This window comes from Aquarana catesbeiana, linkage group LG02, assembly GCF_042186555.1.
Source record: "Aquarana catesbeiana isolate 2022-GZ linkage group LG02, ASM4218655v1, whole genome shotgun sequence".
Taxonomy (NCBI): domain Eukaryota; kingdom Metazoa; phylum Chordata; class Amphibia; order Anura; family Ranidae; genus Aquarana; species Aquarana catesbeiana.
This window is the reverse complement of record NC_133325.1, coordinates 546002837-546579552: the sequence shown is the minus strand read 5'-3', so window position 1 is coordinate 546579552 and position 576716 is coordinate 546002837. Positions and strand designations below refer to the sequence as shown.

Here is a 576716-nt window from a genome sequence, read left to right as displayed (position 1 = left end):
CCCGCTAACCCTTGACCTGCTTACCCCTGTTCTCTGTCTTATTGATCCATATACACTGCTTTTCATACCGCTGACCTCTGTACTCTTCTTTTCATCCTATTGACCTCTGTGCACTTTCCTACATACTACTGACCTCTGTACACCGCCCTACATCCTACTGACCTCTGTACATTGCCCTATATCCTACTGACCTCTATATACTGCCCTACATATTACTGACCTCTGTACAGTTCCCTACATACTGTGACATACTGTGACTGACAATCTGCAGTTCTCTGCTCACGAAGCTCTGAAAACCGAGCGATCAACAGTGTTTGATTGCTCGGTTCTCAATGTAGAGTCGCAGGGGGACAGATGCAGCATCAGACTGATGCTGCATCCACCTAGGTCAGTATTAATCAGTCAGTATTTTGGGGATATTTATTATAGCAAAAAGTAAAAAAATATTGCTTTTTCTTCAAAATTGTCGCTCTTTTTTTGTTTATTTTTTATAAAAACTGCAGAGGTGATCAAATACCACCAAAAGAAAGCTTTTTTTTGTGGGGAAAAAAGGACATCAATTTTGTTTGAAAGCCACATTGCACGATCGCGCAATTGTCAGTTAAAGCGATGCAGTGTGGTATCGCAAAAAGTGCTCTGGTCTTTGGCCAGCCAAATGGTCCGGGGCTGAAGTGGTTAATGGGATAATAATGAAGCTGCTTTGCTGGTTATACTGATGGAGTTCTGGCAAACATGTTTTCAAAGGCTTTTTTTTTCTAGTGATATCAAGAATAATATTATTATGCTTGTTATTTTTTTTGTGCAAGTTACCACAACACTATTATCCCGTAGTTTTTAAGATCAAAGATACAACTATGTTGGTTTTCCTTGTTAATTTTACATTGTATTTTTTTAAATGTAACTGCCTACTCCCAAACTGCCATTTGAAGTAAAACACATAGCCAAGTATTATTCTACACATTTTTTTTTATTGTGCATTAAAAAAAAGCAAAAAATTAAATTAGAGATGCTATCTGTTATACACATATAATGAACTTAACCAAAAAGTACATTCTATGTGTACAAAAATATAGAAAATATAACAAATAAAATCATTATTCCAAAACAAAAAAAAAGGAAATTAATAATTGGCGAAGGGCTGAAAATCCCCAGTCCAGCGGCCTTGTTGGGGGTCTTGTGGGTGGTATTGCCACTGTCTGCCATGCTGCTGTGGTGGGTGGGGTGGCTGTGGAGGTGGTGGATGTGGGACAACAAAATTACACAGGTGTGTGTTTTCTTGAATTTGGCCCCTCACCCCCTTGTTGAGGACCTGCAGGATGAGTTCCTCACACCTTTTCTCACCATCCATCTGCCTTAATTTATTGGAAGTCACCACGGCAAATCCCTCAGCCTCATCTGGGTCTGTCCTCATGGCAGTAGTGGCCCGGCTGAGAAAGGCAGCTGTGGCCTCGTCCAGATTCCTGCTCTTCCTGGCCCTTTTAGCAGGAGGGCATAGGGAAAGGGTCTGGGACTCTGTCTGGCTGCTGGCCACGGGCTCCTCCTGACTGACACTTTCCTGTGTATGAAAATGGGACATAATTAGAATCTTTTTTTAGGGTTTGGTCATCAATCACACACAATTTTGATCTCCTCACTGTTGCAAATTGAATGTGGACATATAGAAAAGACTATCATTCTGACCCCAGCATTTTTTATTCTTGTACAAATCATTTTTGATCATTACTGTCTATTGATATGGAAACCACTTTGTTAAGGCAGAAATATTTTTAACAATAACGTCTAGTTATCATCATTGTATTTTTGGATACAAATATGTTCAACAATGCTATACCTGGGTCAAGCTGGGCTCCTCCACATCTTCATCCTGTGCAGCAGGACCTGGGTGGACTTCTGGAGCTGTGGCCTCAGCAGACGTCGAAGGCAGTGTAGACAGAAATGGCCTGGGTTCTGTCTGGTCAGACAAAAACCGCAGGCTATGGTAATACCACAGCCTGGGGACATATATGTCATCTGCTGATGCTCCAGATCTCTGTGGGTCCATCACCTTGTTAAGCTCCCTTTTAAAAGTACTCCTCAGGTTTGAGATTTTTGTCTTGACATAGGTGATGTCTGCCCTGGGGTACACTGGCTTCACCAACTCTAGCAGTTTCTCCAACGCTGCCTTCCTCAAGATTTTATTTGAGTAGTCTTGACTCTAGTCCTTCCAGAGACAGGGCAGCTCCCAGTACAGGTCAATGAATTGGGGCAAAAAATCAGGCGCAGTAAATGTATCCGTCATGATAAATGATATGATGCCTGCAAGACAGAACACAAGACAAAACATAATGTCTGGCTTAACTCATAAAGCTGCTCCAAATCTAGGCCTCAATCTAAGCAGTATAGGCCACTGACCACCTATGCCTAAATTTCCAATTGTCCCTTTGTTTTCTGGCTCCTTTTGTGTGTTGGTGATGGCGATCATTCGTCCTCCACTACAAGATCGTTCCTACGACCGTTCCATTGACCGTGCGTTATAGCTTTATATACACTGCGCATGCGTGAAACTCCGCTTTCAGTGCGTCATGACGCTGGGGCGTGACCATCTCTCTTCTGCATGCGACACACATGGCAGAACATTTGGGAGGGACAACATGGCGGATTCCAGGCAGCCCCGCAGTGGTGTAGCTCATAGGAGGCACAAAGCAACCCCCATGAGCAAGGATTAGATGGTGAAAATGGTGCTCATCCTCGAGAAGCAGGACTACGACTGTAAGCTGTGCAATTACGAAAGGCCCAACAGCCAAAAGGACAGCATTTTGGAGAAGGTCATCACCGTTTTGCAGGGCGATTTTTCGGTGCAACAAACAGAGGACCAAATCATAAAACGATGGTCTGATCTCAAACACTCTGATCAAGACCAGATGGAGTCCATACATAAGATCATCAAAAAAAGTAAGCAATATTTGTATCTAACCAATATGGATATGTGTAAATTAGCTGTTTGTATATGTGCTTTCTCCAAGTAGCTTGAGAGAATTATATATAATGTTTTCTATAATCTTTGTCTGAATTGTTATTTTAAAGATGAAGTAAAATAGAAAGCAGATATGAACATTCTTATTTGGTTCTGTTTTTGAACATCTCTTTAATGTTGTACCTAATTTTTTTCTCTTCTTTCAACAGGGAGGCACCAAAAAATGAGGCTCCAGCCAAGCCACCAGAAGTGGCGAAGGGAGGCTACCCTCGCTCGGGCCCCAACAGGGGAAGCAACAAGGCCATCTTCCCACCAAAAATGTGACAACTTCAAACACTCATTTAGCCACCGACAGGGGTGATTCTAGGTGGGCCAAAGGCCATGGGCTTAGGGCAGAACTTAAGGGGCAACGAACACTTTCTGGTTGCTGCCTGGCTCATCAGTGCCCATTATTGCAGCCTTGCCAGTGTAGACATTGCTAGAGGAGAGGCTCCGAGAATCACAGAGTCATGCCTGCTAGAATGATCATCATATAGCCTCTATCCGGGGGCGTGGCCAGTGCGGCAGGTGAGCAGATGCTTCTTCACAGAGCTCCCGGCTTTATCCTGAACTGATCCAGTTTCCGGCACTCTACAACACCCAATTGTCGCTGTCTTGCCCTGGGAACGTCTTTTCCACACCTTGCAGATATCCCTTGTCGTACAGAGGTTATGATGACCCGTGGACAGCGAGAAGACAGGCACGCGGCTGGATCAACAAAATGGCATCACACAAAAGGCGCGCGGCGCGGAGAACGCAAGGGAGGGGTGAGTAAACAGCTGAAATAGCCCAGAGATGGCTCCAGTGACCACCCCAAAGATATGAGATATGCCCAAAAAATTACTGAGAAATCGGGCCTGGCAGGGGCACAGCCCCTGGATGATTGTGCTGCACCCAGTGATACTGATATGGCGGAGGGGGAGAGAGAGCAGGCGCCATGATGGATCAAGCTGAGGACTGTAATGACATAACGGAGGAGCCTGGGGAACCCGATGAGGAGGGGGGTGAACAACCTACACTAACTGCCATTCTGAAAGCAGTAAATAAATGCACAGCCTCTGTGAATAGCCTGCAAGCACGCTTTGGCGGCCTGAAAGAGAAGGTCAGCCTGATCAGGCAGGATATACAAAAAATACGGGAATGGACTACTGCAGCAGGAAGCAGAAAAAGTGAAATGGAAGACAAACTCCCCATGATGATTAGAGGATCTCAGTCCACCACACGCCTAGCTAGGGCCACTGACATGCATGCTGAGGAATTCGAGAATCGTCTCAGGCGCAATAACGTGCGCATAGTGGGGCTGCTGGAGAAGGTGGAGGGTCGTGACCCCACGCAATTTGTAGAACAGTGGATGGCTGAGGTCTTTGGCAAGGAGGCTTTTACCCACCTGTATGCAGTAGAGAGGGCCCACAGAGTACCAACAAGGCCTCTCTCACCAGGAAACCCCCCTCACCCGATGCTGGCCTGCCTTCTGAATTGCGGAGACAGAGAAATTATCCTACGGCTGGCCAGGGAAAAGAGGAACATCCAGTACCATGGCACGCAGGTCTCATTTTACCCTGACTTCTCGGCCGCAGTTCAGAAGAGTCGCTCGTGCTTCTCTGAGATTAAAAAACGCCTGCAGAAGTTGAAGGCCTCATATGCAATGCTATACCCTGCGAAACTCAGAGTCACCCTGCGGGGCCAGGCCCACTTTTTTGAACACCCAGCCGAGGCCTCAGACTGGCTGGATGCCAACGAAAACGTGCTCCGCCAAGCTCGGAGACCCGAGGTGGATGAAAACTGACACGTCTAACGCAAGTCAAGTGCTCTGCCTTATTTCCCCCTCAGCTGAGGGCAACGCCAGAAATATACAATGATCTCTTTGACACGATGCGAGTTTGGAACTGAGTTTGCTCCTGGTAATGTACTCCTCAAGGATTACCGGTGAATGTGTTACCGCTGTTAATGGCCCTTCTGACGGATCTGCTGTCCCATGAAGTTTTGATGTTCCCACCGACACATCCCAGTGTCCGGGATTACAAAGAGCTTGTGTTCTTATGTGTGTCAAGCCCATACAGGCAGATGGCTTGCACCAGATGGGACATGCATATTTGTTTACCGCAACGTTGTGCGTTCTAGGTTGTTCATTTGCACAAGTTTGTTCCAGAGCGAATAGAGTACACTACCAGAAAAGTGGAGTTACAGCTTTTTTTCCTCACCATTTGGCTAAAACAACAATTGACAGTGATTTACAAGTATGACAGAATGACAGAAAAGTCCCTTCCCCCTGCCCGCTTGGGGGTATGTGGGGCAAGAAGTGGTTTCCCCCTGTAAGACTTCTACTTGACACTCATTGATGACGGCAGTGACAGTGCTGTCTTGGAACATTAGGGGGTTGCAAGACCCTCTAAAGCAAACCATGGTATCGTCCTTGACAAGGAAACGTTTGTTTACTCTTAAATACATTCTCGCCTTTGTGTACGTACCCCCCCATATAACAACCAGGTCTTAAGAGCTTTGGTTGAATACCAAGTGAGGTACCCGGAGGTGCTGTTGTATGCCTTTGGGGATTTCAATGGTTATACGGATCAGTTATTAGACAAACATCCACCAGTGGTGGGAGGAAGGGGGATGAACTGTACAGCCCTTCGTAAATTTATAGAGGAAGTGGGGTGGATGGACCTCTGGAGGGCTAAAAACTGGGTGTGAAACAACTTTCCTGCTTCTCCGGGAGTTATTCTTCACTGTCAAGGATAGATTTATATCTGTGTTTATATGCGGCTGAACAATACATTTCTGAGGTGGCTTACACTCTCAGGAGTGTGTCGGATCACTCCCTGCTGATTGTGACCTTGGTGGTGCGCCCTCCTTCCACGGTGGCCAAGGCTCTGTGGAAAATGAATGCGTTTTAGCTGAAACTCTTGCCTTCCCATGAACAGCTAGAATCTCACATTCTAGACTTTTGGCGTATCCACGCCGCCGATGAGTCTGTGGCCATGACCTGGGAGGCCTTCAAGGCTGTTCTGAGGGGCCTCTTCATTAATGAAATGCAAGCTATTAAGAGAAAGACAAATATATCCTCTATCCCATAGGAGACAAGAGGGGTGGGGGGCAACTGCAGGACTTTTTCAATGTTGGCACTTGTCCAGTATTTGCCCTCTGTAAAATGACATCACCTTCCCTTTTCTATGCATTTTTCACTGTAAAAAAAAACACAGTGCAGCATGGTGGAGTCCACTAGTCAGGAGCAAACATTGTCACCAGACCAAGTGCAAGGTTGGTCAACTAATGTAGCAAAATTGATGCTAGAAACAGATGGCACTATGGGTGGTTTAATAATTGGTGTATTGTTTATTTTTAGAGGAAATTGAGTGTGGTCATCTCACCCAGAATGTTGGTTTGGGGGCATGGGATCTGACTCCTGGCCCCAGCACAGACCTGCTTGTTGTGGATGTCAAATCCCCTGACGCAAGTCACACTGAGGGCCAAAGCGACCCCGAAGAGGAAAGAAAGTATTTGGGAGCCTCTTGTTTGCGCAAGTAAGTATTCTTGGAATCTGGCTTCAAATGTGTCTACATTTAGAGTGTTTAGCTGAACAAACAAACCACCCACTCCACACTTTTGCAAAGTGTGTAGTGCCTTAACATTAGCATGGAGAAGGCAGAGGTGGAAGGAGCTGTCATTTTTTGCTAGGTACCTGAGTTTTGGAGACCCAGGCACCAGGGCCAAGATTACTGAGTAGTTGCAGTGGGTACATTCCTAGTAGTGTAGGTATCTGAAGGGCAAGCAGGTTGCAAGCAACAATAAACTGGGCAGGTAAGTATTTCCTGATTTTGAATAGTAACTTGACCATAACTCACTATGTAGGGCCTCAGCCACTTGACCATCGTTCCCTTAATCCTTTTTTGTCTTCTTATGCCCCGTACACACGGTCGGATTTTCCGATGGACAGTGTCCGATCGGAGCGTGTTGTCGGAAATTCCGACCGTGTGTGGGCGCCATCGAACATTTTCCATCGGATTTTCCGACACACAAAGTTGGACAGCAGGAGATAAAATTTTCCGACAACAAAATCCGATCGCGTCAATTCCGACCGTGTGTGGCCTGTTCCGACGCACAAAGTGCCACGCATGCTCAGAAGAAATTCCGACACGGGACAGCTCGTTTTGGTAAACGTAGCGTTCGGAATGGATACAGCACTTTCGTCACGCTGCAATGTTCAAAATGGTTTAATACAGCGCACTCTCTTCTTTATAATGTGACAAGAATTAAGTAGTTTTGCTGCTCATATTCACACACACTTCTCACAAACTTATTTCGTTACTATTTATCGGGATTGCCTCAATATATTTTGATTTCTCACATCTGACAACAAAATTTTTTTTTTTTTTGGACTTTAATGTAGATTCTTTTTTTGTGTTTCTCTTTTTTATTTTTTTTTTTTTTTTTTTTGGTGATTTTGATTTGTATTCCCGAAAATGTTTGTGTGTTTTTTGTGACAAGTTCCCACAACACCACTAATATGTTGTTCTATTTAATCTGTAGGAGATTGTTTGGTGTTGTTGTCACTTGTTAATTTCACATTGTACTTTAGAAATGTACCTGAATCGTCACCTACAAACTGTCCTTTTTGGATGAAAACACACACAGGAGAGTAGAATTTACCCAAAAAAATGTTATTAAGGGCTCACAACTAAACAAAGAGGGAGGCAACGCTGGAGAAACTGCAGAAGTGGGCGAAGCCTTGGCCCCCCGGGGCAGACATCAACTATTTAAAAGCAAAATTGGTGGCCTGAGGAGTCCATATCATAAGGGAGGGCAGTCTGGTCCAGAAGTCCCAGAGATCCGGAAAGCAGCAGATGACATCTGTGTCCCCAGGCTGTGGTCATACGAGAGACTGCAGCTTCTGTCAGACCAGACTGAACCCAGGGCAATCACTCTCAGGTCTTCTTTCCACGCTTCCTTCCAGCCTTTGGCTGTGGTGGTGTAGTTGTGGCAGCAGGAGGAGGAGGAGGATCGTCGATCTCAATGACATCCGTCTTGTGTGTCAGTTCCCCACTCTCCCCCTTACGAAGGACTTTATAAATCAGGTCCTCAGAGATCTTGCGTTGACCCTCCTGCATGCCCTGCAATTTTGTGGCAGCTATGCAGGCAAAGGCCTCTTCAGGACTGGGGAAGGCTCGGAGGGACGCCGAAGCCTCCTGGATCAGCCTGTACGCTGAATCCTGCACGGGACTCGGAGTGGCCTTCCTGGCTCATTTATATGGCAGGCGGAGGGGAGGGACCTGAGACTCAGTCAGGCTGCGACTTGTCCCTGGCTTCTCTTGGCTGACACTTAGCCCCGCCTCCTCCTGGCTGCCACTAATCCCTGCCTCCTCCTGACTGCCACATTCCACAACCTCCTCCTGGCTGAGGTCTTCCTGTGTATGAAAAAGGGACATAGTTTTAGTTTTTTATTCATCAATCACACACAATTTTCACCTCCTGACTGCTGCAAATTGAATGTTAACAAATATAACAGACTATCCTTCTGAGCCCAGCAATTTTCATTCTTTTCCCAATTTTGGGTGCCCACTACTGTCTATTGATATGTAAAGCACTTTTTTTAATCAGCAATTAGTGATCAATAATAACATCTAATAAACATCATTTATTTATTGCCCAGAAATCTGTAGAAGAATGCTATACCTGACTCCAGCTGGGCTCCTCCACTTCTTCCTGGCTGGAAGGCCCAGGTTGGACATCGGAAGCCTCAGCTGGGGTGGAAGGAAGCGTGGAAGGAAGAGTGGAGAGGGATTCCCTGACTTCAGTGTGGTCTGACAGAAATCGCAGTCTCTCGTAGTACCACAGCCTGGGGACATAAACGTCATCTGCTGCAGCTCCGGACCTCTGGGAATCTGTGACCTTCTTGTGCTCCCTAAGATAAGTGCTCCTCAGGCCACCAATTTTAGCTTTCAAATAAGGGATGGTTGCTGTGGGGACCACCGGCTTCACCAACTCCAGCAGTTTCTCCAGCGCTGCCTGCCTCTTCTGTTTGTGATTATAGTGGGGGTGTCTCACTTGCCACAGACAGGGCAGCTCCCTGTACTTGTCTATGAACAGGGGCAGGAAATTGTGGTCGTTGAACCCATCCATTTTCTCTGTAAGACACAACACAAGACAAAGCCTAATGTCAGGCCAAACTCCCCTAATCTTGTTACAATATAGGCTTCCATTTCGAAGCAGTATAGGCCCAAGTTTAGATCCTACCTTCGTTAGCACGATCGGCGTCTCCGATGCTCCTTCCTCCGCTCACAGATCATACGTAAGACGCGCGTGTTACGATTTATACACACTGCGCATGCGTATAACTCCGCCCGCCCCTGACGTTCTTTCTAGTCTATTCCCCGCCCCTTTTCGTTCGGCGCAGTGGGGGAAGAGCACATGGTGGATAGACAGCAGGATCATGCTAATTGTAGCAACGAGGAGGAGGAGGAGGAGGAAAGGCCAGAGCCTGAAACGTCCCGATCCAGAAGGAGATTAAAGGACTCAAATATGTCCTTTGGGGAGATGTTGGAGATGGTGGACATCCTGAAGAAGGCCGACTATGATGGAAAGTATGGGCCTTACCCCAACCCCAATGTCCGAAAGGCCAAGATCATGGCGAAAGTGGTCAGGAGTCTGCACCGGAAATTCGGGGTACGACGATCGAAAGATCAGCTCAGGAAGCGGTGGTCAGACCTGAAATTACGAGAACATGAGCAGTACAGAAAGATCCGGAGAGTGCTGCAAAAAAGTAAGTAGTTGTGCTGTGTTCCTATTCTTTATGTTTATTACGTTCGTGCTGCTCCATGTGCTTTTAGGAACTGTTGTACAGTTTAAAATGGCAACTTTCATGTTCATGGGCACATTATTCGTTCGGATCACACATTGTTATTTCGGACGATAAAATACCATTGTTTAGGCCATATGCATTTGGCCACCATTTTGACGCCCTATACTTGTCTTCAAAGAATTGGGTTGTGTAGATGGCTTTGTTACTAGAATGAAATGCAAACTAGATTGTGTGTAAGGAGAGGACACTCAGCAGCTGTTTTCACATCTGGACACTGGAGCACTATAGTGTGGGACACAAGAACACCATTTTTATTAGGGGGCCACACAGGTGCTCCAGTGTATACTATAGGGGGGGCTACATCTGTGAAGCTTGTACTAAACAGGTAAAGTATTGCAGCTTGACAAAGGACACTAAAAAAGCTACATCTTGGAACTCTGCTAAAATAGACAATTGTACCCCACTTCCAAGCAATGTTTCATCTTTATAGTTCTGCCATCAAATATCTGTGTGCTAATTATACCATTTTTGTTTTACATAGGGGAGAAAAGACTCGGAAGACACCCCTCATCCGAGGAGACCAGAGCCCCCCCCCCCTCTGGAAGATGAGCAGGAGGATGAAGACGTGGTGGAAGTAGTTACCACAACAGGTGAGTGTCTGCGACCACAGGCTCCGATAAGAGATGGATTGCGGCATTTTTTTTAAACCTAATTTATTTTGGGGTTCCTCTCTTTTTAGGTGATCGTGAGGTTGTGGATCCAGATCCTTTCACATCCAAAAGTGCCCAGATCCTGATTGGGGAGATCATGGGGTGTAATTTACAATTGGAAAACATCAAGCAAAACATCAATGATGTTATTCCAAAATATAAAAACATCATTGATGTTTTGGGGCGAGTGTAAAGCCCCTCCAAATCACTTTCTTCTTTTGTGTGCTACAATGTGCGAAATGTTTTTGTGATTTTTCCCAAAGCCAAATTTGGAAGATGCACACAGTGTGTCAACATGTGCTATCTGCCATCACGGGAGATCAATGGACGCGTTTTGGGGGTGCAACCCCTTCCTCAATAATAAAGTAGCGGTGAGGAAGGGCTTTCTCCCCCAAAATACATCCCTTGTTCCCCCGTGATGGCAGCTAGCACATGTTGACATTGGGAAATTTGTGTGCATCTTCCAAATTTGGCTTTTCCAGGGGTGATTTCCCCCCATCTGAACGCTATATCAAACACAGTTCCTAAATACTCATGTCTGATATTGCCTTCCAGTTCTACCAAATGTGAACTTTGTAAGATCAAGATTTGTGTCTTTCTTGTGGGTTTTACACAGGCCTGTTTTCTATAAAATGCACATTTTGATTTTGGATAATGACACCACAAAAATTGGTATACAACAAACATGTTGGTTTGTCAGAAAAACCTTTGGTAAATGCACATGTGATTGTGCAGGTATTAAAAAGATTGTTCATCAAGAATGTGTGGATTATTGTCTCACGCTACAACACTTTTGGGGTGATGTAATTGTTGTTTTATGAGAAAATGGGGGTTATTTCCTAAGGGGAAATCCACTTTGCACTACAAGTGCAGTTTCAGTGCAGTTGCAAGTGCACTTGTAGTGAAAAGTGTCTTTGCATTTAGTAAATAACAGCCAACAGTGCTTTGTATAAGGTTACACAATCACGATATTTTCTGCACTCCACAAATTTCTGTCAGGGTCAGCTCAAACAAACACAAGCAGTAAATGTCCACAAAGAAGAGCCTGGGGGGAGATGCCTGTCGAGAACTTGAGGTCCTGCAGGCTTCTCCCTGTGGCCAAATACCGCAAGGTAGCGACCAACCCCTGCTCCGGAGTGATGTCTTGCCTCATGCAGGTATCCTGCCTGCTAATATAAGGGGTCAGCAAAGCCAACAAACGGTGAAACACGGGGTCCGTCATCCTGAGAAAGTTCCTGAAATCATCAGGATTATTCTCACGGATCTCACGGAGCAAAAGCATATGAGAGAACTGGTGACGCTGAAGCAACCAATTCTTGGTCCATGAACTCCTCCCCACCCTGTTCATGGACTGGACTTGTGTCAAGGTCAGGACCCCAACACCAAGCCCCCGCACAGCACGAACTCTACGAGGAGTACGCATACGAAACATGGCTAGAAAACGGTCGGCTGCTCAGAACGAAGTAACAGAACGCACTGAAGAACAGCAAGGCCTGTGAAGAGCGACCTGAAAAACAGCAACGAGCAGGCAAGATCACACAGAAAACTCTGATACGAACTGACTGCACGCACTGAAGAGCAGATACAAACCCACAAGCACAAACTGAACAGCAGAAAACGATCTGAAAGCCACAGGTCTGAAAAAGCGCAAATCGTCTCTCACCAAACTTTTACTAACACGAGATTAGCAAAAGGAGCCCATAGGGTGCCGCGCTTGGTTCTGAACCGGCCTTTTCTAGTCTCGTCGTACGTGGTGTACGTGACCGTGTGGTTGTCGATCGGAAATTCCGACAACTTTGTGCGACCGTGTGTAAGCAAAACAAGTTTGAGCCAACATCCGTCGGAAAAAATCCTAGGATTTTGTTGTCGGAATGTCCAAACAAAGTCCGACCGTGTGTACGGGGCATTACTAGGTAATGATCTTCCAAGATGCACAATTGGCCGAATTAGTGCAGATATGTTGCATTGTTTGAAGAATCGGGAGCAAATAAAGGAGGCTACCACTGCTTTAGAGCAAAGAATCAGAGATTTTGTAGACATGCTTGCAAAATTCTAATTTCCTCTTGCTTGTTCGGAAGTTTCTTGTTCCACTTGTTGGCTCCTCTTTGCACTTTTAATATTTACCATGTTTTTCGGACTTTTAAAGGAGAAAGTTTAGTGTCCCAAATCAGTGTTTCTCCACTCCACTTCTCTAGGTGCACCGCTAGATCCTGTTTTCTGTATTTTCCTCAGTCTAAAAACAACTGTGTGAATTACTAACATTGAAAATGATAACATCACCTGTGCCAAATTTAAAAAATATAGAAAACATGACCTGCATTTGCATCTTGAGAAGGAGAGTTGGGAAACACTGCCCTAAGTAATGTGGATTGTAATCTTTCTGTGTTTTGAAGAATAGCAAAGTCAAAATTTGAAGATGCACACAAATTGTGCCTAAACATTCTTATTTCCCTCATGATCCCATGCCTAAAATGTGTGTATTTCCATACATATAATTTTCCAAAAGCCACAAAACACATAGTGTGTCAACATGTGCTATCTACCATCACTGGGTATCAATGGATGAGTTTTGGGGGTGCAAATCCTTCCTCATAACTATAGAAGCTCAGAGGAAGGAGTTGCATCCCCCGAAACACATCCATTGATACCATGTGATGGGAGCTAGCACATGTTGACACACTGTGTGTTTTGTGGGTTTAGTAAAAAAATTGTTTGTAACTACACACATTTGTGGCATGGGATCATAAGGGTAATTTAATTGTTATGCCTCTCCGTGTATGTGGCTTCAAATTTTGGCTTTTAAAGGGGTGAGATCACCCCATATGAGGAAGACAACATCCACACAGTCTTGGGATACTAATGTCTCATTTGGCCTTCACTTTACCCAAATCTAACTTTGTAAGTTCCTGAGTTTGGGATGTGTATCTAATGTTTTGGAACATGCCTGTTTAGCCCCAAAAAAGGGGAAATAATGCAACACATACATGTTATACACCAAGATGTTGGTTTGTTTTAAAACCTTAAAACGCACATGTGAATGTGCTTGGACTAATTTTTTTTACTAAACAATGTGTGGCTTATTATTTCAAAGCTCAATACCAGTGTATTTGTTAAGTTGTTGTAGTTACAGTGACAATGTGCTCTAAAATGTGGCCAACTCTTGCAATTTTTAGTTCTCCCAAAAATTATAAGAGTTGAAAAGCCATAATGTTTTTGAACTTCATGCATTAGGTCCATTAAGAACAAAAACATTGTGTGGGTGTAGCAGGCCCACAGCACACCATAATAGTTAGCTGAAGAAGATATTGTCACCTCATGTAGCAAATAAGGTACATTTGCACTATTGGAGCAAGTGGCCAAAATAAAGCCCATTTGTGAACATATTAGATAAGAAACACAGACAACAGTAGTTAAAATAAAATATGAGTTTATGATCTCAAAATTATATTAGGCATAATCAGCTACAATTTGCTGCCAAGCGACTGCTCCTCTACCCACAAAATAATCTAGGTATTTCTGCCGTACATCTCTGGCAATTTGTGAGGGCAATCCAGCACAGGCATTTTCAAGAGCCGTCAGCACGCCCACAGATGGCCGAGTTGCAGTCTCTTCAGCTGGGCCTGCCACTGCGGGGTCTACGTCACTTGTCAGTGAGGCAAGGTAGCTAATCGCATTCCTCCTTAAAAAATTATGTAAAATACAACAGCACAGGACCACATGGTTGATCTTGTAGAGTGGCAGGTTGATTGGAGTCAAAAACAGCCTGAAACGACTCGATAGGATGCCAAAGGCATTTTAAACCCCCCTTCTGGCACGAGAGAGCCTGTAATTGAAGATTCTCTGCTCTGGGGTGAGGTTCCTCATAGGAAACGGCTTCATCAGATGTTCCCCAGAGCAAAAGGCCTCATCTGCAACAAAAAAAAGATGGAGGCCCTCAACATTCTCCTCAGAAGGTGGCAAGTTTAAGGTGCCATTCTGGAGCTGCTTGTAGAACTCTGTGTGTATAATCACTCCTCCATCAGAGTTGCGGCCGTTCTTCCCAACATCCAGATACTGGATATCTGATTCATCTCCCCCTCTGGTGGCCCATTAGCAAAATTTTAGCATGGGGGTAGGAAATGGGTAGATGTTTTGGACAGTTAACCCTCTCCACTTCCATGAGAGCTGTTTGCACAAATAATCGGGGATACTTTAGCCAGCCCCTCCTTACTTACACTATTGGCATCCCAGTAGACAGAAGTGTCATAATCTAAAAATATGGATCCACACTGTCCAAATTGCAGCACATTTTGACATTCTGAAAATACCTATCAATATAATAGGAGACAAAAACTGTCTAAGTTACCATTTGTAGGTAATCAGGCAGGCCCTTGCACTACATGGTTGGGTGAATTTAGACAGAAATTTAAACACAAAAGGGGGATAGTGTGTATGGGTTTGGCAAAGTCAGCATATAGAGTATTTATATCTGTTGACTTTGAATTTTTTCTGGGGGGGGAGGGTTTCAAATGAGTTTTGACTTCTCCCCATCGCCAAGTAATGCAAGGTGGCTATGAGCCTTTTTTTCTGGTGTGATGGCAAGCCTCATGCATGTGTCCTGGTCATACTATAGGGGGTCACCAATGCCAAGAGTTGGTGAAAGCAGGGGCCGGGGTCATCTGGAGATAATTCCGAAAATCACCCCGATTATTCTCCTTGAGCTCCCGCAGCAAAGGCATGTGACATAATTGGTCACGATTAAGCAACCAATTTTTGGTCCAAGAACTCCTGTTCCTGGACTGGACATGGGTCAAAGCAATAACTCCAAGGCCTATAATAGCATGTTCTCTCCCCTGATTCCGCAACACGGCTGGTTGACTAACAGCCATTCAGAAACTAACCGAAAAGCGCGAATCAACACTCGCCAAACTTCTACTAACACAAAATTAGCAGAAGGAGCCCAAAGGGTGGTGCATGACAATTGAATTTCCTCTTTATCTGCTCGTAGTATGTCTAGTACGTCACTACTTTCGCGTTTGTTGGCCGACAATTGTGTACTGTTTGTATGCAAGACAAGTTCACGGCACACGCCCTGCGGGCAAAAGTCTGGCGCTTTGTTGGCCAACATTCCGATCATGTGTACGAGGCTTAAGTCTCATCTAGAACCTCAGTAGCGGTATTAAATCCAAAACCCAAAAATGTAATATATTGCAGCTTACAAATCAGATGTGGTGGCTGCATCAGTTTTATTTTTGTAGGCTTTTTTTCCCCTCTGTTTTTCCCTGGTGATCTGGCCAGTAGCACACTCCCTGTATTAGAGTGCTCTCATTCTTTTGTCAGTCTTGGGGAGAGGAGTGTTATATATACTAGCAGATTTAAACATTGTAACAAATTGAAGCTGAACTGCAGCTAATACTTTATAATCAGTTACAGCAAACAGTTTTTCCTTTTGGAATAACAGTTTTACATAAATAAAAGCTGGTTATTTTACTGTCTCATCCCTGCAACTGCAAGAGAGCTTTTCTGTATAGCCATCAAATCTAAGAATTGGTAAGCTGCAATATAACACGTTTGTTTATGGGTTTAATAGTGCTTTAAGAAAGAAGTGCAGTATTTTATTTTGATTGACACAAATATCACACTTTACAAGTGACCCAAATATTTTATAGAACCCCAAAAGACAAAGAATGATAGTATGCTGATATAACAAGGAACGCAACTGAGAAAAGCAAGGTTACCGGAAACTTCCATCCTACTTTTATAAATCCACCAGCTGTAACCAGTGATGTATTTTGGTTTTGTGCTGTCCTAGGGAAAACTTAAATCGGGCGCCCCCCTAATGTAAATTTGCCCCACCCCTTCATGTTTAAGATCCACCCCTTCATCTTTAAAAGCCACCCCTTCTTATTTAGGCCCCACCTCTTCCTATTAGAGCGCCACCTCTTCCTCTCTGTACATTAAAAGCGGATGAGTGCTTATATTTTGTTCTTTTGGGTGGTTCTTTTTTGGGTCTCTGGTGGACTGTTTTTAGTCTCCGGTGGTGGCTATGTGGGGTCTCTGTTGGGCTGTGTGAACTCTCAAGTGGCTATGTGAGGTCTCTGGTGGGCTGTGTGGGGTCTCTGGTGGACTGTGTGGGGTCTCTGGTTGGCTGTGTGGACTCTCAAGTGGCTGTGTGGCGTCTCTGGTGGCTATGTGGTCCAAGCATGCCTGGATCCTGGGCTCTGAGATCTAAGAGGTCACATTCTTAGATCTCAGGAGTTAATGCTTGGACTTGTAGTCCTTCAATTCTGGAGGGAGTCACATCCTTCGATCTCATGGGTTCATGCTGGGACCTGTAGTACTTCATTAGTTGGGAGGTGTCACATCCTCAGCTCAGGGGCTCATGCTGGGACCTGTGGTCCTTCAATTTTGGGGGATGTGACTACAAGTTCCAGCATGAACTCCTTAAATTTAAATCTAAGGATGTGACTCCCTCCAAAATTGAAGGACTACAAGTCCCAGCATAAACCCCTGATATTTTAGGATGTAACACCTTAGATCTCACGAGGTCATGCTGAGACCTGTAGTTCTTCACTAGCTTGCGGGGGGTCACATCCTTAGCTCTGAGGGGCTCATGCTGGGACCTGTAGGCTTTCACTTTTGGGAGTCACACATCCCCCAAAAGTGAAGGACTACAAGTCCCAGCATGATCCCCTCCTCTTTGTATGGGTATCTGGCTCTGCAGTGACTGTGCCCAGCTCCCTCATGATGACACTGTCTGCACACACTGTTCCACACCTCAGATTTTAGTTTCCTTCCCTCAGAGCATGCCGGAGGCCCAGAGAAGATCATAGAGGAGGTGGGAGGACCGTGGAGAGCACTAGGCACAGAGGAGGAGGAAGTTAAATCCTCCTCCGCTTTGAATGCTGGGGCTGCCTCAGCTTCCCTCTGCTTTAGGGCAGGGAGTCAGGGACATAACATAACTGGTTGCTAGATGCCTGGCGGCCTTAGCAACTAGTGGCCAGTAGAGCCCTCAGCCAGGGGTGGAGGTGGAGCCAGTGCTACGGGTTCCTAAACTAAAGCGGCACTATCTCAGTACAGTCTATCTCAGCCTCTGCGGTGGCCTATTTTCATGGCTTGACAGACTGCTCACTAGTGTCCCTTCTGCCAGTGGAAGGGGGGACGCGTTACCCCCTAAAAAAAACACCGGAGGCAAACGCCCTGTTTGCCTTGTGGTAGATATGTCCCTGTCTGTAATTATTACTATTATTATTGTGATTACAACAGGTATTTATATAGTGCTGTCAATTAAGTCAGGCCTTTACATATATTGTACATTCAAATCAGTCCCTGCCCTCAAGGACCTTACAACCTAAAGTTATTACCTCACTTACATACATATACTAGGGCCAAATAAGACAGTAACCTATTAACCTAGCATGTATTTTGGAGTGTGGGAAGAAACCAGAGTACCTAGAGGAGACCCATGCAAGCACAAGGAGAACATGCAAACTCCATGCAGGTAGTATCCTGATTGGGGTACGTACTGAGGACCCCAGCACTGCAAAGCAAGAAATGCTTCACAAACAGAAATGCAGCCCCTGGATAGAAGCCAGCTTCCTGCAGTTGCAAGATAGGCCCCTTTCATCCTTTTTTTATCCATCCATCAACGGAAGACAAACGGACGACAATGCATTCCTTTGGACTAGGGATGAGCCGAACACCCCCCTGTTCGGTTCGCACTAGAACATGCGAACAGGAAAAAAGTTTGTTCGAACACGCGAACACCGTTAAAGTCTATGGGACACGAACATGAATAATAAAAAAGTGCTAATTTTAAAGGATTATATGCAAGTTATTGTCATAAAAAGTGTTTGGGGACCTGGGTCCTGCCCCAGGGGACATGGATCAATGCAAAAAAAAACTTTTAAAAACAGCCATTTTTTTTCAGGAGCAGTGATTTTAATAATGCTTAAAGTCAAACAATAAAAGTGTAATATCCCTTTAAATTTCGTAGCTGGGGGGTGTCTATAGTATGCCTGTAAAGGGGCGCATGTTTCCTGTGTTTAGAACAGTCTGACAGCAAAATGACATTTCAAAGGAAAAAAGTCATTTAAAACTACTCGCGGCTATTGCATTGCCTGTCCGACAATACACATAGAAGTTCATTGATAAAAACGGCATGGGAATTCCCCACAGGGGAACCCCGAACCAAAATTTAAAAGAAAAAATTACGTGGTGGTCCCCCTAAATTCCATACCAGGCCCTTCAGGTCTGGTATGGATATTAAGGGGAACCCCGGACAAAATTTTTTAAAAAAACGGCGTGGGGTCCCCCCAAAATTCCATACCAGACCCTTATCCGAGCATGCAACCTGGCAGGCTGCAGGAAAAGAGGGGGGGACAAGAGAGCGCCCCCCCTCCTGAACCGTACCAGGCCACATGCCCTCAACATTGGGAGGGTGCTTTGGGGTAGCCCCCCAAAACACCTTGTCCCCATGTTGATGAGGACAAGGGCCTCATCCCCACAACCCTGGCCGGTGGTTGTGGGGGTCTGCGGGCGGGGAGCTTATCAGAATCTGGAAGCCCCCTTTAACAAGGGGACCCCCAGATCCCGGCCCCCCCCCCTATGTGAAATGGTAAGGGGGTATACCATTTCACTAAAAAACTGTCAAAAATGTTAAAAATGACAAGAGACAGTTTTTGACAATTCCTTTATTTAAATGCTTCTTCTTTCTTCTATCTTCCTTCATCTTCTTCTTCTTCTTCTGGTTCTTCTGGCTCTTCTGATTCTTCCTCCAGCATTCTCGTCCAGCATCTCCTCCGTGGCGTCTTCTATCTTCTTCTCCTCGGGCCGCTCCGCACCCATAGGAAAAAATACGGGGTTGCGCTAATACCTGTGTACCTTAATATAAAATCTACAGTGAGAAGATATTTATATAATGGCTATAGTTAAACCAAAGATAATGTGCAAATATTAAATGGTGAAAAAAGTCCCATCAAGTGAAACATCAAATATAATAACTAAGTGAGTCCAAATCACCAACAGAAACCAAAAAAAGTCCAAGTGATGATTGGTATTAATCCGTGACAGCAAGGGAGGGTCCACCACCAGAAAATGGAAGGGGTTGCTCCTTACCAGATGGCCATGACCCCCCACCACAGAGGATCACAGCCAGCAGAAATCTTTAAAAACCAGAATTTAGGAACTGCCAACGATGTCCACCAGAGGTCCTCTCATCATCAGCCATACCAACGAACCCATGGCAAAGATACCATAAAACATAGAGGAAGCTCACATAGTGTAAAACTGATAAATTTATTTTGAATAAAAACAAGTAACAAAAATGCACACTTACAAAGCGTGATGTAGTAAACAGCCTTAAGTCCGGCTCCGTGGCCACCGGAGCTCGGACAAACCCGTCCTGCTGGAATGCGGTTTGCTTGGGGGTGACGTCAGCGCGTCGTCTGGCTCCGCCCTACGCGTTTCGTGACATCATCACGTCTTCCGGGGGCACAGGCGGCGCGCTGCGTCACCTTCCTCCAGCATTCTCGTCCAGCATCTCCTCCGTGGCGTCTTCTATCTTCTTCTCCTCGGGCCGCTCCGCACCCATGGCATGGGGGGAGGCTCCCGCTCTTCTCTTCATCTTCTTCTCTTCTTCATCTTCTTCCCCGGGCCGCTCCGCATCCATGCTGGCATGGAGGGAGGCTGCCGCTGTGTGACGGCGTCTCCTCTTCTGACGGTTCTTAAATAACAGGGGCAGGGCCACCCGTTGACCCGCCCCCCTCTGACGCACGTGACTTGACGAGACTTCCCTGTGACGTCACAGCAGGGCTGTTCCAGGAGCCTGCGGCTGCCCACTCAGCCTCTTTGCAGCCGCCCATTCAGTTCACGGCATGGCTGGGGGGCAGAAACTAGAGGTCAGCTGACTGGTGAGCAATGTGAAGTGGGAGATCCCCAGGCACTATATACTTTGAACAGCAGTATATATACTATACCTGCCCTATATACTCTGCAGAAAATTGGGCCTTAGGTGTTGGTGGTACAAGAACACTGTAAGCCCTCACAGTTACTCTTGATGGGCGCAGGACTGGGCCCTGCTGTGAAGTCTTATATCAAGAATTGCAATAACATGCCACTGTTAAACAGGGGCAGAAAAATTGGGCCTTGGGTGGTGGTTCCACAACACTGTAACTCCTCACAGATACTCTTGTTGGACGCAGGAATGGGCCCTGGCAAAAAGTGAAGAGAGGACGGCCGCACTCCCGTATAATGCCTTTATTTACAAAAACTTAGTCCATACACCAGAGACACAGGTACAGATGAATGCTGACGCGTTTCGCACCGTTACTGGCACTTAATCATAGCTGTAGGACCACCGACCCCAATTTTTCTTTTATACACATAAAAAACAAATAGACACCTGACTGATTGTATCTAATCCAGATTGCGATCAGCTGTGGTCCTACAAAAGCTTTCACACATGTGAGGGAGGAATGGTTACAGAGCCGATCAAGGTAAGCAATATGTTAAATAGTTTTAACCCATGGAGAGAAAAAAGAAAGTGAATGATAAGTACAAATTCAAATTGCTTCATAGCTTCACAGTCAAATAGGTAAGCTGGAACAGATCGCTCTCCCGTACACTCCATACATACAATGTACTTGTATATCAATGTGTGTCTACCAAATACCCGATTAAAAACATTAAGTGAGGCATATACATCGATAAGTGCACAAGAACAAAACATGCAACATTAAAATATGTGAAAGGATTCTAAAAATGTGTGTATACACATCGTTATGTGTGTGTGGTTAAATGTCGCCGAGCGGGCCCTGCTGTAAAATATTAGATCAAAAATTGTAATTACATGCCCCTGTTAAAAGGGGCATGCAATTACATGCCCCTTCTGTGAAAAGAAATGGCATTTTGGAACCTGTCACTGAGGTACAGCACATTTCACAAATTCACGAAAGGGAGCAGAGTCTACCAACTGAAAAGGCAGTAGTTGCAGTGCAAGTAATTTGGCCAAGCTAGCATTTAGATGCTGAGCATGTGGATGGCTGGGACCGAATTTCTTTTTACGGTTCAGCAACTGGGGTAGGGAAATTTGCTTGCTAAAATTAATTGGTCGTGTACTGCTAGCAGATTGGCTGCAAGTGCTTGGGACACCTATTGCTATACCTTCATTCCTCTCAGTGCAGGTTTTTGAGAGGACTGGAGGTATAGTAGGGTTGGAGATCCCAGATGAGGTGCAAGGAGAAGTCCGCCTTTTTCTTTGATGTGGGTCTTTCAAGTGCTGTTGCCAACGGACTGCATGGCAGGTTGTCATATGTCTGGTCAAGCATGTGGTGCCCAAGCATGTGGTGCTGCTGTTCTGGCCACTCTTGATCCACTTCAGACATAGGTTGCAAACAGCAACTGTGCGATCTGCACACATGTCGAAAAAAGCCCACACCAAGGAACTTTTAAAAGTCAGCGGGGAGTCAGCAGCACCCTGCACCTGCGGAGCTCTGCAGTGTGATGCTATAGGGCGGCTGCCCTTAAGCTGTACCTAGAGCACATCCTGCCACGGAGTTGTGCTGCCTCCTCCTCCTCTCTTCTCTCAGGCACCCAAAGTACAGTCAGTGACCTCATCATCCCCTCCCTCCTCGTCACTGGAGCAAACTTGGCAGTATGCTGCAGCTGGGGGAACATTACTGCCAGTTTCTTGTGCTTCTGTGGCACCCCCTCTCTCTAGGCTCATGTTATTCCCTTCCTCAACCTGGGAACCAACATCTGAAACCTTCAAATCGCTGCACATCCTCCAGCAGCATGTACCCGACACTGTGGTTGAATAATTCTGGGGACTCCTCCATGCATGATGGTGGGGCTACGGAAGAAGTGACTGTGGATGAGGAGCCGGTGGAATAGGCCGCTTTGGCAGCTGCGTTGGAGGGCAAACTACTCTGAGCCTGTGTGATGGAGGAGGAGGACGGCTTTGTTATCCACTCCACCAACTCTTCTGCATGTTGTGGCTCAATAACACGGCCAGCAGCAGAAAAAAGGACAAGCGTGCCCTACGGCCACCTGCAGAGGATGCACCATGTCCACGACCACCACTGTTGACTGTAGACACAGAGTCTGCTTGCCCTCTTTTAGTGGCCTGTAAGCGTCTGCCTCTCCTTGGTGGCCTTCCGGACATGATTTATTTTTTGTTTGGCAACACCAAACTACACTGTATTAGATACTGTGTACACTGCCTGAAGTGTATTAGAAACTGTACACACTGTATTAGCTACTGTGTACACCACCATAAATGTAGTAGAAACTGTACACACTGTATTAGATACTGTGTATTACCCTTTTTATCAGGATTTGAAACTGAGTTTTTTCAGTAAAAACCTGAGTTTTTGTAAAGTTTGCATAGTTTATGCATTGTTAAAGCTTTGATAAATAAAAAGAAAAAAAAAACTAAAGCCAAAAAACCTTTAATTTGCATAACATTTGTGCATTTTGTATAGACGTTGTTCTGGTCTGGTCTGTTCAGGTATTGTTTTTCTGTTCCAGGCAGAGGCTGATCAGACGGTAAGTTGATTTGTCTTACTTGCAGTCTTCTACTCATTACAGACTCCCAGAACACTCTGAAATCAGAACTGCTGCCATATGACCCTATATCCACAGCTATAAATGTATAATTGCTATCACAGATAGCCATGAGAACCAATGAGAAAAATTTCATGAACTTATAAAATCTTGACCTGGAACCAGGAGGCATTTTGTATATGGATATGCTTCCCACCAAGGGCTCCTATGCAGTTTGTAAAGTTTGCACGATTCCAAAATCCATCAGCTATTCTTCTCCACATTTCCATCTGGTAATGGCATCACTGATGGACACAGCCCTTCCCATATGGCTAGGCAGGTATCATGCGCTATCTCTGAAATAGTTGTAATTGCCTGTAAAAAAATATGTTTTAAGGAGGTATAGGACTGGCCATTTGCAAGAAACCTAGAAAAAATTGAACATCTTTTTTTTAGCTTCTTTCTGCAGCAGCACTCAAAGGTAAAATACCATTCTTCTAAACATAAGATGTATACAATATTTATAATATATACATATATACTGTATATACAGTATCTCACAAAAATGAGTACACCTCTCACATTTTTGTAAATATTTTATTATATATTTTTTTGTGACAACACTGAAGAAATTACACTTTGCTACAATGTAAAGTAGTGAGTGTACAGCTTGTATAACAGTGTAAATTTGCTGTCCCCTCAAAATTACCCAACACACAGCCATTAATGTCTAAACCGCTGGCGACAAAAGTGAGTACATCCCTAAGTGAAAATTTCCAAATTGGGCCCAATTAGCCATTTTCCCTCCCAGTGTCATGTGACTCGTTAGTGTAACAAGGTCTCAGGTGTTAATGAGGAGCAGGTGTGTTAAATTTGGTTTTATCGCTCCTACTCTCTCATACTGGTCACTTGAAGTTCAACATGGCACCTCATGGCAAAGAACTCTCTGAGGATCTGAAAAAAAGAATTGTTGCTCTACATAAAGGTGGCCTAGGCTATAAGAAGATTGCCAAGTCCCTAAAACTGAGCTGCAGCACAGTGACCAAGACCATACAGTGGTTTAACAGGACAGGTTCCACTCAGAACAGGCTTCAGCATGGTCTACTGAAGAAGTTGAGTGGATGTGCTCAGTGTCCTATACAGAGGCTGTCTTTGAGAAATAGACGTAAGATGCTGCCAGCATTGCTGCAGAGGTTGAAGGGGTGGGGGGTCAGCCTGTCAGTGCTCAGACCATACACCGAACACTGCATCAAATTGGTCTGCATGGCTGTCGTCCCAGAAGAAAGCCTGTTCTAAAGATGATGCACAAGAAAGTCCACAAACAGTTTGGTGAAGACAAGCAGACTAAGGACATGGATTACTGGAACCATGTCCTGAGTTCTGATGAAACCAAGATAAACTTTTTTGGTTTAGATGGTGTCAAGCGTGTGTGGAGGCAACCAGGTGAGGAGTACAAAGACAAGTGTGGGGCTGCATGAGTGCTGCCGGCACTGGGCAGCTACAGTTCATTGAGGGAACCATGAATGCCAACATGTATTGTGACATAATGAAGCAGAGCATGAACCCCTCCCTTTGGAAACTGGGCCGCAGGGCAGTATTCCAACATTATAATGACCTCAAACACATCTCCAAGATGACTACTGCCTTGCTAAAAAAGCTGAGGGTAAAGGTGATGGACTGGCCAAGCATGTCTCGAGACCTAAACCCTATTGATAATCAGTGGGGCATCCTCAAACGGAAGGCAGGGGAGCGCAAGGTCTCTAACATCCACCAGCTCCGTGACGTCGTCATGGAGAAGTGGAAGAGGACTCCAGTGGCAACCTGTGAAGCTCCGGTGAACTCCATGCCCAAAAGGGTTAAGGCAGTGCTGTAAAATAATGGTGGCCATACAAAATATTGACACTTTTTCAATGTGGTTTAACCCGACGATGCCCATGTGAAAAGGGGCATATGGTCAATACTCACTACCAAAGCAAAGCGAACATCAAAGGAATGAACGGAAGAATTGTTTTAAAAAGTCCATTTGAACTGAACATGAACTAAGGTAATATAATTCTGGTGAGTCTGCACATGAGCACAGGTATTGAGCACAATTATCAGCTTGAGGTGTGGGAAGATTAAAGGAAATAGGGAAGATGCAAAGTTACATCTTATGTCTGAAAGACTTTGATACAATCTTTGAAGTTATAATTGAATTCACTTGCATTGAGAAGGATGGCACATTTACTTTATGCTTGAGGGATTTTATTTTGTATAATTCTGTGGTGTTACATTTGCATTCACTTGTGTTATGAAATATTGCACATTCATTTTATAATTTAGAATTAGTTACCAGGCTGGAAATTATATAGTTGGTAATGAGTGGGATTACACTTTCAAAGAGCTGCATTAAAACCCAACTCTGGGCAGGAAGAATAAAAAAAACTGCAGTGGGGACGACTCTAGTGAGTGGGTTAAATCATCTTCAGGGGAGGTTGTATCATCTACCTTACCCTCCAGTTTCGGTGCTTTCCTCCTCTCCCTCCAGAGCTCTAGACTGTGAGCAGTCCTTCAGCATCATCGCGTACAATGCACCTTTATTAACTGCACTATATGTGGAGGAGGAAAAAGCAGACATCTCAAGTCTCCAGCGACTCACAGGATACTCCCGCATTTGACGGCAGGCTCACTGACACCCTAGAGTGCAGCACAATCTCCTGGCTGAGCCTGCACTGCCATTCAGCCTGGAGCAGGGCCGGACTGGCCTACCGGGATACCAAGAAATTTCCAGGTAGGCCGCTTGCCCTGAGGCCGCTTTGAGCTGCGGCTGCAGTGGTGCCCATGGCTGATCCAAATGCAGAGTCCTCCTCTCCCTCCCTCCATTTGTGTAATCACAAACAGCGGGTGTCTCCTGCTGTGTCATGCAGCTTCAGTCTTAACTGTTAAGCGGCCGTCCACTGTAACAAAGCCCCGCCTCCTCATCCATGATAGACAGAACACTGATTCAATTTCCCAGATTGTATCAGTGTTCAGTTGACTGTCTATCATGGACAGTGAGGCTGCAGATGGGCACAGTGAGGCTGCAGATGAGGAACAGTGAGGCTGCAGATGGGCACTGATGAGGATACAGATGGGCACAATGAGGCTACATTGTTGGCACAGTGAGGCTGCATTGTTGACACTGAGGCCGCAGATGGGCACAGTGAGGCTGCATTGATGGCTCAGTGAAGCTGCATTGATGGGCACTGACAAGGCTGTATTGTTGGCACAGTGAGACTGCAGATGGGCACTGACGGGGCTGCATTGTTGGCACTGATAAGGCTGCAGATGGGCACAGTGAGGCTGCATTGATGGCTCAGTGAGGCTGCATTGATGGGCACAGTAAGGCTGCATTGAAGGACACTGATGATGCTGCAGATGGGCACAGTGAGGGTGCAGATTGGCACAGTGAGGGTGCATTGTTGGCACTGATGAGGCTGCAAATGGGCACAGTGAGGGTGCATTGTTGGCACTGATGAGGCTGCAAATGGGCACAGTGAGGGTGCATTGTTGGTGAGTGTGACACAACATTATCTTTTAAAGTATTATTTTATTGTGGCATTATATTAGTAATTATCTTTAAAGTATTTTCTTTATCGTACATCATGGGACACAGAGCAGCCATAGTAATTACTATGTGGGTTTTACGCCACCTATAGGTGAATGGACACTGGCACACCCAAAGACAGGAAGTCCCCCTCTATATAACCCCTCCCATACAGGAAGTACCTCATTTTTTTCGCCAGTGTCTTCAAGGTGATGGTCATGGATTACATGTGCTCTTGGAGCATACTTAGAAGTCTGGGGGATTCTATTAGGAATCATGGACTTCAATCGGATCCATTTAAAAAAGCTGTCAGCCAAAAATGGATGGTACCCGAGCTGCATGGAAAAGAATATTCCTTGAAGTTTTGCCTGTGATGCAGCCTTGCGGCGCTGGACCCTGCATAATGGAACCCTGTGTAGTGTTCTGACCAAGGTGCTTTCCTGCAGGGTGCTATACAGGTCCAGAGGAGTGGACCCCACATTAAGGGGGACCCAGTCTCTGAAGGTCTTTATGACAGAGCTCACCGTGATGGGTAAAGTTTGGGCCTTGCTGTGTTTTCTCCAGCAAACACTCCAGCGGGAATGGTAAGTTTAAAAAAAACACAGTGAAGAAAAAACCTGGGAAAGGAACACATTTGGTTCACTTTAAAGGATTTCTTCTGAGTAGCGAATGCCTTGCCTGTTTTTCACCGTTAGAAGGTGTAATGTAACATACCTGCTTGTCACGCTTGTTTTTTTCTGTGTACAGCGCGCCTTTGGACACAGCATTACCTCTCATCCTGGTTGTCAGTTCCCTGGGACCTCCCACCTTCTACCCACAGGCACGCAGCTCTCCCCCAGAGGCTGGTTCTGACAGGGGGGATCAGGGCGGCGCGCATCTCCCCACAATACACAGCCCCTGGGCTATCCCGATAGACAGGACCGCCTCGTCCACGCGCGCGAAGGTCAGATGGAAATAGGCCGTCGCAGGGCGTAGGGGGCGTGGCTTAGGTGCGGCCGGCATGTAGGTGGGGAGCAAGCATGCACGGAGCAGGCCATAAAGTTTGTGACTCTGTGATGAGTCTGGTGGCTGACATGGGAACACAGACTATACTGGGGCAAGTAAGCGCTGTATAGGTGTGGATACATGCATTTAAAGGCACGTCTACGGGCCATTAGAGTTATAGCGGCATTTTTTTGCTGGACTACAGCTCCAACGTTTCAGCCTCTGCATATGTCACCAAGGACAATTTGGCTTCAGCATTAGCTGGGTTGGAAGAAAAATGGCCAACATGGTCACGCCTGTCTCCCAGTCTGGGAAAAAACGCAAAAGGTCCCCTTCTCCCCCTCTTGACCTTCCTGTTTTGGAACAGGAATGGGCGTATGACATTGAGGTGCCATTGGGTGACCGGGAAGAGGGGCAGGCAGATGACTCCTCTTCTGAGAGTTCAATCTCAGAGAAGCCCTTTCCAGCCTCGTAATCCCAAAAGCTGCTGGTCCAATCCCTTACAGAATTGGTCCAATCGGCATATAAATTGCCCCCTGTGGCTGAGGCCCCCTATTCTTCTTTGGGTTCTTTGAAACCTTCACAGGGCCCACATGCTTTCCCTTTACACCCAATGCCTATCTGGGATCACCCAGATAGGCATTTTCTCCCTCCTGTGAGATTTTCTATTTACTAAAAAATGGAGTTTGCCAGGAGTGGATGCTGCTATTTCCTCTGTAAATAGGAGCCTAAATTGTCCAGTAGACAATGTCCAGGTTTTCAAAGATCCAGCCGACAAGCTTTACTTTCTAAGATCAAATGTTCCCAGAGACCCATTAAAATGTTCCAACAGAGGAGCAGGGTATGGGGTTTTATTCAAATCTCTTTACGGTGCCAAAACCAAATGGAAATGTCAGACCCATTCTAGATCTCAAAGATCTAAATTAATTCCTAACCATCCGCTCTTTTCGCATGGGGTCAATCCGGTCAGTCGCTTCCTCTCTGAGAGGAGGAGAATTTCTAGCATCAATAGACATCAAAGATGCATATCTGCATGTGCCAAGCTACCCCGCTCACCAGAAATTTCTCGATTCGAGAAACAACAACGTAATTTTCAGTTTGTGGCTTTGCCCTTCGGGTTAGCCACCGCTCCCCGGGTGTTCACAAACATTTTGGCCCCCCGATATTGGCATGGTTAAGGGTCCAGGGTATATCAGTAATGGCAGATCTAGACGACCTGCTGCTTATAGATCAGTCGGTTACACGACTAGACTGCAGTGTGTCCAGCACGGTCAGATATATGGAGCATCTGGGTTGGATTCTCAACCTAGAGAAGTCAGCCTTACGGCTAGTAAGAGACTAGAATACTTGGGTCTTTTCATAGACACAGTCCAAGAGAGAATCTTTTTGCGTCAGATGAAGGTCAGGGCTATAAGAGATCTGGTCCGTATGGTCAAGGGAAAAAAAGGATCCCTCCATTCTCCTTTGCATAAGGTTGCCAGGGAAAATGGTGGCTTCATTCGAAGCTATTCCCTATGCCCAATTTCATTCTAGATACTGTTGCAAAACAGTATTCTATCTGCTTGGAACAACAAGCTTTGGACTACCTAACGTATCTGTCCCCAAAGGTACACCAGAGTCTCAATTGGTGGTTAATAGCCAGAAATTAGCAGAAGGGGAAATCCTTCATGCCGGTAACCTAGAAGATAGTAACAACAGATGCCAGCCTCTTGGACTGGGGAGCAGTTCTGGAGGAGGCCACTGTCCAGGGGAAGTGGTCAAAGACTGAAAAAGCCTTGCCCATCAACATTCTAGAGATTCGGGTGGCGCGTCTGGCTCTAATATCTTGGACTTTAAGGTTGCAGGGTTGTCCTGTCAGGATACAATAGGACAATGCCACAGCTGTAATACTGGTAGCCCCGGCATGGCCCAGAAGAGCCTGGTTTGCGGAGATCATAAGGTTGGCAGTAGGGAAACCGTGGGCTCTTCCATTTCGTCCAGACTTGCTTTCGCGAGGTACATTCACTAAATTTAATGGTTTGGCTATTGAAATCCAAATTTTAAAGGATCGGGGGCTCTCGGGCTCAGTGGTGACTACCCTGATTAATGCAAGGAAGCCGGCCCCTAGGGCCATTTATTATAGGATCTGGAGGTCCTATGTTTCCTGGTGTGAAGCCAAGAGATGGCTTCCTCGAAAATATGTTATAGGGAGAATTCTTGCCTTCCTACAATTGGGAGTAGAAATGAAGTTAGCCTTGAGTACCATCAAGGGTCAGATCTCGGCCTTGGCAGTACTTTTTTAAAGACCGCTTGCATCACATTCTTTGATTCAGACATTTATACAAGGGGTAACTCGTATAACTCCATTGTGCCCATGGGATTTTAATTTAGTTTTATCGGTCTTGTAAAGACAACCCTTTGAGCCTTTGCGCCATATTCCCTTGATCCTTTTGACAAGGAAGTTGATTTTCTTGGTTGCAGTAACTTCGGCAAGGAGAGTGTCAGAATTGGCAGCTTTTTCCTTTAAAGAGCCATACTTAATTATTCATAATGACAAGGTGGTGTTGTGTCCTCATCCAACCTTTTTGCCCAAGGTAGTGTCCAGTTTTCATTTGAACCAAGATGTCTCCTTGCCTTCATTTTTTCCCAGAACCTCACCCAGAACCTGTTGTATTCTCTCAAGGTGGTGAGAGCTGTCGGTGTCTATCTGAAGGTGACAGCTCAGATAAGAAAGACTGATGCTTTATTTGTGCTGCCAGATGGGCCCAAAAAAGGATAGGCGGTGTCAAAATGGACACTTTACCAGTGGATTTGTCAGGTTATAATTCAGGCTTATGGATTGAAAAGCAGGGTCCCACCTTTTCAAATTAGAGCGCACTCTACCAGGGAAGTAAGTGCTTCATAGGCAGTGCGTCATCAGGCCTCTATGGCTCAGATTTGCAAGGCTGTGACTTGGTTGTCAGTACATACATTTACTACATTTTACCAGATGGATGTAAGGTGGCAGGCGGATGCCGCCTTTGGCCGCAGTGTACTGCAGGCAGCAGTATAGGTCCTCACGTCTGATGGCGGCCTCCTTTGATATGTGTCTCCTCCCCTCAAGGGCATTGCTTTGGGTCATCCCACATAGTAATTACTATGGCTGCTCTGTGTCCCGTGAGGTACCATAAAGAAAATAGGATTCTTAATACAGCTTACCTGTAAAATATTTTTCTTGGAGTACATCACGGGACACAGAGGTTCCTCCCCTCTTGCTGGGATATACATTGCTTTGCTACAAAACTGAGGTACTTCCTGTATAGGTCTTTGGGTGTGCCAGTGTATATTCACCTATATGTGGCGTATAACCCACATAGTAATTACTATGGCTGCTCTGTGTCCCGTGATGTACTCCAAGAAAATTATTTTATAGGTAAGCTGTATTAAAAATCCTATTATTTTATTATAGTATTTTATTACAAATGGGGGGAGGGGTTGTCGACACAGGGCATGACCTCCCTGAAATGAGCTTGCCACCTCCCTGAAATTAGTTTTTGCAGGTTGGGATGTCTGAAAAAGTGTGGCTGTGGACAGGAGAACCTTAGAAAGGAGGCTTTGCGGGACCAATTGTATCGCTGGAGGGACCTTGCTGGATCAAGTGATAATATATTACACCCCTTACATTTCTTTACCCATAAAAAAGAAGCCTGCTTTTTTCTTGTGCCCAGGATTGGGCTTTAACTGATTGTGTGTCACTGTAGCATAAGTGATAGCGCAGTTTTGTATTTTTATCAAAGCCCTTGCCTTTTTTACTGCTGTCTACAGACACAGAAAAGGCCTTTGATCAGATTGACTGGTTGTTTATGTAACAGATACTGCAGAATATAGGTCTATGTGAGAAGATGCTGAAATGGTTCAACTCTTTATATTCTATCCCTTTAGCACAATTAAAATTAATGAACATTTATCTGGATTATTTTCACATTAGGATGGGACCTGATCGGATTTCCCCTTTTCATATGTGGAATTAGATCAAACCCAGATGTCAAAGGATTCAAACATGAGTCTCTGAATACAAAGTACCCGCTTTCATTGATGAACTCATATTCCTCTTATTAGTCTGGAAACCTCTAATTTGTATCCTCAAATTTGCAGTATATTGGAACTCAAAGCATATTGCAAGCTATTAAATTTCAACATGAACTGTTCACATTCTGAAGCCCTTAACATAATTCTCCCCCATGCCTAACAACAACATTTTTAAAATAGCTTCTTGTTTAACTGTTTCAACAAATCATCATTTTTTTTAAGGTAATCAGATCCCCACAGATATATCCTAAGAATATGTTTTAAACAGGAAACATCATCAGCTTGGTTCCATCCAGTGGAATGATCTGGTATAGTGTATGAGCCAATACAAAAATTAGAAAGTTTTCTATTTTTTTCAAATGCCCATATGCTATACTCTGATCAGGGAAATGCAGAAGCATTTACATTGCACAGGCTCAGATGCCTTTTTCAGATTTTAGTTCTAAAGTGTAGTTTCTTGTCATGACTACAGAAGAAGGTGCACACAGCAATCACTACAAGAGATCCCTCTTAGTTTGACCTTTTAATGTATATTCCCACATACTACAAACATGGCATGGCAAAAGAAGCTGAACCTCCAGGGGATCAGTAAGCATGTTTTTCCCCTGCTGGAGCAAATTGGACCATGCTTCATAGGGCGTTTTGCCTTTTTCTGGATCAACTGTGGGTTTAGGATTGTGTATATGGAGGTTTTCAATTTTTTTTTCTGTTGGTTGAACTATATGAAATTGTGTCTTTTTTAAACCTGACTAACTATGTAACTATGAATTATATTACATTCCTATTCACTATTGAACTTGCGGTTACCCAGGACCTGCAACAATATACTTTTTACACTCATTTTGAGTAGTTATAATGGTTTAAGTAAATATTTAACTATACAGTTGTAACCTGGACTGTAGCTGATACCTGCTGTAGAACTTCTTCCTTGCTTCCCTACAGTGTGGACAGGGTTGAACTAAATATTCATTAGTGCAGAAGTGTTGCAGCCATTTTTAAGGAAACCACTTTGCAATTCTCATCTACGGAGTGTCTCTAATACACTAGTTTCTAGTGCAGGGGGCAGCCATATTGGCTTGATCTAATTCAGTCTTAAGCCTCGTACTATCAGGAACCATGAATCAGACCGAGACAGAAGTATAGTTAAATCACACTTGTTTTATAATAATAATAAAAAGGTAAACAGAGTAAGCGTGGTCAAAACAAGCCAGAGTTCAGTAACCGGATCGGGTAGTCAGCCAAGCCAATGTCAGAGAGCCAGAGGTAAATGTAGTAGTACAGCAAGCAGGATCAGAGGCCAGAAGGGACGTCAGCCGAGCAAGTCTTCAATAGGAAAGCAGGAGAAAGTCTCTGTGATGTTGAAAAAGGCGAAAGCAGAGATCAAATGAGCTGGACGGCTTTAAGTAGGCAGGACTGACGAGCAGAATCAACAACACCTGGGTAACTGTGGAGAGAGATGGGAGCTGGCAATTGGCCGACAGCTGAGCGGCCAGCTCAGAGAAGGAAGGGCTGAGCCCAGCCCTGACAGTACCCCCTCCTCAACAACCCCTCCCCCTCGGAGGACCACCAGGCTTGAGGATAAAACGTCTATGGAAATCACGGAGGAGGACAGGGGCATGTACGTCCGAAGGATGAGACCCAAGAGCGTTCCTCCGGACCGTACCCTTTCCAATGCACCAGGTACTGTATGCGCCCACAGAACCTACGGGAGTCAACAATGAACTGTACTTCATACTCCTCATGGTTCTCAACCTGTACAGGGTGAGGACGTGGCACCAAGGTGGTAAAACAGTTGCAGACCAAAGGTTTTAATAAGGAGACATGAAATACATTCGAAATTTGCATATTAGAAGGAAGGTCTAATGCGTAAGCCACTGGGTTAATCCTGCAAAGAATACAGAAGGGCCCAATAAACCAAGGTGCGAACTTCAGTGAAGGAACACGAAGTCGTAGGTTGTGAGATGACAGCCAGACCCTGTCCCCAACCTGGTAGGAAGGCGCAGGCATTTGCGGTCAGAATGGAGTATGTACCTATCATTAGCATGACGCAAAGCCTCCTGGACTTGTGCCCAAGTGGAACGAAGACCACGGAGATGCTCCTCTAACGCAGGAATACTCTGTGGAACAAACGAGTCAGGCAACATGGAGGGTTGGAAACTATAATTCGCCATAAACGGGGACAATCGGGAAGCAGAATTCAAGGCACTGTTGTGAGCAAACTCTGCCCACGGTAATAGGTCTGACCAGTTGTTATGATGGTCAGAAATATAGCAACGTAGGAATTGCTCCGAGGACTGATTGGCTCGTTCTGCGGCCCCATTAGACTGCGGGTGATACGCAGAGGAGAAAGCATGCTGAATTCTCAACTGTGCACAAAAGGCTCGCCAGAACTGGGAGACAAACTGACTACCCCTGTCCGAGACAATTACCTTGGGTAGCCCATGTAAGCGAAAGATCTCCCGAGCAAAAATGGAAGCCAGTTCCTTAGAAGTGGGCAACTTCTTAAGTGAAATACAATGACACATCTTTGAGAACCGGTTAACCACCATAAGGATAACAGTGTTGCATTGGGAGTTGATTAACTCCACAATGAAATCCATAGACAGGGCCTCTCTCCATTGGGTATGGGTTGTAGGAGGCCTACTGGAAGGTGTCGTGGAGTCTTACTCTGAGCACACATGGAACAGGCAGCTACGAAGGCAATTACATCAGCCCATAGACTAGGCCACCAGAATTGTTGGGAAATGGCCCAAGCGAGTTCATTCTTCCCAGGGTGGCCAGCTGCCTTGGGAGAATGGTAAGTCTGGAGCACGGCAGTACGGAGACTCTCCGGGACAAAGCAGCGGTCACAAGGTTTCTCAGGAGGAGCATGGACCTGAGCAGCAAGAATTTTGTCACCCAAAGGAGAAGTAAGCCTGGTGCGAACCGTAGCCAGAATATGATCAGGAGAAATCATAGGAACCGAAATTGGAAGTGGGGGAAAATTGTCGTGACAAGACGTCAGCCCTTACATTCTTAGTACCAGGTAAGAATGAGACAATGTAGTTGAAACTTGACAAGAAAAGAGCCCATCATGCCCTTCTGGGAGAGAGGCGTTCAGCCTCAGACAAGAATGTGAGATTCTTATGATCAGTAAGAATGAGAACTGGTACAATGGTACCTTCGAGGAGATGTCTCCATTCTTTCTAAAATGGGCTAAAATGATCGCCAACAGCTCTCTGTCACCAATCTCGTAATTGCACTCCGCAGGTGACAATTTCTTGGAAAAGTAGCCACAAGAATGCATAACGCTCTCAGAGGTAGGATGTTGAGACAGAAGGGCGACAACACCAGTCTTAGAAGCATCAACCTCAAGGATAAAAGGCAACGTAGGATCAGGATGTGCCAATACAGGAGCAGAAACAAAGGCAGCTTTGAGACTCTCAAAGGCCTTAATGGACTCCGGAGACCAACTCTGTGGGTTACCGTCCTTTCTGGTCATATCAGTCTGGGGCTTGACCAGAGGCGAGAAGTTACAAATAAACTTCCGATAATAGTTGGCAAAGCCCAGGAAACGCTGCAGAGGATGTAAACCCACGGGTCGGGGCCACTGTAGGACTGCCGAAAGTTTCTCTGGGTCCATCGAAAAACCAGCAGTGGAAATGACATAGCTCAGGAATTTAACCTGTTCACGATGGAACTCGCATTTCTCCAGTTTACAATAGAGATTGTTCTCTCTTAGTTTCTGAAGCACACGACAGACATCTGTGTGGTGGCTCTCCAGGGACTTGGAAAATATGAGGATATCATTGAGATAAACCACCACATATACAGTGGGGAAAAAAAGTATTTAGTCAGCCACCAATTGTGCAAGTTCTCCCACTTAAAAAGATGAGAGGCCAGTAATTGTCATCATAGGTATGCCTCAACTATGAGAGATAAAATGTGGAAACAACTTTAGACAATCACATTGTCTGATTTTTTAAAGAGTTTATTTGCAAATTATGGTGGAAAATAAGCATTTTGTCAATATCAAAAGTTCATCTCAATACTTTGTTATATATCCTTTGTAGGAAATGACAGAGGTCGAACGTTTTCTGTAAGTCCTCGCAAGGTTGTCACACACTGTTGCTGGTATGTTGGCCCATTCCTCCATGCAGATCTCCTCTAGAGCAGTGATGTTTTGGGGCTGTAGCTGGGAAACATGGACTTTCAACTCCCTCCAAAGGTTTTCTATGGGGTTGAGATCTGGAGACTGGCTACTCCAGGACGTTGAAATGCTTCTTACGAATCCACTCCTTCGTTGCTCGGGCGGTGTGTTTGGGATCATTTTCATGCTTAAAGACCCAGCCCCGTTTCATCTTCAATGCCCTTGCTGACGAGAGGAGGTTTGCACTCAAAATCTCACGATACATGGCCCCATTCATTCTTTCATGTACATGGATCAGTCATCCTGTTCCCTTTGCAGAGAAACAGCCCCAAAGCATCATGTTGCCACCCCCATGCTTAGCAGTAGGTATGGTGTTCTTTGGTTGCAACTCAGCATTCTCTCTCCTCCAAACTTGACGAGTTGTGTTTCTACCAAACAGTTCTACTTTGGTTTCATCTGACCATATGACATTCTCCCAATCCTCTTCAGGATCATCCAAATGCTCTCTAGTAAACCTCAGATGGGCCCGGACATGTACTGGCTTAATCAGGGGGAAACGTCTGGCACTGCAGGATCTGAGTCCCTGGTGGCGTAGTGTGTTAGCCTTTGTTACATTGGTCCCAGCTCTCTGCAGGTCATTCACTAGGTCCCCCCCGTGTGGATCTGGAATTTTTGCTCACCGTTCTTGTGATCATTTTGACCCCACGAGCTGAGTTCTTGCGTGGAGCCCCAGATCGAGGGAGATTATCAGTGGTCCTGTATGTCTTCCATCTTCTAATTATTGCTCCCACAGTTGATTTCTTCACACCAAGCTGCTTGCCTATTGCAGATTCAGCCTGGTGCAGGTCTACAATTTTGTTTCTGGTGTCCTTCGAAAGCTCTTTGGTCTTCACCATAGCGGAGTTTGGAGTGTGACTGTTTGAGGTTGTGGACAGGTGTCTTTTATATTGATAACAAGTTCAAACAGGTGCCATTAATACAGGTAATGAGTGGAGGACAGAAGAGCCTCTTAAAGAAGAAGATACAGGTCTGTGAAAGCCAGAAATCTTGCTTGTTTGTAGGTGACCAAATACTTATTTTCCACCATAATTTGCAAATAAATTCTTTCAAAAATCAGACAATGTGATGGTCTAGATTGGTTTCCACATTTTGTCTCTCATTATTGAGGTATACCTATGATGACAATTGCAGGCCTCTCTCATCTTTTTAAGTGGGAGAACTTGCACAATTGGTGGCTGACTAAATACTTTTTTGCCCCACTGTAACTGCAACAACTCTCGGAGGGCATTGTTAATGAATTCCTGGAAAACTGCCGGGGTGTTACAAAGGCCAAAAGGCATTACGAGGTATTCATAATTGCCTGTTCTGGTAATTAAACGCAGTTTTTCACTCGTGGCCCTCCTTAATCTGCACGAGATTGTATGCCCCTCTCAAATCAAGCTACGTAAAAACCGTTGCTCCCTTGAGGCGGTCAAATAACTCTGAAATCAACGGAATTGGGTAGGCATTCTTAATCGTGAAACGATTGAGACCCCTATAATCAATACAAGGTCTCAGTTCACCACTCTTCTTCACAAAGAAGATGCCAGCACCAGCAGGAGACGAGGATTTGTGGATGAAACCTCGAGAAAGTGCGTCTGCAACATACTCCTCCATGGCCTTATCCTTCAAAACCGACAAAGGGTAAACCCGGCCACGAGGAGGTATGGCACCAGGTTGAAGGTCAATTGCACAATCATAAGGCTGGTGTGGAGGGAAACTACCGGCTTGAACTTTGTCAAAGACATTGCTAAAATCGCTGTACTCCTACGGCAAGGAGGAGAGTGAAGAGGTGCACAGGACCTTGACTACCTTCTGGAAGCATGTCTCACTGCATTGAGGTGATCAAGAGAGAACCTCAGCATGGAACCAATCAAAAGAGGGGTTGAGCCTTTGTAACCAAAGATAACCAATAACCAGCAGAGACCTAGGTGAGGAAATAACTTGGAATTGGATTATCTCATGGTGAAAAGCCCCTACAGCCATGGACACCGGAACCGTCTCATGAGTCACATGAGCAGGCTGTAGAGGTCTCCCGTCAAGAGCCTCGATGGCAAGTGGAGTGTCACGTAGCTGCAGCGGAATCGAGTGCTGCGATACAAAGACAGCATCAAAGTATATCTCAACTGGTTGAGAAACCCTCTGCATTGAACTGGATCGCCCCCAAATCGCTGGGGAAGGGGAGCGGAACCAGACATACCTCTTATAGGGGTAATACTCGAGGCGGGTGCCTGCACAGAGACTGGCACAGCAGCAGGGGCAGCCTGAAACACAGGTTGTACTGGAGTAGCCACAGTGGGAGATTCCAGGTGAGCCGTGTGACTCAGGAGCGTTTGTAACGCTATGGCAAACTGATCCATGCGGTGATCTTGCTCATCCAATCTGGAAAAAATATTACCAACAAGTGGATTGACTGTATCTTCTGAATTCATGGCCTTCGCCTACTATCAGGAACCATGAATCAGACCGAGACAGAAGTATAGTTAAATCACACTTGCTTAATAATAATAATAATAATAATAATAATAAAAAGGTAAACAGAGCAAGCGTGGTCAAAACAAGCCAGAGTTCAGTAACTGGATCGGATAGTCAGCCAAGCCAATGTCAGAGAGCCAGAGGTAAACGTAGTAGTACAGCAAGCAGGATCAGGAGCCAGAAGGGACGTCAGCCGAGCAAGTCTTCAATAGGAACACAGAAGAAAGTCTCTGTGATGTTGACAAAGGCGAAGGCAGAGATCAAGTGAGCTGGACGGCTTTAAGTAGGCAGTACTGATGAGCAGAATCAACAACAGCTGGGTAACTGTGGAGAGAGAGATGGGAGCTGGCAATTAGCCGACAGCTAAGCGGCCAGCTCAGAGAAGGAAGGGCTGAGCTCAGCCCTGACATGTACACACGATCGTCAACATGTTCACCAACAAAACTGTGGAATTTTGTCCGAAGGGCGTTGGCCGAAACTTGTCTTGCATACACAGAGCCACACAATTGTTGGCCAACAATTACGAATGTAGTGACGTACTAGACCTACTACAAGCCGATAAAAAGGAAGTTCAATAGTCATGTGCCAGCCTTTGGGCTCCTTCTGCTAATCTCGTGTTCAGGGGCGTTTCTAGGTGGCAAAAAGACCAGGGGCTTCAGCCCAAAGTCCAAGGCCGGCATGGGGGGGGCACTGTGGTGGCACGGGGTTTTATGGCTGGGTGGTGGGGTTGTGTGGTGGGGGTAAGCTCACTTGCTGGTTGCTGCCTGGCTTACCGGTGCCCATCAATGCTGACCACTAAACTCACCTGCCTGCCACACTGACCTAACTACCTGACACACACTGACCTACCTACCTGACACGCGCTGACCTACCTGACGTACACTGACATACACACACTGACCTACCTACCTTACATGTACTGACCTAACTGACATACATACACTGACCTACCTAACATACACTGACATACCTGACATACATACACTGACCTACCTACTTGACATACGCTGACCTGCCTAACATAAACTGACCTACCTACCTGACATACATACAATGACCTACCTGACATACACTGACCTACCTAACATACACTGACCTACCTACCTGACATACACTGACGGTAGTGACACACACTGACCTATCTGACAGGAGACTTCATGTGTTCTGCAGCAGCAGCTCAGCCGTGGTGTCCGGTGTGCACCCATCTTCACAGCAGGCAGCCGGAGGAGGACAGCTGAGGAGGGATCTCACGCGACGGCTGCATTGTAATTCCCGCCTTCTGGAGCCTGCAGCGCCTATGATGGATGTCACATGTCCCGTGGTCCCACCATTGGACCAGTGGGACGTCCATCAGCTCTGCAGGCTCCAGAAAGCGGGACCTGCTATGTGACTCGGCCGCACTCGGCGGCATTCAGGATAAGATCGGTCCCCGCTCAGTGGCACTCGGGGCTATAAATAGAACTGTGCCCACTCGAGACTTGGGGCTTTTGGGGACCCAATCGGGGCTTCAGCCACGGTGAGCCCCCCCTGCTGACGCCACTGCTCGTGTTAGTAGAAGTTTGGTGAGTGTCGATTCGAGCTTTTCAGCTCGTGCTTGTCAGTTCGTTTCTGTTTTTGGGGTCGTACTTGTCAGTTCGTTTCTTTTTTTCTCCAGGGTCTGAAGTTCACAACTGGGATCTCCCCTCAGGCTCTGGGACGCATTATTCCAGAGACCTGTTTTGCCATTATCCAAGTCCTGCAGAAGGACTATATTCGGGTAAGTTTTAGCCTTTAACATCACATATGTATTTAATGTTTGTATTAATTTCTTCATTCCATAATTACCATTATTGTAATATGCTGTGAATGTCCTCTTTGTCCTCATGCATGCTGTAAGCTTTTAAAGTTCCTTTTTTGTCCTTCATGCATATTTGCCTTCACTAACCTCCCCAGCATGCTATCCTGGGCCCATACACACCTAGCCTAGTAACTTAACAATGTATTTTGTCAGCTTCATTTTTGTGCTTACCCTAAAGACCCCCTAAAATGTGTACAAATGTTCTTGTTGTCCTCAAATTCAGGCGGAGCGCAGGAGGCCATTTTTTGGAGCACAAACTCATGTGGAACCCCCCCCCAAAATGCTAAGTTAATCTATACCAGTACTCTATCTGCTGACTTTGCAAAACCCATACACACTATACGTCTTTTGTGGTCATATTTCTGGATGAATTCACCAAAGCATGTGGTGCAAGGGCCTGCCTGAATACTTTCAAATTGTACTGTTGAAAATGTTTGTCTCCTCTTATCTTGATAGGTAATTTATGAATGTAAAAATGTGCTTCAATTTGGACAGTGTGTATCCATATTTTTGGATTATGACACTTACCTGTCCAGTGGGCTGCAAATAGTGTAAGTAAGGAGGGGCTGGCCAAAGTATCACGCATTATTTATGCATTCAGCCCTCATGAAAGTGGAGAGGGTTACCTGTCCAAAACAGCTACCTATTCCCCTTGACCATAACATTTTTAGAATGGGCCACCAGAGAGGGTGAGAAATCTGATAAGTTGACCTTATACTTTTATTTTTAAATACTCATGTAAATACATGTTATACTTGTGTATGTATGTTATGTTGGCCAAGAATGTTTTGTGTCAAATCTGCTTGCAATGTTATGTGCAAAAGTAGTAATTTTTTTTTCTTGTTTGACTTCACAGTTTCCTTCCAACCCACAGCAATGGCAGGCTGTTGCAGCCCAATTTCACCATCAGTGGGATTTTCCCAACTGTGGTGGGGCGATTGATGGGAAGCATGTCCGTATTGTCCCACCACCCAACTTGGGCTCTTATTATTATAACTATAAGGTCTTTTGCAGCATAGTCATGCTAGTGGTAGTATCTGCAAATTATGAGTTCCTGTACCTGGAAGTTGGGAAGAACGGCCGCAACTTGGACAGAGGAGTGATTGCACAGACCGAATTCTATCGTCGGCTACAGAATGGCAACTTACATTTGCTACATTTGCTACCTCCTGAGGGGAATGTCGAGGGCCTCAATTTTGTCTTTGTGGCGGATGAGGCCTTTGCTCTGGGGGAACATCTTATGAGGCCCTTTCCTATAAGGAACCTCACCCCAGATCAGAGGATCTACAACTACAGGCTCTCTCATGCCCAAAGGGTTGTGGAAAACGGCTTTGACATACTATCCAGTCTGTTCAGGCTGTTTCTAACATCAAATAACCTGGCCGAATACAAGATAAACCATGTCTTATTGTGCTGCTGTATACTGCACAATTACTTACTTAGAAATGCAAGCAGCTACCTTGCCTCACTTCAAAGTGAGGTTGACTTTTCAGTGTCAGGCCCAGCTGATCCTGGTGTGATGATGGCTCTAGAAAGTGGTCATGCTGGGTTGCCCTCCCAAACTGCCTGAGATGTCCAGCAACGATATATGGACTACTTTGTGGGTAGAGAGGTATTGGTTTTGCAGCAAAATGTTGCTGATCAGGAATAAATCTTTGATTTGATACTAAACTCATATTTCATTTGAATTACTGTTTGTGTTTCTTATCTGTCTCCTAGGTTCTCAAATGGACTTAATTTTGGCCATTTTTCTACAATAGTGCAAACATAACTTATTTGCTTCATGAGGTGACAATCTCTTCTTCAGCTAACTATTATGTTGTGCTGTGGGTCTGCTACACACACACACACAATGTTATTGTTGTTAATGTATGCAATGCATTAATGTTAAAAATATTCAGCCTTTTCAACTCCTTTAATTTCTTTGAGGCCCTAAAATTGCCTGAGTTTCCAACATTTTAGAATACATTGTCACTGTAACTACACCAACTTAACAAACACACTGGTAACAAGCACTGAAATAAGAAGCCACATGTTGTTTAATATAAAATATGTTACTACAAGCACATTTACATGTGCATTTTAAAAGGTTTTTGAACAAACCAACATCTTGGTGTATAACATGTATGTTTGCCATTATTTTGCCCTTTTTGGGGGCCAAACAAGCATGTTTAAAAACATAAGATACACATCCCCAACTCAGGAACTTACAAAGTTCGACTTTGCTAAAGTGAAGGCCATATGAGACATTAGCATGCCTTCCAACTTTTTGAGATGGGAATGAGGGACACCTATCAGCAAAAGTATACAGGCATAGGACACACCCCTTGCCATGCCCCCTTAAAGGAGAATTGTACAAAAAACAAGATTGATTAAACCCACAACTGCTTTTTTTACCACTACTATTATTTTATATTGGCTTTTGGAATTTACAAATGCAGCAATTTAGAAATCTGATCAAAGGTTTAGCACTGGAAAACACTTTTTGATATATAAAAAGTGCATTGTATATACATCTATATAGATCAGACCAAAATGATGGACAAATGAGGAGGAATGAGGGACAGAGTGACATTGCTCCAAATCAGGGACAGTCCCTCGAAATCAGGGACAGTTGGGAGCTATGCATTAGTATCCCAAAACTGTTGATGTTGCCTTCCTCAGATGGGGTGATCTCACCCCTCTAAAAGACAAAATTTGAAGCCACGTACACGTAAAGGCATACCTGTTAAATATCCCTTGTGCCCCCCTGACTAAAATGTGTGTAGGTACAAACAGGTTAGTTTCTAAAGCCCCAAAACACACAGTGTGTCAACATGTGCTAGCTCCCATCATGGATTATCAATAGAAGTGTTTCAGGTTTCCTCTCACCTACTTTAGTATGGAGGAAGGGGTTGCACCCCCAAAACGTGTATATTGATATCCCGTGATGGCACATGTTGACACACTGTGTGTTTTGGGGCTTTAGCAAACTAGATGTAGGGAAAGATACACATTTTAGGCATGGGATGGCATGGGGGAGGCATGAGGGAAATAAGAATATTTTGGCACCATTTGTGGGCATCTTCAAATTTTGGCTTTGCGATTCTTAAAAACACATAAAGATTACAATTAACATTACTTAGGGCAGTGTTTCCCAACTCTTCTTCTCCGGATGCATTCCCAGGTCATGTTTTCTATAATTTTTGATTTTGGCACAGATGATGATGCTATTTTCCAGGTTAGTAATTCACACAGTCGTTTTTCTACTGAGGAAAATACAGAAAACAGGACCTGGTGATGCACCTAGAGAAGTGGAGTGGAGAAACACTGACCTTGGACACTAAAGCCTAGGTTCACATTGGAGCGATTTGCCATGCAATTTGAGAGATAAAATCGCATGACAAGTTGCAGCCTATTGGAGGCAATGGCACTGTTCCAATTGGTGCGACACAGAATTAGTGGTGCCGCACCAATTTGCAAAAGTAGTTCCTACACTACTTTTGGTGATTTTAGGTGCGACTTCAATAGACATCTGGGCATGAAGCCACACAAATGTAATCAAATTAAAACTGTACAAACACATGTACAGCATAACGAAAACAAAAAAACATGTTTGGTTTTTAAATTTTAGCTAAAATATTGATGATGTTGATAACTCTGTTTTGTAGATCAAGCATGTTTTCTTTCATGTTCTCCTATTCCCTATTGCAAACCAAGAGCTCACTGATAAGTATTTGTGCACTTGCACTGCTGAAGTGATTTTGGTCTTCCACAACATTCACATCACCTAAAAAATAAAAAAACACACCATGTTTTAGAAATATGCAGGCATCCATCTATTACTTGAAGCTGTGGTCTCAGACACTGACCTGTGGTCGACACAGTTTTGAGAACTTCACACAGTACTTCCTGCACATCAGCATCAACATCTTCTTCAGGGTGTCTGGTGAGTTGACTTTCTGTATCTTCAGGAGGTGCTAGGTTACTAGTGTCAACACACAGCTCAGATGTCCCTCTTCTTTTCTCCCCTATGTGAATCCAAAAAAGGTATACTTAGCTGATATATGAAACATTGTTTGGAAGTGTCTTCCAATTGTCTGTTTCGGCAGAGTTCCAAGCTGAATACATGATTTTTCCCTTTCCAAAGCAGGAATACTTATCTTTTTTGTGCAAGTTTCACACATGGAGATACCCCTAGTATCCACTGGAGCACCTGTGTGGGACACCATAACAAGAGTGTTATGGTGTCCCACTCTAGTGCTCTTGCGTCCAGATGCGTAAACAGCTGTTGAGTGTCCTCTACTGACACTGAATAAAGTTGGCATTTCATTATAGTTACAAACACATCTAGACAACATTCCAATTAACCTATTTTCATCAAAATAGGCCATAACAAATGCATTTAATGTGCATCTCCTAAAAGCAAAGTATTAGTGGTCGATCAAACAATGTTTAATGTCCTGCGAAAGATTCCTGTGTCCACGAAAATAAAACTTGTCATTTTAAACTGTAGAACAGTAAAGAAAAGAACATGGACCAGCACCAAAGTAATAATAATAGGAACACAGGACAAATACTTTTTTGCAGCACTTTCCTGATCTTTCCATACTGATCTTCCTATCTCAATTTAAAGTCTGACCAGCGTTTTCTCAACTGATCCTTGTTTCGTCGTACCCCAAAATTCCTGTGCAGACTTTTCACAACTTTAGCCATGATCTTGGCCTTTCTGGCATTTGGGTTTCTGTAATGTCCATGCTTCCCATCATAGTCTGCCCTCACTAAGATGTCCACCATCTCCACCATTTCTCAGTGGCTTTCTCCGGGTTTTCCTCATTGCTGCTCTCACCACACACCTGCTGTCTCGTCGTCATTTGCTCTCCCACTGCCCCGAAAGAGAAGAGGCGGGGAATACACTAGAAAGGACAGGAGTGGAGTTTCATGCATGCGCAGTGTATATAAAGCCATAACGCGTGGTCGATGTAACTGCCATAGGAACGATCTGGGAGTGGAGGATGAATGATCGACATCGTCAAAAGGAAACATAAAACAAAGGTATAATTCTAAGTTGGGGCATCAGTGATTAGTGGCCTATACTGCTTATAGATTGAGGCCTAGATTGGGACCAGATTATTTATGAGTTTAGCCTGACATTAGGGTTTGTCTTGTGTTCTGTCTTGCAGGCATCTGCTAATTCCTTTCGTTCACAATGGTGGATAAATTCAGCAGTATCGGGAGCTGCCGTGTCTATGGCAAGTCAAAAGTAGGGATTACTCAAATAAAATCAAGAGGAACTCAGCGATGGAGAAACTGTTGGAATTGGTGAAGCCTCTGTATCCCACGGCAGACATCAATTATTTGAAGGCCAAAATTGGTAGCCTGCGTAATACATATGATAGGGAGGGCAAGAAGGTCATGGAATCCCAGAGATTGGGAGCATCAGCAGATGACATATATGTCATCTGTTGGTGCTATAACAGCCTGCATTTTTTTGTCCGACCAAACCGAAACACGCCCATCACTCTCAACGCTTCCTTCCACATCGGCTGAGGCCACAGCTCCTGAGGTCCACCCTGGTCCTTCTACACAGGAAGAAGATGGAGGACCAACGTAGTATGTGTGAGGAGCTGACCCTGAAGCTTCTCAAAAAGGGGAGGATGGGCCAAATTACACCTAAAATCCACATCTGTGATTTAGATGACAATCCTCCACCACCACCACCACAGCCACCCCACCCACCACAGCAGCATGGCGGACCATTTCAAATACAACCCCAACAAGCCCGCTGGGCTGGGGATTTTCACCCCTACAATTTCTAATTTTCTTTTTTGTTTATTTTTTAAATTATGATTTGAGTTGTTCTACTTTATTTATTTTTTGTGCAGAGAATGCATTTTTTATTTAATTTGGTTTATTTGATTTGTTAAAGAATGCCTCAGCTGATGTGGAAGGAAGTGTTGAGAGCGATGACCTGGGTTCGATCTGGTCTGGCAAAAAACGCAGGCTATTTTAAGACCTCAGAGGCCTGGGGACATATATGTCATCTGCTGCTGCTCCCGATCTCTCGGAGTTCACGACTGTATTGTGCACCCTATTAAATGGACTCCTCAGGTTCCCAATTTTGCACTTCACATAATTGATGTCTGCCCTGGGGTACAAAGGCTTCACCAATTCCAAGTGTTTCTCCATCGCTGCCTTCCTCTTGATTTTTATATGACCTTGTGCTCCCTATTAAATAATAAATATTTAGTTTGAAAAATACAGTACTTGGCTATGTGTTTTACTTATAAAAGGACAGTTTGTTTGTGACTAGGCAGGTACATTTCAAAAATACAATGTAAAATTTAACAAGGGACACCAACATAGTGGTATCTTTGAGTTACTACTTACAAGATAATAATGGTGTTGTAACTTGATCCAAAAAAATAGAAAAATATTATTCTGGATATCATTAGAACAAAAAAGCCATTTGAAATTCATTTGGCAGAACTCTGTCAATATCACCAGCAAAGCAGCTGCATTATTATTCTATTATAAAGAAGAAGAGAATGTGCGCTGCATTGAGAGATTTCATAATTTGCTGCGTCGCAAATGTAATATCTCCATAACGAACGCTGGTTTTACAAGACCGACCGCTTCCGGCTCGTCCTTGCTTGCATTTACGTTTGTACTTTGGGCTTTTGTCCGACAGACTTGTGTACACATGGAAAATCAGACAACACACATTTGTCCGCGGAAAATTTTAAAACCTGTTAGCCAACCTGTTGGCATGCAATGCCAAGCTGCTGCTAATAAAGCAAACAGAATATTGGCATGCATTAAAAGGGGGATCAACTCCAGAGATAAAACGATAATTCTCCCGCTCTACAAGACTCTGGTCCGGCCGCACCTGGAGTATGCTGTCCAGTTCTGGGCACCAGTCCTCAGGAAGGTTGTACTGGAAATGGAGCGAGTACAAAGAAGGGCAACAAAGCTAATAAAGGGTCTGGAGGATCTTAGTTATGAGGAAAGGTTGCGAGCACTGAACTTATTCTCTCTGGAGAAGAGACGCTTGAGAGGGGATATGATTTCAATTTACAAATACTGTACTGGTGACCACACAATAGGGATAAAACTTTTTCGCAGAAGAGAGTTTAATAAGACTCGTGGCCACTCATTACAATTAGAAGAAAAGAGGTTTAACCTTAAACTACGTAGAGGGTTCTTTACTGTAAGAGCGGCAAGGATGTGGAATTCCCTTCCACAGGCGGTGGTCTCAGCGGGGAGCATTGATAGCTTCAAGAAACTATTAGATAATCACCTGAATGACCGCAACATACAGGGATATACAATGTAATACTGACACATAATCACACACATAGGTTGGACTTGATGGACTTGTGTCTTTTTTCAACCTCACCTACTATGTAACTATGTAACATTCGTCCGTGGAAAATCCGACAACAATTGTCCAATGGAGCATACACGTGGTCAGATTTTCTGCCAACAGCCTGTCATCACACATTTCCCGTCGGAAAATCCGATCGTGTGTACGCGGCTTTAGAGAAGGATGATTGGCTGATGCAACAAAGCAAGGGGAGGGAGTCTGCGCCTGAGAGAGATAACTACAAGGTTGCAGTGAAGGGGAAAAAGTGGTGTGTGGCCAGAGTTTTTGCTGGAACTATCTGCTGCTGTGAGGCCCAGGAGAAGAGTGCTGATCAGAATACCTGGTGAGATCAGAATATACTAGAGATCACTCCCGCCACTTGTAAGGAAGGAAAAGAAGACTGGCTCAGCAGGATTGAAAGAGAAAGAAAATCAGCAAATTCTAACCCTGTCTAACTTGAACTGGACTTTTACTAAATCATAGCATGTACCCGGAAACCAAGAAGAGGGTGCCCTGGGACTGGTAAGAAACTAACATCATACAAGTTAATCTATAGTCTGCTGGGAACTGTTGTACTTTAATCAAGTACCCCAACTTTGTCATCCAATTTTTTTTTTCCATCAATTGCTGGCCAGTGGGATAAAACTGGTACTGTTATAGAAAGTTAGGACTGTCTTTTTATATTGTTGCTAGGTAAAAGCAATTCGGACCTCAAGGTGTGTCACTAAGTGTTGGGTGAGCGAGGTGTGTCATCCTCAGGTGTGCAGAGAAATAACAAAACAATTCAGCTTTTCTTCTGGATGTAGGGCTACACAGTAAATAAGCACTGCCTAACTTTTAGGCCTCATGCACAGTGGACATTTTTATAGCTGCTCCTAGGGGCGTCTGGCTTGTTTTTCCCTGCCTCTAAACTCCCCTCCATGTTAGCCAATGTGTCCATGCACACATAGGCTTATAGCAGTGTTTAGTGACAGGAGAGTTTAGAGGCAGGAAAAACCCCCTGCCAGTACATCCAGGAGCAGCAGAGTTTTGGCAGAAAAAATGCTTGATGCTGCTAAATGCACCATAATGGTAAGCACGTTTAGCACTTCAGCGTTTATTCATTTCATTTGAAATTAATAAATTCCTAAACACCAAACATGCTAAACTCTGCTAAACTGGTTTGAAAAAAATGCAGCTTCAGTAAATTTTCAATGCTGATTTTCTCCTGTCAGGAAAAACAGTGTTTTACAATAAACCAGTGTGCATGAGGTAATAGTGTGTTTTTATTAAAACTCGATACGTGAACTACTTGCCCACCGCGCTATAGCAGATATACAGCTACAGTGCAGCTCTTCAGTTCTGGGAGGGCATCCCTGGACGTACTGCAGAGAACACACTTTCCACACATCACCTGGGGCATGCATCAGGAAGTGTCTGTGATCACAGATCTGTGTAAAGGACCAATGACAGCGGGCCTTTACTGTGTGATCAGCTCTGTCCATTCATAGTTCACACACATGTAACTGACTTTCCAGTTATCGGCTCTCCTTTTCTCACACACAGACAGGGTGCGAGGAAAGGAGAGTCGATCTGTTAGGCACACTGAGTACAATATTTACACTGATCATCAATGCAGCCCCATTAATGTCCAACAATGGAGCTTATCAATGTAGCTTTATCATTGCCTCCTCAACAGTGCAGCCCCATTAATGTCCAACAGTGCAGCTTATCAGTGCCGCCTCATCAGTGCAGCTGTGTCATTGCCTTCTCATTAGAGGCTCTAATTAGCTTCAAAAAAGGCTGGTTTGGGGCGCAGAGCATTGTGCCCCGAGCCCACCCACTTGTGTGACAATAGCAAATTAACCGCTTCAGATCCGGGCCATTGCCAAATGACGGCAACAGCGCGGATCTAAATTGCCGGGACGACGTCTATTGACGTCGTCCCGTGCACGAGCGGCCTGCGCGCCCCCTGCAGGGCGCGCGCGGCGTGCTCGGTGATCAGCAAGTCTATGAGACTCGCCTGATCACAGATCAGAGTAAGGGGTCGGTCCCGACCCCTTACCACATGATCAGCTGTCAGCCAATGACAGCTGATCATGTGATGTAAACAGAGCCGGTAATCGGCTATTTTTCCTCCTCGTGCTGACAGCGTGAGGAGGAAAAAAGAAACCCGATCACCGGCGGCCGTGATCGGGACATCAGTCCCGATCACGGCGCTCTTCTGATACAGAGCAATAGGCAGCAGTGCCACCTACCAGTGCCCACCAGCGTCACCCATCAGTGCCCACAGTGCCATCTATCAGTGCCCACAGTGCCACCCATCAGCGCCCACAGTGCCACCCATCAGCACCCACATCAGTGCCACCCATCAGCACCCACATCAGTGCAACCTATCAGTGCCCATCAGTGTCACCTACCAATGCCCATAAGTGCCCATCAGTACTGCCCATCAGTGCCGCCCATCACTGCTCATCAGTGCCACCCATCAGTGCCCCCCATCAGTGCCGCCCACCAGTGCCCCCCATCAGTGGTACCTATCAGTGCCCATCTGTGCCACCTATCCGTGCCACCCATCAGCGGCCATCAGTGGCCATCAGTGCCGCCTTATCTGTGCCCATCAGTACCGCTTTAACTGTGCCTATCAGTGCGGCCTTAACTGTGCCTATCAGTGCCGCCTTAACTATGCCTATCAGTGCCGCCTTAACTGTGCCTATCCATGCCCATCAGTGCAGCCTATCAGTGCCCACCAGTGCCGCCTCATCAGCGCATATCAATGAAGGAGAAAAATTACCTGTTTGCAAAATTTTATAACAAACTATTAAACATGATTTTTTTTTTTTTTCAAAAATTTCCATCTTTTTTTGTTTGTTTAGTAAAAAATAAAAACCCCAGCTGTGATTAAATACCACCAAAAGAAAGCTCTATTTGTGGGAAAAAAATTATAAAAATTTCATTAGGGTGCATTGTAGCATGACCGCGCAATTGTCATTCAAAGTGCGACAGCGCTGAAAGCTGAAAATTGGTCTGGGCAGGAGGGGGGTTTAAGTGCCCAGTAAGCAAGTGGTTAATATCCGCTATTGTCCTCCTGCTCCTTCTCCTCCCAGCCAATTCTTCTGGCACCAAATGTGGCACGTTTATTTCTTTTTGGAATTATCAATGTCCACTATACACAGCACATCTCATTTCATAGAAATTATTGGAATTACCCATTCATTCTCAACCCTTAAATTATAAATGCTGGTGTTACATTATCATTTATATAAAAAAAAAATTATAAGTTTGTCAAGTTTGACCATTGATTGCTAAATCCTAGAGCTCCAAGAGAAAATAAGATTCCTTGTACTCACTTTAAGTCTGCATTAACACCTGAGCGTTTTCAGCTCATAGAACGTCCGAAAAAACGCCTGAAATACGCCCAACAAGCAAAATCCCATTCATTTCAATGGCACCTGTTCACATCTGAACGTTTTGTTACCTGAAGCAAAATGCCTGAAAAATGGTCTAAGCCTAAAAAAAACCCACAAGATTCTTTGAGGCAGATTACAGGCATTTTTCTGCCTTTTACATTGGTGACCTGAACAAAATCGCGGCAAAAACGACTTTGAAACGCTCAGGTGTGAATGCAGCCTAAGTGCTTGCCGACCAGCCACCGTCATTAAACTGCGGCGGGTTGGCACGGCTGCACGAATTGCCATAGGTGTATGTCGCCCACTTTAAGAGCTATAGGGGGCGTGCTGCCGTAGTCGATTTGCGTGGCCGCCGGCCGCGATGATGGCCGACGACCCGCGATCACTGCTTAGAGAGCCAGGACGGGGATCTGTCATTGTAAACAGACAGATCCCCGTTCTGTCAGGGAAGTAGAGAGAGATCTGCTGTTCCTAGTGATCAGGAACTGCGATTTCTCTCCTCCTCTAGTCAGCACACTGCCCCCACAGCTAGAAACATCTCCCTAGGGAACACTTAACCCCTTGATCGCCCCCTAGTGCTAACCCCTTCCTTGCCAGTGACATTTATACAGTAATCAGTGGCTATTTTTAGCTCTAATCGCTGTATAAAGGTCCCAAAAAAGTGTCAAAACTGTCTGATCTGCCCACCGCAATGTCGCAGTCCTGCTAAAAATTGCTGATCACCACCATAGCTAGTAAAAAAATATTTATAATAAAAATGCCATAAATATATTCCCTATTTTGTAGACGCTATAACTTTTGCGCAAACCAATAAATATACGCTTATTGCGATTTTTTTTTTTTTTTTTTTTTACCAAAAATATCTAGAAGAATACATAATGGCCTAAACTGATGAAGAAATTCTTTTTTTTTTTGGATATTTATTATAGCAAAAAGTAAAAAATATTGTCGCTCTTTTTTTGTTTATAGTGCAAAAAATAAAAGCCGCAGAGGTGATCAAATACCTATTTGATCACCTCTGCTCTATTTGTGGGAAAAAAGGACATCAATTTCGTTTGGGTACAACATCGAACGACCGCGCAATTGTCAGTTAAAGCGACGCAGTGCCGTATCGCAAAAAATAGCCTGGTCAGGAAGTGGGTAAATCCTTCCGGGGCTGAAGTGGTTAAAATCCTTTTCTCCCGTAGTTTATCAGGGGCGTATAGGGGTAGGACTGTTGCCTCTAGATCTAGAAGGTTGAACACTAGGCAAAACAAAAGTCCACAACCCCATCTAGTGGCTATGTCCCTGCATGTGCAGTACAAGCTCAGGAGTACCATGTAGTGAGCAAACAATTTAGATGAAAGGCATCCTTTCAGAGAACTTCTTAAAGTGTATCTATATATTTTTTTTTTGTTTGGGATAGAGGATGAAAGATCTCTCAGGTGTTTACTAGCTACAGTATCTCACAAAAGTGAGTACACCCCTCACATTTTTGTAAATATTTTATTATATATTTTCATGTGACAACACTGGAGAAATGACACTTTTTTACAATGTAAATTAGTGAGTGTACAGCTTGTATAACAGTGTCAATTTGCTGTCCCCTCAAAATAACGCAACATACAGCCATTAATGTCTAAACCACTGGCAACAAAAGTGAGTACACCCCTAAGTGAAAATATCCAAATTGGGCCCAATTAGCCATTTTCCCTCCCCGGTGTCATGTTACTCATTAGCGTTACAAGGTCTCAGGTGTGAATGGGGAGCAGGTGGGTTAAATTTGGTGTTATCGCTCTCTCTCTATCTCTCTCTCATACTGGTCACTGTAAGTTCAATATGGCACCTCCTCATGGCAAAGAACTCTCTGAAGGATCTGAAAAAAAGAATTGTTGCTCTACATAAAGATGTCAAGAAGATTGCCAAGACCCTGAAACTGAGCTGCAGCACGGTGGCCAAGACCATACAGCGGTTAAACAGGACAGGTTCCAATCAGAACAGGCCTCACCTTGGTCAACCAAAGAAGTTGAGTGCATGTTCTCAGCATCATATCCAGAGTTTGTCTTTGGGAAATAGACGTATAAGCGCTGCCAGCATTGCTGCAGAGGTGGGGGGGGTCAGCCTGTCAGTGCTCAGATCATACGCTGCTCACTGCATCAAATTGGTCTGCATTGTCCAGAAGGAAGCCTCTTCTAAAGATGATGCACAAGTAGGCCCGCAAACAGTTTGCTCTAGACAAGCAGACTAATTACATGGATTACTGGAACAAAATCCTGTGGTGTAATTAAATGGTGTTAAGCGTATGTGTGGCGACAACCAGGTGAGGAGTACAAAGACAAGTATGTCTTGCCTACAGTGAAGCATGGTGGTGGGAGTGCCATGGTCTGGGGCTGCATGAGTGCTGCCGGAACTGGGGAGCAACAGTTCGTTGTGGGAACCATGAATGCCAACATGTACTGTGACATACTGAAGCAGAGCATGATCCCCTCCCTTCGGAGACTGGGCCGCAGGGCAGTATTCCAACATGATAACGACCCCAAACACACCTCCAAGATGACCACCACTGCCTTGATAAAATGCTGGGGGGAAAGCTGATGGACTGGCCAAGCATGTCTCCAGACCTAAACCCTATGGAGCATCTGTGGGGCATACTCAAACAGAACGTGGAGGAGCGCAAGATCTCTAACATCCACCAGCTCCATGATATCTTCATGGAGGAATGGAAGAGGACTCCAGTGGCAACCTGTGAAGCTCTGGTGAACTCCATGCCCAAGAGGGTTAAGGCAGTGCTGAAAAATAATGGTGGCCACACAAAATATCGACACTTTGGGCCCAATTTGGAGATTTTCACTTAGGGGTGTACTCAAATTTGTTGCCAGTGGTTTAGACATTAATCGCTGTGTGTTGGGTTATTTTGAGAGGACAGAAAATTTACACTGTTATACAAGCTGTACAATCACTACTTTACATTGTAGCAAAGTGTAATTTCTTCAGTGTTGTCACATAAAAAGATGTAATAAAATATTTACAAAAATGTGAGGGGTGTACTCACTTTTGTGACATACTGTATGTTCCCGCAGGGAAGATTTACCCTCTAGAGGAAAAATCTTCCAGTGGAGACAGCTGTTCTAGTACAGATTTATCAAACTTTGGAGCTAGTTCCTCTCACATCCTTTTGTGCCTCAAGACAGGAAGTAAAGGAAAACTTCCCAATGGAGGACACGCATACCCTATCTATGTAACTTATTTTTAACCCGGAACCTTTTTTTGCACACATGTTAACATGCACACTTTAAACCTAAAGATTACTTATAACCCCGAAAACATTATATGTTTTCCGTAAGCAGGAACCCCACAGAATATTTTACAGTAAAAAATCCACAAATTAATTTTCTTGCACACAAACACAACATAATACCTAATTTTTGGTATGATATTAATGATGAGGCTGCATGTTCAGTAAATAGATATGTTAAGTTTTAAAACTGCACACGCCTGAGAAACGGTGAAAATCTACAGTACACAAAATTTTGCATAGGCAACAATTTAACAATTTATCAATTTAGAGTCAACAATGAATGATGGCCCTAGAATTTTTGCTTACACTCTGAGTTGCACAGTGATACTTAATATGTATGACATAATAATTATTTTCATACGCATAAGCACCTGACACAAGCAGTGTATGTACATGGTGCTTTAAACATTTATTTCATTAAACCCTAATTTTTAAATTTTTCTTTTTTCTCTTTTTTTTTACAGGAAGGATCAATGATTAGATGTTCACTGAACCTGCCACTCTTCATCCAGGTATAACAAGTATACAGTTTCCTGAGTGTTGCAAACTATGATGCTCTAAAGCACATATGTCAAAACACAAGGACCTGTGTCATGTGGCCCTTGCACCCAGTTTTTCAGCTGGAATATGATGCAACTATCACGTACTTGTTAACAGAGCCTGATACGATGAGGAAGGCCTCTATTACACCTCAGGGCCCCTGATAGACAGGAGGCGCAGGAGTACAGAGTGGCATGAGTGCCTGTAATTCTCGCTAGCAGCAGGGCAGGTGTCCATGCTGGGCAGGAGAAGTCATCAGACGTCTCCAGTAAGCAGGTAGACAGCTGGTACTAGCGCCAGCAGGCAGAGTCAGGCAGGCCAGGTCAACAACAGACATATAGGCGTGCGCAGGGGATGTGCTGGATGTGCCTGGACACACCATAATCTAGGGGGGTGCTTGGGCTTACCCCCCATCTCTGCGACCATCTCTGTCACCGGGTCGGCAAAGTCTGCCATTGACTTTCTACCTTGGCTGCAGTGTTCCTCTGGATACCCACACATAGCTTACTGAGGCTTGCAATTGGCGGGGGACTCTTAGCTGTGCAGTATCTTCCCCGGCTGAGTGGGAGGTGGTGTGCAGGGCGGTGGTGTGGCCGAACTCTCTCTCTTACACACTAATATGTGACTGCTCTGGCTGATCGAGCAGCTGAAACTGGGAAGGAGGTGAAGCACAGATGGCAGCCTGGGAGTCTTCTACTTCCAATAATGAGGTAAGGGTCTGAAGGGGAGGGTCTACCTTTATCACTGCAGGAATTCCCACCATGCCCCATCTGTGCTACTTTTAGCCCCTACACAGCACACAAAGAACTGGAGAACGTCTCTCAGCCTTCCCGCTACATACCGCCCACTGACTGAATTTATCTATACTAGTGGGTAAAATTTAACAAGTGATGGTGCCAAACATATAAATCCAAGTGAAGTCAAGAAAAAGCTGCCCCTTTTTCAAGTGAACAAATCACCCAGAAATAAATACAAAAAACAAAATATAAAAGGACGGCCCTAATTCATAAATATATAATTAAACAATTGCATCACAAATGAGTAATTATATGGATATATAATTACTGATAGAAAAGTCCACACACCAAAAAAAAAAAAATGTGTGGTAATAAGTCCATGCTCCATCAACACTCATATGGGAGAAAAAAAAAACAAACTCACCAGATGCTAGATCATAAAAAACTTGTGCGGAAATCAGAGCCTTAGAAGTATAGGTAACATAAAGGATGGATGATCTCTTAGTTTAATAGCATCAACTGGTATATCTTTGGATTCATATGAAGGCAGCAGCTCAAAAGGAAACAAAATTCATCACATAGCACAATATAGCCTGTGCAAACTTGAAATAAACAGCCAGATTGTGCACTTACATTCGTCGGTACTATAGGCTAGCACTAGCATATACAGCCAAACAGAGGGATACACACTTTTCTCTCAGGAATTGTATTGTTAAGATATACACATGTAGCACCAGCATTTTTGCTTGTTAATATTATGTAATGTTGGTTTATGAACAGTATTATAATTTAGTATGTGGCACCACCTAGTGGCCAAATTGTGGAATGGACTCTATTTTATTTTCCTATTTCAAAGAACGTGAGAAAGTATGACAGGAAGTTACTGTTTATTTACTTTTCACAATAACCTACCTACCCAGAATGCCGAGTGATTTACCCAGCAACTATGGAGTACTGAATTGCATGCTGGGTAGGCTATAAAAAGGCTCCACATGACCATCTTAGGGCTCTTCTGCACGCATGGCCTGCCTGTGAGTATCTGTGCGGAGGTGTTCCAGAGAGCGTGGCCTACACCTACTGGGAACAGCACGACCAGCGACTTTGCTTTGTACCAGCGGGCTGGAAAGACGGTGTAGCAAAACTGGGAAGGATCCAGAGATGCCTGTCGGAGCCACCAGGAAGCAAAACCTAGTGCACCGGAGAGGAGCTATTCTACTACACAGAACTGGATGGGTGAGAGGGCTGCTGCCCAAAGTTTTCCTAACTCACTTTTACACACCTGAATCCGTAACACAGTGTGCTGGGACCAGTAGTTCTACACAAGGGAACTTAAGGAATTAAAGACTGAGTTCAAATAGGCCTCAAGCCTACCCTTTTTTATACTACTAGCACTGTGTTACCTAAAGTTAATTGCATCGGAGACAGTTGCAGGTTACTACACTACAAGAATAATCTTCAACATCCACTTTACCTAACCCTGGTTTATTTAACCGTTGGATTACAATTTATAATTCATAAATAGCTAGCAGAAGACAGAAGACAAAGAAAAGACTGCCTCTTTCATTGCAAGGCTTTGCATCTTATCTTTGGTTAATAGAGAGTCTACACTCTAGAGCAGGGGGAGCTCCTTAGGGATTGCATTTGTGCTTTATCTACTAACATTGTCTTCTTGTGTTACAAAGGCGCACTGGAAGTGGGAAGGTGCCCAGAATCGAGGTACTTCCCATTCTGGCACTAGTCCCACTTGGAGACGCACTTCCAGAGACCAGTTAATATAACTTTATATGTACAAATTGTTGTGAATACTTGTTGGACTGTTGCGCTACGTTTGTGTGACAGTACCACTATTGTAATTATTATCTTTATACTAATTCCAGTAAAATTACGTTCCTGGTTAAGTACAAATTGTGTGGAGTGTTGTTCCTTTTAAAGCAGGTGGAACATCGGATACCCAGGTAATAACAAAGGTATTTTATTGTTACATTGTACATTGTGGGGTTATCCTTTACTATTAGCTTCACACTAACATTGCACCACAGGTGTGTCAAGGGGATTGAGTCAAGTCATTGGGGGTGTATAAAGCAGAGTACAGGCCCAGTAAAATATCAGTAATACAAGTAAAGGCGCAAAAATCTGTAGAACAAGGATAAAACCACCATAGGAACACCACTAGAATATGGAGGATATAATATATTAACAATAATGTGTATGGGGAGACGGAGGGGGGATGGGAAAGTCCATGTTCAATAGGAGTCCATATTAAACCGAAAAATGGGGGGGAGGGGAAGGGGGGGTGATGGTGGAGGATCCACAGACAGGGCTGCCTTCAGCGGAGAACTGAAACCAAGTTCACAGAAAACCTAAAAAAGAGCACAAGGGGAGAGGCGCCTCTGGGTGTAGAAATTTAAAATACAGGTTTATTAAAACATATGATAGGCAACTCACAAGTGTGAAGTCATCAAAGGCATGTAGTATCCATCATGGGGATAATCATCAGATCAGTCATGTGCGTCCTCCTGCTTGCCGTGCGTGAGGCTGTATATGCTCCGGACACCGCTGAGATGTTGAAGCTGGCCGCGGTGGAGACAAACTCAAAACGAGGCCTGGAACGCAGATGGATGGCAGGAGAGGGGGAATAACGTCACTGCTGGTAAGCAACGCGCTTCCCGAGCGTACGGGCTGCAATGACATGGCAGCGGCGCTCTGTCATCAAGCTGTGGATGGATAGGATGCCGAACATTAAAAATCTAACGGGGGGGAGTGGCCACCTGGGGAATACTGTGATTGGTTAAAAACATATCTGAAAGCCTATAGAGGGCACTGGGATAAAAACAATTTGTATAACATTATTTAATTATAAAAATTGTGATGGTGCACAGAAAAGATAACAACAGGAGACACATTGTAAGCAATATTAGATGATGCACAATTCTTAGTGTCAGAGGACAATATAAAGAGATGTGAACTAAGATGTATATGTAAATGTATATGAAAACAATCCGCATGATCCTAATGTCAAATGGAAGGACATAGTCGGATGGAAGGACAAAAACAGAGAGGAAGTAGGTACTGATATCTTTAAGATATACAAACACTGGGAACAGTATGAAAAATATATGTACAGAAAAATATATAATAAAAAGAATAAAATTATATATATAACAATAAAAATGGGAATAAAAAATGCGTAGAATTATTCTTTTTTGTGTATCCAAAAAAAAAAAAAAAAAAACTATTTCATATACACAAAAATATATACAAATGTATTAGAAAGAATGAAAATGGAATGTTGTGGGAATATTGGTGTTAATGTATAGTATGTAACGTACTGTATATGCGAGAAATACAATGAAAAATGAATAAATAAATAATAATGAATAATGAAAAAACGCAAAACCGGAAAGCTGTAGAAACATTATATATAACCTCTAACGGGATTTTTAAGGCAATGAAGATTTTTAAATTTACTTAAAATCAATTTTATTATAATAGATCAAGAAAAATTATGACTGTTTACACAAAAAAATAATCAAATAAGTAAAGAAAATGTATGTACAAAAAATCCGTTTTGCTAATATTACATAGCTATAAAAACAGTTTCGGAAAGAAGTGATACAGCACACCACCCAATACAATCACCACAGATGAAAACCGTGGCGTCGAGTGGTGGATTCCAACGCGTTTCAACCTGTATATTTTTATGAAAAGTCTTCTTCAGGGAAATACATCACATTCTAGAAAATCAGAAAATCGTCATGTTACAATTTATAAATTTTTTTCAATTTTTATCAATGTATCATAGTTCCTGCAATGTGCAGTTGTTCTATTACTCACATCCTCCCAGGACATCTCATGGATAAACATAGGCTCCCAACTGCGGTGGATGGTACCAAGTCTCCAAAGATTAAAACTCCTATAACTCCTACAAGACGGCTGGAAATATGCATTAAATCCAAATATTTGGCGTTTTCAGCATCAAGTAGTGATAGCTGTTTAAAAAGAGGGGGGCATAATTAGAGAGAGGCCACAATAATGGAGGGGAAGGGAGGGGAAAAGATGGGAAAGGGGGGGGCCGGCTGGGCCCGGGAGGGGGAGAGGGGGAGGGCAAGGGGACGCCTTAGTAGGACCCTCCACTCACACACCCCATCCCCCATCCCATGTACACCCGCACGGACCCCCCATCCCCATCCGAATCCCCAAGCCTCCTCCAAAAAGCAGAGAAAAAAAAAACACACGAGGCTCCCTCCCCACGTTAGGGAAAGGAAACAGGAAAGATCAGGGAGCTATTCCCAAGACTCAACAAACACAACCTGACAGTTTTTTTAGACAAGAACAACGCACCGCTACTCAATCCGGTGCCCCCCACACAACTAACTATGATCCCCACGACTCCCCTAACCCAAAAGGGGAATTAAATGTTATTAATCTTTCCTCCCACGTATTAACCACAGCTGAGCAAAGAGTATTATCCCTGGGCCTCTCCTTTTGCCCCAATCGAAGCATGGATAATTTTGAGGTCACCAAAGATATTCACCTCTTTGCTAGGAAGTTGTTGCTAAAAAGCTTATACACTAAACAACAGAAAACTACAAAACCAGAAATAGCACCAAACCGGAAACGGCTGACTTCAAAGCCCTAAGAGATCTAAACTTATTACTACAAGAGAACAATGCTTTGGAAGATGGATGGGAGGAAGAATTAGGAAGTGGGGGGAGTGATGATGAGCAGTCAGAAGAAGAGGATGTGAGACCGTATAAAAATACAGATACAAAATTTAAAAAGAAATCACATAAATTCCCACCTCTCAACCTCAACCCAGCGATAGCATTATTTGTCAAGCAGACAACCAGAGAAATTGAGAAACTGGAGAGACATACAACTAAAAACAACCTTAGTCTAGAACTTCAACACGCACTTAATACCCTCAAGAACGATATGAACATTACAATTAAGGCATCGGACAAAGGGGGAAACATCGTCCTGATGGACAATGACAATTATGAAAGGATGTGCCTTAACATACTTAACAACACTAAATGTTACAAGAAAGTCTCCCTGGCAACGGTGGAAAGATTCAACCAGGAATTCCTATACCTGGTTGATGAGGCCCTGAATGAGGGGATCATCGACCGGGAAATGTGGGAATTCATACGAATAAAGCACCCCCGTATGCCTACATTTTATGCCTTACCCAAGGTGCATAAAAAATTAAAAGATCCACCCGGTAGGCCCATTATTTCGGGCAATGGCTCCATCACAGAAGGCATCAGCCAGATTATAGATCACCATCTCAGACCACATGTCATGGACTTACCCTCCTATACCAAAGACACTATCCATTTATTGCAAATCTTGGATAACTTGGTCATCCCAGACTCGGCCCTCCTAGTTACCATCGATGTGGAATCGTTATACAATAGTATCCCACATGATGTTGGAGTAGCAGCCATCGAACGCGTCTTGAGGCAACGAGCGACTACTGACTGGAAGTTCAATACCTTTATACTTCAGATGCTTGAATTCATCTTAAAACATAACACCTTTTTGTTCAGGGGCTCCCACTACCTCCAGGTGCAGGGAGTGGCTATGGGGATGTGCTGTGCACCCTCATATGCCAACCTGTACCTGGGGGAGTGGGAGAAAGATTTCCTGCTGGGAGAGGGGTCGTCTACGTACTCTGACCACATCTGCATGTGGCAGAGATACATAGACGACATTTTCATCATCTGGGATGGCTCAGAAGATGCACTTAGAAACTGCCTGAACTCCATGAATCTAAACAGCTTTAACCTTTTTTTCACCATGTCCTATGACTCCAAGGAAGTCAACTTTTTGGACATTACCATCTTTAAAAACCAAATTGGAGGACTCTCAAGTAAGCTGTATAGAAAAGAGACAGCTGGTAACACACTGTTACATGCAGATAGCTTCCATCCAGAGCCACTGAAAAATTCCATCCCATTCAGTCAATTCCTAAGACTAAAAAGGAATTGTAGTACACAGGAGGACTTCCAACGAGAATCCAATGAACTAACCTCCAGGCTGATGGAGAGAGGATATACCAAGACAGCTCTCAAGAAAGCATTTAATCGTGTGAAAAATATAGAGAGACGGGACATAATCTTCAAAAAGAAAAAGGTTTCAAAAAATGCAGACACCACGACTAGAATCATCTTGAAATTTTCGAATGAACACAAACAAATAAGGAAAATAATCTCCAAACATTGGTCAATCCTTATGGAGGATCCAATTCTGGGCAGCCTAGTAACATCTAGACCTCTAATCACCTACAAGAAATCTGGCTCCATAGGCAATACACTCACACAGAGTGAATATAAAGAAAGTGCGAGAAGAGATCCCTGTAAAACTTGGGGTACATACCCATGTGGATCGTGCGCACAATGTGGAGTCATAGGAAAAAGAACCAAGATAACCCTACCTAATAGGGAGATTTTCCAGTTGCGACACTTCGCCAACTGTAGAACACAGGGGGTAGTCTACTTAATGCAATGCCACTGTGGGGCCTTTTATGTCGGCAAGACCCGACAGGAATTTGCCAAAAGAGTGGAAAAACACATACACAGCATGGGCATAGGCAATCTTTATCTACCTTTGGGCAGGCATGTAGCAAAACAACACAATTATAGGATGCCCAAGGTAAATTTTACAGTTCTGGATAGACTCCATATACCAGCCAGGGGGGGTGATTGGAACAAGATCCTGCTCCAGCGCGAGATGCGCTGGATCAGGCATCTTAGGGCCACCCCCCCCGGTCTGAATGAAACGGAGAGTTTCAGGACCTTTTTGGAGGGCTTTGGATCGGGTAAAACCGATTAAGATGCCCCCCCACTCTCCGTTCCAGCGGTCACTCATTTCTCTAGACGGGCCATGCTCTCATCCCTCTAGATCCTTCTTTATGTGGGGTACTCTCCATGAGTCACCCGGATGTATGTATAGGCATTAGATAGAGATTTTCTCCTAGGGGAGGTTTTTGGAATTTTAATCATTAGATGGAATGAATTTAAATAATAATCTGAATACATCCTATACCCTACCCGGCACAGGGGGGCCCCCGTACTAGACATACACGGGGGCCTTCCAATTTCTCCCTGCTTGGGGTTCTCCCCAGATAGGGAGTCTCTCATGTCGGTGGTTATTAGTCCCAGTCTCCCTCCCGCCTTTTTACACTCTTAGCGCGCGTGGGGACCTATGTGGTTTTCGTGTATATAATTTTACATATTTTCCATACATCTGATCGAGCCTAGTATTTACCATATCTCCCCCCTTTTTCTTTCCTTTCTCCCCCCCCCTTTCCCCCTTCCCCCCCTTCCGCATACAGCGGATTAACCAATCGGATCTTTGCATCTGGGTGGGTGGACATTTTATTAGTATGGTTTATTGTTTCTGTACAGGGGGTACACACAGGGGGTCTTTGAGAGTGATCCTGTCACTATGTCTACTCCTCTATGGGGACAATCTTTTTGCTTGGGAGGACCTGACGCTAGAATGGGCATAGCCCTTCCTTAACATGGCAGCGGGCTGGCCGCTTGACGCTGCGGGATGCGTGTGGGATCTAATGCAGGCTCCCGCGGCACGCATGTACTACCCTGCAGCGTCATCCGTCTCCATGGTGACGCTCCGCGTCACCACGGGGCGGCTAAGTTACCTGACGCACACGGTAGTGGTGCGCATGCGTGGCCTTGCGGCGTCACTGGTTTCCATGGTGACGCTCCGTGGTGACGCTCAGATGGGGATGGGGGGTCTGTGCGGGTGTACATGGGATGGGGTGTGTGAGTGGAGGGTCCTACTAAGGCGTCCCCTCGCCCTCCCCCTCTCCCCCTCCCGGGCCCCGCTGGCCCCCCTTTTCCCGTCTTTTCCCCTCCCTCCACCTCCATTATTGTGGCCTCTCTCTAATTATGCCCCCCTCTTTTTAAACAGCTATCACTACTGAAAACGCCAAATATTTGGATTTAATGCATATTTCCAGCCGTCTTGTAGGAGTTATAGGAGTTTTAATCTTTGGAGACTTGGTACCATCCACCGTGGTTGGGAGCCTATGTTTATCCATGAGATGTCCTGGGAGGATGTGAGTAATAGAACAACTGCACATTGCAGGAACTATGATACATTGATAAAAATTGAAAAAATTTATAAATTGTAATATGATGATTTTCTGATTTTCTAGAATGTGATGCATTTCCCTGAAGAAGACTTTTCATAAAAATATACAGGTTGAAACGCGTTGGAATCCACCACTCGATGCCACGGTTTTCATCTGTGGTGATTGTATTGGGTGGTGTGCTATATCACTTCTTCTGTTTTTTCTTCTTTCTGTTTTTATAGCTATGTAATATTAGCAAAACGGATTTTTTGTACATAAATTTTCTTTACCTATTTGATTATTTTTTTGTGTAAACAGTCATAATTTTTCTTGATCTATTATAATAAAATTGATTTTAAGTAAATTTAAAAATCTTCATTGCGGTAAGTGACTGTAGGACGGGAGGGAATTAGCAGTTTAAGATGAGGGTCTTGCTGTAAGATGACCCAGTGTTTGCATAGTATCCTCTCCATACTTTTGTGTTTATTATGAAAGGTGGTGACAAACCTGCTGGAACCATCCTGCACAGGGTGGTTTGTTGTTGTGGGTTTCCCATGAAGATAATATTTGTAAGCTTCTTCGACTAGAGGTTCTGGGTACTTTTTGTCAAGAAACTTGCTTTTTAGGGTTGTACTGAGTTCGACATAATCTGAGTCTTTTGTACAATTCTGTCGGAGACGACAGAATTGTCTTTTGGGGATATTGGAGATCCACTTGGGAAAGTGGCAACTTTCAAAGTGTAGGTAGGAATTTCCTGCCGTAGGCTTTGTGTAATTTTTGGAGGTGATTAATTGATCTACATGTCCCAGTTCCAAATCCAAAAATGCTATGGTATCTGGGGCAGTAACTGATATAAATGATAACCCATAGGGGTTATCGTTACAGTGTTGGACAAAAGGGGTAATGAAATCAGTAGTACCATTCGAAATGATGATTAGATCATCAATATATCTCCCGAAAAAAATTATGTTGGCTGCAAAGGGGTTGTTTTTGTAGATATAGTTGGTTTCCCATAGATCCATAGCTAAATTGGTGTATGAGGGGGCAAAATTGGCCCCCATTGCTGTGCCCTGTATTTGTTGGTAATATTCATCATTGAACATGAAATAATTATGCATCAGGCAGAAATTTGTGGCTACCAATCAAATATCAGCAGCTCCTTCGGGGGTCAGTGCTACACACATAATTACTCATTTGTGATGCAATTAATGTTTACCTATATATTGATGAATTAGAGTCGTCCTTTTATATTTTGGTTTTTGTATTACTCTACATTATGTTCAAAATAAATGTTTATTATAGAAAATAAAGAAAAATAAACTTTTATTAAAGAAAGTGCAACAATAGTACATTTCCAAAATTAAGGTTTTCATAAATTAACACAATATAACAGGTGAAAAAAATGTCTTCTAAGCTGAACAGTTTAATAAAAAATATACAAAAAATAAAAAACTCTGACCAGCATGTTACAAAAATAAAGCCCTAGAATTGCTTTCACTCTGACATTTCCTACAATACCATACATGTGTGGCACCATTATTGTTTTACATACATGTGCTTGTCCTACAGAACACTTTTTATATAGAACGTGTGTTATATAGAATGGGGGTCATGGGTGTGCTTTACATTTTCAAAAAAAAGTTTTATTTATTTTATATAATTCTCACTGACCACCAATGTAAGGGGCATTCCTCCCATCGACCTCCATTGTAAGGGGCATTCTTCCTACAGGCCACCAATGTAAGGAGCATTTTCTTCACTGATCAACAAGATAATGAACATTCTTTCCACTGACCACCAATGTAAGAAGCGTTTTTCCCACTGATCATCAATTTAAGGGGCTTCTTCTCATCAACCACTAATATAAGGTGCATCCTTCCACTAACCACCAATGTAGGAGCCATTCTTCTCACTGACCACCAATGTAAGAAATGTTCTTCCCACTGACCACCAATGTAAGGAGTATTCTTCCCACCTGCAACCAATGTAAGGGGAATTTTTTCCAATTATCACCAAAGTAAGGGGCATCCATCCTATAAATGACCAATGTAAGAGGCATTCTTGCCATCAACCACTAATATAAAGGGGCATTCTTCCCAATTTTTCTTTATTAAAAGTCTTGCAATCAATAAGCATAAAAAACAAGATATATATATATATACATAAAAATGAAAATAAATATAGCAAATCTGCTCTCAAACAAAGACTTTGCAGCAAAAGCAAAAAATCACAAATAATCATGTCATTACTGGGGAAGATAAATCTTACTTACAACTCACACCACTACACCAGACAAACCTGCGAGGTCAAGAAACAAACCCGCACCCATTATGCATGCAGCCATTCTTCAAAAAGAAGATACTGAAGATACTAACCAACAAAAGCTAAGGGAGTGAAACAGAAAAAGAAAAGAGCTCCTTACCCAGAGATAAGCAGTTCACCAAAGGCAGGTCTGATATTCCTCCACGCCCTTTTCCAGACCGCCAGAGGCTTCCTGCCCTTCTCAAGACCCCGAATTTTCCCAACCTCGCCCAGAATATGATGCACCACCACCTCAGCAGAGAGGACTTTCTTCCGCAGGGAAATCTGGCACTGTGCATTCCATGTGAAGTAACGGAAACTATACTAACTAGGAAAAGTGTATCGAAATCATAATCCCAGCGAGTCGGGAATGCCCCGTACACCCACTCCGCATAACTCATGCGATAGAAAAAGGGGATGCCTAGACCCCTCCCCACCCTTTCATACACCTCTATGTTAAAGGGACACTGCAGCAAAAAGTGGTCCATAGACTCCACTTTACCAACACACTCCACTCTAGGACAATCCCGATCATCCACAGGGCGATGCTTCAAGTTCCCTCTCACATAGAGCCTTCCATGGAACGCGAGCCAGGCTTGATCCCTAAACTTCAAAGGGATTCTTTCTAAATTGATTAAACGCAACCCCACCCTCATTACAGCGCCTGGGCAATTCCTTAAGGCCAGTGACACACTGAAAGCAGAGCTCAAAATCCTCTTCTCCAGAAGCTTCCTGGGGAGGGACTTGTCACCTGCCACTGCCAAAGTATTTTCAGACATGGAGCAACATAAGCTGGGAGCTTGCCATGTCGAACTCACAGACTTTTCACTGGCCCGCCATCTTCCCAGCACCGCAGAAAAGGCCTAAAACATGACTGATAAATACCCACCCATCCAGGCGGGTTCTCTGCTAGCATGTTACCAAGATTACTTTAGTACTTTAAAAAGAGCAGAGAAAAGAAAACTATTGGGTTGACCATTCTAGGCCACCCTCTCCCGCCTAGACAGGTAAGTTACATTGCGTTTGATCAGGTTCAGCCTATTTCTCCATAACAGTTGAAAAAACAGTTGTACACCCTTGCATAGAGAGATGCTGGCAAGATACAGACGAAGCTGACATATAAAAAGATTGGGACCAGGTACGTTTTGATGAAGTCAACCCTCTCCCTCAAGGAAAGCTTCCATTTCTTCCAGCTTGCTACTTTGGCATTGGCACACAGCAACCTGCTTTCCCAATTTCGATGACCATAGTCACCAGGACCAAATTTGATGCCCAACACTTTAACTTCCTGCTGGGGCTCTGGGAAGGCATCCGGGAGTTCGAAGCTTTCACCCTCCCCACCCATCCGGAAAACTTCACTCTTTTCATGGTCGACTTCAGGACCAGAAGCCTCCGTGTTCTTCTTTATCATAGAGACCGTCCCAGAGACAATAACAGACACATCATCGGCATAGGCCATGACCTTCAAAGGCAGCACACTAGCAATGCCCAAAGGCACCCCGCACAAAGATCCACTCTCTAGCCATCTTATGAAGGGGTCGATTGCGAATACATATAACAGGGGGCTCTGAGGACATCCCTGGCGTACACCAGAGCCAACCTCAAAAGGCCGTCCAACCCAACCATTAACCAATGGGAAGCTCTCAGCCCCACTATATAATGTCTTCAGCCAATCTACAAACCTCCCCTGCAGGTCGTATCTACCAAGTAGCAAATACAGGTACTCATGATTGACTCTATCAAAAGCCTTTGCCTGAAACAATGCCAGCAAGTACTTTCTCCATCCAGCAGCCCTGCATCATTCCATAGCCTCCCGGACAGCTAAAACCACTAAAAAGGTACTTCTACCTTGGACTGAGCAGTGCTGATGACTGGACAACAAATTGCTTGCCACTGACGACAGGTGCCAAAAAAGAATCTTCGTCAACATCTTTCTGTCAACATTGAGAATACTGATGGGGCGCCAGTTCTCAATCATTGAGGGGTCTTTACCTCTTGACAGAAGAATCACAGCGGATTGCCTCATGGAGGGAGGGAGCGAACCTTCTTCTAGACAGCTGTTAAAAACCTCTGCTAAAAAGGGAGCCAGAATGGACTTAAAACACTTGTAGAATTCAGCTGTCAACCCATCTGGCCCAGGCGATTTTTTGGTAGCCAGCTTCTCTATAGCATGACCTACCTCTTCCACTGAAATTGGTTCTGTCAAATCCATCAAAGGCAACGTACCATTTCCCAATCCTGGAGTAGAATCCAGAAAGCTTTCCATCTTGTTCCGACAAAGGTCCTTTCTTCCTAGAAGGTCTGCGTAATATGATCTAAAAATCTCCAGGATCCCTGATCTGGACTTCACCAGGGAACCCGTACTATCTCTCAGGCCTATGACCGTCTTAACTGCTATGCCTTGCTTACAGTTCTGGTAAGGATCAGGCAAGTGATATTTTTCATAATCCCTCTCTAGAACCAAGGAGGCATGCCGGTCGTATTGACACTTCCTAAGAAGAAACTTCACCTCAGAGATCTCCCCTGGATCTCCTCTAAACGAGACAAGACGATCAAGCTTCCTCCGCAAATGTTGGTAGGCAACGTACATACCAAGCTGCTTCTTCTTACTTATGGCCTTGAAAAGTCCAATTGCCCTTTGTTTCACAAGTTCCCACCACTCTGACTTACTGCTGCAAAAGTCCAGAATAGAAACCTGTGCCTGAAAAAAATCCTCAAAGGATTGTCTTCCCTCTGCATCTTCCAGGAGAGCCGGATTCAGTTTCCAGGAACCCCTTCCCCAGGTTGGAGTGTCTGAGGCATTCAGAGTCACAGACAGCATACAGTGGTCAGAGAACTCCACCTCCCTCAACTAAGGAACAGGGAAAGCAGAGTTCTCCTTTAAAAAAACCTATCTATCCTACTCTGACTATTCTGAAATGTGAATACCGTGCTGCTAGGGCAGTGCTTAATATGCACATCACCACACCAGGCCTGCTTGTCTCACCATATCTCTAAGAAAAATGCTATCATAACCCAGCCTGTCTATGGAGCCTCTCCTGTCTTCAGGCCTAATTATGGTGTTAGTCACCTCCAAAGACAACCTGCTGGGACATAAAAAGGAAGGGCTTGATCTCTGTGAGGAGGCATTTCCTGCCCCATTTTGACCACGGTCCATAGATATTGATCAGGCGCAGGTCCTGCCCCCTAACAGAGACGTCCAAGACCATACATCTCCCCATTTCTTACCATATCAGTTTTAAAAAGGACCGCAACTCTGCTGCAGGGCTCAGCTGAAAGAAACCAAAAGGAGGGACCGCATCTCCACTCCCTTTTTGCTAGATGGACATCGGCCAAAGTATTGAGCCATGTCTCTTGCAAAAATAAAATCTCGGCATCAAACTCGCTGAGCAAAAATAAGGCAATATCACAAGCTCTTGCAGATTTAATGCTGGCGACATTAATGGTCACCACCTTTATCGGAGTGGGAACTGCCATCAGGATGATAGGGGTAGTAGTTTCTTAACCTTTACCACACTCTCATCACCAGAAACAGCTCTCTTTAGACTATGTGATTCCCCCTCATCCATGGATGATAAAGAGAAAGATATATCAGACATCTCATCACCCAACAAAACTGAAAAAGTGTTGCCAAGAGGAACCCCTCCTGGGTCTGACTCTGAGGAAGAAATTACCACTTTACTTGTCTTCCTCTTCTTCTTTTTCTTCCTCCTAAACTTCTCCCATCCTTCATCATCCAAATACCCCTCAACAGAGGGTGAGACATGGGATATGGACACCCTTCCATCAGCCCATCCAACATCCAGCACCCCCACATTCCCCTGACCACATTTGCGCTGCTGAGGGACAGGGACTGGGGGCTGAGTGGGAAGATCCGCTAAACTTGGAGGTGGTAGTCCCTAATCCGAAAACAACCGATGTAACCGAAACAACAGATGTAACAGACACAGGAGGGACAACAGTTTCCGTGACCTCATCCTCCTTATCAAGCCTCTGCAACTCAGCGTCCAGTCCTGCCAAGTTATGTAATGCCTCCGGGCACTGACTATAAGGATGACCAAGCTTTTGGCACAAATTGCACCAAATTTCGGTACAATCCTTAGCCAAATGGTCCAGATCCTGGCATAATGAGCACTTCTTACGGGTAGATGCAAAATGGCCTTTTTCACCACATTTATTACAGACTTTAGGCTGACTCTGGTAAAAAATGGTCAGCCTATCCCTCCCCAAAAAATCTGAACAGGGCAAGTGTTGAACTACATTGCCCAGCACCCCCAATTTTAGTGACACTGTTCAGTCCCCTGTCCATATTCCATGCTGATAATGGACCTTCCGCAGTGGAGTGAGGACCTCACCATATCGGCGTAGCCATACTATCAAATCAGCCTCCGGTATGGATTTGTTACGCACCAGGATCGTCACAGATTTTATCAGAGGCTGCCTCGAAATCACCTTTGGCACCAAACCACTCCACTGCGGAAGACCCATGCACCTCCTATACCTCTCCAAAAATAAATCCAGACCCTCAGGTTTTACAAAGGACAAATCAAATTCATAACTCCGCACTGGGCAAATGAAAGCAAATATATCCAAGGCTTTAAACCCCATTTCCAAAACCAGCTCAGCCACCCTCCCCCTTACTGGTGGGGTCCCCTCCCATTTCAACTGAACCACATTTCTCCTTCTGTACCTACCAACCATCCCACCACCAAACCTTCCCAAATCATGACCACTAACATTTACAGCATTTACAAAATTCCTTCCACCCTCCTTGGTGTGACTCCCCAAAACTGACACGTAACCCCCCACATTCCTCCCAGCAGAAAAAAACATTTGTGTGTTTTGAACCCTCTGACACATTTCTAGCAGATATCGATTGTACAGATTTGGTCTGCACAATCGATGAGTCTTTCTTCTGCTGAGCAAGGGGGAGGAATGTCATTTTTATTTTTCCCAGCAGTATTAACCCCTTCACCACCACCCTCCACATTCATTGTTTTATCATTATTGTCATTCTTAAAACTTGCTGGCATATTCACAGTTCCTGCAGTCTTCCCAACAGTGTAAGTTCCCACTGCTGTGCTGGTGGAATCTTCAACTGGCCTGTTCTCTTCCATCAGGACAGGACTTTCAGCAGGGGATAGTGCATGCTGGTCTGACAATTCAACAGGTGAAAAATCCATGCTTCCACTGCATATGCTGATCCCCTCCCCCACCAGCATCAATCGGCTCTGCTGGAACACGGGGAGGCTCAGGTGAAGAAATCTCTTTGCAAGCAGCTGGCATGGTCTCAGCAGAAACATGATCAGAAAAAAACATGTCCGGGGTGCTTGCTGCAGGTTCATCAGCATTCCTTTGAAGGTCCAAAGGCATCTCTGTCAGGGCTTTTCCTTCCATGTCTGCAGAGGGATCTTTCACAGCAGAAACTCCAGGCAGCTTTTTGCACAGGGCCTTCTCTTTCTGCTCCTCAGCCAGGACACCATCCACCCCAGCAGGTGGGGAAGACATGTTGGAAGTGGAAGGCAGAGCGGTGTACTGGGATTTCTTCACCTGTACTGGCTTTGCTGGTTTGTATTTCCCCTGCTCATCTTCAGGGACTTCTGATGGATCATCAGAAAAAGCAAGTTTTATCTGCTCTCAGGGGTGACTCCATCTGCTGGATGAAGGTCAGGGTGCCATGCTTACTCTGAGCCCCCTGCCTGGTTGCCGCTGGTGATTCCAAGTCCTGACATGGGGGGAGAGGTGCAGAGGCAGATGGACCTGGGTCATCCATTACCTGAGGCTGCTGATCCATGGAACTTGCTGATGTGTGGCTGGCAAATCTTATCTATCAAACTTTTCTTTAAACGCTCCACTTCTGTCTTTCAGCTTTTCCAATAATAAAGGTTGTTTCTTTACCTTTTCTTCCAATTCCTGCAACACAGGCTTCATGGCCAAACGATTTTTACTCCAGGCCTGGCAGTATTTGGCTCTGAAGGATTTTCTTCAGCACTTCCAATTGCCCTAAAACGATTGATAATCTTCTGACTGAAGACATTAGCATCCACACCAGGGCCTGGACCCAGAGTCAGGTCCTCCACCTCTTCCTCACTAGGCCCCGTGTCATCAGGGGGATCCCTCCCAGGGCTACCCCCAAAGGCTGGTTCTCAGAGAGATCTCCTTGGGTGTGTCCTCCTCCTCCTTCCCACTGACCACCAATGTAAGGAGCATTCTTCTCATTGACCACCAATGTAAGAGACATTCTTCTCACTGACCAACAATGTAAGAAACATTCTATTCACTGACCAATGTAAGAGACATTCTTCTCACTGACCACCAATGTAAGAGACATTCTATTCACTGACCAATGTAAGAGACAGTCTTCTCACTGACCACCAATGTAAGAGACATGCTTCTCACTGACCACCAATGTAAGAGAAATTCCTCTCACTGACCACTAATGTAAGGGATATTCTTCTCACTGACTCACTCCTCCTCCACCTGGCAGACGGAAAGAGCAACACTGCTCCATCTTAAACACAAGATTACATGGCTACTCCAGCCTGCTGGTAGACTGCTGTATTAATGTATGGCCAGTGATGTCTTGGACGCTTATATTTAGACATAGACTCTATTTGATATCAACTTGATCTGTCTCTGGAGGACAAATACCATTTGTCCTGTCTAAAACTTCTGTGAATACATACCACAGTCAAATACACAGGCTTGTAGCACTCTTTTTGGGTGTCCATTTTGCCTTACGTGGATCCCTGGCTGCCGTCGATCTCCTGGCCTGATGCTCATGCGTTGCTCTGACGGACCAATCTCTTTCTCCATTTGTTGAGTTATGACTTTCTGCTATTTGAGTGGAGCATTAACACTTGAGATTTAGGCCACAGTTTTGGAAGTTCCAAGCCCTTTTATCCCCGAAGATCTGCACTGTGTTTTTTCAAAACGCATTGGATCTCTGTCTGTTAACCGTTCTGGGCTTCTCTCTCAGCTATTTCCATCTCTGCCCTCAACATATATGTTTGTTTTTATTTCCATTTGAATGTTGTTCATTGTTATACATGTCAACAAATTTGTACTTTTTTACAATTACTGTTTGTGGTCCGTTTAAAATCCCGTTTTGAGGAACTTGTTTTTTACTATATGTACCAGGGATGTGGTCCGCAAACAGTACAGCCAACTAGCTGTGGCAAACTCCTTTTCTACCATTCTTCTCACTGACCATCAATGTAAGGAACATTCTTCTCATTGACCACTAATGTAAGGGATATTCTTTTCAATGACCATCAATGTTAGGAACATTCTTCTCACTGACCACCAATGTAAGGGACATTCTTCTCACTGACCATCAATGTAAGGAGACATTCTTCTCACTGATCACCAATGCAAGAGACATTCTATTCACTGACCACCAATGTAAGATACATTTTTCTCACTGACCACCAATGCAAGAGACATTCTATTCACTGACCACCAATGTAAGAGACATTCCTCTCACTAACCACCAATGTAGGACATTCTTCTCACTGACTACCAATGTAGGACATTCTTCTCGCTGACCCCCAATGTAAGAGACATTCTGCTCACTGACCACCAATATAAGAGACATTCCTCTCACTGACCACCAATGTAAGGGACATTCTTCTCACTGACCACCAATGTAAGGAACATTCTTATCGCAGACCACTAGTGTAAGGGACATTCCTCCTACAGGCCACCAATGTAAGGGTTGTTCTTCCTGCCAAAGTGTACAGATATCAGTGTTAGGGAAAAGCACTCTGTACAGATATGAGTTTATAACATTGATATCTGTACACTGAGTGCTATTCCCTATAAATAACACTGATATCTTTAGACTGAGTGGCACTCAGTGTACAGATGTCAGTGATATATATAGAGAATAGCACACGGTGTACAGACATCAGTGATATATACAGAGAATATCACCCAGATATCAGTGTTATATGTAGGGAATAACACTCAGTGTAAAGTTATCAGTGTAATGCCGCGTACACACGATCGCACATTCCAACAACAAAATCCATGTTTTGTTTCCGACGGATGTTGGCTCAAACTTGTCTTGCATACACACGGTCACACAAATGATCGCGGTGACGTACAACACGTATGATGGCACTATAAAAGGGATGTTCAATACCAAGTGCGCCACCCTTTGGGCTCCTTCTGCTAATCTCATATTTATCTCGTGTTAGTAGAAGTTTGGTAAGAGATGATTCATGCTTTTCAGCCTTGCGCTTTTCAGATTGTTACTGCTCTTCAGTTTGTGCTTGTGGGTTCGTATCTGGTTTTCAGTGCGTGTAGTCAGTTCGTATTTGTTTTTCAGTGCGTATTCTATAGTACATATTTGATTGTCAGTGCGTTCTTGTCCGCTTGTTTCTGATTTTCAGCTCACTCTTCTCAGGCCTTTCTGTTTTTCAGTGCTTTCTGTTAGTTCGTTCTGACCAGCCGACCGTTTTGAAGCCATGAGGACCCTCACCCCGGACCAGAGGGTTTTTCACTACCGGCTGGCCAGAGCCAGAAGAGTGGTGGAGAACGCTTTCGGGATAATAGCCAGCCGGGTCTGCCTATTCCTTGCGGCAATCAACATGGCGGAATATAAACTTAACCATATAATCCTTGCATGCTGCATTCTCCACAACTATTTAAGGAGAAATTCAATTAACTATGTGGCCTCAGTTGGGCCTGAGGCCGGACTTCAAGAACCAACCCTGACGACGCTTGAAGCTGGCCATCCTGGCTTGCACCACCAAAGCGCTCGCGAAGTAAAACAGAAATATGTCAAGTACTTTGTGGGTAGGGGGGCCATTGATATGCCAGAAAATGTTTAAGAAACATTTTAAAAATAAATATTTTAGTTAAACTGAAATAAGATTTCCTATGATTTACTGCTTGTGTTTCTTTTAGCTGTCTCCTAGGTATCCAATGGGCTTTTCTTTTTGGCCATTTTCTTCAATAGTGCAAATATAATTTATTTGATACATGAGGTGACGAGCTCTTCTTCAGCGAACTATTATGCTGTGGGTCTGCTACACACACACCTTGTTTTTGTTATTAATGTATGTAATGCATTACTAATAAAAATATTCATAATTTTCAGCACCATGAATTCATTTTTGGTAGTCACGAAAATGGCCTGATTGTTGCAAATTATAAAACACTGTGGGAGTTATTTACTAAAGGAAAATCCACTTTGCACTCCAAGTGCACTGCAAAAGTGCACTTGAAACTGCACTGAAAGTGCACTTGTAGTGCAGAGTGGATTTGCCTTTAGTAAATAACCCCCATTGTCACTGTAAACACCAACTTAGTCCAAAAACTGCTATTGAACATTGAAATAAGAAGCCACACATTGTTGAGTAGAAAACTTTTTACTCTGTGCACATTCACATGTGCGTTAGAAAAGGGTTTTTGAACAGACCAACATATTTTCGTAATAACATTTTTGGTTTTGACAGTACAAATAGCCTTTTTTTGTGTTAAACAGGCATGTTTAAAACCATAAAACAATACACAACTCAGGAACTTACAAAGTTCAACTTTGATAAATTGAAGGCAATATCAGACATTAGTATGTCCAAACTGTGTTGATATTGCCTTCATCAGATGGGGTGATGTCACCCCTGTGAAAACCAAATTTTGAAGATGCACACAAATTGAGAGTCAAAATGGGAATTTCCCGCCTGATCCTATGCCTAATGTCAACATGTGCTAGCTCCCATCATGGGGGATCAATGGACATGTTTCGGGGGGTGCAACCCCTTCTTCTCAACTACTTGAGTTGCGAAGAAGAGGTTGCACCCACAAAATGTGTACATTGATATCCCGTGATGGCAGATAGCACATGTTGACACACTGTGTGCATCTTCGAAATTTGGCTTTCAATATACTTCAAAAAAGATTTTAAAAATTTTAAAATATAAACAAATGGAAGAATTTAGGTGTGTTTTAGATTCTGCCTAAAACATCAATGATGTTTTTGAGTCTTTTTTAACATCATTGATGTCTTGCTTGATCTTCTGTAAATCCCGATTGCACACCATGATCTCCCCGATGAGGATGTGTGCACTTGCAAATGAGTTTCTTCTTCCACAACATCCACATCACCTAAAATAAAAAAACACACCATGTATTATAAATATGCAGGCATACATCTATTACCTGAAGCTGTGGTCTCAGATACTTACCTGTTGTGGTCACTATTTCGCCTACTTCATAAACCTCTCCTTCCTCCAAATCCTCTGGTTGTGGTGTTTGTATTTCCCCTTCTTTAGGAGGTTGGGGGTCCCTGGTGTCCTCTGATGTCTTGAGTCTTTTCTCCCCATGTGAATAAAAAAAAGGTATATTTAGCACACAGATATTTGAGGGCAGAAATAGGAATCTGAAACATTGCTTGGAAGTGTCGTACAATTGTCTTTTTGGGCAGAGTTCCAAGCTGAAGACATTTTTTTTCCATTTCTAAAGCTGGAATACTTACCTTTTTTGTACAATTTTCACACATGGAGACACCCCTAGTATCTGGAGCACCTGTGTGGGACACCCTAAAAAGTTGGTTCTGGTGTCCCACACTAGTGCTCCTGCATCCAGATGTGTAAACAGCTGCTGAGTGTCCTCTCCTTACACTGAATCAAGTTTACATTTTCATTCTAGTTACAAACCCTTCTAGACAACAACGTACTAAACTTCTTTTAATACAAATAGGCCTGAACAAATGTAGTTAACCTGTATTTGCCAAAAACATTGTATTAGTGGGCGAATGAACGATGTTTACTATGAACAATTACTGTGCCCACAAACCTGAAAGTTGCCATTTTAAACTGTACAACAGTAAAGAAAAACACATGGAGCAGCACGAACGTAATAACAATAATAGATACACAGGACAAATACTTACTTTTTAGAAGCAGTTTCTCGATCTTTCTGTACTGATCCTGCTCCCTCAATTTCAGGTCTGACCATCATTTCCTCAGTTGATCCTTGGATCTCCGTACCCCAAAATTCTTCTGCAGACTTTTCACAACTTTAGCCATGATCTTGGCCTTTCTCACATTTGGGTTTAGGTAAGGTCCATGCTTCCCAGAGGAGGAAGGAGTATCGGAAGCACCGATCTTTAGAACGAAGGTACAATTTTAACTTGGTGCATCAGTGGCCTATACTGCTTATAGATTGAGGCCTATATTGGGACAAGATTAGGAAAGTTTAGCCTGACATTAGGGTTTGTCTTGTGTTGTGTCTTGCAGAAAAAATGAATCTATTCAATGATGAGGACTTTATCCCCATATTCATTGATATGTACAGGGAGCTGCCCTGTCTGTGGCAGGTAAACCACCCCTTTTATAACAATAAAACAAAGTGGAAGGCAGCACTGGATCAATTGCTGGAATTTGTGAAGCCGGTGATTCCCACGGCAGACATCCCCTATTTGAAGGCCCTAATTGGTGGCATGAGGAACACTTATAATAGGGAGCGCAAGAAGGTCCAGGAATGCCAGAGATCAGGAGCTGCAGCAGATGACATTTACGTACCCAGGCTGTGGTACTATGACAGACTGCATTTTCTGGCAGGCCAGACTGAACCCAGGCCAGCACTCTCCAGTCTTCCTTCAATGCTTCCTTCCACCTCAGCTTAGGCTTCCGATGTCCAACCTGGGCCTTCCAGCCAGGAAGCAGTGGAGGAGCCCAGCTTGAGCCAGGTATAGCATTGTTCAACATATTTCTAGTCAAATAATTAATGCTGTTAACTAGATGTTATTATTGATCAGTAATTTCTGATTTTACAAAGTGTTTTACATATCAATATACAGTAGTGGCCACAAATGATTGGGACAAGAATGACAAATGCTGGGGGCAGAATGATAGTCTTTTATATTTATTAACATTCAATTCGCAACAGTCATGAGCTGAAAACTGTGTGTAATTGATGAACCAAAAACTAAAACTATGTCCCTTTTTCATACACACGAAAGTCTCAGCCAGGAGGAGGCTGTGGAAAGTGGCAGCCAGGAGGTGGCAGGGGGTAAGTGGCAGCCAGGAGGTGGCCAGGCCCAGTAGCCTTCCCGAATCCCAGGTCCCTCCTCTCCGCCTTCCAAAAAAAAGTCCCAGGAAGAGGAGTAACCTGGAGGAGGCTGCACTTGGCCTATTTCGGAAGGCTACTACAGGCCCTTAGAACCCCCCCAATAATCAAGACGACTATGCCTACATGGCAGCCTGCAAAATGCAGGAAATGGAGGAGGACCAACGCCTCTTATGTGAGGAAGTTATGTTACAAGCCCTAAATAAGGGCTTGAGGGGCGAACTCACAAGCCAAAGCCACGTTTGTGAGTTCAACCATGGTCCTCCTCCACCTCCTGCCACAACTACAATACCAGAGCCACAGCCTGGAAGCAAGCGTGGAAGGAAGCGTGAAAAGAAGACAAGAAAGTGATGGCCTGGGTTCAGTCTGGTCTGCCAAAAGACGCAGGCTGTGGTAAGACCACAGCCTGGGGACAGATATGTCATCTGTTGCTGTTCCTAATCTCTTGTAGTCCTGGAACGGATTGTGCTCATTATTATAAGGACTCCTCAGGCCACCAATTTTGACTGTAAAATAATTGATGTCTGCCCTGGGGTACAAAGGCTTCGCAAATTTCACCAGTTTCTCCATTGTTACCTTCCTCTTTATTTTGTTATGACCCATAATAAATGGCTATTTATTTTTCACAAATACTTGCCTATGTGCCTATGTTTGTTTGTGAGTAGGCAGGTACATTTCATAAATACAATGTCAAATTAACAAGGGACACCAACACCAACCTCCTTGAGGTTAAAAAATACAAGATAATAATGGTGTTGTGGTAACTTGACACAAAACGAAAGAAAAAAATAAAATAGGAGATCTGGATAAAAAAAAAAAAAAAAACACTATAAACAAAAATTCTAAACATTATTATGGAGATCTGATGGAAAAAAAAAAATTATTCATAAGATCACGAGAAATAATAAAGAAATCAGGTTGTCAGAACTCTGTGTGAATATCAGCAGCAAAACAACTTCATTAATCTAGCATTATAAAGAAGAAGGGAATGCGCTGCATTAAAAGATTTTAAAATTTGCAGCGTGACGAATGTGCTATCTCCATTACAAACGCTAGTTTTACCAGAACCAGTGCTTCCGACTCGTACTTGATTCAGAGCATGCGTGGAACTTTGTGCATTGGAATTGTGTACACACGCTCGGAATTTACGACAACGGATTTTGTTGTCGGAAAATTTGAGATCCAGATCTCAAATTTTGTTTGTCAGAAATTCCAAAGGAAAATGTCCAATGGAGCCTACACACAGTCGGAATTTCCGACAATAAGCTCTCATCAAACATTTCTTGTCGGAAATTCCGACCGTGTGTACGCAGCAGAAGTGTAACGTATAGGGAATATCACTTACTGAGTGCTATTCTCTCTATATAACACTGATCTCTGTAAACTGATTGCTAATACCTATAACACTGATATCTGTACTACACTGAGTGCTATTCCCTATATATAACACTGATATCTGTACACTGAGTGCAGTGTACAGATATCAGTGTGCACTCAGTGTACTAGGGAAGAGAACCTGGTAGATGGGCATTGGACACTGGGCAAGAACTGGGCAGTCAGCCTGGCTTATAATTATAGACTCACACTAAACTCTGTAATTACACACTGACTTGTTGCTGCACACAAGGCAGGTCAGGTGGCTAGCTCTGAGATTACTCTGCTCTGTCTGCAGTGCACTCTGAAGCCTCCGGCTTTCTCACCGGCTGTCCCCATGGCAGGGATGTATACTGTAGCCCTGCTTCTCCGCTGAATTCCCCAATGGGAGAGGTGGCCAGAGCGCCTGTTGCTGCCATCATCCCCATGGCACCATGATCGCTCTCTGATCCCGGCCAGCACCTGAGTCCTCTCATATAGCCACATCAACCGCTGATAGGGATAAGCTGTGGATACCTCCAGGGGCAGAATGAGCCTCTCATGGGATGGTGCCTGAGTGCCCGAATGGTCAGTCTGCCCCTGGGTCAGGGCTCATGGCAGTCCTGCGGGGAGATCAGTGCTTATCAAAGTGCTGGAAGGGGGTCAGTGCTCTTCTCAGTGCTGGAGGGTCAGTGCACATCACAGTGCTGAAGGAGGGTTGGTACTTATACCAGTGCTGGAAGGGGGTCAGTGCTTTTCACGGTTTTGATGGCATGTCAGTGCCCATTAGGGTTGGATGAGCAGTTCAGAATCCAGCATGAGTTCAGGCCAAATATTTGCTTATTCAGTTCTTCGCCAAACACCCAAACTTTCAGGGTGCTCGCCAGATGTTCACCCTGCCAAACACCCTGCAATGCACTATGCGCTGCACAGTGCATTTTGCGCCCTGATTGGGCAAAGCTTTGTGTAAGCTGGTTGTTAAGGACCGGGGCCGGGAAGCCGGCTGCAGCATCCTTAATGACTAATGAGTCATCAGCTGTCAATAGGTTTCCCTGCTGACAGCTGAAAAAAAAAAGGCCAACATTAAAAAATAAAAACAGTGTAGGGTCCCCCCAAGGTTCTTACCAGACCCTTATCCGACATGCAGCCTGGCAGGTCAGGAAAGGAGGGGGATGAACGGGCGCCCCCTCTACTCCTGAACCATACCAGGCCATGTGCCCTCAACATGGAGGGGTGCTTTGGGGCAGGGGAGATCTGCCCCCCCACCCAAAACACCTTGTCCCCATGTTTATGGGGTCAAGGGTTTCTTCCAGACAACCCTGGGCTGTGTTTGTTGGGGTCTGCAGGCGGGGGGGCTTATCGTAATCTGGAAACCCCCTTTAACAAGGAGGCCCCCAGATCCCGCCCCCCCCATGTGAATGGATATGGGGTACATACCCCTACCCATTCACCAAAAAAGTGTACAAAAAAAATTAAAACAGGAGACAAGTTTTTGACAAATCCTTTATTAAAAACTAAAAAAAAAAAATGTCCCTTGATGTAAATCCATTGTTAATAATGCCGCCTGCCGACCTGGAAAAACAAAACAAAAATGCTCCGCCTTCTGGGATGGCTGCCTGCCGAATGCCTCTTTTGCGCTTTGACTTTTCTTATATAGGTAAGGGCGGGGCCACCTGGCAAAGTCACCTGGTGGCCCCTACCCCCCTTGTAAAGTCACAGACAGGTGCATGCTGGAGAGGGGATGTCATGAGTGGGCGGGGCCACCAGTTGACGTTACTAGGTGCCCCCCCCCCATTGTATATAAGAACTGTTAAAGCGTGGAGGAGTGATTTGGTGGGCGGCCATCCCAGAAGACGGAGATTTTTTTGTTGTTTTTTTTCAGTGCTGCGTGATTGACAATGGATTTCCATTGAGGGTTTTTTTTTATTTTTAATAAAGGAATTGTCTTCTGTCTTTATTTTTTATTTTTTTGTACACTTTTTTGGTGAATGGGTAGGGGTACCTATTCATATGGGGGGTGAGATCTGGGGGCCCCCTTGTTGAAGGGGGCTTCCAGATTCCGATAAGCCCCCCACCCGCAGACTTTGAAAACCACAGCCCAGGGTTGTCAGGAAGAGAGCAACATGGGGACAAGGTGCTTTGGGGTGGGGGTAGAGCCCCCCTGCCCCAAAGTACCCTCCCAAATGTTGAGGGCATGTGGCCTGGTATGGTTCAGAAGGGAGGGCGCTCGTGCTCTCTCACCCCCCCTGATCTAGGCTGCATGCCCAGATAAGGGTCTGGTATTGATTTTAGGGGGGACCCCACGATGCTTTTTTCTTTTATAATTTTAATAGCCAGGTGGCGGCAATTGCAACAGCGAGTCATTTAACCACTTCAGCCCCGGACCATTTGGCTGCCAAATGACCAGGTCACTTTTTGCGATTCGGCACTGCGCCAATTTAAAGGACAATTGCGCGGTCGTGCGACGTGGCTCCCAAACAAAATTGACTTCCTTTTTTTTCCACAAATAGAGCTTTCTTTTGGTGGTATCTGATCACCTCTGCGGTTTTTACTTTTTGTACTATAAACAAAAAAAAGCAAAATCTTGTACTTTTTGCTATAATAAATATCCCCAATTTTTTTTTTTAAAAAAGAAAATTTTTTCTCAGTTTAGGCCGATACATATTCTTCTACATATTTTTGGTAAAAAAAAATCGCAATAAGCGTATATTGATTGGTTTGCGCAAAAGTTATAGCGTCTACAAAATAGGACCTCTGCCGGGTTAGCCCCTCCATATCAACATTTTTGGAAAAATCTTATGTAGTTTGTTAGATCTTTGTTAGATCAGGTTAGATCAACCGTTATAGCCTCTACAAAATAGGGGGTAGTTTTATGGCATTTTTATTATTTTATTATTTTTTTTACTAGTTATGGCGGTGATCTGCGATTTTTATCGTGACTGCAACATTATGGCGGACACATTGGACATATTTGACACTATTTTGGGACCATTGTCATTTATACAGCGATCGATGCTATAAAAATGCATTGATTACTGTGTAAATGACACTGGCAGTGAAGGGGTTAACCACTAGGGGGCGGGGAAAAGGTTAAGTGTGTCCTAGGTAGTGATTCTAACTGTTAGGGGGCGTGGCTTACTGTGACATGTCACTGATTGCTGCTCCCGATGAGTGGGAGCAGACAATCAGTGTTGTGTCACTAGGCAGAATAGGAAGATGCCTTGTTTACAAAGGCATCCCCCCGTTCTGCCGTTCTGAGACCCGATCGCGGGGCACCGGCGGACATCGAGTCTGCGGGTCCCGCGGGCAGGGTCACAGAGACCCCGGCGGGCGTGCGCACGCCCGCTAGGGGGCAGGTTCAAAGCAACGTATATATACGTTGCTTTGCCTGCCCTTGCCATTCTGCCGACGTAAATGTGCGTGAGGCAGTCGGCAAGCGGTTAAAATGTGATTTGACTCATTTTTTTTTAGAAATGTCATTTTTGACATGTTCTGTATATGCTATAGATGCGCCACTTTACAGGCAGACTAAGGGACCCCCCAGGCACTATATTTAACCTGTGTAGCTAGCACATGTTGACACACTGTGTGCATCTTCAAAATTTGGCTTTGCGATTCTTAAAAAACTGTAAAAACACGTACAACCAGGGGCGGACTGACCATTGAGCGACTCGGGCACTGCCCGAGGGCCCTGAGCCACTAGGGGGCCCCATCAGGGTTGCCAGCCTCAGTACAACCAGGGACAGTATGTATAAATCTTTGTTTTTTTTACATCTGTCTGTGTATACTGTGTGTACATGTATGTGTATACTGTGTGATTGTATACTGTGTGTGTGTATACTGTGTAGCCCCATAATCTCTGACTGCTTGGGGGCCCCATAATCTCCTATTGTCCGGGGGCCCCGTGAGTTATCAGTCCTCCCCTGCGTACAACATAACAACTATAAAATGTAATTTGGGTTTAGATTTTCCCTAAAATATTGATGATGTTGCTCAGTCTTTTTTTGAACATCATGGATGTTTTTTTTTCATTTCTTCCAAATCACAATTATAAACCATGATCTCCCTGATCAGGATTTTTGCACTTGCACTGCTGAAGTGAGTTTCTTCTTCCAACATCCACATCACCTAGAAATTAAAAAAAACACACCATGTATTAAAAATATGCAGGCATCCATCCATTGCCTGAAGCTGTGGTCTCAGACACTGACCTGTTGTCGACACCATTTCTACCACTTCACCCAGCACTTCCTGAACATCTGCATCCACATCTGCATCCACATCTTCAGGGTGTGTGGTGAGTTGCCTTTCTTCATTCGGTATGGGGTTACTGGTGTCCTTAGATGTCCCTATTCTTTTCTCCCCTATGTGAATACAAAAAGGGTATAGTCCAGATGTGTAAACAGCAGCTGAGTGTCCTCTCCTGACACAGAATAAAGTTGTCATTTCATTATAGTTTCAAACACATCTAGACAGCAATGTAATAAACTTATTTAATCATAATAGGCCTGAACAAATGTAGTTAAGCTGCATCTGCCAAAAACGACATATTAGTGATCGAACGAACAATGTTTAATACGAACGATTCCTGTGTCCACGAACCTCAAACTTAGCATTTTAAACTATACAACAGTAAAGAAAAGCACATGGACCAGCACAAAAGTAATAGTAATAGGAACAAACAACAAAATACTTACTTTTTTGCAGCACTTTCCTGATCTTTCTATACTGATCTTGCTCCCTCAATTTCAGGTCTGACCCGTGTTTCCTCTATTGATCCTTGGATCACCGTACCCCAAAATTCCTGTGCAGACTTCTGACAACTTAGGCCAAGATCATGGCTATTCTCACATTAGCGTTTCTGTATGGCCCATGATTCCCATCATAGTCTGTCCTCTATAAGATGTCCACCATCCCTTCAAAGGACATATATGAGGCCTTATATATCCTCCTGGATTGAGGACTGCCTTGCTCCGGGCTTTCGTCGTTACGGCTCTCTCCATGCACCTGCTGTCTCTCCGCAATTTGCTCTTCCACTGGCTCGAAAGAGAAGAGGCGGGGAATACACTAGAAAGAAGGACATGGGTGGAGTTTGACGCATGTGCAGTGTATATAAAGCATAACGAGCGCTCGCTGTAACAGACTTACGTACAATCTGTGAGTGGAGGATGGAGGATCGTTATCACGGATCGTTTAAACGAAGGTACAATTGTAAATTGGGGCATCAGTGGTTAGTGGTCCATACTACTTATAGATTGAGGCCTATATTGGGACAAGATTAGAAGAGTTTAGGGACATTAGGGTTTGTTTTGTGTTGTGTCTTGCAGATAAAATGGTTGATAAATTTACAGCCCCAGATTTACTGCCAGACTTTATTGAAAAATACAAGGAGCTGCCATGTCTCCGGCAAGTAAAATGCAAGGACTATTCTAACAGGATAAAAGGAAGGCAGTGATGGAGAAACAGTTGGAATTAGTGAAGCCTGTGTATACCACAGCAGACATCAACTATTTGAAGGTCATAATTGGTAGCCTGAGGAGCACATATAATAGGGAGCACAAGAAAGTCCAGGATTCCCTGAGATCCGGAGCAGCAGCAGATGACGTATATGTCCCCAGGCTGTGGTACTACACAGCCTGCATTTTTTGTCCGACCAGACAGAACCCAGGCCATCACTCTCAACACTTCCTTAAACATCAGCTGAGGCTCCTGAGGTCGAACCTGGGCCTTCCACCCAGGAAGAAGATGTGGAGGAGCCCAGCTTGACCCAGATATAGCATTGTTAAACATATTTCTTGTCAAAAATTGAATGATGTTAACTAGATATTATTGATCACAAATTTCTGATTTAACAAAGTGGTTTACATATCAATAGACAGTAGTAGCCAAAAATGATTGGGACAAGAATGAAAAATGCTGGGGTCAGAATGATAGTCTTTTCTATTTGTTAACATTCAATTTGCAACAGTCATGAGCTCAAAACTGTGTGTGATTGATGACCAAAAAACTAAAACTATGTACCATTTTCATACACGGGAAAGTCTCAGCCAGGAGGAGGCCGTGGCAAGCAGCCTGACCGAATTGCGGGTTCCTCCCCTCCGCCCTCCAAACAAAAGGGCCAGGAAGTCAAGGAACCTGGAGGAGTCCACGGCTGCTTTTCTTCGTCATGCTACAGTGGCTATCAGAACAGCCCCTGATGGCCAGGAGGCATTTGGATGCCTGACAGGCAATAAATTAAAACAGATGGAGGAAGACCAGCATACTATCTGTGAGGAAATAATTCTCCAGGCCCTAAACAAGGGGACGAGGGGCGAACTCACCCGTCAAACACACCTCTGTGAGTTGGACCATGCTCCTCCACCACCTCCACCAACACAGCCACCCCACCCACCACAGCAGCATGGAAGGAAGTCTGGAAGGAAGTGTTGAGAGTGATGGCCTGGGTTCGGTGTGGTCTGGCAAAAAAAACACAGGCTGTTGTAAGACCACAGCCTCGGGACATATATGTCATCTGCTGTTGCTCCTGATCTCTCAGAGTCCTGGACCGTGTTGTGCTCCCTATTAAATGGACTCCTCAGGTTTCCAATTTTGACAGTCAAATAATTGATGTCTGCCCTGGGGTACAAAGGCTTCACCAATTCCAACTGTTTCTCCATCGTTGCCTTCCTCTTTATTTTGATATGACCTTGTGCTCCCTATTCAATTAAAAAATTTTGTTTTGACAAATACTTGGCTATGTGTTTTACTTCAGAAAGGACAGTTTGCTTCTGAGTAGGCAGGTAAATTTCAAAAATACAACGTCAAATTAACAAGGGACACCAACATAATAAAAAACATATTATTCTAGAGCTCACTAGAAAAAAAAATATTATTCTGGAGATCACTAGGAAAATATATATATATATATTATTCAGGAGATCACTAGAATAAAAAACACAAAAAAAATATTATTCTGGAGATCACTAGAAAAAAAAAATACGTGTGTCAGAACTCTGTGAATATCAGCAGCAAAGCAACTTCATTATTATACCATTAAAAAGAAGAAGAGAATGCGTTGCATTGAGAGATTTCATAATTTGCCACGTCACATATGTGATATCTCCATTATGAACGCTAGTTTTACAAGACAGAGCGCTTCTGGCTCGTCCTTGATTCCGCGCATGCGTGTTTGTACTTTGGACTTTTGTCCGACGGACTTGTGTACACACGATCGGAAAGTCCGACAACACACATTTGTTGGTGGAAAATTTGAGAGCATGCTAGCCAACATTTGTTGGCGGAAAGTCCGACAACAAATGTCAGATGAAGCATACACACGGTTGGACTTACCGCCAACAGGCTCACATCTAACATTTCCCATCGGAAAATCTGATCGTGTGTACACGGTATAAGTAATAACACTCTTAAATTTGTCTAAACAAGGGTCTAGTAGACATCCCCGGTATGAGAAAGTTTGAAACACAAAATCATAATTTATAATATAATAAATAACTATAAATAATTCTAAAAAATAATAATAATAATAATAATAATAAAATTAATTTCCCCACGATTCACTATCACTCAATTCTACAAGTGTTCTAATTTACTATCGTTTTCTAGCTGGTCTAAAACCGCTTTTGACATAAAAGGACACTTTTTGGTTGCCATGGACAATCTCAAGTTTCCAGGCAGAAAGAACAGTATGTAATAAAAAAAAGTGCAGACAGGGCACTGGACAAAGCACTAGGGACAAAAGGGATGTGAAATGATTTGATGCAGTAATGTAATCTGTAAGATTACAGTGTACTGTGTTATGTTTTTTGTAATTTTTTAATTTGCTGCAGGGCTCCGCCCCCATGCGTCGCATTGCTCACAGGGAACGGAGCCTGGCACACAGAGCATTGGGCTGATAATCCGGCGGAGGACACAGCGGGAGGACATTGCAGGATCCTGGTGACAAGGTAAGTAACCTGGACCAGGATTCTGCAATGCAATCCCGAGTGTGGCTCTGGGTTACCGCTAATGGTACTGAAATTTAACCCCGAGCCACACTCGGGAATACTGACAGGAAGGTTAAAGGAATTTTTCATTTTTATTGTTGCACTTCAAGCATCATTAAAATCACTACTCCTAAAAAAAACAATTGTTTTTAAAAAATGTTTTGCATTGATACATGTCCCCCAGGGAAGTACCCAGACCCCTATACCATTTGTATACCCAATTACTTGCATATAAGCCTTCAAAATGGGCACTTTTGATCTTTTCTGTTCAGCTCCCAAAGACTTCAATGGGGTTTGCTGTTTTGGGTTAGAACAGGGGGGTGTTTGGCCCATCTCTAGTGCTCATCATAGTATTGGAGTATCTGGGATGTATGGGCAGGGCCATCAACAGCACTGTACAACTTTGTTACTTCCTTTCTCTGTATATGTGTTCAGTATTTTACTTGTTTCCTGTTACTATCAGTGTTTTGTTGTTGTTTTTGTTTAGTTTTGTTTTTCTTTAGGCTGATAACTCCATCTCTCTAAAGATGGCCATAGATGAATCGAAATTGGACCAGTTCAGCAGGGACTGGCTGAATTTCGATCAATCTGTGGGTGAGCTGGTTGTACAGAAGTTGATTTCTCAATCGACTTCTGTATGACCAACCTGTTGGAAAACTTTTGCTCGATCAGTGCCGCTGGCTATCGCCGGAAATGATCAGTGTATTCTGAAGCCTCCGCAGGAGGGATTCCCCCATCCACAGACTCGAATTAATTCATAGTCCTTCATTCGACCCACTGGTTGAACAAAAGAATATTAATTATGTATAGCTTGTCTAAGGGCTTGTTCATACATATGGCAGACCTTGCCGCCCCTTTGAAAAGTGGACTATCTCTTGCAGTGGCAGCCCGCCCATAGGGGGTGCAGGGGCACACTCTGCTCCTGGACACACATGTTGGAGCATGCCCGCTATTCTTTTGCTGTGAGGTCCACCGCGGTGCGCTCCCTCAGCATATGGGAATGGCTGCTGTTGCCGGAGAATAAACGTAACCGGGCAGAGAAGGGAGGAGGAGAGCGGCTCTCCCCCCGTGTTTGAATTCATCGGTGGCGGCTTCCCCCCTCCGTCTCCTTTGTGTCTCGGCCTCCGTGTCACCCCTCCATCTTCTCCTCTTCGTCTTAATTTGCTAATGTCGCACACTGTGCCCGGAGCCCACCCTTTTTTGAAGGCAATTAGAGTGTCAGGCTCTAATTGCTTCTAAAAAAAAAAATTGAAATCCATGCGTCTGGCGCCCTGCATGTAGATTAGGGGCCGAACGCATGGATGGGGGGGAGGGGGCGTGCCCGTGCGTCCCCTATGGATGGGCTGCCACTGCCGGATGAGCTTATTTTATTCCCACAGTCTCTTCAAACTGATGACCTTTAGTGGCTTTTAAAGCGTAGCCTATGGAAAATCTAGGGTCCCATCTTACAGGCGCAAACAATTTAATGTTTGACATGTTGGGTATTTATTTACTCAGTACAACCTTGATATTTTACAAAAAAAGGGTAATGTATTGCGTTTGTGTGCCCTAAATTAACTTTAAATGATTTTTTACTGAAGGTTTGCACTTGCTATACCGTTACATTAATAATGTGTGACATACAAAAACGTAACTACCACTATTTTATTCTTTAGTGTCTTTTCTTTCAGAAAATATATAATGTTTTGGGAGTTTTAAAGTATACCCACTTTTTTAATTTTTACATACAGGTAAGCCTATAATAAGGCTTACCTGTAGGCAAAATGAATATCTCCTAAATATCTCCTGTATGGTTTAGGAGATATTCACTTTGCATGCAGCCACTGACGTCAGCGGCACATGCGCTGTTATTGCCCGGCTGAAGGTCCGGCAGACGCTGCTGGACCTTTCCGGGAAGAATACTCCCACGCGCATGCGCAGGAGTGACGTCATCGCGGCTCCGGCAACTCACAGCACCGGAGCCGCGAACCTGGAAGACACGCCGAGGGCAAAATGTCAGCTCCTTCGCCGTGGACTGGCCTGCGATACGGGGACCTCGTTCTAAGGTAAGTATTTCATAGTTAGCTAGTATGCGTTGCATACTAGCTCATTATGCCTTTGCCTTACAGGGGTTTTTTTTCTGAGGGCATACAACTCCTAAAATTATTTCTTAAATGTGTGCAAAAAAATAAAAGGTTCTGGCGGCAAATTGGTTAAAGTGGAAAATGTTTTTTACCTGTAGTTTCACCAATACCGGGTCTAGGGTCCCCGTTGAGCTTGTTATCAGACAATATAGGCAACAGTCACTTTAGTACTTTTCCAATGCTTTAATGGGAGATAACTGGAAGAAGTAGCAGGAAAGAGGTAGAAGAAGAGTTGCAGGGAAGTTCAAATACCTTTTCTTGGTGTAGCACTAAGGAATTGAAATCTCAAAGATGAATGTATCTTCAGTTCAGGATTAAATCTTTGCCCGCCCGGATAAGTTTCTCTTACTAACCTAAAAGCCGGAACGCAGCACGAGCAAAAAGTCTCTGCCACAGACTTGGGTGAAACAAAACTGTACGATCCTCTGCCACAGGATGTAGTCGTTTTCGGTGAACAGCAAAAACACAGTACCAGAACCTTTAAGCCGACCCGGCAGTACTTGTGAGGTAAATTAGTTTAAGATGCGTCCTCCAATCGAGTCACCAGGCCCTTCTTAAGACCAGCCTTGCATGGTCCCTTCCAAGATGGGTCCTCCCCTGGATCTTCCCGATTGTCTGGCTTTTTCCCGCAGGACAGACAGCACAGAACCAACCCAGTGATAGCAGACCCCAGACAGGCTTCTGGGTCTACCTGCACAGCTGCAGCAACGCAACCCTCCAGCCCGGAGGGCCGCAAGGTAGAACTCACTAACACATACCTCTAGGCCAGAAGGGCCACGAGGCAAAAGACCTCTAGAAACATGGCGTCTGTCCCATAAATACCCCCTCCCGGAATGCAACTCGGAGGACCACCTCTGCCGAGTTATCTCTGGGACAGAAGAGCACTCATACGCTTCAGCCTATTGCTTTCCAACACTGACCTATGGTGACAACGACACCCACAGGCACAATGTGGAACTGCGTGCAACACAGCCAAACTGGAACAGAGGCTAATCCAACACCAGATTGAGTCTGAACTATGTACAGGACAGATGACCCACCAAATTTACATATAAGCGGTAGATTGGAAAATCTACCAGAGCTACACTTGTTAATATATAATTCCATACCTGGCCAATGCCCCTGGAAGCTGGAAATCACTAAAGTAGACAGTTATTCCAATGATCTTTACTTGCTTCCAGTTTCCGCAGTGGTAAAGTTGCCATTCAGAGAATTCTTTGCATTTCCTGAATGAATGCAAAAGGTTCTCTGACTAGACAAGGTAGATGGAGAGGGCAGTGATATCACACTCTCCACCTTGTCCAATCAGAGACCACTTGGCATTCATTGAGAAAGTGCAAAGCATTCCCTGAATGACTCCTGTGCTGAGCAGCAGACCTCTTGTGTTCAGAATGCAACAGGGCAGCAGCTCAATGCGGGACCCAGAAGCAAATTGAGATCATTGTTGTAGTGTTATGGAAATGATTAAGAGCTCCAATCGAGCCCAAGGTTATCTGCTGCTGTCTCTAATTGGAAAGTGTGGCTATGCATGCATATAAAAGTAAACACTCTGAGACACGCTCAGCACCGTTTCTTTTTACACTTCTAATTTATTCAAGGCAGTGCTAATGTTTTATACACAAAAATACGTCATTGCTATGTTAGTCTAATAGGTACATCTCATTGGTTAAGATAGAAAAGAAGATGAAGAATCTTCATAACGAGGTTTGGCTGTCCTTGGTTTTATCTTCAGTTCCGCGTTCTTCTGATGTGTGGGATGTAGGGGGTACCCGCCATCTTGAGAAAATATAGGAACAGAGCTCATCTGTATACTTATATAATGAGTAAGGAGACAAATATGTAAACACATAAGAAAATAAACATTTTCAGATTATTATTATTATTATCTACATCATATTCCTTCACAGTCCCCCCTAAAATGGCTATTTTCTCTTTCCTGTCCCTAATACTAAAGGTCTTACTTTGGCCTGGCCCTTCTCCTCAGCAACTCTTTTAAGCTGTATATAGAATTGGGCAGCAACTGTTCACTTCCCTCCTCGATACAGCTGGAGAGGTGCAGTCAGGCGCTATCTATCCCTAAAACCCTATAGGATTGTGAGATTATGGACAGGAGTGACTGTAGAGGAGTGAAGGGTTTGTCATCTTCCATCATAAGGGGGTCCTCTTCTTCTTGGTAGAGAAATGTAGGTGTGCTATTGTCTACAGCCTTGCTCATTAACTTTTTACGAAAGGTAGAATACAGCATACAATCAGGGCTAAAAGAACCAGGATTATTAATACCGTTACCCGTATCTGGGCGAGCACCTTCTGCCACCCACTCATCCAGCTAAAGTATTGATCTCATGGGTCTGTGATACCTGAGTTCTTCTTCAACTCCAATGACAGATCTTCTAATTTCTTTATAGCTAAAGTAACCTTACCATTTGGGCCAGTATTATCAGGAATGTATGTACAACAGGTTCCCGTTTTTTCCTATGATTTTACAAAACACCTCCTTTCCCAGCAGCACCATGTCTAAGGCCATCCGGTCCTGGAATGTCATGTAGGAAGTGGGGGCTAACTGGTCAGCAATTCCCTGGAGGGCATCTTTAGTGTAATTTACAAATCTCTGTTGGTTATAATATGTGTAGTGTCAGGTCACCTAGAGGCTGGGTGACAGATGCACACCGTTGGGATCAGGAGTGCACCACAAGGTAGTGGACCCTACGGCTGACTGCTGCGGATTGAACCCTGAGAGGTTTAGGAAGCAGGTCTACTGGATAACTGACACAGATCCCACTGGGAGCTAGAGCATAGATTCCCCAGGGCGCGGAGTCTAAGCCAGCAGGTGTTCACCAGAGCCTTTAATGGTAAGGATGGACTGCGCTGCAGTCTGGCTCCAGGTCACGGCCCCCAGGGTCTCACAGCTCACGCTCACGGTAGACTACAGGAGAAGAGGAAGGAGGCAGCAGGCTGGAACAACAAGGAAAGTAAGGGACAAGCCAAGGTCGGGGCCACAAGCAGACAAGGACAACAGAGTACACGCCAAGGTTCAGGGTCACAGGCAAACAGGGAGGAATCAGATGTAGGAAACACAGCAAGTACACACAGAGGCTAACACACAATGGTTGATCAGCACTGCTGGCTTGCAGTGCACAGGTTAATATAGGGTTCCCTGATAGGGCCTGGGGTGGGGCCATGCTTAGAGGAGAGGTTACAAAAGCAGTCAGGTGAGGGTCAGCTGGTCTCTAGAGATGAACACATGGAGACAGGTATGCTGATCGACAAACTCTATTGCATAACCATGACATGTAGTTAATCCAATCTACATTCTTGTTGACAGTTGTTATGGGGATCAAAGACTCAAAACCAGCTTTTACCTGATCCCTGGCTTTAAATTCATCAGGGACCCCCTTGTAACCCCTATGACATCTATGTACACATGAGGGTCAAAGCTTCCGGAGAGAGCTACTCGCTTCCTCCTCTGACTGTGTGCTGGGTCAGTGTATGTATCAGGGGTATCTTCGGTTAGGAGATGGGGCTTTCTATTTTCATCTTTTTTGTCTAATGCACTCTGTGGTCGCCCAGTCTGGCCCTGTGTTCCAATCCACTGGCCCCCCCTGGAACCACAACTCTGTCCCCAGTAACTGTCTGTGCGGCATACATATGTCCTTACCGTCAGGGATGTCACTGTACCAATGGCATTGCCATGAAGGGTCAAACGGACAAGGTACTATGTCACAGTAATCTAAGGTAAAGGTGGTCACATGTGTACCTGAAGAGTTATACCAAAACATAATTATGTTTTTATTTTTGTGATGGCCACCTCCTGGGCCCCTCCCCGCTAGATCAAACAGAAAAAGGATATGCAGCACCCGAAAACACGCTCTCCTGCAGTGATAAGCGTGCATTCAGGTGTTCTTCCTGGCCAACTTGACTGAGGTGGCTGTGGTCAGCAAAACTTGGAATGGACCATCATAACTTGGCTCAAGTATCTCCAGACAGTAGTTGGTGTGTTCCTGTATCTAATTCAGGATCTGGAATGGAAGAAAACATCTGGACATGCATTCAGGTTAATTCTCGTGATAAAGTGGTTACATAATTAGTCAACACATCAGACTGCAACTGTAACTGTTGTGGAAAGTAACAACCAAGTCTGGGAGCTGAACTAAACAAAATTTCATTAGGGGATAGGGCATGTTTCCCCCGGGGGTGTGTCTGACACTGAACAGGGCAATGGGCTAACTGTCTGGCCAACTCATGTTAGTCTCTTGGGCCATCTTTAAAGCGGGGTTCCACCCAAATTTTGAACAATATCTGTATGTATTCTCTTCCTTGCCTAGATGCTGACATGCCGTTTAAAAAAATTTAAATCGCCGTAATTACCTTTTATTTTTCTATTCTTCTTTGCACTTCCTGGTTCTCCTCCCGTGGGAGTAGGCGTGTTTCTAGCCTCTCCCAGACTCCTGGGAGCTAGTCTCAGGCTTCCCAGGATGCCACTGAGCATGTGTGGGAACGAGCGGTGAATGCTGGGAGCACAGCATTCACCACATCCAGGAAATAAATACTTGTGGGCTTCAAATGCCCACAATGAAGATGGAAACCGCCTGCAGTGAATAATATAAGTTATTCTTTCCGACGAAATCTGACACAGGCGGACATATTACACATATTACACACAATATGTGAGTATGTAATGCTGAGAAGAAAAGTTTGTGAATGAACTCAAAAAAAAAAAAAAAAGATAGATAGGTGGACCCCCGCTTTAACATCCTGTTTTTTTAGTGTCCCATTCATCCTTTCTACCTTCCCGCTACTTTGAGGGTGGTATGGGGTGTGTAGTGCCAACTGAACCCCCAGTGCTGCCCAAATCTCTTTAGTAAGGGTTGCTGTTAATGCTGGGCCCTGATCTCTGAATATCACCTCTGGGACCCCAAATCTACATACTATCTCACTTAGTAGTTTCTTAGCTGTGGTCCTGGCAGTCATGACCACTTCCACTAGAGTGTATTCGAATCTGCCAATTCTTGGCACTTGAGAATGATCAATTTGCATCCTCTGGAATGGGGTATAGGGCTTTTGCCAGGTGCTTCTTCTGTGTTTTTTCTGTGCGTCCTGGGTTACATTTGGTGCAGATAATGCATTATCTGCAGAAGTTGTCAGTCAGTGGAGTAACTCTTGGTGCAACACTTGTTGATAAGAGAGTTCATAAAAGTCTTTGTCAAGTGGGCAGCTCCATGTGCCCATTGCACCACGGCTGGGTACATACTCCTGGGTAGACAATCTTCTTGTTGCACTTGAATAGTCCATTTCTGAGAGTTGCTCCTCTCCGTTTCCAGCTTTCCGTCTTATCCGGACTTGCTGTTTCCTGTAGTTCTTTTAGATAAACTCTGTCCACTGGGAGAGTCTGTAAGGTAAGCACAGGGTGGTCTTCTTCTACCACCCTGCTGTCCACTTCCCGTGGACCACCAGCTGTCTGTTTGGCAGCTGAATTGGCCAAATGATTGCCTCGAGCTTCCTTTGAGTTCAGTTTGTCGTGTGCTTTTACTCATAATAGTCACTTGGTTTGGGAGAAGCAAGGCATCCATCAAGTTTTCACAGGTGTTCCTGCAGCCGTCAGGAATCCTCTGTCCTAGATAACACCATAATCATGGGCAATGCTGAAAGCATATCTTGAGTCCATATAATTGTTGGCTCTTTTTCCCTCTGCACATTTACATGCTGTAGTGAGTGCTTACAGCTCTGCCTCCTGTGCAGACATCACCGGTGGTAAGGCTTCAGTTTGTAGAACAGTGTTTTCAGTGGTGACCGCGTGTCCTGTGTGGTCATGGGGTGACAAGTCAAGACTCTACTCCTCCTCCTCCTTTCCCCCCTAGAGAAGTGGAAGAAGGGTGGTAGGGTTCAGTGTTTGACAACTTAATAGAATAATGCTGTCCAGTAGGAGGGAACACAGGAGTCTCAAGTGTCTGGTAGTGGACAAATGTTTCGGCTGGATCTTGGTTGAATATGGCAACAACGTCATGGGGAGCAAGCAGAACGAGGCAGTGTCCGAGGACCAAGTTCAAATTTTTGTTAAGCAAGGCTTGTGTAGCAAAGCCAGCTCGCAGACACAATAGGCCTCCTCTTGCTACCGCATCCAGCCAACAGGAATAATATCCTACGGGGCGTAGGCTGATGCCGTGTGATTGGGTGAGTACACCTGCAGCATGTCCCAGACGTTCGGATACAAAGAGCTTGAGCGTTTTGTCGTAGTCTGGGAGCCCTAGCGCCCGAGATGGTGCACTTAAGGGCCTCAAACTTTAGATATTTATTCAGGAGACATCTGGAAGGGGTCTGATTGCAGAGCATCAGTAGGAAGGCTTCTGGAATCCATGCTCCGCACTAGGAAATTAGTCCAAGGAAGGCATGAAGGGATTTCTGGCCTTGTGGCAGTGGGATATCAGAGATTACTTGCACCCTGTCTTTAGTGGGGTGTCTTGTCCCATGAGACAAACAGTGTCCAAGGAAAATGACAGGTGTTGAGCACCACTGCAATTTGGGCTTTGGGGCTTTGCACCCCTGGTTGGCAAGATAGCACAACAGACTTTTTTGAGGTGACTTCAACAGGGGGTAAGTCAGCTGCCCAAAGGAGAAGGTCATCAACATGTTGGAAGAGAATCACTTCCGGGTGTTCCTCTTGTCATGTGTCAAGGATGATAGCCATAGCTTTTGCAAACTGGCTTGGAAAGTTCTGTGCCCCTTGTGGCACAACTGTTTAGGTATGTTGCCTTTCTTTCCGTGGATGAATGCAAAAAGGTGCCAGCAGGAGGGGTGAGGGTGGACACTGAAGAAAGCGTTTGGAAGGTCCACCTCTGTGAGGTACTTTGCAGTCAAAGGCATCCACCGCAGGTACCTGGTTCTCCTTTAGGGGTTCTCTTCTTGGGGTTATTGTGGTTTCCGGGGCAATGATGCGCCCTCTTTTAGCTTGACTGAAACTGGTGGCACCTTTAAGTGACCGTTGTCTTCCGGTCCTGTGGACCATAGGCACGCAGGGATTCTGTCAAGTACCTCCTGCAGTATTGAACTTGAAGTTATTGCTTCATGAAGTGTCATCAGGAGAGGCAGAAAACACAAAGCAGATGAGTCTTCTAAAGATAGGGGAGTATGTAACTTCATCCCCCCTTCAGGCGTGTCCTGATTGAGGCCTGTAGTCTGGACAACACATCAGCTCCTAGTAGATTCAAGGGACATGTAGAGGACACCACAAATCTGGCAAGCAAATCAGGAAATGTCCCCCTTGGGGTGGCTCAACAAATGCACTGAAGCGGGGCACCCCATCCACTCCCACACAGGAAACGTGTGTGTCTCTTTTCATAGTGGGAGAAACTCAGATCATCGAAGGCCTGTACGAGTCTAGCGTGATACTTCTTCAGACTCCCCTTTATCTTGAGTAATATCTTGGATTGTGGTGGTCTGATCCTTCAACTTCTCCTTTGCCCAGTCGTGGAGTTGTGCACACGCCTGAGGTGTAGGAAGTGGCACTTGTGAGGCAGGCATCATTGAAGGCCGTCTGCATGACTGGCCAAAAGACATGTCCTGCTTTGATTTGGCATAGGCTGATCAAGTCTCTCCAGGCAGCTGAGTAAGTTTCTCGTATCTGCACTATCCTGTGGTAGAAGGGAATTGACTGCTTCTCTGGGTCAGGCAGACTTGTCACTAAGGCCGCTGCTTGTGATGGAGTAAAAGCGACATACATCACTGGTGCCCCTTCTGGTAACCGAGACTGTTGTTGGGGTGGGGGCTGGCAAGAGGCACTGTTCCTTACGGTTGCCAGCTTGTGTTTGAGATCCTCTCAGAACTGTGAGTCCGGAGCCGGATTGGGGGTTAAATCAGTGCAGTGCCTTGCTGCCTGCTGTTGGGCTTCCCACTCAGATGCTTCTTCATCATTAACATATCCGGCCTGGGAATGTGATGCTCCCGTATTGGGGAAGACAGGTGTGTGGTATGAACCATCCTGGAGGGCTGGGTACAGGCTGTTTAAGCTTACTGGGTGTACCAAGATGGCCGCCGGCAGGAAGTGCACTGGGCTGGGTAGAAAGTGAAGGCATGGGTGCACTAAGATGGCCGCCGGGCTGATTTGTCATAGTGGGTTGTGCTTGGGTGGTGAGAAAGGAGTGGTTGTTAGATGGAGGGCAGTGCTGTCCCTCCCCTCCTTTTGTTTCAAATTCCAACATAGCGTGGTCATTTCACATACTGTATCATCAACTCTGTGATGCACATACATAATACAATCGCCATCTTTCTTAACTTCCTTTATCCAATTTTCTTTATCACACAGGATTTGTCTCCCTGTTTCTTTAGCAACATAACTTTCGCCACTTCGTTCAACTTTGTTAACTATTTCAACATCTTCTCTCCTCTTCACAATATCACATTCTTCACAATATCACATTCTTTTCTCTCTCTGTTTCTCGGCTAACGGCTTGAGAGGAGAATACGTACAACTAATGGGTTAATATTCTTCTCACTGCTCCTTATCAACAAATTCCTTGGGTGGGGGCACATAAGGCTGCGCTCCTAGCTGCTACTGTCTGCTATAACCCTGTAATGTACGGTTAATCTCAGAACAAGAACAAACACATCAGGGGTATTGGGGAGCAACGGCCCGCGACCCAACAGATCCCCCCGGGCAGCCCCCCCTCCGACCTTAACCAGTCCCCACCCCAACTCCTCTCGTGTATAGCAAACAGTAAACCACAAATACACTCACAACAGGACATTACACCTGCCACTCTTCGAACTGCAAAATTTCAGCAGGCTAAGGTAACCTCAGGGGCAGACAACTCCCCTTAAACCCAGTTTATAGTCGTCATTACAGTTACTCCCAGAGGCCGACAGCTCATCTGGGGGTGAGACTTCTGTAACATTTTCAGACTGCAAAGCCAGCAGCTGAGTACCCTCGTAGGTCCTGCAAACCCCGAGACCCGACTATAACCGTCTGCTACAAGGAAAAACCTCATCCCAGAGGCCGACAGCTCATCTGGGGATGAGAACACACATACACTCATGTAGCACTTTTAGACTGCTGAGTTTCGTAGCCCAAAGAATGGCAGACAGTGAACAAATACAGACAGCAGAAACCCATCGGCAGGTTCGTTAAAACAGCCTCAGGCGAGGAAATACCTGCCTCTAAAACAGTCTCAGCATACCGACAGAATCCAGCGGTCAACCAAAAGATAAGAAAGTCGTACAGTGGTAAGAATATAAATCAACTTACCGTACTGTTAGGGCTGCGCAAACCCCCTCTTATCAATCAATTAACGCTTGAATCCTTATCGCGGTATGGCTTCGACTGTAGCCTGAAGCTCCCGGGTTTCGGCACCAGCTGTTATGGAAATGATTAAGAGCTCCAATCGAGCCCAAGGTTATCTGCTGCTGTCTCTAATTGGAAAGTGTGGCTATGCATGTATATAAAAGTAAACACTCTGAGACACGCTCAGCACTGTTACTTTTTACACTTCTAATTTATTCAAGGCGGTGCTAATGTTTTATACACAAAAATACGTCATTGCTATGTTAGTCTAATAGGTACATCTCATTGGTTAAGATAGAAAAGAAGATGAAGAATCTTCATAATGAGGTTTGGCTGTCCTTGGTTTTATCTTCAGTTCCGCATTCTTCTGATGTGTGGGATGTAGGGGGTACCCGCCATCTTGAGAAAATATAGGAACAGAGCTAATCTGTATACTTATATAATGAGTAAGGAGAAAAATATGTATACACATAAAAAAATAGACATTTTCAGATTATTATTATTATTATCTACATCACATTCCTTCACAGTAGCGGTGTCTTCTTCAGTGATTTCCAGCTGCCGGGGGCATTGGCCAGGTAGGGTATATCCCCTTAGCGCCGACTGTATGCACATATGCGGCCTCGGCTTTAAGGGGTTATACCGGGATTATGCATGCAGCTGCATGCTGCCCGGCTGTTATCCCGGAGGAGCGGGAGGGGACGTCCCCACCTCCTGCCGCCTTTCCGCTGCATTTCCCGGGCCTCCCGTCCCACTGGGAAACCCGAGCCAGCTAGAGTGAGACTGGAAGGAAGCAGGAGACGGTATACAAATCACACATGTGAGGTATCACCGAGAACGTCAGAACGAGAGCAATAATTCTAGCACTAGACCTCATCTGTAACTGGTAACCGTTATTGTTTTTTAAAGCGCCGCCTATGGAGATATTTAGGTACCATAGTTTGTCGCCATTCCGTGAGTGTGCGCAATTTCAAAGCATGACATGTTAGGTATCTATTTACTTGGCGTAACATCATCTCTCTCATTGTAGAAATTGGGCTGACTTTACTGTGTAGTTTTTTTTTAATTCATGAGAGTGTCTTTTTTCTTATAAAATTGCGTTTGAAAGACAGCTGCATAAATACAGTGTGACATAAAGTATTGCAACGATCACCATTTTATTTTCTAGATTCTCTGCTAAAAAATATATATATATAATGTTTGGGAGTTCTAAGTAACTTTCTAGCCAAAAATTCGGATTTTAACTTGTAAGCAACAAATGTCAGAAACAGGCTTAGGCATGAAAGGGATGTACATAATTCCATTGGTCCAAGCTGAATGACTATGTAAAATACAGTATAACATGCCTGGAATTCCTCTTTAAAGCCCACTTCAGTGATCAGCCCCCTTCCACCCCCAAAGGGCCCCAGGTTTGTATATTTTGCTATTTTTTTTTAAACATACGTTTTGACACGGAACGTCCCACACTCCGCTTGAGTGCTTCCTTCAGTATACCACTTCCTCCCAGTCTGGATATAGATATCAGATATTCCAACCGCTCATAAGCACAAAACAAGACGAGACTTGTTTCACTGCTAACAAGGACTGTTTTTATTAGAACCAAAATTACAAGTCTTTATATACTGTTAGAGGAGGTTCCCCCCTTCTGCTCATATTACTCTAACAATACAACTGTAACCTAATTAACAGGAGCTAATTTACTAAATCATTTACCCAGACTAGGTGACTCAGAGACATGACCTTTGGGTTTAAGACTTTACGTCTCCTAGCTCATTGACTATTCAATACACATTACCATAAACATCAACACAGGGTTAATTAGAACAAACAACAATGTGTGGAATACCCTTAGAAGCTGTGGTAAGCCAGACTAGACTCATTTACATTAAACACATTATAGCAGACATCAGACAGGTGAGTGGAGTTGATGACATTAGCATCTCCTCACAGTATGAGTCCCAACAGTATGACTCAGTCACTATTGCTAATATGGCAAATACAGGGTCCCCAGAGTCTGTGTGTCCTGGGGGACAAGGACCCGAAGCCAAAGTAACAACACCTCAAGGGTACCCCAAATGCCAGGGCCCATAATCTGTAGGCAAGAGGCTGACATTCAGTCCCCTCCAAAAGCCAGACTCCCGGGTGAGTCTGTCACACCTTTCTCATTCATTCATTGGCAGACACAGCCTTCTTTATTCAGAATGGTAAGGTTATACCATTTCTGCAGGAGTAGGACTAGGCAGAACAAAAAAACAACCCCTGGCTATGCCCATGGGCTGTCCTCTGTCAGTATATAACCCCCTCCCTGCTCTAGAGTGCATTTGTGTTTTCTAAAAAAAAAAGAAAAAACACTTGGGAATTTCCCTGCCTTTGCTGCATTGCCGGACCTATGGTCTAGGCACTGCAGTATGTCAGCTATGCCTCTTGGCCATAGTTCCCCTGGTTGCTGAGCTTCTAAGGTCTCCTCAGTGGTGCTTAGACAGGTATTTTGGGGGTTACCCTTGATGTTGATACTTCCAATGAGCGTCTACTGCTGGACCGCTTGCTGTTCTACGTGGGGGGGATGTGCAAGCTCCATTGCTGCAGAGTGTGTGTCAGGTCACCTGTATCCAGGTGACAGATGCACCCCCTTGGCGTCAGGAGTGCACTGCTATGATAGTGGACCCTAAGGCTGACTGCTGCGGATGGAACTCGGGGTGGTTCAGGAAGGCAGGTCCCCTGGAGCACCAACACTAGGGATGAGCTTCGAGTTCGAGTCGAACTCATGTTCGACTCGAACATTGGCTGTTCGCAAGTTCACCGAACAGCGAACAATTTGGGGTGTTCGCGGCAAATTCGAATGCCGCGGAACACCCTTTAAAAGTCTATGGGAGAAATCAAAAGTGCTAATTTTAAAGGCTAATATGCAAGCTATTGTCATAAAAAGTGTTTGGGGACCTGGGTCCTGCCCCAGGGGACATGGATCAATGCAAAAAAAAGTTTTAAAAACGGCCGTTTTTTCAGGAGCAGTGATTTTAATAATACTTAAAGTCAATCAATAAAAGTGTAATATCCCTTTAAATTTCGTACCTGGGGGGTGTCTATAGTGTGCCTGTAAAGGGGCGCATGTTTCCTGTGTTTAGAACAGTCTGACAGCAAAATGACATTTTGAAGGAAAAAACTCATTTAAAACTACCCGCGGCTATTGCATTGCCGACAATACACATAGAAGTTCATTGATAAAAACGGCATGGGAATTCCCCAAAGGGGAACCCCGAACCAAAATTAAAAAAAAAAAATGACGTGGGGGTCCCCCTAAATTCCATACCAGGCCCTTCAGGTCTGGTATGGATATTAAGGGGAACCCCGGCCAAAATTAAAAAAAAAAAAATGACGTGGGGTTCCCCCTAAATTCCATACCAGACCCTTCAGGTCTGGTATGGATTTTAAGGGGAACCCCGCGCCAAAAAAAAAAAAAAAAACGGCGTGGGGTCCCCCCAAAAATCCATACCAGACCCTTATCCGAGCACGCAACCTGGCAGGCCGCAGGAAAAGAGGGGGGGACAAGAGTGCGGCCCCCCCTCCCTCCTGAACCGTACCAGGCCACATGCCCTCAACATTGGGAGGGTGCTTTGGGGTAGCCCCCCAAAACACCTTGTCCCCATGTTGATGAGGACAAGGGCCTCATCCCCACAACCCTGGCCGGTGGTTGTGGGGGTCTGCGGGCGGGGGGCTTATCGGAATCTGGAAGCCCCCTTTAACAAGGTGACCCCCAGATCCCGGCCCCCCCCCTGTGTGAAATGGTAAGGGGGTACATAAGTACCCCTACCATTTCACGAAAAAAGTGTCAAAAATGTTAAAAATGACAAGAGACAGTTTTTGACAATTCCTTTATTTAAATGCTTCTTCTTTCTTCTATCTTCCTTCATCTTCTGGTTCTTCTGGCTCTTCTGGTTCTTCTGGTTCTTCCTCCGGCGTTCTCGTCCAGCATCTCCTCCGCGGCGTCTTCTGTCTTCTTCTCCTCGGGCCGCTCCGCACCCATGGCATGGGGGGGAGGCTCCCGCTCTTCTCTTCTTCTCTTCTTCTTTTCTTCTTTTCTTCTTTTCTTCTCTTCTTCTCTTCTTCTTCATTTTCTTCTCCGGGCCGCTCCGCAATCCATGCTGGCATGGAGGGAGGCTCCCGCTGTGTGACGGCGCTCCTCGTCTGACAGTTCTTAAATAACGGGGGGGCGGGGCCACCCGGTGACCCCGCCCCCCTCTGACGCACGGTGACTTGACGGGACTTCCCTGTGGCATTCCCCGTGACATCACAGGGAAGTCCCGTCAAGTCACCGTGCGTCAGAGGGGGGCGGGGTCACCGGGTGGCCCCCCCCCCGTTATTTAAGAACTGTCAGACGAGGAGCGCCGTCACACAGCGGGAGCCTCCCTCCATGCCAGCATGGATTGCGGAGCGGCCCGGAGAAGAAAATGAAGAAGAAGAGAAGAAGAGAAGAAAAGAAGAAAAGAAGAAGAGAAGAGCGGGAGCCTCCCCCCCATGCCATGGGTGCGGAGCGGCCCGAGGAGAAGAAGACAGAAGACGCCGCGGAGGAGATGCTGGACGAGAACGCCGGAGGAAGAACCAGAAGAACCAGAAGAGCCAGAAGAACCAGAAGATGAAGGAAGAAAGAAGAAGCATTTAAATAAAGGAATTGTCAAAAACTGTCTCTTGTCATTTTTAACATTTTTGACACTTTTTTCGTGAAATGGTAGGGGTACTTATGTACCCCCTTACCATTTCACACAGGGGGGGGGCCGGGATCTGGGGGTCACCTTGTTAAAGGGGGCTTCCAGATTCCGATAAGCCCCCCGCCCGCAGACCCCCACAACCACCGGCCAGGGTTGTGGGGATGAGGCCCTTGTCCTCATCAACATGGGGACAAGGTGTTTTGGGGGGCTACCCCAAAGCACCCTCCCAATGTTGAGGGCATGTGGCCTGGTACGGTTCAGGAGGGAGGGGGGGCCGCACTCTCGTCCCCCCCTCTTTTCCTGCGGCCTGCCAGGTTGCGTGCTCGGATAAGGGTCTGGTATGGATTTTTGGGGGGACCCCACGCCGTTTTTTTGTTTTTTTTTTGGCGCGGGGTTCCCCTTAAAATCCATACCAGACCTGAAGGGTCTGGTATGGAATTTAGGGGGAACCCCACGTCATTTTTTTTTTAAAATTTTGGCCGGGGTTCCCCTTAATATCCATACCAGACCTGAAGGGCCTGGTATGGAATTTAGGGGGACCCCCACGTCATTTTTTTTTTTTAAATTTTGGTTCGGGGTTCCCCTTTGGGGAATTCCCATGCCGTTTTTATCAATGAACTTCTATGTGTATTGTCGGCAATGCAATAGCCGCGGGTAGTTTTAAATGAGTTTTTTCCTTCAAAATGTCATTTTGCTGTCAGACTGTTCTAAACACAGGAAACATGCGCCCCTTTACAGGCACACTATAGACACCCCCCAGGTACGAAATTTAAAGGGATATTACACTTTTATTGTTTGACTTTAAGCATTATTAAAATCACTGCTCCTGAAAAAACGGACGTTTTTAAAACTTTTTTTTGCATTGATCCATGTCCCCTGGGGCAGGACCCAGGTCCCCAAACACTTTTTATGACAATAACTTGCATATAAGCCTTGAAAATTAGCACTTTTGATTATTCATGTTCGTGTCCCATAGACTTTAACGGTGTTCGCATGTTCGAACGAACTTTTTTCCTGTTCGCATGTTCTGGTGCGAACCGAACAGGGGGGTGTTCGGCTCATCCCTAACCAACACGGATCCCACAGTGAGTTAGAGCATAGATTCCCCAGGGCGCGGGGTCTAAGAGCCAGCAGGTGTTCACCAGAGCCTCTAGTGGTGAGGATGGACTGGGCTGCAACTGGCTCCAGGTCACGGCCCCCAGGGTCTCCCAGCCATGCTCATTGTAGGCTACAGGAGGATGGAGAAAAAACAGCAGCCCAGGACAGCAAGGGATAGTAAGGAGGTAGCCAAATGTCAGGGCGACTAGCAGACAAGGATAACAGAGAACACGCCAAAAGTCAGGGTCACACGCAAACAGGGATAGTCGAGAATGCACCAAAGGTCAGGGTCACAAGCAGACAGGAATAGTCGGGAACACGCCAAGATCGATAACAGAGACAGAGACAAACTTAGAGCACACGGCAAACAGGAAGCCAAACACACAATATTGCATGGCAAGGCAGGCTTGGAGAATACGGTGTTAAATAGTGATTCCTGTTGAGGCTAGGGTGGAGCCACACAGAGGGAAGATTACTTAAGCATGCAGGTGTGAGAGTACAAGCCTCAAGGCTGATACACAGACCAAGTAAGAGACAGACAGGTCATGAATGTATTACTGCAAGGTCATGACAGTACCCCCCTCTTACAAGGCCTCCCCCTCCCCCGCTTTGGACCAGGCTTGGAGGGAAACTTCAAATGGAACTTCCTCAGAAGACGAGGTGCGAAGACTTCAGATGCAGAAATCCAAGATCTCTCCTCAGGACCGAAACCTTTCCAATCCACGAGATATTGAAGGACACCTTTATAGAAGCAAGAATCCAAAATTTGACTAACCTCGTACTCCTGATCATCTTCAGAGACTGGAGCCAAGGTAGGGAGAGGTCGAGAGAACTTATTGAAAACTAAAGGTTTCAGAAGGGATACATGAAAGGAGTTTGAGATCCTAAGGCTTTTAGGGATCTGGAGTTTAAAACAAACAGGATTCAGCTTAGAAATTGTATTGTAAGGACCAATGAATCTTGGGGCAAACTTCAGAGAAGGAACCCGGAGTCTGATGTTCCTGGTAGAAAGCCAGACTTTGTCTCCTGGCTGTAGAGAAGGCGTCTTACGCCTGCGACGGTCAGCAAAACTTTTGAACTTGTTGGCAGCTTTCTGTAGGAAATCATGAACGTCAACCCACAAGGAATTGAATGATTCCTGAACAGTAGCCAAAGATGGAATGTCAGAAGAACAGGTCATAGGAAGAGGGAGCTGAGGATGTCTTCCATAAACAGTGGCAAAGGGTGTCTTCTGAGAACTGACGTTGACATGATTGTTGTGGGAGAACTCTGCCCACGGGAGTAATGATGCCCAATCATCGTGATGAGCCGAGACCAAGGTACGGAGAAAGACCTCCAACTCCTGATTAACCCTTTCAGTCTGGCCATTGGATTGGGCCAATTTAATCTCAAGAAGTTCCCGATCACAAATAGCGTAATTCTTCTCCGCCTGAGAAAATTTTCTGGAGAAAAACGCACATGGTAGACGTTTTTTCCCAAAGGATTGAAGAAGCACAGCTCCCACCCCAGTTGAGGAAGCGTCCACTTCAATAAAAAATGGATCCCGTGGGTCAGGTCGCCTCAACAAAGGTCCAGAAATGAAGGCCTGTTAAAAATCATGAAAGGCAGAGACAGCTTCAGGGGACCACCCCTTGGCATTAGCACCCTTCTTGGTCAAGGCGATAATTGGCGCAGCAATAGAGGAGTAATTCCTAATGAAATGCCTGTAATAATTAGTGAACCCAAGAAAGCGCTGCGTGGCCTTGAGGTCGGCAGGAAGAGGCCAGTTGGTAATGGCCGAGACCTTCCCAGGATCCATACGAAGACCGAAGTTAGAGACGAAGCATCCCAGAAACAGGACTTCAGAACATTCAAAAGAACATTTCTCCAGCTTGGCGTACAGATTATTTTCTCGAAGGCGCTGAAGTACAATCCGGACATGGTCTCTGTGAACCGACAGACTATCCGAAAAGATGAGAATGTCATCCAGGTAGATGACAACAAATTGGTAAAGCAGATCCCTGAAGATTTTGTTAACAAAGTTTTGGAACACTGCTGGGGCGCTACACAAACCAAAGGGCATGACCAAGTACTCGTAATGCCCATCTCTAGTGTTAAACACAGTTTTCCATTCATCCCCTTACCGTATTCAGATCAAATTGTATGCACCCCTGAGATCCAACTTGGTAAAAATGGAGGCACCTTTCAACCTGTCAAATAGTTCCGATATTAGGGGTAGGGGGTATCGATTTATGATCGTTACTGCGTTTAGGCCTCGGTAGTCAATGCAGGGTCTTAGGGTACCATCCTTTTTGGCAACAAAAAAGAACCCTGCTCCTGCAGGCGATGAGGATTTCCGGATGAATCCTTTTTCTAGATTTTCTGCAACATACTCAGACATGGCCTGGGTCTCTGGGATGGACAGAGGGTAGGTACGACCCCTGGGTAGAGCTGCTCTGGGAACAAGGTCAATGGCACAGCCAAAGGACCTGTGAGTAGGAAGTACCTCAGCTGACTTTTTACAGAACACATACCGGAAATCGCTATATGCAGCGGGAAGGGCAGAGGATACTGAGGTGGTAGCCACGGGAAGTCTCCCCTTAGGGGCAACCTTGAGTAGGCAGGAAGAGAAACAGGAGGGACTCCAAGCCAGGATCTGCCCAGAAGTCCAGTCAATGTGTGGAGAGTGGAGCTGCAACCAAGGAAGCCCCAATACGATAGGGGTTGCGACCTTAGGAAGGATAAGAAAGGATATCCACTCCTGGTGGAGTATCCCTACCGACATTTTAACAGGAGGGGTCTGGAAGCGGATAGGCCCCCCTGGAAGAACAGTGCCATCAATCGCCGAGACCACCAATGGAGTGGTGAGGGGTAAAAGGGTAAGGTTCATGGAAGATGCAGTTCTCCAGTCCATAAGGTTTGGCAGCGGCTCCCGAATCCATATAAGCCAAGTCCGAGTGGGAGGAAACGTCAACATGAACAAACACCGAAAGAAGGAGACGAGAAGATGACTTTTCTGGATCCAATACTCTACCCTCCGGATTTATTACCCGGGCTTTTCCTGGACGAAATGAGCATGTGTCACGAAAATGACCTTTGCCCCCACAGAAGAGACACAGGCCCAGAGTTCTGCGCCTAGCACGTTCCTCGGGGGATAGCCTGGTCTGGCCCAGCTGCATGGGTTCCTTAGTTGGCAGGAGATGCTCCACTGGACGAAAAGAGGGGAGCTCGGGCTGACTAAGGACCAAGGAGTGCTGGCGTCGCTTTTCTAGGGTACCTTCCTGAAAACAAATATCAATCTGGTTACACAGGGAGATAACTTCGTCCAGATCAGTGGGGATGGTTCTTCCTGCTAATTCGTCCTTCACTCTATCAGAAAGGCCATGCAGAAAGGTTGCGACTAAGGCCTCATTGTTCCAGCTCAGCTCAGCCGTCAGTATGCGGAAACGAAGAGCATACTGTCCCATAGAAGCAGACTCTTGGCGGAGATGCAAGAGGGCGCTGGCCGCTGAAGAGACACGACCTGGTTCCTCAAAGATATTCCGGAAGAGTTTCAGAAAATTAGAGAGGCTGGAAACCACTGGGTCTTTCCTCTCCCACATAGGGGCAGCCCAAGCTAAAGCCTCGCCGGACAGGAGAGAAATAATATAGGCTACCTTTGCCTGATCAGACTGGAAGTTTTGGGGTTGGAGTTCGAAATGAATGGTACACTGGCTAAGGAACCCTCTGCAGGCCTTGGAATCCCCAAAGTAACGGGACGGAGCTGGTAAGTGCAAAGGGTTAGCGAGTGCGACTGTAGGTGGAGCTGATATTGCAGCCGATTGCGGTTGTGGAATCGGGGAGCCTAAGGAGGCTTGAAGTTGTTCAAAGCGGGAAGCCAAATCCTGAAGGAATCGCATCACCTGGGTCTGATTAGATTCCTGGGCCTTGAGTCTGTGGACTATGCCCTGCAGCTGAACATCGGCAGGTAGCAGCACATCAGACGGGTCCAGGGCCGTGCAAACTGTCAGGTCATCTGTATCCAGGTAACAGATGTACCCCGATGGGGTCAGGAGTGCACCGCTATGATAGTGGACCCTAAGGCTGACTGCTGCGGATGGAACTCGGGGTGGTTCAGGAAGGCAGGTCCCCTGGAGCACCAACACGGATCCCACAGTGAGTTAGAGCATAGATTCCCCAGGGCGCGGAGTCTAAGAGCCAGCAGGTGTTCACCAGAGCCTATAGTGGTGGGGATGGACTGGGCTGCAACTGGCTCCAGGTCGCGGCCCCCAGGGTCTCCCAGCTCACGCTCACGGTAGGCTACAGGAGGATGGAGAAGAAACAGCAGCCCAGGACAGCAAGGGATAGTAAGGAGGTAGCCAAATGTCAGGGCGACTAGCAGACAAGGATAACAGAGAACACACCAAAAGTCAGGGTCACAGGCAAACAGGAATAGTCGGGAACACGCCAAGATCAGTAACAGAGACAGAGACAAACTTAGAGCACACGGCAAACAGGAAGCCAAACACACAATATTGGCAGGCAGGCTTGGAGAATGCGGTGTTAAATAGTGGTTCCTGTTGAGGCTAGGGTGGAGCCACACAGAGGGAAGATTACTTATGCATGCAGGTGTGAGAGTACAAGCCTCAAGGCTGATACACAGACCAGGTAAGAGACAGACAGGTCATGAATGTATTACTGCAAGGTCGTCATGACAGTGTGGTTGTCACGGTTCCCGTGTCGTGAACAGTTTAAGGCCCTGACCTGCCTTGTGTGGGTACAGAAGGTCAGGATGGAGTCCGTTAGCACGGAGGTAGCACCCCTTCATCATGGGGACCTTCTGGTTTCTATTGACATCACGAATGCTTGTTTACACTTTCCATTATGTGCCCGACTCCAGCACTTCCTCCGTTTTGCTGTGGGTGCGGCGCATGATCAGCGCATAGTCTGGCCACCACTCTTCCGGTATTCGTGTGGTGTTGGCCTCGGATCGGGCGTGGTTGCATCTGTGGGGGTTTGTAGTCCTGGCTGCGTGGATGATCTTCTTCTGCCACTCCTCGCCTACTCCGAGGGGCAATGTAGTTTCTATACAGACCTTGACTGATTTCAGTAAGCATCTGTACTATCTGAAGTCTGCTTGGGCCCTTCCAGAACGTCGGGTTATCTAAGCCCGAGCTTCAGCTCCGGCCAGTGTGTTTTCTTTTCTTGGACAACTTCCAGAAGTTGCATGCTGCTTGTTTTATTTTTCTGTCCCTCTACAGACCTGCGTGTGGGTGTTGGGTCTGAGAGTTTCTACCTTTTTGAAATGATTCTATTTGCGCAGTTCGATACAAGCTCTCACTTCGGGGAGATCCTGGCATGAGACAAATGCCCGGGGTCTCGGGACAATCGGATTCGACTGCGTTAGGAAATCAGGGTTCCCTGGTCTGGTGGCTCGATCTCTGCTTCGTTGGCGGAATAAATCTTTTCTCCCCTTGTATTAAACAGGGTGACCATCAATGCCAGTCGGTCCGGGTAGGATGTCCTGGGACTGAGCTCTGCTGAGGGTCATTGTACGCTGGTGGAATCTGTACTACCTGGTAATATCCTGGAACTTCGAGCGATCAGGCTAAGTCTGGATCATGGACGGATGGACTTCGGGGGCTCCCGGTACGGTTCTAGTCAGACAAGGCAACCACGATGGCTTATGCCCTTCGCCAGGGCAGGTCAAACAGGCTGTGGCGGCCCTTGTTGTTGCCAGTATTCCCCGGTGGGCAGAACGTTTTGTCCGGCCTTTTTCCGTTGTATGCATTCCAGGGGTGGAATGCTGTCAGGCGGATACCTCAGTTGGCGAGGGTTGGACCACAGATGGGCCCTTCACTGGGCCGTGTTTCTTCAAGTTTGTTCCCGCTGGGACACTCATGAGGTAGTTCTCTTGGTGTCCTGGTTCAACTGGACGGTACCAAGGTTTCTGGTAAGGTCAAGGGTTGCTCTGGCAGTTCTGATGGCCCATGGGGCCAGTGAAGTTTCCCTATGCCTTTCCTCCTCTCCAGCTTCTGTTGTGGCTTTTATGCAGGATCTCGGCTGCGGGGGTTTATTCTATTATCCCTGGATGGGTCTAGTCGGTCTGGGTATGCCGACCAGGTGCGCCTGGTCGCCAGCGTTCCTTGTCGACTGCCTTTCAGGAAGGATCTATGGTCCCAGGGCCATTCTTCCATCCTGCCTTAAAGTCACTGGTTTTAACGGCCTGGCTGTGTTGAGCCAGGTGCGGCAGTTCCGACACTGTTGATGGCTAGGGAGTCCATCTTTTAGGAGGTTTTAACCTCCGTATGTGGAGAGCGCATATATCCTGGTGTGAAGCACCGGGCATTCATCCTTGTTCTTTCTAGGTGGCTCCAATTCCGACCCCCATTTACGGGGGGTTTAGCAGGAATGCGCTTCGAGTACCATCGAGGGCCAGGTGTCAGCCTGGGTGGTCATCTTCAGCATCCCCTGGTCTCGCGCTCCCTGGTGCGTACCTTTATTCAAAGGGTTAGACGTCTTTTTCCTCCGGTGCGTTTTTTTTTTTTTTCTACCGCCGTGGGATCTGAACTTGGTGTTTTCGGTTCTCCAGGAGCCGCTCTCTCTCTCCCTCTCTCAAAATATCGGGAGATTCCACTGCTTACTCTGTCTCGGAAGGTGGCCTCTTGGTAGCTTTCACCTCTGCTCACAGGGTGTCGAAAAGGGTGGCGTTATCTTTTCGTTCAGCTTACCCAGGTTTAGACAATGCTTCGCCCTTTTCTATAGTTCCATCCCTGGGTTTCCATTTGAACAAGGACATTGTGTTTCCTTTCTTGTGTCCCTGGCAACACATCCCAAGGAATTTGCCTTATCTGCCTGGGATGTGGTTTGGGGGATTCTTTTAGAGGTCAGGCTCTCTGTACTCACGGACAGGCCAAGAAAGGGGCTGTCTGCTTCTTCTGCAACCTTCTTCTGGATGGATCAGACAGATGATGACTCTGGGCTATTCTGTCAGGAATCGGGTTCCTCCTTTCCCTGTTACGGCGCATTCTTCTCTGGCGCCTAGTGCGTCTTGGGCCTTCTGTCTTCAGGCATTCGTGGCGCATTTTTCACAAGTTCTACGAAGTGGATGGGTTGGCATCTGCGGGTGCCTTTTTTGAGCCGCAAGCTTTTTGCTGGCTGCTGTTAAGAGGGTCTAATCCCTCTTAAAGGGGTATCGTTCAGGTTGGGTTCCAGCTTTTCCTGTATGAAGCTCCTGTTACCTGGTTGGCTTTTGTGTTAGCCTTGGGATTTTTCGCTGTCCCACCCCTCATGTTCAGCACTGCTTTGGGACGTCCCTACCGTTCTGAATAAAGAAGGCTGTGTCTATGAACAAATGAGAAAATAGGATTTTTTACTTACCATAAAATCAGTTTCTCTGAGTTCATTGACAGACAGAGCACCGACCCCTCTATGGAGTTTTTTGATACTTCTATTACAGCTTGCTACTAAACGGAATGCCTAGAGCAGGGAGGGGGTTATATACTGACAGAGGACAGCCCATGGGCATAGCCAGGGGTTGTTTTTTGGTTCTGCCTAGTCCTACTCCTGCGGAGATGATGTAACCCTACCGTTCTGAATAAAGAAGACTGTGTCTGTCAATGAACTCAGAGAAACATATTTTACGGTAAGTAAAAAATCCTATTTTTTCTGATGTCTTCAGGCCGGCACATAATGCACTTGGTCTTCTTCTCTTCTCTTCTCTTCTCTTCTCTTCTCTTCTCTTCTCTTCTCTTCTCTTCTCTTCTCTTCTCTTCTCTTCTCTTCTCTTCTCCTCTGGCCCAGGAGGAATTATGAATGAAGGATGTCATGACAATGCTACCTCAGGGGGCCTGGGCGATGACACCCATTCCTTCATAGTATATTCTCAGAGGTTGAATGATGCCCCGTGAGGATTGTCCTAAAAACATTTTATGACAAAAAAGAAGTATTAGTGCCAGTTCACACAGGGACAGCTTCAAAGTCGCCTGACTCTGAAGCCGCCCCGTACAGCATGACTTCAGCGAGGCTTGAAAAATGACTTCTGTATAGAAGTTAATGCAAGCCGTTCTGAAGTTGCCCCAAAGTAGTACAGGAACCTTTTTCTAAGTTAGAGCAACTTGAGTCGCTCCAATTAGAACAGTTTCATTGTACAGAATGGAGCTAAGTCTAAGTCACCTGACAGGTTGCCCCTGTGTGAACCGGTCTTAGTAACCTGTTATTTTAAAAAAAGTACCCGGAGTTGGACTTTAAGTCATAATAATCAAACCTGAATTTTGTAAACAGCCTTGTCAGAGTTAAATGATGTGATATAATCTTTGTAAAATTTTGCTGTACAGCTTGACTGTTTGGGTTCATTCACACCTTTGTGGTGCATTAATGCATGTCTTTTCTCACAGCTTTGAGTGCGCTAATGTGCTTTATGTTAAGACAGCCTATTGAAATTATTAAACTGGCAATGCACCACAACAACAATAAATGAATATGCACCATTTTTGGCAAAGCAGCACACCACAACGCATGTGTGTTGTAGCTATGTTGTCTTGGGGAGCCATTCAAAACTAAATAACATACGTTAACATGTGTTGCAGTAATTAGCGCAATGCAGTACACTGCAAAGGTGTAAATGGGCCCTTAAAGAGAAGAAAAGTTATGGAACTACTAGCAGGATCAACAAGTAATTGGTAGTGAAATGAAGGCACACACACTTAGGTTGAACTGGCTAGTACTGTGTCTTTACTGAACCTTACCAACTATGTACAGTAACTACAGTATGTTATAAAAGTATGTTACAAGGGGTCGCTGTGTACATTCTATTTACAAACTGCATGGGAATGTAGGCTGTACTTAAATTGAAAATACAAATAAGAAATAATACAAACCAGAAGAACTTATTTTGATAATTTATTTAATATTCATTATTCATTTTTATTTGGTAATAAAAATGGCCGCAGCACCTTTTATTGGTATAAATAATTAAATAAAATTCATTAAAATATTCCAAAATTTTTTTATTTTTTCTTTCTAAAATAATCAATCAAATATCTCGCTCAGTCATAGAACTCGAGCGAGTACCTTAAATAAAACATTCAAAAGTCCCCCCTTGATCCAAGGGTGACAAACCACATAAAAGTGCTGCGACAGGGTGGGAGGGGAGCTCACCAAATCACTCTGGGTCACACTTCTGACAGGAGCTTTATTGCGGGGGTCTTATATAGCCCTATTCACATGTCTTATTTTCAAAAACACGTGTTTTTCCCGCCCAAGGTCACGTTGTTCCCGCCCGCAAAACCCGTGTCCTGTCAGGCCTACCTTAAAGGGACAGTAACACAAAAATTTTTTTTTTTTTTTTTTTATATTAATTTTCAAAAACCGCCACAATCCCATGCTGTGGGCATCTAATAAAATGGGCACTTTTTCATGGGAATGTAGGCTGTACTTAAATTGAAAATACAAATAAGAAATAATACAAACCAGAACAACTTATTTTGATAATTTAACATTCATTAATACAATAAATAATATTTTTTTTATTTTTTTTTTATTTGGTAATAAAAATGGCCGCGGCACCTTTATTGGTATAAATAATTAAATAAAATTCATTAAAATTTTCCAAAATTTTTTTATTTTTTCTTTCTAAAATAATCAATCAAATATCTCGCTCAGTCATAGAACTCGAGCGAGTACCTTAAATAAAACAATCAAAAGTCCCCACCAGCCGGTTTTTGTTAAAAAACCCCAAAACCGCGGCCATTTCAATCATAGTTTGCAGACCCAGGTTAAAAATGTCTAGGCCAACATCAGACAAATGAACTCCATCTTGTCTATAAAGGCCAGAAAAACCACCTTCTAAATCTACATGGCGAAACGAAAATCCGTTCAAAAGAGGCATGAATTTTTCAATTGAATGATTCATACGTTTTCTAACTTTTTCTAGAGGTTTACTCTCTGAGGAAGATAGCCAAATCAGACGTGGAACTATTTCTGAAAAAACTATACGAGTTTCCGGAAAAGAAAACTTAAAGAACTGTAAATCATTCTTAATCATAAAAAGTAAATCCAATGTTTTAAATTTACCTACATCATTACCACCTACATGGATAATTAAAACTGCAAGAGTAGGCCACAACTGAGCCAATTTTGAAAGATGAAGATTAAGATTCATCCATTGAAGCCCACGAATGCCCTTCCAAAGAACTTTGAAAGAATCAGGAGATAAAGAAAGTTTGGAAGAGTAACAACGTCTACATGCTCTCTTATGGGCCCAATGAACAAACGAGTGTCCAATTATCCACACGAAAAACTTGGAACCTAAAATTTAAAGAGATAAATTAGGACGAACATATATATTGAAACGATTGGATTCCCACCTCCCCAACCGCATAATAGCTGAATCATTAAGACCCAGTCTAGCTGCTTCTGTGGCAGCTCCAATACGGAATGAATGGGTAGAAAATCTTAGATGAGAAAGGTTTAAATGCAACAAACATCGCTTAAAAATGATTGAAAATTGATATTTTGTGAGGGGGGAAAAATCTAGATGAACTAACAAATTTCCCGAACAAGAAGGTCTGCAAGAAAGATACTTAGCAAGTATCACATAAGGGCAGATAACAGGATCCCCACATGCCTGCAATGTCAACCAAATCCCTTTACCAAACATATCAGTTTTGGATCTACTGATAAAAACCTTTACAGCACCTGGGGAAATTGAAACCTCTTCTAATTTTAAGCCCGAATTACCCCTTTTATTATTCGGAACTAATTCGGAAATACGAAGTGCCGCAAAGAAAATTATAACAAAAGCTGCATGAAATAACAACGCTTCATATTCCGAATTACATACCAAAGGTGTCGTTAAACAAAACCTTCTCAACAGATCCACAGAAATCGGCCTACGTACATCAGGTGTAAAAGTCTTTTTTCTATATCCTTTCAATGCTTGAGGAACAGAGAAAAAACTTTTACAAACTGGCAAATTATAAAATTTTAAGAAAAAAGAAATTTCTGCTAAACTCTTATTTATATGGTGAAAAGAGAGCTGTTGTTGCATTAAAGAACAAAGAAAAGTCAAGACCGATTGTTCTGTAGGATCATAAGCACAAAAACCCATATCATTGTTAAACAAAAGCCACCTATTCCATGCAATCGAATACTCGATCCATGTTTTTGGCGCTACAGAATTTTTAATAGCTGAGAAAACTGTGGCTAGATGATTCGGGCAAGACTGACCGACTCGATCCGCTTCCGGAAAAAAACTGTCTGAAACGGGCCATCTGAAAATGAGATAATGCATCAGCTACTATATTTCGTTTACCAGGAACATGTTTCGCCTTAACCCAGATATTGAATCATAAGCATAATAATACAAAATAACGCAAAAGTTTTATTACACCGATCGATTTTGAAGAGAGGCAATTCAATGCAAAAAGCACTCCCTTATTATCTGAGTGAACTAAAATCCTTTTGTTAGCAAAAAATTCACCCCATAACTCAAAAGCGACCACAATGGGAAACAATTCCAACAAAACAATATTCTTTGTTGTCTTGTTTGAAACCCAAACAGGAGGCCAAGAGCCACAACACCAGTGAGCACGCCAAATAGCTGCAAAACCATGCGATCCTGCAGCATCTGTGTACAAATCCATATCTGCTGAAAAAACAAATTCTTCCTGAAAAAATGTTCTCCCATTGTAATCCATAAGAAACTGTGACCAAACCAACAGATCATCTTTGAGTTCCGTAGTAAGGCGAATATGCGAAAACGGAGACTTAAAACCTGACATTGCTAATGCTAATCTTCTAGAAAAAATTCGACCGACGGGCATAATGCGAGACGCAAAAGCTAATAAACCTAAAAAAGATTGCAGTTCTTTCAATAAAACTTTCTTCCGACGCAGAAAACGGCAAATAAATTCTTGAAGCCGAGAAACTTTCAATAAAGGAAGTTGATACTGGAATAGATTAGTATCAATATTTATACCTAAAAATTCCATGACAGGAGCAGGAAGAAAAGTTTTTTCCAAAGCAATAGGAATACCAAAAAATTCTGAAATAGCCAAAAATAACTTTAACAACAAAGCGCAAACTGGTGAATCCGGAGGACCTATAAAAAGAAAATCATCTAAATAATGGATAATGCCCTCATATCCAGACTCGTGTATAATAACCCACTGTAAAAAGGTGGTAAAAGTCTCAAAATACCTGCAAGACAATGAGCATCCCATAGGTAAACACATGTCATAGAAAAAGGCACCCTCAAAACAAAAACCCAATGAATTAAAAGATTCTGGTGCAATCGGTAATAATCGGAAAGCAGATTGAATGTCAGACTTTGCTAATAAAGCTCCAAATCCAAACTGTCTTATAATTGCAATCGCATCATCAAATGTAGCATAAGTTACAGATGATAATGCATTATCAATTTCATCATTTAGGGAATTGCCTTTCGGAAATGTAAGATGGTGTATCAAGCGATATGAATTAGGTTCTTTCTTTGGAACCAAACCCAAAGGTGATACACAAAAATTATTGAAAGGAGGGGATAAGAAAGGACCCACCATTCTACCAGCTGAAATTTCTTTAATCAATTTATCCCTAATCACTTGACTATGAAAAATAAAAGATTACTGCGCTTCCCTACACCCCCAAGCTGCAGTTCTAATTCTCAGGTAGAAGAATCAAATAAGTAAAGCAATTTAAAAGAACCGCGCTAAAAATTTGTATAAAGTGGATTCTCAAATATCTCAAATGATGTGATAAAATCAACGTAATATATTAAATTCTGAATCCAAATGTCAACACAATATATATGTGATAAATTGAATAATCAAAAACATATATAAAAACTTAATACAAGTGTATTATGGTATATAAAGGTGCCCCTTCCCTCAGAGGGAGAGTGGCCCCCAACATCCTCGATCCTCCCCAATCAAGAGGGGTTTTTTTGAGTACATGACGGGTTTCTACCAATGTAAGAAATGCAGAATATGTTCCCTGAGTGGATGAATGCATAGGAGAACACATAAGTTTACTTCTACCAGTACTTCGGTCGAATTTGAAATTAAATCATTTATTACGTGTTCTACTGAGCGCGTGGTATATCTATTGCAATGTCCTTGCGGATTGCAATACGTAGGGAGGACAAAACGCCCTCTCTCTGTAAGGCTCAATGAGCATGTAACTAATATCTTGACAGGTTTCCCTAAGCATCCGGTCTCTAGACACTATCTCGAGACACACAATTGAGACCCTAGAAAGACTATCTTTCTGGGGATTGATAGATATACCACACCCTGGAGAGGGGGTTCCCTCCTAAGGGGGATTTCTAGGCTCGAGATGGCCTGGATATACAAACTCAGGTGTTACACCCCGTTTGGGCTCAACGTTGAGGTAGACCTTAATGCCTTTCTAGACAATTCATGAATTTACATTTTTCATAATACATTTATTGAGATGTGAGGGCTATATACTTGTAAAGAACAATTCTAATTATTTATGATTATTGACCTATAACTGTTTTTTTATTTTACTGCTTTGGTGTGAACCCGCTCTGATCCTCTGGTGGCCTTGCTTTAATGGTAATTAGTTATTGGCAAATGGCCATTAGTGGTTTTGTCCTCCCTTTTGTTATGTACTTCTATTGGCTCTAACATCTGGGGCCAATATTGGTTATTATGGCCTTAGGGTGTCCACACCCCTATGATGGAGGCACACATGTTTTGAGTCCCGGACTGTTAAAAGTTTTTTTAGTAACTCTTTAGTATTTATATTTTTTATTAATGAATTTTGAGTTTTTTGGGCCTACTTGTCAACTATTACTCGTTAGGATACATGCGTAGGTCTATCAATTATTTGGTATGCTTTACTCTCGGTTAAGGCTTTATTGTCTTCCTTATTATAATTTCATAACTTTATAATAGTTGGTTGGCTAGTTATGTGGAGGCCTACCTATCCTATGAGGCTTTCTTAAAAGTTTATAATTTTCATGTTTTTTATGTCTATATAATAACATTTTTTTATATTTTTTATGTTTTTAATGTGCTAACAGGGGAATGATATGATTTGGACTCCATCGCAGAGTGTTATATGACTCTGGGAATGTCACAATAAAAAATCCTTTTCATTAACACTCAAGCAAACTATGTATGCCATTTAGGGACACGTACAATTAAACATTCCCCACTAGATGGCATCTCTCTAACTGTTTATGGATATATTCTGAAAGGATGATTCCAAATTAGTTACCCTAATAGGTGGTTATTTTCTAAATAACATTATCCTGTGAAGTTTAGTTAGTGTGTTCATGATTTATACTGTCAAGGGATATATGCATGTTGTTTTGGCCCCTCTAGCGACCGAGAAATTTTCACTGTTCAAGTGCTGAAGTGAATGTTCGTTCTGTGCATATTAGTCTCTTGTTCGCTATAAGATAGGGTTGACCAGCGTCATTTTCCTGATACCAAAGTGAGGCTTGGTTTCATCTTAAGTACTTCCTGTTTTTATGTCAGGATGTGGCCACCAGAGCGTCAGAACGAGGTGTGGTTCCATGATTGTATTTAAGGAGCGATGAGTCAGTGCGTCGCCCGTTCCTATGACAACGTCCAATAGGACGAAACGTACGTCGGAAGGCAGACGCGCTGACGTCATCGTTTCTATCCCACTGTGAACGGATGCATGCAGGCCGGCCGGCTGATTTATATTACATGCTGTTTTATTCGTCATTTCTAGTAAGTGCGCTACTTTTACTTTTTTCAATAAATTGTCTAAGCGGATTTACACTATGGAGGATGTGTTTTTTATTTCCCTGGGTTCCCATTGCTGAGTCATTTGGCCTTTTTGTCGGTGAGTTCCGGGCGATCCTCCCTCTATGCTGAGACCGATGGTGGTGTCCCCACAGAGTGGATTTCTGGCATAAGTTTCATTAAAGCTTACCTCTGGTAAACATATATCTACATAGGTGGTGGATCCTTTTCACGAGATGTTTCTACTCACTAAAGTTTTCAATCACTATTGGTGGAATTATTTACAATAAGGACTGTTGGTATCTGAAGTCACTCTTAAAGTCACGGACTTTATCTTTTTTGTCACTTTTTATATTTTATTTGTATTAAGTTTTTATATATGTTTTTGATAATTCAATTTATCACATATATATTGTGTTGACATTTGGATTCAGAATTTAATATATTACGTTGATTTTATCACATCATTTGAGATATTTGAGAATCCACTTTATACAAATTTTTAGCGCGGTTCTTTTAAATTGCTTTACTCACTTGACTATGAGCCTGAACAGATTTAAGATTATCTACCACATGGCAACCTAAACCAGAAAAAACTAATAGCCTAAAACCTAAAGAAAAACATTCAATTAAAATTTCGGCTTTCGCCTTGTCTGGGTATAGCAGAAGCCAAGGGTACATTCTTTCCAACTTCACTGGCGTGAACGCTTTTGGAATTGTCCCTGCTTTGGGTATGCGCAAAGGTCCTTTTAAAACATTTCGATAAGGGGTGAGACCCAAAACAAAAAGAACACTCGTGTCTATAACGACACGACGTAGACCATTTGCACTGGGACTCATTAAAAGCGAAACACAAGCCCCTCTTATAATTTGTAGAAACATTTGGAGTATTAGCTGGCTGTTTATTGAAAACCGATTTTTGTGGAAGGATAAGATTCAACCATAACCCAACATCTTTCATACCCCATTTAAGCGTCGGATAAATAGCCAGTTTTTGACGAAATGACTCATCATAACTATACCAGCCAAAACCCCCAAAATTCCTATAAGCTTCCAAAATATGTTCAAGGTGTTGAAACAAACCACTACATTTTTCTGGGAACCTCTCACCCATTATAGCTGCAAAAATACAAAAGGCTTGTAACCAATTGTAAAATGATTTTGGCGCTATTCTACGCCGATCTTCAAAATCCTCTGATCTTCTGTCATTTTTAAATATTATATCTTTATTATTAGGAAGCAATGTCAATAAATCAATAAATTCACCTTTCTAAATCTTTTCTTTGATATTGGATGCTAAATGAAAACCTAAAGGTGACATATTACACGGCAGGACCTCCTTGTTACATGTTTCAGGAATATGAGATGACACAGGTGAAACACTAATACTTTCTGGAATATTGCTAATAATGGTATCACCCACAGCAACAATTTTGTTCACAGGCAAAGTATTGCTTACCATATCAGACCACACAGCAGCAGGAGAAGAATCAGTTGCTGGCAACTAAGGGTTATTTAAAGACTCAGTAAATTTTGCAATTGAATTAAGTAGTTGTTTAAACAAATACTGTTGTGAAAACTCACCAGTCTTAATGGAATCACTAGAAGAATGCTCACTGAGTGTACTACTGCTCTGCTTCTGTGCGCTGGCTGCAGCAGCAGTAATTCCTGACGTCTGAGGAGCCCTTGCAATGTCTGGCTGAGACAGCCCAGACACCTGCGATGCTGTAGTCTTGTTCATCGATGCTGAATCCGAAGTAACCTGTAAAGAGAAAGGAAAACTATGCTCTGTAGGCGGAGACTGCCGCGCACGCTCCCTCCCTTCTCGTACTCGAACAGGAGAAGGAGAGAAAACCCTCTTCTTTCTTCTGGCGCGCTGCCCACTGCGCAGCTGCGCTGAAACGACATCTGCTACAGCGTCACCAATGCGAGAATCTTCCTGTTCGCGCGAGGCACCAGGAGAACTCAGACGCTCCTGAGGTAAGCTTCGCTGTATCTTCCGAGGTTGAGAGGATTGGTTGGGAGGGAGGAGCATAGGCGGCGTTGTGCCTGGCTCACTATCCATCCTGGCATCAGAAGGACCTGCCGATGGATCTTCCGCTCCGGTAACCGGCGCCGCTTCTGCTTCGGCCAGACATTTTCTCATCCATTCTTCTCCTCCTTCAGCCGTTGCTCTCTCCATGACCTGAGGCGATAAGGCAAGCCCCGTATTATAGCTAGCCCGTGGAGCTCACCAAATCACTCTGGGTCACACTTCTGACAGGAGCTTTATTGCGGGGGTCTTATATAGCCCTATTCACATGTCTTATTTTCAAAAAACGTGTTTTTCCCGCCCAAGGTCACATTGTTCCCGCCCGCAAAACCCGTGTCCTGTCAGGCCTACCTTAAAGGGACAGTAACACAAATTTTTTTTTTTTTTTATTAATTTCCAAAAACTGCCACAATCCCATGCTGTGGGCATCTAATAAAATGCCCACTTTTTCATTCTATATGTAATTTTTTATTTTGCCCATAGTTTCAATTTAAAGTGTGCTACCCCAAATGTTTATTTTTTTCTATGTGTGCGTTCACATATGTGTTAATCAGTCTGTCATTTTCATGTAGTTCTTCCATCTGAAGTACCTGGTTGATCCTGCCAGTCACCTTTCTTCCTTGTTCTAAATTGACCACACAAAGCCCAGAAGCTGAGCTGTGCTTGTGTGGTCAGTTTTCATCCTTTTGCTGGCCATTCAGAGGTACAGGACACTGTGCAGACACACAGCATGCCTGTGTTCTGACAAAATGTCGAACCTGGCAGAATGAACAACCCGCGTCACTTTCGTTTTCTTTAAACCATCATGAATTGCAGATTTTGACATATTGCTGTTTATTTTCACAAATTGCTGTATTGGACACAACACTGGCAACCAAATAGAGTCCGGTGCACGATATTATGAGCGGAGATTGTTACTCCACTCCGAAACTAAGAAAATGTCCACCTCCGAGGCGGCGACAACTTTGTCCTCGTTACCCGCTGTGCTGTGAAATCTTCCTGTACCAGACTGTATTCGGTAGCTGGTGTTGTGTCCAAACATCAGTTCATTCAAATCAGCAATTACTGATGGTTTAAAGAAAGCGGAAGTGACGTGGTTCGATTTTCTGCCAAGTTGCCTATTTTGTCAGGACATAGACACATACTGCCCACACACACACTATCAGGAAGAAGAGATCACATGACAACTTTTTTCACCCATTAAAAAGGTAAGAAAGATAATTTCTAAAACTAAGCAAAAGCAGTTATGGTGCCCGCATAGTTATAACTGTATTAGAAAGTGTCTAGAACATTGTGGCCCCATGCACACTGGGTGTTAAAAATGGATCATTTGCCATTTTTTTTTTGCCTCTAAACGCCACTCAATGTTAGCCTATTTGTCCATGCACACATAAGCGTTTACAGGCATTTCAAGGTAGGGACGCTTAGGCTGGGTTCACACTATTACGAATTTGATGTGGGTTTTGGCAGAAAAAAACGCTTAATGCACCTAAACACATGTAAAGGTGTGAGTGTCAATTCATTTAAATGGGAAGAATAAAGTATTATTCTGGCCAAATAAACAAAATTAACAACCAAGTGCTTGGGGTGCCTAAAATGTGGCTAAACACGTCTAAACACATTTACAAAAACGCAGCTTTAGGCGTATTTTTGATGCTGCTTTTCTTCTGCCAGGGGCAAGGTGTTCAGGGGAGCTGCCAGTGTGCATGAGGCCTGTATGTTCACAACTGCTTTAAATAGGATTCTAGGATTCAGACTGGTGGTGGAGTCAAGGCTTACATACATTTATTATTCCTTTTTGTTATGTGATGTTGTGGTGGCAGAATTTTGGAGTTTGTTGCATAGACTTTCTTTTAAGCACTAATATTTAGGCAGTGCAAATAGCAACAATGTGTGAAGTGCAGAAAGCCCTCAAAGCAACTGGATTTTTATTTACTACTGTTGTATCTGAAAAAATATCTCTTGTTGCTTTGGGTTTCTGCATTTTGTTCATTGCTTTTAACCTCAGGAAGCCATTTTACTGGAGGTGGGGGCTTCACCAAAGTAACATCTGCATGGCGTTCTGCTCCTATAATTTCTTGTCTTGGTCTGCATTTAACCCATACATCATTCTTCGCTATCATATTGTAGCAAGCTCTTAAACCACTGTTTAGCAACATCAGTTTACCTTCGCTATTAATCTCTGCGTATTTTCCCTCACACAGCTGCCTGTTTGTAAATCTTCAAGTCACACAGTTGTATCATCTGTCCTTGTCTCTTGTTTTGCATCCTGCTGCCAAGCAACTGTGCTTTTATTTTTGACTTGGTGTCCTACCGCCATACAGCAGCTTCAATCTGTCTTGGTGTCTTTGTTTTGCTATCACTAAAGAATATCTGGTCTTTCATTTATTTTACATGCTCATGATGGAGATAAAAACCCGCTGGTTTCGTTCTACTGGTGAATGGTTTGATATCCTGCTGAAAGCCATATTCTTGTAGGCATCCCTATGGCTGTTTGTATAATTGTATGTAAACACCACTGTCACAGAACTGTCGATGACCAATCTATCCATGTACTACCGCCTGTCACTCAAGGACCTTTGTTATTGCTCCAATTTTTAACGGATATATTTTTGGGTCCTTGTGTCATAGCAACCTGGTCATGTGATACTTTGAATATTCATGAGCTCCTCTCTTTCTCAGAAGCAAGGGACTCTGGGAGAGTGCTCACTGGGGAGACACCAAACCTATTAACTGTCATTATCATAATTTATTTAGGAGAATAGCAGTCTTTTCACAATGTATGTACATAAAGTAATACACCAAACAACTGAAAGGGCTTTTGGATACCTTGCAGGCACCTTCAAATAAAGTGTTTTAAACTGTGCTTCAATGCACACTTAACAGTAAGCTCTCCACTTTATGTTGTATACTCATAGTAATTGTTCACATTACACTCTGCAAGATAAAATCCCTTCTCTCCATGCCTAAAGTAGATGTAAACGCTTTTGTTTGCTATAGCATATTATCATGTCATAATGTTTTTAAAGAAAACACTTTTTTGTATCATATTTATATCCTTTGTTGCATCTCAGCACTGCTGATCTCCTACAGTCTCTTTGCTAGCCCTTTTCTGTGTGCATGCATGCACTCAAGCTAGGACAGCATGAAAATCCTCTGGGAGAGTTTCCTGATGGTGAAAACAGTGGACAATGTGTCCTGAAACAGCCACGTGAAGTCTTTATGTGAAGCCAATGCAACATGGTGACAATACGGGAGCACAACAGGGAGACCAGGGTAGCATGTTGTCACCCTCTAACAAGAAGTGCATGAGCCTGGTGGGATTGCCATAGGGAGGCGGAATTCCATCTGTATAGTGTCTATAGTGACACCCAAAAATTCTAAACAATGCGTAGGAAGTACCAATTTTCCCGGTGCCAATGGAACACCAAAGCTTTCGCAAATAATCTTAAACTCAGTAAACAAATATAAACACTCATCCATGGTATCCTTACCAATAAAAAAAAAACATCATCTAAATAATGCAATAAGTTTTCAGAATTAGATTGTAAACTGACAACCCATTCCAAAAAAGTTGAAAATAATTCAAAATATCTGCAGGACAAGGAACAGCCCATGGGCAGGCACTTATCAAAATAGAACTGTCCTTGAAAATAAATACCCAAATAATTAAAGGCCAATGGATGAATCAGCAATTATGGAAAGGCTGAATTTACATCAGCTTTAGCCAAAAGAGGCGAACCTCCCACTCTTCTAATAATTTCCAGTGCATCATCAAACGAAGAATGGGACACTGAACAAAATTCTCATAATTTAATGAAAGACCAACAGGATAGGACAAATGATTAATTAGTCTAAAAGAATTCACCTCTTTCTTAGGACTAATTCCTAAAGGTGAAACACGAAAATTAATGGTGGTTCCAAAAAAGGACCCGCCATGCGCCCCACAGAAACCTCTTTACTGAGTTTATCATTAACCACATCCATATAAAAAATAACAAACAATACATTTTTATAAACAGAGCAACCAGATAGAGAAAATGCAGGTAAAGGAAAACCTTCCAAAAAACCTTCAGCTAGGAATGCCACTGAGGTTCGATTTGGGTAACGTATAAGGCTGAACGGCTGCATGTTTTTTAGCATCGCGGGAGTCACTGCTTTTAAGAAAGGACTCCTTCGAAGGAGTATTATCACCAACAGACAGTTTTTTAAAACATATAGCTGCAGGGTGTGCACGTGAACAATATGCACATTCATGCTTATATCTACAAGTGGCCGGCCACTTACACTGACTATCATTACAATTAAAGCACAAGCCTTTGCGAAATCCAACAGAGTTTGTAACAATCGGTTTAGAAAACTGTGGTTTTTGAGATAATAGTAGGTTTAACCAGAGACCCACATCTTTCATTCCCCATTTTAGAGAATGATGCACCGCCAACTTTTGTCTAAACGATTCATCATAATAAAACCAAGCTTGCCCATGAAAATTTTTATAGGCCTCCAAAATAATCTCAACATGTCGGAAAAGCCCACTACAGCGTTCAGGATATTTTTCACCCAGAACACTTGCAAAGATACTAAAAGATTGTAACCAATTATTAAATGATCGGGGAACTGATTTATTTCTATCGACATCAAACTTGTTTCTTATTAAAATGATGTTCTGTAGACAAAGGTAATAAAGAAAAAAGGGCAATATAATCACCTCTCCAGATTTTTTTCTTTACAAGCAGCACTAAGATGAAAACCCAAAGGTGAAATCTCGCAAGACAATGCTTCTTTCAAACAACCTTCAGGTACTAGCGTAGAAGGAACAACTGATGACATAGACACAGAAGGATTAACACAAATAGAATTTAGAACATTAGATTCCTTAGACTAAGTCAGCGTGGAATTGGATGAATCAACTTGCCTCACAGACGCAACATTACTAACATTAACAACAGCAGGATATTGCAATTTATCTATAATTGCAGAATTTTTTTTTTGCTAAATTATACAACATAGCAATATCAGAAGACTCACTGGACGCACCTGCACCAGTAGAAGGGACCACCTGCATCGCATGGTCAACGCCACTGCACGAACATGCCACTGCACGAATTTCCATGGCAACGGCAGCATAATTAGTAACATCATGTACATTCAAGTCATGCAATTGTTCAGTCAATACAGGAGGCTCCACAGGTGTAATAGCAATTTCCCTCCCAGGAGCTACACTGACAGCTGAACTAGTCTTTTTCTTCCTAATTAAATTGTGTCTCACAGGAGCGGAACTCCTAGGCATCTTCACCTTCTTATTTGCCTTCGTTATTATTCTTGGAGGTGACCGGGATTCAAACCTACAAGGTCTCTTAGCGGAACGTCTAGTTCTAGTTCTCCAATGCGAATGCGCCCGATTCCATCCTCGGAGATAGATGCCGACTCCGACCTGAAGCCTCTTGATTGACAGGCGCCTAAGGAAGAGGCGGGTGCATATCTCGAGCTGACAAGGCTGCTTGACCCGGAGGAGGAAGAAGCCCGGGGGGGGGGGCGGAAGACACCAGCGGAACATTCCCCGTCTCTGGCGGAACAGCTGGCATCGCATCGGTGGCAGGAATGGAAGCCTGTGAGCCCGATGGCAACGACAAACACCGACGTATCCAATCTTTGCCGCCCTCCGATCCAGCCCACTACATTAACTGTTGCAGCATAGACTTCATCGTTATCCTGGACGACCTACTTCTTTCATCCAGCACCGTCTGTCGTTTTATGACGCAGTCTTCCTGCTTTTATACCCTACAGCATGAGCTGCGTACCGTTATATTCAAACAATAACTTTAAATATGACCAATCAAATGTTTTTTAATTTGACCTATTAAATTCCAACTTTTTTGCCTGTCATGGTCCCATAGGTGGTCGTGGGGGACAGTTTTTTGCCCCACTTCCCACCTTTCATTACAACTGTTTTTCCTTAGGTTTTTAAAATGATTAAGATCTGCTGATTCTTTAGTCCTATGCACCTAGTAAAGAAAATGTAAAAAAAGGCAGATGCAGCAATACATAACATGAACAGTGCACTGTATGTCAGTGCTCTGCAACCTCTCAGGCTGTGTCCTACAGGACCTACAATCGTCAACATGGTAAACATTCTGTAAAGAAGAACTTTGAACAAATAGTAAAAGTAAAGGGCACATATCAGGAATGATGTGTGTTTCACCTCTGAAATGCAGCCTTCATGAGACTTTACTTGATGTTAGAGAAAATGGTGCTTCCCTGATTCTGTCTATAGTAGGGATCACAGCTGTAGTGGTCAGCACAGCTAGTGTCAATTGAACAAGTGACTGGTCTCCTAACAGCTCCTTCAGTAATGACTTGCGTCACACTAGCCCAGTTTTTGTAGGCATCCCTACAGCACACAGTGGAATTGCCAGTATGAACAGCAAGTGTGGGCAATGACCTGGAAATAACATTGGCACAGCAAGAAATACTCTCCCAAAGACCAGCGCAATTCAATTATTTAGGTATCATATGGCTGCAGATACAGGGAACAAAAGTGTGATCTTCATTTAGTTTTCTTTTTCCTTTAAAGAATTGCAAATCTGAGAGATATGCTGGAGTGGAAGCCAAATTGGCCTGGAGTTTATATTTAAGAAACGTTTTACACTGGGGGTAAAAGAATGCCCAACAGCATGTTAATTAGAGAAAACTCAAAGTTATGTGATATAAAGAAACAAGGGACAATGAGAGGTAAAGCACCAAAATATATGTACATTTACTGTACAATATGCACTGAAATCGGCAATAACTTTTCTAGCTCTGCCTCAATTACCTTACAGTACTTAGCCCACTACATTGGGACTAAAGATTCAATTTAATTAAGGTGTCAGGGTGTCACAGAGACATTCAGAGAACAGGCTGGACAAATTAATTCATTCAAATCTAATACTGTCACCCTTACTCTATTGTGTAATTCCCTGTCGCTCATACCTAAAAGTCCAAACCTGGCAGAGTAACTCAATCAAATGTAATTAAATTATTGTCTCCCACCAGTCTTTATACTTTCCTGCCACATAGAAAACCAAAGTGCCAGACGAGACAAAAGAAACACATCAAACAGGTTAAAGCAACACTGTAACATGTTTGTGTACCCCTCCCCCATACTCACTAGACAGAGGGAAAGGGGGGCAGCAATCTGGGAAAGGTTTTAAAATGCCCAACTAGAATCCAGGACACTGAAGCTGGTCATATGGAGTGAAAATATACCAATAACCCTGTTTCGGGAGGAGTTGATCTTTAGAACGACCATGCATGGATCAAAATTTGACTGGTTCATGCTGAACAAACCAAATTTTGATCCATGTATGGCCGGCTTAGGACTTTATTTAAACTACATCCCTACAGTAGATCTGGGTTACAGTCAGATCTGATCGGGTTAATGGTTAATACCCCACTGGGGAACATCGCCTGTTCACTCATTCAGCGAACACCCGAATTTGCAGGGCGCTTGGCAGGATGCATAGCTGGTTATTAAGGAGCGGGCTGGGAAGCTGGCCGCTGCGTCCTTAACGACAGAAGAGTCAGGATGCTATATTGTTCATCAACACAGGACCGGAAAAGGGGGGGGGAACAAGCGAGCGCCCCCCCCAACCAAATACCAGGCCACATGCCCTCAACGTGGGGGGTGCTTTGGGGCAGGGGGGCCTTGATCACCCCCCCCACTCCAAAGCACCTTCTTCCCATGTTGATGGGGACAAGGGCCTCTTCCCAACAACCCTGGGCGGTGGTTGTGAGGGTCTGTGAACAGGGGGCTTATCGGAATCTGAAAGCCCTCTTTAACAAGGGGGCCCCAGATCCCTGCCCCCCCCCCCCCCCATGTGAATGAGTGTCAAAAAAGCGTCAAAAGTAAATAAAGACAGGAGGTAATTTTTGACAATTCCTTTATTAAAAAAATAAAAAAACAATGTCACTCGATGTAGATCCATTGTCAATCACGATGCCCGCAGCAAGGGCCACATTATCTATTGATTGTAATACAATGATGATACTTTTTATAATGTGGTACCTATACGGGAATAGATATGCTAGCAACTTTTTGCATGTAATAATGTTGCTTGAATAAAAATCCCGTTTTTATTTCAGGCTGTGTGTCTGGATCTCGGCTTGCCTCGGCATGCACGCTGCATCAGTGTATGTGCGGTGGCGCTGAGTGTGGGAACATAGTCTGTCTGGGTCCACACCTCGTCTCTCTGGAGATCAATCTCCGGACTGACTTTACAATGTTGTGTGACACCACAGGTTAATTTACCTGGTGTCTAGCTTCAGTATATAAGTCGGACAGTCAAGTTGTGAAGCCACGCCCTCAGATGATGTCCCTTCATGATGAAATGCGTCAGCCATGGCTTAAATGACGTTCAGGAAGCAACACTGCTCAGAGACACGGAGCCTGCTACAGCTGGAAAAAGACATCTGACTGTGGTAGGAGACGCCATGCTATCCATGCTGCGTTCTGCAAACGGGGCTTGGTGTTGATATTATGCGTGTTTATATGTGATTTTCTGTAAGTGCAATTCCTAAAGGGGGTGTATTGTGGATTTTAATTAATACATTTTTTTACTGGTTTACACTATGGAGGATATCTTTTTCTTTTCCATGTGGTTTGAAATGAGCCTACCATAGTGATTCCCACCCCTTCTGATGCAGTTCAAATTGGGAGATTCATCATAAAGAGATACCTAATTTCTGCCCATATTTATCTTTGATCCGGTAAGAGTTTAATACTAAGGGGGATGCGAGTGCCCCCCTTCTTTGTCACGAGTGGTGGTGTTGGTGACGGATTATCATCAGGCAAGCAGGACTTGATCTTACCTTGGATGATTTTCACGAATAATTTACTGCAATAGACTATGGACTGTTTTCTGCACTGCTTTTATCACTGTGGATTATTAGTGTTATTTTGATATTTTAATATACATAGCGCTGCCAATATTTTCATATATTTTTACCTCTTTGTGTGACCTATTTTAGGTTTATGGTAGCAGCTTGAGCCTTCATTAGGCTATGGGAGACCTGCAATAAAGAGCATTTTTATTTGTTTTTTCACCCAATCCACAAGCACTTGTGTAAGAGAAATTAGGCGTTTTTCCTACTTATTTGTGTATAGTCTATTCTTTACCTGTCCGCTTCTCTACTGCCTTTTGGACAGAATCTGTCTAGGCTTCTTCCTTCCCTTTTATCTAAATATTGGTTGTGAAATCCCTGCTTGCCCCTTTCTTTACCATCAAAGATGATTTCTGCTTACTGAACTGGGGCTGTGTCTATGGCTAAATACAGAAGAGATAGTAAGTGTGCTATGGCTCCTCCTACAAGATGTGGATATTGAGGTTAATTTGCTAAAGGCAAATAGGAAATAGGCTATTCCCTTTGCAAAGAATACCCAATTACATGCAAGCAAAATAAAAAATAAATAATTTTTTTTGCTTGCACATGATTGGATAATGAAAGTCGGCAGATCTTCACCTCATTCGCAAACTAAGGGAAAATTCCCTTGCAAAGTAAATAGCCTGTTTGCCTTGGGTAACCCCATTGACTCATAAGTACTGGTTGACCTGCTTGAAATTGTACTGTTTTTGTTGGGATGTTTCCGTGTTTGGATTGCTGACTAGGCTGGCATTTGAATAAATATTTAGCATGAAGCCTATTATGTTGGTTGTGCTCCTTAGTTCGGTTCTCCATCAAGAAGGGTGCAATTTTTATTTATTTTTTTACTAAGTTTTCTCCTATCACCTTCTAAGACTGCACACCTGAGAGATGAGGGCTCCACCCCACAGGAAACACAATCAATTGACAGCTTGTTATAAGTCCCCACCCTTCCCCTTGATCCCCAGTATTGATTGTGTTTTTCCCAAACACAGCAACATGCTTGTTTTGTTTGAGACCAAATGACCGGGGGGTCGGGGGGGGGGGGGGTCGGATGGTCTCCTGTTGAGATGGGTTCTAGGGAAGCCAAGAAGGGCTGAACTAACCTGCAGGCTTGTCCTTCTTGCAGGTCGCCCTCAAGGCTATGCCAGTACACTGACCCCACAGAGTGCATACCATCGCTGTAAGTTTAAAATAACGCTGCTGCCAGCTGCTCTCTTCCTCATAAAATTCCTGGGAAAAGGCCTCGCTCTGGATAAGGTCACGGCCTCTCTCTGGATAAGGTCACGGCCGCCTCACAGGAAGTGGGCGGTGCCGGAGGAGCAGCGCAACCCGGAGGAGCAGCGCAACCCGGAAGTACTACTAAAATGCTGGGAGAACAGCGTGGAGAACGCCGTGGGGAAGGAGAGACAAAGTAAGTCGATGAGCAGTGGTCAGCTCGCTGTACTAAGCCCTCAGCGGTACCAGCAGCCCTGGACCGGGCCAAACTCCTCATGGAACAGGAGGAAGGGATAGCGACTACAACTGCGGGGGGATCCCGATTGGGGCTTGGTGAGTAAAATCCCTCCTGCCGCAACAGGGCATAGCTCCTCAAAAAATGTGGGTACTGTAAGGATAAGCTTCCAAAATCCCAATCCAAGCCCTTCTGCTATAAATGTATTAATAAATTAGCAGGAAAAGAGGCTTCAACCTTAATGAAATAGTTTCATTCATCTATGCAGACGGAAATGCTGGCAACAGTCAAATCTTTCAGTTAAGTCGCCGGGCAATCAACAGCCCAGGGCCCTAACCCAGAGGAGCTTGACCCTAGAGAAGGCCCATCCTCCCAGGAAAGTCTCTCCGAAGGGTGACCTAGTGCTCTCCTCCTGCCCTCAAAGTCACTACCTCTAGCTCAGGGAGAAGTTGAGGAGGAGGATGGAGGAGAAATGGAAAGCCAGGTCAAATCGGACCACAGCTCAGATCGGGAGGTGGATCCAGACCAACTAAGTGAGACACAGGAGGATGTCAGGCTAAAGAGACACCTCTTCACCCTGGAGGATCTGGATGGGCTCCTACAGGTAATATATGCCACAGAGGAGATTCCAGAGACCGCCAGAGTGACCCCTGCACAGGACAAAGGTATATAGGGGCTGAGCAAGGCTCAATCCAGGGTGTTCCCGCTCCACCAGTCCCTAAAGGATCTGATACTACAGGAATGGAGGGAACCTGAAAGGAGAATTGTCAGACAAAAAACCTGGAAAAGGAGATTATCCTTTAAAGAGGGTGACAAGGAGACATTTTTAAGCTCCCAAAATTGAATGCCACTCTGTCTCAAGTCACCAAGCAGTCTGACCTCTCCTTTGAGGATGCAGGCAGTATTAAGGATCTGATGGACCGTAGATCAGAATCCCTCCTTAAAAAGGCTTGGGGTGCAAATACATCAGCCATGGGTTCAGCCTTAGTGGGAGCCTGTGTACCAAGGAATGCAGACTTCTGGGTGGAGAAGCTGACCTAACATCTGTCACAGGAATCTGAATCGGATGACATCCTTGACTCCCTATCAGTGATAGGAAAAGCCGTTGCATACCTTGCAGATGCCGCAGTTGAGTCTGCAAGAGCCTCGGCTAAGATGGCCGCATTAATTAACTCAGCTAGAAGAGCTGTCTGGATTAAGGCCTGGGAAGGAGATTTCACATCAAAGGGTAAACTATGCGGCCTTCCCTTTCAGGGCTCATTGCTGTTTGGCCAGGGCCTAGACGACATCCTGTCTAGGTCCTCAGAAAAGGGTAAGAAGTTCCCAGTAAAGCCCAAGAAGGAAAAATTTAAGAAAGATTTTCGTGTCCCCCCCAGGGAAACCACAGCATAGAGCCAAAAAAGAGCCAAACAGGAGGCAAGGCAGTGGTAGGGGAAGGCAAAAAAAGCAATTTACTGTTTTCCTCCCCCAGAGTTGGCGCCAAAGAAACTAAGTGACGCCAAGATCAGGGCGGGGGACTGGCTTTCTCACTTTGTCTCCAGTAAGAGAAGATATCAGACAGCGCGTACATCTGCCAGATCCTGCAAGAAGGTTGTGGCCTGGAATTTTCAGGAAACCCCCCCTCTATGATCACCCTAATGCCCCGTACACACAATCGGACATTGATCGGACATTCCGACAACAAAATCTATGGATTTTTTCCGACGGATGTTGGCTCAAACTTGTTTTGCGTACACACAGTCGCACAAAGTTGACGGAATTTCCGCTCGCCAAGAACGCGTACACCACGTACGACGAGACTGCTGTTCAGTTTGTGCTTGTGGGTTTGTATCTGCTCTTCAGTGCGTGCAGCAAGCTACGCGTGACTCTGTCATTGTGTTCTTGTTCGTTCGTTACTGTTTTTCAGGTCGCTCTTCACAGGCCTTGCTGTTCTTCAATGCGTTCTGTTACTGCGTTCTGAGCAGCCGACCGTTTTCTAGCCATGTTGCGTATATGTACTCCTCATAGAGTTTGTGCTGTGCAGGGGCTTGGTGTTGGGGTCCTTACCTTGACACAAGTCCAGTCCATGAACAGGGTGGGAAGGAGTTCATGGACCAAGAATTGGTTGCTCCAGCGTGACCAGTTTTGTAACATGCCTTTGCTCCGTGAGATCTGTAAGAATAATCCTGATGATTTCAGGAACTTTCTCCGGGTGACGGACCCCGTATTTCACCGTTTGTTGGCTTTGCTGACCCCTTATATCAGCAGGCAGGATACCTGCATGAGGCAAGCCATCACTGGAGCAGAAGCTAGTCGCCACCCTGCGGTACTTGGCGACAGGGAGAAGCCTGCAGGACTTGAAGTTCTCGACAGGCATCTCCCCCCAGGCTCTGGGGATCATTATCCCAGAGACCTGTTCTGCCATCATCCAGGTCCTGCAGAAGGAGTATATGAAGGTAAGATTTGTATCCTTTAACATCACATTTTATTGTATATAATGTTTGATAATATATTGTATTTCTTTCCACATTCCCTAATTACCATGATTGTAATATGCTGTGAATGTCCCCTTTGTCCTCATGCATGCTAGATTTTTATGTAATTATTTTTTTTGTCCTTCATACATATTTGCCTTCACTTACCTCCCCAGCATGGTCTGCTGGCCCTATATTCACCTCACGTATTCACTTAACAATGTATTTTATCAGCTCCATAGTAGTGCTTTACCCTAAATACCCCCTAAAATGTTTATAAATGTGATGTGTGCTTTAAATTCAGGCAGAGTGCCAGAGGCTTTGGGTGTCCCCAAATCATTTTTAATCCTCCCTCCCCCCAACTGCTAAGTCAGCTGATACCAATTCTCTATCTATCCTCAATCATCTATCCGCTGACTTTGGCAAACCCATACACACTATAACCACCTCTTTTGTGGTCAGATTTATGGATGAATTCCCCAAAGCATGTAGTGCAAGGGCCTGCCTGAATACTTTCAAATGGTACTGTTTAAAGTTTTTGGATCCTATTATTATCTTGATAGGTAATAGCAGAATGTCCAAATGTGCTCAAATGTGTACAATGTGTATTTATATCTTTGTATTATGACACTTCTTACCTGTCCAGTGGGCTGCCAATAGTGTAACTAAGGAGGGGCTGTTCAAAGCAATACCCATTATTTAGGCATTCATCTCTCAATGAAGTGGAGAGGGTTACCTGTCCAAGAGCTCCCCCCCCCTATAATGTTAGAAATGGCCCATGAGAGATGGGGGGGGAGGGGGGATCTGATAGGTGTACCTTATACTTTGGTCTTTAAAAACTCCCTCAAATGTTATCTTGATGTTGGCCAAGAATGTTTGTGTCTAATCTGCTTTCCCTGTTTATGTGCAAAATGAATAATTGTTTTTTTTTGGTTTGACTCCACAGTTTCCTTCCACGCCACAGGAATGGCAGACTGCGGCCTCCCACTTTGCTCAGCGGTGGGACTTTCCTAACTACGGAGGGGCAATTGATGGGAAACACGTCCACATCGTCCCACCACCCAATTCGGGGTCATACTATTATAATTATAAGGGGTTCAATAGTATTGTGATGTTGGCAGTGGTGTCGGCTACTTATGAGTTCCTGTATGTGGATGTGGGGAAGAATGGCCAGATGTCCAATGGTGGAGTCATCTCCCAGACGGAGTTCTACAGGCATCTCCAGAATGGCAGCTTGGACTTGCCACCTCCAGAAGACAATGTGGAAGGACTCCCATTCCTCTTCATTGCGGATGAAGCACTTGCGCTGGGGGACCATCTTATGCGGCCATTCCCGATGAGGAACCTCACCCCGGACCAGAGGGTTTTTAATTACCAGCTGGCCAGAGCCAGAAGAGTGGTGAACACGTTTGGAATCATGGCCAGCCAGTTCCGCCTATTTCTTACACCCATACACATGGCGGAGTACAAACTGAATCATATTATCCTGGCGTGCTGTGTTCTACACAACTTTTTACGGCAACATTCTGCCAACTATGCTGGCTCATTTGGGCCTGAGGCTGGAATTCCAAATGAACCAACCCTGACGGCGCTTGAAAGTGGCCGTCCTGGCTTGCCCCCCCTGAGTGCCTGTAATGTCCGGCTAAGATACCTTGAATTCTTTGCGGGTAGGGGGGCTATCAATATGCCAGACAATGTGTAAAACCTTTTTCAAATAAAAAAAACTACTCAAATCTTTGGTGACATTTACTGCTTGTGTTTGTTTTAGCCGGCCCTGACAGAAATGTGGTGAGTCCTGAAAATGGCGTGATTGTGTAACCTTACAAAGCACTGTTGGGTGTTATTTACTAAAGGCAAAGACACTTTGCACTACAAGTGCACTTGAAACTGCACTTGTAGTGCAAAGTGGATTTGCCCTTAGGAAATAACACCCATTGTCACAGAAAACACCAATTAGAGCACCACAAAAGTGTTGTAGCGTTGAGACAATAATCCACACATTCTTGATTAACAATCTTTTTAATACCAGCACAATCACATGTGCATTTAGAAAAGGTTTTTAAAACAAAACAACATGTTTGTTGTATAACAATTTTTGGGGTCACATTAGAAAAAGTAGAAATGTCCATTTAAGATAAAACCGGCATGTTTAAAACCAACAAGAAAGACACAAATCTTGAACTTACAAAGTTCATATTTGGTAGAACTTGAAGGCAATATCAGACATGAGTATTTACAAACTGTGTTTGATATTGCGTTCAGATGGGGTGAAGTCACCCCAGGAAAAGCCAAACTTTGAAGATGCACACAAATTTACGAATGTCAACATGTGCTACCTGCCATCACGGGGGATCAAGGGACGTGTTTGGGGGGTGCAACCCCTTCCTCACAGCTACTTTATTATTGAGGAAGGGGTTGCACCCCCAAAACGCATCCATTGATCTCCCGTGATGGCAGATAGCACATGTTGACACACTGTGTGCATCTTCAAAATTTGTCTTTTCTCAAATTTGTCAAAAAATGTCAAAAATTTGTAGCACACAAAAAACAAAGGGATTTGGAGGGGTTTTAAACTCTCCCTAAAACATCAATGATGTTCTTCATTTTTTGAAGAACATCATTGATGTTTTTCTCGATGTTTTCCAAGTCCCTATTACACCCCATGATCTCCCCGATCAGGATCTGTGCACTTTCCGAGGTGAAAGGATCTGGATCCACAACATCACGATCACCTAAAAAGATAGAAACCAAAAAACACCATGTATTATAAATATGCCGGCAGCCATCTCTTAGCTGAGCCTGTGGTCGCAGACACTCACCTGTTGTGGTGCCAATTTCCACCACATCTTCCTCCTCCTGCTCTGCTTGTCTAGGGGGGAATTCCACTTCTTCCAGAGGTGGGGGGGTCTGTGGTCTCCTCAGATGAGGGGTGTCCTCCGAGTCTTTTCTCCCCTATGTAAAAAAAAAATTGGTATACTTAGCACACAGATATTTGATGGCAGAACTATAAATATGAAACATTGCTTGGAAGTGGGGTACAATTGTCTATTTTGGCAGAGTTCCAAGATGTAGAATTTTTAGTGTCCTTTGTCAAGCTTCAATACTTTACCTGTTTTGTACAAGCTTCACAGATGGAGACACCCCTATAGTATACACTGGAGCACCTGTGTGGGCCCCCTAATAAAAAGGGTGTTCTTGTGTCCCACACTAGTGCTCCAGCGTCCAGATGTGTAACCAGCTGCTGAGTGTCCTCTCCTTACACAGAATCTAGTTTGCATTTCATTCTAGTAACAAACACATCTACACAATCAAATTAGTTTCAGACAAGTAGGCCCTAAAAAATGTGGGCAAATACATATGGCCAAAACAATGGTGTTTTCTAGGCCGAACGAACAATGTTTTATACAAACGAATAATGTGCCCATGGACATGAAAGTTGCCTTTTGAAACTGGATAACGGTTAAGAAAAGCACATGGAGCAGCACGAACGTAATAAACATAAAGAATAGGAACACAGGACAACTACTTACTTTTTTGCAGCACTCTCCGGATCTTTCGGTACTGCTCATGCTCTCTTAATTTCAGGTCCGACCACCACTTCTTGAGCTGATCTTTCGATCGTCGTACCACGAAATTCCGGTGCAGACTCTTGACCACTTTCGCCATGATCTTGGCCTTTCTGACATTGGGGTTGGGGTAAGGTCCATACTTCCCATCATAGTCGGCCTTCTTCAGGATGTCGACCATCTCTAACAGCTCCCCAAAGGACATATTCGATGCCTTAAATCTTCTCCATCTGGATCCAGAGGTTTCAGGCTCCGGGCTTTCCTCCTCCTCGTTGCTGTAATTAGCACACACCTGTTGTGTCTCCGCCATGTGCTCTTCCCCCACTGTGCCGAACGAAAAGGGGCGGGGAATAGACTAGAAAGAATGTCAGGGGCGGGCGGAGTGACACGCATTCGCAGTGTGTATAAAGCGTAACATGCGTGCGTAGTACGTACGATCTGTGAGTGGAGGAAGGAGTATCGGGAGGCACCGATCGTGATAACGACGGTAAGATCTAAACTTGGGCCTATACTGCTTCTAGATTGAGGCCTATATTGTAACAAGATTAGGAGAGTTTTGCCTGACATTAGGGTTTGTCTCGTGTTGTATCTTGCAGATAAAATGGATGGCTTCAATGACCACAACTTCCTCCCCCTGTTCATAGACAAGTACAGGGAGCTGCCCTGTCTGTGGCAGGTGAAACATCCACATTATAATCATAAACAAAAGAGGCAGACAGCGCTGGAGAAACTGCTGGAGTTGGTGAAGCCGGTGGTCCCCACAGCAACCATCCCCTATTTAAAAGCCAAAACTGGTGGCCTGAGGAGCACTTATCTTTGGGAGCGCAAGAAGGTCACGGATTCCCAGAGATCCGGAGCTGCAGCAGATGACATTTATGTCCCCAGGCTGTGGTACTAAGAGAGACTGCGATTTCTGTCAGACCAGACTGGAGTCAGGGAATCCCTCTCAACCCTTCCTTCCGCTCTTCCTTCCACCCCAGCTGAGGCTTCCGATGTCCAACCTGGGACTTCCAGCCAGGAAGAAGTGGAGGAGCCCAGCTTGAGCCAGGTATAGCATTGTTCTACAGATTTCTGGTCAATAAATAAATGATCTTTACTAGATGTTATTATTGATCACTAATTGCTGATTTAATACAGTTTTTTACATATCAAAAGAGAGTAGTGGGCAAAAATAATTGGGACAAGAATGAAAAATGCTGGGCTCAGAAGGATAGTCTGTTATATTTGTTAACATTCAATTTGCAACAGTCATAAGGTGAAAATTGTGTGTGATTGCTGAAGAAAAAACTAAAACTATGTCCCTTTTTCATACACAGGAAGACCTCAGCCAGGACGAGGCTCTGGAATGTAGCACACAGGAGGAGGCTGTGGAATGTGGCAGCCTGGAGGAGGCGGGGGTTAGTGGCAGCCAGGAGGAGGTGGGGCTAAGTGGCAGCCAGGAGAAGCCTGGGCCCAGTAGGAGCCTGACCGAATCGCAGGTTCCTCCCCTCCGCCTTCCAAACAAAAGACCCAGGAAGGGGAGTCACGTGCAGGATTCAGCACTCAGGCTCATTCAGGAGGCTTCTGCATCCCTCAGAGCCTTACCCACTCTTGAAGAGGCCTTTGCCTGCATGGCTGCCACCAAACTGAAGGGCATGCAGGAGGGTCAACGCCTCATGTGTGAGAAACTTTTTATAAAGTCCTAACTAAGGGGTTGAGTGGCAAAATCACACCCAACAACTACACCACCAGAGCCACAGCATGGAAGGAAGCATGGAAGGAAGACCAGAGAGTGATGGCCCTGGGTTCAGTCTGGTGTGACAAAAGATGCAGTCTCTTGTATGACCACAGCCTGGGGACACAGATGTCATCTGCTGCTTTCAGGATCTCTGGGACTTCTGGACCAAACTGTACTCCCTTATATATGGACTCCTCAGGCCACCAATTTTGCTGGAAAAGAATTGATGTGTGCTCTAGGGGTCAAAGGCTTCTCCAATTTCTGCTGTTTCTCCAGCGTTGCCTCCCTCTTGTTTGGTTCTGAGCCCTTAATAAAGGAATTTTTGTTTCAATTATACTCGCCTATGTGTGTTTTCCTTCAAAAAGGACAGTTTGTTTGTGAGGAGGCAGGTACATTTCAAAAATACAATGTGAAATTAACAAGAGACACCAACACCAAGCAACCTCCTTGAGATTAAATAATACAAGATAATAATGGTGTTGTGGTAACTTGAAACACAAAACACACACAAAAATATTATGGAGTAAAACCCCCAAAAAATAAAAAAATACATCAGCCTGGAAAAAAATACAAACACACAAAAAAAAATAATCAGCTTTGAAAAAAATACAAAACAAAAATAAAACAACCAAAAAGAAATTTGGTCAGATGTGACAAATCAAAATATATTGAGGGAATCACGATAAATAATAAGGAAAGACGTTTGTGAGAAGTCTGTGTGAATATGAGCAGCAAAACGACTTCATTCTTCTCACATTATAAAGAAGAAGAAAGTGCGCTGTATTAAACAATTTAAAACATTGCAGCGTGACGAAAGTGCTGTATCCATTCCGAATGCTAATTTTACCAGACCGAGCTGTTCCGTCTCAGAATTTCTTCTGAGTATGCGTGCCACTTTGTGCGTCGGAATTGGCCACACACGGTCGGAATTGACGCGATCGGATTTTGTTGTCGGAGAATTTTATAGCCTGCTCTCAAACTTTGTGTGTCGGAAAATCCGATGGAAAATGTCCGATGGAGCCCACACACGGTCGGAATTTCCGACTACACGCTCTGATCGCACATTTTCCGTCAGAAATCCAACCGTGTGTACGGGGCATAACACATCCCCCCAGGGATGCCCTGAAAAGATCAGCACTTCTGGATGGTATCAAGGAATTGGTAGAACAGCAGGTGGTGGTACCCGTACCAAAAGAACAACAATACCAAGGATTCTACTCCATGTATTCGTTGTTCACAAGCCGTCTTGAAAGTATCGGCTTATAGTAAAATTAAGAAATCGGAACAAGTTTTTGGAATCCAAAAAATTTACGATGGAGAGTATCTATTCCGTAGGCAAAAACCTAATGAAGGAGGCCTTCATGGCAACACTGGACTTCAAGGATGCCTACCTGCATGTTCCAATTCACTTGGATCATCAGGCATTCTTGAGGTTCGCAGTAGTCGTCGGAGGGGAGATTTTTCACTGGCCGTTCAGAGCTGATCGCTGATGCCATGCAAGTCTCCTGCATACTGTCAGTGTATCTGCTTGCCCGTACATCCCGCATGGGCAAGCCGATACTCGCTGACAGGAAGACTCAATGAACTAACACAGCACTCCACAGCCCCGTGGTAGTTCTTTGAGAACTGCAAGCTGATAGCTGCTAAAGATGTTGGGGCTTGTAGTTCATTCAGACACACAGAGCTGTGTGTCTGAATGATGTGGCCATGTGGGCAGGGCCCTGCACGGCTGCACTGTTTTCAAACAGTGACAGCTAGTACGGGGAACTTCTTCCCGTACTGCGGCCAGAGGGAGGGGGGGGCAACAGGCTGCATCTGCAGCACTTGGAACATGCTCCATCCTAAAATTGGGTGGAACATGTAACATGATAAACTTATTCTGTAAAGTACATATAAAGGCTCAACTATGGCAATCTAAACAAGTACCAAATCCAGTTACTATGGTACGCACAAGACTGATAAAGTAAACAAAAACTTCCTTTACCTCCCCAAATGAGCCAAAGCCTCCTTTGTGTCTCACATGCTCCCCCATCCAGACACTGCAGCTCACAGTGGGAAGGTGTCCGCAACAGAGGCCGTGCTGTCAATTCAGAAAGAAACAAAACTAAAGCCTTGTACACACAATCAGGTTTTCAGATGTCCGTTTGTCTGTTTTTTGTTGCATGCCGAAGTGAAGAGGTTACTCGCCATATGAAAATTCTCATACGACAAAATTCAACTTCAGAAGTGACGTAATGTGTTGAATCGTTTTGTATGTATTCTTTCGTTTCTAAGCAGTCTTGCTCTTACGATTTTTTTTCAGACGAAAACCATACTAATTAAATGAAAATCAGACTTTGAGTTCACGTATGAAAAAAATTTATAGTCTGCATATCCAGCTTTTGTCGGACGAAAAACCAGAATTGGCGGTCGAAAGCACCATACTAATAATCCGAAAATCGGCAGATCGTTCGTCGGATGAAATTTTACTTCCTTTAATGTGGCCAAGTGTTGATTGACAAGCTACAGGCTTGTAAAATAACAGTGACAAGCTATTAACCACGACCCTTGCAACATCTTCTATTTTGACAGCTGGCAGCTCCGGCTATAAAAATACAATAGCCACAGTGGAAGATTCCTCCATCCCTTCTGTGTTGCGTAGCTGGAGGAATCTGGCCAACTTTATTGTTCTGCTATGTTTGTCACAATACAGTATCTAATTATTGCAGATGCTGCTTAAAGATGGCCATACACCCATAGTTCAATTTTGTTCAGCTGAGCAAAAGAAATTTAACAGATTCCTCTATCCTGGCTAAACAGCACAGATGGACAAATCCCTAGCTGTGACTATTGTATTGTATTTGACCGCCGGCTTGCAAAAAACCCAAATAGTGCCTGCATCTGATTAGTCAGATTTTCACCCAGCTTCTTTGATTTTACAATTGAAGGATGTCAGGTAGGGTGGTGCCGACAGGGCCATCCACTGACTGGTTCCATTACGGCCAACTAAAAGTGTATTTCAATATTTGCAGCCAAATTGGGATAAAACCTACTTTATATTTGTTACGTGTCTCTATTTACATTTACATTTATACAGCCTATCTTAACCATTTCAGCCCCGGAAGGATTAACTCCCTTAATAACCAGGCCATTTTTTGCGATACGGCTCTGTGAGGCTTTAACGGACAATTGTGCAGTCGTGTGACGCTGTACCCAAACAAAAATGATGTCCTTTTTTTCCCACAAATAGAGCATTCATTTGGTGGTATTTGATCACCTCTGTGGTTTTTATTTTTTGCGCAAAAAAAAAAGACTGACAATTTTGAAAAAAATATATATTTTTTACTTTCTGCTATAATACATATCCCAAAAAAATATATAAAAAATTATTTATTTGTCAGTTTTGGCCAATATGTATTCTGGTACATATTTTTGGTAAAGAAAAATCGCAATAAGCGTTTATTGATTGTTTTGCGAAAAAGTTATAGCGTCAACAAAATAGGGGATAGATTTAGGGACTTTTATATTTATTTATTTATTTTTTTACTAGTAATGGCGGCGATCTGCGATTTTTAGCAAGACTGCGACATTACAGCGGACAAATCTAACCCCAAGTATGTGACACTATTTGGGGACCAGTGACATTATTACAGTGATCCGTGCTAAAAAATTAGGGGCTTGTTGGGACAACACAGAGATCGCTGTTCCTGATCACTAGGAACAGCAGATGTCTGAGTTGTCCCCTGTCAAAACTGGGATCCGCCTTGTTTACATAGGCAGATCCCAGTCTGCCTCTCTCCACCGTGATCCCACATGTGGGCCCACAATACCACATGCATGGACCGATGTACAGGTACGTCCGTTTGCGCAGCCGAGCCGCCTTGTCGCAGTATATATGTGGAAGGCGGTCAGCAAGTGGTTAAAAAAACTTGCAGTTTAGAATTTTTTTAGTTGCTCTGCTCTGGACCCCGCAGAAATTAAAATCTTAGGTAGTTCTCTTTGTTTATGAGGGGGCTGGGCAGCTGTGTTTGAGATACTTAATCTTGTCTGTGCAGGCAGATCTTCATTAAAAATTGTAACTTGATTCAAAAACTGTCTGCTCTAACAAAGGGTTAATGGTGTAGAGCAGGGATATGCAATTAGTGGACCTCCAGCTGTTGCAGAACTACAATTCCCATGAGGCATAGGAAGACACTGGCTGCCACAAGCATGACACCCAGAGGCAGAGGCATGATGGGACTTGTAGTTTTGCAACAGCTGGAGGTCCGCTAATTGCATATCCCTGGTGTAGAGTCTAGCTGACTTGGGACAGGCTCACTTGAACATTGATCAAGAACCCTTGCAGTCAGCCATGACAACACCTCTTGAGAAACATCTAAAAGAGAAGAAATATTTTTAAAAAACATTTTTATGCATACTGCATGAATGGATACACATAACAAACTTATGGTGGGGTTTTCAAAACTGCAAAAGTGGATATACTCTTTAAATCTGTGTTGCTCTGTGTAAAATATCAGACATAACAGAAATGTAAATAACCAAGTTATTGTACTTATATGTATATTTTATTGATCCATTTCTAAAAAAAAACACACCTTGCTATTATAAATGAAAAATAATTGCTTGCTACTGATAAGAGAAGCTTACTTTATCTGACCATGTCAAAATTAATTAAGCTTATCGAAAAGTGTAAACTGAATTTATTGTTTTTGATCAGTAAACATGTAAGCAGTTTATCCCTTATCTTCATACTATTTCAGAATACTCACTGGATTTGAACTGCATGAATATCAACACAAAACTAGAAAAATGATGGTGTTCCAAAACATAAAGGTTTCTTAAACGGTTGTCTTTTGTTGCTGGACTTTGCAGATCTTTTTATTTTGTACCATTTTTCCTAATTAGCCAAAAAGTGTATCTACTACATCAAATCACAGGATTTATTTTAATGTTCAAATGTTACAAATTAAGAATGGGCCATTTTAATGTTGCTAATGCAAGAGGGAGAAGAGAATTGGACTGTGACATCTTCCTGGTAGGGCTGTGTCTTAGCTGAGTAACTATAGGACCCTGTGCCTGTCAGCTTCCTCACTGCAATGCTGTGCATTAGATTGTTAGGGGCTGAGCTGCTTCTCTGGTCTCCTGCTCCCTGGATGTAGCTGTAGCTCTTGCAGACAGGTATGTGAAAAAACAAGTGGTTTTCACAAATACCTCTAAAAATCCTGACAATGAAAGTCATTTTTAAATATAAGCAGATATGCTATGGTTTGCAACAGCGCTATATGCAGGTGTATGCTGAAAAGGGTGGTAGGACTTGCAGGTGCTATATGGGGGGAGGTGTTATGAGAATCTAGACTGTGATGGGTAAAGGTTTATGGAAAATTATGATTATTTTATAGCTTGCTTTAAAGAAATCTGTGATAATCATATGTATATATGTAACCTAGCTAACACCCCCCCACACAAACACACACACATATATATATATATATATATATATATATATATATATATATATATATATATATATATATTTATGTGTGCCTGTCTGTCTCACGCAAACATACACGTCATGCTTTTATATGTATAGTTATATAGTGAGAGAGGTTGATTCTAGAACAAGCTTGCATACAGAATCTGCATTGTATATATGCTTACAATTCTACGTTGGTTATTTTTATTACTGGAAAATCATTCATCCAGCAAAATGGAATTAACCATTCGTACTTCTCCATGCAGGTCATATACACTTGCAGAATGCCAGGGAGGAGTCTGTTTGGATTTAAAGAAAACATCTCTCTAAATGAAGATACTACAATCAGAGACTCCTTACAGAGCAAACCCTAAGTTCAACCAGCCTTTCTCATTTCTGCATACACATGTTCTTCATGAAGAATGCATGCATTCCAAGAAAACGTAATTAAATGAAGTGGCTACTCAGTACTGGTTTATCATCAAGTGTTAACCTGCATTATAACAGTGGAGACATACGATGGTATACAATTTAGTAAGGAGTAATAATCTGCTGTGGGGATTACAAAACTCATAACATTGGATTATTATATGACAGGCAGACCACCAAGCCCAGATAAAGAAGAAGAATTTGCAGAAGTTCCAGCAATGCATCTATTTCCACAGTAATGATTGCTTACGCATTTAAATACAAGAATGGATGAAACTGTACTGGCACAGGAAGCAGCTGTATGTGACACATATCTACCTGAAATGTGACAACATTTGAGCAGATCCCTTTATCCCCTTCTTCCCTTGCCCTAATCTAACCTTCAACCCCCTCTTCCCTTTTTCCTTCTATTCCTTCATTTTGTTTATGTTAATCTTTTTTTCTCCACTGTAACCTTTGTTTCTGCATTTTTTGAATGCTTCTTTGCTTTACTAGCCCTCCCCCCCTTTGTGATCCTTATATACTTTCCACTTTTCTCTTGTCCCCATTCATTGTTGATTCTCTCAGGTCCCACCTCGCTTCTTGAGGGATGATGGGTGATGGTCTTGTGAGCAAGTGGGTGATGGTGACCTTTTGCCCAAATCATTCTCATGGATACCGCCCTTCCCTCTCTCACATGGAACTTTTCTTTCAATACTTCAGGGAGACATATTACAACAAATCCGCATTATGGCGCTCTCTTCATCATGCTTCTCATGGACCTAGTGGCAGTAGCCGGGAATGTTGCTGTTATGGGGGTCATCATGAGGACTCCATCCCTCAGGAAGTTTGTTCTGGTCTTCCACTTGTGTGTGGTGGATCTCTTGGCTGCACTTACACTTATGCCCTTGGCAATGTTGTCAGGAAGTGGAGGTACTTCCCTGTATGAAGGCCAGGGACTTGGGCAAATGGCCTGCCGTGCCTACCTCTTCTTGACTGTTTGTCTAACCAGCACAGGCATTTTGTCAATCTCAGCCATCAATATTGAGAGATATTATTATGTGGTTCATCCCATGAGGTATCAGGTCAAAATGACAATGGGACTAGTTAGTTGGGTACTGGCTGGAGTGTGGATTAAGGCATTGCTAACATCCCTAATCCCAGTACTAGGATGGAATCCTACTGTTCCTGGACATTGTAGTCTACAAGGAGGTGGCAACAGTGTCTTCCGTGCAGGGTTTCTTCTCTTTTACTCCTCCTTTTACTTCTTGTTGCCTTTGACCATCATAATTGTTGTCTACTGCAGCATGTTTAGGGTGGCACGCGTGGCTGCTCTTCATCAAGGGCCCCTCCCAACATGGATGGATACATCACTTCAGCACAGACGCTCAGAATCTCTCAGCAGTCAATCCACCATGGTGACAGGTTCTGGAGTTACACGTGGAACTCCTCAGCAGCGAGTGTCTGCTGGTGGCTCAGGAAGTGGTGGGAAAGCTGCAGCTGTATTGGCAGCAGTAGGGGGTCAATTCCTTTTGTGTTGGCTACCTTATTTTGGTTTCCATCTATATGCTGCACTGTGTTCTCTCCCTCCACTGCCTGGATCACGCTTAGAATGGGCAGTAACATGGATGGGATTTCTGTGCTTTGCTTCTAATCCAATTTTCTATGGTTGCCTGAATCGTCAAATCCGTGAAGAGCTAGGGAGATGGGTTGGTTGTTTTTTTAAGAGGAGTGGATCAAGGGAGGATGAGCTTCGACTACCTAGCAGGGAAGGGTCCATTGAAGAAAATTTCCTTCAATTTTTACAGGGAACAGGTTGTCCACCAGACACGCGGGCAGCAGTTCACATTTCCCCTAAAGGGGAACACCCCACAGTAGACTTTCGGATTCCTGGGCAGATTGTAGAGGAAACTTCAGAATTCTTAGAACAACCATGGGATTTGACAACAGTGGGCAGAGACTATACTAATACTTGCCCATCTTCAAAAACATGACCCTCATAATTTGTGTCCTGCTCTTGACAATCTACTTAACAAAAGTGTGATATAATGCAGAACTCTTTATAAGCATTTACTGTACTTAATTTAGAATATTTTCTAATTTCAGTTTACCTGGAATTGAATACTCTCCTCAGGAGTCATACTACAGTGAGTCCTCATCTCTCTAGACTTTCTACCAGCTGGCAAAGGTGTGGGTAACTTGCACTTTCCTTAGGCTCTCTTAATATGGATACCTACTTTTGAATTTCCATGAATTAGGTACATTTTAATACATATTCATATAAATGATTTAATTATAAAAAGGGACTTTACGCATAGAAATTAATATTGCATTTATTTAGCAAATTCAGCAATTCTCTCTAACCCTCAAACTAAGCATTAATCTAAATGATGGTTTCTATATTAATAAGGTTAAAAATCTTAAAGTGGTTGTAAAGGCAGAAGGCTTTTTTATCTTAATGCATTCTATGCATTAAGATAAAAAACCTTCTGTGTGCAGTAACCAACCGCCCCCCACCCCCGCCCCCCTGCTTTCCTAATACTTAAATGAGCCCCATCTCTATCCAGAGATGTGCATGAGTGCCTCAACTGTCTCCCTCCTGATTAGCTGAGACACAGCAGCGGCGCCATTGGCTCCCGCTGCTGTCAGTTAGCCAATCAAGAGAGAGTGGGGCGGGGGGGGGGCGAACCGTGGCTTTGTGTCTGAATGGACACATGAGCTGCGGCTCAGCTCGGGTGTACCCATAGCAAGCTGCTTGCTTTAGGGGCACTCGACGGGAGGAAGAGGCCAGGAGCGCCATCAAGGGACCTGAGAGGAGGAGGATCCAGGCTGCTCTGCGCAAAATCATTTCACAGAGCAGGTGAGTATAACATGTTTATTATTTTTAAAGTAAACTAGAGTATCACTTTATTAAATCAAACCCTTAATGATCTACAGTTTACCATTCTATGATATGTCCACAGTAAGTGAATCTGATGTCTGCCTACACTTACATCCCCAACAACAATGCACAAATGAGTAAACATTCTAAACACGTTTGCAAACAGGCAGGCAAAAATGATTTATTGAAGAAGAGATATATGTGTTTGCAATTCATTTTCCACTTTAAAGTTCCACTTTAACTTGTAGTTTAGTCCCCTTGCAAAGTCTCATAAATATCTATAGATCCTGCCAGCAAAGTCCACCTCATGCATCTTCATCTGATGGGGTTACAAGGCTGCTGCACTACACCTCAATTCAGAGCATCAATGTCAAACTCGTATTGGCTTTGTCCAATTGCACTACAGTGGAATGAGCTGCAGGTTGCAGCTATTACTATTGTGATTGCTGATTCACAAGCCCGTAACTTGTCAACAAGTGGCTGGCCACCCTGAGTCCTGCCCACTGTTTTCTAGATTGCCTCTGTTGCTAAAACCCTCCCACAGTGACCTGCAGTGTCCCTGAAGGGGGCAGGGGCATGTGAGGCAGGAATTTTTTAATTTGCTTAGTAGGTAGCCCTTTCAGCCCCCTCCTGCCTAACACCTTTTGATTGAAAAATGAAGGAGCTGGTGGAAAACTGTCAGCCAAAGAGGGGCTGTGTCCAATCAGATGGAGCTGCTGTTCAGGTATTCTGACAGCTGCTGGTGTCAGCTGTCAGAATACAGTAACAGCAGTGGGAGATTCATCCATCTGTATAGTGTGGATTCTATGTGTTCAGCCTGAAGGCATTCAGATGTACTTTAGTTTGCCCCATATTTTTACAGTTTAATATGTTAGTTCCAACTCCAACATTAAATAAAGTATGACAATTGTAAATTTCCAAATAGATTTTATAGCAAAGTTACATTGTCCCAGCTTGGACCAAGGCAAATATGCATATACCATACCCATGGCATCGCTGTGGAAGCAGAGAATACATGTAATTGTCACTACTACAGTGATCACCAATCCCATACCGAGCGGCTATCCACAGGGAGTTCACTCAGCATGGGCACATTTCAAAGAACACCTTGCATGTTCTCAATTAATGTAAGCCATTCTCTGATTGGTCGAGGTAGAGAGGCAGGGCAGTATCGTCACAATCTCCACCTTGTACACTGACAGAATGACTTGGATTCATTGACAAATATTCAAGACATGAATAGCCTCTGTTGAGTGGGCTCCCCCCTGTGGTTACTATGCAGCAGGGAACGTACTTAGCACAGGATGCGGAAGACAGTGGTGATCACTGTAGTATCAAAGGCTACTAATGATTCTCTGCTTCCACATCAATCTCACAAGTATTGCATAATTGCATTGGTCCAAGCTGGAACAATGTAACTGCAATATAATCTATACCAGGAAGTCAGCTTTAACTATCACAATGTTAAAGCATCTGTTCATGAAGATGTAACTGTTGCTTCTGATCCCATATTGCCAAAAAAATTATACAAAGGTCAAGCTCCAGCCAATTATTTTTTTTTCCTGAATATATTTGGCTAGGGTTCCAATTTCTGGCAGCATTTATATTCACTGTCTATACAGCAACGAGACAGCAATAAATATCTGACAGAGGTTCTAGTTCTCTCCCACTCTATCCAAGGCAAAAACAAAGCCCAAGTGATACATTTGTCAACTATTAGGACATGAGTTGGAGGTTAAATTAGATATATGTAGTGGCTGCGCTTAGGACAATGATTAGGTATGCCACCCCCCGAAATGGAGCTCCCCTAGGGGTTCTCCAAAAGATTACAGACAAAGATAAATAATGGGGTGATGGCGCTCCCTACATGTAGAGTTGTATTGGGCATGGGCAGGTGTATTATGGGGGAGAAAGGAGAGATGGGGAGCCGACATGCTGACCCAACAGTGAGGATGCCCCACCTCGATACAGATTGTATGTGTAAATATATACTACTACATATATAATCCCCCTCCGATAATGTAGTGTAGAGTAAGGTCCCAACTTAATTAGACTCTGTATGTGTTAAAGTGTGCCATAAGTAATATACACATAAGATGTGCCATAAAGTACCTCTCAAAAGTGTTAAATAAACAGTGTGAAAAAGTGTGCAATAACCAAAGTAACTATGGTGATACTCCTAGTGATTAGCTAGTGGTATACCTTCATATACTAGAGATAAACCAAAGATTGCAACCACCAATAATAATAATGTCCAAAGGTGTACATAGATCAACCTTTATAACTAGCCTAAGTAAGCCGTTTGATAGACCATACTCTGCAGCCAGATCAGAAAGTCCATGGGCATTATAGGCAAACAAAAATCATATAGTGTTCATATAACAATCTATGAATAGTGCATTAAGTTTTCTTCAAAAATTGTGAAAAAGAATTTTTCAAAGAGGTGACTTGAGTGCTCTCAGCATCCTTGGTGACTTTGTGCTCCCCCTCAAGGGTCCCCACTCACCAGATCCAGTCACCCCAAAGGGGTAATGCGCATGTAGATATAGCCTCTGTGGTCTCCTCACCAATGTGATCGATAGAGCTCCAAGGATGGTCCTCAGCTTTCATAAAAGTAGTTTTAGCCTGATCATGGTAGGTCCCTCATATAGGAAAAAAGGAATGGTAGGCTCCCATGGTGTAGTATGTTAAATTTATTAAAAGCGTTAAAAAACTTTCTGATTAAAAACAGAACCAACATGTCCAGCAGCAAGATAACAAGTGTGTATTCAAATCCTGAGTGTAGCTGGATGGAATAAGCTACACCCAGAGATCGAGCAAAAAGGATAGCCGGCAATCCTCACCAGTATTTGACTACTAGGGTGGGGGTGCTCAGGTGTTTATATTGGGTGCTCATCCATGTAGTACACACATATACTCACGTTCACCATCGTGGGATTATGGGTAATTCGTTTCCATCCATGCAATAGTGTATCATGGTTTATGTATCATTAGAATTAGGATCTTTATTAACAGTTGTATTGCATATATTTTATATTTCTATTAATCGTAGATATTTTTACTACTTACCATTTTCTGAATTGCAATGGGTCTATACTGTGCATAAAATAAGTCTATGTGCCCCCAATCCTTACATGATGAGGGTCTGGTACATTACGGCTGTGGAGAACAGGAGGTGCCCAGAGGGGGAGCTTATATATTAGTTGTACAGACTTATTAGTATTAATTAAGGTGCTTAGAGGGGGAACCTATATATGTGATGCATAGACGAATTAGTAATTATTGAGGAATACCTCTACATCAGCAACACTGTAATATATATATATATGTATAATTCCTGTATCGTAATAGGAAATCAGCCATGACGTCTAAGAAAACATCATAATTATTACAAGGCACCCCATCCTAGAACACCGCGGGAGGGGCAGGAGTTGTTGCTCCACCTCTACCTAATTACGAAAGGCGCTTTCTCCTTTGAGGGGTGGGACAGACATGGCTGCTTCCCTACAAAGTGACGTGGTGCGTGGCGTGCTGGCACCGTCGCTGAGGACGTCTATGATGAAACGCGTATGACGGCGCCACGCACGCTACGTCACTTCCGGATTACGGGCTGGTGGAACGCAGGTGGAGCGCAGACACTCGTTACTGTCTCCATCTAGCGTCTTAGATTGCTGGCTATCCTTTATGCTCGATCTCTGGGTGTAGCTTATTCCATTCAGCTACACTCAGGATTTGAATACACACTTGTTGTTATCTTGCTGCTGGACTTGTTGGTTCTGTTTTTAATCAGAAAGTTTTTTAATGCTTTTAATAAATTTAACATACTACACCATGGGAGCCTACCATTCCTTTTTTCCTATATGAGGGACCTACCATGATCAGGCTAAAACTATTTTTATGAAAGCTGAGGACCATCCTTGGAGCTCTATCGATCATGTTGGTGAGGAGACCGCAGAGGCTATATCTACATGCGCATTGCCCCTTTGGGGTGACTGGATCTCGTGAGTGGGGACCCTTGAGGGGGAGCACAAAGTCACCAAGGATACTGAGAGCACTCAAGTCACCTCTTTGAAAAATTCTTTTTCACAATTTTTGAAGAAAACTTAATGCACTATTCATGGATTGTTAAATGAACACTATATGATTTTTGTTTGCCTATAATGCCCATGAACATTCTGATCTGGCTGCAGAGTATGGTCTATCAAACGGCTTACTTAAGCTAGTTATAAATGTTGATCTATGTACACCTATGGACATTATTATTATTGGTGGTTGCAATCTTTGGTTTATCTCTAGTATATGAAGGTATACCACTAGCTAATCACTAGGAGTATCACCATAGTTACTTTGGTTATTGCACACTTTTTCACACTGTTTATTTAACATTTTGAGAGGTACTTTATGGCACATCTTATGTGTATATTACTTATGGCACACTTTAACACATACAGAGTCTAATTAAGTTGGGACTTTACTTTACACTACACATTTTTTAGCTTTTTATACACAGGTACTTGTATTAGTGGTAATCATTATCGGAGGGGGATTATATATGTAGTAGTATATATTTACACATACAATCTGTATCGAGGTGGGGCATCCTCACTGTTGGGTCAGCACGTCGGCTCCCCATCTCTCCTTTCTCCCCCATAATACACCTGCCCATGCCCAATACAACTCTACATATAGGGAGCGCCATCACCCCATTATTTATCTTTGTCTGTAATGAGTTGGAGGTTAGTTCAGACTTTACTACTCCCATAAGAGGCAGGAACACTTGGAAGAGGAAAATAAGTTGCAGGCTTTGCAGTTTGGCATTACATTAAATGGGCCATTTAATTGACGCATTTCTTAAACACTGAGTGAGGACCACTAGACAGGTAGAAAAAAATTGCACTAGCATTGGCTATTTGTAAATAAAAATGTTAGGTCTAGTGCTCATTGTATTAAAAATAATGGCCAATGCATTGTAATCAAATAATTCAAGTGTTATAAAAGATATTATTTTATGAGAGTACAGAGAAGAAGATTTCCCTTAAATGCAACCACCATAGAGTATCTCTATGGAGAACACTTTGTTAACACTGATTTTAGAGACAACCAATTGCAACAAAAATATTTGTATTTGGGATGTGTAAAATTTAAGGATGAAATGCTAATGAACATTGCATATGCAACAGTTTTCTCATTTATCAACAGTTAAAGTGGAACTATTGGTAAATTAAAACAAGAACTTATATGATGCAGTCTGTCAGTATCAATAACACATTAGGCCAAACTATAAAAAAAAGGCGGTTTTAGGGGTTGGATGAAACCTTATAACATGTGCATTATAGCCAGCTTTTATTCATATGGCTTTAAAGCTCAATCTACCCATTACCCAAGTGAGCTAAATACATTCCAGGGGCAGAAAAACAAACATGTTCAAAGGCTTACAGATCGCTTTCTTTTGAAAGCAGCCATAGCCTGAGTAGAAAAGCCTGTCCCCTGCCAGCATGCTGCAGATAAGAACCTTTGCTCTCTGTGTGAAAACAGGGATCTCTCTGCAGAGGTTTGACATACTGCATGCTGAGTCAGACCTATAGCTTTGCTCATGGCCCCTTAATTGGAAAGCTCTAGCTCTGGCTCACAGAGGATGTATTGGACCTCTGCGGGGAAACCATTATAGCAGGGGTTTTGAATGAAAATCCGTGGAAGTCCAGTCAGTAAAATGTTATTTCTGTAGAGGTCCGAATAGCATGTTTGATTACTAATAGCACCTCCGTGCATCGGCAAACATGGCGTGTTTTTGCGAGTGCCAGCGTGGCACAATTTAAAATAGGGTCAGGGACTTCTTTTTCTGCATTTCTGCATGCAAGGCAGCCCACTGAATTGAAGGTTGCAATAATCTAAATATAACCTCAGATCCTTCATCCTTCGCATCACAATTCTATTAATACATCAGTATTCTCAGTCCCTCCTGCACATCACCCCCCCCCCTTCATATGACCCTCTCCCCTCCACATTCCTGTCCTCAGCCCCCCTTTATATCACCCCCTCCTCCTTCACATTCCTGTCCTGGCTCCCCTTCATATCACCCTTGTAATCCTTTCACAATTCTGTCTTTATCCCCCCCCCTTCATATCACCCCCCACCACTCCCTTACATTCCTGTCCTCCTCCCCTTTTATATTGCCAGCCTCCTCCTTCGGCCTCCTGTCCTCGGCCCCCCCCCCTCCTTATATCACTCCCGGCTTCCTATCCATCCTTCACAGCAGTGTCATAGCCCTCTCCCCTGTCTTACCTTACACAGGGCTGAGCGTGACAGACACAGCAGGTCTAGAGCTGACGTCAGGAGGCAGGACAGTTCTGAAGGGAGCACCGGAGCTGCACAACTATTCCTGTTACTCAGCTGGTGATTGGTTGCTAGGGCCGCCTAGCAACCAATCACCCGCTGCTTAACTTGAATAGTTAAAGAGGAAGTAAACCCTGATGGGTTTTACTTCCTCTTTATTTCCCTGCAAAGGTAAAGCATAATGGAGTAGCCCATTATGTGTCACTTACCTGAAAACGAAGCCTGCAATATCACCGCTGTCCCCACTAGCACCGAGCGTCCATCTTCACCCCTCTACCTTCCGGGGCCGCAAACTCCGGCTCTGTGACTGGCCGGAGTTGCGTGACGTCACTCCCGCACATGCCAGTCACGACATGACCCCCTTTAGAAACGGCACAATCTACCCTTTCTAAAGTGTGCATGCGCCGTAGACATCGGCGTAAGGCTTTATTGTAAATATCTCCTAAACCGTGGAGGTTTAGGAGATATTTCCAGCACCCACAGGTAAGCCTATATTAATACAGGGTGTACAACCACTTTAACGTTGCAGCCCAGCCCTCGTCCAGAACAGTTTTGCCCCCGATGCAAGCCTGTGGGGATGTCAGCGGTGGTGACGGCTGAGGGGGAGAACCGGCTCCTAAAGGAGCAGGACTGTGGCGGTCCGGGCAGGACAGTGGCTCAGTCTGGACGTTCGCCATTTAGTGACGTCTGCACTATAGCATACTGGCAGGGAATAGGTTTTTTTGCTTAAAGTGGTTGTTAACCCAGTACAATAAAAAACTCCCATCCCCTCTGTAACATAACGTTATGTGTCCCTGTGCCTGTTTTATATAAAAAAAAGCTGCCGATCTGTACCTATATCAGAGCATCTCCCAGCCCTCACGTGACTCCTCGGCTCTCTCCTCTTCCTGGCTGACAGCTATAACAGGCAGGGCCAAACACTTCCGCTGACAACAGCCGGGGAGGAGAGCAAGCCAAGGAGTCACGTGAGTGCCGGGAGACGCTCTGATATAGGTACAGATCGGCAGCTTTTTTATATAACACAGGCACAGGGACACATAATGTTACAGAGGGGATGGGAGATTTTTTTTGTAGTTATGATAGCAGCAGGAGGGGAGGGGGTGGACACTGACACAGAACAGACAGGCGGGGGGGGGGGGGGGGCAGAGCAGGACGGAGGCACATAAACTGACCACGGTGTCAGGGCTCAGCAGCGATGATAAACCTTGGTCATTTTACAGGGGGGAGGGCAGAACCAGGCAGGATCAGCCATGTATTTCAGATGATACAGGGGGCCTAATTACACAGCACAAGCACTGGTGCTGTATAACATGTATGACATTAAAGGAAAAGGATACTTACTTTTTTTACAGATCTTAGGTACAATGCCAGGATCCTGTGGACTCTCAGCACACTGCTTGCCCTACCTCCAATACAGACAGGCAGTTACTGAATGGCAGCAAGAATCAATGGGTATAGCCAGGCAGGATCAGCCAGGTTTTTTAGGTAATAGATTTTAGGGAACAGGATCTGTTTAGTGAACAGGATCTGTTTTTTTTTTTTTTTTTTTTTTTTTTTTTTTAGGGTAACAAACACTTTAACACTGTAGCTGCTTTCTAAACAAAATTAACCATAAGACTTTTGTTTTGATGCACATAACATTTATTTAGCTGATTTAAACTGAAAGTTCAATTAAGCCTTCCTCCTTTCCCCAAAAGAAAAAAGTCACTGTAACTGCTCAAAAGTGAAAGAGGAAGTTGGGCTTGTGACAAATGATGGTCTCTTACCTAAAGTCTGTTTAACCCTACATATCAATCCAAGACTACCCTGTCCCACAGGGTGACAGTGCTACTGTTTGCTGCATAATGATCAACTTTGTCACCCTGTTAAAGTTGCTGGAAAAACATCAGATTTACTTGCAGAACCAACAGGTAATAGAACTATATTATGGGAGGACTCTGAAAAATGTATGTTTTATAGCTAGTGAGACTGCATCCAGTGCTGGGAAAAGGTCATCTAGAGCCCAGGCGAACATGCCAAACTGCGCCCCCCCCCCCCCCCCAGGATGTATTGAAAATTATGTGTCAGCAAAAATCCCACAACAAAAACACTAAGCACTAATCTGTAGGCTTACCCCTAAATCCCCCCTCTCAGCACAAATCCCCCCCCAACAAAAAAATTCACCCCTCCTAGCACACATCCTCTACCCCTACAATTTCCCCTCCTATTACACATCATCTCCTCCCCACACTTCAAATCCCCCTTTTAGCACAAATCTTCTTCCCCCACCTTCCCTCCCAATCCCTCTAAATGAACCCCCCGTTTCCCTCTCTAGAACAATACTTACCCCCTTCAAATATAAATCCCCCCCAATCTACTTGTGGTGCCCCCCCCCCCACCTCACATGATAGCACAGTGCCCAGGGCAGCCTCCTCTCCTGCCCACCCCTTGCCCTGGCCCTGGCTGCATCATATATGTCAATTTTTTATTTTGCCCGTAGTTACACTTTAAAACCTACATATTCATACAAAGTGGTCAGGGGCATGTTTTATAGTGAGACAGAGGGGAGAGTTTATAAAGTAAGCTGCAACCTATAATATTGTATCATTGCTCCTGTTTTGCAAACCCCTTGTGTGGCAAAGTTGATAAAACCAATGATGTAAAAAATAGTACAAAATGGTTGCATTTAGATAGAAATTGTCAGTTCTGTTCTTCACAGGCAAACAAAGAAATTAAGGCAGGCTGAGCAGCAATTAATGTGGAACTAAGGACAAAGCCAAAAATATTTGATGCAATGTCAATATAATTGAAACATTTTTTCATGAATCTTCCCCTCCAACATCATTTTAACACCAGTTGATCCTACCAGTAGAACCATTATTTTTCCACTTCCTATAACAGGCCAAGTGTCAAGCAGAAGTGGCAGTTGGAGGCATTGGGAGATTGTTTTGTGGTCTGTTTACACAACATGTCTATCTCAGACTACCCTGCCAACATGGCGACATTCCAACTATGTGGCTTCACTTCAAAATGAAAGTGTTGTGATGTTTTTAGATGAAGTGGAAAAATGGCAGACCTACTGGCAGGATCAACAAGTAATAACTGTTACAGAGGGACATACAAGGGAAAAAAAACTGCTGTTAACGCTAGTGACGGACTGCATTATTTGTGAATTTTTATTTTGTCTATAGATTCACATTAGCTATTCAGTTTGCATTATCTGCAAGCGACAGATGATAGCAGTTTGCTGGGTTTCTAACTACTCTGGCATAACAACAAAAAATTGTAACAGCAAATGCAAAATGACATAAAAGCTAGCAATGAATTTAATCACCCCCTGGCTTCTTATAGATATATATAAAAAATCCACCTAAATAAAATTGAGCAAAATTTAACATGTAGAATGTTTATGTGTGTACATTAAATACATTTTATGTTGAAAGAAGTTATTTTTCTTTAGTCCTAAAAAAATCCCTCTAAATACACTCTTACAGGATGCAAAATCAATTTCATGTGGAATTGACTGTAACTGTTTGTATTTATGCGCATGTGAAAGGTAATATTTTATTAAGCTGTCAAAACCTGACTTTGCCAAAAAACTTGATGGTTGCTGAAACTGAACACAGTGTTTATGTTTGTGCCAATAAATAATTATGTATTTTGCATTCGTAATCTCCAATTGTCCTAATCCCTATTTGAAATCCGAATCTGAAATGTAACAAAGAAAATCCTGTCACTTACAATCATAAAGTTGGAACAATGACTATTCATAGTCATTCACATTACATTCACATAACCATATTTGCTACTTAAAAGGATAGTTCACCTTTACAAAAAAACTGCCTATGCAGGTAAGGGATGTTTATAGATTAAAACAAATTGTGCAGCTCTGACTAAAGATGAATAAAACCCTTGCTATAGGTATAGGCCATTTACATACCTTATGAAGCCTGACCGGAATACTCCCAGGATGTTGCTAAGTACTCCCAGGACATTGCTAAGTGAAGCCTAGTCATCACTGCTCACCTCCACCATCACAGGAGTGAGCTATTTCTCTAAATAAAATCCTCTCACATACTCTTTCTCTCCCCAGATGCAGCAGCTTTGAGATCAGCATTTAAGAGCACACTCTAGTGATGGTGAAGCTAAGCAGAGATGACTAGGCCTCACTTAGCAACTTCCTGGAAGTACTTAGCAACGTCTTGGGAGTATTCCAGTCAGAGCTGCACAGTTTGTTTTTATCTACAGATGCACCTTACCTGCATAAGCAGTTTTGTGGTAAAGGTGAACTATCCCTTTAAAGTACCACTATTCAAGTATGTATTCTTAACTCAGGAAAGTACCTTCTATTGTTGTCCTCCAAATTTTTTTTTCTGCTTCTGTGATCCAACTTCCTGTTAGTGTGTGGCTACATTGATTCTCGCGATCCCACTGTATGTTGGAACTTAGATTTGAGATTTGAACCGTTAATGGGCAGAATGCACCAAGTTGATTGATCGATCAACTTATGTACAACCAGCTTGCCGGATTCTCTTGTTATTATTGCAGGTCCCCTGTCAGCACTGTCTGTGTTGATAGGGGAATTGTGCAAATTTCTTTCCTGCAACCACGGAAAGAAATGTGCACCCTGTATTGCCTGCCTTAGCCACCCTCTCTTGCTCGCTGCTGAGATAAACTAAGCACTTTAGGGTGTGTAGTGCACATTGACATTGTTCTTTCCAAACTAATGGAAGTGAAGGGGAAAAGAAGAGGTTTGAGATTTCACAGAGGATGTTATAAGGAGGCAGAAAATTACAGGGCCATTGAGTAGTGGATGTAAAGGGATTTTTTTGGAGAATAAGGATATTAGTGTCACCGTCAGTATTCTTGTTTACTCTAAGAAAATATTTCACAACATATTGTTTTACTGTTTTTCATAGACATGACAGTTGACAGTAGGGAGTTTACAGTTGTTATACTAAATACATTGTATATTAGTAAATTGGGTATATTAGTAATGTATTTCCTCTTCCGCTCTTCTTTCTTTTTTACTGTCGGTGCTACTTTTTCATCACTGTGTTTTTGTTGTCCTTCTGCTGACTGTGTTTTAGTTCTGAAATCCCCTTCCTCTTTCTTTGTTTACCCTTCCCCTTTCAGCTATCTTTATATGCTTTTTCTTTTAGTCTTATTTCCCCACCTAAACCGCTCATACATGGATCGAAATTTGGCCAGCTCAGCAGGGACTGAACGAATTTGGATCCATGTATTTGCAGGCTGTACAGAAGTTGATCTCCTAAATGACTTCTGTACAACCAGCATGTTAGGTTTTTCTTGATCAATCAGTGCCACCAGCACTGATCTGTGTTTTCTGACACCAGGGAAGTCTCCTCACTGTCAGCATGCAACAAAGATTACCCCATCCACATTGAGTGTGTGGATGGGGGACTCTGGTCACTTTTTTTTTTCAATCAACCCACTGGTTGAATTAAAAAAATAGTAATGAAGGGGCTTCCTTAGGATGGCCATAGATGGCTGGTTGAATAAAAAAAAACTGACCTGATTCTCCTGCATCCACACATTCGATGTGGATGCAGGAATCCTTCTCGCTATGTCTTTGTATTCTGACAGCAAGTAGACTTTCCTGCCATCAGTATACACTGAACAGCACTGAAGCATATAGCCTGCGGAGCTGATTGAGCAGACATTTTCCAGCAAGGTGGTCGAGCAGAAGCCAATCAATTGATCAACTTCTGTTCATCCACAGCGACCACACATAGATTGAAATTTGGCCGGTCCCTGCTGAACTGGATGAATTTTGATACATGTATTGCCTGTTTGGTGCCTTCAAAACAAGATTTTGGTCTCTTGGTAACACAGATCTTGAATGGCATGCCATTCCAGACATAGGCATACACTACTGTGCAAAAGTCTTGTGTGAAAAAATGCTGTAAAATAAGAATGCTCTCAGAAATAGAAGTGTTAATAGTTCATTTTTATCAATTAACAAAATGGAAAGTAAATGAACAGAAGAGAAATCCAAATCAAATCAATATTTGGTGTGAGCGTACTTTGCCTTCAAAACAGCATCAATTCTTCTAGGTACACTTGCACACAGGTTTTGAAGGAACTAGGCAGGTAAGTTGTTACAAACAATGTGGAGAACTAACCACAGACCTTATGTGTATGTAGGCTTCCTTAAATCCTTTCTGTCTCTTCATGTAATCCCAGACAGACTCAATAATGTTATAATTAAGCTCTGTGGGGGCCAAACTATCACTTTCAGGATTCCATGTTCTTCTTTATGCTGAAGATAGTTCTTAAATATTATTACATGTACTTATATACTGCCATCTTTATGCAGCGCTTTACATATACAGTATCTCACAAAAGTGAGTACACCCCTCACATTTTTGTAAATATTTTATTATATCTTTTCATGTGACAACACTGAAGAAATGACACTTTGCTAAGTAGTGAGTGTACAGCTTGTATAACAGAGTAAATTTGCTGTCCCCTCAAAATAACTCAACACATAGCCATTATTGTCTAAACCGCTGGCACCAAAAGTGCATACACCCCTAAGTGAAAATGTCCAAATTGGGCCCATTTAGCCATTTTCCCTCCCCGGTGTCACGTGACTCGTTAGTGTTACAAGGTCTCAGGTGTAAATGGAGAGCAGGTGTGTTAAAATTGGCACCTCATGGCAAAGAACTCTCTGAGGATCTTAAAACAAGAATTTTTGCCCTACATAAAGATGGCCTAGGCTATAACAAGACTGCTAAGACCCTGAAACTGAGCTGCAGCACGGTGGCCAAGACCATACAGCGGTTTAACAGGACAGGTTCCACTCAGAACAGGCCTTGCCATGGTCGACCAAAGAAGTTGAGTGCACGTGCTCAGCGTCATATCCAGAGGTTGTCTTTGGGAAATAGACATATGAGTGCTGCCAGCATTGCTGCAAAGTTTGAGGTTGTGGGGGGGTCAGCCTGTCAGTGCTCAGACCATACGCCGCACACTGCATCAAATTGGTCTGTATGGCTGTCATCCCAGAAGGAAGCCTTCTTCTAAAGACGATGCACAAGAAAGCCCACAATCAATTTGCTGAAGACAAGCAGACTAAGGACTAGGATTACTGGAACCATGTATCGTGGTCTGATGAGACCAAGATCAACTTCTTTGGTTCAGATGTGTCAAGCGTGTGTAGCGGCAACCATGTGAGGAGTACAAAGACAAGTGTGTCTTGCCTACAGTCAAGCATGGTGGTGAGAGTATCATGGTCTGGGGCTGCATGAGTGCTGCCAGCACTGGGGAGCTACAATTCATTGAGGGAACCATGAATGCCAACATGTACTGTGACATACTGAAGCAGAGCATGATCCCCTCCCTTTGGAGACTGGGCCGCAGGGCAGTATTCCAATATGATAACAACCCCAAACACACCTCCGAGACAACCACTGCCTTGCTAAAGAAGCTGAGGGTAAAGGTGATGGACTGGACAAACATGTCTCCAGATCTAAACCTTATTGAGCATCTGGGCGGCATCCTCAAATGGAAAGTTGAAGAGCACAAGGTCTCAAACATCCACCAGTTCCATGATGTCATCATGGAGGAGTGGAAGAGTACTCCACTGGCAACCCGTGAAGCTCTGGTGAACTCAATGCCTAAGGGGGTTAACCCCCCTGGCAGTATTCCCGAGTCTGGCTCGGGGTGGATTTTTAATACCAAAAGCGGTATCCCTGAGCCAGACTCGGGATCGCATCACAGGATCCAGGAAGAGTTTACTTACCTTGTCCCCTGGTTCCTGGGATGTATCCCCGCTGTGATCGGCGAGCCGCCGTGTCTCGCTCGATTCACAGTGCCGAGCTCCGTTCCCTGCGAGCGTTGCAACGCACGGGGACGGAGTTCGGCAGCAAATTCAAAAAGTGAAACACACAGTATAGACACTGTAATCTTAAAGATTACAGTACTGTATCAAATAATTACACATCCCCTTTGTCCCTAGTGGTCTGCCCAGTGTCCTGCATGCAGTTTTATATTATAAATACTGTTCTTTCTGCCTGGAAACTGGAGATTGTCCATAGCAACCAAAACTGTCCTTTTACATCAAAAGTGGCTTTAGACCAGCTAGAAAACAGCAATAATAAATTAGAATCACTCGCAGAATTGAGCGATAGTGATTTGTGGGGAAATCCGTCACCAAACACTAAAAGTAACCAAAGCGACAATTCTGCAGCTGAGCAAATTTCAGTGTTTTTGATTTGATTACATTATTGAATAATTTTTATTATTATTATATTATTATTTGTTATAATTATTTATAGTTATTTATTATATTATAATTTTTTATTTAGTTTTTCAAACTTTATCATACCCGGGATGTCTACTAGACTCTGGTTTGGACAGATTTAAGTGAATTATTCCTAAGAATTACAGGCCTACAATAAAAAACGCCAAATTTCTGTGCAAAATAATGGTACCGCTTTCAGCACCTAAAATCTGAAAAAGGGAGGTTAAGGCAGTGCTATTAAATAATGGTGGCCGTACAAAATATTGACACTTTGGGCCCAATTTGGACATTTTTGCTTAGGAATGTACTCACTTTTGTTGCCAGTGGTTTAGACATTAATGGCTGTGTGTAGAATTATTTTGAGGGGACAGCAAATTTACACTGTTATACAAGCTGCACACTCACTACTTTACATTGTAGCAAAGCGTAATTTCTTCAGTGTTGTCACATGAAAAGATATAATAAAATATTTACAAAAATATGAGGGGTGTAGTCACTTTTGTGAGATACTGTATATATTGTACGACGTTGGCTGTATGTTTGGGGTCATTGCCCTGCTGCAGAATACATTTGGTGCCAATCACACACTGCACTGCTGTGATATACCAATGTGTACAATGAAAAATACTATAATTACATCAAAGAAGTGAATAGAAATAAACTTTCTAAATAAAGTACAGTACTAATAAAATAATCCAATAATATCCAGTGATTCTTAAAGTGATTGTAAAGTCTTGTTTTTTTTATAGTTAAAAATGAACATGTTATACTTACCTACCCTGTGCAGTTGGTTTTGTACAGAGCAGCCCGGATCCTCCTCTTCTCGGGTCCCTCCTTGATACTCCTGGCCCCTCCCTCCTGTTGAGTGCCCCCACAGCCAGCAGCTTGCTATGGGGGCACCCAAGCCGAGTCACAGCTTCCTGTGTCCATTCAGACACAGAGCTGTGGCCCAGCCCCCTTTTTCTTCACATTGGCTGACTGACTTTGACAGCAGTAGAATCCAATGGCGCCCCCCTGCTGTCTCAGCCAATGAGGAGGGGAGTCCTGGGCAGTTGACACTTCATTAGGGGACCTCATCACCCTTGATAAAGTCACGTAGTTAGTGATAACACGCATGGGAGGAGTGAGGTGATGTCACGGATGAGCTACGAGGAGTAACAGCAAGTCTTTAATCAGTGTGTACAGGATCCTACATCGGAATGCTTTTTTACAAGTGTTTTTATTGTGTAATACATACTTTTAAGAACATCTTTGGTAGTTTTACATACTACACTATACATGGGCATCCACAGAACTTTTTTCAGGGGGGGGGGGGGGGGGGGCATCATTTTAAGGTCACTCATGCCCTGCCCCTTTTCAACGATGTAATGAATGGGAGGGGCTTAGTCATTATCACAAAAAGCGCAGGCATGCAAAGGTTTGAGAAACCTGATGCAAAAGCTTCATAGAAGGGTCAAGCTGCCATTGTCTGATTAAGTGTTTCTAATTTGCACTGGAAACATATGTGTTATATAAGAGATAATTCATCTTCACTTTGTATTGGAAGTTACTCAGGCATACCATGCCCATATAAATAGCCTAAAGAATGTAGATCTTTTTATATGGCAATACATGTTATGGGTGCCCATATTTTGATCTTGATGAAAACATCTATACTGTATGAGTATTGGAGCCAGTGTACTGTATAAACCCATGGAGAATCAAGCTCATAACCTAGAAACCTGGCTGGTGAAGGGTTAAGGGAATCCCTGTGTCCTGGAGCAAACAGTGGCTGACCTTATGCAAAGCTTAAATGAGCTGAGATAACAAGTGGATAGAGTTGCAGAATCTGGAAATGCATACACAGTCACTCCATTTAGAATCTGTGTAAACACTAGATGCGCCTAATGCCCTGTACACATGACCGGTTTTCCCATTGGAATAAACTCTGAAGGTTTTTCCAACGGAGTTCCGATGGAATTCCGCTCAAGCTGTCTTGCATACACATGGTCACACCAAATACCGACCGTCCAGAACGTGGTGACGTACAACACGTACGATGGGACTAGAAAACGGAAGTTCAATAGCCAGTAGCCAAATAGTTTCCGTCTCGTACCTGCTTCAGAGCATGCATAGTTTTTGGTACGTCAGAACAGCATACAGACGAGCGGTTTTCCCAATAGGAATTGGTTCCGTCTGAAAAATTTAGAACATGTTCTCTTTGTAGGTTCGTCAGAATTTTCAAGGTAAAAAGTCAGATGGGGCATACACACGATCGGAATATACGATGAAAAGCTCCCGTCTGACTTTTTCTGTCGGACATTTCGCTCGCGTGTGTACACGGCATTAGAGGTCATCTCCAGCTCACCAGACCCGCTCCTTGTTCTTCTTCTTCGTGGTACATGGCCACTTCCCATTTCCTCTCCATGTTTACATTCTGCTTCTCCCGTACACTTACTCTCCTGATGCCGCCCAGTTTCAAAAAGACATCATCCAGAGGCAGGAGACGTGGCCGCGGCTGATCCTTGAAGGCTGGCCACACCCCCTTCCCTTATTCCTGCCTTTCAGCTCACAGAAGGTGCCGTTAAATAGCAATAGAGTGCCCAATAGTTAAGCTGCGGGGTGGAGGGAGGGATCTGTGCTGTGCCCACATGATTGATGTTTTTACAGACAATGATCTTGCCCAGCCAAGCAGCCTAATTTAGAGGGGGACATACGGTGGGGCAAGGGATAACCTGAGCATCACTACTCCACTTCTGGGCGGCGCCGGCTGGATCTACATCTTCTTGACTCTATCTACACAGTGGGGTAGGGACTGGAGGCGGAGCCGAGCGGCCGAGCGAGTGAGTCTGTCAGATCATGTCAGAGAGCAGCAGCAGAGCAGCAGCAGTCAGCAGACTCAGAAAAAAGTCTGCGGCGGACTGCTCAGCTCACAGACACCCACTTGTCTTGTGTGGACACCTTGCTGATTCCTGGGGGGGCACTTGACCCCCCTTGCCCCCTGCTGCGGACACCCATGACACTATAGTAGTTTCTCTGTGATTAGGAGCATTGTCTAGAGATTATCACGGGGATACCTATGAGACTAACTGGATAAGGAGAGAGGAGATACTGAATTGCATCTGAGCAGTGGCCATCCCTAAGGTAGTCTACACATCTGACTACCCCTGACATTGGGGAACAGGCCTTTTTTAACCCTTTAACATAGGTCTAGGTAACAGGCACGGGGCCACTCTCATATTTTCAGTAGCTGGTGGAGCACTGGAGAAGCACTTACAGCACTGGGATTTGGGTTATAAACACCAGTAAAACATTTTATGTATAATATCACAGGTGAAGGCTATACCTAATGGTGGAATTCACACTCAAAAAGGAGACGCCATGAGTGAAATATTTCACAGATTGAACACTTTTAATACACTATTACCAAATAGTGTTGTTTGGACTTTGTAGCACTGGACATTTATTGTGTTAATTAAGGATCACTGGATATTATTGGATTATTTTATTAGTACTTTATTTAGAAAGTTTATTTCTATTCATGTCTTTGATGTAGTTATAGTAGTTTTCATTGTACATATTGGTATATCACAGCAGTGCAGCACTTTTTAACTATGGTATATATTTGCTATTATATGAGAGGAACACGCATTCAGTGATTACAGCAGCTGTCAGATTACCCCCAGGTTAACACTTTAATTTTATCATATTTTATTGGCAGTAAACAGTTTTTTTCTTTATTTCTACTATGATGGATAAGTATCTACCTGTATTTCTCAGCATTTTAGACACCATTTATCCTGACCAAATCTCCAACTCCATTTACAGAAATGCAGCCCCAGACTTGCAAGGAACCTGCACAATGCTTCACTATTGCCTGCAGACACTTATTATTTTACCACTCACCAGCTCTTTGGTGAACAAGCTGCCTCCTGCTACAGCCAAGTTTTTTTAATTTTGACTCATCAGTCTAGAGCACCTGCTGCTTCATTTTTCTGCACCCCAGTTTCTTTGTTTTTGTGCATAGTTGAGTCACTTAGGCTGGCCATAGACAGTTCGAATCTTGGCCAGTTCAGCAGGGACCAACCGAGATTCGAACCATGTATGGGCAGGCTTGGGTTACAACCAGCCTGTCAGATTTTCCATGCGATTATTTCCAGCGCCCCCCCCCCCCACACACACACCGAGCCAACACAAAGATTCTGCGGGAGGGATTCCCCCATCAACACTGTGTTGGTAGGGGAAACAAATGATTTTATTTCCCGTGGTGGCAGGAAAAAGAACAGCACCATCTATGGCCAGCTTTAGCCTTGTTTCCACGTCGGAGTTATGGCTTTTTGACTGAAATTCTTCCATGATCACTTCTGGCAAGACTTCTCTGGACAGTAGATGGGTATACCTGGGTCCAACTGGTTTCTGCCAGTTCTGAGCTAATGGCACTGATGGACATCTTCCGATGTCAAAGGGAAGTAAGCATTATGTTTCTTTAACCTGCTGCAATAGGTTTTCTTGGCTGACCACTGCAAGAATCATTGCCCATTTCTTTGTGCTTCTTAAAAAGACCTTAAGCAGCACATCTTGAAACTCCAGTCTGCTTTAAAAATCTTTGCCTGGGAAAGACCTTGCTGATGCAGTATAACTACCATGTGTCTTGTTGCTGTGCTCAGTCTTGCTATGGTGTATGACCTATGACAAAAAAACTGTCTTCCACAACCTCACCTTAGTAGCATAGTTTGGCTGTTCCTCACCCAGTGTTACGATCAGGGGTCAAGCTTAGAGACAAGTAGCTATAGCAGTAGGGGGACTCCCACCAACCAGCAGGATAGGTATAGAAGCAGGCCACTCTGGTGAATGACGTGGGCTCACCTAAGGTGTGGAGTCAAAGTACTAACTGGTGTTCACCAGAGTTCCTGATGGTGGAGAGGGGTTTTGCTAGTACCAGGTTGCGGTCCTTGGGATCACCCCACCAGAAGGTGAGCAAGCCGGGGTACATTAGTGGATATAGTAGGTAAGGATCAGACAGAAGTGTAGTCAGGAAACAAGCCAAGGGTCAGTAACAAGTGGTTACAGGTTGGGATCAGGCAGAAGCATAGTCAAGAAACTAGCCAAAGATTGGTAACGAGTGTAGCAAAATTATGGACGGCAGCAGGAAAGACCATTGCGAGATATTGGCTGGAGAGAGCACAATAATCTGGAAAACAGGAAGTGCAGAAACATGGCTTAAACCAGCAAGTACAAGGTTTAGCAGAAGTCAAGGCACAAGGCAGGTTTGTCCAATGGATCAGACAGGGTGCTGTCCAGCATTAAACGTAGCTCAGTGAGAAGAGTCATTGCCAGACACAGCAGAGGTCCCACAATCAAGTCAAGGCCCTGACACCCAGTTTTAAGCCTCCTACACAGCTGTTTCTGTTCCACGTAACGGTTGTGTTTCAACCTATATATGAAATTGATGATCATTAGCACCTGCTTGATATAGTTGGTTATTCTTACACCTGACTGATCATATAAAATGCCTGACATGGTGTAAGTGTACAAAGTATGCAAGTCTAAGATTTGATGCTAGTTTGAAGCCAAAGGGTAGTCACGCCAAATATTGGTTTGATTTAGATTTTTGTTCTGTTTGCTCACTTTGCATTTTGTAAATTGATAAAAATAAGCAATTAAAAAAATATATTTTTGAAAGCATTCTTACTTTACATTATTTCTTCACACCTGCCTAAAACATTTGAACAGATCTGCAAATTCCCTATGCTTCTCCTAATTGAATGGGCAAACATAAAGGTCTATAGGAGCTAAATAGAAATGGGAGGGATATGCCCCAAAATGTTCAGTAGGCTTCACCCTCCAACATTCCCCCTTAAAGTGCTAATCTCTTCCTTCAGCATCCTCCCTGCACTGCTGCTCTTCTGCTCCAGTTATCTCTCTATCCTGCTATTCTTCCCCCATTCCCCCATTGTCCCTCCTGCAGTGCACCTCTCTTCCTCTCCAGCACCTTGCTTGAACTGCTCATGTTCTTCAACATCCACCTACTCTGTGCTTCTGCTCCACCCCTGTCTTTGATCCTGTACTTTCCCCTTTCCTGTACTATTCCCCTTCTTCCCTTCCAGTGTTCCTTCTCTTTAGTATGCATCTACAACTGTTTAGTTTTCCCACATCCTGCACTTCTCCTCCAGGATACCCACCCTCTGTACTGCTCATCTCCTCATACCCCTAAGTTCTTCTAGTTTCCTGTACCTCACTCTTCAGTCTCCACAATGCAGAGTCTACCCCCTGTATCCACTTACATCTCTTCTCCGCACCCTGGCCTGTCTCTAGTGTAAAAACAAAAAAGCTTTCCTGGTTACTAGTGACTACAGAGGAGTGGACTTGAGAGAACCCCAATCCAGCAAAATATTCACCTAATACCTCAGCTCTTTGTTTTCGAGGATGCCCTGAAATAGGCACATATTTACACATATGGTGGACGTGCCCAGTAATCCAAACCTTCTGGAAGGAAGTCTTCGTGATTGCATCTAAAATATTTAAAAAAATAATACAACCAGATCCATATTTAACTTTACTTAATCTAAAACCAGAATGGTTAACACTCTCTCAATTCAAACTTATGATCCAACTAATAACGGCTGCAAAACAAACAGTGGCCAAGGCATGGAAATCTCCTACATTGGTACTAGCAGAAACAATTCACAGAATGAATAATACAATGTCCCATGCTAAGATGGTAGCCATCGATCAAAATCAAATTCCAAAATTTGAAAAACTTTGGCATCCTTGGATAAAACAACAGTTCCTGTCAAACTTCAATGACTTTGTCCTGTTGCCATGGTAACAGATTAAATGACTTACAGAGACACCCATTCTAAGGCTTCAAAGAGAACTAAAAAGAATAATAAACTGACGAGCGGGACAACCTTGTGGACCATACCTCTACCTTTCAACCCTTTTTCTTCTTTCTCTTTCCTTTTCTCCACCTTACGATTAAAGCTCATTATCAGAATTTATTTGACCTATATACACTCTACTTGTAAACAATATGTATAGTAGGTATAAATCATTTAAATACCTACAAAAGTAAATAAGGAAATGATATATATCTTTAATTTAGGTTTACGTGAACCCAATGTTTAATATTTGAAATTTCATGATATTTACCTATATAAACCCTACTGTAAAACAATGAGCTTACTTTATAGATCCTTGTAAACTTACTTTATGTATCCTTATAACATTGTATACTCAATAAACTTCTTTTGACAAGGAGAGAACCCCAATCCAATGTGGATCACTCAAGCAAGCCCAATGTGGATAATGGCCAACATTTTACTTAATGGTGACATTTGGTAGGCTTCTAGGTGCTGAGTTGCATGCGCAGACACTTTTCTGCATGTCCACTCTTTCCCAGTGTGGTCAGACATAACGTTCATATAGAAAGCATTACACATGACGGCAGTCACATTTTGCACAGTGCTCATTTGCTCTTAAGGAACCCATATAAACAAAATAAGTGGTAAACTAGCCATTTTCAGGATCTAGTAGCAATCCAACTGCATGGCAACTTCCAACAGAACAATATTACTTCGAAAAAATCAGTTATTTCAAATTGCGCATGTAACTGATCAAACTGGACACTTCAGACTTCCAAAGTGAACTAGCTTATTAGTAAAATGTTAGAACAGAAGAAACAGCATATTATGGGAAAAAAAAGAAACAGCGTGGCTGCAAGTTAAAGTACATGTTTTTACAATCATGCAAGCCATTGTTAAAGCATATCCTGATAAGTTGATGAATTTTCACATTCATTAAGGTATTATGGATTATTTATTTATTTATTTCAGGTACTTATATAGCGCCGTCAATTTACGCAGCACTTTACATATACATTGTACATTCACATCAGTCCCTACCCTCAAGGAGCTTACAATCTAAGGTCCCTAACTCACATTCATACATACTAGGGACAATTTAGACAGGATCCAATTAACCTACTAGCATGTCTTTGGAGTGTGGGAGGAAACCGGAGTACCCGGATGAAACCCACGAAGGCACAGGGAGAACATGCAAACTCCAGGCAGGTAGTGTCGTGGTTGGGATTCGAACCAGTGACCCTTCTTACTGCTAGGCGAGAGTGCTATCCACTACACCACTGTGCCGCCCGGATGGATGCCTTATTTGGTGTCTTTTTCTGTGGTTTTTCTGTGGTCAAGTGTCCACTATAGGCTAGTTTCTGTACCTTTAGGCCCAGGGCTGTGGGTATGGGGAAGACGCATCTTATGATTACTGCCTGTTACCTCACTACACATTGAAGGACATCTACAGAACTGTGAATAGCGAGATCTCAAGGTAAGGCAAGAAACGTGTGCAATATCCATGCTGTAATAAATATATACAGTGGGTATAGAAAAGAATCCCCTCCCCTTTTAACCACTTAAGGACCGGAAGGATTTGCCCCCTTAATGACCAGGCCATTTTTTGGAATACGGCACTTCGACATTTTAACTGACAATTGCGCGGTCATGCGACGCTGTACACAAACTTTCTTTTGGTGGTATTTGACCACCTTTGCGGTATAAACAAAAAAAGACCGAAAATTTTGAAAAAAAGCAATATTTTTTACTTTTTGCTATAATAAATATCCCCCAAAAATATATAAAAAAAACGAATTTCTTCCTCAGTTTAGGCCGATTTATATATTTTTCTACATATTTTTGGTAAAAAAAATCGCAATAAGCGTATATTGATTGGTTTGCGCAAAAGTTATAGTGTCTACAAAATAGAGAATAGATTTATGGCATTTTTTCTTTTTTTACTAATAATGGCAGTGATCTGCAATTTTTAGCGGGACTGCGACATTGCGGTGGACAGATCCAACACTTTTGACACTTTTTTGGAACCATTGACATTTATACCGGGATCAGAGCTAAAAATAGCCACTGATTACTGTATAAATATCACTGGCAGGGAAGGGGTTAACACTAGGGGGCGATCAAGTGGTTAAGTGTGTTACCTAGGGAGTGTTTCTAACTGGGGGGGTGGGGCTGCCTGGGGGAGGATACTGATCGCTTTTCCTAAACAGTATGAACAGGAGATCTGTCATTCCTCCCCTGACAGAACAGAGATCTGTCTATTTACATTGACAGATCTCCATTCTGTCTCTGTCAGAAGCGATCGCGGGTGGCCGGCTGACCACGCGCACCTGCACACGCGCGCCCCCTACAGCTCTTAAAGCGGCCGACGTACAGTTATGGCGATTTGCCCAGGGGAGCCAACCTGCAGCAGTATAACTGCGGCGGCTGGTCCTTAAGTGGTTAAAATAATCACATTTTGTTGCGTTGAAATCTGAAATGAAGACAGACACTTTTTTGTTTTATCCAGCTGTATTTTCTAGTGCAACTTATAACATCCAAATTAAAGATATAACACCAACATGTTAAAAAAATAATAATTATCTTTCACTTGGATGTTATAAGTTGCACTAGTAAATACAGTTGGATAAAACAAAAACTGTGTCTGTCTTCATTTCAGGCTGCAAAGCAACAAAATCCGATTTTTTTAAAGTCGGTTGATTCTTTTCTATACCCACTGTATATAACTTTTATCCCCACAGGGACTGCTGTTTCCTTCAGGTCCACTGTTCTCTGTGCCTACAACTCTGAAAGAAACACCACATACCCCAACACACCTGTGGCTTTAAATGGGCTTTATTGAACAGGCATAAGCCAATGGAGCAACCAACAATGATAATACCATTCAATACAGCACCTAAACCACTACTCATTTGTAACGAGAGACACTATACAAATCTTTTTTTTTTTTAAATTCAATCATCTTTATTTGATTCATCATTGTATACAATTTTTCAAATATCAAATCTTTTTTAAAGAGAAATACCACGTTTATAAAAAGCATACAAAATAGAAGTATGAACTAAAGGGGGGAGTTTAAAACAGGGAACCAATACAAATATACAAAAAAGAAGTACCATATATACCACCCTTCTCTAATATCTATTTTCCTCTCTTTTCTCTTACCCCCCCTATTTCCCTCCCGCCCCCACCCCCACCCCCTCTTCATCCCACCTATCTTACCCTATATTTAACTTCTGTGATCGTAAAGTCGCTGCCCTCCATATTCCTTACATTGGGTATCCCATTTCCTCTAACCAAGGTCTCCAAAGTTTTTTAAATTCCTTCAGGTTCCCTCTCTTTGTGTATACTACCTTTTCCTTCCACATTGTTTCAGTAACAGTTTTGATCCACTCATCCTTTAGGGGAGGGGTTCTTGCCTGCCATCTCTGTGCAATTAGCTTCCTAGCTTGGAAAAGACATCTCTGAACTATTTTAATTTTAGAGTTTCCTTTACCTAAGCCCTCACCTATTCCCAGAATACACAGTTTCGGATCCATTTTGAGTTCTAAGGAAAAGATCTTATTTAGAGTCTCTAATATCTCAGACCAATACCGGAATAGTTTAGGACACTTCCATATCATATGCAACAGGTCTCCCACATCCTGGCATCTGGGGCATTTAGCATCTATCCTCCGTCCAAATTCAAATAACCTTTTAGGGGTATAATATGTCCTGTGGAGTAACATTAGATGTGAGATTTTCTGGGCAGGTGAAACCGACACCTGGTGTCCTCCCGCCAGTATCTCCCTCCACTGTCCATCTGAAAATAAGCCCAAGTCCCTTTCCCATTTACTTCTGCTTTTAAGTTTTTCCGGGGTCTCGATACTACTTTTACATATGTGTGGGTAGATTTCAGCTATAGTCCCACTATGGCCTCCCCGGTCCCCCAGTTTTTGAAGTATGGGGGAGCTATTCCATGATGGTCCCTGACCCCCAAACTGTGTATTTAGGGCATGTTTGATCTGTATATATTTATATACAGACCAATCCGGTATATCAAATTCCTCCTTCAGTGATAGGAATAATTTTAAGGAATTTTGGCTATATAACTGGGCTAGTTTATTTATTCCTTTACTTTCCCACACTTTTATTTTCTCTATTGCTTGTAGTTCTTGTAAATTCTTATTATCCCACAGGGGGGCGCACTTAATCAAACCACCCATTCCCTTCATGGCTTTAATAGAGCTCCAAACTTTTATTATTAATTTAACCGTGGGTGTTCTATGCACAAAAGAGTTTGCCTCCAGTACCTCTATCACAGTCCTATGGGGGGCACCCATGATCATCAATCCTTCACTATTAGATCCCTTAAGGACCGAACTTCTCCCCAAATGCTGTAATTGGGCTGCTAAAAAATTACTTCGCGAGTGAGGTACTGCTAAGCCCCCTTCTCGCGAGGGGAGTTGTAGGGTTTGTAAACTTATCCTAGAAGACCCCCCTTCCATATGAGGTCTCTTAATATTATGTCTATTTTATTAAACCATTTCCTACTTATCCATATTGGCGAGTTCTGCATCACATATAATAGTTGGGGGAGCCACAGCATTTTAATCAGATTACACCTCCCCGCTATCGATAATGGCAGGCCCTTCCATATTTCAGTCTTACTTTTAAATTTCTTCAACAAGGGGACTAAGTTATTATTTAAATAATTCTCTGGGTCCTTTGTTATTTTAATACCCAAATATTTAGTTGTCTCTGCTATTTCCATCTGGATGTTATTTAAGGGGGTACCCTCTCTAACAGGATCCAATAGTAATAGTACTGATTTTTCCCAATTTATGGACAACCCCGAGATTTTTCCAAACCTCGAGAAGATATCCATCACTTGTCTCAGGGATCCCGCTGTATCAACCAAAAATATGAGGACGTCGTCCGCATATAATGCGATCCTCTCCTCTCCATCCTTCCTCCGGAACCCTTCCATTATTCTATTTTGTCTTACTGTTATAGCTAGTGGCTCCATAGCTAAGGCAAAAATCATGGGAGACAAAGGGCATCCCTGCCTTGAGCCTCTTTCCAACTTAAACCCGGTCGAGTAATCATTATTAATTCTTACTTTTGCATATGGTTCATTATATAATACTTTAACCCAATTAATGAAAGAAGGGCCGAAACCAAACTCCTTTAATACCCGCCAGATATATTCCCATTCTATGCTGTCAAATGCTTTAACCACATCCAACAGCATAACTGCCCTGGAGCCCATATTCTCTGTGGGTATCTGTAAGTTCAGAAGGACTCTCCTAATGTTCATACTAGTTGTTCTATGAGGTATGAATCCCGTCTGGTCTGGGTGAACTACTTTATGGATTACTTTCTTTATTCTAGCAGCTAGGACTTTCGCTAAGATCTTTACATCTGAACAGAGTAACGATATGGGCCTGTTAAGACCCAGGTTCTAGGGGGTCCTTCCCCTCTTTGTGTAACACAATAATTGTGGCTTCCGTCATTGATGTAGGTAATCTCCCTTTTTCTTTCGCCCAGTTAAATACCTTAAGGAGTTCCTGAAGTAGTACTTCCCAATACTGTTTATAAATCTCGACTGGGAGACCGTCGGGGCCGGGGGACTTATGATTGGCCATTTCTATTACCGCCATTTTGATTTCCTCAATTGTAATCGGTCTCTCTAACTCCTCTTTATCTGTCCCCTCTAATACCGGGATGTCAATATTATTAAAGAAGTTATCCATTTCCTCTCCTCCCATGATCCCACGGGACTTGTACAAACCTTTATAATATTCTTTAAACGTCTCAGTAATTACCTCTATCTGAGATGAAATCTCACCTCTCGAAGTCCTGATAGCTGGGACCATGGATGGGGGGGAGCTGGTCTTAACAATGTGAGCCAGTATCTTCCCTACTTTTTCCCCTTCCCCGTACATAATTTGTTTCTGGAACAACTTTTTATTTTCTACCTTCCTAATTATTATATCTTTATACCTTTGTTGTTTATTCTCCCACACTCTCTGTTTTTCAGGGGAAGGTTCTTTCGTATACTCCCTTTCTGCTTCAACCAGCTCCAACCTAAACCGCTCTTCCCACTCCCGTGATGTTTTTTTAATTTTTGACACTTTCTGTAGGACGGGCAATGCGGCTGCTGATTGGTCAGCGCTGCCCATTTGATGTCGCTGACCAATTAGAATGCTCCAAAGCGTTCCTTCTGACGAGGGACGTTTTGGACTTCAGCTCAGGGGATTTCTAAGCCCCAGACTCCTGGCGCGGCTTAGAACAGGAGACTGCCATGGTCCAGGTCAGTGGGACCAGAAGGGGGGGGCGAGGAGGGGGACCTGTGTACGTTCACCTTTCAGAGTTTTCTGTAAAGGTGAACTTACCCTTTAAAGTGAATACCTCAACACCAAGTTCACTATATGGATCACTTATGTATTTATACATGTTGATCATATCCCCCCCCTTAACCGCTTGCCGACCAACCACTGTCATTATACTGCAGCAGGTCGGCACGTTCCCGTGAGCCATCGTAGCTATACGTCGGCTTTTATAAGCGTGATAGCACAGGCACAAGCGCGTGCCACCGCACCACAGGAGTGCCGATGCTCATGGCTGACGGTCGCGATGACTGCCGGCCACGGCCGATCGCAGGCTCGAGCAGCACAACAGGGATGCGTGTGTGTAAACACACAAATCCCTGTTTTGTTCTGTAAAGGGGGGGAAAGATTGTGAGTTCCTAATAGCTAGGAACCACGATCTGTCATCTCCTATAGTCAGTCCCCTCCCCCTACAGTTAGAACACACAGTGAGGGAACACAGTTAATCCCTTGATCGCCCCCTAGTATTAACCCCTTCCCTGCCAGTGACATTTATACAGTAATCAGTGCATTTTTGTAGAACTGATCGCTGTATAATTGTCAATTGTACCAAAAATGGGTCAAAAGTGTCGCAGTCACAATAAAAATCGCAGATCGCCGCCATTACTATTAAAAAAATATTTATTAATAAAAGTACCATAAATCTATCCCCTATTTTGACCCTTATCTAATATTCTAGCCAAAAATCATTCAGGCTAATAGATATTCATTAGATCTGGTTAGATCTCACATCATTTTAGAGATATTCCACATAAAATTAGAGATATTAGGTGGTACATAAGGACGGTTTGCCACCCCCCCCCCCATGCAATTTTCTGGCCAAAAATCATCTAGACTAATAGATATTCATTAGATCCGGTAAGATCAAGTGGTTTTAACCTTTAATCTCACATAATTTCAGAGATATTCCACATAAAAATAGAGATATTAGGTGGTACATAAGGACGGGTTGCCCCCCCCCCCCCCCCCATGCAATCTTTTGGCCAAAAATCATTCAGGCTAATAGATATTTGTTAGATCCGGTGAGATAAAGTTGTTTTAACGTTAGATCTCACATACTTTCTGAGCTATTCCTCATAAAAATAGAGATATTAGGTGGTGTTACATAAGGATGAGATTAGAGCTCACATAATTAGAGACTTCTTAAGTGATTAATGAGGGGAGCTGGCCCCCTCTTATCAAATTTTCTGGCCAAAGATCACCCCGGCTAATTGAAATTCGTTAGATCCGGTAAGATCAAGTGGTTTTATTGTTTGATTATCCATAATTACAGGGATATTATGGATATTTGATAGCGATGCACGGTGTCATAAATCAGATGTGACCAGAACTGTGTGACTGCAACAGAGTGAACTAGACATAAATAGGTGAAAGTAAGTAAGTTTATTAAAGTAAAAGCATATAAATGTGAACACACCACCAATACAAACAAAGTGAACAAACTGAACAACTAAACAGTGATAATAAATCAACCAGCATATATAGCAAAAGGGAGTACCAGAATCATAGTCAAGCCAGGCCAGGGTCATAAACAGGAGATCAGCAGATGGGGGGCCAGGAGTAAACAGACAGGGAAACAAGATGGAAGGAATCAGCCTGCAGGGCAAGGATCTAGGGATATAGGAACAGATACAAACAGGTTCAGGATACAGGAATCAGGGTTCAGGATCAGGCTAACAGATAAACAGGCTGCAGGTCAGGGCACAAGGACAATACCAGGGCAAGGTGTGTGTGCACTTGCCGGGTATTTATACACATCTCAATCAGAGACTCAGGTGATGCCTGATTGCAAGAGGTAATGTTGGCCCCACACTGCCAGGAACCACCCGCTGGTAGACACCAGTACTGCGGCCCAAAGATCACATAATACCACCAGGGAAAGGCTCTCCTGACAGTTCCAAACTGCCAGGAGACACCTGCTGGTGGACCTCAGTGCTGCATTTAAATGATAGATATTACCAGCGGAGGGAACCTTTCCTGACAGTACCCCCCTCTAAGGAGCGACCCCCAGACGCTTCAACTAGCCATTGCTGGGGAAAGTCCATGACGTCAAGCCGGGCAGCGGGCAAAGTCACAGGTTGGGCAATAAGTACGTCAAGCTGGGTAGCAGACACAGGAACCTCAAGCTGAGTAGCAGGCACATCGAGCTGGGCAGCAGGCACATCAAAATGGGCAACAGGCACAACGAAATGGGCAGCTGGCACAGGCACATCAAGCTGGGCAGCCGGCACAAGCACATCAAGCAGGGCATCAGGCACGTGCACATCAAGCTGGGCAGCAGGCACGGGTACATCAGGCTGGGCAGCAGGCACGGGAAAATCAAGCTGGGCAGCAGGCACTTCAAGTTGGGCAGCAGGCACGGGCACTTCAAGCTGGGCAGCAGGCATAGGAACATCAAGCGGGGCAGCAGGCACAGGAACATCAAGCGGGGCAGCAGGCACAGGCACATCAAGCGGGGCAGCAGGCACAGGCACATCAAGTGGGTTAAGCTGGGCAGCAGGCACAGGCACATCAAGCTGGGCAGCAGGCATGGGTACATCAGGCTAGACAGCAGGCACGGGCACTTCAAGCTGGGCAGCAGGCACGGGCACATCAAGCTGTGCAGCAGGCATTTCAAGCTGGGCAGCAGGCACAGGCACATCAAGCGGGGCAGCAGGCACATCAAGCGGGGCAGCAGGCACAGGCACATCAAGCTGGGCAGCAGGCACATCAGGCTGGGCAGCAGGCACGGGCACATCAAGCTTGGCAGCAGGCATGGGCACATCAGGCTGAGCAGCAGGCATGGGCATATTAGGCTGGGCAGCAGGCACTTTAAGCTGGGCAGCAGGCACGGGTACTTCAAGCTGGGCAGCAGACAGTGGCACATCAGGCTGAGCAGCAGACAGTGCCACATCAGGCTGGGCAGCAGACAGAGGCTCATCAGGCTGGGCAGCAGATAGGGACACATCAGGCTGGGCAGCAGACAGAGGCTCATCAGACTGGGCAGCAGACAGGAACACATCAGGCTGGGCAGCAGACAGGAACACATCAGGCTGGGCAGCAGGCTCCGCAGGCCGGGAAACGGGCAACACGTCCTCAGACCGGGAAACAGACACCGGGACTTCAGGCTGGAACGCTGGCTCTGGTTCTTGGGGCTGGAACACTGTCTCTGGCTCTTCGGGCTGGAACGCTGGCTCTGGCTCTTCGGGCTGGAACGCTGGCTCTGGCTCTTCACGTTGGAACGCTGGCTCATCGGGTTGGAATGCTGGCTCTGGCTCTTCAGGCTGGAACACTGGCACCTCCGGCTGGAATTTTGGCACCTCAGGATGGAACTCTGGCACCTCGGGCTGGGATACTGGCACTGGAACTTCAAGCTGGGACAGATCGGTGGGTGTGAAGGCAGGTTGGGTTAATGGCAGGATTGTTTTGGTTGGGAAAAACTTTAGTTTTTGTCTTTGGCTTAGCCACTGAAGCTCTGTAGGTGACTGCAGGACTGTAGGTAAGGGGTGCAGCAGACTGGAAAGGAGGACTGGGATATGTCAGAGAAGAGGTCACAGTAGCTGGGGGAAGATCTTGTGGGTTTGTAGGCAGCGGAGAAGAGGCAGGTTGGTTGAATGCAGGATAGGTAAAGGGAGCAGAGACGGATATAAGTATTTGGTTGGGAGCAGCGTATACTGGGCTGTAACTAAAGTTGACATGGCTGATGGGGAAACATACATTTGGGTAGGCAGGTGTCTGATGGCAGAGGTGGTTTGTTTGGCTGGGGCTGATTGCACCATGTCAGACCATGCCAAAAGTATAGGTTGTACAAACTGTAGTTTTAAATCTCCCTGTCTAACAAAAGACTCAGCAAACACAATGCACTCAGCAATCACCTGTGGGGAACAGGCTGAGTAGTGCTCAAAAAATCGGGGGGGGGGGGGGGGGGGGTCATCTTCAAAAAGCCACATTAGGGATACAAACTGATTCACATTAAAAGGAGGAGTGAAATCATCATGGCCCTCTGGAATACATGGCAGGGCCAGCTCAGTACAAATCTTGATCAAAGGATGCACCTCCCCAAACAATATATAACCCTGATCGACCAGGGAGTGAGCCAAACGGATAGTTGCAAGCAACTGGTCACTAGACCATCCTTTCAAAGGTTGGCGGCAATAATCACCACTTTCAGAGGCCAGCAGAGAAAAATAAATAACCTCATCGGCATTCATGTTTGCAACCAAATTGAATCAAAATGGTTCCCGTGCAGCCACTTCTGGTCAGGGATGGCCCTGGTATTCTGTCATAAATCAGATGTGACCAGAACTGTGTGACTGCAACAGAGTGAACCAGACATAAATAGGTGAAAGTAAGTAGGTTTATTAAAGTAAAAGCATATAAATGTGAACACACCACCAATACAAACAGAGTGAACAAACTGAACAACCAAACAGTGATAATAAACCAACCAGCATATATAGCAAAACGGAGTACCAGAATCATAATCAAGCCAGGCCAGGGTCACAAACAGGAGATCAGCAGATGGGGGCCCGGGCCCAGGAAGAAACAGACAGGGAAACAAGATGGAAGGAATCAGGCTGCAGGGCAAGGATCCAGGGATACAGGAACAAATACAAACAGGTTCAGGATACAGGAATCAGGATTCAGGTTCAGGATCAGGCTCAGGCTAACAGATAAACAGGCTGCAGGTTAGGGCACAAGGACAATACCAGGGCAAGGTGTGTGTGCACGTGCCGGGTATTTATACACATCTCAATCAGAGACTCAGGTGATGCCTGATTGCAAGAGGTAATGTTGGCCCCACACTGCCAGGAACCACCTTCTGGTGGACGCCAGTACTGCGGCCCAAAGATCACATAATATCACCAGGGAAAGGCTCTCCTGACAGTTCCAAACTGCCAGGAGACACCTGCTGGTGGACCTCAGTATTGCACGCCAAAATGATAGATATTACCAGCGGAGGGAACCTTTCCTGACACACGGATATCCATAAAAAATTGGAAAAGACTCCACGCTTAGGATCAGGCAAGGTGTGCAGCCTCCCCTAATAGACCCCCTAAGGGGCTAGTTAATGTGAGTAAGTGAAGAGGGGTGGATGGCGCTCCCTATATGTGGGGAAAAAAAACCTATTCCCTAGTTTTCAAACAAATATGTGCACACTAACACACTAAAGTGCTCAAATGGTTAAATGGTAGTGCTACAATCATAGATATCAACATATGATCTATAAATACTAATGCAACCAAACGAAATCATAAATAACAAATATATAATAAGTGACCAAAATTAATTACTCCTGTGTATAAAAAAAATATGAATACCAGAAAATGATTCCCAAATTCAACAAAAAAGTTCATCAAAAAATTAATGTGTATCATCAAACAGTCCAAATAATAAAAAGTCCAAAAACAGTGTGAAATTGGTGAAGCTCCAAAATGACCAAGTGTTCAAACGATCAAGTGACTTGTGCTCAACAGATCAGGTGACTCATGTGCTCCCCCTTGTGGGTCCCCACTCACCAGATCCTGATACCCCTGCAGGGGTGGTAGGCATATATGGATAACCCTGGGTTGTCTCCCTTGGTGGCTTCTCCAGTGGTCTGCCCGTAGCCTGTTATGACATTCCTCACTAGCTTCTCCAGCTATTCCACTGGACCAGGGTGCCCAAACCGGTCTTCTGCTCAGCACTTCACTGATCGCCGTATCCAAAGAACTGGTCAGTAGCTTCCCAAAATTAGATCCCCGTAGGAAGAGATAAGGCTCCCATAGTGTAGTAGTAAAAAATGCTTTTATTTAAAAAAATTAGAACTAAAAACAAGAAACTTCCCATCAATGGGAAAGAGCTTAAAAAACTACTAGAGCATATGGTCAGAATAGTGTGTAGGAGAAGCCGAGTCGCAGCATGCGCTTCAACTGCGTTCCAGGCTCCCTACTTCCATACCAGAAATGACGTAAGGGCGTGGCTCTTACTTACTCATTTCGTTATAGACATTTTCAAAGATGGCGCCATCTTACTACACCTCACGGTTTATAAAGCGAGCGGCCATGCAGGGTCCTCCCCCTTATTCTAATAACTATCAGTGTGGACTCCCACAGGTGGAAAGAACACTCCCCCATCTAAGAACTCTCAAACAGGCTAAGGGGAGGTTATGAAATAGAGAAATACCACACACCTACTGGTGGCATACCCTACAAAGGCCAAGTCAAACCAGTGCATCTTTGCTCGCCCTTACGATCATAAAAGCAGACATATTTAATAAATAATGAATAATATTACACATCTTAAATTAATACCAAACACATACAGGTAATCTCTAATAGTAATTAATATGCCCCATGCATGTGAACGGGTATGAGCCTGCCTACCACCACTGGTATTAACGATTATTTAAATAAGCCCCTGTGGTGACATAAAGGTACTACACCTACAAAAACAAAAACAAAAAAGATGTTTTAGATAGGCAAAGCCAGATATTACCCTGTGAATCAAAAGACCCTCAGGCGTATAATGCTGTGTATAAAAGGAGGCATTAAATCTAATACTGCTCCCTAAGGGCAAACCTAAGGGGATAAGCTTAAAAACTACACATCCAAACCATATTGATGTGGAACCCAGTACTCAGCTAGGTGCCAGAAGCTTATATGCCGTCCCACATGCATTATACACTAAAAATACATAGACATTCCCTAGTGGACAAGCATCACTTAGCGTACCCCTTCAAGGGCTAAGGTATTAACAGTAATGAAAAAAAAAAAAAAAATATATATATATATATATATATATATATATAGTAAAAATAAATAGTAAAAATAATCAAAAATAGTGAAAAATATACATAAAGTGCACTCGCTACCACACCAGACCCATAGAAGAACCATAGAAGAACCCGTAAATGGGTGTGTGTTAAGAGTGTATCTAACCATCCATCCTAAGTCATATGGTAAGGACCCTAACGATAAATATACATGCCCCATGGTAGTGGTATTGTTGATAAATATACCTGCAGTCTGGTAAAGGGTACGCTCAAAAAGGAGCCGATGGGGCGGTGAAATTATCAAAACCGTACCATACCCTTATACCGACCTCACAGGCTAACCCTATAGCTGACAGGCAGAAAACCTACCATAAGGGTAAAGGGAATTAATATAAGTACCCCATATTAAATAGAAATAAACCACTAGCTAAACCACGAAAGGTGGTATAGCCCCACAGAGCCACAGGGGCTATCAATGCCCCTTTATGAGGGCTAGTATAACTTGCAAGCCCAGATATTACCCTGTAAACCTTGAGCCCACCAACAATTTATTATGCATTGAATTGTATTACCTGTGATAAACCTCAAATGGGTGCACTCGCTACCACACCAGACCCATAGAAGAACCCGTAAATGGGTGTGTGTTAAGAGTGTATCTAACCGTCCATCCTAAGTCATATGGTAAGGACCCTAACAATAAATGTACATGCCCCAATGGGTAATGGTATTGTTGATAAATAAACCTGCAGTCTGGTAAAGGGTACGCTCAAAAAGAAGCAGATGGGACGGTAAAATTATCCAAACCGTACCATACCTTTATACCGACCTCGCAGGCTAACCCTATAGCTGACAGGCAGAAAACCTCCCATAAGGATAAGGGTAACGGGAATTAATATAAGTACCCCATATTAAATAGAAATGAACCACTAGCTAAACCAGGAAAGGTGTTATAGCCCCACAGAACCACAGGGGCTATCAGTGCCCCTTTATGAGGGCTAGTCCCTATCAAGGGGGATCCCTTGATTATAAATATAAAAAGAGAGATGTCAATATGAGTAATACCTACATAACTCTATGGATTAGCTATGAAACAGTTTACGTCTATATCTAATCTATATCTATCGAAATATCTAGCCTGTTTTATTCCGGGAGATGAGGGTTTGTTTGTTCCCCCCTCTCCAATGATCCTTAACATGATCAATGCCATAAAAGATAAGTCCAGTAGGGTCCCTTTGATGCACTTCAGCAAAGTGCCACAATAGATTATGCTTAGGGAACCCTTTTCTAATGTTATTAATATGTTCCCGTACCTTACAAATAGGGGACGAGTGGTTCATCCCACGTACTGAAGATGGCAAGGACATTCGATGATATAAGTAACATGAGTGCTCTGACAAGTTATTAGTTGTTTTATCTGGTATTTCTTCTGATCAACTGTGGATTTAACCACTTCCCACCCGCCCTATTACCAAATGACGGCGGCAAAGTGGTTTGATATTCCTGACCGGACGTCATATGAGGTGATCAGGATATCGAGTCGCTGCGCGCCCCCGGGGGGGGCCTGACACCCTGCAACACCGATCTAGGTAAAGAGTCTCTGACGGAGACTCTTTACCACGTGATCAGCCGTGTCCAATCACGGCTGATCATGATGTAAATAGGAAGAGCCAGTGATCGGCTTTTCCTCACTCGTTTCTTTAACAAAAAATAAAAACCGCAGAGGTGATCAAATACCACCAAAAGAAAGTTCTATTTGTGGGAACAAAATGATAAAAATTTAGTTTGGGTACAGTGTAGCATGACCGCGCAATTGTCATTCAAACTGCAACAGTGCTGAAAGCTGAAAATTGGTCTGGGCAGGAAGGTGTATAAGTACCCTGTATTTAAGTGGTTAAATACTTTTTTCTCGGTTGTTGTTTGCTAACCCTACACGGCAAACATCTTTGGCATCTATAAAAACCTTTCATATCAGAGAAAATTTTGATTGGTTTAGTGGTTTAGGGGGATCAATAACATTATGTACAAGTTGATTGCGAAGGGTAAGAGCTTTTCTGTACACAAATTTCGGTTTCCCAGGGAGGATTTTGGATAGAACCCGATCCTCTTTCAAGATGGGCCAATATTTCTTAATGATGGGTTTGACATCCTTATATTGGTTGTTAAAAACCTGCTACGCTATTTCCATTTGTTTATCCTTCAACATGATTTTTTTGTTAAGTAGAGTGTTTTGAGGATTCCATTTCCCCGTAAACATAATCCCGTACCTGTTTATGTTCAAATCTTCAAGGAATCTTTTAAAAGTATCAGGTGTGCCATCCCATAATATGATCAAATCATCAGTGTATCTCCTATACAATTTAATTTGGGGGATGTTCTTACTGTAGATATACTCCTCCTCCCACATGTTCATAAACAAGTGCACTATGCTAGGAGCGTAGCGAGCCCCCATAGCAACACCTTTTGTTTGCACAAAGTACTCCTTATTATACCAGAAATAGTTACACTCCATGGCTAGTTTTAAGCCTTCAAAGATATAGCTAATCTGCTGTTGTTTCATCCCTGTATTGTCATATAACGCTTTTTCTACTCTAAGTAGTCCATCTTTTTGTACAATGCTTGTGTACAATGAATTAACATATATTGTTGCTATTAACCAATTGTCAGCACCCTTTATTTCCTGGAGTTCTTGGATAAGCTGTAAGCTATCACGTAAGTACGACTTTCCCTGCTGCACCAGTGCTTTGAGGGATGATGCCTGCAGCTGCGGGCATCATCACGGTACCGTTGTTTAGAGACGGCAATCTGCTATCCAAGTATAACAACTGATGCGGCTAAAAGCCGCTCGGCTGTTATACCGGAGCAGCGGGAGGGGACATCCCCCCCTCCCGCCGCCTCCTGCCGCTCATACCTGGCCTCCCATTCGATCGGGAGGCCCGGTGGCCAATCGGCTGCCTCTGGCGGCTGGGGGCGGGCTGGAACGAAGCTGTGGGCAGCTTCGTTCCAGCCTTCTAATTGTAAACGCGGAAGCGACGTCATGACGTCACTTCCCGTTTACTCGGCTGCCAATGGTGCCGATTTAAAAAAAATACACAGTATTCAGAATCGCCGTTTTCGGCGATCTGAATACTTTGAAGTGCAAAGGAGAGATCGGGGGTCTTTTAGACCCCCGATCCCTCCATAAAGAGTACCTGTCACCACCTATTACTGTCACAAGGGATGTTTACATTCCTTGTGACAGCAATAAATGACATCTTTTTTTTTGTTTTAACACAATTTATTAATATATAATTAAATAAAATAAATAATAATTTGCTCGCGCAGCAAAGAAAACGCATACGGAAGTCACGCCCGCATATGTAAACGGTGTTCAAATCACAGATGTGAGGTATCGCCGCGATCGTCAGAGCGAGAGCAATAATTCTAGCACTAGACCTCCTCTGTAACGCTAACCTGGTAACCGTAAAAAAAATTTCAAGCGTCGCCTATGGAAATTCTTAGGTACCTTAGTTTGGTATCTATTTACTCAGCATAACATCATCTTTCACATTATACAAAAAATTGGGGTAACTTTACTGTTTGGATTTTTTAAAATTCATGAAAGTGTCCCTTTTCCCAAAAATTTGCGTTTAAAACACCGCTGCACAAATACCGTGTGATATAAAATATTGAAACAATCTCCATTTTCTTCTCTAGATTCTCTACTAAAAAATATATATATAATGTTTGAGGGTTCTAAGTAATTTTCTAGCAAAAAATACGGATTTTAACTTGTAAACACCAAATTTCAAAAATAGGCTTAGTAATGAAAGGGTTAAACTGTCTCCTTTAATAATGCTTTGGAGCAACTCTCCTTCACACTTATTGAAGAATTAATACCATTCCCCCATAAGCTCAGTATCATTAATGTTATTGGGGTGTACATTCCACCTTAACCTTCTCGGGGTCATCTTTTCACTGATGTACATTTCTAAGGTGGCAATGTCCCACCAGACCCTTAACTGTTTCTCCATAGTGTGCCTGAGTTGCTTGATTAAACTCTGCATATCCTGGGAATTGGTGGCTAAAAATACCGCCTAGGTCTATATTCCTATTAGTCATATATCTGAAGATATCCATAGCTGCAGAGGAAAGTCACACCCTAAGGTGATCATGTTATAAAAAATTGGAAAAGACTCTGCGCTTAGGATCAGGCAAGGTGTGCAGCCTCCCCTAATTGACCCCCTAAGGGGCTAGTTAATGTGAGTAAGTGAAGTGGGGTGGATGGCGCTCCCTATATGTGGGGAAAAAACCTATTCCCTAGTTTTCAAACAAATATGTGTACACTAACACACTAAAGCACTCAAATGGTTAAATGATAGTGCTACAATTATAGATATCAAAATCAGTGATCTACAAATACTAATGCAACCAAACAAAATCATAAATAACAAATATATAATAAGTTACCAAAATTAATTACTCCTGTGTATAACAAAAATTATGAATACCAGAAAATGATTCCCAAATTCATCAAAAAAGTTCATCAAAAAATTAATATGTGTATCATCAAACAGTCCAAATAATAAAAAGTCCAAAAACAGTGTGAAATTGGTGAAGCTCCAAAATGACCAAGTGTTCAAATGATCAAGTGACTCTTGTGCTCAACAGATCAGGTGACTCATGTGCTCCCCCTTGTGGGTCCCCACTCACCAGCTCCTGATACCCCTGCAGGGGTGGTAGGCATATACAGTGGGGATCGAAAGTTTGGGCACCCCAGGTAAAAATGTGTATTAATGTGCATAACGAAGCCAAGGAAAGATGGAAAAATCTCCAAATGGCATCAAATTACAGATTAGGCATTCTTATAATATGTCAAAAAAAGTTAGATTTTATTTCCATCATTTACACTTTCAAAATTACAGAAAACAAAAAAATGTCGTCTGCAAAAGTTTGGACACCCTGCAGAATTTATAGCATGCACTGCCCCCTTTGCAAAGCTGAGACCTGCCAGTGTCATTGATTGTTCTCAATCATCTTCTGGGAAGACCAGTTGATGTCAATCTCAAAGGTTTTAAATGGCCAGACTCATCTGACCTTGTCCCAACAATCAGCACCATGGATTCTTCGAAGCAGTTATCTAGAAAACTGAAACTGAAAATAGTTGACGCTCACAAAGCTCGAGAAGGCTATAAGAAGATAGCAAAGCGTTTTCAGATGTCAATATCCTCTGTTTGGAATGTAATTAAGAAATGGTAGTCATCAGGAACAGTGGAAGTTAAAGCAAGATCTGGAAGACCAAGAAAAATATCACAGAACAGCTCGCAGGATTGTGAGAAAAGCAATTCAAAACCCACGTTTGACTGCACGATCCCTCCAGAAAGATCTGGCAGACACTGGAGTTTGAGAGTTCTTAGATGGGGGAGTGTTCTTTCCACCTGTGGGAATCCATACTGATAGTTATTAGAATAAGGGGGGAGGACCCTGCATGGCCGCTCGCTTTATAAACCGTGAGGTGTAGTAAGATGGCGCCGCCTTTGAAAATGTCTATGACGAAACGCGTAAGTAAGAGCCACGCACATTTCCGGTACGGAAGTAGGGAGCCTGGAACGCAGTTGAAGCGCATGCTGCGAACCGGCTTCCCCTACACACTATTCTGACCATATGCTCTAGTAGTTTTTTAAGCTCTTTCCCATTGATGGGAAGTTTCTTGTTTTTAGTTCTAATTTTTTACTACTACACTATGGGAGCCTTATCTCTTCCTACGAGGATCTAATTTTGGGAAGCTACTGACCAGTTCTTTGGATACGGCGATCGGTGAAGTGCTGAGCAGGAGACCGGTTTGGGCACCTTGGTCCAGTGGAATAGCTGGAGAAGCTAGTGAGGAATGTCATAACAGGCTACAGGCAGACCACTGGAGAAGCCACCAAGGGAGACAACCCACGGTTATCCATATATGCCTACCACCCCTGCAGGGGTATCAGGATCTGGTGAGTGGGGACCCACAAGATGGAGCACATGAGTCACCTGATCTGTTAAGCACAAGAGTCACTTGATCGTTTGAACACTTGGTCATTTTGGAGCTTCACCAATTTCACACTGTTTTTGGACTTTTTATCATTTGGAATGTTTGATGATACACATATTAATTTTTTGATAAACTTTTTTGATGAATTTGGGAATAATTTTCTGGTATTCATAATTTTTACACAGGAGTAATTCATTTTGGTCACTTATTATATATTTGTTATTTATGATTTTCTTTGGTTGCATTAGTATTTGTAGATCACATGTTGATATCTATGATTGTAGCACTACCATTTAACCATTTGAGGACTTTAGTGTGTTAGTGTGCACATCCTTGTTTGAAAACTAGGGAATAGGTTCTTTCCCCACATATAGGGAGTGCCATCCACCCAACTTCACTTACTGACATGGATATCCATACTAGTGTCTATATCGGAGCTGATATTGAGCATTTTCACGTGTACCAGTGAGGAGTGCCATTGAGCATACTGAGGTATGCTGAAATTATGTGGGATATTAATCGACAGGTGTGTCCAAGCCTAGTGAAGCTTGAAGCACAGTGCCAGAAGCCAGAGGGCCTTGGTAAAGGAGCCAACCAGGTGCCTATCTATGGTAGCTGGCTCCAAAACTAATGACGCGAAGAGACAGCAGCGGAAGTCCAAACCCTTGCAGAGGGCCCCCCATTGTTGCTTCCAAGCAACCCAGTGTCCCGTTTCCTTTGACACATGCTGCCCGGCATTGGAGAGTCAGTGCACACCAGACTCCCAGAACTTGGCGTAGACTTAAGCCCAATCAGAATCTCCACAAGAGGGGAGCACGGATACAAACCACCGAACAGGCCAGGGCCACCACTTCCTCCATGCTCCCCGACAAGCTGGTGGGATCCTCTCCTGTTTTTCCCATAAAAGTAAAGGGAGCCTACACCAAGGCCCTTCTGGATACTGGAGCTTAAGTGACCCTTCTTTACAGAGACTTCTATGACAGGCACCTTAAGCACCTGCCATTGCAGAAGTTGGAAGAGCTGGAGATATGGGACATTGTGACTCAGAACTTCCCCTATGATGGCTATCTACCAGTCAAGCTGACCTTCGATCCCTCCATGGCTGGGAAAGCCGAGACTTTTACACTCTGGCAGTGGTCTGTCCTCGCCCATCAGGGGCCAGTAATAGTTCTCTCATCATAGGGACCAATACTGATCTTGTCAGAAGGCTGTTGACACCTCTTGTTCTGGAGCTGGGCACTTCAACTAAAAGTGTGCACCCCATGCTGAGACAAGTTTGCCAGCGCCTGGTACAAAAACAGAAGGCCCCTGCTGAAAGAGTGGGAAAGATCTGGCGCTTGGACCGGAGTGAGAAGATGTTACAGCCTGGTAAAGTGGCCTGTTTACAAGCATCTGTCAAGCTAAATTGGAAGCAACCAGGCCCTTTCATTGTCCTTGAAGTGAACAGGCAGAGAGAAGACATGGGAGTGGAGATAATTCCCGAAGTGGTTGCAACTAAAGGGTTGCAAAGAATTCACAGGAAGATCTTGGTTAGTGACAGCAACATAACAGCCTCACCAGTGAAGATGTCGGCTCAGATGTTGCTGGGACAAGTCAATCCAGCCACCCCAGTCCCACCGTCTGATTTGCTGGGGGAAGCAAAGGATGGGCTCTCTGTGGAGGAGTTCTATCTGAAAAATACTCCTCTTTTGGAAAGAAAGGGCCAAGACTCAGCTCCTGAGATGGCAGGCTACATTCTCCAAGAGTGAATTTGATGTGGGGTGTGCAAAAAGTGCCCAATACCGGATCCATTTCTTCGAGTGCATAAGTCGTTCAGGGAAAGAGTTTGATGGATTCCATTAGGACTTGGAGGATCTGCGTGAACAACTGGCAGAGTTGAAGAGGGCAGGTATCATCCGAGAGTCCCAGAGTCTATACACTTCCCCAATAGTGGTGGTACGGAAGAAGAGTGGGTCACTGAGGCTGTGTATTGACTACCGGACACTGAACCGAAGGACCATTCCCAATATACCATCCCAAGAATAGAAGATGCCTTGCAGAGCCTGTCAGGAGGGAAGTGGTTCAGCATGCTGGATTTGAAGAGTGGGAATTACCAAATCCTCATGCGCCCTAAGGATCGAGAGAAGACAATTTTTATTACCCCAGAGGGGATCTTTGAATTTGACTGTATGCATCAAGGCCTGTCTGGTGCCCCAGCCACCTTCCAAAGGCTAATGGAGAAGTCCGTGGGTGACATGAAACTAATTAAGGTGTTGGTGTACTTAGATGACATCATCGTTTTCGACAAGACCCTGGAAGAGCACGAAGAGCGTCTGGAGAAGGTCCTGAAGAGACTCCATGATGAGGGGGTTGAAGCTGTGTCTGGAAAAGTGCCAGTGTTATCAACTCTCAGTCAACTACCTTGGCCACATTGTGTTTGCCGTCGAAGTGGCCACCAACCCCAGAAGCTGGAAGCTTTCACCTCCTGGCCCGAGGCCTATCAACGTGACGGTGCTTAGGTCATTTCTGGGATTCTGCTCTTATTACAGGTTTGTCAAGGGATTCGCTAAGACGCTGACCCTGATCTGGCGAAGCCTGTCAGACCAGCTGGCCCAGAAAACCCAGAGAGTACATTCAGGAACAATGGGCTCCGAAGTGTGAAGAGATTTTAGGCAGCTGAAGTGAAGCCTAACAACCGCTCCAGTCCTGGCCTATGCAGATCCAACCAAGCCATACAAGCTACCCTCAGTCAAGATGGGTTAGGTGGGGTGCTATATCAAGTGCATGACAGCCACCTACGGCCCGTTGCCTACGTGAGTCAGAACTTGGCCCTTGCCGAGAAGAACTACCCCATGCACAAACTTGAGTTCCTGGCCTTGAAGTGGGCAGTGGTTGATAAGCTGAGGGATTACCTGTATAGAGCGGAGTTTGTGATCAAGAGCTACAACAATCCTCTTACCTACATCCTCACTACCGCCAAGTTGGATGCCACAGGTCACAGATGGTTGGCTGCTATCAGGGTTTATTTTTAGCCTGAAGTATCGGGGTCAGGAAAAACAACGCAGATTCTTTGTCAAGAAGGCCCCATTATTCCAGAGACCCTCCAGAAGAATAGTCCCAGCTGACACCTGAAGGTCAAGGAGCAGAACATCAAGTTGGAGGAGGATCCAGGGCCAAAGACGTTGGAGTGTCAGCCGCTGGTGTCCCCGGATGTTATTGCAATGTCACCCAAGTCAGAGATAAAGGTCTGCCCAAGCTGTCAAAGAAAGACCTGCGGAGGGACCAGTTGGAGGATCCTCCCTGTAGCTTGGCATTTAAGGCCTTGGAGAGCCAACGCCCTGACTTGCTCCTCACTGACTCCCCGAAGGAAACCCATCTGCTGCACCGAGAGTGGGATCAGTTTTAGGTACACCAAGGGTTGGTCTACTGAAGGGGCCTCTCTGACGATTCTGAAGAAAAATGGCAGCTATTCCTACATGAAAAACATAGTGAGACAGTATTAACTGCCCTACACGACAACCATTTCCACCTAGAGCCGAAGAGGACTTTTCACCTGGTGAGGGACCGGTTCTACTGGCTCTGCATGCGGGCTGAAGTTGAGGACTATTGCCACTCCTGCATCAGATGTATCCAAAGGAAGACTTTGTCTCACCGAGCTGCCCCAATGGGCCATCTTTAGAGTCAGGGACCCATGGAGCTAGTGAGCATTGACATTCTGCGCTTGGAGCCTGATCTGAGCCAGGAGGGAAATTTCCTGGTAGTGACTGACCATTTCACTCGGTATGCCCAGGCGTTTTCCACGAGGGACCAACAAGCATCCACAGTGGCCAAGATCTTCGTGGAGAAATTTGTGCACTATGGTCTGTCCACTCTGATCAAGGGAGAGATTTCGGGAGTAGTCTCATCAAGAAACTTTTAGACCTTTTGGGCATCAGGAAGTCTAAAACCACCCCGTATCATCCTCAAAGAGATCCTCAACCAGAGAGATTCAACCGAACCCTCCTGGATATGCTCTGAACTCTAAATTCAGAAGAAATACCGCACTGGAACAAGCATATAGTGGCTATTGTGCATGCTTATAACAGCACTGCCAATGATGCCACAGGTTACTCTCCCTATAGTTTGATGTTCAGACAGTAGGCCTGGCTGCCAGTAGACTTGGCCTTCGGCACATCCCTTGCCCATACCTCAGCAACTTCCCACAGAGGGTATGTAGATCGCCTGCAGAGACGTCTGAAGATCGCTTATGATAAGGCTCAAGGTGCCTCATAGGCCCGAGGACAGAGAAACAAAATAACCTCAGGGTATGAGTGCAGGACCTACAGCCCGGATGACAAGGTATTGCTGAGAAACCTGGATGTCCCTGGAAAACACAACTTATATAGTTACATAGTAGATGAGGTTGAAAAAAGACACAGGTCCATCAAGTCCAACCTATGTGTGATTATATGTCAGTATTACATTGTATATCCCTGTATGTTGCGGTCATTCAGGTGCTTATCTAATAGTTTCTTGAAACTATCAATGCCCCCCGCTGAGACCACCGCCTGTGGAAGGGAATTCCACATCCTTGCCGCTCTTACAGTAAAGAACCCTCTATGTAGTTTAAGGTTAAAACCCTTTTCTTCTAATTTTAATGAGTGGCCACGAGTTTTGTTAAACTCTCTTCTGCGAAAAAGTTTTATTCCTATTGTGGGGTCACCAGTATGGTATTTGTATATTGAAATCATATCCCCTCTCAAGCGTCTCTTCTCCAGAGAGAATATGTTCAGTGCTCACAACCTTTCCTCATAACTAATATCCTCCAGACCCCTTATTAGCTTTGTTGCCCTTCTTTGTACTCGCTCCATTTCCAGTACATCCTTCTTGAGAACTGGACAGCATACTCTAGGTGCGGTCGGACCAGAGTCTTGTAGAGCAGGAGAATTATTGTTTTAGTTGATCCCCTTTTTAATGCATGTCAATATTCTGTTTGCTTTGTTAGCAGCAGCTTGGCATTGCATGCCATTGCATGCCATTGCTGAGCCTATCATCTACTAGGACCCCCAGGTCCTTTTCCATCCTAGCTTCCCCCAGATGTTCTCCCCCCAGTGTATAGATTTGCATTCATATTTTTGCCACCCAAATGCATTATTTTACATTTTTCTACATTGAACCTCATTTGCCATGTAGTTGCCCACCCTATTCATTTGTTCAGATCTTTTTGCAAGGTTTCCACATCCTGTGGAGAAGTTATTGCCTTGCTTAGCTTAGTATCGTTCGCAAATACAGAGATTGAACTGTTTACCCCATCCTCCAGGTCGTTTATGAACAAATTAAATAGGACTGGTCTCAGCACAGAACCCTGGGGGACCCCACTACCCACCCCTGACCATTTCAATACTCCCCATTTATCACCACCCTCTGAACTCACCCTTGTAGCCAGTTTTCAATCCATGTACTCACCCTATGGTCCATGCCAACGGACCTTATTTTGTACAGTAAAGGTTTGTGGGGAACTGTGTCAAATGCTTTTGCAAAATCCAGATACACCACGTCTACGGGCCTTCCTTTATCTAGCTGGCAACTCACCTCCTCATAGAAGGTTAGTAGATTGGTTTGGCAAGAACGATTCTTCATGAATCCATGCTGATTACTGCTAATGATACCATTCTCATTACTAAAATCTTGTATATAGTCCCTTATCATCACATCCAAGATTTTACATACTATTGATGTTAGGCTAACTGGTCTGTAATTCCCAGGGATGTATTTTGGGCCCTTTTTAAATATTGGTGCTATATTGGCTTTTCTCCAATCAGCTGGTACCATTCCAGTCAGTAGACTGTCAGTAAAAATTAGGAACAATGGTCTGGCAATTACTTTACTGAGTTCCCTAAGTACCCTCGGGTGCAAGCCATCTGGTCCTGGTGATTTATTAATGTTAAGTTTCTCAGTTAAGCTGACTGCTGGAAGTCGCAGCCCTATGTTGTTTGCAAGCATCTGCCAGGATTCCCAGTATATCAAATCCGGCCAGAGGGAAGCACAGGCCCACTGAAGACTCAGCATCGCAATCATCTATTGTCTCTGTCAGAAGCAGTTCATGTGCCACCACAGCCAGATTTACAGTCCACACCCACGGCCTCTCAAAAATCCCGGCCAGTGACTAGATCTCAGTCTGTACCCCTTGCTGAAGATGAAAACAGCGAGGATGAAGAGAAAGATTGTCTTTGGCCGTCTCAAATGCCAGGGCCTGCCCCCCCCCCACAGTTTTTCTTCTCCTCCCAAGGTGACTGAGGTGACTCTCAGGCCAGTGGCTCCTGAGTTTGTACCTCAAAGTCCACCTTTTGAAGAATTGGAAGACCCTGAATCTGCCCTGCTGACATCAGACCCCAAAGACTTTCCATCCTTCATTGAGGAGGAAGCTAAAGCTGATATGCAGGAAGAAGAAGAGACTAGTGTGCCTGTAACCCCAGAACCTAAAGAACAGCCAGAGCGTAGGGTTACTCACCCGCCCAAAAGACTAACATATGATACTTTGGGTGAAAGCTCTGAGGAGGTCGTTCTCATTGCAAAAAGGACTCTTGAAGCAACTGACCCTTCCACCGCAGATTTGGTGGTGGACAATCCCAACTCACCCCCTGGCACATCTAGCTGGGGCATTCCAGTTAAGGTGGCCTGTAGGCAGGACAACCTCCCCTCCTATGCTAATTGGTGGGACGTTCCCCTGCCAGGGTTTTATGCAGATGTAAATTGTATGGTTTCCTGTGCATACTAACCTGTTTTTTTTCCGTGTGTATATCAAAAAAATGTAACAGGTCATAGACTCTTTACCTCCTTTGGCGGACCAAAGGTTCTTTGTTGGGGGGAGTGTGTAGCGGGGGCTGTTGTGTCACCCATGCTTCCGCACCTCCCTCCAGCGACTGCCGGACTGAATAGACACAGACACAGGCACTCACTGAGGGAGAGCACACCTGTCAGTTCCTGTGGGGGATTTCTCCCCCTCCCTCTCCTCTTCCTTGAGTGACGAGCGGCGCTCACTCACAGGCATCCGCCCACTCTGCTCTCTTCTCTGTGTCCCTATTGGCAGGGAGAGGGAGCCAATCAAGCAACAGTAGAGGACCACGGGACTTGAAGTCTCATCACAAAACGGCCCCATTGATTTGTACAGGGGGCGGAACTACCAAGCCCAGCCTGCTTTGCAAGAAGGGGGGCCTTGCTAAAGACTTAAGCTTGTTGGTCTGAGGAGAGATCGCCATGAGGCAGGGAAGTGAATGGAGGTGTGAGGAGAGACTACAGGCACGAGCTGAAGAACCATCCAAAGGCGGTTCCAGAGACCAACTGGAGTCGGTTGAAGATGGATGTACCTTCTGTACCACCTAATATCTCTATTCTTATGTGAAATATCTCTGAAATTATGTGAGATCTAATGTTAAAACCACTTGATCTTACTGGATCTAACAAATACCTATTAGCCTGAATGATTTTGGTCAGAAAATTGCATGTGGGGCGCTATCCTGTCCTTATGTACCACCTAATATATCTATTGTTATGTGGAATATCTCTGAAATTATGTGAGATCTAACGATAAAACCACTTGATCTTACCGGATCTAACGAATATTTATTAGCCTGAATGATTTTTGGCCAGAAAATTTGATTTGATAGCCCCCCAGCCCCCCCTCATTAATCACTTAATAAGTATCTAATCATGTGAGATCTAACGTTAAAACCACTTGATCTTACCAGATCCAACAAATAGCTTCCAAAATAGCTAACTGTTTGGTCAATTTTTTGATAAGGGGGGGCTGATGACAGGTTAGCCCCCCCAGCAAACTGTTAATATTGCTTGTTCTGTGTGAGATCTAACGCAAACAACCGTTGATCTAACCTGATCTAACAAAGATCTAACAAACTACATAAGATTTTTTCAAAAATTTTGATATGGAGGAGCTAACCCGGCAGAGGTCCTATTTTGTAGACGCTATGACTTTTGCACAAACCAATCAATATACGCTTCTTGCGATTTTTATTACCAAAAATATGTAGAAGAATACATATCGACCTAAACTGAAAAAAAATTAGCTTTTTTTAAAAAAAAATTAGCTTTTTTTAAAAAAAAAAAATAGCTTTTTTCTTTAAAAAAATTGGGGATATTTATTATAGCAAAAAGTACAAAAAGTGTTTTTTTTTCAAAATTGTCGTTCTTTTTTTGTTTATAGTGCAGAAAATAAAACCCGTAGAGATGATCAAATACCACCAAAAGAAAGCTCTATTTGTGGGAAAAAAGGAACGTCAATTTTGTTTGGGTACAGCATCGCATGACCGCGCAATTGTCAGTTAAAGCGGCACAGTGCTGTATCGCAAAAAAAGTTCTGGTCATTGACCAGCCAAATCTTCTGGGGCTGAAGTGGTTAATCTTCCCTTTTCAAGAGAGAATAATTTCAGTTTCTATAATCTTTCCTCATAGCTGAGCTATGTATTGTAGTTAAATGACTCTAAAGCCTCGTACACACGACTGGATTTTCCGCAGACAGTGTTGGACTTTTGTCCAAAGGGCGTTGGCCAGAAACTTGTCTTGCATACAAATGGCAAGGAATTGTCGGCCAACAAACATGAACGTAGTGACGTATTAGACGTACTACGAGACTACAAAGAGGAAGTTCAATTGTCATGGAACAGGAGGAGGAGGATTTCTTGGACCAAAAATTGGTTGCTTTATTAATCGTGACCAAGTATGTCTTATGCCTTTGCTGCGGCAGCTCCGGGACAATAATCCAGATGATTTTCGGAATTATCTCCGGATGACGGACCCCTTCTTTCATCAACTCTTGGCATTGTTGACCCCCTATATTAAGAAGCAGGACACATGCATGAGACTTTTATTTTATTTTTTGGTTGAATAATGATATTTTCTATAATTTTGGATGCATAGAATGCATTTTTTAGTTAATTTCTATTGGCAGATAGCATGTCTAATTTTATTTGTTTTCTTTTTTTAATGCACAATAAAAAATAGTGTAGAATACTTGGCTATGTGTTTTACTTTAAATGACAGTTTGGGAGCAGGGAGTTACATTTTAAAAAATACAATGTCAAATTAACAAGGGACACCAACATAGTTGTACCTTTGATTTTAAAAACTACAGGATAATGGTATTGTGGTAACTTGCCAAAAAAAAACAAAAAAACAAGCATAATAATATCACTAGAAAAAAAAAGTCTTTGAAACTACATTTGGCAGAACTCCATCAGTATGACCAGCAAAGGAGCTTCATTATTATCCCATTAAAGAAGAAGAGAATGTGCGCTACATTTCTAGATTTCATAATTTGCCACGTCACGAATGTTAATTCTCCATTACGAACGCTAGATTACAAGACCGACTACTTCTGGCTCGTCCTTGCTTCCGAGCATGCGTGCTTGTACTTTGGACTTCTGTCCGAAGGACTTGAGTACACACATTCGGAAAATCCGACAACAGACATTTGTCCGCGGAAAATTTATAAACCTGCCATCCAACATTTGTCCATGGAAAGTTGGCCAACAATTGTCTGATGGAGCGTACAAACGGTCGGATTTTCTGCCAACAGCCTGTCATCACACAATTCCCGTCGGAAAATCCGATCGTATGTATGAGGCTTTTAGGGCATATAACGAAATTGTGAAAAACATACAGTTAAAAATCTGCATTTTATTGTACAAAAGGTAAAATATAAAAACATATACATATGTTAGTTGAAACAGTTCACATGAAAGCTCATGTGAACTGTATGTTTTTCTGTGTTATCACAATGTCTATATATGCCCTTTAAAGTCCTTTTGTTACAAAAACAGCAAACTATGTGATCTGAAAGAGAGGTAAGAAAAAGTAAACTAATCTAAACCACTGGCCAGTGGGTCTAAGTAAAGTTGGCCTTCCTTGGGGCCCTGGATCTCTTGTTGGGGTGCTCACTATTTCTCACAAGAGTATTTATAATCCAATGGGGAAAAAAAGTAAAGGGTGCAAGGTTAACTCTCCATAGGTAGCAACTTTAAATAACAATAACAGCAGCAGGGTCAGTACTAAACAAGTGGCTAAAGGGCCTCTTACTACTCCCAACGATCCTGATGCAACCTTTTGAGACACCTGCATGCGGCAAGCCATCACTCCCGAGCAGAGGCTAGTCACCACTTTGGTGGGGAGAAGTCTACAGGACCTCAAGTTCTCTACAGGCATCTCCCCCAGGCTCTGGGGATCATTATTCCAGAGACCTTTTCTGCCATCATTCAGGTCCTGCAGAAGGACTATATTAGGGTAAGTTTTCTTCTTTAACATCACATTCTATGTATTTAATGTTTGCTAATGTATTGTATTTCTTTCATCATTCCCTAATTACCATGATTGTAATATGCTGTGAATGTCCCCTTTGTACCCATGCATGCTGTAAGCTTTTAATGCTCCTTTTTGTCCTTCATGCATATTTGCCTTCACTGACCTCCCCAGCATGCTATCCTGGGCCCATATACACCTAGCCTAGTCATTTAACAATGTATTTTGTCAGCTCCATTGTAGTGCTTTACCCTAAACACCCCCTAAAATGTGTACAAATGTTATTTGTGTCCTTAAATTCAGGCAGAGTGCCAGAGGCTTTATTTTGGCTCTCAAACTCATTTAGAACCCCCCCCCCTAAAATTTTTACAATGGGCCATCAGAGGGGGTTAGGAATCTGATAAGTGGACCTTATACTTTTGTCTTTAAATACGCCTTAAAATAAATGTTATACTGATGTTCACCAAGAATGTTTGTGTCTAATCTGCTTGCAATGTTATGTGCAAAAGTACTATTTTTTTTTTTTTTATGTTTTGACTCCACAGTTTCCTTCAACGCCACAGGAATGGCAGACTGTGGCATCCCAGTTTGCCAAGCGGTGGGACTTTCCTAACTGCGGAGGGGCAATCGATAGGAAACACGTCCACATCATCCCACCACCCCACTCGGGGTCATACTATTTTAATTATATTATTTCATAGTATTGTGTTAATGGCAGTGGTGTTGGCGACATATGAATTTTTATATGTGGACGTAGGGAAGAATGGCCGGATGTCGGATGGTGGAGTCTTTGCCCAGACCGAGTTCTAGCAACATCTCCAGAGTGGTGGCTTGGGATTGCCACCTGCGTAAGAGAACATCGAAGGACTCCCATTTGTTTTTATCGCTGATGAAGCATTTGGTCTGGGTGATCACCTGATGAGGCCATAACCCCCAGAGGACCCTCACCCCAGAGAAGAGGGTTTTTAATTCTTAGCTGGCCAGAGCCAGAAGAGTCGTGAAGAATACCTTTGAGATAATGGCCAGCCGGTTCTGCCTATTTCTAACGGCAATAAATATGGTGAAGTACATACTTAACTACATCGTTTTATCATGCTGCATACTGCACAACTTTTTAAAGTGAAATGCAAATTATGTTATCAGTTGGGCCTGAGGCTGAACTTCATGAAACGACAATGACGGCCCTGGAAGCTGGCCGTCCTGGCTTGCCCCCCCAAAGCACCCTTGAAGTGGGTAAAAAATATGTGGATTATTTTACGGGTAGGGGGGCCATTGCTACGCTAGCAAATTTGTAAATATTTTCGATATTAAAAAAAAAATGTATCTGATAAAATCTTGATTTTGATTTACTGCTTGTATTTCTTTTAGCTGTCTCCTAGGTTTCCATTATTTAAATAACACCCATTGTCATTAAAAACACAAACTTAATACAAAAACTGGTATTGAGCACTGAAAGAAGAAGCCACACATTGTTGAGTAGAAAACCTTTTACTCCGTGCACATTCACATGTACGTTATAAAACTTTTTTTTTTTAAATAAAAATCTTGTTTTTTTTAAAGTTTTACCTTGAAATTTATACCAAAGTACATAAACAGGCATGTTTCCAAACATAACATACACAACTCTGGAACTTACAAAGTTCAACATTGAAAAAATGAAGGCAATATCAGACTTTATAGTGTCAAAACTGTGTTGATATTGCCTTCATCAGATGGGGTGATGTCACCCCTGTAAAAGCCAAATTTAGAAGATGCACACAAATCGTGAGTCAAAATGGGGATTTCCTTTCTGATCCCATGCCTAATGTCAACGTGTGCTATCTCCCATCATGGGGGATCAATGGACGTGTTTTTGGGGTGCAACCCCTTCCTCTCACCTACTAGAGTTGCGAGGAAAGGGTTGCACCCACAAAACGCATACATTGATATCCTCTGATGGCAGATAGCACATGTTGACACACTGTGTGCATCTTCCAGATTTGGTACCATTTTCAGGCTAGCTAGGATTTAAACAATATATTCCTAGCAAAAAGGCCAAATACGGAGTAAAATTTTACAAGCTCTGTGAGAGAGTCACAGGATATCTTTATGCGTTCCGCATATATGAAGGAATATATGAAGGAAGAGATTCCCAGCTCCAGCCCCCTGAGTACCCGGCCTACATGGGCACAAATGGAAAAATCGTATGGGACCTGGCTTACCCACTTCTGAAAAAGGATATCATATATACCTTGACAACTTCTATACCATTCACGATGACACTACAGTTGTAGTTCAGCGAAGACGAGATCTCATTGAAAAGCCGACATGTGTCCAAGATTATAATCTCTACATGGGGGGGGGTGGATTTCAATGATCAAATGATTCAGCCCTATTTGTCACTAAGGAGGTCCCGATTCTGGTACAAGAAGGTAGCAATTTATCTCATCCATTTGGCCATTTATAATTCCTACATAGTCTACACCAAATCCACAGAAAGCCCCGCCTTCTTCCTAAAATTCATAGAAGAAGTAGTCACGTCCCTCATCTATCAACAAAGACCCCCCAGAAGACCTTCGCTCTGATGCTGTTAGCCGACTTCATGAACGCCACTTCCCGTACAACATTCCACCATCTGAAGCAGGCCGAAGATGGCAAAAAAGATGTTGCGTGTGCAGCAGAAGAGGATTTCAAAAAGATACCAGCTACCATTGTCCCCAGTGTCCCTCCCAACCTGGCCTTTGCATTGATGAATGCTTCCAACTTTATCATACATTCCTAAAATATTACCCCATATTTTCCCCATTTTCGTCATCTGTGCTGACCATTTTCCATGCTTCCCCAAATAACCATGCCACTGCCTTCCTTGTGAACTGACCCTGGCCTGCTTTTTGACTATGCCTCTGCCTACCGTTTGGACTGCTTTGACGTGAACTGACCCTGGCCTGTTTTGTGACTATGCCTCTGCCTACCGTTTGGACTGCTTCCACGTGAACTGACCCTGGCCTGTTTTGTGACTATGCTTCTGCCTACCGCTTGGACTGCTTGCACGTGACCTGACCCTGGCCTGTTTTATGGACTATGCTTTTGCCTACCGCTTGGACTGATCTGTTGCCCTGCTACTGTAGTACACAGGGGTCTCACATATGTGAGGGGCTCCAGAATTGTTTTTCTGGATGGAGAAAACATTTTTTTTGTTTTCTCCAGGTTTCGTAATTTCCGGACTAGGGTCTGGAGTCTGGAGGCTTCATAGAGATTTGTGTGGGTCGAAGCCTCTACCCCTGTGCCCCTGTGCACAGGTCTTACCTGATTGCGGCCCTCAGCCTGTTGCTGACTTACTGCCATCATACCTTTGCCTGCCGCATGAACGGACCACACCTCTGCCTGCTACCTGGACTAGGCAAATAATTAGTTGTAGCAAGAGGCAGTATGTTTATGAAGGGCTGGAGAGCAGTAAAATAATGAGTGTCTGCAGGTAACAGTGTACCAGGACCAATATTATGGCTGTGCTGGCTGTCTCTGCCTGGACAATTTCTATGGACAAATGCTTTGGCTGTGCTGATAATATCCTTGTGCTGACCATAAACAATATTGCTGCCTGGATAATCACTATTGCTGTCGCTAAGCACATCCCTGACTGCTGCCTAGACCAGTGCTCTCTTCTGTGGACACTACTAAAAGCACAGGTAATACTTTTTTTTTACCCTTTCCGCAATAGAATTTATTTTGGATTGTAATTCTTGGTATGTACATGCTATGTGTTAGAAATATGAAGGGCCTTCAGAAATGATAGGTTGCCAGGAAATTATCTATGTAATGTATACTCCTAGAACGCCTGATGGTGCTACTTGGATGTTGGGCCTCTGTATATGGCCAAGCTGTGTAAAAGTCTCACACATGTGGTATCCCCATACTCAGGAGGAGTAGCAGAATGTATTTTGTGGTGTCATCTTTGCTATGTGTTGGAAATATCTTATAAATGGACAACTTTGTGTAAAAAAAAATGCGTTTTCATTTTTTTTCCACATTTTCCAAAAATTTCTGGAAAAAAATAACCGTTCAAAAGACTCATTATGCCTCATAGATTATACGTTGGGGTGTTTGCTTTCCAAAATGGGGTCATTTTGTGGGCAATTCCATTGTCCTGGTGCTCCAGGGCCTTCAAAAATGTAATAGGTGGTTGAGAAATGAGATGTGCAATTTATGCTCGTAGATCACCTGATGGTGCTACTTCAATGTTGTGCCTTTGTATGTGGCCAGGCTGTGTAAAAGTCCCACACATGTGGTATCGCCATACTCAGGAGGAGTAGCAGAATGTATTTTGGGGCGTCATTTTTGCTATGTATTTGCTATGTGTTGGAAATATCTTATAAATGGACAACTTTGTGTAAAAAAAAAAATGCGTTTTCATTTTTTTCCCACATTTTCCAAAAACTTCTGGAAAAAAAATAACCGTTCAAAAGACTCATTATGCATCATAGATTATACGTTTGGGTGTTTGCTTTCCAAAATGTGGTCATTTTGTGGGCAATTCCATTGTCCTGGTGCTCCAGGGCCTTCAAAAATGTAATAGGTGGTTGAGAAATGAGATGTGCAATTTATGCTCGTAAATCACCTGATGGTGCTACTTCAATGTTGTGCCTTTGTATGTGGCCAGGCTGTGTAAAAGTCCCACACATGTTGTATCGCCATACTCAGGAGGAGTAGCAGAATGTATTTTGGGGAGTCATTTTTGCTATGTATTTGCTATGTGTTGGAAATATCTTATAAATGGACAACTTTGTTTAAAAAAAAAATGCGTTTTCTTTTTTTTCCACATTTTCCAAAAACTTCTGGAAAAAAAATAACCGTTCAAAAGAGTCGTTATGCCTCATAGATTATATGTTGGGATGTTTGCTTTCCAAAATGGGGTCATTTTGTGGGCAATTCCATTGTCCTGGTGCTCCAGGGCCTTCAAAAATGTAATAGGTGGTTGAGAAATGAGATGTGCAATTTATGCTCGTAGATCGCCTGAAGGTGCTACTTCAATGTTGGGCCTTTGTATGTGGCCAGGCTGTGTAAAAGTCTCACACATATGGTATCCCCATACTCAGGAGGAGTATCAGAATGTATTTTGGGGTGTAATTTGTTGTATGCATATGCTCTGTGTGAGAAATAACCAGTTAATATGACAATTTTGTAAAAAAAAAAAAAAATAAATCTTCATTTTGCAAAGAATTGTGGGAAAAAATTACAACTTAAAAAAACTCAGCATGCTACTTACTTAATACCTTGGAATGTCTACTTTCTAAAAAGGGGTCATTTGGGGGTATTTGTACCTTTCTGACTTGTTAGTACCTCAAGAAATGAGATTCACCTCATGTACTACTGAAGGCCTGATCAGATGTTTTCAATTTTCAGTGATTGACACCATAGTTTGTAGACTCTATAACTTTCACAAAGACCAAATAATATAAACTAATTTCAGTTATTTTTACCAAAGATATATAGCAGTATAAATTTTGGCCAAAATTTATGAAGAAAAATTACTAATTTGCTAAATTTTATGACAGAAACAAAGAAAAAGGCAATTTTTCACAAAATTTACGGTCTTCTTTTATTTATAGCACAAAAAATAAAAAACCCATTAGTGATTAAATACCACTAAAAGAAAGCTCTGTTTGTGTGAAAAAATGACACAAATTTCATTTGGGTGCAGTGTTGCATGACTGAGTAATTGTCATTCAAAGTGTGAGAGCACCGAAAACTGAAAATTGGTCTGGGCAGGAAGGCGGTTTAAGTGTCCTGTATTGAGGTGGTTAAACTATAAAAAAAATGTGTAATATTTTTTGGATTTAGGTTCTCCCTAATACATCAATCATGTTCTTCATTCTTTGTTCAATCTCCTTGGTTTTTTCCTTTATGATTTTTAAATCCAGACTACAAAACATTATGTCCTGGATTAGCCTTTGTGCACTGTCACTGGTGAAATGAGTAGATTGTTCTTCCACAACATGCACATCAGCTAAAATAAAAAAACACACCATGTATTATAAATATGCAGGCATACATCTATTACCTGAATCTGTGGTGTCAGACACTGACCTGTTGTGGTGACAATTTCAACCACTTCTTCTATCTCTCCTCCCTCCACATCCTGAGGTTGTGGTGTCCTCTGCTCCCGTTCTTCCTGAGATGGGGGGTTCCTGTTGTCCTCAAACGTCCCGAGTCTTTTCTCCCCTATGAGAATGAAACAAAAGGTATACTTAGCACACAGATATTTGTGGCCAGAAATATGAATGTGAAACATTGCTTGGAAGTGGGGTACAATTGTCTGTTTGGGCAGCATTCCAAGTTGAAGACATGATCTATTCCCTTAACAAAGCTGGAATATTTACCTTTTTTGGACAACTTTCACACATGTAGACACCCTTAGTATCCACTGGAGCACCTGTGTGGGACACCCTAAAAGTATCTTCTGGTGTCTCACACTAGTGCTCCTGAGTCCAGATGTGTAAACAGCTGCTGAGTGTCCTCTCCTTACACCGAATCAAGTTTGCAATTCATTCTAGTTACAAACACATCTAGACAACAATGTCCTAAACTTCTTTAAATACAAATTATCATGACCAAATGTAGTTAACCCTGTATCTGCCAAAAACATTGTATTTAGTTGGCAAACGAATGCTGTGTACTGCAACTGATTACCGTGCCCACAAACATGAAAGTAGCCTTTTTTAACTGTACAACAGTAGAGAAAAGCACATGGAGCAACATGCAAATAATAATAATAATAATAGGAACACACAACAAATACTTACTTTTTAATAGCACTCTCTTGATTCTTCTGTACTGATCCTGCTCCCTCAATTTCAGGTCTGGCCAGCGTTTCCTCAATTGCTCCTTGGATCGTCGTACCCCAAAATTCCTGTGCAGACTCTTCACAACTTTAGTCATGATCTTGGCCTTTCTCACATTTGGGTTTAGGTAAAGTCCATACTTGCCATCATAATCGGCCCTCTTCAAGATGTCCTCCATCTCTACAAAGGACATATTTGAGGCATTATATCTTCTCCTCCAGGATCGGGAGGAGAACGTTTCTGGCTTCGGGCTTTCCTCCTCATTACTGCTATTATCACGCACCTGCTGTGTCTCCACCATGTGCTCTCCCACTGCACCGAAAGAGAAGGGGCGGGGAATATTCTATAAAGAACATCAGGGGCGGGCGAAGCGGGCGGAGTTTCATGCATGCGCAGTGTATATAAAGCTAACACGCGTGTGTCGTATGTACGATCTGTGTGCGGAGGAAGGAGGACCGGAAGCGTTGAACGTTATAACAAAGGTAACATTTTAACTTGGGACATCAGTGGCCTATACTGATTCTAGATTGAGGCCTATATTGGGATAAGATTAGGAGAGTTTAGCCTGGTTCTAGTGTTTTGGTCTTGTGTTTTGACTTTCAGCAAATATGAAACAATTCAAAGACCCTGAATTCATGGGCCAGTTCATTGACAGATACAGGGATATGAGAAATTTGTGGGAGGTTAAAAACCCCTTATATCGAAATAAACCAGCTAGGAAGGCATCGCTGGAGAAACTGTTACAATTTGTGAAGACGCAGGTCCTCGACGCAGACATCGAGTTTGTGGAGAAGAAAATTGGTAGCTTGAGAAGCACGCATAGGAAGGAGCTTAATAAGGTGCAGGCTTCCATGAGATCAGGAGCAGCAGCAGAGGATGTGTATGTACCCAGTCTGAATCACTTTCTACACTTCCCTCAACCCCTCCCTCAACCCCAGCTGAGGCTTCTGAGGACCAACCTGGGCCTTCCATCCTGGAAGAAGTTGAGGAGCCCAGCTGGAGCCAGGTATAGTATATTTTAACATATTTTTTGTCCAAAAATTAGTGTTGTTAACTAGATGTTATTATTGATAACAAATGAATGATTTAACAAAAAGTGTTTTACATATCAATAGACAGTAGGTGCCAAAAGTGATTGTGACAAGAATGAAAAATGCTGTGCTCAGAATGACAGTCTTTTCTATGTAATAATATTCAATTTGCAACAGTCATGAGCTGAAAATTGTGTGTGATTGATGAACCAAAAACTAAAACTATGTCCCTTTTTCAAACACAGGAAGACCTAAGCCAGGACGAGGCCCTGGAATGTGGCAGACGGGAGGAGGGGGGGGTAAGTGTCAGCCAGGAGGTGGCCAGGCCCAGTAGCCTCAGCCAATCCCAGGTGCCTCCCCTCCGACTTACAACAAAAAAGGCCAGGAAGGGGAGTAACGCGGAGGAGGCAGCACTGGGCCTCATTAAGGACGCTAATGCGGCCCTGAAAACACCCCCCCGGCGCTGAAGAGGCCTATGGCTGCTATGTAGCTGCAAAATTGCAGCAAATGGAGGAGGGCCAACACTTCATGTGTGAGAATCTAATTTTTCAGGCCCTTCAGAAGGGGTTGAGGGGCCGAATTAGTGAGAACATGCACTTATGTGCGCTCGCCCATCCTCCTCCTCCTGCCACAAGTCCACCTCCAGAGCCACAGCCTCCAAAGAAGGCTGCAGGGAAAGCTGCAGGGAAGCGTGGAGGGAAGGCTGCAAGGAAGACATGAAAGTGATGGCCTGGGTTCAGTCTGGTCTGACAGAAGATGCAGGTTGTTGTAGTACCACAGCCTGGGGACATACATATCATCTGCTGCTGTTCCTAATCTCTGGGAGTCCTGGACCAGATTGTGCTCCCTATAGTATAGATTTCTCAGGCTACCAATTTTTATTTACAAAGAGTTGATGTGTTCCCTGGGGTACAAAGGCTTCGCAAATTCAAGCAGTTTCTCCAGAGTTGCCTTCCTCTTTATTTTGTTATGAGCCAGAATAAATGGAGATTTTTTAATATGAAAATACTTGCCTATATGTTTTTTTTCAAAAAGGACAGTTTGTGAGTATGCAGGTACATTTCAAAAATAAAATTTCAAATTAACAAGGGACATCAACTAACCTCCTTGAGCCTTAAAAAATACAAGATAATAATGTTGTTGTGGAAACTTGACACACAAAAAAAACAAAAAATTATGGAGATCACTAGAAAATAATTAAAAAATAATCCAAAAAACAGGAGATCTTGATTAAAAAAAAAAAGACTCTAAAAATAATTCTAAACATTATTATGGAGATCTGGCTTTAAAAACAAAAAAGATTATTCAGGAGATCACGAGAAATAATAAAGAAATAAGTTTGTCATAACTCTGTGTGAATATCAGCAGCAAAACAAATTCATTCTTCTGGCATTATAAAGAACAAAAGAATGCACTGCATTAAAAGATCCAATAATTTGCAGTGTGATGAATGTGCTATCTCCATTACAAACGCTAGTTTTACCACACCAAGCGCTTCCGTCTCGTACTTGATTCTGAGCATGTGTGATTTTTTGCGTGTCCGAATTGCATACGGACGATGGCATTTTCAGATAGGAACTTTTTCTGACCGAAAAACCTGCTCTCAATCTTTTGCTGGCTAGAATTCCGCCAGCAAAAGTCCGATGGAGCATACACACAGTCGCATTTTCTGACCAAAATCTCACATCGGTCTTTTGCTGGCGGCATTTCGGATCGTGTGTACACAGCATAACACTCGGACAATCCCAAAACACATGTAAAAATGTGGCAGGGTCTTCCGGACAGTACCAGCATTTAGATGAGTGAAAGGGAAAGATCTTATGTAACCTTTGAAGAGTAAGGTAGACTCTATAGAGAATTATAAATTGTATTGACCTTTTCCTGGCAGAGACCAAGTGTTGCATGGGATATTCCCAGATGTCCTTCCATTTCTCTGAATTCAGCTCCGGGACCTTCGCACATCAGCAGGACGAAACCTTGTCAAGACCATCATGTATAGTGGGCTGGAGGGCCTTATAAATTGTATAGAGAAGTGTTGCTAGGGTTTCCTCTCGCAACAGGGATTCAATCCCTGATATTGAAGGCCAAGGAACACACCAGATAGGTCAGGGATAAAGTTGTGGAGAAGTTTAAAGCAGTATTAGGTTATAAAAAATATTCCAAGCTTTGAACATCTCATGGAGCACTGTTCAATCCATCAAAATGGAAAGAATATGGCACAACTGGAAACCTACCAAGACATTGCCCTCCACCTAAACTGACAGGCCGGGCAAGGAGAGCATTAATCAGAGAAGCAGCCAAAAGGCCCATGGTAACTCTGGAGGAGCTGCAGAAATCCACAGCTCAGGTAGGAGAATCTGTCCACAGGACAATTATTAGTCGTGCACGCCACAAATCTGGCCTTTATGGAAGAGTGGCAAAAAGAAAGCCATTGTTAAAAGAAAGCCATAAGAAGTCCCGTTTGCAGTTTGCAAGAAGCCTTGTGTGGGACACAGTAAACATGCTCTGGTCAGATGAGACCAAAATTGAACTTTTTGGCCTAAAAAGCAAAACTCTATGTTTGGCAGATAACTAATTTTGCACATCACCCTGAACAGACCATTTCCACCATGAAACATGGTGGTGGCAGCATCATGTTGTGGGGATTGGGGATGAGCCGAACACCCCCCGGTTCGGTTCGCACCAGAACCTGGGAACGGACCGAAAAATTTGCGCAAACTTTAGAACCCCATTGAAGTCTATGGGACTCGAATGTTCGAAATCAAAAGTGCTAATTTTAAAGGCTAACTTGCATGGTATTGTCCTAAAAAGGGTTTGTGGACCCGGGTCCTGCCCCAGGGGACATGTATCAATGCAAAAAAAAGTTTTAAAACTGGCTTTTTTTCTGGAGCAGTGATTTTAATGATGCTTAAAGTGAAAAAAAAAGTGAAATATTGCTTTAAATATCGTACCTGGGGGGTGTCTATAGTATGCCTGTAAAGTGGCGCGTGTTTCCCGTGCTTAGAACAGTCCCTGCACAAAATGACATTTTTAAAGGAATAACAGTCATTTAAAACTGCTTGCGGCTTTAATGTAATGTCGGGTCCCGGCAATATGGATGAAAATCAGTGAGACAAACGGCATGGGTACCCCCCCTCAGTCCATTACCAGCCCCCTTGAGTCTTGTATGGATATTAAGGGGAACCCCGCACCCAAATTAAAAAAAGGAAAGGCGTGGGGCCCCCAGGCCCTATATACTCTGAACAGCAGTATACAGGCGGTGCAAGCAAGACAGGAACTGTAGGTTTGTTGTTCAGTAGAATCTGTTTGTAATTTTGAACTGGTACATTTTTAAAGTGTAGTTCCAGCCAAAAAATCTATTTTAAGCTTTTTGGAAAACATAGGGAAGGGTTATCACCTCTGTGACATTTGTTTTACTGTCTGTGCACCTCTTCAGAAGATTTCACCTCACTTTCTGTCCCAATGACAAATGTTTTTTGACAATTTGGGATTTTTAGTGAAACAAGGATTGTTGATAAAGCATCAGTGGAGAGGAGACACATTTTTTTCCCATATTAACTCTTACAGGAGAGAATTTCCCTTCCTAGGGGTAGATTTCATCTCACTTCCTGTTGTCTCCTTCCGTTTGCAAGTAGGAGTCGTTTGTAAGTTGGATGTTTGAAAGTAGGGGCCTGCCCTATATACTCTGCAAAAATTGGGGCCTTAGGTGTTGTCAAAACACTGTAAGCCCTCACAGTTATTCTTGGTGGGCGCAGGAACGGGCCCTGCTGTGAAATATTAGATCAAGAATTGTAATTACATGCCCCTGTTTAACAGGGTCAGAAAAATTGGGCTTTTGGTGGTGGTGGTGGTGGTGCCACAAGACTGTAAGTCCTCACAGGTGCTCTTGGTGGGTGCAGAAACGGGCCCTGCTGTGAAATATTAGATCAAGAATTGTAATTACATGTCCCTGTGGGGCTAAAAAATTGGGCTTTAGGCACTGGTGCCACAACACTACAACCCCTCACAGATACTCTAGTTGGAGCGCAGGAATGAACCCTCCTGCAAAATATTGCATCAAAAATTGTAATTACACACCCCTGTTAAACAGGGGCTGAAAAATTAGGCCTTAGGCGCTGGTGCCACAACACTGCAACCCCTCAAAGATACTCTAGTTGGAGTGCAGGAACAAGCCCTGCTGCAAAGTATTGCATCAAAAATTGTAATTACACGCCCTTTTTAAACAGGGGCTGAAAAATTGGGCCTTAGGCACTGGTGCTGGTGCCACAACACTGCAACCCCTCACAAATACTCTAGTTGAGTGCAGCAACACACCCTCCTTGCAAAATATTGCATCAAAAATTGTAATTACACGCCTGATCATTGAGGAGGAAGAGGATAGTCACTCAGCATCAGCAAAGGCAGTCTTGAAGGGATCTGACATTTCAAAAAAATTATTCGGTTACATCAGCATCAGTTGCTTGGTAGCTGGTGGTGGTCCAAGACTGATTCATTTTTTGAAGGTCAGTCGATCGACCGAGTCGGTGGACAGGCGCACCCTGTGATCGGTTACAAAGACTCCAGCTGCACTGAATGTGCGTTCCGAAAGAACGCTGGATGCAGGACAGGCCAGTAGCTCAATTGCATACTGTGTAAGCTCTGGCCAGTGATCCATCCTCAAGACCCAGTAACCCAGAGGATTTTGGGTGGGAAAGGTGACCAAGTCAGATCTTGCCCCTAGGTATTCCTGCACCATGTAAAACAGACGCTGGCGATGGTTGCTGGAACCGATCATACCTTGGGGCTGCGGACTAAAAAATTGTCTGAACGCATCGGTCAGACGGCCACCTTCTCCACCGCACCTTCTTTGACTGGCTGAAGCCTCAGCAACACGTTGTCCAGGAACAGGAGTTTGTAACCTCCCAGTCTCTGGGAATGCATTGCACAGACCTTTCTGTAAGGCCTCCCGAAGATTTTTCATCCTCTGCTCCCTCTGCGACGGCAAGATAAGGTCCGCAAACCTTATCCTTGTAACAGTGGCGGAAGTATAGGGGTCGCTGAGATCGCCATGGCGACTGGGCCCCATGCTGCAGGGGGCCCCTGAGGGCCCCCCTGTTTATCTTGTTAGGAGGAGCGGCTGAGATCGATCTCCCCGATCGTCAGCCGAACTGTAATCGGCACTGTGCAGGGAGCTTGTCACACTGATCTAAAGTGAAAGCACAGTGTGTGCTGTGCTCTTTGTCTCCCCCTACAGTGCAGTACCCGGCAGGAAGAGGTAAGGTAAAGCACTGCCGTTTTTGAAAAGGCTTTCTGTATGTGTGTATGTGTGTTCTTATATGTGTGTTTATATGTGTGTTCATGTATGTGTTTGCATGTGTTTATGTGTGTATTTATATATGTATATGTGTTTGTGTGTGTATATACAGTATATGTGTGTGTGTATTATGTGTGTGTTTACCTATGTACTTGTGTGTGTGTGTTTAGATGCAGTGGTGGCCCATGCATTAAGGGCGCACGGGCACCACCCCCTCTCTCCAGCCACCCCTCTATCACCAATATATAGATTCATGCATTGCATGAATCTATCTATGGCCACCGCTGCCACCCCCTATTCAGGCGCCCAGCCCCTTTTTGGACGCAGGGAACCTGAATTACAGTGGCGGGGGGGTGTTTTTGAAGCACCGGATTAGAGCCATAGGCTCTAATAGGCATCAAAAAAGGTAACCTCACAGGTCACTCAGCTGTGTTAGAAAAGCGAATGACTATCGCTTTCCTAACACTAAACTGCCTCTCCGTCACCTGATTGGCTGAAACGACAGGCGCCGCCATTGGAAGCCTATCAGGAGGAGATAGGAGGACAGCAGGAGAAGCATGGAGGACCCCACTCGTCGCAATCACCCGCTGCCCCACCAAGACAGGGTCGGGGGGTCACACTGGGGGCATTCAAGGGCACACTGGCAGCATTTAATGGGCACACGGGCAGCATTTGATGGGCACACTGGCAGCATTTGATGGGCACACTGGCTGCGTTTGATGGGCACACTGGCAGCATTTGATGGGCACACTGGCAGCATTTGATGGGCACACTGGCTGTGTTTGATGGGCACACTGGCTGCGTTTGATGGGCACAGTGGCAGCGTTTGGCACAGTGGCAGCAATTGATGGCACAGTGGCTGCATTTGATGGCACACTGGCAGCATTTAAGTGGCACAGTGGCAGCATTTGATGGACACAGTGGCAGCAATTGATGGCACAGTGGTTGCATTTGATGGCACACTGGCAGCATTTAAGTGGCACAGTGACAGCGTTTGATGGGCACACTGGCAGCATTTTAAGGGCACACTGGCAGCGTTTGATGGGCACAGTGGCTGCGTTTGATGGGCATAGTGGCAGCGTTTGATGGGCATAGTGGCAGTGTTTGGCACAGTGGCTGCAATTGATGGCACAGTGGCTGCGTTTGATGGCACACTGGCAGCATTTAAGTGGCACAGTGGCAGCGTTTGATTGGCACAGTGGCTGCGTTTGATGGCACACTGGTAGCATTTAAGTGGCACAGTGGCAGCGTTTGATGGGCACAGTGGCAGCATTTGATGGGCACAGTGGCAGCGTTTGATGGGCACAGTGGCTGCAATTGATGGCACAGTGGCAGCGTTTGATGGGCAGTGGCAGCGTTTGATGGGCACAGTGGTTGCATTTGATGATTTTTTTTCAAAAAATGTTTGCGCCCCCCCAAAAATTTTGAGCACCAGCCGCTACTGTTTAGATGTATGTATGCACATTTTATGTATGCATGTTTAATCCTGACACCCTATATGTGTACAATCAGGACTGATTTTTTTTTTCTTGCTCGTTCAAAGTACCAGCAACAAAATGCTGTTCCTCTGAAAAGCGATCCATGCTCAGATCACTTTTCAGAGGCATTTGACAGCCAGTAAAGAGGCAATATGTTGCCTCCTGACTACGTGTTTTAAGCCCTTAAAGTGATTGTAAAGGTTTTTTTTTTAAATAACAAACATGTCATACCTTCATTGTGCAGTTAGTTTTGCACAGAGTGGCCCCGAACACCGACTTCTGGGGTCTCTCGGCGGCTCTCACGGCTCCTCCTCTTATCAGACATCCCCCTAGGAAAAGCGCTGTCCAGGGGTCAGGGGGGCCCTTCATGATTTCTTGCATTGGGGCCCTGAAAGTTTTAGTTACGCCACTGCCTTGTAACGTGGATCAAGGAGGGTTGCCAGACAGTAATGATCCCTCTCCTTGATACCACGAATACGAGGATCCTTCCGCAGGCTTTGCAGGATCAGGGAGGCCATGCAGTGTAGGTTTGTTGAGGCATTCGGTCCAGAGTTCTCTGGGTCACTAAGGACGGCATGATCTGCAGCCACCTGATCCTACAAGTCCATGGGTTTCTTGGGACTGTAAATGATCCATTGAAGGCTGCTGCTGATGCTGAGTGCCAGGCTCCACCTCCATACTGACACAATCCTCCTCCTCCTCCTCTTCCTGTGTGATCGGCAGGCATGCAGGAACACTGTCTGGATAAAGGGGGCCTTGAAAGGTAAGGAAGTCCTCCTCTTCCTGCCTCTGTTCTGTCTCAAGTGCCCTGTCCATTATTCCATGCAGCGTGTGCTGGACAAGGGGGACAGTGTCACTGATGCATGCACTGTCACCGCTCACCATCCTCGTTGCCTCCTCAAATGGTGACAGGACAGTGCATGCATCCCTGATCATGGCCCACTGGCGTGGGGAAAAAACAAGCTCCCCTGACCCTGTCCTGGTGCCATAGTCACACAGGTACTCATTGATGGCCCTCTGCTGCATGTGCAGCCGCTGCAGCATGGCCAACGTTGAGTTCCGCCTGGTGGACATGTCACAGATTAGGCGGTTCTTGGGCAGATTAAATTCCTTTTGGAGGTCAGCCAGCCGAGCAATGGCATTATATGACCGGCGGAAATGCACACAGACTTTCCTGGCCTGCCTCAGGACATCCTGTAAGCCCGGGTACCTGCCCAAGAACTGCTGCACCACCAAGTTAAGGGCGTGAGCCAAGCAGGGCACATGGGTCAGTTGTCCCTGTCGGAGGGTGGAGAGGAGGTTGGTGCCATTGTCGCAAACCACCATTCCTGGCTGAAGCTGGTGTGGCGTCAACCACCTCTGAGCCTGCCCCTGCAGAGCTGACAGAATCTCTGCCCCAGTGTGGCTCCTGTCCCCCAAGCACACTAGCTCAAGCACCGCATGGCATCTTTTGGCCTGCGTACTTGCGTAACCCCTGGAACGCCTAAGGAGCACCGCTGGTTCCAAGGATAAAGCACAGGAAGAGGCCATGGAGGAAGAAGAAGAGGAGGGAGTGGAGGAGAGAGGTGTGTCAGAATCACCAGTAGTAGCATTTTGGAGGCGTGGTGACGGAACAACCTCCAACACTACTGCACCTTGTCCTGCATCCTTCCCAGCTGCCAGAAGAGTCACCCAATGCGCCGTGAAAGATAGGTAACGTCCCTGTCCATGCCTGCTGGACCATGAGCCAGCGGTAATATGCACCTTACCGCTGACCGCCCTGTCCAGCGAGGCCAAGACATTGCCTTCCACATGCCGGTAGAGAGCCTGAATCGCCTTCCATGAGAAAAAGTGGCGTTTGGGAACCTGCCACTGAGGGACCGCACATACCACAAACTCACGGAAGGGGGCAGAGTCTACCAACTGAAAAGGCAGCAGTTGAAATGCTATCAATTTAGCCAAGCTAGCATTCAACCGCTGGGCATGTGGATGGCTGGGAGCGAACTTCTTTCGGCAGGGCAGCAGCTGGGGCAGGGAAATTTGCCTGGTACAATCTGACATCGGTGTACCGATAGCAGATTGTCCGCAAGTACTTGGCTGTGACAAACCTAATTCTACACCTTCATTCCTCTCAGTGCAGGTCTCAGAGAGGACTGAAGGTATAGTGGGGTTGGAGATCCCAGCTGATGAGGAGCAAGGAGAGGTCCTCTTTGTTCTTTGGTGTGGGTCTTTTAGGTACGCTGGCCAACGAACTGCATGGCAGGTCAACATATGTCTGGCCAAGCATGTGGTGCCCAAGCGGGTGATGTTTTGGCCACGTGAGATATGCTTGAGACGTATGTTGCAAATAGCAGCGGTGTGATCTGATGCACTCGTCTCAAAAAAGGCCCACACCAAAGAACTTTTTGATTAACGTGCAGAGACAGCAGCGCCCTGCACATGCGGAGCTCTGCGGTGTGATGCAGTCGGTGTGCTGCCCTTAACCACTTGCCTACAGGGCACTTTCACCCCCTTCCTGCCCAGACCAATTTTCAGCTTTTAGCGCTCTCACACTTTGAATGACAATTACTCAGTCATGCAACACTGTACCTAAATGAAATTTGCATCCTTTATTTCACACAAATAGAGCTTTCTTTTGGTGGTATTTAATCACTAGTGGGTTTCTTATTTTTTGTGCTATAAATAAAAAAAATACCTAACATTTAGTGAAAAAATGCCTTTTTCTTTGTTTCTGTCATAAAATTTTGCAAATTAGTAATATTTCTTCATAAAATTTGGCCAAAATTTATACGGCTACATATCTTTGGTAAAAATAACCCTAATTAGTGTATATTATTTGTTTTTTGTGAAAGTTATAGAGTCTAGAAGTTATGGTGCAAATCATTGAAAATTGATCACAACTTATCACACCTGATAAACTGAAGACCTATCTCATTTCTTGAGACATTAACAAGCCAGGAAAGTACAAATACCCACAAAATGACCCCATTTTGTAAAGCAGATACCCCAACGTATAATCATCATATACATCACATACAGAGGCATGCCAGGGAAGTAGCACCTTCAGGCGTTCTACAAGCATAAATTACACATCTCATTTCTCAACCACCTATTACAGTTTTGAAGGCCCTGGAGCCCCAGGACAATGGAAACATCCACAAAATGACCCCATTTTGGAAAGCAGACACACCAACTTATAATCTATGAGGCATAATGAGTCTTTTTAACGGTTCATTTTTTTCCAGAAGTTTTTGGAAAATGTGGAAAAAAAATGAAAACGCATTTTTTTTTTACACAAAGTTGTCCATTTTTAAGATATTTCCAACACATAGCATGTACATAGCAAAAATGACACCCCAAAATACATTCTGCTACTCCTCCTGAGTATGGCTATACCACATGTGTGAGACTTTTACACAGTCTGGCCACATACAGAGGCCCGCCAGGGAAGTAGCACCTTCAGGCGTTCTACAAGCATAAATTACACATCTCATTTCTCAACCACCTATTACAGTTTTGAAGGCCCTGGAGCCCCAGGACAATGGAAATGCCAACAAAATTACCCCATTTTGGAAAACAGACACCCCAATGTGTAATCTATGAGGTATAATGAGTCTTTTGAACTGTTCATTTTTTTCCAGAAGTTTTTGGAAAATGTGGAAAAAAAATGAAAACGTATTTTTTCCCCACAAAGTTGTGCATTTTTAAGATATTTCCAACACATAGCATGTACATAGCAAAAATGGAACCCCAAAATACATTCTGCTACTCCTCCTGAGTATGGTGATACCACATGTATGAGACTTTTACACAACCTGGCCACATACAGAGGCCCACCAGTGGAGTAGCACCATCAGGCGCTCTACAAGCATAAATTACACATCTCATTTCTCAACCACCTATTACAATTTTGAAGGCCCTGGAGCACCAGGACAATGGAAACGCCCTCAAAATGACCCCATTACACATCTCATTTCCCGACAACCTATTATTTTTGAAGGCCCTTATATTTCTAACACATAGCATTTATATACCAAAAATTACACTCCAAAATAAATTCTATTGAGGAAAGGGTAAAAAAAAATTATTACCTGTGGTTTTAGTAGTGTCCCCAGAGGAGAGAATTGGTGCAGGCAGCAGGCAGGAGGCAGGGATGTACTTAGCAACAATAGCAATTATCCAGGCAGCAGGCAGGAATATTGTCTATAGTCAGCACAAGGATATCGTCAGCACAGCCAAAGCATTTGTCCATAGAAATTGTTCAGGCAAAGACAGCCAGCACAGCCATAATATTGGTCCTGGCACACCGTTACCTCCCTGCACTCATTATTGTACCACTCTCCAGCCCTTTGTAAACATACTGCCTCTTGCTACAGCTAATTATTTCCATAGTCCAGGTAGCAGGCAGAGGTGTGGTCAGTTTATGCTGCAGGCAGGTGGATGGCAGCAGTAAGTCAACAGCAGGCTGAGGGCCACAATCAGGTAAGACCTGTGCACAGGGGCACAGGGGTAGAGGCTTCGACCCACCCAAATCTCTATGAAGCCTCCGGACTCCAGACCCTAATCCGGAAATTAGGAAACCCGGAGACAACAAAAAAAATTGTTTTCTCCATCCAGAAAAACATTTCTGGAGCCCCTCACATGTGAGACCCCTGTGTCCTACAGTAGCAGGGCAACAGATCAGTCCAAGCAGTAGGCAAAAGCATAGTCCATAAAACAGGCCAGGGTCAGATGACATGCAAGCAGTCCAAGTGGTGGGCAGAAGCGTAATTGATAAAACAGGCCATGGTCAGTTCACATGTAAGCAGTCCAAACAGTAGGCAGAAGCGTAGTTGGTAAAACAGGCCAGGGTCAGTTCACATGTAAGCAGTCCAAACGGTTGGCAGAGGGATAGTCAAAAAACAGGCCAGGGTCAGTTCACGTAGAAGGCAGTGGCATGGTTATTTGAGGAAGCATGGGAAATGGTTAAGAATATGGGCTAATATTTTAGAGATGTGTGATATAGTCTGAAGCATTCACCAATGAAAAGAAGAGAAAGGAAGGCGCACCGACCTAGTGCATTACCACTGGTAAAGCTTTATTAAAGCATAAAACAGCAAAGTTTATACTCACAAACGAGCATAGGTAACAGGCATTGGCAATATAATACTATAATAATGCCTATTACCTATGCTCGTTTGTGAGTATAAACTTTGCTGTTTTATGCTTTAATAAAGCTTTCCCAGTGGTAATGCACTAGGTCGGTGCGCCTTCCTTTCTCTTCTTTTCTTTAGCTTATGAATGCCCATTGTTCTGAGGAGGGCTGCAAGACGGCAGATACTACTGTATGAAGTTGGTCACACCACGTACTAAGGAACTAGACACCTGAGCGCAGGAGAGATTCTATTGTGCATTCACCAATGCAAAGGCCGGGTTCAAGGGGACACTGGGGACAATGGTAGCTGGTATCTCTTCGAAATCCTTTACTGCTGCATACTCAACATCTTTCTTGGCATCTTCAGCCTGCTTCAGATGGTGGAACGTTGTCCGGGAAGTGGCGATCATGAAGTCCGCTAACAGCATCAGAGCGAAGGTTTTCTGGGGGGGTCTTTGATGGTAGATGAGGGACGTGACATCTTTTTCAATGATTTTTAGGAAGTGGGCAGGGCTTTCGGTGGATTTGGTGTAAATTATGTAGGCATTATAAATGGCCAAATGAATTAAATAGAGTGCTACTTTCTTGTACCAGAAACGGGACCTCCTTATTGCTAAATAGGGCTGAAGCATTTGGTCGTTGAAATCCATCCCCCCCATGTACAGATTGTAATCTTGTACACATTTTGGTTTTACAATGGGACCGCGTCTTCTCTGAACTTCAACTGTAGTGTCGTCATGGATGGTGGACATAATGTACACATTCCTGGTATCCTTCCACCTCAAGGCCAGCACTTCGTTGCATCTCAAAGTTGCTCTTTCTCCCCTTTGCAATTTCTTATTTAGTATGGCTTGTGGGAAGCCCTTCCTATTCTTTGTGGAGGTTCCACAGGCCAGGGTTTGTGCGAGGTATAGGTGTTTGAAAAGGGGCAGGCTTGTGTAGAAGTTATCCAGGTATATGTGGTAACCTTGCTTCAGCAGTGGGTATGCCAGGTCCCATACAATTCTACCAGTTGTGCCCATGTAGGCCGGGCACTCAGGGGGCTGGAGCTGGGAATCTCTTCCTTCGTATATGCGGAACGCATACAGATATCCCTTGACTCTCTCGCAAAGCTTATAAAATGTCACTCCGTATTTGGCCCTTTTGCTAGGAATGTATTGTTTTATTCCTAGCCGGCCTGAAAAGGGTACCAGGGACTCATCTACACATATATGCTTATCGGGGACATAGAGTTCTGCAAATCGTTGGGAAATGAAATGAATGAGTGGGCAAATTTTATATAATTTATCGTAATTTGGATGATTGCGGGGAGGGCACTGGGTGTTGTCACTGAAATGAAGAAAGCGCATTATCATCTCGTATCGGGACCTGGACATTACAGAAGAATAAATGGGCATGTGGTGAATGGGGTGCGTGGACCAATAGGCATGTCCTTCATTTTGTTTTGTAAGCCCCATGTTTATGGTGAGGCCCATAAACATTTTGAACTCCTCCAGAGTCAAATCCTTCCAGTCGAATGGACGGGCGTATGAAGATTGGGGGTTGTTGCCAATATGTTGCTGGGCATATAAATTGGTCTGATCCACGATGAGTTGCAGCAAAGTGTTGGGCAAAAATAAATTAAAACAATCAATCTCAGAAAAATTTTGGGTTTTGGCCTGCACACCTGGCTGTGTGGTGAAAGGGGGAATTCTTGCCGATCCTGAGTCGGAAGCCAGCCATGTTGGATTGGCAAGACCATCTTGGAGATATGTAGCGGCCCTGGCTCTTGGGGGACGTGGCACTCCAGTGCTGGTAGTTGGAGTTCCTGTGCTGGCATTTGGGCATCATGCTGCAGAAGTGCTGGTACTGGGCATGTCTTGTGGCCTTTCGCTGGTGGAAGCTCTGGTACTGGGCCTTTGGTTTTGGGGTCTATCGCTGGTAGCAGCGCTGGTACTGGGCCTGGGAATTTGATCCTGGGGTATATTGCTGGTGGCTGCCTGGTTTCCAGAGGGCCGTGCTCTTTTAGGAGGGATCCATTCTTCCTCTGATTCATTTGCCAATCCACTACTATCGATCAGTTCAAATGCTGAATTTGATTCACAATCGGAATTTGTATTTGAATCTGATGAGAACTCCCCGCTGCTCTCATCAGTCATGGAGAGGATCTGGAATGCCTCCTCACTTGTATAGAATCTTTTGGACATTTTTTCTGATAGACTGTGCGACAGGTGACAAATTATGGTTACTGATGGGCGACAGGTGATGGGTGACAGGTGACCGTCACTGATGGGTGACAGGTGACGGTCATTGATGGGTGACAGGTGATGTGTGACGGTCACTGGTGGGTAGCAGGTGACGTGCGACGGTCACTGGTGGGTGACAGGTAATGGGTGACAGTCATTGATGGCAGTCTCTGATGGTGACTGGTGCACTTTATGGGACTAATAGGTGACAGATGAGGGTCACGGATGGGTCACTGATGACGGTCACTGATGACGGTCACTGATGGGTGACAGGTGCACCGCTGATGGCAGTCTCTGACGGTGACAGGTGCACTTTGTGGGCACTGATGGGTGACAGGTGCACTGGGCACTGATAGGTGACAGGTGCACTTTGTGGGCACTGATGGGTGACAGGTGCACTTTGTGGGCACTGATAGGTGACAGGTGCACTTTGTGGGCACTGATGGGTGACAGGTGTACTTTGTGGGCACTAATGGGTGACAGGTGCACTTTTATAAGCACTGATGTGGTGACTGTTGGGTGACAGCTGTAATGGGGGGGGGGTTGTGACAGGTTCTCTTTGTGGTGTTGGTGCAGTACACTACAAAACACACATAGATCGGTCACTCACTGCTCCTGACTCTTCTCTCCTCACACTGGAAACGGTGTGTGAGGAAAGAAGAGTCGGTTCAGCTAGTAACCGGCCTATGTTTATATTTAGTGATCGGCTGTGAATGGATCACAGCCGATCATGTGGTAAACAGCCGCCAGCCATTGGCTGTTTACCCTTGTCAGTGACGAGTAGTGTTCCTGCGAACACGCCGCCACCAACATGACCGCACTGCGCACTACCGATCGCGCACATGCGCGGTCTAAAGCGGGGAATACCCCTTTGTGATCAGCCGTGACATAATCGCGGCCGATCACATGGTGAACAGCCATGCCCAATGGCTGTTCACCCCTGTCGGTGACGCGCTGTGTCCTGGGGACACAGCAACACCGACAGAGCAGGGCTGCGTGCCCGCGATCGCGCTCTTGCCCTGTGTGAATCAGCCGCGGTCATATGAGCCGCACCGCTCCGCCATCATATAACAGTGGGCGGGCGGCAACAGGTTAAGCTGGCCCCTGGAGGGCATCCTGCCTCGTTGGTGATGTGCCTCCTCCTCCCTCCTATCGGGCACCCACGTGGAGTCAGTGACCTCATCATCCCCTCCCTCCTCATCACTGGAGCAAAGCTGGCAGTATGCTGCAGCTGGGGGAACATGACTGCCAGATTTCTGTCCTTCTGGGCACGCCCTCTGTCTGGGCTCACGTTACTGCCTTCTTCTAGCTGAGTACCATCATCGGAGCCTTCAAAACGCTGGGCATCCTCCTTGAGCATGTACCCAACACTGTGGTCAAACAGTTCGGAGGACTCCTCAGGGGGACATGGTGGGGCTAGGGAAGGAGTGACTGATGCCATTGAGCCGAGGGAAGAGGCCACGTTGGCAGCTGCTTTGCCAGACAACGTACCCTGAGCCTGGGTGAGAGAGGATGAGGAGGATGAGGACGGCTTGGTCATCCACTCTACCAAGTCTTCTGCATGTTGCGTCTCAACACGGCCAGCTGCCGAAAAAAAGGACAACCGTGTCCCACGGCCACCTGCTGATGAGGATGCACCGTGTCCACGACCAGCACTCTTGCCTCTAGACACAGAGCCTGCTTGCCCTCTTTTATTGGCTTGTGACTGTCTGCCCCTCCTTGTTGGCCTTCCAGACATACTAATGGCCTGCACTGCAGTGAGATGTAGCTGCACAAAATTGGGATGTATATATATACTGTCACGGAACGTCCCACACTCCGCTTGAGTGCTTTAATCATATACCACTTCCTCCCAGTCTGTATACAGATATCAGATATTCCAACCTCTCTGAGCACAAAACAAGGCGACACTTGCTTGTTGCTACCATGAACTGTTTTATTTAGAATCAAAATTACAATTATGCCATTGGAACCTCCTCTAACAATACAACTGTAACCTAATTAACATAATTAACATGAGCTAATTAACTAAAAAATTTACCCAGACCAGATGACAGACTTGTGGGCACCGAGCTTCACACAGTAGTATAAACACAATAGCTGGAGCTAATTACAATTAACAATACAAACAACAATCTCCCCCCTCCTCAGCCTATTCATTAACAGTTCGGCTCCTAGCCAGTCCTGGAGGCTAATGTGATCAGCTCACTCAATTAACAGGTTGAGTTCAGAATCAACCAAACCAATAATAGTCTCTACATACATCCTGGGAGATATTGTGGACAAATATTACTGTCCCATTTTAAGTAGTCCAAGATATATTTTCTCACTCACCCTGTGCCAGGATGGCACAGGGTGACTTAGACATAAGATGTATTCTGAGTTCCACGGGCCCTCCCATCACATATACTGATTATACAGCAGCTAGCAGAATGCTTGCCTGTGGTATTAATAGGATCAGAAGAAGAACACAAGTGTCTTCAGGTAGCTATACTGTAGGTGCAACTGTGTAGGGTACACAGTACACTAACTGTAAATACTTCAAGAGCCTGCCTGTGCTATTAATAGGATCAGAAGAAGCACACGAGCACTTGTCTTCAGGTAGCTATAAGTGCAACTGTGCAGGGTACACAGTACACTAACTGTAAATACTTCAAGAGCCTGCCTGTGATATTAATAGGATCAGAAGAAGAACATAAGCACTTGTCTTCAGGTAGCTATACTGTAGGTGCAACTGTGCAGGGTACACAGTACACTAACTATAAATACTTCAAGAACCTGCCTGTGCTATTAATAGGATCAGAAGAAGAACATAAGCACTTGTCTTCAGGTAGCTATACTGTAGGTGCAACTGTGCAGGGTACACAGTACACTAACTGTAAATACTTCAAGAGCCTGCCTGTGCTATTAATAGGATCAGAAGAAGAACACAAGCACTTGTCTTCAGGTAGCTATACTGTAGGTGCAACTGTGCAGGGTACACAGTACACTAACTGTAAATACTGTCAAAACACCTGCCTGCCTGTCAGTATATTAGGAAGAGAATAACAGGAACGGATCTAGCTAAACTGAATACAGTGTATATATATATATATATATACATATATATATATATATATATACAGTGGGGCAAAAAAGTATTTAGTCAGCCACCAATTGTGCAAGTTCCCACTTAAAAAGATGAAAGAGGCCTGTAATTGCCATCATAGGTATACCTCAACTATGAGAGACAAAATGTGGAAACAAATCCAGACAATCACATTGTCTGATTTTTGAAAGATTTTTTTTGCAAATTATGGTGGAAAATAAGTATTTGGTCACCTACAAACAAGCAAGATTTCTGGCTCTCACAGACTTGTATCTTATTTTTTAAGAGGCTCCTCTGTCCTCCACTCATTACCTGTTAATGGCACTTGTTTGAACTTATTATCAGTATAAAAGACACCTGTCCACAACCTCAAACAGTCACACTCCAAACTCCACTATGGTGAAGACCAAAGAGCTGTTGAAGGACACCAGAAACAAAACTGTAGACCTGCACCAGGCTGGGAAGGCTGAATTTGCAATAGGCAAGCAGCTTGGTGTGAAGAAATCAACTGTGGGAGCAATAATTAGAAAATGGAAGACATACAAGACCACTGATAATCTCCCTCGATCTGGGGCTCCACGCAAGATCTCACCCCATGGGGTCAAAATGATCACAAGAACGGTGAGCAAAAATCCCAGAACTGGGACCAATGTAACAAGGGCTACCATCAGTAACACACTACGCCACCAGGGAGTCAGATCCTGCAATGCCAGATGTGTCCCCCTGCTTAAGCCAGTACATGTCCGGGCCCGTCTGAGGTTTGCTAGAGAGCAGTTGGATGATCCAGAAGAGGATTGGGAGAATGTCATATGGTTAGATGAAACCAAAGTAGAACTGTTTGGTAGAAACACAACTCGTCGTGTTTGGAGGAGAGAGAATGCTGAGTTGCGACCAAAGAACACCATACCTATTGTGAAGCATGGGGGTGGCAACATCATGCTTTGGGGCTGTTTTTCTGCAAAGGGAACAGGACGACTGATCCGTGTACCTGAAAGAATTGGGCCATGTATGATGAGATTTTGAGTGCAAACCTCCTCCCATCAGCAAGGGCATTGAAGATGAAATGTGGCTGGGTCTTACAGCATGACAATGATCCCAAACACACCGCCCGGGCAATGAAGGAGTGGCTTCGTAAGAAGCATTTCAAGGTCCTGGAGTGGCCTAGCCAGTCTCCAGATCTCAACCCCATAGAAAACCTTTGGAGGGAGTTGAAAGTCCGCGTTGACCAGCGACAACCCCAAAACATCACTGCTCTAGAGGAGATCTGCATGGAGGAATGGGCCAACATACCAACAACAGTGTGTGACAACCTTGTGAAGACTTACAGAAAACGTTTGACCTCTGTCATTGCCAACAAAGGATATATAACAAAGTGTTGAGATGAACTTTTGATATTGACCAAATACTTATTTTCCACCATAATTTGCAAATAAATTCTTTCAAAAATCAGACAATGTGATTGTCTGAATTTGTTTCCACATTTTGTCTCTCATAGTTGAGGTGTACCTATGATGATAATTACAGGCCTCTCTCATCTTTTTAAGTGGGAGAACTTGCACAATTGGTGGCTGACTAAATACTTTTTTGCCCCACTGTATATACAACACCTGGGATGCATATATATACACAATACACTGTAAGTGCAGCTAACTGACTCGACCTGCCTACTCTATCTAACTTAATGCAAATGACACTGTCTCTCTGTCTATATATCTCTCTCTGCCACGCTGCAACACACTACACAAGGCCGCCATGCAGGCGGCCTTATATAGTGTGGGGCGTGTACTAAACCCACTGAGCCATAATTGGACAAAGCCACCCTGGCTTTGGCCAATTACGGCTCTCTGTACACAACGCGGCGCTGTGATTGGCCAAGCATGCGGGTCATAGGCAGCCAGCAATGCACTGCGATGCCGCAGTGAATTATGGGCCGTGATGCGCCACTCAAATTTGTCGCGAACTGCCCATATCGTTCGCAATTCGGTCGAAGAGGCAAACAGGCGATGTTCGAGTCGAACATGGGTTTCGACTGGAACTCGAAGCTCATCCCTAGTGGGGATGCTTTTCTTCAGCAGGGACAGGGAAGCTGGTTAGAGTTGATGGGAAGATGAATGGAGCCAAATACAGGGCAATCTTAAAAGAAAACCTGTTATGCCGCGTACACACGGTTTTGCCGTCGGAATAAACCCCGAAGGTTTCTCCGACGGAACTCCGATGGAATTCCATTCAAGCGGTCTTGCCTACACACGATCAAACCAAAGTCCGACCAAAGTCCGACTGTCCAGAATGAGGTGACGTACAGCGCGTACGACGGGACTAGAAAAATGACGTTCAATAAGCAGTAGCCAATAGCTCCTGTCTCGTACTTCAAAGCATGCGTTGTGTTTGGTCCGTCGGAACAGCATACAGACGATCGTTTTCCCGATAGGAATTGGTTCCGTCGGAAATATTTAGAACATGTTCCATTTCTAGTTATGTCAGAATTTTCAAAAAAAAAAAAGTCCGATGAGGCATACACACGATCGGAATAGATGATGAAAAGCTTCCGTCTGACTTTTTCTGTTGGACATTCCACTCGTGTGTACGCGGCTTTAGAGTCTGCAAAAGACTTAAGACTGGGGTGGAGGCAGGGCCATCCTGACCATGGGACCCAGTGGAACCATGGGTCCCGGACAGCACGTTCAGAGGGGCGGCAAACTCCCACCCACCAGCCAGCCCATTCCGCCCACTCCACTGCTTATTTTATGGGGAGCAATCGGGCCAGTAGAGCACTGGTGTTTGCTTCTACTTCCTGGTGATAGTGGAACATGATGTTATCAGCCAGAAATGATGGCTGTATCATCTCCCATGTCTTGCATCGTTTCCAGCTGATGACATCATGTCCGCCCCATCGTGCATTCCACTGCTACCAGGAAGTAGAAGTACACACACTGGTGCTCTGCATCTACTGGCCCGATCAGTCACCGTAAAATAAGCAGCAGAGTGGGCGCAGTGTATCTCTGTCCACAGAGTCCCTTCTTGCTCTGTACATGAAAGCCATTACAGTGGACATCAGGGCTGCTGTTAGAAATCATGGGGCCCCGTACAGCCTACCTGACGGGACCCCCTTCAACTCGGTGGCAGGCGCCGTGGCAAGTGACAAGCTGCATCTGCTGACAAGTGACATGGCAAGTGACACACATCCGCTAACAAGTGACGTGGTAAGTGACAAGCTGCATCTAGTGGCAAGTGACGTGGCAAGTGACAAGCTGCATCTGCTGACAAGTGATGTGGCAAGTGACAAGCTGCATCTGGTGGCAAGTGACGTGGCAAGTGACACGCATCTGCTGACAAGTGATGTGGCAAGTGACAAGCTGCATCTAGTGGCAAGTGACGTGGCAAGTGACAAGCTGCATCTGCTGACAAGTGACGTGGAAAGTGACAAGCTCCATCTGGTGGCAAGTGCCATGGCAAGTGACAAGCATCTGCTGACAAGTGACGTGGCAAGTGCAAGTAACACGCATCCACTGACAAGTGACGTGGCAAGTGACAAGCTGCATCTAGTGGCAAGTGACGTGGCAAGTGACAAGCTGCATCTGCTGACAAGTGATGTGGCAAGTGACAAGCTGCATCTGGTGGCAAGTGACGTGGCAAGTGACATGCATCGGCTGATAAGTGATGTGGCAAGTGACACGCATCCACTGACAAGTGATGTTGCAAGTGACGAGCTGCATCAGCTGACAAGTGATGTGGCAAATGACTTGCATCCGCTGACAAGTGACGTGACAAGTGCATCTGCTAACAAGTGACGTGGCAAGTGACATGCATCTGCTGACAAGTGATGTGGCAAATGACAAGCTGCATCTGCTGACAAGTGATGTGGCAAGTCACACGCTGCATCTGGTGGCAAGTGACATGGCAAGTGACACGCTTCATCTGCTGACAAGTGACGTGGCAAGTGACAAGCTCCATCTGGTAGCAAGTGCCATGGCAAGTGACAAGCATCTGCTGACAAGTGACATGGCAAGTGCAAGTAACACGCATCCACTGACAAGTGACGTGGCAAGTGGCATGCTGCATCCACTGACAAGTGACGTGGCAAGTGACACGCATCTGCTGGCAAGTGACATGGCAAGTGACAAGCTGCATCTGCTGACAAGTGACGTGGCAAGTGACACGCATCTGCTGACAAGTGACATGGCAAGTGACAAGTTGCATCTAGTGGCAAGTGACGTGGCAAGTGACAAGCTGCATCTGCTGACAAGTGATGTGGCAAGTGACGAGCTGCATCTGGTGGCAAGTTATACACTGCATCTGCTGACAAGTGACGTAGCAAGTGACACACATCTGCTGCAAATGACTTGGCAAGTAACACACATCTGCTGACAAGTTTTGTGACAGGTGACAAGCTGCATCTGCTGACAAGTGACATGGCAAGTGACAAGCTGCATCTGCTAACAAGTGACGTGGCAAGTGACACGCATCTGCTGACAAGTGACGTGGCAAGTGACAAGCTGCATCTAGTGGCAAGTGACGTGGCAAGTGACAAGCTGCATCTGCTGACAAGTGATATGGCAAGTGACAAGCTGCATCTGGTGGCAAGTGATGTGGCAAGTGACACGCATCTGCTGATAAGTAATGTGGCAAGTGACACGCATCCGCTGACAAGTGATGTGGCAAGTGACAAGCTGCATCTGCTGACAACTGACGTGGCAAATAACAAGCTGCATCTGCTGACAAGTGATGTGGCAAGTAACATGCTGCATCTGGTGGCAAGTGGCGTGGCAAGTGACATGCTGTATCTGCTGACAAGTGATGTGGCAAGTGACAAGCTGTATCTGGTGGCAAGTGACATGGCAAGTGACAAGCTGCATCTGGTGGCAAGTGACAAGCTGCATCTGGTGGCAAGTGATATGCATCTGCTGACAAGTGACATGGCAAGTGACAAGCTGCATCTAGTGGCAAGTGACATGGCAAGGAACAAGCTGCATCTAGTGACAAGTGACATGGCAAGGAGCAAGCTGCATCTAGTGGCAAGTGACGTGGCAAGTGACAAGCTGCATGTGCTGAAAGGTGACGAGGCAAGTGACAAGCTGCATCTGGTGGCAAGTGACATGGCAAGTGACAAGCATCTGCTGACAAGTGACGTGGCAAGTGCAAGTAACACGCATCCACTGACAAGTGACATGCTGCAGCCGCTGACAAGTGACGTGGCAAGTGACACGCATCTGCTGACAAGTGACATGGCAAGTGACACATTGCATCCGCTGACAAGGTACGTGGCAAGCTGCATCTGCTGACAAGTGACGTGGCAAGTGACACGTATTTGCTGACAAGTGACATGGCAAGTTACACACTGCATACTGACAAGTGACGTGGCAAGTGACACGCATCTGCTGCAAGTGATGTAGCAAGTGACATGCATCTGCTGACAAGTTTTGTGGCAGGTGACAAGTTTTGTGGCAGGTGACAAACTGCATCTGCTGACAAGTGACGTGGCAAGTGACAAGCTGCATCTGGTGGCAAGTGACGAGCTGCATCTGCTAACAAGTGACGTGGCAAGTGACACGCTGCATCTGCTGACAAGTGACGTGGCAAGTGACATGTCTGCATCTGGTGGCAAGTGACATGGCAAGTGACAAGCTGCATCTGCTGACAAGTGACATGGCAAGTGACATGCATCTGCTGACAAGTGACGTAGCAAGTGACATGCTGCATCTGATGACAAGTGACATGGCAAATGACATACTGCATCTGGTGGCAAGTGACGTGGCAAGTGACAAGCTGCATCTGCTGACAAGTGACAAGCTGCATCTGTTGACAAGTGACGTGGCAAGTGACACGCATCTGCTGACAAGTGATGTCCCAAGTGACAAGCTGCATCTGGTGGCAAGTGACAAGCTGCATCTGCTGACATGTGACATGCTGCATCTGGTGGCAAGTAACAAGCTGCATCTGCTGACAAGTGACATGGCAAGTGACACGCATCTGCTGACAAGTGACGTGGCAAGTGACATACTGCATCTGGTGGCAAGTGACAAGCTGCATTTTCTGACAAGTGACGTGGCAAGTGACAAGCTGCATCTGGTGGCAAGTGACGTGGCAAGTGACACGCATCTGCTGACAAGTGATGTGGCAAGTGACACGCATCCGCTGACAAGTGACGTTGCAGGTGACAAGCTGCATCTGCTGACAAGTGACATGGCAAGTGACACGCATCCGCTGACAAATGACGTGACAAGTGACAGGCATCCGCTGACAAGTGACAAGCTGCATCTGCTGACAAGTGACGTGGCAAGTGACAGGCATCCGTTGACAAGTGACGTGGCAAGTGACAAGCTACATCTGCTGACAAGTGACATGGCAATTGACAAGCTGCATCTGCTGACAAGTGATGTGGCAAGTGACATGCTGCATCTGCTGACAAGTGATGTGGCAAGTGACAGACTGCATCTGGTGGTAAGTGATGTGGCAAGTGACACGCTGTATCTGCTGACAAGTGACGTGTGAAGTTACATGCTGCATCTGGTGGCAAGTGACATGCTGCATCTGCTGACAAGTGACGTGGCAAGTGACACGCATCTGCTGACAAGTGACGTGGCAAGTGACAAGCTGCATCTGGTGGCAAGTGATGAGCTGCGTCTTCTAACAAGTGATGTGGCAAGTGACATGCTGCATCTGCTGACAAGTGACGTGGCAAGTGACATGTCTGCATCTGGTGGCAAGTGACATGGCAAGTGACACGCTGCATCTGCTGACAAGTGACATGGCAAGTGACATGCTGCATCTGGTGGCAAGTGACATGCTGCATCTGCTAACAAGTGATGTGGCAAGTGACACGCATCTGCTGACAAGTGACGTGGCAAGTGACAAGCTGCATCTGATGACAAGTGACGTGGCAAGTGACACGCTGCATCTGCTGACAAGTGACGTGGCAAGTGACACGCATCTGCTGACAAGTGACGTGGCAAGTGACAAGCTGCATCTGGTGGCAAGTGATGAGCTGCATCTGCTGACAAGTGACATGGTAAGTGACACGCATATGCTGACGCTGAAAAGTGACGTGGCAAGTGACAAGCTGCATTTGTTGGCAAGTGACATGCTGCATCTGCTGACAAGTGAATTGGCAAGTGACATGCTGCATCTGATGACAAGTGACATGGCAAGTGACATACTGCATCTGGTGGCAAGTGAAATGCTGCATCTGCTGTCAAGTGACATGGAAAGTGACACACATCTGCTGACAAGTGATGTGGCAAGTGACAAGCTGCATCTGCTGACAAGTGACGTGGCAAGTGACACGCTGCATCTGCTGACAAGTGACGTGGCAAGTGACATGCTGCAACTGGTGGCAAGTGACAAGCTGCATCTGCTGACAAGTGACGTGGCAAGTGACACACATCTGCTGACAAGTGACGTGGCAAGTGACATGCTGCATCTGGTGGCAGGCGACAGTGGCAAGTGACAAGCTCAAGCTCCCACTGATTCTACATTATGGTCAGTTAAATTATTTCATTATACATTACAATGTAATAATAGAAATAATGCGCTTCAATAATCCTGACACCATAACAACCATGGTTCTGGGATGATTGAAGCGCCAACACCAGGTGTTTGGAGTAAAGTGGGTCAGTCTGGATGAAGTCCAGGGCCGAATTTTTGTCCCAGTACAGCCCTGGGCAGAGCACTCCCTGCCATACCCACACAGCGGACTGCCTGCCTATCCTCTCTGCACCCCCCACCCCCCATTGCTGCAGACAAATGCCATCTCGGGACAAGACGCAGAAACTGCAGGAGAAAGCCAGCTGACGGCCAACAGCATGAAGGGGGAGGAGCTTTCTGCTGTGAGCAGAGACCCCATGCTGGAAAAGGCATCACTGGAGTCACGACTGACACTGTAAGCAAGCAAGTGCCAGCGCCATTGATCCCATCCCCACCACCACTGCCTCTGACTAACCCCCCCTCCCCACCATTCCATTTGCCTCTGACTGAACCCTATTACTACCGCTGCCTCTGACTGAACCCCCCCCTCCCCTCACCACCACATCTGCCTCTGACTGAACCCCCCCTGCCAGCTCTGTCTGAGCCCCCCTTACCACCACAGCTGCATTAGACGGAACCCCCCACCACGACCACCACTGTTGCATGTAAATCTGACTTTCTGATACATTTAATTTTAGCTTTAATTGTCATGATATATAATAATGGATGTGGGGACCTTTAGGTAGGCGTGATTCATGCGTTAGGATGGCCCAGTCAAAGTCCAGACTTAAATCAAATTGAGAAGCTGTGGCAAGACTTGAAATTTGCTGTTCACAGACTCTCTCCATCCAATCTGACAGAGCTTGAGCTATTTTGTAAAGAAGAATGGGCAAAATTTTCACTCTCTAGATGTGCAAAACTGGTAGAGACATACCCATAAAGACTTGCAGCTGTAATTGCAGTGAAAGGTGTTTCTTCAAAATATTGACTCAGGGGGGCTGATTACAAATGCACACCGCACTTTTCAGATATTTATTTGTAAAAACTTTTGAAAATCATTTATCATTTTACTTTCACTTCACAATTATGTGCCAATTTGTGTTGGTCTATCACATAAAATCCCAATAAAATACATTTACGTTTTTGGTTGTAAAATTACAAAATGTGGAAAATGAACTAATATCTTTTCAAGGCACTGTAGTATAGAGGGGAGCTTTTTCATTTTAATGAGGTTAATCTTGCCGTCATACGTTGCTTTGCTCGTAAATTCCGATCGTGTGTACACAATTCCGACGCACAAAGTTCCACGCATGCTCGGAATCAAGCAGAAGAGCAGCACTGGCTATTGAACTTCATTTTTATCGGCTTGCCGTACGTGTTGTACCCCACCGCGTTCTTGACGTTCGGAATTTCCGACAAGATTTGTGTGACCGTGTGTGTGCAAGACAAGTTTAAGCCAACATCCGTCGGAAAAAAAACATGGATTTTGTTGTCTGAAAATCCTATGGTGTGTACAGGGTATTCGATTTAAAGAAATGTATTCCGATACCTCAGAGGGGATCATCATCCCCAAATATATTGAAAAAAACAATGCAGCGCTAAACATAAAAATCAGGATTGGGTAATCCACAAATATGTAGCTATCAAACGTGCAACGTGGTAGTGTGGTAACCATATGCAAGGAAAAAGTAAAACAATGTTGTTATTAGTCCATGACCATATAAATGTCCAGTTACGTGAACATTATGATCATATAAATGTCCAACAAAGTGAACGGTGTGTGTATTAAATGGGCGAAAGGATTCTCAGGGGTGCTATGTGGTTCACAGAGGTGGTGTTCCAGTACTCGGTATTCACAGAAAGAAAATAGGAGGAGCAAATACGCTTACCGGAACAGGTGGACACGTTTTCCATACGGCTAGGTGTCATACAGGCTTATGGATCAACCGATCCAAATAGGTGTTCGGTGAGAAGGCATGTACGGCAGGTTCCACTGGTTCCTTTGTGGCAATTGTAGACGACCTGGGGACAGCAGATGTTCCAAGTCCGAATCTAAACACTTCTCCGACAGGTGTGTAACGAGAAGATACACCCTTCACGCAGCCAGCGTAGGGACATGGAAAAGGAGGAGAGGACCCCACATAGTGCTTAAATCCACGTAAAACAGGTTTATTTCAAACCAAACAAGGTAACAATCCAAATGACAGCAGCCAGAGTTAAAAGTGATCACATCTGCTGTCCCCAGGTCGTCTACAATTGCCACAAAGGAACCAGTGGAACCTGCCGTACACGCCTTCTCACCGAACACCTATTTGGATCGGTTGATCCATAAGCCTGTATGACACCTAGCCGTATGGCAAACGTGTCCACCTGTTCCGGTAAGCGTATTTGCGCCTCCTATTTTCTTTGTGTGGATACCGAGTACTGGAACACAACCTCTGTGAACCACATAGCACCCCTGAGAATCCTTTCGCCCATTTAATACACACACCGTTCACTTTGTTGGACATTTATATGATCATAATGTTCACATAACTGGACATTTATATGGTCATGGACTAATAACAACATTGTTTTACTTTTTCCTTGCATATGGTTACCACACTACCACGTTGCACGTTTGATAGCCACATATTTGTGGATTACCCAATCCTGATTTTTATGTTTAGCGCTGCATTGTTTTTTTCAATATTTTTTCACATTGTCACTACTTTGTTGATGCTGGCTGCTATATGTGTCATCTTATACTCTTTCCACAGTAGCGCAACAACACTGTTATTTCATCCCCAAATATATGTCAGTAGAGGTCAACCGCAAAGACAGAGCTGGTTCAGCCAGAACACCTGCCTCCAGATCTATGGGCATGATGAGGGACTTATCCCAGTTGACCTCTAGGCCCGTTAGAGGAAAATACGAGGAAATTAGGGCCAGTGCTTCCTTTAAGTGCATGTAAACCCCCCACCAATTTTTTTTTAATTAAGACTCATATCTTTTACAGCAGGGGATGTAATTTCATCTGTGCCCAGTCTTGCCACAATAAGTGAATCCAGCTCTGAGAAATCCTCTTATCTTTCTTCAGTAAGATAAAAACACACACACACAGAAATACATGTCCATTCTTCCCCCTTGCTGTGAGTGGCAGGTAATTTTCTTATCTCATGCACAAGTGTGAGAGAGACATTCTGTGTACTTCACATCCCCCCTCCTTTCTTCTCCACCTCCTAGGATTGGCTGCTCCACACCTCAGCATGATTGGGCATGCTGAAGTCATGTGGTGACTTTCCTGGGTTTTGACTGGATGTTAGCGATCATGGGGTATAATCCACAAGACCAGCAGAAGTTCAGTGTAAGAAATATCGATGCCTGGCCAAGGGGAGTGTAGAGGCGGACGTGGAGTCTACTGACATCATGACTCCACCCACCGAGCCCTGGACTGCAGGGCTTCAAACAGCTTAAGGGGATATATTTGACAGGTAAGGATACATGGGGGAGGAATGTATATCCTTATAGATAAGCACTAAGGTTGTCATTAGAAATGATGAGAGTGGGTTTTCATCCACTTTAAGGGAAGGACCGGAATCATTTAGAAAAAAAAACATGTCTTCGCAAAATTTTCAGTAACTGGACCTACCGGTATACCTTTAACCAGGGGAGATTTACATAGAGCTTGGGTGTTGCGTAAACTGTCGGCGCTATATAAATCCTGTATAATAATAATAATACTAATAATAATAATTGGTGCTAACATTAGTGCAAATAAGGCTGGGGACAACGGGAACTCTTGCCTCATTCCCTGCCATTGGGAAATGTTGCGGACAACTCTCCAACCAATTTGACTCTAGCTGAGGGGACCTTATAGAAGATTTTGATCCAGTTATGAAAGCGTGGCCCAAAGCCCATCACTGCCAACACAGCCGACATGTAGATCCAATCTACTAAATCAAATGCTTTGGCTACATCTAGCAAAACCAGGACTCTTGAAGCTGACTCGTTTTGGGGTTGTTGTAAGTGTGTCAAAACTCTACGCAGGTTAATGTCTGTAGATAATCCTGGAATAAAACCAGTTTGATCAATACTATGTTGAAAAAAGGAGGGGTGTGGAGGCGCCAACTGTGGTAGCTTGTTTATGCAAAAATAAAAGTTAGTGTAACAATTACACTTACTGGTTCGCAGGGTGGAGGTGTTTCTTTGAGATTTAAAAGTGTCCTGGGATGTGCTGTGATCTTGTTTCCGGCTCGGATTTCATTCCTTCAGGCGTCTGGGTGTGGAGTCTGTACACAGGCTGAACCACTGCATCCAGTGCATGGAAAGCTCCGCGCTGACCACTCTGGAGTGCAGAAGAGGAAATGACGTCACTGATGCACGGCAAACGTCCAGGCTGGTGTTGGGGATAATGCAGGGATAGTACAGGCTACGCGCTCGGGGCTCACAGCTCCTTCTACTGGCCTTAGGCCAGTAGTAGGAGCCAGATCATTGTTACACACACAAATCCCCGTGCTGGCACTCATGATCGCGGGTGGCCAACGGCCACATGCATTGGGTCCCCCCGCCATGCAGCGGAGCGTGCGTACCTGCTATGGGTCTTAAAGGGGCCAACGTACCCATACAGGAACGTGTCACTTTGCTGACATATATCGGCTAGAGCCAACTGGCAAGTGGTTAAAGACATCCCACACCAACTGGTGGGAAGCAGAGAAGTTATTAATCTTCCAATGCTGAGAAGCAGAGTCCATCAGCAGCTCCTGTACCCTCTCATTATGGAGTCTAGGCCGCCCCCCTCTGACGGCACATGACGTCTATTTTTCGGGTTTGTTGGGTGAAGTGATTGAAGATGGATGGACATTGCGGGACACTTTTTTAATAAAGGAATTGTCAAAAACTGTCTTGTGGTTTTTACTTTTTCACACTTTTTTTGGTGAGAATGGGTAGGGGTACAATGTACCCCATACCCATTCACATAGGGGGGGGCCGGGATCTGGGAGCCCCCTTTGTTAAAGGGGGCTTGCAAATTCCGATAAGCCCCCCGCCCCCCTTGTCCCCATCAACATGGAGACCCCAAAGCACCCTCTATATGTTGAGGGCAAGCGGCCTGGTATGGTTCAGGAGGGCCTGGTATGGATTTTGGAGGAGACCCCGCGCTGTTTTTTTAAAACAAATTGGCGTGGAGTTCCCATAAAATCTATACCAGATCCAAAGAGCCTGGTATGGACTGGGGTGGGGGAACCCATGCCGTTTTTTCCTTAATTCAGTCATAGGGTTCCCCTTAACCACGTAAATACACTGTATTATATACTGTACACTGACTGCACTGTGTGTGTGTGTGTGTATATATATATATATATATATATATATATATATATACACATATACACACACACTACATGCACTGTATATATATATTCTACACTGACTGCACTGTATTTATATATTATTTATATACTAGACTGCCTGCACTATATATATATATTATATATATATATATATATATATATATATATATATATATATATATATATATACTAGACTGCCTGCACTGTATATATAGTCTACACTGAATGTAGCGCAGAGTATATTATATATATATATATATATATATATATATATATATATATACACTGCCTGCACTGTATACAGTCAGGTTCATAAATATTGGGACATCAACACAATTCTAATCTTTTTGGCTCTATACACCACCACAATGGATTTTAAATGAAATGAAGATGTGCTTTAACTGCAGACTTTCAGCTTTAATTTGAGGGTATTTACATCCAAATCAGGTGAACGGTGTAGGAATTACAATAGTTTGTATATGTGCCTCACACTTTTTAGGGGACCAAAAGTAATGGGACAGATTAACAATCATCCATCAAACTTTCACTTTTTAATACTTGGTTGCAAATCCTTTACAGTCAATTACAGCCTGAAGTCTGGAACGCATAGACATCACCAGACGCTGGGTTTCATTCCTGGTGATGCTCTGCCAGGCCTCTACTGCAACTGTCTTCAGTTCCTGCTTGTTCTTGGGGCATTTTCCCTTCAGTTTTGTCTTCAGCAAGTGAAATGCATGCTCAATCGGATTCAGGTCAGGTGATTGACTTGGCCATTGCATAACATTCCACTTCTTTCCCTTAAAAAACTCTTTGGTTGCTTTTGCAGTATGCTTCGGGTCATTGTCCATCTGCACTGTGAAGCGCCGTCCAATGAGTTCTGAAGCATTTTGACGACTATGAGCAGATAATATTGCCCGAAACACTTCAGAATTCATCCTGCTGCTTTTGTCAGCAGTTACATCATCAATACATACAAGAGAACCAGTTCCATTGGCAGCCATACAACCCACGCCATGACACTACCACCACCATGCTTCACTGATGAGGTGGTATGCTTTGGATCATGAGCAGTTCCTTTCCTTCTCCATACTCTTCTCTTCCCATCACTCTGGTACAAGTTGATCTTGGTCTCATCTGTCCATAGGATGTTGTTCCAGAACTGTGATGGCTTTTTTAGATGTTGTTTGGCAAACTCTAATCTGGCCTTCCTGTTTTTGAGGATCACCAATGGCTTACATCTTGTGGTGAACCCTCTGTATTCACTCTGGTGTAAGTCTTCTCTTGATTGTTGACTTTGACACGCATACACCTACCTCCTGGAGAGTGTTCTTGATCTGGCCAAGGGTGTTTTCTTCACCAGGGAAAGAATTCTTCGGTCATCCACCACAGTTGTTTTCCGTGGTCTTCCGGGTCTTTTGGTGTTGCTGAGCTCACCGGTGCATTCTTTCCTTTTAAGGATGTTCCAAACAGTTGATTTGGCCACACCTAATGTTTTTGTTATCTCTCTGATGGGTTTGTTTTGTTTTTTCAGCCTAATGATGGCTTGCTTCACTGATAGTGACAGCTCTTTGGATCTCATATTGAGAGTTGACAGCAACAGATTACAAATGCAAATAGCACACTTGAAATTAACTCTGGACCTTTTATCTGCTCCTTGTAAATGGGATAATGAGGGAATAACACACACCTGGCCATGGAACAGCTGAGCAGCCAATTGTCCCATTACTTTTGGTCCCTTAAAAAGTGGAAGGCACATATACAAACTGTTGTAATTCCTACACCATTCACCTCATTTGGATGTAAATACCCTCAAATTAAAGCTGAAAGTCTGCAGTTAAAGCACATCGTGTTAGTTTCATTTCAAATCCATTGTGATGGTGTATAGAGCCAAAAAGATTAGAATTGTGTCGATGTCCCAATATTTATGGACCTGACTGTATATAGTCTACACTACACTGACTACACTGTATATATACAGTTGTTCTTATAAATTTACATACTCTGGCAGAATTTATGATTTCTTGGCCATTTTTCAGAGAATATGAATGATAGCACAAATACTTTTCTTTCACTCATGGTTAGTGTTTGACTGAAGACATTTATTATCAATCAACTGTGTTTACTCTTTTAAATCATAATCACAACAGAAACTACCCAAATGACCCTGATCAAAAGTTTACATACCCTGGTGATTTTGGCCTGATAACATGCACACAAGTTGACACAAAGGGGTTTGAATGGCTGTTAAAGGTAACCATCCTCACCTGTGATCTGTTTGCTTGTAATTAGTGTGTGTGTGTGTATAAAAGGTCAATGAGTTTCTGGACTCCTGACAGACCCTTGCATCTTTCATCCAGTGCTGCACTGACGTTTCTGGATTCTAAGTAAGGAGGAAAGCAAAAGAATTGTCAAAGGATCTGCAGGAAAAGGTAGTTGAACTGTATAAAACAGGAAAGGGATATGAAAAGGTATCCAAGGAATTGAGAATACCAACCAGCACTGTTCAAACTCTAATCAACAAGTGGAAAATGAGAGGTTCTGTTGAAACCAAACCACGGTCAGGTAGACCAACTGAAATTTCAGCCACAACTGCCAGGAAAATTGTTTGGGATGCAAACAAAAACCCACAAATAACTTCAGGTGAAATACAGGACTCTCTGAAAACATGTGGTGTGGCTGTTTCAAGATGCACAATAAGGAGGCTTGAAAAAAGATGGGCTGCATGGTCGAGTTACCAGAAGAAAGCCATTACTACGCAAATGCCACAAAGTATCCCACTTACAATATGCCAAACAGCACAGAGACAAGCCTCAAACCTTCTGGCACAAAGTCATTTGGAGTGAGGAGCCCAAAACTGAGCTTTTTGGCCACAACCATAAATGCTACATTTGGAGAGGAGTCAACAAGGCCTATAATGAAAGGTACACCATCCTTACTGTCAAACACGGAGGTGGATTGCTGATGTTTTGGGGATGTGTGAGCTACAATATTGATGGCAAGATGATCCACCAGCTCCGTGATGTTGTAATGGAGTATGTTATCAAAAAATACTGGAGGAATATTTGCATTCATCAGCCAGGAAGCTGCGCATGGGACATACTTGGACATTCCAACATGACAATGATCCAAAACACAAGGCCAAGTTGACCTGTCATTGGCTACAGCAGAATAAAGTGAAGGTTCTGGAGTGGCCATCGCAGTCTCCTGACCTCAATATCATTGAGCCACTCTGGGGAGATCTCAGACGTGCAGTTCATGCAAGACAGCCCAAGAATTTACAAGAACTGGAGGCTTTTTGCCAAGAGTAATGGGCAGCTTTACCATCTGAGAAGATAAAGAGCCTCATTCACAAATACCACAAAAGACTTCAAGCTGTCATTGATGTTAAAGGGGGCAATACACGGTATTAAGAACTTGCCAAAATCACCAGGGTATGTAAAGTTTTGATCAGGGTCATTTGGGTAGTTTCTGTTATCATTATGATTTAAAAAGACTAAACACAGTTGATTGATAATAAAAAACGAATTTTAGTTCCATAGTGACTCTAAAAAAGAATAAATTGTAATCAGAGTCTTCACTTGGAATACCCTAACTACTAAGACCTGAGGTGTGCCTTGGCCTAGCTGGTCAGTACGCCTAAAAGAGGGCATACTCTGAATGTATGAATATGAAAAATGTACGATGTGTATAAGTATATATACTTGATTTGGTTGTAGCCGTATTAGTGCAATTGTGACAGAGAAAATTGAGTACTGTCCGTGATACTTTTTTTTATTTGCACCAACAAACAATTTTTCAGGACAAGCTTTTGGGGTATGTCCCCTTCTTCAAAGTCCAAGCAGTACTGATTTTAAATTTTTAAATTTTTAGTCACAAATAATGGAAGCAAACCCTGCAATAAAAAACGCTGCAAACTATGCAACCAGATCAATCTATCCAAAAGTGTTACACACACAAATGGGACCTTCAGTATCATGGGATCTTACAACTGTACCTCCAGTAATGTTGTGTACCTCATCCAATGCAAAAGGTGCAGCAAAGGATCTTATGTTGGTGAAACAGGACAGAAGTTGCAAGCGAGGATGAATTTGCACAGACATACCATCAAAGAACATAAAGAAGGCAGTTTATGCACACCTGTAGGACATCATTTCTCACAACCGGACCACACTATAGAAGTCCTCAATGTTTTAGTTCTTAAAGGAAATTTCAGAGCTATCCAGGAAAGGAAAACGTTTGAACTAAGAATGATACTTCTTTTTGACACGAAAAATAATGGCCTGAATTTAGATATTGGTTTCCTTACACACTATGCTAAAGTTTTAGGACTCCCTCCGTGACCAGTATCCCCCCCCCCCCCTCCTGCATTCTATAGCTCTCCCTCTGTCTTATCTCACTAACTCTGCTGCTATCTTTATTACCATTGATTTGTATGTGTTTGGTTTTCTCTCTTTTTTTTTTTTTTCTTTTCTTCTTCTTTAACATTCTGCTTAAAAATTTGTGAATCAGTACTGCTTGGACCTTGAAGAAGGGGACATACCCCGAAAGCTTGTCCTGAAAAATTGTATGTTAGTGCAAATAAAAAAAGTATCACGGACAGTACTCAATTTTCTTTATAAGTATATATGAAAGGTTTGAGGGAAAATGGGTGGGTGGGAACCATGATGACGAGCCGACGCAGGCACTGACAGAGGAGGAGGGATACATACCCCCCAGCCTTCTTACTTGTAGTCAGAGTCTTCACTTGGAAATGCGATACCCTAACTAGCAAGACCTAAGGGTGTGCCTTGGCCTAGCTGGTCAGTATGCATAAAAGAGGGCAAAAAGATACGTGATAAGAAAGCCTGATGAAGGGTAAGTAAGAATCCATCTAGCAAATTAGTGAACGTCTGGATGGCTTCAGTATACAGATCCGGTATGTATCAGATATAACCAGAGGAATTCCAGAGAAGGTTGAACACTTCAAACGGACACCATTTAAGTGCTCTGTAAAATTCCCACTAACCCCTGGCCTGTCTGTCTATTCTTGGTATGGGGAAGTTTTGAGAGGGAGAGCCGCAAAAATGGATGAACTGTCAGGAGTTCGCAGGGGTCTGAAGTGCTGGACACCTGATAGATATGCTTTATAGGATGAAAAGGATGAAAAGGGCATTATAAATAAAATGTATTATTATTATTTTATAGTGTTGGCAGATGAGACCAATCCGCTGTTGCAATATGCATCGAAAGCCAGTTCAGAGTCAGGAACCTTAAAAATCTTCCAACTCCTGATCCACCTTATTAAAAAATGTGGCTATGGCCAAACCCTCCGTAACACTGAGCTCCCTGACCAATCGTTTCCCAAGAGACTGTAACTGCCAGTATAGGGCAAATAACAAAATATGTGCAGACTAGGGCAGAAGAAACTTCCGGGGGTCAACCAACTGAGTCAGCGGTGACTGAAACACTCCAAGAGCCCTGCTCATGGTTGTGGAATAGCATGAAGATACCATTCCAGACACACAGAAAACTGGTCCCATGTGAATTAGGTCAGGTGGCGCTACTGCTTGTAACCCAACAACCGAGTCGGAGACCTGAAATGGGAAGAACTCCATCCTGAGAAATAATTCTCAAGGCATGATTCATCATACCCAAAAGTAACTGTAAGCCCCCCTTGGAACAGGCTGGGAATCGGACAAAAGAAGAATGGACTGACGTAAGTGACCAGTTCTCCAGGCAACCACGCACTCAAAAGATTAGAGCCGAAAGTGAACCCAAAATATTGATGATTTTGGCCCAGACCTACCACATTGTGGGTAGTTAGGGGATGTTGGCTCAGCACACACCCTGAGAGAGACTGCAGATCCCTGGGCAGTAATCAGGGCCTTTCCGCAACAGGAAGTCAGCTAAATGAACAATCCCCTGACCCTCCTTGCAGTTACCCAAGACCCAATGGAGTGCTTGGCAAAGGTGTCAAATAAACAAGGACTGCTTTTGACCCAAAGGTAACCTAATGGTGAAATGACATTAGCGCCAATTTTCAGCTAGGATAGCCAATACCCCCTCCAACTGTAGAAAGTGGTGAAATGCCAGATACTGTCAAAGAACTCGGGCAGCAAGTGCTCGTTCCTATGCAGCAGCTGCCAATCCCCATTCAGCAAATACTAATGGGCATGTACAGAGCCACAGACCATAGCACAAGCACACACAGTAGTGGTTCTACCCCTGGAGCTCTGAGTTCCTACACCTGAGAGGTTTGCAGGAGATCACAGCAAGTTCCGTGCCTTCAGAAATGCCTGTCAGTTATACTTTTTGCTGCAACCACGCACCTTCTCGCTGGAAAGCACTAAAGTGGGGTTCATCGTCTCGCTACTCCAGGGGGGTGCCTCAAACCAGGGCCCACTGCTTGATGGAACAAGCCAGTCCTCTTCTGAATACCATGAAGTCCCTTCTGGATGAAATGGCTAAACTATATGATAATCCACAACGTACAGCAAAAGCTGAATCCAGCTTACACGCTCTCCAGCAGGGCCGGACACTACGCCAGCACTTGCCCTAACAAAGCCCGTAAGTCTTATTCTTTTCCTTATGATTCCTGTCCCCTGACTGTGACAATATCTACTCATATTGCTGTTCCTGTCTCACTAAAGCTTCCAGAAGGAGCACTCCGGGCTCAGGCTATAATTGATTCCGGCGCCTGTAGTTGTTTCATCGACTATGCCTTCGCCCAGCAACATAACATCCCGCTGCAACCCAAACAACACAGACTTTCTATACAGCTAGCCAATGGATCAAGTATTAAATCTGGACCCATCACCCATGAGACGCAGCCCTTGCTTGCCAACATCTTGCCAGACCACCAAGAACTGCTATGTTTGGATGTCATTTCCTCACCATTGTTCCCAGTCATCCTGTGTAAGCCATGGTTGCAAGCTCATAACCCCCAAATTAACTGGACTACTGGTAGGTTGATCTTCCAGTCTTCTTACTGTTTACAGAACTGTCTCAAGACTTTACACCATGAGGCTCCAGTTATTGGCTGCTTAAATCCTGTATCCAAATTACAAGAGCTCGTTCCATCAGTATACCATGACTTCATGGACGTGTTTGACAAACAAAAAGCAGACATTCTCCCTCCTTATCGGGCTTATGACTGCCCCATTGAACTGTTACCGGGGGCAGAGATTCCATTTGGAAGGATTTTTCCGCTTTCTGAGCCTGAACTTTTGGTCCTTAAAAAGTATGTTGATGATAATCTTAGGAAGGGGTTCATCCGAACCTCCACTTCTCCAGCTGGCGCAGGAGTATTTTTCGTCAAGAAAAAAGACCATTCCCTTCATCCATGTGTGGACTACAGGGAATTGAATAGAATTATGCTTAAAAACTGTTATCCTCTTCCTTTGATCCCAGAACAATTTCAGAGACTTTGTTCTGCAAAGGTATTCACAAAATTAGATTTACGAAGTGCATACAACTTGGTCAGGATCCGTGAGGGGACGAGTGGAAAACTGCCTTCCGAACACATTTTGGCCATTTTGAATATCTCGTTATGCCATTCGGACTTTGCAATGCACCAGACACTTTCCAACATCTAGACATTTTCAGAGATTTCTTGGACTTATTTGAGATTGTCTATCTGAATGGCATACTCATATTCTCAGTTTCCCTGGAATTACACCATAGCCATGTGAAGCAGGTTCTCTACAGACTGAGACAGAATGAACTATACGCAAAGGCTGAGAAATGTGAATTTCACATTTTCTGGGTCTGGTGATATCAACCGGGGTATGGCAGTGGACCCTCAAAAGGTTTCAGCTATACTGTCTTGGCCACCCCCAACTGATAAAAAAGGAGTACAACGTTTTGACGTTTTTTTCTAATTTTTACAGGAAATGTATTAAGGATTTCTCCGGCATCATAACACCCATTATCCAACTCACAAGGAAGCAAAGTCGCTTCCAATGGACTGAAGCAGCTCAAGCCGCATTTGATAAACTAAAGGGATTGTTTATCTCTGCTCCAGTCCTGAAACATCCTGATCCTGCTCTACCATATGTTCTAGAGGTGGATGCGTCAGAAAATGCTGTAGGGGCCATCCTGTCCCAGCATCAAGGACCAAAGTCTCTAATGCACCCTGTGGCATTCTTTTCAAAGAAACTATGTCCATCAGAGAAAAATTATGATGTGGGAGATCGAGAAATCTTGGCAATAAAATCAGTTTTGGAAGAATGGCGTTACCTCTTGGAAGAAGCAGCACACCCAAATAATATTGATCTTCACGGATCACAAAAACTTAGAATATCTCAGAACTGCTAAAAGTCTCAGGCCTAGACAAGAAAGATGGGCTATATTTTTTTTCACACTTTAATTTCTACATTACTTACCGGCCAGGATCTAAGAACGTAAAACACGATGCCTTATCTCGCATGTTCACTGAATCTGAAGCTTTATTTCAACCAGACACTATCCTGCAAGCTCGGAATTTTGCTAATTCAATCTGATCTGATATCACAGGTCCGTCAGGCGTCTCTGAGAACTTCCCTGCCCCAAGGCATGAGTCTCCAAGAAAATGGACTTTACTGACATGAAAATAAGATCTTTGTACCTCAGAACTTGCGCACTACTATCTTGCAGGTCTGTCATGACTATCCTTTGGCAGGTCATTTTGGGGGATACAAGACCATGGACTTAGTCCAAAGACATTTCTGGTGGCCAAACCTAGCAAAAGAGTGCAGAAAATATGTCAATTCCTGCTTAACTTGCATCAAAAACAAAAGCAGCAAGAACAAGGCCTGGGGATTGCTAAGACCACTGCCCATTCCTGAGAAGCCATGGAATATGATTGCAATGGACTTCATTGTTGAGCTTCCCCCTTCTGAGGGGTTTTCATCCATCTTTGTGGTGGTCGATCGTCTTTCCAAGATGGCACATTTTATTCCCATTAAAGGGACCCCATCGGCAACGGAAACAGCCAGGGTTTTTTTTTAAAGAAATTGTAAGACTACAAGGAATTCCCAGTGACATTGTTTCAGATCGTGGAGTACAGTTCGCATCTAAATTCTGGAAAGCACTATATGAAGCACAGGGTATCAAGCTCAACTTTTCCTCAGCCTACCATCCACAGACCAATGGGCAGACTGAATGTACAAATCAGACTTTGGAACAGTATTTATGCTGTTTTTCTTCTTTTACCCAAGAGGACTGGGCTTCACTGTTGCCGTTGGTGGAATTTGCATTTAACAATTCTACCCATTCTGCCACAGATTAGTCACCCTTCTTTTCCAACTATGGTTTTCACCCCTCTTTTTTGCCTATGGTGATACCAGATTCCCCTTTATCAGCTATACAGGACAAGTTGAACTTCTTTAACACTAACAACCAGATACTAAGAGAAACCATTTCCAAAGTGTAGGAAGATAATAAGAAGTATTTTGATAAGAAAAGGAGGGAAGAACTGGATTTAAGACCTGGTGATTGTGTATGGCTTTCAACAGTAAATCTGAAGTTGGCATCTCCCTCTAGAAAACTGGGGCCTAGGTAAGTGGGGCCATTCCCAGTTAAAAGAAAAATTAATTCAGTAGCCTGAAATGGATCTTCTAGATTCATTCAGAATTCATCCCGTGTTCCATGTTTCATTACTAAAGCCTGATGTTTTAAATCCTTTTCCTGATCATGAGGTGGGACCCCCAAAGGCCATAATGGTGGATGGGGAAGAGGAATTTGAATTTTAGGCTATGCTGGATTTCTGGAAACGACAGGGTCAAATTCAATATCTAATTAAGTGGAAAGGATTTGGCCCAGAGGAGAATTCCTGGGAGCCCGAAGCAAACCTTCATGCTCAAAGACTTTTACAGGCTTTTCATTGTGCTCACCCTGAAAAGATGGCTCAAATGGGCATCCCGGGGCTGCCCTTAAGGAGGGGGCAATGTCAGAGAACTTGTGCAGCAAGTGCTGGTTCCTATGCAGCAGCTGCCAATCCCTGTTCAGCAAATGCTAATGCACATGTGTGGAGCCACAGACCAAGACGAGCAAGAATTGGAATGGGCATGCGCAATGGTGCATCCATGTGAGCTCGTGCGCGTACGCACGCATCCATGGATTCTGGCGCACGGCGGCCTATTTAAACGGAGAGTCTACCTGGCTTCAGTGCTGGATTGTCTTCAGGTTGATTCCTGTGTTCCTGACTCTATTTCATATCTGCTGACCTTGTTCCTGAACCCAGCTTCCTCTGACTACTCTCTTGGATCATCCCTGCCTGCTTAACTGCCTCTTGATTATATTACTGATCCCGGCTTGGACTTAAGACTACGGCTCCGTCTCCTGATTTGATACCCCATCGCCAGCACGTTACCGACTCATGCCTGTTCCTGACCTTGCAACTGATTCTGATTCTGCACCTATCTGCCTGACCCTTGCTGAACAAGACATGTGACTAGATTCCAAGCCACCACTGGAAGTGCTCCTGTGTCTTCAAGCTTCAGCTCGCTCCCACAGCTGCCAGGCGCCTGCAACCTAGCAGTCCCTGTCTCCACTACCAGGGGTGCTTGGACAGGAATTGTGCAAGAGGCCACCCTCATCATCTCGGGCTCCACTGTAAGGTACGTGCCAGATACATGGACGAGTACTTCGAAGAAAATACTTCCACAGGAAAGAAGGCGGCCAAAATGTAAACAAACGATATTGGAAACTTGCCACTGGACACCCCGGAGGGCCGACCCTCCACCTTCAGAATGATGGTGAAAGAACTGGACCCAGCACCCCTGGAAATTACTGCCTCCAGTAACTTATCGACAATGAAAGCATGACTGTCTGCTGAAGCCAAGATACTACAAATGAAAAACTCTGAAAATTCTGCCAGCAGGTGCTGTCTAAAGACAGGGAATGGGAGATTCCTACACAGCCCCTATCAAAGAAACATTACTTGGCTCAGACATATTGAACCAGAAGGCTTGACAAGACTGGTGGACTAAGGGGATGCCGATCTTGCCTGCAGGAATGTAGGAAGAGCTGGAACTGGGGGTGCGCTGACACCCCACCTTTAACCGAGCAAGCTTCGGTCACCTCCATCCTGTGCTGCAACCATAACAGGCCGTGGAGAGCACATTTAGCCAACATGAAACTGAGTTGACCAACAATCCCCAGAGCATGTTCCATGCTAGAGGGTTGGAGTAGCTGGGACGGAATTGGAATAACAATCCAAAGCGTTATGCCTTCCCGGCTGTGGCCAGGAAAGGAAAACTGTGACGAAGCTCCGCTGTGAGCTTAAGTATAGACCAACTTCTTAATGCTACCATGCTCTGAACCCCCACGTGGGGGTGAAGGGATGAACGTGAATCAGTCGCTTCTGAAACGTGCGGGATGCCCAACCTAAGGGATTACAAAAAAGAGAAAGTGACAACAGACAACCAGACATGAGAACAACAACACCCCTCTGTGCCTACCTAAGTATGAGGATGTAACAGTACTGACAAGACCACAGAATCTTAGGCAAAAGTCCAAGCCAGGGTCGGTAATACGAACAAGTAGCAGACATATGCAGGCAAGGGGAATCCAAAGAAGAGTCAAAGGAGATGGGTCAGTAACAGGATCAAGCAGGCTTTCAGGAACACAGGTCACAAGGGTAAAGCTGAAGCCCATCCAGCAATGATACTAGGGTGGCCTCTGGGCACCAGGTTTAAATAAACCTCTGGGCTCCAGAATCTATCTGTGGACTTGCATCCATGTGTGCGCCATGGCATGTGCCTTTCTAATTCTTGCAAACCCAGTTATACATCTATGCTCACAAGTATGAGTACAAGCACATCTATGCTCTTGAGTATGAGCATGTGCTTAAAAATGAGCACAGCCAGCTTGAGATTCCTGACAATATTTCTCCTGCTGTTAGGTCTCTTGGAGTGCAGCTGCTTTTTGCCCTTTGACCTTACTTTACAAGGACGTGCGTGTGTGATAATCTACCCTTTTGCTCTCTCTCTCTATATATACAGTATCTCACATAAGTGAGTACACCCCGCACATTTTTAATAAATATTTTATTATCTCTTATGTGACAACACTGAAGAAATGACACTTTGCTACAATGTAAAGTAGTGAGTAGTTGTAAACCCCCGTGTTTTTGTTGCAGTAAGGTGAAAAAACTTCTGACACTGACCGCCCCCCCAGTCCCCCCCCCCCCCGTTTTACTCACCTGAGCCCTTCGATCCCTTGGCGGAGACGCGCTGTACCCCTCTGCCCGGGTTTCTCGGCTCTTGATTAGATAGATTGATAGCAGCACAGCCATTGGCTCCCGCTGCTGTCAATAAAATCCAGTCATGCGGGCGCCGGGGGGTGGGGCCGAGTCCTGCATTCTGAGACAGAGCACTTCTCGTTGGGGGTTATACGATGCTGGGAGGAGCTAATAGCTCCGCCGGGGGACCCTTGAAGAGGCAGATCGAGGCCACTCGGTGCAAAACGAACTGCACAGTGGAGGTAAGTATGACATGTTTTTTATTAAAAAACAAAAACAAGCCTTTAGAATCACTTTAATGTCTAAACCGCTGGCAACAAAAGTGAGTACACCCCCTAAGTGAAAATGTCCAAATTGGGGCCAAAGTGTCAATATTTTGTGTGACCACCATTATTTTCCAGCACTGCCTTAACCCTTTTGGGCATGGAGTTCACCAGAGCTTCACAGGTTGCCACTGGAGTCCTCTTCCCCTCCTCTATGATGACATCACAGAGCTGGTGGATGTTAGAGACCTTGTGCTCCTCCACGTTACGTTTGAGGATGCCCCACAGATGCTCAATAGGGTTTAGGTCTGGCCAGTCCATCACCTTTAACCTCAGCTTCTTTAGTAAGGCAGTGGTCATCTTGGAGGTGTGTTTTGGGTCATTGTCATGTTGGAATACTGCCCTGCGGCCCAGTCTCAGAAGGGAGGGGATCATGCTCTGCTTCAGTATGTCACAGTACATGTTGGCATTCGTGGTTCCCTCAATGAACTGTAGCTCCCCAGTGCTGGCAGCACTCATGCAGCCCCAGACCATGACACTCTCACCACCATGCTTGACTGTAGGCAAGACACACTTGTCTTTGTACTCCATTTGTTTAGACATTAATGGCTGTAAGTTGAGTTATTTTGAGGGGACAGCAAATTTACACTGTTATACAAGCTGTACACTCACTACTTTACATTGTAGCAAAGTGTAATTTCTTCACTGTTATCACATGAAAAGATATAATAAAATATTTACTAAAATGTGAGGGGTGTATATAATATTGTAGCAGGGCGGGCTCGTACCACTGTCAAATGTGGTGGTTTATGCCAATTTTTGTAACAAGAAAGCACACTAATGGCACTGGTGTGTGCTGGCTTCACATGAGAGCCAGAGTTTAAGCTCAGAGCCTCACTCTCCTTAGGGGGTCAGTGTGTGAAGGCAGCTGTGAGAGGTTCTGGTATGCACCATACTGTCCAGATCGGGACAGATCAAGGCCTGAGCCTGAGAAAGAGTCCATGAGGGACAGATCAGCTGGGAAGCTGCACGTAAAGAAGCAGTGTCTGTGCAGGAACACTGGGACATGTTTGATAGGAGGACTAAAAGGTACTAATGATCAGGAGGACCAAGAGGTACTAAGCGGAGCAGTAAAGCTGCCAAGGGAGCAAGAAGGCTGAATGTTATGTTGGGTTCATATTGATAGTGAGAGCCGCTTACGAGGGAAGACATACCCTGTATGAATTTTGACTTTCTTGTAAATAAAAGTGGGCAGGAAAGCACTGAAAACGATTTCTGGCTTGTAGTAAACTCTCTGTTTTGGTGCTACCACTGAGCTACAAAACCCTAACTTGTCACAATTGGTGGAGGAATTGATGTGTGCAGAGATGGCAGAGTTCCAGATCCACGCATACCAAAAACCGTGAGTTGCCAGAGACTGTGTTCTGCTGTGTGCAGCAGCTGATGCAATTGCAGTGAAATCTGCATGGTGAAGTGTGTTGTCTTGGAAGCCTTAAAGAGACAGTAGGCCAATATTTTGCTGATTTGTACAAAAGAACTGTGTTAAAAATTGTGGTGTGCCTGACTGCAGAGCTGGGGCAGTCAAAACGCAAAAAGGAAGCAAGGTTTGCTGAAATGAGTGACAGAGCTCTTTGGCTGGAGGGGGTTGTTAGCGCCAGGAAAAGCCCCTTACATGTCTGAGCCAGTTCTACACAAGCCAGAGAGTCCACCAGTGTGTGAGTCTGCTGTGGACTGGTGCTAGAGGCATATGGCGGCATTAGAGCAAGTGGAAAAGGAAGACAAGCTGTCTCTTAGTGCAAGGAGTGAGCAGATAGGTGTGGTATCAACAAAGCTAAGGTTGATCATGAGACCTGTGGATCATGGTGGAGTGTTCCGGATGAGAGTCATGACAGATACCCAGGATATCAAGAGGAGCCTGTGCAACCAGTTGGAGAGCACTGGAAAAGTTCTACTGAGAGAGTGTGGTCTCCCCTGGCAATGGGAAGAAAGGTTTTCTGAGTCTTTAAATGGTCTCTCAGTCTGGTTCACTAGGTTACACATTTATGGGGAAGACTGCTGACTTGAAGACACCCTTCACAAGGAGGGTAAGTCACACAATGTCATTGCTAAAGAAGCTGGCTGTTCACAGAGTGCTGTATCCAAGCATATTAATGGAAAGTTGAGTGGAAGTAAATAGTGTGGTAGAAAAAGGTGTACAGGCAACAGGGATAACCGCAGCCTTAACCAGTTCCCGACCATGTTACACAGATATATTGCGGCACAATGGTTCTCCTGGGCGAAATCCTGTACGGGCACATCTTACCCTTTTTCGGCCACCAGAGAGCGCACGCCGATGCACGTGGCCAGTGGGCATGATCGCAGCCGGCCATGTGTGATCGCGTGCATGAGTGACAGCACGGGGATTTGTGTGTGTAAATCCCTATGCTGTCAGAAAAGAGGAGCCAGATTGTTTGTTCCTACTAAGTAGGAAAAATGATATGGCTCCTCTCCTAGTCACTCACATCTCCATACAGTTAGAACACACCTAGGGAACACATAATTAACCCCTTGATCGCCCCTTAGTGTTAACCCCTTCCCTGCCAGTGACATTTACACAGTAATCAGTGCATTTTTATAGCACTGATCGCTGTATAAATGCCAATGGTCCCAAAAAAGTGTCAAAAGTCTCCGATCCGTCCGTCGCAGTGCGCAATACTGCTAAAATTCGCAGATCACCACCATTACTAGTAAAAAAAGAAATAATAATAAAAATGCCATAAATCTTTCCCATACTTTGCAGCCACTATAACTTTTGCGCAAACCAATCAATATAAGCTTATTGCGTTTTTTTTTACCAAAAATATGTAGAAGAATATATATTGGCCTAAACTGATGAAGAAATGTGTTTTTTTTTTTTTTAAATGGGGGATATTTGTTATAGCTCATATTGGGGCAGCACAATCCCCGTCAGGCATGGTAAATGTCACTATATGCAACAGAACGGTAGTGATGCAACTGCAAATAACAACAGTGTAATTTTCTGGATGTCTTGAAGACCTGAAAGTCATAGAAAGAACATGCATATAATGCAATAACAATAACTCTTAATATAAGGCTTCAAGTTATGTCAACTAAAGTTCAAGACACTTTCTTCTTGAAGCCACAGGTGGGATTCAGCAGCATAAGCAAACAAGTTCTTTCTCCAAAGGGTAAGAGCAGAATAAGTTCCGTGATAGGTCTGATGAAAGTCTTTACAGTCCCTTGTCTTGAAACCTTCACCTCCACCTTACGTACCTTACCGTCATCACTAGGAATGCTCTTTACAATAAGTCCCATGGGCCATTCAATTCTTTCAGCTTGCTGGTCCTTAACCACTTCAGCCCCGGAAGAATTTACCCCCTTCCTGACCAGAGCACGTTTTGCGATTCGGCACTGCGTCGCTTTAACTGACAATTGCGCGGTTGTGCGACGTGGCTCCCAAACAAAATTGACGTCCTTTTTTTCCCACAAATAGAGCTTTCTTTTGGTGGTATTTGATCACCTCTGCGGTTTTTATTTTTTGCGCTATAAACAAAAAAATAGCGACAATTTTGAAAAAAACACATTATTTTTTACTTTTTGCTATAATAAATATCCCCAAAAAATAATTAAAAAAACATTTTTTTTCCTCAGTTTAGGCTGATACGTATTCTTCTACATATTTTTGGTAAAAAAAATCGCAATAAGTGTTTATTGATTGGTTTGCGCAAAAGTTATAGCGTTTACAAAATAGGGGATAGTTTAATGGCATTTTTTTAATAATTTTTTTTTTTTACTATTAATGGCAGTGATCAACGATTTTTATTGTGACTGCGACATTATCGGACATTTTTTACACATATTTGGGACCGCTGTCATTTATACAGCAATCAGTGCTATAAAAATGCACTGATTCCTGTGTAAATGACACTGGCAGTGAAGGGGTTAACCACTAGGGGGCGTGGAGGGGTTAAGTCAGTACTAGGGAGTGTTTTCTAACTGTAGGGGGGATGGGCTAGCTGTGACACATCACTAGGCAGAACGGGGAGATGCTTGTTTACATCAGCATCTCCCCGTTCGTCCTCTCCGTGAGGCGATCGTGGGTATCCCCGCGGCGATAGAGTCTGTGGGACCCGCGACCTGACTCACGGACGGCGGCGTGCATGCAATGGCACAGCGGGAAATTCAATGGGACTTACAGGTATGCCCATTTGCCCAGCCGTGCCATTCTGCCGACGTACATCGGCGTGCGCCGGTCGGGAAGTGGTTAAGCAGAACAGGATCCCCAACTTGTATGTTAGGGTTCAGCCGTTGCCATTTCCTGCGTCCTTGCAGAGTAGAAAGATACTCCATCTTCCAATAATTCCAGAAGCAGTTGGCGAGGTGTTGTACTCGTTTCCACTGGTCATAGCACAGATTTCATGCTTTAAGGTTTCCAGGTGGAACAGGAACAGACCCAAGCTTCTGGGTAAGAAGAGTAGCTGCGGTAAGGATAGTTGGAGTCTATGGATCTTTGGACACTGGAACAAGTGGTCTTGAATTGATTATGGCAGATGCCTCTGCCAGGAAGGTGGTTAAAATCTCGTGGGTAAGTCTTGTGGAGTAAAAGTCCATAAGCATAGAGTCTAATATTTTACGTGTGATGCCTATCATTCTCTCCCATGAGCCACCCATGTGGGAAGAATGAGGACGATTGAAAATCCATATACAGCCTTTTTCAGCTAAAAAGTCTTGGATTGGCCTAGAGTTGAGCTGTAACTCTCGACAGGCTCCAACGAAATTAGTTCCACAGTCAGATCTTAGTGTCTTGACTGGTCATCTGATGGCTAGGAATCGTCTTAGAGCATTTATGAAACTTGAGGCTTTTTTATAGATTCTATTACTTCAATGTGTACTGCACGTACACTCATGCAAGTGAACAGCACTGCCCATCGTTTGCTATTTGCTTGACCACCTTGAGTTCTGTGGGCTGTTACCATCCATGGCCCAAAGACATCCAGACCAACATTAGTGAAAGGTGGGTCAGTACTTAACCTGTCAGCTGGCAATTCTGACATTTGCTGTTGCTGGTGTTTCCCTCTCAGTTTGCGGCACTGAATACAGCTGTGCAGTGTAGCTGTGATCTGTCTGTTTGCTCCTATAATCCAAAGGCCTGCAGCTCTTATTGCACCCTCTGTGAAGTGTCTACCTTGGTGCTTAACCCCTTCATGGTAGTGTCGTATGAGCAAAGTGGTGATGTGATGGTGAGCAGGTATAATGAGAGGATTCTGTTCTTGTCCACTGAACTCAGCATTGTTTAAACGTCCACCAACCCTTAACATGCCATCATTGTTAATGAATGGATTCAGGTTGGCAATTGGACTGTTTTTTGCAATGTCCCTCTTGTCACAGATACATTTAATTTCTGAGCCAAAGATACTCTGTTGTACACTGCCTATTATGATCAGTTCACCTTCAACAATGTCTTTTACAGAAAGAAGCTTTTGGCACACGTGCCAACCTTGACAGTGAGCATCTGTGGGCTTTGTGTGGAAGCAATCTGCAATATGAACTAACCTTGCGATGGTGCGTACAAGCCTTCTCCACTTGGAGAAACATTCAAAGCATTGACAGCCCAAGGTGAGTCTTTGTTCAGTTCTTGTGACGAGGGTTTTAACTTCAGGTCGAATCTCTGGATCCTTGTCAGGTTCTAGAAGACTGAAGACATCAGCTGTGGTTTCTTCTGGATGATCCAGCAGGAATTCAGGACCTGTTAACCAAGAAGAATTTGCAAAGACACTTGCAGACACTGGCATGGTGGCATGATCTGCAGGATTAATTTCAGATGGAACATAATGCCATTGTTTAGGTTTAGATGATTCCTGATTCTCTCTACATGGTTGCTGACATAGACATAGAAACGTTTAGTCTGGTTGTATATGTAGCCCAGAACAACTTTGCTGTCTGTGTAGAATATGACGTCATCTATCTGAATGTCTAGCTCACGCAGTATGAAATCTGCTATTTCTACAGCTAGCAAAGTCCCACAAAGTTCAAGCCTGGTAATCGTGTGTTCAGGCTTAGGTGCTAACTTAGCTTTCCCAAACAGAAACCCTGTGTGTTCTTGATTAGAAGAATCTCTTACCCTGAGGTAAGCGACAGCTGCTATGGCCTCAGCAGATGCATCTGAGAAGATGTGAAGCTCTTTCCTCTGACTCGTGGAAAGGGAGGCAGAAGTGTAGCAGCGTGGTATACGGATTCCATCTAAGGCATGTAGAGATTGTTTCCAGGACTCCCGCTTTGAAAGCTGGTCTATTGGTAGTGGAGCATCCCAATCTTTAACGCCGCGTACACACGAGCGGACTTTTCAACCGGACCGGTCCGACGGCCCGAATCCGGCGTACAATCCAACCGTGTGTGGGCTTCATCGGACCTACAGCAGACTTTTTCTGTCGAAAGTCTGACGGACTTTAGATTTGGAACATGCTTCATATCTTTCCGCCGTAACTCCGCCGGACCCATTTCCCTTCTACAAATCCGCTCGTCTGTATGCTAGTCTGACGGTCAAAAAAACGACGCATGCTCAGAAGCAAGTACGACACGGAACGCTCGGTCTGGTAAAACTAGTGTTCGTATTGTAGCTAGCACATTCCTCACGCTGCAAATTCTGTGATCGTTGAATGCAGCACATTAATTGTCTTCTTTATAATGCTAGAAGAACAAAGTTGTTTTGCTGCTCATATTCACACAGAGTTCTCACAAACTGATTTCTGGATTATTTCTATTTGATCTCATGAATGATATTGTATTTTTTAAAAGCCCGATCTCTATACTAATGTTTACACATTTGTTTTTTGGAGTCATCTTTTATTATTTTTTATTTCATCAAGATCTTTTTTTAGGATTGTTTATAGTGATCTCCATATATATATTTTTTTTTTGTTGTAAAGTTACCACAAGAACCTTTTTTTTTTGTTTTATTTTTTTTTTTGTAAAGTTACCACAAAAACATTAGATATATATATTTTTTTGGAACCTCAAGGCGGTTGTTGTACCTTGTTAATTTGACATTGTCTTTTAAAAATGTATTTTAGTAAAAACACATAGGCAAGTATTTTCTGAAAATAAAATATCCATTTATTCTGGTTAACAAAATAAACATGAGAAACTTTTGGAATTTGTGAAGCCTTTTGGTCCCAGGGCACACATCAAGTCTGTGGAAAACAAAATTGGGATCTTGAGGAGTCCATATAATAGGGAGCACAATCTGGTCCAGGAATCCCAGAGATCAAGAGCAGCAGCAGATGACATATATGTCCCCAAGGCTGTGGTACTACACCAGCCTGCGTCTTCTGTCAGACCAGACTGAAGCCAGGTCATTACTTTCTTCTCTTCATTGCAGTCTTCCCTCCACGCTGCCCTGCAGCCTTCCTTGGAGGCTGTGGCTCTGGTGGTTGACTTGTGGCAGGAGGAGGAGGAGGGGCTTGCTCATTTATTTGGGTGTTGACAGTTAACTCGCCCTTCAACCCCTTCTGAAGGACATCAGAAAAAAGTTTTTCACACAGGAGGCGTTGGCCCTTCTCCATTTCGAGCAACCTGCTGGCTATATAGGAGCCATAGGCCTCTTCAGCTTCGGGGGGGGCTCTTGAGGAAATTTGTAGCTTCTCTCATGAGGCGCAGTGATGCCTCCTCTGTCACCATCCCCTTTCTGGGCCTTTTTGTATGAAGGTGGAGGGGAGGCACCTGCGATTGTGTGAGGCTCCTACTGGGCCCGGCCACCTCCTGGCTGACACTAACCCCTGCCTCCTCCTGGCTGTCACTGGGCCGGGCCTCCTCCTGCCTGCCACTTTCCACACCTTCCTCCTGGCTGAGCTCATCCTGTGTATAAAAAAGGGAAATAGTTTTAGTTTTTGGTTCATCAATCACACACAATTTTCAGCTCATGACTTGCAAATTCAATGTTAATACATATAAAAGAGTATCATTCTGACACCAGCATTTTTTCAAGCTGGTGACAAACATTTTTGGCCACTACTGTCAATTAATATGTAGACATCATTTTTTGGATAAAATCCTTAATAGGTAATCAATTAGAACATCTAATTAACATCATTAATATTAGGACACTAAATATGTCTAAAAATAATATACTTGGCTCCAGATGGTTGCATCTGGTTCTTCCAGGATGGAAGTCCCAGGTTGGTCCTCATCAGCCTCCGCTGGGGTGGAGGGAAGGGTTGAAAGTGATTCCCTGGCTTCAGTCTGGTCATCAAAAAAACGTAGTTTATCGAAGTACCACAGCCTGGGTACATACACATCATCTGCTGATGCTTCTGATCTCAGGGAAGTCTGGATCTTGTTATGCTCCCTCCTATACATATTTCGCAAGATCCCAATTTTCTTTTTCAAAATCTCCATGGTTGCTTCTGGGATGAAAGTCTGCACAAATGCCAGAAGTCTCTCCAGCGTTGACTTCCTTACTGGTTCATTTGTAATATTAATACGCCGGCCTTGGCCACCTTTCACTGTGCTTTTTTATTTGTTTATTGCTTTTATTGTATTATTTTTTGGATATCCGTTTTATTTGCTATCAATAAATCCTACCATACGGATTTACACTATGTGGAGACTCTTCTTTTCCTCTACATGCTTTGTAACATCTCCTCTTTGAGCTGGAGGAAAGCTCCCAGCAAGCTGACATCTGTTTGGCGGGCGTTGCCATCTTCCATTCATCTCCTCATTTGGCATCCTTGATGTTCATCTGCCTACTGGAGGGGTTATTGTGCAGCCCAACTCGAGAGTTCCGCTTCAGGTCTCCTGTTCTACGCCTTACTGATCCACCACCGTATGGTGAGTTGGGTCCATTGCTCCCGATAAGGGTACCTCTTTCTCCCCTTGTCCCTTCGATGGTGAAAGCACTCCTGGGTGTACATCTACCACCGAATATATCCACCCCAGAGACTGTTTGATTTATGTTGAAGTTGCCTCTTCACTACATCCCTCTTATCATCACCACTCTTGGGACTCATACATTGTTATTGTATTTAAGACCCATCACTGGATCTTTTATGTTTATGTTTTGAGCTTGTCTGCTCTTACCAGTCACCATATTTATTGCTTTGCAGTTTATTGCACTTATACTGTTTTGCACTTTTTTGCTATATATCACTAACATTTTTGACACTTCATAGCCGTTGGTTGCAAGCTACTTCAAGTCGCACAACACCATTATTATTTTCAGTTGTGAAACACATCATTTACTTATGTTACTATAAGAGAGGGACTAGTTTCTTCAGATAGCCTCTCCCTACATCCCTTTTCCTTCACTCCCATTTTAGCGCCACACTTTATATTTCCATTTAATGTAATATTAAGGGTGTTTGACCTCCCACAGATTCCTCATCTCCCTGTACTTCTCAATAAATGGTATTAGAAATTCAGGGTCCTTAAACTTGTTATTCATTTTTGCTGTAAGAATACACAAGGCAAAAACACTAATGTCAGCCTAACTCACTTAATCTTATCCCAAACATAAGTATCACTCTTTAAAAGCAGCATAGGCCGTTACAAAGTAAAGAAAATGTACCTTTGTTTCGGACGCTCGTAACTTCACTCCGCAAACTTCACTTTGCTCCACGCACAGAACGTACGTATGGCACATGCGGATTAGCCTTATATACACTGCACATGCATGAAACTGCGCCTGCGTCGCCCAACCCTGGCGTTCTTTTTCACGAATATTCCCCGCTCCTTTCTCTACGCATAGAACGTGCATACGGCACATGTGGGTTAGCTTTATATACACTGTGCATGCGTGAAACTCCGCCTGCGTCGCCCGCCCCTGACGTTCTTTTTGACGAATATTCTCCGCCCCTTCTCTCTACAGTGCACAGAAGAAGTAACAATGGCAAAGACACAGCAGGTGTGCACTAATTACTCCAGTGACGAGGAAAGCCCGGAGCCCGAAATGTCCCGATCCGGGAAGAGGAGATTTAAGGCTTCCAATATGGCCTTTAAAGAGATGGTGGAAATGGTAGCAATTTTGCAGAGAAAAGATTACGATGGGAAGCATGGACCATACGCCCAGCCTAATTTACTAAAGGCAAAAATAAAGTCCAAAATGGTGAAGACCCTGCATCAGAATTTTGGGGTATGACGCTCTAAAGACCAGCTGAGGAAACGATGTTCCGACCTTAAATTAAGGGAGCCGGATCAGTACAGACGAATTAAGAAAGTTCTTAAAAAAAGTAAGTACTTGTCGGGTATTTCCTATTCTGATTATTAACTTGCATGCTGCTCCATGTGCTTTTCTTTACTGTACAGTTTTAATCATTATTCGTTCGTTGGAAACATTGTTCGTAGGAACATCGTTAGCAAGTATATACGATGTATTTAGTTGATACAGGGTTTAAACAACATTTTGGTCTTGGAAATTTGTCTTATTAAAAGAAGTTTAGGACATTGTTGTCTAGATGTCTTTGAAACTAGAATGAATAGCAAATTTCATTCAGTGGAATGTAAGGAGAGGACACTCAGCAGCTGTTTACACATCTGGACTCAGGAGCACTAGTGTGGGACACCAGAATACATTTTTTAGGGTAACCCACACAGGTGCTCCAGTGGATACTTGTTGGGGTGTCTGTATCTGTGAAATGTGGCCAAAAAGGTAAGTATTCTGGCTTGTTTCAAACGGAATTTTAATCATGTCTTCAACTTGGATCTCTGCTCAAACAGACAATTGTACCCCACTTCAATACAATGTTTCATATTCCTATTCCTGGACTTAAATATCTGTGTGCTAAGTATACCTTTTGTTTCATTCTCATAGGGGAGAAAAGACTCAGACAACCTGATCCCAGGGACCCCTGACCTCACCTGCTGGATTTGGAAATCAACCCAAGCCCCACCGAGGATATGGAGGAAGGAGTGGTGGAGGAAGTGGGTGACCAGGTGAGTGTCTGACACCCCAGCTTCTGGTAATCTATGTATGCCTGCATATTTCAAAAGACATCTGTTTTCATCAATTTTAGGTGATGTTCTTGTTGTGGAAGGGGAAGCAGTGGAACCAGTTCCAAGCACCAGCGCCCCCCCCTGAGGATGTTGACGAAGGAGAGGTGGAGGAAGTGGGTGACATGTGCACCCCACCAGGTGAGTGTCTGACATCCCAGCTTCTGGTAATCTATGTATGCCTGCATATTTCTAAAGACATTTTTTTCCTCAATTTTAGGTGATGTGTTGGTTGTGGAAGAAGGGGAACCATTTACCACAGACAGTGCCCAAAGATTGATTGGCCAGATCATGGCCTAGAATGGGGTTATTGATGCCATGCGCAATACCATTGACATCATGAGTAATCAGCTGGACAATATGCAGCAGGCAGGAAATGAAGAACATGATCAATGTTTTGGGGAGAATCTAATCCCTTTTTCCCCAAAAAAAACATTGATCATGTTCTTCATTTCCTTTTTTGTTGACCCCATTCTGGGCTTTTTTACTTTTAAAAATGTTAGACCTGTTTGTTAAAACCAAAAAAATATGAGGCCTGTTTATAATAAACCCCCCCCCCCCCCCCCAAAAAAAAAGGCCTGTTTATAATTAAAAAAAAAAAGAAGCTTGTTTATAATTAAAAAAAAATAAAAAATAGAGACCTGTTTGTAAAAAACATAAAAATATAAATACATAAAAACCAATGATGCCTGTTTGCAAAAAAAAAAAAACAAAAAAAAAAAAAACAAATTTTTCAGAAACAAAAAAATATATTGCTTTTTTTTTTAAAAATATATTTATTTTAAAAATAAAAAAATTCCTAAACACACATGTGAATATGCACAGATTAAAAATTATGTTTTAATCAACAAAATGTGTGGCTTCTTCTTTCAATGCTCAATACCAGTTTTGTTAGTTATTTGGTGTTTACAGTGACAATGGGGCTTATTTACTAAAGGAAAATACACTTGGCACTACAAGTGCACTAGGAGAACCTAGGAGACAGCCAAAAAGAAAGGCAAGCAATAAATACATTTCTAGATTTTATCTGATCATTATTTTTTATTATGAAAAATTAAAGATTGTCTGGCATTGCAATGGCCCCCCTACCCGTAAAAAAATCAACATATTTATCCTGAACTTGACGGGCGCTTTGGGGGGGCCAAGCCAGTACGGCCAGTATCCAGACCCGTCAGTGGATTATCTGTAAGTCCAGCCTCAGGCTCAACAGATGCAAGATAATTGCTTTAATGTTTCTGTAAATAATTGTGCAGGATACAGCATGCTAGGACAATGTTATTAAGTTTGTAGTCCACCATGTGGATGGCTGTCTGAAACAGGCAGAACCGGCTGGCCATTATCCCGAAGGCATTCTCCACAGCTCTTCTCGCTCTGGCCATCCGGTCGTTAAAAACCCTCCTCTCCAGGGTGGGGGTCCTTTGAGGGAATGGCCTCATCAGGTGCTTGCCTAGACTGAAGGCTTTATCTGCAATGAAGACAAAGGGGAGCCCTTCCACGTTATCCGCATCAGGTGGCAATCCCAGGCCACCACTCTGGAGATGCTGGTAGAACTTCGTCTTGGCGAAGACTCCTCCATCCGACATCCGGACATTCTTCCCCATCCCCTTCCCCTTCCCAGTCCACATACAGAAATTCATATTGTGCCGACACCACCGCCATTAACACAATACTATTAAACCCCTTATAATTAAAATAGTATGACCCCGAATGGGGTGGTGGCACGATGTGGACGTGTTTCCCATTTATAGCCCGAACGGGTGGCAAAATGGGATGCCACAGTTTGCCATTCCTGTGGCATTGAAGGAAACTGGGGAGTCAAACAAGAAAAAAAAATATAAGTACTTTTGCACATAACATTGCAAGCACATTACACAAAAAACATTCTTGGCCAGCATCAGTATAACATTAATTTTAAGTATTATTTCAAGACTAAAATATAAGGCTCACTTATTAGATAATTTTTTTTGGGGGGGGATTATAAAGCAATTTAAGGACACACAGACCATTTGGATACATTTTAGGGGGGATTTTAAAGCAATTTAAGGACACACGGACCATTTGGATACATTTTAGGGGGGGGTTATAAAGCAATTTAAGGACACACAGACTATTTGGATACATTTTAGGGTAAAGCACTACAATGGAGCTGACAAAATACATTGTTAAGTGACTAGACTAGGTGGATATGGGCCCAGCATAGCATGCTGGGGAGGTTAGTAAAGGTAAATATGCATGCAGGACAAAAAAGAGCATTAAAAAATTACAGCATGCATGAGGACAAAGGGGACATTCACAGCATATTGCAAGCATGGTAATTAGTGTTTGAGTAAAGAAATACATTACATTAGCAAACATTAAATACAATAAAATGTGATGTTAAAGGATAAAAATCTTACCTTAATATAGTCCTTCTACAGGACCTGGATGATGGCAGAACAGGTCTCTGGGATAATGATCCCCAGAGCCTGGGGGGAGATGTCTGTCGAGAACTTGAGGTCCTGCAGGCTTCTCCCCATTGCCAAGTCCTGCAACGTGGCGACTAGCCTCTGCTCCGGAGTGATGGCTTGCCTCATGCAGGTATCCTGTCTGCTGATATAAGGGGTCAGCAAAGCCAACAAACGGTGAAAAACGGGGTCCGTTATCCTGAGAGAGTTCCTGAAATCCTCAGGATTATTCTCACGGATCTCACGGAGCAAAGGCATGTGAGAGAATTGGTCACGCTGGAGCAACCAATTCTTCGTCCATGAACTCCTCCTCGCCCTGTTCATGGACTGGGCTTGGGCTGAAGAATGAACTACAGCATCAAGCACATACAATGCACAAGCTCTACGACGAGTACGTACAGGCAACATGGCTTCAAAACGGTCGGCTGGTCAGAACGCACTTAACAGAACGCACTAAAGAATAGCAAGGCCTGTGAAGAGCGAGCTGAGAATCAGCAACGAGCGGACAAGAACACACTAATAAATCAATGCGAACTGACTACACCCACTGAAAAGCAGATACAAACCTCACAAGCACAAACTGAACAGCAGTTAAACGATCTGAAAAACACGAGTCTGAAAAAGCACGAATCGTCTCTCACCAAACTTCTACTAACACAAGATAAACACAAAATTAGCAGAAGAGGCCCAACGGGTGGCGTACAAGCTATTACACTTCCTTTTTATAGCCTCGTCGGACCTGGTATACGTCACCATGTACTAGGCGGTCGGACTTTCGTGTGATCCTGTGTAGGCAAGTCCTTTCGTTCAAAATTCCGTCGGAAGTCCGTCAAAAGTACGTTGAAAGACCGTCGAACTTTTGATGCTAAAAAGTCCGCTCGTGTGTACGCGGCATAATAGTCTCTGAGAATTGTCTAAGTAAGGATTTACCTTGTATGGTTGTATAGGTTGTTTACTACTGACAGAACACCACATTTGGTAAATGGCTTGTCTACAGAGCTGACTTGAAAACCGAAGGAGTCTTTTAATAAGTCCCACCGTAGGCCCAGACTTCTCTGTACAGGTGGTATGTCCATTCCCAGATTCACCCTTTCATGACTAAGCCTATTTTTGAAATTTGGTGTTTACAAGTTAAAATCCGTATTTTTTGCTAGAAAATTACTTAGAGTTCCCAAACATTATATATATTTTTTTAGCAGAGAATCTAGAGAATAAAACGGCGATTGTTGCAATATTTTTTATCACACGGTATTTGTGCAGCGGTGTTTTAAACGCAAATTTTTGGAAAAGGGACACTTTCATGAATTTAAAAAAATCCAAACAGTAAAGTTACCCCAATTTTTTTGTATAATGTGAAAGATGATGTATTTGGCCACATGTCTTTGGTAAAAAAAATGTCAATAAGTGTATATTTATTGGTTTGCGCAAAAGTTATAGCGCCTACAAACTAGGGTACATTTTCTGGAATTTACACAGTCTTTAATTTATGACTGCCTATGTCATTTCTTGAGGTGCTAAAATGACAGGGCAGTACAAAACCCCCACAAATGACCCCATTTTGGAAAGTAGACACCCCAAGGAAATTGCTGAGAGGCATGTTGAGCCCATTGAATATTCATTTTTTTTGTCCCAAGTGATTGAATAATGAAAAAAAAAAAAAAAAAAATTACAAAAAGTTGTCACTAAATGATATATTGCTCACACAGGCCATGGGCATATGTGGAATTGCACCCCAAAATACATTTAGCTGCTTCTCCTGAGTATGGGGATACCACATGTGTGGGACTTTTTGGGAGCCTAGCCGCATACGGGGCCCCGAAAACCAATCACTGCCTTCAGGATTTCTAAGGGCGTACATTTTTGATTTTACTCCTCACTACCTATCACAGTTTTGAAGGCCATAAAATGCCCAGATGGCACAACCCCCCCCCAAATGACCCCATTTTGGAAAGTAGACACCCCAAGCTATTTGCTGAGAGGCATGTTGAGTCCATGGAATATTTTATATTTTGACACAAGTTGCGGGAAAGTGACAATTTTTTTTTTTTTTTTTTTGCACAAAGTTGTCACTAAATGATATATTGCTCACACAGGTCATGGGCATATGTGGAATTGCACCCCAAAATACATTCTGCTGCTTCTCTTGAGTACGGGGATACCACATGTGTGGGACTTTTTAGGAGCCTAGCCGCGTACGGGACCCCGAAAACCAATCACCGCCTTCAGGATTTCTAAGGGTGTACATTTTTGATTTCACTCTTCACTGCCTATCACAGTTTCGGAGGCCATGGAATGCCCAGGTGGCACAAACCCCCCCCAAATGACCCCATTTTGGAAAGTAGACACCCCAAGCTATTTGCTGAGAGGCATGGTGAGTATTTTGCAGCTCTCATTTGTTTTTGAAAATGAAGAAAGACAAAAAAAAAAATTTTTTTTTTCTTTTTTTAATTTTCAAAACTTTGTGACAAAAAGTGAGGTCTGCAAAATACTCACTATACCTCTCAGCAAATAGCTTGGGGTGTCTACTTTCCAAAATGGGGTCATTTGGGGGGGGTTTGTGCCACCTGGGCATTCCATGGCCTCCGAGACTGTGATAGGCAGTGAAGAGTGAAATCAAAAATTTACGCCCTTAGAAAGCCTGAAGGCGGTGCTTGGTTTTCGGGGTCCCATACGTGGCTAGGCTCCTAAAAAGTCCCAATGAGCAATATATCATTTAGTGACAACTTTGTGCAAAAAAAAAAAAAAATAATAATAATTTGTCTCTTTCCCGCAACTTGTGTCACAATATAAAATATTCCATGGACTCGACATGCCTCTCAGCAAATAGCTTGGGGTGTCTACTTTCCAAAATGGGGTCATTTGGGGGGGTTTGAACTGTCCTGGCATTTTATGCACAACATTTAGAAGCTTATGTCACACATCACCCACTCTTCTAACCACTTGAAGACAAAGCCCTTTCTGACACTTTTTGATTACATGAAAAAATTATTTTTTTTTGCAAGAAAATTACTTTGAACCCCCACACATTATATATTTTTTTAAAGCAAATGCCCTGCAGATTAAAATGGTGGGTGTTTAATTTTTTTTTTTCACACAGTATTTGCGCAGCGATTTTTCAAACGCATTTTTTGGGGAAAAAACACACTTTTTTACATTTTAATGCACTAAAACACACTATATTGCCCAAATGTTTGATGAAATAAAAAAGATGATCTTAGGCCGAGTACATGGATACCAAACATGACATGCTTTACAATTGCGCACAAACGTGCAGTGACAACAAAATAAATACATTTTTAAAAGCCTTTAAAAGCCTTTACAGGTTACCACTTTAGATTTACAGAGGAGGTCTACTGCTAAAATTACTGCCCTCGATCTGACCGTCGCGGTGATACCTCACATGCATGGTGCAATTGCTGTTTACATTTGACGCCAGACCGACGCTTGCGTTCGCCTTAGCGCGAGAGCAGGGGGGACAGGGGTGCTTTTTTTTTTTTTTTTTTTTTTTCTTTATTATTTTTTTGCTTTTTTATCTTATTTTAAAACTGTTCCTTTCATTTTTTTTTTTTTTTAATCATTTTTATTGTTATCTCAGGGAATGTAAATATCCCCTATGATAGCAATAGGTAGTGACAGGTACTCTTTTTTGAAAAAATTGGGGTCTATTAGACCCTAGATTTCTCCTCTGCCCTCAAAGCATCTGACCACACCAAGATCGGTATGATAAAATGCTTTCCCAATTTCCCAATGGCGCTATTTACATCCGGCGAAATCTAAGTCATAAAATGCTCGTAGCTTCCGGTTTCTTAGGCCATAGAGATGTTTGGAGCCACTCTGGTCTCTGATCAGCTCTATGGTCAGCTGGCTGAATCACCGGCTGCATTCTCAGGTTCCCTGTTGAGACAGGAAAGCCAGAGAAAAACACGGAAGACGGTGGGGGGGGGGGCATTCTCTCCCACTGCTTGTAAAAGCAGTCTAGAGGCTAATTAGCCGCTAGGATTGCTTTTACATGAAAGCCGACCGCTGGCTGAAAAGAATGATACCAAGATGATACCTAAACCTGCAAGCATCATTCTGGTATAACCACTCAAAGTCGTGAATGCTGTACCTGAAGACAAAAATATGGTTAACAATAAGTATAAAAAATTGCAGACCTGAAAAGCAAACATGATAAAACATAATAATAATAAAACATTGCAGAATAGAATACAGTAAAAAAGAGCAGAACAATAGAGAGAACAGAGAGAGAGAGAATAGAGAGAGAACAATAAAACGACAACTATTATTTTTTATTTTATATTTTTGTTTGTGTTTTTTTTTTTTTTTTTACACTTTTTTTGTAACTAACTTTTATAACTGTAACCGGTTCCAGGTTCGGGTCTCTCAAAATGCGATGGCATCTTGGGAGACCCTGTGAAAGTGTGTCCTAGTCTGTGCAATGCTGTACCCTACGCTAATACTCAACTAATGAATGGTAGCGTTCAAAACATTCACCAATGCAAAGACCAGGATTGTCAGGACAGGAGGGACAATAATAGCGTGTGTCACGCCTATATCCGCGCTTGCTGCAGACACAACATCTTTTTTGGGGGGGTTCGTTGGGTAGGGGTACTCGGGAGGACATAAAAATGCCTCTCATGCAGCCGACTGCATTTGGTTGGGGATGTGAATGGGGGAAGTACGGGCGCTGCAGAAGTGGTGGGTTCCCAATTAGGATTGGCGAATGCAGCAGGAAGGGCACTATGGGCACGACGGGCCTGTGTTTGTCTTCTTGGTGGCAGCGGGACACTACTTGTGCTTGCCACCTCACCAGCTTGAACTGCACTTATGGGACTCGCCACGTCACCAAGTGTTACTGCAGTGCTGGTTTGACTACGACCGGGGTGTACTAGGCCACTGGCGCTTGCCAGTTCACCAAAACGCTACCAAAAAAACTGTTAACGATCGCAGGGATCAGGCCTGACTCTGCGAACGCTGCAGTTATGCATTTAGTGTTTTGTAAGTGACAGTGATCGATCGATACTGCACTTGGGTGGGCTGGGCTGGGCCGGGCGGAGGGGCAAAACGCAGGTGCTAGCAGGTATCTGGGCTGATCCCGCTAACACTGCGTTTTTGGGAACCCTAAACTGCTGGGGACGCCAGTATAGATCTGATCGGATCAGATATTGATCAGTTCAGATACTATACCACTAAGGGAGGTGTACGGTGCGTGCGTGGGTGTTAGCGCTACTGGCACTAACCTGACGCTGCCTGGGGCTGGTGCTTGCCAGTTCACCAAAACGCTACAAAAAAAACTGTTAGCGATCGCAGGGATCAGGCCTGACTCTGCGAACGCTGCAGTTATGCGTTTAGTGTTTTGTAAGTGACAGTGATCGATCGATACTGCACTTGGGTGGGCTGGGCTGGGCCGGGTGGAGGGGTAAAACGCAGTTGCTAGCAGGTATCTGGGTTGATCCCGCTAACACTGCGTTTTTGGGAACCCTAAACTGCTGGGGACGCTAGTATAGATCTGATCGGATCAGATATTGATGCGTTCAGATACTATACCACTAAGGGAGGTGTACGGTGCGTGGGTGTTAGCGGTACTGGGACTAACCTGACGCTGCCTGGGGCTGGTGCTTGCCATTTCACCAAAATGCTACCAAAAAAACTGTTAGCGATCGCAGGGATCAGGCCTGACTCTGCGAACGCTGCAGTTATGCGTTTAGTGTTTTGTAAGTGACAGTGATCGATCGATACTGCACTTGGGTGGGCTGGGCCGAGCTGGGCGGAGGGGCAAAATGCAGGTGCTAGCAGGTATCTGGGCTGATCCCGCTAACACTGTGTTTTTGGGACCCCTAAACTGCTGGGGACACTAGTATAGATCTGATCGGATCAGATATTGATCTGTACAGATACTATACCACTAAGGGAGGCGTATGCTGCGTGCGTGGGTGTTAGCGGTACTGGCGCTAATCTGACGCTGCCTGGGGCGACGCATATCACCGCCGGGTGATCAGGGGGCTAAATCTTTATTCGGTAATAAACGGCGGGTGCCCTGACACTATAAAAAATAAACAAACTAACCAGCGTCACCCGTAACGGTTATACAGTGATCAGTGGTGAAAGGGTTAACTAGGGGGCAATCAAGGGGTTAAAACCTTTATTAGATAGTATATGGGGGTCCCTGTCGCTATAAAACGCTGACGGCGAACCTAAATATTTACGTCCCTAACTAGCGTCACCAGCGACACTAATACAGCGATCAGAAAAATGATCGCTTAGCGACACTGGTGACAGGGGGTGATCAAGGGGTTAAAACTTTATTAGGGGGGGTTAGGGGGGTACCCTAGACCTACAGGGGGCCTAACACTCACTGCCCTGACACTGTAACTGTCACAAACTGACACCAATACAGTAATCAGAAAAAAAAAAAAAACCTGCTTGGTGTCAGTTTGTGACGGGGGGGGGTGATTGGGGGGGGATCGGGGGGCGATCGGGGGGGGGATCGGGGTGTTTTGTGTGCCTGGCATGTTCTACTGTGTGTGTGTGTGTTGTGCACTTACATTGCAGTCTTCTCTCCTCGGCCCGGAACGGAAAATACCGAGCCGAGGAGAGATGACATCATTTCCTCTGCCTCTGTGTACAATACAGAGGCAGGGAAATGATCCAATTGGCTGAGAGCGATCGCGAGGGGGGGGCCACGAATGGATGGCCTCCCCCTCACCTCCGATCGCCGGGGGAGATTTGCCGACCGCCGCAGGCACCGGGGGGGGTCCGATCGGACCCCCCACCCGCGGGCAGGCAAGGACGTACATACACGTCCTTTTGCCTGCCCGTGCCGCTCTGTCGACGTATATAGTCGTGCGGCGGTCGGCAACTGGTTAAAATTGTGTTTAAAAAAAATTTTTTTTTTTTTTTTACTTTTATTGCTGTCACAAGGAATGTAAACATCCCTTGTGACAGTAATAGGTGGTGACAGGTGCTCTTTATGGAGGGATGGGGGGTCTAAAAGACCCCCCATCCCTCCTTAAACTTCAAAGTATTCAGATCGCCGAAAACGGCGATTCTGAATACTGTGTACTTTTTTAAATTCGGCGCCATTGGCAGCCGAGTAAACGGGAAGTGACGTCATGACGTCGCTTCCGCGTTTACAACAAGAAGGCTGAAACGAAGCCGCTCACAGCTTCGTTCCAGCCCGCCCCCAGCCGCCGAAGATTCCCGATTGGACACCGGGCTTCCCGATCGCACGGGAGGCCCGGTAACAGCGGCGGGAGGGGGGGATGTCCCTTCCCGCTCCTCCGGTATAACAACCGAGCAGCTTTTAGCCGCATCGGTTGTTATACACGGGTAGCCGATCGCCCGCTGGAAACAACGGTACCGGGATGATGCCTGCAGCTGCGGGCATCATCCCGGTATAACCCCGGAAAGCCGAGTACGCATATGTGCGTACGGTCGGCGGGAAGGGGTTAAACCCTGTCGCATGATCACCAGGTTGAAAGGCTTTCATAACAGCAACACTATTTGAGGCAATCTTGTGTAGTCTGAGGTTAGCCTCGGAAAGCATACCCTGTGTCCTTTGGAGCAGGTCTATGGCTTCTTCGTCTGTAGGTAAAGATTTAAGTCAGTCGTCCACATAAAAGTCTCTCTCGGCAAAGTGTCGAGCATCCATGCCATACTCCTTTTCCCCATCAAGGGCAGTCCTACGTAATCCGTATGTTGCAACAGCGGGTGAGGGACTATTTCCGAAAACATGTACCTTCATGCGGTATTCAATCATCTCATTGTCCACGTTGTTGTCACAGTGCGACAGAAACCTTAGGAGGTTCCTATGGTCTTCACGCACAGTGAAGCAATGAAACATTTGTTCAGTGTCAGCAGTTATGGCAACTGGCTCTCTTCTAAACCTCATAAGTACACCTACAAGGTTGTTGGTTAGGTTCGGACCAGTGAGAAGAACATCATTCAGGGATACCAATATCGTTCCATTGAACATATAGTGAGGAAGTACTGGCCCATTTTAAAATCTGATAGGACCTTAGGGAAAATCCTTACAAAAAAGCCCAATTTTATCTATAGGAAAGCACCTAACCATATGGTTCATAATGTAACTGACCCCCCTAAAACTATCAAGTTGTTTTCGAATATGAAGGGCTTCTACAGGTGCCAGAAATGTCTGGCTTGCCGGGTCAGTAAGAAACAACCTAAGAAGAGAACCTCCTTTAAATCAAGGAATGGAAATGAGTATGAGATTAGAGAACTGGTCACTTGCAATACTACCCATGTGACTTACGTCATCGAATGTCCATGCCGATTGCAATACGTGGGTAGGACCACCAGACCCCTTTGTGTACGCATTAGGGAACACATTAATAATATTAGAAAGGGGTTCCCCAAGCACAATCTTTCCAGACATTTTGATGAATTTCACAAAAGGGATCCATCTGGTTTGGTTTTTTATGGCATTGACACCATTAAGGACCACTGGAGGGGGGGTAATAAGAAAAATTTGATATCCCAGAACGAAACCAGATGGATATACAGTTTAGATTGTTTGGTACCCAGAGGGCTAAATGTGGAGATTCATTTAAACTGCTTTTTATCTAATTTTTAATACGGATCACCTCCCCAGTTCCCACACGTCTTCCATTCATCTTTCCCTCCTTTCTTTTATTATTTATACCAAATAAGCTGATATGCACACCTGCTTAAAAATACATATTTTCGTTACGGGATACATTTTTTATTTCATGATAGTATTGTTTTGAATTTATCTATTTATCTATATTTCACATATGCGGTGATGCATTTATTTCTATTTTTATCCAAATTGATCTATTTTAGGGGACTCACCACTCTACATACTGCCACCTCTTGTTGTTTTTAATATATACATTTTATAATATATATTTTTATTTTTTAAATATATATATATATATATATATATATATATATATACTAATTTTTGTCAATTTCATTTTTATATTTTACATATTTTTATATTTTATTATTATATTTTTTTGTTTGTTGATTAAATTGTATACATGGAGGCGCCAACTATGGCATTATTCTAATATTCCGCTAGATGGCGCTTGGTGCAAACCTCTTCATTCCATCATTAGAGATTTTTTTACATCCGCCCTGTGGGTGTGATTGTATGTAAAGGTTTTGATTGGATATTATGGCGCCTCTATGCACTCTATATAGACGTATGGTGTGCCAATATGGCCGCGCCTCAGATGACGTCCGTGTGATGAAACGCGTAAGGCGGGGCTACTAATAATAATAATATTAGTAGCCCCGCCTTACGCGGGGCTACTGATATAATTATTTTATATATTCAGATCACATATTTTCCAGCACTTTGCACTTTATAGCACATCAGTGTATTTGGGTACATTTTCACCTGGAGTACTTATTTATTTATTGATTCACATTTATTTTTATTTATTTAATTACTTATTGGTATTATTTTAATATTTATTTAATATTTAATATTTGTTGAATACTTTTTTGAACAGCGCCCCATAATAGGATCGTTCAGGGATACGCCTTGATGCTTGGCACTGGAGTCAAATACTACCCTGATTTGCTTAAGCATACGTGGATGATACACTCCGAAGGAAGGCAGGTACCAGCACTCATCGTGTCTTTGAAGCTGGTTCGGCGTGATCATTGTCAAAGATCCTTTTCATAAAGGTGATGAAATGAAAGGAGAAGCGTTCCCCCAAGGTGGGGTTTTTAGGCAGCAGGGTGAAGAGATTGAGTCAATGATATATGAAAAAATGTATGTTTTTATCTTTACAAAAATGGCATAACATGATAATTAAAAGAATGAGCATCAGTAGGAAGTTCTTTAAAACTTATTAAACCAAACATACATTTACAGACATAATTCCATAGCAACATTAAAGAAAAAATATCGACAATATGAAAAGTGAAACTGACACGTTTCGACTCATATACCAAGGATCTTCTTCAGAGGGTCAGTCTGCTAAGAGATATATAATATAGGTACACATGTCAAAATTATTTACGCACAATGAAAATAATATACAGTGCAGACATGTGATATAGTTACCCAATAATGTATGTCCGGCAAGGAAAAGGCCTCCTACATGGAGATCCCTTTAAAAACTATTTTTTCTCTCTCCCCGATGGGTCCCAAAGCACCTCCACTGCTACAACAACCAAAACGGGGCAGTAATCCAGCGATGTGACTTACGAGAAGTCACACTTAAAATAACCCCCCACCAAGACAGACAATCAGGCGGGGAGCGGGCCACACCTGTGGTAAAGATCCAGAAACAGACTGAGTAACACGCCCATAATATATATGAACAGTTAAAAAATTAATCAATTAAATTAGCCAACAGTCAGCACCACAAAAAAAAAAAAAACACAGGAGGATGCGATAACCAGGAGGCACAAATCTCCATGCATGCAATATATGCAGATAGAGACCTCTAGATATTCCAAAGGTACATATATAGAAATAGGTAAAATAGAAAAACAAATTGGATAAAGTGGTTGATTGGAGGGTCAGATTAATAGTAGACACCAGCTCTATCTATAATATTATGTGAAGATAATATTGGATTGTGTGTAATATAATAGGAAAATGATAAAAAGAAAAAAATTGTGGTTAAAAGGAAAAAACAAAGTGAAAGAGTGAGTGAAAACACAAACAATGAAATAAAAGTGATGAAAGACACATACAGTGTGCGCAAAAACGCACACCATGTGAAGTAAGTGACAAACACAAGTGTTAGAAACCAGCAACAACACACAATAAAAAAAGGGGGGACCAAGATAAAGAAAAGGCATAAAGGAAACAAAGTGAACCCAAAATGACCTTAAAAGATATTAAGACACCTATGAGACTGCACCATTCCGCCCTATATGAACAGACTGCAATTTGTGACCTAACCCGGGATTGGCCGCAAGCACTGTCAGCCTCTGTGGATCAAAGTCCAATAGGAGTCGACCAGTCTGAAATAAATAAATATAAGGACATCACTATAAATAATTATTTATAATTAAACAGAAGTACATAGTTGCGTAAGTGAAGAATGGGGTAAATGGCGCTCCCTATTTTAAGTGAACTGGATGTGTAAAAAAGGTGCAAAACGTCCACTGTGATGCACTATAAGTGATAACTCACTACAAATAAAAATTATAATACTAAAGCATACATATAAAATTCAGTGATACCACTCAATTGTAATAATAGACATATGCGCATTTGTGTGCCAATTTGTGCCAGATGTGTATCATATCAAGTCCAGTGTGGTGAACTTAACAATAATAATAAAAGTCCAAAAAGTGATCCAAAATAAATGAAAAAATAATCAACACTGAAAAAACGGTAATTTCAAAAAGAAACAATGTGTTTGCAAAAAAGGGTTTTTCAGAGGGAAAATAGTGTTTGCAAAAAAAAAAAAGGTTTGCTATAAACAGTTCAAACTGCTGGTGACTCTTGTGCTCAGATCAACCGGTGACTTCTGTCCTACGGGGGTGACAGGCATAAAGGAACATCAAAGGTGGTCTTCATAGATGGTCTCCTGTGGTCCCTCTTTCAATGGTCCAATTATAATCTTTATTTGTAATGAGTTATCACTTATAGTGCATCACAGTAGACGTTTTGCACGTTTTTACACATCCAGTTCACTTAAAATAGGGAGCGCCATTTACCCCATTCTTCACTTAAGTTACATTGATTAGCCCTCTAGGGGGCTTATTAGGGGAGGCTGCACACCTTCTTTTCTTTCCTAAGCGCAGAGCTTTTTTATTGTATTATAGAAGTACATACCGGTAGTTGGTTTTTTGGAAAACCACAAATATGTTAAACGGGAATGGTGCAAGATCATACTACTGAAGTATATACTTACTGTGCAAGAGCTGCGTATACCTCTGACCCACCAGACAAAAAAAAACTAAACGTCCAATGCCATTATCATCCATATATATACACTCACTAGGGGCATGTACCAACCATCATAGATCCACCACAGGTGCGTGCCCCCAAAAAACCCCAGCCCAACCGTCACGGGGGTATGGCTGCCATTTGGACAGTCTCGTGTGGCTTCCCTGGCGTTCATGAAGAGCCAACGGCCCCCAAATGACGTCATTCCCATCATAACTACGTGACGTTCCCGCGTCACGTCGCACATGCGGGGCACCGCGCATGCGCAGTGACCAGGGACGTCCGAGAATGTTCCGGAACACCGCCGGCAAGGAGGAAAAATTCCCAATACGGCAGCTGGTACCAGCCCGGGTGCCTGATGGGGAAGAAAGGGAGGAGCCCTTAGATGGTTACTGGTTTCTCCCCCCCTTGCCGGGAAGGCACATCAGAGGGAAGCCCCCGATCCGGAGGCAGCAACAGCAGAAATGCCGGGCTCCTGGGGAGAGAAGAAAAAGAAGAAAAAGAAAATTAATTTAATATTTGAAACATAAAAAGGAACAAATATACAGGCATAAATGGGTAATACATAACATGAGTGGGTATAATTACCCAAACTTACATGATTAGTAAATGCACGTAATGATCATTGAACCTCAGCAGAGATGCTGCTAGAACACCGCATATAGTACATATATATATATATGAGACATCAACAAACGCAAAAAGCATCAATCGCATACATTGATAGATCTGCAAGTAATAGGCTCAAAAAAAAAAAAGGGGAGGGGGGGGAAGGAGTAAACAAACACATTTATTATTACTATTCTGGGGAAATTATATTATTGCATTTTCCCAGAAGCAAAACCCTTTAAGAATGGGGCAAAAGAGATAGCCTCATTTAATTCTGGAAAAGAGGTGGCATGCAGTTTAAATATCCACCTCTGCTCATGTTGCAACAAGGTTTTGTTCCAATCACCGCCTCGGTCTGGTATGTGAATCGGACCGAGTGCGGTGAAGGATACTCTGGGCATCTTATAGTTATGCACTATCACCACATGTCGCCCAAGTGGTAGGTAGTGGTTGCCGATTTGCATACTGTAAATGTGTTTGGATATTCGATGGTAAAATTCTTGTTTCGTCTTACCGACGTAATATGCCCCGCATTCACATGACATGAGGTACACCACTCCCCGTGTCTGACAATTGGTAAAGTGTGCGGGCTTAAATATTTCCCCGTTTAGAAGACGGAAGATTTTTTCACGTCTTATATATTGACAAAAAGAGCAATGTCCACAAGGGAATGATCCAAAGATTGAACAATGTTTCAATCTTTTCTGTTCATCCTTGAACTCACTTTGGACCAATTTAGCTTTCAGCGAGGTGGCCCGCCTAAAAGTAATCGAGGGACTGGCTGAAATAAAACCACTGACTTTCGGGTCATCCATGAGTATGGAGCAATGTTTTTGGATGATATTCCTAATCGCATTATGCTGCTTGGAGAAACGTAGGATGATCCTGGTTGGATCCGTACCATGGCCATTCCCAGACCTCTTTTTGGATAACAAATTGCATCGAGATTGAGCGGCTGCTCTATTATAGGCCTTGCGTAAGCAAGAATGACTGTAGCCGCATGCTAGCAGTCTAGTTTGAAGATTATATGCTTCTTGGTTGAAAAGGGAATCATCCGAACAGTTCCTGCGTAACCGCAGGTATTGTCCGTACGGGATGGACTTTTTTAGTACTGTAGGATGAAAGCTATCCACATGGAGCACTGTGTTTCCTGCGGTGCTTTTCCGGAACAAAGTGGTGGAGATTTTGCCCTCAGGGGTGCGCCTCAATTGAACGTCCAAAAAGGTTATTTGGTCGTGGTCGTAGGTCATGGTAAATTTTAGGTTGTGTTTATTCTGGTTAATACGATTGAAAAACTTTAGTAACATTTCCTCAGAGCCCTCTCAGATAAGGAGGACATCATCAATATATCGTAGCCACATAAAAATGTGGCTCGTATACACCGCGAGGTCCTCGTCACCTAGAAGGGCTTTCTCCCACTCCCCCACGTACAGGTTGGCGTAGGCCGGGGCAAAACAGGTGCCCATGGCCACGCCCTGCACCTGGAGGTAGTGGGAGTTGTTGAAAACAAAAAAGTTATGATGCAAAATATACTCAAGCCCATCGATGATAAATTCATTCAACGCTTCATCATATTTATGGCTCTGCTGAAGGAGTGCCCGTACAGTCGTGATCCCTTTGTTGTGGGGGATCGAGCTGTACAGGGCCTCAACATCAATGGCCACCAAAAATGAATTTGCTGGGAGAGTTAACTCCTTGATCGATTGTAGCAGATGTATCGTGTCCTTCAAAAAAGAGGGCATGCTCAAGACAAACGGTTGTAGAAAAGAGTTGATGACTTTACTCAAATTCTCAGATATTCCTCCATTTCCGGAGACAATTGGTCGTCTGGGAGGTTTAGTCTGACATTTGTGAATTTTGGGTAGGCTATAAAGCGTAGCCACCCGTGGATACTTGATCCTAATAAACTCGTATTGGTCTTTAGTAATAACCCCTCTTTCAAAGGCCGACTGAATCATATCATAAAACTTAGTATAGGAGGTTTGTATAAATTTAATGGGGATGATTTTATACCAATCCCCATTATCTAGGATGTCTTGACACATGCGTAAGTAATCCTGATTATCCATCAGGACCACATTGCCTCCCTTATCCAAAGGTTTTATTCAGCATATATAAACGGTGCAAGTATGCCCATTTTTAGAAGTGGGTGGATGAAGGGAGGTATTCTAATGGAGGGCATACCCACCGATCAATCTCTTTTTTTCGTTCAGCCCACAGGCTGCATGAAAAAAAAGATTACAATATATGCCCAACAAGGACCAGCAACGTACTGGTATGTTGCTGGACTTTGAGTGGTTATACCAGAATAAAGCCTGCGGGTTTAGGTATCATCTTGGCATCATTCTTTTCAGCCAGCAGTCAGCTTTCATGTAAAAGCAATCCTAGCGGCTAATTAGCCTCTAGACTGCTTTTACAAGCAGTGGGAGGGAATGTCCGTCCCCCCCCACCGTCTTCCTTGGTTTTCTCTGGCTCTTCTGTCCCAACAGGGAACCTGAGAATGCAGCCCGTAGTTCCGCCAGCTGACCATTGAGCTGATCAGAAACCAAAACAGCTCCAATCATCTCTATGGCCTAAGAAACCGGAAGCTACAAGCATTTCATGACTTAGATTTCGCCGGATGTAAACAGCGCCATTGGGAAATTGGGAAAGCATTTTATCACACTGATCTTGGTGTAGTCAGATGCTTTGAGGGCAGAGGAGAGATCTAGGGTCAATTTTTTCAAAAAAGAGTACCTGTCACTACCTATTGCTATCATAGGGGATATTTAGATTCCCTGAGATAACAATAAAAATGATTAAATAAAAAAAGGAATAGTTTAAAAATAAGATAAAAAAGCAAAAAAAAAAAGAAAAAAAGCACCCCTGTCCTCCCCTGCTCTTGCGCAAAGGCGTACGCAAGCGTCGGTCTGGCATCAAATGTAAACAGCAACTGCACCATGCATGTGAGGTATCACCGCGAAGGTCAGATCGAGGGCAGTAATTTTAGCAGTAGACCTCCTCTGTAAATCTAAAGTGGTAACCTGTAAAGGCTTTTAAAAATGTATGTAGTTTGTCACCGCTGCACGTTTCTGCACAGTTTTAAAGCATGTCGTGTTTGGTATCCATGTACTCGGCCTAAGTTCATAATTTTTATTTCATCAAACATTTGGGCAATATAGTCTGTTTTAGTGCATTAAAATTAAAAAAGTGTGTTTCTTCCCAAAAAAATGCATTTGAAAAATCGGTTCACAAATACTGTGTGAAAAAAAAAATGAAACACCCACCATTTTAATCTGTAGGGCCTTTGCTTTAAAAAAATATATAATGTTTGGGGGTTCAAAGTAATTTTCTTGCAAAAAAAAAATGTTTTCATGTAAACAAAAAGTGTCAGAAAGGGCTTTGTCTTCAAGTGGTTAGAAGAGTGGGTGATGTGTGACATAAGCTTCTAAATGTTGTGCATAAAATGCCAGGATAGTTCAACCCCCCCCCCCCCCCCAAATGACCCCATTTTGGAAAGTAGACACCCCAAGCTATTTGCTGAGAGGCATGTCGAGTCCATGGAATATTTTATATTTTGACACAAGTTGCGGGAAAAAGACAATTTTTTTTTTTGCACAAAGTTGTCACTAAATGATATATTGCTCAAACATGCCATGGGCATATGTAAAATTACACCCCAAAATACATTCTGTTGCTTCTCCTGAGTACGAGGATACCACATGTGTGAGACTTTTTGGGAGCCTAGCCGCGTACGGGACCCCAAAAACCAAGCACAGCCTTCAGGCTTTCTAAAGGTGTAAATTTTTGATTTCACTCCTCACTGCCTATCACAGTTTCGGAGGCCATGGAATGTCCAGATGGCAAAACCATCTGGACATTCCAGTTCATCTAGTTCAACCATAAAAAATAAAAATAAATAAATAAATAAAATTAAAAATATCATACAATCCCATATACCCAATCCTATACCCACAGTTATAATGGGGGCTAGTGCTCAATATTATTTTTTGGGGGGTGGGGAGCGGCAAACAACACTAGCCTCCACACTTGATTGTTCAGGAAGGCGGCGATCCATCCCCACTACCCCCCCCACCCGTCGAACGATCGGGAAGGTGGCGATCCATGGACTTACCTTATGTTGTGGTAAAGGTGCGGGGAGGAGTGCGATGACGAGGTGGTGGTGCACTGCTGAATCCAGGGTTGGGCTCCTGGAAGAGCATGTTGCTGCTCCTCCACCTGCTGCTCTTTACTGCACATGGCTCCCAGCATGCGGAGAGAAAAGCTGGGGCCATTGCTTCTCCTCCCGGCCGAACAGCAAGAGGGTCCTGAGACCCGATTGGCTGGGAGTCCTAAGACTCCCAGCTAATTAGGCCTCAGGACATGCTTTCTGATTGGCCGGGAGGAGAAACAGGAAGACATTAGTGAATATTAATTCGCTAATGTCACACAAGTGGGTGGGCTCAGGGTGCAGTGCTCTGCACCCTGAGCGTACCCTTTTTGAAGCTAATTAGAGCCTCAGGCTCTAATCATGTGCTTAAGAAAAAAACAACCTCCCATTGAAATCCATGTGTCCAGTGCCCAGCATGGAGATTAGGGGTCCGGCGCATAGATTGGGGGCGGAGCCCCTAATGAGCGGGCTGCCACTGGTTTGCAACCTTAAACTGTAGGCTCTTCGAGGGCAGTGACTGATGTGAATATATAATATATATGTGAAGCGATGCATAAATTGACAGCGCTCAGACATCCCAAGTCTCCCGCAAGGTGTGGGAGTCTCCTGCATTTTGGCTGCGGCTCCCACACACCCACGAGTGTCGGGCAATCTCCTGGCAGCAAGGCCGATCCTGGGCGGCAGTAGGGTATCATCCCTACCCTGCACACATGGAATGTTCCCCAGCTTCACAGCCGGGGATGATCGGTGTGGCAGGGGACAGCTGTGACAGCTGTAAGCATCTCCCTGTATAGCTGTTCAGTTGATAGCCTTGTCGTCTCCTCTCCCACGGCTATACAGGGAGATCGATGCTCACAGCTGTCCCTCCCGATTATGCCCCCCTCTGTGTCCTCCTCTGCCCCCTTGTCCTCCTCCTCTGGCTCCATGTCCTTCGCCCCCCCTTGTGCCCCACAGCCAGATCCCTCCTCTCCTCTCCCGCCGGCTGCTCTGGAGGATGTCAGGATGGGGAGCAGAGGAAGGGATCGGCAGCATCTCTATATGGCGGTTGTGAGTACCGTTCAGAGTATATTTTCACATATCACATCCTTTCCTTGGGTGTACCTTCCCCCTTAAGACAGTAACTTAGACACTTTTCATTGTCTTTTTTTCAGATCAAAGACATTACCGCTCCTGATGAGTGGACTAACACACTCCACGAGACGCGTAGAGCTGTAGTACATGCAATGCCTTAACCGTTTAATTGTTTTCATGTATTTTTTATTTGTATGGACATTTGCAATGTTATCAGCAACTTCAAACAATAGGAAGTTTCTCAGTTAATGTAGCAGGGGGGCCTACAGACTGTCATGTTTATTTCATGTTCCTATATGTATATATATGAATTTTGCTAGTTTATAATGTATCTCACTGTATGAATTTTTAATCATGATTTACATTAAATATTCCGCTTTCTACACTCACCAATGCTGACTGCATGTCTCATTTAAAGTCCCGCCATTTTCTCCTTTTTTTCTCTGTCTTAAAGGGGAGATATCAGGGGTCTGTTTAGACCCCTGATATCTCACCAAAGCCCCCAAAGGAACGTCCAGGGATTAAATTCAGCAGTTAAACGTTCCCTGGTTTTTAATTATCTAAAAAAGTACACCCCCCCAAATTGGTATATTACAGGAGACTCACCTTGTGGGTTCTCAGGTCCTTGGACTCAGGAGAACCTGGGTGAGTTCACATTATCACTCTACACATCCTAGTTATTCCCGGAGAGTGAGCATATTAGTTCACAGATCTCTCCCCTTTCAGCTCCAAAATATTAAGTCTGACCCAGGCGGAAGATATATTATTATGCACGTTATAATTGCTAATACAGAATATGTGATCGTGGAACTATATCTCCCACCTCCTGCGGATACTTCCCTCTTGTATGATATTATGCGATTGGTCATACAATATGGAACGCCAAATGTCATGCTGCTGGGGGACTTTAATTTGGCTCCGTGTCCGTCTCTAGACAGGCTCCATCAGTCATCCCGAGGGCACCTGATCTCATGCAATGGGCTGATAGCTTTGAGCTAATTGATGCCTGGCGTCATTATAACCCCTCTGAAAGAATGTACACTTGTCATTCAACCACTTTTCGTACCCTCTCCTGCATTGACCTGGGGTTTGTTACACGGGCGTTACTGCAGCGGGTATTGACGGTGCAAATCCTCCCTAGAGGCATCTCCGATCATACCCCTCTTATGATTACTGTGCTATTGGGGCCCACTGCTGGGCGGAAACTGCGGAGACTGTCAGAGCACTGGATAGCAGACCCTAAGGTTCAGGAGGATATGCAGGAGGCGTTGTGTCATTATTGGCTTGAATATGCTGACTTCACAGAGCCATTGGTGGTTTGGGACACCTTTAAGTGTTGGCTGAGGGGGAATATATTTCCCGCATTACTAACAGCCGGAAGCCATCTGTGCGGTCGCTGGGGGAGTTGGAGGGTGAGCTCGGTGACAAGGAGGCTAGATATGTTGCTGCTCCTACCCCCAACTCAACTATGGGGCCTGGCAATATGCGCTTAGGGTGGTTGAGCTTCATAGGATAGAGATAACCAAGAAATCAATGCTCAGTACGGCCCAACAAGTTTTTCGAGTATGGAGATAAAAATGGCAAATTGTTGTCGTGGTTGTCTGGAGGACAATTTGCTAGTACTCATATTGGAAGTGTCCGGGATGAGGGAGGAGTCCCCCTTAAGAGCCCCGATGAAATCCTTGCTAGATTTATGGGCTAATATAGCTCCCTCTATTCCACTAGGGTGGATTATGAAATATCGGATTTTCCTACCCTGTCCCGGCATTCTGGTGAGAACCTAGAATGAGATATTACCCTGAAGGAGGTCCAGATCGCTATGGCCCAAATGCAACCTGGTAAAACCCCCAGAGCAGATGGCATTCCGGTTGAATTCTATTCCATGTACCAAGAACTTCTTGCTCCTAGACTTACCATGCTGTTCGCTCAGTTCACCAAGATAGGGTCATTACCAGAATCTATGTCCGATGCAGTAATTGTGTTGATGCCCAAACCGGGTAAGAACCCTGAGGACTGTGCGTCATATCGACCGATTTCCTTAATTAATGTTGACGCAAAGCTGCTGGCCAAGATATTGGCCAACCGCCTGGCACAAGTTCTGGATGTGGATCAGACGTGGGTTCATGCCCGGTAAAGGCACCGATATTAATTTGAGAAGGCTTCATCTCAACCTGTTAAAAAGAGAAAGAAGCAGCGCCAACCTAAGTGCAGTATTTAAAATATACACATTTATTACAGGTAGAAATACACTCACTCAGAGTAGGATATAAACAGGCACATCAGGTAGGGTTAGTCCGGGTGGTAGGCAGCAGGGCTCCACAGGGGATGAGCCTAAGTGCTGGGGTGTTCTCCTCTAGTCCTGTCTGTCGGCGCCGGTGGTAACCAGTGTCTCAGGCTGGGGCAGGAGAGTTACAGCATGGATCCTCTGTTTGTATTTCCTGGGTCCCGGTGACGCTATGGGCGTGCACGCGTTCGGAGCATGCGTGCTCCTTCATCAGGCATCTAGGACTAGAGGGCTAGAGGAGGAGAAGACCCCAGCACTTAGGATATTTTAAATACTGCACTTAGGTTGGCGCTGCTTCTTTCTCTTTTTATCTCCCTCAAAAAGGTGTTTTCTGGCCTTCAAGCATGCTGCCTCCTGTGTTTTGCCAGTATCCCTCCACCCGCGGTCACAATACCTAGACTTTATATAACCCCCCCCCCCCCCGATTCTCCCCTCCCCCACACCCCCACCATTTTTATGCTTGGACTACTGGTCATCCACCCACGCTATTCCTGGACATTTTTATCATCTGATTATTGAAAAATTTATAATAATAATAATTATTATTATTCTTAGATTGTATTTTACTGCATATCTAATTGTTAGATATTAATGTCTTAATGCCCCTGTATACAAGCTGCTATTTACCTTCTAGCCATTGCCCACTCCTATCCAAAGCTGTTATCCCTTAGCGCAACAAAATATTGTATTTTCATCTTAACCTGTCCATTCCCCACGATAATGCTGGAACCAGAGTCATTGCCTCTCTGGATGCCGAAAAGGCATTTGACTCGGTTGAGTGGGGCTACCTTTGGGAGGTACTGGGTAGATATGGTTTTGGCCCTCAATTTTTGCGCTGGCTGCAGTTACTCTATCAAAAGCCCTCAGCTTGTATACGGACCAATGGTGGGATTTCCGAGCGGTTTCCGCTGCAACGAGGCACGTACCAGGGATGCTCCATTTCTCCCTCCCTTTTTGCCCTGGCACTGGAACCCCTGGCCATCCTACTTAGGGCGTCCCGGGGGGTGGAGGGACTGCGGATCGGCCCTTTGGAGGAGAAGGTGTCATTATACACCGACGATGCCCTGTTGTATTTGCATGATGTGGACTCCTCCCTACGGGCTGCTCTGGAGCTCTTTGACGAGTTTGGCCGCTTCTCTGGGGTCTGAATAAATTGGACGAAGTCTGTACTTTTTCCCCTAGATCCCATGTCACGGGCCACTGCGGCCACCACCCAACTACAGTGGGTTACTGGTTTTAAATACCTGGGAATTCAGGTATCAAGTCAAGTCAAGACCTCTCTGATTTTTATGAGCTCAATTTTCCCCCCAGTGTTACTGCAGCTGAGAGCTAGATGTGCCTCCTGGGGGACTCTCCCACTTAATTTGTTAGGGCGTATTAACCTATTTAAAATTGTGTTTCTCCCCAAGTTTAATTATCTATTTAGGAATTCTCCAGTGTGGATTCCGAGCAAATTCTTTAAAGAGTTTGACAGCTGTATTGGGACCTTTATTTGGGGGGGAATCCACCCCCTGATTGGCACGATTCACCCTATGTCTTCCTGTGAGGTGCGGGGGATTGGCGTTGCCCAATTTTCTGGTATACTACTGGGCGGCCGTTTTGGTTTTGATCCGCTGGTGGTTCGTCCGCTCCAGGGCCAATGCTGCGGTGTGTCTTGAGGCGGCTCTTTTGGGTTCCCTCGGTGACCTTGGAAACCTAGTGTATAGGGGCTCTGGGGCATACGCCAATCTCCCGCTTCTGAATAGGACGACGCTCAGAGTGTGGGTGGTTGCTAGGAAGAGGTTTCATAAACCAAACCTGTGGTCACCTCAACCTCTATGGGGTAATCCCAACCTTCCACACTTCCGCAAAATCCCGGACCCACAAGTCTGGGCAAAGTATTGGGTGAGATCTCTTCGAGATATCATGCCAACGGGGACGTTAATGACTTACAAAGACCTCTGAACCAAATTTAAGCTGCCCAGATGGATGTATTTTCGATATCACCAGTTGCGCCATGCAGCAAGAGCACAGTTTCCGGGACCTATCGTCCTTTCCATGGACCCCATAGAGGAGCTTTTGGCTCAAGAATCGCTTTCCAAGCCTCTTTCCTCCCTCTATATGTCACTGCTCAGTTTGGACTCTCCCAGGCTGGAGAGTCTATGGGAGGCGTGGAGGACTGATATCCCCACACTAGAGAGGGAGGATTGGAATGACTGTTTTGAGGACGGCTTTGGGTTGGTTATCTCTTCTAGGAATAAGGTCATACAGGCCAAATTTCTTCATAGGGTGTACTACACCCCGCAGCGGCTGCACAGACGGTACCCCCTGAGGGACCCCCTCTGTAATAGGTGTCGACAAGATGTAGGGACATATTACCATATGTTCTGAAGTTGTCCTGGAGTGGCTCGATTCTGGGCTGCGGTGTTTGAAGCTATTAATGAGCCCCTCGAAATATCATTAGTTCAGTCTCCAGAGCTTGCACTGCTTGGAATACAGGAAGACGATCAAAGGCCACGCTATACTAAACTCCTGATTGCTTTCTTACTTTACTGTGCAAAAAAAACTATTCTTATTAAATGGAACTCTGCATCCCCCCCACGATGACTCTTTGGGAGGATACTATTAACAATGCTCTTCCGCTGTATAAAATGACCTATCTGAATAGAAAGTGCCCCAAAAAGTTTGATGGTATTTGGTTACCTTGGACGGCTTGAAGGCTTTGAGTGTTGTACTTAAACAACACGGATAGACCTTTCCCTTCCTTCGCCTGGGCTTTCCTTCGCCCTACCCCCCCTTCTCCCCCCTCCCTCCTGTCTACTTGCCTTCCAGTGCCCGGGGTATTTTGTTGGAAGGCCATTCTGACTTGATTAAACTGATGACTGTTTTTTCTGTTCTGAAACCCAATTTCAATTGCGATTATACTCAACGCCTAGGTCCTTGTAACTTCTCCATCATTTTATGTACTGTAACGACTACCATCTACCTTTCTGTATTGTAACATGCTTATTCTTTTATCAATACATTGAGATTTTAACTGTGAAAAAAAAAAAATTAAATTGTAAAAAAATATATAAAAAATGTAACTGTAAAAAAATATATAAAATAAAAAATGACTGACACCACTCCACCCTGCGCTACCAACACTGTCCACTGCCCCAACCCCCTCCCCCCCAAAAAGCATTCCGAAAAAATGCTTTACTGACACCGTCCACTATCCCCCCACCCCCAATCATCCCCAAAAATAAAATTGTAAAAAATAATTAAAAAAATAAAATTGTAAAAAAAATTATAAAAATAAAATAAATTCTGACACTGTCCATAGCTCTACTAACACCATCCACTGGCCCCTAAAAAGCATTTTGAAAAAAAAAATACAAAAAAATTTACCGTATTTATCAGCGTATAACACGCACTTTTCCCCCCTGAAAATAGGGGGCAAATCACGGGTGCATGTTATACGCCGATACTGTACCTCAGAGGGGAACAAGCGCTGCCGGAATTCACCGAACCGTCATCTCCTGTTTACTCGGCTCTCTTCGCACACACAGTCCCGCCTCTGCCACCGGCATTGGACCAGTGTTCTGTCTATCACAGGAGTTGGTCCAATGCCAGTGGCAGAGGCAGGATTGTGTATGTGACTGACAACTGAGAGCCGAGTAAACAGGAGATGACGGCTCGGATTTCCTGCACTGCATTGATGAGAGATAAGGAGGCTGCAGATAGGCATTAATCAGGTTGCATTGATGGGAGATGGGCTGCAGATGGGCGCAGATCAGGCCGCAGATGGCCACAGATCAGGCTACATTGGGGCTGCAGATGGGCGCTAATCAGGCTGCATTGAGGCTGCAGATGGGCACTAATCAGGCTGCATTGAGGCTGCAGATGGACACTAATCAGGCTGCAGTTGGGCACTAATCAGGCTGCATTGAGGCTGCAGATGGGCACTAATCAGGCTGCATTGATGGGCATTGACAATTATTAAGCTTCAAAGTGGTTTATTTAAAAAAAAAATAATTTCCTGAAACTTCCCTCTTAAATTGAAGGTGCGTGTTATACGCCAATAAATATGGTCATTGTAAAAAAATAATAAGAAGGATAAAGGACTACTTACACTTTCCACTGCCCTACTCTAACCATCCTGCACATACTAAATATATGATAAATTCTGCGCTTAGGATAAATGTGGGTTGCAGCCCCCCCTATTAGGTTCCCAAAGGAACTTACAAGAATAGATATAAAAAATGGGGTGATTGGCGCTACCTTGTGACTCAGTCAATGAATAACTAAAGAGATATAGATACTGTAAGATACTAAACTAAAACTTTCTTGTAAACCGAAGTATAAGTGTGCATACCCCCACTGGTGAATGTGATAAGCAAAAGTGGGCGTGTGACAAGTGTATCAAATCATAACTAGAGTATACAAAAAGTAAGAAAAAAAAAAATAAATAAAAATGAAAAAGTGAGTATGTCTTTGAGTGTATCTAAATAAAGTTGAGGATAACAGCTCAGATTGTGACTACTGAGGCACATGTACTCCCTTAATTATCCAACCATGTGACCCAACCATTAACCATATAGTATCCCAATTCGTTGTACCACAAAACAATGTGATAAATAGATAATAAACATACCACTGTAAATAAAGTACAAATATAGTCCACACCTATAACATAGAAATAATGTGTGATCAATATAAAAATCCAAGTTCCTCTTAAAAAGTAAAAAGAAAAAGAAAAAAGAAAAAAAGACAAAAATATGATCCAAGAGTGTCCGATATTGCATATATCAGGTGACTTCAGTGCACAGCATGTAGTGTGACTTAGGTGCTCCCCCCACTGGGTCCCCACTCGCCAGACGTAGTTCCCCCTGCAGGGGTATTAGGCAATGAGTGGGTGACTGTGGGTGAACCTCCTCCTTGGTAAACTGTGCTATGCCATCTGTTCCTCCATCGGGTTTATCCACCTGTTCATTCAAACTCCGGGGTATACTCCAAACAGGACCTCCCAGGTCGTTCCACAGTAACAAGTGGTGGGGTCCTCACAGGAAAAAACAAGGGGCTCCCATAGTGCAGAATTTAAAATTGTAATTTATTAAAAGTATATATAAAATCAATAGCTTCCCATCGCTGGTAAGCAAGAGCAAAAGAATCGAAATGAAATTAAGCAAGAAGAGCTGGTCCGCGGCGTACGTACCATCTGCGTTCCAGGCTCTGTGCTTCCGGGTGTGACGTAAGAGCGGGGCTCTGCCTTACGCATTCCGTCAGTGGACATTCTCAAAGGCGGTGCCATCACTCCATGCTTCACATCTCATATAGGCGAGCGGACATATCGATACCTCCCCCTCATGCAAACCAGCAAATGAGCGGTCAGGATCGGTGGGGGAAAAGATGGCCATAGCATCACATCAGAGGCAACAGGCCTCCACACCACATTACCCCATGTCCGTTCATCTAAGAGAAATAACAGACAAAAATACATAAGAGGCATAACAGACATAATACCCATAAATATATATATATATATATATATATATATATATATATATATATATATATATATATAAAACCACAGGTAACAAAGAACATAATGTAATAACAGACCATATAGGTGAATCCACTGAAGGGTAAATATATATTACATAAAATTAAAAATAAAAAGGGGGGCCAGGTGGCCGACTTTGGTACTGCATCCAAACCCATTGCAATAGTAAAGGCTAGAGCAATAACATTACCATGATAAAGGCTAGAGCAGTACCATGTAAACCATATGTGCAGCCATAAGTGATAGTATAATTAAAAGTACCTAAAAAAAATATATGTATCAAATGAAGAATAAGAGGGGGACCAAGTGGCTGACTTGGCCCATTGCAATAGTAAAGGCTAGAGCAATAACAGATATTACCATGTAAACCATACGTGCAACCATAAGTGATAATATAGTTAAAAGTGACTAAAGAAATATATATAGAAACACTATATATAAAAATGTGCAAAATGTGCGGATCGGCTAAAGATATGGGAGCAGTCCCATCAATAAAGTTAAAAATATTAGTTCTGAAAAGTTGTGACCAAGGTTGGCTGAATTCAATTCTAATATAACCATCAGTGATTGCCAGTCAGTGGGGTTCACCCCTTATGGTAAGTTATATAGAACAATAGAGAACAAGGGGCTATAGTAATTAAGTAAAGGTGCCAACCATAGGTAGCACCTTTAAATGAAATGTAAGAACAAATGAAAATGTGAAAAGACACACAATAAGATACATTGAAAGACCCAAATACAACTAAATATAAACCTCATCATCTCTCTCCACACATATGTATCCCCAACGGGGGCAATGTGTCCTGGATAACCCCAATTGGTACCCTGCTAGACCATTCATAACATTGCCAAGTAGCCAGACACAAAAATGCAGCTTAAATATAAATGGCAATCTCAGGTGTATCTATTAATTTATCTAAGTGTCCCCAGAGATCCTAATACCCAAAAGAGGTTGTAAATGGCAGACAGAAGGGGGTGACCCATAATGTAATACAGGGGGAATTGTATTCTGTAAAGTCGTTGGGCCCTAATGCCTATATACGGGTTAACATAACCCAAGCTAACCCGGGGCTCTTTCTTCCCTCATATTTCGATTCTCTGGACTCATCCTCTGTCTCCATTCTGTCCTCTCCACCCAGAATTCCTGTATGGGATACTGGGTCTCCATCTCCCAGGTGGTCAGTCCCGATGGACGGCCCTGGGAAAAACCCTATCCTCCCTAGAATCTCTCCTATAGGGGGAGTAAGGGCCCCGTTGTTCATATCTCCTTAATGGTGAGAACCTGTTGTGTGTGGGTACATTGTATCTGTTGCTAATCGGAGTTCTGTAATCCAGGGTTCCCTGATAGTCACCTCTTCTGGTATCCCTCCTTCCTGGAGGCCAGTTAGAAGGTGCAGGTCCATCCTGGCTATAAGATGGATTGTTGGTTGGTTCGGTTCTCTGGGGTGTGAACCCTAACATACCTAGAGGGCGGGCTGGTGCAGGTTCTTCAGGGCTATCATCCATAGAGGTGTCTTCTAATTCATCTTGGTGATCTTCCAGTGATACTTGCCATTTGTATACTTCAGAGTTTTTATAATCTAGAACATCTCTTTTGAATTTTTTTCGTTTTTTTTGGCCTGAATATCACTGTCATATTTTTTTAATAAATTCTTAAATGGGCAAAGGGTAGGAGTAGATTTTTTATTTCCATTAAGTTGGTTTCAAACCCCCCTTAATTTGAACTGTCTCCTTTTTATGATATTTTGGAGTAGTTCCCCCTCACACGTGTTGAAGAGGGTATACCATTCTCCCATGAGGTCAGCATCACCTGTGCACTGAAGTCACCTGATATATGCAATATTGGACACAATGGGATCATATTTTTGTCTTTTTACTTTTTAAGAGAGACATGGATTTTTATATTGATCCCACATTATTTCTATGTTATAGGTGTAGACTATATTTATACTTTATTTACAGTGGCGTGTTTATTATCTACTTATCACATTATTTTGTGGTACAACGAAATGGGATACTATATGGTTAATGGTTGGGTCACATGGTTGGATAATTAAGGGAATATATGTGCCTCAGTAGTCACAATCTGAGCTGTTATCCTCAACTTTATTTAGATACACTCAAAGACATACTCACTTTTTCATTTTTTATTTTTATATACTCTAGTTATGATTTGATACACTTGTCACACGCCCACTTTTGCTTATCACATTCACCAGTGGGGGTATGCACACTTATACTTCGGTATACAAGAAAGTTTTAGTCTAGTACCTTACAGTATCTATAAATATTTAGTTATTCATTTACTGGGTCACAGGGTAGCGCCAATCATCCCATTTATACTCATTTACATATACTCCTCACTTCTCTTCTGCACATACTACCCACCTACATACACTCCTCTTCTGCACATATTACCCACCTACATATACTCCTCACTCATCTCCTGCACATACTACCCACCTACATATCCTCTGCACTCCACTCCTGCACATGCTACCCACCTACATACACTCCGCACTCCTCTTCTGCACATACTACCCACCTCCATACACTCCTCACTCCTCTCCTGCACATACTACCCACCTCTATACACTCCTCTCCTGCACATACTACCCACCTTCATACACTCCTCACTCCTCTTCTGCACATACTACCCACCTCCATACACTCCTCCTCTGCACATACTACCCACCTCCATACACTCCTCACTCCTCTTCTGCACATACTACCCACCTCCATACACTCCTCTTCTGCACATACTACCCACCTCCATACACTCCTCACTCCTCTTCTGCACATACTACCCACCTCCATACACTCCTCTTCTGCACATACTACCCACCTCCATACACTCCTCACTCCTCTTCTGCACATACTACCCACCTCCATACACTCCTCTTCTGCACATACTACCCACCTCCATTCACTCCTCCCCTGCACATACTACCCACCTCCATACACTGCTCACCTGCACATACTAACCACCTACATACCCTCCCCACTCCTCTTATGCACATACTACCCACTTACATACACACCACACTCCTCTCCTGCAAACACTACCCACCTACATACACTGCTCACTCCTCTTCTGCACATACCACCCACCTACATACACTCCTCTTCTGCATATACTACCCACCTACATACACTGCTCGCTCATCTCCTGCACATACTACCCACCTACATACACTGCTCACTCCTCTTTTGCACATACTACCCACCTACATACACTCCTCTTCTGCACATACTACCCACACCCACATATACTCCTCACTCATCTCCTGCACATACTACTCACCTACATACCCTCCGCACTCCTCTCCTGCACATACTACCCACCTACATACACTTCTCACTCCTCTTCTGCACATACTACCCACCTACATACACTCCACACTCCTCTTCTGCACATACTACACACCTCCATACACGCCTCACTCCTCTCCTGCACATTCTACCCACCTCTATACACTCCTCTCCTGCACATACTACCCGCCTCCAAACACTCCTCACTCCTCTTCTGCACATACTACCCACCTCCGTATACTTCTCCTCTGCACATATTACCCACCTCCATACACTCCTCACTCCTCTTCTGCACAAACTACCCACCTCCATACACTCCTCTCCTGCACATACTACCCATCGCTGTACACTCCGTATTCCTCACCTGCACATTATACTCACTTACATACTCTCCTCACTTATCTTCTGCACATACTACCCACCTACATACACTCCTCTCCTGCACACATTACCCACCTTCATACACTCCTCTCCTACACATACTACCCACCTCCATACACTCCTCTTCTGCACATACTACCAGCCTCCATGCACTCCTTTCCTGCACATACTACCCACCTACATACACTCCTCACCCACCTCCTGCACATACTACCCACCTCCATACACTCCTCTTCTGCACATACTACCAGCCTCCATGCACTCCTTTCCTGCACATGCTCCCCACTTACATACACTCCTCTCCTGCACATATTACCCACCTACATACACTCATCTTCTGCACATACTACCCACCTACATACACTCCTCTTCTGCACATACTACCCACCTCCATACACTCCTCACCTGCACATACTACCCCCTACATACCCTCTGCACTCCTCTCCTGCACATACTACCCACCTCCATACACTCCTCTCCTGCACATACTACCCACCTACATACCGTCTGCACTCCCCTCCTGCAGATACTACCCACCTCCATACACTCCTCACGCCTCTCCTGCACATACTACCAACCTACATACACTTCTCACTCCTCTCCTGCACATACTACCCACCTCCATACACTCCTCTTCTGCACATACTACCCACCTCCATACACTCCACTCCTGCACATAATACCCCCCTACATACACGCCTTACTCCTCTGCTGCACATACTACCCACTTACATACCCTCCGCACTCCTCTTCTGCACATACTATCCACCTCCATACACTCCTCTTCTGCACATACTACCCAACTACATACCCTCCGCACTCCTCTTCTGCACATAGTACCCACGTACATACACTCCACACTCCTCTCCTGCACATACTTCCAACCTACATACACTTCTCACTCCTCTCCTGCACATACTACCCACGTCCATACACTCCTCTTCTGCACATACAACCCACCTCCATACACTCCTCTCCTGCACATAATACCCGCCTACATACACTCCTTACTCCTTCTCCTGCACATACTACCCACCTACATACCCTCCGCACTCCTCTTCTGCACATACTATCCACCTCCATACACTCTTCTGCACATACTACCCACCTACATACCCCCCGCACTCCTCTTCTGCACATAGTACCCACCTCCATACACTCCTCACTCATCTTCTGCACATACAACCCACCTCCATACACTCCTCTCCTGCACATAATACCCGCCTACATACACTCCTTACTCCTCTCCTGCACATACTACCCACTTACATACCCTCCGCACTCCTCTTCTGCACATACTATCCACCTACATACCCCCCGCACTCCTCTTCTGCACATAGTACCCACCTACATACACTCCACACTCCTCTCCTGCACATACTACTCACCTACATACACTCCACACTCCTCTCCTGCACATACTACCCACCTACATACACTCCTCACTCCTCTCCTGCACATACTACCCACTCCCATACACGCCTCACTCCTCTCCTGCACATACTACCCACCTACATACCCTCCACACTCCTCTTCTGCACATACTACCTACCTACATATCCTCCGCACTCCTCTTCTGCACATACTACCCACTTACATATACTCCACACTCCTCTCCTGCAAATACTACCCACCTACTTACACTACACACTCCTCTCCTGCACATACTAGCCACCTACATACACTCCTCTTCTGCACATACTACCCACCTACATACACGCCTTACTCCTCTCCTACACATACCACCCACCTCCATACACTCCTCTTCTGCACATACTACCCACCTACATACACGCCTTACTCCTCTCCTGCACATACTACTCAATTACATACCCTCCACACTCCTCTCCTGCACATACTACCCACTTACATACCCTCCGCACTCCTCTCCTGTAAATACTACACACCTACATACACTCTGCACTCCTCTCCTGCACATATTACCCACCACCATACACTCCTCTTCTGCACATACTACCCACCTACATACACTCTTTACTCCTCTCCTGCACATACTACCTACCTACATGCACTCCTCTTCTGCACATACTACCCACCTACATACACTTCTCACCTGCACATACTACTCCTACTACATACCCTCTGCACTCCTCTCCTGCACATACTACCCATCTCCATACACTTCTCACTCCTCTCCTGCACATACTACCTACCTACATACCCTCTGCACTCCACCACTTGCACATACTATCCACCTCCATACACCCCTCACTCCTCTCCTGCACATACTACCCACCTACATACACTCCTCACTCCTCTCCTGCACATACTACCAACCTACATACACTTCTCACTCCTCTCCTGCACATACTACCCACCACCATACACTCCTCACTCCTCTTGTGCACATGCTACCCACCTCAATACACTCCTCTCCTGCACATAATACCCATCTACATACACTCCTTACTCCTCTCCTGAACATACTACCCACCTACATACCCTCCGTACTCCTCTTCTGCACATACTATCCACCTCTATACACTCATCTTCTGCACATACTACCCACCTACATACCCTCCGCACTCCTCTACACATAGTACCCACCTACATACACTCCACACTCCTCTCCTGCACATACTTCCAACCTACATACACTTCTCACTCCTCTCCTGCACATACTACCCACCTCCATACACTCCTCTTCTGCACATACAACCCACCTCAATACACTCCTCTCCTGCACATAATACCCGCCTACATACACTCCTTACTCCTCTCCTGCACATACTGCCCACTTACATACCCTCCGCACTCCTCTTCTGCACATACTATCCACCTCCATACACTCCTCTCCTGCACATAATACCCGCCTACATACACTCCTTACTCCTCTCCTGCACATACTGCCCACTTACATACCCTCCGCACTCCTCTTCTGCACATACTATCCACCTCCATACACTCTTCTGCACATGCTACCCACCTACATACCCCCCGCACTCCTCTTCTGCACATAGTACCCATCTACATACACTCCACACTCCTCTCCTGCACATACTACCCACCTACATACACTCCTCTCCTGCACATACTACCCACCTACATACACGCCACACTCCTCTCCTGCACATACTACCCACCTACATACACTCCTCTCCTGCACATACTACCCACCTACATACACTTCTCACTCCTCTCCTGCACATACTACCCACCCCCATACACTCCTCACTCCTCTCCTGCACATACTACCCACCTACATACCCTCCACACTCCTCTTCTGCACATACTACCCACCTCCATACACTCCTCTTCTGCACATACTATCCACCTCCATACACTCCTCACTCCTCTTCTGCACATACTACCTACGTACATACCCTCCGCACATACTACCCACTTACATATACTCCACACTCCTCTCCTGCAAATACTACCCACCTACTTACACTCCACACTCCTCTCCTGCACATACTACCCACCACCATACACTCCTCTTCTGCACATACTACCCACCTACATACACTCTTTACTCCTCTCCTGCACATACTACCTACCTACATGCACTCCTCTTCTGCACATACTACCCACCTACATACACTCCTCACCTGCACATACTACTCCTACTGCATACCCTCTGCACTCCTCTCCTGCACATACTACCCATCTCCAAACACTCCTCACTCCTCTCCTGCACATACTACCAACCTACATACCCTCTGCACTCCACCACTTGCACATACTATCCACTTCCATACACCCCTCACTCCTCTCCTGCACATACTACCCACCTACATACACTCCTCACTCCTCTCCTGCACATACTACCAACCTACATACACTTCTCAATCCTCTCCTGCACATACTACCCACCACCATACACTCCTCACTCCTCTTGTGCACATACTACCCACCTCAATACACTCCTCTCCTGCACATAATACCCATCTACATACACTCCTTACTCCTCTCCTGAACATACTACCCACCTACATACCCTCCGCACTCCTCTTCTGCACATACTATTCACCTCTATACACTCCTCTTCTGCACATACTACCCACCTACATACCCTCCGCACTCCTCTTCTACACATAGTACCCACCTACATACACTCCACTCTCCTCTCCTGCACATACTACCCACCTACATACACTCCACACTCCTCTCCTGCACATACTACCCACCTACATACACTCCACACTCCTCTCCTGCACATACTACCCACCTACATACCCTCTGCACTCCTCTCCTGCACATACTACCCACCTCCATACACTCCTCTCCTGCTCATACCACCCACCTCCATACACTCCTCTCCTGCACATACTACCCAACTACATACACTTCTCACTCCTCTCCTGCACATACTACCCACCCCCATGCACTCCTCACTCCTCTCCTGCACATACTTCCCACCTACATACCTCCGCACTCCTCTTCTGCACATACTACCCACCTCCATACACTCCTCTTCTGCACATACTACCCACCTACATACACGCCTTACTCCTCTCCTGCACATACTACTCAATTACATACCCTCCACACTCCTCTCCTGCACATACTACCCACTTACATACCCTCCGCACTCCTCTCCTGTAAATACTACCCACCTACATACACTCTGCACTCCTCTCCTGCACATACTACCCACCTACATACACGCCTTTCTCCTCTCCTGCACAAACGACATACTTACATGAGAGTAATCCTGACGCTGGTCCACAGATTGAGGCACTACCTTATATTCATGTAGTCCAGAATAGCCTACAGCTTCTGGACCTGTTCACCCACTCTTCTGAGGTTACATCACTCTGCTGAGAGCCTGACTTCCCGCTGATCCATCCATCTACACCAAGGTCCCTGACGTTCCATCCCAGTGTCAATCTCGGTTTTTCGGTGGTCCGGAGCAATCAAATCTAACAGCTCACTCAGACCCTCTGTAACGGGGGGTCATGAGTTTCTGGTAAGCGGCCAGTCACTCTGTATGTGGTGGTGGACTTAAGCACCTTGTCCTCAGCCAGCAGGACCTCCATTTCAATTTAATCAATACCGGGTGTTCTATTTCTTACATATGGACTCACACTAATAATATTTTCCTCACTGTTGTACATCAATATTGCACTTTTGATGATTGATTTATTTATTTGCCATTTATTCATTTATATAATATATAATTTTCATGTTTACACATTTATTTGGATTATATCCCAAAGGTGAACTGATCGTCACTTGTATGCACATTTGTTTCTCAATAGCGCGATTCAATAGTTTTATATTACCTACTTACATACCCTCTGCACTCCTCTCCTGCACATATTACCCACTTATATACCCTCCGCACTACTCTCCTGTAAATACTACCCACCTACATACACTTCTCTTCTGCACATACTACCCACCTACATACCCTCCGCACTCCTCTTCTGCACATACTACCCACCTACATACACTTTTTACTCCTCTCCTGCACATACTACCCACCTACATACACTCCACACTAATCTCCCGCACACACTACCCACCTACATACCCTCTGCACCCCTCTCCTGCACATACTACCCACCTCCATACACTCCTCTCCTGCACATACTACCCACCTACATACACTTCTCACTCCTCTCCTGCACATACTACCCACCTCCATACACTCCTCACTCCTCTCCTGCACATACTACCCACCTACACACCCTCCACACTCCTCTCCTGCACATACTACCCACCTACATACACTTCTTACTCTTCTCCTGCACATACTACCCACCTACATACCCTCCGCACTCCTCTTCTGCACATACTACCCACCTCCATACACTCCTCTTCTGCACATACTACCCACCTACATACCCTCCGCACTCTTCTTCTGCACATACTACCCACTTACATACACTCCTCTCCTGCAAATACTACCCACCTACATGCACTCCTTACTCGTCTCCTGCACATACTACCCACTTAGATACCCTCCGCACTCCTCTCCTGCACATACTACCCACTTACATACCCTCCGCACTTCTCTCCTGTATATACTACCCACCTACTTACCCTCCGCACTCCTCTTCTGCACATACTATAATGTTGTAAAGCGCTGCGTAAACTGTCGGCGCTATATAAATCCTGTATAATAATAATAAAAAAAAATACTACCCAACTCCATACACTCCTCTTCTGCACATACTACCCACCTCCATACACTCCTCTTCTGCACATACTACCCACTTCCATACACTCCTCTTCTGCACATACTAACCACCTACATACCCTCCGCACTCCTCTCCTGCACATACTACCCACTTACATACCCTCCGTACTTCTCTCCTGTAAATACTACCCACCTACTTACCCTCCGCACTCCTCTTCTGCACATACTACCCACCTCCATACACTCCTCACTCCTCTTCTGCACATACTACCCACCTCCATACACTCCTCACTCCTCTTCTGCACATACTACCCACCTCCATACACTCCTCACTCCTCTTCTGCACATGCTACCCACCTCCATACACTCCTCACTCCTCTTCTGCACATACTACCCACCTCCATACACTCCTCTTCTGCACATACTATCCACCTCCATACACTCCTCACTCCTCTTCTGCACATACTACCCACCTCCATACACTCCTCTTCTGCACATACTACCCACTTACATACCCTCCGCACTTCTCTCCTGTAAATACTACCCACCTACTTACCCTCCGCACTCCTCTTCTACACATACTACCCACCTCCATACACTCCTCACTCCTCTTCTGCACATACTACCCACCTCCATACACTCCTCACTCCTCTTCTGCACATACTACCCACCTCCATACACTCCTCACTCCTCTTCTGCACATACTATCCACCTCCATACACTCCTCTTCTGCACATACTACCCACCTCCATACACTCCTCACTCCTCTTCTGCACATACTACCCACCTCCATACACTCCTCTTCTGCACATACTATCCACCTCCATACACTCCTCACTCCTCTTCTGCACATACTACCCACCTCCATACACTCCTCTTCTGCACATACTACCCACCTCCATACACTCCTCTTCTGCACATACTATCTACCTACATACACTCCTCACTCCTCTTCTGCACATACTACCCACCTCCATACACTCCTCTTCTGCACATACTATCCACCTCCATACACTCCTCTTCTGCACATACTATCCACCTCCATACACTCCTCTTCTGCACATACTATCCACCTCCATACACTCCTCACTCCTCTTCTGCACATACTACCCACCTCCATACACTCCTCTTCTGCACATACTACCTGCCTCCATACACTCCTCTTCTGCATATACTACCCGCCTCCATACACTCCTCTTCTGCACATACTACCCACCTCCATACACTCCTCTTCTGCACATACTACCCACCTACATACCCTTCGCACTCCTCTTCTGCACATACTACCCACTTACATACACTCCACACTCCTCTCCTGCAAATACTACCCACCTACATGCACTCCTCTTCTGCACATACTACCCAACTACATACATGCCTTACTCGTCTCCTGCACATACTACCCACTTACATACCCTCCGCACTTCCCACCTCCATACACTCCTCTTCTGCACATACTACCCATTTACATACCCTCCGCAATTCTCTCCTGTAAATACTACCCACCTACTTACCCTCCGCACTCCTCTTCTGCACATACTACCCACCTCCATACACTCCCCTTCTGCACATACTACCCACCTCCATACACTCCTCTTCTGCACATACTACCCACCTCCATACACTCCTCACTCCTCTTCTGCACATACTACCCTCCTCCATACACTCCTCTTCTGCATATACTACCCACCTACTTACCCTCCTCACTCCTCTTCTGCACATACTACCCACCTCCATACACTCCTCTTCTGCACATACTACCCACCTCCATACACTCCTCTTCTGCACATACTATCCACCTCCATACACTCCTCTTCTGCACATACTACCCACCTACTTACCCTCCTCACTCCTCTTCTGCACATACTATCCACCTCCATACACTCCTCTTCTGCACATACTACCCACCTCCATACACTCCTCTACTGCACATACTACCCACCTCCATACACTCCTCTTCTGCACATACTACCCACTTACATACCCTCCGCACTTCTCTCCTGTAAATACTACCCACCTACTTACCCTCCGCACTCCTCTTCTGCACATACTACCCACCTCCATACACACCTCACTCCTCTTCTGCACATACTACCCACCTCCATACACTCCTCACTCCTCTTCTGCACATACTACCCTCCTCTATACACTCCTCTTCTGCACATACTACCCACCTACTTACCCTCCTCACTTCTCTTCTGCACATACTACCCACCTCCATACACTCCTCTCCTGCACATACTACTCACTGCCGTACACTCCGCACTGTACATTCCCTATTTAACATTACTGCATTCTGCACTGTGTAAGTCATCTCAGACTATTAAACCACACCCCCTTTAAGCCACGCCCAATATGTAGCGCAAAATAAGCCGTGCCCACATTTCGCGGGATAGCGGCGCGCCACCTTCCTGAAATGTGTTTTTGCAGGTTGGGATGCAGGGATGGACTGGCCATCGGGACTACCGGGAGATTCCCGGTGGGCCGATGGCTCAGTCTGGGCCACTTTCACTTTCAGGCGCATCTGCGGTGCGCGGCGATCTACCCGTCAACAGCTAGCGCCTGACGGGTAGATCGAGATTAGCCAGCATGCAGAGTAGCGTAGGGAGCTTCTGTAGTAATAAGTTCTCTCTCGTGTCATCACGCTGTTCTCCGGCGGCCCCGCCCCCTCCTCTCTTCTCGTCTATACCAATTGGCTTGTAGGATCATCTGGTATAGACAAGAAGAGAGGAGGGGGCGGGGCCGCCGGAGAACAGCGTGATGACACGAGAGAGAACTTATTACTACAGAAGCTCCCTGCGCTACTCTGCATGCTGGCTAGTAAGACCCCACAATGTGCCCTGATGATGTGCTATGTGCCCCATCATGTGCCCCGCTATGTGCCCCAATGTGCTATGTGCCCCATCACCCCATCATGTGCCCCGATGTGCTATGTTCCCCATCATGTGCCCTGATGTGCTATGTGCCCCATCATGTGCCCCGATGTGCTATGTGCCCCATCATGTGCCCCGATGTGCTATGTGCCCCATCATGTGCCCCGATGTGCTATGTTCCCCATCATGTGCCCCGATGTGCTATGTGCCCCATCATGTGCCACAATGTGCTATGTGCCCCGATGTGCTATGTGCCCCATCATGTGCCCTGATGTGCTATGTGCCCCATCATGTGCCCCGAGCCCTGATGTGCCCCATGCCCTGATGTACCACGTGCCCTAATGTGCCATGTAGCCTGATGTGCCCCATCATGTGCCCTGATGTGCCCCATCATGTGCCCTGATGTGCCCCATCATGTGCCATGTGCCCCGTGCCCTAATGTGCCATGTGGCCTGATGTGCCATGTGCCCCATCATGTGCCCTGATGTGCCATGTGCCCCGTGCCCTGATGTGCTATGTGCCCTGATGTACCATGTGGCCTAATGTGCCCCATGCCCTGACGTGCGATGAGCACCATAATGTGCCATGTGCCCCATCATGTGCCCTGATGTGCCATAATGTGCCCCGTGCCCTGATGTGCCATAATGTGCCCTGATGTGCCCCGTGCCCTGATGTGCCATGTGCCCTGATGTGCCATGTGCCCCGTGCCCTGATGTGCTATGTGCCCCGTGCCCTGATGTGCCACGTGCCCTGATGTGCTATGTGCCCTGATGTGCTGTGTCCCGATGTGCCTTGTGCCCCAATGTGCTTTGCCCTGATGTCCTGTGCCCTGGTGTCCTGTGCCCCGGTGTGCTGTGCCTCAATGTCGTGTGCTCTGATGTTCTGTGCCCTGATGTGCTGTGTCCTGATGTGCTATACCCTGATGTACTGTGCCCTGATGTGTTGTGCCCTATTAGCTGATGTGCTGGGCTCTGTACCCTGATGTGCTGTGCACTGTACCCTGATATGTTGTGCCCTGTACGCTGATGTACTGGGCACTGTACCCTGATATGTTGTGCCCTGTACACTGATGTGCTGGGCACTGTACCCTGATATGTTGTGCCCTGTACGCTGATGTGCTGGGCACTGTACCCTGATATGTTGTGCCCTGTACGCTGATGTACTGGGCACTGTACCCTGATATGTTGTGCACTGTACGCTGATGTGCTGTGCCCTGTACCCTGATGTGCTGTACCCTGATGTGTTGTGCCCTGATGTGCTGGGCTCTGTACCCTGATGTGGCCTGATGTACCGTGCCCTGATGTGTTGTGCCCTGGGCCGGTCTGGATGAAGTCCAGGGCCACATTTTTTTCCCAGTCCAGTCCTGTTGGCATGTCTGAGCGCTATTTCAGTACCTGTAATAATAATAAAAAAAATCTGAAGTACAGTAAAAATGCATTTATCCTTTGGTAAATGTATCAGAAGCAAGGACAGTTTAGAGAATCATTCCTATACAAACCCGGGACATTACCTCCCCTGAATGTACAGGTAGTTAGTAAATGTCACTTTCTATCATACGTCTGCTGCTATCCTGTAATCCTCGGAGCAAGTTCCAGCAGAACCCACACACCACTGCTCCGCCTAGCCGGCGCGGCCGATCATTCTCTGCGCACGCGCACTCAAGCCAGCCAAGTTGTGTAGCGGTAGTGACGCTAAGCAACAGTGGCTGGCGGAGGAAGCAGGGCGAGGCGGGGAAGTACTGGGGACTTGCAGCCCGAGACGGGTGATTGTGACCCGGCTCAACCATGGGCTGCACATTGAGTACAGAGGATAAGGAGGCAGCGGAGAGGAGTAAAATGATAGACCGCAAAATCCGGGAGGACGGCGACAAAGCGTCCAAAGAAGTGAAGCTGCTGCTGCTTGGTGAGGACAAGTTCACCCCTGACTGGGGCTCTGCTAACCGCTTGTGTCCCCCTTTCTAGTGTCTCCCTTTTTAGTCCTCCTTTCCAGTGCCCCCTCCTCCTTTCCAGTGTCTCCCTTTTTAGTCCTCCTTTCTAGTGTCTCCCTTTCCAGTGTCCCCCTCCCCCTTTCCAGTGTCCCCCTCCCCCTTTCCAGTGTCCCCCTCCTCCTTTCCAGTGTCCCCCTTTCTAGTGCCCCCTCCTCCCCCTTTCCAGTGTCCCCCTTTCTAGTGCCCCCTCCTCCCCCTTTCCAGTGCCCCCTCCTCCTTTCCAGTGTCTCCCTTTTTAGTCCTACTTTCTAGTGTCTCCCTTTCCAGTGTCCCCCTCCCCCTTTCTAGTGTCCCCCTCCCCCTTTCCAGTGTCCTCCTCCTCCTTTCCAGTGTCCCCCTTTCTAGTGCCCTCCCCCTTTCCAGTATCCCACTCCTCCTTTATAGTGTCCCCCTTTCCAGTGTCCCCCTCCTCCTTTCCAGTGTCCCCTCCTCCTTTCCAGTGTCCCCTCCTCCTTTCCAGTGTCCCCTCCCCCTTTCCATTGTCCCCCTCCTCCTTTCCATTGTCCCCCTCCTCCTTTCCATTGTCCCCCTCCTCCTTTCCATTGTCCCCCTCCCCCTTTCCAGTGTCCCCCTCCCCCTTTCTAGTGCCCCCTCCTCCTTTCCAGTGTCCCCCTTTCCAGTGTCCCCCTTTCCAGTGCCCTCCTCCTCCTTTCCAGTGCCCCCTCCTCCTTTCTGAGGTCCTCCTTTCCAGTGTCCCCCACCTCCTTTCCAGTGTCCCCCTCCTCCTTTCCAGTGTCCCCCTCCTCCTTTCCAGTGTCCCCCTTTCTAGTGTCTCCCTTTTAAGTTCTCCTTTCTAGTGTCTCCCTTTCCAGTGTCCCCCTCCCCCTTTCCAGTGTCCCCCTCCTCCTTTCCAGTGTCCCCCTCCTCCTTTATAGTGTCCCCCTTTCCAGTGTCCCCCTCCCCCTTTCCAGTGTCCCCCTCCTCCTTTCCAGTGTTCCCCTTTCCAGTGTCCCCCTCCCCCTTTCTAGTGCCCCCTCCTCCTTTCCAGTGTCCCCCTCCCCCTTTCCAGTGTCCCCCTCCTCCTTTATAGTGTTCCCCTTTCTAGTGTCCCCCTCCCCCTTTCTAGTGTCCCCTCCTCCTTTCCAGTTTCCCCCTTTCCAGTGCCCCCCTCCTCCTTTCCAGTGTCCCCCTCCCCCTTTCTAGTGCCCCCTCCTCCTTTCCAGTGTCCCCCTTTCCAGTGTCCCCCTTTCCAGTGCCCTCCTCCTCCTTTCCAGTGCCCCCTCCTCCTTTCCGAGGTCCTCCTTTCTAGTGTCCCCCTCCTCCTTTCCAGTGTCCCCCCACCTCCTTTCCAGTGTCCCCCTCCTCCTTTCCAGTGTCCCCCTCCTCCTTTCCAGTGTCCCCCTCCTCCTTTCCAGTGTCCTCCTTTCCAGTGTCCTCCTTTCCAGTGTCCTCCTTTCCAGTGTCCTCCTTTCCAATGTCCTCCTTTTAAGTTCTCCTTTCTAGTGTCCCCCTTTCCAGTGTCCCCCTCCCCCTTTCCAGTGTCCCCCTCCCCCTTTCCAGTGTCCCCCTCCCCCTTTCCAGTGTCCCCCTCCTCCTTTATAGTGTCCCCCTTTCCAGTGTCCCCCTCCTCCTTTCCAGTGTCCCCCTCCTCCTTTCCAGTGTCCCCCTTTCTAGTGTCCCCCTCCCCCTTTCTAGTGTCCCCCTTTCTAGTGCCCCCTCCTACTTTCCAGTGTCCCCCTCCCCCTTTCCAGTGTCCCCTCCTCCTTTATAGTGTTCCCCTTTCTAGTGTCCCCCTCCCCCTTTCTAGTGTCCCCTCCTCCTTTCCAGTGTCCTCCTTTCCAGTGTCCCCCTCCTCCTTTCCAGTGTCCCCCTCCTCCTTTCCAGTGTCCCCCTCCTCCTTTCCAGTGTCCCCCTCCTCCTTTCCAGTGTCCCCCTCCCCCTTTCCAGTGTCCCCCTTTCCAGTGTCCCCCTCCCCCTTTCCAGTGTCCCCCTTTCCAGTGTCCCCCTTTCCAGTGTCCCCCTTTCCAGTGTCCCCCTCCTCCTTTCCAGTGTCCCCCTCCTCGTTTCCAATGTCCCCGTCCCCCTTTCCAGTGTCCCCCTTTCCAGTGTCCCCCTTTCCAGTGTCCCCCTCCCCCTTTCCAGTGTCCCCCTTTCCAGTGTCCCCCTTTCCAGTGCCCCCCTCCTCCTTTCCAGTGCCCCCCTCCACCTTTCCAGTGCCCCCCTCCACCTTTCCAGTGCCCCCTATTCCTTTCCAGTGCCCCCCTCCTCCTTTCCAGTGCCCCCTCCTCCTTTATAGTGTCCCCATTTCCAGTGTCCCCCTCCCCCTTTCCAGTGTCCCCCTTTCTAGTGCCCCTCCTCCTTTCCAGTGTCCCCCTCCTCCTTTCCAGTGTCCCCCTCCTCCTTTCCAGTGTCCCCCTTTCTAGTGTCCCCGTCCTCCTTTCCAGTTTCCCCCTTTCCAGTGCCCCCCTCCTCCTTTCCAGTTTCCCCCTTTCCAGTGCCCCCCTCCTCCTTTCCAGTGTCCCCCTTTCTAGTGCCCCCCTCCTCCTTTCCAGTGCCCCCCTTTCTAGTGTCCCCCTCCTCCTTTCTAGTGTCCCCCTCCTCCTTTCTAGTGTCCCCCTCCTCCTTTCTAGTGTCCCCCTCCTCCTTTCTAGTGTCCCCCTCCTCCTTTCCAGTGTCCCCCTTTCCAGTGTCCCCCTCCCCCTTTCCAGTGTCCCCCTCCCCCTTTCCAGTGTCCCCCTTTCCAGTGTCCCCCTCCCCCTTTCCAGTGTCCCCCTCCTCCTTTCTAGTGTCCCCCTTTCCAGTGCCCCCCTCCCCCTTTCCAGTGTCCCCCTCCCCCTTTCTAGTGTCCTCCTTTCTAGTGTCCCCCTCTTCCTTTACAGTGTCCCCCTTTCTAGTGCCCCCGTCCCCCTTTCCAGTGTCCACCTTTCTAGTGCCCCCTCCCCCTTTCTAGTGTCTCCCTTTTTAGTCCTCCTTTCTAGTGTCTCCCTTTCCAGTGCCGTCCCCCTTTCCAGTGCCCCCCTCCTCTTTTCCAGTGTCCCCCTTTCCAGTGCCCCCCTCCCCCTTTCCAGTGCCCCCCTCCCCCTTTCCAGTGTCCCCCTCCCCCTTTCTAGTGTCCTCCTTTCTAGTGTCCCCCTCTTCCTTTACAGTGTCCCCCTTTCTAGTGCCCCCGTCCCCCTTTCCAGTGTCCACCTTTCTAGTGCCCCCTCCCCCTTTCTAGTGTCTCCCTTTTTAGTCCTCCTTTCTAGTGTCTCCCTTTCCAGTGCCGTCCCCCTTTCCAGTGCCCCCCTCCTCTTTTCCAGTGTCCCCCTTTCCAGTGCCCCCCTCCTCTTTTCCAGTGTCCCCCTTTCCAGTGCCCCCCTCCTCCTTTCTAGTGCCCCCCTCCTCCTTTCTAGTGTCCCCCTCCTCCTTTCTAGTGTCCCCCTCCTCCTTTCTAGTGTCCCCCTCCTCCTTTCTAGTGTCCCCCTCCTCCTTTCTAGTGTCCCCCTCCTCCTTTCTAGTGTCCCCCTCCTCCTTTCTAGTGTCCCCCTCCTCCTTTCTAGTGTCCCCCTCCTCCTTTCTAGTGCCCCCTCCTCCTTTCTAGTGCCCCCCTTTCTAGTGCCCCCCCTCGTTTCTAGTGTCCCCCTCCTCCTTACCAGTGCCCCCCTCCTTACCAGTGCCCCCCCTCCTCCTTACCAGTGCCCCCCCTCCTCCTTTCTAGTGCCCCCCCTCCTCCTTTCTAGTGCCCCCCCCTCCTCCTTTCTAGTGCCCCCCTCCTCTTTTCTAGTGCCCCCCCCTCCTCTTTTCTAGTGCCCCCCCCTCCTCTTTTCTAGTGCCCCCCCCTCCTCTTTTCTAGTGCCCCCCCCTCCTCTTTTCTAGTGCCCCCCCCTCCTCTTTTCTAGTGCCCCCCCCTCCTCTTTTCTAGTGCCCCCCCCTCCTCTTTTCTAGTGCCCCCCCCTCCTCTTTTCTAGTGCCCCCCCTCCTCCTTTCTAGTGCCCCCCCTCCTCCTTTCTAGTGCCCCCCCTCCTCCTTTCTAGTGCCCCCCCTCCTCCTTTCCAGTGACCTCCTTTCTAGTGTCCCCCTCCTCCTTTCTAGTGCCCCCCTCCTCCTTTCCAGTGTCCCTCTTTTCTAGTGTCCCCCTCCTCCTTTCTAGTGCCCCCTCCCTCTTTCTAGTGCCCCCTCCCCCTTTCTAGTGTCCCCCTCTAACTTTCCAGTGTCCCCCTTTCTAGTGCCCCCGTCCACCTTTCTAGTGTCCCCCTTTCCGGTGTCCCCCCTCCTCTTTTCTAGTGTCCTCCTTTCCGGTGTCCCCCCTCCTCTTTTCTAGTGTCCTCCCTTCCAGTGTCCCCCCTCCTCCTTTCTAGTGTCCTCCTTTCCGGTGTCCCCCGTCCCCCCTTTCTAGTGTCCTCCTTTCCGGTGTCCCCCCTTTCTAGTGTCCTCCTTTCCGGTGCCCCCCCTCCCCCTTTCTAGAGTCCTCCTTTCCGGTGCCCCCCCTCCCCCTTTCTAGTGTCCTCCTTTTCGGTGTCCCCCCTCCCCCTTTCTAGTGTCCTCCTTTCCGGTGTCCCCCCTCCCCCTTTCTAGTGTCCTCCTTTCCGGTGCCCCCCCCTTTCCAGTGTCCCCCTCTCTAGTGTCCCAGACACATACACGGGGCTAATAGCTGCCGTGGCATGCCGAGGACTGGACCCTAAAGTTTTTGTTAACCAATTCATGTATTTTCTATCCTATCCTTTTGTGTGAAGTTGTCTTTATGCCACTGCTTGACCTTTGTGTCTCAATCTGTGGCATTGGAACAGAAGAGCTCAGATTATCCATAGCCCTAACTAGCCCTAACAGGATGTTCAGTTCTACAGCTGTCACCAGAACAAGAAGTTGGGCCACTGGTTCTGATGACAGCCAGAATGTTGGGTAGCATTGGCTGGTTCAATAAAAACCGGAGGACATTTTTCCCGTGTGTACGGCAGCCGATCCGACAGAAGCCGGCCATTCGAACGTGCATGACCTGAAAAAGTCTGCTGATCGGCTCCTGATCCGTGCTGTCGGAGCACAGCAGGGGAGATCGCTGTACTAACATCGCAAAGTTAGTACTGCTGTTCCTCCTGAGCTGTCAGTTTTTTTTTTTTTTTTTTACATTCAGCAATGCTGGGTTGAACGTAAAAAAAATAGTAGTGTGTATGAGGTCTTATCGGGCGGATGCCTCCCATAGCGCTATTGTGTCCCGTGGGGAGCCTTCCCAGCCAGAACACGGTTACTGTTACATGTCAAAATAAATCTTCCAGGCTGCTTGTACCCAAGTTGATCAATGTATTTACTTGGGTACAGTCAACCTGTCCATACATGGATCAAATCATGGCCAGTCCCTGCTGAACCCTTCGAATTTCAATCCATGTATGGCTGACTTATGATTGGAATTGACCTCACTTTGTAGAGATTTTCTATTGCTTCCAACGTGAAGGGTCATTTCCTCAACAGGACGCTGACAGGGGTTATAATAACCCTTCCCTGCTACGTTCAGCAGGGTCCAGCTGAATTTCGATAAGCGTGTGGTCATCCCTTGCTAGACAGTTGATTGACTTTTGTTGAAGGGACATGCTGGAAAACTTTTCTCAGTCAGCAGCTGCAGTCACTGGGCTTTGTATTCTGACAGCACCAGGTCCTGATTTCAGAATACAATGCCCTCCATCCACAACTCACTTGCGTGAATAAAGGAATCTGTTCGCTTTTTTAATTCGGCCTACTGGCTAAACAAAATGAATTAAAACAACCCATCTGTGGCCAGCTTAGAACAAAAAATATTTTGGCTACCCATACATTTTACAGCGTATCCATGGTCAAAAATGAAAATTGTATATGCATTTCCACATTGAATTTCAATATCTAGCCTACTTTTATTAATCCAAATGAGTGGGCTGAATGAAAAAGCTAACAGATGCCTTCTTCCACACAAGCAGGGTGGATAGAGGAAACCCCCTGCAGGACATTCTAATATGACAACAGGACTGCAGCCGCTGATCTACAAATGTTTTCTAGCATGTCCCTCAGGTTCCATTCATACCTGGAGTTTTCGGAACACGTGACAAAGTGCGCAGAAAATATGTGTTTTGCCGTGTGTTTCAGAAAGATACGTGGCTTGCTGTGCTTGGCAAACACGTCAAAAGGCGCGCCGTTCCAGTAAAGGCTTTGGAGCTTCTTTGGCACGTTTGTCACACCTAGGGCAGCCCATTCAAGTGAATAGGCTGCCTTGTGTGCGATGAACGGAAACGCACAAAAGAAGAGTGGGAACGGCAGTTCCAGCTATGCTGAGGTGTGAACCCAGCCTTAGACAAAAGTCAATCAAATGATTGCCTTCTGTTGAACTGGGATGGCCACACACAGATCGAAATTTGTCTGGTCCCTGCTGAACTTTTGGCCAGCTTTAGACCAATCTGGACTGAGTGGTTGCAGAAACCGCCTGCCTGTTCACATTCTGACTTTGATTTTGAATTTTTGAACTCTCCTGAATTGCCAGATGCGCCCTCCAAGTCACTGATCTATAAGGCTAAGTCCCTCTATTTCCTTAGTGAAGGGGAGTAATCGCATATGTAGTTAGAGGCCATAATGATGAGGGCTTCCCTTTTACCTCTGGTCCAAATACCCCTGGAATGGTAACAGGAAATAATAGGGAGCAGTTGCCAAAAGTCCAGTCCACAGGTGCTCACTTCTAGTAGATGACTTGGCAGAGAGGTGCTCACATAGACCACAGAGTGGATCACTGAGGAATCGGGTGAAAGTGCCACTGAGGAGGAGACTGGAACAGCAGCTGGCAGAAACATTGGAACTCATGACAGGCTGGACAGGTGGTCTGCGATAGGCAGAGGATGACAACTGGAAGGCAGATAGTAGGACGTAAAGAAGAAACATGATCAGGAGACAGTTTGAGGTCACACCGAGAAGTCAGCAGAATCGTGGTTAGGAGGCAGATTGAGGTCACGACAGGAAGTCAGTGTTGTGATCAGGAGGCAAGCTGAGGTTGCACCAGCAGTTACATAGTTGGTGAGGTTGAATAAAGACTAGTCCATCCAGTTCAACCTGTGTATGTGTTCAGCAGAGGTGAGCCATGGTCAGAAGGTAGCCAAGGGCAAACCAGTAACAAAAATCAGCAGAGACAAGTTGTGTTCAGAAACTAGCTGAGGTCACTAGCAAGCAGGCAGAGCAGGACAGGTCAGGAATGGGGAAGCAGATTGCAGTAACAGGTTCATAGGCCAACCGCTAACAACCATCCAGCAGCCTGTAGCTCTGTTCCCTAAATCAGTGTTTCCCACCAGTCCTCAAGGCGCCCCAACAGGTCATGTTTTCAGGATTTCCCTCAGGTGAAACGGCTGTGGTAATTACTAAGGAGGTGAAACTGATCAAATCACCTGTGCAAAATAACGGAGAGCCTGAAAACATGACCTGTTAGAGCTCCCTGAGGACTGGATTTGAGAAACACTGCTCTAAATAGACCGTCTGGCACCAAGTTTGAATTGGGCATATGCATCCATGTGTCTGAGCATGCCCACGCAAACGTGTGTGTTGGAACTGTCCCACGCGCGTGTCATCTTCTGATGCCGTCCTGACAGACTGTGAGAGGCCTATTGTTCCTGACAAAAAAAAATAATTGTGGAACTTCTTATCCAAGTGGCTGTGAACCTTAAAGTAGAACTTTAAGAATATAACACAAATTGTGGAACAGCCAGACTATGTCTCTTTTGCATTAAAGTTTCTTACCTGCCTGTCAACACCGTACAATGAGCCACCCACGTGCAGCTCTGTGTACAATTCATAATGTCATCTCAGACCGGCCAATGAAAACATTTGGCTATTAATTATGGTATATGCTTGGTATCAGTACAACCGTAGTGCACACGGGCCGAAAGTCGGCCGTTTCCTACCGAACCAACTGTTTTCGGCCCATGTGTATCCAGTCTCAGTGGGCATGGAGGGGGAGGGAGTGAGCTGTCATTTGTCCAGAGTGTAAACGCCCACATGTGCAAATCGCACATAGAGTCTATAGTCATGTGGGATGCACAGAGGAAATGAGCAGCTTAGAAGGGAACTGAAACTGGAGCATGCTCACTACATGTGGTAGCAGCTGGTATACACAATCTCAGGCTGCAGTGGGGACACAGACAAGGAAGGAGAGGCGGTGAACAGCAGGATCAACCAGCATGTCCTGACCGTTTGTATTAATGTGGATTTGATGACGCTTTAAACCCAAACCAAAAATCTAGTATATTGAAGCTTGCCAATCATTATATACAATATTCAAACTCCTTGACATTTTACACATTTTGTAATGTTGCAACCAAAAAGGTAAATTTTAAGTGATAGACCAACACAAAGTGACACATAATTGTGAAGTGGAAGAAAAATGATAAATGGTTTTCAATTTTTTTTTTTTTTACAAATAAATATCTGAAAAGTGTGGCATGCATTTTGTATTCAGCCCCCTTTAATCCGATACCCCTAACTAAAATATGGTGGAACCAATTGCCTTCAGAAATTGGTGCCTAATTAGTAAATAGAGTCCACCTGTGTGTAATTAAATTTCAGTATAACTACAGCTGTTCTGTGAAGCCCTCAGAGGGTTGTTGGAGAATCTTATTGAACAAATAGCATCATGAAGACCATGGAACACACCAGACAGCTCAGGGATAAAGTTGTGGAGAAGTTTAAAGCAGGGTTAGGTTATTAAAAAATACCCCAAGCTTTGACCATCTCATGGAGCACTGTTCAATCAATCATCCAAAAATGGAAAGAGTATGGCACAACTGCAAACTGCCTACCAAGACATGGCTGTCCACCTAAACTGACAGGCCGGGCAAGGAGAGCATTAATCAGAGAAGCAGCCATGAGGCCCATGGTAGCTCTGGAGGAACTGCAGAGATCCACAGCTCAGGTGGGAAAATCTGTCCACAGGACAAATAGTAGTTGTGCACTCCACAAATCTGGCCTTTATGGAAGAGTGGCAAGAAGAAAGCTGTAAGAAGTCTCATTTGCAGTTTGCGAGAAGCCATGTGGGTGACACAGCAACTATGAGGAAGAAGGTGCTCTGGCCAGATGAGACTAAAATTTAACTTTTTGGCCTTTTTGTTAGAGTCTGCAGAAGACTTGAAACTGGGGCGGAGGTTCTCTTCCAGCAGGACAATGACCCTAAACATATAGCCAGAGCTAGAATGGAATGGTGTAGATGAGGGCTCGACAAATCCCAGGTGCCAGGTCATAATTGCGATTAGAAAATGCTGCCTGGCGCCTGGGTTGTTGTCAGCCCCAGTGGCTAGCATGGGGGGGGGGGGCAACATTGCCAGGCATCCGGCAGGTGTTTTCTGATGCCGGGAGTGGGAAGTGAGGGTGGCACTGTGAATGGCGAGTTATGGCAGATACAGACGGGTCTATAGTGTAATAGGACTGGCGGAGCTGACAGGTTGGTCGGGGGAGGAGCGAACCCGCTTGTAGGAAGTGTCCCCTGTGCAGGTCTCTCCTCCCTTTCGCTGGGTGCAGGTTTATTGAGCTGTCCAGGGAGACTCCCTGCAGCAGAAACTGGCGGCTCTGAATGGACTTAGCAGTGAACTGGTTACCACCTTGCAGAGGATCCCCTGGGCGCTCCGGCTTCCCCCTTAGATGAGCTCTGAGTCAGGTCTGGATATCACACATCGGTGTCCCATCAGTGCAGCATCATCACCACACAGTGTAGAAGAAAAGTTACTTATTTGCAAAATTTTCAGACTTTTTTTTTTTTCATGTATTTAGCAAAATAAAATCCCATTAGTGATTAAATACCACCAGAAGAAAGCTCTATCTGTCTGAAAAAAAAATAATTTAATTTCGATACAGTGTAGCATGACCGCGCAATTGTCATTCAAAATGCGACAGCGCTGAAAATTGTCGTGGGCAGGAAGGGGGTGATCGTAATCAGTAGGCAAAAAAAAAAAAACTTTTTAGCTGGCTCCTAAGCAAATTTGTCAAGCCCTGGTTTGGATCAAAGCATATTCATGTGTTAGAATGGCCCAGTCAAAGTCCATACCTAAATCCAATTGAGAATCTGTGGCAAGACTTAAGGCTGCATTCACACCTGAGCGTTTCAAAGTCGTGCGTTTTTACCGCGGTATACCGCGTTTTTGACACTTTTTTACAGCGTTTTTACCACGATTTTGTTCAGTTCACCATTGTAAAAGGCAGAAAAACGCCTGTAATCTGCCCCAAAGAAGCTCATGTTCTTTTTTGAGTTCAGGGCATTTTTCAGGCATTTTGCTTAAGGTGACAAAACGGATGTGAACAGGTGCCATTAAAATGAATGGGATTTTGCTTGTTGGGCGGTTTTCATGCGTTTTTTCGGGCGTTTTACGAGCGTTTTATAGCTGAAAACGCTCAGATGTGAATGCAGCCTGAAAATTGCTGTTCACAGACACTTTCCATCCAATATGACAGAGCTTGAGCTATTTTGCAAAGAAGAATGGGCAAAAATTTCACACTCTAGATCAGTGTTTCTCAACTCCAGTCCTCAAGGTGCCCCAACAGGTCATGTTTTCAGACTTACCATTATTTTGCACAGGTGATTTGATCAGTTTCACTGCCTTTGGTAGTTACCACAGCTGTTTCATCTGAGAGAAATCCTGAAAACATGACCTGTTGGGGCGCCTTAAGGACTGGAGTTGAGAAACACTGCAGGTGTGCAAAGCTGGTAGAGACATACCTAAAAAGATTTCCAATTGTAACTGCAGCGAAAGGTGGTTCTACAAAGTATTGACTCGGGGGGCTGAATACAAATGCACCCCACACTTTTCAGATATTTCATTTAAAAAAAAAATTATTATAACCATTTATCATTTTCCTTCCCCTTCACAATTATGTGCCACTTTGTGTTGGTCTACCACATAAATCCCAATAAAATACATTTGCTTTTGGTTACCTGACAAAATGTGGAAAATTTCAAGGCTGCAAGCCGTTGGAATTTCCGGCAGACTACAAGTTAAATACCTCCTAAACGGCCCATGTTTAGGAGATATTTCCACTACCTATAGGTAAGCCTTATTCTAGGCTTACCTATAGGTAGAAGTCCAAAAAGTGGGTTTACAACCATTTTAATGTTTACTTGGTGAGTGCAAAAATATCCAGATTTTGCAGCATGTTTAAAAAGATTTTCATTGTACTCCTTCTTTAGTATAGAACGTTTGCATTGCAACAGTGCATTTAATTGGATCTCCACATTTTCTTCTCCCCCTTGGATAGACCACATTTATTCAGTAGTGAACTGGCTTCCTCTTTGAGGTAGTGTATTTTGGTGACATTCAGCTCATTATTATGTCCTCACCCGAAGCTGACCCGTCCCTTGGCTCCCGGGTGGAGGCACCACCATCTTCAGTAAGGGAACCAGGAAGTGAAGACTTGCGGCTTCACAGCCTGGTTCCCTACTGTGCATGCGTGAGTTGCACTGCACGTCCTGACTGGCCCCTGCTGTCTTCTGGGACCTGTGTGTCTCTTAGAAGACAGTCGGGGGGGGGGGGGGGGGGTTGGGGGATGGAAGAGGGGCCTGTCATGGCGTAGATGGCTGCAGATTCTGCGGAAGTGGGAGCAAATACCTGTATTAGATGGGTATCTGTTCCCCCCTGAAAGGTGCCAAATGTTACATCAGAAGGGGGGAGGAACACGATAAGCGGAAGTTCCATTTTTGGGTGGAACTCCGCTTTAAGCGAGGAGACCGTTTAAACATATTAGAAAGCAACAGAACTAACTGGGCTAAACACAATGATGGTTGGACCCCCTCCTACTAGTCTTCAGTTGGATGGAAACTTGGCTTGCGTCTTTAAAATAAAATGTGTCTGAGAATTTTATGCTGCTGATAGGGAAGTAACATTTAAACAGGAAGGAAAACTTGCTTAAAGACCTTTGTTTTGCAACTGTAAGCCAGCAGCCTAATATCACAAAGAACATGCTTTGCAGTGGAACCTCATCCAAAGTTAGGTAGAATGTGCAAGGATTTGAGCTTCTCTTAGATTTTCATTGTTTTTTTTTTTTTTTTTATCCCCACTATGGAGCATTGCCTTCAGTGTCTGTGTCCACTATTTGGAATGTGTGTGTGTGTGTGTGTGTGTGTGTGTGTGTGTATATATATATATATATATATATATTATATATTATATTATTATTACATGGTTTGTAAGATGGTCCTTGCAGGGTACGCAGCGGTGCCATTTTACTCTTTGTTACAGTTGCACATTATAAAGCTTCCACTGCATATGACAAGCTTCATTCTCTTGTTATTTAGCAGCTCTTGAGGGCTGTGGCAGAGAATTTACATCCTATGCATTAAGGTAAAAAACTTTATGCACGCAGCCACCCCCCTGCTCACCTGAGCCTGATCTCGATCCAAGCAGATTGCTATGGGGGCACTTTGTGGGGGTGATGGGGCCAGGAGCACCAGTGGGGGACCCTAATAGAGGAGGATTGGGGCTGGCAAAAACATTACACAGGGCATAGTTACATAGTCAGGTTGAAAAAAGACACACATCCATCTAGTTCAACCACAAAACATGTTTCTTAAAAAAAACAATCTAAAACCCTTGCAATCACTTCACGATGGTAAAATTGAGTGTGACCTTGACAGAAGAAAGTGTGGTCTGGTCAAAGGGATGTACATTGTTGCAAATCTCTTTGACCAGAGACTGCTCATGTTATACATCAACTTTTTTAGAATTTCTTTTCCTCTGAATAAATGATAACATTTTAGGGCAACTTCATGTATTAGCTTTTGGATAGAGCAAGGAAAGGCTTGTATCCTTGGCAGGGGTTCTAACCCTTCCATACTGGCGATTTTTTTTTTTTTTGCAGAATATTTTATTAAAAAGGAAAAAATGGCGTTCATAATGGTTGGCATTCAAATATTGTATTCTGATCAGCTCATTCTTTATAGTTATAGTTCTACGTCCCGATTAATCATTTCCCACATTGCTAAAAACCTGTGGTACCAAGGAGTGTTTGGTGGGAACACATTCAGCACATTATTCAGTTGAATATTTGATACTGGAAACTTTGTCACTTGCATTGATGGTTACTTTGTGCTGCCAGCCTACCTTTTTGCAGCCATGCTGCAATACCCATCCACGACCCATTTTCAATGCCCAAGATTTGACGGTATATGGCCCTGTCCATCGTCCCTTTGATGCGGTGAAGTTGTCCTGTCCCCTTAGCAGAAAAACACCCCTAAAGCATAATGTTTCCACCTCCATGTTTGATGGTGCGGGGGGTGTTCTTGTGGTCATAGGCAGCATTCCTCCTCCTCCAAACACGGCGAGTTGAGTTGATGCCAAAGAGCTCGATTTTGGTCTCATCTGACCACACCACTTTCACCCAGTTCTCTGAATCATTCAGATGTTCATTAGCAAACTTCAGACGGGGCTGAACATTTTTGTTGACTAGGGGACCTTGCGGGCGCTGCAGGATTTCAGTCCTTCGCAGCGTAGTGTGTTACCGATTCTTTTCTTGGTGACTATGGTTCCATCTGCCTTGAGATCATTGACAAGATTCTCCTGTGTAGTTCTGGGCTGATTCCTCATGCCCCGTACACATGATCGGACATTCCGACAACAAAATCCATGGATTTTTTCTGACGGATGTTGGCTCAAACTTGTCTTGCAAACACACGGTCACACAAATCTTGTCGGAAATTACAAACATCAAGAACGTGGTGACGTACGTGTTGTACGATGAGCCGAGAAAAATTAAGTTCATTAGGCAGTGCGGCTCTTCAGCTTGATTGCGAGCATGCGTGGAACTTTTATGAAAATGTGTAGGCCATAGACAGACAATAGGAGATATTGGCCCACCCCCATACTACTGGAACAGGTGCTGAGACTCGCTGGAGTGCTCGTCTAACACTGACAGCAATGCGTGTGTGATATTTCTTCAGATAGTGCTAATGATCGGGCTTCACTTGTTAGGTGATTTGCCAGCTAATTGGACAATTTCCCCATTTGATAGTGTTTTCTGCTGCCTATTCTATCTCTGGGTGTTCAATATTGCTCGCTAGCACAGAAGAAATGCCCGGGGGTCTCGGCTCTTGATTGGATAGATTGATAGCAGTGCAGCCATTCGCTCTCGCTGCTGTCAGTCAAATGCATTGACAAGGGGGGGCGCCGAGTCCTACATTCTGCGTCTTTGGACGCAAATGCTGGACTAGCCTACCCCCCCACCAAGGAGTAAGAGAAGGCATAAAAATAGAGAATACATGGAAGTGAGAGGAAAAGAGGAGGAGGAACAAAGAAAAAGGGAGAGAAAGAATAAGAGAAAACAAGAAAGACAGCTAGAGAGAGGGATGGGGAAAAAAAACAAGAAATTAGGATAGAGAGCGATAAAGGGGAAAGAAAGGAGAACAAAGAGAGTGGTACATCCTAAAATGTACCATAAAGGGTTTTAATACAGTACGAGTGGAAGGGACTCAGGGAGCGCTAAATGTCCGTGGGTTAGGGGTGCAAATTACTTGTCTTGCCTTGGGTGCTGACAACCCATGCTACAAAAATAATTTTTCGTAGGGGTCCCCACAACTTGGGAAATTTTATCAAGTGGTCACGGCACTAGGGGGTTGAGAAACACTGTCCTAGGGGGTTATACGATGCGGGGAGGAGCTGATAGCACCGCCAAGGGACCCCAGAAGAGGATGATCAGGGCCACTCTGTGCAAAATGAACTGCACACCGGAGGTAAGTATGACATGTTTGTTATTTAAAAAAAACAAAAACAAAGCTTTACAATCACTTTAAAGTCTAGAGACTCTGATGGCCACTCCAGAACCTTCATATAAATCTTTTATATTAAAGTAGCATTAAAGGCTGATCCTTTTTTGCATGGATATATTAATTTAAATACAATGCACAATACTGGTAAACCTTTACTTTAAATGGAATTTAAATTCTTTATATTACCTCCAGTCTATCAGCCTCCAGCTTCTGTGTTCAGATGCTGATCTTCGCTGCACAGGGCCCTGTGCAATGGTTTTGCACACAGCAGCCTTGATTCTCTCCTCTTCTGGGGCTCCCCCACTGGTGCTTCTGGCTTCTACTGCCTTCAGAGTGCCCCTATAGCAAGCCACAAAGTATAGTATAGAGTGCCCCTATAGCAAGGAAAAAATGTATGCCTTTTGAATCTCTCACTTCCTTCTGCTTAGGACTACATGTTCCACGAGGCATTGCTCCTCACATTCACAAGTTCTCAGGCACTTACTGACATGTATGGACAGAGTACTGAGCTATATGTGGGTGTGTATTCTGTATGCAGGCCAACTCGTTGGCTTACCAACTAATCGATTATGAAAATAGTTGACAACTATTTTCATAATCGATTATGTCGCTTAGTTGTTTCAGTGCTGTCATTGTCCACTTCTGTTCTTAATTAAGATGGTAATCCATAGTAATAGTGTGTATCCAGTGCTGAAGTGAGAGCATGCAGATGTGGCTGGAGAAAGCTGGAAATTGGCAGCCCTAAAGCCGGGTACGCACGGCCGAATGTCGGTTAAAAAAAAAAAAACACCGTTGTTTGGCCTGTGTGTCTGCCGGTTTGGCCAGCTTCTGTTCTGTTGGACGAGCATGCCGGAAAACCAGCAGCCAACCGACTCTGGATCAGCACTCTCAGCCAATGGTGGAGAGTTCTGAAGGGGGGGGGAGCCATCCCCTTGTCAGAACACAATAACACAATAGCTCAGCGGGGGAGATCACTCTACCAATGTACAGCAGCTCTGACCAGAGCTGTCAGTTGCTGGTTGCACGAAAAAAAACTGTTATGCCGCGTACACATGAGTGGACTTTACGGCAGACTTTGCCCGGCGGACTGGATTTCGTCTGACAATTCGATCGTGTGTGGGCTCCAGCGGACTTTGTTTTCTCAAAAGTTGGACGGACTTAGATTTGAAACATGTTTCAAATCTATCCGACGGACTTGAGTCCGGTCGAAAAGTCCGCTCGTCTGTATGCTAGTTCGACGGACAAAAAGCCACGCTAGGGCAGCTGTTGGCTACTGGCTATGAACTTCCTTATTTTAGTCCGGTTGTACGTCATCACGTACGAATTCGACGGACTTTGGTTGATCGTGTGTAGGCAAGTCCTTTCATTCAGAAAGTCCATCGTAAAGTCCATCATAAAGTCCGCTCGTGTGTACGCGGCATTAGTGTGTACCATGCTTAATATACAAAAACAAGGTGAAAATAGCATTTTATAAAACATCTTATTTGTTTTTTAAAACATTTACTGTGTAAAAGCTAAAATGGAGAAGTAGTCTTGTACCTTTGGGGCATTATTAGAGTTTAGTCTAATCCTTTTACCAAGCACAAGCAATACAGATGTTTGTCTAATTCTGGATCTTAAGTTGCCCATGAACCTTTTTACAAAAGAAGTTCCAGATTGCCACTATTAGACACTTTTCACACTGAGCCGCTTTACAGGCGCTATAGCGCTAAAAATATCGCCTGTAAAGCGCCTCTCCTTTCACTCCAATGTGAAAGCTCGAGTGCTTTCACACTGGAGCGGTGCACTGGCAGGATGCTAAAAAAAAGTCCTGCAAGCCGCATCTTTGAGGCGCTGCAGGAGCGGTGTATACAATGTTCCTAAAGCGCCCCTGCAGCGGCGCTTTGTGGGTGCTTTTAACCCTTTTTCGGCCTAAGGGGTTAAAAGCGCCCCGCTAGCGGCTGAAAAACGACAGTAAAGCGCTGCTAAAAATAGCGGCGCTTTACCACCGACGGCCGCCGCTGCCAGTGTGAAAGTGCCCTTATGCATAGGCCTTATAAACACTCTTCTTTCAGGGTGCATCATTCCATGTGAAAGGTCTTCTTTAGGTGATGCAAGTCTCTCAGTCTTTAGGAGCTAAACTTTGTACAGTCGCGTATGAATTGTGATTTTAAATGATACCCCAATGCACCACAATGTGCAACAATACAAGTCAAATTTGATTCATCCCCCGCAATGGGATGAATCTTCCAAGTTCATACATCAAAGGAAGAGGCAATTTGATTGTTTTGACAGTTTAGAACAGCCTTTCTTAAACAGGGTTACTTTGGAGCCCAGGTTTTCCTCCAAAGGTTGATAGGGATTTTTTGAGCAATGAGCAACTTCTGCCTCGGATGTGAACCCACTGACATTAATGATCTTTTTAGCTATCTATAAGGGGGGATTCTTCTATGTCAGTAAACAGATCATAGAGAGGTATGGGCTGAAAGCCGGAGGACGTGTGCAGGAGCCCACTTTGCACCCATGATCTATTGATTGCGGGTGCAGTGCTTTCCAGGCTTCTGTTGGAAAAAATAATAAATGCACATTTTGTTTCTGCAAAAATATGTGCATTTATTATTTTTCTGTAAAGGTGAACTTATTCTTTAAAAACTTTGAGAAAAGCTAGTTTAGACAATTACAGGCGCTGCAGATATAATTGGACATTTAAGTGTAGTGATCTTGGCTTCTAATAAATTCCCCACCCTCTTGGGTGCAGGCAGCTGTGCTAAATATTTGAATTCCTCATAGTTAGTGATCTTCACCGTGCAGCCCTGCTGTTCAGGTTTTTTTTGTTTTTCATCAAAGGGAACTTGCCTTTACTAACATAAAATCTGAACTCCAGGCCTATTTTAACAAAACAAAAAAACGTTTAATTCTAACGCTTCATGCACACTGGGTGTTTTTACAGCTGCTATTTTGGGTATCGGGCATTTTTTTTTTTTTTTTTTTTACAGCCAGTAAACTCCCTAGCATGATATCCTCTATGCAAACATAAGCTTTTATCAGTGTTTTTTTTTTTTTGCAGGCTTTTTTAAGGCTGGGAAACCCCCCCAGAACTAGTGCATTTGTATAGGAGTTTTTCAGCTGTAAAAACGCTCTAACACTGAAAAACGCGGGTATCTGGTATTTATGAATGTTTTTGAACCGCAAGCTTTTGTGGGAGTGTCAGTTTTGCTAAAATAAATGCAAATGCGGCAAAATGTTGCACAACCCGCATTTTTAAGGCAGCATTCTACAGCTAACACTACTGGTGTTTTTATAATGTCCAGTATGCATGAGGCTTAATTGCAATGAGTGAATATGCCTGCATTTAATTAGGTTTCAGCGTCTTGTCCTCCCATATAGAGAATATATGAATTGGGAGAGGGAGAGTAGGCACAGGAACCAATAAGGTGGCTGCAGTACATATGAACTTGTGGGGGGGACATGCTCACAACAGTAGAGAACATAGTGATGAGCGCTCATCACTGAGCTGTTGTTCCTTGCAGTCCAGCCAGAGACTAGAGATAGGGAAGGTGACCAGTCTGCATTCCAGAACTGCAGTAGAGCTATGCCAACCTGGCTGTGCTGCCTGGCCACACTGCATCTATCTCAAGTAGGGATGGAAAGAAATCTAAATTATTTTGTACATAAAATAGCTAGCTGTATGCCTAGAGATCATCTTTAAACTACAATACGCCTTTTGAAGCAATTATTATATTCATTTTTTCAGCCAAAGGAGAAGCCTTCCTTTAAGCGCTGATCTTTGCATTTAGTCGCTTTTAAATACAGCCCCTCCTTCTTTAATCCTGTGCACTCTCATGTCTTGTCTGTGCCCACGCAGATCTGCACTTTGTTCTTCATGGTTGTATCATTCCCTGTGGCTGCGCTGGGGGTTTTATCTTGTCACAACAAGTAAATTTAGTGGCTTTGGAACAATAGCGCAGCTGCCCAAGGAGTTTCTGTTCCTCATCTCACCAGGCACAGTTGGGTGTAAAAGCAGGGGAGGGGGAATGGGCTCACTTGGCTTTAACACATTCCCTTCTAAAATTTTAATAGAGACCTTATGAAGTCATAAGGCATGAATAATTGTGTCATACCATTTGAGTCTAGAGACTATAACTGGTGGTTATTGGTTTGTTACTTATTGTAGAATGACAGTTATCATTTTGTTTGCTTCATAACAATATACGTGTATTTATTGGCTGTACCAGACAAATTACATTAAGTGACGTGAAAAGAAATTGCTCTAGCCATAGTTATGACAATTAAATCAAAGGAGTTTGAGGATAGTCTCAAATGCATTTTTCAGTCTGTTAACAAAGTAAAGTATAGGTCACCTTCCTCTTTCTGCAAAAAAGTATTGCATCATTTGAGCTGCTTGGAAGCAATTTAATGTCTAATTTTCTCTCACAAACAGATGTTTCTTTGTTATGTACGTGCATAAGCTGGTGTATGCCAATGCCTCTATATCATGTCTCCAGGAAACTAAACCAGGATATTTCTCCTCTTATTAATTACTTTAAATATTTACCTTTTTTTAATAAGCATTTTTAGAGTGTAAGAGAGGAATTCCTGCAAGTTCGAGGGTTTTTTTTTTTTTGCCAGGAATAAAATAAGAACCTCTAAGTTTCCAAAAATGGTGAATACATTTTAAATGGCAACAAAAATTGCAAATAGTTATTGACATGACATTTGTGATTTTGCCATTCATCCTTCTTTTTTATTTATTTATTTTTTGCAGTTCGGTTTTTTCAGCATGGCGTAAATCCCCTTGGTTTACCCAGGCAAGCAATATAGAGATTTACAGTACTTCAACGTTAATACATCTATATGTAGTTATAAATATTTTTAATCAGTTTACCTAATTTCTGAAAAATGGATATAATAATAAATACTTGCACAAGTTCAGCACTTGAATATCTAACCACTGTTCAATAGAATAAATGGGCTTAAAACCAGTGATGCTTGCAAATGACATCAAAAAGCAGAACATGGAGAGACATGTTGTAAAGGTTCCTTTTTATTGTTTTTAGTGTAGGGTTCCATGGGCACTGGATGCAAAAGAAAAACATCCTGCTCTGCCAGGAACTTTTTCCCAGCTGACAGTGTAGGGAAGTGCAGTCAGCCAACACAGCCACTAATTTACTTTCACTGTTCAGGCCAGTATGAAGTCGCACAAAGGTTGGCAAACATTGAACTGCGTATTGTGCCATTTAGGTCAGTTATTTTTATTAACATATGCATTTAAATATGTGCTTTTGTGTAAAAATCAAATTCATTTACAAAACTGACTTTTTTTGTGTATTGTATGTCAGGGCAAAATATTTTTTTTTAAAAAGTACTCTCTGCAATCTGTTCTTGCATGTTTTATTCTCTTAAAGACCCCTGTAAGTACAAACAATAAATAGCCACTGATGAGGACTTTGGATGCACTAAGTCCTTTTGTGTATTTGCAATTCTTGCTGATACCTTTTATTAGGATTGCTAAATAAAATAATATTTTGTTTTATATATTTATGTGTTGATGTGTTTCATAACTATATATGGTTTCCTGGGTGAAAGATTTGATAGTATCACACATTCTCACATCTCTAAGGTTTTCAATGGGATTATGCTCTCAGGGCATTATATCTGGAGTACCGCTTAGATTCCACCTCTTATGTGCAGTGGTGTCAGCCCTGTCACTAAACTGCTCAACCACTCCCACTGTCCAATCTCTGCACTTCTCTTACAAGACAACAATAACTCTGTAGTCCAAGATAAAAACTAGGGGGTCTAATCAGACAGTCTTTCTGCTGCTCGGTTCTTCTGTTATTACCATGATAATGTCTGAAAAGCTCTCTGACAACCGAGATAAAACCAGCCTGAAATTTGTGTCGGGGATGGTGCGTAGAAATAGATTAGCAGACAGATGGTCTGTTCACAGCACAGTTCTGTACATTTCTTCCTTCCTCTGCCTATGCGGAGAGGTGGTGTGTGCCTTTCCTCCAATCAGCTGTCACACAGTGTATGCCAAGGATCCACACCCAGTGGTGGAACAGAAAGAGAAAATTCTAACACGATGTACACTTTCTTAACAGTCTAGAAAGTTGAAGACCACACATATACAATTAAAACTCATGTAGGGAGATTTGTTTCATCCCTGTGTATCATCTAAGGCTGTTAACTTCAGTGAGTATATGTGAGGGTTTTTTCATAAGATAACACGGTAAGTGTGGACAGTACATCTGTGAATTTCTGACATAAAGGCATTTATTGCATTTATTGAACAGATATAACAATACACTTTTTAATGGTATATTTAGCAGATCAAAATGTAGCAAATAATAGAGGTTCATTGCTGGCATTTACATACATTTTAAATGTAAAAAATCATTTAACATAAACTGGCATTGAGTAAAGAATTAAAGTGGTGTTAAACCCAAAAGCAAACATGTATTATATCGCAGCTTACCAGTTCTTAGATGTGGTACCTACATTAGATATTAAAGGCTGTCTTTCATTTATTTTTTACCTGATCATCTGACCAGTAGGTCTGTTATTTTTCAACAGAACAAGCTGTCCTCCAGATGTAGCAGTTAGATGGTTGAGACAAACTATTTACCACTTACAAGGGTGCTTACAATGATCAGCTTTTATTTATAGAAAACCTTTGGTTTTTGGTTTAATATCACTTTAATTAACCTCCTAAATTAGCTAACTGATTGATACAGGACAATTCAGATGGTACAATCTTGAACGTCACTCTGGGGAAATGTTCATTCACTGTCAAGTGTGGCTTAGTGCTCAAATTTTGTATAGGCCAGCTCAGTACCACAATTTTGCTTATTTTTAGCCAGTCTGTTATTGACTTGTCTTTGAAGTTGCTCTTCAGCATCGACTCATGTTCTGATGGCTGGATATACTTTGTAACAGACAGAGCCCTGTCTCCAAAAGCCACAGTGCGGTTTGTCCCTAGGATCCTGCTTACAGTTGTGCTCATAAGTTTACATACCCTGGCAGAATTTATGATTTCTTGGCCATATTTCAGAGAATATGAATGATAACACAAAAATGTTTTTCACTCATGGTTAGTGTTTGGCTGAAGCCATTTATTAATCAACTGTGTTAACTACAGTGGAACCTCGGATTGCGAGTAACACAGTTAACGAGCGATTTTGCAATACGAGCATTGTATTTAAAAAAAAATCCTAACTAAAGGCCCTAAAGGCCTGAGGACAGCAGAGCTGTCCTCGGGCCTTTCCGGCTGTGGCCTCCGACCACATGCAGTATTGCATGCCATTGAAGTCCATGCGGAACAAATTATTTTTGTTTCCATTGACTTCAGTGGGCAAAACTCGCTTTGATATGCGAGTACTTTGGATTACGAACATTCTCCTGGAACGGATTATGCTCGTAATCCGAGGTTCCACTGTATTTTTAAATCCTAATCACAACAGAAACTACCCAAATGACCCTAATCAAAAGTTTACATTCCCTGGTGATTTTGGCCTGATAATATGAAGACAAGTTGACACAAAGGAGTTTGAATGGCTATTAAAGGTAACCATCCTCACCTGTGATCAGTTTGCTTGTAATTAGTGTGTGTGTATAAAAGGTCATTGAGTTTCTGGACTCATGACAGACCCTTGCATCTTTCATCCTGTGCTGCACTGACGTTCCTGGATTCTGAGTCATGGGGAAAGCAAAAGAATAGTCAAAGCTTCTGTGGGAAAAGGCAGCTGAACTGTATATAACAGGAAAGGGATATAAAAAGATATCCAGGTGTCAGAAACCATGAAATCAGACCGAGACAGAGGTACAGTTAAATCATACTTGTTTAATAATAAAAGTAAAAAGAACAAACATAGTCAAAAAATAGCCAAAGTTCAGTAACCGAAACGGATAGTTAGCCAAGCCAGAAGTCAGGGATCAAAGTAGTGGAACAGCAAGCAGGATCAAGAGCCAGAAGGTATGTCAGCAAAGCCAGTCTTTAAACAGGAACACAGGAGATGTTTCTTGTGATGTCGACCAAGGCGAAGGCAGAGCTCCTCTGGACTGGATGGCTTAAGTAGGCAGGAATGACGAGCAGGATATCAACAACAGCTGAGTAACTGTGGAGAGAGATGGGAGCTGGCAATTAGCTGACAGCTGAGCGGCCAGCTCAAAGAAGGAAGGGCTGAGCCCAGCCCTGACACCAAGGAATTGAGAATGCCAATCAGCAGTGTTCAAACTCTAATCAAGAAGTGGAAAATGAAGGGTTCTGTTGAAACCAAACCACGGTCAGGTAGACCAACTTAAAAATTTCAGCCACAACTGCCAGGAAAATGGTTCGGGCTGCCAAGAAAAACCCACAAATAACTTCAGGTGAAATACCGGACTCTCTGAAAACATGTGGTGTGGCTGTTTCAAGAAGCACAATAAGGAGGCACTTAAGAAAGATGGGCTGCATGGTCGAGTCACCAGAAGAAAGCCATTACTATGCAAATGCCACAAAGTATCCCGCTTACAATAGCCAAACAGCACAGAGACAAGCCTCAAACCTTCTGGCACAAAATCATTTGGAGTGATGAGACCAAAATGTAGCTTTTTGGCCACAACCATAAACGCTACATTTGGAGAGGACTCAACAAGGCCTATGATGAAAGGTACACCATTCCTACTATGAAACACTACTATGAGGTCAATCGCCGATGATTTGGGGATGTGTGAGCTACAACGCACAGGAAATTTGGCTAAAGTTAATGGCAAGATGAATGCAGTATGTTATCAAAAAATACTGGAGAAACATTTGCATTCATCAGCCAGGAAGCTGCGCATGGGACGTACTTGGACATTCCAACATTGACAATGATCCAAAACACAAGGCCAAGTCGACCTGTCATTGGCTACAGCAGAATAAAGTGAAGGTTCTGGAGTGGCCATTTCAGTCTCCTGACCTCAATATCATTGAGCCACTCTGGGGAGATCTCAAACGTGCAGTTCATGCAAGACAGCCCAAGAATTTCCAGGAACTGGAGGCTTTTTGCCAAGAGGAATGGGCAGCTTTACCATCTGAGAAGATAAAGAGCCTCATCCACAAATAACACAAAAGACTTCAAGCTGTCATTGATGTTAAAGGGGGTAATAGACAGTATTAAAAACTGGGGTATATAAACTTTTGATCAGGGTCATTTGGGTAGTTTCTGTTGTGATTATGATTTAAAAAAGTAAACACAAAAGTAAACACTAACCATGAGTGAAAAAGTTTTTGTGTTATCATATTCTCTGAAAAATGGCCAAGAAATCATAAATTCTGCCATGGTATGTAAACTTATGAGTACAACTGTATGGGAGATGATCTGCTGCGGTCATTCTGGGCTAAAGGTTTTACCTGGGCCCTGTTTGTTGCATCCCCTGGGCTCTAATGGAGTACTGACTAGCGGCAAACGGCTTAGGTGTGCATGATTTTTTTTTTTTTTTTTTTAACTTGGAGCCATTTTGAGTGTGTACCAAGTGCCTACATTTCTCCCAGGTACCACTAAGGCCACCACAATATTGTCCCCCAAGCCTACTGAGCATGCACATCTTTGATCTTGTTGCACAGCGTTGCTTTGGCTAGAATTGTGTTTTCAGCTTTAGGAGTTTTAAAGTTGTTTACATAATCATGTGACATTGGTTTAGCTCTCATTTCCTAACAAAGATCTTGCTATTTTTGTCCTGTATTTTAAATGCCAGTGATGACTTCACATAGTGTGTGTAAGCTTTGTCCCAGCATTACTAGCCAGCAGGCTGAACAATAAATAAACACATACAGATCGCTGTACTAACACTAGGGATGTTAGTGCTTTAGTTTACCCCCCCCCCCAGTCAGAACACACTGATCAATGCTTTTTGCCAGTGGCTGCGAGTGCTAATTGAATGCTGGTCTTCTAGTACGCTTGTTCTACAGAAGCCGGTCGCAATACTGTCTTACTGTACACAGGTGCCAAAAGTTAGCTGGTTCCGGCGAGCTGAAATTTTATGTTGCGTACACCAAGTTTTTGGAACCTTTTTAAATACTGTATGATGAGAAAGTAAATCGCTAATATTTTGTCTTTCAGGTGCTGGAGAATCTGGTAAAAGCACAATTGTGAAGCAAATGAAGTAAGTTCAGGTTCTGCAATTCACTGCATGGATGACATGGACTATTTTTTATGCAGTTTTGTCCATAGAATCTTCCTTATCAGCAGCATCAGTAGTTCTGCTGCTTAAGCCTGAACCTGGCTGCCTTGCAGGCCCCTTGTACCCACACTTGATTTTGTGTCAGGTCAGTTTGTGCACTATTAATGGAACAATCTGCTCACAGACATTCAATATGCCCCTTGATACCATCTACAGCAGATCATAGTTCTGACCCTATGGGACTTTTATCTCTGAGTTCCTTCTCTATCCCTATCTCTTATTCACTCTTCACAGCCTCCTCCTGTAGAGTTTTTGTAATTAATAAAGTTCCTGATGACTCAGATATACAAACATATTGTTTTCAATCTGATTGACTTTGGACACTCTGCTATGCATCTAGAAGATTAACCTGATGTACTATGTATACTGGGTCTAAAAGACCCTGCATTTCTTGCATTGCATTCAAATCTCTCCTGGCTTTGATGGCTGGGGAAACTGTTATTGGGATCTCGAAAGTGGAATCATACACGTCGCTTTCGGGTCAGGAACACATCCCCTCTACCTGGCCGGTCTGGGGGTGTGTGGAAGCATTCTGGTGGCAGGGCTAAATGTTAAAAAAAAAAAAACCTGTCTTCTTCGCACCTAGAACTGCATGTCCCAGGCATTGGGCGATATGTATTGTGCATCCCTGCAGTGAGAGGTCACAACCTGGGTCCTCTTGCACCCAAACAACTTACCATCCTCTACAGTCCTTCTCTGCTCCATTACAAAGCCAAGCTCCCCCTATGACAAAATTGTGAATTAACAACACCGAAGCAAACTGCCGCCCAGGGCGGGAAGTATACAGTAAGATAAGCAACCAAACCAATGGTAAAAGAAATGCAATTACAAAGAATTCAGTATATAGACCAGAGCTTGTAGCATGCCACAATCAATCATAGCAAGGTGAAGAAAGCATAGCTGGCCTAGGAAAGTGAAGGGTACAAATACTCAATCTATTGGGACCATATAGAGTTAAAATTTTCACATAGAGTTCCTGAGATAATAGGTACAGTGCCTTGAAAAAGTATTCATACCCCTTGAAATATTCCACATTTTGTCATGTTACAACCAAAAACAAATGTATTTTATTTATCGACCAACAACCAACACAAAGTGGCACATAGTTGTGACGTGGAAAGAAAATGATAAATGCTTTTCAAAATTGTTTACAAATAAATATCTAAAGCGTGTGGCATGCATTTGTATTCAGCCCCCCTGAGTCAAAACTTTGTAGAACCACCTTTTGCTGCAATTACAGCTTTAAGTCTTTTTGGAATGTATCTGCCAGCTTTGCACATCTTTTCAAGTTTTGCCACAGATTCTCAATTGGATTTAGGTCTGGACTATGACTGGGCCATTCTAACCCATGAATATGCTTTTATCTAAACCATTCCACTGTAGCTCTGGCTGTATGTTTAGGGTCATTGTCCTGCTGAAAGGTGAACCTCCACCCCAGTCTCAAGTCTTTTGCTGACTCTAACAGGTTTTCTTCTAAGATTACCCTGCATTTGGCTCCATGTGAAAAATTTCAAGAGGTATGAATACTTTTTCAAGGCTCTGTATGTTTTTCATAGGAGATATGTTTGTACTCGGAGTCTCTTACAGACAGTCCAGGAAAGGTAAGGGAGAAAGGTGGGAAAAGTGACCTAGGGTGTGCAAAAATAAAGACAATAGGATGAGAGAGGAAAAGGAGGTTTATTTGAAAACAACTGCATTACAGATTAATCAGCCAAGTGTGCAAATGCGTGAGACATCTCAACGTGTGGAGCCGGGAAATACCTGGAGTAGCATGACGAAGTCCACCTAATCTAACTTCTTATTGACGTGAACGGGGACCACAGAAGCAGCTCCCATCCTGAAAGAATGGTGGGAGTATGATTTGGGGTCCAAACCTAGGTTCAACAGGAGGGTGCGGCAATGTTTGACAACTTGTGCTGTAGTGAGGGGGGACACTAGGGAATGGTAAGAGTGGACTATTCCTGGGTTTGTCCACTGTCTGTGCCATTAGTTGGCCTAGAACTGTTACTGGGCACCAAGCAGTACTGGTCTCAAAAAACCTAATTTCTTTATCGTACATCATGGGACACAGAGCACCATATAATCACTATGTGGGTATATAGGCACCTTCAGGTGATGGACACTGGTATACCCAATACAGGACGTTCACTCCCTATATAACCCCTCCTCCTACCAGGAGTACCTCAGTTTTTTCGCCAGTGTCTAAGGTGTTGGTCACGAGTGAAGATGTGCTCTGAGGAGCTCCAGGAGGGATCCATGCTGGATAGCCTCCACAGACCAGATCCATCCAAAGTGCCACTGAGGCCAAGATGCATGGTACCCGGGCCTCGTATATGAAGCATGAGGTTTTGCCTGTAACGCCTCTCTTTGCAAGGCAGGACCCAGGGCTTTTTGGTCAAGCTCACATTACCTAAAATTTTTCCCGAGGGGTGCTGTACAGGTCCAAGTTAGTGGAGCCTCGATAAAAAGGGACCCAGTCCTTGAAGGTTTGCTAAACACAGCCCGCCGTGATGGGTGAAGTTTGGATCTGTCTGACTTCAGCAGTATCCTGCGGCGAGGATAAGGTAAGGGAAGAAGACTAGGAACTGTAAAAAGTTCACCTATGGTTTTTTTTCTTCCATAAAAGGGTAAAATGTTGTCATGCCTTAAAGTCTCCACTAGAGGGAGTAAATGCACATACCTTAGTACGTCGCTTCTCAGTTAGCTCAGTGTCTCAGCTAACAGCATGTGTTTGGTCTCAGCAAGCCAGGGGGGATTCCTCATCCAGAGAACAGCATGTTTGCTTTCCTCCTGGGGGAAGGGAGGTACAACAACAGTATGTTTGCTTATCCCCACAGAAGCTCAACTTTTTTTTTTAAAACCTGCCTCTCCAGCCCTCCCTTCCTCCCCTCTCGCTGGGTCTCCAACAATCAAAGCAGCGATGCCGTTCGCACGCGTGGACTATGGCTAGTTTAAACAGAGGGGAGGACGTGTTTAATGACAGGGGCGTGGCTTAAGGCGCGGCGCCGTGTGCAGGACGTAAGTCCACGAGGAGCACAGCGTAGGCGCTGGGGATAAACAGACAGGCACAGACGCTTTCCAGTTAACAGCTGCAGTCTGGCACACAGGAGTGCTGGGGGCACATAAGGATGCATACAGGCATTTCCAGTACAGGAAATAACATTTATACTCAGCACCAAAGCTGAACATTATTACCAGCATTGTTTTTGCTAGACTATTGCTCAGCGAGTTGTGCATTTACTTAGTGCCTTTGCTTTTTGTGCTCAGAACTATGGCTCCCAAAAAAGACACCACAGAGGTACCAAAAATCCCACCCCCAGGCGCTGGGAATTCCAGCCGTGCCTCTACACTATCATCCTCTCCTGAAATACCAGATATGGCAATCCAGGGTGAGTCATTGGAACCAATTGGTGGTGCAGCTGCTTCTCGCATCTCAGTCCCTGTATACGTGACTGAAGATGCATTTTCCTCCGCCCTGCAGGACCTATAAGGAAGATTAGTGGCTTTAATCGCATCCTCCATTCAAAAGGATAGGAAGCGTGTTGGATCCCCCTCCCCCACCTTAGACCCTTTACCAAGGGATCAGTGGGTACAGGATGAGGTGTTACCCTCAGGCGATCAGGAGGAAAGGCAAACCGAGTAATCCTCTGCAGAGGAGACAACGGTGGATGAACCTTTTTCAGCCTCGCAATCTTAGAAATTGCTGGTACAATCTCTTACAGAGATGGTTCGTGCCACTTTCAAGCTACCCCTAACGGAGTCAGCTGAAAGTTCTATTTCCTTAAAACCTTCACAGCCTTTGCATGCGTTTCCTGTCCATGCATTACTAGAACAGCTTATTTATGCTGAATGGGTTCACCCGGATAAGCATTTTCTCCCTCCAAAGAGATTCACAGCACTCAATCCCATGGAGGAGAAATTCACCACAAAATAGAATGTACCAGCAGCTGACGCTGAGATTTCCAGTGTGAATAAAAGTCTTAACTTGTCCAGTAGACAATGCACAAATGCTTAAGGATCCAACAGATAAAAAAATTGGAATTCCTGTTTAAAATCCTCTTTTTCCTTGGCAGGTGCCATTACTCAGCCTGCAGTCGCTGCAATAGGCATCTGTCAGTCCCTAAAGGACCAGTTTAGACAGGCCCTTAAGGAGGTTCCTACACAACAAGCGCAGGATTTGGCCGAACTGCCAAGGGCATTATGTTTTGCCATAGATGCCACCAGGCCTCCATGGCTCAGATCTGTAAGGCCGCAACCTGATCTTCAGTACATACATTCACCAGGTGGATATAAGAAGGCATGAGTATATCGCCTTTGGGCGCAGTGTGCTGCAGACTGCCGTATAGGTCCTCAAGTCTGGGGGTGCCCTGCGGGCTGTCTCTCCCTCCCCTCAAATAGCATTGCTATGGGACCTCCCACATAGTGATTACTATGGTGCTCTGTGTCCCATGATATACGATAAAAAAAATAGGATTTTTATAACAGCTTACCTGTAAAATCCTTTTCTTGGAGTACATCATGGGACACAGAGGTCCCTCCCCTCTTTTGGGGTTTAGGTATATTGCTTTGCTACAAAAACTGAGGTTCTCCTGGTAGGAGGAGGGGTTATATAGGGAGTGAATTTCCTGTATTGGGTATACCAGTGTCCATCACCTGAAGGTGCCTATATACCCACATAGTGATTACTATGGTGCTCTGTGTCCCATGATGTACTCCAAGAAAAGGATTTTACAGGTAAGCTGTTATAAAAATCCTATTATCGGTACCAGCTCCTGTCTGCTGTGTCTTGCAAGTGTCTAGGTGCAACCGGAAATGGTCGGGGTACCGGACTATCTGATTAAGAGTGTACGTGACTTCGCTCCAGTACATGTAAATTCCCCTGGCCTTAGGAAACCATAGAAAGCCAGATACATGGCTGCCTAGGCTAGGTAAGCTCTACGGAGCAGGGCCCTCTGATTCCTACTGTATTAAAGTGTATTGTATTTGTACTGTCTACCCTCAAGTTGTAAAGCGCTACGTAAACTGTTGGCGCTATATAAATCCTGTATAATAAATAATAGGTAGATGCCCGAAAGGGGACCTGGTAAGCATATCGGACATACCACGGAATATGTGCCCTGTGATGGGGAGCCTGCTAGCCGCAGTGGGGAGGTTACTCTTCTGAATTCCCTTTTAAAATGGCCGTAATAGGATGTGCCAAAAATATAGAGGGCCTATCGGAGTGCAGCAAGTACGCAAAGTGTTGGATTCCTGCCAAAAATGTCTTAACGGCATTGCGAGAAAGTTTAAGCTGTGAGTGGCAGTAGGCCACGAAAGCACGTAGGTATTGAATGTTGTAGCAATCGAGCCTAGGGTACCGCGATTGTAACGACTGGAAAGTATTCCAGACCGTGTTATACCTTCCTTGTGTTGGCTGATAATGACTTGTCAATCAATGCTACCGCGCCGGCCCAGTGAGTATCTAATCCACCGTTAAAAGCGAGAAGTGCGGGGCCAGAGTTGCACAGGCGTCTGGGACCTTTGTTAACGATTTCGAAGGTAGCCTGATTGTCTGTAGAGAAAACAACAGTGTTACCTGTCCATAGATGACCCTACACCTGCGCTGCAGACACTATAGGGTAAATTTCAAACAATGCTGACGTTTACGCAAACCTGGGAATGGCCAGACTTTGTCCGGCCATGGTCCTGCTAGTCAGTGAGCGCCAAAAATTGCCGCATTGCCTTTGGTGGCTGCAGCATCAGTAATAATCTGATAACACCAACACTGCAGGGATGCACAGTGGTGAAGTGGTAGCACTCTCACCTAGCAGTAAGAAGGGTTGCTGGTTCGAATCCCAACCACGACACTACCTGCCTGGAGTTTGCATGTTCTCCCTGTGCCTGCGTGGGTTTCCTCCGGGTACTCCAGTTTCCTCCCACACTCCAAAGACATGCTGGTAGGTTAATTAGATCCTGTCTAAATTGTCCCTAGTATGTATGAATGTGAGTTAGGGACCTTAGATTGTAAGCTCCTTGAGGGTAGGGACTGATGTGAATGTACAATGTATATGTAAAGCGCTGCGTAAATTGACGGCGCTATATAAGTACCTGAAATAAATAAATAATAAATAAATGAACATGGTGATGCCTGTCCAGTGCTGAAGGAACTCGTCCCACGTGTAAATCGGACAAAGCTGCGGAATCTAGTTTGGCCCGAGAATCGGAGTCGGAGGCTATGGCTAACGGTGCCAATAACCAAGAAATGAAAGACCTACCTCGGGGAATGATCCTCATGACAAAGTTTAGCATACCTAGAAGTGATTGCAATCCCTTCCTGGAACAGGCTTGGGAGATCGTAAACGCATGGATACGGTCTTGGATTCTTGCTAACTTGTCCGCAGGCAGATTAGCCTGCATGGAATGAGTGATGATGTGAAAAGAAACGTCGACGGGATGAGTGGATTGAGGGCAGATATTAATAGGGCGAGACTCCTTATACAAATTCAGGCTGACCTATGGTTAGCCTTCCTATTTAAGATCTGTTATTAATTCCGAAAGAGTTTGTTGGCAAGGCAAAGTCCATTTAAGTGCGATCAGTCTACAAGCCAATGCTATGGCTAACTGATTTTTACCAACAATATACACTACCTCATTAAGAGAAAAAGCACTGCGCATGGGTTCAATGACTGTAGCTGCCAGCAACAGGAGTTCAGATAAATAAACACAAAGAACATGTACAGGATGTAAAACATGTAAAAGTGCAGTGCTAAAAAAAATCTAAATATACCAGCGTTAAATAAATGACACCAGTAGTAATAACTATACATAAATGAATGTGAAATTGTGAGGAAATGAAGATCCTGAGAAAAATTAATTCAAAGTCCTTAAAAAGTGGCTCGGCATTAAAGCACATAAATAAGAAGAAATTCTTCTTAATTCCATGAGAGCGTGCCTCTAATGCGATGCCTGTGAATCCTGTCTGCTATTTTTAAAATAGAAGTGTCATTTCCATCTCTTAATAAACTTTGCTAGACATTTTTACACTATGAAAGAGTTTCTTGGATTTTGTTTTTGAGTACGTTGGAAGACATGCTCTCATGTCCATCGGTTGGAGAAAGCTGGTCTTTGGATAGGATCAGTTGGTCCCTTGAAGCGCTGTTAGACCTTTCTGTTTGCGCAGTGGTCATTAGAATCTGGTAAGGAGTTGTAGTGTACGTTCTGAACCTGGTACTCTCTTCCTATCGGTTGGAGCCTTTTGGTGTTTTCTTTATGGGATTAACTGCTTGCCGACCAGCGCGCGCTGATGTACGTCAGCAGAATGGCACTGGCAGGCAAAAGGGCGTACAGGTACGTCCCCCTTAAGAAGCGGTGTTGTGAGCGTGCCACCGGAGGTGCATGCGCCCACCGCGGTCTCTGTGACCGTGGGTTCCGCGGACTCTATGTGCGTTGGGTGCCCGCAATCACGGAGAGGAAGAACGGGGAGATGCTTATGTAAACAAAGCATTCCTCGTTCTGCCTAGTGACAGGACAGTGATCTACTGCTCTCTGTCATCGAGAGCAGTGATCACTGTCCTGTGTGTTCAAGCCCAGCCCCCCACAGTTAGAATCGCTCCCTAGGACACACTTAACCCCTTCACTGCCCCCTAGTGGTTAACCCCTTCACTGCCAGTGTCATTTATATAGTAATCAATGCATTTTTAATCGCACTGTTAGCTGTATAAATGACAATGGCCCAAAAATTTGTCAAAAATGTCCGATGTGTCTGCCATAATGACGCAGTCCCAATAAAAATCACAGATGCCATAACTAATAATAAAAAAAAAAATAAAACTGCCATAAAACTATCCCCTATTTTGTAGACGCTATAAATTTTGCGCAAATATGCGATTTTTTTTTTTTTTTTTTTTTTTACCAAAAATATTTAGAATACATATCGGCCTAAACTGAGGAAAAAAAATTGTTGTGTTATATATTTTTGGGGGGTATTTATTATAGCAAAAGGTAAAAAAGAAATGTAAAAGTAAAAAATACAGCTTTTTTTTTTCAAAATTATCTTTTTTTGTTTATAGCGTAAAAAATAAAAACCGCAGAGGAGATGAAATGCCACTGAAAGAAAGCACGATTTGTGGGAAAAAAAGGACGTCAATTTTGTTTGGGTATAGCGTCGCACGACCTCGCTGTTAAACCGACGCAGTGCCGAATCGCAAAAAGTGCTCTGGTCAGGAAGTGGGTAAAATCTTCCGGGGCTGAAGTAGTTAAGAAGAATTTCTTCTTATTTATGTGCTTCACTGCTGAGTTACTTTTTAAGGACGTTGAATACATTTTTGATTGGGTCTTCATTTGCTCAAGATTTCACATTCATTTGTGTATATGTATTACTATTGGTGTCATTTAATGCTGGTATATATATTTTGATTTTTTAGTGCTGCACTTTTATCCTTTACAATATACATCACCCACCTCCTATCAATACCTGATCACTTATTAGTACCCTTGTTGTGAAAAAGGTGTAGCTATTTTTCTATTCAGTGGATGGACGTTTACAGTTTTATTCTTGTACACAGTTTATTTCCTCCGGTGGTAATTGTCAAACCCTTGTTTTTATCTCCTATGGTGCATCTTAGGAAAGGTAACATATCAAAATATGGAAAATGGTCTTCCTCAGCACCCCTATAACAACTTGTGGTTTCCTCCTTCAGCCTTTCTCTGTAGCAGCCACATGGAAACCTCCAGCATGCACTCAAATCATTTAATGAAAATAAACCAATATAACATCAGACTACAACAGGTCCAATAAACTATACTTGGTGAAATACAAGGTGCTGTGCCCTCTTTTTTCTGCATACAAAGAGGTTCATGGTTTGTTCATTTTGAGTGTCCAAATGGCAGGGGAAGCTGCTTTATACTCTAATAGTAGTTGACGCCCACCCCAATAGCCCCACAGAGCGACCCACACACTTACTTAATCCTTTGCTTCTTCACTTTCAATTTGGGGTTAGGGCTTTGCAGATATTGTTCCACAATATCTTCTGCAAAACCCTGCCTGAATAACATGGGCACTCTATATCCCAGTCAACTGGATACTTCTCACTAAAAGTAAAAGCTTTATTTTTTTAAGGCCAATTAAAAAGTAAAAAACACACAAAAGTCATATATTTTTCAGGTTTCAGCAAGTTATTACTGCTAGATTGGTATTGGGATGTGTAAGGCAGTGCTTATGTCTATATGTTTACCTATATAAGATGAAGAAGTGTGCTTACTCGTGTAATGCTTATGTTTTTAGGATTATCCACGAAGATGGATACTCTGAGGAAGAATGCAGGCAATACAAAGTGGTTGTCTACAGTAACACCATTCAGTCCATAGTAGCCATAGTGCGAGCCATGGGGAGGCTGAAGATCGATTTTGGAGATGTGGCTAGAGTTGTGAGAGTCAAGTTTTTATCATGTTTTTTCCTTATCTGTCATCATTGCTTTACATAGCACAACCCATCAATTTTCTTGCATTAATTTTGCTCATTTTTTTTAGGATGATGCCCGGCAACTGTTTACATTGGCCAGTACAGCAGAAGAAGGTGTACTTTCTCCAGAACTTGCTGGAGTTATTAAGAGGTTGTGGAAGGATACCGGCGTACAGGCATGTTTCAATCGATCTCGGGAGTACCAGCTTAATGACTCTGCCTCATAGTAAGTGAGCAGTGTTACATAGTCAGGTTGAAAAAAAGACCATCTAGTTCAGCCAATAAAAATAAAACAAAAAAACATACAATCCTATACCCATAGTTGATCCAGAGAGAGGCAAAAAAAACCAGCAAAGCATGATCCAATTTGCTACAACGGGAAAAAATTCCTTCCCGATCCTCCGAGAGGCAATCTGATATTCCCTGGATCAACTTTACCAATAAGGCCTCATGCACGCAGGGTGTTTGAAAAAACGAGCTGCAAATCCACTACCAACGCCAGGAAAAAGCGTCTGTAAAAACGTGCTTTTAGTAGCTTTTTGCATTGGCCTTAATGCGCGTTTAGCCACGCTAGCTTTTAACAGCGTTTCTCTGCCTCTATTCAAAATCAATGGTTCCCTGTGAGAGCCCATTGATTTGAAGTCGCACCACAAGTCAGATCGTGATGATCCGACTTGTGGTGCAGCTTCTGCGCTGAGGATCTTGAAGGGGAACCCTTGCCAAAATTAAGAAATAAAACTGGCTTAGGGTCCCCCCCCCCCCCCCAAAACCATATCAGACAGGGTCTGGTATGGATTCTGAGGGAAACCCCAATGCCAAAAAAATGGCGTGGGGTCCCCCCAAAATCCATACCAGACCCTTATCCAAGCATTCAGCACGGCAGGTCAAGAAGGGGGGGAGCGAGTGATTAGTCTCCCCCTCCTGGACCATTTCAGACCACACGCCCTTAACATGGGGGATGGGTGCTTTGGGGCAGGGGGGCACTGTGCTTATCACAGTGCCACACCATGCGCACCGCGCCCATCAGTGCTTATCACAGTGCCACACCATGCACACACTGCCCATCAGTGCTTATCACAGTGCCACACCATGCACACACTGCCCATCAGTGCTTATCACAGTGCCACACCATGCACACACTGCCCATCAGTGCTTATCACAGTGCCACACCATGCACACACTGCCCATCAGTGCTTATCACAGTGCCACACCATGCACACACTGCCCATCAGTGCTTATCACAGTGCCACACATGCACTCAGTGCTTATCACAGTGCCACACCATGCACACAGTGCCCGTCAGTAACATAACACACTTCCAAAGCCTCTCTCTCTCTCTCCTATCTCTCTCTCTCTCTCTCTCTCTCTCCCCCCCTATCTCTCTCTCTCTCCCCCCTATCTCTCTCTCTCTCTCTCCCCCATCTCTCTCTCTCTCCCCCATCTCTCTCTCTCCCCCATCTCTCCCCCCCCTCTCTCCTCCCCCCTCTCTCTCTCTCCCCCCCTCTCTCTCTCTCTCTCTCACTCTCCCTCCCTCCTCATTATCACATAGTTGTTTGGCTACATTTTAAATCATAATAACAGAAATCACCCAAATGGCCCTGATTAAAAGTTTAAATACCCTGGGATGTTTGGCCTTGGTACAGACACACAAGGTGACACACAGGTTAAAATGACCAATAAAGGTTAAGTTCCCACATCTGTGGCTTTTTAAATTGCATATATATATATATATATATATATATATATATATATATATATATAGAGTCAGTGAGTTTATTAGATCTTGCCTGAATGCACTGAGCAGGCTAGATACTGAGACATCTGGATCAGAAAAGAACTATCCAAAGACCTGCATAACAAGGTATTATTATTATACAGGTAGTGTAACTTTTTTAAAGATGGAAAAGGATATAAAAGAAATCCAAAGCCTTGAATATACCAGTCAGTACTCTTCAATCACTTATTAAGAAGTGGAAAATTCAGGGATCTCTTTATACCAAGCCAAATACAGGTAGAGCAAGAAAGATTGCAGCCACAACTGCAAGAAGAATTGTTCGGGATACAAAGAAAAGCCCACAGGTAACCTCAGAAGAAATACAGACAGCTCTGGAAAAACATGGTGTGGTTGTTTTGAAGGAGCACAATACAACGATACTTGAACTAAAAAGGAGCTGCATGGTCGAGTTGCCAGAAAGAAGCCTTTACTCTTTTTTTTTACTTTTTTGTGGCATTAGTGCGCTAAAAGCTTCTTTCTGGCAACTTGACCATGCAGTTCATTTTTGTTCAAGTATCGTTATATTGTGCTCCTTCAAAATAACCACGCCGTGTTTTTCCAGAGCAGCCTGTATTTCTCCTGTAGTGATCTGTGGGTTTTTCTTTGCATCATGAACAATTCTTGCAGTTGTGGCTGCAAACTTTCTTTCTCTACCTGTACTTGGCTTGGTATCAAGAGTTCCCCACATTTCCAACTTCTTAACCACTTCAGCCCCGGAGGATCTTACCCCCTTCCTGACCAGAGCACTTTTTGCGATTCGGCACTGCGTGGCTTTAACTGACAATTGCGCGGTCGTACGACGTTGTACCCAAACAAAATTGACGTCCTTCTTTTCCCACAAATAGAGCTTTCTTTTGGTGGTATTTGATCGCCTCTGCGTTTTTTTTTTTTTGAGCTATAAACAAAAAAAGAGCGTCAATTTTGAAAAAATATTTATTACTATAATAAATATCCCCCAAAAATATTTAAAAAAAAAATGTTTTTCCTTAGTTTAGGCCGATATGTATTCTTCATATTTTTGGTAAAAAAAAAAGCACAATAAAGGTATATTGATTGGTTTGCGCAAAATTTCTAGCGTCTACCAAATAGGGGATAGTTTTATGGTATTTTTATTTTTAATTTTTTTTTAGTAATGGTGGCGATCTGTGATTTTTATCGGGACTGCGACAGTATGGCGGACAGATTGGACACTTTTGACACTATTTTGAGACCATTGTCATTTATACAGCGATCAGTGCTATAAAAATGCATTGATTACTGTGTAAATGACACTGGCAGTGAAGGGGTTAACCACTAGGGGGCGGTGAAGGGGTTAAGTGTGTCCTAGGGAGTGATTCTAACTGTGAGGGGGCTGGGCTTCAACACACAGGACAGTGATCACTACTCTCGATGACAGAGAACAGTGATCTCTGTCCTGTCACTAGACAGACCGGGGAAATGCTTTGTTTACAAAAAGCATCTCCCCGTTCTTCCTCTCCGTGACATGATCGCGGGCACCCGGCCGACATAGATTCTGCTGGGTGCCCGCGACAATGCTTCTTAAAGGGGACGTACCAGTACTCCCTTTTGCCTACCAGTGCCATTCTGCCGACGTAAATCGGTGTGCGCTGGTCGGCAAGCGGTTAATGAGTGATTGAACAGTACTGACTGGCATAGGCAAGGCTTTGGATATCTTATTATATCTGTTACCATCTTTATAAAATTCCATTACTGTGTTACGCAGGACTTTTGACTTTTCTTTTCTGCTCCCCATGGCTCAGTATCTAGCCTGCTCAGTGCATTCACATTAACAAACTCATTGACTATTTATACGCAGACACTAATTTCAATTTAAAAAGCCACCGATGTTTTAAACTACCTTTTTTAAATTACCATTTTAACCTGTGTGTGTCACATTTGTGCATCTGTACCAATGCTAAACATGCCAGGGGATGTCAACTTTTGATCAGGGCCATTTAGGGGAATTATGTTATGATTTAAAAAGGAGCCCAACAACTATGTTATAATAAATAGCTTCATATCGCCAACCTGTGGCATTTTCCAGTTGTCAGCCTAGGTTCACACTGAGTGCGGGAATGTAATTGTGCGAGTTACATAGTAGGTGAGGTTGTAAAAAGACACAAGTCCCTCAAGTCCAACCTATGTTTGTGATTATATGTCAGTATTACATTGTATATCCCTGTATGTTGCGGTCGTTCAGGTGCTCATCTAATAGTTTTTTTAAACTATTGATGCCCCCCTCTGAAACCACCGCCTGTGGAAGGGAATTCCACATTCTTGCCGCTCTTACAGTAAAGAACCCTGTACGCAGTTTAAGGTTAAACCTCTTCTCTTCAAATTTTAATGAGTGGCCACGTGTCTTATTAAACTCCCTTTTGCGGAAAAGTTTTATCCCGATTTTGGGGTCACCAGTATGGTATTTGTAAATTGAAATCATATCCCCCCTCAAGTGTCTCTTCTCCAGAGAGAATAAATTCAGTGCTCATAATTTTTCCTCATAGCTAATGTCCTCCAGTCCCTTTATTAACTTTGTTGCCCTTCTCTGTACTCGCTCCATTTCCAGTACATCCATCCTGAGAACTGGTGCCCAGAGCTGAACAGCATACTCCAGGTGAAGCCGGACCAGAGTCTTGTAGAGTGGGAGAATTATTGCTTTATCTCTTAAGTTAATCCCTTTTTAATGCATGCCAATATTCTGTTTGCTTTGTTAGCAGCAGCTTGGCATTGCATGCCATTGCTGAGCCTATCATCTACTAGGACCCCCAGGTCCTTTTCCATCCTTGATTCCCCCAGAGGTTCTCCCCCCAGAGAGTAGATTGCATTCATATTTTTGCCACCCAAATGCATTATTTTACATTTTTCCACATTAAACCTCATTTGCCATGTAGTTGCCCACCCCATTAATTTGTTCAGATCTTCTTGCAAGGTTTCCACATCCTGCGGAGAAGTTGCCTTGCTTAGCATCGTCCGCAAATACAGAGATTGAACTGTTTACCCCATCCTCCAGGTAGTTTATGAGCAAATTAAACAGGATTGGTCCCAGCACAGAACCCTGGGGGACCGAACTTTCCACCCCTGACCATTCCGAGTATTCCCCATTTATCATCACCCTTTGAACTCGCCCTTGTAGCCAGTTTTCAATACATGTACTCACCCTATGGTCCATGCCAACGGACCTTACTTTGTACAGTAAACGTTTATGGGAAACTGTGGCAAATGCCTTTGCAAAATCCAGATACACCACGTCTACGTGCCTTCCTTTATCTAGATGGCAGCTCACCTCCTCATAGAAGGTTAATAGATCAGTTTGGCGAGAATGATTCTTCATGAATCCATGCTGATTACTTGTAATTATACCGTTTTCATTACAATTTTGTATATAGTCCCTTATCATCCCCTCCAAGAGCTTGCATACTATTGATGTTAGGCTAACTGCTCTGTAATTCCGAGGGATGTATTCTGGCCCTTTTTTAAATATTGGTGCTACATTGGCTTTTTTTCCGATCAGCTGGTACCATTCCAGTCAGTAGACTGTCAGTAAAAATTAGGAACAATGGTCTGGCAATTATTTGACTGCGTTCCCCAAGTACCCTCGGGTGCAAGACATCTGGTCCCAGTGATTTATTAATGTTAAGTTTCCCAAGTCTATTTCTAATTCTGTCCTCTGTTAGCCATGAGGGTGCTTCCTGTGATGTGTCATGAGGACAAACGCTGCAGTTTTGGTTACTGAACCCCCCCGACTCCCTTGTGACGACTGAAGAGAAGAATAAATTCAATACCTTTGCCATCTCCCCATCCTTTGTAACCAGTTGTCCTTCCTCAATCTTTATGGGGCCAATATGGTCTGTCCTCCCTTTTTTACTGTTTATCTACTTAAAGAATTTCTTGGGATTTTTTTTTGCTCTCCTCCACTATGTGTCTTTCGCGTTCCATCTTAGCCACCCTAATTGCACCCTTGCATATCTTGTTGCATTCTTTGTAAAGTCTGAATGCTGATGATCCCTCAGCCTTGCATTTTTTGAAGGCATTCTCCTTTGCTTTTATATACATTTTTACATTGGAGTTAAGCCATCCAGGGCTTTTGTTCGCTTTTAAATTTTATTTCCCAATGGGATGCACTGGCTCATGCCCCTATTTAATATGTTCTTAAAGCAAATCCTTCTGTCCTCCATGTTCTTTGTTTCTAAGATTTTATCCCAATTTAGATCTTCTAGCAAGGATCATAATTTAGGGATGTTGGCTCTTTTGAAATTCAGTGTCTTTGTGTTCCCCTTGTGTGTTATTTTTATAGCTGAAGCCAATTGACCTGTGATTGCTGTTTCCTAAATTGCCCCGTATTTCCACATTTGTGATCAGGTCTGTATTGTTGGTAATCAGTAGATCTAGTAACGCCTTGTTTCTAGTTGGTGCGTCTACCATTTGACTCATGAAATTGTCCTGCAAGACATTTAGGAACTGGCGAGCCTTAGATGAATGCGCTGTTCCCTCCGCCCAGTCTATGTCTGGATAATTAAAATCCCCCATTATGATAACACTTCCCATCCAGTTCAGCTAAACTCGCACACTTTCATTCCATGTCAGTCCCAATTTCAGCGGCGATTTCTGAGATATGTGTGCGTGTTTCTGCACAGATGCCAATGGAAATCGCACCCTGAAATCGTCAAATGTAGTACAGAAACTACTTTTGGAAATCGTTGTGGCGTCACAAATGCGGCGTCGCACCGATTAGGATGGTGCCATTGCCGCCAATTTTACATATCAAATCGCACCAATGTGAACCAGAGCTCAAACAGAGAAAGCCTAAAGTTCAGTTTTGGTAATGGCCCAGGCCACTTATTTATTTATTTTTTTTAATGTAACCCTTTGTGCTTTCTTTTTAAAGCTACCTGAATGATCTGGATAGGATCTCGGAGCCCAGCTACGTTCCCACTCAGCAAGATGTGCTGCGAACACGGGTCAAAACAACGGGTATTGTGGAGACACATTTCACTTTCAAAGACCTTTACTTTAAGTAAGTAATTTTTTGTATTTTCTGAAGGTAGTTGTAGTTGATCCCTAATACTGTTTATTTAGTTGCTTAAAAAGAGGCTAATATCACTAGCGTCTTGTAAAATCCACTCTCGAACCACTTTATATTTGTCTATTTAGGGTTCACTAACTGTTCCTTCCTCCATTGCAGCTGCCATCATGATTCCCAACTAGAGTCGGTTCTTAAAGGGAGCAGTGGTGTCATATGTTTTGTCATGTGACCGTGCTTGTTTTCATTTGCCAATCTCCACACTTCATTATGCTTCCTCATAGCTGGAAAACACAGTGGGGGACATTTATCATTATAGTTGCAGGGTTTGTGACAGCAATACTGTTGCAATGTTAAAATAGCTTGCAAAATGCAACCTAATTATTCTGAATGTGAAGTTTGCCTACCTAAATCTGTCGTAGAATAGATTTTGTGACAATCACAGCAAATGGTCGCAAATAACATATACTTATGTCTGAGGCAACAGATTTCCTTAATGTCATGCTCCTTTCTCTTTTTTTTTTTTTTTGTGCTCTGCTGTTCCAATGCCAGTTCACTGCTGTCAACTGTCAATTAAGTTAACTTTTTGCGGACCTGATGGGGAACTGAGCTCTCAGATATCAGTTAGACCCGGTCCACCCTCAGTTCAGCCTTGAATGACCGTGTGCAACAGTGGGTGTGTCCTATGATTAAAGTAGTTGTAAGAAGGGCACCACTACAGCGTGGCCATGTGAGAGGAGACGCCGATGTGTGTATACCATGACACAGCAGGGAGGATTCCCACATCCACCTCAAATGTGCGTGGATGGGGGGATCTGTTCAATTTTTCTGAATTAAAAAAAAACCTTGCCATGTATGGCCAGCTTTTATGGTGGGGGTGACGGCAGGAAGAGGAGTGTTATGAGGACTACTATATAAAGATCAGGGAAAGTACCAGAGGCACCTAATGGCAAAGAAGATGTGGAATATGAGAGCCCACTGTATTTTTTAAAAGAAGGGGTCATCAAATAGATTTTATCGTTGTACCCCCTATACAGGGGTTACCTTATCGCCAGTTTAATAGTTTACATGGCAGCTATTTACAATGTAGTCTTTAGTCTGTTTTGATTTACATGGTGGAGTTGGATGCGTAGCTCATTCATTCTCCTACAGTTGTTCTAAAAATAATTATATGCTAGTATCGTTACTGACTTTCAGTGGTGCTGCAGTGTCCCAGGCAATTTATCTGTAGGAAAGTGCCTATACTTTAATGTGCACTAGGGCTCTAAATTTATTCTGGCACTCCTGAGCCATTTTTCCACAACCATTGTAGTGTTGGCATCTGCCTTTATTCAGAACTACTCTTCTGGCCTTTTTCATGGAACCTTTATTCTGTTGCATACTTTGCTGGAAGTTAGAGGAGCCTGTTCCAGCGTGTGTCTCTGGGCTACCACATGTGGACTCTCTTCTCTGTGGGCCTAACTTCAAGGTGACACAGCTAGCAGAGCCCAGAGCAGTGGTACATCTTCAGTTTTGAGCTTGCAATTGAGTGCTAACTGGTGGTGTTACCATCTGCAACCTTTTTACATGGTTTCCTACTTTTGACAGCAAGACTGACACCAGAAAGATGACCACTGCAGACACTGGAGAATGCTCACAGTAGATTTTTTCTGCTTGTGGATGTGCAGCCTAAGTAACGAATGTATTTCTCCAAAATCAGCCTAATAGTACCCACAGTGCATTCTGTTTAACTTTCCTATTATGTCTAATTTACATTTTGCAGCCTTCAGCTTGGAGAAGGGCTTGAGCAATATTTGCTAACTTTAACAAGTTTTACCAGCAGCTTCCATCAAGCCTTGTCTCTGACAGCATGCAGAGACGAGATGAACCTTTAGCTCTGAGAATGTACTTCCCATGCTACAACTGGTCACCACCACACCCCCATTTCTTCCCAACCAATTGATTCAGAGATTTCTAAAATTAATTTATTAGCTTTCAGCAACTTCCTTCACTCTTCCCCTGCTCTCCTGTGTAGAAACAAGACCTGCCAGAACTGATTTTACAACTGTTATGCACTACTGTGCTTGATAGAGAAAGAGACTCTGATTAGGCTGATTCCTTTATCATTTTCTACAGTTTCAGCAATTAAGATATAGAACACCTATGCTTCCCCTGCTTGGTAATGGTGGTAATGTATGTTTGTGAGCTGAGGAAAAAGCACTGTGACAGTCTTCGTGGCCACGTACAGAATGACAGTCAAGTAGGCGAGAGTGCTCCCTATTCTTCTCCAAGAATAACAGTGAAAACAAGGAGTGGGGAATTACAGCTGCAGGTGGCACTACTGGACAAGAAAACCATAGGAATAAGGATGTATGCAGATGACGCCAACAACTGCAACAGAAAAAAGGAGGGTTGAGCAGCCTATAGAATACACAGTTTCTATTTTGTTTTTTGTTCAATCAATTGGTTGAATGAAAAAAACTGACTTGATTTCCCCAACCACACACTTGATATGGATGAGGGAATCCTCCCCACAGAGTTATTGTATTCTGAGAGCGGGGATACGTCTATCAGAATACACTGACCAGCACTGCTGGCTTTAGCCAGTGACACTGATTGAGTGGGTAAAATCCAACAGGGTGGTTGTACAGAAGTCAGTAGGTAGATCAACTTCTGTACAACCTCCCAACCCATACATGGATCGAAATTCAGCTTTTCCCTACTGTACCGGCCAAATATTGATTCGTGTATGGTTTTCCCATTTCTCTTTAACAGGTCATCTGCTGGTGGTCCCTGATTAAGACATGACGCACATGTCAAATTTGCATACTGAATGAAAGGGTGGGTGGAAAATGTAGTCTTGGAATGGAGACACGAATATGTTTATCTAAGTGTCAATCATACCTGCTTGCTGAATCTAGTTGGTAGGTGGTTACATTGACCAATTTGCATGTATTTAATAACCCTAAGAATAATGGGTGCAGTGCATATTTGAAAAAGTTAAATGATCATTCAGACATGCCAAAAAAATAATTTTCTGGAAGATGAGGGAGTAAAGTACACTGATTGTTTAAAGTTTTACAGTGCTTGGGCTAGACCATCATGTGATGCCTGCAGTTCCTCCTCTGAGCTAGCTGCTTCTGCATCAACCACTGGCTCATGCCTGGATTCCTCAAGTGTGGCTGTGGTTTAAAATCTCTACCTCTGGTTCTAAATTAGGGGTTCGACTGAGGTCATAGGGCTCACATAAAGTGACCCTTTTCTTCTCCTGTTTCCTCTTCCTGTCTTCCTACTGCAGTTCAAACCATGCCTTCTCACTGGCGTTACTCAGGACATTGACTTGGGTGCAAAAATGGGGCGCTCATTGTTTTCCTTCCCTGTGTGAGGATTTTACTTCTATGCAGACAGAAGCCATAGGCAGCCTTATCTAAGGCAAACTTTGAGGCCTAAACGAAGACGATAAAATCTTCCCTAATCATCTGAAATTTTAAGATATAGAGGGTGGAAATGGCCTAACTGACTGTTTTTCAGTTCCTAAGCGATTTTCCACCTTCTACCCCTTTTTTTGAAGAATATGTTTAAAAGTGGGCTTTGCCATCCTTGGTGGAGTCACCTCAACAAGCTAACTTATTTTGTTGTTCCACTTTTTTAAAACGGTTGTAAACTTAAAAAAAAAAAAAAAAAATTCCGCCTGCAAGGTAAAAGTATGTGTGCTAGACCCCTTAACCTCTTGCTGAATGCGCTGTAGCTGAATTACGGCTACAGCGCGGTTAAACATTTCCGGAAGGGCGTCCTTTGGCGTCCTCCCAGAACCCTGTCCGGTCGTGCTCCCCCAGGGATTGAGGTAAAGGGCCAATCACAGTGGCCTTTTATCATGTGATCAGCTGTGTCCAATCACAGCTCATCACATGTAAACAAATGCTGGTTATCAGCATTTCCTTTCCTCTGCGCTGTCACTGTCTGAGGAAAGGAAAGCCGATAACTGCCTTTCCTGTGACAGAGCACATTTACACTGATAATCAGTGCGCTTAACAGTGCAGCCCCATCAGTGCCCATCAGTGAAGCCTCATCACCACACATCAGTGAAGAAGAAAAATTACTCTAACAGAAATGATAGGTCTTTTTTTCAACATTTTTGGTCTTTTTTTCATTTGTTTATTAAAAAGTAAAAAACCCAGTGGAGATTAAATGCCACCAAAAGAAAGCACTGTCTCAAAAAAATGATAAAAATGTCATATACTGTACAGTGATACATGACTGTACTGAAAGCTGAAAATTGACCTGGTCAAGAAGGGGGTGACATGCCCAGTAGGCAAGTTGTTAAACTAAAAAGTGGGTCAAGTGTGCGTGTTTAATGCCAGGAGTTTTGTCCCCCTTAACTTGGTTACTACCCCAGTTCACATTGGGTCATATGGAGGCAGAAAACAGAATATCTTATTCCATAAAACCATTTATTCTGTTAAAAACAGATCGCTGACTATAATACCCGCATTGGTTGGTACCAGACCCGGCACTTGGAATAATATGCTGCTTTCCACCATACATGCTGTGTTATGTTAAAGTGACTGTAAAGGCCTTTTTTAATTTTTTTAATAACAAACAAGTCATACTTACCTCCACTGTGCAGCTCATTTTGCACAGAATGGCCCCGAACCTGCTCTTCTGGGGTCTCTCGGCGGCTCTCGCGGATCCTCCCCACATCTGATAACCCCCTCGGAGAAGCGCTTCCCCGAGGGTGTTACCTTGCGGGTGCGCTTCTGGGTCCAGCATTTGTGTCTTTAGACACAGAATGCCGGACTTGGCCCCGCCACCCTCGTCATTGGATTTGATTGACAGCAGCGGGAGCCAATGGCTGCGATGCTATCAATCTATCCAATCAAGAGCCGGGAGCCCATGGAGAGAAAGACAGCGCGTCCCCGCCGACTGAATGAAGGGGTTCAGGTAAGTAAAACGGGGGGGCTAGGGGGCCGGTGACTGCCAGGTGTTTTTTCACCTTCATGCATAGGATGCATGAAGGTGAAAAAAACCTAACATTTACAACCCCTTTTAAAAGACACAAAAAGCCTTAGGGAACAGCACACTTGCCAGCTAGCATACAAAAAATAAACCAAAATGACAATAACATTTTGCATTACAAACAGAAGTTTTAGTTGCACAACATTTGCAAATATATGTGGAAGCCGCACTGCCTTGTCCACTCTTAATATTTGAGCCACCATATTGAAGCATATACAGCTGTGCTGATAAGTTTACATACCCTGGCAGAATTTAGGATTTCTTGGCCATTTTTCAGAGAACATGAATGATAACATAAAAACTTTTCTTTCACTCATGGTTAGTGTTTGGCTGAAGCCATTTATTATCAATCAACTGTGTTTACTCTTTTTAAATCATAATGGCAACAAAAACTACCCAAATGACCCTGATCAAAAGTTTACATACCCTGGTGATTTTGGCCTGATAACATGCACACAAGTTGACACAAAGGGGTTTTAATGGCTAATAAAGGTAACCATCCTCACCTGTGATCTGTTTGCTTGAAATTAGTGTGTGTGTGTATAAAAGGCCAATGAGTTTCTGGACTCCTGACAGACCCTTGCATCTTTCATCCAGTGCTGCACTGATGTTTCTGGATTCTGGGTCATGGGGGAAGCAAAAGAATTGTCAAAGGATCTGCAGTAAAAGGTAGATGAACTGTATAAAACAGGAAAGTGATATAAAAATATACCCAAGGAATTGAGTAATGCCAATCAGCAGTGTTCAAACTCTAATCAAGAAATGGAAAATGAGGGGCTCTGTTGAAACCAAACTACGGTCAGGTAGACCAACTAAAATTTCAGCCACAACTGCCAGGAAAATTGTTTCGTATGCAAAGACAAACCCACAAATAACTTCAGGTGAAATACAGGAAGGACTCTGAAAACATGTGGTGTGGCTGTTTCAAGACACACGATAAGAAGGCACTTGAAGAAAGATGGGCTGCATGGTCGCCAGAAGAAAGCCATTACTATGCAAATACCACAAAGTATCCCGCTTACAATACGCCAAACAGCTCAGAGACCAGCCTCAAACCACCTGGCACAAAGTTGTTTGGCGTGATGAGACCAAAATGTAGCTTTTTTGCCACAAATTTAAACGCTACATTTGGAGAGGAGTCAACAAGGACTATGATGAGAGGTATTATATTCCTACTGTGAAACACAGAGGTGGATCGCTGATGTTCTGGGGATGTGTGAGCTACAAAGGCACAGAAAATTTGGTCAAATTTGATAGCAAGATGAATGCAGTATGTTATCAAAAAATACTGGAGAAACACTTGCATTCATCAGCCAGGAAGCTGCGCATGGGACGTACTTGGATATTCCAACATGACAATGATCCAAAACACAAGGCTAAGTCAACCTATCATTGGCTACAGCGAATAAAGTGAAGGTTCTGGAGTGGCTATCTCAGTCTCCTGACCAATATCATTGAGGCACTCCGGGGAGATCTCAAACGTGCAGTTCATGCAAGACAGCCCAAGAATTTCCAGGAACTGGAGGCTTTTTGCCAAGAGGAATGGGCAGCTTCACCATCTGAGAAGATAAAGAGCCTCATCCACAAATACCACTAAAGTCTTCAAGCTGTCATTGATGTTAAAGGGGGCAATATACGGTATTAAGAACTAGGGTATGTAAAGTTTTGATCAGGGTCATTTGGGTAGCTTCTGTTACCATTATGATTTAAAAAGAGTAAACACAGTTGATTCATAATAAATGGCTTCAGCCAAACACTAACAATGAGTGAAAGAAAAGTTTGTTGTCATTCATATTCTCTGAAAAATGGCCAAGAAATTCTAAATTCTGCCAGGGTATGTAAACCCATGAGCACAACTGTATAGCAATGAATAAATTAGGGTTGCACCGAAACCACTTTTTTAAGACTGAGTACAAGCACCAATACTTTTTTTTTTTTTTTTTTTTTTCTTTTAGTACTCGCCAATACCGTTTACCGACTTTTTTCAATGTCGTGACAGTGGCATTAATATACATCACTGATAGGTGGCACTGATGGGGCGTGGACTGTGTCAGTAGTTTTTTTTTTTTTTTTTTTTACAATTTAATTTTTTCAATTTATTATTTTCTTACAATGCTTTCCTTTTATTTGGGGGGGGGGGGGGGGGGGGGGGTGGGTGCTGGTGGACGGTGTCAGTGTTTTTTTTTAAATTTTATTATTTAAACATCTTTTAAATATTTATTACAATTCTTTTTTTTTTTATCAGCCCTGTTGGGGACAGGCAGGGACCGGAGGAGGACACGGGGAGCCAGAGAGAGGGAGGAGGACCTGGAGAGAGGGAGGAGTACACCGCTGAGAGGCAGGAGGGCACGGGACAGTCAGGGGTGATCGGTGCGGCGGTGGGGGCAGTTAAAAGCACAGATCTCCCTGTATAACTTTTAATAAAACACCTGACAGCCATGGGAGGGAGAGGAGGAGAAGTGGCTGTCAGAAAAGCTATTCAGGGAGCTTGGTGCTTTTAACTGCCACCACCACCACACCGATCCTCTTTGAGGCTGCCCGGCCCCCTTGCTGAGCTTGAGGATGCTTGGTCCAATACAACAGGTATCAGATTAGGCATCGGAGCATTTGCACGAGTACCGATACTCGTGCAAATGCCTGGCATCGGTACCGGTGCATCCCTAGAATAACTTATAGCGTAAATAAAGACAAAACTTTTTTTTTTTTTACATTTTGGATAGAGTGGAGATGGATTAGAACACCTGTCATGTTTCTATTTTTGTCTGTTACCCTGTTGGGAATATTCACTGTCTTTTTTATTTGGCCTGTTTAAAGGAGGAGTATGGGAATCTTTTTTTTTTTTTTTTTTTTTTTTTTTGAAATTATTATGCTGCATCTGAAATTATTATGCTGCATCTGCCCCCTGCCGGCTCTAAGACTGAGAACCGAGTGATCAAATGCCGCCTATCGCTCGGTTCTTACACCTCCTTGAGCAGAGAGTCGGTGACTAGAGATGGGCAAACAGTTTGAGCTGAGCAAAAGTTCGGCCCAAACTTCACCTGTTTGCCTGTCCGGCAAGCATTTAAATTTGCGGGTAGCTCAGCAGGATGTTTGTCCGCTGAACACCCCACAATGCCCTAGAGCCCTATTTGGATGAAGTCAGGTGCAAGGCTTCGCCAATTAACACTGTTAGAGATGAGATGAACAAAGAGATGATTACTTTCTTCAATCACGTCCCAGTGCTCTTAGTCCCACCCCACACTATAAATGGTAACTTCCCATAGCCAGCTCTTGTAGTGTAGTGTGTTGGAGTGAAGATAGGTAGAGCAGAGGAGCAGAGCTTAGTTTGCTACTAGCAGTTTTTTTGTCCCCCCTTTTTTTTAAATTGTCAGCCGCAGTTTTTCTGACTGCGACGCTGGTGTTGCCCCTTTTTTATTTTTTTTTTTATAGTTTTTACATTTCTGTCAGTGTGAGCCTCAATTTAAAGTGCACTAAACACTGCTTTTCTTTGAATAAAGTGCATCCAATTACACATTTCCCAGAATATGAAATATGGGTAATAAGCCCCGCCATCATGTCTGGGAGGCCAAGGTGAGGCAAATTCTCCCATGCCGCTATGAGGGGACCAGCAGCATCGCTTTCTACAGACAAAGGTTGATGTGGTCCGTTCTAAGGCAGGGCACCTTTGTCTCCATTTAGTGATGTTACCCATGCTATCCAGCCACAACATGTAGAGAAGGTGGTGGACTGGCTTACTAAACCATCCTCATCGACCCAAGCTGGCAATAGTGCACAGTCCACTGCAGCTGCTAGAGTGGCTTATTCTGTCTCCTTGTCCACAGCTACGCCTCCCATAACCCCAGCATCATGCATGGAGGAGTCCACTAAATTATTTGAACACCGCATCAGCCACTTGCTTCTTGATACATTACTTTATTCTGATGTTGGTTCTGAGGTAGAGGAAATGACTAACATGAGCCTACAGAAAGGGAAAAACACTGATAAACAACAAATTGGCAGTCCTGTTCCCCCAGCAGCAGCAGCATATTGTCAAGTTGGTTCCAGTGATAATATGGAGGGGATGCTAATGATAAGGTCACTGATGCGACTTGGGTGCCGGATAGAGAAGAATAGGAGAGCGAGGGGAAGAAACAACCCCAACGAAGCAGGATGTCCTCCAGAGGCAGGCATGATGGAAGAGTTCAGAGCAGCCACTCTATCAGATTGTCGAGCTGTTATCTCCTGGCCTACTTCCCAGAGCTCAACTGTGTGGGTCTTTTTTTAGCACATATGCAGCCGATCGCACTGTTACAATTTGCAATCTCTGCCACAAGCAGATTAAGTGTGGCAAAAACACCAGCCATTTGGGTACCACATGCTTGACAAGGCATTTAACCTGCCGCCAGTCAGCCCATTGGCAAGAGCACCTAAAAACCACACATAAGGGACACAATTCTTCTCCTCCTCACCTCCCATGTGTAACTCTGCTATATCTCAGGATCCTCAGAGCAGCCTCCACTAAAAAGGATGATGGCTCGGCAAAGGGTGTCGCAGGTCCTTGCAACACGTCTGGCAGCAGCACATCACCAGCTGTAGAGAATAGCCGGCACATTTCTCCAGCTGCTGCAGTGCAAAAAAAATACACTTCCTGCCACCCACATGCCCAGCGTCTAAATTTCAGCTTTACAACTCCTGCCTTTCTGTTTGGTGGATTCTGCCCCTTTCCGTGAATTTGCAGAATGTGCTGTAAGGCTATTCCAACTCTGTGCCATCACGTGGAAGGCAATGTTTTGGCATCATTGGACAATGCAGGCAGTGGCTATGTCCACCTTACTGCTGACTCATGGTCCAGCAAGGATGGTCAGGAACAATATATTTCGGTCACAGCACACTGGGTAACTGTCAGAAACCATGAATCAGACTGAGACAGGAGTACAGTTAAATCACACTTGTTTAATAAAAGTAAATAGAACAAACGTAGTCAAAACTTAGCCAAAGTTCAGTAACCGGATTGGATAGTGAGCCACCCCAGAAGGTCAGGGATCAGTGTAGTGGAATAGCAAGCAGGATCTGGAGCCAGAAGGGATGTCAGCCAAGCAAGTCTTTAAACAGGAACAAAGGAGGTAGTCTCTCTGATGTTGACCAAGGCGAAGGCAGAGATCCTCTGGGCTGGACGGCTTAAGTAGGCAGGTCTGACGAGCAGGATATCAACAGGTGAGTAGCTGTTGAGAGGTAGGATCTGGCGATTAGCCGACAGCTGAGTGGCCAGCTCAGAGAAGGGAGGGCTGAGCCCTGACAGTAACTCTGCTTGCAACTTGGAAGGATGCAAGGTATGGCTCAGTGGTGGAGCTGATTTTGCTGCCACGTCTCTATACAGCTGGTGGTGTTGATGCAAGATCTGTCAGCTCCACCCCTACTCCTCCTCCTCCATGCTCTCCTCTGCTGGATTGTCCTATGAACCACCAATACCCCCTAAGCGTTCAAGGGGCCATTCAATGAGTCAGGCTACAACATGCCATGCAGTGCTTCAGCTTGTCTGTCTAGGGGACAAGAGCCACACAGGAGCAGAGATTCTTTCAGCTCTGCAGGGGCAGGCCCAGAGGTGGCTCACGCCATGGAAGCTTGAGCCAGAAATGGTGGTGTGCGATAATGACTCTAACCTTCTGTCCGACCTTCGACAGGCAAAGTTGAAACGTGCCATTCCTGGCACATTTCCTCAGTTTGGTTCAGCGTCTCTTAAACCGGTACCCAGGTTTGCAAGATCTTCCAAAGCAGACCAGAAGAGTCTGTAGCCATTTCAGGCGGTCATACACAGCCAGTGTTCGGTTGGCTGAAATTCAGCAGGAATTCTACCTGACCGTAAACCGCCTGATTTGTGACATGCCCACCAGGTGGAACTCAACTTTGGCAAGCGGCTGCACATGCAGAAGAGGGCTGTCAGCGAGTACCTGTGTAAGTATGGCACAAGGACAGGCTCAGAGCACCTCTGCTTTTTTCCCCATGCTAATGGCTGCTGATAAAGGATGTATGCACTGTACTGTCACCGTATGAAGAGGCGACAAGGATGGTGAGCCGTGGCAATGCATGCATCAGCGACACAATCCCTGTTGTGTTGCTGCTGGAGCATACTCTGCGCGCCATTATGGACAGGGCACTCGAGGCAGAGCAGCGGGAAGAAGAGGAGAACTTCCTTTCCTCTTAAAGTGGTGTTCCACCCTAAAAAAAAAAAAAAAAAAAAAGTCATGATTGTGCCTAAAAAAAAAAATAAAAAAAAACATTTGGATAATTTTTTTTTTTTTTACTTACCTCTAAATGCCTGTTGCTAGGGGGTCCCTCGTAGTCTGCCACTTCCAGTGCCTGGGCTGGTGACATCACTTCCCCCTCGGCACAGGAAGGGCTCCGCTCTGCTCCCTCCCTCCTGTCAATCATCTGGGACCCATTACAGGTCCCAGGTGACTGAGCGGCCAATCACGGCGCCCACAGTTGCAATGCCGGCGTCACTGAACGGAGGGGGAGACGAGCGGGGCTTCGATCCCCCGCATCGCTGGACCCTGGGACAGGTAAGTGTCCAATTAAAAGTCAGCAGCTGCAGTATTTGTAGCTGCTGACTTTTATTTATTTATTTTTTTGACTGGCCCTCCTCTTTAAGGCCAGCTTTATGCAGACACCATTCTTGCAACACCACAGAACGCAAGAGGAGAGGGAGGAGGATTAGGGCAGTTTTGGAGGCATTGAAGCAGATGAAGACATATGTCAAACCTCAAGAGATGGCTTTCAGTCACCAGAAACCTTGGCAGTAGTACTTGACTGGGAGGAGGCAGTTCCAGATACTGTAATTCTCAGTGACCCTTAGGACTGCGTTTCATGCCTCCGCAAACTTGCAGTGCATGGGCTCCCTTATTCTTAAAAGCCTGCGAAACGACCAGAGAATTTGTGGCATCAAGGATAAGGATCATTATTGGTTGGCAACCCTCCTTGATCACAGTTACAAGGGGAAAGTCTGGGAACTCATCCTGTCCTTGCAGAGGGAGCAGAGAATGAAATATCTTGAGCACACAAAGTGGAGTTTATGTAACATCTTTCCAGACTGGTAGGTTACAGTCTAATGGAGAAGCTAGTTTTGAGGCTCCTGTTGGTCAAAGGAGAACGATGAAGAAGGAGGTTGCCTCAGTGATGCATTTCAAAAAATTTTTAGTCCTCGGTGCCCAGGGCTGTGGCGCTTCAACATCCCATCGGCAGCGTCTGCATCAAATGGTGGAAGATAATCTAGGGACAAAAGCAAACATTGAGAGCTTTCCAGTAACCGATCCACTGGGTCTCCAGGTCATGAGAATAGACCACTGGCCAGAACTTGCTCAGTATGCAATGGAACCGCTGGGCTGCTCTGCATCCAGCGAGCTTTTCGAACGGGCTGCCGGAGGTTTTGTGACAGATAAAAGAGCACATCTGTCCACAGACTCCGTTAACAGGCTGCCATTTGTAAAAATGAATCCATCCTGGATTAGCCTCACCTATCAAGCCCCTGATGCTGATGTCGCTTATTAAGTGTTATTGGGTTCTCAAATCTTTGCAAGACTGTCTAGGCTGTCTAGCTTTGTGGGTGTTTGATTTTATCTTAAAGTAATTTTTTGGTGTAGGTTTCATGGGGACAATTAACACCCAAGGACCAAATTTCCTGCACCTTTTTTATAGCAAGGCTAATTCTTGCTTTCATCAAGAGTACCTCTAGAAGTTTACTGGGTGAAGAAACCAACAAAACCCAAAGACCAATTTTTCCGCACTTGTTTGACAGGGGCGTAAAATTACAGTTTTTTACAGCAAGGCCAATAGGGGTACTGAATACAATCATAACATAGATGCATCACGATTCAGCTGCCTGTGATTCTGCATCAATGCTATGACTGGCTAAATCAATTGGCGGATGATGTCATCCAGTGCGCCAGGCCCTGCCTCTCCTCACAGCAAGAGGAGCGCTTTCAAAACGGAGCAGTGGGCATTGGCTGCACCCTCTTTTGCTGCCTTGCCGCTGACGTCATCCCCAGCCGCCCTGCATCGCCGTGTTGCAGGCTGCTGCGTGAGACCCGAGCAAGTGTCCCCAACTCCCGGAACTCCCGGAATACTGTACAAAACACAAAATTTTGTACTCCCGGAATACTGGGCGCGCTTGTCCTCAGTCCTCCTCACACTCTCACAGACTGTCCCATCGGGTACTAACTAGTAATTGTACTACATAAGGAAGTGAAATGTTTACAGACAATATCTGATGCTCCAGTTATTTATGTGCAAATTATGACTGTAATAAACATATGGACCTAAACAATAAAGGGACCATGCATTCATGGCAGTGATGAGCAAAACTATAAATCATACAAAAAAGGTATCAATTAGGTATTTGTGAATTAATAAGACAAACCATAATTATTGAACTGACATACGTTTGGGGACATCTTTAGCTATGTGGAATATATATATATATATATATATATATATATATATATATATATATATATTTTTTTTTTTTTTTTATATTTACACACACACACAATCCATCTCCTGTACCATGTCTGCAGTCTCTGTATACCATGTCTGCAGTCTGACCATTTCCTGTAGTAGGTCTGCAGTCTCTGGCCACCTCTTGTATCTTGTACCGAAGGAGGCTCTTTACCGCGTGATCAGCCGCGTCGAATCACGGCTGATCACGATTTAAACAGGAAGAGCCGTTGATCGGCTTTTCCTCACTGACGTCTGACAGACGTGAGTAGAGGAGAGCCGATCGGCGGCTCTCCTGACGGGGGGTCTGTGCTGATTGTTTATCAGCGCAGCCCCCCTCGGATGCCCACACTGGACCACCAGGACAACCAGGGAAGCACCTAACATGTGGATGGCCAAGTACATCCACCCATGGCCATCCACATGTGCAAATTAATGCCCAACATATGCCAATCAGTACCCACAAATGGGCACTGACTGGCACCTCTATGGCACAAATAAAATCAGTGATGCCCAGCAATGCCACCTATCAGTGCCCATCGGTGCCACCTATCAGTGCCCATCCATGCCACCTATCAGTGCCACCCATAAGTACCCATCAGTGCAACCCATAAGTACACATCAGTGCTGCCTATGAGTGCCCATCAGTGCCACCTATAAACACTCATCAGTGCTGCATACCAATGCCACCTATCAGTGCCACCTCATTGGTGCCCCTCAGTGCAGCCATATCAGTGCCCATCATTGAAGAAGAAAACGTACTTATTTACAAAAAATTTTAACAGAATGACAAACAAAGGTGATCAAATACCACCAAAAGAAAGCTCTATTTGTGGGAACAAAATGATAAAAAATTTGGGTACAGTGTAGCATGACCGCGCAATTGTCATTCAAATTGTGACAGCGCTGAAAGCTGAAAACTGGCTTGGGCAGGAAGGTGTATAAGTGCCTGGTATTGAAGTAGTTAAGAACAGATAAAATAAAAAAATTTAGTTTTTCTGACTGAATTTTTTTTTAATGAAAACCATGTGTAGTGTGTATCCTTGTGTAACTTTATTGCGGAAAATATCTTATTTACAGTGCCGCTGAGCGCTCACGTGACCCGCCGGAGCTCTTCTTCCCCAATCCGAGTACTGCAGAGGGAGAGGCCAAGATCCCTGCTGATGTCAGCCCGCTCTGATCGTTGCAGAAGGAGGGGCTGCTGATGTTAGCCGGGAGGAGAAGAGCTCCGGCCGGTCATGTGAGTGCCCAGCGGCGCAGTACATTAGGTATTTTCCACAATAAAGTTACACAAGAAGACATTATATATACTGAACAGATTACATGATTTTACAAGGACTTTAACTAGGGTTTATTTTTGGGGTAGGGCTTATATTGCAGCCATCCCAGAAACTCATGCTAGGTCTCATTTTCGACTATGTATATATGCATATACACCACCATACACCCTAGATGAAGGGGGGGAGGGGCATACACATACAATACATACAATCGACACAAATATATCTGAATGCACAAAAATTTAAAAGATGAGAGGGGGAGGGAGATGATACGGGAAATATGAGGTGTAAAAAGACAACAAGAAAAGGAAAAAAGTGAGGAGAAAAAGAAAATAGGAGATAAATAAGGAGGAAAAAAGAGGGGAGAAAAATAGGGAGAAAAAGAGAAGAGGAGAGACAACGCAGCCACCAAACATCAAAGAATGTGGTGCTGCCATTTATTCGTAGAAGTGTGAGACATCCCACTCAAAATTGAGGCCAATGGGCTTTCTAGTATTGAGATGGAAAATCCAATACACTTCCCTTTTACACAGTCGTCTAAATTTGTCACCTCCCCTCCTAGATGACACCATTTTTTTCCACTCCCTGGATACACAGGCTACTGACATTTTTATCATGACATAAATTCCAATGTCTTGCTATGTTGATTGAATGATCTTTAGCTATATCATTTAAATTATCTTGTAGCCCATCTCTCAACCTGCGCGTAGTGCAACCCACATACTGTACAGAACATTGCGTAAAAGGTTGTATTGGATTTTCCATCTCAATGCTAGAAAGCCCATTGGCCTCAATTTTGAGTGGGATGTCTCACACTTCTACGAATAGATGGCAGCACCACATTCTTTGATGTTTGGTGGCTGCGTTGTCTCTCCTCTTCTTCTCTTTTTCGCCCTATTTTTCTCCCCTTCTTTTTTCCTCCTTATTTTTCTCCTTTCTATTTACTTTTTCTCCCCACTTTTTTCCTTTTCTTGTCTTTTTACATTTCATATTTCCCATATCATGTCCCTCCCCCTCTTCTTTTAGATTTTTGTGCATTCAGATATATTTGTGTAGATTGTGTCATTGTGCATTGTATGCGTATGCCCCTTCATCTAGGTGTATGGTGTTGTATATGCATATACACATAGGGGGTTATTTACGAAAGGCAAATCCTCTTTGCACTACAAGTAACCTCAGATTTACAGCGACTGCCCTACTTGGAAGTGCAGTCGCTGTTAATCTGAGGGTTAGATCTGAAATGAGGGGAAGCTGATTTTATCATCCAATCATGTGCAAGCTAAAATGCTGCTTTTTTTATTCTCCTTGCATGTCCCTCTCAGATTTACAGTGTTGCCCTTCCAAGTGCACGTGTGCACTGTATCCACCAAGTTTTGTCTGTGACAGTATGTAGGGGTTTTTTTTGGATGCTGGGAAGGTAATTTTTATATATATATATATATATATATATATATATATATATATATATATATATATATATATATATATATATATATATATATATATATATATATACACACACACAGTATCTCACAGAAGTGAGTACACCCCTCACAATTTTGTAAATATTTTATTATACAACTTTTTATGTGACAATGAAGAAATGACACATTGCTACAATGTAAAGTAGTGAGTGTACAGCTTGTATAACAGTGTAAATTTGCTGTCCCCTCAAAATAACGCAACACAAAGCCATTAATGTCTAAACCGCTGGCAACAAAAGTGAGTAAACCCCTATGTGAAAATGTGCAAATTGGGCCCAATTAGCCGTTTTCCCTCCCCGGTGTCATGTGACCCATTAGTGTTACAAGGTCTCAGGTGTGAATGGGGAGCAGATGTATTAAATTTGGTGTTATTGCTCTCCCTCTCCCATACTGATCACTGGAAGTTCAACATGGCACCTCATGGCAAAGAACTCTCTGAGGATCTGAAAAAAGGAATTGTTGCTTTACATAAAGATGGCCTAGGCTATAAGAAGATTGCCAAGACCCTGAAACTGAACTGCAGCACGCTGGCCAAGATCATACAGCGGATTACCAGGACAGGTTCCACTCAGAACAGGCCTCCCCATGGTCGACAAAAGAAGTTGAGTGCACATGCTCAGCGTCATATCCAAAGGTTGTCTTTGGGAAATAGACATATGAGTGCTGCAAGCATTGCTGCAGAGGTTGAAGGGGTGGGGGGTCAGCCTGTCAGTGCTCAGACCATACTCCACACACTGCATCAAATTGGTCTGCATGGCTGTTGTCCCAGATGGAAACCTCTTCTATAGATGATGCACAAGAAAGCCCGCAAACAGTTTGCTGAAGACAAGCAGTCTAAGGACATGGATTACTGGAACCATGTCTTGTGGTGGTCTGATAAGACCAAGATAATTTTATTTGGTTTAGATGGTGTCAAGCATTTGTGGCAGCAACCAGGTAAGGAGTACAAAGACAAGTGTGTCTTGCCTACAGTCGAGCATGATGGTGGGAGCGTCATGGTCTGGGGTTGCATGAGTGCTTCCGGCACTGGGGAGCCATAGCTCATTGAGGGAACCATGAATGCCAACATGTACTGTGACATACTGAAGCAGAGCATATCCCCTCTCTTCTGAGACTGAGCTGCAGGGCAGTGTTCCAACATGAAAATGACCCCAAACACACCTCCACGACAACCACTGTCTTGCTAAAGAAGCTGAGGGTAAAGGTGATGGACTGGCCAAGCATGTCTCCAGACCTAAACCCTATTGAGCATCTGTGGGGAATCCTCAAATGGAATGTGGAGAAGTGCAAGGTCTCTAACATCCACCAGCTTCGAAATGTTGTCATGGAGGAGTGGAAGAGGACTCCTGTGGCAACCTGTGAAGCTCTGGTGAACTCCATGCCCAAGAGGGTTAAGGCAGTGCTGAAAAATAATGGTGGCCACACAAAATATTGGCACTTTGGGCCCAGTTTGGACATTTTCACTTAGGGGTGTACTCACTTTTGTTGCTAGCGGTTTGGACATTAATGGCTGCGTGTTGAGTTATTTTGAGGGGACAGCAAATTTACACTGTTCTAGAAGCTGTACACTCACTACTTTACATTTCAGCAAAGTGTCATTTCTTCAGTGTTGTCACATGAAAAGATATAATAAAATATTTACAAAAATGTGAGGGGTGTACTCACTTTTGTGAGATACTGTGTGTGTGTGTGTGTGTGTGTGTGTATATATGTATGTATGTATGTGTGTGTGTGTATATGTATGTGTGTATATATATATATATATATATATATATATATATATATATATATATATATATATATATATATATATATATATATATATATAATATATTTAAAAGGGAGTTTGATATGTAACAATCTAATGATTAGAGTTATATATGTGTTTAAATTTGGCTTCCTGAAAAACAGGGAATTGAGTTGTCCTTGTAGTGCTGTATATATATTTTTCATATATTGTTCTTTTGGGTTCTGCTCTTCTCATCGTTCATTCGTGCTTTTCTCCCCTCCTATTTTCTTTTCGTATTATTGTTATTTTTATATTCATGTAGACTAAAATAGTTATAGGAGGTGTACATGTCTTCTTGGCTATTCTTCAAAGCCGTGTACAAGGACCACTGGATTTGATACAATGTGATATATTATAATCACTTAAATGTATATTCACTATCTATGCATATTTTTCTCTCCAGTATGTCCTATATTATTTATTTATTTTATTTATTTCAGGTACTTATATAGCGCTGTCAATTTACGCAGCGCTTTACATATATAATATATATATATATATATATATATATATATATATATATATATATATATATATATATATATTATATGATATATAATATAATAACCATGTAAAAAGATGAAGCAATGAATAAACGCCAGTGCTGTCACTAAGAGATGGTATAATATATATTGGGCGGCACAGTGGTGTAATGGTTAGCACTCTCGCCTAGCAGTAAGAAGCGTCACTGGTTCGAATCCCAACCATGACACTACCTGCTTGGAGTTTGCATGTTCTCCCTGTGCCTGCGTGGGTTTCCTCCGGGTACTCCGGTTTCCTCCCACACTCCAAAGACATGCTGGTAGGTTAATTAGATCCTGTCTAAATTGTCCCTAGTATGTATGAATGTGAGTTAGGGACCTTAGATTGTAAGCTCCTTGAGGGTAGGGACTGATGTGAATGTACATCAGTCCCTACCCTCAGCTATGATTAAGCACCATTTGGTGTAAAATGCATTAGCTGTATTTGTTGGTACTCGGTCACTTGGATGCCTTGGATCTTTATCTTGTTTATGCAATAAAAGGTGAATTTTGGAGTGGAATTTTTCCAGCATATTTTGTTCCTAATTATTAGATGTGGTTGGCTGCATTCATATTCTTTTTTACATTACCCTGCCCCCAGACTGACAGTGCTGCTGTCCAAAGGTGCCTTTGATGCTCTTTGCTCTAAAGTGGGGTCACTCTAACACAGGAGGTGTGTTACTGTCCAGATCAACAGGTGAAAACCCGGGGAAGAAAGGCTACAAAATTAAAGCTAATGCAAATACCTCATTTAAAGTGGTTGTAAAGGGTAAAGTTTTATGTGCAGCTCCCCCCAGCCCCCACTAAATTTTCACCTGAGCCCGATCTTGATCCAGCACTGTGCCCCGAGAGCAGCAGCGCTCAGGATTCAGTGAGAGCCATTGGCTCCTGCTGCACTGTGTGTGTCAAATGCACACAGCCCTGCTCAAGAGTGAGCTCGCATGTGTGCCACTATAGGAAGCGGAGCAGAGGAGGAGCCCAGAGCGCCAGCTGGGGACCCCAGAAGAGGAGGACCGGGACTGCTCTATGCAAAACCATCGCACAGAGCAGGTAAATATAATATGTACAGTATGTATATGATATACTGTATGTCATTTAACCACCTGGCATCCGCGCTATAGCCGAATGACGGCTACAGCGCGGACCTACATTCCCGGGAGGACGTCATATGACGTCCTCCCCTGTGCACGCTCCCTGCGCGCGCCCTGCAGGGCGCGCGCCGGGCGCGTTGTGATCACCGAGTCACTGAGACTCGGCTGATCACCGATCTGTGTAAGGGGCCGGTCCCGGCCCCTTACCATGTGATCAGCTGTCAGCCAATGACAGCTGATCACATGATGTAAACAAAAGATCGGTAATCGTTTTTTTTTTTTACTCACGCTGACAGCGCGAGTAGAAAAAAAAGCTGATCACCGGATCGGATGTGAGGGACATCGGTCCCCAAGTGGAAGAGGCACATCTGCCTCATCAGTGCCCAATAAAAGTGCCACCTAATAGTGCCCACAGTGCCACCTAATAGTGCCCACAGTGCCACCTAACAGTGCCCACAGTGCCACCTAACAGTGCCCACAGTGCCCACAAGTGCCACCTATCAGTGCCCACAAGTGCCACCTATCAATGCTCACCTGTAGTGCCAATCAGTGCCACCTGCCAGTGCTGCCCATCACTGCCACCCATCAGTGCCCATCACTGCCACCCATCAGTGCCCATCACTGCCGCCTATCAGTGCCCATCACTGCCGCCTCATCAGCGTACATCAATGAAGGAGAAAAATTACCCGTTTAAAATTTTTTAAAACAAAATATAAAAAAATAAACTTTTTTTTAAAAAAAAAATCAGTTTTTTACATTTTTTTAATAAAAAGTAAAAACCGCAGAGGTGATCAAATACCACCAAAAGAAAGCTCTATTTGTGGTGAAAAAATGATAAAAATTTCATTTGGGTACAGTGTTGTATGACCGCGCAATTGTCATTCAAAGTGCGTCAGCGCCGAAAGCTGAAAATTGGTCTGGATAGGAGGGGGGTTTAAGTGCCCGGTAAGCAAGTGGTTAAAAAAGAACCTTTACAATCACTCTGATTGAAAAGCTGTGATGTATTACAATTTTGGTTTTGGATTTAATACCCCTTTATTGCTTAATACTTTGAGCCACTGACCTGAAACAATTGTGTAGACAGTAAAGACAAAAACGGGAGGATTAATCAGTGTGACAGGGGGCTGCTATTTTCAGAAGTAAAAAAGCAATGGAGGCTTACATTTCTCTCATGACGAGTTTCCTTTAACATTTGTCATTGTTTAACAATTGCATGCCATTTTTCTTTTTAATTTTGCACAGAATGTTCGATGTGGGAGGACAAAGGTCAGAAAGAAAGAAGTGGATTCATTGTTTTGAGGGTGTGACTGCAATTATTTTTTGTGTGGCACTAAGTGACTATGACTTGCTTCTGGCTGAAGATGAAGAGATGGTAAGCAAGTGTTTAGCAGGCTGTTTTCATAACTACTTATGTTTATCGGGCAGCTGGAGACCGTTACACTTGATAGATCTCAGGGAGGAAAACCTTTTAATATCAATATTGTTTCTTATGTCTGCTGGAATTTTTATAGCCTAAACAATACAACCTGAGCATTTCTGTTATGACTCTGTGGTAGAATGCTTTCTGGCGAATTCCCTACCAGCATTTTTTCTGGCAATGTGGTGCTTTAAAATGGCCTGCCAAAAATCCCTGCTGCCTGTTTCAGTAGCTTTACAGACATGTGCGGCATATACGAGTAGTTCTTAATACCCGCCACTTTTATAACGTGACGCTATTTAAGCACCAAATTAAAAAATTATTACCCCCAGTTCATAGATGACAAAACAGTAGGCAATTAGGAACAATTGTAAGTTGACATACAGATACAGGCAGAGTGTCTGTCCCTTCACGTACTGTAGAAGAGCCTTTTGCCACCGTTACATTCCCCCTGTTACTAATTAAGGATGTCACTTGTTGTTAGGCGCTGTTGGCTTCACAGGCAATGGCCTCCTAGCAACCAGTGATACTGCATTGGGCAAGGCCTGATGGGGAAGCTAGGACACAAGTTCCCCTTCAGGTCTGTTCTCTCCTTGTGATTGATAGCAAGCAGTGGGTGGATTCTATAGATAGACAATAGCAGGTTGACTAAGGATCTGCCCACTACCTGCTATCACTCACAGAGGGAGCTGACTTATTGGAAAACAATGTTCTATGAATCCCCATTGGGCTCCTCCCACGTACAAAACTCTTTACTGCAGTGCTGTCTGTTTGACAGCTGCAACAGCAGGAGGAACTGCACTGAGAGTGGAGTGTCCTTTTTACAAAAGGTATATCAATACTGCACTGTCACCTCATTTGTCATGTGGAGGAATTCTAAAGGGTGTCTTTTGGCATGTTAACCACTTAAGGACCAGCCTCGTTTTGGATTTTAGGTGTTTACATGTTTAAAACAGTTTTTTTTTTGCTAGAAAATTACTTAGAAAAAAAACACACTATATAATGTTTGGGGGTTCTAACACCCTAGAGAATAAAATGGCGATCATTGCAATACTTTTTTTTGCACCGTATTTGCGCAGCGGTCTTATAAGCGCACTTTTTTTGGAAAAAATTCACTTTTTTGAATAAAAAAATAAGATAACAGTAAAGTTAGCCCAATTTTTTTTTTATATTGTGAAATATAATGTTACGCCAAGTAAATTGATACCCAACATGTCACGCTTCAAAATTGCGCCCGCTCGTGGAATAGCGTCAAACTTTTACCCTTAAAAATCTCCATAGGCGACGTTTAAAAAATTCTACAGGTTGCATGTTTTGTGCTACAGAGGAGGTCTAGGGCTAGAATTATTGCTCTTGCTCTACCGGTCGCGGCGATACCTCACATGTATGGTTTGACCACCGTTTTCATATGCGGCCGCTACTCACGTATGCGTTCGCTTCTGCGAGCGAGCTCGTCGGGACAGGGCGCTTTAAAAATTTTTATATTTTTTTTTTTTTTTATTTATTTTATTTATTTTTGCACTGTTTAAAAAAAAAAAAAATTGGATCACTTTTATTCCTATTACAAGGAATGTAAACATCCCTTGTAATAGAAAAATGCATGGCAGGTCCTCTTAAATATGAGATCTGGGGTCAGAAAGTCCTCAGATCTCATATTTAGACTAAAATGCAAAAAAAAAAAAAGGTTGTTTAAAAAAAATGACACAAAAAAAATTGTGCCTTTAAGAGAAGTGGGCGGAGCCGAAGTCATGACGTCGGTCCGGCCGTCCTATGGTATAGAGTCGGGTGGGCGCCATCTTGGCCTCACTCGTCTCAATACCCAGGCACAGAAAGGACCCGATCGCCTCCGCCGCTACCGACGGCTCCGGTAAGCGGCGGAGGGCGCGGGGAGAACGGCGGGAGGGGGGGTGGCACCTCTCCCGCCTCCGATAACGGTGATCTCGCGGCGAACCCGCCGCAGAGACCACCGTTATCGTGTACAGAAACGCTGGCCACAAAGATGGATACCTCGGTTGTGGCAACAGCTGCTGCCGTTACCGAGATATCCATCTTTAAAGTGATGACGTATATATACAGTGGCCGGTCGTTAAGTGTTTAAAAAATTGCATGGAGCTAGATCTTTCCCAAATGCTTCGTGCAAATTTAATTTTTCTATGTACACTGCATGGCTCATGCCTAAGATGCGTGGCATTCAGTGACTAAATAGAAGCTTTGCAAGACCTAAAAGGATGCAGGAGATGGCGGTGGGGGATGGAGCAGTGACTGGAGCCTGGACCTGTCACTGCTGGAGAAGGGTACACTGTAAGCGTTATTAATGTGCAAGTACTGTGCATAATTGCATGTTTGGGGCAGAGCTTCAGACCATTCTTTCAAAAACAGATTCAATAACTTGTACCTGCTACCATTACAAAGTAAGAACATAGTTTGGTAAGTTTGGAATAATGGGAAATGCATTTCAATAGAACATATTAGTTAAAGGGGTTGTAAAGTCTCAGGGTTTTTCACCTTAATGCAGTCAATGCTTTAAGGTGAAAAACCTTCTGGCTGCAACTGCCCCCCACAGCCCCCCTCTTTCTTACCTGAACCCAATCGTTCCAGCAACGAGCACGAGCCCAGCATCTCCAGCCTCTGTCTCGGGTCCTCATCGGATAGAGTGATAGCAACAGGAGCCATTGGCTCCCGCTGCTGTCAATCAAATCCAGTGACTCAGAGCCGGGGCGGGGCCGAGTCCTGCTGTCTGTTTCAATGGACGCAGCAGCAGGACTCTGAAACGTGCCCACATTGGTGCACCCATAGAATTTGTCTCTCTGTGGGGCACTAGCGGAAGAAGAGGAACCTGGAGCACCGCCGGGGACCCCAGAGAAGGAGGATCGGGGCTGCTCTGTGCAAAACCCTTGCACAGAGCAGGTAAGTATGATGTTTGTTTATAAAAAAACAAAAACCTTTACAATCACTTTAGACAAATATTGCTCAAAGTGAAACTGTGAACCATGTAATTTGATTTTTTTTTTTTTGTCTAGAAATGCAGTATAATAGGTGATCTTATTTGCTTTGAAACATGATATGTTATTTTCTAAGTGGTTTATGTATAAATTCCTTGACTTGGCCTTGTTTATCTCCCTTTTACAGAACCGTATGCATGAAAGTATGAAGCTGTTTGACAGCATTTGCAACAATAAGTGGTTTATTGACACTTCCATAATTCTCTTCCTAAATAAAAAGGATTTGTTTGAGGAGAAAGTAACCCGGAGTCCACTGACCATCTGCTATCCAGAATACTCAGGTATAGGATCATCAGGACATCCTCCTGGTGGGGTGGTAGTACTGGCTGCTGCTCATCCAGCTTTCCAAGAAATTTGGAATGCTCTAATATGTTTTCCTGTAAAACTTTCTCTTTTCAGGTGCTAATACTTATGAAGAAGCTGCAGCATATATCCAATGTCAGTTTGAGGACCTAAACAGAAGAAAGGACACAAAGGAGATTTACACACATTTCACGTGTGCAACCGATACAAAGAATGTCCAGTTTGTGTTTGATGCAGTGACAGATGTGATCATAAAGAGCAACCTTGTTGAGTGTGGCCTTTATTAATCTGCAGGTAAGATAATGGATTTACTTCAGTGATAGATGTGCTATCTACTTGGAACCGTCAGAACTAGTTTATCTAAAAAATGTATTTCTAGTGTCTGTTCGTAATTTTGTTACTTTGAAGTTATTGGTACATTTTTATTCACTTGGCATTTGATCTCAAGATGACAGTTGTGAGCCTTTTTTTGCACTAGTATACCTCTTGAAAAACAATAGCTTAGTAACATAAGAGGAACATGAAAGGGAAACCGCTACACTCTTGGCATTCTGTTCCAATTGATGGTATTGAAAGCACCCTTTAACTGTTGCCCAGGTAAAAGCAAGTTTTTAAAAAAAAATTTTATATATATTTTTGTGTGGCAGAATAAAAAGGACTTCCTGAGTGCTAAGGTGTGAGTCGTTGTACAGTTAGTAGTTAGTAAGTCTAGTAAAATAAATAAGACGGGCATTGTGTAACATTGCTTTTTTGTGGCCTTTAGGGTAGGTATAGGTAGCTATTTAAAGTGATTGTAGAGTCGTCTTGTTTTCTTTCTTTTTTTTTGATAAACATGTCATACTTACCTGCTCTGTGTAATAGATCTGCACAGAGTGGCCATGAACCTCCTCTTCTTGGGTCTCCTGCTGGTGCTTCTGGCTTCTTAAAAGAAGCAAGCCTAGTTGCCAATGCCTGGTCTTGGGGGAGTGGTCCCTTCAACCCTAGATCAATCTGATGCTCTGTCAGAAATGGATAGCATCAAATTTGGACATCATGGCCTCCAGATTCAACAAAAAGTGTGACAGATTTGTGGCCAGGTCTAACGAGCCCCTGGCTCTCGCAGTGGATGGTCTTGTGATTCCTTGGTCCCCATTCAAGCTTGTGTATACTTTCCCTCCTGTGAAGATTGTCCTTTGATTGCTCTGCAAGATAAAGGACGAAAAGATTTAGGCGATTCTCATCATTTCAAATTGGCTGAGGAGAACATGATACACAGACATACAGATTCCTGGCAGATGAACCTTGGCCTCTTCCAAACAGGCTGGATCTCCTGTCCCAAGGCCCCCTGCTTCTTAGTTGCTTTAATGGCATGGCTATTGAAACCCAGGTCATAAAAGATTGACTCATTCTCACCTCGCTCAAGGCAAGAAAATGTTTCTTGTAAGATCTAACATTGCACCTGCTGGGCCTACTTTGGCTGGTGCGAATGCAGTCATCCCAACCCCTGAGGATTTTCAATTCCTCGCATCTTGGCCTTCCTCCAGTCTGCCCTTGATCAACATGTCTCTTAGTTCCTAAAAGTGAAATGTTTTGCTTTATCCATCGTATTCAAGAAACCTTTAACTTTGTGCTCTGTTGTCAAGACCTTTATACAAGAAGTTGCTAGTGTTAATCCCCTACTCTGATCACCTGTGTTTCCTTATGATCTGAATCTGGTGCTTTCGGTTCTTCAAAAACCTCAGTTTGACCCGATTCATGATATCCAATTGGCAGATCTCTCAGGTAAGGTGGATTTTTTGGTGGACATTACTTCCTTCAAGCATGTCTCCAAGTTGGCGGCTTATTACTTAGGGATGTTCCATTGTATATGATTTCCTGTTTTATGTCCTGTACTGTACAATTAAGGTAATGAGAACTTTGGCTTACCATAACTTGAGGTATAGGACACAGGTCACTCCCCTCTTGTTCTCAATTTTTTCTTATTGCTTATAAGCTGGGTTATGTGGGGGTGCACAGGGGTGTTCCCAGCACAGCTTTTGCCAGTTTCCAATCTCCTGAAGGTAGCGGCATGTGACCCACGGTGTATGACTTCCTGTCCTGTAAAATTAAAATATAGTTAAGTGTTTGTGAGGCAAGCTCTAGTTCACATACTTTGATTATAAGATATAGAACAGAAAGTTTGGGTTGCCTATGTCCTGTACTATACTCCAAGATATGGAATATACTTGTAAGTGGGCAGCACAATGGCTAAGTGGCTAGCACTGTATGGTAGGAGGTGGATGGAAGGCGTGTGATCAGACGCTTACATCAAAACATGTATGGTTTAATCATGTATAGGGAATACACATACATAAAATAATGAATCATACAAATACTGCATTGCATACAAACAGGTAACAAAAAAGGCACTAGAAAATAAATTAAAATTGGGGTATGTCCATGTTGAGGCAAGTTGTTAAAAATGGCTGACGCGTTTCGAGGGTAACCTCTTCATTAGAGCCAGGAGAACAAGAGCACAGTCTGTATGGGCCGGTAGGCCGACATGTGTACATAAAAAGGGGTGGCTAGTGGGAGGGGATGTCCTGTGGTGGATGGTTGTTTATTCCAAGTTCCATACTAGTCCTTGTCCAGGTTTTCTAGGAAGGGTATAGATCAGGACAGTATATACCGTATACTACAGACCTGAGACGTGAAATACATTTGCAGTAGAAACAGCGTTAAAAAAGGTCACAGGTATAGACCTTAAAAAATCATAAAAAATATAAACAAATATAGAAATATATAAAAATATATATAAAAACAAAAGAAAAATAATAGTACTAGTAAAAAAGTACCATATCACTATATCACTATAGGAAATAGGTGATGGGTAGTGGACAGTTGAAACACAGAACATGAGAATCAATCACTTATATAAATTTGTGTATAAACAAACACATAGAAATAATACACATATGTATATATATAGATATGTGCATACATATACACATACATTTAGATAAAAGCATAAAAGGGACATAAAGGAAGCACTGTGAAGTGTACATGGTATAGCCAGTGTTGCTTGAGTAAGGAGGACCTGCACATGCGTGTGAAGACAGTATTGCCAGTTCGTGAATCGCGGTGTAAACATACAGATATGAGCAAAGAATAGGGGCACAGAGAAGTTCGTGCGGTTGTGCAAGAAGCTAAGATGTATTCATATACATGGAATACATGTAAATGTACATATATAAATATCTAAGAGGACATATAGAGATAGAGCCCGTCTGAGTGAACACAAATCATGTGCCTGTATTTAGAAAGTATCATGAGGAAGGGCAAAGGGGGAGGAAAAAACGCACCTACTTACAAAGGTAATCGGACTGTAAATTAAATGTATTCTCCTTTTGTGATGGAATTGGCTGTCAGATGTGCCTGTGGTGGAAACAGGGGATGAGCAGGGGGAAAATAGCAGAATGTAACCAGAGCAGGGGGGGGGGGGGCGGGGGAAAACTAGGGGGTAGAAGGGGTAGGGGAGATACAGAGATGGTGGAAAGACCTAATGGCTGACCTTTCTCCAGTGGATATGTCGGAGTGGCTGAAGTCCCAAAAACCTCCCGGGATGTGGAGCCGTGTGATCCTGGAAACCAGAGGGGGCGCTCCTGATGTAGCTGCAGCTGAGGACGCTCCAACAAGAAGCGTCTCACTGTCAAGGATAGGTAGGTGTTCAGTGAGAGCGCTCGAGGGTTTGAAAATCTCTGGAGGGTGGATCTAGGGGCAGGCTTGGATTGGATGTAGCCAACGGGAGGGGGTGGGAGCGGCTGTCAATGGAACGCATGCCGACGTGTAAGTGGGCGTGGTCGTGCGCTCCAAGTGGCATTAAACATGTCTCCTGTCAGCTGGCAAGGGCGGGCGGGCTGACAGGGAATTTAGTGTGTGCCTGAGCCGTGTCCTGCCTTTGTGATAGACGGCAGGCTCGAGTGGCTGCCATGAACGAGCCCCTGAGAAAAGCTTGGAGAGATGGCTCAGAGGGGAGTGGAGGAGTGGTGCTGGGCACACGGGGAACTGTGCTCAGTGTGCTGACATGAAAGTAGTGTGCAGGCATAAGATGCACAGAGCCTAACACACACCAACAAGTGTGCTGGCAATGATGTGTGTAGAGGAGTAAAAATTAAAAAGAAAACGAAAAGGAAATTGTAAAAAATAATAAATAAATAAATAAAAATAATAATAATAAATATATATAAAAAAAAAAAAAAAACACCAGGAAGTTAAAAACCAGATTTTCATATGCAGAGAAGAGGGTGGGTGGAGGAGATGTTAAGGAAGGGGGAGGGGGGTGGGCATGATGGAAATGATCCTTTATCTAGATGACCCCGTGGATTTCTAAATCTTCGTTCATCCCATCGGGGACCATTGATCCAAGAGTAAAGATCCAGAAAGATTCTTGTTTACAGAGTCTTCTAAATCATGTCGGTCTACCGGCCCATACAGACTGTGCTCTTGTTCTCCTGTCTCTGATGAAGAGGTTACCCTCGAAACGCGTCAGCCATTTTTAACAACTTGCCTCAACATGGACATACCCCAATTTTGATTTATTTTCTGGTGCCTTTTTTGTTACCTGTTTGTATGCAATGTAGTATTTGTATGATTCATTATTTTATATATGTGTATTCCCTATACATGATTAAACCATACATGTTTTGATGTAAGCATCTGATCACGCTCCTTCCATCCACCTCCTACCATACAGTCCTTTCCAGACCACCCCGGTTCAGTTAAGGCGGCGGGACACGCTTTATCACCTCCTCCAATCCTTCCACTTTCTACAATACTACCCGTACTTTTCAGCAAAGGGCCTCACAAGCGCAGGAGTATTTCTCACCACATCTTGCCTACATTTTGTAAGTGGCTAGCACTTCAGGCTAGCAGCACTAGGGTCTCCAGGCCAAATCCCAACCACGACACTACCTGCCTGGAGTTTGCATGTTTTCTCTGTGCCTATGTGGGTTTCCTCCTACGCTCCAAGGACATGCTGGTAAGTTAATAGGCTGCTGTCTAAAACTGTCCTTAGTATGTATGAATGAGTTAGGAACCTTTAGATTGTAAGCTTTAGAGGGCAGAGAATGATGTGAGTGTACAATATATATGTAAAGCGCTGCATAAATTGACAGGGCTATAGAAGTACCTGTAATAAATAAAATCCGTCAAATTTTCCATTTTTTTTATGCTGCTGTGCTGTCCCAGTGTCCTCTATGGGCACAAGATTAGCTGAGCCCTTGTCTGAAATTACCTGGAACCATGAGTTATCCCTCTGGTGTGCCTAGCCTAACAGCCTTGGGCAGTTCTCCTGTTGGTGGAATGCCTATGAGGGCGACTGGTTCTTCCAAGGGAACGATAGTGAAAGTTCTATTTGCTGGTGTGTGAGCATTGTGGGATCCCTTGCAAGCACTCTTTACACTCGTCTATTTGTAGGGCTTGCAAGCCTGTGTCTGTCACAGTTGTCAGTCCTGTCCTTGATGGCCCCCCTTTAGTGCCTTCGGAGCTCACTAATACTATCCATTCCTTGACGTCCTTTACTTCTGCCACAGATGGCATTGTATCGCATATCAAGTGTGGTGTCGCCAAAATTCAGAGTTGGATATGGAGGAAAAGTGTGATATGGATATGGACAAAAGTCCTGGGTGGCTTAACTCCAGTGTAAAAATGCATATAAAAGCAAAGGAGAAGGCCTTCAAAAAATACAAGGTTGAGGTATCATAATCAGCATTCAAACTTTATAAAGAATGCAACAAGAAATGTAAAGTTGCAATTGGGGCGGCTAAGATAGAACACGAAAGACACATAGTGGAGGAGAACAAAAAAAAAAATCCCAAGAAAATCTTTAAAGCGGGGTTCCACCCAAATTTTGAACAATATCTGTATGTATTCTCTTCCTTGCCTAGATGCTGACATGCTGTTTAAAAAAATGTAAATCGCCGTAATTACCTTTTATTTTTCTATTCTTCTTTGCACTTCCTGGTTCTCCTCCCGTGGGAGTAGGCATGTTTCTAGCCTCTCCCAGACTCCTGGGTGCTAGTCTCAGGCTTCCCAGGATGCCACTGAGCATGTGCGGGAATGAGCGGTGAATGCTGGGAGCACAGCATTCACCACATCCAGGAAATAAATGCTTGTGGGCTTCAAATGCCCACAATGAAGATGTTAAACGCCTGCAGTGAATAATATAAGTTATTCTTTCCCACGAAATCTGACACAGGCGGACATATTACACACAATATGTGAGTATGTAATGCTGAGAAGAAAAGTTTGTGAATTAACTCCAAAAAAAAAAAAAAACGATAGATAGGTGGACCCCCGCTTTAAGCAGATAAACAGTAAAAAAGGAGGACAAACCATATTGTCCCCATAAAGAATGAGGAAAAACATCTGGTTACAAAGGATGGGGAGATGGCAAAGGTATTGCATTTATTCTTCTCGGTCTTCACGAGGGAATCGGGGGGGGGGGGGGGGGGGCTTCAGTAACCAAAACTGCAGTGGTTATCCTTATGACACATCGCAGGAAGCACCTCCATGCTTAAGAAACGTAGGGTATTTGGGGAACTCAGTCAAGTAATTGCCAGACCATTGTTCCTAATTTTTACTGTCAGTCTATTGACTGGAATAATACCAGGTGATTGGAGAAATGCCAATGTAGCACCAAAATGTAAAAAGGGCCCAAAATGCATCCCTGGGAATTACAGACCAGTTCGCTTAACATCAATAGTATGCAAGCTCTTGGAGGGCATAAGGGACTATATACAAGATTTTGGTAACGAGAACAGTATCATTAGCAATAATCAGCATTGGTTTAATGAAGAATCTTTTTTGCCAAACCAATCTATTAACCTTCTATGAGGAGGTGAGTTGCCATCTAGATAAAGGAAGGTCCATAGACAAGGGTGTGTTCAGAGGGTGGTGATAAATGGGGAGTACTTGGAATGGTCAGAGGTGGATAGTGGGGTCCCTCAGGGTTCTGTGCTGGGACCAATCCTATTTATTTCGTTTATAAACAACCTGGACGATGGGGTGAACAGTTAAATCTCTGTATTTGCGGACGATACTAAGCAGGGCAATAACTTCTCTGCAAGATGTTGAAACTGCAAAAAGATCTGAACAAATTAATGGGGTGGGCAACTACAAATGTAAAATAATGCATTTGGGTGGCAAAAATATGAACGCAAGCTATACACCGGGGGGAGAACCTCTGGGGGAATCTAGAAAGGAAAAGGACCTGGGGGTCCTAGTAGATAGGCATGCAATGCCAAGCTGCTGCTAACAAAGCAAACAGAATATTGGCATGCATTAAAAAGGGGATCAACTCTAGAGATAAAGCGATAATTCTCCCACTCTACAAGACTCTGGTCTGGCCGCACCTAGAGTATGCTGTCCAGTTCTAGGCACCAGTCCTCAGGAAGGATGTACTAGAAATGGAGCAAGTACAAAGAAGGGCAACTAAGCTAATAAAGGGTCTGGCGGATATTAGTTATGAAGAAAGGTTGCAAGCACTGAACTTATCTCTGGAGAAGAGACGCTTGAGAGGGGATATGATTTAAATTCTAAATACCGTACTGGTGACCTCACAATAGGGATAAAACTTTTTCGCGGAAGGGAGTTTAACAAGACATGTGGCCACTCATTAACTTTTTGCCGCCCGCCCCGCCGTCAAATGACGGTGCGGGTTTCGTTCTGGGACGCCGTCATATGAACGGCTGCTCTCGCCCAGGCACGAGGCGATTGCAGCTGCGCCGTGTTGCTTGGACATGGCGTGACCCCGATCTCTGGAAAGAGCCGCGCGATCGGCTGTGTCCAATCATGTGCCCACAAGTGCCACCAATCAGTGCCCATTAGCAATGCCAGTCAGTGCTGGCAATCAGTGCTGCCCATCAATGCCCATCACTGCTGTCAATCAATGCCCACCAGTGCCGCCTATCAGTGCCCACCAGTGCCGCCTATCAATGCCTACCAGTGCCGCCTAACAGTGCCCATCAGTGCCCATGTTAGTGCTTTATCATGAGTGCCACCTAATCAGTGCCCATAAGTGCCGCCTCATCAATGCCCAGCAAGCAGTTCAGCCCATCAGTGCCGCCTCGTCAGTGCACATCAGTGAAGGTGAAAAATCACTTAGTTACAAAATTTACTGACAGAAAAAAAGTAAAAAAACTTTTTTTTTTTCAAAATTTGTGGGGTTTTTTTTTTGTAAAAAATAAAAAACCCAGCAGTGATTAAATACCACCAAAAGAAAGCTCTATTTGTGTGAAGAAAATGATAAAAAAATGTGTTTGGGTACAGTGTAGCACGACCGCGCAATTGTCAGTCAAAGTGCGACAGCGCTGAAAGTTGAAAAATGGCTTGGGCAGGAAGAGGAGGTGTAAGTGCCTGGTAGGCAGGTGGTTAAAATTAGAAGAAAAGAGGTTTAACCTTAAACTATGTAGAGGGTTCTATACTGTAAGAGCCGCAAGCATGTGGAATTCCTTTCCACAGGTGGTGGTCTCAGATGGGAGCATCGTTAGTTTAAAAAAACTATTAGATAAGCACCTGAATGACCGCAACATACAGAGATATACAATGTAATACTGACACATATAATCACACACATAGGTTGGACTTGATGGACTTGTGTCTTTCTTCAACTTTACCTACTATGTAACTATGTAATACACCTGCAGCGCTGGACCAGCCTACTTTGGAGGATCCTGCTCTGGACCAATCTGGTAGTATGGATGAGGTGTTTTGCATTGAAAAAAAGAGCTGGTGTTCACCTTCATTTGATCTGTCCAGGAAACTTTAAAAATCAAGGACACCTCTATTACCTCTGGTACCATTTCATACCCACAAACCTAGGTGCTTGGCTAGGCCTTTCCATACATCTTTTACTTCAGTGCCTTTATCTACACGTAGTGGCAGTGATAGGCTAAGTCCTTTATGGTCCCTAAATGTTTTTCTGTTCACTATCCTTTTGCAAAAGCCTTTAAGCCATCTCAAGTCCAAACACTTTCACCCCCTTCCACTTTTTCAGCTTTCAACACTGTCGTACTTTGACAATTACTCAGTCATGCAACATTGTACCCAAATGACACAACAAAAAATGTTTAGCCTATGGGACTGTAAAAGAGTCACACCTCAAACATTATCTATAAAAATATGAAACATATATTGATATACATTTTAAAACCACATATAAAGCAATAACTTGTTGTTGATAAACATCAATAATGTTACATAGAAATCACATAGGAAAACCTTGAGACCTTGAAGTACCATGAAGATACCACCATCAATCTGGAGCGACTGTGCAACGAATCTCGACGCGTTTCGCAAGAGATCTCACTTCTTCAGGAGAAGCACAAGAAAGTATCCCAAAATGGTGATCAAACTGCAGAGTAGATGATAAACTCCTATATAACAGTGTATATGGTGACAGGGAAAAAAGAGCATGCCGCGAGGTCCGCTATTCTTCCCCCGGGAGCTGTGAAGGGGCAGGGATTTGATAAAAAAATGCTATGCTTTTATCATCTCCCCGCCCTTTCACAGCTCCATGGGGAAGAATAGCGGACCTCTCGGCATGCTCTTTTTTTCCTGTTAACATATACACTGTTATATAGGAGTATTGTATGGATGTTCATGAACAAGTTAGTGATTTATAATGTAGTTTTTCAATTTATGTCAATACATTTTTCATATTTTTATAGCTATTGTTTGAGGTACATAGTTACATAGTAGGTGAGGTTAAAAAAAGACACAAGTCCATCAAGTCCAACCTATGTGTGTGATTATGTGTCAGTATGACATTATATATCCCTGTATGTTGCGGTCATTCAGGTGCTTATCTAATAGTTTCTTGAAGCTATCAATGCTCCCCGCTGAGACCACCGCCTGTGGAAGGAAATTCCATATCCTTGCCGCTCTTACAGTAAAGAACCCTCTACGTAGTTTAAGGTTAAACCTCTTTTCTTCTAATTTTAATGAGTGGCCGCAAGTCTTGTTAAACTCTCTTCTGCGAAAAAGTTTTATTTCTATTGTAGGGTCACCAGTATGGTATTTGTATATTGAAATCATATCCCCTCTCAAGCGTCTCTTCTCCAGAGAGAATAAGTTCAGTGCTCGCAACCTTTCCTCATAACTAAGATCCTCCAGACCCTTTATTAGCTTTGTTGCCCTTCTTTGTACTCGCTCCATTTCCAGTACATCCTTCCTGAGGACTGGTGCCCAGAACTGGACAGCATACTCCAGGTGCGGCCGGACCAGAGTCTTGTAGAGTGGGAAAATGATTGCTTTATCTCTGGAGTTGATCCCCTTTTTAATGCATGCCAATATTCTGTTTGCTTTGTTAGCAGCAGCTTGGGATTGCATGTCATTGCTGAGCCTATCATCTACTAGGACCCCCAGGTCCTTTTCCATCCTAGATTCTCCCAGAGGTTCTCCCCCTAGTGTATAGATTGCATTCATATTTTTGCCACCCAAATGCATTATTTTACATTTTTCTACATTGAACCTCATTTGCCATGTAGTTGCCCACCCCATTAATTTGTTCAGATCTTTTTGCAAGGTTTCCACGTCCTGCGGAGAAGTTATTGCCCTGCTTAGCTTAGTATCGTCTGCAAATACAGAGATTGAACTGTCCCATCCTCCAGGTCGTTTATGAACAAATTAAATAGGATTGGTCCCAGCACAGAACCCTGGGGAACCCCACTACCCACCCCTGACCATTCCGAGTACTCCCCATTTATCACCACCCCCTGAACTCACCCTTGTAGCCAGTTTTCAATCCATGTACTCACCCTATGGTCCGTGCCAACGGACCTTATTTTGTACAGTAAACGTTTATGGGAAATTGTGTCAAATGCTTTTGCAAAATCCAGATACACCACGTCTACGGGCCTTCCTTTATCTAGATGGCAACTCACGTCCTCATAGAAGGTTAATAGATTGGTTTGGCAAGAACGATTCTTCATGAATCCATGCTGATTACTGCTAATGATACCGTTCTTATTTCTAAAATCTTGTATATAGTCCCTTATCATCCCCTTCAAGAGTTTGCATACTATTGATGTTAGGCTAACTGGTCTGTAATTCCCAGGGATGTATTTTGGGCCCTTTTTAAATATTGGTGCTACATTGGCTTTTCTCAAATCAGCTGGTACCATTCCAGTCAGTAGACTGTCTGTAAAAATTAGGAACAACGGTCTGGCAATCACTTGACTGAGTTCCCTAAGTACACTCGGATGCAAGCCATCTGGTCCCGGTGATTTATTGATGTTAAGTTTCTCAGGTCTAATTTTAATTCTGTCCTCTGTTAACCATGGAGGTGCTTCCTGTGTTGTGTCATGAGGATAAACACTGCAGTTTTGGTTACTGAAGCCCCCCGATTCACTCGTGAAGACTGAGGAGAAGAATAAATTCAATACCTTCGCCATCTCCCCATCCTTTGTAACCAGATGTCCTTCCTCATTCTTTATGGGGCCAATATGGTCTGTCCTCCCTTTTTTACTGTTTACATACTTAAAGAATTTCTTGGGATTTTTTTGCTCTCCTCCTCTGTGTCTTTCATGTTCTATCTTAGCCGTCCTAATTGCACCCTTACATTTCTTGTTGCATTCTTTATAAAGTCTGAATGCTGAGGATGATCCCTCAACCTTGTATTTTTTTGAAGGCCTTCTCCTTTGCTTTTATATACATTTTTACATTGGAGTTAAGCCATCCAGGACTTTTGTTCGCTCTTTTAAATTTATTACCCAATGGGATACATTGGCTAATGCCCTTATTTAATATGCTCTTAAAGCAAACCCATCTCTCCTCCGTATTCTTTGTTCCTAATATTTTATCCCAATTTATGCTTTTTAGCAAGGTTTGTAGTTCAGAGAAGTTGGCTCTTTTGAAATTCAGTGTCTTTGTATTCCCTTTAGGTTTCCTATTTGTGTGATTTATACTGAAACTAATTGACCTGTGATCGCTGTTACCTAAATTGCCACGTATTTCCACATCCGTGATCAGGTCTGTATTGTTGGTAATCAGTAGATCCAGTAATGTTTTATTTCTAGTTGGTGCGTCTACCATCTGACCCATAAAATTGTCCTGCAAGACATTAAGGAACTGGCGAGCCTTAAATGAATGCGCGGTTCCCTCCGCCCAGTCTATGTCTGGATAATTAAAATCCCCCATTATGATAACACTTCCCATCCTTGCTGCTAATCCAAATTGTGATAGGAGATCTGTCTCCACTTCCTCCCTCAGGTTAGGGGGCCTATAGCATACTCCCAGTATTATTTTCCCTTTAGCTTCATCCCTTTGGAGCTCTACCCATAAGGATTCCACCTCCTCACTAGCTCCCTCAGCGATGTCATCTCTCACATTTACTTACTGTACATTATTCTTTATATATAGGCATACCCCTCCCCCTATTTTACCCTCTCTATCCTTGCGGTATAGGGTATACCCTTGAATGTTTGCCAGCCAATCATGAGAGCTGTTGAACCAGGTCTCTGAAATTCCCACAAAATCCAAATCCTCCTCGTACAACAGTATCTCTAGTTCACCCATCTTGTCCGCCATGCTAGTGGCATTGGTGAACATGCCACATAGTTTAGACCGGTCGCATATTGTCCTCGTATTGGGTGTTTCGAGATTGCAACTAGGACTTGCTACTATACTTACCTTGTGTTTTTGTGCTTTGGTTAACCTACCACTAATGCCCCCAATACTACCCTCTGGAATATCTTCCGCGCTGGCTGTCTCTACCCCTGGACCCTCCCCCCCCCATTGCCTAGTTTAAAAACCCCTCTAACTTCATTCCCAGCAGATCTGCACCACCCTCATTTAGGTGGTCTGTCCCTTCTATAGTACCGGTTATCGACTGAGAAGTCGGCCCAGTCCTCCAGGAACCCAAACCCCTCCTTACTACACCAGCTCTTCAGCCACTTGTTTACTTCCCTAATCTCCCTCTGCCTTTCTGGTGTGGCTTGATGTACCGGTAGTATTCCTGAGAATACTACCTTGGAGGTCCTTTTCCTCAATTTAGCTCCTAAGTCCCTAAAACCGTTCTTTAGGACACTACATCTGCCTCTGACTTTGTCATTGGTGCCAACGTGCACCATGACAGCCGGGTCTTCCCCAGCCCCTCCCAGTAATCTGTCCACAAGATCCGTGATGTGCTGAACCCGAGCGCCCGGTAGACCACATACTGTTCAGCGCTTCAGGTGTGACTCTTTAAAAGTCCCGTGGGCTAAACATTTTTTGTTGTGCGCATACTACTTGGGTTATTGAGACACTACCTCAACTCATTTCACATTAGCTCTCCTTTTCTGTCTATGTACCCAAATTACATTTTTATAATTTTTTTTGAGAATGATTGAGCTTTCTTTTGGTGGTATTTAATCACCACTGGGTTTTTTACTTTTTGCAATATAAACAAAAAAAAGACCGAAGTGTGGTGATACATGCATGAGACTTTTTTACAGCCTAGCCAGGGGCCAAGAATCCAAGGAGAGTCTTCAGGCTTTTTAGGGGCATAAATTTCACATCTAATTTCCTGTCACAGACATTGTAACTGATGTGGTGGTGATCGGAACTGGTGTGGCCGTGATTAGGGACAATATCACTGGTGTGGCAGTTACTAGGGACACTGGGACTGGTCTGGCGGTTACCATGGACACTGGGACTGGTGTAGCGGCTACCAGGGACACTGGGACTGGTATGGCGGTTACCAGGGACACTGGAACTGGTGTGGCATATACCAGGGACACTGGAACTGGTGTGGCATATACCAGGGACACAAACTGGTTTGGCATATACCAGGGACACTGGGACTGGTGTGGCATTTACCAGAAACACTGGGACTGGTGTGGTGGTTACCCGGGACACTGGGACCGTTGTGGTTACCAGGGACACTGGGACTGGTGTGACAGTTACCAGGGACACTGGGACTGATGTGGCAGTTACCAGGGACACTGGGACTGGTGTGGCGGTTACCAGGGACACTGGGACTGGTGTGGCGGTTACCAGGGACACTGGGACTGGTGTGGCGGTTACCAGGGACACTGGGACTGGTGTAGCGGTTACCAGGGACACTGGGACTGGTGTGGCGGTTGTCATGAACATTTCAAGTGGTGCGTGGGGATTAGCAACACTGTGAAATATCTATAGGAATGGTTTCCACCATCCCTGCAAAGTTTCATTTTTTTATATCTTTTGTTTGTGTATTGTATGTGCTGTTACATATCACAGAGACTGGTATTGTGGTAATATTGAAGTTTATGGAGATTTCCATATATTAGCGGGTTCCACCATTATTGTTAAGTTTTTAATTGGTAAGGTAGCACTGCACTTCTTTCTGTTTTTCTCATATCGATGTTTACTTTTGCCACATGCCAGTGTTTAATTGTGCCACATACCAATCTTTAGTATAATAGGTAATCATTGCGCTACTATTTACAACGAACTACTGGAGGTAAAATAAAAAAATGGTCAGTAAAAGACTTGCTGCTAAGCCGTGTTATGTGTTCCCACACACACAAAAAAAAAGAGTGCACCTTACTAATCAATAAACTTTAGTATTACCACAATACCGGTCTTTGTGAAATGTAACTTTACATAGAATACAGGCAGTCCCCGAGATACGAACACAATAGGGACTGTAGGTTATTTCTTAAAGCGAACACCCAAAAATGGAACTTCCGCTTTTTGCAATCCCCACCCCCCCCTCCGGTGTCACATTTCGCACCTTTCAGGGGAGAGGGGGGAGCAGATACCTGTTTAATACAGGTATTTTGCTCCCACTTCCGGGCATAAATAGCCGAGCCACCCGTGGGTATATACGCCACTTCCGACGCCTTCTCCCCCCCGTCCCCCCGCTGTCTTCTGGGAGACGCACGGGTCCCAGAAGACAGCAGGGACAAGTGGGATCGCGCAGAGCGAGTCGCGCATGTGCAGTAGGGAACCAAGCTGTGATGCTTCACTTCAACTTGCTTTTACTTCCTGATTCCCTTACCGAAGATGGCGGCGCCTCCACCAGAGACCTGAGGGACAAGTCGGCTTCGGGTGCCGACATCATGGGTGCCCTGGACAGGTAAGTGTCCTTATTTTAAAATTCAGCAGCTGCAGTATTTTTAGCTGCTGTTTTTTTTTTTTTCTTTAAATTAGGCGAAACTGGAGGTATCCAGGACCAGCGTGGAGCAGAAGCGGCCGGCATTGAGGCTGTTCGTAAGTAGGAGTCTTTCGTAACTCGGGGACTGCCTGTACACTTAAAACTTAAAATGTGATATAAAAAATGAAAGTTAGCAGTAGGGATGAGCCAAACACCCCCCCTGGTTCGGTTCGCGGCAGAACATGCAAACAGACCAAAAATTTGTGTGAACCCCGTTAAAGTCTATGGGACTCGAACGTGAAAAATCAATAGTGCTAATTTTAAAGGCTAATATGCAAGTTGTTGTCATAAAAAGTGTTAGGGGACTCGGGTCCTGCCCCAGGGAACATGTATCAATGCAAAAAAAGTTTTAAAAACGGCCATTTTTTCGGGAGCACTGATTTTAATAATGCTTAAAGTGAAGCAATAAAAGTATAATATTCCTTTAAATATCGTGCCTGGGGGTGTCTATAGTATGCCTGTAAAGTGGTGCATTTTTCCCGTGTTTAGAACGGTCCCTGCACAAAATGTCATTTCTAAAGGAAAAAAGTCTTTTAAAACTGCTTGCGGCTGTAATGTTGCCCCCCCAGCCCATTACCAGGCCCTTTGGGTCTGGTATGGATATTAAGGGGAACCCCGCACCCAAGTAAAAAAAAAGCGTGGGGCCCCCAGGCCCTATATACTCTGAACAGCAGTATACAGGTGGTCCCTGGGTTACAAACAAGATGGGGACTGTAGGTATGTTGTTAAGTTGAATTTGTTTGTAATTTGGAACAGGTACATTTTTTAAGTGTAGCTCCAGCCCAAAAATCTATTTTTAAGCTTTTTGGTTAATATAGGGCAGGGTTATCACCCCTGTAACATTTTTTTTTTTGCTGTATGTGTCCCTGTTCAGAAGATTTCACCTCACTTTCTGTCCCAATGACAATTGGATTTAGAAAATTTTGGGTTATTAGGGAAACAAGGATTGGTGATAAAGCATTAGTGGAGAGACAACTTTTTCCCATATTAACTCTTACAGGAGAGAATTTTCCTTCCTAGGGGTAGATTTCCTCTTGCTTCCTGTTGTCTCCCTCCGTTTGTAAGTCGGATGTTTGAAAACAGGGGACCGCCTGTATATAGTATACGGCCTGCCCTATACACTCTGTGGAAAATTGGGCCTTAGGTGTTGGTGGTACCAGAACACTGTCAGCCCTCACGGTTACTCTTGGTGGGCGCTGGAATGGTCCCTCCTGTGAAATATTATATCAAGAATTGTAATGACATGCCCCTGTTAAACAGGGGCAGAAAAATTTGGCCTTAGGCAGTGGTGGTGGTGGTGGCACACACTGTAAAGCTTCACAGATACTTTTATTGAGGGCAGGAATAGGCCCTGTTGTGAAATATTAGATCAAAAATTGTAATTACGTGCCCCTATTGAACAGGGGCAGAAAAATTGGGCCTTAGGTAGTGGTGGTGGTGCCCTGAACCAAAAATATTCTCAGAAGCTATCATCATTAAAATTGAGGAGAAATAGGATAGTCACTCAGCATATGCAGTCTTCAAGGGATCCCACATCCATAGAAAAATCATTTGGTTATCAGCATCAGGTGCTTGGTAGCTGGTGATCCAAGACTGATTCATTTTTATGAATGTGAGCCGATCAACAGAGTCTGTGGACAGGCACACTCTGTGATCGGTTACAAAGCCTCCAACAGCACTGAATGTGCGTTCAGAAAGAACGCTGGATGCAGGACAGGCCAGTAGCTCAATTGCATATTGAGCAAGCTCTGGCCAGTGGTCCATCCTCAAGACCCAGTAACCCAGTGAATGTTCTGGTGGAAAGGTCTCCAAGTCTAATCTTGCCCCTAGATATTCCTGCACAATGTAATTCAGACGCTGGCGATGGTTGCTGGAACCGATCAGACCCGGGCGCTGAGGACTGAAGAATTGCCTAAAGGCACCGGTCAGCCGTCCACCTTCTCCACCACTCTTTCTGTGACTGAACGAAGCCTCGGCAACACGTTGTCCAGCACCAGAAAATTTGAACCTCCCGGGCTCTGGAAACTCATTGCACAAACCTTTCTGTAAGGCCTCCCAAAGATGTTTCATCCTCTGCTCCCTCTGCGAAGGCTGGCTAAGTTCTGCAGCCTTACCCTTGTAACGTGGATCAAGAAGGGTTGCCAGCCAGTAATGATCCCTCTCCTTGATACCACGAATCCTAGGGTCCTTTCGCAGGCTTTGCAGGATCAGGGAGGCCATGCAGCTTAGGTTTGCAGAGGCATTCGATCCTAAGTCCTCTGGGTCACCAAGGATCACATGATCCTCAACCACCTCCTCCCAGCTACGTACAACTCCATGGGTTTCTGGTGACTGCAAACGATCCCTTGAAGACTGCTGCTGATGCTGAGTGTTATCCTCCACCTCCATGCTGACACAATCATCCTCCTCCGCCTCCTCTTCTTCCTGTGTGATCGGCGGGCCTGCAGGAATACTAGTATCTGGATAAAGGAGGCCTTGAGAAGTAAGGAAGTCCTCCTCTTTCTCCTGCTGTTCTGCCTCAAGTGCCCTGTCCATTATTCCATGAAGCGTGTGCTCCAACAGGAAGACAAGAGGGATAGTATCACTGATGCATGCATGGTCACTGCTCACCATCCTCGTGGCCTCCTCAAATGGTGACAGAACAGTGCATGCATCCTTGATCAGTAGCCACTGGCGTGGCGAAAAAAAGCCAAGCTCCCCTGACCCTGTCCTGGTGCCATACTCACACAGGTACTCATTGATGGCCCTCTGCTGTGTGTGCAGCCGCTGCAGCATTGCTAACTTTGAGTTCGACCTGGTGGGCATGTCACAAATGAGGCAGTTCTTGGGCAGGTTGCATTCTCTTTGAATGTCAGCCAGCCAAGCACTGGCATTATATGACCGGCTGAAATAACCACAGTCTTTCCTGGCCTGCCTCAGGAGATCCTGTAAGCCCGGGTACCTGCTCAAGAATTGCTGCACCACCAAATTCAGGACGTGAGCCAAATAGGGAACATGGGTCACGTGTCCCCGTCTGAGGGCGGGGAGGAGGTTGGTGCCATTGTCGCATACAACCATTCCTGGCTGAAGCTGGCATGGCGTCAACCACCTCTGGGCCTGGCCCTGCAGAGCTGACAGAATCCCTGCCCCAGTGTGGCTCTTGTCCCCTATGCAGACCAACTCAAGCACCGCATGGCATTTTTTTGCCTGAGTGCTTGCGTAGTCCCTTGAACACCTACGGAGCACCGCTGGTTCAGAGGAGAAATCTGCAGAGGAAGAGGCCATAGAGGAAGATGAGGGGGTGGAGGAGAGAGCTGTGGCAGAATCACCACTAGCATTTTGGAGGCATGGTGGCGGAACAAGCTCCAACAATACTGAACCCTGTCCTGCATCCTTCCCAGCTGCCAGCATCGTTACCCAATGCGCCGTGAAAGAAAGGTAATGTCCCTGTCCATGCCTGCTGAACCATGAGTCAGCAGTAATATGCACCTTACTGCTGACCGCTCTGTCCAATGATGCCAAGACATTGCCTTCCACATGCTGGTAGAGAGCCAGAATGGCCTTCAGTGAAAAGAAATGGTATTTGGGAACCTGCCACTGAGGTACCGCACATTTCAAAAATTCACCAAAGGGGGCAGAGTCTACCAGCTGAAAAGGCAGCAGTTGCAGTGCTAGCAATTTGGCCAAGCTAGCATTTAGACCCTGAGCATGTGGATGGTTGGGACCATATTTCTTTCGCCGGTTTAGCAACTAGGGTAGGGAAATTTGCCTGCTAAAATCAGATGTTGGTGTACCGCTAGCAGATTGGCCGCAAGTACTTGGGACACCTATTTCTATTCCTTCATTCCTCTCACTGCAGGTTTCTGAGAGGACTGGAGGTATAGTGGGGTTGGAGATCCCAGCTGATGACCAAGGAGAGGTCTGCCTTGTTCTTTGATGTGGGTCTTTTAAGTACTGTTGCCAATGGACTGCATAGGGGGTCGTCATATGTCTGGTCAAGCATGTGGTGCCCAAGCGGCTGCTGTTTTGGCCACGCTTGATATGCTTCAGACATATGTTGCAAACAGCAACGGTGCGATCTGTTGCACATGTGTCAAAAAAGGCCAACACCAAAGAACTTTTCAAAATATGCGGAAAGTCAGCAGCGCCCTGCACCTGCTTAGCTCTGCAGTGTGATGCAATAGGGTAGCTGCCCCCTGGAGGGCATCCTACCTCGTTGGAGATGTTCCTCCTCCTCCTTTCTTCTATCAGGCACCCAAGTTGAGTCAGTGACCTCATCTTCCCCTCCCTCCTATCACTGGAGCAAACTTGGCAGTTTGCTGCAGCTGGGGGACCATGACTGCCAGTTTCTTGACCACCTTGGGCACCCCCTCTCTCTAGGCTGACGTTACTCCCTTCCTCAACCTGGGTACCATCATCGGAGCCTTCAAATCGCTGCGCATCCTCCTGCAGCATTTACCCGACACTGTGGTCAAATAGTTTGGGGGACGCCTCCGTGCATGATGGTGGGGCTAGGGAAGGAGTGACTGTTGACATGGAGCTGATGGAATAGGCCGCTTTGGCAGCTGCATTGGTAGGCAAACTTCTCTGAGCCTGGGTGACAGAGGATGAGGAGGGCTTTGTTATCCATTCCACCAACTCTTCTGCATGTTGTGGCTCAATAACACGGCCAGCTGCAGGAAAAAAGGACAAGCCTGCCCCACGGCCACGTGCTGAGGATGCACCGTGTCCACGACCAGCACTGTCGACTGTAGACACAAAGCCTCTTGCCCTCTTTTAGTGGCCTGTGAATGTCTGCCTCTCCTTGGTGGCCTTCCGGACATGCTGTAAATTTTGTTTAGTAAAAAAACACTACACTGTATTGTGTACTGTGTACACCACCAGGAAAGTAGTAGCAACTGCACTAGGGGTGCACGTTACTGTGTACACCAACAGAAGTATAATAACTATGGGTGTGCTGTATGTATTGTGTACACCACCAGGAAAGTAGTAGCAACTGCACTAGGGGTGCACGGTACTGTGTACACCAACAGAAGTGTAATAACAACTATGGGTGCACTGTATTGACCACCAGAAAAGTATGAGCAACTGCATTATGGGTGCACAGCACTGTATACTGTGTACACTGCCTGAAGTATATTAGAAACAGTACACCAGGAACGGCCTGCAGTGAGATATAGCTAAACTGTATGCGGTGGATATATATATATATATATATATATATATATATATATATAAAATACACTACTGAATAACCTGTCTTCCTGCTCAATCTAAGTGATACTCTCTCCGTCCATGCCGGCAGCGACACACTACACAAGGCCGACCTGCAGGCGGCCTTATATAGTGTGGGGTGTGGACTTAGTCCCCCTGAGCCATGATTGGCGAAAGGCACCCTGCCTTTGGCTAATTATAACCATATGTATAGTTGCGCTACTAGAAAAAATAAAATAAAAAGAATTGTAGCTGCCAGCATCAAACAGTATAGTGAACCGTGCAGTGAAAAATACAAAGTGATAATAAATGCAGCGCTAGGTTAAGTGAAAGACAAGGTGATACACTGTCACCCTGTGTGTGTATATTGTGTATAGTATTAACTAATAATAATAATAGAGGCCAAAATGAAGGGACAGTCCCCAATGGCTGGAAAGAATGTCCATAATGAAGTGAAAATCCATCAACATCTAAAACGTGAGAAACAACGTGTATGGATGGTGCTTCTAAGTCTTCATGCATTCAAGATTGATGCATGGGTAGCAGAAGTGGATACGCTTACCGGAGGAGGTGGACACAATCACCATACGGCTTAGTGTCATACAAGCTTATGGATCGATTGATCCCAGGGGTGCTTGCTGGAAGGTATTGGTGGTAGATTCCATCTAGGGCGAACGTAGCTGTAGGTTGGTGCTCGGATCCACAATGGATGGATGGATTACCTTCACAGGAAGCAAACCACTGAAGACTGTAACTTCCCCCGCATGGAACATCAGTTCATAAGGGAAAAGGAAAAAACTCCACATAGTGCATGAATCCGGTAAAAAATTTATTGGAAGATGCCAAGGAGAAAAATTTTTTTTTTAAACAAGCATCGAACTTGGATAAAAGTGATCACAGATAGCTAAAAAATCGCGTGGTGGCAGGGCACAGATAGCTTCAGCAACCCGACATGTTTCAGATGATGGTCCTTCAACTGGGGCGTATAGCTTTGTGCCTGGCACCACGCTTACATATAAAGACATTTAAAATTATGCGATGACAGTCAGCTGTGTGTACTGCCACTGGGCGGACATAACAGTCAATCAAAGGGGAGCAGTGTGTTTACAACCAACATCGCTGACACGTGTAATAGTAACCTCCAATCACTGCCTCTAATGGGAAGTCGTGTGCCGGCGTCGTTATGCGTGATGTCATCGCTCACCTGCTAATGCGCTCCAAGCCTCCTTCCCATTCCAGGAAGAGGCTGATCAGAGTATACGGCCAGGGGTGAGATAACCTCACCCACTGACCACAGATGAAAGTCATTGCGCACCGTTATAAAGCGCTCATAACTCCGCGACTTTCTGTGTCTACGGAAGTACAAAAACGGACGCTGTTAGAGTGGTGGTGATGGGGGGAAAAAAATTTAAATTTAAGCTAAAAAGTTTAATTAAAGCATTAAATGGAATATATCCTTAATAAGCTTGCATCAAACCAGGACCTGGGTGCGACGGGCATCGTAGATATATAAATTGTCCCGCACTGCTGTCCATAAAATATAGGCATCGTATTAACATCGTGGTAAGGTATGAACATATAAAAATGCATATGAGTCAGAAAAATTTATAAAAAATCCCTAAGTGAATCCTACTAGTGTCATGATACAGGTCTGAACATCCCACATGGGAGAAAAAAAACTAAGAAGTATTACAAATATATGCATATAAAAGAAGGGAAAAGGAAAGGAAGAAAGCCTTTATGTCCAGACAAATATCAGTGGATCGATATGTCATCTGGAGATTCAAAAGTATGGAAGAATGGATAAAATTAGATATATAATGTCCACTGTATAGTTCCAAGTGGTCCAACAAAATCATAACCCCTAGATCGTTTAGCAAAAAGTAATGCCAGTAGGCAAGATGCAAGCTATGGGCACCGTTCCAAGCTATTTAAGATTTATTTATAAACGCATTTATGTCCCATTCTACATTTAACCCGTAGGGGGAGTAGCTTTTTAACTGGTAGATCCAGAATGTTTCAAGTTTGGATACTCCCCTGGTACGTGGACCTCCCCTCCAATGAGGGACAAATTTGTCGATGACTTGGAATTTAGTGCCCCTCGGGTTCTTTTCATGGAACTGTAAAAAATGTCGAGGAACACTATGGTTAGTGCGGCCTCGTTTAATGGCAGTGATGTGTTTATTTATTCGGATGCTAAACGTTCTTATGGTCCGGCCCATGTATTGTTTATTGCAAGGGCATGTGATGAGATACACTATATAGCGAGTAGTACATGTGGTGAAGTGTCTCATCTGGTAGATGGTAGAGGTAACCGAAGACTGGAATGACTCAGATTTTTTTTTTTGCCCACAGAGGTTGTGTGTGCATACAATGCACTTTTTTCAGGGGTAATGACCCTTAGCCTCTGGAAAAAAAGATGGCTTTGTAGGGGCTTCAATAACATTATGAGAAATGCGATTTTGTAGGGAAGGAGCTCCTCTGAAAGTAACACCTGCTCTGGTAGGGAGCACCGGACCTAGAATTGGGTAATTTCTCAGAACATTCCAATGGCGCTTCAAAATGTGCTTAATTTGTCTATGTTGAACAGAAAATTGGGTAAGCAGAGACCATTTAAATTTATCATTAGACATTGGCTTGGGTCGCATAGTTGTGAGTGTCTCACGATCTTTGAGGGAGACCCTTGTTATCTCCTAATCTATCAGAGATGGTTGATAAACTTTTTCTACAAAACGTTCTTTCAGAAAAAGAGCTTGCTTTACAAAATCTGAAGAGTTTGTACAATTTCTGCGGATTCGAAGCAATTGGCTACGGGGGACAGAATCAAGCCAAGGGCCGTAATGGCAACTATCTGTAGAAATGTAGCCATTTCTGTCCGTTGGCTTAAAAAATGTGGTGGTCACAATCCGGCGGTCAGCAATGGAGATCTTTAGATCCAAAAAGTGGATGGAGACTGTGCTCACCTCATATGTGAGAACAATACCTCTTTCATTTTGATTAAGAGTAGCCATAAAGTCATGGAGGGTTTCCTCGTCACCTTTCCATAGGAGGAGGATGTCGTCTATATATCTGGCCCATAAACACAGCTCAGGTCGCTGTGATGGATAGACGACATCCTCCTCCCATAGTGCCATGAAAAGATTGGCGAGGCTGGGGGCAAACTTAGCCCCCATTGCCACGCCTTTCTTCTGTAAGAAGAATTGGTTGTTGTACCAAAAATAGTTGGTTTGCGTGGCAAATCGGAGGAGTTCCATAATGTAACATTGCTGTAAAGGCGGGACATCTTTACTAGTGGCTAGATAGTGTTTCACAGCAGCCAATCCTAGTTTATGTGGGATACAGGTGTATAACGCCGTAACATCAGCAGTAACAAGGATAAGGTTGTCCTCATATTCGACGGACTCCAAACGGCGAATAGTGTCACCTGTATCTTTCAGGTATGATGGGACTTTACACACCAGTGGTTGGAGATAGAAGTCAATGTATCGGCCGACTCGAGATGTAATCGAATCGATCCCGCTTATGATGGGTCTACCAGGGGGTTTCGTAATATTTTCATGTATTTTTGGGAGATAATACATCACTGGAATCCGTGGGCCTACCGGAACCAGATACTCCTTTTCCTTTTTATTTATAATTCCCTGTCGGAAACCCTGTTCAACCAGGTAGACTAAACATTTTTTAAATCCCTAGTAGGGTCTCGAGGGAGAGCCATATAGGTTTTGTCGTCACTAAGGGTGCGACACATCTCTATATGGTAATCCTTTTTTTATCAAGAATCACCAGACCACCCCCCTCGTTGGCGGGGCGAATCACGATGTCTTTATGTTCACATAGAGATTTTAGGCCAGTTTTGCTATTAGGATGGTCGAAAACATGTTTGTCAGGTAACCCTTCCATGTCCTTTAGTACTAAGTCACATTAGACTTTAATGGAAGGGGCCGTGACGTTAGGAGGGTTAAAAAGGGAAGGGTTTGATAACCCAGAATGTAAAACTGTTTCGTTACATGCTGTGTTATTCACTTCATTTCTAATTCCGGAGGTGATTGGGTTGGCCAAAAAATGTCTTTGGACATTAAGCCTTCTTTTAAATTTCTGAACGTCTATAAATGTCTCCAATCTGTTCATTTTCTTGGAGGGGGCAAACTTGAGACCTTTGTTTAGAACATAAAGCTCAGCGCTAGAAAAAGTTTTCTGACTTAAATTAAAAATGCCACTGGTTTTTAATGTTGCTTTCTTTTTCCTGGCCCGCCACCCCCCTCTGGAGCCTCGTTTGCGTCTGCTCTTTGTTTTGAACCGGGGGGTCCCCGGGGAAAATCCTCATTACGGGGAGGGTCAGGGTATGTGTGGTTATAGGTGTATGGCGATCTATCAAACTGATTGTATTCATTATCCCTATATGGATGGTTGAATGTTGTATTGGTTGTTATGTGGTTCTTCTCTGAGGGGTGAGAATCTATTGTGGGTACGGATAGGGGTTCAATAAGTCTGATATTGCTCTGAGTAATTCCCTGTATGGTAATTACGTTGGGGGGATCTAGTATATGTATGTGAGTCTAGGTGCCTGTAGCTCTCTTTTCTCCCATGGGAGTAACCTCTACCTCTCTGGGTCCCCCCTCTTCCTCTATTGGGGTATTGATGGCCATTTCTAGAGGGATTGTTGGGGGGATTATTGGGGGTATAATTCTTCCCATTTGGTCTATTAGGGTTTCTAGGAGTAGCCGGATGTTCAACATTCCTCCGTGGTTGCACGGATAGAATGTTTCACAGGGGCTGTGGAAGTGGTTCCAGTTCCTGGGTCTAGGGGGGGGGTGTCCATTCCCAACAAGTCAGAGGCCTCCCCAGGAATGCCAGTTTCCTTTTTCTGCCAATTGAACACAAGGGAGTTCTTGTAGTCATTGGCATCACGTGTATATTTCTTCTGTTTCTTAGTACGTTGATCCTTTTCCTCTTTTTCCAAATGGCTTTTTAAATTGGCCGAGAGGGAGAGATACTCCGGTGTGGATTTATGGGGGAGGAGTTTTTCTTTTAGTTTCTTGATCTCCCTGTCGATAGGAAAAGGAATAGACTATTGCTTATCAACAAGGAAACCAGGGAGGCTGATGCCTGCCTCATTAAAATAATGAAACCATGCATCCACCTCTACCTCATCTTGTTGAGGATGGATATCCCACCTTAGGCCTCTGGGGACCATGCGTTCCTTGGAATATTGTTCCAGGAACGCAATGTCCCATAAGAGGTTAATCTCTGAGACCATAAGGTTCTTAAGTCGCATAAACAAACCACCGATTTCTGTGTTGCGACAAACACTCCCTCAGTTATAATAGAGCGAGTAGTGCGATACTCAAAAACATCCATATTGTGATATGAAAAAAGGTATAGTGGCAACAACTAAATAACTAAAACAGTGTAGACAAATATAACCATATGTATAGTTGCGCTACTAGAAAAAATAAAATAAAAAGAATTGTAGCTGCCAGCATCAAACAGTATAGTGAACCGTGCAATGAAAAATACAAAGTGATAATAAATGCAGAGCTAATTATGGCTCTCTTAGCTGAGGGCGCTGTGATTGGCCAAAGCATGCAGGTCATGGTGCATGCTCTGGCCAATCATCATACAGCAATGCACTGCGCTCCTGCAGTGCATTATGGGTCGTTACGCGCCGCTCGAATTTGGCGCGAACGGCCCATAAAGTTCGGTTTTCGCCGAACGGGCGAACAGCCAATGTTCGACCAAAACTGAAAGCTCATCCCTACTTAGCAGGGATGGCGGAAACCCCTTCAATAGATATTTGCAATACAGATTAAGTTCTAGTGCAATACTTCCAGTGATATGTGATTTCACATGTAATACACATCAAAATGAGAATAAGACATAATTTTTTTAAAAACTTGGCAGGGATGTTGAAAATCCCTCTACAGATATTTGCAATATACATTAACTTCAAGTGCAATAATTCACATTATAATAGTAACTAAAACATAAAATGCAGTGTAACAATCTAAACCAGCTATTACATCTGTTGGGCGTGTTTCTGAATTTGAAGCTTTCCTGTAATGTTCCCTTTCTTGTTTTGCACAAGGACAAGGTGGTTTTGAGACCAAAACCTTCCTTCCTACCCAAGGTGGTCTCTTGTTCCTACCTTAATGAGGACATTGTTCTTCCTTCCCTCTGTCTTCTGTCAGTTTTGTTTGCTATGTTGTTGTCCACCCCTCAGTTTATTGCTTGGGTACATCCCATGGTCTATGAATATAAGTCCTGTGTCCTGTACGATTAAGATGAGCAGAGTTTTGACTTATCAGTAAATTCCCCATCTTGGAGTACAGTACCGTACAGGACACAAGCCTCACCCCTCTGTGTCTTGACCACTCTTTTTACCTAAAGGCTGGAGTCTCATGGGTGGGGTTATGTGGCTCTGTCATTGGCCCTAGCAAGTGTCCAACCAACTGAAGGTAGCTGCATATAATCCATGGACTATGAATACAAGTTCTGCACTGTAATCCAAGATAAAAAATTTACAGGTAAGTCAGAAATCCTATGTTTGGCCCTTACTATTGGAGAGTTTGCCAGCACAAAGATCAAACAAGCACATATTACTCAGATCAAAGGAAATCCTGTTGCTGTCTTAACATTTCTTCAAGCATAAAATCATCCAAGTCATAGAGGATACAAAATATAATGAAGAAAATTAGAAATCCTAAGAATTTCAGGCTTTTGTTGCCTCAGCAATTGTCAGTGTTCATGGCTGCACAACCAGAAAAGCATCTGTAAAAAGTGGGTCTCATAACTGGTTGCATAATTTGATAGCAAACCAGAAGCCACTTCTTACCAGAAAGAACAGACATGTCTGTTAATTATCTTGGCACAAGTGCTAAGCAGTCTGTGCACTACAGATGTGCAGAAATTGACATCAACTGGAAGAATATTGAATTCTGTACTCTGCCTTTAAATTTTTGGGACGAAAATGTCTGGTGATCTGTAAACGAAAGCATAGTTCATTCAAGCAGCCCGAAAGCCATTTTAGAGTCAAATGGCCTTGGAGAAGAAACATTACGGCCTTAGTCTGACCAAAGACAAGAAGGTCTTGCTTGAAAATCTACTAGTGACTGAATTAAAATTTTGAACTGTAGTTTAGGACTTGCTAGATGGAAGACACAGATGTTTTGTTTAGAAAAAATGACTGCAAGACTGCAGTGGTGGATTAGGCACATTGTACCTTTTTTTTTTTTTTTTTAATTCCTAGACCAGTGGTTCTCAACCTGGGGGTCGGGACCCCCTCAGGGTTGAAATGATAATTTGCCAGGGGTCACCGAATCCTGGGCTGTTCCTGAAGCCCGCATCACTCTCCCAGTCTTTTTGTGGACTCCCAGTAGGGCTGTCCCTGGATCCTGTGGCTGCTCAGCAGGGTTGTTCCTGCAGCCTGCGGCCGCCCACTCAGCCTCTTCACAGCCACCCATTCAGTTCACGGCATGGCTGGGGGACAGAGACTGGAGGTCAGCTGACTGGTGAGGAATGTGAAGTGGGAGGGGCTGGAGGAGACCATATCTCCTGATTTCGACATAGGTGTCACTGTTATAGGACACTACAAAGTCGGAGAAACAGTGAGTAACACTACCTGTGATTATAGTTGCCATTAAAAGTCCCCACTACAGTTCTCAGATCAGCAGATGACCTTCATCAAGAGCACCTAAGTTGGCTGATCAGAACTCTCCTCAGCATTGCCACACATCCCAACTCCCCGCCAGCACTGCCACTTATCCCATTCCCCCCATCAAGGAGTAAGAGAAGGAATAAAAATAGAGAATACATGAAAGGGAGAGGAAAAGAGGGGGAGGAACAAAGAAAAAGGGAGAGAAAGAATAAGAGAGAGAACAAGAAAGACGGCTAGAGAGAGGGATGGGGAAAAAATTAGCATAGAGAAAGAAAGGAGAACAAAGAGAAAGAGTGGTACATCCTAAAATGTACCATAAGGGGTTTCAATACTGTTTGAGTGGAAGGAACTCAAGGAGCGCTAAATGTCCATTAGGGGGTGCAAATTACTTGTCTTGCCTTGGGTGCTGACAACCCACGCTATGGAAATAATTTTACTGTTAGGGGTCCCCATAACTTGTGAAATTTTATCAAGGGGTCATGGCACTAGTAAGGTTGAGAACCACTGTCCTAGAGTGAGAAATCTGTTTTCAATTTTTTTTTTTAACACAGTTCTCTATTTTGATTTAAATATATATTTTTTAACAGATATTCATCAATATCTTATTAGTCTAGGTTGTAGGACAGAGGAGTAATATAAAATAGGTTTGATTCAAGATTTTGATCTAGCTCTTTCAATCCTTTGGCTGCCAAGGACACATTCTACACATCATGGCATCAAGGTGTTCAAACTCACACCTGAAATAGTGTTTGATGCTTAACCACTTCAGCCCCGGAAGGTTTTACCCCCTTCCTGACCAGAGCACTTTTTACAATTCGGCACTGCGTCGCTTTAACTGCTAATTGCGCGGTCATGCAATGCTGTACCCAAACGAAATTTGCATCCTTTTCTTCCCACAAATAGAGCTTTCTTTTGATGGTATTTGATCACCTCTGCCGTTTTTATTTTTTGCACTATACACGGAAAAAGACCGAAAATTTTGAAAAAAAATGATATTTTCTACTTTTTGTTCTAAAAAAAATCCAATAAACTCAATTTTAGTCTTACATTTAGGCCAAAATGTATTCGGCCACATGTCTTTGGTAGAAAAAATGTCAATAAGTGTATATTTATTGGTTTGCGCAAAAGTTATAGTGCCTACAAACTAGGGTACATTTTCTGGAATTTACACAGCCTTTAATTTATGACTGCCTATGTCGTTTCTTGAGGTGCTAAAATGGCAGGACAGTACAAAACCCCCACAAATGACCCCATTTTGGAAAGTAGACACCCCAAGGAATTTGCTGAGAGGCATGTTGAGCCCATTGAATATTCATTTTTTTTGTCCCAAGTGATTGAATAATGACAAAAAAAAAAAAAAAATTACAAAAAGTTGTCACTAAATGATATATTGCTCACACAGGCCATGGGCATATGTGGAATTGCACCCCAAAATACATTTAGCTGCTTCTCCTGAGTATGGGGATACCACATGTGTGGGACTTTTTGGGAGCCTAGCCGCGTACGGGGCCCCGAAAACCAATCACTGCCTTCAGGATTTCTAAGGGCGTACATTTTTGATTTTACTCCTCACTACCTATCACAGTTTTGAAGGCCATAAAATGCCCAGATGGCATAAAACCCCCCCAAATGACCCCATTTTGGAAAGTAGACACCCAAAGCTATTTGCTTTGAGGCATGTTGAGTCCATGGAATGTTTTATATTTTGACACAAGTTGCGGGAAAGTGACAAATTTTTTTTTTTTTTTTTTTTTGCACAAAGTTGTCACTAAATGATATATTGCTCACACAGGCCATGGGCATATGTGGAATTGCACCCCAAAATACATTTAGCTGCTTCTCCTGAGTACGGGGATACCACATGTGTGGGACTTTTTGGGAGCCTAGCCGCGTACGGGGCCCCAAAAACCAATCACTGCCTTCAGGATTTCTAAGGGCGTACATTTTTGATTTTACTCCTCACTACCTATCACAGTTTCGGAGGCAATGGAATGCCCAGGTGGCACAAACCCCCCCCAAATGACCCCATTTTGGAAAGTAGACACCCCAAGCTATTTGCTGAGAGGCATGGTGAGTATTTTGCAGCTCTCATTTGTTTTTGAAAATAAAGAAAGACGAGAAAAAAAAATTTTTTTTTTCAATTTTCAAAACTTTGTGACAAAAAGTGAGGTCTGCAAAATACTCACTATACCTCTCATCAAATAGCTTGGGGTGTCTACTTTCCAAAATGGGGTCATTTGGGGGGGGGGTTTGCCACCTGGGCATTCCATGGCCTCCGAGACTGTGATAGGCAGTGAAGAGTGAAATCAAAAATTTACGGCCTTAGAAAGCCTGAAGGCGGTGCTTGGTTTTCGGGGTCCCGTACGCGGCTAGGCTCCCAAAAAGTCTCATACATGTGGTATCCCCGTACTCAGGAGAAGCAACAGAATGTATTTTGGGGTGTAATTTCACATATTCCCATGGCATGTTTGAGCAATATATCATTTAGTGACAACTTTGCGCAAAAAAAAATAAAAAAAATAAAAAATTGTCTCTTTCCCGCAACTTGTGTCACAATATAAAATATTCCATGGACTCGACATGCCTCTCAGCAAATAGCTTGGGGTGTCTACTTTCCAAAATGGGGTCATTTGGGGGGGTTTTGAACTGTCCTGGCATTTTATGCACAACATCTAGAAGCTTATGTCACACATCACCCACTATTCTAACCACTTGAAGACAAAGCCCTTTCTGACACTTTTTGATTACATAAAAAAATAATTTTTTTTTGCAAGAAAATTATTTTGAACCCCCAAACATTATATATTTTTTTAAAGCAAATGCCCTACAGATTAAAATGGTGGGTGTTTCATTTTTTTTTTTCACACAGTATTTGCGCATCGATTTTTTCAAACGCATTTTTTGGGGAAAAAACACACTTTTTTAAATTTTAATGCACTAAAACACACTATATTGCCCAAATGTTTGATGAAATAAAAAAGATGATCTTAGGCCGAGTACATGGATACCAAACATGACATGCTTTAAAATTGCGCACAAACGTGCAGTGGCGACAAACTAAATACATTTTTAAAAGCCTTTAAAAGCCTTTACAGGTTACCACTTTAGATTTACAGAGGAGGTCTACTGCCCTCGATCTGACGTTCGCGGTGATACCTCACATGCATGGTGCAATTGCTGTTTACATTTGACGCCAGACCGACGCTTGCGTTCGCCTTAGCGCGAGAGCAGGGGGGACAGGGGTGCTTTTTTTTTTTTCTTTATTATTATTATTTTTTTATCTTATTTTTAAACTGTTCCTTTCATTTTTTTTTTTTTTTAAATCATTTTTATTGTTATCTCAGGGAATGTAAATATCCCCTATCATAGCAATAGGTAGTGACAGGTACTCTTTTTTGCAAAAATTGGGGTCTATTAGACCCTAGATTTCTCCTCTGCCCTCAAAGCATCTGACCACACCAAGATCGGTGTGATAAAATGCTTTCCCAATTTCCCAATGGCGCTGTTTACATCCGGCAAAATCTAAGTCATAAAATGCTCGTAGCTTCCGGTTTCTTAGGCCATAGAGATGTTTGGAGCCACTCTGGTCTCTGATCAGCTCTATGGTCAGCTGTCTGAATCACCGGCTGCATTCTCAGGTTCCCTGTTGAGACAGGAGAGCCAGAGAAAAACACGGAAGACGTTGGGGGGGGGGGGCATTCCCTCCCACTGCTTGTAAAAGCAGTCTAGAGGCTAATTAGCTGCTAGGATTGCTTTTACATGAAAGCCAATCGCTGGCTGAAAAGAATGATACCAAGATGATACCTAAACCTGCAGGCATCATTCTGGTATAACCACTCAAAGTCGTGAATGGCGTACCTGAAGACAAAAAAATGGTTAACAATAAAGCACAGTAAACGGTAAGGTATAAAAAATTGCATATCTGAAAAGCAAGCATGATAAAACATAACAACAATAAAACATTGCAGAATAGAATACAGTAAAAAAGAGCAGAACAATAGAGAGAGAGAATAGAGAGAGAGAGAACAATAAAACGACAACTATTTTTTTTTTTATTTTATATTTTTGTTTGTGTTTTTTTTTTTTTTTTTTTTTTTTACACTTTTTTTTTGTAACTAACTTTTATAACTGTAACCGGTTCCAGGTTCGGGTCTCTCAAAATGCGATGGCATCTTGGGAGACCCTGTGAAAGTGTGCTAGTCTGTGCAATGCTGTACCCTACGCTAATACTCAACTAGTGAATGGTAGCGTTCAAAACATTCACCAATGCAAAGACCAGGATTGTCAGGACAGGAGGGACAATAATAGCCGGTGTCACGCCTATATCCGCGCTTGCTGCAGACACGACATCTTTTTTGGGGGGGGTTCGCTGGGTAGGGGTACTCGGGAGGACATAAAGAAAATGCCTCTCATGCAGCCGACTGCATTTGGTTGGGGATGTGAATGGGGGAAGTACGGGCGCTGCAGAAGCGGTGGGTTCCCAATTAGGATTGGCGAATGCAGCAGGAAGGGCACTATGGACACGACGGGCCTGTGTTTGTCTTCTTGGTGGCAGCGGGACACTACTTGTGCTTGCCACCTGACCAGCTTGAACTGCACTTATGGGACTCGCCACGTCACCAAGTGTTACTGCAGTGCTGGTTTGACTACGACCGGGGTGTACTAGGCTGCTGGTGCTTGCCAGTTCACCAAAACGCTACCAAAAAAACTGTTAGCGATCGCAGGGATCAGGCCTGACTCTGCGAACGCTGCAGTTATGCATTTAGTGTTTTGTAAGTGTCAGTGATCGATCGATACTGCACTTGGGTGGGCCGGGCTGGGCCGGGCGGAGGGGCAAAACGCAGGTGCTAGCAGGTATCTGGGCTGATCCTGCTAACACTGCGTTTTTGGGAATCCTAAACTGCTGGGGACGCTAGTATAGATCTGATCGGATCAGATACTATACCACTAAGGGAGGTGTACGGTGCGTGTGTGGGTGTTAGCGGTACTGGCGCTAACCTGACGCTGCCTGGGGCTGGTGCTTGCCAGTTCACCAAAACGCTACCAAAAAAACTGTTAGCGATCGCAGGGATCAGGCCTGACTCTGCGAACGCTGCAGTTATGCGTTTAGTGTTTTGTAAGTGTCAGTGATCGATCGATACTGCACTTGGGTGGGCTGGGCTGGGCCGGGCGGAGGGGCAAAACGCAGGTGCTAGCAGGTATCTGGGCTGATCCCGCTAACACTGCGTTTGTGGGAACCCTAAACTGCTGGGGACGCTAGTATAGATCTGATCAGATATTGATCCGATCAGATACTATACCACTAAGGGAGGTGTATGGTGCGTGCGTGGGTGTTAGCGGTACTGGCGCTAACCTGACGCTGCCTGGGGCTGGTGCTTGCCAGTTCACCAAAACGCTACCAAGAAAACTGTTAGCGATCGCAGGGATCAGGCCTGACTCTGTGAACGCTGCAGTTATGCGTTTAGTGTTTTGTAAGTGACAGTGATCGATCGATACTGCACTTGGGCTGGGCCGGGCGGAGGGGAAGAACGCAGGTGCTAGCGGGTATCTGGGCTGATCCCGCTAACACTGTGTTTTTGGGAACCCTAAACTGCTGGGGACACTAGTATAGATCTGATCGGATCAGATATTGATCCGTACAGATACTATACCACTAAGGGAGGCGTATGCTGCGTGCGTGGGTGTTAGCGGTACTGGCGCTAATCTGACGCTGCCTGGGGCGACGCATATCACCACCGGGCGATCAGGGGCTAAACCTTTACTCGGTAATAAACGGCGGGTCCCCTGACACTATAAAAAATAAACGAACTAACCAGCGTCACCCGTAACGGTTATACGGTGATCAGTGGTGAAAGGGTTAACTAGGGGGCAATCAAGGGGTTAAAACATTTATTAGATAGTATATGGGGGTCCCTGTCACTATAAAACGCTGACGGCGAACCTAAATATTTACGTTCCTAACTAGCGTCACCAGCGACACTAATACAGCGATCAGAAAAATGATCGCTTAGTGACACTGGTGACGGGGTGATCAAGGGGTTAAAACTTTATTAGGGGGGGTTAGGGGGGTATCCTAGACCTAAAGGGGGGTAATACTCACTGCCCTAACACTGTAACTGTCACAAACTGACACCATGCAGTAATCAGAAAAAAAAAAAAAAATACTGCTTGCTGTCAGTTTGTGACAGGGGGGGGGTGATTGGGGGGGGATCGGGGGGCGATCGGGGGGGGGGATCGGGGGTGTAAAGTATGCCTGGCATGTTCTACTGTGTGTGTGTGTGTGTGTGTGTTGTGCACTTACATGTCTTCTCTCCTCGGCGCTGGGACGGAAACTGCCAAGCCGAGGAGAGATGACATCACATCCTCTGCCTGTGTGAAACTACACACAGGCAGGGGAGAATTCCGATTGGCTGGGAGCGATCGCGAGGGGGGGGCCACGATCGGATGGTCTCCCCCTCGCCTCCCGACGCTCCCAGTCAAATGCCGACCGCCGCTGGCACCGGGGGGGGGTCCGATCGGACCCCCCGCCCGCGGGAGGCAGATCACGTACAGGTACGTGATTCTGCCTGCCCGTGCCATTCTGCCGACGTATATATACGTTAGGCGGTCGGCAAGTGGTTAAACAGTAAAAGCAGCTGTCATCCAGAATATCTGGCTTATTTGATTTATAAACTGCTGATTCGAGCTCTCATAGCACTGCGCCATTGTAGAACAATAGCCAAGCAATTGACATTTTCAGTAAGTGAGATCAGCAATGGTGGTATCTTGAATATGTGCTCACTGCAAGTTTCTTTTATTCTGAATTTAAAACGGGATTGGATGAATGTACAGTGTGTGTTACCCTATTTCACAGATTTAAAGCCCTTTTCAACCCCTACTTAATGAGCTGCCAATAAAGTTAAGAGCATTTAATATGATCATCTTATTGAGATTGTGATGTTTTCTTCTTGTTTCTGTCTAGCTTGTAGGTAGACAGTTGACTGCTTTGGGAGCCTGGTTTATAAGAGGTGGTGTCACCCTATGCACAAGTCATTCCTGACCTTCTTCCAGAGAACCAACCTCCACATCTTACCAAATATACAGATGTTCTGATGCGAGTCCCAGGGACCAGGATGTGTGATCCACGCAATGTTGCTTTGACATTTCCAGTCTCTCAATGTCTCAAGAACTGCATACAATGGAAATACATGACTGTTGTATATTGCCTGCAAGAGGGCCCTTCTTAGGTTCCATATTTAAAGAAACAGCAGTGTTATCTGACAGTGACCTTTGGACATAATATTTCTAAAGCATGTCATGCTATCATTTCTTTTTTGTTACAATTGACATTCCCAGTGTTTAATATAACTGTTCCTTTTGAAATTTTTTTTTTTACTAAGAGATATATACCTTTCATTGTTGAGAGAGGAGCTGGTCAACCTTCCTTGTCCTCACCAAGTTTGTGCTTTTTTTTTTTTTATATGTTGAAACCACTCTCCTGCTGTAACTACTTTACCTGATGAAATTGTTCTCCATTCTATTAGATAAGGTTGTCCATATGCTACTTGACAAGGTATCTTACTATAAAATATATTTTCATTCCTTTTTTTCATTTGTTTAGGGTGAGCTTGTGCCAAAAAGTTAAAAAGCCTCACGTTTCTTGATTAATAGAAATATATGGCTCCTCCAGTGCTTGCTTCACATCCTTGAAGATCACCTGGGACCCTGAAACCCAGGTCACTCTGTAATGCAAGTATTGACCACCTACCTGTAAGTAACTGCCTCCTCACATCTTCCACTTCATGCACTTTGCTATTAATTAGGAGCAAAGTGCAGTAGCACTTTGTTAGTAGCACTGCTACTGAAGACATGGGAATATGGACTATAAAAAAGAGAAAGGAAGTAAATAGGAAATCATGAGGAGAGAGAAGGAAGAAGGGTAAGGGAATCCCAGGGGGAACAAGCGCTTGTCAATGTTTGATGGATAAAAGTGACTGGTTAAAAGACTGTCGCTGTGAATAGGAGATCCAAGTTTGCCAGACTTGAGTACGTTTTGATTGTGTGTCTGTCAAGATAGCAGTGATTTTCTCATTTATCATGATTTTTGTAACCTTGGTTTTCAGTTCCTCACAGATAGGGGTCAGGTTTTTGACAGTTAGCTAGCATTTTCAACAAGACGTCAGCAATGGCAGCCACGATATTTGTCTAATGATAGGTTTACTTTGACAGCTGACAATGCACATAACTGCCATGTTCATTACCGAGTCCTCTTTACAAAATGTCCTCCTACCACTCTGGTGCCAAAGCTTCAGGTCCGAGTTTAATGAGGTTTGTCTTTGATATCTCCTGCATACAGACCATCTTGTCCTACCTACACTGTACAAATCTGATTTTCAACAATTTTATACTGCATTTTTTTCTTTCGTATGACATATATACACACACTCTTCTGTTGCTTTGCACTCATTTGTATACAGTATTAAATTGGTAAGACATGCAATCTTTTTTTTATCTTTATTTATTAGTCTTCTACAGCATTTAGATTACTTGACAAGCACCCAACCCTGGATTTTTTTTTTTTTTGCTGTTTTTATCTTGACCCTTCTACCTTGCATTTTACTTCCATCTTTACACATGATTTTAGAAGAGTCTGACATGTTTACAAAGCAACAGTGCCTTATCTTATCTAGATCAGTTAGTTTGTGGAACCTGATGAAGACCTACCAAAAAAATAAAAATAAAGACAGGGGTGACCCATTGCTGCCCTAAAATGAACAATCACTACTTCAGGGGCCAATTTATTCTTGTGTTCTATGCTGTACACTAAAATGCATGTGTCCAAGTTCCCCAATATAAATCAATATAAATTGTGTTCTCATCTCAGCACTGCAGTGTTTTTTCTTTTTTTTTTTCTTTTTTGTGCTTTGGGAGGCCCAAGAGAAGTCAACGGCAACAGATATTAACAAGCCTTTGTTAATGGCTGTTAACTCTATCTAATCCTAAATTTAACACATTGGAAACATGCATCAACAATGCATGTCAACACACAAGGAAACGCACTGTGATGAATGAGATTGCATCTGCTCAAAGCTACATAAAAAAAACAAAGCACCTCTACACATAGAGGTCGATCTAAATAAGTCCTGGAGATTTCTTTCCCTCAGTGGATTGTTCTGTGAGAAAGCCTTACTAACCCCATAGAGGAAAGGAGGTTGTGGATTTGAATTGGGCTGCAATTGTAAAATAAAGATGAGCTCCAGGCAGATCTAAACAAAAAATAATGGGTGCAGTTATGTTATCATTAAAAATCAATCACGTGTATTTTAGATGCATATAATCAAACTATGGAAATTTTACTTCATATCATAGTTTTGAAATCCTCTGTACTAAAGAACTCTGTAGAAGTTCAGAACTTTAAACCAACAACGATCTGTTGTTTATACATGTGCTAACCAGGAATATGCTGACAGAAGGGAGCAGAGTGTCCAGAGGGATGACCTCATTGGTCTGCATTTGTTTCTTTAGCCTCCATTCATAGTCTGGGGCTGGCAATAGCCTAGCTATATTGCTCAACTGCAGTATAGAAAAGTAAGGTCTGATTGTACTCTTTAGCAAGGCTGTGTAAATCCGGATTGGATTGACAGGATTATCCATTATTATTACATCCTTCCGTAGATAACACAGCTTTTACATATGTATTTAAACTGAGTATTTGTTTGCCTGGAGTTCAGCTTCAAGAAGCTGTACACATTGTTGCAAAATTGATGGATGATTGGAGAATTATTTAAAATTCATCTTTGCCTGTAAATAGTCAGGCTACATTAGCTCACACAAACCAGAAGAATCCTCTAACAAATTTTTCAGTTTGTTTCTTGTGGTAATGGCAGGTGTGCTTTGGTCAGTCAGTTCCTATGACCTGCCTCAGAATGGATATTTAATATTGTAATGATCAGCTCTGTAATTGCTAAGTGGTTGCTTTGCAGCACCGAGGTCATGGGTTTGACTACTCCCCTGAAATTATATCCATATAGAGTAATAAAGCTTCTCCATGTGTTTATGTGGGTTACTACTACAACTACAAAATATGCCAGTAGGCTAATTGGTATTTGAACAACTGCCGCCCCAGTATGTTTCTATGTAATAATATAGGTGGAGGGACTTTAGACTGTTGTCTCTTTTTGGCAACCAGGGCCTGTTGTCAATTGTAAGTACTCTTTACAGTGCTGCATAATATGTTACTGCTCTATAAACACAGGAAATAACTACAATACTGAATCATCCAGGCAATATAGATGTAGTGTTGCTAGGAGTAACATCTTGCCTGTCTACAAGGAATCCTTTAAACTACCAGATATTAAATATATCAAAGTCCACATTGCGACTGAAGAAAACCCCCCTCCCCTTAACCTTGTTGTTCCAGACCTTTCGGGGAAGAAACATCAGCTGGAAGTGTAAAAATAAGGTCTTGGTAAAAGTGACTCAAGGCGTTGTTTGCCATGTACTTTAAAACAGTCCACAGTCTTTCAGTGTCTCTTTGATGATGATATCAGTCACCGCATCAAACACAAATTTAACATTTTGTGTGTCTGTGGCACAGGTCATGTGACCGTAGATCTCCTTGGCATCTTTCCGCATGTTTAAATCAAGAAACTGTAATTTAATATAATTTCCTGCATCTTCATATGAGTTATCACCTATGAGAAAATAAGTGAGTTACTAGGTATTCAATTGTGTATTGCAAGTAAACAGACTTGATCTATTCTGTGCAATAATCTCCTACCGTCATAATCCGGGAAACAGATACTTAAATGAACTTTTTTGATTTTCTGCTCAAAAAGATCCTTCTTGTTCAGGAAAAGGACTATTGAAGTTGCAGCAAAGAACTTGTGATTACAAATGCTGTTGAACAGATGAAGGGATTCATGCATTCGGTTCTGAAAAGAAAAATTGGTTTAATCTTTTTTTTGAGGTATGAAGCACAATATTTTAAAATAGAAATCCATGCAGTCCCTGCAGTGTAGGCAAAGCCAACCTCTACTGTAATATAAAATGCCTTTTTACAAAAATCACCTGAGTGATAGTATGCATAGCTAAAAAAAAATTAAAATTTTATTCTCTAATTTACATAGGCTCTTTTGTCGGTTATCAAATGATTGCTTAGGCATTGAGGATTGAGTTATCTTCACCCAAAAATTTTGTAATTATTCACTTCAGTTATCCAATCATGTAAAAAAAAGGAATTTGCTTTCCAGATAAAACAAGTAAATACTTACAATTTGGTAAGTCGGCCTAAATGTCTCTGTGCCACCCCTGTCTGTTTTCCTTTGGCAGACAATATAGTACTATTTCCTACGCACTTGACTTACACAGAAAGAGTTCTAAAGTAGTATTACAGGGGAATAAATTTGTTTTTCCCATCCATTGAGGGACAGAGGAAGTCCTTAACCCTTGGGTTATTTTACCACCTACAGGAATATTGACCACTGGCAAACAAACTGTGGGTCAGCCCAGTATAAACCCTCTCCTACTACCAGATTTTTGCTAGTGTCCTAGGAGGATGGACATCATCTTCAGTTCTGCTGTGTTAAAGGCTTCCCTATTTTTTTTGCTAAAACTTTTTTTTCTTTTTATTTTAATCCGAAGGATGTAGAGAATCTACATCCTTGCTGATGTTTTCTCTTTGCAGTTATCCAACATGGTCATCCTCAGCTTTGGCTTTTGGAATAGCGTATCCAGACCCTGATGGACTGACTGGCTGTTGCAGGGATAACCTAGGAGTAACCTTTGGGCACTGGGTTCCACGTGTTGTACTTTCCTGGATTCCATTCTGGTAAAAGTAAGCTGCAGCGTGCTTTCCTGGTCCAGAGCTGCTGGCATCGCCTCAAAGCTTGCCCTGTCTCTGAAGTATCACTAAGTCGATCACTACTACAGTATTGATGCATTATGTACCACTCTAGGGGAAAGGCTAGTTGCTTATACCAGTGCTGTCTCCAGCCTTAAGTCATTTAAAACTCCTAAGACCACAAAGATCTTTCCTTTGCACCTGCTTTTGAAACTATTTATCGATGGAGATTGCAAGCACCTGGCTAAGTTATTTGCACCCCCAAGCACTTATTAGCCCAATTTTACTAGGGATTTTGTACAGAAGGGGTCCATTCCTCCAGCTTAACAAGATGCATATATTGTGGGAGAGAGGACGTGCCTGTCTTCAAGGACCCAACTGATAAGCAATCAGTTGCTCTTTCTAGAGCTTCATTTTTGTCTCTCTTGTTTCTTGTCCAGGTGGAGCAGATGGCTATAGCATTAAAGTACAGCTCTGACTATTTGCTGGAAGCCCCTCATATCGTTTCCCGCATGTGTCTCTTGGCTAATGTGCTGGACTTTTGAACTCTTGGGTAAAAAAAAAAAAGAGTCTGATCTACATGGCCTCTGAGGGACAAGATCTCTTGATAGTATTGTCAAGGATGCTATTTCCATGGAAGAAGCCTAAGGAACAAAGTGCAAAGTCTTCTTTCTCTCTACTAGGAATGTCACTTTCTCTACTCCCTCAACCTCCTCATTGAGATCCTTCAAGTTTAGGTCCCAGTTCACATCCAAGGTCTGCCATATCCTCAGATAAACCTTCCTCAACATAAAGGTGCATCTTCACTTTTCAGAATGGGGGGACATTTGTTAACCTTTGTGGGTACTTGGACAGTTTCATCCCCAGACCCTTGTTTCAGGGCTACAAACTGGAGTTTCAGTGCCTGCTCTCTCCGTGGTTTCTCACCTCTGGCTTACCCCTGTTATCGCACAAATTAGTCGAGCTTAATAGAGGCCTTTTGGGTCTTATAGATCAAGGTTTCCAGGGTGGAAATGTTTCAGGGATTTTACTCCTACCTGTTCCCCACAGCCAAACCTAAAGGGGCATCTGCTCTATGTTGGATTTTAAAGCTCTGAATGTCTTTATTTAGGTAGGTACAGAAATTTTACTGGAGATCACTAAACCTGTCATCACCTCCATTTACTAGAGAAACTTTCTGGCTTCTGTGGACAACAGGATCCTTATGTCCCCATCTTTCAAGTGCATCAGCAATTCCTATGCTTTGCTGTGAGACTTCGCAAGTTCATGTCTATTTGGCTTCTTATCTGCACCTTTGGTATTCAGCAAGGTGCTGGTCCTGCTATTAGCCCTGCTGAACTCATCCCTATTGTGGGTTACTTTGACCTTCTGTTAAGGTGACAGTCAGCAAGAGCTCTGTTGCACAAAGTGTCTTTCGGTATCCAGATCTTACAGTGATTCAGGTGGATCCTGAAACTTCAGAGTTTGTTGCTAGAAAAGACTTGTGTATTTTGGACACAGCCTAGGCCAAAAGTGTTCCTTCCACAAGATAAACTTCAGACTCTCCAAACTCGGGGTCAAAGTCTCATGCAAAAGCAGAGAGCTGTACAACTTCTGGACTGGAAAGTCTTTGGGCTTGATGGTAGCCCCCCCTTTAGGCATTTCCATTTGGCCAGGTTCACTCCAGACTTCTGCAACGCAACATTCTTTGGTTAAGGGACAAGTCAATCCAGTCTCTGGACAGACCAATTTGTGGGTTTGTTGGTAACCTGTTTGTCCCTAGCTTGGTGACTCAGGAATCTGGCTCTGGAGTTGAGAAAGTTCTCTCCCCCCCCCCCCCCCCCCATCTTTTGGATCATCTTTGTGACAGATGTCAGGCTGGGGAGGAGCGGATTTCCTACAAATTAAAAGTTAGCTGAACGGCTATAAAGCCACTGGATCACTTTTACAATCGAGAGTAATAATTCTAGCCCCAAACCTCCTGTGTAACTCTAAACTATAAAGGCTTTTAAAGCATTGCCTATGGGAATTTTTAGGTACCATAATATGCCACTGTTCCACGGGCATACACATTACACATACATTTACTGTGGTGGGGCAGCCGCTCTGCGCAGAATCACCTGTACATGATCTGCGCTCGCAGGTGGGGGGGGCATGCGCACGTTCGCTGGTGCTGTGATTTGGTTCAGATCCGATCACTCTTCAAGTCTAGGCCAATAATTTATGGCCTGGACCTGCTGATTGGTTCTGACAAAACCACCTGTGTCTGTGTTTGCATCACTTTCTGTGTCTGTGTAATGTAATCTTCTCCCCTGGAGTCCTTTTCGGTTCCAGCGTGAGAAGAGAGCTCATCTACTGTGAGTAGCACTACACTGACACCACATCACATTTTAAGGCCTCTTTCACATGGACGGATAGAATTGTGCTTTTGGCTGTGTTTTCTACCGCAGCTAAATGCACACAATGCTTTCCTATGGCCTCATTCACACACTGCGTTTAGCTGCGTTTTCATTACATGCGGTTTGGTGCGGATAGAAAAAATAGAATTGAGCGATTTAGCGCAGCTATCCGCGCGTAACCGCAGTGCACTGTGTCAGCTGCGGATAGCAGCGCCGAGCTGGCTCGCTCATCGGGAAAGAAAAAATTTTTTTTCCTTTCCCACAATGAGTGACAAGCACTGTTTGGTATGAATCTTGAGGGGGAACTCCACACCACATTTTAAATAAAAAACTGGCATGGGTTCCCCTCCAAGGGCATACCAGGCCCTAAGCCGAAAAAATGGCGTGGGGGTCCACCTCAAAGTCCATACCGGACCCTTATCCGAGCACGCAGCCCGGTCGGTCAGGAAAGGGGGTGGGGACGAGCAAGCACCCCCCCTCTGAACCGTACCAGGCCGCATGCCCTCAACATGGGGGCCCCCAGATCCCGCCCCCCCCCACCCTATGTGAATGAGTATAGGGTACATCGTACCCCTACCCATTCACCGAGGGGAAAAAAGTGTCAATAAAAAAACCCACAGTGGACAGGTTTTTAAAGTGATTTATTAGGCAGCTCCGTGGGTTGTCTTTCGACTTCGGTGGTCTTCTTCCGACTTCGGGGGTCTCTCAGGCCTCTTCTCCCTCTCTCCGGTGTTGTCTCCGCACTCCCTGGTTCTTCTCCGGTGCCTTCTTCCTTCTGCCGGGCTCCTCCGCTATCTTCTGCTCTACCAAATATTAGCGCTTAGTCATTACCTCACTAAGCGCTAATATTTGCGCAAAACGCAACTACCTCCTTGTCCCCCGCTCCATCTGTTAACCACCTACCTGTCACATGAGCTTCAATAAAGAGGATTGCAGCTGTCTGGAAACATTTGCTTTATGATCCTTTTAATGAACTGGTACCCAAAACTGAACTACATATTCCAGAGGAGGTCTTACTAATGGATTGTACAGGGCCGAAATGATGCCTCTATTTGTGAAGTCTATACCTCTTAATACAAGAAAATGCAGCTTGGCATTGCATGCTATTAGTAAGTCTATGATCCACCCGAACACCAACATCTTCTTTACAAAAAAAAAAGTTTAAATGTTACAGTGTTTACTGGACTGCATTGCATTGTGAAAGGTTCAGCTGTGTCCTCAGACCATGTCTTGGTAACAGATTTGGAAATGTGGGTTACTGACATGAGGCATGTCATGGCAGTAATACATGACCTCTTTCAGAAAATACTAGTTTGCCAAGTTGTTATACTGACTCCCTGGCTTCAATACTTTGAGTCATTTAGCTGAAAGAAGTAGCTATATCGGGAAAGTCAAAAGTCCTTACCTGCAAACTTTTTGTAGGTCAGTGATTCAAAAGTTAAAGCAAGACAGTCAACAATATCATGTCAAACAATTAGCAATTTCAGAAAGAGAGGTTAGCAATAGCAGTCTCCATGTTTCGTGCTTGATAGGTTTTATTTAAATGTAAGCAAAACGAGACAGAAGATATTGTGCATACCACTTCCAGACCACCCCACGTACCTGTACTGCAGCAGGGCGGCCCGCCTTTGCAAAGTCATGTACAGGTATGTGACTCGCACCCGCCATCACCACGGTGATCGTATTCGGTTCAGAATGGATTACTCATCAGCGCCAGGCCAATGAACCTGATCGGTTCTGGCAAATCAGAACCTCCTGTGTAATGTAAACACAGGCACAGGAAATTATGTCATCTCCTCTCCTGAAGCCCTTTTCGATTCCAGCGAGCGAGAAGATCACATCGATCAGTGAGTACACAAGCACTGCACTGACACCAGTACACATAGGCACATATTTCACCCCCTGATCACCCCCCAGTTAACCCTTTCGCTTCCTTTCAGTGTCACCAAGTGCAGAGTTCATATTTTTTACTGATCACTGTATTGGTGTTGCTTGTGATGCTAAACAGCATTAGGGCAGTTAGTGGTAGATAGTGTCAGTCCCTGGTAGGTTTAGGTTACCCCCATATATTCGCTAATAAAGGTTTAACCCCTTGATCACCCCCAATTAACCCTTTCACTCCCCGTCAGTGTCATTAGTATAGCGTACAGATTTTTTTTTTCTGTTCACTGTATTAGTGTCACGGGTGACGCTAGTTAGTGTCAGTGTCATTTAGCGACCATCCCAAACCTCGTCAGATTTTAACTCTTTGCCAGTAACACTAACACACACACTATATACCTCCATTACTAAAATGTCAAATGAAAGGTACTCTAGTGAAGAGTCTTACAGGATACTGATCATGACAGATGAGAGCAGGGAGTCCTCACTGTCAGGCTCAGTATTTGAACCTGTTGAGAGCGGCACCCTGACAGATAGCTCTGACGACGGAGTAGTGGTCCCTGTGGCACCCGTACTTCCCCCCCATTCACTGGCCAACCCGGAATTCAGGTGGAAACAGCAGATTTAACGCCCCTTGAATTTTTTGAGATGTTTTTCACTGAAGATCTGTACGAATCTATTGTGGACCAAAGCAATTTATACGCTGGTCAATTTATCACCCAAAACCCAAATTCGACCCTTGCCAGACAATTCGGCTGGAAACCTATAACTGTTCCCGAATTTAAGACCTCTCTTGGCCTATCCCTCAGCATGGGCATTACTAAAAAGAGTGAGTTGCGGTCATATTGGTCCACTGACCCAAATCATCATATGCCCATGTTCTCTGCTGCTATGACCAGGACTAGATAGGATCAAATATTGTGGTTCATGCATTTGAATGACAATGAACTCTGTCGTCCTCAGGGTGACCCTGAACATGATCGGCTCCATAAAATTCGGCCCCTTGTAAACCACTTCAATGAAAATTTTGCAGCTTTGTATATCTCTGAACAAGATGTCTGCTTTTGATGAGTCACTGATTACATTTTCTGGCTGCCTTGTTTTCAAACAATTTCTTCCCAGCAAGCGTGCCAGATATGGGGTTAAAATGTATAAGCTCTATGAGAGGGCAACAGGCTTTACGAGGGAAAAGATAGCAGCATGGAGCCCCCCCCCCCCCCCCTCAACTGTCCAGACTTCATAGGGAGCAGCGGCAAGATTGTTTGGGACTTGGTGTCACCCTTATTCAAAAAGAGGTACCATTTTATACGTGGAAATTTTTATTCAAGCGTGGCACTTTTTAGACACCTCTTTCAATTAGGAATTGGCGCATGTGGCACCGAGTGATCCAACGGCTTGTAAATGCCCCACTTGGTCAGGGGGAGGGAGCCTGTTTGAGTTCCAATAAATTACTTGCAGTGAGATGGAAGGACAAATGGAATGTTTTTGTTCTGTCTTCCATTCACCCAGATACGGCAGTCCAAATTACTACGGCGACTGATGTTGTTGGGAAGCCCCTCTGTGTCCACGACTATAACCGTAAAATAGGAGGAGTGGACTTCAACCACCAGATGATGGGTGGCCGTACTTGGTTGCCCGTAAGGCCAGACGCTGGTTTAAAAAAGTGGCTGTATACCTAATTCCAATTGCCTGTGTACAACGCTTATGTGCTATACAAAGTGTCAGGAAGAACTGGATTCTTGCTAAAATTTCTGGAAGAGGTCATTGAAGCCCTTCTCTATCCAGGGGGTGCTGTGGTCCAATTTCCCAACTCAAATGCCGTGAGCCAGCTGCATGAGACGCATTCTTACTGCTTTACTGTATTTTATGCCATGCTTTAATGTTTTATTGTTACTGTGTTTTTATTATTTGCTTTGCAGGTATGTCATTCTATTTTTTCCTGCACTGTTACTCTGATTTATTGTTAACTATTGCTTGCTTTGCAGATATCTCATTCTACTGTTTTACTGTACTGCTACTGTGATTTATTGTTAACCGTTATTTACTTGCAGGTACTCCAATTAGCTGAAGCACTGATTTGTTTACATTAATAGCAACAGGTTTTACTCTCACGATATGTAAATCCATGACTCCATCGCTGTAGGAGGTGATTTCACAGCCACAGTTAAAAAAAAAAAAAAATATGCTGAAGCATAGGGGCAGGGGTGGACATGGGGCAGATTGCCCCTATAGTTACATAGTAGGTGAGGGTGAAAAAAAAGACACAAGTCCATCAAGTCCAACCTATGTATATGCTTCGGCATGTATTTTTATTCACTTTTCTTGGCAGAGATTTCTTCATCCACATCGATCAATGTGAATGGAGCAATCTGTTAGGTTCTTTTCCCCAGTCGTCTTCCCCAGAACAGCCCATAAGAGAAGCACCTCCTCCAACAGGAAACACATCACCAATACACTTTAAAAGGCACTGAACTGGTCAGTTTTTCATGTTTCCTCCGGAACGGAGGAGATTCATCACCTGGAACCTGGTTGAGGGAGACCTCTGTTCTTTGGTTTTCCTTTTGTTCCACCCACATCTTTACCTACTTGGCTCTACTGGGAGCAGCTAGTATGATTTTCTGCAAGATGACCCTCAAAGACCACTCTGGAGAGATAAGTGGTAGCTTGGTTCCCTTTCTCCTTCTGTGCCTGGTGAAGGCCATGTCTGGAAGTGGCATACCCCCTTGACAGGAAACGGCAAACAGCGTGGGTTCTTCGTCCAAGTGTCTGGGTGCGTGCACTGTCTGGACTACAGGACATTTTTGGGTGGGGGCTCGCGCAATAGCTACATTGGTTTGTGGCCTGTCTGTGTTCCTGTGTGACTGGATGATGCACGGGCAGTAATCCTGGTAGGGGAAAAGTAATTTCCAGGCACCGGAGGCTCTGGTTCCAAGCCTCTTCTTTGGCGCAGGAGTAGAAGGGGTAGCTGGTGCCTTTTTAAATAGCATTTCCTTCAAGCACAGGCTGTCGGAAAGCTACAGGTGGATGAGCTAATACTGCATTTTGGGTAATGCAGACTACAGCTCAGGCGGATACAGGCGCCTTTGGCACCAGCAGGACACGGGTAAGATGGAGGTTGCTAAGCCTACTTTCACTTGTGCTTGCTCCTAGGTTTTCACCTAGCCTGTAATTTGTCACCTGGGGCCCCTTGAGTTTGGGTTAATGTGACAGGGCACTGTTGGGCTCCCCCTATTTACCAGGAAGCATAATGAACCTGACTAGTGCCAAGATCCCTTACCCCTGTGCGATGAGCTGTAGGAGATCCCTAGAAGGTGGATTGGGTGGGGTTTTACTGGCCCCACTACTCCTTCCCAACTGGATTAATGCAATAGGTCCAGTAAAAGGACATCTTCCTTTGCTTTAAGGGGAGAGGATGATGATTCTTTCTGTATAGTTGCTTAATTCCCTGGCAGTAAGGGAACACAGTACAGTAAATCTTCAGGGTTTATTGTCCCTAGAAGACGTGGATGTTTTTTTTTTTTTTTTTCCTTTTCTTGTTTTTTTTTTTTAGGGCTATCTAGTAGACTTGACATTTAGGGGAAAATGTCAGTGTTTTTGCATGTTATACTAGTTTGCATACTAGCATCTGTAGAGGTTAAGAGAGAGGAAAGTATTATTTATTTTTTTTCCCAATCTTACCTAGGCTCACAGAGCACATTAATTAGCCCTAATTGTTTCTATTAGGCCCCTTTCACACGATTGGACCATTTAGGTCCACCTGTCAGTTTTGACGGCGGACCTGAACGGGCACTCCATGTTAGCCTATGGAGCGACGGATGTCAGCGGAAACATGTCCGCTGACATCCGACCTGGTCCAATCCGCTAAAAGCAGACGGATGGCCCTACGTCCAGGTCCGTCGCTATCGGATCGGGTGAGATCTGATGAAAACGGACATGCTGTCCGTTTTCATTCGATCCCTCCATAGGCGGCAGCGGCGCCTGACAAGCCCCTCCCCGCTCAGTGAGCAGAGTGGGACCTGTCATCTGCCGGCTCAGCGGAGATCAATGGACTGATCTCCCACTGAGCAGGCGGACTCCTTGGAAGCGGAGTCCGCCTCGTGTGAAAGGGGCCTTATTTGTTACCTGGGTGTGGTTGCCTCACAGGTGTTTGGTTTACCTCCCTACACATGGTACAATCTGCAGTCTGTTAATTTCAGCTGCCAGGAGTTTTTAATCTCCACCTGTCTCACAGAAACCTTCCATTCCCACTAGAGAGCTGGGAAGGATGAAGTGTAAACTCTTGATGGAGGACTGGTTACTGGGTATACTTTGTCTTCACTCACTTGGGATCTGACTATACAAACCTCAGTGGAGAGGTCAGTCTCATGGTAAATTTACAGCCTCAGCACAAGACTGTCTTTTAGGCCTAAGGTTTAATGTTATTGTTACGAAACGTCCCACACTCCACTTGAGTGCTTTCGTCATATACCGCTTCCTCCAGTCTGAATATAGATATTAGCCACATATTACAACCAGGAACAAGGCAGGACTAGTTTGGCTTCAAGCTGGAACATGAACTGTTTGTTGAAACACATGTACAGAGAGGTAACACTCGGGGACAACCCCTTCCCCTCCCTTTGCATTCAGGGCACTGGGAAAACTGTTCATTAATAATAGACACACAGATCAGGTGTATTCAAACTTCTCATCCGCCGTCTTATCAGCAGGGAGGGGCTGCTGGAGGAATGCCCCCCCCTTCTGCATAGACATACATCCCATAATATACTTTTCTCCCAAGGCAGACAGACACAATAGAACAATGGAATACAACCACACCCCAAATGACTCAGCAAAGAGTCCAACAGCATGAGACAACACACAATATATACATATGTATAACATTCCAGTGTGGCTGTACAGCGAGTCCTACTAGCACAGATCAGACTGGGGTTCTCAGTCACCCTGTGCCCCTAATGGACACAGGGCGATTTACACATAGTAGACACCAGCGGAGCTGGACAAGGAGTTTCCAATGTTCTCCAAGGTATTCTTGGTTCCATGGGCCCCTTGCCCAAAGTGACTCCCGTCACAGTTATACTTTGCATTTTGGGCGTAATGTGTAGTAACCATTTTGGTGCTACTGGGTTTGCATGTGGAGTGCAATTTTTGTTTTTTACCTGGGTGTGGCTGCCTCACAGGTGTTTTGGCTTGCCTTCCTACACACGGTGCAATCTGCAGTCGATTAACAACTCAGCTGGCAAAATTTTAATCTCCACTTATCTTACAGAGCCCTCCATTCCCCACTAATGCAGAGCTGGTAAGGAGGAATTGTAAATTGCAGAGATTTTTGATGAAGGACTTGTCACCTGGTGTACTATGCCTTCACTCACTTGGGATTTGATCTTACAAGCCTCAGTAGTTATGTGGGGTTTAACTTGCCATACACATTCTCTGTGATAGAAAGCTGTGTCAGGGTAAATGTACAGCCTTAGCATAAGTCGGTCTTTTTCGGCCTAAGATTTTATATTGTACTTTACATCTTGGGCCTGATGTGTGGTAACCATTTTTGTGCTACCAGTTTTTTATGTGGAGTCACATTATGTTTACATGGCATTCTTATGCTTAGACTCTGGCCAGGACCCTAAGTTGTTCAGGTCCAGGGTTTGATACATCCAGCTGCTGTATTTTACCCCTGCTTACTGGCAGCCTCTAGAGCAGGGATAGGCAACCTCGGTCCTCCAGCTGTGGTGAAACTACAAATCCCATCATGCCATTGCCTCTAGGGGTCATGCTTGTGATTGCCAGGGTCTTGCAATGTCTCATGGGACTTGTAGTTTCAAAACAGCTGGAGGGCCGAGGTTGCCTACCCCTGCTCTAGAGGTACTCCAAAGGTTGGATGTTTCTCTGGATAATCTGTTGTAGCTAAGGCAGCAGAAGAGGCTTCTGTCTTCCATGGGGCATGGCAGGGGTCTCCTGCAGGGCTTTTAAGTGTCAGCAGTAGATATTTAACTATTTTTCATCACCCTTTTAACCTCTGTGTGTACTGATATATTGCATAGATATAATACATTTACGTATGTAATGTCTCCTACTGCATGTGAGCACTTGGTTTAGTCTGGTGTTGCAGCCAGTTACACTATAAGCCCTTGCCAGGATAGGTGTGTTGTAGTCATGTACTTCTGATGTCCATCCCATTCCAGAGTGTTAACCATCTAGGTAATGTTTTAAACAGCTTGGTAACAGAGTTCTGCAGCCAGTTAGTGTTTTAACACTAGGACTGACAGGCCATGGGTGATTCTTGTGCTCTTTTGGTGTTATCCATCCTAGATCACAGTTTTAGACCTCTGACTTCCTTGTAGTGATTGTGTCATCTATTTAGAACATACAGAGAATGTCATGGGCTTGCTCTGCAGCACTAGTGTAATGCTATTACCATTAACGCTACAGTTTTTTTTAGATGTGCTTTACTTGGATACCCCCAGCACTCATATCTTGTACCACAGTGGTTCCCTCTTCAGAACTTCCTTGCACATGTTCTAATGTTGGACATAAAATGCCAGGAAAATCCCCCCCCCCCCCCAAATGACCACTTTTTGGAAAGTAGACACAGACACCTCATGCTATTTGCTGAGAGGTAAGTTGAGTCCATGAAACATTTTATATTTTGCCATAAGTTTTTTTTGTTTTTTGTTTTTTACACAAAGTTGTCACTTAAGTTACATATTGCTCAAGCATGCAATGGGTATATGTGAAATTACACCCCAAAATACATTTTGCTGCTTCTCCTGAGTATGGGGATACCACATGTGTGAGACTTTTTGGGAGCCTAGCCACGTAGGATCCCGAAAAGCACTTCAGTCACTGCATTCAGGCTTTCTAAGGGCGTAAATTGTTGATTTAACTCCTCACCACCTATTACAGTTTCGGAGGCCATGAAATGCCAAGATAGTGCAAACCCCCCCCCCCAATTACCCCATTTTGGAAAATAGACACCCCAAGCTATGTGCTGAGAGGCATGTTGAGTATTTTTCAGATCTCGCTTTTTGTCACGAAGTTTTGAAAATTGAAAAAAGAAAGGAAAAAAAATGTTTTTCCTTTTTTCTTTCTTCATTTTCCAAAACAAATGAGAGCTGCAAAATACTCACCATGCCTCTTAGCAAATACCTGGGGTGCCCAAAACTGTGATAGGTAGTGAGGAGTAAAATCAACAATTTATGCCCTTAGAAAGCCTGAAGGCGGTGATTGATTTCCGGGGTCCTGTACGTGGCTAGAAAAAAAAGTCTCACACATGTGGTATCCCTATAGTCAGGAGAAGCAGCAGAATGTATTTTTTTTTTCTGTTGATCCTGACAGAAATCTTTCCAGCTGATCCCTTCTTTTCTACCTTGTCTGTTATGGAGAAGAGGAGAGGGTAAGGTTTCTGTAGTCCTGTGCAAGGATGACAACGCTGCTTTTCTATGGACACAGTATAATGAGTAAGCGTTGTCACCCTCTGACAGGAGCGTTGTTAGTGACACATCACCAGGTAATGGTTAAGAGAAAAAAAAAACCTTATAGTGACCACATGTAAGTATTGAAAAGCTGCAAAATAATACAATTTTGTTACTGGATTTTAAAACAATTTAAAGGAATTAAAGTTTTCAGAAAAGTTGGAGGAACAACAGCACCCACGTAATATGGAGGGCATCATGATGGGGAATGCATGTTGTCTTTCAGTGTGTGTGTGTGTGTGTGTGTATATATATATATATATATATATATATATATATATATATATATATATATATAATTTTTTTTTTTTTTTTTTTTTTTTATGCATAATTCATGAATTGCAACAGTTCATACATACCACTTCCTCATCTTCCACCAGAACCATGTCGTAAGCACTTAGTGCCCCACAAAATATAATGCAGGTAACTCCTTCAAAGCAGTGAATCCACTTTTTGCGCTCTGACCTCTGTCCTCCCACATCAAACATCCTGAAAAAGTAAATGGCTTTTAAAGTTATTTTGATCCATGTAGCGCATCTCAATGCTTGAAAGTAGAATTCAAGCTTTCAGTTCACTTTAAACAGTTTGTTTTGGCCAAACTGGCCCAATCAAATGTTCTCTATTGCAGCGCACACAACAATGTGTAATGTGCTGTAGTAGCATTAACTACATACAATCAGCAGTGCCGTGTTCAGGCAGCAGCATGTTTCCTGCCAGAATTAAATAGTAGTTCTGAGTTCTTCTCTGCCATTCAGGAGAAGTCTTGTATTTTTATGAATGAATACAATGCTTCATCTGATTTGGAGAAGGTGGACTTGGACTCTAGCAAGTGGAAGTTTTGTATATATTTACAGAATACAAAGGTGCCTATGAATGGCTGAATGCCAATCAGACCAACTCTGCATTGTTCCAGGTGTGAGGTAGAGAAGCATGTAAATTACATTTTGATTTTTCCCGTTGTCAATCAGAGGAAGCCTTGTATTCATTTATGATAAAATGCAAAGCTTCTCTTGAATGGCAGAGAAGCACAATACAATTTAGCTCTGGCACCAAATGGAAATCATCTGTACTGCTGCCGAAACAGAACACTGCTTTTTGTTTGTAGCTATTGCTAGTAGTCTATTACAGCAGCCCCAGCATCCAAACTTTTCTGGAATGGATATAGTTAATTTGGGCCAGCTTGGTGCAAACTTTTTAAAGTGAAACTACACTTTTTCTGAGCACCAAAAACACAAATTCATTTTTAATATTCAAAGCAAACTCATCCATCCATCCATCCATCCATGTCTCCATGCTTTATTTTGGTGAGAAATCACTTTTAAAAACACCACCTTTCATTTCTAGTTTTGAGTAAGGGCAGATGATTCATGTAGCATTTTCCTTCTAGAATCCATCTGCCCTTAGCCCAGACTTGCAGGCTGGAGGGCGTGCTTAGCTGAGAAAACCCCTCCTGAAAACTTCTGGGATGTATGACATTATTTGCTTAGGCATGGAAACCAGGAAGTAACTAAAGAAATGTAAAAAAAAGGTAAGTTTAAAACAAGTAAACAGATAATATATTTTTCTACCTAAATACTGCTAGTATTAGTAAATGCAAATAGTCAATGTTGATTAAGAGAGTGAAGTTCTGCTTTAAAATCAAGTGATTATAAACCTCTAAGGCCAGTTGCACATGGATGATGAATGTAAGAATTTCCTGATGTTTTAAGTGTGTGTTTTTTTTTTTTTCCCACTCTGTTGGTGGCACAATCTTGTTTTCAAGCTAACTGAAATTCTGCCATGAAGGTCCTTGCTCAGGCACTTCCTTTTATGGAATTACAGCACCCTTGTGCTTTCAGTGGGGACTATAAACAGCAATGCTGATGTTCATTGTGAATGTATATTCTGCTGTTATCCCCACTACAAAGATGTAGCTTGAAAAAAATCCATGCAGCTGATGCTGGAGCGAGTGCATGTGGACAGGAAGTGGCTGACTAAGGCTGGTGAAGATCTGCTGCAGAAATGCAAAAAGAAATGGAAAAAATGTTAATACCCTTTTAAACAAAAACTTGACAGTTTGATGCACCGTTCTTTATTAAACTAAATTTCATTCAGTTAGGTTTTAGATCAGTGGTGGCTTTTTGTTTGGGGGGTGGCAAACAACCACCCCACCCCCACCCCTGCTGTCTGTTGGTCCACTGCTACTTACCCCATCGCCGGCAGGGATCGGCAGGCACATCGGGGATCGGCGGGCATTTGCTTTTCTAATACATCTGGGTGGGTTTTGAGCACAATGCTCTGCACTCCGAGTACACCCTATTTTGAAGCCTATGTCTAATCAGGTGCTTAAAAAAAAAAACACCCCCGCCGCTGTAATTCACATGCCCTGATATGCATGAATCTATCCATTAACCATATAGGGGGTGGCATGGAAAGAGGGAGCGGCACCCTATGCCCTTATTGGACGGCTGCCCCTGTTTTAGATCTACTTTAAAGCGGAGTTCCGCCGTTTTTTTTGTTTTTTTTTAAGTCAGCAACTACAAATACTGCAGCTGCTGACTTTTAAAATATGGACACTTACCTGTTTAGGGCACCCGCGATGTCAGCACCCGAAGCCGATCTGTCCCTCGGCTGTCGGGTGCTGCCGCCGCCATCCTCACTAAGGGAATCAGGAAGTGGAGCCTTGCAGCTTCACTTTCTGGTTCCGTACTGCATATGCGCGACTCGCGCTGCATTATCTAACTGGTCCCTGCTGTTTTCTGGGACCCGTGTGTCTCCCAGAATACAGCCGGGGGAGGGGGGGGCGGGAAGTGGCGTAGATACCTGTGGGTGGCTAGGGTATCTATGCCCGGAAGTGGGAGCAAAATACTTGTATTAGACCGGTATCTGCTCCCCCTCCCCTCAGAAAGGTGCCAAATGTGACACCGGAGAGGGGGAGGAACCAGAAAAGCTCAATTTTTGTGTGGAACTCTGCTTTAAATATAATACAAATTTCCTGAATGAACAACACCTAAATCAAATGCATTACTGTAACTGCCTAATTGCAGCTCATTTTTACTTAATTTTAATAATTATGGGAAAGAATAAAATAAAAAGTTTGTTTTTATATTTTTTGTTTTGTGTTCTCATCAAGGACTTGTCAAAAGGACAGGGAGACAGTGACAGCAAAATAATTGTTAGAAGTACCAAAAATGTGTTTTTGTTTTTTTCCGTGTCCCCTTGTCTATTTCTTGACAAGTGAAGTAAAATCTCTCCAACAGAAACAAAGATGCCAATAAAAAATTCACAGCAACTCCAATACAGGGTTCCTCAAAGTGGTCAACATTGCGCCCCAAGAGTCAATGGGACAATCCAAGTGGTCAACGAAATGGTTGGAGGTCAGTTGAAGTGATTTCATCTTTTGGGTTCTTAAATGTAAGGTGGCGAGACAGTAGTACACCAAGCTGGATGGCGAGCCACCAGCTTACTAGTATGCTTTGTGTCTGTGAACTTCCAGTAAGGATATACTGTATGTATATGTTCATTCCCTGTATGGAAAGTCCTCCCCACCTCAATCTCTGTTTAAGTGCCAGGGAGTACACATAGTGAAAGGAGTTGTGCCAAGGAACTGATTGCTGTGCCTACTAAAATTTGACCTTTGTAACAACATCAATGTCAACTGCTGATACCAAGAGGAAGGCCTGACAATATTCCCAAGAATATTATTATCCATTATAATTATTTGTAGTACTTTGTTTCAGTGTCAACAAAGTGTCAAGTGTATTCTACAGTTAAGAATTTGATATGAGTATTCTAATGTGTTTTAGACTCCCCGACTTATTCCAAGTGGCCATGTTTTTGATTGTAATATATACAGGAAAGTAGTGGTAGAATGAATATCTAACACTTATGTAGAATGCAACAGTAAATGCAGTTAGACAGGTGGTTGTGTGAGTTCTAATTATTTCAGATCTGCAATAAAGCATCTTCATACACTACAGGACACACTTCATATTCCTGACTACTTCGGTTTATGCTGCCACTTGCAGGTGAATGTACAGTGGCCAGAAAATGGCAGGAATTCCCCACCCAGACATAACCTCTCCCAGCTCAGCAAAGCCCCAGTTTTTAGCTAGTGTTCACAATAAACGAATGCTCCACAAGTGAAAAAACGTACACTAAACAAATAACATTTTAACTACCCTCATAAAAGTGGTAACAAATCAACCTAATCCAAACAAGTCCAGCAATGTATCAGTCCTACAGTATATTCTTACGGCCAGGGTTTACCACGGACCGGAAGTGATGTGCGAGGTGGCGTGAAACGCTGAATATTTGTCTCTGTTTGGGGTGCTTGCTGCTGTTTTCATGTAAGCAGGTATTTTATTTAACAAATTCGTTTTATTTTGGTAATACACTATTGAAGGCTTTTTTACCTTGCATGTGGATCGTAATATTGGTTACGAGGGGAGGAACCTTTTAACCTGTAACATCTTGCTGTTGATCCTGGATCCTGGAATTGAGACTGCTCCCAGTGGATTTATAAAGGCATTTATCTATGCCCATGAGGTGAGAGTTCTGTGAGCACATTGGTGTGGTGTCAGCGGTTTCACTCATCGGATTAACTGTCAAGTTCTGAAATTTCATCCACACTATTTTTAATCACTGAATTACTTCTCTTTTGCACTTATTTTAATATTGTGGCACTATATTCTTATGTAATCCCAAACTCTTCATATTCCTTATGTCCTTCACCACCCATATCCCTCAAGTGGAAGAGGAGGAGGCTTGCCAAAATGTATTGACCTTTTATCAGTGGCGGCTGGTGCTCAAAATTTTTGGGGGGCACAAGCAAACTGAAAAATTCTGAAAAAAGACCATCAATTGCAGCCTCACTGTGCCCATCATATGCAGTCACTGTGCCCCATAAAGTGCAGCCACTGTGCCATCATATGCAGCCTGTGCCCATCATACAGCCTCTGTTCCCATAATTTGAAGCTTCTGTGCCCATCATATGCAGCCTGTGCCAGTCATATGCAGCTTCTGTGCCCATTATATGCAGCATGTGCCCATCATATGCAGCCTGTGCCTGTCATATATGCAGCTTCTGCCCAACATATGCAGCCACTGTGACAAGCCCCCCTCCCGCCATCAGACCGGCACTTACCCCATGCGGGTGATGGCAGCGAGCTGGGGGATGGGCAGGTGACATGTCGCCCCCCCCCATCCCCCTTCTCATTGTTACAGTGAGGTCACAATTCAAAATCGGCTTGGCCGTGCAGGGCCAATTCTTCTCAGTTTTCCTTGCAGCTGACAGCTTGTAGTTCTGAATGAGCTGCCGTGGGGTGCTGATGAGCACTCTGGTAGTTTATTCACAAGCCCCGCAGCTTGTAAACAGTCAGTCCGTATGGAGGGACAGGCTGAAAGCTGCAGAACTTGTCTACAAGAGCCTGACATTGATCCACTGATCACGGATGCAATGCATTCCAGGCACCTGCAAGAAAAAATAATAAATGCAAAGATATGTGCATTTATTATTTTTTCTAGAAAGGTGAATTTAGCCTTTATAACACTGACTACCACTGAGGATGGGGAATGTAGCGTTGTAAAGCTCTTCAGCTCCAGAAGGTTTTCCCCCCTTCATGACCAGGCCATTTATGCAATTCAGCAATGCACTACTTTAACCACTTGCTGACCTCTGCACGCAGATATACTTCGGCACAATGGCAGCAGTGGGCAAATGGGCATGCCTGTATGTCCCCTTTAATTGGCAGGGCTAGCGGGCGGCGTGCGTGCCGTGTACAGCGTGACCGTGCCGGTGGGACTGGCGGACTCGATGTCCGCTGGTCTCACGGCGATCGTGTTACGGAGCCGCAGAACGGGGAAATGCCTATGTAAACAAGGCATTTCCCCTTTCTGCCTTGTGACATGACAGAGATCACTGCTCCCTGTCATGTGAGTTGAAGCCCATTCCCCCCACAGCTGGAATCACTCCCTAGGCACACTTAACCCCTTGATCGCCCCTAGTGGTTAACCCCATCCCATCCCTGCCAGTGTCATTTACACAGTAATCAGTGCATTTTTCTAGCACTGATCGCTGTATAAATGACAATGGTTCCAAAATAGTGTCAAAAGTGTCCGATGCGTCTGCCATAATGTCGCAGTCTTGATAAAAAATGCAGATTACTGCCATTACTAATTTAAAAAAAAATTAATAATAAAAATGCCATAAAACTATCCCCTATTTTGTAGACGCTATAACTTTTGCACAAACCAATCAATAAACGCTTATTGCGTTTTGTTTTTTTTACCAAAACTATTTAAAAGCATATATATCGACCTAAACTCAGGAAGTTTATATATATATATATATATATATATATATATATATATATATATATATATATATATATATATATATATATATATGGGGATATTTATTATAACAAAAAGTAAACAAATTTTGCTTTTTTTTCAAAATTGTCGCTCTTTTGTTTTTGTTTAAAGCGCAAAAAATAAAGAACGCAGAGGTGATCAAATACCACCAAAAGAAAGCTCTATTTGTGGGAAAAAAAAGGACGTAAACTTTGTTTGGGTGCAGCGTTGCACGACCGCGCAATTGTCAGTTAAAGCGACGCAGTGCCGAATTGCAAAAAGTGCTCTGGTCAGGAAGGAGGTAAAGTCTTCCGGGGCTGAAGCGGTTAACTGGTAATTGCGCGGCCATGCAACACTGCACCCAAATGAAATTTATATAATTCTTTCACACAAATAGAGCTTTCTTTTGATGGTATTTGATCAACACTCAGTTTTTTTATTATATCAATAAAAAAAAAGACCGAAGATGGGGGGGGAGAAATATGCTGTAAAATGTATCCAATACAAAATATCTAATTTCTTTATAAACTTAGATCAAAATGTAATCTGCTGCATGTCTTGGGTAAAAACAAAAAAAACAATAAGTGTATATTGGTTTGTGTGAAAGTTATAGCATCTACAAATGAAGGTACATATACTGAAATTTGTTTTTTATTATTTTTTTGATACAACTAATGGTGGTGATCAGTGACTTATAGTGGCACTGTGATAGTGCGGCAGTCACTAACTGATGCTGACATCATCAGTGCTAATACTATATACTGTCACTGTACTAATGACACTGGCTGAGAAGGGGTTAACATCTAGTGGCAATAAAAGGGTTAATTATGTGCCTAAGAATGTGTAATGTGTGTATTATGTACTGCTTTTACTAATGAATGTTTTTTTTTTTCCCCCTGGATTAAAAAACAGCCACATCAATACACTCTGTACAGAGCCCTGTGTTGTTAGTAAATGAAAGTACAGAGTCCCATGTTAAGTGATCTGCAGGTCCCGGGGTGGCAGTAGGAAGGTGTGTGGGGGAAGGACCAAAATGCACCTTGGCAAGTAGACAAAATTTCTTGCATCGGCCCTGTTGTGAGGTCAAACACCAGGGGGTGTTCTTTACCAGCTCCTATGGGTTTATATATGCAAATCTGAGCACAAGAATAAGAGATTTATCTAGTTTTCCTAGGCCACTGGGGTGCCTACGGATGTCATTCTGAAGATCTCATTTTGAGGGGTTTGTTCCCTATTCTCTCCCCTATTCTGAACATTCCTGCTGGGGTAGAGAAGGGCTCTGTGACGGACTCCAGACACCCAGACTGGGTATCTCCACCAAGAAGCTGCTTCCCAAGCTCTGGAACACGAGACCAGTGAATATGGCTATAGTTACCCCAAGAACTATGCAACACCAGTTTTGGAGTAAACCAGAATAAGAACTGTTTATTTGAACAAGAATACAGAATATATACACCACAGGAGGACAACCCCCCCCTTCTGATCATATTACCCTAACAATACAAACTGCACACAGCACTATAATTACAACAACCAACATATACTATAAACAGACAACTGGATGACTCGGATGTCTCATTGCAGGTCAGACTTAAGGACACCACGCTCAGAAGGTACAATACACATTAACATAAGTATAAACACAGAAGACCTTCAGACAATAGCAGGAGACCTCAGTAGCAGGCTATCTGGCTCCTACACAGTTCCAGAGGCCAATGTGACCAGCTCTTTTAATTAACATGTATAGTTCAGAATCAAACAAACCAGGAATAGTCTTTATATATTTCCTGGGAGATATTGTGGATAAATATTACTGTCCCATCTGAAGTAAGCCACCACATTCTCAGTGCCCATTAAGTGGTGGTCCATCATTGGAGAATGCTGTGCTCTCTCCGTGGGTCATAGTCAGTGGGTAAGAGGCTTGCTCCTAGTCCTCTCCAGAAGCCCCTATCTTGATTAGGCCTATCACAGGCTCCATCTGGATCAGTCGCCTAGACCAGTATTTCTCAACTCCAGTCCTCAAGGTGGCCCAACAGGTCATGTTTTCAGGATTTCCTGAAACGGCTGTGATAATTACTAAGGCAGTGAAACTAATCAAAAACATATGTGCAAAATAATGAGGACTGGAGTTGAGAAACACTGACCTAGACTAAAGGGAGGGAAGGCCATGAGGGATTGTACCCAGACCACACATGCAAGAGTGAGGGCAGCCTGTAATGTTGCTGATCGGCTCTGAATCCTGTAGGTAGGGATCTCCAGGGTAATATGCATCCAGTGACTTCGCTGGAAGGATGCTTTACTGATCCAGAGCAATGATTCCCCTGAGGGGGGGGGTCAAGTGCCTGAAGGCCCTATGGGGTGTGCCTGCCGTGATGGCTGTAGTTTGGGCTCTTTAGAATTGTTAGTGCCATTGTTGTGGAACATATGGCAGTCTTCCCTGAGAGTGGTACCTGTGCTTTGGATCAGAATAGGCTGATTTTTACTTGCAAGGCACTACACTGCAGATTGGCATGGCACGTGTGTGCATCTGCCCGGGTGTCATTTTGCTAGTTATTCAGGTGCAGGAATGTGTGCTTTCGGGTTCCTTAACTACTACTTAGCAGAACAGCTACTCTCAGCCACAGCAGCCTACAATGCAGTTGGTGGCAGGACACTTGTCATTTGGGGTGACTTGCCACTTAAGGGCTTGGGCCACCATTCCTCCCAGCTGATTAGCCACTCCATTATAGGGTATCATAGGATTACTAATCCTCAGCAAGCCATGGCCTCACACAGGCAGAGATGTGGGGGGGAAGAATGATGGGGCGGACTCGCAAACTCATTTGTAAGGAACTGTGCAGTTTGCCCTGTAATGACTGCCCTTAAAGTCAGATTATCTCTGAATCCCTGTCCTTAGCTGGTTATTTCTACTGTCTCAGGGGCAAACTCTTCTGGTTCCTTTATGTGAAAAAGAGGAATTTTCTGCAGCCATTTCTGGTCTGAGGGATCAGCTCTCTGGGGTTCTCACTGGAAATTCCAACCTGTTTACAGTTTCCAGGCCAAACAGAGACATCCAAGCTATTCTGGACCTCAAAGGTCTCACCAGATTCTTGAAAGTACAGAAATTCATGATGGAGCCTACTTGGTAAGCGATTGCTTGACTTCATCAGATCATTGTGGCGTCAGTTGATATCAAGGATGCCTACCTACCAGTTTGTGTCATTGCCATTCAGCCTGTCCATGGCCAACTATGGTGTTGGCTCCAGATCTGGGGTTGTTTAGGACATTGTGGGGTACCTGAACAATGTGCTTCTCAGGGAGCAATCAGCACAGCAGTTGACATCAAATGTCCAACAGACAGTACAGGTCCTGGAAAGGTTCAGTTGGGCACTGAAGTTTCAGAAGACAGCACTGGTTGCAACACAACATCTGGTGTATTTAGTCCACAACGTGGCACAGGCAAAAGTACTGCCTTTGCAGGACAAACGTGGGCTCCTTTTCTCCTAGGTGGAATCCTTAAGGTCAGTAGGGAGCTGGGGGAAATGAGAGCCACCTTTGATGTAGTCTCCTATGACCGGTTTCTCTCCAGAGCTCTTCAACAAAATAGCACAGTTTCATACAGTAGTTAGGTTGAAAAAGACAAACAATCTAGTTCAACCAATAGAAAAAAACAAATAGAAAAACACAATCCTATACCTACAGTTGATCCAGAAGAAGACAAAAACAAAGCTTGATCCAATTTGCTCCTTCCTGAGCCACCAGGAGGCAATAAGATATTCCCTGGATCAATTATCCCTGGTATTGTTGCCTATACAGTGCCTTGAAAAAGTATTCATACCACCTTGACATTTTGTCATGTTACAACCGAAAACTTAAATGTATTTTATTGGGATTTTATGTGATAGACCAACACAAAGTGGCACATAATTGTGAAGTGGAAGCAAAATGATAAATGGTATTCAACATTTTTGTGAAAAGTGTGGCGTGCATTTGTATTCAGCCCCCCTGAGTCAATACTTTGTAGAACCACCTTTCCCTGCAATTACAGCTGCAAGTCTTTTGGAGATGTCTCTACCAGCTTTGCATATCTAGAGACTGACATTTTTGCCCATTCTTCTTTGCAAAAAAGCTCAAGCTGTATCAGATTGTATGGCGCTCTCGAGATGTGCAAAGCTGCTGATTGGACGCAAAGACGGGAGAAGACATTGAGGAGCTGTCCCACCGCCACAGAGACAGGGTACTTAGACGGTGGGTGGGGGGCACACTGGCAGCATTTGATATGGCAGAGTGGCTGCGTTTGATGGGGCACAGTGAGGCTGCATTTGATGGGGCACAGTGGAAGCATTTGAGATGACACAGTGGCTGCGTTTGATGGGCACAATGGCTGCATTTGATGGCACAGTGGCGGCAGTTAATGGGCACAGTGGCGGCAATTAATGGGCACAGTGGCTGCGATTGATGGTACAGTGAGGCTGCAATTGATGGGGTTTTTTTCAGAAATTTTCCATCTCCCCCCCCCCCCCAAAAAAAAAAAAATTTGCGTACCAGCCGCCACTGCTGGGGACCATTTGGTCACCAGAAAGCTCTATGCTCAACATCGGCAGCGACCGATTCATTCACCTACTCACCGCTCGCAGGGGTGAGCCAGAAACAGCGCAGGTGGGAGGCAGGAGGGGCAGTCATCCCCTCCCACCGCCTATAAGAACGATCAAGCGGCTGAACTGCCGTTATGATTGTTCTTGCAGTACACAGAATCGCCGGCTGAAAAAGATGATATCTGGGTGATGCTTGTAGCTGCATGCATCATTCACATATCCCCACTCAAAGTCCAGGACGTCATATGCCTACGGGTGGAAAGTGGTTAAATCAGAAGAAAGTTTTATTTGAACACATTCAAGCATACATGTTCCATAAACACAAAAGAGTGCAAAGTTGTAATGTACAAAACAGTAGAAAACAAGCAATTACAGCATTTAACTGCATAGAGCTCACATAAAGAACATACAGCCCCACCTAGTGGTTGAAAACAGAAATTATAGTGCCAATAAAGCATTAATATTGCACACTCCAAAGTCAGATAGTAATAACTAGCATTAGATAACCAACAGTGTTCTACCCCAATATCCTATCTATAATCAGGTCTACTGGGACCAGGCCTGGTGCATCAAGCCAACTACTATAAAAAAAAAAAATTGTAAATAAGTAATGTTTTTCCTTCACTGATGGGCGCTGATGAGGCAGCACTGATGGGCGCTGATGCGGCACTGATGGGCTGCACTGATTGGGCACTGATGAGCAGGCACTTATAGGCACTGATGAGGAGGCACTGATAGGCGGCACTGATAGGCGGCACTGATAGGTGGCACTGATTGGTGGCACTGGTGGGCACAGATAGGCAGCACTGGTTGGCACGGATAGGTGGCATTGATGAGCATTGATGGGCAGCACTGATAGCCAGCACTGACTGGCATCACTAATGGCCACTGATTACTGGCACTTGTGGGCACAGATTGGTGGCAATTGTGGGCACTGGTTGGCCCCGATAGCTGGCAGTGGTGGGCAATCATTGCTGGCACTGGTGGGCACTTAATTGTAATCAGGGCACTGATGATTAGTGCCCTGATTACATACCTAGCTGTCCCCTGTGAGGAGATGCCACTGATTGGCTCTCCTCTCCTCACACCCTGTCAGTATGAGGCGAGGAGCGCTGATTACCGGCTTTCAGGGGCGGACTGACAACTCATGGGGCCCCCGTGCAATAGGAGATTATGGGGCCACACAGTATACACACACACACACACACATACAGTATACACATACAGTATACACACACAGACACACAATACACACACAGTATACACACACAGAATACACATACACACACTGAAAAGGTACTGGAGAGGCGTGGCAGCTATAATCTTGGGATTTAAAAAAAAACAGATTTTTACATACTGTCCCTGGTTTTATTGAGGCTGGCAACCCTGATGGGGCCCCTTAGTGGCATGGGGCCCTCGGGCAGTGCCCGAATGATCAGTCCGCCCCTGCCGGCATCTCCGTGTTTACATGTCTATTAGTCTATTTTTGGTTTGGGCGTGGTGGCCTTGTTGCTCTGTTGCCCACCCCTCATGTTCTGTGCTATGGGGCATTCCATGTAATGATGAATACAGTGGCGGCTGGTGCTCAAAATTTTTGGGGGACGCAAACAAACTGAAAAATTCTGAAAAAAAAAAACATCAATTGCAGCCTCACTGTGCCCATCAATCGCCGCCACTGTGCCCATCAATCGCCGCCACTGTGCCCATCAATCGCCGCCACTGTGCCCATCAATCGCCGCCACTGTGCCATGAAGCGCAGCCACTGTGCCATGAAGCGCAGCCACTGTGCCATGAAGCGCAGCCACTGTGGCCATCAAACGCAGCCACTGTGCCCCATAAAATGCAGCCACTGTGCTCCATCAAACGCAGCCACTGTGCCCATTAATTGCCACCACTGTGCCATCAAACGCAGCCACTGTGCCCATCAATTGCTGCCACTGTGCCCATCAATTTCTCTCACCCATCAAACGCAACCACTGTGCCATATCAAATGCTGCCAGTGTGCCCCCGCCGTCTGCACTTACCTGTCCCGGTGGGACAGCTCCCCGATGTCTTCTCCCGTCCTCTCTTCCCGTCCTGACAATCAATCACAGCGCCTGTCCTTTCAGCCAATCAGGTAATGGGTAACAGATCTGAGCACCTGATTGGCAGAGAGGCGGTTTAGTGTTAGGAAAGCGAATATTCATTCCCTTTTCTAACACAGCTGAGTGACCTACGAGCGCCCAGCATGGCGCTCGCTGGTCACCTTTTTTGAAGCCTATTAGAGCCTATGGCTCTAATCAGGTGCTTCAAAACCACCCTCCGCCGCTGTAATTCAGACACCCTGTGCTCGAAAAGGGGCCGGGCGCCTGAATAGGGGGTGGCAGCGGCGGCCATAGATAGATAGGTTCATGAATTGCATAAATCTATCTATTGGTGCTAGGGGGGGGGTGGGAGGAGAGAGGGGCGGCGCCCGTGCACCCTTATGGACGCACTGCCACTGATGATTGTGATGTACCCTGGTCCTGTGGTATATTATTTTAAAATTAGCAATTTTGGTTCACCTGTAAAATGCTTTTCTTGAAGAATATCATAGGACATGAGGGTTAATGTAGAAAAATGTAAAATAATGCATTTGGGTGGCAAAAATATGAATGCAATCTATACACTGGGGGTAAAACCTCTGGGGGAATCTAGGATGGAAAAGGACCTGGGGGTCTTAGTAGATGATAGGCTCAGCAATGGCATGCAATGCCAAGCTGCTGCTAACAAAGCAAACAGAATATTGACATGCATTAAAAAGGGGATCAACTCCAGTGATAAAACGATAATTCTCCCGCTCTACAAGACTCTGGTCCGGCCGTATCTAGAGTATGCTGTCCAGTTCTGGGCACCAGTCCTCAGGAAGGATGTACTAGAAATGGAGCGAGTACAAAGAAGGGCAACAAAGCTAATAAAGGGTCTGGAGGATATTAATTATGAGGAAAGGTTGCAAGCACTGAAGTTATTCTCTCTGGAGAAGATGCTTGAGAGGGGATATGATTTCAATTTACAAATACCATACTGGTGACCCCACAATAGGGATAAAACCTTTTCGCGGAAGAGAGTTTAACAAGACACGTGGCCACTCATTAAAATTAGAAGAAAAGAGGTTTAACCTTAAACTATGTAGAGGGTTCTTTACTGTAAGAGCGTCAAAGATGTGGAATTCCCTTCCACAGGCAGTGGTCTCAGCGGGAAGCGTCGATAGTTTAAAAAAACTATTAGATGAGCACCTGAATGACCACATCATACAGGGATATACAATATAATACTGACATATAATCACACACATAGGTTGGACTTGTGTCTTTTTTTTTCAACCTCACCTACTATGTAACATAGAGGTCCCTCCCCTTCTTTGTCTGTTTTCTCACTGCTTGTTACCAAACTGAGCCTTAGCTGGACTAGGAGAGGTTATTCCTGGATGGAAAATGCCTGCCTTTTTTGGCCAGTGTCCATTCACCTGAAGGTGGCAGCATAACCCAAGTAGTCATGAACACGAAGTACCTTGTGTCCTGTGATACACTCCGAATCCTAATTTAAATTTTTATTAATGAGATTGTATTTCTATTATACATAGGTAACTGGAGTATATCTAAGAAAAAAAACTGAAAAAGAGATAGTGAGGCTGATTAAAGAAATTGTGTGAAGAGTCTCAATGTTTAAATTGTGTTTCAGTTATCCAATCATATTAAAGGATAAGATCACTTTTTAGAAAAAATAATGTACATATTTTTGCAGAAAAAAAATGTGCATTTATTATTTTTTCCTGCAGGAGCCTGGAAAGCATTGCATTTGTGATCAGTGGTTCAGGGGCGTAATGTCTGGCTTCTGCAGACACGCCCAGCAGCTTTCAGCCCGTACGTCCATATGAACTCTGTTTTGAAAGCTACAGGGCTTGTGAATGAACTACAAAGGTGCTCCTTAGCACACTCGCAGTTAATTCAGAACTACAAGCCATCTGCCGTGTTGGCTGGCGGTACTTGTAGTTCATACACAGGAAATTGTGAATGAATGACACAGCCGTGTGGGCGGAGCCCTGCACTTCCGCACTGTTTTTGAATTGTGAATGTGATGCAGGGAGAAAATGCTGGTGGAACATGTAATATGTTCCAGAAGGTGAACTTATCCATTTAAAGACTAAGTCACCTTTTATACTATGTTACACCGATATTTAGGATATAACATGGTGCAAAACTACAACCCCCTTACAGATTCATGGGGTTCTGTTAGAGAAATTAGATACTTATTTTATAATCATTTATGAATGCTTGCAAAAGATTGCTTAGAAATACAATAGTTTTAACTTACGCAGAGTTGTTTGAAATGCATATAAATCACAGAGATAGTTAATTTTTAGTTTACTAATGAGTCGGTTTGCGACAGAACATGCGAATGGACCGAAAGTTTGCGCGAATATTCGAACACCGTTAAAGACTATGGGACCCGAACGTGAAAAATTAAAAGTGCAAATTTTAAAGGCTAATATGCAAGTTATTGTCCTAAAAAGTGTTTGGGGGCCCGGGTCCTGCCCCAGGGGACATGTATCAATGCAAAAAAAGTTTTAAAAATGGCTGTCTTTTCGGGAGCAGTGATTTTAATAATGCTTAAAGTGAAAAAAGAAAAGTTAAATATTCCTTTAAATATCATACCTGGGTGACTATAGTATGCCTGTAAAGTGGCGCGTGTTTCCCCTGTTTAGAACAGTCCCTGCACAAAATGACATTTCTAAGGGCCCTTTCACACTGGGGCGGTTTGCAGGCGCTATTGCGCTAATAATAGCGCCTGTAAACTGACCCGAAAGTGCCGCTGCTTTGATTCCAGTGTGAAAGCCCCGAGGGCTTTCACACTGGAGCGGTGCGCTAGAAGGACGGGAAAAAAAGTCCTGCTAGCAGCATCTTCGGAGCGGTGAAGGAGCAGAGTGTATACCGCTCCTGCCCATTGAAATCAGTGGGACAGCGCGGCTATACCGCCGGCAAAGCGCCTCTGCAGAGGCACTTTGCGGTGGTTTTTAACCCTTTCTCGGCCGCGAGCAGGGGTAAAACCGCCCCGCTAGCGGCCGAATACCGACGGTAAAGCGCTGCTTACAATAGCTGCTTTACCGCCGAAGCCACCCCCGTCCCAGTGTGAAAGGGCCCTAAAGGAATAAAAGTCATTTAAAACTGCTTGCGGCTGTAATGCAATGTTGGGTCCCGGCAATACGGATGAAAATTATTGAGAAAAATGGCATGGGTGCCCCCCAGCCCATTACCAGGCCTTTTGGGTCTTATATGGATATTAAGGGGAACCCCACACCCAAATTAAAAAAAGAAAAGACGTGGGGCCCCCAGGCCCTATATACTCTGAACAGCAGTAGACAGGCAGTCCAAACAAGACAGGGACTGTAGGTTTGTTCTTAAGTTGAATCTGTTTGTAATTTGGAACTGGTACATTTTGTAAGTGTAGCACCAGCCAAAAAAATCTATTTTTAAGCTTTTTGGATAACATAGGGAAGGGTTATCACCGCTGTAAAATTTGTTTTGCTGTCTGTGCCCCTGTTCAGAAGATTTCCCCTCACTTTCTGTCCCAATGACAATTGGATTTTGAAAATTTGGGGTTATTAGGGAAACAAGGATTGGTGATAAAGCATCAGTGGAGACACCTTTTCCCCATATTAACTCTTACAGGAGAGAATTTCCCTTCCTAGGGGTATATTTCCTCTCACTTCCTGTTGTCTCCCTCCGTTTGTAAGTAGGAGTCGTTTGTAAGTTGGATACTTGAAAGTAGGGGACCGCCTGTATATACTATACTGCCTGCCCTATATACTCTGCAGAAAGGGGCCTTAGGTGTCACGTACCTGACGGTAGAGCCCGATATGCAGGGAACGGCCTCTCTTACTCCTCTGACTCAGGCCCCCAATAGAGCAGACAGGAGGCGTAGGAGTGCAGAGTCACACGAGTGCCTGACAGGTCGCAGACCGTGGGACTTGAAACAGCGGCAGGTGGCATGGTGGTTCAGCAGGATTCTCCAGCTAGCAGAGGAGGCAGGTTAGGCAGGCCGGGTCATACACTGGCGGGTACGTCAGGAGCAGGTGCGGAGGCAAAGGCCTAGTCAGGACACAGGCCGGGTCGGTAATGGGCTGGCAGCGAGGTAGTAGAAGGAGCAGGCAGATGCGGTGATCAGAACAAGCCAGGTCAGATGCAGGCAGCAGACAGCAGAGTCAGAGGCAAGCCGGGTCGGATAACAGGTACATGTATCAGGTGCAGGCAACAGGAACGCTGTAGAATGGACAGCACTGGGTTAAAGCACAGACTGAGTTTAAATAGCCTGTTGGGCGCCAAAAGCTGTCACAGGTGCGCACGCGCACTGGCATTCTACCTGAACAAACAGACTGTCCTGGATTCCCATCTTGAGTACTGGCATGCCCTTCTTGGCCATGCGTGACGCCAGAGTGCCCTGCAAGCGCGTGATCATGGCACATACCCAAAGTGGCCGTTCGCAGATCCTCCGGCACAAAGATCTTATCCTCATACCAGAGTAGCCCCTCCCTTGTCCGTAGGGTGGTCCCGGGTGGTGCAGAACTCCCCACTGAGACTTGCTTGATCCGGTTCATTAAGTCCCCTTGTAGAAGAAGGAAATTCCCAGAGGACAGGATCGTATCCGGGGGAGAGACTTCTTGAGATTTGCCGAACATGCGTGATAGTGCATGTGGCTTTATGTTCTTAGATCCGGGTCTGTATGTCAGATGAAAAGTAAATCTAGAAAAGAAAAGTGCCCACCTGGCCTGACGGGGTCTCAGCCTCTTTGCTGTCCTTAGGTATTCTAGATTCTTGTGGTCTGTATAGATTAAGATTGGATGTGCAGCTCCCTCGAGAAGGAACCACCATTCTTCTAGTGCTGCCTTAATCGCTCCAACCGCTGTTTCCGAGGCGTCCACTTCTAAAACATAGGGTAGGGCCGAGTCGGGGTGCTTCAAAACAGGTGCGGAAGTGAACAACTTCTTCAGCGCCTCAAAGGCCGTCTGAGCCTCTGGAGACCAACGGAATCTGGAACCTTGTTTGGTGAGTTGCTTAATGGGGGCAATGATCGCTGAAAACCCCCGAATGAATTTTCGGTAAAAGTTTGAAAAAACCTATGAAGCGTTGAATGCCCTTCTTGTCACAGGGAGTAGGCCAGTCCAAGATAGCTGTGACCTTCTGGGGATCCATCTTGATACCTTCGGTGGAAATGATCAGGCCCAGGAATTGGATACTCTGGCGTTCAAACTCGCACTTCTCAGGTTTGGCGTATAATCCATGTTGTCGAAGGTGGGTTAATACGCTTCTGATATGTCTGCGGTGGTGGTCTAGGGAGGAAGAAAAGATTAGTATATCATCAAGGTATACAATAACAAACAAGTCCAGGAAGTCTCGGAAGACGTCATTAATGAAGTGCTGAAAAGTGGCCAGGGAGTTGCAGAGTCCAAAGGGCATCACGAGATACTCGAAATGCCCAAATCGTGTGCGGAAGGCAGTCTTCCATTCATCGCCTTCTCGAATACGCACCAAATTATAGGCGCCCCAAAGATCCAGCTTTGCAAATATGGTGGCAGAGCCAAGTCTCTGAAAAAGTTTGGGTACTAATGGAAGTGGATAACGGTTCTTAACCGTAACCTTGTTGAGCTCACAGTAATCCACACAGGGCCGTAACGAAAGATCCTTCTTCTTAACAAAGAAAATTCCTGCCCCAGCTGGAGATGTAGAAGGGCTGATGAACCCTTTTCTTAGATTGTCATCAATGTAGTCTTTTAGAGCTACCAGCTCACTTTCGGACAGGGGGAAGAGTCTCCCGAAAGGGACTTTGGCTCCGGGAAGTAGCTCTATAGGGCAGGCGTAAGACCGATGAGGAGGAAGGATCTCTGCCCCTTTCTTGCTAAACACATCTAGAAAGTCATGGTAGACTGTGGGAACAAGCTGACTGATCTCAGAGTCTGTGTCAAGGCATAGCAGAGCGGGTACACCACAGGGGGTCTGTAAGCAGTACTGGATGCAGTAAGGGGAGACAAAGTTAATTCCTTCTTTAGCCCAGTCGATGTGGGGTTATGGGCAGGGCATACCAAGGATGACCAGGAACAAAGGAGAAGCAATGGCGTCCAGACGTAGCAGTTCTTGGTGGTCTTTGGAAATGGTGGTAAGCATAGGAATGGTTTCATGAGTGACTGCTCCGGATTTAATAGTGGAGCCATCGGCCAGGTGAACCAAGAGCTTCTGTGCTTTAGGTTGCAATGGAATATGATGTCTGGCAGCAAAGGTTAAGTCCACAAAACAGCTGCAGGCTCCAGAATCAATTATGGCGGTAGTCTGAATAGTCCTTCCTGGCAGCTGTAAAGAGATGGGAAGAGTAAGATGAGCGGAGTTGTTAAGCGAACTTGGAGTTAACGAAGCAGAAGTAGTTGAGAGGGACTTACGAGGTTTCACTTGGCAGGACCTCACGTAATGTCCGGATCCCCCGCAGTATAGGCACAGGTTTTGCTGGCGACGGCAATGTCGTTCTTCAGTGGAGAGAGAAGGGCGCAGCAGGCCGAGCTGCATAGGTTCTGGAGCGTCAGGAGCGGGAGTGGCAGGAGCTGGTGGGGCAGGATTGAAGGAGCTGGGTACCCGGGGTAACATCCATACCGGACGGGATGGAACTGCAGCTCTCTCTAGTCTTTGTTCTCTCACAGGGCGGTCGATCTGAATGGATAAATCAATCAGGGCTTCAAAGGTAGAGGGTACACCTACTTGCGCTAGCTCGTCCTTGAGCGGTTCGGAGAGGCCCATGCGGAATTGGTAGCGTAGGGCGGCAACGTTCCAGTTGGTATCAAAGGCCCATCATTTGAATTCCGAAACATAGTCTCCCACTGCCCTACGACCTTGTCGTAGTGAGTGAAGAGCTGCTTCTGCTGAAGCCATTTGCTGGGGGTCTTCATACAGCTGGGCCATGGCATTGAAGAATGTGGTTAAGTCCGATAAACATTCAGCCTTCTGTTCCAGAAGGCGATGGGCCCAGGATTGTGGCTCACCTTGCAGCAAGGAAATCACAAAGCCGACTTTTGTAGCTTCCAAAGAAAAAGTGCGGGGTTGGAGGGCGAAGTAAAGTTTGCATGCGTTCCGGAACGCTCTGAACTTGCTGCGTTTACCCAGGAACCTGTCTGGGGTTGGTTCCCTGGGCTCAGGTGGGAGCATAACCACTGCAGGAGCAGAAGGGGATCCCTGTGAAGAGGCTAATGCTGGTGGTGGTCCTTGGGTGGCTGCAGAGTCAGACAGAGTCTGTAAGCGTCCCTCCAGCTGGGTGTAGCCCCGTTGTAAGTCCTTGACAGCTTGTGCCAGGCTGGCCAGGTGCTAGCAAAGTTCCTCCATGGGAGAGTATCCCTGTGCAGGCTCAGACATGGCTGTCTGTTGCTGTCACGTACCTGATGGTAGAGCCCGATATGCAGGGAACGGCCTCTCTTACTCCTCTGACTCAGGCCCCCCAAAAGAGCAGACAGGAGGCACAGGAGTGCAGAGTCGCACGAGTGCCTGACAGGTCGCAGACCGTGGGACTGGAAACAGCGGCAGGTGGCACGGTGGTTCAGCAGGATTCTCCAGCTAGCAGAGGAGGCAGGTTAGGCAGGCCGGGTCATACACTGGCGGGTACGTCAGGAGCAGGCGCGGAGGCAAAGGCGTAGTCAGGACACAGGCCGGGTTGGTAATGGGCTGGCAGCGAGGTAGTAGAAGGAGCAGGCAGATGCGGTGATCAGAACAAGCCGGGTCAGATGCAGGCAGCAGACAGCAGAGTCGGAGGCAAGCCGGGTCAGATAACAGGTACAGGTATCAGGTGCAGGCAAACAGGAACGCTGTAGAACGGACAGCACAGGGTTAAAGCACAGACTGCGTTTAAATAGCCTGTTGGGCGCCAAAAGCTGTCACAGGTGCGCGTGTGCACCAGTGCACGTGCGCACACACACGCCGGCGCACTGGCATTCTAACTGAACAGACTGTCCTGGATTCCCATATTGAGTACTGGCATGCCCTTCTTGGTCATGCGCGCGTACGTGTGCATATGCGGGCATGGGCGCACGCAGATGCGCCGGAGGTGTTCTGACCGGGGCTGGGGTCACAGGTCGTCTTCTCCGGCCGCTATCTTGGGTACTGGCTGGCCTTTCCTGACATTAGGTGTTCGTGGTACCAGAACACTGTAAGCCCTCACATTTACTCTTGGTGGGCGCTGGAACAGGCCCTGCTGTGAAATATTATATCAAGAATTGTAATTACATGCCCCTGTTAAACAGGGGCAGAAAAATTGGGCCTTTGGTGGTGGTGCCACAACACTGTAACCCCTCACAGATTCTGTTGAGCACAGGAACGAGCTCTGCTTTGAAATATTAGAGCAAATATTGTAATTACATGCCGCTGTTAAACAGGGGCAGAAAAATTGGACCTTAGGCGGCGATGGTGGTGGCGGTGGCACAACACTGTAACCCCTCACAGATTCTGTTGAGCACAGGAACGAGCTCTGCTTTGAAATATTAGAGCAAATATTGTAATTACATGCCGCTGTTAAACAGGGGCAGAAAAATTGGACCTTAGGCGGCGATGGTGGTGGCGGTGGCACAACACTGTAACCCCTCACAGATTCTGTTGAGCACAGGAACGAGCTCTGCTTTGAAATATTAGAGCAAATATTGTAATTACATGCCGCTGTTAAACAGGGGCAGAAAAATTGGACCTTAGGCGGCGATGGTGGTGGCGGTGGCACAACACTGTAAAGCCTCACAGATACTCTTGTTGAGCGCAGGAACGGGCCCTGCTGTGAAATTAGAGCAAATATTATAATTACATGCCCCTGTTAAACAGGAGCAGAAAAATTGGGTCTTAGGCACTGGTGGTGGTGCCACAAAACTGCAACCCTTCACAGATACTCTAGTTGAGCGCAGTAACGAGCCCTGCTGTGAAATATTACAGCAAAAATTGTAATTACAAGTCCCTGTTAAAAAACAGAGGCAGAAAAATTGGGCCTTAGGCACTGGTGGTGGTGCCCTGAAACAAAAATGTTCTTAGAAGCTATCAACATGAACATTGAGCAGGAATAGGATAGTCACTCAGCATAACAGGATAGTCACTCAGCATAGGCAGTCTTCAAGGGATCTCACATTCAAAGAAAAATTAATCGGTTACATTAGCATCAGGTGCTTGGTAGCTGGTGATCCAAGACTGATTATTTTTATGAAGTTGAGCTAATCAACTGAGTCTGTGGACAGGTGCACTCTGTGATCGGTTACAAAGCCTCCAGCAGCACTGAATGTGCATTCAGAAAGAACGATAGATGCAGGAAAGGCCAGTAGCTCAATTGCATATTGTGCAAGCTCTGGCCAGTGATCCATCCTCGAGACCCAGTAACCCAGTGGATTTTTGGTTGGAAAGGTCTCCAAGTCTGATCTTGCTCCTAGGTATTCCTGCACCATGTAAATCAGATGCTGGCGATGGTTGCTGGAACCAATCAGACCTTGGGGCTGCGGCCTAAAGAATTGTCTGAACGCATCGGTCAGATGGCCACCTTCTCCACTGCTCCTTCTGTGACTGACCCAAGCCTCAGAAACATGTTGTCCAGGAGGACCAGGAAATTGTCACCTCCCAGGCTCTGGAAACGCATTGCACAAACTTTTCTGCAAGGCCTCCCGAAGATGTTTCATCCTCTGCTCCCGGAGGGCGTGACTGGATGGACGGATGTGAGCCGGGAGGTAGCATGGACTGAGTGAGTGAGCGGCCGCTGTGTGCTCTCCTCCGCCCTCGCTTCCCCTTCTCCCTTGGATACACGGGCATCATACCCGGCGGCGCATACCCGGCGGTGTGAGCTTTCTGTGGCAGGGTGCGCTCGGTGGGTGGCCGCGGTTGAAGGACGTGGAGAGGAGGTCGGGATCCGGTCCCTCACCATTCCCACGGCTGGAACGCTGAAGAAGTCCTCAGGGATGACGTCACTCCCTGCACGCCGATGAGAGGTACTCTGTAAGCGGGTCTGGCGAGGGGGGATCTGGCTGATTGTATTCACCGGCCCTTACCCGTTTATAAGCACAAAACCAGCTGTTGAATCGGAGGCCCCATGAGTGGGTATAGTAAGCGGACATCAGTTTGCATATGCATATGATACCTTAGAAACTTTGGTTGCCAATGGATGAGAACAGTTCCTGGTAAAGTGACAGTACACCTTTGTAAAGTATAAGCTTACTACCTATGTCAGTGTCCTGCCTCAGTAGCTCTGACTGTCCTAGAGGGCTTGGAAACAGAAAGCTTCAGTGCATTAAGAAAATATTGCTTTTCCTGTGTAGTGACTGACTCAGGACTCAGGGGCTGTGGGGGAGAATCTACGGGGGCCCTTAAGTACCGGCTAGTACCGGCTAGATCTTCTATCCCTAGGTGTGGGTACCCCCCAAAAAAAGGGGAGGAGGGAAAGGAAGAGAGGGAGAAAGGAAAGAAAAAATATTGATTGTGGATTGGCTAGCGTTCCTGGACAATTTCGGTAGTTGTGGGGGCTGTAGGGGTGGGTGAGAGACGGGATACCCTCAGGTGCTTACCCTACTTGCCCCGCACTGCTGGAATTTGATATGGCTATTCCAATCACCCCTTGCATCTAGTCAGTGGCGCCCTGATAGCAGTGGGCCATATAAGGGGGTCTTATAGCCTGACCCATAACCTGTGCTAATCTGCGTGACCGGTTGGGGGGGGCAGCACTGACTCTGACCCAACTGGGCTGCATACGAGTGGTGGGTACTGGTCTATACGGGCTCATCCTAACCTGCTGGAGTGCCCCACTTGTATGGTGTGCGGACAGGTATACAGCCGTTTTTCCCCCCTTGTCTTCTTGTATTGAAATATTGAGGGTAACTACTTAATCACTAAAGTGTACATGATGCAGAGTCTACGTTCTTCTAAAGACAAAAATCCGCAGTCTACAGCAGCTGCGTTAGCAGCAGCGAAACTGGAGCAATATGCTCATACCCCTGCCCTGACTCCCCCAAAAAAGGGGTCACAGTTGAAAACACAACAGGGGGGAGCTCTGGATAGGAAAAGCCAGGGACAGCCTCACTCTCAGTCATCTGGTGCTGCTCCGACCATTCAGCCATCTAAAACACATAGCAATAAAGGACCGGGGCCTAGTGATCAAAATGTAAACATAGATACAGAGGTAACAAATGACTCAAATACGTCCCCAGAGAAAGAGCCAACTTTAACAGATGTGTTTATGGCAGTCTCGGTGTGTAATAGCTCGCTTAAAGAACTTTGCAAACAGATGAAGGGAGTTAAAGCAGACCTATTATTGGTCAGGCAGGACCTACAGAAGACAGCAGAGAGGACAACAGCCCTGGAAGGAAGAGTTAGCGTTCTCGAAGATGACATGTCCCCACTAATTAAAGAAATAAAATGGATGAAGGAACAGATATCCAAGCAAGCCTCCAAATTGGATGAAATGGAGAATAGGAATCGAAGAGATAATGTGAGGCTGGTGGGGCTTCCTGAAAAAAGTGAGGGCGCCAACCCGATTGAGTTCCTAGAAAAGTGGTTGGAGGAGCTGTTTGGGAAAGAAGTATTTTCATCCTCGTTTGCTATAATAAGAGCCCACAGGGTCCCCTTTAGGGCTCCGCCAGCAGGGGGATATCCTAGACCCCTACTCTTGAGGTTCCTTAATTATAAGGACAAAGTGGCGCTGCTTCGCAAAATAAGGGAGACAGGAGATGTTTTCTTCAAGGGTGCTAAAATATCATTCTATTCTGATTTTTCACCAGATTTACTGAGGCGTAGGGCGGAGTTTATTCAGGTTAAGCGCACATTGCAAAAATGTAAGTTGTCATATGCCCTTCTCTACCTAGCAAGGCTACATGTAACCGCTCTGGGGGGAACCATGTTCTTCCACTCTCCAGCTGGAGTTGAGAAGTGGCTTGAAGATAATAAAGAGAAATTTTTAGGTTCCACGTAGAGGGATGGGGGAGGAGTAATTGGTTTGAGATATACTAGGTTATTGGGAGGTATAATGTATTCTGTGGATTTTTTTTATTTATTTTTTTTTATTTTTTTTCTCTCTTGCCTCCATGTTTACTATTTGTGTTCTCTGATACATGGGGTGTGGGGGGAGGAGGGGACAGGTTGTTTGAGTGAGGAGTGGTGAATGGATAGGGCTTTCAGGAGTAAAAGTATGGTAATGGTAATGGTAGATGGGATAATGGTCATGATAAACCCCCAGAGGGTTCAACTAGATAGGTGGAGGGGGGTAGGAAGGGGTGGGGGCTGGAGGGGGGGGAGACATCACGAGCAAAGTATTTATAGCATGTATACTACTGGAAATCACTCTGGTTGGACCCAGGTTTCCACTTAGATATGATTTTAGGAAATTGGTTTCTAAACTGGTACATGAAAGCACCTTTTTTTTTTTTTTCTTTCTGCAAATTCTCACGTAAGGCTGTGTTGACATGGCTAGGTTGAGCACGGTGGCTAGAGACTCTAAGGGTTATGTGGGTAGAAGCGGCACAAAATTTATTAGTATAAAATTACTTTTGATAGAGGGGTGCAAAAATTTTTTTTTTATATTAAAATTTAGTTCACGAAGTTGTACTCATCAGGGCAGTCTATGCTTCTTAATTTTCCGATGCAAGTTAAAACACTGAAAAATAGGATCCTGGAACGTTAGGGGTCTGGGGACACCGCTCAAAAAGCAGGCCGTGTTTTCTCTGATGGAGAGGTATGGGGCAGATCTGGTCTGCCTGCAGGAGACTCACCTAACCAAGGATGCAATTCAGCATCTACAGACGCGAAAATTTCAATATCAATTTCACGCGGTTTACTCCTCATTCAGTAGAGGGGTAAGCACCTTGGTGAAATGTGGGGTGAAATTCTCCTGCAGACAATCCAGTATAGATAAATTGGGTAGATATATTTTTCTATTCTGCTCTATTGACAGTGCTATGTATGTGGTGGCAAATATATAAATTCCTCCGCCCTTTACCCTGGATGTTATGCTTAAACTGAATGAATTTTTGATAGATAAAAAAGAGGTGCAGATTATAGTTATAGGGGACTTTAATGAGATTCTAGACAGAAGGCTGGATAGATTCCCCGTACGAACCCTCTCCGAGGGTATAGAGAAGAGTCGTTTAAGTCTATTCCTGGATGAAGTGGGCTTAGTGGACTTGTGGAGAGTCCAGAATCCGGGGGTCCTACAGTCATTCAGCGTCACATTCTACGCTCTCAAGGATAGACCTGGTCTTGGGGAATGACAGAGCGCTCCAGATAGTAGAAAAAATTTTATATTGGCCAAGAGGTATCTCAGACCACTCCCCCGTAGTGGTTACATTGAATCTAGGAGAGTTCAGACCTCGGAAGGAGTGGAGGATAAGTCCGTACTGGTTTGAAGTAATTAAAAAATCAGATGGGGTTGTCCCTACTCTGAGAGAGTTTGTGGAAATCAACCAGGGAACGGTATCGCCTACGGTGTTATGGGATGCCCTTAAGGCTTTCCTTAGGGGGGTCCTAATACAACAGATGGCCAAATTCAATAAAGAGGCTAGGAGCGAGGAAGAGAACTCTCTAAGGGAAGCACTCGAGGCTGAAAATAACTATATTAGGAATCCAACTCCGGAGAAGGAAATAGTATGGCAAGATAAACAACAAGTGTATAAGCTAGTTATAATGCAGAAGGCAGAGACTAGGCGACTCCTCCAGAGACAGGTATCCCTGGTGGAGGGTGAGAGGGTGGGAAGACTGTTGGCGCAGTTGGTGAAATCCAACACTGCTCCATCCACGGTTCTCGCCATTAGATCCCAGAGTGGAGATATACTATCAAGCTCCCCAAAAATAGTTCAAACCTTCAGGGATTACTATAAAAACCTGTATACCTCTCAGAAAAAAGGAAAAGAAGCGGAGATAGAGGACTTCCTGGGGAAGTTGCCGATCCCGGCCATAGTAGAAGTGGTAAGGGACCTATTAGAAACCCCAATAACATTTGCAGAAGTTCATCAAGCAATAGTGAGTATGGCAAGCCATAAGTCGCCTGGTCCTGATGGACTCCCAATTGAGGCCTATAAATACTACGGCGAAGTATTAATTCCCGAACTACTAAAAGCATTGGGTGGGGCATTTAAGGGGGGTCAGCTGCCGGCCTCGATGTTAGAGGCAACAATCATAGTATTACAAAAAGAGGGGAAAGATCCCCTAGATGCGGCCGCTTACAGGCCAATCTCCCTTTTATGTGCCGATGCAAAAATATTGGCCAAAGTCTTGGCAGTAAGATTGAATGGAGTCATTCACAAGCTGATCCACGAGGACCAGGCAGGATTCATAACCAATAGATCTACAAGCATGAACATCAGAAGGGCCTTCTTGAATCTACAGTCCCCTACTGAGAATGTGGGCTCGAGAGCCTTAATGACCCTCGATGTCTCCAAGGCCTTTGACAGTGTGGAGTGGGGCTACATGTGGCGTGTGCTGGAGAAATTCAGATTTGGTCCAACTTTTATTGGTTGGATTAAATTGCTCTACACCTGTCCTAAGGTAAGATTAAAAATTAATAATGAGCTCTCGGATTGGTTTGAGCTTGAGAGGGGGACGAGACAGGGGTGTCCACTGTCGCCATTGCTGTTTGCACTGGCGATGGAACCCCTGGCTATCTCCATAAGAGACAGCCATGAGATAACAGGCTTCCAGAGAAAGACGGGTGAAAAAAGGATCGCGTTGTACGCGGATGACATCTTGCTCTTCTTGGGGGATACGAGTAACTCACTGATAGGGGCGATGAGAATAGTGGAGGAATTTGGTAGTTTTTCCGGACTGGAGATAAACTGGGAGAAGTCCAAGCTTTTACCGATAGATCCCATTAGTGAGCCAATAGCCCGTGAAATGCCCCAGTTGGTAATTGTGCAAGCTTTGAAGTACCTGGGAATCGTCTTGACGAAGGACCCTGCTCAATATGTTGGCAAAAACCTTGTTCCACTCTTAACAAAATTTAAACAAAAGATAGGTATATGGAGACGCCTCCCCCTGTCAGTGGCAGGAAGATGTAGCTTAATAAAAAATGATCTGGATGCCACAACTGTTGTACGTCCTGCACAACTCACCAGTGTGGATTTGCAAGAGGTGGTTCAAAAGAATTGAGGGTCTATTTAGGGAACTGATATGGAAAGGGAGGCAGGCTAGGATACGGCTTCGAGTACTTCAGCTCCCCATTTGGGATGGGGGCTTCGCCCTCCCACACCCAGAGCGTTACTTTCTTTCAACACAACTGCAGCAGTTAATGGAGTGCGGGACACCCGGGAGGTGGCACCCCAAATAGTAGGCTCCTATTAACAAGCGCCCTACATAATAAATTAATTGAAGCCCTAGAGGCAGATAGGTTTTATTATGAATTCCCAACAATTAAACTGATAATTAAACTTTGGAAAACAGTTAAGAAAATGATGGGGTATGAGGGCCTAACAGATTACACCCCTATCTGGAATAATCGCAATCTACAGGAAATCCTTAAAATAGGAATATTTAGAGTGTGGGAGAATCTTGGTATTAAAAGGTTAAGACAACTTTATACTGGCAATACGTTAAAGAAATTCCCAGAGTTGGTAAGGGAATTTAAGTTACCACGAAGCTCCTTTTTTTTGTATTGCCAGTTAGAACATTTTAAGGACCAGACCTTGAGGTGGATAGAAATGCCTCTGCTTCAGAGCGTAATTCAGGTAGTCCCCACTAGGGGGTTAATAGCTAAGATCTATGGTCAGTTAAGCAATCTTGATAACAAGGGGGGGCTACTCCAAGGGGTAAGAGCTAAATGGGAAGAGGATGTAGGAGTAGTGACCCAGGAACAATGGGAGAGGATCCTGGAGTTGGGGCCATTGGTCTCGGTCTCTCCTCCACAGAAGATCTCGCATTTTATGCTGTTGAATAGAGCCTATTACACACCCAAACGTCTCTTTAAGTTTGGCAGAAGGCCTAATGATAGCTGCCCCAGATGTTGGGGGACTGGGGATCTTATCCACATGATGTGAAGGTGCCCTAAGTTGTTCCGATACTGGGAGGGGGCGACTAAAAGTTTGGAAGACATCTTTGGTATCTTAGTGGAGAGGGAAGCCATAGTGTGTATCTTGGGGTATAGAAGGGTGAAGGGGGAGAGGCTGAGTACCACTTTGGCCATCATGAGAGGCCTGTTTCAAGCCAGAAAAATGATAGCATTAAGATGGCAATCAAAGGACCCCCCAACTGTGAAAGAATGGATCGCTACACTTAGCGAATATCTAGGCAGAGAAAGATTGGAGTACATTAGGAGAGGCAATCTCCAGGAATTTGACAGAATGTGGAGGCCCTGGATGGAAAAGGTGGGCTGCCCTCAACGCTGAGCGCAGAAAACAGCGGAGCGGGATATAGTTTTAATACAGGCTGATCGGCAACAGAAACCTTTGACTGCAGCGGGTGCCTTAAGGTGGTAATTATGCTAAGTATAGTTTAGTTAGTTAATAGAAGAAAATTTGCCAATAGTATTTGGGAATTCATTTAAATTATGTGATGTTTTGTGAGGGGGGAGGGGGGTGTCTGGGAGCGAGGGTGGTAAGGGTGAAATGAGGTACACTTATTATGTAGTATAATATTGGCTATGACACCAGGTGGTGGGTGCGGGGAGCCCACTAGTTTTTTCTTTTTTCGTTTTCTTTTTTCCTATTTCTTTATGAGATGGCATATTGTACTCCCATTGTGTTTTATATGTGCTATTATATCCTCTGCTCCCTCTGCGAAGGCTGGATAAGTTACCCTTGTAACGTGGATCAAGAAGGGTTGCCAGCCATTAATGGTCCCTCTCCTTGATACCACGAATCCGAGGGTCCTTTCACAGGCTTTGCAGGATCAGGGAGGCCATGCAGTGAAGGTTTGCTGAGGCATTCGATCCGAAGTCCTCTGGGTCACTAAGGATGACATGATCCACAGCCACGTACAAATCCATGGGTTTCTGGGTACTGAAAATGATCCCTTGAAGATTGATGCTGAGTGCTAGGCTTCACCTCCATGCTGACACAATCCTCATTCTCCTCCTCCTCTTCCTGTGTGATCGGCGGGCCCGCAGGATTACTGTCTGGATAAAGGGGGCCTTGAGAGTTAAGGAAGTCCTCCTCTTCCTCTGTTCTGCCTCAAGTGCCCTGTCCATTATTCCACGAAGCGTGTGCTCCAACAGGAAGACAAGAGGGACAGTATCACTGATGCATGCACTGTCACTGCTCACCATCCTCGTGGCCTCCTCAAATGGTGACGGGACAGTGCGTGCATCCTTGATCAGCAGCCACTGGCATGGCGAAAAAAAGCCAAGCTCCCCTGACCCTGTCCTGGTGCCATACTCACACAGGTACTCATTGATGGCCCTCTGCTGCATGTGCAGCCACTGCAGCATTGCCAACGTTGAGTTCCACCTGGTGGGCATGTCACAAATGAGGCAGTTCTTGGGCAGGTTGCATTCCTTTTGTAGGTCAGCCAGCCAGGCACTGGCATTATATGACTGGCGGAAATGCCCACAGACTTTCCTGGCCTGCCTCAGGAGATTCTGTAAGCCCAGGTACCTGCACAAGAACTGCTGCACCACCAAATTAAGGGTGTGAGCAAAACAGGGAACGTGGGTCAAGTGTCCCTGTCAGAGGGCGGAGAGGAGGTTGGTGCCATTGTGGCAAACCACCATTCCTGGCTGAAGCTGGCATGGCATCAGCCACCTCTGAGTCTGCCTCTGCAGAGCTGACACAATCTCTGCCTCAGTGTGGCTCCTGTCCCCTAAGCAGACCAACTCAAGCACCGTATGGCATCTTTTTGCCTGAGTGCTTGCGTAGCCCCTTGAACGCCTACGGAGCACCGCTGGTTCAGAGGAGAAATCTGCAGAGGAAGAGGCCATAGAAGAGGAGGAGGTGGAGGAGAGAGGTGTGGCAGAATCACCACTTCTAACATTTTGGAGGCGTGGTGGCGGAACAAGCTCCAACAATACTGAACCCTGTCCTGTATCCTTCCCAGCTGCCAGCAGAGTTACCCAGTGCGCCGTGAAAGAAAGGTAACGTCCCTGTCCATGCCTGCTGGACCATGAGTCAGCGGTAATATGCACCTGACCGCCATGTCCAACGTGGCCAAGACATTGCCTTCCACATGCCGGTAGAGAGCCGGTATGGCCTTCCGGGAAAAGAAATGGCATTTGGGAACCTGCCACTGAGGTACCGCACATTCCACAAATTCATGAAAAGAGTCTACCAGCTGAAAAGGCAGCAGTTGGAGTGCTAGCAATTCAGCCGCTGAGCATGTGGATGGCTGGGACCGAATTTCTTTCAACGGTTTAGCAACTGGGGTAGGGAAATTTGCCTGCTACAATCGGATGTTGGTGTAGTGATAGCAGATTGCCCGCAAGTACTTGGCACACCTAATTCTACACCTTCATTCCTCTCAGTGCAGGTTTCTGAGAGGACTGAAGGTATAGTGGGGTTAAAGATCCCAGCTGATGTGGAGCAAGGAGAGGTCCGCCTTGTTCTTTGGTGTGGGTCTTTTAAGTACTGTTGCCAATGGACTGCATGGGAGGTTGACATATGTCTGGACAAGCATATGTTGCCCAGGCGGCTGCTGTTTTGGCCACACTTGATACGCTTCAGACATATGTTGCAAACAGCAATGGTGCAATCTGCTGCATACATATCAAAAAAGGTCCACACCAAAGAACTTTTCAAAATACGCAGGGAGTCAGCAGCGCCCTGCACATGTGGAGCTCTGCGGTGTGATGCAGTCAGGTGGCTGCCCTTAAGCTGGCCCCTGGAGGGCATCCTGCCTCGTTGGAGATGTGCCTCCTCCTCTCTTCTATCAGGCACCCACGTAGAGTCAGTGACCTCATCATCCCCTCCCTCCTCATCACTGGAGCAAACTTGGCAGTATGTTGCAACTGCGGGAACATGACTGCCAGTTTCTTGTCCTTCTTGGGCACCCCCTCTCTCTGGGCTCACATTACTGCCTCAACCTGGGTACCATCATCGGAGCCTTCAAAACGCTGCACATTCTCCTGCAGCATATACCCAAAACTGTGGTCGAACAGTTCGGGGGACTCCTACGTGCATGATGGTGGGGCTAGGGAAGGAGTGACTGATGACATTGAGCAGATGGAATAGGCCGCTTTGGCAGCTGCATTGGCAGGCAAACTACTCTGAGCCTGGGTGACAGAGGATGAAGACGGCTCAGTTATCCACTCTACCAACTCTTCTGCATGTTGTGGATCAACACGGCCAGCTGCCAAAAAAAAGGACAAGCACGCCCCACGGCCACATGCTGAGGATGCACCGTGTCCACGACCAGCACTGTTGGCTGTAGACACAGAGCCTGCTTGCCCTCTTTTAGTGGCCTTTGAGCGTCTGCCTCTCCTTGGTGGCCTTCCGGACATGCTGTAAAATTTTATTAGCAAAACACCGCCTGAAGTTTACTAGAAAAAGTACACCAGGAATGGCCTGCATTCAGATATAGGCTTGGCTAGACTAGAATGCAGTGGATATATATAAGTAGGAGACTGTATATACAGTGGGGACGGAAAGTTTTCGGACCCCCTTACATTTTTCACTCTTTGTTATATTGCAGCCATTTGCTAAAATCATTTAAGTTCATTTTTTTTCCTCATTAATGTACACACAGCACCCCATATTGACAGAAAAACACAGAATTGTTGACATTTTTTGCAGATTTAATAAAAAAGAAAAACTGAAATATCACATGGTCCTAAGTATTCAGACCATTTGCTCAGTATTTAGTAGAAGCACCCTTTTGATCTAATACAGCCATGAGTCTTTTTGGGAAAGATGCAACAAGCTTTTCACACCTAGATTTGAGGATCCTCTGCCATTCCTCCTTGCAGATCCTCTCCAGTTCTGTCAGGTTGGATGGTAAACATTGGTGGACAGCCATTTTTTCCATCAAAACAAGTTTTTATTAAGTAAAGATGATGCATATAGATACATAGTATTACTAGTATATATTTATACATAAAAGTGCGTATTAAACAAAGAAAGTATACATTGTTAATATAGTCAACTTTAGGGGTAATATATGTTATTGCAGAAATAAATGTATACCACTATGAACTACCATCATCATAATGTTTAGTTTTATCTCTCCCCCCCCCACCCCCCACCCCCCGTTGAACATATTTGGTTTAAATTGTATTTTATTATAGTACACGTGATATGTATATGCATAATGTGGCGCTCTCTTATGTGTTATATACCTTTAAGTCTATATGGGATATATTGTATTCAGTGCAGACATGACCATTTTGGGAGGACAACATGAACCATAGTGTCTTTTGGTTTACCCTATCTCTGTATATATCTGGAATAAAGTTTCAGCTACAGAGATCCACGTGTTATATTACTGAGCGAATTTATGATTAAGTACAAGTTTCAGGTTCTTGCAACCATCGATCCCAAATTTTGTTATATTTGGCCGGGCATCCTCTATTAATGTAAATATGTTTTTTGTATGGCAAGGTAGTGTTAACTTCTATTTTCCACTCTGTCACACTGGGAGGGGATGGTCTCATCCACTTTCTTGCAATAATTTTTCTGACGGAGAATAGAGTCTCGTGTAGGAATACCTTGGTAAATTTATCAACTGTGTCTGGAAATATCCCTAGTAGACATTGTTTTGGTTCTAGCGTTATTGGGGAGCCCATGGTATCGTGTAGAAATGTTATGACCTGTTTCCATAATTGTTGGATCTTGGGGCATGTCCACAATAAATGAAAGAACGTACCGGTTTCTTGGCCGCACATCGGGCATAAAGTAGACTGATTGCGTTTATATCTGGCTACTCGGATTGGGGTGAGGTATGATCTATGTGTTATGTAAATCTGAGAGAGTCTGTCCGATAGTTTTGGTGATACTGCTTTGCATGTCTCGAGGGCTTCCTCCCACTCCTCATTTTCCATCAGGCCTACCTCTCTCTCCCATCGGGGCTTCAAATCAAATGCAATTTTTGTCAAGGTGGGAGTTAGAAGCATCTTATAAAATGTGGATATTATTCCACGTGGGTCTGTATTTTTAATAATAGCCATAACGGGATGAAGAGCAGGGGGAGCCTCAACCCGCAAGAATTGTGTTTGGGTTGCATGTCTTACTTGCAGGTATCTGAAAAACATGCAGTTTGGAAGAGAAAACTCTTCTTTGAGTGTATCGTAAGCTTTGAGAGTTCCATTGAACAGCAGATGATGTACATAGTAAATTCCCCTAGACTCCCACAACTCCACATCCGGTATGTTAACGAATTCTGACATGTCTCTATTGTGCCATATCGGTGAGTGATCGTGTAGTCTTGGTATTTCTAATTTAGTAGAAGCAAGGTCCCAGATGCGTCTATAATGGTGTAACAGGGACTTCTTGTCTCCCCCCACTTCAGTATTCCTGGATCCCGCCGAAATTGCGTAAAGAGAATCGCCTGTGAGTTGCACACTTTTGGAGCAAAGAAGGGTCAGGAAGCGTACATTGTCTGTCTTGTCTATATGGAATAGTTGTGATAATTGTGATGCAATGTAATAAAGGTTCAGATCCGGTAGAGCCATTCCCCCCATGTCTGTCGGGTTTTTAAGCGCTGACCATGCGATTTTGTGTCTGCTCGTCCCCCATACAAAGGGTTTAAGTAAAGCTTCAAGAGACTTAAAGTGTTTTAATGGGAGATAGAGAGGGGTATGCCACAATATGTAAAGTATTTTTGGAAGAAGAACCATTTTTATCAGATTTATGCGACCCCATACTCCTAGTGGTAGACGGGCCCAGGTACGTATTTTGGTTTTGACTAGTGAAAAGAGGGGTTCAATGTTGAGGGGAATATAATCAGCCGGGTCTCTAGATATATGGATTCCCAGATATTTGATTGTGTCTGCTCTTTTTAATGGGGTATCTGTCCATGATTCAGGTGGTGGGAAGCTGTCTATAGGTAGTATCTGAGACTTTTCCCAGTTCATCTTTAAACCGGAAAACGTTCCGAAGTGTTCTATCAATTGTAATGCTTTTTGAAGGGATGGGCCTGAGTCAGCGAGATATAATAGAGTATCATCCGCATATAAACTAATTTTTTCAGTTAGAGTTCCCATTTGTAGACCCACGATCTCAGGGTCTGCACGGATCGACACAGCCAAAGGCTCTGCAGCTAAGGCATAAAGAAGTGGGGAAAGAGGGCAGCCCTGTCTCGTGCCTCGACTGAGGTCAAACTCTTGAGACGGCCACCCGTTCGCCACCACTCTAGCTGTGGGACCTTGGTAAAGTAGTTTGATCCACTTAAGGAATCTGGGGCCAAAGCCATATTTTCCCAAGCATTGCCATAAGTATCCCCACTCTACAGAGTCGAATGCTTTGGCCGTGTCAAGCGTCACAATCACCCGGGATCCTACATTTTCATGTGTAGCCTGTAAATTTATAAACAATTTTCGTAGGTTGAATGAGGTGTTACGACCAGGCATGAACCCCGCCTGATCCGTATGTATCAGAGAGAGAATGACTTGTTTGAGTCGGAGGGAGAGTACCTTGGCTAGTATCTTGATATCTACTTGTAACAGGGAGATTGGGCGGTAGGATTCGGGGTATCCTGGATCTTTTCCTGGTTTGGGTATGAGGACTATTGTTGCCTCTCTCATGGAAGCGGGGAGTGTAAATGTCTCAAATAAGTGGTTATATAAAGTTAGGAGTTTTGGGATCAGAAAATCGCTGAATTGAGAGTAAAATTCTATTGGTAGGCCGTCCGAGCCCGGGGATTTGGATCTGGCAAATCCAGCAATAGCCAACGCTATTTCTTCCTCGGTGAGTGGTGCCTCAAGGAGATTAACCTGGTCTTCTGTTAATTGGGGGAGTACCGTCTCCTCCAAAAAGGAGTTCATTGGGCCCTTATCCTCAGGGCTTTTTGAGGTGTAGAGGTCAATAAAAAAACCCCTAAACATAGATGTCACCATGTGGGGATTAGTAATGGATTCACCGCCAGGACCGTGTAAAGATATTACCACAGGGGGTCTATCTTCATTGTGTACTAGATACGCCAGGAGCCTGCCAGCCTTCTCCCCGTGCTCAAACAGCCTCTGTCTAGCAAAGAACATTTTGTGTCGTTCTTTCCCATATTGGAGTTGGGCTACTACTCTGGTCTGAAGTTTAAGCAGGTCTGCATTTGTGGGAGAGGGATCATCTATATACTTTTGTTCAGATTGGGATAGTACCGCTATCGCTCTATCAAGCTCTCCGGAGGAATCTGTTTTAATTTTGTTAATGCGGGTTGAGAGTATCATACGAACATGAGATTTAAAAGACTCCCAGACTGTTGCCAGGGAAGCTGAGCGATCGTTGCTCCTGAAAAACAACTTCCACTCATTCATAATTTCATCATCCTCAGGGAGTAGTGAGAGCCAGAACGGGTTTAATCGCCAATTCCGCTTTGGTTTGTCAGTGGGCACATTTAGTGTAATCCAGTATGGGCTATGGTCAGACAACAGCCTGGGGGAAAAAGTCGTCTCTAGTAGTCGGGGTGTGAGGCTTTGTGATAGCAGTATCATGTCGATTCTAGACATGGAGCCGTGGGAGGAAGAGAAACAAGAGAAGAATTGTTTGTGTGGGTATTTGTATCTCCAAGAATCCACAAGGTGAAAGGAGGAAATTAGCTTGGCAAATTTGGTTTCTCTGTTGGTTATTGGATGTGGATTCGAGGGTTGAAGTCTATCTACCGATGGGTTTAGTGTGGTGTTAAAATCCCCCAGCCAGACCGCCTGGACTGTGGGGTGTTTGGTCATGAATGTGAAGCCCTCTAAGATTATGGGTATGGAGAATGGGGGAGGTATATAGAAAGCCAAAATAAGAAAAGGTTCCCCATACAGCTTGACAGATAAAAAGACATACCTTCCCTGTGGGTCCGTGGACACCTCTATAAGTTCGAATTGTACTGATTTGGCCACCAAAACTGATACTCCACGTGCGTGTGATGTGTAGGTTGAATGAAATGCCCATCCGACCCAAGGTCGGCGAAGAGCCATTTGCAGTCTCCCTTCCACATGAGTCTCCACTAAGACTATGATGTCAGCGTGTTGTTTTTTAAGGAATGTGAGGGCCGCCGAGCGTTTTATCTTCTCGCGCAAGCCCCGCACATTCCAGGTAAGAAACTTCAGAGTCCCCATGTGTTCTCTTCTATACAGCTATGTATTCCAGTCATCTTATATACATCTAGTTTTTTGGTTAGCCTTCTCAGATGTCTGTACTGTGTATTTAGTGTGCACTTTATTAGGTATATCTTAACATTTAGTGTCTGCAACAACAGTGTCCAACTTTGGTTGGTGTACCATCTGGTTATAACACATGCAAATCTGCTCAACGGTTGAACTGTCCCCCCCACCACCCCCCACCCTGCCTTGCAACCTCCCCAACTGTTGCAGGCATCATCCCAAAACCAGCTAAAGATCCCCAACAATGTAATACATAACTTTGCGTGATAAAGCAATAAACACGTGGGTAATTGGGGCCACCGCACTAGATAGTGCTGACTGGTTACACTCCGTGTTGGAGGAACGGTATATAAGTGTTCATTGCAGTGGCTCCCAATCCCACCGTCACATTTTTTGATGTTGAGTGGGGTAAAGTCTCGCTGCACTTTTCAGTAAAGGGGTAGGACTGTGCCCTCTCTGGGGCTCCGTCTTCTGAAAAAACATATATTGGGCCACATAATATGTCAGGGGAAAACAAATTAAAGTAAAAATGTGGGTAAGGGAAAAATCAGTTTGTTGACTGTTAGGCTAAACTTGACTCTCGGAGTAAAAATATAACTCACGGTTCCCTGGCGGGTTTTCCATCTGGCTCACTGAGCGAATAAATGGGCTGATGCGAGGAATATTTAAATCTAGCAGTTCGTTCTGCACATGTCCGCTTCAATGTACATCGCATATCTGTTAATTTCCTATCAGGACTGCAGTAGGTGTCATTAGTTGTATATTGTGTTGGTTGTGCTAAGTAGTTGCAAAAGGTGAACTTACAGCGGTATCAGTCTGCTCTCTCCGGTGTCCCCCGGCGTTCCAGCCAGGTTATTACCTCCTCGGGGTCCTCAAAAAAGTGAACTCTGCCATCTTGCTCCACTCTGAGTCGAGCTGGAAATAGCATAGCATATTTAATTTGCTTTGATCTCAGCCTGCGTTTGGCCTCTGTGAACCCCTGTCTGCGGCGCTGCACTTCTGTTGAGAAGTCAGGGAATAAGGCGATTTTACTGTTCCCTAGTTGAATGTTGCCTTTTTCTCGCGCCATTCTCAGGGCCGCATCCCGATCCTTGTAATTAAGGAGCTTGGCTATAAAGGTACGTGGGGGTGCTCCCTGCGGAGGCGGTCTGGCAGGCATTCGGTGGGCCCTTTCCACAGCTAGCATTGGGGAGAATGCCTCTCTGCCATAGTGTGTGATGAGTAGCTGCTCAAGGAATGTGGTGGGGTCTTTTCCCTCCGCGCCCTCAGGGAGGCCGATTAATCGCAGGTTGCATCTCCTCAGTCTGTTTTCCATTTCATCCTGCTTGGAGAACAGTTGCTGGATTTGGCGCTGCATACGTTCTGTCCCCTCTTGCAGGGGCGGGATGGCGTCTTCCACATTGCTGATTCGGTTTTCTGCAGTTTTAACCCGGTCTCGGAGTTTATGTAAATCTTGCCGGATGAGAGATGTATCTACCTTTATCTCCTCTATCTGAGCTGTTAGTGAAGTTCTGCAGAATGTGATTGCCTCTAGAAGCCGATCCGTATCTCCCACCTGACGTTCCTCCTCAGGCTTCTCCGCTACACCATCTTCCTCCATCTCCTCTCCCTCGTGTCGACGGTATTGAGCTAGTTTTGCCGCCGTCGCTGCTTTCTGAGCCTTTGTGGGAGACATCTTGACTGGATTTTTCAGCGGTCACAAGAGGAAAGCTACTAATTTTGTTTAGATGGGTCTGCGGGTACAGGATAGAGTAAAATCAGGATTAATGTGCAGATCTTCTCAGAAATGTGTCCTATTCTGCTGCCAGGCCACTTCTCCAGGATAGACCACCTCTATAGGGGGATAGTAGGGCCGCAGTCTGTGTGTACAGCACAGGCAGAAGGGGGCAGGTGTACCAAAATGGCCGCCGTTCAACAGAGGTAGGCCCAGGCCACCAGTCAGGCCGTTTGTGGGTGACAATCCCTCCGGATCCGAAGTGGGTGAGCAGGCCAGGGGGAGGGGGAGTAAGCACAGTATAGCTCCTGCAGGGGGTTATTTAGTAGCCAGGTACCTGTTCTGTATAGCTGGATCCAGGCAGGGCCGAGATTTAGGTGTACCAAGATGGCCGCGGCCTCCGGTTGTAGGCCGAAGCCGCGGTCTCGAGTAGTTCTTTTACCCGCCGAGCGGGGGATCGCCGCTCCGTTCGGGCCGCCGCGCGTCTCCCTCCTCCAGGAGTCAGGTCCAGCCGCCCCAGGTATCCCAGCGAGCCAGTCCAGCCAGTCAGCCGGTCAGTATGCCCAGGATTAATTGCTTTAAAGGAGTAATGGACGGAGCTCTGGGTCCACACGTCCTACTCCATTCAGTGTCAGGCCACGCCCCCCGTGGACAGCCATTTTTAGGTCTCTCCAGAGATGCTCAATTGGGTTTAGGTCAGGGCTCTGGCTGGGCCATTCAAGAACAGTCACAGAGTTGTTGTGAAGCCACTCCATTATTTTAGCTGTGTGCTTAGGGTCATTGTCTTGTTGGAAGGTAAACCTTCGGCCCAGTTTGAGGTCCTGAGCACTCTGGAGAAGGTTTTCGTCCAGGATATCCCTGCACTTGGCCGCATTTATCTTTACCTCGATTGCAACCAGTTGTCCTGTCCCTGCAGCTGAAAAACACCCCCACAGCATGATGCTGCCACCACCATGCTTCACTGTTGGGACTGTATTGGATAGGTGATAAGCAGTGCCTGTTTTTTTCCACACATACCGCTTAGAATTAAGACCAAAAAGTTCTATCTTGGTCTTATCAGCCCAGAGAATCTTATTTCTCACCATCTTGGAGTCCTTCAGGTGGTTTTTAGCAAACTCCATGTGGGCTTTCATGTGGCTTCCGTCGGGCCACTCTGCCATAAAGCCCCAAGTGGTGAAGGGCTGCAGTGATGGTTGACTTTCTACAACTTTCCCCATCTCCCAACTGCCTCTCTGGAGCTCAGCCAGTGATCTTTGGGTTCTTCTTTACCTCTCTCACCAAGGCTCTTCTCCCCCTATAGCTCAGTTTGGCCGGACGGCCAGCTCTAGGAAGGGTTCTGTTTGTCCCAAACGTCTTCCATTTAAGGATCATGGAGGCCACTGTGCTCTTAGGAACCTTAAGTGCAGCAGACATTTTTTTGTAACCTTGGCCAGATCTGTGCCTTGTCACAATTCTGTCTTTGAGCTCTTCAGGCAGTTCCTTTGACCTCATGATTCTCATTTGCTCTGACATGCACTGTGAACTGTAAGGTCTTATATAGACAGGTGTGTGGCTTTCCTAATCAAGTCCAATCAGTATAATCAAACACAGCTGGACTCAAATGAAGGTGTAGAACCATCTCAAGGATGAACAGAAGAAATGGACAGCACCTGAGTTAAACATATGAGTGTCACAGCAAAGAGCCTGAATACTTAGGTCCATGTGATAGTTCAGTTTTTCTTTTTTAATAAATCTGCAAAAATGTCAACAATTCTGTGATTTTCTGTTAATATGGGGTGCTGTGTGTACATTAATGAGGAAAAAAATGAAATGATTTTAGCAAATGGCTGCAATATAACAGAGTGAAAAATTTAAGGGGGTCTGAATACTTTCCGTACCCACTGTATTTAATGCACTGCAGATCACTGAATCACCTGCCTGAAAGTATATTTGAAAATGTACACCAGGAATGGCCTGCAGTCAGATATAGGCTTGGCTAGACTACAATGCAGTGGAAATATATGTAGGAGACTGTATATATATTTAATGCACTGCAGATCACTGAATCACCTGCCTGTAAGTGTATTTGAAAACGTACACCAGGAATGGCCTCCTGTCAGATATAGGCTTGGCTAGACTACAATGCAGTGGATATATATGTAGGAGACTGTATATATATTTAATGCACTGTAGATCGCTGAATCACCTGCCTGCCTGAAAGTGTATTTGAAAACGTACACCAGGAATGGCCTGCAGTCAAATATAGGCTTGGCTAGACTAGAATGCAGTGGCTATATATATGTAGGAGACTGTATATATATTTTATGCACTGCAGCTCACTGAATCAACTGCCTGACAGTATATTAGAAAAAGTACACCAGGAACAGCCTGCAGTCAGAAGATCTTGCGACATTGGATACAGTGGATGTATATATATACGAGACTGTATGTGTGTGTATATATATATATATATATATATATATATATATAGATAGATAGATAGATAGATAGATAGATAGATAGATAGATAGATAGATATATATATATATAGATAGATATTAAATGCACTGCCGCTAGCTGAATCACCTGCCTGCCCAAAGTATATTATAAACATTACTCCAGGAATGGACTGCAGTCAGATCTAGCTAAACTGGATACAGTGGATATATATATATATATATATATATATATATATATATATATATACACACACATATACATACAATACACTGCAGCTAACTGAATCGCCTGCCTGAAGTACATTAGAAAAGTACACCAGGAACGGCCTGCAGTCAGATCTAGCTAAACTGGATACAGTGTGTGTGTATGTGTATATATATATATATATATATATATACATATATATATATATATATATATATATATATATATATATATATATATATACACACACACACACACACACAAGCCGGGATGTGTATATATATATATATATATATATATATATATATACTAAATACACTGCAGCACCCTGCCTTTGGCCAGTTACGGCTCTCTTTGCTGAAGGCGCTGTGATTGGCCAAAGCATGCTTGACCAATCATCAGACAGCAATGCACTGCGATGTCACAGTGCATTATGGGGCGTGACGCGCAGCTCGAATTTGGCATGAACGCCCCATAATGTTCGTATTTCAACGAACGATCGAACAGCTAATGTTCAAGTCGAACTCATGTTCGACCCGAACATAAAGCTCATCCCTACTAATGAGAAAAGAAACTATTGACAGCAGTTGAACTACAGCCTGATAAGATAAGAACATCTTATACAGGTGGTTTAGAAATAATTATGCAGAATATGGGAAAGTTATGTACAGTACATTAATTAAGTTTGACAGGGTCAAACAAAGGTCTACTTGTGTCCTCATTAAAACTGTTAAAATACATTGAATAAGAAAACACTGATGTATATGTATGTATATATTAATAATTAGACAATATTGAATAAAGTAGTTGGCTTTGTGTGTGTGTATGTGTGTGTATATATATATATATATATATATATATATATATATATATATATATATATATATATATATACACATATATATAATGTAAGTGATACAGTACCTTTTTGTAGAACCAATATATGAATACATACATATAGGATTATATAGTGAGACATATAACACATAAGGTGGGGTTATTGAAAGTTCATTCTCCCAAAGTCGTAAATCTTTTATCCTTGAAGTTGGTGAAGTCTTATCACGACAAGGAGGGTTTGATTTAACATGACCGGGTGCCATATTGTCTCTAGTATTTTAATGGGTAAAGCCATAGACAAAAATAGTTATAAATCATTTTAATAAACCTGTAGGAATTCTGGGAATTAATAAGTTTGTCTGGTTGTATGACAAGTGTACAAGTGTCAGATTTCTGGTTAGTTACATTGACGTAGATCTTAGCAAACAATGATATCTAGGAGAGATGGCTAAGATAAGGCTTGTAAAGGTATATAAATGCAAGTTTTACATTGTTAGACAGACAAGTCAGATAGGAGCCCATGAGGCTGAACTCTATGTATGCTGCCCTATTGCACGGGTCATAGAGATCAGAACCAATGGGCAAATATCTGTCCTTTTGTTGTAACTTGTCTCCTCGTACGAGTCAAATAAAGAACTTCTTAACTTGATCCATAGTGTGGTCTAAGGTGAATTTCCCTCACAGGTTCTTCTAAAGTAAAAGTCCCATCTGCTACCGCGACATAGGGATTTGCTATAACAAGTGCTGTGATTACTGGAATCATTTGATTGTTACAGATTGGAATAACAGCATGAGCATTCATATGCAAAAGAGCATCCAATACCCAAGCTGTTGGAGTGGCAACTAACTGCAGTGTGAACAAGCAGCCACACTGCAGCATGTGTACTGAACCATTTTCCCAGTCTATGTTGCAAATAAGCAGCTTTTAAAGCAGAGTTCCAGTCATTTGTGTTTATTAAAAGTCAGCAGTTACAAAAAGTGTAGCTGCTGACTTTTAATAAACAGTCACTCACCTGTCCCATGGTCCATCAGTGTACTCACCGCAGCCGTTTTCTCTCTGTGTCCTCCCTCGGCGGTGCCGGCACCTCTACTATGGGCACCTGGCTGTGACAGCTTGCGGCTTCACAGCCGGTTGCCCACTGTGCATGCGCGAGCGGCACTGCAATCTGTGTCTGGCCCGAAGTCTTCTAGGACCTGTGATATGTCTCAGAAGACTTGAGGAGGGAGAGCTTTTGCTTTCAGTCACCTAGGCGAACGGAACGGAAGTGGGAGCAGGTACCTGTCAAATTTGGGTACCGGCTCCCCCCTCCTCCCCAAAAGCTCTGTTTCACAAACAGGAGCCGAGGAGGAGGCCTTAAAGCAGAAGTTCCACTTTTGGGTGGAACTCCGCTTTAATAAACCATTCCCTCTATGTACTGTGATTGGCACAGGGCCACTTTGACCATGATTGCTGTGATAGCTTGGTCACAGCTGCTGTTCTAGTTTGTTTGACCGTGCAAATTTTAAGATCATGTCATAAGTACCCACAGGGACATCCAGAATGAACAAGTAGGATATTTCCTAAATACCGTAGGCTTTAATGCATGTTTTTGAGTGTATTGGATTGACCATTTATAGTCATAAACAAATTTTAAAGGAAATCTGTCTTGAGAGAATCGCGGAGGTTGCCATTTCTGACTGCTCAGTGTACAAATGCTAGTTGTGTGGTTACCATACTGACCCTCTTGCTTTAATATCTAGCGTTACTCACACAGAACACATATGCATATATGGATTCTGACCTTTCTGCCTGCTTGTTTCATGTCAGTGACTTTGAAAATATTGATGGCAGAGGGTCAGCATGACTGCCAGGAAACTGGCATTTTAACAAGGATAGCTGCAATGGCAGCCTACATATTAGGAATGGTCCACTTTTAATTTATATGGCATTTGTCAATACATTTTAGTGAATAAACATAAGTAAAAAGGAAACTAATGATGCTTGTTGCACCATTTTTCTCATTCAAAAGAAAGTATGCACCTTGCTTGTTGCTATAGCCAATACCTCCATATTTCATTTTTTTCAGGAAAGCCCCACTCTATTTTATTTGTGACTTTTTCTGAAAGTTTTAAGAAAATAAAGGAAGAGAAAACCTGAAGTGAAGATCTTGACAGGAGAACTGCGACTCAATGATTCCTGTAGTTTTCACTCTGGAGCGGAGGACATCTTGTTCATTTGGAACATAGTTAGATGCTGTGATCCTATCCAGCTGATTCAAGTAACTAAGAACAATGAAAAACAAATATATCAAAAATTAAGAACAACAATAGATGCATTTTTGTATTGTGCAGAGAAAACACTGGGTCCAAGTGCCAGATACGAACACATTTTTGTCAGATCATATTCTTTTAGATATGATATACACTTGTAAAACGTAACTTCAGATCAGCACTATGGGTCCAAGACCTTAAATCGCAAAAAAGGAAGCAGTTTCACCAAACTAATAAGAAGCATGGAGGAGCTCAGCTATGAGAAAAGATTAGAGGAACTGAATCTATTCCCTCTTAAGAAGTGGTGATTAACCACTTGACCACTGGGCACTTAAACCCTCTTCCTAACCAGACCAATTTTCAGCTTTCGGTGTTCTCACATTTTGAATGACAATTACTCAGTCATGCAACACTGTACCCATATGAAATTTTCGTCCTTTTTTTCACACAAACAGAGCTTTCTTTTGGTGGTATTTGATCACCTCTGGGTTTTTTATTTTTTGTGCTATAAATGAAAAAAGACCGGAAAATTTTGTAAAAAAAATGAATTTTTCTTCATTTTTATTATAACATTTTGCAAATAAGTAATTTTTCTTCATAAATTTGGGCCAAAATTTATACTGCTACATATCTTTGGTAAAAATAACCTAAATTAGTGGATATTATTTAGTCTGTGTGAAAGTTATAGAGACTACAAGCTATGGTGCCAATCACTGAAAATTGATCACATCTGATCACACTTGATGTACTGAGGCCTATCTAATTTCTTGAGACCCTAACAAGCCAGGCAAGTACAAATACCCCCCAAATGACCCCTTTTTGGAAAGTAGACATTCCAAGGTATTTAATAAGAGGCATGGTGAGTTTTTTGAAGTTATTTTTCCCACAATTCTTTGCAAAATTAAGATTTTTTTTTATTTTTATTTTTTTTCACATCAATTTGTCATTATAACAGGTTATTTCTCTCACATGGCATGTACATTACACAAATGACACCCCAAAATATATTCTTCTACTCCTCCTGAGTATGGCGATACCACATGTGTGAGACTTTTACACAGCTTGGCCACATACAGAGGCGCAACATTGAAGTAGCAAATTCAGGCGTTCTAGGAGCATAAATTACAAATCTAATCTCTCAACTACCTATTACACTTTTGAAGGCCCTGGAGCACCAGGACAATGGAAATGCCCACAAAGTGACCCCATTTTGGAAAGCAAACACCCCAATGTATAATCTATGAGGCATAATGAGTCTTTTGAACGGTTCATTTTTTTCCAGAAGTTTTTGGAAAATGTGCAAAAAAAATGAACCGCATTTTTTTTTTACACAAAGTTGTCCATTTATCAGATATTTCCAACACATAGCATGTACATAGCAAAAATGACACCCCAAAATATATTCTGCTACTCCTCTTGAGTATGGCAATATCACACGTGTGAGACTTTTACACAGCCTGGCCACATACAGAGGCCCAACATTGAAGTAGCACATTCAGGCATTCTAGGAGCATAAATTACACATCTAATCTCTCAACCACCTATTACACTTTTGAAGGCCCTGGAGCATCAGGACAATGGAAACGCCCACAAAGTGACCCCATTTTGGAAAGCAAACACCCCAATGTATAATCTATGAGGCATAATGAGTCTTTTTAATGGTTCATTTTTTTCCAGAATTTTTTGGAAAATGTGGAAAAAAAATGAAAACACATTTTTTTTACACAAAGATATTTCCAACACATAGCATGTACATAGCAAAAATGACACCCCAAAATATATTCTGCTACTCCTCCTGAGTATGGCGATACCACATGTGTGAGACTTTTTCACAGCCTGGCCACATACAGAGGCCCAACATTGAAGTAGCACATTCAGGCGTTCTAGGAGCATAAATTAAACATCTAATTTCCTTACAATCTATCACATTTTTGAAGGCTCTTCATATTTCTAACACAGAGCATGAACATACCAAGAATTACACCCTAAAATACATTCTGCTGAGCAAAGGGTAAACAAAAGATTACCTGTGGTTTTATTAGTGCAGTTGTCCACAGGAGGAGAGCCCTGATCCAGGCAGCAGGCAGGGACATGGTCAGCGACAGTGAATGGAATTGTCCAGGCAGGAATATTGTCCATAGTACAGGCAGGGATAATGTCCTTGTACAGTCAAGGGTCAGTGCAAGTAGAGACATTGCCAGCAGTGCCAAAATATTGGTCCTGGTAGTAAGCAGGAACATGGTCCAAGTAGCAGGCCAGGAAAGAATGGGGACAAGGGGTAGAGGCTTCTCCCACCCAAATCTCTTTGAAGCCTCCCAGTCTCCAGACCCTAAATCTGGGAATGAGAAAAGTAAAAAATTAGTTTTCTTCATCCAGAAAAACATTTCTGGAGCCCCTCACATATGTGAGACCCCTGTGTTCCCACTAGCATAGCAGGGTAAATGATCAGTCCAAGAGGCAGGCAAAAAACGTGGTCAAACAGTCCAGGGTCAGAGGCAGAGGTAGGTACAATTTAGCGTTAGGCATAAGCTTGGTCGTATAACAGGCCAGGGTCAGTTCCGGAGAAGGCAGAGGTATGTTTATCGTTAGGCAGAAGCTTGGTCGTATAACAGGCCAGGGTCGATTCCGGAGAAGGCAGAGGTATGTACAGTTCAGCGCAGTGGCATAAGGGGTGTGGAGGAAAATGACAGGAAATGAGAATTACGTTTACCATACTTCCCTAATAATGTAGAGAAGTATGGTAACGGCGGGAAAAAATTCACCTATACAGAGGCCTGGTTGGGAAGGACAATCGGGACAATAAAACGAGGTGTCTCTTCTAATTCCTCCTCTGGAGCACACCCGGCATTTCTTCTGACGTCTCTGGCCTGTTTCACTGGGGGGGATTTTGTCAGGAAAGTGGCGTTCGTGGAGTCTGCTCACGGAATCAGAGCGAATAATTTCTGGTGGGCTTTCAGGGTACAAAAGGGCGGAGATTACTTGTTCCTGGTAGTGCAGATAGGATACGGGGTTCTCTGTAGATTTTTGGTAAATAACATAAGTGTTATACATGGCCAAACTGAAAAAATAAATGGACACTTTTTTATACCAGTGACGGGATTTTCTTGTGGGAAGGTAGGGTTCAATCATCTGATCGTTGAAGTCCACTCCCCCCATAAACAAATTATAATCGTAAAAAAAGCAGGTTTCTGGACTGGGCCGTTTCTTCTTGGGACTTCCACGTAGGTGTCATTATGGATTGTCGTCAGCATGTGGACGTTTCGTCTGTCCCTCCACTTGACAGATAATAGCTCCTGGTTCCGCAAAGACGCCGTCTCCCCTCGGCGTAGCCTTTCATTGACCAGTTTTTGCGGGAAGCCTTTTCTATTCGTTCTTACGGTACCACATGCTGGTGTGTCTCTCCGGTGAAGATTGCGGAAGAGGGGCTAACTTGTATAAAAGTTATCCACATAAAGGTGGTACCCCTTTCCAAGGAGTGGATAAACAAGCTCCCAGACAACTTTGCCGCTGGCTCCAATATATTCTGGACATTCAGGGGGATGCAGTTGGGTGTCCTTCCCTTCGTACACCCGGAAGGCGTAAATGTACCCCGTGGCTCGGTTGCAAAGTTTGTACATTTTTACCCCATATCAGGCCCTTTTGCTGGGGATAAATTGTTTGTTGCCGAGCCTGCCGGAGAATTTTACAAGGGACTCATCCACGGAAATATTCTGTTCGGGGGTATATAATTGGGGAAATTTTTCAGCGAAATAATTTAGGAGTGGCCGAAGTTTGAATAATTTGTCAAATGCTGGGTCATTTCGGGGAGGGCACTGGGTGTTGTCATTGTAGTGGAGGAAGCGCAAAATTATAAGGTATCTTGATCTTGGCATTATCGAAGAGAAGAGTGGCATGTGGTGGACGGGGTTAGTTGACCAATATGTGTACATTTCGTTTTTTTTTGTGAGTCCCATTGTAAAAGTTAGGCCTAAGAAAATTTTAAATTCCTCTATGGTAAGCTCTCTCCACTCAAAGGGACGGGCATAACTAGAGACAGGGTTGCTTACTATGTACTGCTGTGCATAGAGGTTGCACTGGGCCACAATGGACGATAGTAAGTTTTCGGTAAATATCAAATATAAAAAAATCAAGCATCACAAAATCATCGGTGTTCACCTGGACACCTGGCTGGGCGGAAAAAGGGGGGATAGTTGCTGCTCCGGAATGAGGGGGAAGCCACAGGGGGTTTTGAAGGGCATAGGGAAGGGTGGCATGGCCTCTATCCTTTTGTGGCTGAGAGGACAACCTACTGGTACCTGGCCTTTGTTGCGGTGGCACTGCGCTTGAGGTGGACGGCACTGAGCTTGAGGTGGACGGCACAGCTCTTGAGGTGGACGGCACTGCGCTCGAGGTGGTAGTAGGCTGCTGCTCCACGCCAGAACGCCTTCTTTTCACAGGCACACGTTCCTCTTCCAAATCTGTATCAGACTCGCTGCTTGTCACGGGTTCATAGGCTCAATCTGAATCGGAGAGAGACTCAGAGAGCTCCCCGCTGCTCTCATCGGTCATGCTGAGATGCTGGTAGGCCTCCTCGGCCGTAAATAATTTTTTTGCCATACTGGTGGCTGGTGAGGTTGATGTGGCGCAGATGAGCACTGATGGGCACAGGTGGCACTGATGTGGCACTGGAGTGGGACTGGTGTGGCTCTGGTTGCACTGGAGTGGGACTGGTGTGACTCTGGTGGCACTGGTGGGCTCAGGCGGCACTGGTGGGCACAGGCGGCACTGATGTGGCACTGCAGTGGTGCAGATGAGCACAAGTGGCACTGATGGGCACAGGTGGCACTGATGGGGCACTGGTGTGGCACTGGTGTGCACTGTAGTTGCACTGGTGTGGCTCTGGTTGCACTGGTGTGGCTCTGGTGGCACAGAGGTGGCACTGGTGGGCTCAGGCGGCACTGATGTGGCACTGCAGTGGTGCTGATGGGCACAGGTGGCGTTGATGGGCACAGGTGGCACTGGTGTGGTACAGGTGTGGCACTGGTGTGCACTGTATTATCACTGGTGTGGCACAGAGGTGGTACAGATGTGGCACAGATGACACTGTTGGGCACAGATGACACTGTTGGGCACTGTTGTGGCACTGTTGGGCACTACTGTGGCACTGTTGGGCACTGATAAAGGTGGAAAAACTCATTGATTGTCACCGTAAAGCTCTCCTCTCCTCTCACGCTGCATCGGTGTGAGGAGAGGAGAGCTGTAACCTCCTGATGACCCTGCTTTCCCTTTTTGTTTACATTTGTGATCGCTCTGTCATTGGATGGAGCGATCACATGGTAAAGGGCCGTTGTCATTGGCCCTTTACCGCGATCCGTGTTGCGCCGGTCCCGTGGACCCGGCGAACATGGATGTTCCTGTGTGCGTGCCCGGTGGGGGCGCGCGGGAGCGGTTCTCCGGGATCACGTCATATGACGTGATCCCAGAGTTATCCAACCGCCCTGCAGCCGTCATTCGGCTGTGGGCGGTTGGCAAGTGGTTAAGGGGGGATATGATTAACATGTACAAATACATAAGTGGACCATATAGTGAACCTGATGTTGAGTTATTCACTTTAAGGTCATCACAAAGGACAAGGGGGGACTCTTTACGTCTAAAGGAAAAAAAGAGCTGTGAAAATGTGGAATAGACTCCCTCCAGAGGTGAGAGAACAAACGAATAAGCCTGGACAGCAGCACACCGATGCAACACCTTTATTGGGTTAAAATCCAATATACAGCAGCTAATCCATACAGTACAGAAGAAGGGGATACAAGCAGCTTACATGTTTCACACCTAAATCTGGTGCTTAATCATAGCTATGATTAAGCACCAGATTTAGGTGTGAAACATGTAAGCTGCTTGTATCCCCTTCTTCTGTATTGTATGCATTAGCTGCTGTATATTGGATGTTAACCCAATAAAGGTGTTGCATTGGAGTGTTGTCGTGCAGGCTTATTTATTTGTTCTCTGATCCCAGCAGAGCCTGCACCTGAGCACCTATCAAGGGTGCGTATCATTTGGAACCTGTGCTTTGAGAGCAGCTTTTCTTTCTTCTCCCTCCAGAGGTGGTTTGGCAAGCTCTGTAGATTGCTTTAAAAAAAGGCCTGGATTCTTTCCTAAATGTACAGAATGTAATTGGGTACTGACATTTATAGGTAAAGTTGATCCAGGGAAAATCCGATTGCCTCTCGGGGGATCAGGAAGGAATCCCCCCCCGCAGTAGCAAATTGGAGCATGCTTTGCTGGGTTTTTTGCCTTCCTCTGGATCAACTGTGGGTATAGGTTTGTGTATACGGGATTGTATTATTAAAATATATATATATATATATATATATATATATATTTTGGTTGAACTAGATGGACTTGTGTCTTTTTCAACCTAACTATGTAAATTATATCTCTAGTTCCTTTTGTTTCCTCCTAATTCAATGTTTGTATGTGAGTTGTTGCTCACATGCGAATGTAAGCAACAGTTAGCTGTCCTGCATGCAAATGACCCTTTATATTTAGGGCACTTTCACACTGCCAGCACCCGGGTGTCGGCGGTAAAGCGCTGCTATTTTTAGCGATGCTTTACCGTATTTTTTGCAGCGCTAGCGGGGCGCTTTTAACCCCCCCTTAGCAGCTAAAAAAGGGTCAAAACCACCTGTGCGCTTTGCCGGCGGTTCGACGGCACTGTCCATGGATTTCAGTGGGCAGGGGCACTTTAGGAGTGGTGTATTCACCACTTCTACAGCGCTGCAAAGAAGCTGCTTGCAGGACCTTTTTTGACGTCCAGCCAGCGCAGCGCCCCAGTGTGAAAGCACTCAGGCTTTCACACTGGGATTGCAGCTGAGGCTTTTTTCAGGCACTTTATAGGCGCTATTTTTAGTGCTAAATCGCCTGAAAAACACCTCCAGTGTGAAAGGGGTCTAAGTGTATACTTGCTAAAATAAAAAAGAAGAAATGGCATGCGCTCTGTTCATTTTGTTGATGGCTTGGATTATACAAACAGAGATTTCTACACACATTTTTACTTTTACTACTATTACAAATTACCATGACAGCTGAACAGAACACAAGTCAAACCAAGTATGTTTCTTGCTGGACCTTTGTCGTATCACCGAGGGGGTGATTTACTAAAACTGGTGCACACAGAATCTGGTGCATAGTAACCAATCAGCTACTAAGTTTTATTGTCAAAGCTTAAAGTGTCACTACACCCACATTATGAAAAACTATCGATAAATGCTGTATTATACAGTATCTCACAAAAGTGAGTACACCCCTCACATTTTTGTAAATATTTTATTATATCTTTTCATGTGGCAACACTGAAGACATTACACTTTGCTACAATATAAAGTAGTGAGTGTACAGCTTGCATAACAGTGTATATTTACTGTCCCCTCAAAATAACTCAACACAGTCATTAATGTCTAAACCGCTGGCAACAAAAGTGAGTACACCCCTAAGTTAAAATGTCCAAATTGGGCCCAAAGTGTCAATATCTTGTGTGGCCACCATTATTTTCCAGCACTGCCTTAACCCTCTTGGGCATGGAGTTCACCAGAGCTTCACAGGTTGCCACTGGAGTCCTCTTCCACTCCTCCATGATGACATCATGGAGGAGTGGAAGTTAGAGACGCTAGAGACCTTGCGCTCCTCCACCTTGCGTTTGAGGATGCTCAATAGGGTTTAGGTCTGGAGACATGCTTGGCCAGTCCATCACCTTTACCCTCAGTTTCTTTAGCAAGGCAGTGTGTCAGGTCACCTTGAGGCTAGGTGACAGATGCACACCATTGGGATCAGGAGTGCACTGCAAGGTAATGGACCCTACGGCTGACTGCTGTGGATGGGAGTCAGGGTGATAAGGAAGGCAGGGCCGCTGGAACACCAACACGGATCCCACCGGGGTTAGAGTGTAAGATTCCCTGGGGCTCGGAGTCTAAGAGCCAGCAGGTGTTCACCAGAGCCTCTAGTGGTGAGGATGGACTGGGCTGCAACTGGCTCCAGGTCGCGACCCCCAGGGTCCCCCAGCTCACACCCACAGTAGGCAACAGGAGGATAGGGATAGTAAGGGAATAAGCCAAGGTCAGGGCCACAAGCAGACAAGGACAACAGAGTTCACACCAAGGTTCAGGGTCACAGGCAAACGGGGATAGTCGGGGACACGCCAAAGGTCAGGGTCACGAGCAGACAGGATTAGTTGAGAACACGCCAAGGTCGGTAACAGAAACAAACATAGAGCACACAGCAGGCAGGAACAGGAAGCCAAAACACACAAAGGTTGATCAGCCCTGCTGGCTTGCAGTCCACAGGTTAATATTGGGGTTCCCTGATAGGGCCTGGGGTGGGGCCATGCTTAGAGACGAGGTTATAAAACCAGCCAGGTGTGAGTGGCTGGCCTCTTAGTCTGAACACATGAGGAGAAGGTAAGCTGACAGGGAAAGATTACTGCATAACCATGACAGTACCCCAAATCTTATGAGGCCTCCCCCTCCCCCGCCTGGGCCCTGGCTTAAAGGGAAACTCCAGATGAAACCTCCTCAACAGACGAGGCGCAAAGATCTCTTATGCAGTGATCCAAGACCTCTCCTCAGGACCAAACCCTTCCCAATGTACGAGGTACTGAAGAATGCCTCTACGGCGCCGGGAATCCAGAACTTGACTAACCTCGTACTTAAGATTATCCTCAGAGACCGAAACCGAGGTAGGGAGAGGACAAAAGGACTTATTGAGGGCTAAAGGCTTCTTAGGAATGGGTAATGACATAAGAAGACCATCAGGAGTCTGAGCAGGGTCCCCCAGACCCTTAAAGATGAGCTGGACATCCAGCACAGGATCATCAGACTGGGCAGAAGTCAGTGGATCCCTGAGACCAGGTTGGTTAGAAAGTGATGTGTCACAGAAGTCAGGGTGAACTGGTGCAGAGGCCGACTGAACAGTATTGCCAGGTGCAGCGACCTGAGAATCGCATCACAGGGCGTAGCGACTGTGGAACTGGTGGACGAGTCAGCCTGGGTGTGCATCCCAGGGGGTCCAGGAACAGGCAAAGGTAAATGACCATGCAAACTGGAGTGAATGATCGGTACAAGTTCACAGGTGGGCTCCTCATCCAGAGTGCCACATGACCCAGAGAGTGCCTCAGCCTGACTATTGCAGGAGAGATTCCAGAAATCGCTATATGCAGCGGGAAGAGCAGAAGATACTGGGATGGTGGCAACAGGAAGTTTTTCTTTTGGGGTAACCTTGAATAGGCAGGAAGAGGAACAGGAGGAACCCCAAGCCAGGATCCGTCCAGCAGTCCAGTCAATGTGTGGAGAATGGAACCGTAACCAGGGAAGACCTAATATGATAGGAGATGAAGCCTTAGGTAAGACAAGGAAGTATATCCACTCCTGGTGGAGTGTCCCTACCGACATCTTAACAGGGAGGGTCTGGAAGCGGATAGGACCCCCTGGGAGAACAGTGCCATCAATCGCCAAGACCAGCAATGGCGTTGAAAGGGGCAAAAGGGTAAGTCTCATGGAAGATGCAGTTTCCCAATCCATGAAATTGCCAGCGGCTCCGGAATCCAGATGTTCCGAGACCGAACGAGAGGAATTGCCGACATGAAGGAACACAGATAGAAGAAGAAGGTGAGGGTGATATTTCAGGGTCTAATACCCCACCTTCCAGATGTATTAGCCCCGCTCATTTTTCCGGACGAAGAGAACAAGTGTCACAAAAATTACCTTTGATCCCACAATAGAGGCACAGGCCCAGAGTTCTGCCCCTAGCGCGTTCTTCAGGAGTCAACTTGGTCCAGCCCAGCTGCATAGGTTCCTCAGCAGGCAGGGGGTGCTCCTCGGATCGAAGAGAAGGGACTGGGAGCTCAGGCTGCCTAAGTAGCGGGGAGTGCTGAAGTCTTTTTTCCAGGGCCCTCTCCTGAAAGCGAATATCGATCTGGTTACACAAAGTGATGACACCGTCCAGATCAGCAGGAAGGGATCTTCCTGCTAATTCATCCTTCACTCTATCAGAGAGGCCATGTAAAAAGGTTGCAACTAGGGCCTCATTATTCTAGCTCAATTCAGCTGTAAGGATAAGGAACTGAAGAGCATACTGTCCCACAGACGCAGACCCTTGATGGAGACTTAAAAGAGCGCTAGCTGCTGAGGAGACACGACCCGGTTCCTCAAAGATATTCCAAAAAAGTTTCAAGAAATCAGACAGGCTAGAAACCACTGGATCATTCAGTTCCCACAGAGGGGCAGCCCAAGCTAGCGCCTCGCCGGACAAGAGGGATATAATATAGGCTACTTTCTCCTGATCGGTCAGGAAGTTTTGGGGCTGAAGTTCAAAATGAATTGTGCACTGGCTAAGGAACCCCCTGCAAGATTTGGAGTCCCCAGAGAAACGGGCCGGAGCTGGCAATTGTAATGAATGTGTGGCTGCGACTGGTGCGATAGGTGCAGCAGCAGATAGCGGTTGAGGTTGTTTAACCAGGGGTCCTAATGAGGCCTGAACCTGTTCAAAACGGGATGCCAAATCCTGAGGGAATCGCATCACTCGGGTCTGATGCGATTCCTGGGTCTCAAGTCTGCGAACTAAGCCCTGCAACGGATCATCTGCGGGTAGCGGCACATCAGCCGGGTCCATGGCTGATCAAACTGTCAGGTCACCTTGAGGCTAGGTGACAGATCCACACTGTTGGGATCAGGAGTGCACCGCAAGGTAGTGGACCCTATGGCTGACTACTGCAGATGGGAGTCAGGGTGGTAAGGAAGGCAGGGCCGCTGGAACACCAACACGGATCCCACCGGAGTTAGAGCGTAAGATTCCCTGGGGCACAGAGTCTAAGAGCCAGCAGGTGTTCACCAGAGCCTTTAGTGGTGAGGATGGACTGGGCTGCAACTGGCTCCAGGTCGCGACCCCCAGGGTCCCCCAGCTCATACCCACAGTAGGCAACAGGAGGATAGGGATAGTAAGGGAATAAGCCAAGGTCAGGGCCACAAGCAGACAAGGACAACAGAGTTCACGCCAAGGTTCAGGGTCACAGGCAAACAGGGATAGTCGGGGACACGCCAAAGGTCAGGGTCACGAGCAGACAGGAATAGTTGAGAACACGCCAAGGTCGGTAACAGAAACAAACGTAGAGCACACGACAGGCAGGAACAGGAAGCCAAAACACACAAAGGTTGATCAGCCCTGCTGGCTTGCAGTCCACAGGTTAATATAGGGTTCCCTGATAGGGCCTGGGGTGGGGCCATGCTTAGAGGAGAGGTTATAAAACCAGCCAGGTATGAGTGGCTGGCCTCTTAGTCTGAACACATGAGGAGAAGGTAAGCTGACAGAGAAAGATTACTGAATAACTATGACACAGTGGTCGTCTTGGAGGTGTGTTTGGGGTCCTTATGTTGGAATACTGCCCTGCGGCCCAGTCTCCGAAAGGAGGGGGTTATGCTCTGCTTCAGTTTGTCACAGTACATGTTGGCATTCCTGGTTCCCTCAGTGAACTGTAGCTCCCAAGTGCCGGCAGTACTCATACAGCCCCAGACCATGACACTCCCACCATCATGCTTGACTGTAGGCAAGACACATTTGTCTTTGTACTTCTCACCTGGTTGCCACCAGACATGCTTGACACCATCTGAACCAAATAAGTTTATCTTGGTCTCATCAGACCACAGGACGTGGTTCCAGTAATCAATGTCCTTAGTATGCTTGTCTTCAGCAACCTGTTTGCGGGTTTCTTGCGCATCATCTTTAGAAGAGGCTTACTTCTGGGATGACAGCCATGCAAATCAATTTAATGCAGTGTGCGGCGTATAGTCTGTGCACTGACAGGCTGACCCCCCACCCCTTCAACCTCTGCAGCAATGCTGGCAGCACTAATACGTCTATTTCCCAAAGACAACCACTGGATATGATGCTGAGCATGTGCACTCATCCTCTTTGGTTAACCATGATGAGGCCTGTTCTGATTGGAACCTGGCCTGTTAAACCACTTTATGGTCATGGCCACAGTGCTGCAGCTTAGTTTCAGGGTCTTGGCAATCTTCTTATAGCCTAGGCCATCTTGATGTAGAGCAGCAATTCTTTTTTCTTTGTCATACATCATGGGACACAGAGCCTAAGTAATAACTTAATGGGTATATAGGCACCTTCAGGTGATATACACTGGTATACCCAATACAGGAAGTTCACTCCCCTATATAACCCCTCCTCCTTCCAGGAGTACCTCAGTTTTTTCGCCAGTGTCTAAGGTGTTGGTCATGAGTGAAGATGTGCTCTGAGGAGCTCCACTGGAGGGATCCATGCTGGATTTAAATAACCTCCACAGACCGGATCCATCCAAGCCACTGAGGCCAAATGATGGTACACGGGCCTTGCATAGAAGAACAAGGTTTTGCCTGTAATGCCTCTCTTTGAAGGCTGGACCCCAGGACTCAGGACTCTTTTTGGTCTTGCTACATTACCTAAAGTGACTCCTGAGGGGTGCTATACAGGTCCAAAGGAGTGGAACCCCTATAATAGGGACCCAGTCTTTGAAGGTTTACTAACGCATGCCACCGTGATGGGTGAAGTTTGGATCTGCCTGTTACAGCAGTATCCACATACATAAATATATATATATAAAATACACATACCTTGATACGTTGCTTCTCAGCAGCTCTGTGTCCAGCTATAACAGCGTGTGTGTCCCAGCAGCCAAGGGGGGGTTCTTAATTGAACAAATGGCGTGTTCCTGTCCTGGAGGGAACTAAGGGGCTGGGGGTACAGCAGCAGTTCTTAAAAAACATATTGTCATGTATAACGGCACCTGCTAAAACAAGTCACTACATTGTCTTGGAAATTCTACTAGGAGCCAAACCTACTACTGCTGATAAAACTCCCCCCTCCCCTCCTGGCTTCCCTATGGGTATTACATTTGCTATGTCAAACCTGCCTTTTATATAAGCCCATGTTGCGCCCCAGCCCTTGTACAGGGCAGTGTGTACAGAACTCTGGCAAGAGTGCCAGATGGCGATTGCAGCCTCCTCCTCATAGGGTCTGCATTTGCAGACCCGAATGCCATCCGCGCGCGGACTAGTGTTCATTCTTGAAACAAGGAGGGGGGTGGGTATTGGATAAAGGGACGTGGCTGAAAGCAGGCAGCGCCGTGTGCGGGATGTAGCATCCACGTGGAGCACAGGCTGAGGACGTCAATCAGGCTCACACCTGAGGCTTTTAAAAACAGACACTCATTATCAGAAGATCTCTATCAGAGCAACCGAAGAGAGAAAGTCTGACACACAGGACATAGGAGCGCTGGGGCACGTAAGGGATGTATACAGGCATTTCCAGTACAGGAACTACATTGTTACTCAGCACCAAAAGCTGATCAAATAGTACATTTTCTTAAAGTGCCTCTGCTTTTGTGCTTAGCACTATGGCTTCCAGAGTTACCACAAAGGTACCAAAAATTCCACCCCCAGGTGCTGGGAACTCCAGTCATGCCTCCACACTGTCATCCTCTCTGGAGATACCAGATATGGCAAGCCAGGGTGAGTCATTAGAACCAATTGGTGGTGTAACTGCTTCTCACACTTCAGCCCCTGTATACCTGACTGAAGATGCATTTTCCTCTGCCCTGCAGGGCCTAGAAGGAAGATTAGCGGCTTTAATTGCATCCTCCATCCAAATGGATAGGATGCATGCTAGATCCCCTCCCCCACCTCAAACCCTTTACCAAGGGAACAGTGGGTACAGGATGAGGTATTACCCTCAGGCGATCACGAGGAAAAACAAGCTGATTATTACTCTGCGGAGGAAACAACAGTTGAACCTTTTTCAGCCTCACAATCTGAGAAATTGCTGGTACTCTTACGGATGGTTCGTTCCACTTTCATGCTACCCCTAACAGAGTCAACTGAAAGTTCGGTTTCTTCCTTGGGTTCTTTAAAACTTTTACAACCTTTTCATGTGTTTCCGGTCCATGCATTACTAGAAAAGCTTATTTATTCTGCATGGGATCACCCGGATAAGCATTTTCTCCCTTCAAAGAGATTTGCAGTTCTCTATCCCATGGAGGAGAAATTCACCAAAAGATGGAATGTACCAGCAGTTGACGCTGCGATTTCCAGTGTGAATAAAAGTTTAACTTGTCCAGTAGACGATGCGCAAATGCTTAAAGATCCAACAGATAAAAAGTTAGAATTCCTGTTAAAATCCTCTTTTTCCTTGGCAGGGGCCATTACTCAGCCTGCAGTCCAGGACTGTTTTTAAGGCAGGGCAAAAGGAGCAGCTGCCCTGGGCCCCATCATTGTAGTGGGGCCCAAAGCATCTGCCTAATATTTGCCAGCTATCCCAGTTTAAATTCATGCTGTGTCCCAATATCTCAGTGTAAACTTCTGTTGCTGCTGCCCAGCTCTGCCCTATTGCCATGTTCAGATGACTCACCTGCAGACCCTGTGTTTACATGTAAATAACCTGAATTGATATGTAAATAGTGGTGGCAATAATATGTAAATAGTTGTGGACCGCGGCATTGATAGAGGCAGCATTCATATGTAAATCATGTCCCTCTGAGGTCACATCCACCATCACTTCTGCTGAATGCTACCCACTGGGCAGGTAAAAGGAGCATTCTTGAAAGTCCTGCATACAGCTGTGGTCATTAAGCCTAACATCAGCCTGTTCTGCAAAAGTAAGCAAATTGGAGGTGGAACCTGTCTTCAAAATAATATGGTACCACAGCACCCTGAATTTAGATGCATGTGAACACGCAGGCAGGCAGTGAGGAGATGATGTGCTGTAACATTTAGCAAACAATCAGTGAGCAGTAATAATATGCAGTAACCTCTAACAACCAATTATTGAGTGGTATAGTTGTTTAGTAACCTCTAGAAAATAACAGTGAGCCATAATGTGTGCTGTAACCTCTAGCAGCCAGTCATTGGGCGGTAATGATACACTGTAACCTCTTGCAACCAATCACAATCGCTGCCTGATCTGATTCTGTACACTGATTTTGAGTCTAGCTGCTATTTATTGTATGTCTCAAAGCATGTGGAGAGCAAACTTGCATGAAAGAGGGGGCCCAAGAAAATGTTTGCCCAGGGTCCAGTCAATATTCAAGACGGCCCTGCTGCAGTCACTGCAATAGGCATCTGTCAGTCCCTAAAGGACCAGTTCAGAGAGGCCCTTAAGGAGGTCCCTGCACAACAGGCCCGTGAGTTGGCCGAACTAGCAAAGGCATTATGTTTTGCCATAGACGCTATGAAAGACTCTATTCACCAGTCGTCCCGCCTTGTGCTAGTGCACATGCATAGGATCTTTTGGTTAAAAAATTGGTCAGCCGAAGCACGGCTTCTGACTAGTTTCTCTTTTCATGGGGATCGACTATTTGGGGATGATTTGGATAAATACATCCAAACGATTTCTATTGGGAAGAGTACTCTTTTACCAGTCAAAAGAAAGTATAAATGTCCTTCATTTAAACTGACTTTTTCTCCTGCCCCAGGGGCATCCGCCTCTAGGCAGTGGTGACGGCATCCGCCGTCAGACTCTAGAGGAAAACCTCAGGGTCAGCCCCAGGCACAAAAGAAGACCTGAGGCCGGAAATCTGAAAAGCAGAATACTAAAGCCTCATTATGAAGAGGCGCCCCCCCCCCCCCCCCCTCCAGAGTGGGGGGAAGACTTCTGCAATACTCAGAAGTCTGGCAAGAGGAAATTCAGGACAGATGGCTCATCTCCACAGTGTCTCTAGGATACAAACTAGAATTTTGGGAGTTTCCACGTCTCATTTTCTGATATCAAACGTTCCCAAAGATTCAGGTAAAAGGCAATCTCTGTTTCAAGCATTAGACCGATTACTGGCTCAGGGGGTGATCATACAGATCCCCACAGAAGAGCAAGGTTTGGGGTTTTATTCAAACCTTTTTACGGTACCAAAACCAAATGGAGATGTCAGACCCATTCTAGATCTAAAGAATCTAAATCAGTTCCTGAAAATCTGCTCCTTTCACATGGAGTCGATCAGGTCAGTAGTTTCTATCCTACAAGGAAGAGAACTTCTGGCGTCCATCGACATCAGGGATGCATATCTGCATGTCCCTATATTTCCTGCTCACCAAAGGTTTCTGCGATTCGAAGTAGAACAGCAGCACTTTCAGTTTGTAGCCTTGCCCTTCGGGCTAGCTACAGGACCCCAGGTGTTCACAAAAGTGCTGGCCCCACCTCTATCCAGGTTAAGAGCACAGGGCATAACAGTCTTGGCATACCTAGATGATCTTTTGCTAATAGACCAGTCGGCGGCTTGCTTGGAGCAAAGTGTACGCATTACAACCAGTTACCTGGAAAGTCTGGGTTGGATTCTCAACCTAGAGAAGTCTTCCTTAAAACCGCTAAAAAAGCTGGAGTATTTGGGCCTGATCATAGACACAGCCCAAAAAAATGTGTTCTTGCCTCTGGCAAAAATCAACTCCATATGAAGAGCTGGTGCGGATGGTCAGGTCGAAAGGAGATCCCCTCTATTCGCCTTTGCATGAGGTTGTTAGGAAAGATGGTGGCTTCGTTCGAAGCAGTTCCCTATGCCCAGTTCCATTCGAGACTGTTGCAAAACAGTATCCTGTCTGCTTGAAACAAAACGATCCAAGCTTTGTATTTTCCAATGCGGCTGCCCCCAAGGGTTTCCCAAAGCCTCAGTTGGTGGTTACTAACCCAGAATCTGCTGAAAGGAAAATCCTTCAGACCAGTTATCTGGAAAGTGGTAACGACAGATGCCAGCCTTTCAGGCTGGGGAGCAGTAGTAGAGAAGACAACTGTCCATGGACAGTGGTCAAGAACCGAAAGAGCCTTGCCCATCAACATCCTTGAGATTCGGGCATTGAGTCTGGCTCTGAAGGCCTGGACTTTCAGGTTAAGGGATTGTCCTGTCAGGATCCAATCCAACAATGCCATAGCTGTGGCCTATATCAATCACCAAGGGAGCACTCTTACAGCGCAGACAGAGGTGAACCATATTCTAACTTGGGCAGAAAGGAATGTTCCGTGCCTATCAGCAGTCTTCATTCCGGGAGTAGAGAATTAGCAGGCGGACTACTTGAGTCTGCCAGCAGTTATTCCCGGGGGAATGGTCTCTTCACCCCAACATTTTTTGGGCTGTTTGCCAAAGATGGGGGACTCGGGACGTAGATCTTCTAGCGTCCAGATTCAACATGAAGTTAGTCAACTTTGTGTCCAGGACAAGGGATCCACTCACTGGTTCGCAGGGTGGAGGTGTTTCTTTGAGATGGGAAGTGTCCTGGGATGTGCTGTTATCTTGTTTCCGGCTCGGATTTCATTCCTTCAGGCGTCTGGGTGTGGAGTCTGTAAACAGGCTGAACTGCTGCATCCAATGCATGGAAAGCTCCACGCTGACCACTCTTGAGCGCGGAAGCGGAAATGACGTCACTGATGCACGGCAAACGTCTAGGCCAGTAGAAGGAGCTGTGAGCCCGAGCGCGTAGCCTGTACTATCCCCAACTCCAGCCTGGACATTTGCCGTGCATCAGTGATGTCATTTCCGCTTCCGCGCTCCAGAGTGGTCAGCGTGGAGCTTTCCATGCACTGGATGCAGCGGTTCAGCCTGTTTACAGACTCCACACCCAGACGCCTGAAGGAATGAAATCCGAGCCGGAAACAAGATAACAGCACATCCCAGGACACTTCCCATCTCAAAGAAACACCTCCACCCTGCGAACCAGTAAGTGTAATTGTTACACTAACTTTCATTTTTGCATAAACAAGCTACCACAGTTGGCGCCTCCACACCCCTCCTTTTTTTCAACATTGATTATCAACAGAGGTAATGGACACCCTCTGAGGATGGCTGCCTTCTCATTCTAGAATTTACCTGCCTTATGTTAATGTACTATTATAGCTACCATTGTACTATTTACCTTAGACATCACATGCTGCGGAGCGCCGGAGACCCCCTCCTTTTTGTTTCTCAAGGGATCCACTCGCATGCTGAACAGATGCGTTGGTGACCCCGTGGGATCAGTTCTCACTGATCTATGCATTCCCCCCTATTCATTGCTGGCACGATTTCTTTGCAGGATCATGCTGGAAAGAAAGCCGGTAATTCTGGTAGCACCAGCATGGCCCAGAAGGTCATGGTATGCAGAAATCGTAAAGATGGCAGTGGAGGATCCATGGTCCCTTCCACTAAGGCCAGACCTGCTCTCACAGGGGCCGATATTTCATCCTACTTTACTAACGCTAAATTTAACGGCTTGGCTATTGAAACCCACATTCTAAAGAAACGTGGGCTTTCCTGGATCAGTTATCTCCACCTTAATTAATGCAAGGAAGCCAGCTTCCGGTACTATATATTACAGAGTCTGGAGGGCTTATGTTTCCTGGTGTGAATCCAAGGGTTGGCACCCTCGGAGATATATCATAGGCAGAATTCTTGCCTTTCTACAATTAGGGGTATAGATGAAGTTGGCCTTAAGTACTATTAAGGGCCAAGTCTCAGCCTTGTCGATCTTATTTCAAAGACCGCTTGCTATGCATTCTTTAGTCCGGGGTTTTATGCAAGGGGTGATGCGGATTAATCCGCCAGTTAAATCACCTTTGAGCCCTTGGGACTTGAACTTAGTTTTGTCAGTGTTACAAAAACAGCCATTTGAACCGACACAGCATATTCCCTTAGTCCTTCTGACAAGGAAGCGTGTTCTTTGGATCTATAACCTCAGCAAGGAGGGTTTCGAAATTGGCTGCTCTTTCTTGTAAAGAGCCATACTTGATTATTCATACGCCCTCGTCCAGATTTTTTGCCAAAAGTGGTCTCAGGTTTTCACCTGAACCAAGGTATTGTCCTGTCATCGTTTTTTCCAAAACCATGTTCCAGGGAAGAAAAGTCACTACATTGTCCTGATGTGGGGAGAGCAGTGAAAATCTATTTAAAGACAACTGCTCAGACTCAAAATACTGATATCTTATTTATTCTGCCAGAGGGTCATAAGAAAGAACAGGCAGTGTCAAAATCCACTGTCGCTAAGTGGATTCGGCAAGTTATAATTCAGACTTATGATTTAAGGGGAAAGATTCCTCCTTTTCAAGTCACAGCACACTCTACCAGGTCGGATAGTGCTTCTTGGGCAGTGCGTCACCAGGCCTCCATGGCTCAGATCTGCAAGGCCACAACTTGGTCTTCAGTACATACATTCACCAAATTTTATCAGGTGGATGTAAGGAGGTGTGAGGGGCGCAGTGTGCTGCATGGCAGCAGTCCTCAAGTCTGGGGGTGCCCTATGGGTTGTCTCTCCCTCCCCTCAAAAAGCATTGCTATGGGACGTCCCATTAAGTTATTACTTAGGCTCTGTGTCCCATGATGTACGATAAAGAAAATATGATTTTTATAACAGCTTACCTGTAAAATCCTTTTCTTGGAGTACATCATGGGACAGACAGGTCCCGCCCCTCTTTTTGGGGTTTAGATATTTTGCTTTGCTACAAAAACTGAGGTACTCCAGGAAGAAGGAGGGGTTATATAGGGAGTGAACTCCCTGTATTGGGTATACCAGTGTCCATCACCTGAAGGTGCCTATATATCCATTAAGTTATTATTAGGGTCTGTGTCCAATGATATACTCCAAGAAAAGGATTTTTACAGGTAAGCTGTTATAAAAATCCTATTTTTCCGTTCCTCAGAGTTCTTTGCCATGAGGTGCCATGTTGAACTTCCAGTGACCAGTATGAGAGAGTGAGAGTGATAACACCAAATTTAACACACCTGCTCCCCATTCACACCTGAGACCTTGTAACACTAGCGAGTCACATGACACCGGGGAGGGAAAATGGCTAATTGTGCCCAATTTCTACATTTTCACTTAGGGGTGTACTCACTTTTGTTGCCAGCAGTTTAGACATTAATGGCTGTGCGTTGAGTTATTTTGAGGGGACAGAAAATTTAAACTGTTAGCCCCGGTTCACACAGGGGCGACTTGTCAGGCGACTTAGCCGCCTGACAAGTTGCGTTCCATTCTGTACTATGGAACCATTCTAATAGGAACGACTCAAGTCGCTCCGACTTAGAAAAAGGTTCCTGTACTACTTTGGGGCGACTTCAGGATGAATTGCATTGACTTCTATACAGAGGTCATTTTGCAAGCCGCCGTAGTCGTGTGCAGGTCGCCTTACAGAGTCACGCTGCAAGTTGTGCTGCCCCTGTGTGAACTGGGGCTTATACACGCTGTACACTCACTACTTTACATTGAAGTGGAGCTGCACGATTCTGGCCAAAATGAGAATCGCAATTTTTTTGCTTAGAAAAAAAGATCAGGATTCTCTCACAATTCTCGTAATGTAAAATCTTTCACATTATACAAAAAAATGGGATAACCTTACTGGTTAGTTTTTGTTTTTAATTCATCAAAGTAATTTTTTCCAAAAAAATTGCATTTGAAAGACCGCTGCGCAAATACAGTGTGACATAAAATATTGCAACAACCACCATTTTATTCTCTATGGTGTCTACTAAAAAATATACATATATAATGTTTGGGGGTTCTAAGTAATTTTCTAGCAAAAAAAAAAATGATTTTAACTTGAAACCAACAAATGTCAGAAAAAGGTTTAGTGTTTAAGTGGTTAAACTTTTTTCATTTACACACAAAGTCTTTTCCATTGAGAAATTGTTACAATGTTTCTAGTTAAGTTCAACTGATAAAGAATGTTTTGATTCTTGACAGACTGCTCAGTTTTTCTCTTCCTTTCTTTTGAGGGCTGTGGCTTCAGAAGAGCAGAGAGAATTCTTTGTATAGAAAGAATCTGGAAACACTTTTTAGTCAAGATCGCGATAACGATTCTTGATGATTCATCGTGTAGCTCTACATTGTAGCAAAGGGTCATTTATTTCTTCTTCTTGTCACATGAAAAGATATAATAAAATATTTACAAAAATGTAAAGGGGTGTACTCACGTTTGTGAGATACTGTATGTTGCCCATACTCATTCAGTCACTATGAGATTAATTTTCTGTATTCTGCAAAAAACCTGGTTGATCCTGCTGCTTTCTATCTCTACCTTCTGTTCATGTCCCCAATTCAGCTGGGGATTTTGCAGCTGTAGTGGCAACTCTGCACATGTTCAGTTTTCAGTGAGTTGCTATGCTATGCATTTCCTCCCTATCACATCTGAGCAACCCATGAGACTATAGCAGCAGTCTACAAGTAACAAAAGCTACAAGTCCCGCAAGGCTGACAGTTACATTCATGACTCCCACAGACAGAGGCATGATGGCAGGGGCGGACTGATAACTCATGGGGCCACCGGGCAATAGGAGATTATGGGGCCTCCAGGCAATCAGAGATTATGGGGCCACACAGTATACAATCACACAGTATACACATACATGTACACACAGTATACACAGACAGATGTAAAAAAAAACACAGATTTATACATACTGTCCCTGGTTTTACTGAGGCTGGCAACCCTGATGGGGCCCCCTAGTGGCCCAGGGCCCTCGGGCAGTGCCCGAGTGGCTCAATGGTCAGTCTGCCCCTGTATGATGGGACTTGTAGTTTTGCAACAGCTGGAGGGCCGCCAGTTTGAGACTGGACTATAGAGTCACACAGATCAGTGTATTCATGGTGGTAAATGACAGCCTACTCGCTCCCTCCTCCATACCCACTAAGCAGCTAAACACAATGGGGGCAAGATATTACAGTACATGTAGATTAATGGAGGCTTCACCTCCCTCTTATTCTAAGACACAGGCTTTAGGGGCATGACACACCTTGTGATTGGCAGAAATCTGCCCGCACCATGTTATTGCCAAAAAATCATAAAGACTTGATTTCAAATCTAAATTTGGATGACAATTTTAAACAGTTTATTGATATTAATTATTTATTTTTAGTCTGTATTCCAAAGGCTGTTATTTTCATTTATTTTGAACATGTAAACAGCAGCAGAGGACTAGAGGCTCCACCTGCTAATGTTTCCCTGCGGACAGGCTGGGAAAGATCTAGGTCATGTGACAGCTGTATGTTGATTAGGAAAAAGGTACTTAGATTTTTTTTAATTAAAATAATTACAGTACCATGGTCCACATACAGAAATAGAAGGGGCAATGTAAATTAAACAGTGTGTTTTTAGTATCACTTTAATTAAACAAGTTCAAGTTAGAAGCCGATTGGTTACTATGTACAGTTGCACCAGATTCTGTGTGCACCAATTTTAGTAAATCCCCCCCCCCATGTGTTTCAAGTGCAAGGATAACTTTTACAGATGTCTTACCTGGCTAGGCTATAGCATCATCAGTAAACCCACGTGTGAGCACAAGTCTGACCATTGGAGGACAGGCAGTGCCAGCAGAAAACTGACCATGCTGAAATTGATTTGGTTCTATGCATAGCATGGTCTGGAGCAACACAAACAGAACAGGATATTTTGTTAACACAAGTACATGGTACCACAGACCCCATATCAAAAATATGAAATGTTTGTGAAAAAAGAAAAAGGATATGTTCACCTTTTGTAACATGTTACACCCATATTCAGAAAGCCGATTACATTTACACCCAATCTGACAGCCTTTGGAATACACCCCCACGCCTCCCCGATTCCCCAATCTGACAGCTGGCGGGGATGTTCACCCCAACCCCCCCCCCCCCCAGCTAGCTGCCATAATTTATGGGCACACAGATACATTGGCAGATCTCCTGGAGACAGGCATGGCACCAGCGACCTGCTGATCTCCGTTGCAATGCTTTACAGGCTCCAAAAAAAAGAAATAATAAATGCACATTTTTATACCTGCAAAAAAAAAAAATGTGTATTTATTATTTTTTTTCTTAAAAGTGAATTTATCTTTTAAATCAATCTTTCTTGCTTCGTAATTGCACTTTTGCCATTATTATTAGTCACTAAGCAACTAGTTCACAAAATCAGTAGCAAACGCCAATTTGGAAAACAGGTGCAAAAACTTTCCCAACATTGACCTTGTGGAGAACCTGGAGAACCTGTTGGACAGTACAACAAAGTAAGAAAGGTCAACACAAATTACCTCTGGAGCGAGACCCGGTACAAAATCCTACATAGAGAACAGTGTATCTGGAAAGTATTCGCAGCGCTTCACTTTTTCCACATTTTGTTATGTTACAGCCTTATTCCAAAATGGATTAACCACTTGCCGACCATCGATGATGTGTCGATGATGTGCGGCGGCACAATGGCACAGGCAGGCATAAGGACTTACCTGTACGTCCTTGCCTGCCCGCGGGCGGGAGGTCCGATCGGACCCCCCCGGTGCCTGCGGCGGTCGGATTATCGCCAGGGGCGATCAGAGGTGAGGGGGAGGCCACTCATTCGTGGCTCCCCCCTCGCGATCGCTCCTGGCGAATGAAATGCTTCCTCGGCTTCTGTAATGTAAACAGTGATGTCATCTCTCCTCGAGCCGGTCTTTTCATTCCAGCGCCGAGGAGAGAGGACATCAAGTAAGTTTGCACCAACACTACACTTCCAGTAGAACACGCAGGCACACTTTTCACCCCCCATTAACCCCCTGATCACCCCCCTGTACCCCCTGTCACAGTGACACCAAAAGCAGTTTTTTTTTTTTCTGATTATTGCATTGGTGTCAGTTTGTGACAGTTATAAGTGGTAGGGCAGTTAGGGTTAGCCCCCTTTAGGTCTAGGGTACCCCCCTAACCCCCCCTAATAAAGTTTTAACCCCGTGATCACCCCCCGTCGCCAGTGTCACTAAGCAATCGTTTTTCTGATCGCTGTATTAGTGACACAGGTGACGCTAGTTAGGGAGGTAAGTATATAAGTTCGCCGTCACTGTTTTATAGCGACAGGGACCCCCATATACTACCTAATAAAGGTTTTAACCCCCTGATTGACCCATAGTTAACCCTTTCACCAGTGATCACCGTATAACTGTTATGGATGACGCTGGTTAGTTAGTTTGTTTTTTATAGTTTCAGGGCACCCGCCGTTTATTACCTAATAAAGGTTTAACCCCCTAATCGCCCGGCGGTGATATAAGTTAGGTTTTATGGTCAGATAAGGTCTGCGTCGCCCCAGGCAGCGTCAGGTTAGTGCCAGTACCGCTAACACCCACGCACGCACCGTACACCTCCCTTAGTGGTATAGTATCTGAACGGATCAATATCTGATCCGATCAGATCTATACTAGCGTCCCCAGCAGTTTAGGGTTCCCAAAAACGCAGTGTTAGCTGGATCAGCCCAGATACCTGCTGGCACCTGTGTTTTGCCCCCAGCCCAGCCCACCCAAGTGCAGTATCGATCGATCACTGACACTTACAAAACACTAAGCACACATAACTGCAGCGTTCGCAGAGTCAGGCCTGATCCCTGCAATCGCTAACAGTTTTTTGGTAGCGTTTTGATACAGTCGCTAACAGTCAGGAGCTTTTTTTTACCTGTGAGTCTCACTAGTGTACCACTAAATTTAGAGCCCAAAATGGCATATCAAAGGTACACTAGTGAAGAGGCCTACACGTTTCTGAGCATGACAGATAGTGAAGAGGAAGTCACTCATCTGTCAGATTCAGGCTCAGAATACAATCCTGTAGACGACAGCGGCTCCACGACAGATAGCTCTGACCACGGAGTTGTGGTCCTTGCCAAGGTCAGGCGTACCAGACCCCAAACTTCTTCATCTGTCCTTGATGTGCAAGAACCGCAGGGCTCTCGTATGGAGCAGAGCAGTACTAGCGCCGCTATTCCTTCTGGTGAACTGGCAAGCACCAGTGGCCTAGTACACCCCAGTCGTACATCCAGCACTGCAGTATCACGTGGTGACGTGGCGAGTCCCATAAGTGCAGTTCAAGCTGGTGAGGTGGCAAGCACAAGTAGTATCCCGCTGCCACCAAGAAGACGAACACAGGCCCGTCGTGCCCATAGTGCCCTTCCTGCTGCATTCGCCATTCCTAATTGGGAACCCACCACTTCTGCAGCACCCGTACTTCCCCCATTCACTGGCCAACCCGGAATTCAGATGGAAACAGTTGATTTTACGCCACTTGATTTTTATTCACTGTTTTTCACCGAAGATCTCTATAGATCTATTGTGGACCAAAGCAATTTATACGCTGGTCAACACATCGCCACTATTCCCCAGTCCTCCCTTGCCAGAGATTGGAAACCAATTACTGTCTCTAAATTTAAGCTCTTTCTGGGCCTTTCCCTCAACATTGGCATAACTAAAAAGAGTGAGTTGCGGTCATAGTGGTCCACTGACCCAATTCACCATATGCCCGTGTTCTCTGCCTCCATGACCAGGGCACGATACGAGCAGATTTTGAGGTTCATGCACTTCAACAACAATGAACTCTGTCGTCCTCATGGAGACCCTGAATACGATCGGCTCTACAAAATTCGGCCCCGATGTAAACCACTTCAACCAACGTTTTGCAGACTTGTTTACTCCCCATCAAGTTGTCTGCGTTGATGAATCCCTGATTAAATTTTCTGGCCACTTGTCATTCAAACAGTACCTTCCCAGCAAGCGTGCCAGATACAGGGTCAAGATGTATAAGCTCTGTGACAGGGCCACAGGCTATACATGTAGTTTTATGGTTTACGAGGGCAAAGATAGTCACGTAGAGCTGACAAACTGCCCTGACTACATAGGAAGCGCTGGCAAGATTGTGTGGGACTTGGTGTCACCCTTATTCGGAAAAGGGTACCATTTATATGTGGACAATTATTACACGAGCGTGCCACTTTTTAGTCACCTTTTTGATCATCAAATTGGAGCATGTGGCACCGTGCGATCTAATCGCCGGGGCTTTCCCCAGCGGCTTTTAGATTCCCATCTTAGGCTGGGGGAGAGAGCCTGCTTGTGGTGTAATAATTTGCTCGCTGGAGGGACAATAAGAATGTTTTCGTTCTTACCTCCCTTCATGCAGACACGACGGTCCAAATTACTACGGCAACTGGTGTTGTGGAGAAACCCCTCTGTGTCCACGAATATAACCAAAATATGGGAGGGGTGGACTTCAACGACCAGCTATTGGCGCCGTACCTAGTTGCCCGTAAGGCCAGACGCTGGTACAAAAAAGTGTCTGTATACTTATTTCAATTGACTTTGCTGAACGCTCATATGCTATACAGAGCTTCAGGACAGACTGGATCCTTCCTTAAATTCCAGGAAGAGATCGTCAGAGCCCTTCTGTATCCAGACGGTGCTCCACCTCACCTTCCCCAACCAAATGCAGTAAGCCGGCTGCATGAGAGGCATTTTCCTTATGTCCTCCCGAGTACCCCTACCCAACGAGCCCCCCAAAGAAAATGTCGTGTCTGCAGAAAGCGCAGATATAGGCGTGACACCCGCTATTATTGTCCCTCCTGTCCTGGCAATCCTGGTCTTTGCATTGGTAAATGTTTTGAGCGCTACCATTGCACAGACTAGGACACACTTTCACAGGGTCTCCCAAGATGCCATCGCATTTTGAGAGACGCAAAGCTGGAACCGGTTACAGTTATAAAAGTTACAGTTATAAAAAAAAAATACACAAAAAAAAATATAAAATAAAAAAAACAAAAATAGTTGTCGTTTTATTGTTCTCTCTCTCTCTATTCTCTCTCTATTGTTCTGCTCTTTTTTACTGTATTCTATTCTGCAATGTTTTATTGTTGTTATGTTTTATCATGTTTGCTTTTCAGGTATGTCATTTTTTTATAGTTTACTGTGTTTTATTGTTAACCATTTTTTTGTTTTCAGGTACGCCATTCAGCTGCAGCGCGGATTTATTTGTCTTGACAGCAACAGCGTTTGCTCCCACGATACATAAAGCCGTGACTCCAGCGCTGTCAGAGGTGATTTCACCACTACAGTTACATACTTCAGCATATATGCCAAAGCGTGGGGGCAGCAGTGGGCGGAGGAGCGATTTGCTTCTACCTTTAGCGGGAGAATGCCCCCATGCTTCGGCATATATATATTTTAGGCACAGGTTGCGTTCAATGTTTTTTTTTTTACTATTTTTTTTGTATTTGCTTTGCAGGTATGGTAAGTCTTACTGTTATACTGTAATATTACTTTGTTTTATTGTTAACCATCATTTGCTTAGCAGCTACACCATTCAGTTGCAGCGCAGATTTATTTATCTTGACAGCAACAGCGTTTGCTCCCACGATACATAAAGCCGTGACTCCAGCGCTGTCGGAGGTGATTTCACCACCACAGTTACATACTTCAGCATATATGCCGAAGCGTGGGGGCAGCAGTGGGCGGAGGAGCGATTTGCTCCTACCTTTTGCGGGAGGATGCCCCCATGCTTCGGTATATATAAACGGTGCATATATGCCCATCATTAGAAGTGGGTGGATGAAGGGAGGTATTCTAATGGTGGGCATACACAGGCTGCATGAAAAAAAAGTTTACAATATATGCCCAACAAGTACCAGCAAGGTACTGGTATGTTGCTGGATTTTAAGTGGTTATACCAGAATAATGCCTGCAGGTTTAGGTATCATCTTGGTATCATTCTTTTCAGCCAGCGGTCGGCTTTCATGTAAAAGCAATCCTAGCAGCTAATTAGCCTATAGACTGCTTTTACAAGCAGTGGGAGGGAATGCCCCCCCCACCTTCTTCCATGTTTTTCTCTGGCTCTCCTGTCCCAACAGGGAACCTGACAATGCAGCCGTTGATTCGGCCAGCTGACCATAGAGCTGATCAGAGACCAGAATGGCTTCAGTCATCTCTATGGCCTAAGTAACTTGAAGCTATGAGCATTTTATGACTTAGATTTCGCCGGATGTAAACAGCGCCATTGGGAAATTTGGAAAGCATTTTATCACACCGATCTTGGTGTGGTCAGATGCTTTGAGGGCAGAGGAGAGATCTAGGGTCTAATAGACCCCATTTTTTTCAAAAAAGAGTACCTGTCACTACCTGTTGCTATCATAGGGGATATTTACATTCCCTGAGATAACAATAAAAATGCTAAAAAAAATTAAAAAAAAATAAAAAAAATGAAAGGAACAGTTTAAAAATAAGATAAAAAAGCAAAAAAAATAAGAAAGAAGAAAAAAAAAAAAAAAAAAGCACCCCTGTCCTCCCCGCTCTCGCGCAAAGGCGAACGCAAGCGTCGGTCTGGCGTCAAATGTAAACAGCAATTGCACCATGCATGTGAGGTATCACCGCGAAGGTCAGATCGAGGGCAGTAATTTTAGCAGTTGATCTCCTCTGTAAATCTAAAGTGGTAACCTGTAAAGGCTTTTAAAGTCTTTTAAAAATGTATTTAGTTTGTCGCCACTGCACGTTTGTGCGCAATTTTAAAGCATGTCGTGTTTGGTATCCATGTACTCGGCCGAAGATCATCTTTTTTATTTCATCAAACATTTGGGAAATATAGTGTGTTTTAGTGCATTAAAATTTAAAAAAGTGTGTTTTTTTCCCAAAAAATGCGTTTGAAAAATCGCTGCGCAAATACTGTGTGAAAAAAATGAAACACCCACCATTTTAATCTGTAGGGCCTTTGCTTTAAAAAAAATATATAATGTTTGGGGGTTCAAAGTAATTTTCTTGCAAAAAAAATAATTTTTTCATGTAACAAAAAGTGTCAGAAAGGGCTAGAAGAGTGGGTGATGTGTGACATAAGCTTCTAAATGTTGTGCATAAAATGCCAGGACAGTTCAAACCCCCCCCAAATGACCCCATTTTGGAAAGTAGACACCCCAAGCTATTTGCTGAGAGGCAAGTCGAGTCCATGGAATATTTATATTGTTACACAAGTTGCGGGAAAAAGACAATTTTTTTTTTTTTTTGCACAAAGTTGTCACTAAATGATATATTGCTCAAACATGCCATGGGAATATGTGAAATTACACCCCAAAATACATTCTGTTGCTTCTCCTGAGTTCGGGGATACCACATGTGTGAGACTTTTTGGGAGCCTAGCTGCGTACGGGACTCCGAAAACCAAGCACTTTCTAAGGGTGTAAATTTTTGATTTCACTCTTCACTGCCTATCAAAGTTTCAGAGGCCATGGAATGCCCAGATGGCATAAAAACCCCCAAATGACCCCATTTTGGAAACTAGACACCCCAAGCTATTTGCTGAGAGGTATGGCGAGTATTTTGCAGACCTCACTTTTTGTCACAAAGTTTTGAAAATTGAAAAAAGAAAAAAAAATACATTTTTCTTGTCTTTCTTTATTTTCGAAAACAAATGAGAGCTGCAAAATACTCACCATGCCTCTCAGCAAATAGCTTGGGGTGTCTACTTTCCAAAATTGGGTAATTTGGGGGGGGTTTGTGCTATCTTGGTATTTTATGGCCTACGAAACTGTGATAGATAGTGAGGAGTGAAATAAAAAATTTACGCCCTTAGAAATCCTGAAGGCAGTGATTGGTTTTCGGGGCCCCGTATGTAGCTAGGCCCCCAAAAAGACCCACACATGTGGTATCCCCATACTCAGGAGAAGCAGCAGAATGTATTTTGGGGTGTAATTCCACATATGCCCATTGGATGTTTGAGAAATATATAATTTAGTGACAACTTTTTGTAAAAAATGTTTTATTTTTATTTTTTTATCATTATTCAATCACTTGGGACAAAAAAAATTAATATTCAATGGGCTTAACATGCCTCTCAGCAATTTCCTTGGGGTGTCTACTTTCCAAAATGGGGTCATTTGGGGGGGGGGGGGGGGTTGTACTGCCCTGCCATTTTAGCACCTCAAGAAATGAGGCAGTCATAAACTAAAAGCTGTGTAAATTCCAGAAAATGTACCCTAGTTTGTAGACGCTATAACTTTTGCGCAAACCAATAAATATACGCATATTGACATTTTTTTTACCAAGGACATGTGGCCGAATACATTTTGGCCTAAATGTATGACTAAAATTGAGTTTATTGGATTTTTTTTATAACAAAAATTTGAAAATATCATTTTTTTTCAAAATTTTTGGTCTTTTTCCGTTTAAAAATAAAAACCGCAGAGGTGATCAAATACCATCAAAAGAAAGCTCTATTTTTTGAAAGAAAAGGATGCAAATTTTGTTTTGGTACAGCATTCCATGACCGCGCAATTAGCAGTTAAAGCGACGCAGTGCCAAATTGTAAAAAGTGCTCTGGTCAGGAAGGGGGTAAATCCTTCCGGGGCTGAAGTGGTTAAATTCATTATTTTCCTCAAAATTCTACAAACAATACCCCATAATGACAATTTAAAAGAAGTTTGTTTGAAATCTTTGCAAATTTATTAAAGATAAAAAAAATGAAAAAAATCACATGTACATAAGTATTCACAGCCTGCTCAGGTGCATCCTGTTTCCACTGATCATTCTTGAGATGTTTCTACAGTCTACAGTCCACCTGTGATAAATTCAGTTGATTGGACATGATTTGGAAAGGCACACACCTGTCTAAGGTCCCACAGTTAACATTGCAAGTCAGAGCACAAACCAAGACACGAAGTCCAAGGAATTGTCTGTAGACCTTCGAGACAGGATTGTATCAAGGTGCAAATCTGGGGAAGGGTGCAGAAAAATTTCTGTAGCATTGAAGGTCCCAAGGAGCACAGTGGCCTCCATCATCCATAAATGGAAGAAGTTTGGAACCACCAGGACTCTTCCTAGAGCGGGCCACTCAGCCAAACTGAGTGATCGGGGGAGAAGGGACTTAGTCAGGGAGGTGGCCAAGAACCCGATGATCACTCTGACAGAGCTCCAGCATTTCTCTATGGAGAGAGGAGAACCTTCCAGAACAAACATCTCTGCAGCACTCCACCAATATGTATTAGAGTGGCCAGGCGGAAGCCACTTCTCAGTAAAAAGGCACATGACAGCCCCTCTGGAGTTTGCCAAAAGACACCAGAAAATATTCTCAGACCATGAGAAACAAAATTCTCTATTCTGATGAAACAAAGATTGAACTCTTTTACCTGAATGGCAAGCAACATGTCTGGAGGAAACCAGGCACCACTCATCTCCTGGCCAATACTATCCCTACAGTGAATCATGGTGGTGACAGCATCATGCTGTGGAGATGTTTTTTAGCGGGAGGAACTGGGAGAATAGTCAGAATTGAGGTAAAGATAAATACAGCAATGTACAGAGACATGCTTAAAGCAGAGTTCCACCCATAAATGGAACTTCCGCTGATCTGGTTCCCCACCCCATGTCACATTTGGCACCTTTCAGTGGGGAGCAGATACCTGTCTAAACCAGGTATTTGCTCCCACTTCCGGCGAAAGATCGCTGCAGTATCTGCAGCAATCTACGCCATGTCCAGCCCCTCTTCCCCCCCCCCCGCTGTCTTCTGGGAGACACACAGGTCCCAAAAGACAGCAGGGACCTCTCAGAATGCGCAGTGTGACTAGCGCAGTAGGGAGTAGGGAACCAGGCTGTGAAACTGCAACACTTCACTTCCTGCTTCCCTTACTGAAGATGCTGGCGCCGAAAGACAGGTTGGGTGAGGACATTGCGGGCACCCTGGACAGGTAAGTGTCCTTATATTAAAAGTCAGCAGCTGCAGTATTTGTAGCTGCTGACTTTTAATTTTTATTTTTCAGGTGGAACTCCGCTTTAATGAAAACCTGCTCCAGAGCGCTCTGGACCTCAGACTGGGGAGAAGAACAAAACAACTCCCCTATAAGATAACAAAGGATTATCTACGGTACAACTCTGTGAATGTCCTTGAGTGGCCCACCAGAGCCCAGACCTGAACCCGATTGAACATCTCTGGAGAGATCAGAAAATGGCTGTGCACCAATGCTCCCCATCCAACCTGATGGAGTTTCTGCAAAGAAGAATGGGAGAAACTGCCCAAAAATAGGTGTGCCAAGCTTGTAGCATCACATTCAAAATAACTTGAGGCTGTAATTTGTGCCAAAGGTGCTTCAACAAAGAATTGAGCAAATGTTGTGAATACTTATGTACATGTGATTTTTTTTTTTTGTTTTTTTATTTATAATAAATTTGCAAAGATTTCAGATAAACTTCTTTCAAGTTGTGATTATTGGGTATTGTCTGTAGAATTTTGAGGAAAACAATGCATTTAATTAATTTCGTAATAGGACTGTAACATAACAAAATGTAGAAAAAGTGAAACACTGAATATTTTCTGGATGCACTGTATATAGTCTTTTCATTGCCAGTAGCACCTTTACAACATCACACTGCCCAAAAGGTGACCTGAATTGTTCCAACTTAGCACACCGCCTGTGATTCTGCCCTCAGTATTATAAAAGAACCATCCTGAGGGATCCTCTGCTATGTCCTGTCAGGTATAAAATAGTACCAATAGCACAGAGGTCCTAATTACAAAAAAGTGCACAGACTGCCTACATCTGCTTATTGACAGCCTGCCAGGTAATTATGAAACAATAGACCACTAATGTGGCACCAACCATAGCAAAGATCGTGTGTCTTGCCTACAGTCAAGCATGATGATCATGGTCTGGGGCTGCCTGAGTGCTGCCGGCACTGGGGAGCTACAGTTCATTGAGGGAACCATGAATGCCAATATGTACTGTGACATACTGAAACAGAGCATGATTCCCTCCCTTCAGAGACTGCAGGGCAGTATTCCAACATAACGACCCCAAACACACCTCCAAGACGACCACTGCCTTGCTAAAGAAGCTGAGGGTAAAGGTGATGGACTGGCCAAGCATGTCTCCAGACCTAAACCCTATTGAGCATCTGTGGGGCATCCTCAAACGGAAGGTGGTTTAGACATTAATGGCTGTGTGTTGAGTTATTTTGAGGGGACAGCAAATTTACACTGTTATACAAGCTGTACACTCACTACTTTACATTGTAGCAAAGTGTCATTTCTTCAGTGTTGTCACATGAAAAGATATAATAAAATATTTACAAATATGTGAGGGGTGTACTCACTTTTGTGAAATATTGTGTGTGTGTGTGTGTATATATATATATATATATATATATATATATATATATATATATATAATATTAATTTTGAGTTGTTTAACCACTTCCCGCCGGCCTATAGCTAAATGACAACCGGGCGGTGGTTCAGCTATCCTGACTGGGCGTCATATGATGTCCAGCAGGATAACTGATGGTGCGCGCCTGTGGGGGCACACAGCACGGCGATCGGTGGTGAAGCGTGTCAGTCTGACACACCCCTACACTGATCTCAGTAAAGAGCATCTGACAGAGGCTCTTTAGCATGTGATCAGTCGTGTCCAATCACGGCTGATAACAGTGTAAACAGGAAGAGCCGTTTATCGGCTTTTCCTCACTCGCGTCTGACAGATGCGAGTAAAGGAGAGCCGATCAGCGGCTCTCCTGACAGGGGGGTCTGCGCTGATTGTTTATCAGTGCAGCCCCCCCCCCCGCGGATGCCCACACTGGACCACCAGGGATGCCGCCAGGACCACCAGGGCACCCACCACACATTGATGAGCAGGTATGGCCACCAGGGATGCCAAACAGTGCCCTAAAAGATGCCAATCAGTGCCCACAAATGGTGCCAGTTAGTGCCCGTGTTCTGCCGAGAAAGTTCCCCAAGGCGGATAAGGACCCCACTCTACTGCGCAGGCGCAGCGCTTGCGCAGTAGGAGCCGGCAGAAATAGCCGAAGCCAAAGAGAATAGAAATCAGCTGTACATGACGCCTGTAAGAGGGCCCCTCGCCACGCTTCCGGCATGGCCTCGCTGCGCTTTTACTCTGCCCTTTTTTATTCTCCCTCTAGGTCCACTTGGATGGTGGGGCTTGAACCTGGACCCAGGGTGCAGGCGCCGTGTACAACTGATTGAAGCTTTTCAGCTTCGGCTATTTTCGGCATCTCCTAGTCATTCGTACTGCGCAAGAGCAGCGCCTGCACAGTACAGGGGGGTCCTTATCCGCCGGGGGAACTTTCTCGGCAAGACACCCGCTATGAATGCCTGCCAGATGTCTCCTCATCAGTGATGCCCAGCAGTGCCACCTATCAGTGCCCATCCATACCACCTATCATTGCCACCCATAAGTACTCATCAGTGCAGCCTATCAGTGCCCAGCAGTGCCACCTCATTGGTGCTACCTCATCAGTTCCCATCAGTGCTGCCTTATTAGTGCCCGTCAGTGCAGCCTCATCAATGCCTGTCAGTGAAGGAGAAAACTTATTTACAAAATTTTAGAACAGAAACAAAGAAAAGCTTTTTTTTTTTCTAAATTTTCGGTGTTTTTTTATTTGTTGCCCAAAAAATAAAAACCACAGAGGTGATCAAATACCACCAAAAGAAAGCTCTATTTGTGGGAACAAAATGATAAAAAAATTTGTTTGGGTACAGTGTTGCATGACCGTGTAATTGTCAGTCAAAGAGCGATAGTGCTGAAAGCTAAAAATTGGCTTGGGCAGGAAGGGGCGAAAGTGCCTGGTATTGAAGCGTTTAATGTATTTGAGCTTGCACTTTGCACTTTAGTCAATTTGCACATAGTACTATATAATTTTGCACAATTTGTACTTTGACCACTCATGGGGAGTGAATAAAGGGTTTGCTATCACAGTGGTACAGTTTAAAGAGACACTTAATATTAGACATAGCATACATGTGTGATTTAATTGTCTATAATCACATATCACGAATCAATAGAAATAGTGCATCATTATATGTCTACACCAATTAGCAGTCATGTGGTCGCTCAGTTCTCGAGCTTTGAGCTGATGTGGGACAGCTGCAGCATCACGTGAAAGCTGTAGTATCACGTGAAATCTGCAGCATAAAGTGAAAGCTGCAGCATAGAGGTGAGTATGTATGTATGTATGTATAGTTAAAAATTATTAAAAATATTAAATGTATGGTTGTGAACCCGAGCCCACGCGATTTTGAAGCCTATTAGAGCCTATGGCTCTAATCAGGTGCTTTAAAAAAATCCCCTGCCCCTGTAATACATGCGCCGGTGACCCAGAAGGGGCCGGACGCATGAATGGGGGGGCCACTGCAGCCATGGATAGATTCATGCTATGCATGAATCTATCCATTACCATATAGGGGGTGGTCTGGAGAGAGGGGACTGCGCCCGGTTGACACTAATTGACGGCCCGCCACTGGGTATAATTTCAAAAAATAATTTTCTTTAATTTATTCTGATTTTTCGGAGATCCACCCCCCCCCCCCCCCCCCCACTGAGGCCTAATGAATAGCTGGTGAGCTTGTGTGTGTGACACTTTGTCCTGTTTATTTATAGTTTGTGTGGCACTACTTCCATGCATCTTGCTTTGTGCCACAGTCAGTTTCCCATTCCATACCCTATGTTTAGTGTTTTTTATTTGCCCTTTCTAAAGATATGGTCTTTGTGTCACTGGCAGTGACATGTATCTGTAACACATTTTGCAAGCTCAAAATACTCCTATGTACAACTCACTATGAGGCAGAGTCATTGAGCTGAAATTCAGCTGCTCTTTCAAAACAGGCCTGTACGCCCTCATCCTTCCAGAGATTCTTGATCACAGTCACAAGTTCTGGAGGCATTGTGCCTTCCTCTATAGAATCAGCGAGGTGGCAAAGAATACGGCCATCATCCTGTTGGAAAAAGAAAGAAACAAAAATAAAAAATAATTAATTGTTTTGCAAATCGAGTAAAATATTTGAAATTGTATTACAGGATGAGTGACCTGCCTTGCCAGCAATTTAATAACATCCAATATATTGTCACCTAATTATGCTGCATATTATAGTCTTCAGTCTGCTTGACAGAGGTGTAGGTCCACTGTGAACCAGCACCCAGAGATAGTGGGTAAGCCTTAAGACGACACAGAGGGATATATTTTGTGTGTAATGAGAGGCAAGGCAAGTACCAGGCTCCTCCTCAACTCTGATGTGTCATATGACACAGCAGCGACTAGATTTGGGAAGACTTGAATCACTTTGTTGGGCCCTGCTGCATATAAGGTCTTGTGAGGTAATTTTCACAGAGAGAGGGGGGATTTTTACTGTGATACCGACCTCTAAAATCTGCATTACTGACTACTAACCTTTGAACTCTGCATTAGTACTGACCTTTGAATTCTGCGGTTCCGACAACTGATCACTGCACTCTGCGCTATTTACTGCTGACCACTGAACTCTGTGTTACTACTGTCCTTTGAACACTGCATTACTTAGAACTCTGTGGTATTTACTAAGGATCATTACACTCTGCATTTCTTACTACTGACCTATAAATTATGTGGTACTTACTATGTATCCCTGCACCCTGTGTTACTTACTACTGACGTCCTACGCGTTTCATCCAATAGGACACGTAGGAGGCAACTTGTTGCACTAATATCACATGCTGCTGATCAGCGGCGCTCATGTGAGTTTTTCATGCCGGGTTTTTATTGATCTTAGTACTTGTTTTTATGTATATTTTAATACAGTGCCTTGAAAAAGTATTCATACCGCTTAACATTTTCCACATTTTGTCATGTTACAACCAAAAACATAAATGTATTTTATTGGGAATTTATGTGATAGACCAACACAAAGTGGAACAAAATTGTAAAGTGGAAAGAAAATTATAAATGATTTTCCTAATTTTTTACAAATAAATATCTGAAAAGTGTGCCGTGCATTTGTATTCATCCCCCTTTACTCTGATGCCCCTAACTAAAATCTAGTGGAACCAACTGCCTTCAGAAGTCACCTAATTTGTAAATAGAGTCCACCTGTGTGTAATTTAATCTCAGTATAAATACAGCTTATCTGTGAAGCCCTCAGAGGTTTGTTAAAGAACCTTTGTGAACAAACAGCACCACGAAGGCCAAGGAACACACAAGACAGGTCAGGGATAAAAGGTGTGGAGCAGTTTAAAGCAGGATTACGTTATAAAAAAATATCCCAAGCTTTGACCATCTCAGGAAGCACTGTTCAATTCATCATCCAAAAACGGAAGGAGTATGGCACAACTGCAAACCTGCTAAGACATGGCCATCCACCTAAACTTACAGGCCGGGCAAGGAGAGCATTAATCAGAGAAGCAGCCAAGAGGCCCTTGGTAATTCTGGAGGAGCTGCCAAGATCCACAGCTCAGATGGGAAAATCTGTCCACAGAACAACTATTAGTCGTGCACTCCACAAATCTGGCTTTTATGGAAGAGTGGCAAGAAGAAAGCCATTGTTGAAAGAAAGCCATAATAAGTTCCGTTTGTAGTTTGCGAGAAGCCATGTGGGGGACACAGCAAACATGTGGAAGAAGGTGCTCTGGTCAGATAAGACCAGAATTTAACTTTTTGGCCTGAAAGCAAAACGCTATGTGTGGCCGAAAACTTACACTGCACATCACTCTGAAAACGCCATCCCCACTGTGAAACATGGTGGTGGCAGCATCATGTTGTGGAAATGCTTTTCTTCAGCAGGGACAGGGAAGCTGGTCAGAGTTGATGGGAAGGTGGATGGAGCCAAATACAGGGCAATCTTAAAAGGAAACCTGTTAGAGTCTGCAAAAGACGAGACTGGGACAGAGGTTCACCTTCCAGCAGGACAATGGTCCTAAACATACAGCCAAAGCTACAATGGAATGGTTTAGATCAAAGCATATTCATGTGTTAGACTGGCCCAGTCAAAATCCAGACCTAAATACAATTGAGAATCTGTGTCAAGACTTAAAAATTTAGATGCTCTCCATCCAATCTGACAGAGCTGGAGCTATTTTGCAAAGAAGAACGGGCAACAATTTCACTGTCTAGATGTGCAATGCTGGTAGAAACATACCCAAAAAGACTTGCAGCTGTAATTGCAGCGAAAGGTGGTTCTACAAATTATTGACTCAGGGGGGCTAAATATAAATGCACGCCACACTTTTCACATATTTATTTGTAAAAAAATGTTGAAAACCATTTATCATTTTCCTTCCACTTCACAATTATGTGCCATGTTGTGTTGGTCTATCACATAAAATCACAATAAAATACATTTACATTTTTGGTTGTAACATGACAAAATGTGGAAAATTTTAAGGGGTATGAATACTTTTTCAAGGCACTGTAAATACTACACCATGAGGTTGCTTCCCTTGTTTATGTTAATTTGATGGAAAGCACATCCCCAGCAATATGGTGAGTTAGGATTCCTTATATGGAGTGATCCCATCTCTGGATCGGACTGATTAGATATCTGTGGTGGAGCAAGTTCTGGGGCATAGGAGATTGGTTCCGCAGCTACTCATGGTGAAGATCCTTGATATTGGTTTTTATAAATCGGTTAGATCTCGGTCCACACCATCGTCTGGTGAGTGTTTATTTCACTTACTTTTGTGATGGGATTTACACTAGAAGATTTTTCATGCAATTAATTTTTCTCACTTGATAAATTAGCTTTGAGTCAATATCTTAAGTTGAATATATGAGATTGAACACAAGACTAAATGTTTTAATTGTTTGTGTTTTGCTTGATTTAATTATATTATAATGTATTCATGTTTTGGTGCTGCAATACAATGTAACATGATGCAAAAGATAAACTTAACCTTTAAAGAAGAATTCTAGCCATGGTATTTTTTACATAATTACATTGGTCCAGACTGGACCAATGTACTGTAACTATGTATATACCATACATGGCTGATGCCCCTGGAAGCTGGACATCACTGAAGTTCTCTGATTGGACAAGGTAGAGAGGCAGGGCAGTGATGTTATTCCTCCCACCTTGTCCAATTAGAGAACGCTTTGCATCCATTCAAGAAAAGCAGAACATTTTGCTGCCCTGTGTTCATAATGCGCCAGGCTTGCCACTCATCACGTGACCCAGAAGCAAGTGTAAATCACTGGAGTAGTGCAGCGGAGTGTACTTAAATTACTGGATTGTGACTTTAGTGATTTCCATCTTCCAGGGGAATCGGCCAGGTATAATATATACATAGTGTAGCAGGGTTACCTCGTGCTACTGTGAAAAAATCAGAGCAGATAGCCAGGCCTGAAATAAGTCAAGAAAATCAGCCTGCAGTACCAGATGTTGTTTTCATGATGAACTCCGGCATCAGATTTGTGAGGGTGATCAATTACTCCCCAGACGTGAAAAAAAATGTGAATATAAGTGAATGCAGAGTTTCTCACTGAAGCTATCTTTTAAGGTAAGCTAAGTTTATATCTTTAAATTTACATTTTAAAAATGCGCCCCGGTGATCTTTGATCTCTTCAATGTTGTCCAGGTAGATCTCTACCTCTCAAAGGTTGTCTACTCCTGCTGTAGAGAGTCCAGAAGAAACCGCTAGGGAGCTGCAAGGAAAGATGCAGAGCTAAAGTCCAGCGTCTGCGCATACCATTGGCATGTGCTTGATGGTCAGGAAGACAAAAACATGTTTGATGGTCAGGAAGACCCCGCAGGGGTACTCAGAGCAGTAAAGCCGCCACAAGAGAGCCAGGAGGCTGAATGTTATGTCTTTGCAATGATGGTGAGAACCCCCTGTGTGGGAAGAGCTATCTGTATGAACTTGACTTGCTTTTAAATAAAAGTGGGCTGCCATGTCCTTAAAATACAGTTTTGGACTGGCGCAACTCATTGTAAACGCACCTATCGCTTGAGATTAAATCACCCCAATCTTACATATGGTGGGGATAGCCGTGGGAACAGATGGCAGAGTTCCAGATCCTCAGAGACCAGAAACAGAAATGTGATTACAAAGAAGTCTGCATGGAGATGTGCACCACAACCACATTTAAAAGGAATTTAAAGAGTTAAAAGGAACAGTGTTAAAAAGTTTTGTGTGCCTGACTGCAGAGATGGGGCAGTCAAAATGCAAAAATAAAGCAAGATTTGCTGAGAATCGAGAAAGTGCATTACGGATGGATAGGGATTTGGCCAGAGCCAGTACTACACAAGCCAGAGAGTCTGCCAGAGCGTGAATCTGCTGTGGACTGGTGCTAGAGGCACCTGGCTGCATTAGAGCAAATGAAAATGGAAAAGAAGCCATTGCTCAGTGCAAGGAGTGAGCAGATGGGTGTTGTTGCCCGTAGCAACAAAGCTAAGCTCAATCATGGGCTCTGTGGATCATGGTGGAGTGTTTCTGATATGTCATGACAGATGGTTTAAAGCCTTTGCAATCAGTTGGAGAGTGTTGGAAAAGTTCTCCTGAGAGAGTGTGGTCTGCCATAGCAACGAGTAAAAAAGTATTGTTTGAAAAGAGGAGCTACAGCAGAGAAGTGGCTCCGCTTTCCCATAGAGATGGGAGTAAAAATGTTCCATGGATGGAATGTGGTCAGTTGGGGCACGGGGTGTTTACTTGCCCCAGATTCGGGAATACAGCAGATTATAACAGTGGTGGAAGTGCCGCAGAGGAATGGTTCCTGAAGTGAGGCACTCAAAGGAATGGCAAGACTGTTCCTATTTCATGCGTAAGAGAGACTGAGCATGTGTTTAAGACCAGTGAAGTGGTGACAAATCTGGTGAGGGGATCCGCTGTCACGAGAGACTTGCTGCTGTGTAGAAGCACTGGTTAATGCTGAACCCGCAGCAAGACTGAGGTCTGATAAAGACAAGTGATAAAAATTATTAGTTGCTTACTAATGAGATAAAAAATTATGAGGTAAATTATGGAGTAAGGCTGCTACAGCAGAGTCTTATGAAGGTAATGAGGCATTGTCAGTGCACAGTGGTAAAAGTAAAGTAACAGGTGCAACAGAGATGTCCCTGGAGACTACACAGGAGCTAATGGTGTCTGAGCTTAGGGTTTCCCAGGACAACTGTGTGGCCGCCCCAACTGGCGAGTGTGTTTCACATGAGGTGAACAGTGATGTACTAAGTATCCTACAGTCTCAAACTGCTAATGTGCTAAGGCAGCCTATACAAGGCAGAAACGTTGATAATGATGACGTTGAGAAGTGTTTTACAAGTGCAGTGTGTAAGATGGTGTTGAGCCCCTCTGTCCACCTGTGTCTCCTTGGGCAGACGGAGAAGTGCTACTCAGCGCTGGTGACTGGAGCACAGACAGGATAGTCTGGCCATAAAGGTATTAGTGTGGTGGAATGAAATTTCTGAAGGTAATAGTGAGGTGGACAATATTGCTGCTGTGGCAAATGGAGAATCTGCAAAGCCTGTAGTCACAGGTGTGTAGGCTGCTGCAGAAGCTAACCCCCTCCAGTCAGAAGAACCGGATAAGTGCACGTACATGGCAGAGGTTTTGTCCACAGCAAAACAGCCTCTTGAGCCTTAGCAAATGAGCCCCTCCATGTCACTAAAAAGGGAAAAGTCCCTAAAATTCTGTGTTTAGATGTGGGATGTTTAGAAGCAACTGAGATGTTATGGGAAATGTTGGAATTGGTGAAAACCCTTTCGCTGTACACCTGCGTGTATTCACCAAAAGTGGGCGACCTGGTACTGCATGGAATCAGTGGAGACAGGTGTTACAGGCGACATTACACTTACTGCAATGCTGGTTAATTGTATGGAAAGTGGTCTCACGGTTTTTGGGGAGAGTGCTTCCAGCGGCTGTTTTGTGCGGAAGGTGTTTGGGAGAACTGCTAGAGACATCAGAAATGACAGACATGTTAGAAGTCTCTCTGTCTGTCTAATGTTGTGATGGGATGCATTCTTGCTGGTGCAGTCCAAGGTGCGGTTGAGCAGTGCTTGGTACATGGTACGTATACCATCTCGCCCGCTAGACCTCATGTGAAGGGGAGGCCGGGAACAGACGCGGCAGTAGTGGGAATTCTGTCCAGCACCTGAAAAGACATGCAGATTAAAGTACCAGAGAACACAGAAATTGTTAAACAAACTTGTGTACAAAAATGTGTTGGAGAAGGTCGGTTAGTAGAATCATTGTTTATGGAGTGTTGGACAACAGGGGGTGATGTGAAACGTTGGGAAGGTCCCATAGGGAGTAACCACTGGCCTGTATATGGTCCATCCACAGACACTGTCCTAGCAAACAATAGGACAAGAGTTTCAGGTGATGCTGACAATAAAATGATGTGTGTAATTCAATGGAGGTTCAGTCCTAGATGGTTTGGTTGCCAAGAGTAACCATACAGGGTTAGTGAAACTGGAAAAACAGAGTTGGTTAAGGTTGAGTCAGGTAGTGAGAGAGGTCAGTCCCCGACAGGTGCCATAGAGGTAGGCCCCCTACAGTCCTGGGAAAGTAAGTCTGGGATAGGTATAAAAAAATGTGGGATCCCAAGGCCAGAAGGTAGAAGGGATAGTAGAAAGATTAGTGGGAGCTCACGGTTCAGGAAGAAGTGCTTGTGGAAGCACACTCAGAAAAAGATGTGGGTGGAGTGCCCCTTTTAGAAAGGACTGGTTAGGACTCCTGTCGCTGATAGTCGGCACAGAGGTGCCAAGATGAAGTGCTTGTGGAAACATAACCGGAAAAAGAGTTGGGCCTACGCAGCTAATGGCTGTCACAGAGGTGTCCCATCCATAGTGATGGGTTTATGTGTTCCTTCCTCCAGTTCTAAATAAGGGGGGATATGTAGCAGGGTGACTCTGTGCTATTGTGCAAAATGGTGGTTTAGGCCAGGGTTTGAGAAAAGCAAGCACACTGATTGTTCAGGTGCTGCTGGCTTCATAATAGAGCCAGAGTTTGAGCTCAGATCCCTACCCTCCAGAGGGAGGTCAGTGTGACTGAGGGGAGCCATGTGAGATGCTGCTGTGCATCGAAGTCAGGTTGGTACAGGGGAAGGCCCAAGCCTGAGAGGAAGTCCATGTGGGACGGGAACAGCCAGGAGGCTGTAGAGAGTCCAGAAGGAACAAGTGCAGCTAAGGAGCTGCTAGGAAAGACGCAGAGCTAAAGTCCAGAGTCTGCGCATACCACTGGGATGTTTTTGATGGTCGGGAAGAGGTACTTGGAGGTGCAAAGCTGCCACAAGAATGTCAGGAGGCTGAATGTTATGTCTTTGCAGTAAAGGGGAGAACCTCCTACGTGGAAAGAGCTATCTGTATGAATTTTGATTTGCTTTTAAAGAAAAGTGGGCTGCCATGCTCTTAGATTAAAGTTGTGGACTGGTGCAACTCATTGTAAATGCACCTATCGCTTGAGTTTAATCTTACAATAGTTACATTGGTCCAAGCTGGACCAATGTAACTATGTAAAAATATACCATGCCTGAGATTAATTTTTATAAAATGGAAAAATTACTATTTTACACAAATGCAATTTTTGTTAAACATTTGATGCAAATACTATCATGAAAATAATAAACACAGATAAAAACTATTGTACTTTGTGAATTAACACTATTTTGGAATTACCTGAAAACAATTTTTTGTATTTGAAAACCAGCAGATGTAGCACAGGTAAAGCAATTTCCAAAATGGACCGAAAGTTCACACTTATAAATGAGAAATCCCTTTCAACTTCTACATGAAGCATACAGTTATGTATATTAATTCAAGTACATCCTATTTAGATTCCATATTCAAGGTAAGCTTCGTTGTTGGCCACATTAAAGTATTTTATAGATCACACTAACCGCTTTACTTGAGTCACTGTAGTCAATACCAAGAGTGGTCATTGCACGTATTATGGCTAGGATTGACTGAAGCACATTGCCATAGATAATTGCTTTGAACTCCAAACATTCTTCCTCCGTGTACCCATCTTGATGTATAATCCTTACAAAACAAAAATAACATCGAAAAAAAGTATGAATACCTTAAAAACAATGAATGTTACTTCACTGATGGTGCAATGTAGTTACATTTGAGTTTACTTACTTCATCTGCTTGACAATTGTACTCTTTCCAGACTCCCCAGCACCTGCAAAAAGACCAGTAATGGGTGTTATTATTTCACATGCTAGCAATGCTATTTATAACCCTTTAGGGAGGCAGAAGGGTTGACCTAAGTTCCATCCTCCTAGAATAAGCCATCAGTGGTTGTATAAAAAAGCACACGTTTTTGGGCTTCTATGGGCATTCCTGAAAAGCCAATTAAATTATATGAATTATATGCATCAACTGTTTAACTCAAGCAAAGCGCATGTATCTTCTTATGTTTTCTTTATTTTAACTGAAAAAATTCAATAAAAATTGTTATTGAAAAAATAAATAAAATTGTATGCATCTAGAGCAGGGGTTCTTAACCTGGGATCCATGGACTCCTAAGTGGTCTATGGATGGATTTCAGGGGAGCCCATGAGGGTCAGATAAAAAAATAACATTTACATTCACTACATAACCCCCCCTCCTTTTGTCCCAAACAATGGTTTCCCATTGAGCGAAATGAACCGTTTAATGGACATCCTCCCATGTGCATGGCTCCCGCACGTCCCCTGGGGCACGCATTGGCACGCTCTGTGACCGCTGTGTCCTTTGGACACAGCTGATCGTGGTAAAGAACCAATCACAGCTGCCCTTTACCATGTTAACAGCTGTGTCCAATCACAGCTGGTCACATGTAAACAGACTTGCTGGTTATCGGCATTCCTTGCATCACATGCTATCTCTGTGTGAGGAAAAGAGAGTCGATAACCGGCAAGTCTGACATGGCACAGCAAGTATATTGTTTACACTAATATTCAGTGCAGCCCCATCGGTGTTGGTTATCAGTGCTGCCTATCAATGCCGCCTATTAGTGCCGATCAGTACAGCCTCATCGTGCAGCCTCATCAGTGAAGAAGAAAAATAACTTATTTGTAAAATTTTTAATAGAAAAACATTTGCATTTGTTTAGCAAAAAATAAAAAAACAAGTGGTAAATAAATACCACCAAACAAAAAGCCTTATTTGTGTGAAAAAAATTATAAAAATTTCATATGGGTACAGTGTTGCATGGCCGCGCTATTGTCATTCAAAAGGTGACAGTACTGAAATCTGAAAACTGGCCTGGGCAGGGAAGGGGTGAAAGTGCCCAGTACTGAAGTGGTTAAAAAATGCACCCTGCTACTACTTAAAGTGCTGACCACTAAGTGTTTCTTGGCTCATTGTTGGCCCATGTTAACCATTTAAATTTATACCATCTTTCTCTGCACAACCGCCATCGTATGCCACTCCATAATAGCAAGTGTTAATTTTCATTTTCTAGTAGTAACAGTAGATTTGAGCAGAATTGCTTTGTTGAATTTGCACAAGATGATTGTATTTAATTTTTGTAATGAGTGGCCATTACTTTTGATATAGATCTTTTAGTGAGACCTCATTTAGAATACTGTGTCCAGTTCTGGAGACCTCTCTTACAAAAAGATATTGATAAGAGTCCACAGATGGGTAACAAAAAGGGTGAAAGGTCTGGGGGATAAAACATATTGAGAGCGACTTCAGGAACTTAATATGTACAGTCTGGAGGAAAATAAGGGAAAGGGGGAGACATGATTGAAACATTTAAATACATCAAGGGGGAGAACCCCGGCCAAAAAAAAAAATGGCGTGGGGTCCCCCTCAAAATCTATACCAGACCCCCTCAGGTCTGGTATAGATTTTAAGGGAAACCCTGCGCCAAGATAAAAAAAACGGCGTGCAGTCCCCCCAAAAATCCATACCAGACCCTTATCCAAGCACGCAACCTGGCAGGCCGCAGGAAAAGAGGGGGGATGAGAGAGCGCCCCCCCCCTCTTGAACCGTACCAGGCCACATGCCCTCAACATTGGGAGGGTGCTTTGGGGTAGCCCCCCAAAACACCTTGTCCCCATGTTGATGAGGACAAGGGCCTCATCCCCACAACCCTGGCGGTGGTTGTGGAGGTCTGCGGGCGGGGGGCTTATCGGAATCTGGAAGCCCCCTTTAACAAGGGGACCCCCAGATCCCGGCCCTCCCCCCTGTGTGAAATGGTAAGGGGGTACAAAAGTACCCCTACCATTTCACTAAAAAACTGTCAAAAATGTTAAAAATGACAAGAGACAGTTTTTGACAATTCCTTTATTTAAATGCTTCTTCTTTCTTCTATCTTCTTTCTTATTTCTTCTTTCTTCTATCTTCTCTCTTCCTTCGGTTTCTTCCTCCATCTTCTTCTTCCTCCGGTGTTCTCGTCCGGCATCTTCCTTTACGTAACGGGTGACCCCGCCCCCCTCTGACGTCACGGGGAAAGCCACAGGGAAGTCCCGTCAAGTCCCCGTGCGTCAGAGGGGGGGTCACCTTCAGAAGAGGAGAAGCGTCACACAGCGGGAGCTGTGCATGAGTCCTAATAAAAAGGACAAAATGAACACAATGTGAAATTAAATACAAGTGAAATAAGTAAAATGAACATCAATCCTGTAAAAATGTGATAAATCCTGATTAAAAATGTGTATAAATAAACACGTGATGAACAATAGTGATGAATCCTTTTTGAAGCAATATAAGTGTAGCACTAACTCTCGGTGGAGCTGCTGGTTTAAGCGGGCTTGTTACCTTCACTCTCCTTCCCTCTGTTTTACCGGCACCGGGTCTAGGGGTTCCGTTGAGTTTACCTCTGGACGATATACGCACCAACACTTGAGTACATTTTCAGTGCTTTATTGAACAATTTACTAAGGAAATAGCAGGAAAGAGGCAGAAGAGAAACTGCAGAAGAAACTCAAATAACTTCTTTTAAGATTCTTGACAAATGTCCTGGTAGAATTTGGATATTATAATAGAATGCGCTCCCCTCGTGGGACAAAATCTTTGCTCACCTGGATAGGCCTCTCTCACTTGCCTAGCAGCCAGTACGTAGCACAAACAAAAGTCTCTGCCACAGACTTGTTTGGGATAAACCGGTACGATCCTCTGCCACAGGATGTATTGGTTTTTCTGCAATGAACATCAGTCACAGTGCTTGAACCTTTAAGCCAACCTGGCAACACTATGCTGTATAGTTATTTTAGGATACGTCCTCCAACCGAGTCACCAGGCCCCTCTCCAGACCAGCACGCTGTGTGATCCTTCCATGACGGGTCCTCCCCTGGGATCTCCTTGGTCGTCCAGCTTCATCCCTTTGGAGGGATAATGAAGTCACATGGTGTCACGTGGTGTGACGATACGCGTTGGGATTGGAGCACTGGGTTCTGTCACAATCTGACTGTAGGAAACAAGCTCGACGCTCGTGGTTTGCTGCATTATCCGTGTCATTTTTAAATGTGCGTTTCTATGGTTTATATTACAAATAAATTTGTTTTAAAAACGGGATTACGCTGTGGGCACTTCTCTGTTTATATTTTAAAACACCATCTACTGAGCCTTATTGGAAGCAATTTGGAGCAAGAGCAGACCGAGGACCATATACGGGGGCTTACGAACTCAGCGTTGATGGATTGATGCATACGCTCTTATTTTAAATAAGTGAGTGTATCACTTGTGGATCTGCTTCTGTCCCATTCCCTTCCATTTACCTTGCGGAATTATGCTATGAACCTTATGTTTGTGTTTCTTCATATGCTTTAAACCTGGCATTGAGACCATTCAAGCAATCAAACACAGCCTTGAGGGGATTGTTATGTCTTGCATCTGCCATTCCATGTAACATCTGTGACCGAATTATGCTGTATACCTTATGGCAGTAAGGTGAGCTGCTTGCACAACCACAGGTGTTATCACTGAAGTTTTTGCGTCTTTGCAGCACTTCTGCTATATTGGTGGAGGGACTTATCATTTACAATTCACATTGATTTTTTGTTGGAGATATCAACTGGCACTACACACACCATCATTTTTTCACCAGCTGATCAAGTTGTTTTATCCAGTCACGTGTCTTTATTCATAGACTTATATTGCTTCAAAAAGGATTCATCACGTGTTTATTTATACACATTTTTAATCAGAATTTATCACATTTTTACAGGATTGATGTTCATTTTACTTGTATTTAATTTCGCATTGTGTTCATTTTTTCCTTTTTATTAGGACTCATGCCCTAAAAGGATTTTATTTGGTATATTACATATCACTTCCTTTTACACAACGCAGACACCACCATTTTTTTTATTGTTTAAGTCATATATCTATGAGGCAATCAAATTTCAATAAAATAAAGTACATATATTCATTGCATGCCAAGTTATGTTTATGTGAATATTTCTGGGGAGAGGATCCATAGCTTTCATCAGATTCTTAAACACTTCCCGACCGGCTCCAGTACATATACGGTAGCAGGATGGATCTCTTTATTATAAATTATTTTGCTATTGGGATGTGGTTGTCCATACAGTTACTAGAATGTACCAGTTTTATATTCCATTCACCCACTTATTTATTAGGCTTCCTAGTGATCCCTCCCACAAAATGCATCCCTATTACTAGATTATTGTTTCTGTCTAGAAAAGTGATAGCTGAAAAACATAGCTCCTAACACACCTACATACAAGGAATTAAATCACACCCTGCTTTAGGAAAAAAATGGTATTTCAACACAGGGGAAACCCTTAAACATGTGATTGGCTCTGGGGCCCATGGCTGTCGGTGCCAGGTTTGGCACCTATGTCATTGATCTATAAATTACTTCTGCAGTAGAGTGGGCCCCAACAATATTTGCCCTGATAAAACTGTTCCTTCTATGCAAAGTAAACTATAACTTGTCAGGGTCCTTTTACCTATATTTATAAGGCATTTTTTAATGGAAATTGGTTTACTCATCTCAGAAAACTTTGGTACATTCTGCTTGTGAGTTAACTTGATTAACAGTTAAACATGTTTTTTTATTCTCTCCTGTTTTTCCCTTTTAGACCCCTTTTAAAACTCACTGACCTGATGTAGAAACTATCCTATCTGAAGTGACAATCTAAGTTACATAGTTAGTCAGGTTGCAAAAAAGATACAAGTCCATCTAGTTAAAAACAAACAAATAGAAAACCCCCATATACACAATCGTATTCCTACAGTCGATCCAGAGGAACGCGTGAAAACCCAATTAAGCATGATCTAATTTGCTCCAGTGGAGAGAAAATATTCCTTCCTGATCCCCCAGGAGGCAATCGGATATTCCCTGGATCAACTAGCCCCGGTGTTATTACCTATACTGTAAATGTTAGTATCTAGTTTAGATTTTGTGCATTTAGGAATGTATCCAGCTCTTTTTTAAAACAATATACAGAGCTGACCGGAACTAGTTCTTAAGTGTGTCAACAAATAGTAATATGACAAGCTGTTCTAAATTGTCTTTTTTCATTTGTTGTTTTTGTAAATTTGTTCAGTTTATTTATGATTAAATAAATAAAAATGATATGATTTAAAACATAAAATACAACGATACTTAAAGTGGTTTACACCCCATGACACTTAAGTTTTCTTCACACTACCGATTAAATTAACTCCTGCCTGGAGTTCTGCTTCAAAAACAGTACTTGGAACTTAACTAGTTAAGAAAATGGAGATAAAAAAGTTCCTGGACTGCCGCACTCTGAAGAAAAACATCTTTATTGTAGAACGTAAAAAATCCAAAATACAGACACATAAATGGAGACAAGACAGGTACAATCGCTAACACGTTTCACATCATTGGATGCTCACTCATAGCTATGAGTAAGTATCCAATGAAGTGAAATGTGTTAGCGATTGTACCTGTCTTGTCTCCATTTATGTGTCTGTATTTTGGAATTTTTACGTTCTACAATAAAGATGTTTTTCTTCAGAGCGCGGCAGTCCAGGAACTTTTTCATCTCACTTAACTTTGGCGGAGCCAGCACCTGGATCAAGTTCACAATAAGGCGGGAGCGGTTTTCTCAGGGTTTGGAAGCTTTGTGAGCGGCACTTCCTTTTGATTCATAGTTAAGAAAATGATGGATTTTTTTTTGGATTATTCAAAATAACGCAGAAAGCAGTTTTAAAAATAAATTGTGGCCCACTTACACAAACAAGTTGCAGTAACACATGTAAAAAGGCACACACCACAGCAACAATGGTAAAGTACTGTGCGTTCTTTGGTGCATTGCAGTGCCATTCATTTTGAATGGCACCCCAATGCACCTCAACAACACACCTGCACTGCAACATGCTGTGTGCATTGTAACATACCATAATGCAAAAATAGCTTGCAGCAAACACTACATTTTCATGCATTGAGGTGCATTGCATCCTATTCAGTTTGAAAGGGCTGCCAAACGCACCTCGACACTCGAAAATGTGCAATGCAATATGATGCAAATGGGTAATTGATGTGTCTCTTTTTCTGTTCATATTATTGTTACTTTTTTTGCTCTCATATTCCTTAAATGCAATAAAAAAGTACTGCTAAAAAAAATGGAAAAGTTTTATTTATGTAAAACTGAATTAGATTAACCTACATTTGTCTGCATTTCCTTTCCACACTTCACCTCTCACTTCTTTAGCAGAGCTCGGACTGAGGCTGGCCATGCACTATACAATTTTCTTGTTCAACTTTCCTTTAGATTTACCAAAACCATATAATATGGAGGTCAAACCTAAACCCTTGTACTACATAGTTGAATTTAAATCTAAAGGAAATTGAATAAGAAAAGTGTATAGTGTATGGCCAGCCTTAGGCTGTCAGTTAATAATCTGCTGACAGCCCCTAAGAGCAGCGCACAAAGGCAGAAGGGCAGGGAATTTGTCCTTTAATTTACTATATGGTTACTTTTTTGTTGATGGAAAACCAAATTGGATGGGGGAGGTGTTGCAACATACAATAACCAGTGTGTTTTGTCATAATGAGCATGTTTCCATTAACTTTATCATACCCAAAGTTTAAAGTAACAAATCATTTATTATAAAGGCACCACATTGTTTAAATGTAAAAGTTTACATGCGAATGGTGAAAAATATAAATATACTGTATATAATCAGGAAATAAAGCCCGAAGAAGAAAGGCATAAAAAGAAACACTTGAGGCTGGGTTCACACTGGTACAACAGTCGTACCACTTTGGATCCGACTTTGTCCCGCGACTTGAAGTCAGACATGCATCACGACTTCAATGAACAGGGATCCGACTTTGATCCCCAACTATACTAGGCACTGCGTCTGGTAAGAATCTTTAGGAGGAACTCCATGCACAATGTAAAAAAAAACCCGCCATGGGTTCCCCCTCGGGAGCATACCAGGCCCTTCGGTCTGGTATGGATTTTCATGGGAACCCCCACCCCGAAAAAACGGTGTTGGGGTCCCCCCGAAATCCATACCAGACCCTTATCCGAGCACACAGCAGGGCAGGGCAGTAAAGGGGGTGGGGACGAGTGAGCGCCGTACCAGGCCGCATGCCCTCAACATGGGGGGGTGCTTTGGCCCAGGGGGACCCTGCGCCCCCCACCCCAAAGCACCTTGTCCCCATGTTGATGAGGACAAGGACCTCTTCCCGACAACCCTGGCCGTTGGTTGTTGGGGTCTGTGGGCAGGGGGCTTATCGGAATCTGGAAGCCCCCTTTAACAAGGGGGCCCCCAGATCCCGGCCCCCCACCCTATGTGAATGAGTATGGTGTACATTGTACCCCTACCCAGTCACCTAAAATAAATAAATAAATAAAACACATTACACATATTTTTTTAAATAATTAATTAAGGCAGCTCCGTTGTCTCTTCCGATATCTTCTCCCCTCTCCAGGTCTTCTGCCTCCTCCGCTGACGTCTTCTGCCTCTGCCAGTTCTCCTCCTCTTTGCTGATGTCTTCTAGCCCTCTCTGGAAAAAGAGATTGGAAGAGACGACGGAGCTGCCTTAATAAATTACTTTTAAAATATGTGTAATGTGTTTTATTTTTGACATTTTTTTTTTTAGCTGAATGGGTAGGGGTACAATGTACCCCATACTCATTCACATAGGGTGGGGTGCCAGGATCTGGGGGCCCCCTTGTTAAAGGGGGCTTCCAGATTCCGATAAGCCCCCCGCCTGCAGATCCCAACAACCAACGACTAGGGTTGTCGGGAAGAGGCTCTTGTCCTCATCAACATGGGGACAAAGTGCTTTGGGGTGGGGGTGCAGGGCCCCCCTGACCCAAGGCACCCACCTTCCCATGTTGAGGGCATGCGGCCTGGTACGCTTTAGGGGGGGGGCAGGTGCTTTCCCGACCTGCCAGGCTGTGCTTGGATAAGGGACTAGTATGGATTTTGGGGGGACCAATGCCGTTTTTTTCGGCGTGGGGGTTCCCCTGAAAATCCATACCAGACCGAAGGGCCTGGTATGCTCTTGGAGGGCAAGCCAATTCCGCTTTTTTTTTTTTTTATTTGGCATGGAGTTCCCCTTCAAGATCCTCAGAGCACAAGTCGCATACCAAAGTCGGGTCAGTTAAGACGGCGATCCGACTTTGATTCGACTTCAGTGATAATCAATTGTCTGAAGTAGTATCAAAGTAGTGCAGGGAGCATTTTCAAAGTCGAACCGACTTGTGTTGGACCAGTTAAGACGGCTCCTATAGGGAAACATTAATTTTCAAACGTCATGCGACATGAGCTCTCAATGTCGGAGCGTTTGTTGTACCAGTGTGAACCCGGCCTTACAGATAACAGCAATTTAATTGAGGCTACAGCAATAGATTTAATGTATAAATGAATGTAGAGTCAGACTGGTCTGTCCTGTTCTAAATTAATCATGCCCTACAATGGGAGAATGATACTCCCACCCACTGTAATGCAGTGTCACTTTAACAGCTGTTCTCTGCTCTAAATATCAGGAGTGCTCAGGGCTGCTCACTAACAGCAAAGCTCTGCTGATTACATAGAGAGAGCCAAGATGTCCAAGTGTAATCTACAAGACTGAACTCTCAGTTTAACAGCTCAGTCATGCATAGTGCAGGGGACAGCAGGGAAATGCAAAGGCAGTAGAAGCCCCTGCCATGGCACATCCCTGCATGCACTTTAGCTCTTCCTTACCCCATTATCTAGGCAGAGATATGCAATTAGCGGACCTCCAGCTGTTGCAGAACTACCATGAGGCATAGCAAGACTCTGACAGCCAGAAGCATGAAACCCAGAGGCAGAGGCATGATGAGACTTGTAGTTTTGCAACAGCTGGAGGTCCGCTAATTGCATATCCCTGATCTATGGGATAAAATCATTAATATTGCATGCAAAACTTTTTATATTAATTTATATAGTGCCAACATAATTCTTATTGATTAAAGAAGGAACTTACAATCTAATGTCACTACCACATTAGATATAGTTTGTGTAGAAGCATATAAAAACACTTGCACTTTGGCTGGTAGGATAACCTGCTTGTAATTTTTGTAGTAGTAACAATAGTGCTCGCTCCAGCACTGATGGCTGGGGACTATAGCTGGCGAGTGCAGCTTTGCCTATAATAGCAACTGTTCCCTTAAGGCAGTTGGGGTACTGGTACTTGGTTGCCACCAGGGTACTTAGTGCTATAGTCCCTGGTCAAGCAGCATTAGAGACAGAGCAAGAGAAGTAAAACCTCATCAGATTACTGCAGTGAAGGTACCACCCAAGAGGGTAGCATAGAGATACTTTAAATTCAGTTCTGACAATTTTCAGGGTTAATAGGCAAAGAATTGTCAAACAAATGCCATGGGGGGGGGGGGCTGTACAATGCTCTTGTGGACACGTACTAATACAAACATTTTTTAAAGCAGATCTTCACTGTATCTGAGCAGCACAAACCAAAACACTATTTAATTCATTTTTAATATTCAAAGCAAATTCACCCATCCATCTATGTCTACATGCTTTATTTTGTTGAGAAATAACTTTGAAAAACACTCCCTAGCATTTCTGCCTGTGGCCAACTTGAGTAAAGGCAAATGATTTATGTAGCATTTACTTCCAGGAATCAATCTGCCCTTAAGTCAAGCATGCATGCAGGAGAATGTGCTTAGCTGAGAAAACCCCTCCTCTTCTCCTCCCCTCCTGAAGACTCCTGGGATGTATGACATAATTTGCCTAGGCAAGAAGTTACTGAAGAAATGTAAAAAAAAAGCAAGTAAATATGATGTACTTTCCTATCTATTTACTAAAGCTTGCAGAATGAGGATTAAAAATAATCAATATTGGTTAGGAGAGTGAAGTTCCAATTTAACAAAATACCTTTTGGTGGGGAGTAGCAATTTAAATAATTCTTAAACTGAAACCTTACAAATGCCCAATTTATATAGCATTCTTGGGGGATGCTCTGAAACTTGCCTGTGAAATTGTATCCTTGTAGGGTGTACACAACAAAACTGACATATTATGAAAGAATTAAAAATGCCTTTTAAATTGCTGGTAAATGACATTTCCTGCAAGACTGGTTTGCTCTGTATTTAAAGAAAAAAAAAAATACGTAGGGGTATGGTATAGATTTTGGTGGACCTTTGGAGGAGCCCCAGGCCATTTTTTAGAAAACAGAAGCTGGCACAGAAGTGTAAATTACCTGCAGATGTTTTTTTTTTTCTCTCACTTTTGCTGTAGTACATCCTACAACAAAAATGACAAAAGAAAAAAATGTCCCCCCCCCCCCCAAATTCATGCCAGAACTCTTATTCTTGATGATTTTCTGTTATGAAATTTAGATGGGAACCTCATGCAAAAAAATGAAAAAGCGGGGGGGCAAAGCACCTTGTCTCTTTATTGATTAGGACAAGGGCCTTCTCTCCCACACACCTGGTCTTTGGGTGGGGGATTATTGAAATCTGGAAGTCCCCTTTAAAAATAGGGGTCCTCCAGATACCAGCATCCCCTATGTGAATGAGTACAGGGAGTATAGTTCCCATAACTTCACAAAAAAATATGTAAACACACCACACACTTAGAACTTTATTTTTAAAAAACCCATCATTTAAAAAAAATGTCCAACAATGTAAATCTATTGTCAATCACATTGTCTAGTGATGCAAATCCTTGTCAATCCTGATAAAAAACAGCCACTGACCAGCCAAAGAAGAAAATATTGGCCATATTTGGTCAGTGATGCCCCTCTGTCTGCATTTAGCTGACAACCGGGAATCTGGTCAGGAATCTGGCGGTTACTGGCTCCCCAACAACCAGCCTTAGCAGAAAACTGTCACATTTAGCAGTGGTAAACCTCTGCTAACTCTATCACTTCCTGCTGTAGCTGGATGTTCAGCTTGGTGGGGAATCCCTCCATTTAGTTTGCCTGTCAACTGAACACCGAACAGGCAAAGTTCAGAAAGAATTATACTTCAGCCTGAACCCAAAGCTCATCCCTACTGGTGAGTGTAGCTTCACCAATAAGGGCTGTGGCTACCTGAGGGGAGTCAGCCCGCCTTAAGCCGATAAGTTGCGGGAACACGTGGCGTGTTAGAGGAGGGTGCAGCTTTGCTGTCCGAACAGCGGACCCACACAGGCTGGAGTGTGAAGAGTGGCTGCTGAGGACCTGACCAGAGCAAGGAGGAGCACAGCCAGACTGTCACTGAGACACAGAGCCGAGCGGAGAGAGCCCAGCCAGAGAAGAGTGATCCGGAGTGAGTGTGGGGGACGCCAGAGCCAGCCTGTGTCTGAGCGGTCACCCGGAGCTGACTGTGACAGACGGTGCAGTCAGTGAAGGCCAGCCTGAGCAGGCAAACCAACCCTGTCAGAGCCAGAGGACTCCTGCACACAGTCCTCTCCATGTCATCTCCATCCTGCACACAGTCATCTACCATGTCATCTCTATCTATGCACACAATCATCTACCATGTAATCTCCATCCTGCACACAGTCAGCTACCATGTCCTCTCCATCCTGCACACAATGCTAGTTTGTGGGGGACTGGCGATTCGAGCAGAAGTTTGCTCTCTCTTTGCATAGAGGAAAACTTGGATGACTGCACACCAATATCATATAAAAGGCATCTTCTTTATTCAAACTTTTAAAAGCAATATATAAAAAAAACACATCACGGAAAACCTCAGGGAAGACTATTGATGCGTTTCACGACACTAGAGAGCTTAATCATACAAGCTACATACTGCAACTATACAAAATGAAGGTATAAGTCAACACGCAATTAAGCAATCAATTTTTCTATATCCCTGTATAATGTGCTCACTAAGATGCCCATCTAGGAGTTTTTTTAAACTATCAATACTTCCCCCTGACACCACCGATTGTGGAAGTGAGATCCAAAGCCTATCTCTTTATAGTTTTCCTGACACCAAAAGAAAAAAGGTGATGGGGAGGGAGCTTCAGGTGATTGACAGCCTCAGCTTTGTTCCTGTGTGCTGTGTGAAGGGGTTGTGTCCTTTCCCTCCAATCAACTCTCAGAGCTCTCCTCACAGAGCTCTGCAGAGTGTAAATTCAGCTTTCCGCCCCTTTTTTTGACAGTTTAGACAAGCTTTGTAAATTCTGAACTTTGAATAGCTGTAGAGGAGAGAAGACTGCAGATAAACAGGTTCAATTTATGTAGGAGGATTTGTTTCATCTCTGTGTATCACCTGAGGCCAGTCATTTCACTAGGTATACATAAGGGTTTACAACCACTTTAAGTAAAGATATCTCAACCAGATTCTTGACCTAATTAAATGCTAAAGAAAGAGAAAAAAAAATGGTTTATTGTCAGCATCAGAATTCCTTGCCTGAGAGTAGCCCCTCTCTAGAAAATGTTGATACATCTGCTGGGCCTCACGTTAAAAACTGAAAACATCACTGTATATCTGTTTCCAACTAAGAAACTCACCCACCGGGATTCTCCTTAGGGTATAATTAGGGTGTGTAGAGTGAATTTGCAGAAGACTATAACCTGATAGGCATTTACCATACCATTTATCTTGGCCTTATTATTATGCCCTGTGAATCTTAAATTGACCCCATTCTCATTAAGGTATACAAGGAACAAATCAAGATACTCCAAATCATTCCTAAAAATAAAAATATGATCATCTATATATTGTAAATACAATTTAATAGATGATCTGAAGGGGTTCCCACCACCATAAATGCGGGACTACTCCCACCACCTCATAAAACAGTTAGCCAAAGAGGAAGAAAACTTGGCTCCAATATCAGCCCCACACCATTGGATGTAGTACACCCCATCAAACCAGAAAAAAATTGTGAGTAAAAAGATACTGTAATACCTCAATGATATAGGAACAAAGTTCCACAGTGTAACTAGTATACTCACACAAAAAGAAAGAGCTTGTAGAGCCAAATGATGCAGAATAGACAAATACAGACTAACCAACATTGCTGGTGACCCAGAAAAAATTATGCTCCCTTTATGTTTAGGAGCTGCTTTGTATTCCACAGGTAACTAGGGAGCTGGAAAACCAAAGGATGTAACTGAGCATCTAACCACTGTCCCAGTTTTTCATTTAAAGAGCCAATACCTGCAATGATGCCTTTGAATGGACTTAAGCCCTTATGCGTTTTGGCAAATGGTGGAAGATTAGAATAGGAAATTGAGGAAATAAAACTTCCACATCCTTAGAATGAAAAATGCCAGGATGCCTTTCTTTATTTACCAATTCACATAAAGTAGTACTAAAATCATTGGTAGGATCTTTAGGCAGGACCGAGTATGTATCACAATCAGAAAGCTGACATAAAGCTTAATTTTTATAGTCCTATGCCTGTATAACTGCAACCAAACCACCATTATCAGAATTTCTGATCACAATAGATTTATCCAATGACTTCAATGCTACCAGCTCTCACCAGCTTACAAATTTTGCACATTTGCAGGGGCCAAAGATGGGATCTCACGAGTGAGGGCTGTAAGGTCCTATTTTACATATCTCTGAAATGTATCTATCTTGAACCCCTCTTGAGTTAACAGGGTAAAACCTAGACTTAATCTTAAAGTGGAGGTGATGCGCTCCAGTCACCATGGATCTCCTCACTTGAGCCTAAACTATAACTTTATTTCAAAACTCAATATAAAAAATTGTTTTGAAAACTTGGCTTGATACCAACAGTAAGAGCATAACATTCTATTAGCTGTTACAAAAAGGGATTAATGTTTTTGTGAAACATGGAGTAGAAGACCATACTTTTTGGGCCACACACAGTCTTCTTTTTAAATATCAACTTCTATCATGTAGTACCAGTAGGGATGGTCCCAATGTTCGACTTGAACATTGGGTGTTCACCTGTTCGCTGAATAGCGAACAATTTGGGGTGTTCGCAGCAAATTCGAAAGCCGCGGAACACCCTTTAAAAGTCTATGGGAGAAATCAAGAGTGCTAATTTTAAAGGCTTATATGCATGGTATTGTCATAAAAAGTGTGTGGGGACCTGGGTCCTGCCCCAGGGGACATGTATCAATGCAAAAAAAAAGTTTAAAAAATGGCCGTTTTTTCGGGAGCAGTGATTTTAATAATGCTTAAAGTGAAACAAAAGTGTAATATTCCTTTAAATTTCGTACCTGGGGGGTGTCTATAGTATGCCTGTAAAGTTGCGCATGTTTCACATGTTTACAACAGTCCGAGAGCAAAATGACATTTCTAAAGTAAAAAAGTCATTTAAAAGTACTCGCGGCTATAATGAATCGTCAGTCCCGGCAATACACATAAAAGTTCACTGATAAAAATGGCATGGGAACCCCGAACCAAAATTAAAAAAAGAAAAAATGCACGTGGGTCCCCCCCAAATTCCATACCAGGCCCTTCAGATTTGATATGGATATTAAGACCTTCAGGTCTGGTATGGATTTTAAGGGGACCAAAATTTTTTAAAAAATGACGTGGGGTCCCCCCAAAAATCCATATCAGACCCTTATCCGAGCACGCAACCTGGCAGGCCGCAGGAAAAGAGGGGGGACAAGAGAGCGCCCCATCTCCTGAACCGTACCAGGCCACATGCCCTCAACATTGGGAGGGTGCTTTGGGGTAGCCCCCAAAGCACCTTGTCCCCATGTTGATGGGGAGAAGGGTCTCATCCCCACAACCCTTGCCCGGTGGTTGTGGGGGTCTGCGGGCGGGGGGCTTATCGGAATCTGGAAGCCCCCTTTAACAAGGGGACCCCCAGATACCGCCCCCCTGTGTGAAATGGTAACGGGGTACAAATGTACCCCTACCATTTCACAAAAAATGTGTGAAAATGGTAAAAAAAACACATTACACACTTTGGGACAAGTCCTTTATTAAAAAAATAAAACTGTCCCACAAAGTCTTCTTCTACTTCTCGCGCTCCGACGGACCGAAAAAGCAAAAAAAAGTCGCATGCCGCCTATGATCTGCCTCCATGGGAGGCACCCGCCATAATGACTGACCGCTCTCAGATGACAGCTCTTTTATAACTGAGGGCGGGGCCACGCGATGACGTCGCCAGGTGACTCCGCCCCCTCTGACGCACGGGGACATCCCTATGGCTTCCCCGTAGTGTCAGAGGGGACGGGGGTCATTCGGTTACGTAATCGGGTGGCCCCGCCCCCCTCTGACGCTACAGGGAAGCCATAGGGATGTCCCCGTGCGTCAGAGGGGGGCGGACCAGGTGGCCTGGCCCCCCTCTGATGCTACTGGAAAGTCATAGGGTTGTCCCTGTGCGTCGGGGGGCGGGGTCACCCGGCAACATCGTGTGGCCCCGCCCTCAGTTATAAAAGAGCCGTCACCTGAGAGCGGCCGGTCATTACGGCGGGTGCCACCCATGGAGGCGGATCGTAGGCGACGTGCGGCTTTTTTTTTTTTTTTCGGTCCGTCGGAGCGCCAGAAGAAGAAGACTCCATGGGACAGTTTTTTTTTTTTAATTTTTTTAATAAAGGACTTGTCCCAAGGCGTGTACTGTTTTTTTAACCATTTTCACACATTTTTTTGTGAAATGTTAGGGGTACCCCGTTACCATTTCACACAGGGGGGCTGGGATCTGGGGGACCCCTTGTTAAAGGGGGCTTCCAGATAACGATAAGCCCCCTGCCCACAGACCCCCACAACCACCGGGCAAGGCTTGTGGGGATGAGGCCCTTCTCCCCATCAACATGGGGACAAGGTGCTTTGGGGGGGCTACCCCAAAGCACCCTCCCAATGTTGAGGGCATGTGGCCTGGTATGGTTCAGGAGGGGGGGCGCTATCTCGTCCCCCCTCTTTTCCTGTGGCCTGCCATGTTGCGTGCTCAGATAAGGGTCTGGTATGGATTTTTGGGGGGACCCCACGCTATTTTTAAAAAAAAAATTTGGGACAGGGTTCCCCTTAAAATCCATACCAGACCTGAAGGGCCTGGTATGGATTTTGTGGGGGGCCATCACGCCATTTTTTTTTTTCATTTTGGCGCGGGGTTCCCCTTAATATCCATACCAGACCTGAAGGGCCTGGTATGGAATTTGGGGGAACCCCTGCACATTTTTTTTTTTTAATTTTGGTTCGGGGTTCCCCTGTGGGGAATCCCATGACGTTTTTATCAATGAACTTTTATGTGTATCGCCGGGACCGACAATTCATTATAGCCGCGAGTACTTTTAAATGACTTTTTTTCCTTTAGAAATGCAATTTTGCTATCGGACTGTTGTAAACATGGGAAACATGCGCCACTTTACAGATATACTATAGACGCCCCCCAGGTACGAAATTTAAAGGAATATTACACTTTTATTGTTTCACTTTAAGCATTATTAAAATCACTGCTCCCAAAAAAATGGCCGTTTTTAAAACTTTTTTTTTGCATTGACACATGTCCCCTGGGGCAGGACCCGGGTCCTTAAACACTTTTTAAGACAATACCATGCATATAAGCCTTTAAAATTCGTACTTTTGATTTTTCATTTTCATGTCCCATAGACTTTAATGGTGTTCGCGTGTTCGAACAAATTTTTTGCCTGTTCGCATGTTCTGGTGTGAACCGAACCAGGGGGTGTTCGGCCCATCCCTAAATACCAGTGGTCCATGCTCCACATTTTGGGAAACACAGTTTCATACTAAACATGCTGTCTAATTGTTCAGAATATCAGAAACACACTTCAACAATTTAACTAATAAAGTTGCCTGCTCCTGAACTTTCTTAAAGTGGAACTTTGCCCAAATGGGGTAGTTCTGCTTTTCTGCCTCTTCCCTATTTTGGACACATTTTTGGGGGGGTACCTTGTTTTGAGGCGATTGGAGCAAAAGTTTGGCCCACCCTCTCTTTGCCCACAGCCTTCTGGGATACATCACAGACCCTGGAGGCTGTGGGACCATTAACAAAGTAAGCCAGCTGTGAAGCCACAAGGAGTCAAAGCTGGCTTCCCAAAATAAACATGCCGGCGCCATAATGTTTCTCATAAAAAAATGTTTGATAAGCAAATAATTACAGGTCCTTTATGTTAGGAACTGCTAAATTTTTTTTGCACTGGGATGATGGTTTTGGTAAGCATGTATTATACCATAGGAGCAACTTCACAGGAGGGCAAACTGCCATTAAGACAGCCTTTTTCAACCAGGGTGCCTTCAGGTGTCTTCAGGGGTGCCTGGGTAAAAAAACAAAAACTTTATACCAGTCAATGGGTGGATTAAGCCTGTCTATTAGGTTTTCATTATGCACCATTACAACCTTCTATAGCCTCCAGTGTCCTAAAAAACAATTATGTCATTGGTTGATAAGAAGAACGTCATGCACCTGCACAGCACTGGGGTCAGTGAGGGAGAGAAACCAAGGGAGAAGAAACACATTGGAATAATAATCGGTACCAGTGTGCAAAGGTTTATTTGCTTTGGAAGTATAAATCACCGATAAATGTTGGGTGTCCTACGCATGTAGATTTTGCTACATTATGCAAAACTATTAGTTTATATCTTTTACATTTCAGACTGGGGTGCCTTGAAATTGTGAGGGATTTTAAAGGGTGCCTTGACTAAAAAAAAAGATTGAGAAACCCTGCATTAGGGAGACACTGGTGCTTACAAGTAGGCTATGTTCATTGGTGAGTTAACACAAAAAAATTCTAAAAAACGAAAATACACTTTTGAGTAAATTACATTTTTTGTAAAACCAGCATTTCTGTGTATGTTCAATCTAGATAGCATTCTCCGAATTCTTCTGACCTGTATTATTTACTACAGTGACATCATGTGGCATTGCATTTGTTTACCAGATGCACAACCCGACCCAACCCATGAGGCTCAGTGGACCAAACCAAGACTGTTGTGAGTTGGTGCTCTGTTTTAGCAGAGGTTGTTTGATGCTTTAAAACCTAAAGGATGGGTTATGCACTTGGCATTTGTGTTGATGACATTTTTTGTATGAGATGCCATTTTTTTCTTAGTCAGACGATACTTGTGTGCATTACTAAATTCTGTCTCAATAGACATATATTTTCAATTCAATAACTGCTAGGTTATATTGCTTCCTGCAAGAGGAGTTGAATGTGGCCAAAGAAAAAACATCCCGTAGCAACCCTTCCTACTCCCAGCATGCCTTAATTTTTTGCTAGTGTCCTAGGTGGATAGTTACATTTTCTCTACTGAGACATGTCTAAAATGTTTGTCTTTTTTCTTTGATCAAGATAATTTTTGATTCAATCCAGATTCCTCTACGCACCATGCGACTATCCAGATTGCTGTATCCTCAGCAATAGCTTCCTGCTGGATTGGACCAACACAGGGCTTGCTTGGAATGTGTTTTTTTTGGGAGCTGGGCTCTGTATTGTGGTGCTTTCCAGACCTGTGTGTACTGTGTTAGTGGAGTACTTGTGCTACGCCCAATTGTCACATGCTGCTCCATCTCAGTTACCACAACCTCCTGTGCTTGAACCAGACCCAATTTAGGGTGTCCTTGCTCAGGACGCTTCTGAAGCCCCTCTCCTCCCTATATCTGGCTCTTCTCTGCATTGATTCTCCCACAATTGACAAATCATGGGGACAATGGGGAAAATGGGGAAAATGGAGAGCTGATATTTCAACATTGGATTGGGAGGACTGCCTTGAGGATTGTCCTAAACTTATTTCATCTAGAGATAAACCAATTCAGACTAAGTTTCCACATAGGGTGTGTTTCATGCCACAACTGTATATAATCTATCCCCAGCAGTCAGCGACCTGCCCATGTTGTTTGAGGGGCCCTGGCACAAATTTTCACATGTTCTGGCACTGCTTTAGGTTGACACAAATTTGAACGTAGACTGTTGACCTCATTAATGTCCATCTACAATTGTCCCTTCCCATGGTCCTTGAGCTGGCATTGCTGGGCATTCATGATGATGTACAGAGGCTTCACTATACTAAGTTGTTGATTTTTGTATCTGTTTTATAATGCAAAAAAGGAAATTATTTTGTAAGTGGAATTCACCCTCCTTTGTCCTCTTGGGGGTCATTGATTAATGCAGTGCTGCCTATGTACAAGTTGACATACTTGAATAGAAACTGTCCTAAGAAGTACAATAAGGTCTGGCGGCCTTGGACGGCCCAGTTGGTGTTACTCCTTTTTCTACTTGAAATACTACCCCTGTCCCCCTTTTGTATTCCCTCATTTGGGTACTGTTTCTCTCTCAATATTATCATTTCTTTTTGATGCTGCTCTGTGCCTAATGAACCTGGCTTTGCATAGCTTTATACATACTGGATTTTACACCACATTGATTGTCTTAATATTATACTTGACCATACAGTACTGTGTTTTCAATCCTCGCTGTTATTGTAACATGCTTATGTGTTTCAAAAAAGAAATCCTTGCTTTTAAAAACAAAAAACAAAAAACTGTGTATGAGGTTCTTTACTGTAGAGCGGTCAGGATGTGGAACTTCTTTCTACAGTTGGTGGTGTCAGGTGGGTGTGTAGATAAATTCAGAAAACCTAGTCAACACAATGTACACTGCAAGTACACTTGGAAGTGCAGTTGCTTTAGATCTGAGGAGAAGATATGAAATGAGGGGAAGCTCTGCTGATTTTATCATCCAATCATGTACAAGCAAAAATGCTGTTTTTTATTTTCCTTGCATGTACCCCTCAGATCTACACTGACTGTACTTCCAAGTGCACTTGTAGTGCAAAGTGGATTTGCCTTTAGTAAATAAACCTCTATGTATCTTTGTGAATCAGTCTAAAGAAGTACAGTACCAACCAAAAAATAAACATGTTCCTTCCTTAATACTTTTTTTGCAGGAAACTAGGTTATTCCAATAACCGTATCAACACTTTATCAATAAAAATATTTATATACTCCAGCAGTAAAAGGAACATGCCCTAAGGTTCACTTGCTTAAGATTTAGTGGAATAAATGGAAATAATTACTATGTAATAATCACCCAGGTAAAAAGGAATCAAACTCTGTGCCAAAAAAGACAAGCAAAGAACTAGTCCCCAGTATTGTCTGTGGCCACTCTGTAACTGATATGTTTAGGTTGAGTTTGTTGAAAGGTCTCAGCACCACATCCCAATTATACTTGCCATACATAGACACTAGAGAAAATGTATATGGGACTTTCAAGGTGCCAATGAGTTCAAACAATATAGGATGAAAAAATAATGTTTTTCTATTTATACTGTACATTATTAAGTTTACTCATTTCACTGGGGTGATTCACATTATTACATTCTCCTTTGCCATCTTGGTATATCTGCCTAGTGAAAGAGGAGCAGAATCTCAACACATTTTGCATCCTTGTTTCCTCAGGAGAACAGAGGAGAATAAAACAATAAAATCATGAAATATACACGTCATTCAATTTAGACTAATTAATTGGACAATAATAAATCCAAAAATACCCATATGAATTGTCTGAAGACAAACTTTTTCTTATGGACAATACCATGTAAGAAAAATATTGTCTTCGCATTGTTAATTTGGATATTTTTGATTAACCACTTGCGGACCGCCCGCCTGTAATCCCATTAGGGGCACAGGGTGAATGAGAAAATATGACTTGGATTACCTAAAATGGGACAGTAATATTTATCCACAATATCTCCCAGGATATATATAAAGACTATTCTTGGTTTGTTTGATTCTGAACTCAACATGTTAATTGAAATAGCTGATCACATTGGCCTCTGTACAATGTAGGAAATGGGCCAACTCCTACTGGAGCTCCTGCTGTTATGAGAAAATCTCCTGTGTTTATTCTTATGATAATGTTTAATCTACTGTGTGAGGCTCGTGACTGTCGGCTCAGCTGTCACTAATTGCCAGCTCCCATCTCTCTCCACAGTTACCCAGCTGAAGTTGATCCTGCTCGTCAGTCCTGCCTACTTAAGCCGTCCAGTCCAGAGGAGCGCTGCTTTCGCCTTGGTCACATCACAAGCAACTATCTCCTGCATTCCTGTTTTAAATACTGGCTACAGATCCTGCTTGCTGTTCCACTACTATGATCCCTGACTACTGGCTTGGCTGACGATCCGTTCCGGTTAGCCCCGGTTCACACAGGGGCGGCACGACTTGCAGGTCGCCTCAGCGAGGCGACCTGCAAACGACTTCCGCTGTGACTTGCAAAATGACTTCTGTATAGAAGTCTATGCAAGTCGCCCCAAGTCGCCCCCGAAGTAGTACAGGAACCTTTTTCTAAGTCGGAGCGACTTGCGTCGCTCCTATTAGAACGGTTCCATTGTACAGAACGGGAGGCGACTTGTCAGGCGGCTAGGTCGCCTGACAAGTCGCCCCTGTGTGAACCGGCTCTTACTGAACTTTGGCTATGTTTTAACTACGTTTGTTCTTTTTACTTTTATTATTAAACAAGTGGGATTTAACTGTACTTCTGTCTCGGTCTGATTTCATGGTTTCTGGCAGTGACTACAAGTCTGACCTGTAGTGAAATCCTGATTAATCACAACAATGACCAGGTGGGCACGGAGTCACATCGGCTGCTTTAAGTGATTAGTTAATTAGCTCATGTTAATTTATGTTTCTGGTTACAGGTGTATTGTTAGAGTAATATGAGCAGGAGGGGGGAACCTCCTCTTCAACTGTATATAAGACTGTATTCTTGTTCTAATAAACAGTTCACGGTGAGCAACCAAACAAGTATTGCCTTGTTTTATGGTTGTTAGCAGTTGCAATATCTGATATTTATATTCAGACTGGGAGGAATCGGTATATGACAAGAGCACTCAAGCAGGGTGTGGGACGTACCATTACAACAATCAACACAGTGCTCTGAACAGAGAGAAAAATCTTTCCCTACAAAGCAGGGATAAGAAACAAGAGATCTTTACTAAAAATCAGCACACATCCATTGGTAGGCACACATTTAACCCCTTGATTACCCTAGATGTTAACCTGTTCCCAGCCAGTGTCATTAGTGCAGTGTCAGTGTACAGTATTATCGCTGATCACTGTATTAGTGTCACTAGAGACATCAGTGTCAGTTACTGACCCTCCCAGCCAGTGTCTGTTAGCGCAAGATTGCCTGCCACCCTATCAGTGTCACACTTTAAGTCACTCAGTGTTAGTTAGTGTCAAATTTCCCATCACACTATCACAGTCCCATTATAAGTCACTGTTTAATGTTATTAAAAAAAAAATCCAGAATATATACCGCAGTTTGTAGACACTATAAATTGCAAGCAAACCAATCAATATACACTTATTGTGATTTTTTTACTAAACACATGCAGCAGGATACATTTTGGCCTAAATGTATGAAGAAATTAGATTTTTTTACATTTTTTTTTTATTTGATATGTTTTATATCAGAAAATTAAAAAAAAATATTTTTTTCCCCAAACATTTGGTCTTTTTTCATTTATATAATAAAAAATAAAACCCCCAGTGGTGATCAAATACAACCAAAAGAAAGCTCTCTTTGTGTAAAAAGAAAATATACAAATTTTGTTTTGGTACAGCGTTGCATGATCACGCAATTACCAGTTAAATTAGTGCAGTGCTACATAGCAAAAAATGACCTGGTCATTATGGGGGTAAAACCTTCCAGAGCTAAAGTGGTTATAAGTAGTGTCTGAATTATTTGTCCCATATGAATGACATATGATATTTTTTAAATCTATTTAAGATTCTGGTTTGCTTTTACCACTGCAATGTTGCACTAACAAGGGCATGTAATTTTTGTAAAATTGGTACATGTATGAGATATACAGTATCTCACAAAAGTGAGTACACCCCCTCACATCTTTGTAAATATTTTGTTATATCTTTTCATGTGACAACACTGAAGAAATGACATTTTGCTACAATGTAAAGTAGTGAGTGTACAGCTTGTATAACAGTGTACATTTTCTGTCCCCTCAAAATAACTCAAAACACAGCCATTAATGGCTAAACCGCAACAAAAGTGAGTACACCCCTAAGTTAAATTGTCCAGATTGGGCCCAAAATGTCAATATTTTGTGTTGCCACCATTGTTTTCCAGCACTGCCTTAACCCTCTTGGGCATGGAGTTCACCAGAGCTTCACAGGTTGCTACTGGAGTCCTTATCCACTCCTCCATGACGACATCAGGGAGCTGGTGGATGTTAGAGACCTTGCGCTCCTCCACCTTCCGTTTGAGGATGCCCCACAGATGCTCAATAGGTTCAGGTTTGGAGACATGCTTGGCCAATCCATCACCTTTACCCTTAGCTTCTTTAGTAAGGCAGTGGTCGTCTTCGAGGTGTGTTTGGGGTCGTTCTCATATTGGAATACTGCCTTGCGGCCCAGTTTCTGAAGGGAAGGGATCAAGCTCTGCTTTAGTATGTCACAGTACATGTTGGCATTTATGGTTTCCTCAATGAACTGTAGCTCCCCAGTACTGGCAGCACTCATTCAGCCCCAGACCATGACACTCCCACCACCATGCTTGACTGTAGGCAAGCCACACTTGTCTTTGTATTCATCACCTGGTTGCCGCCATACACGCTTGACACCATCTAAACCAAATAACTTTATCTTGGTCTCATCAGACCACAGGACATGGATTACTGGAACCATGTCCTTAGTCAGCTTGACTTCAGCAAACTGTTTGCGAGCTTTCTTGTGCATCATCTTTAGAACGGGCTTCCTTCTGGGACGACAGCAATGCAGACAAATTTGATGAAGTGTGCGGCATATGGTCTGAGCACTGACAGGCTGACCCCCACCCCTTCAACCTCTGCAGCAATGCTGGCAGCACTCATATTTGGCAAAGACAACCTCTGGATATGACACTGAGCACGTGCACTCAACTTCTTAGGTCGACCATGGCGAGGCCTATTCTGAGTGGAACCTGTCCTGTTAAACTGCTGTATGGTCTTGGCCACCGTGTTGCAGCTCAGTTTCAAGGTCTTGGCAATCTTCTTATAGCCTAGGCCATCTTTATGTAGAGCAACAATTCTTTTTTGCAGATCCTCAGGGAGTTCTTTGCCATGAGGTGCCATTTTGAACTCCCAGTGACCAGTATGAGAGAGTGAGAGTGATAACACCAAATTTAACACACCTGCTCCCCATTCACACCTGAGACCTTGTAACACTAATGAGACACATGACACCGGGGAGGGAAAATGTCTAACTTGGCCAAATTTGGACATTTTCACTTAGGGGTGTTTTCACTTTTGTTGCCAGCGGTTTAGACATTAATGGCTGTCTGTTGAGTTATTTTGAGGGGACAGCAAATTTACACTGTTATACAAGCTGTACACTCACAACTTTAAATTGTAGCAAAGTGTAATTTCTTCAGTGTTGTCACATGGAAAGATATAATAAAATATTTACAAAAATGTGAGAGGTGTGTACTCACTTTTGTGAGATACTGTATATACAGGTACTCCTCACTTTATGACCAGGTTCCGTTCCAATGACCAGGTCGTTAAACAAATTGGTTGTTAAACAAGGAGTCACAAGAAATTAATATTTTAGGCATTCTTAACTACTGTACTGTACTGTATTGTGGAAAACATGTCTAAACACAAAACTCCAGCTCGATAATGTTGTTTTAATTTGCATCAGTACAGAACACAAATGAAAATTCTGTACTGTAAAATACAATGATGTACAGCACGTTGTTCAGGTGGGGAGAGCTGGTCGTAAGTCCAAGCAGTCGTTAAACAAGGAGTATCTGTAAAGCAAAGTGGTGATATGAAGGAACTTATGTACTGTCACATATGTGATTTAACAGTTATGTATAAATAAAATAACACATTGTTTTATCTTTTATTGTCATACAAATTTCAAGTGTCTATGTATGGCTTTCCTATGTGGTGCCTGACCTATGTTGATTTATTGCAGTATCCCACAAATATAACCTGTTCTACAATGAAAGAAATTCAGAAAAGTTGTCTCAGGCAGTGGCCTGATGGGTTGGCATGAGCCAAAATTCAAAGTTTATATCCTAGTCTCCATATGTAAGGTAAAGGTATGAGGATGTGTTGCCTCTGGTTTCCAGGGTCTGGTTTCTAAGGCCTTTATATGGCCTTGTCATGAACAGTTGGGAAGCAGCTTACATATTACATTTATGTCAGACTGGGGGTAGTGACCTATACTGACCCACAGTTTACCTTCACAGTGTTAAATTTCATAAAATCTTCATAATTATTACTATAATGGAGATACCTTCATAAAAAGTGACATAAATGCAGCCTTTTTCAACCAGGGTCCCCTTAAGGTTTCCTCAGGGGTGCCTTGGCAAAATACCTAAAAATTGTCCAAAAAGCTGTATAAAAGTAAGTGGTTGAATGGAGTCTGCTTTTAGTTACACAAAGTCACAGGTTTTGATTGTGCATCATTACAAACTTCTAGCCCTCCAGCATCCTAACAACCAATGATGTAATTCGATAATAAGGAGCACCTGCACAGCATCCCTTGCTCCTCTCTGTCAGCACGGGGGTCACTTTAGCGGAGTGAGGGAGAAAAGAAACATTGGAATATTAGTAAGTAGCAGTGAACAACAGTGTATTTGCTTTGGAAGAATACATCATCTCTAATGTTGGGTATCCTACGTATGCGGATGTTGCTATGATATGTAAAACTATTAGTTTTGTTTTTTACATTTAGAATAGGGTGCCTCGAGTTTGTGCATAAAATTAAAAGGCGCATTAACCATTTGCCGACCATCGCACGCCGATGTACGTCGGCAGAATGGCACTCGCAGGCAAAAGGGCGTACAGGTACGTCCCCTTTAAGAAGCGGTGTCGCTCGCGCGCGCCCCCCGCGGTCTCCGTGACCGCTGGTCCCCTGGACTTGATGTCCGCCGGGTGCTTGCGATCGTGTCACGGAGAGGAAGAACAGGGAGATGCTTATGTAAACAAAGCATTCCCCGTTCTGCCTAGTGACAGGACAGTGATCTACTGCTCTCTGTGATCAAGAGCAGTGATCATTGTCCTGTGTGTTCAAGCCCAGCCCCCCCCACAGTTAGAATCACTCCCTAGGACACACTTAACCCCTTTACTGCCCCTAGTGGTTAACCCCTTCACCGCCAGTGTCATTTACACAGTAATCAATGCATTTTTAATCGTACTGATCTCTGTATAAATGACAATGGTGTCAAAAATGACCGATGTGTCCCCCATAATGTCGCAGTCCGGATAAAAATCGCAGATCGCTGCCATTACTAATAAAAAAAAAATAAAAATAAAAATGTCATAAAAGTATCCCTTATTTTGTAGATGCTATAAATTTTGCGCAAACCAATCAATATACGCTTATTGCGATTTTTTTTGCCAAAAATATGTAGAAGAATACATATCAGCCTAAACTGAGGAAAAAAATTGTTTTTTTATATATTTTTGGGGATATTTATTATAGCAAAAAGTAAAAAAAATACTGCGTTTTTTTCAAAATTGTCACTCTTTTTTTGTTTATAGCGCAAAAAATAAAAACCGCAGAGGAGATCAAATACCACCAAAAGAAAGCTCTATTTGTGGGAAAAAAAGGATGTCAATTTTGTTTGGGTACAGCGTTGCACTACCACGCTATTGTCAGTTAAAGCGACGCAGTGCCGAATCGCAAAAAACGTTCTGGTCTTTGGGCAGCCAAATAGTCCGGGACTGAAGTGGTTAATGTATAAGAAGATGCCAATCACACAGCAAACATGTCTGTATTTAAAGTTCCAGAAGGCTAATAAGGCATGCGCCCTTCAGGGTGTCCCAAAAGTCTAGACACAGAAACAAAAATGTATTTAAAAGTAAATGCTAAAATTGACAGCCTTCGACTTCATGACATTTACTTTATGACTTTGTAAATGCCAAATGCATTGAACGTTGCACATTTCTTAATACAGCATACAGTAGTTGATGCTGTTACACGCAGAAATGATTTCCTTCTTTAGTGCAATGATTGTTTTGTGATGATTCCAGTAGATTACTGACTTGAGATGATTCCAAAGAAAAAAAAGGTGAAGGGTGTTGGGACAAAAGACATAGGAGGCCATTTGACTGGACCTACCATCCACCTGTTTTGGAAAACTTTGAGTTAAACATTTCTCACAGCAATAGCTGTGGTGGGGAACCATCTTGCGAAAGCCACATTTTATGTTGATGCAACAAAAGAATGTCATCCACATAGGAGACAAAAAAATATTGTAACATACAGAGCTAAGTTTCTTCTGTTACATTGCTATCAAAAAACATGGCCTGATGAATCTGTCACCAAATATCCCCAACATTACAACATTAAGAATATTAAGTGTCTTTTATGAGGGCCAGTGACTCTGCCATATCAGGTTTGACTTACTCAAGTGGCTGACTCTGCATGGATCCAAATACAAGATGGATTGCTACTTAAAGTAGACATGCCTGCTATTAGTCCTCTTTTATAATGTCGATGAGCTGTGAGTGCTGGCATAAAACCTTAACCTGTGTGCCTAGATGACTGAACTCCTGCGCATTACGTCATCCCATAACAGCTAATAAAGACGGTTAAAAACTCAGCACCCTGAATAAGATGGGGAGAAGATATCAACACTGGCAAGGGACCTTTGGAGCAGAGGTAAGGATAACTCCTTTATTTTTTTTTTTGCCTATGTCCATTTTATATTCTATTTTCTGTAAATGTTGTTTTGCACTTTTTTTTTTTTTTTTTTTAAATATTTAAAAGTCTTTAAGCTGAACCTATGACTACTCCAAAGTATATCTATGGTCAAAACTCAAAATCATATATTCATTTCTACATTGTGTGTCAATTTTTTCTAGCCTACTCCTATTAACCACTTACAGACCGGAAGATTTGCCTGCTTAATGACCAGGCCAATTTTTGTGATATGGTTTTTATTTTTTGCGCTATAAACAAAAAAAGAGCGACAATTTAAAAAAAAAAAACACAGTTTTTTACTTTTTTTCTGTAATAAATATCCCCAAAAATGTTTTTAAAAATCGAATATTCTTCTACATATTTTTAGTAAAAAAAAAAAAATTGCAATAAGCGTATATTGATTGGTTTGCGCAAAAGTTATAGCTGAAGTTTTTAAACTTACTTTATGATACAAATATTTTTTAAAGCTCAGAATTGCAACAGCAGATGCCGTGAACAGTGATTGTTTCCATTAAAACATGTGGTGCTGGGTACCCTACTTGTGTGTAAAGACTTAACTGTTCACTGAAAGGATAACTCCACTTTCGTGGGCAAAAAATAGCAAATAAATAATATAGCATATACAACTGCGACACAAGTCATATTCTAATTAAATGTTATTAAAAATTACCTTTCCCCAGGGTGTGGCCTAGAGCGGGATGTGATCAAACCTGTTCCTGTGCAGCTCCGGTCTCTCCTTCTACCATCCTGCACCATCCTGATCGACCATAGGTGAAAAACGACCATAATTCTCGTCTACCCGGGCAGGAACGTTTTCTGCATCCCAGGGAGACGGTTTGGTGGATGGGAAAGCGGTGGGGAAAGAAGCAACCTCTGGCCACGATGAGTATCACTACCCACTCCTGCCAAGATGGCCGCCGCACTCCTGATCTATTTGGAGACAGACAGGATGCCTTCCCACCACCTTCTCCCGAGATTCCGGACCCCCCCAGCCGTGTCTCTGCAAGCGAGCCTGGGTGTGGATGTCACAGATGATGGCAAGGGGCCTACACTGTCGGAGGTCTTCGCTATAATTAAGGTAAACCCCACAGACCTTATGGGGAAGGTGGATGGCCTAAAGATTGACTTAATGATCATGCAAAAAATACGTGGCAGGGTTATTAGTGACCTAGAAGACACCATTAACCCTATCCTGCCCAAACCCTGGAGGGAAGATTGCAACCCTGGAGGATAAGGGGGACAACCTTGAGAACCGTCTCCGCAAGAATAACTCTCCCCCTGCTTTGTGATTGAGAGGGCCTACCGAGTCCCTGGGCATCCCCTCCCTGAAGATCACTCTCCACGTACGATGGTGATTCGCCTCCTTAACTACAGGGATCGTGATTCCATTTTGGGGAAGAAGAGAAGTCTTCGGATCAACAACGCTGTGGTGTCCCTGTTTCTTGACTACACTGCGACAGTCCGCAACTGAAGAGCCAGTTACCAGCTTGTCAAACAGAAATTCCGGGAACAGGATATCCAGTATTCCATGCTGTTCCCTGCTACCCTCTGAGTTACCCACCAGGGGAGAGTTCAATTCTTCCAATCCCCACAAGATGCCCTATCCTCGTGGGAATCATTACCCCACCCCCCTAAACCACCTGCTTGATGGAGGTCTGCACACTAAGCTGGAAAAGCTGAATTATCTTCTTCTCCCTGCCCTTTCCCCTTATCCCTTTGTTACCCACTACTGAAGCTCTGTTAAGCGAAAGTTTGGTCGACCACACACATCTGCTGTGGTAGAATACCTGGCCCTCAGTTCCTGAGCAGGCCCAAGCTGCCTTGGGGTAAGTTAATTAAACCCCCCTTGATTCCTTGTTGAACACTGACTATTTTGTTTTTCTGACATTTTTTTTACTTTCTGTTGCTGGCCATGTGCCCCACGCATGGTACAAGTCCGGGGTATAAGCCCACTCCCCTTTTTTGGAGCTGGGCAGGGGTAATGTTACCCTCACTGGGTAATGATTATGCTTTTGTACATAGTTTTATTGTTGTGTGTATGCTGTATGTGTGGATGTATGCTTGTGCAACACTGCGACCCCCACGACCTCCTGTAGGTGTGACCAGAGATAGAGAGCCCTATGTGAGCCCCCCCTCCCCCCTGCCCTAGATGTTTTAATATCCACCCTATGTCCACGGTAAACATCTACAGACTGAACCCTAAATTTAAAAGGGCATCTGTCTTCGAGGCCCTGAAGCAATGTAAACCGCATGTCCTGTGTCTCCAGGAAACTCGTCTCATAGGTTCTAAGATTCTAGCCCTCAAAAAACATTGGGTGGCTCATAACTACCACTCTACCTATTCTAACTAGGCCCAGGGGTTGCGATCCTAATTCGTAATGGGTTACCATTCTCATGCCATCAAGTTATTCTGGACCCTAAGGGGCAGTATATTATTTTGTTGGTCACGGTTTACCTCCCCCCTCCAGTCACGGCTGCAGTGTTCTCTGAACTCAATGTGCATTTTGCCTCATTACCTAGCTGTCCCATGCTCATTCTTGGGGATTTTAACTCTGTGTTGCAGCCTGAACTAGATAGGATGAAACCTCTACAATCTGAGTCTAAATTGTTTAGTGTGTGGTGCAATATCTATGGATATGTGGATCTATGGCGCTGGAAATATCCCAGAGACAGGGTGTTCTCCTGCCATTCCAGGTCTTATGCTGCCCTCTCCAGAATAGACTATGCCCTGGCCACGGGTGACCTTTTACCCTGTGTCCAGTCCATAGCATATCTGTCCCAGACGGTGTCTGATTGTGACAGACCTAGCCGGGAAAGAGACTTTTGGAGGGGACTGTATGCTAGCCTCTTGCTGATCGATTGGGGGCCCTTGCATTTGGGGGAACGGTGCTCCTTGTGAGCTGTATGTCTGGGGACCCTGGATTTGTCATATTGGAATAGTGGCTGATTCATAATGCTGGGACAGATACTGTTAGGAGATGCTGATGTAAATTCCAACACCTGTCTGTCTATTGTCTGCTAAAATGTGTATTGTAAATAACTCTACTATGGGATCTAAGAGTCATTAGATCCAGATTGATATTTGTGTTAATTAACTCTGCTATTGTGTGAAGAAGAGTCTATGTTGATTGTGATAATGTTGATTGGACTTTCTGAACTACAAGACGGCCAGTCTGGCCTAATGGTCATGTCTGAGTCATCTAGGCTGTCTAAAGGGATTAGTTAATTAGCTCATGTTAATTAGGTTAATTAGGTTACAGCTGTATTGTTAGAGTAATATGAGCAGGAGGTCTGCACCTCCACTTCGAGTGTATAAAAGCCTGTATTTTGTCAATAAAGATAGATTCCTGTTTGAACTTACATACAGCCTGCCTGGTGTTTGTTCTGAGCTATCACAACTGGACTAGAATGGCACAGAGCTGTGGTTCTAATCCCGGACCATTGGATGACCGAACCATCAGACGTTGCAATCTGATTCAACAGCTGCAGAGGAGTGTCGGGAGAGTGGAACCGAGCGAGCAAGGGGCTCGTTACATTGGTTGGCAGCCGTGGGATTTGCTCTCCAGTTACTGGGACACTCCAAACCAGCCTGCAGGAGAGCCACGCTGAAAGACTTACTTGAGAGCCGTGGAGGGAATGGTGGGATCGTGCTTCCTTGCCGTGAACACCCATAAACGTTTACTGTACAAAATAAGGTGTGTTGGCATGGACCATAGGGTGAGTACATAGATTGAAAACTGGCTACAAGGGCGTGTTCAGAGGGTGGTGATAAATGGGGAGTACTCAGAATGGTCAGGGGTGGGTAGTGGGGTTCCCCAGGGTTCTGTGCTAGGACCAATCCTATTTAATTTGTTCATAAACGACCTGGAGGATGGGATAAACAGTTCAATCTCTGTATTTGCAGACGATACTAAGCTAAGCAGGGCAATAACTTCTCCGCAGGATGTGGAAATCTTGCAAAAAGACCTGAACAAATTAATGGGGTGGGCGACTACATGGCAAATGAGGTTCAATGTAGAAAAATGTAAAATAATGCATTTGGGTGGCAAAAATATGAATGCAATCTATACACTGGGGGGAGAACCTCTGGGGGAATCTAGGATGGAAAAGGACCTGGGGGTCCTAGTAGATGATAGGCTCGGCAATGGCATGCAATGCCAAGCTGCTGCTAATAAAGCAAACAGAATATTGGCATGCATTAAAAGGGGGATCAACTGCAGAGATAAAACGATAATTCTCCCGCTCTACAAGACTCTGGTCCGGCCGCACTTGGAGTATGCTGTCCAGTTCTGGGCACCAGTCCTCAGGAGGGACGTACTGGAAATGGAGCGAGTACAAAGAAGGGCAACAAAGCTAATAAAGGGTCTGGAGGATCTTAGTTATGAGGAAAGGTTGCGAGCACTGAACTTATTCTCTCTGGAGAAGAGACACTTGAGAGGGGATATGATTTCAATTTACAAATACTGTACTGGTGACCCCACAATAGGGATAAAACTTTTTCGCAGAAGAGAGTTTAATAAGACTCGTGGCCACTCATTACAATTAGAAGAAAAGAGGTATAACCTTAAACTACGTAGAGGGTTCTTTACTGTAAGAGCGGCAAGGATGTGGAATTCCCTTCCACAGGCGGTGGTCTCAGCGGGGAGCATTGATAGCTTCAAGAAACTATTAGATAATCACCTGAATGACCACAATATACAGGGATATGTAATGTAATACTGACACATAATCACACACATAGGTTGGACTTGATGGACTTGTGTCTTTTTTCAACCTCACCTACTATGTAACTATGTAACTATGTAACACATCCAAACCATCACCTGGATCGAAGGTAGCAGGATAGCAGGAGAGGAGAGATACCAGCCACCATGGATGAGGAATTCAGAAGGAGGTTGCGAGAGAAGGAGATACAGCTGTGAACTCTGGAAGGAAGCGCTAGCCCGTGAGCAGCGACACCAGGGAAAAGTTCTCCCCTCCATCCATGTGAGGTACTGGTCGCAGTATGAAGTGTGAATGCTGTTTTTGGGGGAACAGCCGAACCAGGAGTGGACAGCCGAGTTAAGCAGGCTGATCCGGGCAGAAATGCGGTTGGACGAGAGCTACAGAGCCCTCCAGTGGTATGTAGCCCAAGTTTGCCCATGGACAGCGGATGACAGCCCCACGGAAGGCTTTGACTACGATAGCCTGGGATTGTTATACTGGAGGCTGTCCAGGGACCCTGACTTTGGAAGTGATCGGTAGTGGCGTTTGGAGGAAATAATGGAGCACAAAGAGCGGAGACTGAATGTCTCAGAAGTGCACTGGGCACTGGAAGATTTGGAGTTTCTGGCCGTTCAGGAATGGGAGTTGGAGATCGCCTACAAACAGCTGTTAGACTCTGCTCAGCAGCAGGGTGGTACTCCCTTTGCCTGGGACTATCATGAAATACCAGTTGACAACTCTGAAATCCTGGCTGAAGAGTTGACAATGTGGCAGAGTAATGGTGTACTTTGCCAACCTGCCCCCGCAGCTATGGAGGCGGAGGTCTTATGGCGGATGCAGCAAGTGCTGACTGACCTTGATGAACCTGTTTTTGCATTGGATGATCTTGGATGGAGGAATGTGCCTGTCCAGCGGAATGCCAGAGAATCGGCAGTGGAAAATCTGAAGACTGCCATCCCCAAACCTGAAGTGCTGACAACAGGGCAGAGCTCTGCTAACCTCTGCCCAGCACTGATAGCATCTTCTGGGTTCCACGGAGAGGAGATGGTGAACCTTTATCCCCAGACACCAGTTGCAGAGACAGGGGATTTGATAGACTTTTCTGCTGAGGAAGAACAACCTGGTGAGCCTCCAGCAGAAGAAGAGCTGTTATTAGGGCCAAACTTCACTGTGCTCTGCCCAGCACTGATAGCATTTTCTGGGTTCCAGGGACAGGAGATGGTGAACCTTTATCCCCAGACACCAGTTGCAGAGACAGGGGATTTGATAGACTTTTCTGCTGAGGAAGAACAACCTGGTGAGCCTCCAGCAGAAGAAGAGCTGTTATTAGGGCCAAACTTCACTGTGCTCTGCCCAGCACTGATAGCATCTTCTGGGTTCCAGGGACAGGAGATGGTGAACCTTTATCCCCAGACACCAGTTGCAGAGACAGGGGATTTGATAGACTTTTCTGCTGAGGAAGAACAACCTGGTGAGCCTCCAGCAGAAGAGGAGCTGTTATTAGGGCCAAACTTCACTATGCTCTGCCCAGCACCAACAGAAGTATCTGTGAAGTTACAAGGATCTTCCCCAGCTGAAGCGCTGGCAACCGGACAGAGGGTCCAAGATCTCTGCCCTACACCTGCGGCAGTTCCGGAGGCTCAGGGTGAGAAGGAGGTGGTCACGTCCCAGCAGCAGATCAGGATACAGGGGGAGAAGGGAGAGGAGGTGTTCGTCATCCCTCCCCAACAGTTAGCCGGAGCAGATGGTGTGGGGTTTTCAGCAGAAGGGCTGGCAACAGGGCCGAGTACTGCTGGACTCTGCCCTCAACTAACAGAGGATGGATGTCCTGTGAAGGTGGATGGGACTTCAGTCTCCACCTGTATACCCCAGGGATGCTGGGCAGTCGGCCCAGATCCACAACAGCATGACGGAGTGAGCCCAGACACCCTGTCTTCTCTCCAGCGGCAGAAAGGACTCCAGGGAGAAGGGCCAGTCCAGGCCTCTCCCCAGCGGCAGATATGTTCTCTGAGAGAGGCAGAGGTTGACTGGGTGAGTAATACTTTGTTTGGAACAATTTGTTTGGGGTACTGTGTGGGTACAGGCATTAGAGGACTGGAACTACTGACTAACTTCGGAGTCAACCCGTCTGGGGTCTACTCCTGTGTTAGTCTCCTGCTGAAAGGGGAGAAATGTGACAGACCTAGCCGGGAAAGAGACTTTTGGAGGGGACTGTATGCTAGCCTCTTGCCGATCGATCGGGGGCCCTTGCATTTGGGGGAACGGTGCTCCTTGTGAGCTGTATGTCTGGGGACCCTGGATTTGTCATATTGGAATAGTGGCTGATTCATAATGCTGGGACAGATACTGTTAGGAGATGCTGATGTAAATTCCAACACCTGTCTGTCTATTGTCTGCTAAAATGTGTATTGTAAATAAGTCTACTATGGGATCTAAGAGTCATTAGATCCCCATTGTTATTTGTGTTAATTAACTCTGCTATTGTGTGAAGAAGAGTCTATGTTGATTGTGATAATGTTGATTGGACTTTCTGAACTACAAGATGGCCAGTCTGGCCTAACGGTCATGTCTGAGTCATCTAGGCTGTCTAAAGGGATTAGTTAATTAGCTCATGTTAATTAGGTTAATTAGGTTACAGCTGTATTGTTAGAGTAATATGAGCAGGAGGTCTGCACCTCCACTTCGAGCGTATAAAAGCCTGTATTTTGTCAATAAAGATAGATTCCTGTTTGAACTTACATACAGCCTGCCTGGTGTTTGTTCTGAGCTATCACAACTGGACTAGAACAGCACAGAGCTGTGGTTCTAATCCCGGACCATTGGATGACCGAACCATCAGACGTTGCAATCTGATTCAATAGCTGCAGAGGAGTGTCGGGAGAGTGGAACCGAGCAAGCAAGGGGCTTGTTACACTGATCATTCCATAATACAGGTGGTTTTAACTCTGGGCCACAGACCCTCGTTTCGGGCTTGGAGACTCAGCCATCTCCACGCCGGAAATCTTGGAGTCCATCCTGAGTCCCGACTGACATGGCCATTTACTGGTCCTCCAACTCTGACTCTGCAGCTGGGGGCCCTGTCTGGGATGCCTTTGAGGCAGTACAGATCTGTTGGGCGGGCCACGCTAGATGCTCTTCAAAAAACACTGGATGAGGCATGCGCCCGCCATACAGGTAGCCCTTCCTCCGAGACTTGTGGTATGCTGACAGACACTCATTGGGCACTGCAGCTTCATATGGTGGATTTGACCAAGAAGCAACAACTGTACCTCTCTGCTCGCATTCGTGAGCATGGGGGAAAAACGGTAGGCTTCTTGCGTATCTCACCCACATGAACTTTCAGGACAGTTCGATTGCCGAAATTCAACTCCCAGACAGGTCAACTACCTCTGACGCATTGACTATCAACCAAACCTTTGCAGAATTCTAAAGCAGGCTCTATGAGGATACAACTGTACCTTCTGAGCAAGCCTTTATGGGGTTCTTTGAATCACTTGACTTTCCAGCAGTCAGTACCCCCCAGCAACTCCTCCTAGATAAACCTATCATGCTAGAGGAAGTAACTATGGCCATACTCCTTTTACCAACCAGTAAAACTCAGGGCCTAGAAGGCCTCCCCTCAGAATGGTATCAGGCACATATAGAGGACCTGGCTCCAGGCTCCTCAAGACATTCCAAGACTCTCTTAAGCAGGGGAAACTTCCTGAGTCTATGAATGAAGCTCTCATTGTTGTCATACGCAAACCTGGCAAGGATAGGCTGCAATGTGGGTCCTATCGTCCCATATCCCTCCTAAACAATTATGCAAAAATTCTAGCAAAAATTCTCGCTCTTAGACTTCAGACGGTTATTTTATCTCTCATACCACCGGACCAATCCGGTTTTATGCCTGGCAGGAGCACCTTTGATAACATTCGTAGGCCATTCTTGCATGTCCATAGTGCATCATATGCGAAACGCGAGGATTGGTTCTATCCATAGACGTGTTGAAAGCCTTTGACACTGTGAGTTGGTCCTTCCTATGGGAAGCTATGGCACAAATGGGTTTTGGTTCACACTTTGTCCAGTGGGTTCAACTATTATATGCTGACCTGAGGGCCAGAGTCCGCACCATTTTCCTTGCAGAGGGGTGCCAGGCAGGGGTGCCCTCTCTCTCCACTTCTGTGCGCACTGGCCATTGAGCCCTTGGCCCTAGCGGTGCGGCAGACGTCAGAGATAGGGGGCATCTGCTCTGGTCCAATAGAAAAGAAGATCTCTTTCTACGTGGACGATGCCCTTATATACTTGGACGGTAGAGAGATCTCATTTACTAAACTGTTGCATGTAGTAGAGGAGTTTGGAGCGGTTTCGGGCTTCGGGTGGGTTGGGAAAAATCTCAGGCCTTTCCCATAGGCCCCCCTTTTCCTATTGAATATCTACAGGGGTCACCTCTCCAATTAATGTCCTCCTTCAAATACCTAGGTATCCAAATAAATGGCTCTCTCTAAATACGAAGGACTCAACATCACTCCTATAGTCAAACAGACGATGGAAAGGTTTCATACCTGGTCATTACTGCCCCTCAATCTAATTGGTCGCATAAATATATTTGAAATGATTTTCTTAGCAAAATTTCTATATTGTTTTCGAGCTGCCCCAGTTTTCCCTAAAAAACTTTTTGCGAAAGTAGACTCCACCCTTTCTTCCTTTGTCTGGAATGGGTGCCAGCCTCGTATAGCCAGGTCCTCATTACAGGTGGCTAAGGACGAGGGAGGCCTGGCCTGCCCAAACTTAAGGAACTACTTTCTTGCTTCCCAACTTACCTACGTCCATGCTTTGTTACACTTTGACCCCCAAACTCCCTCCACAGTGCTCTTAACGACCCTCTTTGGACCTTCTACCTCTCTCAGGGACGAACTACATAGGTCAAGGAGATCCGGGGGTTCAAGATTCTCTCCTGTTAATGTCAGTTTTATGGCTTGGAGGGAGGAGGGAAAAATTCTGACACAGTCCTCTTTGGGTATCGCGACACAGACGCCATTGTGGCAGAATCCTAACCTCCCCGAGCTCTTTGGTCACTCGGACTCGACATGGTGGGATCGTTTTGGAATTACTCATCTCTCCCATATAGTTGAGGATAATACCTTACTCCCCTTTGATGCACTCAGACTTAAATACGGTCTGGAGAATAAATTATTTTTTAAATATCCATTCGGGCACAACTTGGGTCATTGACCATTGAGCTCATGGAATCATCTATTGAGGACCTCTTGTCATTTTCAGAAATTGCCAAGTTGGTGACGACCTTTTATGGTCGCCTCCAGTTGAGGTTGCCAACACAATAACCAGGGATTGCTTTGTATGGAACCTCCGCTGCATCGGGGGACCTTGAAAATTTACTGTTGATATGGGGTCGTATGTGTTGTGGGTTTGAATGTATGTATGAATGAATGTTGTTGGGGTCTGTTTCTTCACGGACTGCCATCTCGGTGTACACTAAATAGTACATGACTTGATAAAGTCATATGCACCTTACATGAATGTAATGAAATGGCTGTCTCTGTTGTTGTTTTTTGCTGTAAAACCAAAATAAACACCTTTCAAAAAAAATTACCTTTCCTTTTAAATATGCAACACTGTAATCTTCTGTAAAATGTAATGCAATATGGCTACCTGAAGGCGGTCTGTACACAGATGGTGTACAGAAGCCCCCCCTGAAATCTCATTTCCTGCTTGTGTGATTGGCCTACTGATTTTCCCAGAAGTCTGCAGTAAGAAATATTTTGAGCATCCCCTGCACCAAAAATTAAATTTTTGGTGAGATACTCTCAAATAGAAATTATGTCTAAGGCTGGTTTTACACTATTATGATGTCAGACATTGTATGTGGATCGCACCGCATTGCTGTGCAGATCACATGCGATGTCTGTGCGATGCAAATTCACCCATACAGGTTGTATGGCTGAAATTGCATCGCATTCGGACCAAATTGGTGCAGGACCTTTTTTTGGACCACACTGGAACCGTATCACACGTATGTTTACACCTATGCAATCTGATTTCTGCACCATTTCACAGTTCGCACTGTGATCTGTGAACCAATCTGGGGGTGTCATTAACTTTGTATTAACTCAAAAGAAATGGGATCCGCTGCTCCAGGTGTGTGCAATACCTCAACTGGAACCAAGTAGGTGTGCTAGCCCAGGCCCGCCTCCGTGAAAACTTGATTAAGCACAGGTTAGATGTGTGAAACGCGTCTACGTGACTAATACCTGGTGTCCTTGGTGTATCCTGGTAATTTTCAATAAAAGGCATTTTGTTTTGGAAACTTTGGATGTGCAGCCATTTCTTATTTTTTTCAACTTTGTATTGACACCCACAGCGGTTCACATAGGGCAGTGTGAACTGCCTGTGAGAGATGAGCAATGCGGGAACCCGCACAGGAATCGCACTGATTCCCACATCGCATATGTGTGAACCCAGCCTTAAGCTAACAGACCCTGCAGTTTTCCTCATTACAGCCCTAAAAGTGCAGCAGCTGATTGGTAATTATAAAACCACTCCCATAAATATTCATTCAGCACATGTCAAACAAAACCAAAGAAAATTCCCAGCTCAACTTACCAACCTTTTATGTGCTCTTTGCTGCAAAGGCAAGTTTTAGATGGGGGCATTGGCCATTTGTTTGTACTGTTGGAAGACTGGTGAGGGGACGCACTGGACACCTTTGCTGCCATTGTGCTATATGCTGGGTGTCCACCGTCCCCCTGTACCTTTGAGGGGTGGACGCTCTCTGCCTATTCATTAAAAAGCATGTGCTTCCACTGTGGAATGTGGGAGCAGGAATGTTAAATTTGGTGTTATTGCTCCTACTCTCTCATACTGGTGACTGGAAGTTCAACATGGCAAAGAACTCTCTGAGGATCGGAAAAAAAAGAATTGTTGCTCTACATAAAGATTGCCAAGAGCTACAGCATGGTGGCCAAGACCATACACCGGTTTAACAGGACAGGTTCCACTCAGAACAGGCCTCGCAATGGTCGACCAAAGAAGTTGAGTGCACGTGCTCAGCATCATATCCAGAGGTTGTCTTTGGGAAATAGACATATGAGTGCTGCCAGCATTGCTACTGAGGTTGAAGAGGTGGGGGGTCAGCCTGTCAGTGCTCAGACTATACGCCGTACACTGCATCAAATTGGTCTGCATGGCTGTCGTCCTAGAGAGAAACCTCTTTTAAAGATGAGGCTACAAACAGTTTGCTGAAGACAAGCAGACTAAGGACATGGATTACTGGAACCATGTCCTGTGGTCTAATGAGACCAAGATAAACTTATTTGGTTCAGATGGTGTCAAGCGTGTGTGGTGGCAACCAGGTAAGGAGTACAAAGACAAGTGTGTCTCGCCTACAATCAAGCATGGTGGTGGGAGTGTCATGGTCTGGGGCTGCATGAGTGCTGCCGGCACTGGGGAACTACAGTTTATTGAGGGAACCATGAATGCCAACATGTACTGTGACATACTGAAGCAGAGCATATTCCCCTCCCTTCGGGAACTGGGCCGCAGAGCAGTATTCCAACATAACGACCCCAAACACACCTCCACGATGACCACTGCCTTGCTAAAGAAGCTGAGGGTAAAGGTTATGGACTGGCTAAGCATGTCTCCAGACCTAAACCCTATTGAGCATCTGTGGGGCATCCTCAAATGGAAGGTGGAGGAGCGCAAGGTCTCTAACATCCACCAGCTCCTTGATGTTGTCATGGAGGAGTAGAAGAGGACTCCAGTGGCAACCTATAAAGCTCTGGTTAACTCCATGCCCAAGAGGGTTAAGGCAGTCCTCGAAAATAATGGTGGCCACACAAAATATTGACACTTTGGGCTCAATTTGGAGAATTTAACTTAGGGGTGTACTCACTTTTGTTGCCAGCGGTTTAGACATTAATGGCTGTGTGTTGAGTTGTTTTGGGCGGACAGCAAATTTACACTGTTATACAAGCTGTACACTCACTGCCTTACATTGTAGCAAAGTGTCATTTTCTCAGTGTTGTCACAGGAAAAGATATAATAAAATATTGACAAAAATGTGAGGGGTGTATTCACTTTTGTAAGATACTGTATATATATATATATATATATATATATATATATATATATATATATATATATATATATATACACATATACATACACAGCTCATTTCTAAGATCTTCTTTCACAGAAGTTGCACGTGCATGGTTGGTCGCTTAACTGATGCACTAATGCTCTAAGTAGAACTTTCCCACTATGATGATGGCAACTAGAATGTGGCACTAATACTCTAGCAGTATTCTATTGTAAGTGAAAACAGAGGGAGGGATGGTGCACACACCAAAATGTCTGGATATACAACATACACAAAAATTTTGAAAAAATAGTGTGGCGCTCTTAACACAATAATAATAAAATACTGACTGTGCTAATGAACAGTTATATGTAGCAATAATACCAATGCCACAACCATAAACAAATCAAATACTATATACAATGTATGAAAACACCATAAAAATGCTGACAATAGAATAACTCAAATGTAAACTCCAAGTAGCCAGTCAGACTGTTTTTGTTACTGATTTGTGAATTCTGGCAAAAACAAGGGTATCACGGTGTTCAGTACCCCATTTTCTCCACACAGTTTGGGGTTCATCAGACCTCATTATCATCACACCTTCCCTTTTTAGGAGGTTGCATGGGAAGAGATTACAACTTCCTTTTCAACACAACCAAACCTGCCAAAAGAATCTGTCTGCATTGCTCTGGTTAATTCCCTTTTTAATAGGGAAATCATATTGCTGGAGAATCAAGCTTCAACGGAGTAAATTGACATTCTCCCCAGCAAAACAGTTTAATCACTGTAAAGCTGCTGTCATCCAGTTAGGGTTGCAGCTTTTGTGGTGCCCACACAACCGCAAGGCATTCTTGATGGTGGCATACGCTATCTCCCTGCTGATTCACCTGACCCATTACCACACCTAAGCTATAGGTGGAAGCATTGGTTTGCATAAAAAACCAACAGGTTTTGGTAGTACAAGAGCACTTGGCAGTGTCTCTTTGACGGTCTAGAACAGGGGTAGGCAACCTTTTGAGCACAGTGTGCCGAAAAATGTTTTCAAACAAATTGAGCGTGCTGATTTTATAACAAAAAAATGTCAACATCACACTCTCAATCACGAAAAGGATTTCTTATCAAGTAAATGCTTTAGTAGCGAGAAATTAAACATCCTGCACTCTCACGCCTCAGATCAGCCCCAATTCATGCACCTTCACACCTCAGATCACTGTCCCCCCTGCAAATCTGTCCCACCACTGTACCCCCCTGCTCATCTGCCTCACCACTGTAACCCCCTCAACATCTGCCCCACCACTGTAACCCCCTGCACATCTGCCCAACCACTGTACCACCCTGCTCTTCTGTCCCATCACTGTAACCACCTGCTCATATGCTCCACCAATGTTCCCCCTTTCTCATCTGCCCCACCACTGTACCTCCCTGCACATCTGCTCCACCTCCATACCCCCATGCTCTCCTGTCTCATGGCTGAACCATCTTCTCATCTGTCCTAACACTGAAATTATCTGCTCATCTGCCCCACCACTGTAACTCACTTTCTCATCTGCCCCACCACTGTACCTCTTGCACATCTGTCCCGCCACTGTACCCCCTGCTCTTCTGCCCCACCACTGTAACCCCCTGCTCATGTGTTCCACCTAGGTACCTCCTTTCTCCTCTGCCCCAACACTGAACCCCCCGCTCATCTTTCCCAGCACTTTAACCCCCTTCTCATCTGGCCCAAACCTGAACCCCCTGCTCATCTACCCCATCACTATACCCCCCTGCTTTTCTGTCCCACCGCTGAACCCCCTTCTCATCCCTCCCACCACTGTACCTCCTGCACATTTGTCCCACTACTGTACCCCCTTGTGCTTCTGTACCACCACTGTAACCCCCTGCTAATCTGCCCCATCAATGTACCCCCTTTTCTCATCTGCCCCACCACTGTACCTCCCTGCACATCTGCTCCACCGCCGTATCCCCATGCTCTTCTGTCTCACTACTGAATCACCGTTTCTCATCTGTTCTAACACTGAACCCATATCCTCATCTGCTCCACCACTGTAACCCGCTTTCTCATCTAAACCACCAATGTACCTCCTGCACATCTGTCTCACCTCTGTACCCCCTGCTCTTCTGCCCCAGCTCTGTTCCCCCTGCTCTCCTGTCCCACCACTCTAACACCTGCTCATCTGTCCCACCAATACACCGCCTTTCACATTGGCCCCACTGCTCTACCCCCTGCTTTTCTGTCCCACCACTGAACCCCCATTTCATCTGCCCCAACACTAAACCCTCCTGCTCATCTGGCCCAACACTGAACCCCCCTGCTCATCTGGCCCAACACTGAACCCTCCTACTCATCTGGTCCAACACTGTAACCCCCTGCTCATCTGCTCCACTGCTGAACCCGCTTCTCATTTCTTTCACCACTGTACCTCCCTGCACATCTGTGCCACCGCTGTACCCTCCTGTTCATCTGTCCCACCTCTGAACTCCTCCTGCTTATTTTCTCCACTGCTGTACCCTCCTGCTCATCTGCTCCACCGCTGTACCCTTTTCGCATCTATGATATGCGTGATATGCAGAGTGGTGAAAGGAAGCAGAGATTAGACACATCTACCTATCCTGGCACACTCATCCTGCTGATCCACCTCTTGCATCCAGCCCAAATCACATCTGTGATGTGATGTATTTGATATCACATACAAGCATCTGGAATGGATGCGCAATGATGAGCTCAGGTCAGGGGTATTTTCTGAAAGCAGTGGGCCTGTGTGCAGGATTATAAAATGGGCCCCCGCAGCTGAGAAAATTGCGGCGCTCTGCGCCACAGGAAAAGTTGTTCATTGCGCTGAATACTGGCTTTGGCTTAAAGGGACACAGACAGAGTGCAGGGGTTCAGTAGTAAGTGACGCAAAGGTTCAGGAATAATTTCAACAAAGTTCCCAGAAGCTCAACAGTAATTCCACAAACTGTCATAGTTACATAGTTACATAGCTACATAGTAGGTGAGGTTGAAAAAAGACACAAGTCCATCAAGTCCAACCTATGTGTGATTATGTGTCAGTATTACATTGTATATCCCTGTATGTTGTGGTCATTCAGGTGCTTATCTAATAGTTTCTTAAAGCTATTGATGCTCCCTGCTGAGACCACCGCCTGTGGAAGGGAATACCACATCCTTGACGCTCTTACAGTAAAGAACCCTCTACGTAGTTTAAGGTTAAACCTCTTTTCTTCTAATTTTAATGAGTGGCCACGAGTCTTGTTAAACTCTCTTCTGCAAAAAAGTTTTATTTCTATTGTAGGGTCACCAGTGTGGTATTTGTATATTGAAATCATATCCCCTCTCAAGCGTATCTTCTCCAGAGAGAATAAGTTCAGTGCTCGCAGCCTATCCTCATAACTAAGACCCTCCAGACCCTTTATTAGCTTTGTTGCCCTTCTTTGTACTCGCTCCATTTCCAGTACATCCTTCCTAGGGACTGGTGCCCAGAACTGGACAGCATACTCTAGGTGCGTCTGGACCAGAGTCTTGTAGAGTGGGGGAATTATCGTTTTATCTCTGGAGTTGATCCCCTTTTTAATGCATGCCAATAATCTGTTTGCTTTGTTAGCAGCAGCTTGGCATTGCATGCCATTGCTGAGCCTATCATCTACTAGGACCCCCAGGTCCTTTTCCATCCTAGATTCCCCCCAGAGGTTCTCCCCCCAGTGTATAGATTGCATTCATATTTTTGCCACCCAAATGAATTATTTTACATTTTTCTACATTTAACCTCATTTGCCATGTAGTTGCCCACCCCATTAATTTGTTCAGATCTTCTTGCAAGGTTTCCACATACTGTGGAGAAGTTATTGCCCTGCTTAGCTTAGTATCGCCTGCAAATACAGAGATTGAACTGTTTATCCCATCCTCCAGGTCGTTTATGAACAAATTAAATAGGATTGGTCCCAACACAGAACCCTGAGGAACCCCACTACCCACCCCTGGTCATTCCGAGAACTCCCCATTTATCACCACCCTCTGAATTCGCCCTTGTAGCCAGTTTTCATTCCATGTACTCACCCTATGGTCCATGCCAACGGACCTTAATTTGTACAGTAAACGTTTATGGGGAACTGTGTCAAATGCTTTTGCAAAATCCACATACACCACGTCTACGGGCCTTCCTTTATCTAGATGGCAACTCACCTCCTCATAGAAGGTTAGTAGATTTGTTTGGCAAGAACGATTCTTCATGAATCCATGCTGATTACTGCTAATGATACCGTTCTCATTACTAAAATCTTGTATATAGTCCCTTATCATCCCCTCCAAGAGTTTACATACTATTGATGTTAGGCTAACTGGTCTGTAATTCCCAGGGATGTATTTTGGGCTCTTTTTAAATATTGGTGCTACATTGGGCTTTTTTCCAATCAGCTGGTACCATTCCAGTCAGTAGACCGTCAGTAAAAATTAGGAACAACGGTCTGGCAATCACTTGACTGAGTTCCCTAAGTACCCTCAGATGCAAGCCATCTGGTCCCGGTGATTTATTAATGTGAAGTTTCTCAAGTCTAATTTGAATTCTGTCCTCTGTTAACCATGGAGGTGCTTCCTGTGTTGTGTCATGAGGATAAACACTGCAGTTTTGGTTACTGAAGCCCCCCGATTCACTCGTGAAGACTGAGGAGAAGAATAAATTCAATACCTTCGCCATCTCCCCATCCTTTGTAACCAGATGTCCTTCCTCATTCTTTATGGGGCCAATATGGTCTGTCCTCCCTTTTTTACTGTTTATATACTTTAAGAATTTCTTGGGATTTTTTTTGCTCTCCTCCGCTATGTGTCTTTCATGTTCTATCTTAGCTGTCCTAATCGCACCTTTACATTTCTTGTTGCATTCTTTATAAAGACTGAATGCTGAGGATGATCCCTCAACCTTGTATTTTTTGAAGGCCTTCTCCTTTGCTTTTATATGCATTTTTACATTGGAATTAAGCCATCCAGGGCTTTTGTTCGCTCTTTTAAATTTATTATCCAATGGGACACATTGGCTAATGCCCTTATTTAATATGCTATTAAACCAAACCCATCTCTCCTCCGTATTCTTTGTTCCTACTATTTTATCCCAATTTATGCCTTTTAGCAAGGTTTGTAGTTTAGGGAAGTTGGCTCTTTTGAAATTCAGTGTCTTTGTATTCCCTTTATGTTTCCTATTTGTGTGATTTATACTGAAACTAATTGACCTGTGATCGCTGTTACCTAAATTGCCACGTATTTCCACATCCGTGATCAGGTCTGTATTGTTGGTAATCAGTAGATCAAGTAATGTTTTATTTCTAGTTGGTGTGTCTATCATCTGACCCATAAAATTGTCCTTCAAGACATCGAGGAACATCGAGCGAGCCTTAAATGAATGCGCGGTTCCCTCCGCCCAGTCTATGTCTGGATAATTAATTTAACACTTCCCATCCTTGCTGCTAATCCAGATTGTGATAGGAGATCTGTCTCCACTTCCTCCCTCAGGTTAGGGGGCCTATAGCATACTCCCAGTATTATTTTCCCCTTAGTTTCATCCCTTTGGAGCTCTACCCATAAGGATTCCACCTCCTCCCTAGCTCCCTCAGTGATGTCATCTCTCACATTCACTTGTACATTATTCTTGATATATAGGCATACCCCTCCCCCTTTTTTACCCTTTCTATCCTTGCGGTAAAGGGTATACCCTTGAATGTTTGCCAGCCAATCATGAGAGCTGTTGAACCAGGTCTCTGAAATTCCCACAAAATCCAAATCCTCCTCGTACAACAGTATCTCTAGTTCACCCATCTTGTCTGCCATGCTCCTGGCATTGGTGAACATGCCACATAGTTTAGACCAGTCGCATATTGTCTTCGTATTGGGTGTTTCGAGATTGCAACTAGGACTTGCTACTATACTTACCTTGTGTTTTTGTGCTTTGGTCAACCTACCACTAATGCCCCCAATACTACCCTCTGGAATATCTTCCGCGCTGTCACCTGATTCTGGTTCTCAATCACAGTGAAATCCCTTCTTTCTGATTGGTAGTGGCAACCAAGCGAGTCATCTTCCTCCAGATGGTGGGCAGTGCTAGCAGGACTGTGATTGGCTTTAGCAATGGCCAATGACAGCCTTCCTCTTGGAAATAGGGACCCCCAGCAAAACTGCAGCCAATATCTTCCTCATCATAAAAGCTGACGATCTCAGCTACTGCAAAGTTGGTGAACCAAACAATGTTTCCCATCTTTTACAATGTGTGGGGGCACAGTGCCTCCCCCTCAGTGCAGGGGCGGCGTGGGGAACTCTGAAATTGGAATGCATTAGTGTCTCACTGACACTTCCCTGCACTGCTCTGCTGCTGGGAAGGGGCGTCGAGTGTCAGCAAAAGAGTTTTCATGTCGCCGTTTGTTGCACTAGTGCCGGGGGGTTGCCTATCCTGGTCTAGAAGGCCTTTTCACACCCTGGTGTCCAAGACTCCAGCTTGGGCTGGTACTATAGCCAAAGTACTATAGTTGCACACAAATTTCCTTTATAGCCAGCTGTCCTCAAGAATGATATAAACTGCTTCTTGGTTTGAGGGGTAGGACAGGTACTGGTCCTAAGTACTGGACTTCTGTCATGCTTATCTGACAGTTGCTGGGTTTGATGATCAAATTAGGGGCTGACAGTTTATTTAGGACCTGTGACATGTCTGTGCTAAATATTCAGGGAAAATGACACATTTTACAAACCACAGTCCGGCTTAAGACGCATTTGACAAAAAGAAGAGAGATCATAAACCTCCACTAGCTGGTGTGGGTCTGTAAATGTCTTCTAATGATGCCCAGTTGTAAAATGGCCATATTGCTAACAGTTGGAGAGTAGCTTACAGAATACATATCTGTCAGACTGTGAGTAGTAACCTATACTGACCTACAGATAAACTGCACAAATATGCGACCTGCATAATTCTTATTACATAGAGTTGCCCTCATAAAAAGTGGTTATACTAATGTATAAGAAGATACCAATCAGTTTGATGGCAAACACATATTATATTACATATTACAACGTTCAGAAGGATAATAAGGTGAATCAGACCTCCTAAGAAAAAGATGCATTCAATCTATATTACAAGACACTTTTATGGTACAGTTTATAAACACCCCAACTAGAAATGACGCTCTGCTGGACCTGTTAACTTTAAACTATGCAGAGCTTCTTACAAATGTTCATATGAAAACAAATCTGGGTAGTGACCACAACATGATTTAATTTATCTTTGGTTGTAAACAGCAAGCACATACTGCAAAGATAAAAACATTTCCCTTAAAGTAGAACTAAAGGCAAACCTTTTTTTTTTTCATTTTGGATAGAGCAAGTGATAGTTATGACCCGTCAGATCTTTTTTCCCCGCCATTTGTGTCCCATCAGGGAGATTTCCCTTCACTTCCTGTCCCATAGCCAAACAGGAAGTGAGATGAAATCTCTGCAAATTATGGTAATTCCTTGGGGACCCCCCAGGTCACCAGAACTAGCATCCTCATTGGAAGATTTCCCCTTTATTACTTTTCTGGGGGCAACCCAAAATTTGGGATTTTCTTTTACTTTCAATGATAATAGTAAACAGGACAAATAGAGAGGGTGAATCTCCTTAACAGGGGGCCCAAACCACAATAAAAACTTAAAGAGGATCTAATCCCTATCCACTATACAAAACTAAAAACAAGTTTTGCCTTTAGTTATACTTTAAAGAGAGCAAATTTTCATATGCTGAGGGCTGTGCTCCAAGACTAGGACTGGGAACGAATATGTCATTAATTAGAGAGCCCAGAACAGAAATGGAAATATATTTAAATTGACTGTGTGCAAACACACCACAAAATATTCACATAGGCAATAAGTTTAAAAGACTAAAAGTAAAACCAGTGTAGCTCACATCCAATGACAGTTTGTGAAGAGGGTAAGGCAAACCCCTCAAAATTATTTATATATATTAGTATTAAAAAGATATAAGCACATAATGCCTTTACGAGATTACTAGAGTTGGTGATACAGTCTTCAGCTCTGTATATATAAATGAAAATTGTGTAGCTCAATTCTGTAATGTGTAGTATAGCCACAGCCTTAAATTCACCACAGCGGCTCAAAATTGATATGGTCCAGAAACAGTTTGACAAAAAAAGCTGGATAAAACACCCAGACACCCATATGGCTTACACCCACATGTTATCAGAGGCCATTTTTTCCAAATTTTAGAGGCTCTTTATTAACATTACCAATGGATTGATGTAAGGCCAATGTGATGTCTATATTTTAAAAGCAAAATCAAATTCTTTACCAAGTAACTATAGAACCTTAAGTCTAACGTTTATAGTCAGTAAGATACCTGAGAGTTTCATAAATGAATACATAGAGGGGTTTTTGATAGAAAACAAGTAGGGCTATAATCAGCATGTAAAAATACATAAATTGTTCATATTATAAACTTGGTGCAAACTTTTTCATTTTAACCAGTTGCCGACCGCCGCACGACGATGTACGTTGGCAGAATGGCACGGGCAGGCAAAAGGACTTACAGGTACGTCCCTGCCTGCCCGCGGGTGGGGGGTCCGACCCCCCCCCGGTGCCTGCGGCGGTCGGCAAATCTTCCCCGGCGATCGGAGGTGAGGGGGAGGCCATCCATTCGTGCCCCCCCTCGCGATCGCTCCCAGCCAATGGGATCGTTTCCCTGCCTCTGTATTGTACACAGAGGCAGAGGAAATGATGTAATCTCTCCTCGGCTCGGCATTTTCCGTTCCGGCGCCGAGGAGAGAAGACTGTAATGTGAGTGCACCAACACACACAGTAGAACATGCCAGGCACACATTACACCCCCGATCCCCCCCGATCACCCCCCGATCCCCCCTCAATCACCCCTCCCCCCATCACACTGACACCAAGCAGTTTTTTTTTTTTCTGATTACTGCATGGTGTCAGTTTGTGACAGTTAGTGTGGTAGGGCAGTTAGTGTTAGCCCCCTTTAGGTCTAGAATACCCCCCTAACCCCCCCTAATAAAGTATTAACCCCTTGATCACCCCCCCTCACCAGTGTCGCTAAGCGATAATTTTTCTGATCGCTGTATTAGTCTCACTGGTGACGCTAGTTAGGGAGCTAAATATTTAGGTTTGCCATCAGCGTTTTATAGCGTCAGGGACCCCCATATACTATCTAATAAATGTTTTAACCCCTTGATTGCCCCCTAGTTAACCCTTTCACCACTGATCACCGTATAACTGTTACGGGTGACGCTGGTTAGTTCGTTTATTTTTTATAGTGTCAGGGAACCCGCTGTTTATTACCGAATAAAGGTTTAGCCCCCTGATCGCCCGGCGGTGATGTGCGTCGCCCCAGGCAGCGTCAGATTAGCGCCAGTACTGCTAACACCCACGCATGCAGCATACGCCTCCCTTAGTGGTATAGTATCTGAACGGATCAATATCTGATCCAATCAGATCTATACTAGCGTCCCCAGCAGTTTAGGGTTACCAAAAACGCAGTGTTAGGGGGATCAGCCCAGATACCTGCTAGCACCTGCGTTTTACCCCTCCGCCCAGCCCACCCAAGTGCAGTATCGATCGATCACTGTCACTTACAAAACACTAAACGCATAACTGCAGCGTTCGCAGAGTCAGGCCTGATCCCTGCGATCGCTAACAGTTTTTCTGGTAGCGTTTTGGTGAACTGGCAAGCACCAGCCCCAGGCAGCGTCAGGTTAGCGCCAGTACCGCTAACACCCACACATGCACCGTACACCTCCCTTAGTGGTATAGTATCTGATCGGATCAATATCTGATCCGATCAGATCTATACTAGCATCCCCAGCAGTTTAGGGTTCCAAAAAACGCAGTGTTAGTGGGATCAGCCCAGATACCTGCTAGCACCTGCGTTTTGCCCCTCCGCCCGGCCCAGCCCAGCCCACCCAAGTGCAGTATTGATCGATCACTGTCACTTACAAAACACTAAACACATAACTGCAGCGTTCGCAGAGTCAGGCCTGATCCTTGCGATCGCTAACAGTTTTTTTGGTAGCGTTTTGGTGAACTGGTAAGCACCAGCGGCCTAGTACACCCCGGTCGTAGTCAAATTAGCACTGCAGTAACACTTGGTGACGTGGTGAGTCCCATAAGTGCAGTTCAAGCTGGTGAGGTGGCAAGCACATGTAGTGTCCCGCTGCCACCAAGAAGACAAACACAGGCCCGTCGTGCCCATAATGCCATTCCTGCTGCATTCGCCAATCCTAATAATTGGGAACCCACCACTTCTGCAGCGCCCATACTTCCCCCATTCACATCCCCAACCAAATGCAGTCGGCTGCATGAGAGGCATTTTCTTTATGTCCTCCCGAGTACCCCTACCCAACGAACCCCCCCAAAAAAGATGTTGCGTCTGCAGCAAGCGCGGATATAGGCGTGACACCCGCTATTATTGTCCCTCCTGTCCTGACAATCCTGGTCTTTGCATTGGTGAATGTTTTGAACGCTACCATTCACTAGTTGAATATTAGCGTAGGGTACAGCATTGCACAGACTAGGCACACTTTCACAGGGTCTCCCAAGATGCCATCGCATTCTGAGAGACCCGAACCTGGAACCGGTTACAGTTATAAAAGTTAGTTACAAAAAAAAGTGTAAAAAAAAAAAAAAAATAATATGAAATAAAAAAAAAATAGTTGTTGTTTTATTGTTCTCTCTCTCTCTATTCTCTCTCTATTGTTCTGCTCTTTTTTACTATATTCTATTCTGCAATGTTTTATTGTTATTATGTTTTATCATGTTTGCTTTTCAGGTATGCAATTTTTTATACTTTACCGTTTACTGTGTTTTATTGTTAACTATTTTTTTGTCTTCAGGTACGCCATTCACGACTTTGAGTGGTTATACCAGAATGATGCCTGCAGGTTTAGGTATCATCTTGATATCATTCTTTTCAGCCAGCGGTCGGCTTTCATGTAAAAGCAATCCTAGCGGCTAATTAGCCCCCCCCAACCGTCTTCCGTGTTTTTCTCTGGCTCTCCTGTCTCAACAGGGAACCTGAGAATGCAGCCGGTGATTCAGAGCTGATCAGAGACCAGAGTGGCTCCAAACATATCTATGGCCTAAGAAACCGGAAGCTACGAGCATTTCATGACTTAGATTTCGCCGGATGTAAACAGCGCCATTGGGAAATTGGGAAAAACATTTTTTATAACACCGATCTTTGTGTGGTCAGATGCTTTGAGGGCAGAGGAGAGATCTAGGGTCTAATAGACCCCAATTTTTTCAAAAAAAGAGTACCTGTCACTACCTATTGCTATCATAGGGGATATTTACATTCCCTGAGATAACAATAAAAATGATTAAAAAAAAAAAAATGAAAGAAACAGTTTAAAAATAAGATAAAAAAGCAAATAAATAATGCATGCGTTGGTTTGGCATCAAATGTAAACAGCAATTGCACCATGCATGTGAGGTATCACCGCGAAGGTCAGATCGAGGGCAGTAATTTTAGCAGTAGACCTCCTCTGTAAATCTAAAGTGGTAACCTGTAAAGGCTTTTAAAGGCTTTTAAAAATGTATTTATTTTGTTGCCACTGCACGTTTGTGCGCAATTTTAAAGCATGTCATGTTTGGTATCTATGTACTCGGCCTAAGATCATCTTTTTTATTTCATCAAACATTTGGGCAATATAGTGTGTTTTAGTGCATTCAAATTTTAAAAAGTGTGTTTTTTCCCCAAAAAATGCGTTTGAAAAATTGCTGCGCAAATACTGTGTGAAAAAAGAATGAAACACCCACCATTTTAATCTGTAGGGCATTTGCTTTAAAAAAATATATAATGTTTGGGGGTTTAAAGTAATTTTCTTGCAAAAAAAAATAATTTTTTCATGTAAACAAAAAGTGTCAGAAAGGGCTTTGTCTTCAAGTGGTTAGAAGAGTGGATGATGTGTGACATAAGCTTCTAAATGTTGTGCATAAAATGCCAGGACAGTTCAAAACCCCCCCAAATGACCCAATTATGGAAAGTAGACACCCCAAGATATTTGTTACATTACTTTGTTTCTAATCTGTTCTTGAATTTTATTAAATTGTGGCATGATGTGTGGCTTGTAGCTGTTAGCGTGCTTCACTTTGTCAGACAGCTTCTATTTATGTGATTTCTTGATTCAACAGGTCTGGCAGTAATCAGGCCTGGGTGTGGCAAGTGAAATTCAACTCAGCTTTCCAAAAAATTGTGGTTAATCACAGTTCATTCATGATTCAGCATGGGAGGGGGCAATTATTTTTTCACATGGGGCCAGGCAGGTTTGAACAGCTTTTTTCCCTTAATACATTAAATAATAATTTAAAAACTGCATCTTGGATTTACTCTGGTTATCTTTGTGTAATATTAAAATGTGTTTGTTGATCTGAATCATTTAAGAGTGAGAAATATGCAAAAAAAAAAAAAAAAAACAGGAAGGGGGCAAATACTTTTTCACAGAACTATAGACCCCCTTTAGAAGCTAGGTCTAGCAAACTCAGTTTATTGTTTTTAAAAAATAGAAACATACCTAAATGCACAGAATATAAATAGCTAATAACATTACCTAGTAACAACACCAGAGATCATTGATTCAGGAAATATTGGATTGCCTTATTCGGGGTACACCCAGGAAATTTTTTGTCTTATTCAACCCAGCGGTCAAAACAAAATAAAACTGAGGTCGTTGTACCAACTAAGCAATGTTAGTGTGGTGATCTCCCCCGCTTTTGTGTTCTGACACATTGTGTCGTCTCGTCACCCCCCCCCCCCCCCGCCAGAACACACCGAGCAGCACTCACAGCCAGTGGCTGCAAGCACCGATCGTTTGCTGGTTTTCCAGCATGTCTGTTCGATAAAAGCCGGTCATTAGAGGCTGCTGTACTTTCTGTTGAGCTGCCGCAAATTAGACCTCGCTTTCTAACTATGTGTATATAGAGATTTTCAGCATATTTATACTTTTTTATTGGTTACCTTTGATGAACGTGTGTCTTTTTTCAACCTATGTAACTATATCATGTTTGGTATCCAAGAAATTGTAATTTCAATCTTCAAAATAATATATTGTCTGTCAGATTGTTGAACCTTGTCATATGGAAAAGCACATGTGCCCAGGATAGTTGACTACACCACATCCCTGCAAGTAATCTGACACTTAACTATCAGATTAGACCGATTTCCACTTGTGTTTTACATTTATTTAAACATTGTTAAGCTGAATTTCTGAATGTTCTAACTAGAAATTAAAGAACTTTGCCTCTGGAAGAGCTACCAAAGTGAACTTCTGTGTTACATTCTTGTCTGGGCGTGGCAGCAATTGATACAGCAAATGCTGCGAGTGGTATGTTTGTTAAAACCTGTGGTGGTAACTACTGTGTGTATGTGTTTAGGAGACACCCTGTATAACATATTTGGTATCTAACAAATCATAATTTACTTCTGTTAAATAATATGTTGGTTGATGGATTGTGAAACCTTGTCATAAAGAAATATAGCTGTTCCCAGGATAGTAAGGGTTTGTCCACTGGAGCATTATAAGGTACTCCAGCACACCTACACCCCACAATTTGGACCCTTTGAAAGGGGTGGAATTGGATCTGCAACACCCACACAGGGACAATTAACATCTCCTGCAATTGTCACCTGGTCCTCTCAACCTACTATCAAAACTACTAAAAATATTAGACATTTGTTAGGACAAATGATTCTGACATATCAGATTGTACTCACTCTGTAAGTGATCTGATTCTGAAGTCCAGCCTGGGTGACAACTTTGGCTCCCTCCATATACTGTAAGTATAGCCACACAGGGACAGGAAGTGTGTTATTTGCATGATAGCCAGGTAAAAAAAAAAAAAAAAAAAAAGCAACCACCTTATCTAAGGACTGGGAGGTTACTAAACACTACATCTATGTTTTTGGGTTTAGATACCCTTAGGTACAGCTGTTCAGGGTTTCAAAAAGCTACACAAAAAAAGTCTCAATGTGCAGCTTTTTTGTATGTTTTAGTATGAAATAGATAGAATTAGATGTGTCTCATCAACTAAACTGCGGGAGGGCTGGCTCTTCGCATATCAATAGAGGAGCTTTGTTTATATCACTTTACATACGTAAATCTTCCTATTTGATATAAGCAATCAAACATCAATCTGTTTTTTTGAAATAGCTATGAATTGACATTTTACAGCAGGGAAGAAAAAAGATGAAAAGAAAACTGAACACATCATCAGTATGCTGTTGCATTAAGATGTCAATAAATACATTTTTTTTACTAAAACAGACAAGTTAGACTTTGACACATAAACTTTAGTTTTTATATGACAATGTTTATTATTGTCATGCTTTGGTTATATTCTCAAAACAGTCGCGTGCATTGGATTCTACATATTTTGACTTTAATTTTGACTTTTAAATTACTATTAAATGTATATATATATTTAGGATCTAACGGGCAGCCCCGGAAGGATTTACCCCCTTCCTGACCAGAGCACTTTTTACAATTTGGCACTGCGTCGCTTTAACTGCTAATTGCGTGGTCATGCAATGCTGTACCCAAACGAAATTTGCGTCCTTTTCTTCCCACAAATAGAGCTTTCTTTTGATGGTATTTGATCACCTCTGCTGTTTTTATTTTTTGCGCTATAAACGGAAAAAGACCGAAAATGTAAAAAAAAAAATGATATTTTCTACTTTTTGTTATTAAAAAAATCCAATAAACTCAATTTTAGTCATACATTTAGACCAAAATGTATTCGGCCACATGTCTTTGTTAAAAAAAAATGTCAATAAGCATATATTTATTGGTTTGCGCAAAAGTTATAGCATCTACAAACTAGGGTACATTTTCTGGAATTTACACAGCTTTTAGTTTATGACTGCCTATATCATTTCTTGAGGTGCTAAAATGGCAGGGCAGTACAAACCCCCCCCCCAAATGACCCCATTTTGGAAAGTAGACACCCCAAGGAAATTGCTGAGAGGCATGTTGAGCCCATTGAATATTATTTTTTTTTGTCCCAAGTGATTGAATAATGACAAAAAAAAAAATTAAAAAAGTTGTCACTAAATGATATATTGCTCACACAGGCCATGGGCATATGTGGAATTGCACCCCAAAATACATTTAGCTGCTTCTCCTGAGTATGGGGATACCACATGTGTGGGACTTTTTGGGAGCCTAGCCGCGTACGGGGCCCCGAAAACCAATCACCGCCTTTAGGATTTCTAAGAGTGTAAATTTTTGATTTCACTCTTCACTGCCTATCACAGTTTCGGAGGCCATGGAATGCCCAGGTGGAATAAACCCCCCCCCAAATGACCCCATTTTGGAAAGTAGACACCCAAGCTATTTGCTGAGAGGCATGGTGAGTATTTTGCAGCTCTCATTTGTTTTTGAAAATGAAGAAAGACAAGAAAAAATTTTTTTTTTCTTTTTTCAATTTTCAAAACTTTGTGACAAAAAGTGAGGTCTGCAAAATACTCACTATACCTCTCAGCAAATAGCTTGGGGTGTCTACTTTCCAAAAGAGGGTCATTTGGGGGGTTTTGTGCCACCTGGGCATTCCATTGCCTCCGAAACTGTGATAGACAGTGAAGAGTGAAATCAAAAATTTACGCCCTTAGAAAGCCTGAAGGCGGTGCTTGGTTTTTCGGGGTCCCGTACGAGGCTAGGCTCCCAAAAAGTCTCACACATGTGGTATCCCCGTACTCAGGAGAAGCAACAGAATGTATTTTGGGGTGTAATTTCACATATTCCCATGGCATGCTTGAGCAATATATCATTTAGGGACAACTTTGTGCAAAAAAAAAAAAAATGTGTCTCTTTCCCGCAACTTGTGTCACAATATAAAATATTCCATGGATTCGACATGCCTCTCAAATAGCTTGGGGTGTCTACTTTCCAAAATGGGGTCATTTGGGGGGGGGGGGGTTTGAACTGTCCTGGCATTTTATGCACAACATTTAGAAGCTTATGTCACACATCACCCACTCTTCTAACCACTTGAAGACAAAGCCCTTTCTGACACTTTGTTTATATGAAAAAAATAATTTTTTTTTTGCAAGAAAATTACTTTGAACCCCCAAACATTATATTTTTTTCACACAGTATTTGCGCAGCGATTTTTCAAACGCATTTTTTGGGGAAAAAACACACTTTTTAAAATTTTAATGCAATAAAACACACTATATTGCCCAAATGTTTGATGAAATAAAAAAGATGATCTTAGGCCGAGTACATGGATACCAAACATGACATGCTTTAAAATTGCGCACAAACGTGCAGTGGCAACAAAATAAATACATTTTTAAAAGCATTTAAAAGCCTTTACAGGTTACCACTTTAGATTTGCAGTGGAGGTCTACTGCTAAAATTACTGCCCTCGATCTGACCTTCGCGGTGATACCTCACATGCATGGTGCAATGGCTGTTTACATTTGACGCCGACCGACGCTTGCGTTCGCCTTAGCGCGAGAGCAGCGGGGGACAGGGGTGCTTTTTTTTTTTTTCTCCTTTATTTTTTTTTGCTTTTTTATCTTATTTTTAAACTGTTCCTTTCATTTTTTTTTTTTTTATCATTTTTATTGTTCTCTCAGGGAATTTAAATATCCCCTATGATAGCAATAGGTAGTGACAGGTACTCTTTTTTGAAAAAATTGGGGTCTATTAGACCCTAGATCTCTCCTCTGCCCTCAAAGCATCTGACCACACCAAGATCGGTGTGATAAAATGCTTTCCCAATTTCCCAATGGCGCTGTTTACATCCGCGAAATCTAAGTCATAAAATGCTCATAGCTTCCGGTTTCTTAGGCCATAGAGATGTTTGGAGCCACTCTGGTCTCTGATCAGCTCTATGGTCAGCTGGCTGAATCACCGGCTGCATTCTCAGGTTCCCTGTTGAGACAGGAGAGCCAGAGAAAAACACGGAAGACGGGGGGGGCATTCCCTCCCACTGCTTGTAAAAGCACTCTAGAGGCTAATTGGCCGCTAGGATTGCTTTTACATGAAAGCCTGACTGAAAAGAATAATACCAAGATGATACCTAAACCTGCAGGCATCATTCTGGTATAACCACTCAAAGTCGTGAATGGCGTACCTGAAGACAAAAAAATGGTTAACCATAAAACACAGTAAACGGTAAAGTATAAAAAATTGCATACCTGAAAAGCAAACATGATAAAACATAATAACAATAAAACATTGCAGAATAGAATACAGTAAAAAAGAGCAGAACAATAGAGAGAGAATAGAGAGAGAGAGAGAACAATGAAAGGACAACTATTTTTTTTATTTTATATATATATATATATATTTTTTTTTTACACTTTTTTTTGTAACTGTAACTTTTATAACTGTAACCGGTTCCAGGTTCGGGTCTCTCAAAATGCGATGGCATCTTGGGAGACCCTGTGAAAGTGTGCCTAGTTTGTGCAATGCTGTACCCTACGCTAATACTCAACTAGTGAATGGTAGCGATCAAAACATTCACCAATGCAAAGACCAGGATTGTCAGGACAGGAGGGACAATAATAGTGTCACGCCTATATCCGCGCTTGCTGCAGACACAACATCTTTTTTGGGGGGTTCGTTGGGTAGGGGTACTCGGGAGGACATAAAGAAAATGCCTCTCATGCAGCCGACTGCATTTGGTTGGGGATGTGAATGGGGGAAGTACGGGTGCTGCAGAAGCGGTGGGTTCCCAATTAGGATTGGCGAATGCAGCAGAAAGGGCACTATGGGCACGACGGGCCTGTGTTGGTCTTCTTGGTGGCAGCGGGACACTACTTGTGCTATCCACCTCACCAGCTCGAACTGCACTTATGGGACTCGCCACGTCACCAAGTGTTACTGCAGTGCTGGTTTGACTACGTCCAGGGTGTCCTAGGCCGCTGGTGCTTGCCAGTTCACCAAAACGCTACCAAAAAAACTGTTAGCGAATGCAGGGATCAGGCCTGACTCTGCGAACGCTGCAGTTATGCATTTAGTGTTTTGTAAGTGACAGTGATCGATCAATACTGCACTTGGGTGGGCTGGGCTGGGCCGTGCGGAGGGGCAAAACGCAGGTGCTAGCAGGTATCTGGGCTGATACCGCTAATACTGCGTTTTTGGGAACAATAAATTGCTGGGGACGCTAGTATAGATCTGATCGGATATTGATCCGTTCAGATACTATACCACTAGGGGAGGTGTACGGTGCCTGCGTGGGTGTTAGCGCTACTGGCGCTAATCTGACGCTGCCTGGGGCGACGCATATCACCGCCGGGCGATCAGGGGGCTAAACCTTTATTCGGTAATAAACGGCGGGTGCCCTGACACTATAAAAAATAAACGAACTAACCAGCGTCACCCTTAACACTTATACGGTGATCAGTGGTGAAAGGGTTAACTAGGGGGCAATCAGGGGGTTAAAACCTTTATTAGGTAATATATGGGGGTCCCTGATGCTATAAAACACTGATGGCGAACCTAAATATTTACTTCCCTAACTAGCGTCACCAGTGACACTAATACAGCGATCAGAAAAATGATCGCTTAGTGACACTTGCGATGGGGGGGTGATCAAGGGGTTAAAACTTTATTAGGGGGGGTTAGGGGGGTATCCTAGACCTAAAGGAGGCTAACACTAACTGCCCTACCACACTAACTGTCACAAACTGACACCAATGTAGTAATCAGAAAAAACAAAACAAAAACTGCTTGGCGTCAGTGTGACGGGGGGGTGGTGATTAGGGGGGGGATCAGGGGGGAATCGGGGGTGTTATGTGTGCCTGGCATGTTCTACTGTGATGTGTAGTGTTGTGCACTCACATTTCAGTATTATCTCCTCGGCGCCGGAACGGAAAATACAGAGCCGAGGAGAGATGACATCAGTTCCTCTGCCTCTGTGTACTATACAGAGGCAGGGGAATGATCCCATTGGCTGGGAGCTATCGGGAGGGGGGGGCCACGAATGGATGGCCTCCCCCTCACCTCCGATCGCCGCGGGACAAACGCCGACCGCCTCGGGCACCGGGGGGGGTTCCATTTGGACCCCCCGCCCGCGGGAGGCAGATCACGTACAGGTACGTGATTCTGCCTGCCCGTGCCATTCTGCCGACGTACATCGTCATGAGGCGGTCGGCAAGTGGTTAATGAATGTCTTACAGTTTAGGGTAAAAGCAGGCTCTTGGTTTGTCTCTTTTAAAATGTAAGGCAAAAAGTAATACATTCAGAACAATAAAATGCACATTTCTTGGTTTATTGCCTTAAAGTGATACTAAAGTCTATTTTTTTTTCTTTAAAAATAACAAACATACTTACCTGCCCTGTGCAGTGGATTTGCACAGAGCAGCCTAGATCCATCTCTTCTCAGGTCTCTCGTTGGCGCTCCTGGCCCCTCCCTCCTGTTAAGTGGCCCCACAGCAAGCAAATTGCTTTGGGGGCACCCGAGCCAAGCCGCAGCTCTGTGTGTACATTCAGACACGGAGCTGCGGTTCGGCCTCACCACCCCCTCTCCTCATTGGCTAACTGACTGTGATGGAGCCAATGGCGCCGCTGCTGTGTCTCAGCCAATTTAGGAGGGAGAGTCCCAGAAGGCCGTGGTACTCGTGCACATCACTGGATCGAGATGGGGCTCAGGTAAATATTAGGCGAGCTGTTGCACACAGAAGGTTTTTTTTATCTTAATGCATAGAATGCATTAAGATAAAAATCCTTGTGCCTTTACAACTACTTTAGGAACACTTCCATAAATCCAGTGTGCTTCCAAATTTAAAGGATAAGTTCACCTTCTATAACATGTTACAGATGCAGCAGCCCATACAACCCCCACCCCATTACTGTTGGGACAGCGGGCCAGGGATCTTCTCCCTGCACCCGATGTCTCTTTATTTTTAGAAAACGCGTCTGGGCAGGGCTACGCCCACCTGGCCACGTCGTTTATTCACAGGGATCTGTGAATGGGGGAACTACAACTACCGCCAGCCTTTGCGGCTGACGGCTTGTAGGTCTCAATGAGCTACCAGGCCCCTAATGAGCTCTCTAGGTAGTTAATTGAAGTGTCCCGTCATTCTGTAAATGCCTGCTCATACAAGGTTTGGACAGACAGCTAAACTGACAGCCTGCAGGAGCCTGAGATTTCACCTGTGACCTGATCGTGGGTGCAATGCTCTGCATGCTCCAAATTAAAAAAAAAAAATAATAATAATAAATGCACTTTTTTACCTGCAAAATAATGTGCATTTTTTTTTTTTTTTTACAAAGGTGAACTTCTCCTTTAAAGCTAGCTGACAACACAGTGGAGGTTATTTACGAAAGGCAAATCCACTTTGCACTACAAGTGCAAAGTGCACTTGAAATTGCACTGAAAGTGTACTTAGAAGTATAGTCGCTGTAAATCTGAGGGGTAGATCTGAAATGAGGGGAAGCTCTGCTGATTTTATCATCCAATCATGTGCAAGCTAAAATGCTGTTTTTTTTCCTGCATGTCCCCCTCGGATCTACAGCGACTGCACTTCTGAGTGCACTTTCAGTGCAATTTCAAGTGCACTTTGCACTTGTAGTGCAAAGTGGATTTGCCTTTTGTAAATAACCCCCAGTGTTTTTTCTCCCAAACCAAAGCAGCATTGTCATCCTAACCTGCTGGACTATAGGATTTAATTTATCCCCAATCACTATCTGTCCTCTCCCCATGTATACATGAATTTCTTTTTTCCAGGATAATAATATTGATGAATTGCCTTATAAGAGCCTGGCAACTTAGAGAAAGGGCTATTGGGGGGCTGTAGTTCTGTAATAAATTACTTCTTACTGAATGTGTTTAGTAGGAACTGAGCTCCCAGCAGCTGCCGATCGCAGGAGAAGGCCCAGGGAGAACTGTGAAGGAACTTTGCCTCTACACGGTCATTGGCAATGTCCTCATCTTTACACGGTCATTGATGAGGAATTCCTGGAGCAGAGGGGCAGGTGAAGCTGTCGGAACATATGATCCGGTTAAGTTCTCCATCAAGGACTCGGGGCAGAGAAAGGTCGGTGAGTGTACCACAGTGGAGGGCTGGATGTGTCCTGGATCAGAGCAGAGACTGTTGGGAGTTGTGTCAAATCGATGTGGCCTGAGGGCACAGGATTTGCAAGCAGGCCTAGCTGGCAACAGTAGTCCACCACACAACATGTAAACTACTAGGCCTCTAGGGAGAGGTACTGCAGGCCTCTGGCCTAGTAGCATTGAGCAACCAGAGTCTGCATGAGGAACCATTCAGAGTGGGTCTTTTTTGCTTAAAGAAGAAGATGTGACATTACACTAATAACTACAGTATAAGTTTGTGCAGGAGGAGGAAAGGACTTCTGGGAACATCATCCTTACATGGTCATGGGTGAGGAATTTCTGGAAGTAATAGTCTGTGGGAGTTAAGCAGAGGAGGAGCAATAGTCTGCATGGTGATGCAGGGAAAAGACTTTAATTGTTAAAACGTGTACATCAACCCTTCAGACTCAAGCTATGTGCTAATCTGTAACCAAATCTCTAAATATGATGGCAAAGTGAATTATTCTATGGGTATCCCATATACACCCTTTCCTCAACCAAGTTGTACCCCCCATTAAACAAAAACAAAACCAGCAAAGGACTGTTCATTGTCTCTGAAAGTGATATATGGGAGTCTGGCAGCGGGGTGATATGGTGGATGTTTGTTACTAGTGGCAACTACACCACTAAATAAATAAAAATGGAGAAAAAAAAAATGAACAGCTCAGCACCAAATCACCATATACCACTCCAAACCTGCTAGCAATCAGAGACAGCAGTGCTTGAGATCTCATTCTGCAGAAATACAGGAGAGCCTAGGCACCCTCACATAGGAAGTACACTGTCATTTTCAGGAGATATTCCAGACAAATGTACATATTTCACAATTAACATTTCTAGATGTTCCCAATAAAAAAGGTGTAGAAATTGCGCCAACTCTCTAAAGGAATGAAGCAGCCAACACAGCAATTTTGCCGTTGCAAGTGGAAATAGAAATAAAAAGTGTGGCGCTAGTGAATAGTGAGACACAGATTACTGGTCAGGTAATGGTGATCTCTATAGAGGAGTAATAACGTTTGGAGTGTGAATTTGTGAAACAAAAGGTAATAGTTTTAAAAAACATCCCAAAAAAAATATATAAAGTATAAAGTAATGGTGAAAACTAAGATGTGTAGGGGAGTGGGATACTCAGTAACAACCTGTAGGGTGGTTAAGAGACAATCATGCATACACAACCATATTTCAAAGAGACATTACAGAGAGATAGTGATGCAAAGTATCTTAATGTACTAAGTATGCAGCTCCACAAAAATACTATTCTTTAGGGTAGGAACCAGAAGAAGGGACATCAAAATCCCTAAAAAGGGGTACACATGTAAGAATGATCAAAGTTTGTTGGTGGACAGATAGAATACTTCTAATTTAGTCCCACAGACATCTGGGCGCAAGCCGTCTTCCCATAGGATGATTACAGGCTATTTAGGAAGGGTCCTTTGGTACAGGCAGATTCTTGACTCATGTGGGTGGTCTCAACACCGAGAAAGAAAGACAAAAGGATGCCCTTACCAGATAAGGTGGACTCACAGGCCGTTGGCGGTGAGTCAAACGAGCTTGTACCGTCAAGCGGCATGGGATGAAGATCTGTAAGAAGACTTTTGCGGAATCTTATCAGACGTCCTCAGATGGTGTGCCAAATTAGGATCCGGGGCCCCCAGGATTCGGTTGCGGTCGCCGAATGACCGTTTCCTCAAAAGCCTTCATCCATTCGACCACTGGAACAGTCAAGGAGATCTGCAGAAATGTCGCTGGTCCTTACTGTAAGGAGATCTGCAGAAATGTCGCTGGTCCTTACTGTAAGGACCAGCGACATTTCTGCAGATCTCCTTGACTGTTCCAGTGGTCGAATGGATGAAGGCTTTTGAGGAAACGGTCATTCGGCGACCGCAACCGAATCCTGGGGGCCCCGGATCCTAATTTGGCACACCATCTGAGTACGTCTGATAAGATTCCGCACAAGTCTTCTTACAGATCTTCACCCCATACCGCTTGACGGTACAAGCTCGTTTGACTCACCGCCAACGGCCTGTGAGTCCACCTTATCTGGTAAGGGCATCCTTTTGTCTTTCTTTCTCGGTGTTGAGACCACCCACATGAGTCAAGAATCTGCCTGTACCTAAGGAACCTTCCTAAATAGCCTGTAATCATCCTATGGGAAGACGGCTTGCGCCCAGATGTCTGTGGGACTAAATTAGAAGTATTCTATCTGTCCACCAACAAACTTTGATCATTCTTACATGTGTACCCCTTTTTAGGGATTTTGATGTCCCTTCTTCTGGTTCCTACCCTAAAGAACAGTATTTTTGTGGAGCTGCATACTTAGTACATTAAGATACTTTGCATCACTATCTCTCTGTAATGTCTCTTTGAAATATGGTTGTGTATGCATGATTGTCTCTTAACCACCCTACAGGTTGTTACTGAGTATCCCACTCCCCTACACATCTTAGTTTTCACCATTACTTTATACTTTATATATTTTTTTGGGATGTTTTTTAAAACTATTACCTTTTGTTTCACAAATTCACACTCCAAACGTTATTACTCCTCTATAGAGATCACCATTACCTGACCAGTAATCTGTGTCTCACTATTCACTAGCGCCACACTTTTTATTTCTAGATGTTCCCAATAACATAACATTTCATTTTCATTTACAAAATGCACTCTGTTTCTTCTATAATTATCCAATTATAAGAACCATACATTGCTTTAATTATGCTGGCTATTATTACAATTTTTAATTTCCTTGACATTTTGATAAAAATCATGAGTTTTCAAAATTCTAATTAAATATATTAAAGTCAAAAAGGGAAGGTGAAATTAAGAGGGTTTATATTTAATGGTCAATGGGCTTTAAATGGCTCCTGAGGATTACAGCTATTTTCAACTTTCAACTATTCTAGACCTGTTCTGCAAAAATAGCAGCCCCTTAATAGCGTTATTTTATATGTTGATTTCTTTTCCATAAAAATAGTGCAATGAAGGGAAAAAAAAAAACACAATTAAAAGTGAAAGTGCACAAATAATGATTAAATACACAAAAGAAGGAAAAAACGCAGATGCACAGAACACAATAGGGTTGATATACTAAAAAAAAATAGACTTTGCAAGTGCAGTTGCACTCATTTTCCCCTGAGCTAATGAGTGCAGTAAAGCTTGACTTTGTAAAGAATACCCAATCAAATACAAAAAACAAAAACAAAAAAAAAACAGCATTTCAGTTTGCACATGGTTACATAGTTAAACAGTTATTCAGGTTGAAAAAAGACACAAGTCCATCTAGATAATGCAAATCATCAGGTGTGATAGGCATGTATGGTTATCCGTGAGTGATGTCAGCAATCCATCCGTGGCTCGACAAGCCTCTGCAGCTTACTCCACCAGCTCAGATCATCCAGATCGATCCTCCAGTGCCCATATCAGAATATAATAAATAACAGATTCCAAAGGAATGGTCCTTATGGGGGAAAAAAGGCTCCCATAGTGTAGTATTTAAAAAGTAATTTATTTAAAAACAAAATATTCCCATACACTGGGACAAGAAACAAAGAAAAGTGTTACAGACTTCACAGCACTCTCATAATTTATGTGTGATTAGGTTTTTATGTATATCACTGGTATATACAATTCATTAATTAATTATATAATTTTTATATTTATTTGTTGAAAACTTTTTATTTTTATATACACATATATATGAATTTTCCTGTGACCATATATTTTTCTGTGTGCATAAATCTGGGATATCCATATTTATTTCTATCTAGCACTATCAATTAGGTAAGGGAGCACACTTTTTTGCACATTAGGGAAACTGCTCCTATCAACATTTTACATTTTTCTGTTTATCCCTATTTTGATAGGATCAGGGTAGCGCCACACATGCCATTTTTTGCATTATCAATACTGTTAGTCCCCTTAGGGAGCTAATTAGGGAGGCTGCAACCTATTATCCTGAGCGCGGAGACAACAATATTCTACAAGTCCATCTAGTTCAACCAAAAAAAATAAATAAATGAAAAATAAAATCATACAATCCCATATACCCAATCCTATACCCACAGTTGATCCAGAGGAAGGTGAAAAACCCCAGCAAAGCATGATCCAATTTGCTACAGCAGGGGAAAAAAATTCCTTCCTGATCCCCCAAGAGGCAATCTGATTTTCCCTGGATCAACTTTAACTATAAATGTTAGAACCCAGTTATGTTATGTACATTTAGGGAAGAATCCAGGCCTTTCTTAAAGCAATCTACTGAGCTGGCCAGAACCATATCTGGAGGGAGTATATTCCATATTTTCACAGCTCTTACTGTATAGAAACCTTTCCATATTTGGAGATGAAATCTTTTTTCCTCTAGGCATAAAGAGCGCCCCCTTTTCCTCTGTGTTGACCGTAAAATGAATAACTCAACACCAAGTTCACTATATGGAAATCAGCAGAGCTTCACCACATTCACTATGTTCTGGGAAAAACAAGTGCAATTGCATTTGTAGAGTGCACACGCTATTGCCATTAGTACATCAACTCCTAAATGTCCGAAATTACCTAAACTTCCCTTAAATCAGTCCGCTTGTCTATATTTAGGACACAGCAAGAATTCAGAACATATAAAGAGGATATTTGTCAAATACACTGTACAGGGTAATTCCACCAAAACGGAATAATTTGAATTTTAAGCAGTCTTGAAATATACCTGTGCACTTGCACAAATCTACTGATAACCTATAAAAAGCCACAAACAAACATTCTAGTTTGCTCGAACCAATACTAAACCAATGCTATCCTAATTAGCAGCACTGGAAGCTTTTAAGGTAGGATGCACAGATCTACTTATTTCAATAAGTGTAATACACAGTATTGTTTTATGCACTCACTAAAGTTCTTAGGATAGTACAGGTTTAACCATTTTGTTTAATGCTCCTAAATAAAATACATTGACTTCTACATTCTTCTATATAAAGATGTGTTATACTGATATTTATTTACAGTGATATCACCCAAGGCTTAGATAAGACTAATAGTATTTTTATGATTTATAATACATAGCTGTATATACTGTTAGTGGGCACATTATCCTACTATAATACCTCCTTTTAAATTTAATTTTGTTGTTTGAGCTACTGCGAGATTTATATGAAGGAGTTAATGTCCTCTAATATGCTCTTGTGCTGCTACTTACTGGCATTACTCATTTGCTAATTGCCCTCAGCAAGCATCACGCTAATGACTGTCAGATTTGGTTTGTGCTATAGCATAGGATTAGAAGCATTCATAGTTTAATCCACAGTGAAATCATACATCATAAATCGTGATCAGCATTGGGTAAACTACATTATAATTTTGATTTGCTCGTTTTCCAGAATACGAATCAAATAATTAAATGCAAGTATACTTACTGTACATGCATATCCTTAGGACCCCTTTGCACTGTTGCGACCTGTGCAGTGCCTTACTGCATGCATGTTAGTGTACAGTATTGTCCACACTAACATGTATTGTGTTAAGGAAGCCTATTCACTTTGAATGGGCTGCCAACAGAGAAAAAACTATGAAAAAACGGTCTCTGCATCATTTCTGTAATGCTGCACTATGCATTTGTGGTGTGCTGTAACACACTGCACAAAGTATACTACATTATAACGCATTACCATGCACTACACAAATACATAGGTGTACTTTATATATAATCTTAAAAAATACAAATTACAATAACATCTTTATTCTGACTTTAGAAGTCTATACAAATACAGTATTTCATATAGACTTTCAATATCAAAATATTATTATATAAATAAAGAACATAATTAATTAAACAGAACATTTTGTGGTATTACTCAGTGTTCCTCAATAAGAAAAAAAAATACACCTGTGCCCAATATGTTTCTTTATTCTCTACCAGGTAGCCCATATCATTCCAGAATATGTACAACTGCTCCAAAACTGAGGTTTAACACACATATTGCATTAGTTTAACCTATTTGTACTACTGACTTATTTTATATTAGTTTGTATACTAAGGGCAGGTCTCTAGGCCAATCACTGGAGCAATAATGTACTATATTAAATAGCTCTTGAATGAGGTTTGTGCACATACATTTATATTCCACAGCCCTGAAATACAGACTTCATCTACATTTACAGATCTCTTTGCAAAATATATAGATGCTAGTATAAATAGACCTGTTTGCTGTAAAATATTGACCTTTTTGGTGTCTCCATCATCATCTTCTGTCTTTCCAATACTCTCACACAAGCACGCTCTTATAAACATCTGTTTCTCACCAAGTAGTAATAGTTTCACCGTCTTGGCATCCTTGGCAGCATCTTCCTGCAATTTTTTCTCAAGCTCCTTTGATCTCTTTGCTAGCTCTTTGTCTTCTGCACTTGCACCACTTCCCATCTCTGTGTCTCCACCTTCTGTATCAAGCGCCCCAGTTTCCTCCAGCTCTTTGCTATGGGTGTCTGTGCTTCCTTGTCTTCCACTTTGTGAGAAATGTACTAAAGTTGTTGTTTTTTCCGGGTATTTGATGATCTGACTCCCTTGTGCTGTTTTTTTTATTTTTTTACTCTTCTGAAAAAATTGTGCTATATTAAGTTTCCATGTATTAAAATTTAGATCTCCAGATCTCCAGTACTGCTATAACTTTTTTCCTTGTTAGACTTGTTGGATGGACCCGGTTTTCTCTATGTACAAAATATTTCCGCGTTCACCTTCTGTTCCTTTTCAAGCTTTCTTTTTATGGACGTAGCCCTGTACCATTCCTGGAAGATTGCTTTTCACTTGCGGTAGGTTTTTCAATATCCCTCTTGCTCCTTTCTCTGCTCCCTTTTAGATAAGGTTCCTGGGATGAAAGGTTTCCAATTATCACCTGACTTGAGAAATCCCATTAGACATCTTGAGGCTTAGTTCTAAAGGGAGGGGGTGCTGATGTGTCTGGATTGAAAGTTTGAAGCAGAATCCATTCAACTCTGCTCTTTCAAATCTATATTCTTGTATACAAATTTTACATTTGGGGCAAAAAATAATATCTGAATACTGTATGAATTAATCAAACACCACAGTAATTGGGCTTCACCAGCAATTATCTATTTTAATAGATGTACTGATTCACCATCCTATGCTATTTTAAGTCAATCCTGGTGTTCTCAGGATACGTGTTATGTCATATGCTATGTTAAGTATCATGAGCTTATGTGCAGTAATCCACATTCTGTCTTTGAATACTAGAACCT

At 44.2% G+C, this 576716-nt stretch overlaps 3 protein-coding genes across 5 annotated transcripts; 2 read left to right on the top strand and 1 right to left on the bottom strand.

Moving 5' to 3' along the window:
* Window positions 1-144266: 144266 nt before the first annotated feature.
* On the top strand, window positions 144267-147263 carry GPR61 (G protein-coupled receptor 61). Its single transcript, XM_073615898.1, has 2 exons — window positions 144267-144372; window positions 144934-147263. Exon 2 carries the CDS (start codon window positions 145747-145749, stop codon window positions 147067-147069), a length of 1323 nt encoding a protein of 440 aa, XP_073471999.1. The 5' UTR covers window positions 144267-144372; window positions 144934-145746; the 3' UTR covers window positions 147070-147263.
* A 155075-nt stretch (window positions 147264-302338) lies between these two features.
* Window positions 302339-404574, top strand: GNAI3 (G protein subunit alpha i3). The gene is made up of 9 exons (XM_073615894.1): window positions 302339-302602; window positions 327411-327453; window positions 336794-336935; window positions 337039-337196; window positions 343627-343755; window positions 364633-364762; window positions 367937-368090; window positions 368209-368406; window positions 403057-404574. The coding sequence occupies exons 1-8, from the start codon at window positions 302485-302487 to the stop codon at window positions 368397-368399; spliced, it is 1065 nt and encodes a 354-aa protein (XP_073471995.1). The 5' UTR covers window positions 302339-302484; the 3' UTR covers window positions 368400-368406; window positions 403057-404574.
* A 343-nt stretch (window positions 404575-404917) lies between these two features.
* GNAT2 (G protein subunit alpha transducin 2) lies at window positions 404918-576493 on the bottom strand. Of its 3 annotated transcripts, none has more exons than XM_073615895.1 (8): window positions 575766-576493; window positions 507787-507829; window positions 507543-507684; window positions 499523-499680; window positions 464090-464218; window positions 420004-420133; window positions 406855-407008; window positions 404918-406768 (listed from the first exon to the last, which is right to left on the bottom strand). In XM_073615895.1, the coding sequence occupies exons 1-8, from the start codon at window positions 575881-575883 to the stop codon at window positions 406578-406580; spliced, it is 1065 nt and encodes a 354-aa protein (XP_073471996.1). In that variant the 5' UTR covers window positions 575884-576493; the 3' UTR covers window positions 404918-406577. The 3 variants fall into 3 exon arrangements, with proteins under 3 accessions (XP_073471996.1, XP_073471998.1, XP_073471997.1); XM_073615897.1 differs by having other exon boundaries at window positions 575686-575813; XM_073615896.1 differs by lacking the exon at window positions 575766-576493 and adding an exon at window positions 574880-574953.
* Window positions 576494-576716: the final 223 nt, after the last annotated feature.

Excerpts from the sequence above, each read along its gene's own strand:
- GPR61 (XM_073615898.1), top strand. The coding sequence starts at position 145,747 with ATGGATACCGCCCTTCCCTCTCTCACATGGAACTTTTCTTTCAATACT.
- GNAI3 (XM_073615894.1), top strand. The coding sequence starts at position 302,485 with ATGGGCTGCACATTGAGTACAGAGGATAAGGAGGCAGCGGAGAGGAGT. Across the intron at positions 336,936-337,038 it reads TTGGAGATGTGGCTAGAGTT|GATGATGCCCGGCAACTGTT; the intron begins GTGAGAGTCAAG and ends CATTTTTTTTAG. Across the intron at positions 368,091-368,208 it reads CTGCTATCCAGAATACTCAG|GTGCTAATACTTATGAAGAA; the intron begins GTATAGGATCAT and ends TTCTCTTTTCAG.
- GNAT2 (XM_073615895.1), bottom strand. The coding sequence starts at position 575,883 with ATGGGAAGTGGTGCAAGTGCAGAAGACAAAGAGCTAGCAAAGAGATCA. Across the intron at positions 420,134-464,089 it reads TGTCAAGATCTTCACTTCAG|GATGTTTGATGTGGGAGGAC; the intron begins GTTTTCTCTTCC and ends TTACTTTTTCAG. Across the intron at positions 406,769-406,854 it reads CTGTTTCCCGGATTATGACG|GTGATAACTCATATGAAGAT; the intron begins GTAGGAGATTAT and ends ATTTTCTCATAG.